Source organism: Cuculus canorus, chromosome 4 (genome assembly GCF_017976375.1).
Source record: "Cuculus canorus isolate bCucCan1 chromosome 4, bCucCan1.pri, whole genome shotgun sequence".
NCBI classification, from domain to species: domain Eukaryota; kingdom Metazoa; phylum Chordata; class Aves; order Cuculiformes; family Cuculidae; genus Cuculus; species Cuculus canorus.
In genome coordinates this window covers 17698296-18275011 of record NC_071404.1, presented here as the reverse complement: position 1 = coordinate 18275011, position 576716 = coordinate 17698296, and the positions used below count along the sequence as shown (strand labels likewise).

Genomic DNA, 576716 nt, shown 5'->3' with positions numbered 1-576716 from the left:
CGGTTACCTTTCCCTGGGCTGTCATGGAAACTGAGAGGAGGCTTATGGCGTTGCCCGAGTGAATGGATTGTTTTGGAATTACCTTTCTCTACCTGTGCCGAGCAGCTCTTAGAAACACAGCTATAGGTTCTTTTCCTCCATAAAGACCACAAAAGGAAATTCACACTACTTTGTGGAATATTGTATTAGCCTAAATCATTCTTCATCTGAGCACTTAGGTTTTACTGGATGTCACCTATAAGGCAGCACTAAAACTCCAAAACTTATGTCCAGCCCTAAGTATTGGCGCTGATCTGCTGAAGCCTTCCAGATCACTCACATGTTTAAACTAAAGTAAGTGCCTAACAACTTCATTAGAAGGAAGTCAAAAGAACATATTTCCTTTATTTTTTTCTGATGGTTTTTACACAGATACAGAAGAAAACAAAAGAGAAAGCAGAAAGTAATGATTATTATATAACTATGAAAACCTTGGAATATAAATTCAGGTAGGCTTTTTTTAATTCATAGTTCAATACTGACAGTATCTTGATCAGTTTCTGCCTTTCTAGGTCTAACGGTTCGGTTAAAGTTTCTGCTTCTTTGTTTGCTTCTTTTCAAAAAATTCTGTTTATTTAATTGTTGTGAGTTTACATTTTCACACAAACTCACCCATACATACCCTGTTTGCAAGCTGCAAATCCATCGTGTTGTGGTGGATTGGAATCACATACTGTACCATTGCACAGAACAGCAGACAGTGGTTACTTGATATGCAGCTCTTGAACACTCTGTTTGATTTTCAAAATGCATCTAGAGAACTTATTTACTGGATAGTAGTCCATCATGAGAGAAAAGAGGATTATATTCTCCAATTAATAAATAGAGAAACAAAAAAAAAGTGTAAAGCAAAAGCATCAATTACATCAACTGTCTATTCTAATATATTTGATTTTGTCACAGTACTGAACCTTAGGCAGCATCACTTTGAAGGCAGAAGCCCCTTGCATTTAGCTATTGCTGGGAATGCAAGATAGAAAGTTTTCAAAACAAACATGAAGTGTTCTAGAAAATCAAAATAATTATATGAGAATTTTGGTTTAATTATCTCACTTGCCATTGCAGAATTCAGAGATAGTTAGAATTTATTTTTTTCATGGCAGCATACTCTTTTGCTTCAGCTGTGAATATTTCTCTTCTGTTCCACTGGATTTCTCCTTCAGTCATGGCAAATTTACCCATTTCTGCAGTAAATCAGGCAGACATTATACAGATGACAGCTCCTCTCACTTCATGAGCTCTACTAAGATACAAGGAATATTTATCCAGTGAGACAGGAGGAAAACATTAATTATTCAGTTAACCGATGATGATGCAAAGTGCATGACGTATGTAAAAGTTTGAACAGTTAATAGGAGCTCTCTATGTGTATTTATATGTCTATATTGTAATGATACACATTTGAATTTCAAATCCATCAAAAGGTGTTTCATAAGCACTAAAAATATATTTCCAAGATAGTCAATGCTAGTAAGTAGTCCTGTCACAAGATTTCATCAGAGAAATGCAATTAAATTACATTATCAAGCACTTCGGCAATATAGGTCAGTATAGTGGTTCTACCTCGTTATAATCAAATTTCTTGATTCATTGTTGTCTAACTTTACACAGGCTTCAATGTCTAAACTGATAACAAGATAGCTGGGACAAAGGAGGAAATGGTAGCATTTTTCTTATTATAGTTGTCTAGATAAATTAGAAACAGAAATAAATACAAGTATATATGCAAGGATTGTATGGATTAATTGGTCTGAATGGCTTTTGCTTGTTCATTTTGCTGGGCAGGAAGGCTTTCTCTTTGTTTGGAGGCTGTGAAGAGGTGGAAGGACTGTTCTTTTACCAAGTTAAAAATAGTCATTCATGAAGGAATAGAACAAAAAAATAACCCAGGAGAAAATGCAGGTCAGTTGCAAATCTGGTGGCTCCAGTTGTGTTATATTAGATGCACTGTTACAAACTACGTTCACAGAATATTAAAATTCTTATGTTGTAAGAAAAAATAAATGATATTCTAATCTCATATACTTGGAAAATGTCCACCAAAGAAAATATTACTACACATTCCAGCTAACTCTCAGAATTCAGACAGCAACTGGCACCAGAACTCCACAAAACTGCATTTTTTCACTTAAATTCTTCGCTTTATTTTCCATTTGTTCCTAATAAAGTTAAATATTTGCTATAAATAAACTATTACTAAAACACAGTAAAAATGGTGGGTTGTTTAATTTATTACATTCGTACTGTCAACTTTACCACAAATCTCAATGTTTCTCACAGGCTGAATCAGAAAATAAAAAGTAGTCTCTACGGCCATTACCAGGATATATTCCAAAGTTAATCCATTTGTATCATGAAAATGTTGGCATATTAAACCAACAGCAAATGATATTGCCTTTCTCTGAAGTATTGTATCACTGTTTTGTAAACAAAAGGATTCCGACAGAGTAGGAAAGATTTGTGTACTTATACTCTATGTAGTACAAGTATCAATATTGTAAATGTGTACAGTTCAGTAATCTGTGCCTATTGACCTTGTCATTCTGATTCCACTGAGAAAATGGGAACTGTACTTTCACATCTTTTATTTACTTACAGGCTGAAATTAGTTCTATGGCCTATGGGCTCCCTGAAGCTGCTTCTGTGATTCACTGAATTGCTTCTGCTGTGTTATTGCACATTAGAAATGAAATAACTGCCAACAGCAGTTGCTTTCTGATGGACGGTGCAGGACAGATGCATTTACATTGACATTTGTTACAAGAAGTGTCTTCAGAATAAAATGAGTATAACAATGTTTAACTAGCCATTATGGATGAAAGCAAACTGAACTGTATTTAATTCCAAGCCCAGGAGAAGGTTCCAACTTAGTTTAAAACTGTTTTTATTAACTGTGTCAATATTATTTTCCTGTATCTTACTGGAAGATTAAACTACCTGAAGTAATTTTGAGCTGGACTTGAACACAAATGTAATCTACAGCTGCTATTTAGAATACATTTTAAAATCAAAGTCATCAAAAATGTAGCAAATTAGAGTATACTAATCCTACAAGATCCTAAATTTTCAGCCACAGTGTGAGCACAGTCACATCCCAGCTCTATGTTAGGATGAGACCTGAGCATGAAAGCCAGAAAGAGGAGCATAGCTGAACCGTTTCCCAAGCTGGATAGCCATGCAATTAGCATTACAGGAGCACATACACCACTCTGCACATAACTGCAGAAAAACATCCTAAATAAAATCTCTCAATAGAGGTAAGTAATAAAAAATATAAACATTTACTTAGAGACAAGTAAAAGCTGTATATAAAGGCTTTTCCAGATCATGAATTCCATTAGCATTTACACAAATTTCTCAAATAAATCTACTTTAATAGAAGTAATTTTTTACTTTTGCATCATCATGGGCTGTCCAATGTCATGTCCTTCTCCATTTCCATGACAGGATGGTGCATTTCTTATCTTTTTTGTATCAGTTTATAGTAAGCATTCTCTTAAACTTTGTGTGCTACCTGTTGTAAGCATGTTTGTTGTAGTTGTAGTAGTAGTAATAGTAATAGTAGTAATAACATCTATTTGATCGTATTATTTTTTAGCACTCTGGAACTCCTTGTTTTGTCTTTTTCTTCTCTCACAGATAAATGAAGTACCACAGGATACATCAACAATTTCTAATAAACGTTTATATATATGGATTTATACATATAAAGCATTTGGCAAACATTAATTGATCTTTAACCCTTTGAAATATTATCTTCATTCTAATAAATATTTTCACAAATCACAGAGCACCAAGACAATGTACTGATATCCAAGACCATAATCTTTTCCGCATGTGCTCACGCTTGCATGCCAGGCTGACGGTACTGTACATTTAGAACACTTTGAAGTGAAATCCTAGCAAAATATTTCATGTCATTTCAAATTGAGAAAGACAATACAGCTTTCTTGAATCAGTGTGGCCATTTTCCAACATTAATAAAATTCTTCTTTCTGTAACACGTTAACTATGAGCCGCACAGCCCCTTAGGTTCCAAATTACTTCATGACAAATTTGACATACTGAGTTTTATAGGCCTAACACAGTTTTTAACGCAAATGAAAAAAATGTGATCACTTTTAGAAACCCTTAACACAGCCACAGATGTTTAGCTCTTGTCCTGCTTGCAAAGAGCTTTATTTTTCAAATTCAATCCAACAATCATGGAAAATATCAATAGACAGTAATACTAGTAAATGTATCATATTAGTAATATAATACATTTATGTCACATTTGCCTCTCAGTGATAGTAAATCCACCAACACCCTCAAAATGAAACAAATATTAAGATATTATCAGTTTACAGACATTAAAAGTTTAAAATATCTAAACCTGGAAGAAAAGACTATCATTAAGAATCTGATTGGCATTGAAAGTTACCTATACCACCCTGGTAAACACAATAATCATGTCTCTGAGATGTTACTGCTTAATTACATATCAAAAGCAAAAATATTAGAAAAACTACAGAGAGAAAGGTTTGGTTTTTTCCCAAAGTTTCAAATTATTTTGTCTTCCATACTGAATTGTTACCTTAACTATGCATGAAAGAAGGGGAAAAGTTATGTTTCTAACACATAATAAATATTCAGTGTTCTGAAGAAAAATGCCTTTTGGTACTTTTGGCAAAATTACAAGCACATTATATAGTATGGAATCAAAGTTCTTATCACATGACTGATGAAAAATGTGAATGAACAAAAATTATATTTGGAAAAATCATTTATGGATGTTGATAAACTCCTAGTATTTTAGTATTAATAAAGGTCTTCTGTATTAAAAAAATTATTTGTGTGAAAGAAAATATCTACCGTAGTAATCTTCATAAGAATGCTTCTGATCTTATTCTCAATTCATTAGGCAAAAATGTAATTTACAACAGTGATATTATTTTACAACTGATTATTTATGACTCCCACATACCAAAAAAACAACATCTCAGAGAAGTATTTGTTAATATACCGGCCCAGATCCTCCAGCATGTCTGGTCATTGCATAGCTCAGAATTATGTATAGAGCTCCTTCTTCTTCATGCTTCAGCTCTCTGGCTTTCATCTGCAAAGATCTGAAAGCTACATAAAATGTGAATGGTCAGCTCATTGACCTCAAGACCTTAGAGTCAGATCTTAAATAACTTTAGGCTTCTTCTCCCTTTTCTCGGCTTACTGTGGAAATTGGCATAAAGTTCTTTTTACAAACCTCAGCTTTCTGGAGGATAAACCTTAACATACGTTGAGGTAAAGTTCGTGGTTTCCAGAAAAACTGAAGAACTCTGAAGATAGGTCCTGAATGAATCACAAAATTGATACAATATTGTTCACACTGTAGTTACTTTAATGTGTTGTCCCACAAGGAACGAGACAGCTCCAAGCCTACATACACAGTCTCAAAAAAACACTGGAAGAAAATAGGCTTACATTATTCTTTTTTCAGGACAATATAATGACTTATATGCTCATCCCAGTGTTATAAGAGAATCTGAATATCACACTGAAATGAATATCAAAAGAAGACATGTATTTAAATAAATTATATATAAATTAGCAGTTTTCCGATGACCATTTATTCATTATTCCACTGACTGATGAAATTACATATAAAAAGCCTCTCTTTCTAGGCAACTTAGGAATGTCTGTGTCTGTATTTTAAACATACCACTAACATTAGGCCTGCCCCAACATTTCTGCTACTGATTATTCTCCACACTCGAATGTTTGCTAAAGAGACAAATGAAAGAGAGATGTTGTGATATGGAGGTCTTTCCAAACACCCAAGAAATAAACACTAGAAGGAATGTCTGTAGGAGACATTAGAATACGATCATTTCATGGCAGTCTGCAGAAAGGTCATTTCAAAAGGATGGTAGAGGACAGAAAAAAAATGAATATTGTAGTAAAGTATTCAAATGGCACTGAGGATCTTCACAAAATGCTGGCTGGAATGGGAACTATAAAATCTAAACACAACTATACTTTTTGTTAGCCAGTTGAGGTTTTGAGATAAATCCTCTTTGAAATACATGTTATTTCATATTATGTATATTGACCTGTACAGATAAGGGGGAAATGTGATACAAAGGCAAAAAACATATGGCAGCTTTCCAACGCGAGACACTGAAGTATTCATTCCTTTGTTCTTTCTTTTTTTAGCCCTGTATCTTCTCCTACAAGAGATAGAGCAGTGATTTCAAGAAGAAATAGTTGTAAAGGAGTAGATAGGTTGTAAAAAAAAACGGAATCGACACAAGGAATCCAACTTCAAAACTATGGTTTCAGAGCCTAGAAAAATAAGTTTGGGTCACACTTCAATGCCAGCAGGTTCAAACATTGATCCCCATTGCTGTTAGGTCAATAATAATGTTGAGCTTCTCTGTACCGTGTTTGTGAATATTTATTATTTGTAAATATAGAAAAACTTTTTTCTGGTTATCTACAATATTCTTAATTCTTTCTCCTTCTAACTGAACTAAATGGCTCCAGGCCCCATAACTTATCATATAGGTATCATACAGGTATGATACCACAATGACAGATACAGATGCTTCAAATTCTTGATATAAATTTATGGTACACTTCAAATAATATTATTGTTGCATCAGCTGTTTGATTTAAGCACTGCCATCATCATATATCTTCCTCTTCAGGAGTGAAGTAACAGGTAGTTTAGGCAGATTGGAAATAAAGTGGGAGAGACCTAAAATATGTCAAAAGTAGCTCATCCATGGTAAAGATGTTGGTTTCATTAACATTAGAATTTAATCTCAAAATCTATTTGCTTTTCAAATTCTCCAAGATTTTTAGGGAAGAAGATTAAAAACATCCTCTTCAGGTTTTTTATAGTCTGTGGAATGAGAACTAGAAGGCAGCACCTCCCATCCTTCCCTTGGAAACTCCACTTAATCTTTTGAGCTAATAAAAAATTGGTATTTTCTTATCTGTCTAGAAGGCATTTTGCTGTAAAATAGCTGACATTGATGAAAAATTTAAGAATAGAAAGACAGGAAACTGAAACTCTATAGACATATGCAGATAACAAGGGGCGGAAAAGGAGGAAACACCCTCCAGCAAGTAAGTTTCAAAAATTTGTATATGCAAACAAGACAATGCTTTGCACAGTGCAGTTATCATAACGTGCACTCTGAAAGTGGATCAATTCTCATTGAGCCTGTAATAATAGCCCAGTTAGTACTGGTCTAAGGTGCATTAGCACCTTGAGAACAAATGGGACTTGGACATCTCTTTCCTCATAGCCAATGCCTGTCATTTTCTCAGCAAACTACTCAATCTATTGTCCCTCAAGCCCACCCTTGCTTCCAATGCACTCTGTGGGGGAAAGCAGAGGGGCTAGTAAAGATGGAAGACATTTTTGCAGTATCCAGACAGTGCTCTTGAGCTTGAGTATCAAACTATATGTTGACATCCAGGATTTGGATATACGGATAAATTTTCCATGTCCTGCTGAATTTAGTTCTGTAGATAGAAAAGAGTCACTCATTTGAATTCCAGTGACCTGTGTTTTTATCAAATAAATTCTGTTATTTTTCTGAGTTATGCTACCAAAACACAACATGAATAATTCCTTTTGTCTTAATCTATAATAACAACAAAGTTTGCAGACATTTTCTGCATATATCTTGGTACAGTGCCTGCATCCCCCTGGGCAATAGCATAGATAATGCTGGACACTTAAATCATCACAGAAATAGTGAAACTGAGTGGGGATTTGAACACCTGAAAAGTGGGGAGGAGTCATCTACAAGAGATGGAAGACATCCAGATGTGCCAGTCTTGGTCCGTGGGAAGTTTCCGATAAGGGCACTCGAAACACCTCTGGAGTTAGTAATGATTGTTGGAGAAAGTTCATCTGTAGGTGAGTGAGATGGTTATGATGGTATTGAGAGGCAGTTTGAACTCCAGGCAAAGAACACCTCCATTTATGTAAATACGATTTCATTTACATAATGAATAGGAAATGAAGCAAAACATTTTGAAGATATTCATCATTATGGCTTTGGCAAAATCCTCTCTACTTTATGCTAGCAGACAGAATTAATAAGACCTGATAGATTAAGAACCACAAAACTTTATGTCTAAGTCCTGAATTGTTTAAGATGTTTTTCTCAGGTGAGAAATTATATCATCACAAGAAAGGGAAATACAGTCACATACCCTATCTGCATGAGTTCTAGTAAAATAAGGAAATCATTCGGGGGGGGGGGAGGGGGAGACAGAAGGAGAAAAAGAAATCAATTCTATTTTTGTCAAAGCTATGAAATACAGATATCTCCGGTACATAATTACTCAATGTTTTGCTCTTAGGCATACTGGAATACAAATAGGTTATTACATCACAACACTTATTTTCTCTCTGTGAAAGTGTGTTGACTTGCTTATGTTAATAATCTTTCTTACAGATAGCCTACAGGACAAGGAAAGAGAGTAAAGAACAGCAGTAGGTCTCCAAAACATTTAAATCATGTGAATCATCAGAATATAAACAGATCTTTATAAGAGTAATAAAATCTTATGCTTGATTTTCCTTCATTGGATTTAAACTGAACCCTAAAGTGAAGAACTTTCATTTGGCATCTGGTTAAGTGTAATTATTTGGAAATACATTTCTTGTAAAATTATATCTTTGGTATAATTGCAAAAATTATTATAAAACTGCATCCTTAGATTCTGTCTGCAAATCAAGAATTCTAGCATCATAGCTCAGATCTTAATTTTGTGCCTCCAAAGATTTGGGAGAAAATGCAGAAAGAACACAGGGTAGTTCCAGCAGCAGCAAACCAAAATTTAAAATCAAATGCACTAGTATTGAAGCCAAGGGCTGTCAGTATAAATACATATATATTGGGTATACTTGTAACACAGTTCACTGTCATACAAAAGAAGAATGTCATGGGAAAATAAAATTATTCAAATAATTTTATTCATACAAACAACAGAAGACACACTTTTTAAAAAACAACAGTTGTGGAATAGCTTTAAAATGCATTTTTATTAAATTTTTACTAGAATAAAGGCAGTCTGCCAAAGACTCTATAAGACTAATGGATGATTGAGAAGCTGTAAGAGGAGATAAGACTAAAGAAGAACAGTTAAATAAATTCTTCTTATTGGTGTTCTCTACAGATGAAATTAGACTTGTTTCCACACAAGAATCTTTTATAAAGAGAGAGTATTGTAGGAATTATCTGCAATTGGACTGTCAGTCGAAAAATTCTTGGAACAAATCAATAAAATGAGTGGTGACAAATCACCACAACATAATATTCACCTGCAAGTCAAAAAAAATCAAATATGAACTAGCCAGATGATTAATTCTACTGAAAATTATCTCAGTGCTGAGAGAATCAACAGTAACAAAATTAAGACACTTCTGACAGGTTTTAGCTGGAGTAGAAGAAAACCTGTGCAAACAAATCTGTCTTCTTTATCAGAAAAAAAAATGGAAACAAAATTTAAAAATTTTAGACCTACAGGTAAATATAATATAATGAGAAAAGTTAACTCAGCATTTTTAGTGCATTATTGCGCTTCAGAAGTCTGTTGGAGCTCTTAGAAAAATTCAAGAGGTATGTGACTGACATAATGTACTTGAATTTTCAAAAAATTTTAATGGAGTTCTTCACCAAGGGATCTTGAATACTCAGAATATTAGGGAAAATACTTACCAAGATCCTTGATTCATTAGAAGATAATAAAGAAATAATAATATTTTTTTAAAATCTTCTGTGAAGGGAGTTTTACAAAAACGTCCAACAAGGATGTATGTATCTCTTCTATCCATAGTTTATATGCAGGATCAAGGAATGCTGATGAAGAGAAGACAAATATTGCTGGCAATGTTAAATTATTTAGGGTTATGAAAACAAAAGCCAGCTGCAATAACGTGCAGAAGGTTATCATGATAATGAGTGTCTGCACAAGAAAATATGTGAAGAATATCAACAGTCATAAATACAAAACTATTACTGTGATGAGTCTAAATTAGCTATGTCCATTCAAAACAGAGTTTTGGGTGTCTTCGTAAACACATCTATACAAGCTTCAACTAAATACTCATGAGAGAGCATGAAATCAGCTGAATGGTAGAAATAGTAGGAAAAGGACTATTTATACTGTATATAAATAGTATAAATCTTGTTGCATATTGAGAGGAGTATAAATCTTGTTGAATATTGAGTGGAGTTCTACTCCCCTACATCTGAAAATGTGAACTAAAGAAGATACAGAAAAGGGTACCTAGGGTGGTAGAAGTTGTTATTTAATGAGGAGAGGTGAAAAAAGACTAGGTGGAAAAGAAATACCCATGAGATTAATATGATTAAATCCTATAAAATATTGACTGGAATAAAGAAAATACATGAAGAATAAGTATTCCCTGGTTCCCACCATGAGGGAATTTTGGAGACTTAGTTATCAAGTGGCAGGTTTAAAGCAAACAAAAGGAAATATTTTTCACAAAGCACTTAATTAAACTGCAGAACTCATAGCTACAAGATGGTGGAGGTGTCAAAAGGTTAGGTGGGCTTAACAAGAAATTAGAAAAATTTATGGAAGAAAAAAATTCATCAAAGACTATTATATAATATACGTGCAATGTAAGACTATTTTGCAACATACATGCAATGTTTTGGCTCTGAGGGAGCAGCCTCCAATTCCCGAAGAATTTTCAGGTATACTGTATTCATGTGCTTTCTGAGCTGACAGTAAACAGTTGAGCCTTATTAAGAACTTACTAGGTATTTTCCTCTTGAGCTCAATGAGTTTTCATTTTTGCATTAAAAAATAAAGCTATAAAAGTTCTCCTTTAAAAATCAGTTAATATCACCTGGTATTGTTGGGCTTCTATAGATTTCCCAAAGGAAGTTACAGTTAATGAAATTCACATTTAATTTGCATTTTTGACAAAAGACCTCCTTTGGTATGAATTTCACTTTATCAGTACTTGTTCAGCAAGAAATGTTTTGAAAGACTGTGATTTGTAAGATTTTTCTCAGATGTTAAACCAAAGATATTTTACACCACAGCAGCACTACATAGCATGGACCCATATACAGTTGATATAAATCAGGAATAATTCACATTACAGAACTACACCATTGACACTTACAGAGGATGTAATTCACTGTCATTAGCCTGACAATGCTTTTTAAAATCCATCCTACTATATTTGATCATGTGATTAATAAAAGTACTGTTACTCATACGCTTTGAGGGCTATTTCTTCCCAGAAGGATATTATAACAGCTTGCTCAAATAGCGCACCAGACCTCTTAAATCAGTACAAATCTGACAACGTGGGCCTTCTGAAGGAAGCTGCTCCCCCCAGCAGCTCTGAATCACCGACTGGAAATAAAATACAGACTACCTGGTTTGTTCTTGAATGAATTATTTCAGGAAATCCAGTCTATACTATTGCACACACTGACTTTGCAGACTTTGCTTATTTAGAAATACACAAATAGAGCATATGGCAGCTCTGCTTTGTTACCTGTGCTAATCTGAAAACTGTTTCTGGTGCAATTGAAGTTGCTTTAAGTTGCTAAGACTTCCTGCAATGCACTGGTTTTAATTTATTTTCAGTCTTGTCTCCTTTTTCTTCATTTAATTGCTCCTATTCATTCTAGAAATTAAATGTTATCTACATCAGTTCCTGATTTTCCTGACTTTGGGCACTAGAGTCCTAAGAGGCATTGTGGGTGCTCTCAGTTTTAAGACTCTGCTACAGAATGGAGGGAGTAAAAACGGACGATCTGGAACCTATTCCCCTCATTTGATTTTTATTCAACATAGTACTTCTTCAATCTGCAAAATAAATTTGGAATTTACTTGGGAACAGCAGCAGATTCATTCCCAATATAGGAAGTACCAGAGTCAGTGTGCCTTTGATAGCAAAACTCCCCTTAGAAGAACACTAGGCAAAGCGGCACAGCAACTGCCTGTTGATGTTTATTTCTTATTTAACATCCCTTTTCCCTCACCCCCGTAAAATGGGAATGGATGTCACTGTTTTGCATACAAGTGCATGCCTGTGTAAGTTGGTCTTCCAAGAAGTGTTTTTGATTGCTTGGATTATTGATCTTCCCACAGATATGAGCTGTCTAAAAATAACCTGCAATATGATTACTACATAAGGTGAAATTTCTAGGTAGCCTTACTGAATACTGAGTATCCTTCGGGAAACAGTTTAATGATTTCAGATATTGCCTTACCTAATTTACACCTTCCTCTAAAATCCTTTCAGTTATTATGGACTCATGAAAAATTTTGGCTTGTTTGATTCATTAGCATTTGTCTTCCCTCTTTTTCCCCTTTGGCAGCTCAAGTTTTAGGCTGAAAGCTGCAGTGAGGATGTGCAGAACCTGAACAAGAAATCCAACAAGATTAAGACAGCCAGGCTAGCAAGAAGATGAAAAGTTCACAAGCAGTACACAAAAACACACCAGCGTAATAATAGCGATGCTCTTAGCAGAGCACTCATACAGACTTCACTTGTAAGCTGCAGACAAATGTTCATCTAGCAAAGAACAGACACAACTGAAGATATTAGCAACCCTAAGAGATTCTTCCTCTCTTTTTCCAAAGGGCTGCCAGTTCCACAGCTTGTTGGCAGAATGGCTCATATGAGAACTCCATATGGAGTCATGGTAGTATTAATCAGCTGATGAAGGCAGTTTGAAAAGAGAACTGACTTTGCCTGAAGTGGATAAGGCAAAGCTCTCATACTCCTTTGTCGGGCAGAGCTGTGGGAATGGCAACTTCCAGTAGGTGGATTATAGTTTTGGAGACCTCAGCACTGCTAGGTCTAGAAGAGACCTTCTCATGTCCCTATTTAGACAAGACAGTCTAAATAATTTAGAAGCAATTTTTCCTCACTGCAGTAAAAAAAAATTAAAAAAATAAAAGCTTGTGAATGACTCAAAAATAAAAGGGGATCACTTTATTTGACCATAATTTCAAAGGATTTGGATGTATGCCTTTTCCCTTTCTCTTTTCTTTTAAAACAACAAAATTCAATCCTTGCCTGTATAATACGCTGTGTATTAGAAAGAATAGGAAAACAATGATTTCACAGGAGTCGTGAATGTGACCAAACAACAGAAAGCACTTTCAGTGAAAAGCTGATATTTTAGTATTTTTGATGAAAATATATTTATCATAGCTTAAAACTCTTCCTCTTCTCCTTAAATATCATCAGGAGGTACATAACAGGTTAAAGAGTTTGTAAGGGTTTCTACCAAAATTAGGCATAATTTTCCATTTTATGGTTATATTTGTAAAATAGCAAAAAGTCATAAAAAAGAAATGCTTATTTTCACAAATTCTTTGTAAATCACACAGATTTAATCTTTTCTTTTTATTCCAGCTCTCCTTCATTCTCTGACCTCTACAATAAATGCTGAAACCTTCTAAGGAATCTGCTTAACTTCATTTGGCCAGCGTCTGTTATCACATTATAAAAATAAAGTATCTCAGGAAAAAACAGCCATTTTTATGGTAGTATGAGTTGTACTTGTCCTAAAGTTATTTTATACTTAACCTTCAAGACATCTTGCTCCAGGTTATAAACCAATCATCACTGACAGAGATTAAGAAGAAATTTTCTCTATGGGCAGAATATTTCATAAGTGCTCACTGCAGGGTTACTTGCACTTTCCTGTAAAGCATGTGGTAAAGGCCATTGTCGGGTGGAATAATAGCATGAGAAATCTGTTAGTCTATTCTGGAATGGCTCCTCTTGTGTGCTAAAGCTTTTGTCTCTGATTTTACTGTAACTTCTCTCTGTAGTCTGAAAGAGGCAATGCCACTATCCTCACATCTACTACCAGTTAACTAGTTAATTCTTTCTCTTATCCTTGCTTACTTTGGTAAAGACACAGTAACTGCCGTCACAAAGAGTCATAATTCATTATCATATGCAAACTCATCTGGACCAAGTTTTTGGAAAACGGCGTTTTAAATCATGAAGTGTGATGTAGGATTCATGGAATTTTTACCATGCCCAGAAAGAAGGCATTATGTAAATATTTCTTCCACTGAGAGAACAGAAGCAAACAAACAAGTTTAACAAGAAGAATGACCTATACAGGCTCATGACCTTTTGATTTCCACATGTCAATTTAAATAAAGTACAACTTTCTTCAGCAGGTATATGAATCGAGAATCAACATTCTTCTAAAGCAGTTGACCAGAATGTTAGTTGCCTTAGGAATTAATTAGTTCCTTGAGGAACATCTCACATTCACTCTTTTTTCTGACTAACCATATTTTGGACTAGCAGTGAGGAATGCACAGATTAAAAAAAAAAAAAAAAAAAGACACTAATTTAAAATCTCACCATGCAAAAGATGACAAGGAAGTTTGTGTACCTCTAACAGTCACATTCCTCTTGTTCTCTGATTCTGATTTGATTGGAAATCCTGAGAAGTGACATGAGAAAAACTACAATTCAAAGGTAGCCTATACACGTACATAAACATATGTGAATATTGATGACTGTTTCTGAATATAGTTTCATATTTCTGTGACTGAAAGAAATAAACCTACATCACAGAAGACTATATTTGATAAAAGATACTATGCAAAATCATTTTCTATGCAGCTCATTTCTTAGTTCACTGATGATTCTTAACATATATCAGTTACTGAAATATTCCAGCAACACAGATTGTAAAACCCATGAAAAATTATGAAGATGAATTCATCGGTCACAGTCCAATGAGTTTATTGTTCTGATTACACACACACACTGAAGAGTTTTTAAAGAGACCTGTCTGATAAAACTGGCTTATTTTGCATTCTTAATAATATGAAAAACTTACAATATCTTAGATACCACTGTGGTAAACACTGTCATCTACAAGGGAACTAGCACTGTTGCTGAAAACAACTAAAACTAACAATGATATTTCAACCTAAGTTAAAAAAAGATGAAGAAATCAGCTGGTTTTTTGCACTCCTTAGCACCAATTTGCCAACTATGTGCTAACGAAAAGCCAGTTTTCACAGGAAGAACTAATAGGACAAAATTACAACATTTGCTTAGTGAGGTCCAGATTTTAGTACAGTAAGAGTTCTTTTCTTGTATGTGTGCTGGGTTCCAGTGACTGGTCTGAACCATGAAGGTGCTGTTAATGCATAGGTTCTTACTAGGTCTCTTTTCATGTCTTCCCCAAATGCATCGAGTTTTGCACATATGAAGTATAAAATAAAATTACCTGGAAAAGGTAAAAACAAAAGAAGATAATGTCACTTTCCTGACATCCAACCCACTATATTAAAAATATTAACCCGGTGCATTGAAGGACATTTTATTCACTTGGAATAGTTTACACTGGGTAATTTGTCTTTATAAAAAGTGTTGGTCTGACATTTTTTATTATCCACCTGGCAGTGGCTCTCTTTCACTGCAGTTTATTAAAATGCACCAGGATTATGCAATAATCATGCACTGCAGATACATTAAAAAAATCATAAGGTTATCAGTCTTGGAATTTTCTCAGATTAGAGATCTTCTTACATGATACAGATGATACTAGAGACAAGTACTGCACTACTCAAAGAACTTAATATTCTTGTTTATATCATTATAGTTAGGACCATACAGACATATAAATGTCTGTAATCTAAAAAAAAATGGGGCAAAACAATGTAACTTCATAATATATAAATCTAGTGTAAATTCTTAAATGTCACTACTTTATAACTCTCCAGACAATAGGTTTTCAAAGTCTTTATGCATATCACTTACTGTATAACTGAGACTGTGTTTCCTGCTTGCAGGGGGATATATACCTCCTATAGCCTCAGAAAAAAGGTTTTCTTTCACCTATAATCAGTGCATTAGCACTTGCAGTTATTCTTGAAGTTAAGCATGAGGCAGGAATATTGCTGTTTGTTCTAAAAATGTACTTGAAGGGTGTTCAAAACCCCTCAGCTTTGGCTTCAATTCATTGTATATCAATTGCAAAACTCATTGATGTCAACAACTTTAAGCTATATCATTAAAAAAAAAGAGAAAAGCTTATGAGTCAGGTTAAAAAGAAAATTGGCTGCTATTAAAATAATTATTTCTTTAAATCATAAATATGTAGCCCTTTTTTTAGTTGTGTCTTAGATCATTCACTGGTCTTTTTTCAAAGTGTTTTCCCTGAAAAACTCCTCTGGGTTAAAAAACATTATTTCAGAAGAAACCTGAGATTTCTGTGTATTTATATAAGCCAAGGAGTTGAATCATAGTGAAAACTCACAATATTAAGATTCTCATTCCAAAACACTATAGAACTGCCAACTTTGCTTACTTGGACAGAGATCAGCCAACACAAACCCTCATTAAAAACCTTGATAAACTATATTCTAAAAGAGAAAACTTTTTGAAAAGCGATGAACAAAACTATCTTGTACAGAAAGAAAGATCCAGCTCCATGTGAAAATGGAAGTTCTTTAGTGGTCATCAAAGTGTCGGCAAGACAGTATCCACGGGAAATATTTTGATTAATATTTTATGTGGATTTCAGAAAAGGCATATGTATTCTCCACATTTCTTGGCCTACTAAAATGACAGAGACTGATGATAATTATTTTGGAGAAATATATTTGTTTTAAAACAACATTTCCAATAGGTCAATATGTGTCAGAAAAATGGCAGTGTGACCAGTGATGGAGAGTTGAATGGCTCAAACATACACAAGAGAGACAAAATGCAAAATCAGCTGTCTTATGAATTCCCGTGTTTTGCAAAATTAGATGGAATTTGTAGTCAGAAGTGCCACATTATAGCTTCAGAAATAAACAAAGTTCAAGGAAAGCTTTTTTTTTTAATTCTATGTACAGGTCTGTTAAAATCTTCTCAGGTTTGAATGGGAATTCTGCCATCTCGTGGTCACAGTTTTTTCTACAATACTCCATTTGGCAATTTAATGTTGAATATAAATACACATATCTTTTGCGCAGGCTTCTTTAATATAAATTTATGCTTTAGCGGCTCTAGGATTACTTGATAAATTTTAAACAGTATCTATTCATACTAAGGACCTTTAACTGAGTGAAATTTTGCACAGCCTGCTACATTTAAAGATAATTTTATTCTTCTTGCGTGTTTATTCTACAGGTGTAGAGGATATATGTAATTTTTATTTATCTAATGCTCATTATTTGAAAGTATTTTGCTGCACTTTGTGTATTCCATGAGACATGCCTCTGTTTTATCTATACTTCACCATTATTTTTCTTTCACCAGTGTGCAAGAAGCAAATTTCCAAGTCTACTTTTCCATGAGAAGAAGGCTCTGGTTTTGGGTACAATAAGTGATGGTGATTATAACCTATGAGCTCAAATTGCAGTAAGATTTGGAATTATCATTCACTGTTCTGATACAGTGCAATATATTTCAGTACTGCTCCAAGTGAACATACACTCATAAATAAGGTCTACAGAAACTCCTGGTGTCTCTCCTGGTGTTCATCATGACAGCCTAGTGATGCTTTTTAAAAATGACCACTTGAATTTCTGAAGGAAAAAGCTATAAGTCAATCATCACCTTTAAAACAAAGGCTTTTGAATTTGCTCTGCCTGAGTTCACACAGGAAGTTCAACCTAGACAAGACTGAAGTCCTTTGGAACAGTAATGTTCTACTCCATCTATCCAATCTCCAAAGATGTCCTTTCTACAATCTACTCCACTAAACACAATCGCTTCAATGGCAACTGCTTTCCCAACACCCCAAGAATATCTCACTCCAGCAGATTTCCTTTTCTATCGCTTTGACCAGCTCTTTCTCAGCAGTTCACTTCTACCCTTTCCACAACCTATGTCTTTCTTCTCACACTTAATGCCTCCTTTTTACATTTACTTCCTTTGCATTTCCCCTAGATTCCTAAAATGGAGTGAATGAGCAACTGAAAGTGCGAAGCAGAATAGGGCATGAATTAGTGGGTGACCAAGGTGAACAGGAAAGTGATAGAAAGGCAAATGAAATAAAACCATGTATGTGGGCGATTGTTAGCATGAGGAGAAACGTAAAGCAAGTAAGTGGGTGGATGAGGAATGGACAGTTGTAGCTAAGCTGGACGGAAGTGAAGAACAATTAAGGTAAACTGAGGAAAAAAAGACAAAGAAACAAACCCACTCAGGAAAGTTTTGATGGAAATCTTGGGAAAGGGAAGAAAAGGAATTAAAAGTAACTGGAATAAAAGCCTTTAAAATACAAAAAGCCACCAGGCTCAAATAAAAATAATAGCAAAGGGCACGAACTAGGAAATACTACAGTAATACAAACCATAAAAGTAGAAGATTAGAAAAAGGAAACCAGAAAATGAATGACATGTTCATTTTTTTCTTTAAAAGAATTCAGTTTCTGTATTAAAAAACAGGAAACTGAAAAGGAATGAGGACTTAGTTCAAGAAGATGATGAGAGAAACCCTCATCTTGTAACTCAGCTGCTTATATCCCTCCGCATGAGCCTTTCTTTCTATCTCCAAATAAACCCTACACCACAGACCAAGTCCATTCTTAGTATATATCCTCATTACTCTTTTAAAAGTCCAGGCGCTTGTTCAGTACCGCTCTTTTAACCCTCTGGACACCATTTCTTTCAGTCAATTCCTCCTCGTATATCAGGCAAATTAATCAATTTTCTGTTACGCAGATGCTGTTCTCAAATCTTTATATTTTCATTGTTTTTTCATTGTTTTAAATTGTTAAAGGAAGACTTTACCCTGTACTTTAAATTGACATGAAAATAAACTGAAAAGAAAGTCCAGATAAATAGAAGTCACTTCATTATCATACCCTCATCTGTGAACAGAAGCAGCAAACAGTAAAAACTAGCACTGTTTCTTTTCTCACTAAATAGATATGATTTACTAGACAGATTTAGATTTACATCCACAGACTCTCACACACACAGAGAAAATCTGGTGACTGCAAACATTTCTCTACTTTGCTCTTACAGGTTATAACCAGTTATCACAAACAGTAGTAACATGATAACAAAGTGGCATAGGCTTCAAAACAGGCTGCATAATCCTGTCCATGACCTTTTGGTAATTATTCAATATCTCTGTAGCTACTCTGCCATCATCACTCACACTAGCTGAGAAAAAGCAAATTTAGATATTTCCTGCATATGCTATAACTACTACTTGCCTAGGAAAAGGACAAAATTTCCAGGCTTCTTTTAAAAATAAAATTCCACTTGAGAAAGGTAGCAAATCTAACCAAATGATTATTTCAACTTGACGTTACGATAAATTCTTGAAATAACAAGCTTTGAATAAGGACACCACAGCCTTCCACTGGTTGTAATGGATTTCTCATCTATTTGACATATGGATAGACAATCCATTCGGTAAAAAAAAAACTGTATTGGCATTAAGTGGCAGAAATTTCTACCCAAAGATGAGAAAAGCAAAATTTTGCTTGTTTATGTGTTAATGAAGAGAGATTGGTAATGCAACAAAGTCATAAAATACTTTATTTGTGGAAAATTGCTTTTCTAAAACTAATATTTATGAAACGTTTTCCAGAAGGATTGTTAAAAATTCCAAGCAACCTAACCTCAGGGGGTTCTGTAGTACAAATGCAGTGCAATTCAGAGACTAAATATTCTTATCGTGTGAGATTATGAAAGATTAACATTAGCATTTGTACCAAATCCAAGCTAAATTATGAATGCATGTTTGACTGTGGTGAAAATGTTCCTTTTAAATTGAGTCTTATGAGGTCATGATGCTGGATAACCACCTCTGAACATCTTCTACTTAAGGACATCATGTCAAGCCTATTATCTGCTAAATGTGCCTATTAGAGTAAATGTATTCACTTACGTACTTTTGATGTTGCAGTGGGGTGAAGAACAGATTTCAGAAGAACAGTGTATGTACATCAGCCAAAACCACTTCAGAAACCTTGAACATGTTTTGAAAGAAAATAGAGAGATAGCAGAATCTATGAGCTAAAACACTGGTTCCATGCTTTGCCTTATATTAAATCCAGCCAGAAAAAAACCCCAAAAAGCAAACTGCAATAGAAATAATTAAGAGAACCAGTAAAATAAAAAAAAAAAAATCACCTCTTTAATACAATGAATTTTTTAATAGAAGGTTTGTCTCTTCTCTCCATTATGAAATGTTTGTGAGTGTTTAATATCTCCACATTTTGAAAAATCTTTGTGAGTAGAAGTGTAACTGGCTATTTATGCAATATCTAATGATGGGACATGTTAAGGTATCAGATCTAATTTAGACTCAGTAATCTAGTTCAATGCTATCTGCTTAATATCAAAAATTTAAGCTGGGCCAGAGGTTATTTTATGTAGTTCTCTGAAGAGAGAAGTGCGATTAAATAAGGAACCATCAGTCCTCTCCTGGCTTTGCTGCTGAGTCAATCCTTAGGCTTGAGCAAATAATTTAGTTATACATATATATGTATGTCTATATATACCTATGTGTACAGATGTAAATACATGTGTTTGCGCATACACAAAGTGTGAATATAAAGTGTGCAAAATGTGAAAACTTCTCTTTCGAATGCTGAATGCTCTTTTAAAACCTTCTCAGAATAAATCCCTAAGCACGAAGTATTTCAAGGCATACAATACACTACTTTCCAGCTACTATTTTTTTTGTCACCATACTATCTTTTGGAGCATATTAGTGCTTAGAAGCCTGTACAAAATTAGTGCGGTATGTTATAATGACTGCTGAAAGACCCTCAAAGGAATTAGTTTTTTCAACTCCCAAATATTTCAGGAATCCAGAATACTCTTAGGTAACAGGTAAAGAACAGGTTGGCTACAAACTGCAGATAGATTTCCTTAGGCATGAAGGAAAAAATGAAAGCTAGCACGTTTTTTTGTTTATTCATTGAAAAGTTATAGGCTTTTACAGCTTTAAGCTCAAGTCATTTGTAGCTACTCTTTTATCTACACAAACAGAATCTGAAAATTTAGTTTCACAATTTGCAGTTTAGGAACTATCATGTCTATATGTGTATGTTTACAGAAGACACCCAGAAATCTTACTTTGAAATCCAGATTTCAAAGCACAGTAATTCATTGCTATATTTTCAATGAACACTGACATTGACTTCTATCTGAAGATGGGGAAAGTTAACAAAATATGACTTGCAAGAAGAAAGATTTGTCTTTTTTTTTCTCTCAGTTATATTTTGGTGGCCTTCCCTGGAGTCTATAAATAAAACAGAACTTTGGCAAGCGAAAAATCAGATTTCAAGAAGGAACTTGAGATCAATGGACTGCTGTTTTGTAGACAAAGCCTGGAATATTAATCTCAGAAGGCCAACATGTATCTGTAGAGAAAACTCATGTATTTTCTTTATACACGTATACATTTATACATATATAAATATATACATTTGTACATATATGCATTTTCTTTATACTTTAGATATATATGCATGGTGCTGCCAGCTTTAAAAACATTAAGTATAATGTCAATTTGTACAGATTAGGTACATGTCAGTGATGCTTTTCAATGAGAAAATACAGGTGATTTCACACATCTAGAGAAAAAAAATCCATACATTTATTTTCTTGAATACCCACAGCTTCAAAACCAGGTGTAGTGTAATATCCATTAAACAAGTGACACAGGCAGAAGTAGAAAAATATGCTTTAGCCAGTTTTAGCATACAGAGATAAAACAGAGGAGAAGTCTGAATTAGAACACAGCAGTTCCAGGTGTTAGTTGCAAACTCCACCTTTCACACAGCACTTCTGCATGAGAGAAATCTTGTCTCCAGAACGTCCTCTCTTTTCAGGGCACTGCAGGCTAACAAACATCCATCAAAAAGGAGGTAAATTTCGCCAAGGCATCCAAGTCTCTGCCAGAGGAATAGGGCTTCCATGAATTTAGTCTTAACAATTACAACAATTTCCACTGTGAACTCTTCAGCAGACAGCACTCGGAGAAGGAAAATGGCATAACACTTTTTTATTACTGCACTAGTTCAGTTTGTCTCTAAGTGTCTTATCCTTGGTGTAAGGATGTGGTTCATGACTCCCTCAGTTAAAAGGAAGAAATCAAAGAATTTTAATCATCGATGAGGATGCTTAGAACTATTAGAAAATAAATAAAACAATAAAAGAAATCCATCATTAAGGTGGATTAACAGGTGTTTTAAAACATTCATAGCATCACAAAATTTCAAGATACTGTTTGCTAGGATGTTTTCTCTATTCTAGTTGCAGTCTGCCAGTGAAGAGGCATAAGACTGACTGGGTTGGAAGGATTAGTACTAAGCTAGGAAAACAGACTTTGATGTTTAGAAAATATGTGACCACTTCCTTACTCGAAATGCTATTACCATATGGAAGGAGAGTATCTAAATTGAATTCTAGGATCAACCAGAAAACCAAAAATAACAACAAATATTATTTTACTTAGGTACCAACTGTGTTTTGCTGGTCTTAGTAAAGGAAGTCTCACTATAGCACCAATATGTCAGGTGTTATATCTGTTGCCACTGATATACGAGGCATTAATGTGTAATAATACATAAGGATAGCTGGAACTCTTGATATGTATCTTTAGGCTTTATTTTAATTGAAGTGCCTTGACAATGGAGTGAGCTGTCTTTCGTGTTCAGACTATTATTGGCATTGTGATGCTACAGTTCCGTGGGTCTTTTCAGCAAGTATAGATGGGTCGAGAACTTCCATTTATAGACTTTTTAAGTCTTCTGTATAAATGCAAGAGCTGATGGGTAAAGAAAATAGATTGTAAGAAATTTGGACTTTTACTTTTAGGGATAATGTGCAGAGTTCTTGTATCTTTAAGCCACGTATTCTAATAAGAGAAGCTCCAGCGTCATGATCTGAATGCAAAGCTAAATAACTAGGGTAACTGAACCTCAAGGCTTACATAGATCACACATTGCAACCAGATGTTAAAGTTCAATTCAAAGCCAGTACCACCAAGCAGCAAAGCAAGAGTTATGCTGTTATTTGATGCATGAGATGCTAGAATCAGAGCTAGTCAAAGAACAGAATTATCTCAGACATACTGTATAACCTTGTCAATATCTAGGGAAGGACATTGTGAGAATATGTTTCATTTCCTCACTCTCATGCCAGACGGACCTAGTTGTAGTAAATTCCTTGCTCTTGTATTTCTGCATATCAAATAAGCTAAGTAGACGCCTTGTTCATTTTGTTCAGTTACTGATCCAGCCTTTTGTCACGAGTTCTACTTGAATTATTTATTATAATTAATTGTTACACTTAATTGACTATTGAGAAATTTGATCCAAGGACACGCATAATCCTTGAAATTCATATATCTTTATATTACAAGGATCATAAACTTTAAATTAGGAAAGGATGGACTAATGCACATAAATTGCTCTCATGTACTTTAGGAAAAGCATTAATTGTCTACACCAGGGTGATGGTGTATTTCTGATATCTGTCTATCTGCCACTGATGCCCTTGCTCTTAGCATAAATTAAATGAAATTGTTTATTTCCATATTTGCTATAATTATGAACCAATCCATGCAAGAAATCATTTCAGCATATTTATTAGTCAAAAATTAGAGAACTTTCTTAAGAAGGTCAGTTACAGCAATGAGTCTAATTAAGTTCCTACTCATAAGACAGGAAATCTTAATAAACTTTCCTTTATTTAGTCTTCCCTTAGTAGAACCTTTCAATCAATATAAAATTATCAGTTCTGCTCCACTGTTTTATTTCTATACCTTCCTTATAAAACCTTCTCAGTTTCAGAAAAAAAACATGGAAATAAAGTAGTCTTGAACCCTCAGTTTTTCAATATAATATCTGCAGGCGTAACCAAACACTGCTGCTTACAATGAGCAATAAACACAACAGGAGAGACAATGCTGCTGAAACCATTCAAAACTGTACTTATTTACTGGACTTCAGCTGAGTCTCCCGTTTCCTTGATGATTTGCAGCAGAGAAGCTTGCTGTACCTGCAGAAAACATACAGTTCTTGGCAAAATGATAGTGAAGGATCAGAGCTTTAAATACAGATTATTTTTGTCAACTCACTTTTAAGCTTTCCTGTCCAAGATGATGTTTTCAAGCAGAATCTTTTTTGCTCCATACCTACTAGGCAGAATGTTACATTCTTATTATATTTTCTTTGGAAAACAATTTTTTATTAGTCTCTTACTCCATTTCAAAGGATGTGAGGCAGAAACCCTAAGCAAAGTAAAGGAATACCTTTCCTAGCACTATGCCAGATGATAATGTAACCAAGAGACACACAGGTCGATTTCAGTGTTACACGTCAGAGGAGATCTTATTGGATATTAACTAGGCAGAATGATTTTTAGGGACTTCTTTACTTCTGCTTAGAAAAAATAATTTTTGAAAAAAATCATTATATTTGCTCATTCATTTCATTAAATTTACAATGCTGAGTTTTCCTATTAAAAACTAATCATATAAATAATTTAACAACCTATCTACTCAAGATCTCTCCTCAAAATTAAATAGGGATCTGAGCTAACCAACACTTCTTTCAAATAAATCCAGCTATGTAAGTAAGGTTGGCACTGTCCCTTGGATGTTAGAAAACTAACACATTGCTCCAACAGGACATGGCAGGGCTTTTTGTGTTTATGGGTCACCTGCAAATGCCCTACTGCAGTTAGTTTGTTACCTAAGCACTAGCTCTATTGAAAAGATCCTAATTGGTCTCAATTGCCAGGGCTTGGGAAGTTCACCAGGACCTGTACCAAATTCTTCTGGACATACTCAAGCAGCCTCCATTCCATGGAGCCCTAAGTGGGGTGAAATACCTCCAGTGTCCCTTGGCCAGCTCAAGTACCAAAGGCAGGGTAGCATTACTCCTGCAGTTTTCTCTCAGACATAATGTCAAGAGAGTTATTCCTTCTTTTCTGTGATAATACGTGTATTACTCAGTTTGTTCCTGAAAACTGTTTGTTTGTTGGGTTGGGTTTTTTTTTTTGTCACAGGAAGGAAAAGAATAAGTCCAGTAGAGAAAAATAGGTTTCACTTATGTTTTGGTATTTACTTTCTCCTTGAAAAACATTTATCTGAGCAAAATGAAAGATATTGTCACAATACGGATTTTAATTAGATATTCTGTCTCACATACACACAGTACTTCGATATGCTGTCCTCTGACATCAGAGACCCATAGATCCTTCATATCTTAAAAACCATCAGGCAACCCTTCAGTGATTAGGAAACTGATTCTACTAACTGCTGTGTTGTTATCAATCTGGAATAATTGAGCTGAAACCAGTGAATTCATACAGTTGTAACCAAGATCATAATTTGATCTCCTACCCAAGATTATTCTCTTTACTTCCCAGTCCTACATAACAAAGAAATTACTGCTTTTCTCTTTTTTTGAATGGATTAATTTTAAGAATTATTTTTTTTATCAGCAATTGAGTTTCATCAACGCTGTATATGCTTTATTTATAGTTTGTACACCGGGAGAACGTGTCTTTCCACAGAACAAATAGCCTCAGCAGAGTAATGTCACATCTCTTTTTCAACACATGCATACAAATGTAAATATATATGACGTTTCTAAATGTATGTAGCTATGTCTACACATACACACATAACACACATACACATATACATGGGCATACATTCATAGATACGGAAGCATCCCGTTTAAATATCTGTCATAGAAGATAAGAAATATATAGCAAATATATTTTCTCTCCTCTTCTCTCTTTCTTTCCATCTTTCTTAATACATTTTTCCTCTTTTTCTTTAACATTAAGACTTTGCACTGGAGCTACATGCAAAACTTAAAAGTTTCTTCATCACTACCTGTAAGAGTGTGTTTTCATGCTTAAGCAAATACCCTTTTTCCTAGACTTCCAGACACCTTTCAATTAATAATTCTTTAAAAAAGGAATTGATGGAAAGCATCCGATCATCTGATCTTAAATGGAAAAGCAGTAAGTGCAGATTTCTTGGTTTAGGCATTCCAGAGGAAGATAGGGTCTGAAAGGAGGAGACATGCTCTCTGGTTAACCAAGCATTGAAGAAATAGAAACTAGACTTCACATTATCTGAGGCAGGTTAGTTCCTTGGCCCCTTGAGGCTCTTTTTAGTATCCAACTATCTCATCACTTTTACTTAGAGCTTTACTTATAACTATTATTCAACCCTCATTACAAAAAAGCGTTCTGGCAAGTCCTCAAGCTTCTACCGTATTGCTTGCAATAATCTGGGTTTTGCCTCAAACAATTGACTCAGACTGTGCAAGATAAAAAAGGAAAAATTGTTCATGACTACTCCAAAAGAGCCTCTGTTTGGTGCCACAAATTTAGAACCTCTGCCTCCTCAGTCCCAACTTCCAAAATGCAATGTGGAAAGGACACCCATTTGGGGAGGTTTTTTTCCTCCTTTCATTCAGTTTCAGTTCATCTGCCCAAATGTCAATTAATAGAACCTGTGAGATTTAAGAATGTTTCCGTGGGGCAGCCATCTGTTTTATGTTTTATTCTTTTCAGAGTAAAATATTATATTCCAGCTTTATGTGCATTGGTTCAGATTTATAACATTTTATGTCACTATGACCCATCATGATGAATATCACAGATGATGATAGGCTCGTTAAGCACATCTCATTTTAGTCAAACTGCAAGTGGCATTTTGTTTATATGGTTCATTTCGCCAACAAATTAGATTTCAAATTGATTGCTTTCTGAAATGACTTTGTTCATCAATTTCTAGACTAGGCAATTACAAAGGCTATACTGGTAATTAATAAGCCTCTGTATCAACAATGTTTTTAAACTGCTTAGCAGTAGCAGCGAAGTATAAGGGAATTCAGACATTAATTTTCAGGGTCTATCAAAGCTGCCCAGAATCTGAAAAAGAATACCTCACAGAGATACTTTTTCACAGTGTGGAATTAAAAGCCTAATATCTTTTACTGAGATAAGATTAGCTTTTCCTTTTAGCCTTAGGTGGAGGAGAGGGAAGCAGGGGAGAAGGCATTATGAATAACGTGAAATATTCAAATAAAGAAACTCAGCATTCATTTTTACATTCCTAAGTGAGACTATTGACAGGACCTAGATATAAATTTTGATTTGCCGGAGAGTTGGTGGATGTCATTAGTCAAAAGCCTAGGATTTGTTTACTTATCAAAATCTGACTCAGAAGGAACTGGTTCAAGTCAAATGATCTTGCACATAATGCTGTGGTAAAGTCAGCACTCTGCTTCAGGTCTATAACTCTAGCAAAGGAGCCTTAGAGTGTACCTTGCAAAACACTACTCAAATCACTTGCCCAAAGCCAGTTACAAACCTCTTGTTAGAGTAAACTTGAATTGGTGTTTTTTTTCTTAGTATGTTAAATGAAGAAACCAGCATTTCCTACTTTACAAGACCGATATAAGAAAAGTAAATCATTGTGATGCTATCAGACACCACAGCGATGTCTTCTATCTAATTAATGTAAAATCCATGTTTAGTGCTCTAATGACAGGTTTCTCTGATTTTGGTTGAGACAGAGTTAATTTTCTTCACAGTAGCTCGTAGGTGCTATCTTTTGGATTTGTGACCAAAACAGTGTGAAGGCACTGTTGTTACACAGCATCAAGTTCTTTCCTGCTTCTCACACTGCCTCACCAGAGAGTAGGCTGGGACCCCACAACGAGGTTGGAGGGGACAGAGCCAGGACAGCTGTCTCTAACTGACCAGAAGGATATTTGTACCATATGACTTCATGCTCAGCAATAAAAAACAGGTGAAGAAGGAGGAAAGGAGGATGTTTGAAGTGATGACTTTTGTCATCCCAAGTAACAATTACACTTGATGGAGCCCTGCTTTCACGCAGATGGCTGAATATCTGCTCGTCAATGAGAAGTGGTGAATGAATTCCTTGTTTTGGTTGTCTGCACATGCAGCTTTTGCTTTAGCTATTAAACTGTCTTTATTTGAATCTAAGAGTTTCTTCACTTTTACCCTTCTAATTCTCTTCTCCATCTTACTGGGGGAGAGTGCGAGAGAGGCTGTGTGTGGGGCTTAGCTGCTGCATAGGGCCAAGTTACAATGCAGGTCAAAGCTAGCCTAAACCACAGAGATTTTTTAACTCTGCCTTCACAAAGCTAAAATTTTATGTGATGTGCCTCAAGATCTCAAAAATATCATCATGGATTCTCCATGTGTAAGAATATCTTCTGCTCCTTCCTCTGTGCTGACCAATATTACTTTCTCATTTGTAAGATTAGGTAGACTGTCTTACAGGGTGTTTCTAGGGCAGATATTCCACGGTGTGAGATACACCAGTTCAGAATGAATTATACCAGGTTTCTGTCCAAATGCCCAGATGATTTCCAAATAAAAATTTTGAAGCCATATTTACCCAGGAGATAAAGCATAGACTTTGGTATTCGGGAAAAAAATTAGGAAAGGAAATATAAAGCATTAATTTTCTCACTTTTTAACAGAAGAGCAGATATTATCCATCAGCATTTGCTATAAATAAATGTAAATAGTTCATGTCCTTGCAAGCTCTGGGTATCAAGCTGTAGCAGCAAATAATTAACCTGGCTCACAATGTGCATCCTTGAATAACACAAGTACCAGATGAAAAATTTTCACCTGATGAAAATTGAAATAAAATTCTAAAAACCTGTAAGGATTGCAAAGGCCTGAAGTGTGCAGTGAGGTGAGAGAGTAAACCAGCAATAACTCCAGCCTAATACACCCTAAAAAAAAAGTTAAAAGAATGAAGTCAGCAGAAAGTGGAAGTGTCAAAGGTCCAGAAACTGCAGAGTGAAGACAACAAGACATGTACACACTTGCATCTCTGACGTTATTTAAACTTGTACATTGAAGACTGCATTCTCACCAAAGCTGTCAAAATCTGTTTTTGAAAGGGATGATTTATTATAAGCAAATGCTATTAATCTTGGCTTATTATATACCACTTTCTCTCTGGGCCAGAATTTTCCATTGTATTCAACAACAATGGAACAGCACATGCACTGGAAATATCTGCTGATTTTTCAAACTCCCACTGCTAAACTTTGGAGTTTAACTCACTTTAAGATATGCAGGCAGCTCAAGACTTTTTTACAGCTGCTGTTTCAGGAAAAGAAATGACATTTTTCCAACCATTGTTCTGACTTCTGTGGTTCTCAGTTTCATTGAAAGAGTCTGTCACAGTATGCGTTAATCTAACTGCCTGAAATGTCTGTCTAGCATTTGACTTTTGTGGTTTTTTTTCCAGGAAGCATGTTTTGAATCCTTCCTAAATGATTAATCAAGAGTTAAAAAATGGATTTGTCACCAATAACCTCATTTAAATTTTGTTCCAGCCTTGACCTTCAAGTAGATTTGCATCCGATACTAGACATCATCTCTATGCTAAGAAACTATAACAAACTACATCATCTTTGTCAGCCTAAGATGTGATCCACAATGTTTATATATGAAACACTGCAGAAACAAGATAAATCAAGATTAGATATCATCATCATGCAAAAATCTTTACACAGTTTCTTCAACTTTAACTTAGAAGGACAATTTCTGCTTAAAAACAAAATCCTTTTTCCTCATTAGTAAAGACATTTCAGGTTTATACAAGCTAAAGCCATGACTATTACAGCAAGTATTACCAAAAAATACATTCCACTTGGCCTTAATCACTTGGGTTATGTGGAAGACATAAACCAGATTATGAAATAAAATGGGTTCAGTTTTCACTTAGATGAGGATGTATTTCCTACATCAGAAAAGTTTGTTTTACATGCTGTATTAGCTGTTTAAATAGATTCAGTGCATATACTGTAATGAATCCACATATAATGCACTCAGGAATTAAAGGCTCAGAGTACTGGAATTAAAGGTTCCATTATTTTTCAGGTAATTTATTTTGCATCACTGTATTATTAGATTGAGGACAGATGCTTTGGCCCTTTGCCTCAACTCTGCAGACGGTTCACCTTATTTATGTGAGTACTTCCTATAAATCCAACAGGTCCCAAGGGTATAGTTAAACATGCACATAATATTGCCGGATCAGGGCCCTCATCTTGATTTGCTATGCTCACTGGATGCAATTTTTCCCTGCTGTTGCCAGACTCCTTGTTTGTTAATCATCTTTCCAGATGATTACTCCAGCTTTCCAAGTCCATCTCTGTGTGGGGCCACATGTAGATCTAGCAGGTAACTCCTTCCTGTTTCTTCCTCTTTCCCTAAGCTTGATGTTTCAATGCATCCAATTGACTTCCCTACCTAGAACTCACCTTTCACAAGACCCCAAAGGTATTTCCTCCTGACCTCACCTTGTTTGAATGCACTTAGTCCTATAAAAATACAGACAAATATTTTGTTTTGGCAATATTTTATCTGAAAAGAGAAATTTCTATGACAACATTAGCAAGGACTTCGGCAAATTTTAGACACTTGGTCTTACTGCTTTAGCAAGACTTTAGGAAGTTCTTTTAATGACCCTGAAAACTTATTATACTGGCTTGTTGGGGCATCTGGGGAGTCCAGGAGGTAAGAAATAAAAAAGAATGAAGAGAGTTGTGTTCTGTTTTTAATCCAATTCTCTCATACGTATCGCCCTTCCATCCCTTCCTTTCTTTTAGCTGGCATTTCCATGCCTGATAGGCTTTCTAGCTACTTCTGAGGACAATGTTACTGCAAATAACAGAGAGGTGCAATATGTACATTCTGCCTGCACACTATAAGCATCTCAAGCATCATGTAATCATTACAAAACTCAATAAGGACAACACATTTTTCTTAAAGTTAACAAACTGATTTTTTTACCCCTGTTTATGGTTGTGTAGCATTTGCAGAGTAGTCCATTGGGCAGTAGGAAACTGCCACAGATTTCACTTTTATTGCACTATATTAGCATCAAAGTCACATTCTTTTCACTTAGTAAATAAGAAAGAACTAAATTTGTTTTAACTTTGTCAATGCCTGTAGTATTTCTGGCTAGGTAAATCAACCACTGTCTGCCATCCTTTGATGCAATATTAAACTGAGGACATGAATATTTAGAGACATTTAATTTTCCTCTGCTCAAAAACATAATGCAATAGTCCCTACGTTCCAGTCATATTCAAATAAAATTATTTCCTATTTTTATCTACTGAATTCCAACCAACTATGTGGCTCCCCATGGCTATATTTTGCCCAAGATTAATACATTATTCTTTAAATTATATTACTGCCAATGCATCAACTGACAAATACTAAACTTAAGTAGTTATTTACACAGACAAAATTAACAAGTCACTTGCAAGGAAATTACTAGTCATCAGTAACTGCTTTCCTAACTGATTTATGCCTAGAAAAATGTGAAGATTTGGAAAGTAAATAATATTGACCAATAGCGTTTATAATGGTGAACATTTTGACCATTCTTGTGCTTTTAGAGCATAAGATCAGAAAGAAATGAAATTCATAGACTAGCCACGTGACATTCCTGTGTAAAGAGGAGCCATCTAGGAAGACAAAGAAAACATGATAATCTTTTTTTCTTGCTTTTACATCAGAGATGAATACAGAAAGAGTCAGCTTAGTCTGCAGGTTTATCCTGAAAGTTACTGACACGTAAAACCAGTTTTGTTTCTGTACACTCTTTCCAAAACAGTTCTTTTTTGGATAAACTTTTAATTGACTGTTGATGGATAAGGAGGTGAATGTTTAAGACTGCTAACATCCCCAGGAGCTGCCAAACAAACACTGTGGTTCTCAGCCCAGAAATCAGTTTTCATATCACAAAAGGTGTTGGATACTCAGATTTAGAATATTAATATTGCTTCAGAATAAGGAAAAAATATTCCAAGATTACCAAATCCAACCAAAAACAACAAAAAAGAAACTCAAAAAAAAAAAACCTACAAAACCAAAGTATCTAAAGTTATGCTTTTTTCAGGTTTTTTTCTTGCAGTAAATGAAGACAGATCCTGTTTAGTATTTGGGACATTTTGATTGATGTGTCTCTTCTTCCAGTCTTCAGGCAAGACTATTTTTCCTTCTACCTAGTTGGATTCCCTCTGGTAAAACTTTTATTCTATATCTTTTATTCCTGAAAGTATTTTTTCATGATTTATCATCATTAGAAAATAGAGATCCTATTAAACTTATTAAATGCATCTTGAAATTAATTTACTATCAAATCCCTTAAAATTACAATAACATATCAAATTCTTTCCTGGATAGATATACCTGGAGAACTTATAGCGAGTTTATAGATGTTTTAAAGATGGAAGTCTGCCTACAATCTAGACAACATAAGCGATACAGAATATGAAAAGCAAACAACAATCCTGTTCAGAAACTAAGTGTGGTAGGTACATAGTACATATGAGCTGGAATATATCCATAATGAAAACAAAGGCATCAGCATTTTGACTGAAACAAAGCTGACAGGTTATGGAAATAAATATCCCAGTGGCTTTTTTCATCATACAACTCTAAAATTCCACAAAGAAACAAATTATCCATCTTAGGTGTTCCTCCCTAGTGAATACTAACTACTAAAGGCTTAGGATTTATCGATTGCAACCATTCCACATGGCAAGCATGCTTTGCAGTGTGCCCAGCAGCCTTAGTTTCGATTGATCCAGCTAGGGGCATACTGAAGCACACTGTAGGTTTCTCTTAGGCTATGCACCCACCTTTCATTTTCTATTCGTATTTGGAACACGGCCTAAGTGCAGAAAGTATTTGCTTCACAGTTTAGATAGAGCCAATATCAGCATCTTCTGAAAATAAACATAACTCTTTTATTTGCACCCAGATTTGTGAAGTTTTCTAAAGAATTGGTAATCACGGATACGGGAGGAGATCTCTGACAGCAATCAGCTTTGATCTTATAGTAAAAGATATAATGGAAGTACACATTGAAGCTAAGAATATTCAAAATAAAGCATTTCTTTTTTGAAAGTTCCAGTGGTATTTATTCTTTAGAATTACTTAGAAAGGCAAGTGACAATTTCTTTATCACCTGAAAGCCTTTCCTCAAGACTAAACATCTCTCAAAAAGATAAGCTATCTCACAGAGATAGCTCAAATTTGACATTTACTGGGAAAGTTTCAAGCATCTGTTTAGTGTCAGATTGAGGCAGGGTTACTGCACAAGTCACTTTGGCTCCGGCTCTACAGTGGTATGAAGAACATCTCCAAGAACTATGGGCATTCAACAGCGATCATGGTCAAAATTTCAGTTTCTCATTTCTTCTTCTTTCAGTGACTCCTAACTCTGCAGAATGCAATGTGCTCCAAGAACTTTAAGAATATACAACCAGCTCTTAAACATTTTGCTGATTCATAACCTGAAAGAACTGTTAACTGCCTAAGACAAAGATTCCACATCACACTTAACAAAGCAAGAAGTTGAGGTTATACTCCAAGGCATATGTGGCTCATTCAAAACTTATGTTAGTTACATATTTTGAATATGCACACGGAGGGAAGCCAATTCTTTAGAAAATATTTACACCACAGACTTTTCCTCATTACTTTCCCTTTGCTTTATTTTATTAATATGGTAGTTACCATCATAGTTCAAAAACATCTTGTGGGTACTTAACATATTAACACATATTATTATTACTCAGATCATAAATATGATATCACAATCCTACATATTCACTGACTTGATAGGTAGGCTACATGACCGATTTTAAGTAAATGCCTAAATTTAATATACAGAAAAGCCAATGAATCCAAGCATTACCATTTAAAATATCATTGTCTAATCTCTATAACCACTGCAAATAAACAAAAATTACTGGAAATCTTTGATTTTTTTGTCTGAAGGTACATATTGAGGACACTTCTGTGCTGAAATTCTTTAAGCCTCTTTTGTATTTAAGAAGCTAATATTTGGAAAAGAGGAAAATTCCTCTTGTATTTTTTCTACCTTTTAAAGTAGCTTTGATATGCAAAATAATATAAATATAAATAATTTCAATCTTTATAGGTTGAATAGGAGAGAAAAAGGCCAATTCAGGACAAATTTAAGGTAGAATTGCCCATTTATTATATTTAGAAAGATATAGGTGTTTTTCTTTTTAACCCTTCAGGTTCTGAACTCAAGGGATTATCTGAACTCAGTTTTTATTTTTGATGCTATTACTTGATAAAGAATTGCTTGCAAAGGTGAATTACAGAGCTCCCCCCTTCAAAAAACAGCAACAACAACAACAAAATATTTTTTACTTTTAAAATATCAAAATTTACTTCACTTTCTGAATTTTGATGTACTTGACTCAGAATTTTGGTTCTTCTTTTAGGATTGTGTTACAGAGTGATATCTGCAAGGCATAAATAGGGTTATTGTAAGAGTCTTGGTCTAGGTGTCACATGATTACAAAGGAAAAAGTATTGAAAAAGAAGGAAGAACAGTTTTAGAAAAAACTGTTGGCATGGAAGGAAGAAGAATGTGACCCGTCCAGGAAGAGACGTGTAGGGAAGTAAACAAAAAACACAATGCCAGTGCCTGAATGGTACTAAATTAACTAAGAAGCATATTGGAAGCCATTATTGCTCCCCATAAGATCAGAATAGCTCATGTACAGTATAAATAAATTAACTGCATTAGCAAACACCAGGTTTCATATCATTGATTTCTATAATAGTACAGTCTGATCAGTTTCAAACATGTTTCCAATCATTTCAAGTGTGTATGCAGTTTTTTCTTTTTCCGTAATGCCTATATGTCTTTTTATTCAACCTCTTTCCACAGTATTTTTTGTCAGACAAGACAAAGTTACAAAAAGTGCTTTACCAGCAAATGAAAATTTTACATCTTGGCTGAAACATAGTAACATTAAAAATCAGTTTTGCAAGTGAAAAACTACATGGAAAATATTTCTTCTATTTGTCATGTCAAGCATTTACCACAGTGTTGGACTGTTCTCTGTCTGACATCAAAGAGCCATGAGCGCTTCAGTGGGCAACAAACAGGCTCAGTACTCATGCCAGAGTGTTTTTTACTAAATCACAAATTATTCTATAGAGCCTAGGTTTCATGAAGAAGCCTTTTATCCAAATATTTTCCTGGTCCAATTTATTGTAATGTATTTAATCTAACTTATTTCTGGTTTATAGAAGAGCAGAACATTAATCACATTGCCTTTTAGTTTTCTCTGCAATTATACACAGCTTGTTTTTGCTCTTCCACACACCACTGTAAATCAGAAGTAAATTTACTGAATTAAGTGGAATCCACTGGAACAAACTGATATAACTAAGTGAAGAATCAGGTTTTTATACTTTAATTCATTGTTTCTGCTTTCTTTCCTTCCTTGCCCCCCATCATTATTTTAGCACAGAGCTAACGAAGGTCAGTATATTTTGCTTTCAGACTTGATCATGGTTACATTTTTTCTGTATTTATAGGGAATGAGATGGATCAAAGAACTCTAAATCAGCTGCAGAAATAGCTAAAGCTTGCTTAAACAACAGCTGAGAAACACTTTGCACGCACCATTTGACCTAACCTCAACTCTGCCCTTATGATGGATGAAGAAATGTAACTTTCTGGCTGAACAATGAAAGTAGTGGGAAACATTTACCAGCACAAATTATAATGGTAGATGGAGTACTATGTTCATTTATGAAACCCCAGACTTTCCAAAAAAATATCTCTTCCAACCAACCAGCAAACATGGAAATTCTTGACTTGAAAAGAAAATTCTTTTCCCAAGAAAATGCAAATGACAACTGAAAATAACACAACTCCAGAAAATCTGAAGTCCTAGATAATTATGCTTGAAGCTCAGTTTATATCTCAAGAGAAGCTCTTACCTATACACACATAAGAAAATTAAACAGTTCAGGGGATATGTTTCCCTGACGTGTTGGATGCAGTGAAATCAGTACGCAAGGCAAATGGTGCAGTCAGATCACAATATCTTCATACAGAGAATGTCAATCAAAGTAGTTAGTTGATGCAGGCTGAGCTATGGTTTCTTTTTTAAAACCTAAATTACTATTTCGAGCAATTACTAACAGAAGGGGGGAATCACCCATTGGCTAGCTTCCATTTCGGATGTGTGGGCTAGTGCTCTCACATAGAATCGTAGAATCATAGAATCATAGAATAATTTGGGTTAGGAGGGATCTCGAAGATCATCCAGTTCCAACCCCCCTGCCATGGGCAGGGATACATCCCACTAGATCAGGCTGCCCAAGGCTGCATCCAATCTGGCCTTGAACACCTCCAGGGATGGAGCATCCATAATTTCAAAAATCAAATACTTTCTCCTGTGGCCACAGCATTTGATGGTTTTCACACGAATAGTTGCAATTCCATGATTAAAGAGAGATTCTTTTTTTCTGTATGTTTCATTAAAGACCTTCAGAGCACAGAAAAGTAAACTGAAAGCACATCCAGTGATCCTGGATTCACTGTGTACACGAACTTAATGATTAGTATAATATCTGGCTTTTGTTAGCACTAGTGATGCTTTTTTGCCAGCAAAATTACCCTGCTAGAAAACTATTTTCCCTTGTGTGAGCATGTATTTCCTCATTCTTCCATTTGATAAAAAAAAATAAATTTATATGTGACATCATTTCCTTTTCTGTTTCCTATAGTAGGATCTACCATACCACCATTGTGGCACTAGGCTTGAATTTTCCAGGTCTCTGCTAAAGCATTTTTCATGACAGCCCAGGGCTGCTGTCAGTAGTCCACCAGAGCATTACATTAAAGAGTAAGAACCGACCTGGTTTAAAAATGTTTAATTTACCTCTGCATTCATGGGAAATGGAAAATAAAATTTAGCATGCAGAGGGGTCTACAGGGTCCATCGGTAGTTTGATTGTTTGTTTTTCAGATGTATAGTACTGCAGTGTCTGACTGGCAACACAAATTACTAAACAAATAAATTCTAATACTTTAATTTACATTTTAGTTTAAAAGGAAACTGCTTACCTTTCCCAAAAGATATATCAGCTTCATGGTGTTTGACAGTAAGTGAAACAGATTATATGTATATCCAAAAATGTGCCACTCTGGCTTTGATCTTTTGTTTGTGGTATGCAGCTGCAGTTTTAGGCAATATGATAAAGCAAATGGGCCACACTAGATTTGGTAACAACAATAAAATGTTTGAAAAATATTTATGGTAAATTATTCAAATGTTCTTCTCCCATCAAATGTTCAGAACATTAACAAATTTCAAATGCTAAATAGTTGCAAGTGCTTGGGATGTTAAATCATTCATTAAGGGAGTGAGCTCATCTGAATGTTAGTAATTATGAGATGGATATAGTGACATGCATCTTCAGATGACTATTCTTCAGTTATTGGCCATAACCCTGAGTAAGGCTCAGCATCTTCAACTCATGCACTTTACTGAAAGCTGAAGCACAGACAGTAATCATGACCCCAGGAATTTTCCTCAGAAGAAGAGTCTGTTCTGGTTAGACTCTAGACTCTGCTGCACAAGGATCTGTTCAGTATTCCTCACAAAAATGTCAGAAATACCGAAATAAGCTCAATTGCAACATTTTCCACAAATAACATTTGAAATACCTTGCATTCTCATTATAAAGTAGTGTTTAGATGTGGCTCAAGAAAGACAACTTAAAATAATCACTACATAGAAAAAGTCTTGTTTCTCAGGATTCCACCCTGTAAAAGACCTATGGCCAAGACACGCACTGCATGTCAGACAAGGTTCACCCTAAACATACTATACTCAGAGAGGCTGATATCCCACCTTTCTGTTCCAGCACCTGCATACTTCCTACAGAGTGGGCTAAGCAAGTGGGAAACAGTCAAAACTGACGCCTGCCAAGGTCTCTCTGCCCATCTGACCAAGGTTCAATTCCTCCCACACTGACACTCATTCCACCAGCTTATGGTGCAAAGCAACCAGCAGCCATCCGCCTGCAGACAGAAGAACTGACTCAAAAGTGGCAGCTGCTTGGATCCCTCGGCATTTTGATCTGTTCATGAGCCTTGCTAAGGTTTAACCACAGGGAAGAGGAATAAGCCTTCCAAATCTCTGGAAAGATTTCCTGGAATGAAGGTTGAAATCTGAGGTGATCTCTCGTTGATGGAAGTTGACAGGTTGAAATGCTACTTGAGCTTTTTCCTTCTTTGCCTTTTCCACCTCTTTCAATCTAGTACTATACTTGCTTTAAATAATTACACCAGGCCTGTCAGCCTTTTACTTGTTTTAAAGAGGGATTGCATGTTTCTTTTTACTCCCTTTCTCCACTTACTTGTTCCTTTTTCTTGGAGTTATTACTCAGTTTGTCTGTGTGTTTCTGTTATTATCTCCTCCTACAGAAACCTGTAGGACTGCAGCAAAATTGAAGAATCTCTCCACTCCCCAAAAAACTCCTTCTCAAATATGTCATTTTTCAAAATTCAGGATTTTTCAAGGAGTTTATTAATTTCAGACTCAATGATGTACTGATGCTAGATATACACTAGTGAATCCTCTTTCTGATACATAGGCTGGTTCACAGAAATCTCTTCCTCAGTTCTTGTTGTCAGACGATTCTCAAGTTCAATTTCGTGAATTTTTCCACTGGCCACAACCCACTCTTAGCGTGTTTTGCTAGTCACGTGGTGGAGAAGCACCCTAAAATGTTCCTGAAATGTTCCAAAGGCCAAGTGGCCCACCTTCACAAGTGGTTTTGTATGAGTTCTTCTGACATACGTACTCAAGTCAGCAAGAGTATAGAGTTCAGATAGGCTTGACATAGCGGGTAGGAATAGAGTATAACTATCAAAGATAACATTCATCATAGTATATTGTTCAAAAAAAAATCCACACTTTTCATTCTAATAGGTAGATATATACCGCATAGGAGCATGAGTTGCTCTTTAATGTAGCAATAGACTGTGTTGGCAACATCATTCCATTAACATTGTCCTAAGTCTGTATCACCAATAACATTTCTAATAACTCACTGGCAGCATGACTGATTTCTGGAACAAGAATCCAAATTCAGAATGGACAAAAAGTTGGGTTTTTAAAGGCCCTATTCAAAAATTAAATAATCAAAATATAATAATTATCATAAATACTTCAAGTGTGTTGAATAGAAAACAAATGAGGGCTATAGCAATACTCACCTTCACAATGGCACTACGAAAAGTTTGTTTACTTCAGTATTCATTAAAATTATACATAAATATTCACGTGTTAATTAAGGAAAATCCTGTAAGGGCTGAAATTCAGCAATGCTGAAGATTAATAAGATGTTTTATTTGTTTTTATTCAAGCAGACAGGAATCAAAAGATGCATGGAATTACATCACCTGAGCAGTGTGCCATGGAAAAGAACTCATTAAGCAAATGTAGAGATCAAAGGTGAAATTTCTCTCACAGTTGAAAAACTAGAAAAAAAGTGGAACCATATTAGCATCTTTCTTGGCAGTCAGGGGAAGGGCAGAGAGGCAGGAGAAATCCTCTTCATGTTGGTTTCACTGAAAACTGATTTTCAGACACAGGACTGGTGAGATTTGATCCTGTGGAGCTGTGACACTCACTATGAATATAATGATGTGTTTCATAATATTAGCAGTATAATGAATGAAATGTAGTACAGTTTAAATAACAAATCAGAACCCATATGCCAAAAAGCACACAGTACAGTGGAACACACGGAAATACTCTTTACTGGGATAGGAAACCATAATAATACACAATAGAGCTGCAGAGAAAAAAACTATACCTGACACATAACCAGGGACACAGAAACAATTCCTTTAAGAAGTCATTTTTTTCCTTCCTATGTCTTAAGGATTTATTGTGTTATTTCTGAATTGTTTCTTGAACAATTTTTTTATAAATGTCAAGATTTCAACTCAGAGTCCCTAGCTGGGAAGAAAGTAGTGCTGAAATGTTTTAAAATATTGCTTAGAACCTTTCAACCATTCATGAATTTAAAGAAAGTCACATAAACATGAATCTTAGTCTGATTAGTAAAGATAGTAAACTGTAGCAATGTTAAACACTCAATGGATCAGTCTGGACAGTAATAGACAGTGTTTGTTCAGCTCATCTTCACACTCTAGATAAGGGTTTCTTGATGGCAGCTATTTATGAAGCAAATTGGAAAGATCCACTGTACCATATCAATGCCTTTTACATTGATAAAAATGGAAATGATGCAACGAGTGTGTGTATGGGGGAGTGTCTTGCACTTTTATTAAGAAGTTGAATAAAAACTCTTGGACGTATCTGGCAATACTGAAATAAGTTCTAGTTTTATTTCAGCAGGAATTTTTCCAAAAGAAGCATCAGGTAGTAGTGAGAATGAAAAGCAGGAGCCAGGATACTTAAAATCTGTTCCTGTGTGGAGGACACCTGACACAAGCCAACCTTTCCTGATTCTGTAAAAAGTTGCCAACACATGAGGCAACCCCAGAGAAATCCAGTACAGTTTTCCTATTTCTTGCAGCCTGCTCATTTCTCGCTGTTTTGGAAGTGCATAGCCTTCTCCTTTCCATGCAGCTGTTGAAGGGCACACTGCTCCTAAGTTTTGCTTTGACCTTTGGTTCACCTGTCCAATGGCATGGATAATGAAATAAGGTAATCAAAGAATAATTAATATTTATGGAGTACTCAAAAATGCTTTGTATGAAAGCTGCAAATCTCCTCTGATATATGAAAAACAAGATTGTCATAGAGAAAATTCTGGCAGTAGTGCAGAGGCAGCTGATGATGACAACTTTATTTTGTCTGAGTTGAATTAGTTAATGAAAATCTTCCAATGATATTCAGGTAACATTTCATATTGTCCAAACTACCCTCATTGTTCACTTGAGAAAAATCATGATCCTCCAACCAGAAACACAGGTTATCTACAAATGAGCAAAGCACACTGGAAGCTGAATCTGCTGCAGATATAGAATCTGAATTGCAGTAATATAGCAGAGCATGAAGTGAAGCTGTATTCATATTTTAGGCAGTCCTGTGAGAGGCGAGGAGTTGGACTCCATGATCCTTATAATTCCCTTCCAACTTCACGTATTCTGTAATTCTATGAAGATAGAATGGTGCAAAACTTCACAAATTCCCAAACATCAAGCAAAGATTATTATTTTGAAGATGGATATTTCAATTTCATTTTATTTTATTTCATGCAATATGTTCGGTCGTCCTAAAAAGAGATGCCTAATTCAGTAGCACTCTCACCAAATGCAGAGCTGAAATTGAACCCCCAGGTCCACAATGGATGTCAAAAGAGGTCTTGGGTGTGGGTGGCCCATTAGTGCTCACAGAATCCTCACAATGACTACATCTTATTCAGACCCACAACATTAATTTAATTATAAAAATTACTAAAGGCCCACATAGAAAGAAAAAGAATCAGTACCTTACTTAACATTACCACTGTTTCACAGTCACCCAAGAATCTGAAACACAGATTCAGATTCAGATGGCCTCCAGGACTAAGCAGTTGGCCCCTTATTTTCTATGTTGAAATTGTTTGTACAAACCTTCAATGAACTTTGCCTTTTCTGTTACAGAACATCTGCTAACATTTTTCAGGCATTGTTTATAGAATTCTTTAAAGGTCAAGTGTGATTTGGCTGAAATGCATCGTGTCATCATGTGATGTTGATCACAGTATTAACACTTTCATTTTGATTAGTTTCTTTTGTGTGACTGCAAGAAGCATATGAGTACTGGAGGCGAGATATTTTCTTGTTTTCTCTCGAAGTGAGGATTCCTTTGGTAGTAATATTGAATGGAAAATTCCTGGAGGAAAACCCTGTGCAAGACTACCTGTGTTAGATTCCAGCAGGAAGCAATCTAGCACTCTATTACCTTAGTGGTTTCCCTGGTTCTTGGGAACTGGCTCATTATTTTGCAGTTTGGCACAAAAGTACAAACTGGAACATTTCTTTGAGATAATTCTTGCACCAAAGTTGAGGGCTAGTCTCTCTATTCCTGGCAAGGGTCTAAACGCTCCGGTAACTCCTTGAAGCACTAAAACACTGGTTTAGTAAGACTTTAGGTATTAGCTCACATAAACGTGTTAATTCAGTTTACAATGGCAAAGAGATGACTAATTCAGGCATCTCTGAAATCAGAGATCTGTTATAAAATCACCCAGATACTCTGGTCCACTTCTTATTTCAGCAAGCCATCTCAAAAAGTTATTAGCTAATCAAATGTGAATCTTACTTCAAAACTTGAAACTATTTCACAGCAGAATTTGATAGGAGGATAAATGTAATTGCTTAAAATCTTTTTTTTCTTTTTTAACTTTACAATAAGTGAACCTACATGTTTCATGACCACTGATGCTAGATAGTATACACACAAGTTTTCCTTTTTTCTTTAGGTATTTTAAAGCTAAAATCTAAAACCACTTGGAAATTAATCCTGTCAAATCTAAATTACAGGCTTACTCTCTAATACAACATGAATAGCAATTTAATGTGGACCTGATCTAGATCCAAGTATCGTCTCATCAGAAAAACAGGACAGCTCCAGTTTGAACTTCAGGATTATTACCGGATGCTCGGTTAAATATTGACAAGAATTATATCAATAATAAGGAATAAGGGTTTTTTTGAAAAATAAAAGGAGTATGGTAAAAGCACGTGATAGCTGGTCATATACTTGCTGCTTACTCATAACACAGAATATTAAAGGAATACAACAGAAATATTAGTAAGCGCAAGTTACATTTATGAAAAGTCAGAGTCAAAGAACTTTCTTTTAAGGCATGGGTTTTTTCCATTTTTTTCCATTTTTTGTGAATATAAGCTGGGGTAAATATATGGGCCTCCATACAGCAGATTTCCACCAGCAGATAAATTCATCCATTCACCAAGTATCTACCATAAACAAATAAACTTGACATAAAAAATAAATAACAAAAAAAAAAAAAAAAAAAAAAAAGAAATAGCCCTAACATGTATTATTGCTTCTTGGCTAAAATGTTAAGACTCCTCTGCTGGAAAGATTAGGAGTATATCTAAATGTTCCAGAAACTTCTTGTACAACTTCAGTTTTTATTGTGGGCCAGAGATTTTTCCCTTAGATAAAATCAACGCAGAACTGGATTCATGAAGAGTCAAAGTCAAGAAGCGGAAGGCACTGAATGCAGGTAATAATTTCCGCCAGTATGTTTCCACAGCTCCTCTGTAATAAAAGATCTTCAGCCGTGTCAAACAACAGTCGGCTAAAGTAGTGGAATACTGTCAGCGGAGAGTCCACCAGGAGGTCATTTACTGCAGACAATGCAATGGGGGTTAGCCCCAGGAAACAGCCTAGAAGGAAGGGAATTGCCTCAGCACAAAGGTATACACAGCTTAAACTTTGAACGTCTGGCATTTCAATGAGGTACCTAGTGTTGTAATTGCAGAAAATAAACCATGAAGCACACATCAGCAAAATTTAGGGAACTCTCATGAACAGTAGGTAGCAAAGTTTGGAACTGTTTGAAAAAATGATGTCCAAGGCAAGGACAGGATTTTCATTACTATGACAAGTGTTGCAACAAAGCTAGTGCATGTTAAAAACAAATCAAGTTAGAACTGTTTTAAGACCACATATAGATTGTTAAAGTGATTCTTTAGGTATCAATCTTAGGGAATACTTTTCACTCTATTGCATTTTTCCATTGTGATGAGATCTCCTCAGCTACTGTTTCAATAACGTTAAAGTTAAGCTTGCTTTCATCACTGATCTATAATTAGGTTGGCTATTATTCTATGGTTTCTGTAGAGGCATATGGTTATCTCACTCTAACAAGACCTACAGTGCTTCAGATTCTGTATATTGCTTCCTGTCTGACTTCTGGTTTCCTCATTTTCTGCAGCATTTCTTGGGTTGTCTATATAAGGAAGGAAAAGGAAATCAAAGTCTGTGTTTATTGTGCTTCCTGGAGATTAATATTCCCCTATGGATAGGTTTGAAAAGATTTCAGCCATGCTTGTCTTGTGTTTTCTGTGAAAGAATATACCCCAAGAGCTACAAGGAAAATTATTCAGACTTGCTTCTGTGTATTTGTCAAACCACTATTTGTTTTATTTTATTGAGTTGCACCAAGGGAGTACCAGTTAACATTGATCTGCCATTACTACAACAGATTTTTTTTTCTTCTTTTATTTCTCAACTTTTCTTTTTTTTCCAGTACTACCCAGAAGGAGTTAGGCATCGGAAAGTTGTAAAAAGCAAAACTATTTCCTGGTCATGTTCTTTCATGTTCTGTTCTCACTACAGTTGGCAAGGCTTTGGACCCAGAGAACAGAGAGTTTCATATAGGGCTTTCTTCACCCCAGAAAAGCCCAACAATAAACATTTTATAATAAATTCTGTTTCTCAGAAATGAGCTTTTCTCGTTTTGCTCTAATACTCTGCTTTGCTTCCTGTTTCCTTTGGGTTCCGTTTTTATTGTTTCAGTGCAGCAGTTTCATTGCCAATGTCAACATAAAGACAGGAGGATTTCCAGTTTATGACAGGTCTGACAGTCGTGCCTCCAGTGCTTCTAGCTGGAAGCTGAACAAGTGGGCCAGTCCAGATGTTTTTGCAATGAAAGCATTGATTGAAGAAAGAAAACAGACATCTTGGATTTTAATGGGAGCCCGGAAAGCAAACACTTCACATGAGAAATAACCCAGAAAATGACACCATTAAAGGACACAAACTGATTCATGGTATCTCAGGGGAGGAAAAACTGGCACTGACCACAAAAAAGGTTGAACTATTCTGAATTTGGTAGCCACCTGAAATTGTGTGATGAAGTTGGAGACTGGGTGGAATATAAAACGCAAATGGAAAGGGGGCGATCATGGGTAGAAATTAGCACAGCTAGAAAATCTTTTGTAACACATTAGACTGGATGCACCATTATGTAACTAACCAACGGTATAACAAAAGAGAGCTCACCAAGATTTCATTTAAATGATTACAAAACACAACGCATCGGTTAATCATAAATAAGAGAAATTTACAGGAATATGTAAAAACTATTTCTCTTTACCAGCTTTTGGATAATTCTTGGTATGTTCAGAGTATTTTCAAAGGAAAGCAACCGAATTTAGTTCCCACTGAATCTCAGTGAACTGTGTCTTCGTATAGTCTCTTTCAAGAAAATCCTCCCTACAGCACAGAAGAACTCAGCTTTTTTGTTCCTCCTGCCCATATTGGTTGCATTCTTAGGAAGATTTACTGGAATAAGCACACAGATGTGCTATCATTGTGCTCTAAAGCTTTTCTCCATCACCACCATTCCAAGCGTATTGATTTAGATATCAATATTAGGGACTTCTTTGCCCTTGCTCCTACCCCATAGAGTAATAACAAATAATACATTTATCCTTGCAAGTAGATTAGTATTACTCTTTCCATTTTACAAATGGAGAATTTGGGAACATAGGGATTAAGGTATATACCCACAGCACAGGCTGAGATGCCTCGCTGTTAGCACTCCATTCTTCAAGTATTTAAGAATTACCCAAGGCCACACGGGAAGCCTTTTGGGGCAGAAAGGAACTGAACTTCACCTTCTGAAGTCCAGGCTAGAATATTAACTTTTCATCCATCTTCCCTCTGAAGTCTCAACTTTAGGCTAAGAAGTGTTAACAGTTATCTTAAGACCTGCAAAGCAGGGTAGCACCTAATCCTCCATATCACAAGGGAGACTTCTCTGCAAAACTACAGTAGATCATTTGTAAGATTTATTTTGCTCTGGAAGATACTATAGGGGATGAATTTCATATAGAGAGCGCCCACATAACAGATTGTTGAGCAGAAACATATTTTTAGTGTGAAAAATAAAAAAGAGAACATCTTAAAATCAGTATTTCCACATCAAAACACAGTATGTCAAAATTAGTTATCGTTCTCTAGCGAAGTCAAAGCGTTTCACCATTTTATACAAGTTTAGTATTTGAGAATATCATGGGTTTTGATAACAAGGCCAATGAACAGTAAGTAATCAAATGCTTCAACAGATTAACAAGTAAGAGTATAATGGGGACATTTAGCAATAACCTGACAAGTACACTGCAACAGCATTTGTACTGAGAAACAAGGAAAAATTCACAGTTTGGGTGGGACTCTAATGCCTACTCAGCCTGCTGCTTATGTAGCAGACCCCTTCACTGGAGATTAGAATGATGTAAATTATAGTATTGCTGCCACTAAATTTACTCTTACTTTAATTTGAAGAGAGCAAGTTTTACTGTTGCTAAAAAGTTATTAAAAATCCTGCAAATTATTGAGCGCCATCTACTGTTCCTTTAACTTTTAATACACTAGCAGAGGTCTGGCGATGCGTTGTTGAATTAAGATTTTGTTCAGCAACCAAAACAGAAAGTCAGGCTTGGGGATTTATTTAAAAATTGCATTGGATTTTCTCCGAAAATCGATTCTCTTTTTTTCAAGCACAAAAACGGTTTTACAAGTATTAAAAGGCAAAGACATTGATCAGAGATAAGAATAAAACAATTCTAGCATCTGATTCAGTTTTATCTTTATCCCAAATATTTCAGTAAGGAGATAATACAGATCCTATCCTTTTCATATCACTAAATAAATTGAAATATTGAGTACTGCCTACATTTGGGGAACAAAAAAAAAAACAAAAATGAAAAAACCAACACTACAACCAACCTACCAGACATTACGTTAACAATGTTTGTATTCTAATTATTATAAATATCCTTTTTTTTAAAAAAAAAAAAAGAGATAATAGCTTAGTTACCTAGACATGTTTTAACACCAGAGCTATTTCAGGAAGGTTCCTACCTTCCTGATTAACTAATTTACAAGTAGTCGTTCTTCAAGCTGTAGTTAATTTGGGTAATAAAGAGATCAGATGAATGTCAAGGCTGATGAACTATACGGACTAGTTGTCCATGCTGTCTTGCATCTGTAGTTTCTTTTTATCTATTCATGCTTTAAAATTACTCTCTCCACTTACGAAGTAAGGAGGAACATGGGAGTTAAAAAACAGAACAAAACAAATGTCACTGGGCTTACTGGACATTCAAACTCTCATTTGCCTGCCTATTCTAGCAGGTCAATATCACTTTGATGATTTGCATAGCCAGAAAACAATCTGTGGTGGGTGCATTTGCCGCTCTGGACTCTTTGGCTTACTTGTAAATAAAACCTAGGAAATCACATGTTAAAAATAAAAAGAGAAGAAAAGTAATACTGTATCCTAAAAATATCACATGCTTCCACTGCCTTTCATCTCTCAGTTCCAGACAGGTTTCATCTCTTGACCTAAAGTTGGGACATTTACTCATAGCTAATAGTCTCAGCTCGGAAATCAATAAAGAGAGGCGAGCACTCCCAAAAGGTAGTCTATCTCATACTAAGACAGGTGTTAAAGAGGCAACAATTTTGTGCATATTTTTTTAATTGAGTACATTCACAACACTGTACTCAAATATCTTTGGGTATATTTAAGAATATAGGTGGGGTATTAGCCGCAACTCTCATCCTTCTAGGCAATTCTCCTTTGACTAAACAGACAACACAAAGGCACGTTGTCTTAAGCTCTAGGGCTCTATCACTTAGAGCCAACAGGGTGAGGAGTAACAACAGATACTACAAAATATCTAGCTCCCATGTCCAGCTGTATGAGTATGGGTCCTGGAAATGGTGAAATGCATCAGAAGAGTAGTGCTCTCAGTCTTCCATGGAGACATAATCTGAACAGGGCCAGTCTCTTCCTGTTCCAGACTTCAATTATTCTGAGACAGCTCAATTGTCTTTAAATGGCGTGGTTTTGCAAACTATAAGACAGGCTCGGGTAAATACACTGAGTAGTAGAGGACTGAGAGAGAGACTGAAAGGAAAGAAGTTAAAATCTTTTTTGAGAAGGAAAACTGGTGTCTGATTCCTCAGTTCTTTCTATACATCCTTACTCAGGAAGTTTTTCCATATCAGTTTTGCAGGGGAGAGTCTGCATACACCGAAACTACAGTGGAGTGCAGTGGGTATGGAAAGAACTGCAAAGGTCACACAGGTGATACAGTAGTGGCAGCGTTGCAAGGCTGAGCAGCATTGTCAGTTCAAAGCCACACAAATGGGCTCACACTAATTTATGCAGGTTAAAGCACTTCTTAACAGCTTCTGGTGGTGCTAGCTTATATCCCTCCGCATTATGGTCCTTTCACCGCACACGATGGCCACTCTGTCTTGCAGTCTCCTAGTGTCCCAGGCTTGCCTTTGCTTTTGAGAAGGCCTAGGTGGGAACCGCAGAGGTTTACCAGATTGTCATGTTCTAAGGAGGAGAAAAGCAGAGGTTTTGTCACCCAGTAGTCTCTAACACTCCATTTTAAGGCATAACAAAATTGCTTATATTCAAGCTGAGATTTCAACTGTAACTCTGAATATGGACTTCAAACTGGGCTATTTTTCAACCATCACTTTGCATGAATACAAGTTTTATGTATGAAATATAAAGCACACTGAATGCAATATTCATGTCCCCAAGCCTTAAGTGTTCATGAGTCAGACCTCCCATGAGCTATGACTAATCTAGAAACTAATGCTTTTTTCTTTTATATGTACAAGTAATTTGGTTTTTCCATCTACCTTTTGAATTATCAGGAGATCAATCAGAACACAGCATGCTGCTGGCTTTGGCTTTTGCACTGGTCAGAAAATTCCCAGAGGGATTCTGCACTGGCTGAGATCCCAGACAGCTGGGACCCAAGGGGCTCCAAAGACTCGGTAAGGGTAATTTGATCTTTCATGCTGACCTTCTGATATTTCAGCTCTGCCTGGCCAGATGGTTTAGATGTGGACAGGTAAGAAAAGGGGTCCTTAACAGCTGGGAGCTATTATATATAACTCCAAGCCATCATGGGACACAGTGGTGGCTACTGGCCAGTAATGGTACTGGCTGTAAAGGCAAGACTAACTGGGGTGTCTGAGGAAGGCCACTACAGCTCCTGAACTCAACATGGACATCTTCAGATCCTTGACAGTTGCCAAGTGAAGAATGAACCACAACAGGATCTGGAGAACCATTTCAAATTCCAAAATCTCAGAGGAAGTTACCTGACTCTTCAAACTGGCCTACTGATTTCCTGCATTAGCCTATTCAATTAAACATATCGAGCCCATTACTATCACCATTTGAAATTGTTTAGAAGTTTAAGAGACTGCAGATGAGAGATATCCTTTGAACTCCACAAAATGCAGAATTTTTTTTTTTTTGTGAGAGACCTTTAAGACACCAAAGGATCCTCCCCTGAATTGAAATCTTCTTTTGAAAGAAGAAACAAAAGTCTGTGTTTTCTACCCAATCTTATTCACAGTGCCAGATATTTCTCAAATAGGAAGGAGTATTCCAAAACCAAGACCATGCCAAAGAGAAGACGTGTATCCTTCCTCCATACAGCTGGAGGGAGAATGAAAGCCATTAACACACTGCTGGAACACCCTCACTCTTCAGGTTTATTCTGAGTATCTATTACTTACAATGGAAGTCACTATTAACTAGCGCAGACAAATAGCTAACTGTAACTAAATAATCTCCATTTGTGAAGTTCAGAATGTGAGTGCTTTTTTCTATTTTAAACTCTTGAAAATATTGATTGGAGAAATTCCAAACCAGTACTTTGTACTTATACAGAGCCCAAGTGCTTCACTATGCTCTACTTTTAGGTGAAGATTGAGCCCTAGAGATAATTCCAACAATAGAGACAATGCTTTACTGAATACACGCATCTCAAAATCCAGGCAAATGCTACCTAATTTTGTCCATGAACGTGAATTGTTAGATGAACAGTAACATCCTCAAGCCAATTTAGTTGCTCCAAACAGTGCATTGTCAGACTTCTTTTAACCAACCTCAGTCATAACCACTCACTAATCAACATAATACAACAGACCACTGGATTTCTTATATGGGTAGCTCATCCAGTTAACCTGAAGTATTTTTTTGCTAACATCTCTTTTCTGCCTCTCCAGTTTAAAAATCAAACTTTTGTCTCTTGCTATGTTCATCCTGTCCTCCCTCTTGCTCGTGTTCCAGCTTCTCAACCAATCTGTTTAATTTTAACTTTGCCTGTAAACACATGTAGAAGTGGTTCGAAGATTAAGTGGTCTGTAAGTCCGCCGTGAATATTTCATTGTTTCAGTAACAGCAGAGATAAAACGTTATTATGATAAAATACACCCATACTGTTCACACAATTGTCGGTACAAGTTTTGGGAGGCAATCAGATTAGAAGTTTTTTTAAGGAAATGATTTGTCCAAAATCTCATCTATTGCAGCACTGTTTGGCTTTGTTATCAGTCAAGATTATTGATGGAAGATATTTAAGCTGAAATATCAGACTTGAAGATACCCAAAATCTGAAATCTCTACTCTGAAGTTTCTTGGATTTATGATCTTGATCAATAATGAAGCCAAATATACTGGAATATATTTTACCCTGAATTGTAGTCTCAGTTCTAAGTTTTTCAGTTTAAGTATCTTCCCCTTCCTTTCCTTCAGATTCTCCCTGAAAGCTTGTAGAAATAAAACATAAAAAAATATGGGGTCGTCTTCTTCCATGTCTTCTATGTGAAGCATCCCCACCCACACAATTTCAGTAGTAGAGATGTTATTTAAATAAGGCTTTGTCCAGAAGTTAAAGGTAAATGGATATCACTGTAAATAAAGTTTATTGAGACAAACTTGAACAATGCACTAAGGAAACAACCTTGAAAGCTTACACAACAATAGAAAAAAAATGCTATGTTGAGCATTCCTTCCTGGTGCCAAGCTTTCATACTACTTAGGAATCTCATATATTTTCTATGATTTCTAATATGACTTTCTCCCCTAGTTCATGTTTTGCTTCATGCTCTCTTCAGTTTCCATCCTTTCAACTGTGACAAAAGATATTTGACATTACTATACTATTTAGTTTTGCTGCTAATATATTAATCCATAGTCCCTTTATTTGCATAAGTTTATTTGAATCTAAGAATGAAAATGAAGAAGCAGGAGGCTCAAGACACTTCTTTAATTCTAATTGGCACACAGAGGATCCCCTTAATATGAAACCAGCTTCCTGCCTAGGAACAAACAATTGGTAGATTTTATTTTTACTCCAATGGTAATCCTTTTTCCCGTACAAGGTAATGTTTCTTCTGTATAGATTTCAGTTCCAGTACATTCCTGGCGGAGCTATCCAACTTCTACATGGCAGCAACTGAGAAAGTATTAAGGAAGCATTTGTAAAGTGCTAAAGTTAGAGTGAGAAATGTTTCTAGCACCTGAATGAATTGTGTTAAGTGCTATTCAGTTTTCGTTGATGAAACTGCAACTTTAGACAAAAAATAAATATTCTTACAGTATTGTTTCATGTGGTGCCACACAGAAATACCTGAAGTATTGCAGTATACCCCACTATTTGAGCTTCATGTGGAAACAACACCTGCTAATATTCAAATCAGTAGGGTTTGCTGCTGTTTAAACACCTCCCTTCTTAATTACTTGGTTAAAGATACAACTATTCCAGAATGCCTATAAATATTGTGTAACTTATATGCCCATACATGCACATATGTAAGCCCACACAAAATAATATTTGTGCTTTTCCTATCACATAAGTTAAGCCTAATAAGTAAATAGGTGAAATAACTCATGCAAAATCTACAATGGAATCCAAAGTATGCCTGTCAACGTGGCATTTTCTCATAACAGGATGGCACTTCAGGTTTAATGTTTCAGGTAAGAGATGCAGGAGAGAAAAAAATAAAGAAAAAATCTAGGAAAAAAAAAAAGAAAAAGGATGTTTCTCTATCTGAATAAGATATCTCATTCATTCATGAAGACTCCTCTGTTTTGAAAACAGAGACAACAGTCTGTGGGTGGGTTGTCGTCTCTCATCAAGGAGTCAGTCGTGGATCAGAAATTCATGCCAGGGCTCCAGACACGGCTGCATACAATTTGCTGCAACCGAGGAAGTCAGTGAAAATTGTTGAAATACAAAGTCAGGCCAGAAGGGGAAAAAAATACACTCTAGCAGGAGAGAGAAGAGCAGAGAGGAGATTTCCTTTCAAAACATTTGTTTTAAAATTTTCCACTCAACAGATGCAATCTGTTTGAAGTACAAAATATTTCATCGTTGAATCTGAGATGTTTGATATCTTTTGATACAATTACTTAAAGCTAAAGCAAGACTTCTGGCTATTGCCAAAGTCCTACAACTGATCATTCAGCAGGCAAAGCAAACTTAATGTGTCTTCCAACAGACAAGCTTTGCGGAGTGCATATACAGACAGGGAAAAGTGAGCAGTGGTGCAAAATCTCACCAGTCCATGTCATGAGAGTTTTGGGCTCTGCAGAGGACAAAGAAGCATCAGTTCCTGACAGTCTGAATGCCTCCACTGGCATCACTTGTCATGCTCTAGCTGCACCTTCCGTATACAATCGGATATCTGAATTAAAATGTGTGCCTTTACTTTGAAATTTCACCTTACTCTATATAAAAAATATTTTGCTGGAGATTCTAAAAGAAAAAATAAACTCTCAATGAACACATATAATCAAATCATATCTATGCAGTGTTTTTTAACTAATTTTATATGTGCTGCTGAGGTCTAAGTTTCAGCCTTTTATATTTCTGCTAGTAGGTGCAACTGATTACTCCAGACCAATGTCTTGACACCATAAAAATTATTAAGTCAGTGGCAAAACTTTGTCTAGGAGGCAAAATTATGCACCTGCATAGAGAACATAATTGTTAATCCACTAAATATTTCTTGAATTTACTGAGCTATAACCCAAATAGCAATTACAAGATGTCAAATACGATTGCAGATGGGGGTGAAATTCAAAATAAGTAATGAGATTTTGAACACCATGATTCCCTTGAATCTCTGAGAGTTCCACAAACTGCAAAATGATGTATCTACTACATTTGTAAGTGAATAGAGTAATTTGTATTCAGAACTTGTTTAACATGTGATACTGATACATGAGAAATAGAGATCCTCTGTACGCTTAGGCCTTGACTGCTCTACGAATCTGTATGAATTATAATATATAAAGAATTTTATTCTATGTACAAGAAGAAGATTAAGTAAGAGAGCTTGCCATTTTCTGGCACGTTAATAATACTGCTTAGTACTTATGTAAGATTTTTATGCACAGACTATCCGTAGAATGAGATTGTACTCAATTAAAATAAGTTGGAATAAGATACCAAATCTCTCTGTTAATAAAGAATTCCTAATTTCTTCTCCAGGAAATGTCTGACAAAATAGAGCAAAATGTAAAGCAACCAGACTTGTTGAGGAGTTCTTCTGCAAAGGGATTTCAGCAAGGTTTCATTTCTTTTTTCAGCCATGTTTCTTCTGAAAGCTGAAAATGTGCCCAATTCTGCAGCTGCAGTCAAAATGGTAAATACTTTTGTATAGGAGGACACGTTCTTCTCATCTGTAAGTGATGCATAGCATATATGTATTTTAATTCTCTTTGGTGGATCATTAAATGTTGAGATTGTACTCAAGAAATGTAGTTACAGAGGCTCAAGTTTCATTTGCCTAATAAAAAAAATGCATCTCTTGATTTGCAGATGCAAATCTGTTTCCCATCAGACTATCTATCATCTCTCCCTATCCTCACTTAGATATTTATGTCTGTTATCCAGGGTATGGCAGGCTGAGATATTTACACGCCCTAGTCAAAATCTTCTAGGCCACATACAGATAAAGGATCCACGGAAGAAATGCTAAGAAGAATCTGACTCTCCTCTTTTTCTATAGACCAAAGAATTGTTGGACCCCCTAAAAAGTGGGAATTCAAATGTTTTTTGTGTGATACCGTGGTTTCTCGGACTCCCTGCAGCCATGCAGCTATTACAGAAACCGAAGAAAACTTGAAGCATGTCTTCATTATATGATAGGAGTTGAGTGTTACACTGTTCTTCTTTTATCCGACACCAGGACTAATTCACAGCCTTATTATAATGCATTGTCAAAACACAAACGACACAGGTAGAACATAAGTTCTATCTGCCAGATCACATGCTTTAATCCGTAAGATTTATTCAAGCCACAGAGAAGAGAAGCAAGAAATGCAGTGCCAGCATGGACACAGCCGAAGTACGGATGAGAAAAAATTGACAGATGTGCAGTAACCACATCACCACCAAAAATCAGAAAATACACACTCTACAGCAGATGTTAATAGGGAGTTGTAGACCTTTAAAACTCTTTGCTAAATCTGCACAAGTAGTAAGTCGGATTTTTCTTCAGCCTTTTAACAACGGGCCTTTTATACCTTAGCCATGGCAGTTAACTGCCACCATCCATCGGTAGTGGTGTTAGCAGACGTCTATAGAAAACTGAAAGGTCCTAGAATAATGCAAAACTCCTTCACTGAAAACCACACAATTTTTAAGCAAAACGTGGCTCATACTGTTTCCAGTGTGGCTATCCTCCCCCATGAATAATTTCAGAGATTTAAACTTTTGCATTTTTTATTGGACCTTATGAAATTCAGTGCTTTTACTCAGTCTTCTGTGCTGGATTCCCTCAAATGTCAGCTCTTCCAAGGAAAAACACAAAAACACCTGAAACCTTAGGATTATGAAACTTGGGAGATAATTTACTAGGAATGTGTCACATCCTTACTACCCTGAGGGGTTATGCATTCGTAAAAGTACAGGTTCCTGAGGTCAGACCCGAGATAGAAGGTTACCCAGATACTTCCCTAGCTACTCTACTCCTGCCTAAATGTTTAAAGTGAGTGTATATACAACGCCAGACCACTGTTCAATGATGTTTAAGAACAGAAAATAAATGAAAAGTACTCACTGAACTCCAGTACCTAAAGAATTAAATAAAAAAGAAATCAAGATTAGCAATATATACGCATTTTATTAAGCATCTAAATATTCACTAAAACTTGCTATATGACATCTAATAATTCTCACTTAATTGAAATGTTCATGGATAGAGGTACTTATGAGCCTAACAGTAACAAGAGCAATGATAATAGAGATAGTGCACACAACTGAAGTTAAGGTGATGGGCAGTCTCATGTATCTCTGGCCAGGAGGATGTCATCATGCTAGTGAGAACCTCAATTAGTTCTGTCTTAATAACAGCTTTTTTAAGATTGCTTTTCTTACACACAATTACTAACAGCTATGACCCAAAATCAATACCCCATGAAGAATATCACAAACCACAGGCAAAGCAGAACCTTTCGGTGTCTTGCTGAGCAGAGCTAGCTTCGACAAAAAGCTGAGCAGAGCTCACTCTGACAAAATGTTTGTGGCTTTGTGTTAGCAGCATTTGTTGCATCCTAACATCTGGTCTAGAGCTGCTGAGACAGAAGACAGGGGATCGGTCACCAGAGGATGTGTAAGGGACTTTTATTTTCCTCCTCTTTTCTTTAAAAAAAATGAAGACATATATAAGAGAATAAATGTGATTAATTTCATTTTAGGGACTAACATTAGAGAAAAATCTTTTCAATGAGATAAAATTACATCATTACAAATCATTAAATTGAATTATTAAATTGAATATTTCATTCCAAATAGGAAAATTCAAGTGCTTTAAAAGCATTTCTGTATCTTCTCCTGCCTCTCCTTTGGAAAGAATGCTAATGTGTGCAGGAAAATACAAGAACTTAAGTAGATAAAACTGCAGGAGATGACCCTATCCTTTAAGTTTACCTGAATTTCTGTTTAAAATTGTCATTCAAAATTAAGAAAAATGAATTTCATTAAAATATGTTATTCCATTCTCCCTCAAACATTTAAGTCAATTCATCCAATTTGTTCTCCAAGAATTTTTGTAGAAAACACACCTTTTTTTTTTTTTTTGTCAACCAACTGTAAAACCATAGGGAACAATATCTTCAATGTACCCAAGTATTACATTTCCTTTAGTGAAGATACACGAAGACAGGATGCAGCCTGACTTTCAGATCACTAGTTGAGCTGATCAAGAGCACCTGTTTTTCTTTTTATATTCGCTGCTGCTTGCTTTCTGTCCCATTCCCTGAAAATCTAACGGGTGTAATGGCAGCCCTTAGAAATGATCAGTTCTCTGAGCAGCAGGAGCAGCCTCTGTAGGTTCCCTTAGCCTTTTGGATGTATGACTTCAAGCCCAGTTTCAAAAACCCAGGGTGTGAACATCAGCCAAGCTTTCGGAATTTGGCAGTTCATCCAACATTCTTGTGGCCTCATTAAACACTGTCCCTAAATCCAAAATAGGCATTCCTCCTTAAAATAAACAAACAAAAACCCCACAAACCTATCAAAAAAACCCTCAATAAAATAAAAAAAAACAGTCATTGTAAAATCTCCGGTATCACAGCAGTTCCTCCCAACGAATCCTTTCCAAGAGAAGATGGTATTTGCCCTACTTGTGTAGTCTGTTTTATCCTAGTAGATTTAAACAGAGATTTGCAGGGAGATCTCTTCAATGAAAGCTCAGAAAATTCAGTGGTACAAATGGGATACACTATTCAATTAAGGATTAACATACTTTAACAAGAGGATGTTGATTTCAAGTGGCATGACTCAAACTGAGATATCAACCCACTTACCATCTGGTTTATCCACATCTAGTCTAGAGAGCAGCAGTGAAACAGCTGAAAGACTGCTACCATAGAAACAGTACGCGCAGAGTAAACTTTACCTAGAAATCTTTCAAATTCTTATTAAGTAATGTACCAGTAACCTTGTAGTTTTGGTTTGCTTCTTTGGACAGAGACAAGTTTAGAGAAGATGCAATCTGAAATGCAGTACATTCAGGCACCTGAGCTTTAGAAGAAAGACAATGGGCCTAAAATAAAAGCATTCTATATAATGATGCCACAAAGATGACTTGGGAACTAGAGCATCTTTCTTATGAGGAAAGGCTGAGAGATCTGGTTCTGTTTAGCCTGGAGTTGAGAAGACTAAGAGGTGATCTTACCAATGCTTCTAAATATCTAAAGGGAGATTGTCGAGAGGGTGGGGATAGACTCTTTTTAATGGTGCTCAGTGACAGGACAACAGGCAAAGGGCACAAAATGGAATATGGGAAGTGAGGAAAAACTTCTTTACCTTGAGGGTAATGGAACACTGGAAGAGATTGTAGGGCAGGCTATGGAATTTCCTCCTCTAAAGATGTTAAACATCCTCCAGGACCTGTTCCTGTGCAGCTTGCTCTAGGGGAATCTGCTTTAGCAAGGGGGTTGGACTAGATGAACTCTAGAGATCCCTTCAAACCCCTATCACTTCAGCAGCCTGAGAATAATATTTTAGGTTCAGTGTTGGAGAGCTAGAGTTTGATCTGAGCTCTACCAGTTAAAAGTTTTAGTCCTCAAATTCATGCCTCATTAACATCACTTTTTGTGTATTGGTGTGATAGATATAAGGACTGAATCAAAGAAGAAAGAAGACAACTTCTGATTCAAGACTTTCATCAGTATATCTAGCAAAAAGCAAATCACATGTATAGGAAGAAAAAAAATTGACAGTTGCATTTAGAGGTTGGGAACTCCAACATTATTATGAGAGTATTCCCAAACAAATAACATTATGGTTTATGTTGTAGTAAAGATGCTAGTAAATTAGAACACCTTATTTTAAAATATGTCCCACGATCCTAAACCTCTGGGTTTAAAATAGTAATGAACTAAGCAAGTAATTTTATGCATTAAAGGCTTTATTGGGATCTGGACAGAGCATAGATTGTCAGTTACAGAAGACAGATGTTACAGAGAGAAATCCAACAGCCAAAATTAAGACAGGATCAGATCCAGGAAATAAAATTCAAAACTAACATTGGAAAGAGTAGACAGAAATTGGAGTCATGTTTTTCCTTGATAAGAAATTATTAATTTGTTTGCTTGTTAACACTTAACACAGTATTTTTTTTATTCTACTGAACTGCACAAACTCTACCAAAATCAGTGAAGATTCATCACAAAGACCTCAGCTCTGCATTGTTATGATCAGTTGAAGTTACATTCTCAAGCAGGTGCAAGATCAGTCTGCAGGAGACCAGAGGATGTATAAGACTGTTTGAAGTCATTAGCTAAGACCAGAGAAGACAGCCTGGTCCCTTAGCACTGGAAGGTTGAAACCAAATGCCTGAATTTTCTGAAATAAAATGTAAAGAACTTCCAAAATCTTAAAACAACTATTTATCTCAACTAAAACCTGGAAAGAACTAACATTTACATATATTATCATAAAGTTCCAGATAACATGCACCACCAGCATTTTTTTATCAAGTCAGCATGCTCAATATATATTTATTGAAATACATTTAACCAAACAGATGTGCAAATGCCAGAACTAAAAACCTGACAGTGATATTTTGAACTTGGGAGTATAACATAAAAGTCATAATCCAAGGAAAACTCAGTTTATTTGGAGTTCTTTAGTCCTCCCAGGTCTGGAGTCTCACAGATTATCTATTTTCAAAAAAAAAATCCAGTCTTTAAGCAAGATGTGTTTATTATTATTGATAGAAAGCCGAATCCAATAGGCAGATAAGGGGGTAAACCTTTGTCTTTTCCAGTGTTATCCCGCCCTTCGGCCACAAGATGGCAGTGTTTCCCAATTCTTGCTGTTTGTACACATTCTTCAGCAAAGCCAAAGCCGTTCCCATTTGAGAACTGCTGGATACTTCAGAGGGAATGGATATGAAAAGCGATGCTAATCATATAATCGCTGCCTTCCTGTACTCCCCCAAATATAGTCTGGTATCTATCATAGCAGGAGTTTATCATAGTTCGTTGAATTGCTTCATAGCAGAGAAGCAGTTATAAAGAAAAGCTTTTCAGTAAAGACTACAAAAGCAACTGCAGAGAAACACGTTGTATGACAAATACTTCTGTCCTCTCCCATGTTCTTTTTGCTCTTTTTCTTATATTCATGATTTTCCTGAAAAGTTTAGTCATGAAATCTTATTCAATTAAAAGAATTGAAATAAAAACTCTGGAAAGGTTTTACTGTAATTGAGAGGTCAAATTTGTCAGTTAATAACCCACATGCCTTTCTATTACAGGCACTGACTCAGGATACGAGGAAGGTGATCTCTCAGTCTCTTTTCCTCTGTCTCCTCTGTCTTCTTGTCTTCTTCCCCCCTGTTTGGGAGACTAGGAGAGCAAATATTTGTGCTCATGCACAGAGAATTTGAAGATCTCTTTAGGGCTATGGAGAAAAAAGTGTGTTTAATAAGAGAGACCGTACAAATGCCTAGAAGCATCATATATATAATATTGTATGTCCCCACTTGGCATTTATCCTGCTCAGTTAATAGAAACCTAAGTACACAACTCCTTCCCACGTGAAGGCTGTGTTTTGGTGAGGCTGGTTACTACAGCAGCAGGGGTAGTCATACTGCCTAGCTTGAGATACAGGATCTCAAGAACCAATTTGATATTTAATAAAGATAGTCACAAAGAGAAAAATCAGTGTATCTGCTTTAGATTCACATTCCAGATCATGCTACAGAGAAGTATCTCTTATTCTTTTTCCACTCACAATAAAAATTAAAACAACAGTGAGAGTACAGTCACCTGACTACGGCTAAGTGCTTAAGCGTAAACAGCATAAATTCTTTCCTCCTCTTAGGTCAAGACTGAAGAGCTTCAGTAATTGTGTATAAATTTCTGGAAATCATCTTATAGCTCTAGAGACCTGATTTGCAGAAACAAGAAGTGCCCACTGCTACCATACAAAGTGTTCATACGAAGGTGTCTTAACTCTGGAAGCAGAACTAGCAAAGACCTTCCAATAGTCTTCCTCAGCATTTCCTTTTAATGCTGTTCCCTTTGTATAAATCATTAAACATTTTCCATACCAGGGACAGGAACCCAGGTACCTTAACGCTCAGACTAAAATATTATTCACACCTCACACTGTCTACTTTAATAAACATTAAAATATTGTCTGCAAAAGGAAAAGTATCACACAGGAGAGACTTCAGGAGATACACAGTGAAATTCACTTTCAGTTTATACCTACTTTCTCAAACTTGTGAGGATGCTAAATGTGAGTAACCAATGTAACCTGTGCTAACTGGCTTTTAGTTTGCTTATCATTTTTTTCCAGAAGCTTCTCTAACAAAATCTTACATTTTGGCAAATACAGTATTTGATACAAAAGGATATTCCAGCCTAATTGTTTAAATGTGAAGAAGCATGCACCACAGAGAATAAGTGTACTTTTGTTGGTCATGACCACTCAATCATACAAAGATAAATGGTCTGATTTGAATAAAATTGTTTCAGAGAAAATCTTCATACTATATTTTTGATCTATACAGAAGAATTTCCTTATACTTCCTAAACATATACAGATATTACTATATGACATAAAGAAATTAAGAAAAAGTAAAACAAGTATACATTAGAAATATATATTAAACAAAACCTAACTAAATATGGTAAAAAACCCACACAGTGAAAGGATGACTTCTACTCATTCCAAAGCTGAAGTCAGGCTGAAAAGAGGAAGGAGAGCTTGGATTTTCATTCATAATGTTTATATATTGCTAAGGAAACCATATACAACAATTTAAAAGTACATTTCCAAGATCAAGTTTATGATTTTACAAATATATATAAATATTTTGATACTTACAAAGCATTCTAAAATACTACTTTCTGTATTTGCATCAAACTAATCCAGTGGATAGTTTCAGTTTACAACAACGAAATCAATTCATTGTGTAACCATATAAAAGAAGCAACAATTTACAGGACTTCTTTCACATTTCTATTTTAAGAGTCTCTTATTACCTATTTGAAGAGTTAAAATGTTAATTGACCCTATTGAGCATTTGGAGAGGAAAAAGAGAGCACATGGAGAGTTAATCCTTTTTTTCCATCTGAGACATAAATGACTGCATAATTAGTTACACCCATGTTTTCTCTTGTACATGTGATTGGAAACAACTGGCTCTCCAATTTCACCAATGAAAGGGTTTCACATTAATTTATAATGCAAACAAGTATGTCTGAGAGTGAAAGAGTGTGTTTGAGAGCATGATCGTTCATTCCTCTGTGCTAGATTCATTACACATGCAGTCATTAATACATTTTCCGATTTGTTTTCCTTTATTTTAATGAGTATTCTTTACATTAAAATGTATTTTAAGATTTCATTACTTTAATTTTACACTGTAGTTTACAATTTCTCAGTTTAATGGAAGAAAAAATCACTATTCAGAAATCTACTCAGGCTGTCATTTTTTGCCAAGCATTTTCTGTTGGGATTCCAAGCAGTTCGTAACAGCAAGCTAAAGACAGAACCAAGTGCAAACCAGCTACTCTAAACAGCAGTCTCATAATATTTTAAAGATGCAATTTCTTGAGTTAGCAGCTCAATGGCTTTTAAGCAGTTGCTGTCTCAAAACAGATTCTTTGAAACAAATGCAAAATGCTGTACCTGGGAAAGTCACAAGCACAAAAGCAGCAAGAGACTCCAGGGAAAAAGCTAATATTAAATGTTCTTTATGTTCCAGCCACACAATAGTTCTTCATTGTTTATAGTTATGTATTATTGTGTAAATGTCAGATCTTTAGGAAGGACTGTACTTACCACCATTGAGCTAGATATGTCACGGGGTACCATTATCCATTCTTAATAAACAACAACTGCCAGCAAACTGAGCATGAACTCCCTCTCCACACTTCTATCAATCAAACTGACAGCAGATGGGTACAAGAAATTCTGCCTCTTTGTCTGCAGGAAAAGAGAACAGGTAGTAATTTCCAAGTATCCCCTTACCTGATTTTTATCAGCAGCTACAGAATATTTAAAGATATGCTTTGTTCCTCAAGAGTCACAAATAGTCACTGATCCCCATACAAACTTTCACTGACTCTGATGATGATCCTTTATAGAAAAAGATGATGCTCTATATTTTTCATTACTGCAATGCCACTTGTGCTTTTCTTTGCTTCTTAAAGGCAGGAATTTTTTTTTCTTCTACTTGCTTATTTTCTCTTTACTATCCTTTTAGAGTATTTTGATAAAACACTTGAAATCACATTCACTTTTCTCTTCTTTTCTGAAGTTCAATCTAAGAGTTGTAGGTGATAAGTTATTATTACCTGGGTTCAGTTGTTAAGCAGTTCGCCCTACAACAATTTACTTTCCCTTTTGCCATTGTATGTTCTGCTGCTGTTCTTTCATGACAAGGCTTGCCTTTCTCTTTTCTGTTCCACAATGGCTGACCTAGATGTGATCCTGTTAATGGATGTTACGCATCACAAACCTAACCACCTAACTTTCTTTTCTTCTAGAGACTTGAGGTTCTTCGCTAAACGTTATGATTTCACTCCTCGGCTCAGGCCCCTTAAAGCTAGGCATGGTAATACTGAATCAGTAATTTTGTAATGGAGAAGCTGTGGATGCATTTTGAGATTATGGAGTTCTCACCATAGCACATCTCCTATGTTGCACCAGTACAGCTATTTGTAGTAAAAAGCTGGATTAATCCATGCATGTATATATATAGTTATGCATAGATACATAGAGATATCCATGCATATGCAAACAATTCTATGATGGAAATTGCGGATCTCCCTTCAATTAACATTGCTTCTGCAGGTCTCATATAAGAAATAATGGAACTACAGCCTGATCATCACTACATTTTAAATCAATTAGGATCTGGAGCTAACATTCAGGACAGCAGACCTGCAGAGTGGAGTACCCTCTGTGGAGTACCCCTATCCCAAAATTAGGTTTGAAGTTTAGATCTCAGAACTCTGTGATTAGAGATACACTTCTATGTATCACCTTATAGGAGAAATATTTCTTAGATAAATTAGACATAATCCAATCCCTATTGAGCCAATATGTATTCAAAATAATTCCACTGAGAAAGGCTAACCTTACAAACTTTTACAAGTGTTTCATTTACTTCTGAGAGCAGCCCCACTGGAATCACTGGGAGTATTCACAGTAAAGTTAAATGCATGCAAAAAGTGCCTTACTCTGAAAAAATGACATTCCAGAGCCTTTTTTAAACCATTTTGCTTAATTCATGTTTCATGAGAGTGCTGTGGTTAAACTGTTTCTGTGATTTTTCTAATAACTTTATGCATGGACAAAGCCACCTCTGTTTTGTAACTTTTGATGTGTAACACTGTCACAGCACAATGGGGAAGTGTTCTATAAGTGTGTGGTCCAGATGCTCACAACACTTTTCCTGGGCTAGTTGTGCTACTCTGTTGTATTCCATTATGTAACGCTGGATCAGCCAGACTCATTTTTGTCAATATTAAAAGCCCAAAGAGATCCAGAGAAATACTATGGATTTAAGCAAGCAAAACACTGTGCCTCATGGAAGCCTTTTCCTAGAGGAAAAGATGTAATTCCCAAGCAAAACTATAATAGTTAATGCCACTAGAAATATTTTTCCTTTTTCTTTTTTAAGAAAATATTGCCAAGAAAAAATAATGGCCTTTGAAATATGTTTATTTTTCTCAAGAAATATTTTATAACTCCCTCCATTACCAAAAAATGCAAAGGGATTTTTGTCCACCTGAGTTTATTCACAGTGTAAGACTCACACCAATGACACCGGAAGTTACAAATTTGAAATTATGTTCTTATTCCTTCACATCATTTCAAAAGTATGTTTTCGGAAAGCTTTCTTTTCAAACAGGTAACAGAACTAAAAAGCAGTCTGGTGGCTGCTAATGTCATTCCACTTTTAAGAGAAAAATGTTTTAGGAACGAGAGGATTGTCTGTAACCCCATGCGCGAACTACTCCCACAGCCAGGATGTGGCATATCAAAATCAGCCAGACTGAACCTGCTTCTACCTCAGTCTGAGAAGCACCCAGGAAAATGCTTTGCTGTGCTGGCAGAACAACCTGCTTCTGGCTGCTCCTGGCTGCTCCTGCTGGGGTGCGAGCAGCACCTGGGGTAAATGGCTGCTTGGACTTTATGTATATTATTAATCTGCTAATTCAAAAATCAGCTGTAAATCAAATGCCACCAGGATTAGGCATGGTGCTGAAAGAACTTTCTCTACCACAGGAATAAGAGTCAATGGAGTATCAGATTTCAGTGGTCTGCTTCTTCCTGCAAGGTAGCTTAGCCATGTTCCAAAAGTTTTAATCAAGGTGTCCCAGCACAGCAACACCTCCAGTTTCAACTTCAGGTAGGTGTCCAATTTGCACATGGATCATTTCTGAGGCTGAAAACTAACACTGGAAGCCCAAAGATCCAGCGACGCTTTCTCTGCTCAGACACACATACCGAAACAATACAAGTGTCCAGATATTTTAGGTACCAGTGTTGACCCAATAAATACTTAGCAGAAAAAAAGTTGAAATGAAAAGTTGGCTGCAGCTTTGCAGAGCTTTTGTCCTCTCCTGCTGTTCCCCATTTATATCTTGTTATTATTCCAGTGATATAAAGGTTGTGAAATTGTATCTAATATGTAATAATATAAAGTATATCTTTCTCCTCTCTCTGTTATGAAAGGATTTTAAAAAATCAAACAGTAGTTCTTAGACTTTGTTGCTGCTCTTTTGCAGTTTATACTGGAAAAGGATAGAATACAGAAAAACTGAATGAAAATACTCAAGATAAAAAAAATCTTTGCTTCATTAATATTCTGAATTCCTTTTTCCACAGCTGCAACCAGAATTTTTAATCCCAGAGAGCTATTTCAGTACAAAGTGCAGTAATTAGCTCATAAATGATCAGAAACAGATCTGTGCCCAGTGTTTTAGCCTTTAAAATAGTGGGAAAGAAGTGAGGTTTTTAAATATCATTTTTGCAAGCCTGCTGAGGGAAGACTTTTGCTTATTTTTAAGGGCAAATTTCCCTTACTGTGCGGTTTGTCTGTTTACATTATTTTTGAAAGTTCAGGGGAATGTTAATGTGCGAAATAATCCTTACCAGGAAAGCAATTCCACTGAAATGTGTATTTAAATTAGATCTGTTTACTATCTTTTACTCCCCTTCAATTCAAACCATTCCCTCAACTGAACTTTGCTGTAATTCCAATTAAAAAAATTTAAAATAACCTTTCAATATATTGAAGTATACTTCATATGAGATGCATACATAAAGTATGTTAAAAGAAAAATAAAGCTGTGACATTAAGCAAGCAACTAGAAATTCCAGAATCAGATCCATCTGAAAGATTCATTTCACCTCCCTTTTGAATAGGCATGAAGGTAGATTTTTAATTACTTGGTGACATATTATTCCTCCCTATTCCCAACACCTTCCTCAGCACACCATGCTGTGGGGACCAAAGGAATGTGTCACTGTGTCTCTTCTCGTCAAATTGTTGCAGTCACTGGTCCTGCTCTGGCAGCTAATTGATTTTCTTGATTGCTTTCATTACAGACTTTCCTTCCAGTCTCGCTAAGCTTCTTGCTCTCGTCACCTTCTCGCATCAAGTCTTTTTTCTCAAATATATAAAAATCAAGCAGCTATTCTGAACTCCTTGACAGCAGAAGGAGAAGAAATAAAGCTCCTAATATCAATGTCTTCTCTTAATTGACTATGCAGCATCATCGTTTGTTCCAATTTTGCAATTCGACCAAGTTGCCAAGGTGTCCAGGTGAGATTTGGATATGTCTGAAGACAATCTGCACCAGTGTTTGAACCAGCTCAATGTGACAGATTTTCTCCTTATTTCTAGTAATAATTTTCCGTGCTGCAACTTGTGTCTATTGAGTCTCTTCATTTTATTTTTGTTGAAGTGGTTCTTAACTTGATTTTCCTCTAATGTGGGTAGTATTTCACTCCTGTAGAGTCTGCCATTCTGCTGCAGGGATGCAGAAGGCCTGAAAGACAGCTTTACACATAAAATTCAGTGCCAAAAAAACACAGAGTACTTCAGCTTTTTTTATATCATTTTCACAGGGGTCTGCCATTGTCCTTGGTCATTCATTTGTTGCTGCTATACTGTCATGGGCAGACCTAGGCTGGATGCCAGGTACTGACCAAGCTGCTCTATCTATCCCCTCCTCAGCTGGACAGGGGGAGAAAAAAATGATGACAGCTGCCTGGGTTGAGATAAAGACAGGGAGATCACTCCACATTTACTATCATGGGCAAAACAGACTCAATTTGGGGAAATTAATTTAATTTATTTATTGTCAATCAAAAAACAGACTAGGGTAATACGAAATAAACCCAAAGCTTAAAACACCTTCTCCCCACCCCTCCCTTCTTCCAAAGCTTAACTTCAGTGCTGATCTCTCTGCCTTCTCCATCACCAAGCAACACAGGGAAATGAGGGTTGCAGTTGTTTCATCACACGTTGCCTCTGCCACTCCTTCCTCACTCTCTTCCCTTGCTTCAGCATGAGGTCCCACCCATGGGAGATAGTCTTTGACAAACTTGTTCAGCATGGGTCCATGGGGTGTGGCCTTTTCGAGGGAGTGCAGTCTTTTCCACAGGGCGCAGTCCTGCAGGAAGACTGCTCCAACACCGGAGATCCCCCACAGGGTCATAAATCCTGCCAGTAAATCCACTCCAACATGTAGTCCTGTCTCCATGGGTCCACAGGTCGTGCTGGGAGCCTTCTCCAGCACAGGCTTTCCATGAGATCACAGCCTTCTTCAGATGCATCCATCTGCTCGGCCATTTGTTCTTTTATGGGCTGCAAGTCAATATCTGCTCTACCATGGAACTTCATGGGCTCTGGGGTGGAAAGCCTGCTTCATCATGGTCTTCAGCAGGGGCTGCAGGAGAGTATCTCACCTATCCTCACTCCTCTCTCTGGCTACAAACTATGTAGTTTTCTCTCTCCCCAGAGGCACTATCACTATCACTGATGGGCTTAGCCTTGGCCAGTGGCAAGTCCTTCTTGGAGCGGGCTGGTATTGACAAAGAGAAAGGTTCTAGGGCCTCTTTGACCTCAAGAGTGTCATCAGCTCCCTCCAGTTAAATGTCATCAGCAGAGCTGGTCAGTAAAACTTTGAGTCCTGCATCCAGGTCATTTATGAAGATATTAAAGAGCACTGGTCCTATGATGGGTCCCTGCAGAACCCTGTTTGTCACTTCATCCTCAAGACCCTCTCTGTTAACTAGCAACAAATCAAGGGAAACACCATTCCTGGTCAGATTGCTCAGCATTTCTGCCATGAAGTTATCGTCCAGAGAGTTTAGGAATATTTTGAACCTGTTTGCACCATCTATGTGGTGCTCCCAGCTGATATCCGGCAAATTGAAGAGCCCCATGAGTACAAGGGTAGATGACTTGGAGGCATCTCTCAGTTCCTTAAAGAATAACTCATCAGTGTTGTTGTCCTTGTTGGACACCCTGTAACAGACTCCCACAATGACATTCATTTTAATTGTCTGTCCATTAATCCTTACCCAGAGTCTCTCAACTATACCATCGCCAACTCCATGCATTCCAGCCCTTCTACTACATACAGTGCCACTCCCTGCCTCGCCTGCCCTCTCTATCCCTCCTGAAGAGCCTGTAACCCTCCGTCATGGCACAGCCGTCACAGGACTCATCCCACCAATTTCACTAATGCCAAAATTGTCATATATTTGGGACTGGACCAAAGCTTCCAGCTGCTTCTGCTTATTCCTCATGCTGTGCACATTCGTATAAAAAGGCTTCAAATAGGGCTCATTGTGCCCATCTTCTCTTAGACCAGCCTAAATCTCACAAGGAAGCAGCTCCTCAGGCTTAGATATGCCTTCCTATTGCTCGTCCCTGACTAGCCTGCTACTGCCCCTTTCCCCCTTCAAATCCGGTTTAAAGTCCTATCAATCAGCCCTGCTAGCTCTTGAGCAAAAACCTTTTACCCCTTCTGTGAGAGGTGCATACCATCAGATGCCAGTAGACCTGATGATGAATAGGTATGAATGATCAATATGATTAGGTAGGTGATTCTGTCCCTCCACTCTGCTCTTTTGAGACCCCACCTGGAGTGTTGTGTTCAGTTCTGGAATCCTCAACATTAAAAGAATGTGGAACTGTTGGAACAAGGCCAGAGGAGGGATATGAAGACAACCAGAGGAATGGAACACCTCTGCTATGAGGACAGACTGAGAGAGTTGGACAAGAGAGGCCTCTGGGGAGACCTTATAGTGGCCTTCCTGTACCTCAAGCGGACGTACAAGAAAGCTGGGGAGGGACTTTTTACAAGGGCATGTAGTGATAGAACGAGAGGGGAATGGCTATAAATTGGTGGGGAGAAGATTTATATGATAGTAAATTAAAGATATATCATACCATAACTAAGAGATCACGTAGTGCTTTAGCAGCATGCTTAAAATCCATAGCATGGAGATGTTTTCAAGATCACCCCTTATTTTGTTACAAACAAATTAAACAAGGCAAAAATTACTTCTAGGACATCGTGTCTGTAGATTTAGAGCATATCCCTCTACTTGTGCAAAAGAACAAACATTTCAGACATATATTAACTGTCAATCAAAGACCCAAATCAACACATTAATTTTATTATTTGAAATATAGATCTATCAAAGCTCCTGTTCTTCTGCAAGTGTAACTTCAGGTGACAGAATTCTGCTATGGGTCGTGTACCACAGAAACTATTGTAGCTCCTCAGCCAATTAAGTTAAAGAAGAAATAAAGCGTTTCTCATTTATTCTTAACGCAGACAGTGACTGTTTCCCATGAAGGATTCATAGTGCCCCTAGTAATTCTTCAGCCACCAAAGAGAAATCCAATAGAGCAAAAGGCTTTTGAAAGAAAATTCAAAGACCAGATGTTACATTGTTAGATGATTCCATTCATCAATTATAAAATGACAGGAGTTAAATATTTCCAGATTGCACTTTTGTTTTGCAAACGTTGTGATAAAAACATGAAGTGCTTTTTATGAGATCCTGTACCCAAAGAAATAGCTGTTAGTCCCACTAAGTGCTTTCATTAAGAGGAAGATAACAAAATTGATATTTTTTCAGGTTTTCAGAAGAGAAAAGATTGAGTCATGAAATGAAATGAACTGAAACTGAGTGAGTTGAAAGCATTTGGCCTGATCATGATTTCTTCCGTCTTTAGCATAGTGAGGAGCTACATGCCATCTATGCATTGCCAATTGTCACCCATTTCACCCATTTCCTTTCTAATTACATGGATAGACTTGGGCCCAGTTTATCTGAGTGTTTGCATTTAGGCTTCATATAGGTCCATGATCTTAAATCTAGCCACAATTAAAGATATTTTTCATGTTAAATGAATAAATAGATTCTGAGAGTAAATAACATCCAAAATTGGATTTACACACAAAAGAGCCCTTCCTGGTGAAGATGAATAGGTGGTACTGCAGGTAACATTGAAGGGAGCAAACAGTTGGTGCCGAGTCTACTGCAAAAGCAGTTATCTTGTATGAAGAAGTAATCAGCATGCTCATTTTTGCCATATTAGTATAGAATGTAATATCTTCAGCATTTCTTATTACAGGGATTATGGCCACACAAGAGAAAATACTGTTAAAACACAAAATGGGCATTCAAGAAGGACCTTTACGGAGCTAAGACTGGCACTTAAAAACTAAGTTTTTCAATTACCACAGAGCAAACTAAACGCATACAAGACAGAACTACCTAAAGAATTCAAGCCTACTCTCTAGCACGTTATTATACTATAACAACACCTGAAATGGATCCATCCACATGAATGATCCTCAATAAGACTGGAACTGACCCCATTTTGTCGGCCTAACATAAGATCAAATAAATTTTATAAGTGTTTAATAGCATCTAAGTGGTCTACCAGACCTTTTACTAGCACATTTTATGAACAGAAAATTATTTCTTATCTTTCAGAATAACTAAAGCTCCAACAAATCCAAAAATAGATCCCAGTTTTCTACCTGTTTTTCCTAAATGTTGCCTCACTAATCACCAAGACAATAAATATACCATTGGAAGAAATAAAGCCTAATAAATAAATATATCATTAACTTATATCAAGCCTCAAAAAATAAAAGGATGGGGGGGGAAACTAATAATATTTCTCAGTATTTTTAATTCGGTATTAACTTCTGGCAATGTAAGTCACTAATGGACTCGGTTACAGATCTGTTTAATTTCAATTTTTAAGCTAAGAGTACGAAGGTCACCTGTCAGTACTGCTTGAAACTAGAATATTTCCTTTTTAACAACTGTATGCCTTATAAGATTCAGTGTGTTAAAGAAATTACTCTTTTATTAAACATTAACTTACCTGTTCTGTGGTGTATGTTATCATCTGGCACGGATCTATTTTTTCCGTTAATATTTCATAATATTTTGAGAGCTGTCATTTTAGTTTGTTCTACAAGAAACTGAGTTAAAATGCAAGAGTTTGAAACGTTATACAAAGGTAGAAATGCGTGAACCACAATTTGCACATAGCTGCTGTTATATTTGCTTCCAGCATGAATTAAAGATATTTTTAACTTCAAACTCTAAGTGAAAAACAGGAAAAACAATTCCTATCATTTAAGTATTCATACAGAGTATTTAGATTTTTCCACACCTCAAGCCTGACTTTGATGTATAAAATCAAAGAATACCATTTGTAACTACATCCATTTCAGCAACAACATTTTGGGCACTGAAATATTTTGAGAATTATTTTTCTGGGACTGTTTAGCAAGTCATTGCTCACATACTTTGCCAGAGCTACTCAGTTAAATAAATTACAAAAAAGTAGCCTGCACAGAAATGGAACAGTAAACTAAGTAGTGTTCACAAAAGAGCCAACCATGATATGAAATATTGAATAAACATAACATTAGAAACTTAGTTATTGAAGCATAATTAGGCTCTACTGGTCTGTATTTTCCTTCTATGCCTTTTAGAAATGCTGGAGCAGCTTGCATCTCATAGCTTTCAAGGTCATGCTCAGATAAAGTGTCAACCCTAAGACCATGTTGTACTACATTCTTCTTAGGTTCACAAGTATCAGCTTCCGAGTTTCCTTCTTCAATTTACACGTTGCCATGTAGCCTTATTTCTTTGGGATGACATTAAAACTATTCATGTTCTCAAAATCACAGTTTTCTCATAAAATCTTTTGATATTTACCCGCTAAATGACATTTCTGAAATTCAACCTCTTTAGTAAAAATTACTCTGAAAGTTGTATTGAGCTAAATGTAGTACTTTTTGCCAAGTCCTATTGATCATTTTTTCCGAGGATGTACATTATAGTTGGTCATATAACGTCATTGTGACAGGAAAATTTTAAAAGCTATGTGACACAGCAACAAAGCAAGGTAGAGAAGGAACAGGTTATGTTCCTTCTTTTTCCAGGTTGCAGCACAATCTTCATTGCACCCACAGCATGCCTGCGGATTCCACAGACGTCTGAGAAAAGAACATAAGCACAGGAAGTGCAGATATTATGCCTTGAATTGTACAATTATTTACTAGTTCAGACTAGATGTTATGACAGTTAGAGCTATAGAGCCAGAGCTGCTCCATAAGGGCTTTCAACAGGAAGTGATTAGAGGTTGTGTCAAATCTACCTGTCCTCAGAGTTATCACAAGAAGAAATGGAGCAATGCCAAGAAGAATACCAAGGAATTCTTATCATTTACCATCCACCTTTGCTATGGCGTTCTATGTACTTTTATACAGGTAAGAAAGTTCAAATTAACAATCTCTGACTCAGAAAAATTATTAATTAATTACACAATTCAACAACTCCTTTTGCCAAACAATAAGCAAAAAGTGTACCACGATATCTGCTTCAATCCCTCTTCCTCTTAAATACACTTTTCCCTCTTATGAACCTGAAAACATCATAAGAGCAACTATGGTAGAAAAGCTTATTCCAGAAAGCACAGGTGTAAATCTGCAATGATACATTGGTCAAAATCTCATTTTGGTTCTGAGATAGTAAATATTGAACTATATATATTAAGTATTCTCATTTTCTCATCCTAGCTGCTCCTGAATACCTAGTCTTTCTACCACATCAAAATTAAGAAGGCTTATTGTAGACAATATCCTTTTAGTTGTTATTATCATATGTTTTAACATTAACTAAACTGATAGCATGATTATAATTCAAGTTTCAATAAAGCTAAGCAGCTTTAGCTGCTTTTCCCTGCATGTAGCTCTGCAGCCACTTAATAAAACTCCAACATTTGGAGAAAAAAATGCATACCTTTACCATTTTAAACTTGAATGCACAATATGAAGGGCATTTGTGTCTCACATAAGCTGCTTTTAGCAGACTTGCAACCGTCCAGGACACACAATTCACCTGAGTAATATTTCCATACTCATTTTTTTTAGAGCAAATGACATATGCAAACCCACCCATTGACTGTTATTTAGGTAAAAATTTGGTACAGCGGTGGAAGAGATCAAAAAACTGGGTTGCTTGTCTGGTCTTTGTTTTAGCATTTAACTATATGTAGAGAGCAGATTCTCCCCTACTCCAAGAACCAAGAACCTAGTCCTTTGTCTGCTGTGGTATGACATTAGCTATTTCTCAGAAAGTAGTAATTGTATTATTATTATTTTTAAGGTTAAATATATTCAATTAGTATTTGCATAGTTCTGAGAACCTGTAAAGTCACTTCGATGTAGACTGCATTATCATTCAGTAATGCACAAGTCCCAAGAAACTACAGCATGTGCATAGCCTTCAGTCCATGCAAGGTCCCACAGAAGTCCTAAGAAAAAAAGGTTCCGAAATCAAAGCAATTATCTAGGTGGTTAAAATGAAGCCTGTCAAAGCTAGGCACACTGTGGAAAGAGATCTTGGAGCAAAGCATAGCTATTCATCCCATTCCCATTCTTCATACTGGTTTCATTTCATGCAGTGTGGGTAAAATAGAGTCCAGTGCTCCACTGACAGATAGACTTCGTGTCTTCATAGTCTGGTGCATAAGCTTCAGCACTAAGTGCAGTCTATAGTGACTTTCTGACCCCAGTTTAGAAATGCAGAGAACAAAAATATCCTGGCCATAAGATCCGGTTAAAATAAGAAATAAAGAGGCAATTCTCTTATGCCAAAGATGAATTAGACTGTTAACTTACTTTCCTGTGTTAAGCGTGGAAAACTATTACCAGTTTTGACTTTTCCCATCTGTTCTACTCCAAGCTTGCCGAAAGGCTGATATTCTGACAGCAATATGAAGCACAGTTTTGCCAACTGTTTCATTTTGAAAGCCCATGTTCCATATGTTCTTATTATGCTTCTTTTTTATTGCTATGAAATTACACAATTACAAAGGAAAAAAATTCACTGCTTTGTACAATTATATCAAATATTTTTAAAAAATTGTGTAGGAAATCATCAGAATGTACTTCTCTCTTTTACATGAGTTCTTGTCTTGTCATAGTGTAGATTCCTGCTCTTTATAATGTTTATATTGATTTACTGATTTTGCATCAGTTAGGGGTGCTGGTTGATGGAAAGCTCGACAACCATATCCTGGTTGACCTTCAAAAGAAGCATGGACAGCAAGTCGAGGGAAGTGATTCTGCCCCTCTTCTCCACTCTGATGAATACTATGCCCAGTTCTGGAATTCCCAAAATAAAAAGGATATGGAGCTGTTGGAACAGGTGCAGAGGAGGGCCACAAAGATTATCAGAGAGCTGGAGCACCTCTGCTATGAGGACAGGCTGAGGGAATTGGGGTTGTTCAGCCTGGAGAAGAGAAGGCTCTGGGGAGGCCTTATGGCAGCCTTCCAGTACCTGAAGTGAGTGTACAAGAAAGCTGCGGAGGGACTTTTTACAAGGCCCTGTAGTGGTAGGATGAGGGAGAATATCTTTAAGTTGAAAGGAGGAAGATTTAGACTAGACATTAGGAAGAAATTCTTCATGATGAGGGTGGTGAGGCACTGGCACAGGTTGCCCAGAGAAGTTGTGGCTGCCCCATCCCTGGAGGTGTTCAAGGCCAGGTTGGATGTGGCCTTGTGCAGCCTGATCTGGTGGGAGGTGTCCCTGCCCATGGCAGGAGGGTTGGAGCTAGATGATCTTTAAGGTCCCTTCCAACCCAAACCATTCTATGATTCTACGATTTTTTTATCCACTAAGTACTCGTCAACTCAGGGCAAATCTCTATGGTTATCATCTATATCAGTATAAATTAGAAGTAGCTGAATAAACCACTGGACAAAAACACTGGACTTTCATATCCATTTCAAACATGATGTCATGTCAAATGACATGAAACCCAAAAGAAGACAGTAATATAAAATGAAACTGTTTTAAGAGGGTTTTGGTGTGACATGATGCTGACAACTGCTGGCACCACCCAAGCCTTATCAATAAAGGAAAGACTGCAGAAGTAGTATGTTTTATATGTTCACCTGACTGCATAAGAAAGAGAGAAAGCTTTGCATCTTGCAACTCCTTTAAGTCTGATATGGAAGCATCAGCTTTCAGAGCTGAGAAGTACAGAATTATGTTAGTGGGCAGGAACTCTGAAGATCATCTAGTACTACTTCCTGCTCGATGCAGAACTAGTGTCAACACTCGATGACTATAGTCAACACTTGACCCAATTAAACCTCAAATGCCCTCAGAAATGATAATTGCCTGGTAAACTTGTCCCAATACTGCCTCTCCCTGCTAGTGAGCATATTTTTCATAATATCTGAGATATGTATGTGGCCACTGCCTTTTCTACATCATCTGTCCTACCAAGAAAAATCTGACCCCATCATCTCCATATCTGCTGTTGAAACAGTTGTAAGTAGATGTTAGATTGAACCTAAGTCTCCTTTCCACCAAAGTAACAAATCCAGATACTTCAGCTTCTCTTTGGAGATGTTCTCCAGGTACCAGAGCATCTTGGTAGCCCAGCAACTGGATCCTCTCGCATTTCTTTACATATGTTCTGAATGTCAGAGGCCCAAATGGGATGAAGTTTTTCTGAGTGACCTGGTAAACAAGTAAAGAGGATAATAAGGTATGTGTTTAGTGGTTATCTCTTCAAAACTCAGCCAGATACACTGTTCGCACAATTTATCCCCTTTGAGAGTATGCTGTTGACTCGTACAACCTGAAATCCTCTGTAACATCATAGAATCACAGAATCATAGAATGGTCGGAAGGGACCTTAAAGATCATCCAGTTCCAATTCCCCTGCCATGGACAGGGCCACTTTCTGCTAGACCAGGTTGCTCAAAGCTTCATCCAACCTGTCCAGCCTTTTTCTTCAGATCTTTCTGCCAGTCACTTCCTAGTCTGTACATGATAATTGTGCCCATGAAACAGAACTTTATGGTTTTCCATTTGAATCTAACAAGATATCTGTAGATGCAATCCTCAGATTTATTCAAGTCTCTCCATACTGAGGCATAGCCATTGTCAATCAGCTGCTTTCCCTTTACAGACTTGCTGAGGTTACGTGCTGTGTCATTGTTGACAACGCTGTTGAAGATCATTGAATAATATCAGTCCTGGTATCAAGCCCAGGGTATTGTTATATCAGTCAGATCTCAAACTGTAGATTACTCCCCTCAGACTTGTTGACCCAGCTAATTTTCTTCTAACAGTCCCATGATCCCACACTTTCTCAGCTTACAAAGAAAGATACTGTGGGAGATGGAGTCCAAAACCTCATGAAAGCCAAGATATATCACATTTGCCACTATCCTCTCATGAACAGAACCAGTCATATCATTAGAGAAAGTAATCAGCTTGGTCAAGTATAATATGCCATGACAAATCTTCATTGAGTTTCTTGATTAATGTCTTTACTCTTCAGGTGTTTTGGACTGAATTCCGGAAGGTGCATGGTTTTTCCAGGGCATGACATATCTGGGACCTCACAATCGCCCTAACACAATAATTACCATAACTTATTAGGTTATTGCCTATCCCAGCCGATAGTCTTACCACTTCTGTGCTTGAAAATGATACCCTTTGCTTCACAGGTACCAATCCAGTCACATTTTCTCTCAGATTATGTAATTGTTTAAAAACATTACATTAAACTCAAAATATTTTCCAACTATACTCAGATTGAAAAGTTTTGCTTCAATTTCAGACTTGAAAGAAAGATTTATGTGACTAAAGACAATCTTTTATAGCTGTACCAAGTGGGTCTAATGGAAACATATCTTTGTTCTACAACGTTATCTCATTTATTTATTTTTATTATCACAGGTATAACAAAAATGATACCATTAATAGATAAGTACACCAAAGCACTAATTCACACTTTGAAGCTAGGATAATAATTTTCCAGATTTTTAATTAGTCTTCAGGTCGTTAGTTATAAACAAGCAATCAAAATCCAACATTATTAAAAACTATTATATCAATAATATTATATTTATTTGTAATAAAGTAGCATTTGGAATTACAAGCCTTACAATCTTCTTTTACACAAGTAACTGAAAGCTCTCAGAGAAACTACATGGTGTTTATTTCCACTCAAAGCCTAGTGCACTCCATTAAACCACTCTAGCTAATTTCTGAGATTTTGGTGTAAATGAAAGATGATCAGAATTACCACCCTCAAAACTTAGTTTCAAAGTTTGCTTAAGTTGTTCTAAACCTCTGGCACCCTGTTCCCTTCCTGCATTGTTGATTCATTTGGGCTGTGTTGAACCAGCTCAGCTGATTTGTCCAAATGAAAATATTTTTCTGGGAAGATCGCCTTCCAGTCATGCCAAGAAACTAACAAAATTCTCCACACAACTGCTGAAAGTAATGCCAAGAACAATTAGGCAAGCATTTGCACTCTCCTTTGAGGAGTAATACAGTTTTAGGAGTCATCTATGACACTGCATTTTGCAAGCCATTTGTGACAAAATTCTGTTAGCAGTAGAGCTGAAACTGATGTCAGCAATAACTCCATTTACACTAATGAAAATTTGCAGTTTTCCTCTGAAGGGAAAGAAAGAAGCAATGACAATAGCCCTCATTTGTATTTCTTTATATTTTCTTCATTCTGATGGATTTAGAGTGAGTGAGCGACTGCTTTTTTGCTTCCACTTACTCAGTTCTGACATGTAGTACCTCCACTGCACACAGAAATCACAAAATCATAGATGGAGGAAATCAGAGGCCCAGAAAACAGAGTCCCAGATATTATATGCACAGGTAGACTTATAACCTGGACTGTAGATGAGCTGAAAGGTAGTGTTTTGTTCTTAAACCAGATAATCCAGTTCTTCCGTGATTGGCTATAACGCTGATTATGATCTGATTAAAGGCCAATTTCATGATGAGCACATTATTCAGATTTATAGTCATTTGTTTGTAGTGTAGACTACCAGAAAGCTTTGCTCTTAATTACACTGATGCCTTAATTGTATAGTTCTACACAGCTGATTGGAATTGTCAGTTTGTGAATATGATTATTGCACATTAATGCTAAGTGTATAGTAATGTATGATATGAACATGATTCTTGTTCTTGATTCTATTGTATTTAATTATTGTTAATGTATTCTTTATTAGAAGCAGCTGGGCTGTTCAATAGAAGCATTCTTGTACTGTGTGTCTGCACCTATCAAAGCAATCCAGACTATGATAATGGGGTAGGATTGCATTGTTGAGGTTCTGCACAGTTACTGATTTAAATCCAATGAAATTTAATTGGCTGCAAAGAGGGTATTCTGGATTTGAGGGAATGTTTTAAGAGCTGAAGTGCAAACAAGGAATTATCTTATTGATGCACTTGTTGTTCAGAAGATTTAATGTTAAACTGTAACTACAGCAAGACCCTCTGCTGCAATCTTACCTTACAATATCAGTATTTGTCTGAGGCCAATTTCATCTGACCTTACTTTCAAAGCGTTTATTTAACTCGTGCATTTAAGTTCATTGCCTTCTTATCTGTACAATGTTGAAATGAAAGACTGTTCAGATAGCTACTGTGACAATTAGGTGATAGTGCTGATACCAATGACTACAAAAACTTGTTCGCACTAGCCATTACCAGCACTACAGTGTAGGTTACATTCTCCTTTTAAAAAAAGTTTGATGTATAAGGAAGCCAAACTAACTGCTGAAGAGCAGTTAATTTGTTAACAAGTCCCTGGAAGATGTTTTCCTTAAAAAAGAAGGATTAGCTATTGTGACAGATTGAAGTCTAACTATGCGGAATGAAGGCTGGCTTTCTTACTCTCTACAACTACCTGAAAGGAGGTTATGGAGACGAGGGAGCTGACCTCTTCTCCCAAGTGACTGAGGACAGGACAAGGGGGAATGGCCTGAAGCTCCACCAGGGGAGGTTCAGGCTGGATATCAGAAAAAAGTCTTCAGACAAAGAGTCATCGGGCACTGGAACAGGCTGCCCAGGGAGGGGGTCGAGTCACCTTCCCTGGAGGTGTTTAAGGAACGGGTTGATGAAGTGCTTAGAAACATGGTTTAAGGGAGTGTTAGGAATGGTTGGACTCGATGATCCAGTGGGTCCTTTCCAACCTGGTCATTCTATTATCTATGATCTATATTTGTATCTGCTATACTTTAACATCAACATGTGACAACTCTACTTGTCAAACCAACATAAGTGGCCTTTGAGATGCTAAAAGGAATCTGCCTACCAGCACTATTGAATCCTCTCTACTGGAGATCCCGATCAAAGGCTCGGAGTATAAAGAGTGTGACACAATGTCATGAGTAATTTAAAGACCAGATAAATCTTGTTAATGAGAGAGAATAGTTTCCAACTACTCTTCTTCCAAAGAACTTTATTGAGGAAAGTCAAGGAGAAAACATTGGTAGCATATACTGGTTTCTTGACAGCTATGGCAGTATGGGGTGCTTCTTTCTCTAAAAGCAGTATTTGTTTATCTCTGGGAGCAGCTTTCATCAGCCCCAGGTGGCAGGCATTCATGTCCCCATGCTAGCACTAATATTTCAGCAGAATGTAACCTTTCCCAAACACATTAAGTTGCTCTTTATAAATAACTGATCAGAAAGCCTCGTCAGCACCAAAAATTAACTGGATTCAAGCCACCTCGTGTCCAAAACCCATCTAGCTGCATTAATGCAGGACTATGCCTAAGCTAATAAGACCTGCTGAGAATCCCAGTGTTAGCACAATTATGTTTTCACAGTGTCTTGTTTTTCCTTTAGTCTAAAGTATTAGATCTCACAGGCTGATTATTTCATTATTTACTTCAGAATCCAAGTGGAGTTTAATATGTACAGAGAGAGTTTATCACAAACAGAAGCTTAAATATCCAATATAAATCTTCTCCAAAGTAGTAATAATGGATTTAGCAGCTACGTGGTAAACAGAGAATTAAGGATTTCATTCCACGAGTCTTTCATTTGTCTTTAAGCTGACATGCAACATAATTTTGCTGTTGAGAATAACAAACCTTAATTGATAGAATTCTTCCTAGTATTTTATTCCAAAGAATTAATGTTTACATTTAATATCACAGTGCCATTATCTTGTTTCCTCTAGTGAGAAGACTTGTCTGCTTTCTGCAGGTGCAGAGGACCAGCTAAATACGCTACAGCCCTCCCCCCACCCTTATCCTTCCTATCAGTGTATACATTGATCACCAGATATTATGCATGATTACGTGGTTGTGTGTACTAAATGTTGTTACATTGCACAACAGCATGTTTTAAAAGTTAGGAACTTACATCTCAAAACTCTTATAGATAATATAATCTCATTTTGAAAAGCAACATCTTTTTCCTGGAATGAAACATGGCTTTAGCACAAGTTAACTTATCTAATGAACAATATGAAAATACTATTAACAGAGTGCAGAAAAACATGTGGTTTTTTTTCTTTTTTTTTCCTTTCATGTGCTACCACCTGGTTTGCTGGTAACCTAGAAACTAGATCAGTTGCCAGCTACCTGGAGGGTTGGGAGGAGTGGAGAGGGGAAAGAAAGGTTGATCTCAATATTTGTTTTAACATGCTATGTTATAGGTGCACTAGAGATTGTACTGTAAAGTTATACAGCTATATACAAAAACCAAAATTCAAAAGAATTAATAATAACTATGAATTACTAAATAGAATTATTTTTAATTACTATTACAAAATTAATATTGAATTTAAGAGTGACCACTTGTTTGAGGCTCAGACCCTGGAAAACTTAAGATGCAACTTGATTTCTCCATCTATATAAAATGGAAGGTGGCTTCACACGTTTATTTGCCTGTACCAGGAAATTCTGAGTTAAGACTACACTTATAATAGAAAAAAAAATTCGAAACTGCGTACCTAGACAAGACATCCTAAAAACTAAGAAAACTGTGACAAAGAACTAGGAGGTTTTTTGTCTATTAATTGTCCCAGAATTTCAGCTAGCACTTTACAACCAGTAAATGCAGTTAGAGACACACACAACTCTCATTATGCAATATTAACTTACTCATCGCAGCTGTCATTAGTCATTGGCCTCCTAAAATGATAATGTTAAAAGAAACATTGAGAACTTCATCTTCATTTACACCATTGACTGCAACATAAATCTACTGAGTGTTGGAAGAATTAGACAGAGCAGATAATCAGAAGAATGCAGTCAAAATGAATGCAAATAAAGATGGATAGAAAAAACTTTGAATACCAAGTATTCTTCATTTGGCAATGAAAATTCGTGTTTTGGAGTCATTGCTATATAACTGTGAGACTCAGATGTGTAGCTATGATTTCTGAAACCTACTAAAAGGCAATGATGACAGTGTTTTTCAGGATAACTCTTCAGTGCAGGGAAGATGTGGTAACAGGGTATCCTGTAGACACTTCTTAAAAAAACTGTTATCTCTTTTGTCATCTTCCAGTACTTCAGCACTTTAAATTGTGCTGAGTTTATCTCAAGACCAGAAATGTACTGAATGAGAAAATAAATTGATTCAGGTCACTTGGTGACATCAGTAGGTGAGGAAAAATAGCAGGGGGGAATGATCGATAACAGAGAAAGAGTGCATACTGGTGCCTTACTGACTTACTGTATGCCAAGACAATTTGATATTAAAAATAACTAGCCAAAAAATTTTCATTCTCAAGGACAAAGCATTCATCAAGGTAACCTTAAAGATTTAAGAGAGAGGAAAGCTTCTATATGGAATTAGAATCAAGTTTAAACAAATAAATCTGCCTTAATCTAACAATGCAGTATCTCTCCAGGAAATTAAATGACAACGTTATCACAATGTGAAGTCACAAAATAAGTGTGTGGGGTGGAACCCTGCAGGCCTTACAACAATGAATATTGCCATCTTTCTGTATTTTCACTGCCAAAGCTGGGGGTGATCAAGAGATCAAGTTTACGGAAAAGGTCAGAGGATTAACAAGTATTTAAGGGAGTATAACTGAACTAAAGCAGCAGCTTCCATGGCAACAGTCACAAAAATAAAATTGAAAAAAAAAGTATATTATCAAGTAAAGAACTATGGCTCTAACTCTTACAAGAAGTATGTCTCAGATGCGGGGACATACGGGTTGCCTCAGCAACCCAAGAATGACCAATAACAACATTTTCTGTCAGAAGAGGGAAACAGATAACAATTCCGCCCAGGTCCTTTGCTTTTCTCAAATTTTGGTGGCAATGAGGAAGTGTTCTTTCAGCGGGGAGACTGATTCTGGTTCAACTGAACAATGTGCATTTCAAACTAAAAATAATCTCTCCTGCATCTACATATTAGCTAGTGATTGAAAACAGATTTTCACCTTTCTTTTTTCTGTTCTTTATTCTCCCTAGCCTTGGAACAGATTGTACAGTGTTCAGATAAGATTATGTTACAATGTAACTGTAAACTGACACCTTAAAAAATGAGAACACTGCCAAGTTATTCAAAATTAATACAAACAAGAGTTCACCAAACGTTTTCCTTTAAAGTGAGAAAAGAATTGAATTACATGTCAGTTTTATCTGTAAGTATTTATTGCAAGATTAACTGCTCGGTTTTAAATTTCAGTGAGCATATATTGCAAAGGGCCAACTGCTGAAAACATACAAATTCTCTCAGAGTTTGTAGGTCTTAAAACTGTAGTGAGACCCCTGAATAGAGAGGAATCAAGTATTTTAAAGTGAAAATTAAGGCAAGTTAAAGGTAGAATCAAACCCTGAATACTAATCTATATTTAATAACTTAATATATTTTTATTTATTTATATAGATACACAGAAATACAAGAACTCTTATGCTTAGAATCTGCTCATTTAAGTTATATCAATAAAATTATATTTATTTGTTGGCATTAACTCTTTGTTTAATCTTCATTTAAATTTGGGATAAAGATGTTAAATGACCATAATGCTGCTCCCAATTATGTGACTGACTTGCTGCTAAAGGCACAACAATCTTGGTTTGCATGGTAGAAAATTTTTCTCAAATGCTTTTCAATTTCTTATGGTTTTGCCTTCAAAAATTTTAATATGTTCTCGGTATGAATGCTCAACAAAAGTGTATTTTCATTAGTTGCAGTAAAAAAAATCTAAGATAAATCCTCCAAAGTTATTTAACATAAACTGGATTAAAAGTTTACATCTATCTAAGCAGAAACCTAATGAAATAATTTGTGACTGTCATGACCAGTTCTGTAATGAAGAAACAGAGGTCAAATTTCAAGCACTAGGACAAACCTATTCAAACTGTGAGAGCAAATTATTTAAAAAAAAATGAAAATAGAAAAAGAACACATCTGCAAATGCTGACTGTTCACTCATTTTTCAAAATGGGAGAACAAAATCCTCAGAAATTTGTCTGAAAGAATATTTTAAAGGCATAAAATTTATGTTAAAATAAGTTTTCCTCCTAAACATTAATGTGTCCATAAATACCTAAAAGAAACCATCCTAAATATGCGTTCAGTTGTGTCTTCAAATATCTTGCAAAGATCAAAATGTAGCAATTTTTAACTCATCTTCATTTCTTTATTTTTTAATTATAAAATGTGTAAGCCCATTTCAGAGAGAGCTGTGAATTTGTGTTTGGGCCTCCATTGCCAGCAAAGATGTCATTGTTCTAAAGAAACATATCTCAGACATTATCAAGAGCTTATATTACACCTAAGTCATTGGAAAATCTGATATGTAACTTATTTCAGTTACATAATGTAATCAATGAAACACTGATAAAGAACCTTATTATTTATAGAAAACTAAGAAAGCTGGGAAAACTTTCCTAAATATATCAAGTCAAAGCAGAAGTTTAACTTCTTTGGATTCCCAATAGTTTAAAATGTTCAGACTTCAAATCACAAAATTGACAATGCATATAATTAACAGTTTTATTATCTATAAGTATTTATGCAAAATTTAAAGTATTAATACATCAGAATTAGGGGATGTTGTGGAAACATTGGTCAGCTAAGAACTGCAAAGTTCCTGACCCACAAGAAGATTTTTGCTAGCTAAAGTAAAAATCATTCAGTTAGCATTTCAGATAGAAAATCACATGAAGATTTTAAACAAAAATACATGTGCTGATATTTATAAAAGCTCTAAATAATGTCATACCAAGACAAAATTTTTTGCCTCTTGCATTTTCTCTCATTTCTGTGGTTTTCTCACTTCTCTTCTTTCATATCTTCCATTCTTTTTTCTTTCACTGTTAGTCTGAGTGAACAAGTTATTGCAAATAATTGACAAAAGCTATTGGTATTTTTGCAGCATGCTGGTATCCACCAACAAACTGTAATTTATTTGTCCATTGAAACTAGCCATGTTTTTGGTTTTGGCATTTTTTTGGTTTTGGCATTTCTTTTCTGTGCAAGTAGATCATGGAAGTGTGAACGTTGGACACATTCCAAAATTCAAACTGTGTTGCTGTGCCACTGAAAAAGAAAGAAAAAGGCTGATGTTTCTGTCCCTGGACCTTAAATTATAATTATACAGTGGCTTGAAGAAACCAGACTTTTGGGGAAAGGAAGTATATGGAGACAGCTTGCAAAAATGTAGGACATAGAAAGCAGTGCAAAACAATTAACCTTTATCTTTCCAGGCTACATTGATGTATCCCTGGTAACTCAATGAGTGGAAGATATTGCTGAGTATCACCTATCTACCTCAGGTTTCTAAGTCTTTGGGTTGTAAATGTTTGACAACCTAGGATTTTCTTTTAAAATTTATTGTGAAAAGCAAAATAACAAAAGCAAGTCAGCTGTTATTATCCTTAGAATTGCTATGCAGGAGACGAAAAACTCAGAAAACATACAAATCCTCTACAAGCAATTCTACAATTCCTTCTAGACATTTTTTTCTGGAAATAATAGATAAAAGTTTGTGTGTATATAGATATAAACACATGTAAAAATATATTAAAAAGAAAAATAATTTTTAACATAAGTCTTCAACTAAAGCATCTCCTAGCTCAGTTTTAACCCATTATTTGTGGCCTGTGCATGATGACTGACCCAAAAGCAGCAAGCCCTTAGCTATGGCACAGACCTAGCCTTTCTGCAGGGCTGCTCCATGAATGCCAGCTCCATTTAGCAGCTGTAGGGTCAGGGGGAAATGTATGGGTTTGGAAACACAGTATGTCAGTGTTTCCAAAACATTTTCCTGGAATTTTTTTTCTAGAGAAATTTTTCTTAAAAAAGGTGGATCTGTTCCAATTTGAAACTGAGCCAAATTAAAAAGAAAGAAAAAGAAAATTGTGGACTGTAAAGCCTGCGATTTAACCAACCCTATTGCTGTGGCATAATGTTTTTTTCTGAACATTCTGGTGCCACCATGGTCTTATTCCTTTGTCCAGAGTCTTCCTGTTTCATTCAACACGACTTTTCCCCCTTCTCATTACTCTTGAAGTTTCCTATCAGGCAGCTTTCTGTTCTCTTAACCCTTCTCTGATGCCCTTGTTCTTTCGATTCCTGTATTTTGTAAACTAGCCTCAACCTCACCAGGGAAGAAAAGCAGAAGACTGCAACAGTGCTGTTGAGGATTGCTTTATTTTTATCTGTGTCTTCCTTTACCCTTTACTGCTTTAGAGAAAAGCAGCCTCCATCCCCTTTTGCTGAAGTGTCACATAAGCCCTTACTCGCTTACCATAAAGTTTGCTATTACTACGCAGGATTTTGTGCTCTCAGCTTTTCAGCAGGATTTTCTGGAATCCCTGTACTCCATGAGGAACAATTAAGTCCCTTTAACATTAATAATGGCTGGTGGATATTTTGGATATGATGATACATCTGACTTCAGGATCATTAATAAATATTTCCAAACTTTGCAAATCCTGCAATAAAATCATGGTAATTGCTAATACTGTTATTTTCCCATTTGCTGAAAGTCATTTTTCCTGAAACAATTATACTGATAATTAAGTTCAAGCTTTTATCCTGAAACGAAATCTATGGGTGTATGTAGTGCAACTCTGACAAACATAAATAGGATATAGCAAAGAGATGTTACTGTCTTAGGAGACAGTCAAGACAGATTGTCAAATTATTGAGCCTCACTGTCATCATCACATAAAGTAAGAAATTTCTTTTCTATTTCAAGTATCTTACAAGGGTGGATTTTAGTGACAGATAGGCACATAACTTCCTTCTGTTGCTTTCAAAACTCCAGCCCACCTTTCTCCCTCTATCTCAAGGAAAAAGCTGTAGAGTACAGAGTGGAGAGCATCAGAATATAAAAATCTCAGGAAGAGTCAACAGTGGCACTGCGTGACATTATATATGATATTAGATTGATGAATTTTAGCTTGTGGAGAGACAAGGATGCTCCAATGTGAAATTACCATTTCAAAATGACAATACACATGGTTTAAAACAGTGTTTTGTATATTGTGTTATATTTCATAATGCAGTCAACTAAAAACCGTCAGTCAGCTTTCAGCTAAAATCGCTTTGCCCAAAACACTAGAAATCCACAACAGATGTTAAATTTCTACCCATCTACGTGTCTTATTCTGCTGGCTGCAATTCCTGTAGTCAGATGGCTCTCTTTCAACTCCATTCATATGTTCCAGCAGGTCATACTTTGTGAAGCCTCTAATAACTAATTAAAGTTTTATTTCAGACCTCTAATAGCTCAATCAATAATTTAGGGAGAAAATAAAACATTTTCTGGGAAAGCATTAGCATAAGATTCACTGAAGCTGTACCACTCCTTCTGGCCATATTTAATTTCAGCAAGATGAATAAAGAGAAAACACAGTATAGCTCAATGCCATACAATTTGCATTGCAGTGCCAGTTTTGTATCACAGAACAATTCTAAATAGCTTTTCTGCTAAAGCCATAATCAATTCGTACTAAAGCACATCTGTAGCAAAACAAGATGTTCTCCTTTGAATTGGATTAAAATCACATTTTGAAAATGTTGTCTCATTCCTGTACAACTTTCATTTGAATACTACAATAAAGGAACTTATAAATTTCATTTTCAAATTGCATCAGATGAGTGATGAGGAGATAGGAATATTTTGAAATAATAATCTTCAGAGGATATCTTGGACTTCTAAACTTGCTTACTTACCATATATATTTTTTGTCATTAAAGAAACGTCAGTAGTGATGTCCAATTGTCCAGAAATTATTTGGATACTTTTTCTGAAGACAAAACCTATTTAAGCATTCAGAAGGCATCTGATTTTGGACAGCTGAAAAAAAATCAATTAAATTAATGGTAAAACAAACACAGGAATAAAAAATTGGATAAGCAATAGGCCCAGGTACAACTGTTAGCTAGAAATAATATCACACAAAAGCTGAGTGAAATGGCCTCCAGCCATGCTACTACAAACCAGAAGTCTAAAATTGATAATCATAACAGAAACCTATTAGCAGCTGGTTGAAATACTAAATATATATCTTTTAGTCTAAAAGACACAGATGGAATTAAAAACTTGTTTGAAAAAAAGGACAGAGAAGAATTACACATTTAATGAAGGTCTCTGCCCAGCTCCAGTTTTAGATTTAGGCACTGCATTCATAAATGGGAAACGCAATGGAGTCCAAAATGTTTCACACTGCTTGCATTTCTTTAGCTCAGCAAAGGGGAAAGGCAGTGTCTATTAGTCTTCAAAAAAGGTAAAAGGCTAAACCCAATGAACTCATCTGCCGTTGAGGGAGAAAAATCTCTGGTGTCTTCCATCATACTAGTAATAATTAAGAGAAAATTGTCTTGATAAGAAAATTAATTGCCATACTTAAAGAAGACTAGAGAGCCAGCTGGGAGCCCCGTACTTCTGACTGTGGAATGGAGTTATTTCAGATCTGATTATACCTGGCAACTGTCTGCTGTGTGCTTTGGACAGAGCATTAGTAGTTAAGACTGAGCTTATCTGCTTGTGGTTTATTGAACAGGCTGGTCTTGCAGAATCTGCAACTGACAGAAGGAAGGATCTCAAGGAAAATTCTCTGCTGTAAAACTAAATTTGCTGATCTTAGAACCTCATATGTCTGGAGGGTTCTAGCTGTCCATGAAAGTTATCTACCATATGTTTTGGTGCATGGAAGAAATAAGTTCATAATGCACTCTGAGTTGTATAAACAACTGAAGGTTTTTATGTTTGGGTTTTTTTTTTCAAAAAATTATTCCAAAATGTCTTTTTTCTGCAGCTTTGCTTCCAAGTCTCTTGTTTCCCAGATCTATTTTTCCTCTGGGCAAAGAACCAGACTATCGGCCCTAGCGGTTCCTTAGATCACCATGTAATCTGGAACGCACACCAGCCTCCTGAGGATTATACAGGGGATATCCATTACACAGGTCTTAACCTAATTTCACTGGTAGGTTTTTTTTTTTTCTTCAGTGAACTGAAGGGTTCTGACATCATTTATGATTATTTGGCATTGCTGCTGGAAAGAAATGGGACATTGGCAGATGCAATATACAAACAGACTTTTCCAGCACAATGACATTTGAAATCCTGATTTACTCAAGAGAATAATCAATGCTCTGTTAAAGCATCTTCCATGTGAATAAAAGATCCTCAGAGTTTAACATCATTCATATGTCACCATCATTTGGAATTTTAATTCAACACAGCAATAAAGAAACTAAAGAGAATTAAGACAAGTACAGTATTCACAGCAGAGCTGGCAGGTATATATCAAGAAATTCACAAACAATGAAATGTATTAAATTCATGTAGATCATCAGTGTACTGATGTTCATTTTAATAATAACATCGCAAGGAACAGTGTTGAAATTCCATGTAAAAAACTAGGCTTTTTTAATCCAAATTCAGCGTGATATTCATCTAAGAACTTTATCAAAATGTGCTTTTTTTCAAAACTATTGCTCGCTTCAGAAAATGTATAAAAATCTTCTGAATACATCTTCCCATTGAAAAATTATTTTCTGTTTTCTTCATGATCCTGAAGCACAGTCTGAGTTTGCACTTTTCCAAGTGTCTTTGACATGAAGATTGTCAGGAAGCCACCAGGAGCACAGTGTTTAATCTGTTTTACCGTAGATGTCTGGCTGGTATAACAGAAAAATAAAGTACTCAGCTCTAAAGCACACATCCTGTAACTTGATAGATTTGTTTTTAATTTCTTTCTTTAAATGAGACAACAAAATAAGAGGTTAAAGTTATTATACAGAGAGTCTGCATCAATTCTTCCAGCTTTCATTGGGAATAGAACACAGCCATGAATGCTTAGTAGTTTCTGCTTCAGTAGCAGTTAATTATAGCTGCATCTATGCTGAGGCATACCAATGTGGAATAATAGTCTATGGATATTTTTGGCCCTGGACCTCAGCAATGTAATGGCTGCTCAGACCTTGCTGAAAGATTTCTGAGTAGGGATCCTAATTTGATTGTTTTTATAAATAACCCAGGTAATTCTTCGAGCAAACAGTGTAAATCAATCAGGTTTTCCTTAAGCCATAGAAACACATTGTTGCATATATCCAAAATAAAAAATACCAACACTAGTACTGGTAGGAATTAATGTAGAAGGCAACTTTTTTATTCATGGTCTTCGCACTCTTCTTTTTTAGTAACCTATTTATCTGAAAAGCACTGTATTTCTTCTATCTAAGGACAAATGTTAACACTTTCTGCTGGTCGATTCTTGACTTCCAGTTATATCTCGTTTTGGCAGATAGTAGTGGTCCTCTAAAACCTGTACACCATGACTGTCAGCCATGGAAATCATTTTAGCTTTACCATGATCACCACAGCTTTGTATGATGGCTTCTTCTGGTTTGGCTCTTGTGAAAAAAAACCTAATTCCTCCTCCCGATGGAGCTGACATCATACAGCAGCTTCTCAAAGGTCTCTGACTGAAACCACTATGAAATTCTTTTGCTCAGCAATATTAACTTACACAGCAAACAAAATTTGGACTTTCAGGCCTTATCTATGCCATAAAACTTAAAAGATTAATGTTGGGTGTGTGCTTAAAGCTCAGGAGGCACTGCTGATAATTCCACGTGTGAACACTTCTCTTTCAGAACCAATCCCTTCATTCTAGTTAGCTTAATTCACTGCAAGATATTTTATTGTGTCCATTTTTACATTCTCATGAAATATAGTTATAAAATTTCACTTGCAGCAGTCCCATGAGGTGACTAGCTACAGAAAGAGGTATAGATTTGAGATTTTTTTCAATTACTGCAGTCAAGTTCCAAGGACATAGTGCACAATAGGTACTACACAGTGGTACTCTCTCAAGAAAACACTTTAATTATAGGTTGCTGGCAGAGATCCAAAGGAAAGCTGGCTATCATTACTGGCTGAAGGCTTTCATCTAGTTAAATTCAGAAAAAGCAATGCAAAGTGGACAAAGCAAAGTAATTACCATTATCAGGGGGAAATACAATACCAGAGCTGATCTTTGGTCTACACAAGAAATGTGCTTTTTTGTTAAGAAAATGGTCTTGAGCTCTGCGTGTTCACATAGCTAGGCTACAGCATGTGTGAATATTTAGTAACCTTTTCTTTCTTGGTGGACAATACTTAAAAGGGTAAACATCATACGTTTGATGTTTTTCGTTAACCATGATTTCAAAGCAAGAGCACCTGCTCTTCAGCACATATTGTATTCCTTTACAAGTATTACCTGTATGCACCAAAGTATCTCATCTGCATTATATTGATAAGCGGACCTTCATCTGTTGTTTCATAATGAAGCAGTTATTTAAGATGCTATAGTATAAAAAAAGCTGGGTGTTACAACTGAGTCTCCACTATTATTGTGAATTAATAACATCAAGCGTGCACTAACTGACACAAACAGTTTATTAGAACAAATATTAGGAAAAAAATATCCTTGGGAAATTTTAATTTTACGCAGGTGAAATGTTTCTCTTACTGACCTGAAGAACACCCTGCATTTAATCTCCTGTTCCCCACGATGTCAAATGGTGAAAAAAGAGCTAATTACCTAAAAGCTTTGTTGCCATTTAATACGTGCACCTCCCGAGTTGTAGGGACATATTTTGCTGTTGACGGGAGGACAATATCCCACACACAGTCATTGTATCAGCTCTGTATAAACACCTCAGTTGCCTTTAAAGGAATCTCTCAGAATCTCTCAGAATACTATCCTATAGCTGGTGACTACCGCACTCCTAGCACGATCCCACTTGAAATGCCCAGTCTGAGAATGCGCACAGACAGTTGGTCTCCTTGAAATAACGCAATTCTGACCAGGTGCAAAATGCCACACAAATCCCATTGGTAGAAAGCCTGGGCTACAAAGAAGGAGATGAAGATCCTTCTCCCAGCACTGGGTGGTTCAGACTCACTTGTGATTCTCTTTTGCTTGGCCTTCGTGAAGATCATGGAATCCCACTGGTACATTTTGCATTCTGAAATAGTTGGTAGATTAAAATGAAAGTCAGGGCAGAAGAAATTTTTTAGCTAATAAGGAAAGTGTTCTGCTTTTCTACTAATACTTCTAAATTACATATTTCATTCAGTATATAATCTGTGAGAGACTTTTCTCAGATTACATTTTTTTGCCACAGATGAAAATGAAAATATTTGGGGTGTGCATTGCAAAATGCTTCCAACACCTCTCAAATATGGCTTTTCGCATTACTGAAGTAGTGACCTCAGCTACCATTAATTACAATTGCAAATTTTCCAGTATTGTTTCATAACCTGATAAGGAAACACATTTCCTGCCCTTCTGGGAAGAGCTGAAGCAATTCAGGTCAAGGAACACAGCACTGGCCAAACATTCATGACAAGAGTCTGAACCTCTTCATTAAATTCTTTTAAAAAACAAAAGCTGTAAACGTTATTTCATGCAAAAATGGTGAATTTTTCTTGCCTGATCTGTGGATTACTTTATGGATATGTTATTTTTTTTTGTCACTTATGTAAATTAAGATTTTTGGAAACTCATTTTTTTCAACATATTTTCTGATGATTATGTAGGAGATTGATAATTATTTGAAACGTGTTTCATTCCCCTTTTTATAACAATTTCAGAATGCTTTGGAAGAATGCAAAGACAGAAACATTTTCATTCTTTTTAGAATGATGGACTTCAGTGAATTCTTAGTATCACCAGGCATCTTTCTTAATTATTTTTCAAGGAGAAGTGAAACATTCTTTTCTGTAGATTCATGAATTATGTATACTTTTGGATACTATGCTAAGTCATGTGATTATTAGTACCTTTCACACAGTTCTTAATCATTCAAGGTTGTCTTTTTTTCCTGCGCAGCTGAATAATTTCTTCTATATCATTTGAAGGTTTTGATCTTCCCTGCAGCAGTTTGCATCGTTCGGTGTTCTCCAGGTCCTGAAGGTGGAGGTAGCCAGCCAGCCAGGTGTGCTGAAGCCCCCCTGGCTACTGAGGTCCCCTTGGCCTAGCTCTCACTGATGCCACTTGTCAGGGAAGTGCTGGTTCTCCCCAGCAACTGCATAGCAATATGTAAGATTGGACCTAAATGATTGGCCCATAGAGCTGGATGCTTGTGTTATACCTCTTTGATTAAGGTACCAGAGATGTCCCTCCTGAGCCTCATAGTCCTCTGCAGCAATAAGTGCTGTATAAAGAGTAACCAGAGTCAATCACCAGTCTTTAAGCCCACTCAGCTTCTTTTCCAGCTCTCAGCCGGGGTGATACCGGGAAAGCAGAAGTTCTCTTTGCTTTTGCATACATTCAGCAGTGAGACAAACCCTCCTTTTCCCCAAAGACCTTAGGATGCCTGGGGTAATGCTGAAGCAAGCAGCATCCTCCAGCAGCAGCCACAGGAGCAGCAATAGATTGCTTCTGATCCTCCTTGCCCTCACCTTGTCCACACACCTTCCAGGCATTTTTTCCAATCAGCTCCTTGCCAAATTATGACCATAGATTTCATTTGTCTCCACATGTTACTAAAAAACTTTGTACTGCTACTAATTCAGCAGGCTTTGGGACGTATTCCAAAGATGCTAACAAATGAGAAGTATCATCTCTTTTTAAGAAATTGTGTCTAAAGCAGTAATATTTAAATAAGTGTGACTATATCACCTTTATTAGAAGTGAGGACTTCAGTTAAGAAATAAGATATCAAAGGGAAAAATTGTATTTCTTTGCTCTTTTTGTCTCACAATAGTAGTAATGGACCATTTTTCTATGATTTTTTTTTTTCAGGAGCAGTACCTCTGGAAAAATTGATCACATTTCTTTTTTTTTGAGGTCCAATTTGAAGCTTAGAGTACTAGCATATTTCACTTATTGAGACCATATCTCTGCCAATATAAATTATATTTATATTAATTAATATAAACAAAAAAATCAGGAGATTTCAGAGAAAACTCATGTAAATTGGAAAATAAAAATCAGTATGGCAATGTAATTCATTCATTGCTAAAGCTGAGTAGAAGTTGACGGCTCCGGATTTTTCCCCATATTTAAAGATTTTGAAAGTCTTGCTTTTTCATTCAAAGACAGACCAGGGTCAAAAAGAAAAAAACCAAACATTTTCTGAAAAAAAATATATTTTCCACATTTGTTGAAAAGTCATCTGTAGATGCATACTGTTTATTTTATGTCAGAATTTAACACCCTGTGTCCTTCACAGTTTCAAGATCTGAATCTAGGTGTCTCACATTTCTAATTTGCTAATTCTCATGCATGGCAGCAAGTCTCAGACTCCCATTCTTCCTTGACTCCAGCAAAATGACACATCCTGATAAACAAAATATATCAACTCGCTCTATTAATTAGTGTAATGTAGGACAAAGTGAAAGGAACATTTTGATTTATTTATACAGTTTGCTGGGTTTTAAACGAACTGCAGACAAACATGTAAAACAAAAATTAAAACGAGGCTCTTGTACAGAGCACTTTGCACAGTGGGAAGAGAGGTGAGCTGAACCACAGTGCTCCCGGAGAAGGAAGATGATGTTCTCCTGCAAAGAGAAGCTCCAAAGGCATTGCTGTACATCGTTAACAGATAGCCCTCTTGTGCCAAACACAACCCTAATAAACAGACTGATCAAACAAGCATATAGTTTGGCATATATAGCATATATTTGCTGCATTTTAAATTTTGTCCTTTTAACAGCAATAAGATCTGTGGATACTGGAATATATATTAATTTCATGGTGATGCTGACATGCTTTCCCAAATTCTTGAACACAAGATCTGTGTGAGGAACGATGGGACACTTCTTAATGTATCACAGCAGTGAGTAACAGTTGGAGGCAAGATTTCTGCATGGAAAATAATTCTTTCTTCCTAAGAAATTACTAAATAGCCCAGACACTATTATATTTAGGAAGAATGACCAGTACAAGACACCAGTGAAATAATCTTATACTCTGACAGCAGCTCTATTTGAAACAGTATTAGTGGACTGAGGAACTCTGTGTTTCAGCATTCCAGTCCAGCTGGACTGTAGGAATGAAATATTGACTTAGCCAGCAAATAGCCCACCACAGGGAGTGTGCCAAGCTTTTGCCTGATTAGAATGGGATTTGATAGCTACAGTTCTGCCTCTCATTTTGTTTATGTCCGTTGCTTGATTAAGGGCCTTTATAGCTAAGTCTCTGTCTACATTCTCAGTTTATGAAGTGGGCTAGTTACTTAGGAAATTCATTACAAATACTGCTATGAAGTGGCTTACCTTTGTTGAGTTTCTGTATTTCTGTTTAGTATGCTTCCATTTATTCTATTAAATGTACTCTGTGTCCAATGATCACATGGTAAAAATAAAGCATTCCATGAATCTTTTTGGGGAAAAGGAACTGTTCATGGTATACTGCAAGCCTGGTACTCAAAGCACTTCTGCACTCAAAAGAAGAATTAGTTGAAATAAAGCTAATGGAAAAAAGGTCATATCATTCCAGAACTGAGCAAAATTTCTTTCAAGTTCACTTAAAAGAAGGCTGGCTTGCCAGATTTACACCTTGCCAGCTACGATTCAACCTTGCTTATTTTTCAGTAGCACTGACTGGGGTGACTGCCTAGATTTTGATGCAACAAAGATGTTTCGCTTCTATATGAACACAGTATTTTCATGAACTGATATCATACAGGTTACTCGTTATTTAAAGACCTTCAAGGAGTTTTGCACGTCTCTGCTATAAAGGGAAGTGCTGTAATTTTACTGATATTTGCTCTTATTGAAGGCAAACCACTTGTTAATATAATGTATGGAATCATCTGCAAATAGCGTATTGCTGAACTAAAAGGCTTTAATGTGTTAGACCAGTGGCCAAAGAATCAGTCTCCATGGCAACTCTAGATTAAGTTTCCCTCTTACAACAATTGTGAAGACTATTCAATCACAACTCATTTGAGCTGAATTCTTCTCTGTTTCTAAATGGCTGTCATAAATATTTCCACTTCCAACATTTTGTCTTAGTTTTAGGAAAAAAAAAAGCATAGGAAAATGAAAGGCCAAATCAAAGTCCAATTTTGGAAAAGTCATGATGAGGCCATTATACATCCCTGGTCTAAATTTAGGGAAAAAAAAAAAAAAAACAGCAACAACAACAAAAAAAAACAAAAAAAAAAAAACCCTAAAAAAAAAACAAAACTGAAAAAAGAGTATAAGTATGGTGAAATTTTAGATACAGCACCTACCTACAGAGCCCAGGTGGAGTCCATCAGCTATTGCTATGAGGATTTTATCAGACACATTTTTCATCTCTGAAATTTTATCACTTACCTGGAGGGCAGATCCTTCTTAAAGAGCAAAAATATTTTTTTCTTGACACACTGAGTGTCTGTCCATACCCACCTGTGGGTAGCAGCTTTCTTATCACATATGAGCAGAGCCATTTCTCTGGTTGCTCAGTGCCTGGCAGGGCAGGGCAGGGCTGCTGAACCAGTAAACAGAATTCCTGCAAAGTGGAAAACACCAGGTTCCAACAACCTTCTATGCAATGCTTCTTCCTATGGGGGGTTCCTCCTGAAATATTTTTCAAGTCATTTTTTAACTGGATATCTAAACTTACTGCTCTTTCCCACTTGTGTGCTGATGAGGGCTCTTTGCTGGTCAGTTTTAGAAGCGGTTTGACTGGTGTGAACACCTGCATATTTGATTTCTGAGCTGGATTATTGCAACATGTAAGGAGGAAAAGAAACCACGTGTTCCTGAGAAAACTACACCTGATGTAAGTGCAACTGCCCACCAGCTGAGGCCACCATGAGCAGGTCACAGCATGGCTCCAATGTCTGCACTGACTGCCCACGGAAAATGGTCAAATTCACAGTGCCACCTCAGCTAGTTGGACTATGTCACGGGATTTATCTTTTCAGTCTCTGAGATTACCTCTTTGTCTGTGACTACTGTTTTCTGTAGCTGTTCCTTCCCACCAGAACCACACGCCAATATTTGACAGAAGCAAACCTATCAGGATGAGGACAAGACGCCACAGAATTCCAGATGAGACTTTGGAAATAACTTCTGAAGAAAATGAAAGTAGTCACAGGACCTCAATGTTTTCAGAAATGCTATTGCCTTTGATGTTTCCCAAATCAGTTACGTGAAACTTAAAAAATAACTGACTGCTTCCCATAGAAAAGACAATGTACAGAGGAAGAAACATTGTCTCCTGATAACCACCTGAGTGAATCAAACATACAGAAGTAGGCCTTGTGAGAGACCCTACACTGTCAGTAAAATAGTGGTATATTATAAACTCCTGCAAAACTCCTGTTGTGGTTTCAATCATTTCTGTTTCTAAATGTCAGATTCATATGAGCCCAAAGCTTCAGAGCAATAGGTGAAGTGGGACTTACAAGTTTTACTTCTTTTCCATATTATTAAAAATGCTAGGACAACATGCTTTTACTTTTTGTGGAGTAGAGATCCCATCCCTTCTTATACAGGTACACAGTGCCTGTAACAATATAACTACTTAAAAAAGTATACACCTGCTACCACAGTACTAATAATTAACACAAATACTGATGAAATTGAGGGCTAATGTAGTAGATTCAGCCCTAAGATTAAAACAATATATTCCCCTAAATTAATTTAAAACAGGAATTAGGTTAGAACGAAAGATCTGAGAGTTTTAGATCTATTCCAAGTTTTAGTGCTTTGCTTACAAAAGATGCAGGCAGGAAAATGGTGTGTGGTTTCAGGTTTCCACTACAATACTTAGCACATATCCATTTGTGCTTATTAAAAAACCCACACACTTTAATCTGACCATCTCTAAAGGACATAGGTGGGATGTTTTTAGCTTCTAAGCCACATCTAATTATTTTAATGAATTGACATACAAAGCAACAACAACAGTAACATCATGAAACCACATCAAGCATCACATGAAATGAAATTAAAATTTGAGCTTGAGTCCTTCTGATTATCATTACTGATCTTACCAGTCATTACATGTATTTCCCCTTAATCCTTTTTTCCTGTAATATCTAAAGGTTTGACTGCAGTGTGGGGGCAAACTCATTTAAAAACATGAGACACCAAATGAATGTCTACAGGTAAAAAGTCTTGTATCAATGAAGTGTCCATTTATTTTAAAAGCAGCAAGGTTTAATGGAACATTACTGAAGCTTTTAATCTTTCCTCAAGATATTTCAGGCCTTTTCTCCTGGGAGCCTTGTCTGCAGGGATCCCAGAGCTAAACTGCAGCCAAGCTGCTATTTCAGAGAGGGTTGAGGTAGCTCATGCTTAAATTAAATTGCAGAACCCTCACAGCAGGAAACTACAGTAAAAAAAAAAAAAAAAAAAAAAACCTCTTTACATAAAAGCTTTTGTCTTTAATCTCTTTCATTACTAGATTAGAGGATTAATTACAATAAGTTGTGGCAAGGCCAAACCCCACCTCCACTGGCGTTAAAATGGCTTCAGAGAGATCAAAATTATGCCATAAGCATCAGCCTAATACATTTCAGTAGGGCCCTTTACTTCAAAATCTCAAAAAGCTTAATTAAACATATCCATGATCTACTTTGTATTTTACATACAGGAATATGAACTGAGCAAAATCACCTCATTTATCTACTTACCAGTTCCTAGGAAGCAGCACCTTTGCTAAGAAGGTAGGCTATGCCTACTCTAGTCAGCTGAGCTAAAGCCCAGAACCTTTCACAGCCAGAAGAACACACTCGCAAGTACTAATAAATTGCTAGAATGGTATTTGGCATACTTCTTTGCCAGCTAACAATTTCTCAAATAGTTCCTGGGCACAGTTCAAGAAGCAGAGCTTTCCCAGAGCTATTCCCAGAAGGCAGCTTGGAGGCATTTAGCTGCAAGGATGCAGGCTGTCCCACTCCCGTTGGCCACTGTATCCATGACTATTCTCAAGTATACGTCATTTACTAATACAGATGTGGCCTTTGAGGCTACTTAAAGCAGAAGATTGCCATGGCAAGTTGCTACCCAGAGCCAGCCCAGTCACTCTGATCACTGCATAGTGCCAAGGTCTCCTGTAGGACTCTACTTTTGTGCTTTAAGCCCAACCAGACTATTCAGAAGACCAGGTCCAAGTGTGTCTCCTTCAGTTCTTGGACAGGCTCCCTATGGTCATGTCAATAAAACAAGACTCCATATTCCTGTGGATACTAACCAGAAAAATGTCTAGTCTTTTGTGAGAATAGTCTGAAAACCAGACCATTGTGTTTATAGCTGGGGACCACAGCCAACTAAGTATCATGTTCTTCCTTACAAAGGGTCACTGTTACCCTGTCCCTCTTACCTCTACTGCAGAAATATTCCTAATTCCAGGGTTTCTACATAATTCAGAATGACTATCAGGTTGCAAACTCAGTAGCACCTCTTCTTCTATAAACAAGAACACGTGATGCAAGAGCATTGTAGCACAAATTACAATGTTCAGGGTATTGTATTCTTTTATAAGTAAATGAAATATCTCACTTGTGTCTAGATGATGTAAGATTTTTCACCATTATTTATGGGTTTTTTTAAAATATAACTATGTATGTCTCTTTGGAGTAAACCGTTAATAAACTACAAGATGTCTATTCTGTAACTAGTTTTTAACAAAAGTTCTTTATCCTGTGATACAAGTGACTGATCAGTTGAAGTCAATACATCTAGAATATTTACTAAGCTTAATGAACAGTGCTTTATAGGACCTATATTTTAATCACTAGGTCACTCCAAAAGCAATTTCCTATAAAGCCAGTAAATATAGTTTCACAAATAACTATGATGTGAGATAATACATGATAACGTTCACAAATGCAGTTTGGGTTTGAACACTATGCTATAATTCAAACACACTGGCAAACTACACTAAAACAGTGTATTTTTGCAGCTTCATTATGACTTCAGTCTCTCTCATCTCCCACTAAAGCCTTCTGTAATTTGAAAATGCACTTCGTGATTAGAATACTGTAAATTACAGGCCTTATATGGTAAAAACAGAACTTCCAAATGCCCTTGTAATTCTTCAGATCACATGCTTAACATTGTCATTTTCTTTTCTGGGTGAGGAAAGCCCAAAATAAAAACCTATTTAAAGATTATTGTTCAAAATCCTGAAGTAAATAAGAAAGCTATACAGAGCCTCTTATGCTTGTGAATACCTGTGTACATATGTGTATATACACGTAAATACATACTCATACAACACTTTTTAAAATTAGCAAAATACTTGATATTTCATCCAATAATGAATAAACAGTTACTATGACAATAAATTCTCAGAGAACCAAAGATGCAGAGTATTTTCAGCTCCAGGGGAATTCATTGGAGGAGGGAACTTACATATCTCTGAGGAGAACATGACCACTTCAAAAGCTATTGCTGTCGGGGAAAATGAAGATCCACATATTTTTTTTTTCATACAGCACTTCAAAAATTAAAAAGGAACAAGGAAATTTGAAAATATTTTTAGATGTTATGGGCAAGATTTTTTTAGAAGTTATGATGCTAAGACACTGATAAATACTCAGACTGTCAGCTGATTTGACAGTTATTTACTATTTAGCAGTTGACTTACATGCCAGTGGTAACTACCAGGATCAAAGAGGAGCAGCTGCACTGCACGTTTATTTGTCAGGGAACGTTTAGAGGACACCTTATGTGAACATCGCTGGAGAGTAATTGTCCAAGGTCATGTGCGTGTTAGGGTGCCTGGCACAGAAGTGCCCCACCACCTTCCTCAGAGCATCTGATCTCAAGCAGGAACAAAGGAGGTTTAGAAGTCCTGCAGCCACATCTGAGCTACTTTGGACTACTGCCTCTCACAAAGATTACTAATTTGGGCACACTATTATTATGCTATGGTTAAACACTTCCAAGGTCAAAGTGGGCTACATTGAAGTACAGGCCAAGTAAATAGATTATTATTATCTGCACCATCACAGTAGACCTACATAGATTTTACTATGTAAAGATCAGTGCATATTTACCAACATATGAGCAATACTCTGTTGAGATTTACTGAAAAGAGGGTCTTCATTCTGCTGAAAATCTTCTTCTTTCTTCCCAATTAACAACATAGTGAAAGATGTGTTTATAGAAGAGATTGACCGTGATCTAGACTGAGTAATCCACTCTAGTTTCTGTGTGGGTATATGCGTATTAAGTTACAGCTCAGACAGCATCTCGGTAAAAGATCTAGATGACCTTATTTTTACAACTTGAATTAGTCCAGAGAACAATTTAATTTTACATTTATGTATTCCTCCCACAAGCATTCTTACTTTAAATTCACTATTCCTTTTTCCAGTTTTGTTTAAACGGTAAATAAAAATCACACAAAAAATGTTAAAGGAATAGAGTATTCTTCTTCCAAAAGATATTTTTTCATACAAAGAGAGTTTAATTAAGTTAATTCTAATCCAGTTAGTTAGTGTTTCCACTGTGCTCAGACATCCCTAAAAAGTATTTGTCCCAAAGTCTGGCTATCCATTTAAAAGCATGTTATAAATCATTTCATTTCGCTTGTCTTCTAACAGTAATAATAATAAAACCAAAGCACAATTTTGTAGTGGCTATTAATACTCTTCAGGAAAAGTAAGAATGATTATCCCCAATTTACAGGTAGGGAAACCTATTTCGCATTTCATTAATGATTCCCTCTTTCTTTGCACTCCATTAAGTCACTCACAGCAGTACAAAGGGAATATGAAATAGTGTCATGGTAGTATTTGGAGCACGTGCAGTTTTTCATAATTTTGCCCTGGAATGACAAGCTTCAGTACAGTGCTGGATTAGTCTTGAGGACTGAGACACTGAGATTTATTAATGATATTCACATCTACATATGACTAAATACTATTTATGTAGAAACCCTCCACTGAGTTAATCCACAGGGAGAAGTTCTTGCTAACTGAAGTTTCATGAATGGCAAGAAATAGAATGTTAGCTAGTTAATTCATAAGATTTCAGAAGGTGAATGAGTGAGAAAATCAACTTATTTTATTCCTCAGAATACTTTATATTTTTAAATCTATCTCTTGAAAAAAAATCCAAACTCAGTGTCTGAAATAGTAGATTAGATAGAGAACGTGTACTGCTTAGCTGATTACCCTCTTACAAAAAGTACAAGTCTCTCCTGGATTCAGCACATACACAGATGTGCATCATTTTAATGAAACATTATCTTCAAATGACATCTGCATCACAAGATAAATAGGCAGTTCACCAATTGAAATTTCTAGTTATTTTACCTCTTTTAAACAACTGAAATTGCTACCATAGCTATTGTAACCACAGCTAGTTTCTGTGTTATTTCTTCGAGTGACAGCTGTAAAAATGTCATAGTGACCTTGAAAACATAACGAGTATAGGAGCACTGTGGAAGAGAAAAGACACTGAAACACAGACATTGTTTTGGATAGCTCCATGGCAGACTCAGTTTCTGTCTTTATGCTGCTGTTTAGAGCTCGTGGGTTGATATTAGATTTTCTTTCAAACCTCACTCACTTTGATGGCCAACAAGATGTACCAGAGTAGTCAAGTGTTGTTGTAGAAAATGGGTGACTTCACTTTCAGGGGAGTGTGTTAAGGAATACATAGCAGCCTGCAGGTAGGATAGCACAGACACTTCTGGAGTACCAGGAAGTTAAAACTCCTGCCAAGATGCCTTAGCGTCTCTGCCTGCTGCCCAGCCTGCTCCCACTTCATTAATGCTCTCAAAATCTGCTTCTTATACTTCTCCAGCAATTCCCTCATTTATACTAAAGGTCTTTTTAAGAAATAAGATGAGGAAAAATACTTGTAATTTTCTAGTTTAGAATGATGTTCTGTAATCCCACTTTTAGGCATGCTATGTTATATCAAGATAAACAGTTTGGGGCAGAGATTGTGTTAATGGTCTTTTTCATACAGTATTTTGCACATGTAGGGCACTTCATACAGAACTCAAAAGGCTCGTTATTAACATACTATGCTGATCATCATAGTATAGTAAGGGTTGGAAGAGACCTTAAAGATCATCTAGTTTCAACCCTGCTGCCATGGGCAGGGACATCCCACTGGATCAGGCTGCCCAAGGCTCCATCCAACCTGGCCTTGAACACCTCCAGGGATGGGACAGCCACAACCCCCCCGGGGCAACGTGTGCCAGTGCCTCACCACTCTCATAGTGAAGAAATTCTTCCCAATGTCCAGTCTAAATCTGCCCCTCTCCAGTTTATACTGATAGGATACACTCGTAAGATAGTTGCTTATGAAACAAATTTCTACTTGACTTTTCTTAATTTAATAAAGCTCTAGTTTTGAGATGTCACATTTCATTCTTTCAACATAAGAGCAGTGTGCCTATTCTCAAGAGGAAGAAATTTGGCAATAAAAGTACACGTTTTATTTTTATCTTTTAATGCCACAACATGAGACGATATTTAATTAGATAATATCTTTTTTTTGTGTGTACATATAGGCATTTCTGATTTTGACACTTCGCATTCTTAGAGGCTGCCCAATTCCTATCAGAAAGGATTACTCCATAGTCAACATTACAAATCTCTGTAGTGGGAAAAGTGAGACTAATTAACCTGAACTTAGGTCATACAGTGACAACAAACTCCTCTTGGATAAGGGAATGTCTTCTCTAAAGTCACAATATAAAGCAAAGAATGCAGTGGCAATAGGAGTATAGTGCAGTACAGCTGCAAACGTATGGATTGTGAACATCATTAGTAAAAATCAGCATTGTTAGTAAAAATCTCAGACAGATACTGACAGTTTAAATCCAGCTTTTACAGCGCAAATTACCTTTATAGAGCATTTCTCTGAATGCATTTGTAATGCATTATAATTGTAATGCTACTATTAGTATTTGTTATGTAATTCTATCTCTTTGAACTGCAATTTCATCATCTCTTAGGAATTCGTATGAAGAATGTTTTACAGAGAAGAAAGAATTCCTGTATTGGACAGCAATTTATTACTCTGCCACATCACTCCTGAAGATTTTAATGCTTGTCTAAGCAGCACAAGAAAAATGTCCAATATATTTCCATACAGGACCTCGTAAATGGAAGCCAGAGATCTTGCTCATACCTGACACCCGTTCTGCAAGTAGAAATGCTCTTAGTGGGCCGACATGCTACCTTCTCTCATAACCCATAATTATCTCATTGTCATATTAGATTATCTGGAATTACTCAGAAGAAAAATCAGTTTCTAAGTTCAATTCCACTTATTACATCACTATTATGACTCCAATCAAGAAAATTTTAGAGTCACAGAAAATATTTTTTCTCCATAAGGAAGTAGGAAGATTTAGGAAGGGAAAGGGAAAAAAAAAAAAAAAGAGAAAGAGAAAGAAAGAGAAATTCAGACTAGGAGTATCGTGAGCAAGATTTATATGAGCACCAGAGAGCATGAAAACAGATTGCAACAGACAAAATAAGAGGAAGCAATACATTGAAAAGGAGGAGAAAGAAGAAAGGAAGAGAAAAATGAGTTAATAGAAAGAAAGAAACAATGCAGACAGTTCAAAAATTGCATTAAAAAAAGAAGTTAACAGTATGAAATATTTCATACGCTCTCTTTTATTCTACTCATCAAGAATTCAGTAAGATTTCTAATTGCTGAAAAAAATGCCTTCCAATCTCTGTTAATTCAGATATTTTTATTTTCTTACATTTTGTTAAATTGTCCTCTTCACATTGTAAGTTTGTAAAAAGAAAAGTTATGTCACCAATCATGCAAAAAAATGTTATTCTACTTTGATAATAATTTTTCTGCAAAATACTTTGAAATAATCAGCAAAAAGTAGTCAAATTTCTAGTTAGAAAGAACATGCAAGGGGTTTTATATTTAAATTAGTTCTTAATTTTAGTACATAGTACTTATTAGTATTCAATACTTAATCTCTGCATTTGGTGCTTCAGTAAATTATTTTCAAAGGAGCTACAATCTCTGAGGGTTTGCATTTGGACGCCACCTTCTTTCCATTTCATTGTTCTTTACCTCTCACTCACTCTGTCTCTGCAACTCAAGCATAAATTGAATCAAGCATTTCCTTGCGTTTCATGGTTATGTAAGATGCAGACATTACAAAAATATCTTTTTATTCTTTTGCTACTGTTAATATTAAAAGATAAAAAATAATTTTTTTATAAATTGGGTAGTTCATGTCTCTTTGTAAGTCACTTTGTGCTCATATCAGTTGCAAACATTTAGTAGCAGAAGATGTAAGAAGCCTTTAGAGACTGTTTATAGACTTACTTATTACCTACATGGTGGCTTGGAGCCACATTTTAACCAAGGTAGCCTAGTTTCAGTTAGTTATTCATTCATATAAATCCTAATCACGTTTGAATTGTAGTAAGCAAAATGTCTTAGTTAAAAATGTGACGATGAGTTCCATAAGCTAATTTTATACCATGCAAATAACCATTTTCTGTCAGGCTCATTTTTACGGCCTTTTGTATTGTCACCAAATACATTGTTTTTCTTGTTCTACAACAATGTTATGTTCTGCATAGGAATACTAATCTATACTGTTATATAAATCCAGTCACTGAGTCCTCTAATTGAGATATTTATATACCTATGGACAGCTTCCAACATAGGTGTGGCTGCCCCCTCCCCTGGAAGTGTTCAAGGCCAGGTTGGATAGGGCTTTGAGCAGCCTGGTCTTGTGGGAGGTGTCCCTGCCCATGGCAGGGGGGTTGGAACTAGATGATCATTAAGGTCTAACCATTCAATGATTACAAATGCTTCACCATCTTTACTGTATGTTCTGTTTAGCTCCTGGAAGTGTTATGTGTGGAATTGTTTTTATCTTTGTTTACAAAAGGTGAATGAAGACACAAAGTTTATGTCTCCACCATGTCAAATCATGTTAAGAAGTTGAACGTATATCCAGCTCTGCAGCGATGTAGACAGCAGTTTGTACTCCAATTTTTAAACACAAAAACTGATATTTTTAGAAATGGTCGTCTGCCTATACTCGCTCCCAAAGTGAACTCCAGAGATCTTTAGGAAGATACTGGTTAACACAGATCAAAAACACAACGAGGAAGATTCTAAAGCTGCAACAAGATAAGTGAGATTTTTTTGGCCCTTCTCATGTTTAAAGTTTGCTCATACAGCTTTAGCTGAAGAGAGTAGTTTCTGGTCTTCACCTCGGACAGAAGAACAGCATTTTATCCAAAATTGCCAATGCAAGAAAGCTAACTTGAGAGGACAAATAATGAAAAGCTGTCTGCTGCTCTTGTTAAGAAAAAGTCTGGTTTTCCCTTGAGACAAGGGGCATAAGCCCTGCAAGAAACCTGGATGGAAACCTGGATCTAAATGCTAAAATGGTGCAAGCAAGAGAGTTGGCTTGGGAACAAGGAAAAAGAGATGGTGTCATTCCTTTCTCACTGTTTTAAAGGCTTCTAAGTATAGGAAGGGTGAGCTGTTGAAGTGAGAGCAGCTGCTTCCTTCAGATGGACCTTAAGTGCTTTGGCTGGAGCTACATCAAGTTACATGCTTTGCTGAGGTTAACAAAACAGAGTTGAGTTGCTGCATTCCTCTTTTCTGCTGGAAACAGAATTTGTTTATTTATAAATATTAAAAGCTCAACTGGAGAAGAGAAGGCTCCGAGGAGACCTTATAGCAACCTTCCAGTACCTGAAGGGGCTAAAAGAAAGCTGGGAAGGGACTTTTTACAAGAGCATATAGTGATATGACATGGGGGGATAACCGAGTTTAGACATTGGGAGTACATTCTTCACAATGAGAGTGGTGAGGCACTGGAGAAGGGCAGATTTAGACTGGACATTAGGATGAATTTCTTCACCATGAGGGTGGTGAGACACTGGCACAGGTTGCCCAGGGAGGTTGTGGCTGTCCCATTCCTGGAGGTGTTCAAGGCCAGGCTGGATGGGGCCCTGAGCAGCCTGATCTAGTGGGAGGTGTCCCTCCCTGTGGCAGGAGGTTGGAACTAGGTGATCTTTAAGGTCCCTTCCAACCCAAACTATCTATGATTCTATTTAGTGAGGTGGCTAGCCAGAAACAAGACCAGCCTATACCACAAAGTTTTTAACACTTACAATAATTACAAACTGTCTTGGTTTTATTCAGACCTTGACTATAAGCAAAATCAAGGTAAGTGTACACTTTTTGTGTTTTCTTTAAAGCAAAGACAAAACCTATCTTAGGTAAATCAAGCGTACTCTCAGTTAGCTTGCAGACTACATCAAGTTGGATGGGTGTGTTCATCTGCTTGACAGTAGAAAAGCTCTATGGAGGGATCTGGACAGGCTGGATCAATGGGCTGAGACCAACTGTATCGGGTTCAGCAGGGCTACGTCCTGGGTCCACAGGTACACTTGGGTCACAACCCCATGTAATACTACAGGCTTGGGGAAAACTTGCCGGAAAGCTGCTCAGAAGAAAGGGACCTGGGAGTGTTTGTTGATAGCCAGCTGAATATGAGCCAGCCCAGGTGGCCAGCAGTGTGCCCAGGTGGCCAAGAAGGCCAACAGCATCCTGGCTTCTACAGTGTGGCTAGCAAGACTAGGGAAGTGATCATGCCCCCGTGCTTGGTGCTGGTGACGCTGCACCTCAAATATTCTGTTCAGTTTTGGGCTCCTCACTACAAAAAAGACACTGAGGTGTTAGAGCAAAGAAAGCCAAAAGAGGGTTTAGAGTACAAGTCCTGTGAGGAACGGCTGAGGGAACTGAAGCTGTTTAGTCTGCAAAAAATGGACCTTTATTATAAAGGTCAAAAATTACTCTCATAAGTTAACGCTTACCTTATGGAAAACAGGAGGACAGGAAGGACCTAACACACACAACAAATGGAAAACATTGTCAGCAAGACCTGTAGCAGGCTTAACAAAACCAGGCTTACGTCAGTAAAGTTAATTTAGAGAACCCTGCTACAGAGCCACTCTTTAGCTGTCAACAATCAGCCATGTCATGATCACAGGACTACACTATGTAGAAAGGTAACAGCAAAGCTATTTGCTCAATGGAAAGGCACATACTGACTTCAGCTCCAATGGAATATAAAACAGATATTTCTCTTTTGTAGAGAAGCAAGGAGCAGTAGGATAGCTACAGAATTAATCTAAAAGCTATGTGTTCTTAAAGGGTGTGATATAGACAGGTCATATTCATTCCCACTGCTATTGAGTTTTACTCTGAAACTAGCCATTAAAAGAAATAAGCCAAAGTAACTTGTTTAGACGGATAATTTCAATGAATAATCAATGATACAAAGAAAATAACTCTACTCTGGGTGTATATGGGCACTATGTAGTCACTCAGAGTTACAAAGAATGAAAATATATTCCAATTACACTTCCTTAAGGTCAGTTCATTCCAGATAAATTTCATTTGGGCTTTCAACATAAATAAGGCTATATATCCTGTGCTGCACAACTGGGGCTTGGCAATATGCTATATTGCCATCTGGTTTTGTTTATCATGGATTTTAACTATTAAACATTTATTAAAGACCTTATTGGTTAAGCCATTCCTCAATAATTGTGGTTATTATTTATTAATCGTAATACATCTACGTAATTAGCTAGGGCCTCCTTCTGGTATCCTTACTCACACTGAATAACAATTTACTCCATGATCTATCCTAGTAAAACAAACCACAAATCTGACTAACACTTGTCACAAATTTGGGAAGGAAAACTGGTTTTCCTGTAGCATTTACACAGTGAGTATCAAACGGTCACAGGCATGCACACATGCATGTGTGTATTTCAGTTATCTGAAGAGCTTTGTGAGGTTCTGCTTAATAATTTCATTTTTGAGGTGTTTATGTTGCTATTTGTTCTGAAAGTAAATGGGCAGAAAGAGCAGGTCAAGATCTATCGTTGCTAAGGATTTGATGTGTGTTATTAACCAAATTCAACAAGATATGTGAAGTTCTGTTTCTTTAGATACTTTATCTGGTATCTTTTTCCATGCCAACTGCTATCTTTGGGATTTTTTTGTAAAGCAGACTAAGAGTCACAAGATTTTTTCTGACAGAGGGGTAAAATTTTGTATAATTTGGAGCTGTAAACATTGGATGACCCATTTGATTTAATCTTCCGAAGCTGAAGAGCACAACCTTTCATTAAGATAGCACAGCCTGACACTAAGACACATCTTAACTACTTTCAAGGAAATTGTTATTGGGCCCCTCAGGAAGGAAACCAAGTAAGTCACCCAAAACCTGTACCAAATAGTTTTACTTCATATAATCAGAAGCCGAATAGCCTTCAAAGATACATTTCCACATCCACATTAGGCAGAAGCCAGGGAAAGTAAAGATAATGATGTATGGATTTAGGAGGGAAGGAGCCTGTCATTGCACAAATAGTCAAGGAAGAGATTATTTCGAGAAAACAGCATGTAACACAATTAAGAGTCCTTTAGAAACAAGACATCAGGTCTCTGCTTGACATTTGTGAAGGAGGAAGACATGCTACAGTCTTAATGAGTCTGAGCCAAAGATTAAATAAGCTATTTTCTTAGCTCAGCTTGGGAAAACTGTAAAGACCAGAACGTTTCTACATGCTCACAACATTTTGTACTGTCATATGTAGATGAGAACATAGGGCATTAGAAAAAAAAGGAAAGGTAAACCTGTTTTCCCCCTTTCAGTTCTTAATGATGAAAATAATGATAAGGGAATTTTTTATTATTGTTAACTGATTTTGTTAGTTTTAGTATTGGCTTAGAAATTCCCATCTCAACAGAGATTATGAAATCCACCAAGAAAATTTTTTAAAGTGATAAATATGCAATTGAGCTAGATTCATTCAATTCATATGTATTATTAATATTTTTGTGACCAGAGACATAGGAAAATATGTGAATGCAAAATTGAGCTTGGGGGAGGGCGGTATTGTCTAGGAAGTGCAGTAGGTAGAACATTGTCTATATGTAGAAGAACTGTGACCCTTGATCAGAGGATTCCTTGGGTGGAAATTAGTTTAGCAGAAGCATTTTGGAATTAGAACAAGTAGATGCTAAGAATGATAGCTTGTCCTTTCAAATGTCCTTTTTTTGCTAGAGGTAAAATTAGTTTTCCTTTATTTTCATATTTCACCTGATCATTATTCAAAGCCATTATATGGGCTGTATTAAAATTAGAAGCAAGGCTTTCCACGTGCAATTAACACAGATGGAAAAAGCAGAAATAAACAGAACAGTCGGGGCTGTAAACGCACTTTCAGTGTGTTCACAGGACAAAGAACTTTTAATCAGAAGGACAAGAAATTTTGCCTCATCAGAGCAGAATAAACTCCAGTATTTCAATTAAATCAGTTTATGGTGGCAGCAGAATAAAAGGTATAGTATAAAAATATTACAGCACATCAGAATGAAAACAATCTCCCTTTGACGTTCAGTCAATTCTGATACACTTCTGTGATATGCATCTAATCATGGTAATACCACTGCCCCCTTACGGAAAGGTAAAGAGGATTTTTGGAAGGAAAAATTCTGCAGTAATGTGCACAACTTCATAGTGTTTTTCAAGCTTTACTTACGCATTCTTATCTTTGAGTCTTTTATTTTAGTTTCTACTAGCTGTAACAAAGAAACATTCAATTACAAGACAGCTAAGAGGAAATTCAACTATGAAATTCCATTGTAGTCTCCAAGATGACATCTCATACTTTATGCAAGTTTAGTAGCTGCCGAGCAACACTGTGGGCAAGATTTATACAGTCTCATCTTCTGAATAATCTCTCAGGGTTGGCCGATGCACTTGACTTTCAGTTAAGCACTCTGGCTGGCATTATTGGTAATACAATTGGGTTTCAATTCTTATGCCCTTTCTGACTAAATAAATATTAAATTATGTTTATTAAATGTTATTCAATATTATATTAATAATAAAATATTAAATATTAAAATTTTAATTCAATTAACATAAAATAAGAAAATATTATATTAAATTATATTTATTTAGTGACATATATTAAGTAAAATAAATATAAACATACATATACATATACATATACATATAAATATTATATTAAATTATGTTTGTTGATATTATTAAATATTCTATTAATAATAAAATATAAAATTTTAAAATTTTAATTGAATTAACATAAAATAAGAAAATATTATATTAAATTATATTTATTTAGTCAGAAAGGGCATAAGAATTGAACTGATTCCATTTCATGAGATTTTTAGCAAGCCACTGGGGACGAGGCTGATTCTTTAGCTTTTGATGTTCTGTGTTTCAATTTCACAGCACAGGCAAGAAGAGTGTCCCATTGCTAAGGGTAACTGTCAGGATTAGACAGTGCTGGCCTTGTATCCTGACCAGCCATAGGCTCACAATATAGCTTTAGGCAAGACTCTTTCAACCAGGTTGATCTTATTTAACTTCGGATGATAGAAAGTATCCAATCTACAACACATATCAAAGTTTCCTCCCAACAGTGCAAAGAAAAAGATGTGCATCTTCACAGAGATTTATTTCATCTTGAAAGAGATTTCTAAGAGAGGTGGTTGTGGTACCAACTGATCTTGAACTTCTGTTGCCTGTAGTGGTACTGACTGAAATGGAGCTTAAAGTTCAGGGTCTTGCTGAGCTTTGTATAGCTAGCAGAAGGTGAAATAGATTTATCTATGCTAAGTAGTCATGCCACTCATCAAGATGGACAAGTTATCACAGAAGAAAGCGTAGGCCACTTATCGCAGACCAGAATTCTGTATGGACTAGAATCTGAGATACCTTCTCTGATAACTTGCATAGTCCAAGCTACCTTCTCCACTAGCATTGTCCACCTTGTCTAGTTTTTAATGGCAAACTATATATTTTGTCTTGAGCCCCAGAAGGCTGTGTGACTACTAAAAGATTTAGGGACCAATCTCTTTGTGCTTTAACTCTCCACCTCACAAAATGGAAGTAGTCCCTCTCTTTTTTAGAGCATGTTCTGAATATTTAAATGTAATAACCTAGAGATTAGGAGATGCAGTAATTACAGTATTAACATAGCAGCAATAATGCTCAAAAAATCCAGGTTTTTTTACATTTTTATATAGACACACTTCAAGAAGACACAATTTTGTCCCATCCCTAAGCATGTTTCAGAAATTAAATAATAGCTACTTAAAATATAAATTTTACAAGGAGCAGTCACTCTGACAAGATTTTTTTTCTGTATATATTTCTGCTTACTACAAATCTTTATTTTAATTATACTTTTTTTTTCTACCCAAGTTTTTTTAATATATTATTTACGGACCGTGTTCTGAAATGTCATGACCATTTATTTTGTACAGAAGAAGACTAAAGAAGAATACTACAGTAAGCTTTGTGTTTGTAGTTAAAATTTGAAACTATGGGACACGTTTTCTATTATATGAGAGACTGCTGAAATCTTGTAATTAAAGACTGTATTGTAATGTATATACACCAGGGCAGAGTAAAGGCCACTTATAACTTTGACATTTCTTGGCTTTAAGTGCAAAATGCAACAGTACAGTTCAACAGTGAACATAGGGGTGTTTGCATTTAATACAGTATTTATAATTCAAGTCAGCAGTATCTTCTTAATTGTCTTATTGCCAGTTGTCATCAGATGTTAAGCTAAAGACGAAATGAGGTGTAACAGAAATGTGCTGCTGCAGTACGAATGAACATAAATCACTCTTTGGCATAACTCAGCAGCCAACCATAAAGTATTTTACTGTGCAATACTCTATCCAGGACTGTCTTACTGGAGTAAGGATTGCAGGATTCTTCCAAAAACAAAACAATCTTTTTTTAAAAAAAAAAAAGCAAAAAGGAAAAAAATTACAGAGAAAATTTTGGGCTATTCTTGAAGTGTCACTTTTTATTTTCCTTCCAAATCAGAGTTTGTTAATGCTTGGAGTGTCAGCCAAAGCTAATAGAGGATCAATAAGCTAAAATGACTGCAGGCATCAAGACTAATAAGTTAAAATCTACATTTTTAAATAGGCTTGGGAGAGGCTTATGTTCAAATCAATTCACTCTTTAGCAATTATTTTTAAAACTATGACCTCATTTAGAGAAAAAAATTAAGTCAATTTATCTTTCCACCATTGCATATTTGTATTTTCGGAAAATTAACATGAATTTTTGAGGAAAAGAGATAGGAATATGGCTCAAAAGGACTAGCAGAAACCGAAGGAATCAAATTCCTTAAAGTATTATTAAAAATTTACATAAAGTGTTGGCCTACAACTTTTAAAGTAACATTTAGAAAAGAGCAATTCTCCTAATACAAATATCTTTTTCAAAAATGTCTGCCTTAAGAACTGAGGGAACAAAGGTGGAACGACTTTTTAGAAGAGAGGCTGAGCTGTGATCTGAGTGGTACATTCTCCATATGGCTGTTTACAGCAAAAGCTTACATGTGGATGTACTTTATTTTAGGATTAGTGGTTTAGTGCTCATAGCTCTTTACCAATACTACTACACACTCTTCCATTCTTCTCCTGGATAATGTAAAATTGATTCTGAACAATAAAAAGTGTTTTCTAGATATATAATAAGTTCATTTTCATCAATATCATATTAAGTTCATTATCATCACTTTTTTTTCTGTCACCTCAATTGTTTCTAAGCTTTCGCTAATGCAAACTGAAATTCTAGACTTAACATTTCTCCTGATGTATACGAGTTTCTGAGAGGCACCTGGCACTATTTAATTGTCATAAGGAATATTTTTCTTAATATGAAAGATCATCTCTGCTGTCTACTGTCACATTACATCAGGTATCACTTGTTTTGAAAAGCATTATAAATGCTATAGTAAAAAGATACATAATATTTTTCATATGTGTACATAGATATATGCATACGTAGCAACTTAGTCCAAATTTTAGAAAGTAAGACTGGGGTGAAGCCCAGTAATATCAATGGCAATTTATGCATTTTTTCAGTTTCCTTGTAACCGGTCCAATGAAACTTGATACAAAATTGTTAGGTTCACAGAAAGAGTGTTGCTTCGTTTCTATGTGGACACTTAAAAATGGTAATTTCTATCCCAAGATATAAATGAGTTACATCAGAATCTCTCAAACAGTGTACATTATCATCCTGGTGTTCAGACCTCATAATAAATACTGTTGGCTCTCCACTAATTAGAGTGTAAACTAAACTGAATAATGCTGCTGTGGGGCACAATTTAGAACGGTAAGGATATCAGATTCAATAAGTGGCTGGTTGTTTTAACAAAGTAGGCATGAGATCAGAATTATAAATTAATTTTAGCTAGGTGAAAAGTCATGCTAAAATCTCCAAATAGCTAAAAATCTCCACCACCTGTAAGTATGCCATGACGAAAATTAGAACCTTGCGCATGGAAGAATTTTTTCTTCCATGCAATTTCATAGAAAACAAATACAGCATAAGAAGGCAGAAGCAAAACTTCTCAGTCCCAGAATCTGTTATTTTCTGGTAACAAATTTTGCCTGACAGTTTTGTATAGAAATATGAGAGATGCTGAGATTCCATATGCTTATATCCAATAATAGATCTTCAAGCAAAAAATGCTTTTGTGTTAAAACCAAGTAACTTCTTGCTTCTTACTTCACTCTCAGTAAGGAAGGATATGTTTCAAGAGAATTTCAGCATAAGAAAATATACAGCTTGCTTCTTTCCCTGGAAAGTTCAGGAGACAGTTATTTTATGCTTCTGTACTGTTTTGCATATAAACATGTGCTTGTGGATTTTTTCTAACTACAAATATTGTACACACCATTTTCTTACATCTTATGTGGACCACATACCGAAAAATTGGTCTCGGATAGACTACTAGTGAGAAGTGCTGTGGTATGAAATTCAATAAGGCAGCACTTCTACTTTTCCTAAACCTGCAGGCCGGAGGTGGAAATAAAGAAGGGGGGAACAACAAAATGAATAGCATTCGTAAGACTCAACGAGCTAAGAACAAATGAAAAAAAATAGCCCAGGCCACATGAAAATTGATAGTTTTTTATAGCAAGCGCCCCTTTCTATTTTCAAAGTTTTAAGTCCAGTAATAATGTAGTCTTCTTGGACTTCAGTAAAGCCTTTGACACAGTTTCTCACAGCATTCTGCTTCAGAAACTGTCAGCCTCTGGCCTGGACAGGCGCACACTCTCCTGGGTTGAAAACTGGTTGGATGGCCGGGCCCAGAGAGTGGTGGTCAATGGAGTTAACTCCACCTGGAGGCCAGTCACAAGTGGAGTTCCTCAGGGCTCAGTACTGGGTCCAGCTCTGTTCAATGTCTTTATCAATGACCTGGATGAAGGCATTGAGTGCACCCTCAGCAAGTTTGCAGATGACACTAAGCTGGGAGGAAGTGTCGACCTGCTGGAGGGTAGGGAGGCTCTGCAAAGGGATCTGAACAGGCTGGACTGCTGGGCCGAGACCAATGGGATGAGGTTTAACAAGACCAAATGCCGGGTCCTGCACTTGGGGCACAACAACCCTATGCAGCGCTACAGACTGGGGGAAGAATGGCTGGAGAGCTGCACAGAAGAGAAGGACCTGGGGGTGCTGGTTGACAGCCGACTGAACATGAGCCAGCAGTGTGCCCAGGTGGCCAAGAAGGCCAATGGCATCTTGGCTTGTATCAGAAATGGGGTCACCAGCAGGTCCAGGGAGGTTATTCTCCCTCTGTACTCGGCACTGGTGAGACCGCACCTCGAATACTGTGTTCAGTTCTGGGCCCCTCACCACAAGAAGGATGTTGAGGCTCTGGAGCGTGTCCAGAGAAGAGCAACAAAGCTGGTGAGGGGGCTGGAGAACAAGTCTTATGAGGAGCGGCTGAGAGAGCTGGGGTTGTTTAGCCTGGAGAAGAGGAGGCTGAGGGGAGACCTTATTACTCTCTACAACTACCTGAAAGGAGGTTGTGGAGAGGAGGGAGCTGGCCTCTTCTCCCAAGTGACAGGGGACAGGACTAGAGGGAATGGCCTGAAGCTCCGTCAGGGGAGGTTCAGGTTGGATATCAGAAAAAAATTCTTCACAGTAAGAGTCATTGGGTACTGGAACAGGCTGCCCAGGGAGGTGGTCGAGTCGCCTTCCCTGGAGGTGTTTAAGGAACGGGTGGATGAAGTACTTAGGGACATGGTTTAGGGAGTGTTAGGAACGGTTGGACTCGATGATCCAATGGGTCCTTTCCAACCTTGTGTGATTCTGTGATTCTGTGATTCTGTGAATAATAGTGCATAATCAAAAGCACTGACCGCTCAGAAAGTATGAGACCTCAGAAACAAAGTATTCTGTTAGATTACAATTATTCTTACAGCATGGCTTGGTCAGACTACATTTTTTCAGCCTTTTGCAAGGTTGCAGGATAAGAATATCCCCAGAATGCCAGGCCATTCCACCACTTTTCTGCCACCACATTAGCTTTGCCTGAACCACTAGAAAGCTAAGAGGCAGCACCACCTCCCTTGAGTTTGACTTAATACTGTCTGCTGCAGTGTATGTGGGAGAGCCCTCTCCATCTGTAACCACTTCTACAGCTTTTTAAGGGACACAGTTAAGACAGGGATGGGGGGGGGCGGTGTGGAGAGAGAAAATCTATTCCAAGCTCTCATGTATGCTTCTGGATGCACCTCAGGCCTATTGGATACCATTCTTCCTCCCCCCGCAGCATGGCTGCAAAGTTCTGCTTTGCAGGGAAGAAATACCAAAAGCAGAAAAGACTCAGATGGCAATTTCTATAGCATTCTCTCCCTGACAACCCACTACACAAAAGAGAAAGCCCATGGAAGGCTACCCAGTTCCATTTCAATCCACAATACCCTCGGAAATGGCAATTCATGGAGAGCAAGTATGGTAGGAGGTCCTCAGGGAGAAACAGAGGCAAAGGAAAGGGATATCCAAGTGAATGCCTAATTCTTCCTCTATCTTTTCTGATATAAAACAAACCATTAAAAGGAGGAATACTGGCTGTGTTCAACTTACAGAGAGAAGAAATAATTTTCCTACTAAAAGTATTATCAAATAAAATTGTAAACACTCATGGTGCAAAGAATCGGTGCTGTTTATTCAAAAAGGCTTATGCAATAACATCAATATCTTCCTCAGCCCTAAGGGCATCCCACAGAAACATTAGCGAGATAAGAAAAAACAATTCTTTTCAGGGAAAAGAGCCAGAACATTCTTGGGAATTACAGTAAAAGTAGGCAGTTATTTCAAGTGCACAATGTAATTGTATGATTTTACTGATGATAAATGAGACACATTATTTTGTCTTTAAAGTATAATCAGCTTATATTTAGGCTGTTGGTAGGGAGGAAATGTAACATTTTTGCAATGTCATTAATTGAATATATTCATCGAAAAAGTAAATTCTGGCAGCGCCCAGTCCAGATTCTGACAGCTCTCTTAGAAGTCAGCACAATTATTTCTAAAACAATCATAATTTTTATTATTTGTACCACCAAATTGAGAATCACAGTGGTGCTTTCACTGCTCATTGCCTCAGACCGTGCCTCCTCAAAGGAAAAAACAAACAAGCTTCACACAGGCTGAAAGATTAGTGAGTGGGGGAGCCAAGTCTGAAACCTTGTACTATGGTCCAAGAGGCTTCAGCAATAACACCACCTCCCTCTGCCAAATCAGGGTGGTAGTCCATCTGAATGTAGGAACAGCCTGCAGGATATTGCTATGAACAGTATGTTTCAAATTCAGGTTTCAAAGCTCTTTTACAAAGGATTACCATTATCTGCATTTTACGCACGGGGTACAAAAATATTTGGGAAGGAGATACTCTCTAAGGATGAGAACAGGAGAAGAAACAGCTTCACCTTAGTTAGCACCTAATATATTTTCTATTTAGCAATTTAAAAGCTGCTGGAAGCCCACAAAAAAAAAAAACAAAAAAAACAAAAAAAAAACCCAGAAAAACACAGAGCGATTGAATGTTTTCAGCGGACAGTTTTCAACATATTCCAGAGCTATAGATGGACAAAAAGATGAAGAACTAGATCTCCAGTGGGTGTTACTAGATACACTGGGGTTAGTGAATTTGCATTAATCTACACCAATGAATCAAATTGTTATCTGCAAGAGTTAAAGTAACAATGAGAAATAAAAGTTTCTTTACGTACACTTTCCCTATAAAAGAAAAAAAATTCCCAAAAATCTAACTGTTACAATGAAGAAGTTTTATTCAATGGTTACTGAAAGTAGAAAATAATCTTTATGTATATATTGACTAAACCTTGGCTTTGGAGACATTGTGTTCCCTGTAGCGGCTTCAGGGAAATAAACACCTTTCCAGAGATTAACTATAGGCCTAACCTGAAGAACAAAGCTAACAGTAAACATGACTTTCTCTTGAAAAAAACTTATCAATACAAAACTTCTTTTAGCTGGTAAGGTAATGCTTTAGGTGACCTCATAAAGTTTTTCAACCCCTAGCATCTGTGCTTTTGAGACTTTTCAAGGTATTTCGTACTTTAAATAGGCCACAGGAGCCAAGAGGAATTTGAGTAGTTTCTTAGCTTCTTTTTTTCTAGTGGAGGGAACAAGATGTCTTGTTCCTCATTAATGTTTCCATTTTTACAAGTATTGAATATATCTATATGGCTTTGGAGTATAATGACAAAATTAAGACAATGATACAATGCATATTTTCTGTGAATCACTTAAGCACCGAAGAATGTGAACAGTAAAGCTTTTTGATTCACTCCTTTTCCTCTTTCTGCTTTGCCTGCAAAATACAAGTATGTTTGTGACATTATAGCTACCATAATGGAATATGACAGCACAGAGGCAGGAATGTCATTGTATTGCCATGGCAATAGTCAAACAGTGTTTATTACCAGTAGTTTTAGGCTTGTACTCAAACATTGGAAGCACTTTTTAGTTCTTTCTTCTGATGCAAACATGCTTTAGTGATTTTTGGCTGGCTTCACTCTTGTTGGCTCAATGAGGTGCAAATTAAATGGCAGTTCTATGGGCCAGGAAGGTTTCCTGCTCCACTGAGAAATAAATCACCACATGACGACAGATTGCATTTCCACTGCCACCCCTTCCCTCAGTCCAAAGACTGTGTGATCATACATTCATGGTCTTCCCACTCCCGAGTCATTCCAAGTTTATGAAAGCTTAAAGCAGAGATGAACTTAGTCCCTTTACATAGCACATCTGACAGAAGCATCAAAATCAGTGCTTTAGCTTTTACTAAGTAATACTTGGGCTAAGTTTTAATTGAAATAACATCCAAATTAAGATATATCCTTATTTAACTTACTGGCATCTTAAGTAATTACTTGAACTTCTGGATTGCTTATACTTATACTGATCCCACTTAAATTATTTTCTTAAGTGAAATGTAAATAATCCTATAATTACAATTGTCAGGATTTATCATGAGAATTAGCATAGAAGGCTCAGGAAAAAAAAAGATCCTACTCTAAGGCAGACAAATTAATTAGCAGGCTAAACAGCACTTGTTATTTGACTTAGATTCTGTAGCTAATATTCTACTAAGATGAATTTCTTTTTTAGAAATATTCCTGTTTTAGTTCACCAAAGCCAGTAAGGTTAATTACTGGGCCTTTAACACCTATAAGTTCTACTTTAATTGTTAACTGGAATAAATTGATACTTTCAGTATCTGTTGTGACCTGAAAAAAAAATACATAAAGGAGAGAAGACACTGAAGCAATAAACATTCTTTTTTCATCCTTGTTCTTTTAGATCTTAAGGTAAATTTTTCCTGTATGTATGAACTCTCAAAGAAAGTACTGTTAAAGCATTACTTATGATAGAATCATGAGGGTGAAAGAAATCTTAGACATTCAGGAAATGGCCATAACCAGAATTATCATACCTGACCAGTTTGTTCAGCTCCTCTTAAAGTTTTCTAGTGGTGAATATTCATATGCTTCCCTGCACAACCCATTCTTTTATTTACAGGGCCTTGGCAAATTCTAACACTCTATCTCAACCTTTCTTTCTTGGGATTCATCTTGTTTCAGCAGCTGGGGAGACAGCACAGAAAAGCCCCTTCTCTGTAGCAGCCTTTACGTACAGAGGAATGTTACAACATCGTTCCATAGCCTTACTTTCAATAGGCTAAACAGCCTCATATAATCCACTTTTCCTCCATATTTTGGGCTTCCAAGGCAAGGTTTTGGTAGCAGGGACCAGAGGAGTGGCTTCTGTGAGAAGACGCTAGAAGTTGCTTCCATATCTGGTAAGATCAAGACTGACTCACCACTGACCAAGGCTGACCCCCCACTGACCAAGGCTGACCCCATTAGCAACAGTGATAGCACCTCTATGATAACGTATTGAAGCAGGCATTGGTCCCAGCCAGCACAGGTTTATAAAGGGAAGGTCTTGCCCAATAAACTTAATTGCCTTCTATGACAAGGTTACCCACTTAATTGACCAAGGAAGACCAGCTGATGTAATCTTTCTGGATTTCAGCAAGGCCTTTGATACTGTCTCTCACAGCATCCTCCTAAACAAAATGTCCACCATACAGCTGGATAAACACATAATGCAGTGGGTGAACAAGTGGCTGATGGGTCAGGCTCAAAGGATCATAGTGAATGGGGTTACATTGAGCTGGTGACCAGTGGGGCTCCACAGGGATCCATCATAGGACCAATACTCTTTAATATCTTCATAAATGACCTGGATGCAGGACTCAAAGGTTTACTAACCAACTTTGCTTGATGACATGAAACTGGGGCCAGCTGTTGACACTCTTGAGGGCAAAGAGGCCCTGCAGAGGGATCTAGACAAACTGGAGAGCTGGGCAATTGCCAACCACATGAAGTTTAACAAGAGCAAGTGTTGGACTTTGCACCGGGGAATATGACAACTCTGAGTATACCTACTGATTGGGGAGCAAGAGGCTGGAAAGCACCGCTGTGGAGAGGGAACTGGGGATTCTGGTTGACAGCAAGTTGACCATGACCATGAGCTGCCCTGGCAGCCAAGAGGTCCGACCATGTCCTTGGGTGCGTCAAGCACCCATTACTAGCTGGTCAAGGGAGGTGATTGTTCCACTCTACTCCACACTTACGCAGCCCCACCTCAAGTACTGTGTGCAATTTTGAGGACCACAATATAAAAAGGATATCAAGCTACAGAAGAGTGTTCATAGGAGGGCCAGAAAGTTGGTGAAGGGTCTAGACAGAAAGTCATAAATGCAGCAGCTAAAGTCACTTGGTCTGTTCAGCCTGAAGAAAAGGAAACTGAGGGGGAACCTCATAGCAGTTTACTCACAAGGGAAGGAAGAGGACTAGGCACTGATCTTTTCCCTCTGGTGACCAATGTAGGACCTGAGGGAATGGCAGGAAGGTGTGCCAGGGGAGGTTTAGATTGGATATTAGGAAAAGGTTCTTCACTCACTGGGTGGTGGATAACTGGAACAGGCTCCCCAGAAAGCAGTCATGCTGCCAAGTCTAGCAATATTCAAGAAGCATTTGGACAATGCACTCAGACACATGGTGTAAATTTTGTGGTTGTCCTATGCAGGGGCAGGAGTTGGACTCAATGATCCTTGTTGGGCCCCTTCCAACCAAGGTAATTCTGTGGTCCTGTGTAATTTGTCTACGGAAAAATACACTAAGATATACAAGGGCTTAAAGTGATACTCATCTGGTCCTTGAAGGGCTCCAAAACAGGAAAAATGAATCCTTCTCACTCTCTCTCATGGAACTTGTACTCCCCTGGGTCTGAGAATTATGTCAGTTTTCTTTATTAAGGGAATTTTATTTTCCAGAGAGATCTCATCAGCTTCATAGCAACCTATCACTATTGACATTTTGTAGATCATCATTGGTAGAAGTATCACGAAAAGGTTAAGAAGGAACTGACAATTAGAAGTATACCACAAAGCATTAGAAACAATAGTTATTAGTCCTTGGGTTTTTTCAGGGCCAGAAGAGTCAAACACCTCTGTAACTACAAAGGTTTGCACTATCCAAGGAAATGCAAATTTCCTTTAATTGTTGATAGCAGTTCAGATACTTGAAGTAGAGGAAGTAAAACATAGAAGGAACAAAATCTGACATTACAGCCAGTTCTCACTCCCTCATCTTGAGGCGGAAAAAAAGCTAGTGTGATCACAGGGGCTAGGACAGCTAGATAAAAACTTTCAAAAAGTTGAAAATAAAGTAGCATGATTTTTCACCAAGGTCCTTTGAAAAAATTATGAGTTAGCACCACAGGTTTCTATAAAGCATACTATAATTCAACAAAATGTTTTAGTCCGTAAAATAAGTATACAGGCTCATAAGCCAAAATTCCATGTTATCAGTGAATTTACCTTCCTCAAAAATCCCCTTTGCATGCACAATTCAGTCATAATGCTGTCATTTGATTCCTTTACCTTGTCAACTGCTTAGCAGACAAGATCCCAGCTACAACTAATAATGTTTCTTGAAACCCAAAGACATGTAATTAATGAAACGAAGGGTTCTGCCTCAAGAAGTTATTCCGCACTTTGAAAGCAATATTGTATTTTATACATGACAAGACAACTGAAGTACCTCTGAACTGAGTCTTGTGGAAGGGCTAGGAGTTAATATCAGTCACCAAAATCAGGCTTTAAATATGGTTATACTTCTTACTAGTACTAGGAATTTTATTACAATATTAATTAACCACTGTGTTTTACCATAAAACTTATATCTACTTAACTGACCGCACCCTGAAAAAGATTTTCTGAGCATAATTAAAACCTGAAATCCAAGAGTGGGAGTAATTAACATCAGCAAATCCCAGACCGATAGGTCTAAGGTATTGGTCTGAGAATTCACAGATGTCCTCATTAGTGTTTCAGGCTGCCAGTTTGCGTACTAACAGGAATGGTCAGTATACCCTTTCTGTCAAAATGAACAAAACCAAAGTGCATTAGGAAAGTAGTTCAGCCAAGTAGTGAAGCATTTGACCTTACCTCTTTGGTGTGCTTCTGACATGGCTTTGCTTTTCCCAGCATCCAGTCATTGCCCAGGCCACCAGGGCAAGTTTGTTTCCTTTATTCGTGTAGGGCCCTTTCACTAATATCAGCCCATGTACAAAGAAGGGGAGAAAGTGAGGTGTTTCCAGACAGTAGCAGAAAAACTGAGTGACAAGGATTTTTAGAGGAAGTAGGAATAAATAAGGATGCCATATTAGGGACATAGTAAAAGCAAGGGAAATGAAAAGCCTTTTGATCTAGGAAAACAGGAAACCACGCCTAGGATACATATGAAATTTTTCATTTGGAAGAATCATGTGCAAATCAAATTTTTTAGCAATCATTGGTTTGGGACAGGGTGGGCAGCTTGCAGCACAAGTGAAGTAAGAGGAGGATGCTCCTAAAGGCTGATAAATTGACAGAAAGTAATTGCAGTTTCCAGGGCCATAAAATGACCAGGTAAGTAGGATTTCCTCTACAGTCCTTCTTTGAATGCAGATTTGGCTAAAGTAAATTCCTAGGGTCATGGAGATATCGATATAGTATTCTTGAATCACAGTTCTGGAGAACAAAGTATACAAATGGAAATTACTAGGTTTTGTGGGGTTTTTTTTTCCCTAAAGAGGAGTGTTAGAGCCCTAAAGGTAGCACCGCACCTACAAGTAACATTACTCAGAAAAGAATGTGAGAAGACAAAATGGAATCATAACTTCTAAATAGTTAATGATACTCACAATCAAGTGAAACAATAAAATTTAAAGGTATATGAAAGCTAAATAATTTTCCATTAAATACATAGGATATACCCACAAAGACACATGAATCCCAATGTGCTGACTTTCTATGTATTTTGGATTTATTAAAAATTTCACAGGCACTACAGTTACTAGACTAGAAAGAAAATAGTAACGTAATAATAATTTGTCATACAGAATTGTAAGATACTTCCTAAAAAAAAATGTTGAAATTTGCACATTTTATATTTGCCAGAATCATAGACTCATAGACTCTTAGACTCATAGAATCATAGAATCATAGAGTAGTTTGGGTTGGAAGGGACCTTAAAGATCACCTAGTTCCAACCCTCCTGCCATGGGCAAGGATACGTCCCACTAGATCAGGCTGCCCAAGGCCCCATCCAACTTGGTCTTGATCACTTCCAGAGATGGGCCAGCCACAACTTCCTTGGGCAACCTGTGCCAGTGTCTCACCACTCTCGGAGTGAAGAAATTCTTTCATATATCTAGTACAAATTTGCCCCTCTTCAGTTTATACCTGTTGTCCCTAGTCCTACCACCCACTAATCCTTGACCTACCAGTCAACACACAAAAAAATTACTTCCCCAAAATATAACATCCGTTAGGGAGATTCTCACCAGATCACATACCGCCTAATACATCTGCATTTGGAAAAGAAAGGTGAAGAGTGAAAATCATTCAACCTTCCATGCCATTTTCCTGTATTCTCTCCACCAGGCTGCCAAAATTCCATGTTTGGTGATGATTCATTAAATAAGTTCTCTACAGTATTATAACATATGAAGAGCATTTTTCCAAGATGTGGAGGGCTGCCAGGATGGGCATGGGCTGAGGCACATGGCATACATGGAGAAGCTGAAGGTGGGTTTGTTCAGTCTAGAGAAGTATGGACTGAGGGGGAACTTTGTTGCTGTCTGCCTCGTGGGTGATTATAGGGAAGACAAAGCCTACAAATAAAGATTATGATTCTAGGCAACCTGGTCTAACTGCAAAGAAGTCTTTGAGCAAGGGGTTGGATCAGATGACCTCAGAGCGCATATTCTACAAGACCATAATAACTATGCAACCTGAAGAGGTACGGAGTCATTTGCATAAAGCCGCCAATTTTAGAGACAGACACAGAATTGGGAATATATGGGTAAATGACTGACTTTCAAAGACACTAAAAATATCTTTGTTCATATCCTCTTACAGTATTTGAAAAAAAAAAAAAAAGGGATTCTGAAATTCTGATTTACAGATGAATCACATTTCTGAAGATGAATACATAAAGTAAGAAAATAGTTCAAACTGTGATAATCTCTGATTTCTCTGGAACATGAAGTACAAGCAGAATTCCCAGCTGGTTAAGGTAGTAAACATGGAGGGGAAAGAAATACTGATTATACTTCAGCTCAGTCAAACTAATTCATGTGGGACTGCATCACATGAATTGATGAAATAAATGTTATTACATGAAATAATAGAAGAACTAGTAAGCTTATAATCATTATAAATGCATCTCTGCGATAGGTAGCCTGGATTTGTAAATGCTATGGTAAAATTAGACTTTAAAAGAGATTAGACCTGTCCAACATGCGTGCATCCTACAGTTTGATTTCAATAGCAATAAAGCTGACAGTAAAATCAGCAGAAAAGGAGTGTAAATATCCACTGCAAACAGAAGGCAGCCCCTAGGAATTCGTGGACAAAACATTATTTAATTATATAGAAAGACAAACTAAGTTAATAGAATCAAGGTGTTTGGTCACATCAAAAGGGAAATAACTTGAATGTTAAAACAAAAAATAAAAAGGTTCTGCTCCAAATGTTTACTGAGTGAAAATCCTACAGCTCTAGAAAAGTTAGGGATAGATCACAGCTATATGGATCATGGCTAGGGATCCAAACTTCAAGGTGTTTATATTGGAAGAAAGTAAGGTGTAGTTCATACCCTTTTTTTTCCCAACACATTGAATAGTGTTTTGTTCTTCAGAGAGTCTTCATATTTCCAACAAATTACTTGCAAAACAAAATAACATTCAAAGAGCTGAAACATCGAAGTTTAGAAGAAGTTAGCAAAGCTAAGTAAAACCGAGAGCAAAACATCGGATTTTGTGCGCATAAACAAAACTGCTGCTCTCCTACGTCCCTGAGGTCCAAAGAATGTGATACACATACTGTGTCTCATTCAAAACCTGATAATACACTTCTTTCACCTGGAAACACAAACACATGTTCCTGCAACTTTGAGAAGTGCCCAATTTTAGTAAATTAAATCAAAGCATACTGACATAAACAGATATTTGCCTATTTTAGAATAGGCAAGGTGCACTACAATGAAAAACCATTTGTGTACATTGCCTGTGGTTATGCTTAATTTATAGAACTCGCCATCCAAGAGTGGTTTTAGTCATTTATTTCAGAGTGTATTTACATAAAACACAAATATTCTCACCAGGATGTGTAGGTTAGCTGTGAGATTATCAGCTACTTGTGGTATTCAAAATGAAGTTTGTTCTCTCCTAAACGATTTCCACATTATGACATTGAATAAATAACAGACCCATAGTTTTTGTGGTCCCCACACAGATGTTTCGTAACAATCTACTGAATCTGACCATAGGTTCTACTTTTGTTTGTATCATTTAGCTAGAATGTCTTTTAGAAAGACCCCACATCCTGATTTTTGAACTTCAGATAACGAAGAATACATTACTTTTTTCCAGATGGTCCAACAGTCACTTACCTTCATCTTAAGAAAAGTAAATGTACATTTAAATAGGAATTTAATACCATCCTTTGAAGCAAGTCACTCCATTGCTCTGGGCTTTCTTTTGCACCTGCTATATTTTGTTCTCTTAGCCCAGACTGAACCAACATGTTGCCTGCAAGCAAAATTCATCCTGAGGGATTCTTCAATTTCACCATGATGACTTTTTTTTCCACAAGAATATAGCTCCTGTGCAGGTCCTGGTGCCGGACCAGTGCAAACCAAGCTGCCACCTCATCCAAAATGAACGCAGGGCAGGGGTGAGGTTTTTGCCCATGTAGGACTTAAGAGTATCTGCTGTGTCTCAGGGATGGGGAAAAGCATCCCAAGTCACCTGCCTCCACCTTTCTAAGCAAAAGCACAGAGGTGTGTGGCTACAGGGGAGTGACATGCCATTGTCCCACTAGTGTCCACAGGGGTTTGAAGAGCTGCATTCCTGCACCAAGGGCTACCACCCTGTTCAAGCATGTTTTGGAGGTAGAGGAAGTAGCATCTCCTGTACAGGCAGTGTGCATGCCAGAGCTGGAGGAGGAAGAAGGTGTGTCTCCTCCATGGAGCCAACCTCAACTGTGCCATGTGGCTGGTGCTGCTGCCACCATGAGAGGGTTCTAGATATAGTACACATGTACATTTATATCATAGCCTTTCTGGGAAGAAAATCTTCCTTCACCACTGCTGCACAGTGTCTGTTACAGTGTCTATTACAGATAACATAGCACAGTGCCACCCAAAGAGAAGAAAAAGTACAGGTGCTGACTTGCAAGTGGAATAAATTGTTACATTTATTGTCATAGCCTGCTGTGATTGAAATTCTCACTCAATGTTTTTTCTGCTAATTTCTGACTTGCATTTACTCAGGGAAAACACTTAGACGGCTTAGATATGTAGGAATCCTCCACTCTTAGCACAGTGCTCTTAATGAATTACTTTCCTAGCTAGATCTTTTTCCCTTTATTACTCAGGTAAATGTCAAACTGCAGTCTTGGCCTGTGTACAGCAGATAATGCATGTTGACTCCACTTCTAACAAATTATTGATGCGTGTTTGGTAAGATACCATTTTCTGAATATTCATTTTCTCAGAGGGATTTGATCCTTTCTGCTGATTTCAGCAGCCTTTTTTCTCAATCATCAACCACCAACCACCATATAAGAATCTAGTAAACATGACATCCTGAAGCAGGATGGAATTCAACCAATTCTAACGGAATTCTGGCAACACCCAATTGACTAAAAGAAACTCAGGGAGATACCGGAGATGACAAAACATTATAAATACAAGTAAATTAGGACCCTAGCAAGGCTGCTGCCATGACAAAAAAAAAATCATGGAATCACAGAACTCCTATGTTGTAAAAGACCTTTGAGATCATTGAGTCCAACCGTACCTGTCCACTACTAAACCGTATCCCTAGGCACTTCATCTACCCAGCTTTTAAATACCTCCAGGGATGGTGACTCAATCACCTTCCCCGGGCAGCTTCTGCCAGTGCCCAATAAACCTTTCTGTTAAGTATTTCCTAATGTCCAATCTGAACCTCCTCTGGCACAGCTTGAGGCCATTCCCTCTCGTCCTATCACCTGTCACTTGGGAGAAGAGACCAACACCCACCTCTCTACAATCTTGTTTCTGGCAATTGTAGACAGTGATAAGGTCTCCCCTCAGCCTCCTCTTCTCTAGGCTAAACAACCCCAGTTCCCTCCGCCACTCTCATAAGTCTTGTAAATGACACATCTAAATAGCTGTAGAAAAGATGGTGGGTGAGAGGAGGGAGAACTTCACAAGTGATAATGATCTTAATGAACTATATCACAATCAGTACTGTAATTTTATAATAGATTTGAAGCAGAGGAAAAGGTAACGTGTAAAATCTTCTTAATGAGCATTTAAACACCGAGTCCCCAAAGAAATAACTGAATTGACAAGGGCAAGTCTCACTGAGCCAAATCTTACTGATGCCTTATTATCTTCTAAACTGAGGTGAAAAACTGCCTGTCCCAGGAAGAACAGAACCATGAGCTAATGAAAATCGAGCAGATGTATTTAGATACAAGTACAGCCACCAAGTCTCTGATCTCACCTGTGGAGTATCCTGGCAGTATAACGTTCCAACTTGCACAGACTACCCTAAGTCACAGCCTGTTCAAATGCCACTCTTAATGCTTCTTTTGTCTTTGATTTCCAGGTGTTTTTAGTAGCTCATGAAGGTATAACAAGCTATATACCTAAGTGAGGAGGTATTTAGGTGCTTTGTGACATAGATACATGCTTGAAAGAATTTTCTGAAACACTCACTCGGTTAGCTGCCATCTCTGCTAATAAGAATGAAGCTCAGTACCTTGAGATCTATACACTTCTTTAAAAATCTGGACTATGTGCTTGTTGAGGTCATTTAGTAGCATTCATATTGAGCTATTTTGTGGAATTAAGCCTCAAATAGGCTGTATTTTTTGTAGTTACAGCAATACCAGGGAACTGGACATATTACTGAAACAGAGACGTTAATGAACTTCCTGGTGATAAATCTTCCAGCCCAGCTAGTCAATTAGTCTCATTTTGAGTTGTTCTGCATATTCAATGACCTTTTAAAAATAATACAGAAGGGATATGTTTTGAAAATAAAGACATATACTCACAATAATAGAGTTAAACCCGCAAACCATCTTGTCGCCTACCACAACACCGGCTCCAGAGCAATTGTAAATGGAAACTCTACCTGGGCATAACTCAGCTTGAATCCTCTTTAGAGAATAAGCCTAAAACTCAGTTCATGCCCATTTCCTGGGGAACTGATGCTGCAAATCACTATCCTATTATAAGGAAAAGTCTGGTAAACTGGAATGACAGTGAAATAATTCTGGGAATTGGATCCATTAGTTACTAAACCACTGATTCAAACCCCTTGAAGGTTCAGTAGAATGAAAGAATTAGTAACATTCTCTCAAAAGTTGATCTTGACCACAGTTGTTTACAAAAGCAAACCTTCAAAGGTAAATATCTGAGTATTTCATGTTTTTTTTAATCCTTTATAAAAATTATTTATGATTTTTATTTCTCTTTCAAATGCTTAAGAACACTCATTATGAAAAGAAATATAGCTCAGCAGGATCCTCACACAACATGTTGATTATAATTCTATGGTATTTAGTTAAGACTGAGAAAAATGTCCCTGGCATAATGCCAGTATCTTTCACTACCCTCTACAGTCAGCACAGTCCGCAAAACAGCAGAGGTTAAAACGGCTCAATTTGGGGCACGTTTACTTGCTTCTTTAATTATTGAGGAGAAAACAGTTGGTCACTAGAGGCTGATAACATTCCTACTGTTAAAGGCCTTTTTATCTCCAAGGGTAATGACTTTACTTTTTATATAAATAATTATCTCTGTATAATGCTAGGAGTTTTACATATGTCAAATTTTGTATTAATTTTAATTTTAAAAAGTAATTATAATATCAATGCAGGGTAACCATGCAAAGATGATAAATTAAAAAACATTTATAATTAAATACTATATGGGAACATACTTAGAAGCATTCATATTTATAACTAACAATAATGTGAACTAAAAAGAGGCATATAAAATCCAGGACCTATTACTGTATTAAAATTTTCTTCCTGTGAGATTCTGCTTTCTCTTAGGAAACTGATCATACAAAAGCTTATAATTAAATACTAAATTATTACATTTTTTTAGCACACGGTCAGTAAATTACGGGCTTTACTTTTGTTACCTTCTTATACTCTTTTTGTTCTGACTGATACAACACATGTCTTGTGGCAAGTAACTGAATTTTTTCAACGTTATGATTTACAGTTCTCTGTTCTGTTGGTAACCTGGTAATTGAATAGTTTGTGCATGACTAAGCCGCTGTGGCAGCTCATCACCTCTGTAATTTTTAAATTTTTTTACATGATCACTGAAGTGAAGAGATTCTGGACTTTTGCAGGGAAAATTAATTTAAATATTTGCAAATCTGGTATGCAATAGGAAGTATTTTCTGATAAAATTTTTAATTTTAAAATTCATAAAATAATCTCTGAACTTACTTGAACTAGATCTTAGGGTTATTCCAGATTTTAAAGTGTTATGCTATAAGTTAAAGTGTAATCAATTGCGGTAGATTGATGTGAATCTGATTTTCAGAAATGTTGAGTCTGCAGTCACGCCAGTTCAAGTTAATAAGAGCAAAGAAGCCTTTAATTCTCTAAAAACAATCAATCATTTATGCAGATGCATATTTTTAAATGAACATACATAAACACCTCATAAAATCTCAAGACAAAAAGAGAACATGATTAATTGAACTAATTCTGTCAGCTAATGTGCAGAATGGACTTGCACTGATGATAATATTGGGAAAAAAAAAAAAGGTTATAGCATCCAACAGTACCAGGTTGGGGTTTTATTTATTTTAGATAACACCATTGTGAATAGCTGTCATGTCACAAGTGAAATGAGTAAATGCGTGCATATGCATCTGTGTAAAACTTAATAATAATAAATGTGTAACAATTCTGTACGTACTCACACACAAAAGTTAAACCTCACAGTCTTTGTTTGAAAGGCAGCATGGCTCCAAACCTTTTTGCTTTTGAAGATCCATAGACCTTTTTTTTCCTTCATTTCTCACTCTCTCTGTAGGGTGAAGGACAAGAGGGCACGTATATTGCTGACAGGCAAACCCTTGCTTAATGGAAATAAGCTGAGCTAGAGATTCTAGAAGAAGGATACCTCAACACTGAGATGATACGTATTTGCTTTCCATGCATTTTAGCACCAAATAGATAAAACACTGGTGCCAGCAACTGGAGTGGAGATAAGAAACAGATCAAGAGCTTTTCGTGTAGAAAGATTGCATTAACCTAGGGAACAATGGTCTTCAGATACTGCTGAGCCACAGCGTGAAGAGGAAATAAAATTTAAACAAGTGAGATCAAGTGTATATTACCCACTGACCTACTGCCATCGTTCTCTTTTCCTAACCCTTAAAGGGAAACATATATTTGTTGGAAGACAAAAGAATGGTCCTGATGTAGAAAAGAATGTGACAAATCTCAAACCACAGTAAAATATATCTTATGTTTATAAAGAATTCTTCACACAAACGAACACACACACATACAACATCTGTCATTATTAATTTTGTTTTCCTCACTGAAAATAATAAAAAATCAAAGCAAAGCCCAAATGCATCTATGCAAGGGTTTTAAATGAATGTTTCAGACAAAAGACACAATCTCTCCAATTTTGTAAGTCGTATTACATGACTGCATAAAGAGCGTCTGCAGACACCCTTGCATTTTATCATCATTATGGGAGTTTTGTCTTTCACTGTAATACTGAGGGCTCAAATTACTTCTAAGAAGACTAGAAAGGGCACATTAATCTCCATAGCTCAGTTCCACATTGCTGCATAGACTCCTCCATCACAGGCTAGCAACCTACAGGGAGAGAAACCGGGAAAAGGGGCAGCCAGGCTCAGCAGCATTCAGCTAGGTGAATCCCTGAAAATTTTCCCATGAGAGTACAGATAATTTTTAATTTTTTGTGTTTTAAGATTATTTTATATTTACATGTAAATATATGCATGAGTTGTGGGAGCTCTCTTACAGGAAAACCCCCTGAGCAGAGGTAGACAAAGGAGGCTCCTCTCTCCAAAAAAAGCAAACGGGGCCTCCAAACTCACCACAATCTGAGCAGAAATGCACATCTAGAAGCCAGGTGGATCTGCTGAGCTTGTGTCAGAACAGACCAAAGCCTTGAAAAGAATCTGAGACAAAGTTTATGACAATATTTTATTGAGATTTTAGAGACAACCTCTTACGGATATCTCTGCAGAAAATGGGTGATTACGCCTCAGTTTTCTCTTTTCTTTGTGTTCAGTTTTAATGACACTATCACTGGTACATCTTGTGAGGAATTTTAAGGAAATAGCTATTATCAAAATAACAAACAGCCAAAGGGCATTAACCTGGAAACTTTTGACATCAACAGGCTAACTTGCATGCATAAATATTGAGCACCACAGAAATTTTTTAGTTAATATTTAAGCTGTCAGCAATGTATCACCTTAAAATAAGTCAATGTTACTGAATATTACTTATCTTAAGATATAAATTTGTTAGTTTGATCTCCACATTATCCTGTAATGATCTGTTTGAGATGATCTTCATTCAGCACCATCTGCTATACTTTTTCAAATCGTCAGATGCCTTTAATGCTTTCGCTTAGTACAGTAACATAGTGCACAAATAGGACTGGTCATGTTCAGAGAGGAAAAAACTCATTGTCTGCTGAATTTAATATTACATATTTGAATATTGGCCATTAATAAATAAAGAGATAGTTTCTGAGGTTTTATGCAATATTTAAAATAAATAATGTACTACATACTATTCTCAATACCATCCAGGAAACTCTATCCATCCTCCTGAGACTAAAAGCACTCCTAGTCCTCCTAAGACTAAAAATATCATGTAAATAATATTTTTCTGTTCAGTAACCTAACAATTTTACACATTTACAATTACTGGTTTCACAACATGGAAAAGATTGACTTCCTAGCAACAGATGTTATTCAGCATAAGCAAAGATAGGAGAACACGACCTAAGCAGCATGCTTATCTAAAAGTCAATCTTGTTCCCACTGAATGGCTTCACAAACTGCCCGGGAAGCAGGACTACCTACTTGCCTTTATGTGATCCTTTCAAAGATGCAGGCAGAACCTAGTAATCCCTTTCAGATTCCTTTTGACTTAGTTGTAACATTTGTCACTCTTTTAATCCACCACAAATTATTTTTTGACCTCATGGTACAAGCATATCATCAGCCAGCAAAAGTCTCTTCTTCCTCCTTTCATGGATCAGAGCACACAAAGGAAGAGTACGCACCATGCCATTGCTCTGCCCCTCTCTGGAAGCTCAGTCAGGGAGTATAGCACAAGTCCATGATCTTCCCTCCTTTCTGCCATTCACTTTCAAGCCATCTGCAACATTTTGCTGAGGTGGCCACTGTTCCTGAACATTTTGCAGCAGAAAATAGAGGGTAGGGACCAACACATACATGATTTCCTGTATTATTTTCCTCTCTCTTTCCCCAAATAACAGCATACATATCAAAGAAAATTCAATCTGTATTGTTCATAGAATAAGTTTATCGACTACATTTTGCTGCTCTACTTGTCTGCTTTGTTTTCATCTGCCTCTGATTCTCCTCACCAGAGCAAGTATGTTGTTGTGCACCATTTGAAATTGCCGAAACACAAAACACTAGCACATATTTCACAAAATTATACATTTACAGTGTATGTCCCAGCTTTTTAGCATGGGTGACAATGATGTGCTTTAGTTACAATTGAGAAGATCAACAGATTGTATTACAATCTGTCACACATTCTCAGGAGGCAGAAATTGGCAACTCACACACTGAAGAACAGTAATCAAGCATCTGGAATATTACAGTAGAAGTAGATTTTATATGATGGGACTAGTTGAAGCAATTTATAATAATGCCTTTTTAAAAATGAGCTTGCCAACAAGAGGTCTCTGTAACAAGCTTATGTTCATGTTGACACCAAAACACTTAATTCATGTCTGTCTGACCAACAGTATCTCTCATCTGTTTTATTAATGACACTGTTCTAAATTATTTGCACCCAAAACAGATGCATCTTAAAGGCAGAAAAAATCTCTTGGTGCTAATGAAAAAGGAATACACTATTTTTATAGATGCTTAATGCTCAGGAAGAACGCTCAGTAAACAAAACATTTGTGTCATTTTCTGCACCATTGGCAAGTAAAACATAACTGATTTCTCTCATGTGAGGAAAATGATATATTGAACAATCTGACAAAAACAGAAAAGCTGTCAAGAATAAGCCAAAGGGGAACAAAATGTCCTCTGGTCTCTATCACTCTGAGCTTGGACCATTACAAAAGGTTCTTTGTTCAAAGAAAACCAATAAGAAAAGAATAAAAGAAACTGTGAATACAGTGTTTAATTTCTGAAAGCACAAGTTATTAAAGGTCTAGCTGAGGTGAAAAGCTCAATATAGTAGCCTACACTGACAGGGATACCAGGCCAAAAATCTGCTAATCTGCTTCTAGGTTGCATCAGTCAATCACCAGCACACAAGACAGAAAAGAGAAAGCTAAAGAGAATGCTACAATGTTCTTTTAAGATAAATATTTTAAAAGGGAGGAAAAAATGAAATTCAGAAGTCTTTTATATTTTTTTTAAATATAGTTATGCACAATTAGATCTATGCAAACAAACTCAGAATAAGTCTGTCTTCCAATTCTGAAAATATGAAAGTGAAATGGAGACTTGAAACAGAAATTTAGGGCAGACTTCAAGAAGGATACAGCTATGATCAAGGTATAAAGTTAACAATTAAGGTCTAAGACAGTTCAAACCTGGAATACTTATGAAATATAGGGTAAGATTAATTAAATAGTTTTGATGTATTGCTAGACTTAATACCAGCATAGCTAAGCACAGACTTGCAGAGCCTTAAAGCTATGGTCTGACCCAGTTCTCACAACCAATGACACCTGTACAGCCAGAGGACTAGGAAAGGCAGAAGGTAGGAGCTAAATGTATGACACTCGTCATACGTCATTCTCACTCCTCATCCTCCTCCTTCATCTTCTTGATCACAAAAAAAATTCTCCAGGCAGTCAAGCTAATCCTGCCCAAGACCCATCCTGTACCACATTAGGCATAGGAGAAGAGAGCTATTATAATTCTCCTTGACCTCTGGGCCAACGAGTGAAGTTTCCCATCATTTCTGAAAGTCATACACGGCTGAAGAAGAAGACTTACTCAGGGATACTAGTTTCCTTGTGTCCGCGTATGGGAACAGCAAACCTGGAAAGAAGCATATTGCTTATTGGCTCATCTCCATAAGACTTCAAGTGTGCTGCAGTACACGTTTCTGTCTCAGTGAGGGCAGAGCATGGCTCCACCAGCCTGCCTCCCATGCACACACATTAACAGATTATGCATGCAGAATCCTGCATGCATACACACTACCAGATGACAGGCCTTTCATGTGTCTCAGGGTCAAAAAACTTCACATAACTGACAGCTCTAACCCATTCACAACTCACTGTCAAGGGAGGTCTAGGAGAGCAGATGTTCCTCTGACCAAGAGCCAGCCTTACATCCACTGACTTCTCTCCTACTGTTATGTCCTGAATCCTGCAGAAACTTTCACACTCATTTCACAGCATTTATCTGTTAATCCCTCTCATGTAATCGCTGGATCATTCTCATCAAGAGTTAAAGATACAGGAATTCTGAATTCTGACTGTCTCGTCTTTCTTGGAGTTATCTTAATGCTGACAAGGGGCTGCCTAAGTGCAGCTTAAAAAGCACCAGACTTTTCAAGAGAAGCCACCACTGCACCCCTTTTGTTTGGCCTAGCTCAACCTTATTACTTAGATGAATTTTGTTAGAGCAGAGCAGGAGCTTTCCAGAGCACTTGGAATTATCTGAGTAGAGACTCCTGCATAAAAAAAAAGGGTTAAAACCAGCTATGAGGACTTGTTTTGAACAAGGATAAAGTCCTTGAGCTAGAAACAGTAGCAAACCTTGGACCTTTCTCTTTAAAACTAGTTCTGCATGTTAAGCTTGGCAGACAGTCTGACTAAGCTGTACGTGTCTTCCTTCTGAACTTTCTTCGTAATGTTTGCTAGTTTGCCTTCTGTTCTGTTTAAAGATGCAAGGAGGACAGTTCAGACGCAGAGTACTGACCACCTATTCTGACACAGAGATCTCACTGCCTGCAGAACATCTTTGGAGTGCTTTGTGGAAGACAAGGGAGGAAGAAAAAGGGAAGCAACAGTGGCTGGGTTAAGTTTTGGGAGATATATGCTGATGGAGAAAAGAAGGTCGTTACTACACACTTAGGGAGAGCAAACTGTGCCTAAGAGCTTCAAAGTGACTGAATATGACTCCTGGTATGAACACGGACAGTGTAGGTAATTTGGGAAATGTCAAGGGAAGTAGTGGGAGGGATCAGGCAGTGCCTATGACACCAGCATCTGCTGTGAGTACTACAGAGGAGGCTGGCCCCAGGAAAAGGAATGAGATACTGAAGTCCTGGCAGGAAGCAACTGCTTTAACATCAAAAGATCGAGTGTTACAGTAGCTCATTTCTTTGTTTTTACAATCTGGAAGGCTCCACAGGGGTAATTCCTGTTCTGCTTCCTTGCCAAGGAGAAAGTCCAGCATATAGGACCTCTGATAGCTGTTCCTTCCTCACTGTTAGGGAACTGTGGAACAGCAACTGCCGGGTCAGGAGATCTGCAGAGTCATATTTAAACATGAAACACATGAAAGGAGCCTGACAGCTCCCTGAAAGAAGAAACTTTCTTTATGTAGGAAGCCTGAATAACTACTTGTAGAGCAGAAAGTCACAGAATTCATCAGGGTGCCACTTTTCTATGGAATAACTTAAGCATGACTGATGTTCTATCTTTTGGTCATTTTAAGATGTTTTACTTCATACAGCAGCAAAGCCAAAAGCGGATTTGTTAACAACTATCACGTCATTTTCTAAAGTTACTTCAGAAATCTAAGCTCAGTACTGAATATTGTAACAGTTTTTTCCATTATGTGTGAGAGTACAATAAAATAGTAATAAAAGCTCTCTATTTACACAGTAGCTCAACAGTCCTGCTTACACAGGACATTTTCATCCAATTCCATTTTTAACAGTTGTAAATATAATGCTGATTTTGCAGCTGACATAGCAAAGGACAAGCTATGTTCAGCATCATGTCAGCTAGCTTTACTTAAACTCATTGAGAAAACAGCTTCAGTCTGAGTGTATGAAATGATTACTACCAGAGCTGGTTCTTTTCCACACACCTGAAAAATCACATCAAGCTCTGTCAGCTATCTTGTGTGTTAAAATTACCTTTAAGGAGGATAATATTTGCACTCTCTCAAGCTACATTTCTTTTACTCAAACAGGACTTCTTCCATAAGGATAACTGATTTGGTTTCAAAATTAAGCATTTTCTCATCCTTTATGAAGAACTTACAGGTACAGCAAGATATTTACATAGTTCTGTGAGATGCAAAAATCTGGGGGGTTTTCAGTTAAAATTAATTCTTTCACTTTTCTGCATTAATTCTCTGCATTAATTGAGAATATGAAAAAAATAGAGCTATGTCACTCTTCCTGTTGTATTTCATTGTCAATTCTTCCCTCTCCTCTAACCACATATTCCCACTGATGTAGTTGAATGTGCAGTGAGGGTCCTGAGTCTAAAGCTTAGTGCTCCACAAGTCCTCACGGCCTTTAGCATTTTCTCTGTCTTCACCCATTGCCCTAAAAGCATCATCCTGGAGAATGTGAACCGAAAGCTGTTATTAGAGACAGGAAGGTAAATCTGAAGCCATGGTGCTGGGTGCTAGCTTACACTCACATGTCTAAAACACTGAAACAACTGAATAACTTACTCTTTTTCTGTCTGAAACTAAGCCATGGGTCATCCCTAAGGATAAAAGAATACAGCAAGTATTTGGAGCCAAACACTTCAAAAACTGAACACTGCCTAAACATTTTTAGGGACTTTCATACACACTTTCTCATATTCTGCATGTGACCATACAGAAAGTGTGTGAGGTGTGACCAGGTAGATGTTCTGCTCTGTCTGGTGGCAGAGCTACAAGAGGAAGTAGGAAGGCTAAGGAGCATCAGGAAATCTGAGAAAGAGGTAGGCTGGTGGAGACATGCTCTGCCCTCCCTGAGACAGAAACGAGGGTACCGCTAGAAAGCTACAACCTGGTTTCCGTTACTGAAATTTGGTGGGACAAATCCTGTGATGGGAGTGTGGCTGTCAATGGCTACAGACTATTCAGAAAGAACAGGCAAGGAAGGAATGGTAGAGGCATTCCCTCTATGTCAATAAATGGATAGGCTGTGTACTCTCTCTGAAGAGTAGCCACAAGCAGGCTGAGAGCCTATGGTTAAGAATCAGAGACCAAGGCAACAAAGGAAACCTTGTGGTTGGTGTGTGCTACAGGTCACCTAATCAAGAAGTACCTATTGATGAAATCTTCTCACTCCAGCTGCAGTAGGCATTGCACTCACAGGTTTTGTCCCACTAGGGTACTTCAAACACCTTGACATCTGCTGGAAAACTAGCATGGAGAGCTATAGGCAACCCAGGAGACTCCAATGCACTTTGAGGATAACATCTTAAGCCAGGTAATAGACAGCCCTATCAGAAGGGGTGTGATACTGGACCTGATGGTCACCAATACAAGTGATCTAATCATTGATGTCAAGATTGTAGGCAGCCTGGGCTGCAGTGATCTCACAGTGGTAGAGTTCACAGTCCTGAGGGATACGGGTTTCACAAAGTGTAAAATCAGGACCCTGAATTTTAGGAAAGCAAACTTCCAGCTCTTCAAGGACTTTCAGGTCTGGTGAAGGACTACCAAAATGCTCCATGAAGCTCCATTTTATTGTAGTGTTCAGAAGAGTCCATTTTTCCTTGACACTCATTGTTCTGCTTTCACTGTATAAAACTCTCCAATTTCTTTGTTCAAAACTACTTTACAAAAGCAATTTTAAAGAATCCTGGTTTTGTGCTTCTAGTATTCTTCAGTCAATGAAAGTTACAATAACATTTTCTTTTTAACACGGATGCTGAGCAAAAGGTCTAACCTTGCTGCTTCACTGCTCTGGAAACAATTGATTTACTAGTTCTTTCTGAAAGGATGAGTCTTGCTGAAGCAAAGTCAATATGTTTTGGCTTAGACATACAATTGAGCAGTATGTACAGTATCCATGTAACTATTTCAGTGGTCCTCAGCCTTATGATGCTTAATATTTTTATCTAGTCAACATAGCAGTGAAGATGTCTAAGTAAGGATAAGAAACAAAATTATAAGATAGTAAAGGACAGACTGACTGAGATAAAAATGCAGATGGACCATTAAGAAGGCCTCTAGGAAGCAGAGGTTCGTAATCTGATTGATTTCAAACGGAATTAGGTACCTAATATTTATTATCTATTCATAGTATCATAGTATAGTTAGAGTTGGAAGAGACCTTAAAGATCATGTAGTTCCAACCCCCCTGCCATGGGAAGGGACATCCCACTGGATCAGGCTGCCCAAGGCCCCATCCAACCTGACCTTGAACACCTCCAGGGACGGAGCATCCACAGACTCCCTGGGCAACCTGTGCCGGTGTCTCACCACTCCCATGGTGAAGAAATTCTTCCTAATGTCCAGTCTAAATCTGCCCCCTCCAGTTTATACCCATTCTCCCTGGTCCTATCCCCACAAGCCTTTACAAATAGCCCTTCTCCAGCTTTCCTGTAGCCCCCTTCAGGTACTGCAAGGTCACTATAAGATCTCCTCTGAGCTTTCTCTTCTCCAGGCTAAACAGGCCCAATTCTCTCAGCCTGTCCTCTGAGGGAAGGTGCTCCAGCCCTCCGATCATCTTTGTAGCCCTCCTCTGGACCCATTCCAACAGCTCCATATCCTTCTTATGTTGAGGATTCCTGAACTGGACACAGTATTCCAGATGAGGTCTCACAAGAGAGGAATAGAGGGGCAGAATCACCTCCCTTGCCCTGCTGGCCACGCTTCTTTTGATACAGCCCTGAATACTGTTGACCTTCTGGGCTGCTAGACCACATTGCCAGCACTTGTCGAGCTTCTCATTGACCAGCACCCCCAAGTCCTTCTCTGCAGGGCTACTCTCAAGCACGTCATCCCACATTGTGTACTGAAAATGGGGATTGTCCTGACACAGGTGCAGGACCTCACACTTGGCCTTGTTGAACCTCATGAGGTTCTCACAGACCCAATTCACCAGTCTGTCCAGGTCCCTCTGGATGACATCCCGTCCTTCCGGTGTGGCAACTACACCACTCAGCTTGGTGTCATCTGCAGACTTGCTGAGGGTACACTCAATCTCGCTGTCAATATCATTGATAAAGATATTGAACAGCACCGGTCCCAGTACAGAACCCTGAGGGACACCACTTGTCACGGATCTCCATCTGGACTTTGAGCCATTGACCACTGATCTCTGACCACTGCTAGAAGAAACTTCAACCAGTTTCTTATCCACCTTACCGTCCACCCATCAAATCCATCTCTCTCCAATTTAGAGGGAAGGATGTTGTGGAGGACCGCATCAAAGGCTTTACAGAAATCCAGATAGATTACATCTGTCAGTTTACCCGTGTCCACTGCTGCGGTTACCCCATCATAGAAAGCCACCAAATTGGTCATACAGGATTTGCCCCTGGTGAAGCCATGCTGGCTGCCATTTATCACCTGCCTGCCCTCCATGTGCTTTAGCATAGCTTCTAGGAGGATCTGTTCCATGATCTTCCCAGGCACAGAGGTGAGGCTGACAGGTCAGTAGTTCCCAGGGTCATCTTCTCTACCCTTTTTAAAAATGGGCATAACATTACCCTTCTTCCAGTCACCAGGGACTTCTCCTGACTGCCATGACTTTTCAAATATCATGGAGAGTGTCTTGGCAACCACATCTGCCAATTCCCTCAGGACTCTGGGATGCATCTCGTCAGGTCCCATGGACTTACATACGTTCAGGTTCCTCAGATGTTCGCTAACCTGATCCTCCTCTACTGTGGGAGGAGGTCTACCCCTCTGGTCACCATCTTGCTGTTCCATGACCCAGAAGGGGGGATGAGAGCAGTTATCAGTGAAGACTGAGGCAAAAAAGTTGTTGAGTACCTCAGCCTTCTCCTTGTCTATTGATACATGATCACCATTTCCAACCATCAGTGGGGGTATGTTCTCTTTGATCTTCCTCTTTTGATTGATGCACCTGTAAAAGCCCTTCTTATTGGTCTTTACTTCCCGCACCTTGGCCTTCCTGACTTCATCCCTACACAAGCAGGCAGCATCTCTATACACGCCCCAGGTTCCCTGTCCCTGCTTGCACTGCCTGTGTAGTTTCCTCTTCTTTTTCAGTTTAACCAGCAGGTCTCGACTCAGCCATGCTGCTCTCTTCCCTTTCCTGCCTGATTTTCTACATGTGGGGACTGAGCGCTCTTGCGCCCTGTGGAAAGCTTCCTTAAATATTTTCCAGCTCTGCTCCACTCCCTTGTCTTGAAGGACCACGTCCCAGGGGGTCCTACAGAATAATAGCTTGAAGAGATGGAAGTCTGCTTTCCTGAAATTTAGTGTCCTGACTATACTCCTCGCCTGTCCCATATCCCTCTGGACCTTGAACTCCACCAGTGCATGATCACTGAAGCCCAGGCTGCCTCCGATCCTGACATCACTGATGAGTTCCCTTGTATTGGTAACCATAAGGTCCAGCATTGCTTCTCCTTGGGTTTGGGTCTCTATCAGCTGCCCTAAGAAATTATCTTCAATGCACTCCAGGAGTCTCCACAGCTGCCTACAGCTCGCCATGCTACTTCTCCAGCATATGTCTGGGTGGTTGAAGTCCCCGAGAAGAACAAGAGCTTGTAAGTGCAAAGCCTCCTGTAGCTGGAGGAAGAAGGCTTTATCAGTTGTGTCTCCTTGATCGGGTGGCCTGTAGTATACACCAGCCACAAGGTGTCCGTTGGTTCTTCTATCTTTAATTTTTACCCACAAGTTTTCAACCTGTTCATGGCTGCTCTTCAACGACAGCTCTTCACATTCTATCCCTTTCCTGAGATAGAGGGCAATGCCTCCACCTCTCCTTCCCGGTCTGTCTCTCCTGAACAGCCTGTATCCATCAATAACCACATTCCAGTCATGGGATTCATCCCACCATGTTTCCATGATGGCAACCAGATCATAGCTTTCAAGTAGCACAGTAGCTTCCAGCTCTTCCTGCTTGTTACCCAAGCTTCGTGCGTAAAGGCACTTCAGCTGGGCTGACAGTTGTATCACCTTCCCAGTGGGCCTTCTTTTGCCTCTAAAGGTGTTTTGGAGAAGTCTTCTTCCTAACACCTGATCCCTGACACCTGTCCTTCCACCTTTTGTTAAGGGCTAGCTTGGCGTTATCCCTCTCCACCTTCGTATCTAGTTTAAAGCCCTATCCACAAGCCCCGCAAGTTCCCGGGCAAACTACTAGCAGTTAGATCCACAGAAATTTAATTATCATTTAAATACCTACCTCCCACATCTTCCAAAGGGAATTAAAGATTATGTAGAATATACTGAGCTGTGGGTTTTTGCGGACACTAAAACAAACATAACCAATTTGCCCAAGATCCATGCCCAGGTGCTATCTTGATGCCAGAAATTCCACGTGGGAGATACCAGTATCGCCTCACTACATTACAAGTTCCATTCCAACACAGAGTTCTGTGGTGTGTTGGGTTAAGCTAACTGTTGTGGTTTGACCTAAAGTAGACTCAATTTTCTAACTTCAGCTCAGTCTTGTCTAAGCAACTTCATTTTCTGAAAGTTAGCTGCATGTTTTTCAGACAGTGTTTCTGTCCAGCAGTGATAACACAGGGCACTGGTACGCAGAAAGGCCATTGCTTACACTTACTCCATTAGTAACCAAGGCCATCCTTAAGCTAGTGGAGTGCCCTAAGTCAAAGAGAGAAAAGTTGAACCTGCACAGAGTGGCGGACAGGACAGGTGACCCCAATCTGACAGAGTCTTCCATACCATACAAGTCATACTCAGCATTAAAGTGAAAGATCACAAGTCTCACTGTCTTCTTCTATGGCCAATGTCCAGTGAGGACCTCATCTGTCTGTTTGCCTCTGATCCCAGATCCATGCATACTTGAATCTAGTTCCTCAGCCCAGCCCCTTCCTAGCCTCGGACTCTTTCCCTCGTGCCTGCACCATTCGTGCTGACATATAGTCAAAAGGAGAGGGTGAAATTTCATATATTTGTATATGTTTTATTATTTTCCTATTATTTTCTTTATTATTATTTCATTAAAGTCGTAGTTTTTGTTCTCCAGCACAGAAGTCTTTATCTTCTCATTTCACGTTATCTGGAAAGGTTATTTAATAAATATTCTGCTAGTGTACTGGCAATGATCTTCTGATCAATGTCTCTCCTGATCTCCTCCTGCAGAATGTTTTAGCTAAGATTTTCATCTTTTATTACAGAGCGTGCATTTTTCTGGAATACAGAGGTGTTTTGTGGCCCATGAGATGTACAGACAGTATGTAGCACAGATGATACTATGGACCCTTCAAATTTGGTATGATTGTCGAGGATTACAGATAATTAGATCTGATGATGTATCTAATGATTTTCAGCCCTGTATTCCTATACACTCCTCTTTCCATGTTTGATCTGCGTCTTCTCACACTTTTTAATTTTGTGGAAGAGATGGCTCCTCATACAGAACTTTGCTCAATTTTAGAGCTAAAGCACTTGTCAATGAAGAGGGTCTTAACTACAACTGCTAGAACTGCTGCTTTTTTTTTACCCTCACAGTCCATGCAGACAGCTGCTACAGCCATGGAAATTAAATCGGTATCAGATGATTCAGGACATGTTAATTTGAGTCTCCACAACACTGAACAGAATAACCCTTATCCAGCAATTTGTATTAATGCCTGCCTAAACTCAAACATGTTAATAATCACAGACTTCAAAGAAAGCTTTGCTTTGCATATGAATAAAAAAATATGGTAACAATTAACTTTGGTGAGACCTGCACAGTCTGGTGACAATACTCTGGTAGCACGATAAAAGCCTGTAGCACTCCTTTAAGTACAAATGTGCAAATATTTTGGTGATCATGCCAAGCCAGTCACTGATCTAGTGGTTTAATGGAAAAAAAGAAAAAAATCACTAACTTAACCCGGTGATTCTCAGCCTTAGAGTTGAAGACCTAATGGGTTTCCTACATTCTGAACTCTATTAGATTACATACTCTATATTTCTCAGATTTTCTGCCTTATGGCAATGGAAAAAAAAGGTCAATTTAAAATAATATATATATAAAATAAATGAAATATTTAAATGAGTGAGCCATATTTACCTGCTACATCTATAGCTGTTCCACCTAATTCTTGGCAAAACAGAAAACTACTGGTCAAAATTTATTTTAAATATTCATTTATTAACTGTATCCTGAGAAGTATTTCATTTTGTAACATGCCATCCGTGAGCATGGGTAGGTATCAACAATATACTGTCCAGCAGAGTATAATTTGGTAAGGTTTTTGTACAGCATATAAAAGTGAAAATATGCTGACATTCAAGGGAAGCCTTTGACGATGTATTTCCTCTCCCAGGGCACACACAAACTCTTCCATCCATTAGATTAAAAAATATATGGTAGTTCTACACAAAGAAAGCTTCCCCTGCATCCTAGAGTGAAAGCTCTGCCAGAGAGGCTTTCTATGTTTTGACCCTTTAACCCAAATTTGTGTGAACTTCATGCTTCACAGTCTGTTTGAAGGTGTAGGAAATATGTTAGAGTGATGATTAGAAATGAATAAAATAGGTGTATGCATGATTTCAGTAAATGCTATCAATGGCATGCAGGATATTTAGTTTGGTGTAGATTTGTATCACCATAGTAAGTTTCTAGTTTAAACTGTATTATTAGCTTAAATTAGCTTAAAGACGGGAATTTCTTGTTACCTATGAAATATCTTTGCAAATAATCCACGGCATCCTCAAGAGAACTACTTTTGACAGAAACATGGCATTCATAACTGCAGATTTAATGTTCATCTCAATTATAACATAAAACATCTAAGGGAAAAATAAGTGTAAGCATATAATAAAAATTAAAATATTTTTAAAGGGAAAGTCCTCTACATAAATTTGTATAACACTTGAGAATAAAGCAAACCAACCTGTTTAAGTGAAATGACAGCAATAACTCTATAGCTCAAGAAATCTGCACTTGTGAATGATTTTTGGTGAAGAAGACAAAACATCTCATAATACAGACAATTAATAATTTGATATCAAATGTTCCATAAAATGCAATTATAAAGGTATCTAATATAATACATTTTATTACTTTTTTATATATTATAAGCCAAATCCTTCAAAAGAACTGAAGTCATTATCTTAAAAGTCCTTACATAAAGCCATAAAAAGTTTATGAACCCAATTTACACAGAATCCCAAACCACACATACTTAGTCATGTGTAGACAAAGTTTAATATTTCTTCACGCTCAATAATAATAAAGAAAAACAGCAACTAACTGTCCTGCATTAGGTGGAAAATGTCTTCCTGTGATTTAAGTATAAAAGCTTAGAACTAACTTACTAACCTCAGAAAATTTAACTATCTTTAACAATATTCTCTCGGATTCTCTGTTAATTTTTATTTAAATATTCCCTCATTCTCATCCTGTTTGTCTCTTACAGAAATGACATTTCTTCACACCTTTGTCTACCCATTTTGCCCACAAACACAGTTAAAATTAGTCATTAAGTATTATAATACAGACTCAAAGACCTTATCTTCCCTCCCTTTAAACAACTAATTCAGATTAGTTGGAATACAAGGGAGGAGCAGCTCTAAATAATTCCTTGAGCAACGTTTTTCCTCATTGGCTGAGATCAAGGTTGCAAGCACAAGCTTACAGTCATATTGCAGCCAAGACTCAACATTTGGATCTGTAAAACTTCTTTATCTCCTTCTTATAAATCTGAAGCTGTTAGAAACCATTTCTTTCATAAATTACAAAGAGTAAATGAATGCTTTCTAAGTTTTCCATCCCCTGATCATATAGAAATATGAGATAACATCCTTCTTTAGTCACAGAGTTCTAGAGCTGCTGTTTTTTAAAATCTGTTGGTCAATGTCCTCAACATAGATATAAATTTGAATTTTCTCCACAGTTTGTACGTTGTGCTGCAAGACCTGCCTTAGTTTTCTGCAGTTCAGGTGTTTTTACAGATATTCATGGACTTTTTCAATTTTTTACCTCCACCTCGCAGTGTGTGGAACACCATCCACAGAAGGGCTCACTGTTAAGTGATAAGGCCACTAATTAAATAGTCTAGGATACAGTTCACATTCTCACTTAAGGCTTAGGCAATCTTTCCATTACTGTGAACCCAGGGGGGCAGTATTTCAAAGTGGAACCCACAAGTTTGTCTGCACTCAATCTCCAGAGACTACGAACAATTAATAATAGTGTCTTTATATAATCTGCAGCAGTGTGATCTCTTCTTTTTCAGTCATCTTGAAAGTTACAGAAGCTAATAGACAGTCTACTGTGTGTCTCATTTTATTTCACTGTTAGTCTTCCTTGACAGAACTCACCAAGGACATAGGCCCATGTGGAGCATCTTTCAGAGCCCCACACCCTCACTGACCACCCCTCCTGCATCTCAGCATCCCTTGCAGCAAGAAGGGAAACCACCAGGAGCCCAATACTACTGTCCTGTAGCGTAGCCCACCCCACCTTACCGTACCCTGCCCTATGCTGTTCATTTGTCTCCCAGGACCTGCACAATGTCTCACTGCTACCACCTGCCAAAGTAACACAAATTTGGAAATGTTATTGAAAGCCAATACGGAGGCTACAGACAATTAAAATATATCTGCTATTATATCTACTGACATAGCTGGGAAAAAACCAAGAAGCTTTCAAGCATACAGATTGCTTTTCAATTAAAGTTGACATTCTGTGTTTATTATAAATCCATGCAAACTTTGTTTGCTATAACCCAATGAAGAGCTTGTCTTTACGAGGATGGATACCATATTAATTTTCCCCTAACACTCCACATCTTGAAAAATTGAGTCATTTATATTTCAACATTTTAACTGTCCTCTATTTTTTTTAATTTGCCTTCACTTGCATCTACACGATCCTTATAAATATAACAGCCACAACTATCTTGGTGTAACTCACATTTTCTTCTACAGACTTCTAATACAATAACCTCAATTACTTTCTGAGTGTATGTATTGTGGCGAGGTTTTTTAGCCGGGTGGGCTAAAGGGGTGGCTTCTGTGAGAAGATGCTAGAAGTTTCCCTTATGACCAATAGAGTCAATGCTAGCCAGCTATGAGATGGTTCAGCTGCTGGCCAAGGTCAAGACAATCGGCAACAGCAGTAGCACTTCTGGAATAATATTTAAGAAGGGGAGAAATAAGCCTGCACAGTTTGGAGCCAGAGAGAGGCATGAGAATATGTGAGAGAAACAGCCCTGCAGACATCAAGGTCAGTGAAGAAGGAGGGAGAGGATGTGCTCCAGACACCAGAGCAGAGATGCCCCTTCAGCCTGTGGTGAAGATCAGGCTGTCCCCCTGCAGTCCATGGAGGTTAACAGTGGAGCAGATATGCACCTGCAGTCCATGGAGGACTCCACGATGGAGCAGGTGGATACATGAAGGAGGCTGTGACCCTGTGGAGAGCCCACACTGGAGGAGGCTTCTGGAAAGACCGGTGAACCTGTGGAGAGAGAAGCCCACGCTGGAGCAGGTTTGCTGACAGACTTGTGACCCATGCTGGAAGAGTCTGTTCCTGAAAGACTGCACCCCATGGATGGGACCCACACTGGAGGTCTTTGTGAAAAACTGTAGCCTGTGGAAAGGACTGACCAAAGTTCATGGAGACTGTGTCCTCTGGGTGCGGACCCACACTGGAGCAAAGGAAAACTGTAAAGAGCCCTCCCTCTGAGGAAGAGACAGTGTCAGAGACAACTTGAGATGAACTGACATGGATGCTGTAATTCGAGGAAGCAATTTTTTTGTGTGCTGACCTATAACCCAAAGATTAGTGGGTGGTAGCACTAGGGGCAATGGATATAGACTGGAGAGGGGTAGAATTAAACTGGATATAAGGAAGAATTTCTTCACCATGAGAGTGGTGAGACACTGGAACAAGTTGCCCAGGGAAGTTGTGGAAGCCTCAACCCTGGAGGTGTTCAAGGCCAGGTTGGAAAGGGCCTTGGGCAGCCTGATCCAGTGGGAGGTGTCCCTGCCCATGGCAGAGGGGTTGGAACTGGATGGGCTTTAAGATCCCTACCAACCCAAACTATTCTATGATTCCCTCTTCATCTGTGCTTCTTAGGGGAGTAGGTAGAGAATTCAGGAGTGAAGTTGAGCCTGGGAAGAAGGGAAGGGTGGGAGAAGGTGTTTTAAGGTTTAGTTTTTATTTCTCATTACCCCACTCTGATTTGATTGGTAATAAATTAAACTACTTTCCCCAAGCTGAGTCTGTTTTGCCTGTGACAGTAATTGCTGCATGATCTCTCCCTGTCTCCTATAGCCTTTTGCTATATTTTGTCTCCCCTGTCCAGCTGAGGAAAGGAGTGACAGAGTGGCTTTGACGGGCACCTGACATCCAGCCAGGGTCAATGCACAACATTACGTCTTAACTTAGCACTGTTATTTTCCTAAAACTTTTCACATTATACAGTTGCTAGCCAAAAGGAAGAATCAGCAGTAGCTGTAATTTGATAAGCAATTGTTCTAATTTACTTGTGTTTGACAGATTTCGGCTGATTCAAGCAGAGGAGGATAACTATGTAGTTGTGATTTTGAAATGTGAGAAGTTTTGCATTGTCGCATTAAAAATAAAACACAATTTATGTGTTTTATGTAACAGTTCAAAGAACAAGAAAACTTTTTCTTTTACTGATATAAAACTGAAAAGCTAATATTGCAATTCTGGAGGACAGAGCTTCTGCTGAAGTAGAAAATCATAGTTGGGATCAAGACTATGAAATCTGTGGAGTGAGATTGATCCTAAAATAGTAATTAGAACTTGCCAAGCAAAGTCACCCAGGTCAGACTAAGTTTTACACAAGATAGATGATGTTACGGAGAACAAAATACTACAAGAAACAAATGTGGAAGCAAACAAGCAGGCATACTTCAGATGACTCTTCAAGAGCTGCACTAAAGCCATTTAACCAAACAATACAAACCAATTAAGTTCCAATATTTGAAAAAAGTTGTAAGGCAGTAAAAGCAAAGAGAAGAAAGACCCTTAGCTCAAAGATCACTTCATAGGCACAAGGCACAGAACTGCAGCGGTAGGTGACAATACTGAGAGCCTTGTTGCAAATTATAAGCTAGTTTTCAATTAGTGCATTGGTATGGTGCCAAGAGCAGATATATTTGTTTCAGAAAAGCCTCACGTTTTGAAACTTATCTCAATAGCACTCAGGGTGATCAAAAATATTGTCCAGGTTAACAAACAATGTGAACTTAATGTAACAGTAAATAAACTGGAAAATATGGAATTTGCAGTAGTACATCATGGGAAAGTATCTAGTAGTATATTTTAAATTAAAGTCAGCTGAAGGAAAATGCAGGTAAAACAAGCAAGGGAGAGTTTAAGATGACCTTTCACATGGATATTTTTCTCAACAGAGTACAGAATACAGGTAATGGAATTCAAACTTTCACTTTGTCCCAAGGGAAAGGATGAATATCGAAAAAGACTCCTCAGTCTTGGAATCAAACAAAAGAACCAGTAGAACAGTTGCATGTGCTGACCGCTGCTAGAGAAAAGATAAAAGTAAAAAAACCAACACATTGTTTAAGTTAAATAGTAGAACACATATATTAGGGATATTTTTAGAGATTTTTTTTGAGAGAAATCTAAAGTTGATTTTTATTTCACATAAGAAACACATTGTATAAGTGCTGGTAGTCACCCTTCCAAAAATGCTGTGTACATCTGTGTATGTTCGATATTTTTCAAGGTGAATCTTGCACTGCTACTCCCATTACACTCCACAGTCGACATGAAGAAACTTCAAGAGATGTATGTGTGTGTGGATGTGTGTATTTGTACATGTTATCATACAGATGATCTTAAGATACTCATACGAATTATTTTCATGCATGAAAAGTGGAAGAAAAGCATGGCTAAAATATCTGAACGTTCATAAAAAGGACCAGAACTGCTGGGCTAAACTTATAGATACAGAAATATAGACTGTGTTAGAAAAAAAACACAGCAAAAGACATACATAAGACTTAAACTATCACCCATAATTACCACTTTCCAGGCTGAAGTCTCCTAAAGTCTCACTTACAGTCTCAGTTCACTGATGAAAACTTTCACATACAGTACTACTGAATAGGAGTATTCATTGAATAGGTCCAGCTAATCAAGCAATCCAGATTTCTCTAAATGACTGTCAAATCTTCAGTGTTATCTGCATCTACATCCACACATTTTATTGTCATTAATTTCATATTTGCTTCCTCCTATCATTGCTGAAATGTTGTAGATCCATCAAGCTTAAAACTAATCTGAGTAGTACCTAAATAGGAAATCCACCAGTTGATGATGATTCAACTTGGCAAGCACTTGAAATCTGTTATACACCTAATCCTTAGTCCATTTATAAAGTGATTTTATGCTATGCTGTAAATCTAATTTTTCACCAGCATATTACTCATTTTACTTATTATAAAAAAAAATGTACTGTATATCTACAGGAAATTCTATGCACCAAATTTCATATTCATTGCAATAAAAAAAATCAGGCCTGTTGAAATTATCTATTTCCTTAAAATCACATTAACAACAATGAACTGTATTCCTATTCTTTAATGTTTTTATCAGATAAATTTTCACATTTCACATTACTTTACTTGGCTTTGATTTCAGGATAACCAGAACATATTTACATAGCCATGTCTTTTGCCTTTTTGAATTATTGGCACAAATGCTTAGTTTTCAATCGTATGGAATTTCCATGGTATTCAAATGTTTAACACTCGAAGACTAGATAACTTCGCCAACTCTTTTCAAACTGACGTCAGCGGTGGTACCAGCTTTACTGATGTGAGCAGCCAGAAAGTTCTTCATTGTTCTTATGTAACTCCTGTACATCAACGTTTCCAAATAGGGAATAGGAACAGTTGTTGAACATTTCCTTCATTTTAGCCATGTCCAATTTCATAATGGTCTATCCCATTAGTGGGGTCGCCTTTGTTCCCAATGTAATTGAAAACAATGTCTATTATCCTTTTTACTGGCAGCCATGAATTTTTACAATTTCTATTTTATCACAAGCGTTCTATGCTCTACATTGAAGCTCATTTCTCTCTCTTTTGCTTTTCTTCACTTTCGTAGACTGTTTTTCTATTTTCGTTAGCTGCATTGCATCATTGAGTTACTGTGATTCTTCAAGGAAATTAGAATCATGACTTTAAAGATTTTCTGATAATTCTTTAGATTTAACCAGAATGTCTACTTTCTACTAACCCTTTCTACAGGAGCTAATTTTATTCAACTTCCAGCACAGTCAAATTTATCTGTTATAATGAGGTTCAAAATATTGCTGTTTCATGGTGAATCCATGTATTATAAGAATTATTGCATTTAATTTTAAAACCTCCAACAGCGATTAGAAGTTCCTGCTCTGTCAGTTCTCCTTGATTTTAAGAGCAATTATACATGAGGAAGAAATTCTTCACGATGAGGGTTGTGAGGCACTGGCACAGGTTGCCCAGGGAAGCTGTGGATGCCCGAGCCCTGGAGGTGTTCAAGGCCAGGTTAGATGGGTCCTTCGGCAGTCTGATCTAGTGGGATGTCCCTGCCCATGGCAGGGGGGTTGGAACTGAATGATCTCTAAGGTTTCCTTCCAACTCAAACCATTCTATGATTCTATGAATGCCCCTTTCTCAAATCTGCAGAGCAGAGGCAGAGATTGCATTCTTTTAAATGCATTTTCAGTACAGTTGAGGAAAGTTCATCATAGTTTGCATTTATCCAATGTTTATTTTTCATTAATTTTAAATACAACTTAAGTTACAACTCTTGTACAGAGTAGCAACTCACAAGAATGTTGTTTCTCTTTAGGCAGAGAAAAACAAGAAAAGAATTAATGTCAGTTCACTGACTGTAAAACTGATGTAAAATAGGTACAAGAAAAATCAGATACCCTATTAACAGATCTTGTTAACAGATCTTGTATAAAAATATCTGCCAAATTTCTGCCAAAAATTGTTATCTCACAGAAGACCAGAAATTCAATTTGTTTTTAATGAAAGTGGATATTGTGCACAGTTTTCTTCTTACCTGTTTATCATAAACTGAATATTCTGATAAAAGGTATGATGAAGGCACCACACATACTTGTTTTCACCTCCCTGATTTCAGCTATTAATTTCACCTCAACGAAACAGCATGTCTTTGGCAAATATAACACACAATTAAACTGTGTGATCTGGTTCTAATTCTTCTCTGCTCTTGCATACTCACATTTTATTTCAATTAGTTAGATTTATGAAAAAATGGCCTGTCTGCTCTGCTCACCCCAGGCAATCAAGTAAACAAAATCTAAGCTTAATTATGCTGTGTTTTCCTCGTTCTGCAAACTCTTTTAATCATTCTCATTCCAAACCCTAGTATTATGAGAACCTGGATAACATGAAAAATTGGTTTAATTGTCGTATTTTCTGGACATTTCATCAGCTTTTGATAATGAATCCTTGTAATCATATTAAAGGTTGCAGTTGATTGAACAAAAAAGGCTGAATTCATACTGAAAGGGACACAAAAATAAAGTTCTCTACTTCACATTTTAAACATGATTACACAAATTCTAAACACTTCAACTCCAGGTAAGCTTCTTAGACAGGTGCAGCAGCATGCAAAGGGCAGAATTTGAGCAGACTTAAGCCCAGCACCCAAGTTACCCAGGGATATGATAAAAAAACACCTAATGTCCAAAGCCAGTATGTACCTGGAAAACCCAGTGTTGAGCTTTGGAGTTAAATAAGAATTATCAAGCCCAAAGTAAGTTTCAAGCAACTACGAAAACGTTTTGCTTTTCAGGTAGGTTCATAATATTCATAACATCCAGATTTTTCCAGCAGTCTAGAGTTTCTTAGTTACCTTTCTCCAGCACAATCCAGAGTTGACTATGGCCTAAACACCAAAAGAAATACAAAGTCCATTACTGTGTTTGTTGCTAGATGTAGATATTAAAGTCACAAGTAGTGAGGTATAGTTGACCAAACTATCCACTATCTATTTCTAATCTGCATTTGTAATGAAGCAGAAGGTGTTACATCCCATAAGATGTTATGGGTGCAATAAATTTTACCATTTGCTGACAAAGAAAGGTGTGAAGGAGCATTTGCTAAAATCAATTATTTTGGTTAAAGCTGGGTATCTTATATCCAAGATCCCCACAGGCCCACTGGAACAGGCGATTGTTATTCTGAAGGACAGGGAGAACTCTTGATGTAGTAGCTAGTAGCTAGTGTACTAGGCCAGCAGGTTGAGGGAAAAGTTTCATCCCCTCTATTTCACTCTTGTGAAACCCCACCTGGAGTATTGTGTCCAGTTCTGGAATCTCCAACATTAAGAAGGATCTGGAACTGCTGGAATGGGTCTAGAGGGGGGGCTACAAGGATGATCAGAGGGCTGGAGCACCTCCCATAAGAAGACAGGCTGAGAGAGTTGGGGTTGTTCAGCCTGGAGAAGAGAAGGCTCCGGGAAGACCTTACAGCTGCCTTCCAGTACCTGAAGGGGACCTATAAGAAAGCTGGGGAGGGACCTTTTACAGGTATGTAGTGATAGGACTAGGGGAAATGGCTATAAATTTGAAGGGGGAAGATTTAAATTGGATGTTAGGAAGAAATTCTTCACGATGAGCGTGGTGAGGTACTGGCACAGGTTGCCCAGGGAAGCTGTGGATGCCCCATCCCTGGGAGTGTTCAAGGTCAGGTTTGATGGGGCCTTGGGCAGTCTGGTCTAGTGGGACATGTCCCTGCCCGTGGCAGGAAGGTTGGAACTGGGTGGTCTTTAAGGTTCCTTCCAACCCAAATCATTTTATGATTCTATGATTAAGACACAAGGAAGTCAGAAAACCCGTGACTTTCTATATCTGTGTCTCGTTTCTTACCTTCAGCTTACAGGAAAAAGGACAGGTGAGTAAGTAAAATCTGACAAGTCAAAAGCAGACTGTTAGCCATTTCTCTACAGCTCTGTGTGCAGGTTTGTGAGCTGGTGGAGGAAGAGCACTGTAACTATTTCCCTTCGTGCCTCCAGAACTTGCAATTCTCCCTCTACAGATTTGCTGCATAGCAGAGCAGGTTTCCTTCCTCTGTGGAGCTCTCAAGTAGGACTTTCTTCCTGTTTGGTACATCTGGGTTTTGGAGGAGAGAAATATTCCTAGTTTTAATTTGCTTTCTTCACTTTCTACTCTCTGTCTTTAATGTTGCTCCCATCAAGACGCTTTGGCTCCTCAGTGAAGAGAATTTTGTGGGGTTTCTGCAGTGCATCCAGCACAAAACTGAGCAACATCTCCTACGAAGTAAGTGTTCCACAGTGGCATAAACAAGAGTTTTAGCCTGTAAATGCAAACAGGGAGTGACACTCTTGATTTAAATGGTCCATATTATCATATTATATACAAATGGACCTAGCATAAAAATATTTATTTTAGCCAATACATGCATTAGCTTTCTTTTTTTTTCCCCTCCAAAGTATTTGTCAAAGAAAGAACAACCTTTGTCTAAATTGTGATTATGGAAAAGAGTTCTCTGTATGATATGGTCAACCCTCCCATTAGAATATTAATTAGCAAATGATAGCAGTTAAATTTCAGGTGTGTTTTTACTGCCTAATTCACACATTTCGTGTCCTCTGAATCATAGTTTACTTTGTAAATATTTGGTAATCTAACAAAATACGTACTACCAGCCTCAGGTCATAACTCATGCAGACAACAAAGAGGACTTTGTGCCATTTTGTAATGTGACTTCCCCATTTAACTAACTCCTTTAATCAGTTAGTATCAGACAATTTTTTCCTACTCTTGCGTTTTTGCTTCTGTGACAAAACATAACCGCTAAACAGCTCTGTGTAACATTTAACACAGGTCTTCTTCCTCTCTCCCTCACAGCAACAAAATCCTGGCTAACTCTGATGTGGATACGCTAAATGGGGGAGATTTCACCTCATCTCTATGTCTTTAGCTTACGTGCACAAAATACCATAATTCTTCTCAGACTGTCTTTTTCAGCAACAACCACTTTGCTGATCAGTTTGCTATCGATGACCACATGTTTTCAATAATTAAAACATATCAATAATATAAGTAGTCTGTTTCATGTTCTTTCCTAATTCAGTAATGTAGGGTATATACAGATATTCTTACCCTAATTTTTTCAGTTTTGCAGAAGTCATGCTTAAAGAGCATGAACTTCTACAAATCTACTTGCTAATCTTGTTTAAATAAGATAGACATATCTGTCTCTGGATGCTTCTCTTCGAAACTACTTCATGCTATCAATTTCTTGCACCAATGCATTAAGCATTTTGTTGAACATTGTGGTCAGTTTTTTCAGACACAACTCACACTTTTTGCTACAGGTCCAGTCCTGTAACCCTGATTCTAATGACTTCATGGGAGTAATCTCACTAATTTCTGTAAATCTGTTTGCATTGTTTTTTTCCAGTATTCTATTCCAGCTTGCTGAATCAGACCATTAGCAAATATATACAGATGTATTCAGCCATAGGCAGCATTTATTTCCTTGTTTCTAAATTAATGAGATTATCTTGCAGTATAAACACCTCTTATTTTCCACAAAGCTTTAAAGGAATGAACATGGCTAGTATTAAACTCTTCATTCGTTATGACATCTGTTATTTTTCCATTATGCATAACTAAATTTAGCTGGGAATCCTGCAATTATAGAATGTTTTGTTGCCGACTTCAGTGGCAAAAGGATTGTTTCTACGAGGCACAACTGAAATATCTCCCGATTAGCTTGATGAGCTTCTGAGCTCCCTTCACTTCTAATGAAGCACCACCACTTAGCAATGATAGAGCATTTACTAGCTCTCAATATTTTATACAAATTTGCACTATTTGTGATGGTAGAACTAAAAGTGAGCATAAGCACATGCAGGGTGATGGTTTTGACAAGAGGTTGTCAAGAGTATTGCTAACACAAGACCTTACTCCTCAGAGCAAAGGCAGGCAATGTGGCACATTGCTGGCCAAGCTGCTATGTTAATGGTAGAAGTATACCTGAAGCTAAAGGGATGTTTGACCTAATGATAAAAGGAAAAATTAAACTTTGGTGTAGTAACACTGCTCAAATCCATTTACTCCCATATACATTGACCTACACTACTTCAGTGATGTTTTTCTCCTTTTGTCTTCTGGTTTGATACCTTTGCTGGAAGGGGGGTATGAGAAACAGAAGGTCTGCTGCAGCCAAAAGGAGAAGGAAAGATCAGGACTTTCAGTATGACTGCAGTGTGCATTGTCTGAATTTTCCTTTCCATCTCCTTGAACAAATAAGAGTGCTTCTAGTCTAGGTTACCATAGTTTCTGGTTTCCTTAGTAACCACTTTGAAAGTATTCATGTATTTGTGTCAATAGGAAAGGGTATGAGGGGTAAAAAATGACATACAAATTTCTCAAACTTGGAGTGAAAAAATCCCAAATTTTCTCCTCAATCAACAAAACCAAACCAATCTTAAACCAAACAAAGTCTCACTGGAAATCAACTGAAATAATTATAACTGGATATAATTTAAATCATGATGTGATGAAAGAACAATTTTGTTCTCAAGTCAGAATCATTTAGGGTCTCCAGTGTAAACCTGGAATGTGAACAGAAGAAAAGCACTCTTCTTATACTCAGGGTAGGAATCTGAATTTATGAACTCTGACTTACAAGAATGCTTCTTTTATAGAGTTTTCTTGCAACACAGTAATTACAAAGAAAGTGGTGGTGTAATATTTGAGGTGTAATATTAGCAAACAAAACCAAGGCTAGTAAGTATTATGTGTTTTCTAGTAGCCTTGTGTAACTATGATGGAAATGCTGTCATAATAATACACCTGGTAATATTTTGTACAGTACTTTCTCCTTCCTTCATACAATTGGTACTAAATACCAAATTAATATGTCATTAACTTCCAGGGCTGATTTATTGATTGTTTTTCCATCAGTTACCAGTAGGAGATCTTCCCTTCAGTGGATATGTCTGCATTGGCCAGTTTATTGTCCTTAAATAAGTTACTGGCTTGATCTTGCTTTTTTAAAATCTGAAGTAAAGGATATGCTCCTTAACTACTTGTGAATTTAAACTTAGTTTAAATTTAGAAATTTATTTCTTTTTAATGAAGGCAATTTTCACTAGTAGCCTTCACTGACCCTTATTGTTCTGCATCTGTCCTGCCCTAGAAAGAATCTTATCAGTAGATTTTCTCTCTTTTGCTCTTGTTCTTGAAAAGCCCTTTTGTTCTTGGACGTTAGGCAGACATTTGACTGAAGCAGGTCTTAGCTAAACAGCATAAAAATCAGTATAAGAAAAGACATTTTTACTGTGAGAAGAGTTTGCCCAGAGAAGTTGCAGGGTTTCTATCCTTGGGTATATTCATAGAACCATAGAATCACAGAATCATAGAATAATAGAATAGTTTGGCTTGGAAGGGACCTTGAAGATCTTCCAGTTCTAACCCCCTGCCATGGGTAGGGACATCCCACTAGATCAGGCTGCCCAAGACCCCATCCAGCCTGGCCTTGAACACCTCCAGGGATGGGGCATCCACAACTTCCCTGGGCAACCTGTGCCAGTGCCTCATCACCCTCATGGTGTAGAAATTCTTTCTAATATCCAGTCTAAATCTGCCCCTCTCCAGTTTATACCTATTGCCCCTTATCCCATCACTACAAGCCTTTGTAAACAGTCCCTCCATAGCTCTCTTGTAGGCCCCCTTCAAGTACTCGAAGGTCATTAGTAACTATAGCATTGGTATTATAATAAATAGGTCTAAAATCCTAGCAACATTTTTGATATTTATAGGATTTTGAATTACAGGAATTTGAGAAGTTAAGAATAATTAGAAGTTACAGCTTGAAGAGATTCATATTTTTTTTAAAAAGGTAAAGTTCTTGTAACATACAAATGGGAGAAAGATGGGAAACAAGAGCATAGAAAATTTGAGAGCAATGTCAAGGATGAAATGCTGGTAGAAAGACAGCAACATAAACATTTATCAGAGTTTTTTGTTCATATTTCCCATTCTTGTCCCCAGGCTGTCATTCCTCTATACTGTTGATGGCTTGCTGTGTTTCTTTTCTAATTTTTGGCTCCTATGCCAATGTTTTTTAAATTATAGTAACAGATTGCAAAATACATTTGTTGATCTTTGCCTAACTGATTTTCTAAAATGAAAATAAAAAAAGAATTGCATAGGTCAACAATGAATGGTTTCAATAATTTCAGTAAGCCTCTCCTCAGAAGGGGTTTGAAAACAAATTAAAGTTTTCATATACTGTACATGAATGAAGCATTAGTAATGGCCTGATTCTGTATGCGACACATTACATACACATCTCTAAGCAGGTAAGTACTTTCAGTAGGTGGCTCCTAATTAACTATTTATTAGATTTCAGGGGTGATTTATTGATTATGTTTCCATTAATTATCAGTAGGAGATCTATTCTTCAGTAGATATGTCTCCATTGGCCACTTTATTGTCCTTAAACTGTTATCTGATCCTACCTTGTCTGATGTTTCATTGCATTGAGTCTTGTAGAATATGTTCTTCAGCACAAAGAGGAGAATCAAAACAATAATGTTTTGTGTCTGTTTTGCTGAGACAAATGTAATTACCTATTGTCTGCATCAAAAAACAGTCAGGACTTTTTCCTTCAGATAAGTGCCGCTAAAAACAAATGCAATCACAGTGCACCACATAAAGTCTGACCCAAATCTCAGGAAAATCAGTGGGAAGCTTTCTGTTTAATTGAATAAACATATCACATCCACAGAATCATGGATGAAGTATCCTCTACAGTTCCTAAAATGCCTTTCTTATACATATAAGATTATACTTCAAACAACTTTCTTAAAATACATTTCCATAAAACCACCAATCAGATGTCTCACAGGATTAGCAAATCGATGTCTGCACTTTCAGTTTCAGGTACATGATTCAAGTGTCAAAAGGCTGTGGTTATCAGAACTTGTCATCACTTGATAGTGTTTAATAGCTCAATAATCCAGGTCACACTCTGCTTTCTTGCAGCAAGTGGTGTTCTCCCCACTACTAGCTAGCAAACTAACTAGCAAACTTGGTGACAACCTTGAATAACAGAGCCTTAAATGATCTCTCAACATTTGGGGTGCTACCCCAAACCAGGGAAGTTGTCACTAACACAGTTTGGTATTGAAACTTGATCACAAAAATATTTCATTTCCATGAAAAACAGCCCAGGGGATAGTATTTTTTTTTTTTTTTTTGGTAAATGGTGGCTGGTTTTAGCAATTCTTATTCCTGAGTGATACCTTGAGTGAGGTATCAGTACAGGAATAATCTTCAGCTATGAAATCAGAACAGCAATGCCCTGTGATACTGATTTCAGCAGAGACTGTCTGGCAAAATTGTTAAACAACCAGTCAGAAAGGTGTCTTATTCTAATTCAGCTACTTGTTTCTAGTAACTTTGTAATTTGTTCAGGTTCAGAGGCAAAAAAAGGAATAGTGCTCCTTATTTTCACCCCCAGTTACACACTAACTTTGTGTACTGTTCTTTTAGAATAAGAAGCATTGAATTTCCAAGGTAGTATTAAATGCATGCCCTACTCTTATACAGTTAATTAGTCTAGTTACATTAATTGAAAACCATTCAGAACTCAGATCTGAATGGAGGGCCATCTGGGAAAGCAGCCAAGCAGGGTTTTAGAGAGCAATGCACAATGCACGGCTCCACAGTCGCTGGAGGCAATGGACATTGCCTTCAAAGGCAGTGGATCAGGCTACGCTCCTATTAAAAAATGTTGCTGAGGAACCATGTATCTTTGTTAAGTAACCACATTTAGTATCAGTTAAAATAATAAAAAAAAAATATAAAATGGGAAGGGAAAGCCCTTTTAAAGGGCTTTCAGGAATTAAGCAGCAAGGAAGGTATCTTCATCCAATCACAGTAAGGCTGTACCAAGGGCAGACCGATAATGGCTAAACGCTCTTCAGGAAATGGCGGTTCCCACCTTGCAGGTGTTTGCAATGCTTAGAACAAATTTTTGCCCCTTTTTTCTTTTGTTCCCAGTTTAGTTCTTTGAATAACAGAATGTTAATAAAATATAGATAGATTATAAATTAAAATGTAGATCAAATATTCTATTTACACACAGAAACTGCATTCTGTAGTGTTGCAAATAGGTAGAATAGAACTAGGACGAAAATTATTTTAGGAACTGGATAACTGAATGTTTGCTCAGTTCTTTCTAAGCTTCCACTCTAGAAGAAAAGACAAAATACAGTAACAAAGCACCTGGTGATGGCTTTCTCCCAGTAAAAGGCAAAAATACAGAAATCAGAAAATTAGGAATTATATGTACATTTTTATTCTAGTTTATAGAAAACTGAATTACAGTGCACTTGTCTTCAGGAAAATAAATGTATTTGTAGCAGCTTACCCTTGGCCAATGACCAAACTCCCACCCAGCTGCTCTGTCACTCCCCCTCTTCAACAAGACAGGGGGAGAAAATAAGATGGAAGTACTCATGAGCTGGGATAAAGATGCGGAGATTGCTTACCAGTTACCATCATTGGCAAAACAGACTTGACTTGGGAAAAATTAATTTTATTTAGTACCAATTAAAATGCACTCAGAGAGTGAGAAAAAGAGACACAAGTTGAAACACCATCTTCCCCCTCCTTTTCCCAGGCTCAACTTCACTTCCACCTGTTCTTACGTCCCCCCAGCCCTGAGTGCTGCAGAATGGGGAGAGGAACAGGGCGGGTTGTGGTCGGTCCATAGTGGTTCTTCTCTGCTGCTCCTTCCTCCTGGCACTTTACTGCTGCTCTAGCATGGGTGCCTTAGGGAATACCCACCTACTCTGGTGCAGGGACCTCCCTGGGATGCAGGGAAATACCTGCTCCATCACTTGCAGCAGGTCTTCCCCTCCTTCTTCTCTGGCCTTGGTGATCGCAGGGCTGTTCCTCACGCTCTTCCCACTCCTTCTGTCCAGTGTTTTCTTTACTTTCTGAAATACATCTATATAGAAAACCCCCACACCAGAGTGAGGGGTTCAGCTGTACGCTGCGGTAGGTCAGTTGGGCTTGGCTGTCGCCAGCTGGAACCAACTGTGTCCAGCACAGGGCAGCCCTGGCCTCCCCTCACAGAAACCTCTGCAGCCCCTTCACTGCCAGCACCCCACCACGTAAACACAGGACAGTGCTCGATTGAGAAATTTGATTATATCTAAATACGATGAAACACAAATATATTATGCAAGGCTCTTTGCAAGGAAAGCTTTTTGAAATACCTTTGGAGGTAATAACACTCCTGAATAATGGCAGGATATTTTTTATATTCTTGTGATACCAGCTGAGGCAAATTAAATATAATTGTACATTGAAAGTTAGTAGTAGCACTTGATTTTCTGACAAATACACAGTTCTTCAAAGAGGCAGATCATTTGTTTTCTGGAATATGCTTCAACAGCTGGGAAAAGATTCAACTCTTCTGGGAAATAATCCTTTGAAACAGAGGATGGTGTTGAAAGTCTGTGTGGATAATAAAGATATGATCTGAAGGCCCTCCTCCTTATCATACTGTTCCTGGATTAATAAAGGTACCTTTCCTTAAAAAATATTGCCTTTTTAGATCACTACAGAGTTCATTCCAATGTCCTGAATATCATCAGGTTTGTAAGATGCTTTAGTAATCGAGACTGTCATTAAATGCTGTAATTCATTGCTATAGTGTATTTGTTCTGTTTTCCTCTACTTCTTCCTCCCATAAGTATGTCATAAATAACTCTAATTGTAGATATCTTAATATAGCCATCCTTATTCATTTGCGTGGCTTGTCTTTGACTTTTTCTTACTATGACTTTTTCTTTTTAACTACAGATTATTTTGTGACCTCTTTTTGTAATAATGGAAAAAAACTGGGATCACAGCATGCATTTTGCAAAAATTGATGCTTGAATTATTAAGTACAACTCTATTCCCTTGTGCAGGAGAGACAAGTAGAAAATGGAAGCTGTCTGTAATTGGATTATAGTACATACAATAATAATCAGTTGTCATTAGAACCCCGATTTTCACTGTGATGTGCAAATCGACAAATGACCAATTCACAACAACGGAAGTGTTGTGTGGCTTGCAGAGCAGGACTGGATATTTTTTTTTTGTTTGTTTTGTGCAAAATTGGACTTTTTATTTATTTACAGTATTTATTTCTGGTCATCATATGTCACACTAGACTTTTAATTGTACATAGTGAGTATATGACACTAACAGGCATTATAACTTAAAAAATCCCTAGCTTACAAATAATTTATTTTTAATGCAAATCACAATAGATGGCCTATTCTAGAAAAGAGATCAGAAACAGTATTTTTATTTCTAAGTGATTCCTGTTTAAATTGTTTGCCTGTGCTGCTATTTTGAAATTAAATGCCATAGTCTCAGCTCTCTAATGACAGAAATTTGTTGATTACTACAGATCTTTAAACAGCACTCAGGCACATACTGAAACAGATTGATAATGCCAACTGGATAAAAACTGGAAGTGTTAAATTCTGCTCTCAGTTTCAGATGCTTCAAGACTAGAGTTCTGGTCACTCCAGATTGAGGACTATAAGCACTGCACACATATATCACAAAAGGTCTCTTTCTCAGCCAGCTTACATTCCAAGTGCAAAAAAATTCCCATTGACCAGATGAATGCTCAGGTGACACTGGGAAAAGGTCGCCAACACAACGATATGAAGATATGAAAGATTCAAAGTCTAATCTACATAGCTGTGCAACTGAAGCAGAGACTGTCAGGAAAGGTGTCCACAGCTCATTGAAGAACAAGCAAAAGTCTGCTTGTGGCACTGTGTGGAGAAAGACATGCAGCCTGGGAAATACCAGAAATAGCTTTCAAACATATATAGCTCATACTGAACATGTGGTGCTACTAATGACTAGGGTTTGTGTACATGTTTTGCATACTAATAGATTAATTAACCAATTTAAAAAGGCATACGATGAAAACTCTACTCTATAGAATTCTGCCCAACGAACTGACTAGACATCGATGAAGGAGAGGTCTAAGTCAGATTCAAGTTGCAGGACAATTGATGCTATGGTACTCGTGACGATTAAGCAGCAAAACACCCTCAATTTTTTTTAGTTGCCATACAGTCTTAACAAAGAAACCCAAGAGGTAAACCTTCTCAGTTTCAAGACACTTCAGCCAGTGGCTGGGCAAGGCTGACGAAACCCAGTCCCTATGAGAACTGGGATTCAAGGTATACTCTGGGGCAGTGAGTAGTCACCACTGGAAGAACTCATGAAGCCCCATAGTGTCTGGGAGGTCAGGGTAATCAGCTGTAGTGTTCTAGCGGCAGCCGCAAACACATTCAGCCCCTCTTTTCCACCCGCTACTATGCTCAAGGATTTCTATAAGAAACCTCTTCATGTACTATATTGCACGGTTTGGGAATTTGGAGGGATTGTTTTACCATTTTCACACTCAATAAACCCAAACCAGCACACTGAAAATGGCTACCAGCTCCCACTAAAATTAAGAGATACCACTTTCAGTCCAGCTGTTTTCCTATTCAGTTGAAGAACCCTATTCATAGAATCATAGAATCACAGAATCACAGAATGGTTTGAGTGGAAGGGACCTTAAATATTATCCAGTTCCCACCCTGGGCAACCTGTTCCAGTGCCTCATCACCCTCATCATGAAGAATTTCTTCCTAATGTCTAGTCTAAATCTTCCCCTCTGCAATTTGTAGCCATTTACCCTCATCTTATCACTACATGCCCTTGTAAAAAGTCTCTCTCCAGCTTACTTGTAGGCGACCTTTGGGTACTGGAAGGTCACTTTAAGGTCTCCTTGGAGTCTTCTCTTCTCCAGGCTGAACAACCCCAGCTCTCTCAGCTAGTCCTTGTAGCAGAGGTGCTCCTCTATTCAAGACTACCCGAAAAACACTCAAAAAAACCAAACACCAGAATTCAAGACTGCACCCCACTGCTAATATACAACAGAAATCACATTATGCTGTTTGCACAGGAGTTTAATTGCTGACGATTTCACAGCCACTTCTACCACAAGTAACAGAGCTTTCTAGTACAAAAATGGGATTTTTAAGGCCATAGGTCTCAAAGGAATGCCATGAAATGAGACTGCACCTGCCATTTGGTAAGATCATAGTTAATCCCTGTAGGCAAAAACCGAGCTGTATCACCACCAAATTTCTCAGTTTAAAAGGAAGATGATATTCACCAGCCACAAAACAAATCTGCAAGCATTTCACACCAGGGAAATACACGTTTCGGGATACAGTGTCAACAAAAAGCTCATCCTCTTTCATCTAAACACTTCTTTTAACACCCGTCATACAGACTAAATACAGCCTGATTCTGTGCTTTGCTACTATAAGTTGCCAATTTCTGAGTACAGCAAAAGTGAGCTTGTATTTAAAAGGTTCTATGCAAATTCCAGCTGCTAATGGCACTCATTTTTACGCTCAAAAGGGGTTTGCTGTTTTATGTAGATGTTTAATTTCTACTTGTAGTTATTTAAGGTATATTCAGACATCAGATGACACTTCTCTAAATTGTGTATGGGATATTCATCCTGTACACCTGTGAAAAATTCTTAGGAAGATAAAAGGTACAGCCAACTACTCACAGAGAATGTTAATCAGAACACTATGAAAACATATATGTTTTTGCTTAAGCTTATAGCCTCCATATACTCAGTCCTTACAAATTACATCTTCTCAAACAGAATTAGAATTATGGCCTTGTTATTACACAGTTCCACAAGAAAAGTGGGGTGTTCTGGAAGCAGGTAAAGGGAGGCATGTCTCCCAGTATTTGGGACAAGACTCTTGCTCATAACCTGTACACGTAAAGACCTATAAATTAGACACAAAGTAAGTCCATAAGCAAGTACCACTCTGCACATAAAGCGATCATTTTTTTCCAGCATAACTGAAATTGAACTTATTGTAATAATTTCAACAGAACAAGCATCCAATGAATCCCACAGAGTGGCAGCAATAGAAGAGAGCATCTATGGAGAATTCAATACACCAAATTCCAACAACAGAGCACTAACTCTATGTTTAAGGCACCTCTTACTTTTCCCACGGGGAACAATCAGAACTTTCATACCCTTAGTCCTACTCCAGGAATGTTACAAACTCATGAAAGCCTTGAATCCCCAGTTCAATTGTCTGGATCACTTATACTCACCCTGATTGAGCCCAGCAGTTCCCTGGATGAACTGTTTTCACTAAAGCTCTCACTTTATCCCATGCTGCCTGTTGCCTGAGGTGATCAATGGCAGCCAGCGTGGCTTCACCAGGGGCAAATCCTGTGTGACCAACTTAGTGACTTTCTATAATGGGGTAACTGCAGCAGTGGAAATGGGTAAACCAATGGATGTGATCTATCTGGACTTCTGTAAATCTTTTGACACAGTCCCCCACAACATCCTTCTCTCTAAATTGGAGAGATATGGATTTGATGGGTGGATGATTCAGCGGATAAGAAACTGGTTGGATGGGTGTATTCAAAGAGTGAGTAGTGGTCGATGGTTCAAAGTGCAGGTGGAGATCTGAGAGATTGAGTGTACCCTCAGCAAGTTTGCAGATGACACCAAGCTGGGTGTAGTTACCACACTGGAAGGCTGGGAAGTCATCCAAAGGGACCTGGGCAGGCTGGAGAAGCTGGCCTCTGAGAACCACATGAGGTTCAACAAGGCCAAGTGTGAGGTCCTGCACCTGGGTCGGGGCAATCCCCATTTTCAGTACACGATGGGGGATGATGTGATTGGAAGCAGCCCTGCAGAGAAGAAGGACTTGAGGGTGCTGATTGGTGAGAAGCTCGACATGAGCCGCCAATGTGTGCTTGCAGCCCAGAAGGCCAACTGTGCCCTGGGCTGCATCAAAAGAAGCGTGGCCAGCAGGGCAAGGGAAGTGATTCTGCCGCTCTATTCCTCTCTTGTGAGACCTCATCTGGAGTATTGTGTCCAGTTCTGGAATCCTCAGCATAAGAAGGATATGGAATGGGATATGTTGGAATGGGTCCAGAGGAGGGCTACAAAGATGATTGGAGGGCTGGAGCACCTTCCCTTCGAGGACAGGCTGAGAGAGTTGGGCCTGTTCAGCCTGGAGAAGAGATGGCTCAGAGGAGATCATATAGCTACCTTGCAGTGCCTGAAGGGGGCTACAGGAAAGCTGGAGAGGGGCTATTCATAAAGGCTTGTGATAGGACGAAGGGGAAACTGGTATGAACTGGAGAGGGGCAGATTTAGACTGGACATTAGGATGAATTTCTTCACCATGAGAGTGGTGAGACACTGGCACAGGTCGCCCAGGGAAGTTGTGGCTGCCCCATCCCTGGAGGTGTTCAAGGCCAGGCTGGATGGGGCCTTGGGCAGCCCGATCCAATGGGATGTCCCTTCCCATGGCAAGGGGGGTGGAACTAGATGATCTTTTAGGTCCCTTCCAACCCAAACCGTTCTATGATTCTATGACTCTATGATTCTATGATTCTATGATTCTATGATTCTATGATTCTATGATTCTATGATTCTACAGCAGCTTTTCAGATCTGGTCTGCATCACCTCACAGACCTTCCCCAGTGTTAATTCTGTCGTTTTTCACTAGAACGTTTAGGTCAGGTGGAAAAGTCTGGCTATATTTTGTTCACAGAAAAAGAGGGTAGAAGAAAAGGTGTCACTACTACATTCCATAAGAAATACTACATTTTTTGGCTCCCAGTTGTCTTTAGTTGCCTCTCCACCACCTTTGATACTTGATGACCTCTCACAGAATTATCTTTTTGTTACTTTATAGACTCTGAATCAGGAAAATTTTTGCATGCAGTCCAAGTTCATGCTTATCTTAAAAAGTGTCCTCATACCCTTCTGAAGTACACAGTTTTCTCCAAAACTGTGTTCAGAGCACAGAAGAGGATTTGGAGAACCAGTATGACTATCAGTTTACAACTCATGTTCTTTATAAACTGACAAGCAACACCTGAGACATGGCAATTCGAAGTCAAAATGTTGCATGATATTTCAAAATACTGATTAATCACTTTCTTCAGTGATTTGGAATTCAGTACTGCAAAACTGCAGCTACGGCAACTTGTTGATACCACACCTTTTTTTTTGTCCTGCCTAAAAGACAATGGACAGAGCAAACAGGAGAAATGCAAAAACCATAGTATACTAAAGAATAGTCAGGGCAGGGAGCGGGAGTGTCAGTCAAACAAGTTCAAAAGTTGATTCACTATACTTTATCTTCAGGTGCCCAAGTTGACATATAACAAGTGCTGTTGATTTTCACGAAGCTCCAAAATCACTTTCTGAGGACCAGCTCCTCTAGGAGAAGGCACATTGGGAATTCCTTGTCCATTCAAAGTCTTCTCAACAGTATCAGCCAAAGTTGGCTTGAGTTTTCCTAGCTCTTCAACTAAGCTGACAAATTGTCAGTTGTTCTCCTGAAGAGGTACATTGTAGGACTATTTGTGGCTGACTTTTCTTGAAACTCTAATCAGGCTCCAGCAATCAATTATATAAATCTGTTAATCTGGAGCTTGTATCACTAGTGTGTAACTATTAACTTGTGGAACTTGTGAAACAGTTACATCACCTATTTTGTATCCACTTGTTTCTATTTTATGTAATTAAAGACAGCGACATGAAAAGACCATCAAATATGAGAAGGAACCAAAATGATAAAAGGTTTTACAGCCCTTATTCTGGGAAGAGTACATTCCTCACAAAGAAGTTACACAACTTATTCTTAGAAGTTCCAATAAAATCTTTATTCACCTTCTTCCCCACCCTTTCCTATCCACACACATGGTAATACAAATTTTTACACCATATTTTGGAAAAAATCTGCATCCACCCTGTTCCTTCATTATTCTGCATTTAAGTGAGGTATTCAACAGCTTATTATACATACCATACATACATTAACATATGTAAACTCCTTCTCTATCCTCTCCCACCATTAGGTATCAGAAAAAAAAGATTTTAAAATATTTTAGGTCAAGTCTGGAAATATTCAGTGCTAGGTCATGCTGTTCTGAACTTACTCTCTTGTAAAGGAGCATAACTAGAAAATTTTAGGTTGTTGCATTGTACTACTGGGATTCCAGGCTCTCACAAAACACCTGAAGTATTTGCAATAAACCTCCTTAGCTAGCGAGTCATCAGTCATATAATAAAAACTTGCATTTTTAGATATAATCCTTTAAACCCATTTTGAAGTTTTGCATTTCACAACAGAGAGCACAGGACAATCTAGTAAGGCAGAATATAAACAGCCAAACTGTACTGCAGATTTTGCTGGGGTCAGAGCAAGCAAATTTCTGTCACACACTGTGTCTTTCTCTGAAGTAATGAATCATGGTTTCTCTCCTTCACAGAGCACTTCAAATTTACAGGCTAAAGTGCTTTTTAGTTTCTCCACCCCATTTTGCCTCCCCTCAAAGAGGAAATAAGAGTCACAAAATAAAAGGAAGTTTCTTGATCAGAACAATGACAAAACCAAAACTGATAGAATAAAGTCAGACATTTTCATGGAGCTTATTACAACAGCAAGTACAACTTAACAAAATCCAAGAAATTATTGGATTTTTGGGGACAGAGTTTCTAATATCTATCGATTAAAGATTCTCTACAACTTTTAATTTAAAGACCTAGGAAAAAACTAAACTCATGCTTTAAGCCAGTTACTGTGCATTAGAAGTTAGGATGGAATTTAATGTATGTGAATTTTTTTTACAGTTCCTCCTTATTGGAGGTTTTGGTCCTCTCTTCAATCTGTACTCCTGGATGCTGGCTATTGGAAAAGTCTGACTACAGGTTTGATCCATTGTGTCAATTCCAGTATATTTATTCTATTAATTATTTTATTGATAAAGTACTATATCTTCACAGACTGAAAAGACAAAAGTGCTACATAAATAAATTAACAAAGCTAAAAAAAACTTAAGCAGTATTGCTTAGTTACACAATCAGATTATGTATAGTACAGGTGAATTCCTCTGAGGTGGCTCATAAATTTGAAACAAAGACTTTGCCTCCTATAAAGTCTGAAAGTTGTAGGTGCCGCCTTCTGTAAATATTAATAATGGCACTGGAGTGAGTGCCGCAAGCAAAGCGCACTCAACTACTCTCAGTCTTCCTAACTAATCCCTCACTATGACACAGATTTAGTGTTGCTTTTTCTCAAAGCTTCCTATAAAGTTGCAAGTGTAAAGGAATTTTTCTATGTGTACTAAAACAGCACATGGATTAAAGACCACAGTTACTTCTTTATTGCTACTCGCATTCTGCGTGTAGCATTTAAATGCTTTTCACAGCAGTTAGGAAAGCTTCGGTGTCCTTCTGAGCACTCGCCATGGCTAATGCAACCCAAATTACACCCGTCCCCCAGCCAGTCTTCTCTAACTGCACTCCAAAATGTACTCTTTAACCATAAACATGTTTTTTTTAAAAAAGAGCAGACACATTTAATCTCTTCTACAGATTAAAAATAAATAAATTATGGAATTTTTCAATCCCTATAAAAGACACCACCTAAATTCTGCTAACAATGTGACAGTCCAAGTGGGTGCCCAGCAGAAATGCCTTGTGCCTTGGTTCCCTGGGTAACGAGGACACAGGCTTAAGAATGAAGCTCAAACCTGCCAGGAGCAACGCAGGAGCCATTCCACTTTTTTGCTGCCCTGTCATTTTAAAATATTTCACGAGCATTCACTGTCTCACAAGGCAGCTTGAAAGAGGCAGAAATTGCCTTCTGCGTACTCTTTTTGAATCCAGGGCAGATCAATGACTGTTTATTTATCCTCAGTGAAGTAAGAAGTGTTTTTTCTCCAAATTCTAGCAGACAATGCTCCCACCACTGAACCTGACAGGATATATGTTCCACGGAGCTGGGAAGGGGCACTGCACTGGAGCAGGTTAGAAACCGTCTGCCTTGGTCACACAGAGAGCACAATTACTTAATGACAGCAATTTACCAGTTTTACAGCTCGCAATGCCAAGGAAATATCACTTGTGACAGTGAAAACAAATCAAGCCTGAAGTGGTTATTCAGCACAGAAAATCAGAGCTAGTTATTCTAACGCCAAATTATTTATTTCAGTGCTTCCTTAATGCTGTGGATACCCAGTTCAAAATAGATTTGCTGGAAGGTTTGGGATGCTAGTCCTTTTAAATAACCAGAAGTTATGGATCAAACCATCTTTGCTTCTTCCTGTTATTATCTTGACAGTAGATTTTTTCCTAATGATTGTTCGCTGTATGCCATTAAGTCTTCCAACTGCGAGACTTATTTATTTGTGCTGTTTTCCTAAGCAACCCTGCTAATTCCTCACTGAAAGATCATGCATAAAAATAGGGCTACTGAAGTCAGCTGAAGTCTTTCAGTTCACAAGGAGAGGACATTAAGGAAGAAAAGGGTTGTTGAAACCTCTCAAGGCTAGATTAATATCTTCACCTTTCCATTTTAAATGAGTGCTTTTCAAATTTGTATTATCAGCAGCTGTAACAGGAGTTCATACATAGAAAAAATATGAATTTTCAATATTTAAAATCACTTAAAGAGAAAAGACAAAAAGACTGAAAGGAATTTGATTTAACAGGTAACAAACTCATGCAACAGTCTCTGAGGAATAACATCTGTGTACAGGAGGGAAAATCCCAGCTATATGCAATTTTTCCTGTTGTTTATGTACACATACAGTGAAGATTTCTTAAGAGTTATAGGAAATTAATCAGAGTCAAAACATGAAAGAATCAGTAATTAAATTAGGGAGTTGATTTTTTACTAAAAAATTAATTAGCCCAAAAAATACTACACAAAGGTTTTTACAGTCCAATAGTTTTCAGACCGAAAAACACTAGAAATCTATCATTGCTTTCTGACCTAGTTTCCATGGTCATTGCTAATTCGATCTTCTTGCCTTTCATATCTCTCTGTCTCTGCCAACAGACAGATGAGCAGTGGAAGAACAGAAGAGGCAGGTTGGGTTAAGAGGCCAAATCAAGGCAAATCAGAGCAAACAAGAGACTGGAAGATTTCAGAGACCTACTTCCTAAATAAGCAGACAATTGCTCCTATTAGGATGCAGTCAAAAGATATGATTATAACAAAAATAGTATGTGTCCAAGTAAATGATCTATGCATGGAAAATGTAATATCTGAAACAATTATTACACCGCTTAAAAGTATCAAATCTAAATTCTACATAAAGTTAATCAAGACAACTGAATAAATGGATCTGTTGAAAAACAATCTATCAGAAAAAGGGAGGGGTGAAAATTGAGTACATCAGACATTTTCTAAAAAAATTATTGTTATTTATTATTATAAAGTTCATTATTTTTGTACAATTTAAGAATTATGTATTTCTTTTGAAAGAGAAGGAATTTATAACACGTGAAATAGGCCAGAAAGAATACATTTCATTTCAACTCAGCTATTTTAACTGATCTGAACAACATATAAGAATGCTTTTCAAGCTAATGTAATTCTGCTTTTTTTTCCCTAAGAAACTTTTCATGTGTCCCAGTTTCTCACCTGAGCCCTCCCACATCAATTTTATTCTGATTTCCTAACTGAAGTTTATGTAACAGCACTGTCAATTGTTGTCTGTACCCTATGTGTTCCAATAACTTTTCACCCTATCAACCACTTTAAAATGACTTACCTGAAGATAAAAATTTCTATAAATGTATCTGAGAATTGACAGCTGTTTGGAGAAGACAAACCCAAAGTCATGTTCCTATTTGAAGCAAGACATTGTGATTCCAGCAGTTTCCTGCTAGCCAGGCAGCAGGAACATGGACGAAGCCAGCCATTAGTTGCTGCATGCGCAGCCAAGTGTGGAAGTGATGTAGAATCTAGGAAGAAAAAGAGGGGGAGAGGACAGGAACTTTAGCAAATCAAGATACTCTGTGAGATGAGAGAGAGAGATTTAAGACACAGGTAACTGAAGGGTTGTCTCCACTAGTTTTACTGTTCACATGACTTTTTTTTTTCTCCCTTGAATTTTTAAATTTAGCCCCAAAGTGAAGTAGTTGCTATTCGCACACTCCTAATTAAATATTAATAAACTCTAAGATAGAAGCTCCATGAAGCAGAGCCAGAATCTAAACTTGAAATGATCAAGAGGGTTTGAAGAGAGGTACTTGATCTCTAATTACACTGCCTTGATTCTGAAGATCTGTACCCTCGGACCATGGCCCAAGTGTGAAACAAGCCACCGGCTACACAGATCCATGTCTGTGGCGCCAAAGGCAACTATCATTCTTTTCCATGTTTGCTTCTAATAAACATAAACGAAACACATGGCTCATTTGCCTCTTTGGGATCTAGACAGATGTAAAACTGCTAGGAGTGTCAAGTCCATCAAAGAATAGGCAAATGTCTTCCCAGTCCTGTGTTGTATATACATATATAACCCTGTTTCAAAAAATGCATTAATTTTTTTCAGTCTGAAAGCACTAACTGGTTTTTGTGCATTTCAGTTATGACCATAAGAAGATACAGGACATGTTTCAACCAACTGTCCTAAGCTCAACCCTCTTATGCTGATATTTCTACGGGAGATGTGTGCTCCTCACAACCATAAAATACCAGCACCTGTATAGGAAATAACAAAGGTTCCCAAAATGCTGTTCTTTCATTCATGATATTCCTTTTACAATCCATTAGCAAAACAAAACCAAACCAAAACAAACAAACAAAAAAACCCACATTCACCTCAAAAGCAAACTAAGTTCTTTTCTTCAGTAAAACTGAAACAAAAATGACTGATTTCAATGAAAGATTTTTCAGCCAGCTTGATGACAAAACAGAAAGTAGAAATACACCGTTATTGTTCATCTCCACAGTTAAGGCTGTGTGGACTCTTAGACCTTCACCTAGATTAAACACACTCGTTTTCACGATTTGATATACACACATTTGAAAAACATTATTCTTCAGGAGACAATACAACTAGATATAAAATTTTTAATTTACTCTATAATTTTAAAATGTAAATGCTATATTTGAGAGTGTTCTGGCCACACAGGGAAAAGGAAAATGGGGAGTTAACTACACTGCAAGTTTCAATTTCAAGACTGCTAATAAAAATATATTTCTTTGAATTCAGGAACTGGACCCATTGTTTGCATTACCTAACACTGATATAGATTTTTCATTTTAATAGATATTTTGACAGAAAGTAAAGTAAAAATAACTGAAAATAATCTGGGGAATGTTAAAAAAATAATTAATGAGGAGTGAACCTTTTATTATAAAATCTTTTAGGACTGTTTGGGTTTTTTTAAGTATTATTTCTTTATAACGCAGAAGATTAGTACACCCAAAAAGATAGTAAATTACTAATCATTAAGGTAGGGAAAATCCTTAAGGCATGTAATAAATCTAATTTAATCTTTACAGGCTTTTTCTTTTATTTTTTTTAATTTACACTCACCTGAACTGACATGCAAAAGTATGTGGAATGTTGATAAAATACTATTATAGCCCAACGGCTATGATTTTGTCTATACTGAGTAAGCTAATTGATACTAAAAGGGATTTAGTTACTGTAAGTACAGTCACTCATACACATTTGCAGATTACCAGCTTGCAGCATGGTGGTCTACTTCAAATATGATTTTAAAAAAACAACTAGGGAAAAACATGGAACAAATATAAAGAAACAAAGTTCAGTTTTGAAAAAACAAAGTCTTCTATCATGTTTCTTAAATCAAATAGGCTATACATTTTTTTTACTATTATTCAGAAACAATAGTTATTTTATAGTTTTCTGCTTCCATATCCTTTTTTTTTTGAAGCTGGTCTTTTGTAAGAAAAGAAAGTATTTTTCTTCCATCAGGACAATAGTAATAAATTTCTATTGTGTAGCAAAAGAACAAAGTCCAAGCTCAGAAACATATTGTAGATATTTATTTATTTATTTGTACGATTTTACCTTCTACTTTATATGGACTAAAAATGTCCTTAGGGTTCTTCTACCTTTTTAAACAATAGAAATTGTTCATGTATTACAATATTTCATTAATGGTCTTTTAAAAATTGTTTTAGAACTTCTTTTATAAAAAGTGCATGTCATTTTTAACTACAAGAATGTAATAAAACATTTAGTACAAAATTCTATAGTTCTTCACTGAAATGAATCATGAATCTTCAAAGGTCAGCTATAAATACTTTTACTAATGCCTTTGTGACTGAAAAGAGCTTTATAATAATGAGCATAATCTTTGCCTCTCCAGATTTTCTTTTTCAAGGATATCACAAATTGGTAACTTCTACCTGTTAAATTCGTTTCTTCAACTCACTTCTTCACAGGTGCTCTGCAAGATTCATTCTTTCATAGCAAAGGAGAAAAAAAACCCAACTTTTTAAAAGGAGTAGCTGACATTATTGCAAAGTCAACTGAAAGACTGTTTTTATGGGGGCAGAGAAGTAGACTGCGGTCCGGGGGAATTCAGTTCTGCTCAGTGTGTGAAACAAAGAAAAATGTTTCTTGATGAATATAGAGAAACACAGGAAAACCAAATTAACAGCAAAGCATTGCTGTTTTCTTTCTTTCCTTAGATGAACCTCACACATAGTTCTTCCCAAAATCAGAACAGATCTAAGTCCTGATGGACAAATGATGTACCTTTCAAAATTACAGTCTTAAGTGTTTTTTCATTAAATATACAACAATGAAAACAGGTAGTGAAGTTAAAGACACTGCAGAGCTCTCACACAAGTGCATCTTATCTGCTGTTTTAAGACACCTCATGGAGCCTCTCATTGCCTGTTTAATTAGCGCATTCCTTAACGCAATAAACTAAACAAGACATGGAAACATGGAGCTGAGTAAACCAGAGAAAGGTTCATGATACCTACAAGAATTCACAACATCTAGGGTTTGGAACTGGTGGAGGGGGCATTAAATTATTATCCCTTTCTTAATCTGGAGTGTAAAAATGGTATTTATTTCACAGCAACTAGCAGACAGAGAAAAAAAAGATGCATTGGGATGGAACTAGCCAGCAGTCTCACACTATGTCGGCTTTCCTGTGAAGCAAAAATTCTTTGATATATACATGTATAAATATATCTAAGCATTTTCTGCATATATCTCAGATAAGTAAAGACATGGGATACATATATATATATATTAGGATAGTTATGATCAGAAGACAAAACTACTCCTAGACCTTTCTTGATAACTCAAAATGAGCATTCCTAAAGGTGGTTAAAACAAATTAAAGGACATACACAGAAAGAAGTGTCAGAATTAGAAGCCTCAGTTTTATTTGAGCTGACACACTGAAAACACTTCATTTAGTCTGTGTGAAGACATGGAAGAACACAATTTTTTATGCCTCAGCTACTTGGTCTCTAGACAGCCGAGGTACCAGGGTCAGACTTCAGGGCACTGGGTCAGACTTCAATGAGAATAGGAATCACCCTTTAGGTATGTGTGATATGTACACTTAGCTAACAGCAGCCAAAAGAGGAAAGATGGGATTTCAATCTCTTCATTTCAGTCTGATTCAAAACTAGACTAGTAAAGGGTTTTTTTTTTCCAAAAGTAGTAGAACCAGGTAATCAATTGGCAAAAAAAAATAATCTTGCTTTTGAAGGCCTGCTGGCAACAACTGGTGCTCAAAGGTTTGCGCATTGAGCCAGATATCAGATTTCAACAGCCTGCCCGGGGAATGTAATCAACATAGAGCCAGAAGCAAAATAATGCACCTCAAAATAATACACAACGCAAGTGGTCTAACAGCTGAATGATCATCAACCACCACATGATGCCAGATACAAAAAGAAAACTCACTTTTTTTCCCTGACATGGTTTTAAAGCATTCAGTGCATGCAGCTCTGTTACAGAAATCTGAAGATTATTTCATGTCAAGGAACTGTAAAAGGCTACTAATTTTAAGAGAGCTAAACACTGACATTTTCAGTGCTCAGGTCAATGCAGCAATAATTCATTCTGTCTAAACTGTTGCAGTCAGGAATGCAGCATGACGCTTTATGTCACAATCTTCCAATTAGTTTAATTCAGTGTAGACTCGCACTGCTGCAGAAGGGGTTTAGTCTGTCTCCTTCTTCCCTCCCCAGTTCCCGTTCTTTCTCTTGTGCCAGCACTAGCACCCAGGAAAACATGTGATGAACCAGACAGAGATCTTCTATCCATGAAAATTACATTTTGGAGGTTAGTTTCTAAACAGATCAGCCCCAGATCCAGTTCACCTTGCAGCAGCATGAATGTTCATGTCTGCTCAAGGGAAGGTGTGACAATAAACAACTAAGGCTGTGACCTTCAGTAGCAACGATGATTTATGCCAGTTAAACTGCTGTTAGATCCCCAGGTAATGGTTGCCACAGAAAACCTTAAAATGGAGCAGATGGTTGCCTACTGGTAGCTTTGCATAGGATCAGTGACAGTGATTCCTCAGCCACCTCTCACAGGCTTTTTTGCCTAGCACTTCATATATTTTTCCATTATTTAAGCTATTCAGTTGCAGTAATAGTAGTTATTCTAGCCTCATTAACTAATAATTGCCCATTGTCATCTTTATTAAATCCTTCTTTTTTCCTTTTTATATTTTTTCTTTTAAATAGCTGTGCCTCTTACAGTACATCTTTCCCCTAAGTTGAACAAGACAAGTTGATTTCCATAGTGTCTGCTAGAATAGGATGTTGGCTTCACAGTTATGGATTAGACCCCCATCCAAATGAAATCAAAAGCATGTCTTTCTTATTGCATTGATGCTTCAATTAATCCAATGCCACTCAAATGCAAGAATTCTACTAGAAGAACTCCAAGCCTATATAGTTTTCTGTCCAGGAGTCAGCATCCTTACTTCTGCTGTAACTTCCTCAAGCCAATGCAGATTTTACAGACCTACTGTGGTGGGAGTTGCATTTTCTACCCTACAAGCACACAGACCTTCCCTAGCTGCCCTTAGTTTAATTTAAGGACTTGTGGAGAATTTGACAGTCTATTACAGTGCAGTGAATGGAACCACTGTTGTTAGTAAGGGCTTCATGAGCAAGCCCGTATTACAATGTCTTAGTACAAACATATAACTAATTAACTCACTAATGAAAGGGAAACATAAAAGCAGTTTCTTATGCCTGGGGAACGATAGAGCCCAAGGCTCAAAAGGCAGCTTTAAATAAGTTTCTTTGCTTTTCTTAAGACAGGCTGCTTTATTTTAATATACATTTTATATTAAAATTAATTATAACGTATATTGGATTCTGTGGTTATAATTTGTATTTTCTGCTTTATGTGTCACTCACTCATTAGTTTCCTAAATAACAGAGAACACACTTAGTCAGTTGGCATTTCCCAGTGTTTTAATTGCCTGCTGTGATATAATTATTGTGACATTTTGGGATGTTTTTAACATCCTGAATTAAATATTCTGACATCCCACAGAGCACTTCATGAAAACAGTCAAACTGTATTCAAGTCATTAGGAGTCTACAGTTGTCCTTTAATATTAAAATTATTTTTGACACAAAAAAATGTAGATAAAATTAAATAATTTAACAACTTATATCTTATGTCAGTTTTCATCTTTAAAACTGCAAAATGTTATTAGAATATGATTACTAATCAGAGAACTCAAAATACTGCATTAACTTGTATTTTCTTTTCTTTTTTTTTTTTTTAAAATAACTGTCAAAGAATGCTGCCCATGAAATCCTATATACAAAGCTCAATTTTTGGTGAATTCTCACAGTAAAATATGCTACACTTATTTTTAAAATAAATAAATAATAAGAAATAAGAAATAAGAAATAAGAAATAAGAAAACTATTTTACTTGCCACAAAAATAGATTATGACACAGTATAAAATGTCTTGAGTGCCAGATTAGTCTTAGTTTCTGCAAATGTTAATTGTATAATGAATTAAACAATGAGAATGACACGTCAAATAAAATTTTGTGAATTAGCTCCTAACACGGTGCAAAAACACCCAACATAATTTTACATACTAAATAGCCATTTCCCAGTCCTGATCTTTTCAGCCCTCTCTTGCAAATGGATTGGGAGGTTCCTGGTATGTGCTAGGAGAGCATGGAAGAGGTTTGGGAAACCACAGAGACCATTAGGTCAACTCCATTGAGCCCTCCAGTCCACCGCCTTCTGTCTCTACCACCACTGATGCAGAAATGTGTAGTCTTGTCAGGGATAGAAAGAGAAGTCAAGAGACTGATGGGGAGTGCACACTGGCACTCTTCAGTTAATACTGGGTCCCTAAAGGCTCATACGCTGGCTTGCACACAGCATTACATTAAATTGCACTACAGTCAAGGTAGTAAACCAGACATAACCTCACAAAACTTCCCCATGTGAAAGTATGGCTCTAAGACAAAAATTGTGCAGATTTACTAAATATATTTTTAAAGAGTTGGTCAATGGTTTAATATATACCTAATGCTTTGTTTATACCCAGCATTGATAGCCCTGAAACTCAAACAAAATCCTCAATTCATATTCTCACATTTCAAGACCTAAATAAAGTGGATTTTTCTTAACTGCAAATTTAGTTAGTCTGCAACAGCAAGCTATTAAATTTCAAAAGATTGCCTCAATTTTCCTATAATAAAAATTAGAAATAAATGCAACACAGTAACACTTAAGTAAAATTCCACAAATTTTAAAAGTAATCATGTACATTTACACTAAAATATATTGGGCTATTGAGTGACCAAGGCACAGTCCATGCAAGATGAAGGATAGAATCAAGACTTTATGGCTTGTGTGAAAAGACAGTAGTGGCTAAAAGTAAATGAAAGTAGAAGTGAGGAAACAACAATAAACAGTCCTGAACTATGTTGCCATCAGTTTGATAGTAAGAATATAGAAAGTGAAGCTCTTTCTAAGGCACAGTACAGCAAAATCTTCCAAATTAAATCAAGTATCTGATACAAGGGAAGATGATGACAGCATTACTGAGTGCAGTGTGTGCAAAATTAATGTCCATCATAACTTTAGTGAGAACCTGGAGAGAGAGGTAATAGAGTTACAACCAGGGGACAAATCTGCAGCAAGGATGTTTTATGTATACGATTACCTGTCTCTTCTATGAGTTATAGCTCTACTTATATGAGTGCTTATTTACTTTATATCTTTCTGATAGTACACTGATGATTCATATTGACTTGAGCATGCCCTAGCGTATTTACTACAATAAAATCCACTGAAACAATCACAATTATATGATCAAAATCTTCAATAACCCAGCTGACATTTAATGCCAACTCTCCATCGTCATGTCAAACCTTTATACAGACTTGAAGCTCTTTTTTTGTTGGAAGGATATCTCCACATCTTTTACATCTTTAAAACACTTTAAGTGAGTTAATTACAATTCCAAACAGCAGGTGTGGGTTTTAACAGCCATAGGGTTTACGCTAACAGTGTATTTGGACAAACATCCTTTTAACTTCAGTAAAACTAACTCTCTTGCAGAACAGCAAGAATATGGAACCAAAAGAAATGAGATTACAAATAACATGGTTAAAATTAAGCTCACATAAATTCTGTCTGCGTTTATAGCTGGGAGCAAATGTGTTATATGAGCAGCGCAAGCATCCTCAACCCTATTGATCCTATTGAAGTCAAAAGTCCTCCTACTTCATTTTAGCTGCTCTTTGGCCATACATCTAAACTAACTGTGCTAAATGCATCCTGAATCAAGAGAGTATTTAAGTATGTGCTTCACGCAGCTGAACCCAATGTAGATTTCAGCATCCACTTATAATGAGTATAGTAATATACAGCCCTGAACTTGTTTTCCCCTATACTTGTAAGTATTGCTGAGCTTGAAGATGGTGACAGATCACTAGAATTGGGAAAAGATTATATAGAATAGCATATTCAGCTGTTCATTTTCAGGCACAAAATCTGAGGGGACAGATTTGTAATTAAATCACCTAACATTGCATCCATTGTGGCATTGTATTAAAAAACCAAAGAACAAACCAAAGCGTTACATGCCAGCAAGACTTTAAAAAGACTTTACAAACATTTTATGAGATTTTTTTTTTTGCAGGAATATCTACTAGAAAAAAAAAAATATTTGTGTTTGCACAACAAAGATTCTAGAAGACTACCTGTTCACTTTGTTAGAAAATAAGCATCCATCTAACAAAAACAACCTTAATGCTTTAGTTATTTCATTCATGATTTGCTCTGAGATAGTATGGAGTTACTGTCACATATTTATTTACATAGTTCTTTCAGATATATCAGTGATACCTGAGGTATCATCATGAGTAAAATCACACTCATGTTTCAACATTGTCAAACAAGCTGTTTTGCTGTTAATAAATCAGACGTGGATCATTATATTTACCGAAGTAACATTATATTGGGACGACCTACATTAGTATTTTAGTTCAATCAAAAGTTAGCGTTTTCAAGCATGTCTCCCACTTATGCCACGTATTGCACTCCACATTACAAAGCTGTTCTAAAGTGCAAAAGCTCCATTATCTTCAGATGGAACTAAGATAGAAGGTATGCTACAGAATCAGACCTCATAATGTCCAGTCCTGGCCAGACAACTAGTCCATAGAGCCAGACTACAGCGAGTCCAAAGCAAACCTCCAGAAACATAAATAATGGGGACATAAACCTGATCACCAATGCATAACTCTACAGGTTCAATGGGCAATCACTTGCTGATGTGAACATGGCCATTGTGTCCAGAAAACTGCCATGAGAGGTTTGATGTTTAAATGTACAAATCAAGGAAATCTAAGATTTTTAAGAGAAAACATAAGCCCTATGGTGACTGAAATGGATGGCAGCAAGTTTTTCTCTTCTTATGAGATATATGATAGTGCAGCGCAATATCATGTCTTTTCCTGCCAATGGTTCAGCTTCTAACACTGTGGGTTTCCCAAAATACCCAGTGATAAGCCATCCCTGAGACTTAAGCTTCCAGGTTATCTCTGACAAATCCTTCTTGCCAATGCATCTTCACCTCTTAAATAACAAACCCAACAAGGTGATCCAAACTCTGTTCTTGCCTTCATCTGCAGGGATTTAAACCTCTTCCTCTCAAGAAATACGTATAAACACAAAACTGTGTGTAATTTGGAGGAGAAGGTGCTCTCTGTCCATCCTGCTGATACTGTGACATCATGCAGAGAGGAATTTGTGATAAATTGGATAGGAAAGAGGGAGCTCAAGTCTAACTTATTGAATAGGACACTTCTGTTAATGATGGGAATACTCAGTGACAGTCTGCAAGTAGTTGTAGCCTCCATTACAGAAAGATCTCTAGCATTGGTTTTGAAAAAACATTTCAACTGCAATTTGCAAGGGGCCTAATCCTGTACTAAGTATTAGATATGCTCTGAGAATGCCTCTGAGATCAAGCTGCTTAGAGGATTTGGGAGGGAAACAGTTCCCAGATTGCTGCCAGACTGAGGAAGACACAGGCAAGCACTCAGCAGCCTTGGACATGCAGAAAAACAAGAATCTAAACTCATTTGTGCCTTTAAAGTCAAAGAAACAAAGACATTCAAGAGTATCTAGAATGAAACTGCTATTGAGCAAGGTCTTTTTGAATCATATTGTAGCATTCATAAGTCCTTTATTTGAGCTATTTTGATTCCTCTGATATTGATTCCTCTATTTTGAGGTCTAATAGTACTCTCCCTACGAAAGAAATACCAGGACCATGGGGGAACAAACTAAGACAAATGCTCTGCAGAAACTAGAGCAGACTAACAGAAGAAGGTGTATACTGCAAGCTGCATAACTTAACAGGCTTTACCAAGGCAACTTGAGCACTGGAACCAAGTCAGTGAAATCACCCGGAGTGCCAGGCAGCTGTGTATATATAGGCTGTTTCCAGCCCCTCAGCAAGCTGCTTTCAAACTAGCTCAGATGGCTCTGTGCTCTGCTGCAGTCAACAGGCATAGCACAAAACCAATCCAGGAAAGAACTTTTGGTATGTGCTTAAGTTCATTTCTAATTAGGAAAGTGGGTAAGTGGATGCTTGAAGTTAATCACCTACTTAAGTGCTTTCCTGAATTACAGCCATACACTGGTATAACTAATAACTATACCTTTACATAGGCTCCATTTTATAAATCCACACAGAAGCAAAGAAAGAAAGTATTCAGATTAAAGGAAGGGGAATGAAGCTGTGCAAATTCTATTCATGATAGTTTTATTGGCTTTCTTAATGCTGTCATACCGGTTTGACCTTTATTTAAAAACCTGTTTGATTTTTGTCATTTGAGATTTATATATTTCTAGGCAATAGACTATTTCTGGAAGGAAAAACATTTCTTCCTTTCCCCTTTCCTTTTCATTTTTCTTCATATTATAACAATTTGTACCATTTCTTGTTCCTGTTGCTAAATAGATACAGTTGTTATGTTTGCAGTAATTCCAACCATAACTGTTCAGTGTATATGGCTGAGAGCTGTTTCCTGTCCCTCATCCTGGTGAAGCAGCTTTCTGAGTAAATATTTACAAAGAAATTACTCCAGTATATTTTAATTAAAATGTTAATTTTTAAAGAATGAGAAATACATAAAGTTGATACTATTAAATCCAATTAAAAAAATCAAAACAAATATGAAAACATCAGCTAGAGTCAGTATAATCCTATTGATGATCGTAAACAAAAGAACATCTATCTTGAAAACGGTCATTCAGTACAGAATATTTTATGTTCACTGAATTCATACAAAAAACCTTCCACAACTTTGTGTTTCTAAACATTCTCCAACATACCTCATAAAGAGTGGAAACACTATTGTTCACTATTCTGAAAAAAATTAAGTATCAGTATATGTAGTTTATTCTGACACAGCAGAATCTAGCAAGTTATAACATAAGCAAGGGTACTTTTTAGTCCGAAGTTTGATCTTCATTCTCTGAAAGTGTTGTTCAAGTTGTTAAATGTCTACCTTTTCAGGGTTGTATTATTATATTTCAGATTTGGTGTTACCCTCTTCTCCAGACAAAAGGGTACCATATGTAGTCTGGGGTTTGCATATTTTAAATAAAGCTTTGATAAAAGTTTGCCTGTGAGAAAGTAAAAAAATGGCTACAGGATGACAAAAGAAATAATTATTTTGCATTGATCTCAGTGACAAAACAAGAACACAGACATCTTTATTTTTTAGTTATATGTATATCAGTTTATTTGCAGTCAAGTAAGTTAGGATGGAATTTCCTCAGAATTGCTACAAGTGCAAACACTTATCCACATAAATCTTCTTGTGAAGTCAAGGCCTAAACTTATTCAAAAAAGAACCTAAATTCATCCAGAACATTGACATTAGCTCAGTTTCACCTTTTTTTTAAAGATATATTCACCCCAAGATGCTATAGATTTACAACTCTTTAAAAGAGTTTCCATTGGACAAATAATAATGAAGAAGAACAAATTAATCTTGTCACTAGAGCAAACAGAAATATTGAGACATATGTTTAAAAAACAGTTTGAGAACAAATCCGTTCCCTACCTGCTGATCCCCTAGAGGCTAACCTTCCTTGCAGCACATTTTTCTTACCCAGAAGTTTCCAAAACTGAATATACTCTTCATAATCTCCTCAAGAAAACCAGCTTCTTTCTGTTCCCCCTAAGAATTAACTCTTCAAATGCTCACACTACTGTAACTTGACCTTAGATCTTTTACAAATCTGTTTCCAGTTGCAAATTCACTATGCCCTTTTCCTCAGACTCCTTCTCATCCTCCTAAGTAGGCAAGATTTTTTTTTCTCATCATCTACTAAAGAAATCACTTATTGTAATGTTCCTATTCTTTCACACCTAAACCTTTCATGTCTAACCTTCTCCCAGGTGCACATGGTTAACTGCTCTATCTTCCTCTTCCCTATGACCAGAGTGCAACAGCCAGCGCAGTACAAATAGGCAGCTATTCTGCTTCTGCCCAGTCATAGACTTATTAACAAAACAGAATATAGAATAAACCATGAACAAAAAGTGCAATTAAATACCATAATAGGACAGGTTATAACTCTAAGTTTGGGTGATTGGGTTAGATAAAACTAACATTTGTGTCCCATCTTCTAATGCAAAAAGTGTCTGTCTCAGAAAAAAAAAAATGAAGTGCTGATTTATATCCTTCATTTGGGGAGTGATTAGCTTGTCTTATGCATTATTCCATGTTCATAATTGGAGAGTATTTTAATATTTTTCTCTTTGCTCTGATTCTTTTGGAGAAAACATATTAAGGTATTTTGATTATGTTTTGGTTTTTTCTTCATTTTAACTAAGGTCTGCTGGTATTTTGTGCCAAGCAGACAGTACTTGTTGGAGATAAGAGCATTGGTTATGTTACAGGCAAGTTAGCAGATCCTCAAGTAAGCCTTCCTTAAGCTCCAGAATCCTTACTCCTCCACAAGGAGAGAAGAACGATGACTGACAGATCACTTCATATTTTGAGGAGAGGTGATTTCTACATCATCTACTTCAAAAATAAATGAAAAGCTCACTAAAATGAAATTTCAGTAAGCTTGTGTCACTCGTACCAAGGAGATTGCCTTACAACCTTTTCTTTTAGCTACTTTTGCCTTTCACTTATATAAAGCAGCAAAACTTGTTCTCAATTACAGTAGAAAAAAACTTGCCATAATGACTGTTTCTTTACATACTTTTGCTGAATTTCTAAGACAATACTCATCTATCCCTCTAATTTTGTCATACTTTTAAGAAGAAACGTGAAGCAGGAAAAAATGTTTAATAATATGTTTCAATATTCTTTTGTTTTGACTTTCATTCTCATCCTGAGCTTTACTTGCATGGTGAAGGTTTGCTGCTGGTTTATGTGTGTGTACATAGGGATTTGTGTGTATAGGTATATATATGGCTTTGTTTCTGAGAGAGAAATATTTGCAGCAAGTAATCCAGATTCTGCATGGAGTTGAACTGTTCCTTTACCTTTAAGGTTGGTTTGTTTGCTTTGAATGTTACAAACTGACAATTTAAAGAAGCATATTGGCTCCGGAAGACTTGTTTTAAATGCACTTCCCTGCTCCAAGGCATGTTATTGCTTGATTAACTACCTCTGTAACTGAAAGGACATGTCTTTCCAGGTGACCAAAAGAGTGACCATTTTCTCATGTCTAGAATCACAACCATCACTTCAGTTTATGTCTTTAAATAGACCTGCTACATCATCTGTTCTGCTTCTAGTGAAGCTGTGCTTCCCAGAGTAAATTCTAGTTGTAGACGGTATTGCCAACTCCCATGTTGGCTAGAACAGTTCTATCAGATGCTGTATGAAGATCCACTATAAAGTGTACAAGAGAAAAACAAAATCAAACCAGATGTGATGCTGTAGGCTAGATAAGAGATAGAGCTGAGTTAGAAAGTGGCCAGTCACCGGGGTAGCTGCTAATGAGGTGATAAAGGTGTATAAAGCCTGCAATGGCAGAGCAGCTAGTAAGACCACTCAAAGGAGGAGTTTGGAGTAAGAGAGAGTTCCAGAGAAGGTGAGAAAGTTGGGGCACTCCAAGGAGGAGCTCATAGTTAGAGTAGCACCCAAACAGAGACTGGGTCATTGGCACAAATCTGGGAGCTGATGAAGAGCAGAGACTGGGAAGAGGTTCGGGTATCTGCAGCATGATGCCTTAAACATCTCAACTATACCAAAAGTTGTTGGCAAGTGAGAGATGAAATTAAGGGGAGAAGAAACTTTGCACACCTTTGCAGGAGAAGGTCTTAAAGGATATTAAATTTATTTACATCATAGAGTTATTAAGTCCAGAAGTGCAGACTTTCAATGGTGAGTGAAATTTCACATTTGATTGTAAATTGTGACAATCTATACTTTCGCGTTTGAATTTGTCTTGAGGGCAATATTTTTAATCCTGTTTTGAAGATATGAAGCATCTGACAAGGCAATAGTTGACAGGGAATTCCTACTGAATATTTTTGTTTAGCAGGCCTCAGTAAAGGCTGGCAGAAGGCTCCAACACCATTTTATACTTTAAAAAAATAATTGCTATTTTGAAGTTTTCCTTTAATAGAAAGTAAACAGAAAATCCCAAAGATTAAAACCCACATCTGATGCAAAAATCATTGTGCTTGTTGAGGATGGTGAGAATGAGCTTATTGCATTGCACCAAATTTATTAAGTAAAATGTGGGTCTCAGTATAGCCAAGTGGGAGCCTAAACGCTTATAGGAAAAAAGAAACACAGGCATTTCCTATGAACTGGGAAACCACATTCTAGGCAGTCATAGTCAAAAAAAATCCAATGACAATAGCACAGACCCAAACTAGTTCTTCTAGAAAGGCTAATGTGATCCAGACAGTTATAGTCTAGCAGGGAAGTAACAAGTAGCCTTCAGTTGAAGTAATTTTACTTCCAGTATTTAATTTCTGATACTTTTAAAAATTCTGCTGCCTGTTCTTATTTTTCCTTTTTAAGCATATTGAAAAGCTAGAAAACAGGCCAGCAAGAATTATTAAAAAAAAATAAAATTGAACTGTAGAATATGGCTTACTTTGCTGCAATGTAGCTATACCTCCTTGATTTCTCCTCACTTAAGAGAACCTTGTATTATACTCAAAATATTTCTGAGGCATCATACCAAACCTGATATTTTTCCTCTCATCCACTAAATAAACATACTCCAAAATATGTTAGTCTATTTCATGGTGAAATGTATTTCTTAAAAGAAATTTTTCATTGTTTAATTGTTTAAAAAATACAGATCTGAGGACTACCTGAAAAAAACTCACAAATGCTGATCACATCCATCAAGTATTGGTGTTCCCGATATGATGCCTTTGTGCAATTTTAATAAAGGCTGGTGCATGAGAGTAGGAGGGGAAAGAGCAGCTCTGCCATTTGGTCACGTTTTCATTCCCAAATACTCTGACATTTATCCAGATCATGGAAGACACAGAGCATGTTGTCCTCTGCTCTATGAAGTTAGAATAGATATCTCTGAGTATTGAGAAGAGCCTGATAGCTATCATACCACTGAGGGTTTAGGGCAAGTCTTGCCTGTCTGTTGGTTCATGTGCTCTTTCTCTTTGCAGTCACCCACTTTGAATGGATTAGCTAAATTAGTCACATTGCCTATTTGGTGACCAGATGTATATCTATGTAAGGTCCTATCATGAGAGTTGATCTTAGTTCAAGTTTCTGCTTTATTTGTTTCTCCAACGTAGTTTTGTTTCATAACGTCCCCTCAGCTTTTTGTCCTCTACTATGTAATATATATTATCTTATCCCAGACATGGTTCTTGTATCATCTATTACATCACTAACAGCAGCATTGTTTTATCAGTAAACTCCAAGGTTTCACTTCTGCGAAACAAATAAAATGCACCCTGAGTAATATAGACTGTGCAAATTGGTGATGGAAGTGGTATAATAATATTTAACACTTAATGTTGAACTCTCTTCATATCAAGATGTCCTTGGGCAACATTGATTTGTTACTGGGTCACACGCTATAAAAGACTTTGGTTATGACAGTTTTGATCAGAAGTACTCAAATTTAACAAACAATCAGGCCACAGATGGCAGTTAATCTAGTCTTTGACTAAATTAATTGCTTTCATAATTGGGTGCACATGGAGCTGTTTAAACATTATGCAGAGTGCACTTAGGTATCTTTAACAAGGCAAAGTATGGCAGTTCAAATGCTCTGAGCAGCTGAGAGTAACAGGAGAGTCTGTGTCACAGAAAAAAAAAACCCAACAATGCTGTCACTGCATTTAGCTTTGCAGAAACAAGATACAGCAAGATTAGAATTGGCATGTTGGGTTAAATTTGAGAAATGTTTTGTAATTGCACAGAGGTAGGAAACTTGTTACTGGACACAATTAGCTTAAATGTTTCACAGATAACACATTTTATCAGTTTCACTTACGTTTCACCAACTGATTGCCTGCATATGGAAACAAAAGGAGAAGAGTTTTAGTTAGTACTTGCACAACCCTCCCAGTCCTGAAGTAAGAAAAACTTGTTGAAGCTCTGACATATCTAGCCAGGGACCCTTTGTAAGGATGATGGGGGCAACTAGGATGAAAACATGACAGCTGTCATAGGGGAAACCTGGTAAGTGCTAGAATACCAGAAAGTAGGGATTTTTGTGCTGGTGAATTTGTACACTTATTTAGCACTCTACATACAAAGTTACTTGTGCATCAGAGCAAGTTGTACTGAAGTTAACCACTTTCTACCTGACAGGTTAAGTTCTGTCTTAGATCGTTACGCAGTTTTGGGGAGACCATTTTTCACATATGCTTAAGTTCCTGTCTAGCAACATACACAGAGCTACACAGTAACTCCCCAACGGCAGATGAAGCCCCTGTCTCCAAGGCCACAACTGGTAAAGCTACTAGAAGTCCTAATATCCCTGAAAGCACAGTGAAAATTCTGTCATTTAGACTTTACTTGTATTCCAGGTAGCACGTTCTTCCTGTCCTTTCCTTTTCTACAAAGGAAATACAAGATGTTTTAAAATATAATATTTTCACTGATAAGAAATATTGATCCTAGCAGTGACGATAAGCTATTTCAAATAACGTGTTGCCAATAAACAAGAAAAAAAGTTATATAAGGTTAATGTGAAAATGGAGATGAGATTTATTTTAGATGTAAAGCTCCATGAATAAAAGGAGCACTAACAGGGGACAAGGACGTTGCTGAGGAGTTCAATGAGTTCTTTGCATCAGTGTTGGAGGTGGGAGAAACTTATGTTAAACCCTTTATTGCTGAGAGGAGGCAACATGGCAAAGGAGTTGTCTAAAATCAAAGCAACTATGCAAGAGCTATGGAACAAGTTTTTAAACTAAACACTAATAATAAATCACGGAGACTTGAGTTCTAAAAGAATTACAGATTGAAATACCTGAATTACTTGGGAAAATGTATGCCTTCTTATAGCTTTTTTGAATGTGAGGACTGGAGATGGCATCCCTAGGGATTTACCATCTTCAAAATTAATACAGTTTTAAAGAAGACCAAAATCAAGATCAAAACTGATTTAGATTTTACAAGCTTATATACTTTCTACAATTATTTTGGTTAATAAATCTATTCCAGATTCATAATCCTGTAGATATAGTGATAAAAAGATTAGGGCCTACTTGAATCGTCAGCAAACAATGCTGTTGGTTCAAGACATTCCTAGTACCTCCTTTGACTCTCCAGTCTGAGTGGCTAGTAGAATCACCTAGTTGATAAATGTTGAGAAAAGGTGATTGTGAGAATGCCTAAAAACCTCAGGATATGAGACATAATCTGAATAGGGAAGGCTGATTACAAGGCTATGAAAAGTACTTGTTATGAATCCCTGACAATCAAATTTGACAAAGTAGTGCTACAAAACAATATTTGTGAAGTCTATGGTTTTGCTTTTTTCTAAAGTAAAACACTACAGTTACAACAGAGTCCCTACCTTAAAGAACAAAACATTGCCATCTTTCACACTCGCATTAAAAATTCTGTTGTTTCTTTAAGCCCAAGACTTGTAGAATCAGTGAAGACAAAAGCCTCTTGGCTTCCTTTTGAAAGAAATTACAAAGGATGAGGATAAGGCTGAGGTACTTAATGCCTTCTTTGCCTCAGTCTTTATAATAAGATCTTCCCTGGGTACTCAATCTCATGAGTAGGTAGGCAGGATGGGGGAGCAAAAAACCGCTTCCATGAGGAAATGTTTAGAGACCTGCACGGCGAATCAGACATAAGTCTATGGGGCCAGAAGGGATCCACCCGAGGGTACTAAGGGAGCTGGCGGAGGTGCTTGCCAAACCCCTTTCCATTATGTACCCACAGTTCTGCCTGACTGGGGAAGTGCCATTGGACTGGAGGCTGGCAGATGTCGCACCCATTTACAAGAAGCACCAGAGAGAGGACCGAGCCTGTCAGTCTGACCTCTGTGCCAGGGCACATCATGGAGCATATCATCTTGGGTGGCATCTCACAGCACACACAGGGCAATGGGGTGATCAGGCCCATCCAGAACGGGTTTATGAAAGGCAGGTCCTGCCAAACTAACCTGATCTCCTTCTATGACAACGTGACCTGCTCGATGGATGAGGGAAAAGCTGTGGATACAGTGTACCTGGACTTCAGTAATGCCTTTGACACCGTTTCTCACAGTATTCTGCTCAAGAAACTGGCTGCCACTGGCCTGGACAGGCACACCCTCTGCTGGGTTAAAAACTGTCTTGATGGCTGAGCCCAAAGTGTTGTGGTAAATGGAGTTAAATCCATTTGGAAGCAGGTCACAAGTGGTGTTCTCCAGGGCTCAGTGCTGGGTCCGGTCCTGCTCAGTATCTTTATCAATGACCTGGATGAAGGGATTGAATCCTTATTAAGGGTACAACTTTAGGCAGAAAGGCAAGAAAAACTGCACAATGGAAAGTAATACAATAGAGAGACCGGATGGAGAAAGAATATATCTGAATCACTGCGGCACTGCGCCCAAACTTGAAGGAGCAGGAGCCCAGCATTGCTCTGAAGTAGTCTCAGCACTTTTAGATCCACACCAGGTTCTCGGCCATGGTCACTCTGCGCTGTTGGGAAGCATTGCCTGGGACTACAGATATCTAGCTGTGAAAATATCCTTCAAGACAAATGGTAGGAACTTAAACTGTAAACAAGAGGAGGAAAGGGAAGAAATGAATGGGCTTTTAAAGGAAGTGGGCTTGCTTAAGATAGAGAAGAAAAAGATTAATTCTGTTTGCATCTGAACCCATGAATAGTTGGAATAAAAAAAGCCGTTTCCATGAGTGGCTAAATTATGGGAAAGGACAGCAGCAATGTTATTCTTTTTCTTATGGTAATCTGCAGTAGATCTATTCTGCCGTCTGCTTTTCTCAGCAGGAACCCAATGAGGAATTGTTCAGTCATATTCAGCCTACTGTGACTTAATTTTTTTATTAGCTGATGGGACTACTTCATGTAGACCCAAAAAGAAATACTTAGTGCCAATGTATAATTGTTCCATTAATTTGTTTGAATTAACCTCATAGCCTTTAAAAATTAATGTGAAAATGGTCAGACAATGTAAGAAAATAAGATTAAATTGTAAAAAAGCTAATTGAGAAATAACATGAACAAAAAAACCCATTCCATGTGTTTGATTTTAAAATCTATGTATGAAAAAAAAGTATAATGAGAAAATACCTTGGTTATGTTGAATTAACTGCCTTTGCAAAATAGAAATGTTATTTGTAGTCCTTTTGCAGCACTACCATAAGCAAAGGTACCTATTGAGAACCAGCAGAAAAAAACCACCAAACATCTGATGTATGCAGTTATGTGAACAAATATAAGGTCATATCAAATGAAACCCCACAGCACTGATCTAGCTAATGAAATGGTTGCATTTCAAGAATAATCAGGTCCTTATTGTCAAATAATTTTGGGACAGAGAATTCATGTGGCTCTCTGTTTATTGTGCTAAGCAGGTAGTAAATTCCATCCACAATCTATTCCTCCTTTCTTTTTCTTCTACTTTTTTTTTCAATTTGAGATGTTTAGCTTGAAAATGGAAGAGATAAACTGGTATGAAGGTAGGAAGAATGGAGATGAGTGGGTGATTCAGAAGATAATATAACCTAAACCACAGACAATTCAGCTAAAAGAAAAGTTATACATAAAATTGATTAGATGAATCTTATAGATCCAATAAAAATCATTGTTCTAAATCAAACCATGAAGAGCTCTGTTTCAAGAGGCAATAACTCTGCAAGCAATGTTGCAGCAAATAAACTGCTTTACTCAAGTGACCAATGAGCCATTCAGTCTTGTTTCCTACTACCTCCCATTAGGTTAGGTTGGCCATAAAATTCAAGCCTATGCAGAAAACCACAGCTGGAAACAGTTGCAGATGTCTCCAAAACATGAATTTCTGCAGTAAAAATAAAAACATATTACAGGCATATACCTTCCTCCTCCCAGAATCACACACACATCCATTCCTGGGGAGATGCTAGAGACCAAGGAGGTGGTACCAGACACTCCTGGTTCCTCTGTTGGAGCAGCCAGATGTGTATCAGGTGTTGTTTATGAGATACTCTCCCTCTCTGTCTGGACTGCAGACCTTCTGGGAGAAAGAGACATATCCTCTGATGGTCCACATATGCTGTATCTTGTTGTGCACTATGTTGGAGCTACTGTCACAGGGAAACGCATCCAGTGTGAGATTCCACACAAGGAGGAGTAGTACTGAGGGAAAAGCTTCCTCCTCAGCTTAAATGGCAATTAACCTATAGCCTGCAGCAGAACCAGCAGCCTTTGTGTGACTTAGCTTCAGCAAGTACTTAGCTAGCATAACTGTAAGTCATTCATGAAGTCAGTAAACAGTTCTTTGTCTTTTCAATAATAGTGTAAGTTTGGACTACCAGTGCATGCTCTGATGGCTAACTCAGTATTTTATGTCTGTGTCTAATATTAAGCTGCAATTAGTGATCTGTTCTCTCTGGGTTTAATAGCAGTACATTTTCAGCCACAGACTTGCTCTGGTGATGGCATACTTAAATTACTTGGCCACTTGGGAAACTTTAGAGAGAGTGAGTGACATTACTCAGCTGTGTGGGACATATGATAACAGTTTAAATTGAAGGAAAATACATCCATATTTGATAGATAGTGCTATGGAGACATCACTTAGGAGTATATATCGGATTTTACCTTCCCTCTAAATTCAATTTTAATAGTCAAATAATGACGTGTTAAAACAGCAGTCTAATCTACAGAGGAATAATTTGTTATTTTTTGGCATTTCAAACCAACTCCTTTCACTTACACACCTTTTTCTGCCAGGCTAGTACTGAAATATAGGGTATATCAACCTTATGAGAACATATTAAGAATAACAAATGTTTTAAATTAGTATTGTACAGAAGTTGTTATATTTCTAGTTGCAAAGTATTCTAATTGTTTTATAAGATAAACTCGGAGTCTTTCATGTAGTTTGCAAATTATCATTTGATTTCACCTTAGAAGCCTGTGTTGTGTAAAGCCCTATTTTTTTTTTTACCTTACTGCGCACTGAAATGTAGCTCTGCTTTGAGAGGTGATACTGTAAAGGAACATTTTGGATTCCACTCTGATCAAATGTTCTCAGTTCACCATAAAGTGTGTGGGTTTTTTTTCTTTTTCTAGCTCTATGGGTTTGTCTAAATGTAATGTGGCCTTCATACACGTTGCTCTTGCATAGCAGAACATGTGTGATGAGTCCACGGCCCTTTGGACACAGTATCACTAGAACTTTACTCTTTAAGGAGTTAGTTAAGAATAAAGAATTGAAAATAACCAATGAAAATTTCACTGTGTATTTTAGAATGGTATAAACTGAAAGATCTATTCATGTTTTAGTCACCCAAGTAAAACAGAGTGCATCTATTCTATAAACATTTACTGCAGAGTTTTACTGTAAAGCTTGCTTGCCCTAACAAGGCCAGTTTGATACATGACAGTGACATCTCACTTAAATCAGCTTGTATAGTTAAAGTAGAAAGGACATAAAGAATACTGATGTTCTTGAAAGCGTGGCTGATTTTCAATAAGTTAATTAGATGGTTTGATAAGAAAACATCCATTCAGATACAAACTTTATCTATTTAGATCCTCACGGCTTTAAGAGCACTACTGCCAGAATGTGATAAGAAGCATTTTCCCATTTTTTACTTTCCTATACAAGTGATAAAGATGTTTACGGAAAATGGTCATCTCCCTGCAATTATCATATTTCATGTACTTAGAATTAGGTTAATAACAGGGACACAGATACCATTCTGACTTGATGGGCTTAGTGCTGCCTTTCTACTTGAGGAAATCTTCTTCACTTCATTAATTTCCTGGTACTTTTCTCTAGCTAGAGATTCAAGGTAGAGATTCAATGAGCAGGTTTTGGCTAACAAACGTTATTGTGCACTCAGAAAGCTAGCCAAGGCGAATTTCTATTAACCTATGCATAGATACAGTGGTACACATATGTTGCAAGATAGTGATACAGTGATATCAACTAACGCTGATGAGATTCACAAAAGCAGACGCTGTAATCAAGAGACAGCAGTACTTTTCCTTCCATGTATTACTGAAATACACAGTCACTGCATAAACAAGTGCCTTTTCTTTCTTTCATTTGGTGTTAAATTATTGCCTCTTCACATATCATAATTTTTAAAATATTTTTAATTTCATAGGAGCACAGGGAGAAAAAAGGCTTGGAATGCTCATGGGTCTTAATTCATCAGGGCAATCCAAAAGCCAGTGAGCAGACCTGACATTGTCTGACCTTCTGCCTTGTTAAAAAGATCGCTTTTTCACCTGTGCATGAAATGGAAACTTCTCCAATTGTTCGAGTAAAGGCTTTTAATTTTTCCTTACTAAAACTAACGACAACACAAGGAAATGTTTTGGGTTTAAGTTTGAAGGTTCACAGAGCTCCTATACCAGATACCTGCCACTAATGGTGAAGGATTTTAGCCATTTTTAAAACAATTCTGTTTTTTAAGATATTTCTGTGTAACTGATTGGTGGTTGTTATGAGAATTCAAAGTCTAAACTACTAGATTAGACATAGCCTTTTCACCTGGGCTGTGCTGCTTGCCACCACAGGCAGGGAAGCTGTACATAATGGAATGGCCCCTCTCTCACTGCACTTTTACCGCACTGCACTATAGCTGCTTCTGTCCGAGGTCATCTTCCTCCTCTAGTGGAGGAAAAAGAATAGGCTACATATAAAACCTGGAATAGAGGAGGTATCTGCTAGCACTATGTGAAATGGTGGGTAGAGTAGTAATGCTTCAAACCATAGAAATCCAACTGCAATGGCAAAATAATTATTGTTCCCCAGCTGTCTGTGCTTACCTCTCTTCTGGAGGTGGCCAACCTATCCAGCCACAGCATTTTACAGTGCAGTGTATCAATTTAAATTTCTGAAATTCATGGCATTCTAGCTGATGAGATTGCATATCTTGCCAGACTCCCACTGAACTGCTATCTGTGCTGGCTGCCCCACTCATCACAGACTGAATATAAGGATAAGATTATGCCTGAAAAACCCTGTTGCTTTTAAACAGAAGTACTTTTCCAGCTCCTGAATTCAAACTTCACTTTATGCAGGCAACTCTAGAGCAACTTAAATACTTTGAATGAATCTGCCTTTAGGAGTGGGGATTCTGCCTTCAAAGCATGAATAAAACCATATGCTTTCAGGTTGCTGAAAAGAACTGGAGGGTTTGATTCTCAGAGCTGCTTCTATGGAAGCTACTTGCTAAGTCCCTTAGCATTTTTTTAAGATTAAGCACTCAATGATCAGTGAGGGGAAAAAATGGTAATTTAAAACCAAAAAAGAAAAATGGCCTATATAGTTGCTTGCTTAAAAATGACACTGTTCCTATATTTGATACTGCAAAAGAAAGTGGTATTCCTTATGAGCATCTCTGAATTCTTTACGGTGTGCTAAATTGCTAGAAAATGGATATTGCACTTTAGTCATATATTGGAAATCTAATATTCACACTGATAACAAAATAGCTCTTTTTTCGTTTGGCTAGATCCTGGATCTAAACGATCGTGATCATGTTCATGGTGAAATGTCCTCTAGTGGTTTTAGTGTTTGGTTTTGCTTGTTTGGCTGGGGTTTTTTAACCTTCCATTTTCTGCTACGATATATCTTTCAAGTATGAGTGATTCTCTGCAATACTCATGCATAAAGCTATGACAGAATTCATCATTTAACTTTCTATTTTACCAAGAACACTATCAATTTCCACATTTGCAAACTGCATTCTGCAAAATGTTTACTACAGGGTTTTGACTGTTCAAGTTAGACTATTTTAATTACACTTTATTCTTACCTCCAGTTTCCACGAAGCAATACTTGTATGACAAAGAAACGTTCCAAGCCATCTGTATAAGGGTGAATTTCACCTTTAGGGACTAATTATAAAGAGGTTTTGGTGATGAACAATTTTGTAATGTTTTGATAAGGTAGTTAAATCTCCCCAATGTGTTTTCAAAGAAATTCAAAATGTCAGATTTTGATGGGGTTGTGGTATCAAACCATAAGTACTTGTAACTATTTTCTCTTTACCCCCAAATTAACATGAGATGAAATGTACAGAAAGAACAGCAGTAATAACTCCTGTAGCTTCAAACAAAATTGTACTGGACTTTGCCTCCGGAGCCATTTCTAAGTAACTGACTTTCTGATCCCATAAAAATTAGGTAGGATAGGCAGCTAAAATTAACTAAATCAAAATCATCCCTCACTGCTCCAGCTTCTGCCCTCGACCATCCTTTGGAGATTTGATCCACTCTTTGTTTAGAAAAGTGGAAACACTTCTATAAAACCAAGTACAAATCCACATATGAAATGACCTCTTAGCTGGAAAGAGAAGAAAACCAGCTAATGTAAAACTAAGACCACTGATTGTCTGGTGAAGCATTGTCCTTGGGTTACTGATACAGTTTTAAGTTCGGAAGAGTAAAATATCTCAAGAGGGAGTGGTTCAAAATGTAGCATGTACAGAATATTTGTGTCCCTACAAAACTGATTCCTGTCATAGAATCATAGAATCACTAGATTGGAAAGGGCTCATTGGATCATCGAGTCCAACCATTCCTAACAACCCCTAAACCATGCCCCTCAGCACCTCATCCACCCGTCCCTTAAACACCTCCAGGGAAGGTGACTTAACCCCCTCCCTGGGCAGCCTGTTCCAGTGCCCAATGACCCGTTCCGTGAAAAATTTATTCCTGATGTCCAGCCTGAACCTCCCCTGGTGGAGCTTGAGGCCATTCCCTCTTGTCCTGCCCCCTGTCACCTGGGAGAAGGATTCAGTTAAAGCAGTAGTGTTTAGAATTCCTCTGTGTTAAATTAGTTAAGCTCAATGAGCCATTTCACAGAAGTGACAAAGTTTATTTTTATGAAATTGCTTTACCAAATGACAAACACGTGACTTGCCATCTCTTACCAAAGTTTTGTTCACTCCAGTGGAAGTAGAACTTATCTTCAAGGCTATGCTCTACAAGCAATCCCTGAATATGCCCTACACCTGCAGAACAGAATATCTTAAAGAATTTGAGAAGGTAATATCCACCATGCAAGGTTTTCAGGAGAAGCAAATGCATGACAGAATTTTTATCTCTTTAAGCCTATCTTATGGCAAAATAAATTATTTTTTGCTGTCTTGTGTTTTATATGTCCTTACTTAATCCTGCTTTCTATCTGCAAACAAGCACAGAAAATGCTGTTTCTTGCTGAAGTAATGCTGCACACAAAGACTATTCTGAGGAGTGTGAAGGAGGAGGAGGCACTCAAAGATGCACCAGGATCTGAGAAAATGGCAAGATCTTGATTTTCTGTCTGGGGAACTCAAGACTGCCCAATTGCTCTCTTGTGAGGCACAGGTAGCAATTGTCACATTAAATCGGTGTGGAGGGACGTTTGTCTTGTCTGGAGGTGCAGCATTAGGGTGATGGGTGCAGAGCATCAAAACTGACTGTCGAAGCACTTGACAAGTGTTCTAAGTAATCCATCCTGACATTTGTCTGTAAACTTCTTGAAGTTACCTTAATATGACTTTGGTTCTGAAGTCATTAGTAGTCTGATAGTAAGCTTTCTCAGGCGTGCTCCCAGATGCTGAACCAAAATTACTTTCCATTCTTCTAGTTTCCATGCTAGTGTTTTCATAGAATCATAGAATAGTTTGGGTTGGAAGGGACCTTAAAGGTCATGTAATTTCAACCCCCCTGCCATGGGGAGGGACACCTCCCATTAGATCAGGCTGCCCAAGGCCCCATCCAGCCTGGCCTTGAACACCTCCAGGAATGGGGCAGCCACAACTTCCCTGGGCAACCTGTTCCAGTGCCTCACCACTCTCATTCTGAAGAGTTTCCTCCTTATGTCTAGTCTAAATCTGTCCCTCTCCAGTTTCTATCACTACAAGCCTTCGTGAACAGTCCCTCTCCAGCTTTCTTGTAGACCCTTCGGGAACTGGGAGGTCGCTATAAGGTCTCCCCTGGAGCCTTCTCTTCTCCAGCCTGAACAACCCCAATTCTCGAGTACTGTGTTCAGTTCTGGGCCCCTCAAGACAAGAAGGATGTTGAGGCTCTGGAGCGTGTCCAGAGAAGAGCAACGAAGCTGGTGAAGAGGCTGGAGAACAAGTCTTACGAGGAGCGGCTAAGGGAACTGGGGTTTCTTAGCCTGGAGGAGAGGAGGCTGAGGGGAGACCTTATTGCTCTCTACAACTGCCCGAAAGGAGGTTGTAGAGAGGAGGGTGTCTTCTCCCGAGTAACGGGACCCGACAAGGGGGAATGTCCTCAAGCTGCGCCAGGGGAGGTTCAGCCTGGATATCAGAAAGAAAGTTTTCACAGAAAGGGTCATTGGGCACTGGCAGAGCTGCCCAGGGAGGTGGTGAAGTCCCCACCCCTGGAGGTATTTAAAAGACAGGTGGATGAGGTGCTCAGGGACATGGTTTAGAGGCAGATAGGAATGGTTGGACTCGATGATCCAAGAGGTCTTTTCCAACCTGGTGATTCTATGAGTCTATGATCCTTTCAGCCTGTCCAATTCTCTCAGACTGCGTGTAATGCTGTCTCCCAGCTCACATGTCCACCCAACTTCAAGATCAACAGCCTCATAAAAAGCAGGCTGAAGGCGAAGCCGTTGAGAAACAGCCTGGCGAACCGAGCAGAGTAGTTTAGAGAAGTTTGAAGATGTCCCTTTGGAGCGAATTTGTCAGGGTGCCACGGGAGGCAGGGCTCTGAGCCTCCTGCCACAGCCACCTCCGAGCCGGTGGGGCTGGCGAGGAGCGGGGAGAGGCTGCGGGGGGGACGTGGGACGGACCGAACTGCGATAGTTTTCGAAACCCTCTTAGCCCAAAAGAGAGGTGCGGGTCACCGCGCGCTGCCGGGGCTCGGGTCCGCCCGTCCCTCCGCGAACTACACCTCCCAGCGTGCTTTGCTGCCGCCCGCTCGCCTCGGCCGGGCAGGCGGTATTTGTAGCTGGAGGGGGGAACACACTAACGCATCGATCGGAAAAGAGGCGGGGGGGGTCCGTTTTCGGGGCGGGGGGGGGTAGCGGGGACACGTGTCAGTGACCCCGCCAGGCGGCGCGCGCTCCCCGCCCCGGATGCTGAGCGGGCGCGCGCTCGGCGGGGCGAGGAGGGAGGCGGGATGGGGTGGGGGGGGGAGCGCGCGGCTGTTCTGGGTGGCGCGCGCGCTCGTATGTAAATGAGCGGGCGTGAGGTCAGAGGCAGATGGAAAAGGGAACAGACAGAATGGCCGCCGCGGCTCCCGCTCCTCCCGCCGCCGCCTCGCAGTGCCGGAGCCCCCGCTGCACGGCGGAGCGCAGGGGAGTCCGCCGAGAACTCGACTCGTGGCGGCACCGGCTCATGCACTGCGTGGGTAAGAGGCGCATCCCGGCCGGGGCGGGGGGGCAGCGCCGTCCCCGAGGCGAGCGGAGAAGCGGCTCCCTCGGAGAGCGGAACGGGAGACGGGGTCCGCGGGGGAGAGCGGAGGTCCCGAGCCGCCTCCGGCCGGCGGGTGCCTCGGCTTCGGCCGGGGCCTCTCGGTCCCTCCCTTCGCCACCGGCTGAGACCCTTTCTGGGCTCGGGTCCTTTTGTCTCGGCTCCTCGCGGTGAGCGCCGGTGGCTGCCCCCTCTTCTCCGCCTCCATCGCCTGGGGGGTGGGGGGAGGTAGGGCGGGAGGGAGCCCTCCTCTGTGTTTGTGTGTGTGTGTGTGTGCGCGCGCCTTTAAGAGGAGCCGCTCCTGCACTGACGGTTGGGATTTGAAGTTTTCCCTCCCCCCCGGGGAAGTTGTCATGGCGACGGCAGTTCTCCCCTCGCTTCCCTCCCCCCCCCCCTCCACTCCCGGGGCTGCCCGGGACCTGCCGTGCGGGTCACGTGCCCTCCGCGCGGGATTGGGGGGGCCCCTCAGTGCGGGCGGGCTCGCGCCGCGCGGCTGAGCGGGCTGTAACGGCTCGTGCCGCCGCCCTCGTGTCCCGGCCTCGTCCCGGCGGGCGGGAGAGCTGCCCGCTGCCAGCGCTGGCGGTGGTGACGTGTGGCGCCGCGGCGCTGCGACCTCAGCGGCGGGGAACCTTCGGATGGGGTGTTGTTTTGGGATGTGTGTGTGTGTGTGTGTGTGTGTGTGAGGACTTTGATGCCAGGAGCTGCTTATTTGTGTCGTTTCCAGGAACGTTTAGCTTCTTAGGGAAATCCTAAGATGAAAAATCCTTGATCAAGTAGTTATGCTAGTGTCAGCGCTGATCCTCACCGATGGGTGAGCGGTGAAAACGCACCTAGATGTAACTGGGAGGGTGAGCAGCAATTCATTCAGTGTTTCTGCCCGTGCTTGAGACGAGATCAAAGTGAGAAGCACGCACACAAGAAGTAGGTACACTCATCACTACAGGCGTTTAGCTTTGTCTGAGTTTGCGGGGTTTTTTACATATTGTCAGTAGCCTGGTATCTTCTTCATGCACATATGCATCTTGTTCTTGCTGCGTTGCCCCAATAACACTTTTAATCACCTGGGGCCTTGGGCAGCCCGATCTAGTGGCACGTGACCCTGCCCATGGCAGGGAGGTGGAACTAGATGATCTTTAAGGTCTCCTGCAACCCAAACTATTCTATGGTTCCGTAACACTTGTGTATATGTTATGACACTTGTATGTGTTACGCTGTCTTTTTAATCCTTCGAGTTAAAATATTGTTTAGGAAAACAATATTTATATATTTGCATACACTGATACATTATATAAAGCTTCCTGTGGAAGGAATGCAGTTTAATTAGACTATATAGGGAGAGCTAGTTCATTGGCATAGGTGCTGTGATAAACTGTTAAATCTGAAGGACTCTTATCTCTATCTTAAAATATACAAGTGGCTGCTTGACAATTGATGACTGCAGGGGCTTACAGGTGGTAATGGTATGTCTCAGATGTATTCAGGGAGCACAATTGCACAGCATGACCAAGACAGACAAGGACTGCAAAGAAATGTAGTGAATGTTTAAGATGGAATTTCACCATACGCTGGGTCCTCTGCTGGGCTTCTGCAAAGTTGTTTTTTTGGGGATTGCTCTTTCGCTGAGGATTGTAAAGGGTAAAACCATAATGCAAGTAATTACATTTTACACCAGTTACACTGTGGCGCTGCTTCATGCTAGGTTTTTCTTGGAATAAAAGGATATGATTTCTTTGCATGTCATGATGCAAAATTCAGTTAATGGAAGGGAGCCCCAAATTATATGATTAGGAGCTGCTAAGGAGGAAAGACATTGGTTATGGTTTAATAGTTAATCAAGAGCTATCTTGGTTAAGAACTGTTACTTGGCATGCCTGTTGAGCAGCCCTTATCTGAGAGAAAGTGTAAACAAAGTGGCAAGAAAGTGAGTAGTTAGGATCATGGAGATAGAGTTCGCTTAACAGGTTTGGATTGAGGTGTTTTGCTTTCTTTACTCCTTTGAAATTCTGTACCGTTAACTCAGTAAAATAATCTACTTCCGAAGTAAAAATGATTTCAGGAGTCTATAAAAATTTACTAGTAACTGGAAGGTCTGAACAGTTGTTGAGTTGATGGCTGAAACAGCAGCCTGGTGAAGGGAGAAGTGGCGAGTATGATCGATTTGGCATAACTTATTTTTTCTTCTTCTACTCTTGTCAAAAATCATACATTTGTAGCAAAGTGAAGGAAACTAAAGTAGTAACCCCCCCAGTTAGGTTAGTTCTTGAACTAGGTTACTGTCAATCCTAAAACAAAGCAAAAATCACCACGAACAAAGAAGCTGGGATCATTCTGCCCTTAGCATTTTTTTAATTAAACAAAATCTTGAAAGGTGATATGGTTCTACAAACTGTCATTTGTCAAGGATTATGTTCAGAGAGTGAAGCAAGAACTACAGACTCCTCAAACACATTATGCTGTTGCTGCTAACCCCTTGGGATGAAAAACTTGATTTTGATGTCTTGTATCACTCAGAGTATTGATACTAGATTTGATGTTTGTATTTCTCTAGTATAATCACTTGAGCATTTTGAAATCCCTTACCTGTAAAGGCTTCCTCAGCCACTTTATGCAAATGGTAAATTAAACCCAGAGGTAATACCTCCAAGACAGTGGTTGCCCAGCTTGAGGCTCACAGTCAGCAGATTGTTCATGTCCGCAACAGGATGGCAGAAATAATACTCCATTGGCTGCAGCATACTGTTTGCTTTAGGGTCAGTGGTGGTTAGGGACCTCTGCTCAAAGGGCTTGGTTGCTGAATGATTGGTTTGTATTAATCTGGTTGCAGACTTGAATATTTGCATGGGCTTTAACATTAAAAGCTTGGGGTTTGCCAGTATGTTGTGCTAATTTGTGGCCTATGGAATATGACTTTAAAGTCTCAGATCAAAACGTTCAAGCATTTAATGTTCAAGCATTTCATCATTTTCAGTGATGAAATTTAACTGATATTACTGACAATTCTCTTTTTTAGTATCAAAACCTACTTGAAGATACAGAAGACATCACATTGTAAATTAATGGAATATATTCACAGAAATTCTAAATAGATGTTCAGGACAAAATGGCTGTTCAGATGGTAATCTTTTGTGTGTGTTACATTGAACACTAACATTCCTAAGATGCCTAGGCTTGTGCTTATGGATGTGCCTAATTCTTGTGTGGCTTGATCAGAGTTCAAAAGTAAATGCTCTTACAAGACACCTGGAGATCTTAATTCTGTCAGAGTTCTTGCAGTATGGGTGATGTGTGCTAACAAGTACTGTTTACAGCACCACTCAGTCGTGTGTGTTATGCTATGTAGAGTCTTTGTGACATAACTGGCAAAGAAAATACCCTAAGTTCTGTGTTTATGGAAAAGTGCCAGAAAGCTCAGAGTTGAAGTACCTAACTTAGCCAGCAGCCGAGTTCCATGGTGGTTTAAATTGCAAGGTATTTTATAGTAGCAAGTATCAGAATAGGTAAAAATTGGTCTTTGGTGCTCTTTGATTGAAACTTTGTAATGTGAATTGGTTAAATGCATTCCATTGGATTGAGAGGCTTTGGTAGTATGGAACTAAAAGTCTAGATCCATATTGTGATCAGCCTTAAGAAACAGGGTTTAAGCAGTTTTTTTTCAGTTATTGATCACACTTAGTGATTTTGTTTGAACTTTACAGGTAGAGCGTTGGCGATTATGTTGAGTCCCCATAACTTTTGTAAATACGGACAGAGGAGAGACTTCTGTTATTGCTGGGGTGCAAAAAAAAGCTTCAGCATGAGGTGGTGCTTTTTACTGTTGCCACAACATCCTATGGATAAAGTTTTGAGCAGTAACTTGAGGCTTTTTAATGGGAAGTGCCAGGTAACTCCAGTCATGGAGTTGAATTCTTGCTAGGGCCTCGTGTTGTGAAAATACATAAGATTCTGAATAATCTTTCATTGTGAAAATGAAAGGTTAAGATATTAACAGCTTTTTAAAAAATAAATAAATTATTACTTGGAAGGAGAGGAAAGGCAGAAATTTTGTTCCTCTGCTGCAGCTCAAGGGTACATATCTGACAGGAAATAGCCTTGGTATTGCTTTTTATGAAAGCTGAAATTTGATCAAAGTGAAAATCTTTTTTTGTATGTTTGTGAATCTAGTGTACAAATACTGCTTTACTGTTACATCTTTTTCAGAATTTTTGCATTCTAAACTAGGATACAGTGGTGCCTCTAACTCTGTTTTGATGGATCTAGATTTTGAAATTTTTGGGGAAAATATTTGAATTTCTGCTCCAGTTTACTGTTTTTGAACAAGTTGTCTCTCAAGTGCGCTTTCCAGGAAGAGGAATCTCTCTCTCTCCCCCCCTCCCCCCCCCCACCCCCCAAAAAAAAAAGATTTGTGGCTACTGCATTTGTTATTATCCCCACACTTGCAACACTCTGCATTAACTACTTCATACATTTAATCCCACAATACAACCAATTGTTCTTACTTTCACTGTGCCTGTAAGTACTTTGCAGCAGGGTAGTATCACAGTCACAGCACAGGTTCACAGGCAGTTTCTGAGGCAGTGCGAGGTGTTAGTATCATGTCAGGGAATAGCTCAAACTAGTATTACAGAGGCAGGTGTTCAAGTCAGCAGTGGCATTGAACACTTGTTATGAAACCACATCTAAGTATACAATAAAGTACCATCTTGCATCATCAAGTCTCATGGAGCTGTTATCAGAATGGAGAAATCAGTCCTGACTGCATGTTCCTGCCACTTGTGTGCTTGGGTTGGCACTTATTGGGCCCATCTGATGTGTTTTAAGTCAGTAGCTGGTCAGCTGGCTGTCGAGAGGAGTTAGGGGCTTGTGGGGGGAAAAAAAAAAAAAAAATCTGGTGGGTGCTGGGGCCAGTAGAAGGACGAGGGTGGGACTGTATGACACAAGCAGGATGGGCAGTAGAAGAAATAAGCCATTGGTTTGGTTAGCTGCCTATGGCACCATCAGCTGCCAGGAATGTAACACAGTCCTAAATGTGCCATTTCCCTGAACTAAGCAGATTGACAAAGAGTTAAAAATGGTCAGTGTGCATATATATGTCATTGGAAGTTACTGCAGTGTACATATCACATTAACTGTCTTTAGAATGAAATTAGAGAAAACACATGGAGTTTGTTTTGCTTGTGTTGGACTGTGTTTCAAATATGTAGTGTTAAATCAGCTTTTTTTCTGTATCTTCTTATCCATTTCAACTCATCAGCTTTTCTCTCAAAAAGAAGTAGTTGCCTACTGCTGTCATTATGTGTTTTTGAAGGGATATCTTGCATTTGACTTAACAGAAATTTTTACTTGGGAAAACAGTACAAGAAAATTCAGAGTTGCAATGCCCAACATCTTAGTTTAAAAGGCAGGGGGAGGAAGTTCTGTGCGTCTAGCAGTAGATGCAGTATTAGTTCGTTGATCTCTTGTGGATCTGCAGTTGTAAGGCTGTATGGAGCATAATTTTATGAAAGACAAAACTGTAGTTGCTACACGGACTAACCTATGGGATACAATGCTGCAATACCTTGTTTGAGTTCTTTGGCAACACATTTCTGCTCCGAGCGCAATCGTGCAAGTGGATGCGCATATCTTCAGTAGTGTTGCTAAAAGCTGTGATTATGATTTTGGTGCTCTTTGTCTAGATACAGGTATATGGAAGGTGTTTGATTTTTTTTTTAAGTGTTTCAGGAACTACCGTACAGTTTGTCAATACATTTAGATGTGGCTTGAACTTTCTTATTGTATGTTCTTATATGGTAGCCGTTGACTTTTTGTTGTTGATAGTGAGCTGAGAAATTTAAACTTATGATAGTCTTTCTGCATTGCGGGCACTGAGTTTCTTAAACTAGAACTTGTGTAAACCAAATGTGGGGTACAGGTATTGTCACTGCAATTGTCATAAGCTCTTCCCTTGATTTGCCTGCCAGTAACTCTGTACTAATGCTTGAGGTTGGTAAGTTTCAGGGATTTTTTTTGTTGATGTGTAACACAATTTTATTGGTTTTCTTCCTGGACTCATTGTACCTGCCCTCATGATTTATGTTGCCTGGTATGAGCATTCATTTGTTAAGTAGTTCAATAAACTAGACTGTAAAACTAATCTAGCTTAACGCTAGCTTGGAAAACAGGAGGGGAAAAGTGGTAGAAGAAAGAATAGGAAAGATCAGATCTAGTTTATCTTGGATCAGTTTCCTAATCAGGTTTACTAAATACCTGCTTTTTCTCCAGAGTCAAGAATAAGTAACTTTACTGGAGAGAACAAGGCCTTTGATTTTAATAATAACGTATTTTAACAATAGTTTTTTTGTGGGGTTCAAAGTGAGCTGGAAACTAAGTTGGCCGAAGAGCATCCTTAACAATATTGGTGACAAGAGCAAAAATACAGTACTGCTAACAGTTAACATTTTTCTACTTGTTCTCCCTTTGTAGTGGAACTTGCCTGATGTAGCAATGAGCTGCCTTTCTGTGTTAGGTTAGTCCAGGTTGCTCTGGGTTGTTGCTTTGTCACTTGAGTCTCCTCAAGTGTCTTGCTATGGTAATAAGCACTAGTAGTTCTGTAAGGGAGATAGTAACAGGAATGTGTCATGCTCATCAATTTCAGATCAGTGTATGCTGTTGAGAAGCTGTATTCCAGCTGTTGGCAAGTAACCAAGGCTTGTACTACCTGCAGCTAAAATGGTTCTTCACCTTATCTGTCCTCGCCTTACTAATGTTTTAGCTGTATTACGGGTGTTTGAACAATGGATCCCTTCTTGAATATGACTCAAGCATCAGGGCTTCAAACAAGGTTGTTATTCTAACCTTTAGAGTTCACTGTGTTTGTGTAAAATGTAGGTGACGTCAGCTAGGGCTTTATAGACTTCACTGGCTTAAAATTCTTTGTCCCACTTAGGACCACTGTCTTTTGTGTTATTCCTGAATCTTGCCCTCTTCCATGTGCTTGGAGGGGACCTTGAAAAGGTAGGTTGGAACAGTCATAGAGGTTAGAACAAAACTGAATTTGTGTGTGATTCGCGTGTCTGGTATTAACTTCTGAAAATCAGGGTGGCATTATAGATTTAGCACCATACATTTACAAAACCCCCTCACAACCTTGTTTGAGGGTGGAGCATTATTATGTGATGCTTCCCCCCACACTGCTGATCTACAACTTTATCCTTCCATCCCCTAAAGTCATAGAGAAGCCAGGAACAAGGGAGGATAGAGCAGGGAGGGGAAGATGTATGGTAGTGGCTTATCTGTTTCAGTATGTAAGGAAGGTGATGTATTACAAAGAGTAGGAGACTCTAAGTCTACATGAACGTATTGGGCGGTAGAGAGAAAATTCCTTTTTATGGGGTGTGGTTAGCAGCATGTGACTGCAGATCAAAGACCTATGGGTCAGGTTGTTGTCATTTTGTTTTCATTTCTGGCACAGACCAGGTTCCTGTGTAGCATCTTGAGAAGCTAGATTAACTCCTTAGATAAAGGTTCTATTCTTTGCAAATTTCTTCTGGAGTCTCAGCTGCTGCTTTTAACTGTGTTTGTTTCTGCATGTCCATCTAGGTTTGCATCACCATAGCAGCATGTATTGTATTGTAGGAGTGACGTGTGTTTAAATGTCACTGGATGTGATTTATTTTTCTTAAAGTCTGTTCATAAAAGAAAGCTCACTGAATTTGTGACCTCTTTCACTATGTTCCTCAGCTTTCAGTTTCTGTATAACTTGATGGGATTCTGCTTTCCAGTTATGAGACATTGTAGCTTTTGTGGCACTTGGGTGTTGATTATTTAGGTTTAGAGCTGTTCAATAGAAAAAAATGTTGTTTTGCAGTGTGTTTTATTCTAGAATGCTACTCACTGCTTTTAAAATGCTTAATTTACAGATTATAAATATTTATATTTCTCATTACACAGCTTCCAGCTTCTTCAAATCATCTTAATTAAAGGCTAGCTAAAATCTTACATATGAATAATAGTTCTCACCATCGTGATTCCACTGCTTTATAAACTAGCTTTAGTGCATTCCTAGTCTGCTGCTCCACTAATAGGTCAGAGGGCAGTGTAATTAGAGTTGAATATGCTGCTACTTTTCTTAACTACTGTCAAAAAGCTTTATACAGCTTTTAAAAAAGTTTTATTTTTCATTCTAAAAGCACTACACAGTTTTATAATGCCAGGATAAATACTACTGGTGCAATGCTGCTGGGCATATTTTGATTAACAATGAACTAATATTGCTGCAGTATATGATGTATATTGTAGAAGACTGCTTTAAAGGACTCCAGCTTGTGATTGCAACTGTGAATTTGGCTCACAGAACCAAGTGTACCACAGTAAGGCCCAGTTAAATGTAAAAATCTGACTTCACTTAAGTTTACTATTAAGGCTCCTAATCTGAGTATGGGGGGAGGATTATCAAATGACTACTGCTTCATGACCTGTAGTTCAGATGCAGGTCATTCTGGTGTTAGCCATCTGATGAGGGGGAAGAAAAATAGGATCTGCTTAGGATCTACTGCTGCCTTAGACTGCCCTGTATGAGGGCTGTAATGCTAACTGTGCTAAACTCTTGTTTAAAATTTGCCGTGCTGCCAGCTGAATTATGTGGTAATTGTAGATTTACCTGTGATTCTGGTTCCTACTTCAATTTTTTTTTTTTATTCTTCTTGGACCAGCCTCTCTCTTCATTCTTCAGCTTTCATAAGATAGTTGATTCCTATTTTTTATCAGCCTCCTTAAACCCACCTATTTGTCTTTGCTTCCAAACCTTGTCTTTTAGTTATTGTCAGTGACATTAAAGCAACTTTGACAAATTAATCTGTCTCCAGATAGTTTTCTCTCAGCTTTTTATTTCTGTATTGGAGTGTCTTCACAACTGACTTGCATTACACCAACAGCATGCTCACCAAGGCAAATTATACTTTTTGTCTTTTGGTCCAGGAAACTTGTGTGATGTCTCCCTCCGAGTGTCTAATCCCATCTGTTTCTTTCTATAAGTACTGCTGCTAGATATCCCATCTCATGGTGCTTGAGGAAAAGGAGGGCGTATACAGGTGTCAATCTCTGGCAATCTTGACAAGTCAGGAAGTGTACTTGTTAGCACACTTTCACATACTAATCAGTAGCCATTTGGAAGGACTTCATTGTTCGATCTGACCTTAATTTATCCCAATTTTTTTGTGTATCGTGTCAACATTGTAATTTAGGGGTTTTAATTACATTTTTCACCTTCTGTTTCTGTTTCCCTTTCCATATTTATTCCTATCCAGATATTATTGCTTATTTAGCATAGTAAAAACTAAGTGTTACGGAATAATGAGCAGTAATGACTCATAAGTCACTGTATTGGATTTGAATTTTTTAATTTTACAGACAAGTGGAAAAAATCTAGCTACAAATGTACAGGTCAGTGCAAACAGTTAGTGGTAGATATTGTCCAAAGTTTACTGGCTGCACTGTGGTACAATCCCAGTTGCAGTGTAGAGGCTATAAGCAGCTCTCTGTTCTTGTGTTCTGTTTGATATTTTCCTTTCCTCCTGTGTTCCATTTTGCATGGGTTCTACAGAGTAATGCTGAACAGTATTTCAAACAAAGTATAGTCCAGACCATATTGAATGCGGGTCGTAGTAATCTGTCTTTGGATCACCAGATAAGAACATCTCTACTAGAGCAGAACAGGTCTGTCTAGTCTAGTATCTCTTGTCTGCAGCCAGTGGTGGACTACTGAGGAAAAAATTATTACACATAGTGATATTTCTGAAATATCTTCCAGGCTTCAGTGACATTTGTCTTAATCCTTAGGAAGAAAAAAATGTGGGTTTTTTTTTTAGTTTTTTAAATTGATTTGGTAGATTATTCTGCCATAAATTATTGTTGATTTTGTGTGGGTGTGTGATTTTGAGTTAAAATAAAACTTCAGTGGATCTCTGTTGTTCCCTAGTTATGTTGTGTCATATCACTTCCGTTTGTCTTGAAACAAGAACTGGAAGTACCACATGAAATCATAACTTAAGAAAGGCGAGGAATGACAACGGTGTTTCTTGTTCATATGGTTTGTGTTTTTTTCCAATTTTGTTTTTTTTTTTTCTGAAGACCTGACCTATCTTACTTTGGCTATACCTTTATATCCCCCAAGGTGAAGAGTTCATATATGTTCCTTCTAAAGAAGCTGTTGGTTAAATTTGATCAATCCTCTCTCCTTTCTTGTATTTTCTTAGTTCTGCTTCCTTCTTGAGGTGGGAAACTAGAACTGCACATACTCAAGGTCACATTGGTATGAATTTATGTGGTGACAAACCAGGGAACAATGCAGGGAAGATCTTCCTTTAAAAAGTCAAACCATTTGACATGTCCTTTACAGAGGTCATCCTTTCACAGAACTGTGTGTTTGAGCCCCAAGAGAAGACCTGAGTGATGTCAGTTCAGAGCCCACTACTGTCTATATAATTTGAAGATTTGCTTTCTCCTCTCTTTAGTTTGATATTTACTTGCTTTTGGTAGTCATCTTCAATCTTACCACCTCGCTACGTTGTCTTTTTAAAGTTCCACGGATGTTTTCTTGATCTTTGCTGTTAATACTAGACTGTACTGACAGTAGATTGTCACTTTAGTTGAGAATACCTTTGGGTAGAAGAGTCTGGGACACACCTGTTTGTGACTTTCTGCTGTGAAAATTAACCATTTACTTCTGTCTTTTAACCAGTTATCTATGCAAGGGCATCGTCTGTGCTGCTTTGAGAGGTTTGAAAATGGAGCTGAATGTCAATAGGCATCTTTTTGAAATCTTGATGTACTTCTAGTGTCCCATGTCTACAAATAATTCTGTCATGTTTAAAGTATGACTGCCCTTCACAGAAGTTGTAGTGGGTCTTCAGTAATACATTATCATTCTTTATGCGTCTAGTAAATCTGTTCTTTGGATTTTATTTGCCCAGTTATGACCATTTGACCAGGAGATATTTAAAAGATGTGTGGATGTGGTGCTTAGGGATGTGGTTTAGTGGTGAACTTGGCAGTGGTAGGTTTATGGTTGGTCTCAATCTTAAGGGTCTTTTCCAACCTAAATGATACTGTGCATGCCATTGCTGACATGTTCTAAGCAGATGTCTGATGGGAGTATAAAGGCCAATACAAGTAGGCATACACAGTTGCTGATTGTTGATTGATGTTAAGTTTTGCCCCTTCACCTTTTTTCGGTATTGAGGTAATTAGGTAGCTGAATTCTTCATGATAAGCACTAATTCAGATATTTCATCGTCAGGTCTGTCCCAGTTTTTCTGGTTGTTGTTTTTATTGCTGTCAGCAGGAGGCTGTTATTTCAAAAAGCATGTTCATTTTTAATTGTTAGATAAACCTACTGTAGTATGACTGGGTCAAGTAGGCCCTCTGAGGACCAAGAGAGGCTGATCCTTCTCTGGCATCAACTGAATTTACTTGGCAGAGGGGAGGTTCTAGTGACTGTAGGATGCAGAAGACCATCACAGCAGCAAGCTGGGAGCGTGCAGGTTAAGCTGGAAGGTGAGTTAAGTGGAGGGGAGGAAGGGGTGGAGAGTCAGAAGGGTTAATTGCTTGGCCTGAGGAGTTGAAAATGAATATATCTGTAGATCAGGCTGTACAGAATTCACAGGTAGTGTTTAGCTGACCAAAACCAAGCTTGGAAATGATGTAGTACAATGGCTGTTGGGGAAACATGGTTTATAAACTCATTTTTACCATCTTACCTATTTACTTTGGAATTCTACCACTTGTTATGTGTTGTACTCTGGTAGGCCAGAGATCTTCCGGTGACAGTTTTGCCGTAAGTAAGAGGTTCAGGAGTCTTTGTTTCAAAGCTCTCTTGGTTGAGGTCTTGCAATGCCTTTGTCTGTTGATGCCTAAATTTGAGGAACCGGTCAGTTAACGGCTTATAGTATTGTGATCTATCAGGAAATGAGATCACTTGGTCAAAGTAATTTTTACTGTGCAGCTCTTAGTAGGTTCTTTACTTGTTTCCAGGTGCTTTTTCCTGCACTTCATATAATCATATGTGAAATGAAATGTCATGCGTTTATCTTTTGAAGCTTACATCATATTCTGTGCTGATGCAGTTGGTTAGAACTTCAGGTATACTTGTAAGCTGCTTTTGATTGTTGGTAAAATGTATTCGGCAAGTAAAGGTTACTCCTAAGGAAACTAACAGCCTTTCTCCAGGCTGGACCATATCCTTCAGCATTGCTTGTTGTTGTTTTCCTCCTTTTTTTGTCAGATGTGTGCCTGTTTTACAGGCACTCTGCAAATTCTCCTCAGCCTTGACAAAGTTTTGTCTTGAGATGCCAGTTCATGCATCTGTCTGAACTCTTAACTGGTGTATATGCCGCAGGCATATATTGATATTATCTACTGTGGGGGTGTCAGAAAATATGCATTCCCCTTCCTTGTCGTCAGATCCTCTTAGCTGTGTAATGTTGAGCTGAGAAATACATGGTGGGTCTGGATTTTTGGCCTATTCCTTTTTCCTTAGGTGCATTACTGTAGTTTATTATAATGCTTTTTAAGCAGCAATAACAAAAAGCTCCTCCATGATACTGGCCTTCTCTGTTGTAATGCCAAATGTTATACCTTCTTGGAGAGAATTTCTTCGGCAAGACCATCAGACCAGTTAGGATATATTGGAAAGTAGTTTTATTTTCTGTCTCTCAGACGTAAGTCTGCTGACTCCTGAACAAATATGTTCTCACCAAAGTAAATGAGATTTAATAAGAAATGCTCTGTCTGTAACTTGTGGCATCAGGAATTCTTATCTTGAAGTGCTGGAATTGTCCAGAGTGCTCTCTGAGCTTAGTGCTGATGTGGAGAACTGCACTTTGGCACTTACCCTAGATCAACTTTTGTGCACAGTCCTCAGAGGCCATGGTAGATTACTTGAGTCCTGGATACTTCTGCATTGAGTACTCCACTACTTCACTTGCATAGCGCAGAGTACTTTCTTAAAACTAGGGTTTCTAGACAAAACAGAAGAGTTTCACTGAGGAATTCACATTAATCTATTCAGTAATTCTTACATTTATCAGAGGTTTTGAGGAAACATTTGTCTGTAAATTAGTCATGTCTGAATTATTGTTGGCATTATGCTGGCAAGCACTCTTTGTCCACAGACCGTTAGGAAGTGAACCTCACATTCGAAGAGTCACGGATTTCTTATTGAACTAGTCAGTGGTTTCTGCAGTGATGCTGCAGGAGAAAGAACAGTGAGAAAAACCCACTGTAGTGTGTCCTGAGGAAACTTTCTTATTTAGTGTGGTGGTTTAGGTTATTGAAATCTGTGGTCTTAGTTGCTGGATGTGCCTCTTAATTGATGTCTTTATGAATGCTTGTCCAGTGGTTCAGGCAGGGGTTTTGCTGGCCCAAGCCCAGCTTTATAAGGTCTTTACTTCAGTTTGCCACATGTAGTAGCTTTTTGGGGGCTGGTACTTGATGCAACTCAAAGTAATTTCTGGGGCTTTTGTATTGTCTGAGATCTTGGCATCTTTTCAGAATCTCCTGAGGAATCAAATTGCTTTGAGGAAACTGATATTAACAGAGCCTCTTAAAGGCAGTAGAGTGACTTCTTGTTTGCTTGAGAGCTTTTTATTCATTTCCTAGGTAGGAACAACAGATTGCACGCCTTCTGTTCACCTTGTCAGCTTCATTCAACCACTAGCATCACAAGATCGGAAGAGACGGAGCAGCCTTTTCTACTGTTGTCTCCAAGAGTAGCTGCTCCATAGTGATTTGGATGGTCTGTTTGAGGAGTTGTTCACTGTACTTCATTCTGTGTGATGCTGTACTTCTCCGCTTGCCATTTAATGACTAGCTAACCTGATTATGTAGCATACAGAAAAATTAGAAGCTGCATGCTTCATGGTTTTGTCACTTGTACATCTGAAGTGGTACTTTGGCATTTTCTCCTCCTTCATTCTCAGACTTGCAGATTAGTAATAAAGGCTGTTCTGCTATTTGTGTGGGATGTGAGTGACCTTGACCTATGTGATTGATTAAGAAGTTTGGTACCAGATAAGTAACTTCATATGAAGTTTTCCAGAATGCTGGAACTGAGATTTATCTGGGTCCAGCAGGAGTTTCCCTCTTGCTGGAAATGCAGGGTGTAATCACACCTTTCTTTTAAGAAATCCTGTTCCTGTGTTCTTGACCTCGCAGTTCAGTTTACTTCCCTAAGTTGTTTCTGTCTATCTAAATTGTTTCATTAAGAGAGGAGTATCCTACTTCACAGATCAGCTCAAGGAACTGAAGCTTCCTGTTTTGCCTGGCTTGAGACTTGTGGGAAGCAATAGGATATAGCTGTCTTGGCTTAAAGAAACTCACTAGGTTGTGAGTGGAATAGTGAGACCTGGTAAAGATTCTACTTTTTTTATTTATCTTAAAATTCATGGTCCTTCTGGAAAAAAAAAACACACAAAAAAAACCCCAACCCCAAAACAATAGCTGTTTTGCTTAGCTTCTGATTCAAATGTGGTTTCCTAGCTGCTTAAAATTAGTACAGAATTTGTGTTGAGTTTTTGATTGGTGCAAAATATAACATTTTTCTAGGCTTGCACAGTATAAAACGAAGAGGTGTCTCTTCTTGTTAAAGCAGACTAGCAAATTTACAACTGAAAATCAGTATCTGTTTGGAAATAATGAACATTTGCTTCTGCTAAGAAGGAACCAGTGCTGGAATACAGAAGGAACAGAATGTTGCAAAGACAGTCTAGCTTGCTGTTTAAACCCATGTGCTTTGTGTAAGAGCTCTTGTCTGTTCTCCACATCATAAAAGTATACAGAATTCTGCCACTAGGTACTTGAAATACATAGATAGTTTTGCTTTGCAGTGTTCCACCTCCTGCTCCTGAAGTCAGGTTGGACAACTGTTAGTAATGTGAGTTTCGTAGAATGTATTCAGAACTTAATTACAGCATTGTTATAAAGTTGATTATCTTCTAATAAATTCTCAGAGCTGGTGTATGGTTTCATTTGAGTACTATATGAATTCTGTTCCACAGTACATGAAACATTTCATGCTTTCTCGTGTGCGATTTAATGGTTAAGAGGAAGTATATGAAAAAAAGCTGTACAGATATCTGCTAATCACTACTGAAAAAGCCAAACAAATTAAAAAAAACCCACCCAAATGCACCTGCTTAATCTCTGAACTGTGTGAAATACTAAAAGCAAAAACAAGAGGCTGATTAGCTTTTACCTGTTTTCTTCTGGTATTTGGCATCTTTTATTTGTCTAATGTGAAGTTAAAATTTGTTTTTAAAATGTCATTTTCTATATTTCTGCTTTTTTTCAGTTTCCAGTGGGAAATGAGGGAATTCAGCCCTTTTTGAGTAGAAGTTAAATGATCAGAATCTTGTTTATATTTAATTCTCTGTATATTATGCAAGTTCAGCACGAGTATGCTTAGAAGATGTAGATTAGTTGTCCATGACATATGAGTTGAGATACACTACTTACCTACTTTGAACCATGCCATTTTTTCAAATATGCACTGATCATAAGAACAGATTTGAAATCACAGTTTAGCTAAATTCAGAGTTCTTCCAATCAAGCTGGAGTATCTGAGACACTTAAAATTTTAACCTTGAATTCCAGAAAATCTTTTAGAGAAAGGAGACGTGGTTACTACTTTTTATTTCAAGTGAATTTTTTATATAGGTAAGCATCCAGTTCTTGTTGACGTATTCAACATGTTGCTGGCTCTGAATTTTGTCTAATTTGCCACACCAGATTTTGGCTGCATACAACAATGATGGCCATCTAGGTTTTTGTTTTGTTTTGTTGGCTTAGGTTTTTTTTTTAACTAGATATTCATAAAAATAAACTGTAAGTTAAAGGTAGAAATACATGGCATAGGTATTATAAAATATATAAAGGTAAACTTGTAACAAACTTAAATTAACTGCTAGTTTAAAGGTACATTACACTCACCTCTTGGCTGTGGTATGGCTAGGATTATTTAAAATACTTCTTAAAAAACTCGTTTCAGCATTTGTATATTCAGAAATAAATACAGTATATAAAGGCTGTATTCTTCGGTGTTGATAGTTCACTTACTGTGTTATAATTTGGTGTCTAGATACTATTCTGTTCTACAGAATGAAAGGACTATTGTAGCTTCATCAGGTAGTAAAGTTTATTTCGAGGAACCATCGTATAAGCGTAGTCTAGTTGTAGAATTTCCATCAATTTCAAACTTTTAAAAAGTAATAGAAATCAACAAATAATTGCTGTATGTGAGGGATCTGAATCTACTAGGAGATAAGTGCCTTTTGTTCATTGTTTCAGAATGGTTAGCACTTTGTGGGGATTAAACAGTTTGTTTGGATGGTGCGGAAATGATGGTTGAAAAGAAACCTCCTGAAAATTGCCATGAAACTGGCTCCCTTAGGAAATTGCACTTCCTTGTTAAACTTGCTGTCAGGCATCAGTTTCATGGAATGCTCCTGGAGGCTTACAGCTTCGTTAGCTTGCAGTAAGTAGGTCCATGATGTAGTACAGAATCCTAAGTTTCAATTTCTCAGAAGCCCATCAGGCTGGGAATGTTTCGAATTAAGTATTTTTTTTGGCTCAGTGAACTGGCGTTTTCTGATAACTCATTTTTTCTCAAACAGCTTTCAGCTAGCTCTCCCTTCTTAGTAGAAAGCTTCCTTGATTATCAGAACCAAAGAACATGAAGTGTCCCAGGCTTATTTAGTCATTAGTTGACTACTAGACTTTATTCCACATGCAGGTTAGATGTGTGATCCTACATGGTAATAAACCAGTGTTGTAACATTCATTGTTACAGACTTGCTGTGGACTTGACTTTTCCATAGTGATTTGATGAATATTTGACTAGACCTTCAAGTAGAAAAGGAACCTTTGTCTGGGAAGGAATCCTAAACTTTTTAGGTAAAATAGCCTAACTTTTCAGTCCTCTTTTACATCTTAAAATCATGGATAACAAGAATATGCTTTCAGGCACACTGTCTTCTGAAAGTAACAGCTTACTCTGTGTTTTAGTCTTGAACACTATTATCCTCATGTTGTAAAATAGGTACATTGATACTAACCAAGAAAGCTGTCAACATTTTTCCAGGCTGGCTGTTATCTTTTACAGTGACCTATTCCCTCTGAATTGTCTTCTCTAAGAATAAAAACTCTAAACTTTTAACCAGCCAAAATTATCCAGCACAGTTCTGAGGACCAATTTATGTCTAGATAACTTCTTGTAGTGTCTTAAACAAAGAAAGGGAGCAGGATAAGCTTCTGTGTCTGTAAAACACCAATATTTACACCAATTCCATATCTAAATGTCCCTGTGTGACAGCTGGGATTACATTGTTGTTCAAAGGAAGATTTTTTTTTTTAGAGGGAACAGAAATTAAATTCTAGTAACTGTCACTTAAGCTTTTTTCTCTTCCTTTGTTCACAACAGCACAGTCACCTCTGAAGTGTTTTTTTTTAATGCCTTTTAAATTATAAATAACACACATCTCTCAATATCTTGCTACTATATTAGAAATTACATCTAACTTTAATTTTGACAGTGTCTGGAACCTTCAGTAAAAGGTGTTATGTGGGCTCTCCCGTTTAGAAGCCTACAAGGACCACTTTCTTACTGGCATTAAAGATTACTTTGGAGTGTAGAAATGCTTCCTTTTTTATTGGACTTCATATTTCTTGCTGTGATTTATAAGTATCTAAAAAATAGACCTGAACTCTGAATTGATGTTAATACGCTAACCTCAGTCTCTACTTAACCTAGAAATCTTCTTTTCTTTTTTTTTTTTAATCTCCCCTGTTGGCTGCCACCCTTTTCTTTAAAATTGTTTAAAATGCCCATCTCTTCCTAGCACTAGAATATTACTCCCTCTTTATATTCTGCTGAACCACTTAATGTTATAGCTAATTCTTTTGATGTATACGTACTCTTTTTGGAAACTATATTCCGAAACTGTCTGCATCCCCTCAAAGCACAGCATAGAGAGTTAAAAAGCAAGGATTTTTATTCTAAGTGGAAAGTAGCCAGTTAGAACTGAAGCTGTTCAGTGGGCTTATTTAAACTTTTGGTCATCCTGTGCCTTCCCAGTGACAGCAGCAGTGTCCTCAATTACATTAATTCGTGGAGTCAAGATTTGCATTAGAGAAGGACAAGTATCTTTATTAGCTATGGTTTGGAATTTGTATTGGAGTCTAAATAGAGGATTTCCTCCCTTTCACATTGGAATCTCTGGTATGTTGGTTGCCGTTTGCTTTGAGTCAGTATGGTAAAGAAAGGTTGTGTATTTAAGTTAAATGTTTAGAATTTTCAATTGTAAGAATACTTCCAGTGCTATAAGCAAAAACTGGATTCAAGGTAGACAAGATATGCAGCAGAAGACCCCTCCCTGCACTACTCCTATGCAAAATTTGTCTTAAATGATGTCTCAAGAATTTTTCTTGCAGAAAAATTAACAGTTTTTTTTTTACCTGAGAATGTGGCCAGCATTCTATCAGGTAATGAATTTTACTGAATAGATATTCTTTGTTGACATTACAAACAGGAAAAAGGTAACATTTGAATAAAGGTTTATTCATTTTTCTTCTGTTGTCATGCTGAATAATTCTTCTCAGCAAGCTAGTTTTTTTCTTACAATTCGTATAAATGATTATTTGAGTGTTTGCTTGGGGTTTTTTTGGGCTTTTTGCCTTTTTTTTTTTTTAAAAGGAAAACCTTAGTGATTCAGGAATTTCATCACTTGGTTGATCCTTTTGAAACTGTTACAGCAGATTTAATAAAAAAAAAAAAATCCAGCTGACCTGTGGAAGGAAGAGAGAGGCAGAAGAAACAGACAGAGATGTTAATATCTAATTTAAGTTACCCCATTAAATGCGCTATTTTATTGGTATAAATTATGAAAACAAATGTATTTTCTTCTAGGGGAGTTGTTGCTTCTATCTGAATGGTGGGAGAAAGGTAATTGGGTATAATAAAGAAAAGGATTGAGATAACTATTCAATGCTTTTTAAAATTTTGAATTAGTATGACAGAAAACTCATAAAATGTTTTCTAAATTAATTGACAATGGTTTGATGTCTCAAAGGAACATGGTGATGGCTGAGCAATAAGCACCAATTCTTAGGGGGTTTTGAGTTCTTGATGCAGTTTGTTGTTTGGGGTTTTTTCTCTCATAAGCTCAGCGGAACCAGTGACTTGGGGTGTCAAATGTAGTGGAACACAGAGTGCAAGCATCACCTGCAGAATGGGGTCATATACTTTGGAAGGCTGGAAGTTCATATGTTTAGAAACTAAAAGGTGACTGGATGTCAGCTCCAGGTCCCTTTCTTATGAAAGGGATATCTTTTAAGAAAGTCTTGTTATTTCATTGCCTTTTTAAAGTAAGCTTCCTACTTTTGCACTGGTATTTTGAAATATATATTGAAGTACTATTGAGAGAATTTGAAGAGAAGAGGAAGGTTGCTGGGTTTTTGTGGTTTTGCTCGGTGTTTTGGGGTTCTTTTTGGTTTGTTTAATTTTTTTCAGAGAAGCTAGGAGATTTGGTGCTCTGTCTGCCTGGCTTGTTTTATAAGGAAAAAAAAAAAGTGGTTCTAATGCTTGATGAAACTAATGAAGTTTAATTCTACCTGTGGTATGATTGCTTAAATCCAAGATTGTTGATAATTGACCTAGTAATGCAAACCATGAAACTGCCTTCAGATATACTTCTGTACTAAGCCAAACTAAATAATGCAGTCATGAAATTATAGAATGGGGAGAAGTAGAACTGAAGTTTGTTGCTTACATATAATACTTTTTTGAATTATGTGTGATTTTCAGAAGGGATCGTGTTTCAGTTGAGTGAAAGAAGGCAAAAGGTCAAGGGAAAAAATCTTTTAAGTCATTGCGCTGCTCTGCAAGAACGAAGCGTAGTGTTTTTAACTGCTTACATATTTTCACATACAAGGGGAAATTTTTATTTGGCATCGATAGTTATATCAGGGAGTTTTAGCTCAGAACTATGGGTTTGTGTATTCTACCTAGACGTGAAGTTACTGCTACTTGAATACAAGTGTATGGGGCAAAGGAGGAGAGAAGATAAGGAGGTTCACTTCTTGTTTAGGGCAATAAACTGGGAAGTGCAGGACGTGTCTTTGTCCTTGTCCATAATTTATTTCCAGTGTTGCTTTAGTTTCTGAGACTCCGCATACAATTTTTGTAATAATCCTCGCAGATTATGAAATACCACCTCAAAATATGGATTGTATGATTTCAGAATGAGAAGAAGGTACGTGAAAACTAGATGACAGTGTTCCCATGATCAAAGGAAAATGCAGCAGCAGAAACTGAACTTCTAGTTGTAAGCAAGTCTCTTGTAGCAACTAAGTAATGTTACACTGACTACTATTACAGAACACCATAAAGTAAAAGAAGGTAGTTTCATTTTAATGCTGCATCTGGCAGTACTGTGCCAAATCTTATTAAATGTAATCCTATTCTTTGGATTTTCGTAATTACATTTTAAAGACCATTTGTTAAATTTTGCAATCCTCTAAGAATTGAAATCGGCAGTTCTTAACCTACTTTCACATTAGTTTTGATTTTAAATCATTAATGGGCTAAACTCTATACTGCTTAGAATGTGTGGTTTTTTCCTACTTTAACTTTTAATTCCATTTACTCTGCTTAGAATATTGAATAAGCTCAAAAAACAAGGAGACATGAATCTTCCTTGCTGATGCATGTTACTTAATGGCATCTTTTTTAATAGAGGAGAGATAAGGCCTAAGTTTACTTAGGCTAAATAACAGTTGGTTTGGACTTGTGTAAAACAAGTTGAATGACCATAATTTGGATGTGATTCTTAGTATAGTAAGCCACCAAGTGGAGTGTAATGGAAATTCCTATGATGTTAATTTTTAGGCATGCGGAAGTTTTGAAGATTCTGACATATGATTCCGCTAACTCTGTTAGGTGGGTTAACAAAGGTGTGTATTATAGAGCCTAAAAATCCCCTTTTCCCTGCAGTGCCTCCAAGGGCTGTAGTGCTTTAAGCTAGAAGTCTCATTTCATCGTGGTAGAAGAATGCATGCATGCCCTGTCCTTCAAAACAATGTGCAGCTGTCTTACTCTATGCCCAACTGACGATATGCCTAAGAAGAGGGAAGAGCAGAAATTAATTTGCATGCACCCAGTATTTTCCAAATTCCTTAACACATAGTTAGAATAATGTAATCTCTTCTAATGGGTAGCCTTTCAGCATTAGGATGAAACATAGCACAGTAAAAATTAGTCAGATGAGCAGTATTGTTAAGCATCTCCATCTTCCATTGAAATATTGTTTATGTAAGGAACGTTCATCTACCACTTCTGGTATGCATCAAGAGATGTGAATAAAACAGTCTTTTTGACTTGGAAAAATATCAGATTAAAAAGTGAATTTGTTTAGAAATATCTTTAATGAAAGCTTTTTAACAGTTTATCTGCTCATAGCTTCCTAAACCGTAAAAAGCTGAAGCAAACTGGGTGGGTGGGAGCATGCATGAGTGAAAGATCTTTCTGGTTTGCTTATTGTGAGGAAACTGGTGTGATGAGAATTTGAACTATAGAGTTTTCTTTCACCAATATTATTTTTGCTTAATAACTCAGTGGCTACAGCATCATAACTAGTTACATGGATTCCAAGTTATCCTGTCACGAATAACTGGGCAACTACCGCAATATGCCCCTGCATCAATTTTAATTATTGCCTAGTCTTGTGAGGCCTCTCCTTGAGATTTAGAATTACTGTGCTGTAGCACTGAGTAAGAGAGCAAAGGAAAAGGCATGTTTTTCCTTTACTGAAAGGATTAAATTTTAGTAAAATGTTTCAAATACAGCTACTAAGGAAAAAGTTGTGGCTAAAGCCCTGGTCTGCTTCTGAAACATGTAAATGGAGGCGTGGACACCTAATTGTGTAGGAATGAACTGTCATGGGTAAATGGAAATGTATCTGCTTTTAACAAATTGACTTTCTTTGGAAAAGAACATATATATACTGGAGCTAATCAGGCTATAAAGGAGACTAGGAGAATCAAGAAATTGGTAGCTGTAGAGCGGATCAAAGCTATCGAAACTGCTTTAATATCACCTGCATATATACTACTGTTCTTTTTCCCAGCTGTATAGCAGTTACCTGTCCTACTTTCAGACGTGCCAAGTGGTGCATTTGAAAGCACTACTTAAATGTCAGCTTCCGTTTATTACGTGGTATGTGTTCTTTTTAGGCTGTTCTCCAAACACATAGTTTGAGTCATTCAAACAAATTCGTTGAAAACATACTTGCAGGGTCAGTTGTGTTCTCCTGGAGCACAGGGGCAGCTTGAGAAGATGTTGAGTTGGGATAAACTCTGAGGCTAAAATACCTGTTTTCTTTCAGGAACATTATAGAGGTGAAGCTTTTGGAAAAGCAATAGCCAGTGTATAACTAAATGTGTTTGAACTCAGTTTGTATTGTAAAATTGTTCATTTACAACCTGTGTCCAAAGTTAACGGAGGCCAACCTTTTATTAAAAATTCTAAGTCTGTACCTTGTAATTTCCTCTAGGCTTGGTGCAGCTCGGAATCTATAGATAGCTTGCACAGTGACGGGTACAGCTTAGCTGTTTACTGGTTTCTGGATGGAAGAGGCCTTCATAATACATAGCCACGCTACTGCTAAAGAGTAGATGAAAAATGGCTGTACTTGGTCGTGCAGTGAGGAAGAGTCTTCGTGTTCCTTGAGTACATCTAAGTCCGTATAAGGTGCACAACTTAGGAATGGGATGTATCTTACAATGGGATGTATCCATTTAATTATTCTGTTTTATTTATAACAAAGAATTTTACAGCCTGTGCTATTTGTACTTGGCAACATACACTTTCTAATGTAGGTAGACTTTTAAGATGTAACAAGTAGTTTACAGTGATAAAACCTTACGGAAAACCTAGAACATGGTGTTCTATAAGCATTTGAAGGGTAGTTTTTCTTTAAGAAGACTATTCAGAAGTGTTCACAACAGTCTAATGATCTATTTTGGGTTTAATAATCCTATTTTAATACTCTTTTAAATCTGAATGTACTTGTAGGCACACTTAAATGGAAATAATTCACAAAGTGATGAATTCCGAATTACTCAGTAGTGGTACTTACTCTTACCTTTGCGATTTTATTTTTTTTTTTTTTTTTTTTTTTTTTTTTACTTTAGAAAGAAATAGTAGGATAGCCATAGTAGGATTGCCATAGAGCTTTGGCCTGTGTAAGCTTCTCTGGTTTAGACAAGACGGTAAAGCAGTCCTACTTCTAGCTTCATTGCTAGATCCCTCCTAGGGAAGGGGTGTAAATCAGTGACTGCTAAACCTAGGGCCATTTTTCATCTTGAGTTCCTCACTTCCTTTGGGATCTTAGATTCTTTGTCATGGCTGCTTTGGCCAAGATCATTATTAACTGTCACATTACTGGTCATTTCTTCTGTAAAAATGAGTTGCAAGTCTAGCAGAGTTTTCCTGTATTCAGCTTATCCACCACTTCAGTCAGATATGTCTTCCAGGTGCCATACAAATCTCTTGGGTTGCTTGTGTGCTACCAGGTTGTATTTCTATCAGATATTGGCTAATTGGTGGGGTTTTCTGTGAGAACTAAGGCCTGTGATTGCGCAGCATTTCTACTTGGATTTTTTGAAGGCTTCACCTACTTACACTTGACTGGAGAGTCTGTGACAGATGTTCCCCATGACGTTCCTCCGTTTAAATCCTGAGCCATGAATTTTCATTTGTCCTGTAGCCCGTTCCACACTAAACCTCCATTAGCACAAGTTCTTTGCATAAACTGTTGTCCGTGACTGTCTCACTTCTTCTTGCTTACAAGCTGGTATCTATCCACTGCACTTCTTCGTTTGTGTGTTATCTCACCATATCGCGTGCTCCCAGTGAGATCACTGTGTGTTCTGGTTTCTCATCTGTTGTGCTTGCTTCCTGTGCTGAGTGCATTCTTATACTGCTACTTAGGATGTCTACCCTCTTCTACCACTTTTTCAGGGAGACAGCAAGATCCTCACTGTTATGTTGCCCCGTGCATTTACCTTCTCTTCTATTCTCCCACTTTCTGGCTTCCGGTCCCCCTTCCCTGACAGACATAGTCTGAAGCCCTCCTATGAGCAAGCCTTTTAACAATGATGATTGGCATTATCAAATAAATCCTGTCTTTTCAGCACTCTTTCTTAGAGGCTCTTAAGACATTAAGAGCTGAAGCCATGTAGTAAGATGTTGATCCACATCATCCTTCCTGCAGCCATGTAGTAAGATGTTGATCCACAGGAAGTGTTTACTCCTGTCACAGCCTTTGCCATGGATCGACACCTGGCCCCTGGTGTCATTCATCGTAGCCGCTGGGCTCCTGTAGTTAGCTTTGATTCTGGTGAGAATGTCCTTTGGCTGTATCATGGTGGCCACGTAGATGGACACAAATGGTAATGTTGCTACAGCCAGGTGAGCTGTAAGAGTTTCTTTGCAATCTCCCGGGTTTGGACCATGATCAAGCAACAGAGTGTTCAGGACAGCCAGTCTGGCTGCTTTGTAGAAGCTTTCATCTCCGTGGGAGTCTGCAATTACTGTCACCCATTGCTTCCTTTTAGTGACAGTGCTGTGACCCATGGTTCAGGCCTAGATGCCAAACCTGATGGGAGCCATTGCAAGTTAATAGACCCATCTGTGTTTCTGTTCAGTTTGGAGCTGGAAAGTGTCAGGGCTGAAGTAACAGTAGCTTTGAATGGTAGTTTGTAACCAAGGAGGTAGCCAGGCACCCAGAGACATGAAAAATTCTGTAAAATTAACTTAGAGCAGATTTGGTTTTTTATTGGTGAATGACAACAGTTATAAATAAAGTATATTTCTACCTAGTTTCTGTAGGCTTTTCAGGTTCTGAAGAGTTCCAAAACTGCTGTTACCAATTGCTTATGCATACTGTCTCATGAAGCGAAACAGATTTGTTGAAATGTCCGGGTTCAGGTGGTTGCATTGTATGAAACAGTGCCAGCAGGTATTCCATCAGTAGCTGTGCAAGAAATAAAATGTAACTTCCTGTTCAGGCTAAATTAAAATCATAGGAATCAATGATCAATCTGCAGTAGCAGAACTTCATAGAAAATGGCACAGTGTGGAAGTGGTACACATCTATTCTGGCAAGACTTTAGAATAAGGAGTAGGAAGAACATTCTTTGTATATTGTTAAGTTGTACAGATAAGCTTTCCTTTAAAAGAAAGGATCTGGTATCCAAATGTCAGGAAGCAAATAATAGAATCATAGAATGGTTTAGGTTGGAAGGGACCTTTAAAGATCATCTAGTTCCAGCCTCCCCCTGCCATGGACACCTCTCAGGCCCCTGTTGTGGCTCTATTGGGAAGTTACGGGCAGACTTATGAGGGAAGTGTATGATTTTTAGTGTCTGCTTGGGCCTTGGATTTTTGCTTTCTAGTTTTTGTAGGTTGTTTTTTAAAAGTGTATGTATATATGTTTCAGAGGACAGTGCTTTTGTCAATTTGTGTTCTTGAGTAGGACTTGATTTCAAAGAAAAGTGGAAAATTAAAATAGAAAATACATTTATAGCTCAAATCATATGTTTATAGCAAGTATAAGTATAATAAATTTAGTTTAATAATATAGACATAATTCATATTAAAATTATAGAGTAACACAAAATTGAAAGCTGTTTTAATGAAATGTGACTTGTCAAGCTGACATCTCCTCTGTATTAAGATAGCTTCACCTGTCTGTGTTAGGATTTTAATATATTATTTAACATAGTACTTAAAATATAGTATATATTCATCTTTATTTGAGCGTAGATACAGTCTAAACCAAAAAGTAAATGTCATTTTTGTGAGAGAACAGTATGTTGTTGCCTTAGAGGCCATCACAGCTGATAAGCAAATTTCATGATGCTAGATGTTCTTTGTGGATTGTAGCTAGTTGTTTCCTGAACACATTGGTATCTTTAATGTGGTGTGAAGATAAACTAATCTTGCAAAGTACTGCAAAATAGCTACATAGTCATATTCAACAGCTGTCTATATTAGAATGAGAGCCTTCAAATGCTGCTTTGAATTATCCTCTTAGTTGAAAATAAGCTTATTCTTTGGAAGGAGAAAAGAGGGGATGCTTGGAAACTGTTCCTGTATTTCACAAAACTTTGGTTATATTGATGATGTAAATTTTCACCATATTTCATCCATTGTCATGTGTGTCCTCTTCTGTTTTTTTGTTGTTTGTGGATTTCGGTTTGTTTGGGTGTTTCTGTTTTTATTTTTTGAGGTTTTGGAGTTTTTTTTTAATCATTTGGTTTGCTCTGTCTCTCTTCTCCCTTGTTATAGTTCTTGATTTTACCAAATACCTAAACAGAGTAGCTGGTAAATCTGGATAATAATTGGATTTATCTAATCCTCAATTTCAAAACATTTTTGTATATGGGAAGCAAAATAATCTTTCTTTTTTATATTTGTAGAAATACTAGCCTACTCAGATTGTATAGTTTCAGGTGGTCATAAATGAGAAGTTATTGAAAGTTCCCCCCAATTCTAATTCTCAGTGTAATAGAGAGACTGCTTCGCTTGTGTAGAGCTATGAGGCTAATCCTCCCACCTTTTAAGATTCTGTGGTAGTTATTTTAAGTCTAATGAGGTTGTTGGGGCATGGCTTAATAGGCTGATTGTGTGCAGATGGCAGTTGCCTTATTTTTATCTTCTAATTCTGTTGAATAGTAGTAGAGTGGAAAGAGTAAATACTTGTGTGATAAATGTAACAATTTTTTTAATTGCTCCTAGAATTTGAGAATGCTCATTGCCAGTGTTCTTGAAATTGCTTTCTTTTAAGAAACTTTTGATTTACTGTTCTTAATGTTTCTTTTGTCTCCAGGTTTTGAAAGTATTTTAGAAGGGCTTTATGGACCAAGGCTACGAAGAGACCTCAGTTTATTTGAAGGTAAATGAGCTAGTATTTAGTGCAATTACCCTAGTTTATTAGTTTCTCTTTTAGTTAAAGGTAGTTTAAAGTATGTATTGAATTCTAAAAAGGAAGTTTTCAGATGTTTTTCTTTCTCATGTTTATTTCGTTGTGTTCTTGCCAATACTGTGCTTAGGTAAAATGGGGGTAAACCAAAACCTAGGTTTTATTCCTATGCAGAGAAATTTTGGATTAGCTAAGCTTTCCTGAAAAGCTCTCATGAGAATAGAATAGTGCATTCAGTAGTATTCTCTGGAATAGTGCATCTCTGACTTCATTTTTTGAACAGCTTTTAGAAAGGGGGAAAAAAAAGATACTGTGCTTCCTATTTACATTAATTAAGAAAAAGAAGGTAATGAATACAAGTTCAGTTGTCTTGTAGTGGCCAAGAAAATTTAAGCTTTTTATTTTTTAATGTATCTTTATATATATGAAATTAATTTTATATATAATATATATTTTTAAATTAAAATTTAATTATATATATATGAAATTTATTTTTATATAAAATAAGAGTGTATATATATAAACATATTTTCTGTTACCCTTAAGACCTAACGTTATTCCAAATAGACTTGGTTTTGCTAGGAGAGTTGCCAGTAACACCTGAGGCTTTAGTTACTTAAATATTGAAATGATTTATCAGTTTTTAACAAAAGTAGAAAAGGAGAATGCAGCTGTGAAATGTTGGAAGAAGTGTTATGTCAAGTTAATTTTCACAGCTTTAGAAAAAAAAATTTTCTGTTATTGAACCTTCAAAATGTTCCATTTAATTTCTTAATTTATTTTCTGAGAGTGTAATTTGTAAAGCATGTAACTTACACTGCAAGTATGTGAGGCAGAGTGGCCTATATTAAAATAATTTTGGAAGGGTTGCTTTAGCTTATGTGCTTTTTTTTCCTCTTCATATTGTGCAAGTTTCTTGTCCTGTATCATATGCAAAACACTATTTTCAAGGGAAAGTGGAAGAATTGAAATACTACTGTACTAATGTTTTAAGAATATCTTTTGTCACTAAAACAGCTCTAAGCATGCCACTAGTTAGACTTAAAAACATTGAAGAAATGAGCAAATTTGGGTTAAAGCTTGTCTTTGTGAGTGGTACTTGCATCTGCTGTGTACTGTATATTCTGGTTATAATTCCAGTGAATTGCTGTGTATTGGGCTTTATACTTACTACTGATTAAGCTTTATTGTTCTTTTGTGTTAAAGAATTTACAGTTGGAGAGAAAATTAAGGACACTTTTTTTTTGCTTTTGTATAACAAGGCAGAAAGTACTGAGCTAATGGCCAGAATATAAATGTTACATTTAGAAGACCGTGATGATATGCAATAAGGTGTTACTGCTCCTTTAGAGTTCCTGCATGTATATATTCCTGAGCTGTCTTATGGGAAAAGTTTGAGCTTATTTGCTTTATGTCTGTTAGTAATGTGCCTGAATTCTTCAGCGATTTCTATGCTTGACACATCTGTAAAATTGATTTTTGCTTTTGGAACCACTACAGAAGGGATGGAGTGTTATATTGGAATGCCCATCTTACCTTGCTATTTTTTATTTCATTTTTATAGATAGAGCATCTGTAACTTCAGTAATCCTGTTTGAAATTGCCACGTTTGTTTCAAACACAGCAAAGGTAGACTTTATTGTAGAGGATGCAAGGCTATTTCTGATTTGAGGTCTGAATTGCATTATAATGATTAATACGGAACTCTTGAATAAAATTTCCACTGTCATAACGTAAATGCCACTTTGCACTTTACAGATAATGAAGTTAAGACACAAAGTAGATAACTTGCATTAGTTAACAAAATATACAGTTGGTGGAATCAGAACACAAGTTTTTAGACTCTTAGCAACGTGCCTAAATAGCTGCATATTGGAAGGTGCCTATTTTTCTCATCATAACCACTGAACCAGTACTGTCAATATGCAACATTATACATGATTAGTAAGAGCGTGCATATTTCTTTCAACAAACCTCAAGAATTTATATGGCTTTCTTATCTAGAAGTGTGTGAGAATCAATTGAAATAAATACTGCCTTGCTACAGTAGCTTTTTTTTCTCCTATATTGTTGGGTTTATGTATTGTTTCTAACATGAAAGGAAAGAGTCATGTGAATAAAATGTAGTACAAGTGTGTTAGTTTATATATTTTCTCCTTAGCTCTGTATTGTATTATGTTCTGTCAAAGTTGGTTGAGAGAACAATAAATCATAACAACCAGTTTAAACCATAAAACATACTCTTCAGTTTTACTAGTGTTTTTTTTTTACTTTTCAAAGAAAATATCTTGTAAACCTCAAATTATCTTGCTGAGAAGCCAAACTAAGTAAACTGAAACAGTCACCCATAACAACAGATGGGTAGTTACCTGACAATGGCATGATTTTTTTTTTTAGTTATCTTGAAATTCCTATATTATGTATATATAGGACTTGTATTGGGCTTGCTTAAGTGTGGATCTCATCACTTCTGTGCATTTAGCACCGGGTTTTTTTTTTTTTTTTTTTCCTGACTGCTTTCACAGTGCAGCTCCTTGTTGCAAGGGTGTCAAGTTCTGTTTCTTGGCTTCTGACCTGGGTCATGCTCTGAATGTGCTCCAGACTTGTGTCATTGAATCGCTAGGGCATTGTAATCCTTTATGTATACCTGTTTTCAGCTAAATATAATTACGTGGAACTTGCTATGCTTTGCATTCTGCATATGGATATTCAACTGAACTTTAGAAAGTTTTTCCTCTAATCATCTGATATGTGTATATTTTCTTTTTTTGAGCTCTATGCTGGGGTTCTAGTCTGTTATAGACAGAGGAAAAAAAGTGTCCTGTGGGAGAAAAGTAACTCTCTTATCATTCTCTCTCTCTCTGTCAGGAAAAAAAAATCTCTTTATTCATAATGAAGGGCATATTTACAGATGTGTTTTATTTTTCTTTAGATTGTTCTGGAATATCTGTTCATATATAAAGTAACAGGATGGAAAATTCTCTTAGAAACAAATCTCTAATATCATTCAAGTTTTATGAAATTAAAAAAATGGAGAAAACACCTCAGATATTCTAATGTACTTACTAAGCAGCAGTAGTACCATATAAAAAGGAAAGAGTAATTTGTTCAGAATTGTGACAAATAGCTGGAAACTCTATAGAGAAATTATTATAATATTGCGGAAAATAGTGGAAAGTAAGGGTTGGATTTTTGAAGCTATCTCGTATTTAGATTTACTAGAGAATTGGCTCACATTTAAGAGATAAGCATGGAATCTGTTTCATACTACAGATGTCTGGTTTTGTTTAGTTCAGCATGACTTCTTGGGAAATATGGTTGGGGGAAACAAAGATGTAAATGGCTTAAAAAAAAAAGATAGTTTTAATATAAGCTCACTGTTTTATTCTTAAAAAATGGAAATGAGTTTAACAGCTTTGTACTAAATGACTTTGGTTTCAAGTAATCTGTACCATGCTTAGTATTAAAATGCTCTTTGCACAGTCTTAACGGCTTTTTCTTGTGGGCTGGCGAATGTTGTAAGTTGTCAGTAAAACCTTTCACCAGCTGACCCCGAGCAAGATAAAATGTGGAGGGAAGATGATCATGATCCTAAACTGAATGCAGCTAAAAGAAAGCTTATTCTAATTAAAGTGCCATCTGTGCCTCTGATCTTTCTGAGAGTACAGTTGTCTGTCTGTAGTTAAAAACTAATAATGGTCTCAGTATTTCTGTGGTGGTGACCTGAGACAGTTGGGTGCCTGGCATTTGACATATCTGGTATACACCTGCTATCCAATGGCGGTTTTCCTTAGCTCACTGGCATACTTATTGTGTTAAGTTGTACACAGTTTATACTTCTTTGAATAAATTTAGTGTTACGTGCAACTGGTGTTTCTCAAGGTTTGGTTTTTGGGCGACATGCAAGGTTTGCTCTCTAGTCAGACTTTTAACAGTGGAACTTCAGGATTTAAGGCAGGAGCTAATTTATCTGAAAACATAGCTGTCTTGGAGTTATGTGCAGAACCCCAACATAGGGAGAATTTATTGTGGTTGCTAGGAAAACTATGAAAATGTAAATTTGCTCCAAAAGAATAGTCTAGGATTTTTTTTGTCTGTGGATGTCTTAAAGAAATAGCTCTAACAGGCTGCTGAGACAGCTAGATTAATTCAGCAAAAATAACTCCTTGTCTTGTCTTACTGTCCAGTCAAGAAGCATCCCATGTCTGGTTTTGATTATCAGCTGTCCAACCTGTCAAAACTGGTGGTGTGCATCCCTTTAAGTATTTAACATGTAATTAATACAGAATGCTGTTCTAAATTAACGTTTGAAAGCTGAGTAAACTAAATTTAAATAATACTACAGGGTTATTTGGGTTATGTCCACTCTAAGAACCTCATTTTTTCATATTAATTATATTTCTGATGGTGTCTTTGTGATGTGCCTAAGAAATAGTAAAAACTCAACAGATGGAGCGGGGCAGGGGAGGAGGGAGTCGGACACTGGGAAACAACCTTGCAGACAGCAAGATCAGAGAAGGAAGAGGGGAGAGAAAGTGTTCTGGACACCAGAGCAGGGGTTTCCCTGCAGCTCGTGGAGAGGACCATGGAAAAGCAGGTAGAACCTGCAGTTTGTTGACGATCATGTCAGAACAGATACCTACACCGAAGCCCTTTGACGGCCCTGTGCTGGAGCAGACTCCTGGCAGGAACTGTGGGCCTGTGGAGTGGTCCCTTTCTGAAGGATATGTCCTGTGCAACAGACATATGCTAGAGCAGTTTGTGAAGAACTGCAGCAGCGCTGGTGTGGTGGTGGTGTTTAGTTTGTAAGGACATGAACTGGAGATGAAAGAGTTGGAGAGGACCTTGGTGGTGGTGTTAATCACGTTCATAATCACCTGCGAAAATGCTGCAGCTGTGATAGACTGGTGCACAAGGAGGATACTGTAGGAAAAGTACTGCCAACTGTTTAAGGAAGGTTGATGTAAATGTAAAAGAAAAGCACTGTTGAGATTTTTATCACCTGTGTTCAGGAAACAGATGTTCAAGTGAGAATGGTGCTGGAAATCCAGATGGGATTTAATCTTAGGAGAGAAAACTGAGTGGACTAGATTAGCTTAGCAAAATGAAGTATAAAGGTGGTGTAGTGGTATTCTCTATAAATACGTCAAGGTTCTGAAGAGATGGGGACAATAGCTGATTAGGTATAAGAACAATGTTGCCACAAAAGCAAACTGCAATAGTGTGCCATGAGTGAATTTAAAGAAGGAATTAGAACTATAACTTTAACTATTAGCACAGTTGGATTGGGAAAAGCTTTAAAGCAATTGGTGCCTTGGGAAAGAGGAGAGTATATGGTGGAAAACTTTAACTTTTGAAATGGAGCTTAATAACTTTAAAAAAAAAAATACGTAGCGTGTTCACTAGGAGAAGACTGGCTTGATAGAGGCAATTTGTTTGAGTCTTTTATTCCCTCAAGACCATAACATGTCTTCTGAGAAAATATATAAAGTTATTTCAAAGTTTTCAGAATAAATCAGGTGCTACCAATGAGGACAGGGTTTTGGTTTACCTGTGGTGTTGGTATAAAATAAGTTAAACTATTGTATGTACAAAGCATGTAGCTCAAATGAAATGAGGAGTCTGTATCCTAATTCATAGCTTAGTTTGCTACAAGTTTGCATGCTTTAGTTAAAAGGAATGACTGGAATTCAGAGCTTTATTTACAGTATTCAAGTGCCTCTGAATAGGTAATCAGTTGAAATGTATGAGTTCACCTTTCCTTTTAAGAAAGGTGCCCTCTGCTCTTGAAGGCTGAACCGTGTCAGCGAGACAAGACTTTGGAAATACCTGAAGCATTGACTACTACCTGCTACATTGTACCAATAAATGCATATTAGATTGTTATGGAATTTATTTAGGACATTTATGGGATGGACTTTGTTTACAAAATTCATTTTTACTTGTTTAAAACATCTAGCTTTTTTTTCTTCTTTTAAGACTGTGAGCCAGAAGAGCTAACTGACTGGTCTATGGATGAGAAATGTTCCTTTTGTAATTTACACAAAGAAACAGACAGTGTAAGTATGAACACAATATTGAGCATGACTCCCCAATACACACTTCTTGGTATAAAATTAAGAATTGGAGAATTGAATTTTGCGAATAAGTTAATGCTGCATTTTGACTCAAGGTAATTTGGCTATGAGAGGGAGTGAGGTGGTTTGGCTTTGTAGTAAATACCTTTTCAGTGGTTCTTTTTCACTCAGTAGCTCAATTTAATTGTATATTTTATTACAAGTAGGCTTCTAAAAGTCATTAAAATCTTCATATATTTTCTAGGATCGTGCATCAGTTATCGGTTCTTCACAGTCAACGCCTACAGAGGAACTGTCATCTCAGGGCCAGTCCAACACTGATAAGATTGAATGCCAAGCAGAAAACTATCTAAATGCACTCTTTCGAAAGAAAGGTAATATAAAACATGTCTTTTATATTAGGAGGTATGACTCAGATCTAGAACAATGAAATTATTTAGGGTTGGTTTGGGATCCTTAAGTAGTTTTATTTATCTGCTGTTTCTATTTATTACTTTGATTTTTCCTTAATTGTTTACTTATTTGAAACACCAAATGAAGTACTAATCTTACTTGCCATTGATGCTAGTCCTATCGCAGTTATTCTCTGGAATGTCTGTTCTTTTTCTTTTTTTTTAATTTCTTTTTTTACGCTGAGCTTCTACTTCGTTTTCATGTCAACTAGAGATGCCATTCTCTGAAATTTTAAGCATTTAAACATTTTTGGTTCCTATACTTTCTTTTCTAGTTTTCAGCAGGAAGACCATTTTAGGTGAATATGTCTTGCAAATTACAAAATGGTTCTTGAGATCTTCTCACGCAAAAGCTGCTGCTTTAGATACATCCAAGTCAGAGGTTGTAAATTCTTGTCAAAATATAGTATTTAGTAGTAACTTGTTGATTCTTTTATTCCCCCTTTTTTCTTTTCCTGTGGCACTCAGCAAGTTATAGCTGTACATGAGTGACTGACAAGTTGGCTTGACTCATGTAGGTTACTTCTATGTTCACTAGCAACAGCAGCAAAAATACTCATTTTCTTCCTTAAATTTCTTTGTAAGGAATGTGAATGCAGCTCTATTCAGTAACTTCAACTTCCACAGGTTTTTCTGGGGTTTAGTAAGTGTAATTGGGTGTCAAAATAGCGGAGTATGACTAGGGTGATATCCCTCTCTTTTTAAACAAAGAATTGGAGACATTTTCTTTCTTCATGAAAAAAGAAAAAAGCCAGTTATTTTTCTCCCCTTTACCTTGCTGCAGCAGTAAAAGATTACTATGCCTTTGAACATGGGGTGAATGAAATTTTTATTTTTATAGTGGTCTTCTGTCCAGCCTGTGTTTGGCTTAGGGCTTTAAAGAACTTTGAATAGAGTGCAATAGTATTTTCAGTCAGTCTTTCCTTGGCTTTCTTAAAAAGCAACTGTTTTCCATTTGAAATAAAAACTTCAGTGAAGCTGCAACGTCATTGCTTCTGAAATTATTACTGTATTGTCATCACAGACAGAGTTGTATGGCATCTCCCTAAGGCAGGTATTTTAATTCCTTCAAATTTCTACCTTCTCAGATCTTTCATTTGTCTTGTGGTACAGAGTTTTTGAACTATTTGATCCTCCTTGAGAGGAACTTTTATCATGGGAGAAGTGAAATTTGTCATGATCTTACCTTACCAAAGTGAATGACTGTGTGAAGTTTTTCACAAAGAACATTTGCCTTCTAGCGTCTCCGGTAGGTTTTGTTGGTCTGCCAGATCAGTAATGTTAGGTTAAAAAGGTTTTGTCCCTTGAAACAATCTTTTCCAATTGTTTTTGTGATTCTCTGAAGAACTTGTGTATTCTTGGGTAAGTGATACTGTGCTGAAGAGTTTTCTAAGAATATTGCTTCACTTCAGGTTCCAGCAAAGTCTCTTAAGTTGTTCAAATCATGGGAAGTGAAAAGGAAATAATTTTTGTATCTGCAAAGGGCACCTGAAACCAATTCAGGAGGTATCTAAATTTTTGTAGGTTTTTGAAATCGGTTATGAACTTAAGAAAAAAGGAATAAAAACATTTCAAGTATTTGTTTAGCTAAGGAGCAGTTCTTATACCTGGGGCTAAAATAGATGCCCTTTCATTGTCAAAAAAAAAAAAAAAAAGGTAGAAATCTTGATTGGCTGTCTTTTTTAGAATGGAATTAACACCTATTTGATGTATCTTCATGTGGCTGAAGTTTTTGAATTTGCAGACTTTTTTTGGAGTGTGTATTTGGATTTTTTTGACATCAGGAAACTATTTTAGAAGATACCAAAACATGCAGCCATATTATAGCATTATCTCCAGCATACAACCTTCAGGCATTCATAGATGAGGATTTCTGTGTAGACAAATCAGAGCTCCATGAGTGCTCCAATCAATGATCCACGGAGTAAGTCTATGAGCCTTGTGCTGTGAATCAACTGTGTGAAAAATAAAAGTTCAAACAGATGTAGGCATGTAGATTTAAAGTTTTGTAAGTGACTCCTAATAAAACATCTTTGAGTAAAAACTTCTTAGGTCATACAAAGTATATCTGGTGCCATCTGCTGATAATAATTAAAAAAAATTACTGGTAATACTGAGCTCAGACTTAATATTTTTCTTACATTGAATTGTGTTTAAAAATGACTAATTACAGACTTCCCAAATGTAATGAAACTTTAGCACTGTGAACTTAAAATTATAGGTCTGTACATGTTTTCATTGCATGCTTGCATAATAATACAGGCTTATAGCCATGGAATGTAAATAATTAGACTTTATTTAATAAATTTCAAGTGTATGTAATCTATTCTGATCACTCAGGAATCGTATTGATAAAAAATAGAAAAGTTGCATTTGCCCTTACAGTCTTTTTTCTTTCAAAAATCTAAAAAGAAAATAGTATATGAAACCACATCGCTTTTTATTCTTCTCTTTGAATGCTTGACATCTCTCATTTCTGTTCTATATAACTTGAAGAACTGTGGGAAATTATTTATATAAACTTCTAAATACTATAAATTACTTCTTGTTCATAATTCAAGTTTATGCATCTAAAGTTTTGTCCTCCATTAGGAAGCAAAGCAACATAATAAAAATGGATCAAGAGCAACTTTTCAGTACCTCTGAGGAGGTTTCTTAGACAGGTTTCTTAGACAGGGTCAAACTCTTTACAGCGGTGCGTAGCAGGACAATGGAAGATTACAGACAAATTCCAATGAGAGGATTTTTTTTATGTAAGAAAAAATTAGGACAGGCAAGCAGTGGAACAGGCTGCCCAAAGAGGTTGTATGGTTTCCATCCATGGAAGTATTCAAGACCTAACTAGATAAAATGCAGAGCAACCTGTTTTGGTGTCCATCCACCCTGCTAAGTAGATAGTTTATTGCTAGAGACCTCCCAAGGTCCTTCCAACATAAATTTATGATTTAATGACTTAAACAATGGAACAGTTGATTCTGAAGATGTGATAGCGACTTTCATTTGCATTTCTTCCAAGTTAGGCTTAGACTAACTGTGGTTTAACACTGCAGGTTGAATTCACACTAGCAGCAGGAGCACTTCAGATGCAACCCTGGAGCACATCTTCCAGGTTATATGCTTCAAGATATTTCCACTCTTTATTATTTTTATTTTTAGAGTAAATTTAACTTAAAATTGATAAACTCCCAGTAGCTGTAGCAGTTGAATAGGAGAAATTTTCCTGCAGTTCTTCTTCCACAGGGAGTATTTGGAAATTATTAGAAAAAATAAAACTAATACTAAATAAGATATTCTAAGGACCAAAAAATAAATGCTTTGTTATTCAGCTAGGTCAATAGATTACTTTGCTCCTAATGGAAAACTGTTTCTCCTGCAAGTGTAAAAGCAATTCATGCCTTGGATATTATCAGTATGAAGAGTCTAGAGTGGAATAGAAAGGCAATAGAACTTGTTAGTGCATGAGGAGTTTTGTCTTGCAGTTTTATAGTAATTGATGGTGGAGATGGTGATTAATAAGCAGAAGTTTATTCCGGGCTTTTGTGTTTTTCCTGCTAATGGTAGGCATCCCCAGAGCTCTATGATACTTTGCTTGTTAAAGTCACAGACCATACCAAGATGTAAAATAACCACCTTTCCTATTTTCACTGATGATCACCTGTTCTCCAAAAGTCTTCTAAGAAGTTCTTTTGGGGTGTATGCAACGAACTACTTTCTCTGTATAAGCAGAGTTGTTCCAAGCCAGATATCTGGTAGACTACTCAGTGTTGTTGTTTCTTATATTTCATTTTGCACGAGTTTCTGATTATTGGCTGTCAGATTTTTTTTTCCCTGTTTTTGGATTTGATTTAGGTTGGGTTGGGTTTTTTTTAAGTTAATGTGCAGATTAATAGTTTTCATTGTCTCAGGCTACAATTTACCTGTCAGGCGGACACTTACTGTTGTTCTTAGATAATTCAAGTTTTCAATTCCATCTTTTGACTTCCCTTGATCTTTTGTTATTTTTGCATATGTAGTAGCATTTTTACACCTGTTGCCTTACTGCTTCAATATCTTTTGTTAAATTTTTCCTCTTTCCTTGTAAATGTTTCTCCAGGCTGATAAAATCCCAAGTGAACATTTACTGGATTCATTATCAATATCAGGAAAAAAATAACAACACTGGGAAATACCAATACAGAAAGAATACCTGTGCCTAGATGTTATATGATAGAGGTCTTTTTCTTTGCAGGTATCCTCCATCATTTAGAATTTCACCTCATATATCTCCTCTAGAAACTACTATCAGTTTTAAAAATTTTAGTAGAGATCTTCTTGAAAAATTGTCAGAAGATAGAGCTTCAACCATAAGCAGACTTGTTTTGTCATACCTTGCATAAGGTCTCATGAAGCCAAGACTTCTAGGATATACTTGGTCTTTGAATATGTTAGAGTTTCACCTTACCCTATGGAAAAGCCAACCAAAAGATATTGACAAAAGCACCTGAATAGTCAGCTGCCCTCTGGCATGCTTTAGACAGCAGATCACATATGTGAATGTTTGTAATTCCTTCCAATACTCTGTTAATGAAAATGAATTGTCAAAATCGAATATGTTTTGAATAAACCTGAAACAACAACAAATAAAGTACTACACATTCATCCTAAACTTGAACAGCATTCTTTAATCTGTCTTTATGGTCACTTTCTTGCTAATAGAAGGATAAATCCTCACTGGCATAAAATGCTTGAGCAAATATTCTATGTGATCCTTCAAACTACCTGTTAGGAAATTTTCACTTTGCATGAAAATGTTTACCCAATCCTTCATAATTTCTTTCAGGTAATCAAGTCTGACATAAAAAACAGGTCTTCTCTTTCATGTTCACATTTACTTTAAATCCCTGTCCCTTCTTAATTAAAGCAGTTTCACTCATTATCTATGAACTCAAGGATGGGTAGTGCTTAGAGCATTGAACAAGGATATTTGTTTTGTGTATGTGTAGAACTGATGGAAAGAAGGAAGAGTAGGATAGTGAAATAAGTACTACTGTTGCCGTTTTAAGGAAGAGCGTAGTAGGCCTTTGAGTAGGGGTGGTTGTGCTTGTCTTGTGAAATGAAGTATTGCAGTCATCAGTGCAGGATTGCAGCTTACTTTAAGTGAGTTTCTTAATTACATTGTTATTTATACTAAGTTACATATCTTTATTGATCTTTCTGGTACTTATGTTTATATTAGGGTTCTTTTTTTAGTGATTCACAAATGTAGTTTTGGTTACACTTCTTAATAAGATGTTTAATATTTTTCTACCTGACAGATAACTGTGGCTTTATTTTAATACCTTGTTTGATCCTGTTATTATTTTTGTGTGTCTAAAATGAAACACTTCTTTCCATGGGACTTACAAACAAAAAATCGGGTACATCTAGGTTAGAATAGGAAAAAAAAAGCTTTTCTCCTCAGTGTTTTCATTGGTAACACTTTGAAAATGTCCTTATATCCTGAAAATATCGTTAAGATGTTACAACAAAAATGTACAACTGTCTTGTAAAATTCAGTTACCATATTACTACAGTTTGTGTGGGACGTTTCAAGTAGCATCATATCAGTTTTGATGTTGCAATCTTCAATTTATATTAGTGATTATGATCTGGTATATAGATGAAACACTTTTTTTCTTTTTTGAGATCACCTGCTTGAAAGTTCAGTTATTCTATATTATTAAAAGGACTAATGTATACAACTGCAATTTAAAATAATTTTTGTTATAGTTGTTCTTTGAAAGCAACTTCTGTATCTATAATTCATCACTTTATTTAACCTTCGCTGGCTTTACTCAAAATTATTTATTTTCAGTATTGAAAATGAACAGTCTGTAAATGAAAATTAAACTTATTTACCAATAATAAATACAGATTCTAACTCCCAAACTTGCATTATTTATCCGCCCACATAGTTCGTCTTGCATGCTGTGGCGGAGGAATAAGGTAAAAATTACTGATGTGTGCTAAACATATCCAAGTAACCTCCAGTTAGGAATGCTTATAAGAAAAACTTACCAGACATCTGAATTAATATGTTCATTATACATGTACTTACTACTTTGTTTGGCTTTTTTAATAGATCTGTTCCTTGTGTTGTTTCTTATTCCTAGATCTTCCTCAGAACTGTGATCCTAACATTCCCCTAGTTGCTCAGGAATTAATGAAAAAAATGATCCGTCAGTTTGCAATTGAGTACATTTCCAAAAGTAGCAAAATTCAAGAGAACAGAAATGGTTCATCATTTGAACCAAGTCTGATATGTAAAAGTATCCAAATGAACCAAACGGAAAACTCCCTTCAGGAAGAACAGGATAGCCCTCTAGACCTCACTGTGAATCGAACTCAAGAACAGAATACTCAGCAAGGTAAATATATCTGCTTATCTGTATTTTTCTGTCTTTTATTAGGTTACTGCATCTCATTCCCTTACAAAAAGAAAAGTATCTGTGTCAACTTGTACATGTTTTGTCTCTCCAAAGCAGTAATCAGTATATAGGAGAAAAGCGATCCTGTATGATTAAAATAAGGTTGAAAGAAAATTGTCATTGTATCAACTGAGCACTTAAGGAACACTGATACTTTTTTTTTTTTTAAACACCAGGCAAAATCTTATAAGAGAACTGGGGCAGGGGGACCAAGTTGAAAAACACATTCTTCCTAAAAATATTTTTCCTGTTTGTGAGTGCCTGCATTAAATAAGTGCCGTCAGAGTTTTTCCACTTTAGAATACTGACTCGAAGTCAGCTCACCTATGGCTGTTACAGGTAACAGTGGTTCAAGGTCTTAAAATATACTGTTCATAAGAAGCCTTCTGAGAAAAGAGAGAGAGAGAGAGAGATCCTGGAATTTCAGAGAGCAAAGGTCATTCTGTCTGTGTCAGCCCTTGGACGCTTTTTGGTTCTTTAAATACAGACTGGTTATAATAATGGAAAGAGAAGATTTGATTTGGGAGGAAATTTCCATACTTCATGTCTTGTTCGTGATAGATCAGGGCAACTTCTTAATTTAGCCTAAAGCTAGAAAAAGAAAAATTTAGACTGTTGCACTGTCATTTACCAAAAGGAAATTATTTCTTTGCCTCAAGGAGTATTGCTATCCGAAGCCAATAACTATATTATAATCACAGCAGTGTTTTGGACTTTGAACTTGATTTGGATTAGCCGCAGCTTTCAGGAAGAGTTGTGACTGTCACGTGCAACAAAAAAGTGGCAAAAGCAGCTTTTGTCTGTTGCATATACCAAGGTCCATGATAATCCAATGATACTGCAGACCAAAGGGAGAAGTTTACCTGTATGTCACATACCATACGAAAAAAGTTAAAGTGGAACTGCAGAATTAATTTTTTTAGAAAATGTAGATTGTTTAGAATGAAAGCAGATTTTGTGTGTACTTAAACGATTGCAGTCTTTAATTCAATGATGCGTCTTTCGAGGGGAAGGGGATTCTGATACAGTTTTACTTTGCTAAACATATCTATCCTAGATTAAATTTTAAGCATCCCTTTTCTTTGACAGCAGAACCAGTTAAGAAATTGTGGAATTCCTGCTTTTATTCAGTCTGGTCAGCAGAAACCAATTCATGCCTGGGTTTAGCAAATAACTTGTGCAGATTAAATCCTGAGGGAATACCTGTTGTGCTTTGACACACCTCTGCTGTGGATGAATTGCAGATTTTAAAGATTTATAATTGGCAGTGATAAAGCAGGTTTATTTTGCAAGGGCAATTATTAAATTACTTGACTGATATCAGCATGGTTGCTTACTTCAACAGCTGGTTATAAAGAGTAACTAGTTTATAATGTCTGTGAGGGAGCAAAGTCCCCAGAGACAGATTCTGGTCCTTGCTTAACCCAAATAAATCTTTGAGGAATGAAAGGGAAGGCAGAGGATGAATGGGGCAGGGATGGGAAGAAAGCTCTGCTGCCACTCCTAGCTATTTGAAAATCCATTAATCTTTTGTCAAAAACACCTCTTGAAGTATAGAGATATGAGGTATTTCAGTCTTCTTTTTTTTTTTTAAATATCATTTGAATTATTGCTATAATGAGGGTAAACAGAACTGTGTCAGCAAAACATCTGAGGCTAAAATAGTTGCTCAGCATACATAGTTTCTTACACAGTATACAGGTTTCATATAATATGTTGTAGATTCTCAGAACTTACACTGCCACGTTTGCTGGAGCGCTTTGCAGACGTTAGATACCAGTCTTGCTGAGAAGGTTAGAGCTACTTAAATGAGAGGAAGTATTGAGACTGTACTTGGAGAGTCATCTTATCTTACCTGCCAGGGGAGTTGTATTGCACTTTCCATTTCCCATCAACATACCAATTTTGAGCTATCTTAGCTTTCCGCTATAGTGATAGCAACACAAGCAAACAAGATCAAGTTTGAAAAAGTCAGCCTACTCTTTTTATTTGCCTGTGTTCTAGATGCAATGTTTCCTTAAAAGTTCTTTCAGTTAGCTTTTGTCAGGGACTATGTATTATTATTCTGCCTACCCTTCTCTTCAGTCTTTTTCCTGGCGAAAGCTTGGATATATTGAAGATTTACATGGTTGCAGTAGGGAACTTGTGAATTTTTTAAATGGTTTATTTTTAAAATATATTATTGTGGGTCTAACATAGTATACTACTTCAGTCTAGAGACTTGTAAAAGCCATGGTTCCCTTCTTACTAGTGTCTTTTAATCGTTATACAACTCTTTTGATTATTTGTGATTTGTAGTTCCTGTTACAGTTTCCAAGAGAGGAGGAAATTCAAATGTGTACATGGCTGGGATGGATCCTCAAAGTTGAAATTTCTTTAAACCAAAGCCTGTGAAGCAGATAATGACCTAAATAAAAATACTTAAGTTCATTTTCTGTTTAGGCAGGTGCTTTGCATTTACAGTAATTGTCTTTTATCATTTAGATCATTCATGTTAAACAGACTTGTTTCTTCACTATGATAATGATTCTTGGACTTAGGTTGAGAGGAAGGAGTAAGCTTTATATTGCAGATCACTAGAAGTATTTTTCTTGCACTGAGCAGATCCAAGCTAAGTGCTAGCTCAGTCCTGAAAGGATTCTGCCACTGAAGACGCCTGGATGATCTTACCTTTGTTTAGAAAAGCCTCTTATTTTCCTCCAATGTCTGCAGGCCATCTCTGAAGTACCGCCAAAATATTCAGTTCTTATACTTTCAGACTGATACCCCTGTGGTCTTGGCTTACACAGCAAGGTTTTGGTGGTTGAGGAGGGCTGCAGGGGTAGCATCTATGAGAAGAGGTCAGGGACTGCCCTGTGCTAGGCACAACGAGCTCTACAAGAGAGCCAGCACAGGCCAAAGTGGAGTACATCGGTGAGGTTTGTGGTGCCTCTGTGAAAACTTATTTAAGCAAGTTAAAAAATGCTGGGTAGACAGGAGTGAGAAACAACAGAATGAACAGCAAGATCATAAGGAGGGGGAGTAGGTGTTCCAGCCATTAGAGTTATTTTCCTGCAGCACATGCAGAGGGACCACAGTGGAGCAGGTATTCCCTTGCACATCCTGGAAGAAACCACTCTGGAGCAGATGTTCGCACTTAGCCCATGGAAGACCCCACCCCCACCCCCCCATTGGAAGAGTTAGGTATTTCCCAAAAGAACTGCAGCCTTTGGAGAACCCAAAATGGAGCAAGGGAAAAGCGGGAGGAAGGAGGTGTAGACAGGAATTGTGCTGGATGTAACCCCCATTGGCAATCCCACCTGTGCCACCTGCGGATGTGAGGGATAGGTAGAGGACCTGGGAGTGAAATTGAGCCTGGGAAAAAGTGGGATAGGAAGGTGCTTTAATTTTTCTTTTTCTCATTATCCAAATCTATTTTACTTTGCAGTAAATTAGTGTTTCCCAAGTCTGTTTTGCCTGTGTTGGTAATTGACCTCCTTGTATTTATCTTGATGGCCTTTTTGATCTTATTTCTCCCTGCCCTCCTTGTTGAGAAGGGGGAAGGAGACATGGGCAGGATGAAGGTCTAGCTACTGTCCAAGGTTAACCCATTGCATTCCTGTTACTGAATCATTCAGTACTGAGTATTTAAGCAAAGATATATCCAGAGTCCCAGGCTATGCTCTCCTTTCTTCTGCATGTGGAAGTGTTGTAACTTTATCAAGGTGCTTTAATTCCCATGTATCTTGGTGGTAACTAATTAGGCACTTACTTCACTGTCAGTCAGTCAGAAACAACTGATGCACGGCAATGCGCACAGTATGGGCAACAAACAGGAGGAACTAGAAGTCATTGTGTGGCAATTGCTATTATGGTAACAGGATTGGATGACTCAAGGAACTGGAGTGTTTCTATGGTTGGCTATAAACTCTTCAGGCAGAATAGGCAAGGAAGGAGAGGAGGTGGGGTAGCCCTCTATGTTAGAGAGTGTTTTGATTGCCTTGAACTCAGTGATGATGTTTATAGGGTTGAGTGTCTGGATATAAATCAGTGGAGCGCTCAATAAGGCAGAAATCGTGGTGGGAGTCTGCTATAGAGTGCCCAGCCAGGAAGAAGAGGCTGATGAGATATTATGCAAGCAACTGGGACAAGTCTCACAATCGTTAGCCCTTGGTCTTGTGTGGGAGACTTTGACCTACCAGATGTCTGCTGGAAGTATAACACAGCAGAGAGGAAGCAGTCTAGGAGGTTCCTGGAGTGTGTGGAAGACAACTTCCTGACACAGCTGGGGAGTGAGACGACTAGGGAAGGTGTCTTGCTGGACCTGTCGTGTGTGAACAGAGAATACCATTTGGGAGATATGACGGTTGGAGGACACCTGAGGCACAGAGATCATGAAATAATAGAATTCGCAGTTCTAGGAGAAATGAGGAGGAGGGTCAGCAGGATGGCCACCTTGGACTCCCAATTTTGGACTTTTTAGAAGGGTGGTTGATAAAGTTCCTTGAAAGGCAGTCTTAAAGGGCAAAGGAGCCCAAGAGGGCTGTATGCCCTTAAAGAAGGAAATCCTGGTGGCACAAGAGCAGGCCATCCCCGTGTGACTAAAAAGGAGCCAGCAGAGAAGAACACCAGCTTGGCTGAGCAGAGAGCTCTGGGTGGATCTTGGAAAAAAGAGGACAGTAAATAAGCTTTGGAAGAAGAGGCAGGCATGTCAGGAAGACTACAAGGATGAAGTGAGATCATGCAGAGAGAAAATCAGAAGGGCTGAATCCCAACGAGAACTTAGATTGGCCAGTTCTGCAAAAGATCATGAAAAAAATTTTCAACAACAAAAGGAAGGTCAAGGAGAATCTCTGTCCCTTACTGGATGCAGGGGGAACAATAGTGACAAAAGATGAGGATAAGGCTGAGGTACTTTATGCCTTCTTTGCCTCAGTCTTTAGTAGAAAAGTGAGATGTTCTCTGGATACTCAGCCTCCTGAGCCAGAAGACAGGGTGAAAGAGCAGAACAAAGCTCCCATGATCCATGAGGAAATGGTTAGACCTGCATGGCCAATCATGTAACCATAAATCAATGGGGCCAGATGGGATCCACCCATGGGTGTTAAGGGAGCTGGCAGAGGTGCTTGCCAAACCTCTTTCCGTTCGTCTATCCGCAGTTTTGGCTGACTGGGAAAGTTCCACTTGACTGGAGATTGGCAAACATTGTGTCCATTTACAAGAAGGATTGGAGGGAGGATCCAGGGAACTTCAGGTCTATCTGTCGAACCTCAGTGCCAGGGAAAGTCATGGAACAGGTCATCTTGAGTGCTCTTGCACAGTGTGCGCAGGACAACCAGTTGATCAGTCCCAGTGAGCATGGATTTATGGAAGGCTAGTCCCGCCAAACTAACCTGGTCTTTTATGGCAAGGTGACCCGCTTAATGGATGAGGGAAAGGCTGAGGATATAGTGTACCTGGACTTTAGTAATGCCTTTGACACAGTATTCTGCTTGAGAAACTGGCTGCTGTTGGCCTGGACAGGCACACCCTCTGCTGGGTTAAAAACTGTCTGGATGGCCGAGCCCAAAGAGTTGTAGTAAATGGAGTTAGATCCATTTGGAAGCAGGTCACGAGTGGTGTTCTGCAGGGCTCAGTGCTGGGTCCAGTCTTGTTCAATATCTTTATCAATGATCTGGGTGAGGGGATTTGAGCATACTCTCAGTAAGCTCACAGATGACATGAAGTTGGGAGGAAGTGTTGATCTGCTTGAGGGTAGGGAGGCTCTACAGAAGGCTCTAAACAGGCTGGAACGATGGCTGAAACCAGTGGTGTGAGGTTAAACAAGGCCAAGTGCAGAGTCCTGCACTTGAGACAGAGCAACCCTGTGCAGTGCTCCAGGCTTGGGGCAGAGTAGCTGGAGAGCTGCCTGGCAGAGAAGGAGCTGGGGGCGCTGGTTGACAGCCAACTGAACGAGCCAGCAGTGTGCCCAGGTGGCCAAGGAGGCCAGTGGTATCTTGTCCTGTATCAAAAGTAGTGTGGGTAGCAGGACCAGGGAAGTGATCATGCCCCTGTACTCAGCGTTGGTGAGGCTGCACCTTGAACACTGTGTCAGTTTTGGGCCCCTCACAAGAAAGACAGTTTGGTGCTGGAGCACATCCAGAGAAGCACAATGAAACTGGTGAAGGGGCTGGAGCATAAGTCTTATGAGAAGTAACTGAGGGAACTGGGTATGTTTAGCCTGGAGAGGAGGCGGCTGAGTGGAGACCATATCACCATGTACAACTACATGGGAGGAAGTTGTAGCGAGGTGGGCGTTGGTCTCTTCTCCCAAGTGATGGGTGACAGGATGAGAGGAAAAGGCTTCAAGTTGTGGAAGGGGAGGTTCAGATTGGACATCAGGAAAAATTTCTTCACTGAAAAGGGTTATCAGGCGCTGGAACAGGTTGCCTAGGGGAGTGGTTGAGTCAACATCACTGAAGGTCTTTAAAAGACATAAAGTGTTCAGGAACATGGTTTAGTAGTGGACAGGTACATTTGGACTCTATCTCAAACATCTTCTCCAGAAATATCTGTATCTTGTTCTTTTTTCCTAATGCATGTAACTCTAAGACTTCCAGGCTTTGAAAACAATGCTCTGGATAGTGAAAACAATGTTTGTTTTGCATGTGCTGAACCTAATAAAAATAGGGTGGTATTATCTATTTTTGCAATACTACTTGTGCTCTAAACTAAGACATTGGGGAAGAGGAGCATCCTTGCAGAATAAAGCATTCTGTGAGAACAGTACTGGAATATCCTGCAGGAACTTATTATTTTTGTTACAATCATGATGCCGAGCTCATTGGGGAGTGCTTCCAGCAGCTGCCAACTTTGATGCAGAGGCTTCTTTCCTTTGATAGATGGGGAGAGTTGATCACTCTCAAGCTGCTAAGCTAAGTGACTTATAAGAGGCAGAAATGTAAGTAAGTTCTACAAATAAATAACCTGTTAGTTTAGCTACTCAAGCTTCTTGTTCCTGTGTCTTCTAGGAACAATGAGAGTATGTAAACATAGCAGAAAAATGCAAGAGAATTGGGATAGATTTCTTTGTTTCATTGATCCATCATAGACTGGAAGACATCAGAACGTAGCTGGCAACGTGTGACAATGCTGTGTGAGCTTTTCACAGCTATGCTGTAGCTTTGTCGTTGTTGGCTATTATTGAAGAAGTAGGAATGAAAGGATAATGCAAAAAAAAAAAAACAGTAAAAAATTATGTTTAAATTATTTTAAAATAACATTTTTTTATCCACTTTCTTAGTGCATGTCATTTGACCAAACTATGTAGCAAAGTAAAGATTTCTGAGTAGTGGACAAGAATTTGGAAACAGTTCTTAATTTTTTGAAAAGAAAGGGTTTCATATCTCTTGAAAATCCACAGTGAAATTATGGCAACAGAGCTTTAAATATATTTAAGTAACTATTTAATACTTCTACATCAAGAAGTAACCCTAAAAAGGTACATTTTTGAGGAGAGTGTTTATTTCTTCCTTGGCTGTCATGGTGACTTAACAGCCAAGCTCTTTGTCAGATGCTCACTCGCTTCTCCCTCAAAGGCATAGGGCAGAAAACAGGAAAAACTGAAAGGAGAGCTTGTAAGTTGAGATAAGGACATAGTCATCTTTTGCTACTTGCCATCATGGGCAAAACAGCCTCTACTTGGGGAAAATTAACTGAAATTATGGCCTATTAAAATAAATATTTAATTATTGATTCAGATAGCAGGAAGCAAAGAGATACATTAACACACCACCTTTTCTCCCCCCTTTCCCAAGCTCAGCTTCACTCCAGGTTCCCTTGTGACCACTGCTGCCTTTGTGGTGCAAGGGGAATGGGTGTGGAGTGTCCACAGTCTCTACCTAATTGTTTCCCTCTGCCATTTGTCTTCCCTCTGCTGCTTTTTCATTCTTTTTCCCCTAGAAAAAGGTAGAACCAGCTAGAACCATCATGTCCGGCACAGGGTGGCCTCTGGCCTCTCCTCACAGATGCTGCCAAGACCCTGCTATGGATACACAATATATATCCATGTACCATTCATACAGCAGTTTATTATTTTAATAAATAGTACATTAGGTCAGCCAAAAATGGACTAGGCAAAGACAGTAGTAAAGAATTAATAAAAGACTTTGGCATTCTTACTGACAGTTCTCTGAAAACTTTATTTCCATGCGCAGCAGCACAAAAAATAGCAAAAGACAAGGCATTATCAGGAAAGGTTTTGAAGACAAGACAGTGTCATTTTATTGCTATGAAAAACCTTATTGAGCTTTACTATGGTATGATGGATGAGGTAGAGGGGGAGTTTTTATTTACAGAATTTCATAATATTAGGATGAGGCAGGGCTCACTGAAACTTATCAGAAAGGAGAAACAGTTAAGGGACGGCTTTTGCACAGCAGATTTTGAATGTCAGCAGTTGCTGTGTCAGGAGATTGTGGGGTTGGACAGCATCACTGGGTTCAAGAAAGACAATTTGCCAGCTAACAGAACCAAGGCGAGAAACTAAAGTTAGGTAGGCAGACATGTATCTCAGAGACCCCTAATCCAGTGATAGCAGATGTTGGAAGAGCAGGAAAAGGAGGAGTGCAGGTAGTGGCCAGGCTGATGTGCTCCTCCCTCATTAGGACTGGTGTTTATCCAGCGCCTCGAGGGTGAGGACTGGGTAGAGTAGGTTGTCTGACTTAGTAAGGCAGTTCATAATAACTAGTGAAAGGTTTCCTGAAACCTAGGAAAAAAGAGAGACGTTTACTAGAATCAGTGCAAAACTAGCAGTTGTAGAAACTCCAGGATGACCCATATGGCTTCTGTTACTTCCCTTCTCCTTGCTGTTTCTCTGACATTGCTAGTCTAGGAGAGTTTCAAGTGATGGTGATCCTAATTATTTTGAAAATCACAGTTATGCCCTGGTATTGCTGCACCTGATGATCTGGTGCTGAGGAGCAAAGGCCAGAGGCTGAGCCATTTCTTTGAATATGAAAATAATTTAATTTGCACAGAGATAACTTCATTAGAAGACCATCAGCAGCAGACCTGAAAACCTTTTGATAATTTTTTCTATGAAAGATTGTTGCCTTAGTAGTCATGGCTTCAGGTAAATAGTGGAAGTAATTCCATGTCTTTTAATAAAACCAGCTTAGCAGACTGGATTTTCTGTTCCTGATGTCATTCAGTTCCTGTCTAGAGTTCTTGCTTTAAGTCTTGGATTGAGTGGTTTGATAAAAACGATAGAAAATTCTGGGTCACTTAAAAAAAACCCTATTCCTGTCTTGCAAGTGACAGGTTTTCAAGGTTCGTTGTCCACCTGTAGGATGCCTCTTTACAAATTTTTTTTCTTATACCTAACAAACCCAAGTTAATGTCTTTACTGTGCATATATACATACCTGCATTCATTTAATTAGGTAGCATTTCATTATGTCTGAAAGCTTTATAGCAAATGTTCTTGCTTTGCTACCAATTATAGGTGCTCTGCTGTTACAATAATCAATACTACTACAAAGCAGGAAGATCTGCTTAAACAAGTAGCTACAGTGTAATTTTAATGAATCTTTTTGACTTACCAACCCTTTCTGGATCATTTTTGGGGGGGTTGTGTTGTGTTAGAAATAATATGCAGTAACATGAAAATGATGCTAATGTAAAAAGGGCTAGTAGGAAGTTGCTTGTAGAGTTGAATGTTGAGCTACATGTTGAAACTCAAAATTGGATTTGCAGAGCTCAGTCACACAAACAGACCAAGTTTGAAACAGAGCACCAAGGAAGAAAGGTATGAAATTAAATATATTTAGGGGATTTATCTATAATTTAAATGTGATTTTTTTTTAAAAAAAAACATTTAAACTTGAAGGAGTATTTCAGGTACTAATAAGTTTCTCTAATTTTCAATGCTTTTAAACTATGACTTTAAAAAAGTATGATTTTCTATTTCAATATTTCATAGACTTCAACAGCCAACTATAAATCTTAAATGTAACATTTGCCAGTGACTTAACAGCACAGACTTCCACTCCAGTTTAGATATTTCCATTTCTTTTGTTTCATTATTTACATAAATATGGGGGCAGCAGGGGTAATATGTATAAACAAACTGCTGGAACTTTTGAATTACATAGGTCTTATGCTTAAACTGTATATTGGGCTCGAGCTTTCTTCCCAGTTACTAGGCTATGACTTTATCATCCAGTAAACCTGGTCTGGTCTCATAGCTGACCCTGCTCTGAACAGGACGTTCCTCTAGAGATCTCCTGGGATCCCTGGTAGCTTGAATTATCCTGTAAGCCTATGTTTTAGTTACGTCAATTTTAATTTCAGTATCAAGCTTGTTTGTTTACACTATGTAAATTAAATATATGCATAATTAATAACATGAAGTGCATTGTTTTGGTTGCCTTGAAAGTAAACAGTAGTATATATGCATATGTGATTTTTAGGAAAGCAGTCACATGCTTCTGTTTAAGACAGATTATTTTTCTATATTTTATTCTTTCTGAATGGATTTGGATTTTATTTTTTCATAATTTTAAATAATATGTTACAAATCAAATATATAAAACCATTTGTTGATAGCTGACATTGTTAAAGGAATAAGATGTCAGTTCTAAAAGATAAAGTAATTGATTAAAAATTTTGCCATAGATACGAACGTTTGCTACCAAAATTTCTGACATCATCCTTAAACAACTGCTTTCATCACTACTCGTTCTTTGCAGGGGATGGAGTGCTAGATCTCTCTACAAAGAAAAGCGCAAGGTTGGAAGAATCAAAATATGATCCATTGTGTTCTGAAAACTCAGTGTCTGGGTAAGCAAAGTTTAGAACTCTCTCTGGCTTATGTGAAAAATAATCTAGGTTTCTCTTCTCTGAAGTCAGGTTTTATGTTCATAACATTTGTATATACTGACACACACATGTGGTTTCTTTTTGCTTTCAAAAGAATTTTTGTCACTCATAAGTGTGTGTCTATGTATATATCATATGTTTCATTTGTCTTTTTCCTTTTTTTCTGTTTAAAGAAAAGTTATCAGAACAATCACCAAACTTTAGTTCATGTTACTAAAAATGAACTGAAAATTGATGACATAACGCCTTAAAAGTAGTAGGATAGTAGAAGAAAATGTAAAAATATTCTTTCAGAGCCTATTTAGGAAGCTTCAATTTTGGACAAAAGTGACCATGTTAATACTTAGATCTAAAATATTCTTCAACTAACATGAACAAGTTAAATGACTATTACCTGTAGTATTCCTTAATAAGAGTGAGAGAGCAAGCGCGTGCAAGAGAGAGCTCTTAATCATCATACTTACACTTACATCATGGTTCTGACTATGGTGTGTGGTGGCAAATGGTTAAATTTCTTTATTCAGCAAAAGAAAAAGATATTATTGCATCTGCTGAAAGCTACCACAGAAGTAGTGAAATGCATTGTTTTGTTGGATTTTGTTATAATCTTGGCATCCTCCCATCCACTAGCCATAGCAGGACCCTTTTTGTCACGTGTACGTCTTACCAAATAACTATTTCAAATAGAACTACAATAGCAGTATTTGAATGATGTAAAATTTCATTTTATTAATTTGCTGATATGAAGAAGTTTTAAATGAATATGACTTTGTAATTGGAGAGCTGTAAATAGAGGCTAGAAAATTTTAAACCATGTTTTATTTTGACAAAATGGACTCGATTGTTAACCACAGCACTTTATCTTATTGTTGTAGAAAGCCTAGTTTTGTGTAAGTCTGGGATGTTTGTGTGTAGTTACGTACTTATTGCTGCAAATTTTCTATGAGGGGGTTGACTCTTTTATTACTTGTTTAGCGGTAACGTCACGTTTCTACTAACAAAAACTCCTTCAGGATTTGGGTATTTAACGGAACGTTAATTGTATAATTAAAATTATAACAGTGTTGCTCTGCAAGTATGTGAACAAGGGAATATGGCAAGCACATGAGAGTATTATCAAATACTGAGCTAGGATATAAAGTTCTTGGAAGGGCTGCTGTAGAAGCCACCGTATGATTTTTGACACACTGTCCTACCAGAACTGTAACATTTTGCTAGGATAATCATTTAACTACCACATCTCAAAGGCTTAAAAGTATCAGAAGCAGTGATGTTACCGAAGCAAGGAGTATAATAAAGGAGTGGACCCTTCCCTTCCATAGCTGTGTGAGAGTCTCTCATACATCAGTTTACCATCGTTTCATTCCATCCATCCAGGAGACTACACAGACACAGAGAGGACTATGTGGAAAGAAGTGCTGAGTTTGCAGATGGTTTGCTCTCAAAAGCTTTGAAAGACATTCAGTCTGGAGCACTGGACATAAATAAAGCAGGCATACTTTATGGCATACCTCAAAAAACTTTACTTCTCCACTTAGAAGCCTTACCAGCAGGAAAGCCTGCACCTTTTAAAAACAAAACTCGAGATTTCAATGATAGTTATTCATTTAAAGACAGTAAAGAAACTTGTGCAGTCCTACAAAAAGTAGCCTTGTGGGCAAGAGCTCAAGCAGAGCGCACAGAAAAAAGTAAACTCAGTCTACTTGAAACCTCAGAATTAAAATTCCCAACAGCTTCCAGTTACCTCCACCAGTTAACTCTACAGAGAATGGTCACTCAATTTAAAGAAAAAAGTGAAAATCTACAATATGAAACTTCAAGTCCTACTGTGCAATTAAAAATTCCTCAGCTAAGAATAAGTTCTGTGTCCAAACCACAGTCTGATACTGCTGGTCTTCTGGATGTTATGTACCACGTTTCTAAAACCTCCTCAGTCTTAGAAGGATCAGCTCTTCAAAAATTGAAAAATATACTCCCCAAACAGAACAAAATTGAATGTTCTGGGCCTGTAACTCACTCAAGTGTTGACTCCTACTTTCTGCATGGGGACCTCTCTCCTTTGTGTCTTAATGCTAAGAATGGGACAGTAGATGGAACCTCAGAAAATACAGAAGATAGTTTGGATCGTAAAGATAATAAGCAACCAAGAAAAAAACGTGGCCGCTATCGGCAGTATGATCATGAAATAATGGAAGAAGCAATTGCAATGGTAATGAGTGGGAAAATGAGTGTTTCCAAAGCACAAGGAATTTATGGGGTACCTCACAGCACTTTAGAATATAAAGTAAAAGAAAGATCTGGAACATTGAAGACTCCGCCGAAGAAGAAACTCCGATTAACAGATACTGGCTTATTTAATATGACAGATTCAGGGACTGGCAGCTGCAAAAATAGTAGCAAGCCTGTGTAGAATAATTGTTAGCGAATTGTTTTGTGTGTGTGTATGTATGTCTGTTTACACACACTGTGTGAGAAATACATATACTCACTCTGACAGAAGACGTGAAATTATACAGTTCAAAAACCACACACATGCCTTTTGAAAAATAGTTTTATTCAGGGTTTTCACTGTGGACAGAATTATAGAGTTGCTCACTTAATTCTGATAGTGTGTATTTAATATAATCATTGTATAAATAGGTGAAAAGATTCAGGTTTTATTTAGTAGTCAATAGCATAAAGATGTTTTGGGAAATCAAGTATTTGTCATGTGAAGCATAATTTTCAATTGGTGAAGAACCAGTCTACCAATTCAATAATTCATCTTATTATAAAAATACACAACCAAGGGTTAGCAGACTCTTATACTTCACAGAATACTTGCAATAAATTGTAAGTAACTCAGATATACAAATGAAGGGATTTTTTAAAAAAGCTAGTTCCTTAAAGGAAGTGGATTTGTGAAGTATTAGTAGGATATAGTACATTCTGTGAAAGAAAAAAAGTTTGTTATTAAATATCCAATACAAGTAAGAAAAACATTTCATTACTAAAAATGTGTGTTTAGCAGGCATAAACTGCATTTTTTATCATTTTAAGAAAATTTTGTTGGTGGTTTAGAAAGAAATCGGTGTTTACAAAGTGTACACTTATGAAACCTGAGAAATTACTGTAGTCATAGAATTATTAAATATGAAATAAGATGGAATACTATAAAATAGTATTAGGCATAAAATAATTTAAACTTTAACAATTTTTCTTTTTAGTTTGACAAATAAGGTAACTTGTAAGGTTTAAAAAGGAAGTTGGAATGCAACTTAGAGCATGTTCATAATGTGCACAGAATGAGCTTGAGAATGATTTGGGTTTGTTTGGGTTTTTTTGTTTAAATGTGCTGGTTAGTTGATGTTAATGACTACTTAAAATTTATTTCAGGATTGTGTCACACTCCTATTGAAAAACCTCACTGTAACTGTAATGTATTTGCTGCTGTGACATTTCAGAACATTTTCAGTTTATCAAAATGAATACCAAGCTACATTATCATTTTGCTAATAACCAAATTCGCAGTTCAGGGTCTTGATAGAAATACAAATATTAAACAGTGAAGCTGTTTTCAACTTTCAATGATATAAGTTCTTTATAAATTTGGTAGCTAGAAGCTAGGCAGTTCACTTTAAATATGTAACTTTTAGTAGAATCTAAGGGAGACCAATTCATATTGCAGTTTTTACATGAATTTTGAAGAATTCTCATTGGACTTTATATCATACTTAATATTTTTTGGTGTAATATCATAAAGTATATGTCTACATATGAAGAATGGGGGCTTGCTTCATAAATTCAATATTGAACATCAATGCCCTTTTCCTTTCAGACCATACTTTTTTTCTGTATGCATCCACTTTGACATGGAAAAAGACTTTTCTCCAACTTTTATACATGTGGTGCACATGCATAATTTTTTTTTCTCCACCTAAATTTGCATGTGTATAGGTTAATTATATAAATGAGATAGGATTTTAAATACATATGGGCCACATCAAGTAATTTGATTTCTAGATAAACTTGTCATTAAATTCAGTGGAGAGCATACTGCAATACTGATGGCAAAATCTAGCCCATATAGATTAATGCTACTAAAAAAAATAACAAATTCTATTTTAAAATGGAATAATTCTTTGAAACTGCACAACTAGTGTCTCAATTCTTTGGTCTCTCAGATCTGTACTGAATCTTTTTCAGTGATTAAGGTTTACTTGCGTATTACGGAATGAATCCTTTTTTTAAGCAGAACTGTACCTGATAACAAAGAGATCACAAAACAGCAGATGTCAGGGTCATCTTTCATTTTAGAAGAATAAAGCCATATTTTGTGAGGACTAGAAGGATTAATTTGTGAATATATCCTCACAGAAAAATGAAGTTGAAAAAAATTAAATGTTTCAAGATCTGCCTTTATACACTTTTACTTGCAAGAATGCTGGGCTTCAACACATTGCCTAATATTTGTACTGATGTTTTCTACTCCTGAGACAATGTTAGAAATTTGAGTCAGAAGTTTATATGGAAGGCAAGTTACAGTACTCTTTTTATATCATTTAAAAGATGACCTGACCAAAAACTTAACAGGATTCATAAAATCAGGGATCATTTTACTATTGACTTAACAGTACTCAGTAGTTTTGTATGTAATATTATAATTAATTTTCAACATTTTAGTACTTGTATTTATTTTTTGGCCAGAAATAGTATATTAAAATATTTTTTGATAGTTTATAGATGATACACAACCTGTAAGTGTTTAAAGGAACAGAATTATTTGTTTCTAATTATTAGGCTAACCTTTGATTATACAACTAAGGAAAGGCAGGGAAACGTGTAGATTCTCCTACCCCAACCCCTATGTATTCCATTAAATGTCATTTAAATTATACATTTTGAACTGTTTTATAAATTCAGTTACCAGTCGCTACTTAGTAATTGACAATTTCTGAAAATTCCTGTTTCAGCAGAATTTTAAATGAAGGTGAAAGCAAGCCCTACATGCTTTCTACTTATTTGAATGTTTCTCAAGTATTTTATATTAAAAAACAGTGCCTCTGTTTTTAGAACTACTGCTCAGTAAAGCTGTTTAAACCATTTCTGGTAGCTAATGACAATTTTATATTAAATTGTATATTAACTTTAGTGAGACTGATTTTTTTAGTTGTTTACAGTACAAATACTTGTATTTGTTTTTTAATTGCAGTATTTCCATTGTCGCAGTAATTTAGTAAAACTCTGTGGCTGCCTTGATTTTTGACAGATTTTTGTTAACAACTGATTTTTAGGCAATTAGTTATATTTATGCATAAATCAATTGCACTATAATTCATGAATTATTTATTACAATATTTTCTAATGAATTCCATGTATTTGTCTTGTGTTGTAAATGTACTGTAATTCTGTTTCTTCTTTGTGTTGTTATATTCCTAAATCTGATTGTATGAATTTAATTGTTTAGTTAACGTGTTTCTACGTTGTAATTTGTAGTAAAGCACTTCAATGCTTTTGCACATAAATTTACAACACTGATGTGTGATTGATTTGCTCATTCAGTAAAAAAAAAAGAAACAAACAAAAACCTGTACACTGATTCATTTGACTTACTCCTGAGGCACAGGCTTATTAGCAGTGGCATAAGATCAAGAACTGTACAAATTAAACACATAATGACTAACTTACGATGAGAACCTAATATATCAAAAGCTTTAGCCTTAATGAAGGATGGTCTCTCAGAATTGACGCATTTCTCACAAATGAGAAGAAATTAAATCTAATTTTAAAAGTTAAATCCTTTGGTTTGCAGCTAAAAATGACTTCTATATTACAGATGATATATAGCTTTTTTTTAAGATTTATTTACTTAGTAAAGTCAGAAAACAAGCATTTCTATAAGACAAATTTATATTTCTATGGCAGTTCAACACTGTTCATATCAGTACTGGAAAGTATGTTCTCTTCCTATTTTTACTCTGTTCCTAGACTGCAAAGAAGTTGCTAGATTGACATATCTTGTCTATGGCTGAGATAGCAAAGAATAGCACACTGGAGAAGGGAGTCTTTTGAGTGTCCTCCAATAGAGCTCTCTCCTGTTAGTTTTTTTGATTTGTGGAGGAGGTAAAGGTTTACTTATTTTTATACATAATATGCTGAAAAGCTAATATGTAACTTTATCACATCTCTGCCTTCCCACAAATTTTGAACTCCAGTCAATCCCCACTCCATGGTATTAACTGCCCCTGCCCTCCATCAGGGAAAAATGTCATTCTGTTGTTAACTTCAGTCCTCAGAAATAGAGTGTGCAGAAGGTACTGGAGGAGTAGTGTGTATTGATCATTGCTTCTCAACCCCTCCATTTCCTACTTGCTGGCCAACTATTTGTGTGTTATTTGTAGGAAGTGTAAGGATGTCCTGTGGAGGAAGTATGCAATTGTGAAAGTGATGGGTCTTCCTTCTATGAAATTATGGCTTAAGACTTGTCCTGAGGATAGTCTAAGCTGATGTGTGACAACACAAGTTTAAAGGGAAGGAATTACAGGAAACTGAAATGTAATTCCATAATTGTATTTAAAAGCTCCTTAAAAATTAGTTTGTTTAAATATATGGACATCTCTACAGAGAGACACTTGAAAGAAAATGCGTTGCTTTAATGCTTTAATTTGTTTGCGTAGTAAGATCTGTTCTCAAATGGGGACCGAGTAAGGGGTTGAAATGTTTTCATAAACTTGGAAGATCATTTGGAGTGTGGTGCTGTTAAAAGAGAATAGGTGAAGTCTGTCAGCTTGAGAAACTAATACGTGCTAAGGGAAAGCAGATTACAGATATTACACAAGGGTGGATAACAAGGAAAGACATTGTACTAGAAGGATGTCCAGCATGTCTCTGATAAGCAGAATATTACTTTATACAATGGGTTGATCTCCATATAGCAAATTCAAAGCAGTTTTGAGGCCTTTGTAAATTTTGATAAATGACTTCCAAAGCCCTAAAGCCTTCTCAGTTTCTTCCACCAGGTAGCATATTTTAAATAGCAGTTATGGGTACAGGTCCTCTACAATTAAAGCTCTCCAGTGAAACTCAATTAGACACACCTTGCAAGTCTAGGCAGACAGGAAAATGTCTGTCTAGAAATACATAGGTACTATAGACATCTTTTAGCAAATTAGTACTTAACAAATTTACTGTGATTTACAAACAAAATCACAAAATTTACAAAAAGATCTAGTGCTGTGTTCATTTTTTTTCTATCTATTGAAAATATCTTTCAAGCCGTTGCGATGGGGAAGGCAATTATTTTTTATCTGCAATTGTATTACAAGGATGAGCTTTGTTTTCACAAGTGTAGTGGTACATTTCAACATCTTGTGACTCCTGTGTTTGTTGGGCTGGGTAATGCTCAGACTCTGCTTAGTGTAGTGAAATTTCAAAAGCCATTAAATCCTGATAATGCCGTGCTCTTGGGTGATACTGGGTTTATTTTTAATTACAAGTGCGAAGAGGTTTTGTTTTTAAGATGTCAATTTCAACTAGTAGCATCACAATTAACTTTCGTTTTTACAAGTTAGTATCATCTAGATGCTTGGGTTTGAATTTATACTGTTTAATACTAAATATCACAGGAGAAGGAAAAAACACGAGGAATTATTAAGCATAGTTGGTAAAATCCACGTGGGACAATAAAAGTACAAATTTGTATGTATAACTTCCAGTAAGAAACTTGAAGCTTAAAGTTATTATCGATGCTAATAACATTGGGTATGAGCTAATTGATAGGTAACTTTAGGTTAATACAGCACATTAGATTTTAAATGTGTTTATTCTTTGATCAATACAGTTCTAAACCAAATGAAAAAAAAAATCCAAAATACAGACCTAAATGCAAAAAATCACAGGAAAAAATAGTATGACAAAAAGTTAGTGTCATGTTCAGAGTTTGGTGATATGTTTAAACAATACATACTTTTCTGAAACAGAATTCTTCTCATGTAACTGGTTTCAGCAAAACATTTAAATTAGAGCTTAACTATCTTTCGATAGTTGCTGTTCAGCATAAGGGTTTTGTATTTAATTGAAGAAATATCTGTATTAATTTCTACTATGGAAAATTTTCAGCTTTTCAATATAAATGATTGATTAGGTAAGTAGTGACATTAGTTTTAATAATTTATAAGAAATTAATTAAATAGTTAAGGTAGTATTTTATAAGTGATCTTATTTTGCGTTAACATCTTTGAGAACAACTGCTTGGAAGTCTTGTTTAGATAAAGGCCTACCCTGTATCTGAGATTTAAAGGATATTAACATTTGTCACAGAAGTTATTTGTTCTAGTGATGATTATCTCTGTTTCTGTTTAATGAAGGAATCTACATGTGTGTGTGCGAGCGCATGTGTGTATGTGGAATGTATTGCAGTGAAGAGCCTGTGAGGCACCACTGCAGTTACTGTAGTTTATTTAAAAACTAGAAGGGAAATTTCTGTCTGCAAAGAACACTAATGGCACCAAGTGGCTAGTTTTTCTGTTTTCTTTTGGCCTTATGTTAAGTGTTCTTTAAAAAGAAATATCTATAAGTAAAAATGTCTTTAGAAGTATCCTGAAGAGCATTCAGTACACTTTGGTATATGTGTCCCCTAGTGCAATTCAGGAGAGATGGATCCGCTCTTGCCTCTGCCACAACCTTGAATTGTGACCTTAGGCAAGTCATTTACCTCTCTGTGCCTCAGTTTTTGCAGTGGGAGTAATAGTAAGCTCCCCAGGTTCATGGTCAGGTTTTTCTTCATTAACAACTAAGGTAGTCTGAAATATCAGAAAGTTAACATTATTCTAATTACACTTACAACAGCTATGTTTTAAACTATTCTTTTTTGTCCTTTGATTTCTTCCTGATTATTTTTCTTCTGGTAGGACTATCACTGCTATAGATGTGATGCACATCATTGCTAGTGACACTTGCAAGTATGATTGAATAGTGCAAACAAACAGAACTGGTTTGTGAACTTCAGGCTTGAGTTTAACCATTATAACAAACATTGGATATGGTGTTTTACTGTAATTTATATTTTGTTTTGATTTGTTTTCATTTTCAGTTCAAGCTCAACAGCTGATGCAAATTCAGAGGAAACAGCTAATTTGGAAAAAGGAAAATCAACATTAAACAAAGTTTTGGAGTCTTTTTGTTCATATCACTGGCAACAGACTTTGGCTATGTTAAGATTTTTAATACAAGATGAAAATGTTCCTATAGTTTGCAGTTGCAAGCAAACACATTTGAAACACTCTGAAACTCCCAATTCCCTTACTGAAGAGGATGTTCATGTTTCGTTTTGCGATTGCAATGGACATATGCTGACAAAAAGGTGCTGTTTACAAAATCAGAGACCAAACACTTGTTTACCACCTCTGTCTGTTTGTATTAAAGATTTCCATTCTCTGTCATGCCAAGCTGTAGCAATCGGATGTATTAAGACAATGGTGAACAAAGCATGTAGTTCTCATAAGTACCGTGCTGAACAACTGCAAAATTACAACAAGGATTCTGTGAAAGCTGCACCATGTACGTATTCAACTAAGGAGTGTGATCTCTTGAACAGCATTAAAAATTCAAATAGGTCTCGCAGCCCGTCACCACCTCCATTATCACCTGTACAGAGTAAAGAATTCCAGTCATCGGAAGGATTAGTTATAGATTTTCCAACATTAGACAATAACAAGCTTGAAATACCCGTCAACCAGCCTCCATCCCTCTTACCAGCTGAAGGAAGCAAAGGAGAATTTGAATGTGAAGGTAAAACATGCAGAGGAAAAGAGACTGAATATTCAGATGGAACATTGCTCTCAACAGACCAAGAAAGGAACAATTTTAGAAATTCTGAGAAGGCTGAGAAAGGTGAACATCCTGCCATTTTTCAGGATTTAATGGACCGTATTAATGAAAAGTTAAAATCAATAGACACTACAGATATAGCAACAAATCTTGTAAAACTTCCTAGCAGTGACAGGGCACCAGAAAATGATGTCAAATTAGGAGACTTCATAACCTCTCTTTTGCATAATGCAAAGGCAAGTGATTACAGCTTTATGGAATTACTTCGCCAACATGATAAACAAATGGAAAATAAAATTATCCAAACAAGATTTCGCAAGCGTCAGGAAACTTTATTTGCAATGTATAATTCTCCTGATTCACCATTCATTCGACGACAGTCTTTGCAAATCAAGAGGGAGCTTGCAAGCCTTGATGAAACACTTGTAAGAAAAAGGTCGATTTCTGAGAGAAATGCAAAGAAATCTACCAAAAAAATTGATAAAATATATCCAAATAAAAGACACGGTTTTACTGTGATAGGAGATGAGGCTTTGCAACATCTTGAAAGTAATCCATGCATGAATTGCCAAACCAAACCAATGTGCTTTCCAGTACACCAAACAGAGTCTTTCAAACTACCTCTCACTAATTTTCAAAGCAGCTCCGGCTTTCTAGTTTCAGAGGACAGTGCTATTGCAGCCAGCCAGCCAAAACTCACAAAAACGCAAAGAGATTGCGCAACCTTAGAAGAGACTAATCAGCTTCCTCTAAAGGATGAGAGTAATGGAATCTTGGGCAGAACTAAACGGAACATTGTGCCTCCTGGATGGTACTCTGTGTATGTAACGAACAATATTGTGTTTAGAAAGTCATCCAATGCAAAAAAGTCTTTAGAAAGCTTGGAAAAACTGAAAATAAAGAAAGATGTTGATGCTGAAAGATGTAGTGACATAAACATTAGCAAAATTGTGAGAGACACGAATCTGCAAGTTGTCATAGAGCGTTTAGAAGATACAATAAATTTAGCCAGAAAAACTAATGACTCATTGCTGGACAGTTACAAAATAAGCCAAAAATTAAAAGATGATGGTTATGAACAGGGTATTAACCCAGGTGCTAGTGGAGGCGTACTTTTCACTCCGAGTGAAATGGGATACACAGGACAAAGCTTCTTTCCACATTCACATGTGCCAGGCAGCAGTAAAACCAAAACTCTCTGTGTGACAACAAGCGAACAAGAAATGGTTATAGATCAAGAAGTTAATGATGGCCTTTTGAAATCTATGACCCTTGATTCATCCAGTTCAACTTCTAGTAATGGAGACTTACGTAAAACTTCTGAAGCTGGAGCGATCTCACCTCCCTTAAACTACTCTAGTCCTATTAAGCTTATGTTTGTCTCAGAGGTTAATAGTAGTGAAGGCGTCAAATATACTTTGACATCTGCAGCTGCATCTTCCAAAGGAAGTACAAATATTTGTTTGTTTCAGGGGCACACGAACACTTTGCTAGACAAACAGGCCACAGGAGATCTTTCTCATGCGATCTGTGTCAAGGATTGTGATTACAGTGAAAAGGGTACCCAGGAGAAGTCAAGTTGTGTTTTTGCTGAAGCAATTGCAAGCTCTTGTCCAGCTGATCAAACTAACTTAAATGAATCTAAACATAATGGTGAAGTTGTGGAGAAGTCAAGCAGTAGCAGTGATTTGGTTTTAAAAAGAAAACCTGGTAGACCAAAGAAAATAGGTCCTCAAGTTGTTAAGCAGGTTAAGAGACCTATTGGACGGCCCCCAAAACCAAAAATAGATGCAACTGAAAGCACAGAAAGGAGACCTGAACTTAGCGGTGATGGTAGAAGTACCAAATCTGATGCAGCAGTAATGGGAGAAGTTAATAGCAACAAAAATATTACTGTGACAGTTGTTTTTGGAAGATCAAGAAGAACTAAGAGATATGTTTCTGAAGGTGATCTAAATGTAATCAACGTTCTGCCCACACAACACATTGATTCTAATTTTGCCAATGACCACAGCAACGAGAGACACGATGCAGAAACTGAAAATGCTTTTACTGAAATAGTGAAAGCCTTACAGAATTCTTCTACTGAAAATGAGGTCTCTGGTTATGACTATGTCAGACCTATCAAGAGTAACCTAGCATCACCCCATCCTTGCAGCAATATTATACGGACTGTTAAGAAGCCGTTAACCACCATTCGAAAGCCTGGTAGGCCAGCAAAAGTAAAAATCTCCGGCATATCGGTGACTGTTAATAGAGTTTCACCACAGGAAAGAAAAGTGAGTATTAGCAACTGTTTGCCTCCTTTACAACAGCAGAATGTGTTAGAAAAAAACGTACCACAGGAGAGAAAAAATCAACTGTGTAGTAATATAGGTCAAGTAAAGAGCATGCAGAAAGATTCAAGAAAGGATGGATCAAACAGTGTTATTACAACAATGTCAAGAAAGCATGAAATTCCATTGAGACATTCTGCTAGAGACAGGAAACCCTCACTGCATTTTTTACATTCATTAGCATCTTCTAGTGCATTTACTTGTAGAAGTGCCTTACTACATAGATCTTACAAACTCCATTTGAAAAAAGCTAAACAACTAAAAGAAAAACACAGGCAATCAAATCAGAGCACAGCATCCAAAGATACCTCAGAACTGAGAAATTCAGGAAATGCAAAAAAGGATCTTAAGGATGGTGAATTCAGGCCCATTAATGAAGTATCATCGGATCCCATTTTTTCATCAAATCCCTCTCTCAGGTGGTGGGCTACTTCCACTTCAAGTGACACTTTGTTGGAAGAACTGAATAATAGATTTGAGCAGATAACTAATACCTGGTTGCGAGTGGGGGGAAATGAGTTTGATAAATGTGTATGTGAAAAAAGGGATCCGGTTGAACAAGACTGTAATACTGAAATGTCAAACCCTTTAGACTCCTGCACTGTAGAATTTGAAACATCACCTATAAAAAAGCTTTTTCAGAAAAAGTGTAATATGAGTGAACTCTGCACATGGTTTATGCAAACTACAGAAACACAGTCTCTTTCTCTAGTGAGAAAGGCAAATGCTCGCAGTCCTTTAGAGGTTGTTAGTACTAGAGAGGTAAAGATGGAAACTAAACAGTCTGATCTTAGTACTTGCCCTTTCAGAAAGCACTTTAAAAAGTTTGCACTATCCTCTCCTTCTAAACCAGCAGGGAAATTACAAATATTGCATAACATGGTGAGGTCTCCAGTCTTGAGCATGAAAAGAAATTTCACATTAGCTAGATTAAAAAGAAATGAATTTAAGAAGTTACAGCGTGATAGGTGGGGACAAGTGAAAAACCTGTATAACCAGGCTCCTGGAGGCTGGAAATCAAGCAAGAAAAATTTACAGTTCTTTTGCCAAAGCCAGTTGTTTAAAAATGCAAGTGGGAAAGCCAGTGATGAAATACCCAAGCTCCAGAAAAAAAATACAGTAGAGATCCAGCCCATTCAGACTTTGGTAGAACCTCAGAATAGCCTGTTGCCAACTGAAAATGAAGCCAGAGACACATTTGTTCAACAGATGATGGGATCTTCTGACTTTAACCCACATCCTGGTGTAGCAAATACACTTAAGTCACATGCTGAGACAAATGGAAAAATTTGTTGCCAACAAAATGTTAGAAAAGAACAAAGCCAAGATAAACTGTTTCAAAATACTTGGAAAGCCAAAACCTTTAAAGATTGTAGAATATTTCTGAGAAAAATCAACCATATTGAGCAGCACAATTCATTTGATTTAAATAATGTCACTTATTCTCCTGAAGCTGTTGAAAGTAAAACCAATCAGTCCTATGTGGAAGAAAAAAGACATCCTGTTTTAAGGTCCCATTCTACTAATCAAAATGCATTAAAGAAACAAGAGAGTGAAATGGAAACATCTAAAGGACCTAATTCTTCTAAAGTGACTGAAAGGCTGGATGACCAGTTACAGAGCAGAAAATTAAATAGTGGTGTAAACCACGATGATAATCTTGGTGGTAGTTCTGAACTTCTTATCAGAATAAACAAAAGAAAAAGTCCACAATGGGAGACCACTGATACAAATATAAGAAAGAGGCATAAGAGACAATCATGCAGTAGTGGACAAATGACAACTTATTACCCAAAGTACCAAGTAGGTAAGTTCTTGTTCCCCCCTTCATCCTAAAATTGCAGTCTTAAAGAATTGAAGAAGTCAAACAACAAAGCACTTTGGACTTTTTAATTGCATGATACTCATTTTAATTTCAGAAAAGTCACAAAATTAAACTTTGCATAGCATCAGAATAATGCAGAAAGTGCAATTTTAAAATATATATGATATTTTACACTAATCTTTCAGCTACAATACATCTTACATTCTTCTATGGCTAAAACACTCTAGGATATAAGAAAAAGTATAGTTCAGGAAACTAGTATAGTTCGGACAGATCAAGTTCTGACTTGTCTGAAGTTAGTTGCAACTAGTTATGTATTTCAAACAGAACAGGATTTCATTCCATTGCGTAGTTTCTCATATTGTAAGGAAGGGTAAATTATAAAATGAACCAGAAATTCAGTGTATTAACATACATTTTTTTAAAAAATTGTTATTGAATGATTTCTAATATAAATCTGTAATGGTTTTATATAGTAAAAAACAGTACTATGTACTTGTGAGAGAATTCATTCAGAGATCCGTTTTAGTATCCCATTCAATGCCAAATAAAATCTGCTGACTCTAAAGGGTTTGCGCATTGAATTCTTAGAGAACAATTTAAAATGCAGAATTATTCCAGGCAAGTACAATACACAGTTACTAAGCTAAATGCATTTGCTTGGAATCTTTTTAGGCTAGTGTGAATTTAAATCCATTTTTAAAGCTAGATATTTATAATACATTGTAATATAACTGTGATCTCAAAATGGCCATTATATTACTTCCAAGGAGGTTACACTTGCAAATTTATTTCTTCTCTTGGGTGAAGGGATCTTCTGAAACAGAAGTCTGAACTCATTTCACTGAAATAACTAAGGTGTGAAATTGTCACCAAGTGAAAAATAAGTTTTGCAATATGAATTAAATTGCTGCAGAATTATTCATTTGTAGAAACAATATTGTATTACCTAATCTGATTATATTGCTTGAAGAGTAAAATAAGATATTCAAAATATCATAGCAAAATCTTATGTCCCCCTTTGTATTTTATACTGTAGAAAACTATCCCTGATAATAAACCGAAAAGTTAATTTAAATTGTAATATAAACAATATTATGGCTCTTTTATACTTTTCTTTTGTGTTTTATGTGATATATAAAATTTTTCATATTAATCTCATTTAGTGTAACCCTGCTTTTCCACAGTACAGCATTTTTTATCTTCAGAGTATTATTTTGTATTTTAATTCACTGATTTGGGGCCAAACTCAACACAAAAAAACTTGTTTCTAAGAAGTTCAAACCTTGACACGAGACTGGTGTAAAAAAAAACAGAAGTAGAAAAGAAAGGCATAATATCGGTCTGATTCTCTTTTCTACAAACAAACAAAGAGCTCTCTCATACTTTTATTTCATAATTTTGACTGTAGTTGAGAAAATTTTGCATTTGAATTATATTTATCTTTAAACATTTTCTGGCTATGGCAATGTAAGACCTGTGATGTGGTCTCATGTTAGTTTTAATTGGGACTCAATTTTATTCACCTGATAACTTTACTCTGTTAGTTTGAGTATTTAGGAAGTCTGATAACTACTTTGATATTTTACATTATTTCATTTGCAATTTTTGTTATGTTGCCTTTTACTCATAGTTTCTCACATTAATTGTTGTCTTTAGAAAGGGTATGACAGAAAGTTCATTGATAAAGGAAATGTTCAATGACAAAGAATTATGATTCTGGAACTTTCACCATACTTGTAACCTCAAACTTTTTTAGGGGTACTGTTGCAGTATCAGGAGATTGTCTGATATAGAAAAGGATGTCTTGTTTCAGCATATTGATTCAACATTGTGTACTGTGCACTAGTCAAGGAAATCATATAAGCATTTTTAGTCGAGAGCATAGCTACTGACTAAAAAGAAGGAACATGATTTCTAGCTGTGCATGCATGTGTTTCCAAACATAATTCCTGCATCTGGAAATTTAGTGCACATGAAAACATCATTATTCATCCATATGTTCTTTGGAGTGTATTTTTGTTGATGTACTATCATAAATTATATCATCGTTCTGTTGTCATACTTGAAAAGTTCTTATATACACATTTATGGTCACTGTTTAAAGTTTTTCTCCAGGTTTTACAGATCTGAGTGTCTTACCTAATATTCTTGAAAGAGAGAGGTGTTGTGATGCTGTTTTATTGTGAAGCATTGTGGCAGGTAGACAGAACGTTGTTATTGATTTTCCACGTATGCTTAATTTTTGCTAGAATGTACAAGTGGGAATAAAGCAACTGAATTCTTGTGTTCAAGGTGGTATCAAGCAATTAGAGCTATCCATGTATTCATTGTAGCAACAGAAGACAGTTAATCGCTTTTTCATGTTGCCTGTTTTATTCAAGATAAGGTGGGTGGTAGATAACATTGGTCCATATGCTGTTTGTTACTACCTGACTTCTGAACTGTTGTTTCAACAATGCATTTGGTGCATTGAGTTCCCTTCCACTGCAAATCTATGTTCTGACAATTTTAATTTCTTTAGCAACACTGAAATGTTACTAGCTTCTGTGGTGGCAAAGCAAATTAAATAAACACGTTTTTAGGAAAGCAGCTAATTGTCTTTCCTTGAGGGTAGATCACTGTGTTTCCTTATAACACTGAAGACTGTATTCATGTGCTTTGGACTTGGACAAACTAAATCCAAAAAGGCTTCAAGAGAGTCCAGCTAAAATAAGAGAAATTATTATCCCATGATAAATTTGGACACAATAAAAGACTCCGTTTTAGGAACTTATAGGGTATGAAATATTTTAAATCTCTACTTCAGAGGTTGTGGATTTGTCACAAATGCAAAGGAGGCTGTGGACCTACTACCATAGCAGGAAGGCAGTACTGCGTGCTGTGATTACTTGACATGCCTGTGTGTTTACCTTTTGTATCAGGATGGGAATTCACACAGAAAAGCTTTTTAAAAATGAATTCCAATCACTTGAAGCTAGGAAACTTTCTTCATCTAAAATGAACCTTTTCATTTTCTCCCTTAGAATTTGGCTTTTCTTAAAGTAGTCTGGAATTTTAGAAGAAAATGTATTTCTTGGCAGAGGGTATACATTTTACATTTCAATTTTTCATCATATTTGAATGCTGTTTTTAAATGCTACCTCAATGAGATCAAGTTAGCATAGTATTTAAAATGAGATGTTGCTAATCTTTCTCACTGGCTTCAAGAATTAGGGATCTAACTATGAAAACTTGGTAGTTTTATGAGTCTAATTGGTGTTTTGATTGTGCAGGTGAAATAACATCTATATTAATATGGCAACAGACAAAACTTTTCTTCAACTTGACTTACCAAAATTTTTCTTAAAATTGGGAGGGAAAATTTTATGCACTCTTTTTACACGTGTATTAGTACAGCATTATTATTCCGGTATTGCTGCTTATTTGGCTTATGGCAGGGCAATCCAGTAGCATACAGCTGCACAATGAGAATTGCTTTCTTACTGTTGTGGAAGGCATTTGTCTCACACCAGTGAGCTAGTGCTAAAAAACCCTGCTTTTAGCGAGTCTCCTCAGCTTTCTTTTTCATGAAAGAGCACATTCTACACTCCTAACAGGGATCATCTTTAAAACATTGGGTTAGGTAACAACAGCAGCTCTAATGGCACAGTCTACTACTCCATATTGGTTTACACCCTGAAATTACACTTGCCAAATGCAATTATGCAGGTTTTCCTTCCCTTGTCTTTCCCATCATGCAATCTAGTGTGAGGTGTATAAATTTTGTGTGCTTTTTTGTTTTAAACTGTGGTTATTTACATATTGCCTTGGAGTATGCTGTTCCTCATGTTCTTTTGAGGGTTCTGAGCTAAGGGATTTTACTTTTTCTTGTTTGAATAGTAGACTTCTTCTGAAGAACTGTGCTCTGAAGTCTTTCATTTCCTTTACCTGCAAGGAAATTTTAGTTTCGTGTCATAATCGTTGATCCTTTGTGTAGGATTTATATATCTAGTTTTATACAGAAGTATTTCTTTCATCATTTAGTTCAGTATTGTTTTGCTATCTCTCTTTAATTTTATTTCTTCAAAAACAGAGGAACTCATGCTCATGCTTTCTTACTTGTTCTTAGGCTTGAGGAAATGATTAAATTTTTCAGCGTTCGTTAGGGAATTGATAATACTACATAAATATGGTCAGACTTCTGTCTTTCTGCCTTTCTCTAGAAGAGAAGCTAACAGTTTTCCCAGGCCTGCCTAGACCTTTTGAAAATACAAGAAGTACGTATTCTGTTTAAAATTCTCTCTTCTGTTAAGAGTTTTCTATCTTAAAGTTTGGCTGAAAAGGGTAGAGGGTCAATCAACACAGCTTGTGAGGATGTAATTGGTGAATAAAGTATTTATGTAGTCAGATCATCACAAAGCAGGTTAATAATACTGAGACAACTCCCGATTTTGGTGTTGAGCTCTGGGAAAATATTCCTGCTCAAGAAGATGCTTTACTCACAGAGGCATATGTACCGTGCCTTAATTTGTGTTCCTCGGTTGTTTATATGCTAAAGCTAGTGGTGTTTTTCACCAAATTTTTTTGACATATCTTTACTAGACTCTTCAGTTACGTTCAAAAAAGTGCTGATTCTGGTTCCAGAATCGAGGGTGAGATTTAAAATGGTGTGAGATGGCTGGGCTATTGTTTGGGTAGATTTTTCTTTCCTCAGTCCTCTTTCACTCAGTCAAAAGGTAGTTGTAGTCTGTCCTTTAATGATTTGACATTGCCTTCAGATTGTCAAGCCAAACATAACGCCACAATAATTCACTGTATATCCTTTTGCTAGCAATGTCCTTTTCTTTTTGCTGTAATAACACAATCGTGCCTTAAAGACATTGTTTAAACAAGATTGGAGACTAATACAAATGTTTTCATTAAAGTATTTCAGGAGAAGTCTAAACATTTGCTTGCAGGGCTTCACAGAGCACTGCTCAGTCTCATAAACTTATTCAAAATTTTGTTTCAAGTATAGGTAAACATTTGGTAGCTGTTAGAAATTATGTTTCATTTTTTATGTTCCTTCTTCCTTGTATTCCTTTTTTAACTCAAATTAAATTAATACAGACAAGATTTCTGCCATATTTTAAGGCATTTTCTTATCATAAGGCTTTTTTTTTCTCTGATGTTTTCTGCAGTCCACATGAAAAAGAAGGACTCTGCCCTTTAAACTAACCTTGATTCTTGAGTGTTCCCTAGCATGAGTGTTTCTGAAAGCTGTTGACGTCCTTCAGGTTCTAATTAAGCCAGGTAGTTTTACAGTGATCAACAATTAATTGGATGTATGTATCTAATGGAAATTGGTTTATATAGGAAGCCCAAGATTTGAAGAGCAGTATTTTGCACTCACATGCCCCCAGCTCTACAGTGTCACAGCTTTATGGTTTTACCCTTAGTGGTAATTGAGGTAATGTCATGCTTTGTGATTTCAATTTAGTATAAAACATAATGGGGTTCTTGGGTGTGTAATCTGGCAAAAGTTTATGGAGTCCTCATTAACAAAGTTTACTTCCTAGTTATTTAAAAAGATATTATTAGGTATTTTAAAATAAATTAGAAGAAATGTTTGGAAACACAAGTTACGTTTTTTAACAAATACAAGTGTATAGAAATGTTTGATTTATAGACCTGTACCTATATATAATTGTTTAGGGACAGGGATATGTGCTCCTATGAACTGAGAATGTTTTAGTGTCTCATTTTAAGAGAAAATCACTTTGAAATACTGCGAATAGAAACTAGATTGAGGTCCCAGTTTAGAAGTTAACTGGCGTTTTTACTTACTTTGTTATTCATAAGGATTTTTTTTTCATAGTGTCTTATTAAAAAGCTGGAAAAGAAAATAGAAATTATTTCACTGCTAGTGAAATAAAATATTGAAGTTATTGTAAGTGAGCAATAATAATTAAAATGTACTTCACATTTCTTATCAGATTCCTAATCAGCTTACAACTTAAAATATATGTTTTGATTGGTTGCAGTGTACCTGGCCATTCTTGAGACGTATCTCTCTCCATCTTCTCCTTTCAATGCATAAGTTATTGTCTTGAATTACTTCCATTTTCATATCTACTCAACATGTTCTTTCTTTTGCTTTCTTATTGGATTGTTAGCTTTCAGCTGATTTCTCATATAACTGCTCAATTTGGGGTTTTTCCCTCAGTGTGCTATTTTTGTCAATATTTATTACTTGCTTTAATAGATCAGACTACGTATGTTTTCCTCGCAGCTTTCTACCTTTTGTCTCTCTCAGAGGCACTTTTTCAGGGAGGCTGGTGAGCCCAAATAGGTTGTATTACTGCCCGTAATGGTTTAGCTCCCATAATGAAAACTACACCATTGTCATGACCTACCTCTTCCAATGTCAGCTCTTCCACGACTTGTTTTATATATATCGTGGTACTTGTGTTTTTACTTGTGCTTCACTGTAGCCACTTACACCTTTGTTAAAGAACTGCCTAACCTGCACGAGTACTTTGCCATGGTCCCTGCTGACCCTTTGTTTATTTCATGTCGCTGCTTGTATTCAGTTCTATTATTGAGATCCATGTCTGAACCACTGCTCAGACAATTCAGACCATTACACTCTGGTTGTTCCACTTTCATCTATATCCTGTCTTCAAACTTTGCTCTCCTTTAGTACCAAACTTTAATTGATTCTCAGATCATGCATCAGGTTTCTTTTTTCCAACTTGTATGTTTGTGAGTGACAAAGCGCTTGGGAGCACTGCAGGATGCACACAGCCCAATTGCATTCTCTTTTTGTTTTTTCACTACATATTTTTTATTGTCTACTTCTGCTGGTCCATACTGTATTATGCCTGATAAGAGATTTATAATATATCATGTAAGCAAAACATCAGTTAGCCTTCGTTATGGACTTCTTGAAATCTAGCTATGGAAAAACTTTTCTAAATAGCCATGCCTACTTTTTAGTCCACTTTTATCTTTTTGAAGACTAGGTTAATTTTGGTTTTTTTCTTACAATGTAAAGCTGTGCATCTTTTCCAAAGCCAGGGTGTATAAACAGATTTTGTCTTTTGATCTCTCTGCTTATGGGCCAACAGCTCTGGATGCTTTACAGTTCTAGAAAAGTTACTATTTCTGCTCCCATTCTGATGGCAAACTGTACATTCTGTTCTAGTGGAACTGGTTGAGCAATTTGTATTCCTCTTTCCATTTTTTCATAATTGAAGGAAGGGCACGTTTTCCTGATGCTGATTTCTCTCACATCCTAGACATCAGTAAAGGCTGCTTAGATTATTCTTCTATGTTCTTTGAAGTACAAGTAATTGTATCTGTTGCTCTATTAAAAAGATATAAATCTTTAGTGAGAGAGTTCGTGCTTTATGAAGACCTAGGCTTTTTCTTCCTGAATTCTTGTTTCCTTTTGTCAACAACAGATTTCACTGTCTGATTTGTACTTTCAACAGCAGAGCTCGCCTCACTTATGTCTGCATTCAGCTTTATCATTTCCTTACCACAAATTAAATTCAGACAGGAGTTTCACAAATTTTTTGAGCGCCAGCTCACCTACTCTCCATTCTCTACTTACTGCCACTGTCTCCTTTTTGTCTCTGTTTTCAGGCATACATAAGAGAAATCTGTGTTTCTTTTATCGTGAGTTATCTGTAAGTGGGGCAGCTATATCAACTTGGCTGTAGCTCTTTCTTCAGTGATGATTGACTTTAGACCTGCTTTTCTTTCTGTGTGCTTACCAGTAGAAATGGCCTTAATTTAACATTAGCTTAGGACTTAAAACTCCATTCAAAAGCATAAGTCTATGCATTTCTGCTTGGTTTTGAATGTTTTATGTCAGTTATCAAGCCATTAGTGAGTAATGTGACTGCATTTTTCGTGTTTTTCCAGGCAGGTCTTATGTAGGTGGTTTTATTCTTTGCACTTTGCACCTCAGGGTAGAATATTTCTAAATTACACTCCTGCTAGGAATTGGAATAATAACACTTTCACAGTTCACATTAAAATACAGTCTTACGTAAAATTAAGATCCTTAGGGAAATCAGTCTTTTCAGATGGATTTTTGTCACAGCATCCTCTTATCTAAGGCTCACACTTTACAAATGTGCAGAGATTAGACTCTTTATTTTACAGACACAGACAACTTTGAGGGCAAGCCTATATCAAACTACTGAAATTTTGATTATTTGCTTCAAATAATGAATTAATTTCATGTATATTAAATGGAATTCTAGCTGAAAAATTCTTGTCTAGAAGATGTAAAATACCATGTGTTTTTTTTTTTAATCCAAGAAACTATTGTCTTATTCTCAGTTTGATGGTGCTTTTTTATTTATATGTCATGTTTTCCATTTAGAATGGAGGCCAAATTTTGGGGGGAAGAAGTACTTGTAGTTTGGCTTGGTGTTTTTATTGGGGCACTTAGCATAAATTTCAAAACCTTCAGTAACAACTATTTTTAAAATCTAAGAAATTAATTTACAAATCAAATATAGATTTAAGAGCTATATTTGTGGTGGTGTTTCTTACCTGTCTTTCTAGTTTAAAGTTCTAGAGATGTGTGTTTGAAGAAATTCTTTTGTAGATCATAATTGTTCCTGAGACATTTCATATTTATCAGCTTACCATTCACAGCTGTTTTTAAATTATATTTAAATAGTAGAAATCTCAGAAAAGGAAATTACTTATTTGCAAATTATTGTTTGACCTTCCTTAATTCAGAAGTCTGGTGGGTTATAAGCCACCCAGGGACTGTCTCATCCTATTTCTGAGATGATCTCCTTCCATAACTTAATTGCATTTGTAATGTCAAAAAACTATTATGGCAAGGTTTACGTAGCTGTGTTCATCAAAGCATTAAGATGGTGGTGCTGCATTTCCTCCGAGAACAGCCCAAACGAGCATATTTAGTTCTGAACCTCCGATTGTACCTTATTCAAAAGCATTTTTAGTTATGAATAAGTAGAATGAAAACAGCAAAAACTTCTTCTGTTATAGTATGTTTCTAAGGCAAATGAACAGTATTCATCTGCACAACAGGTGCTTAGAGGTTTCTTGATGTATTCTTATGCTCTAGCTTCCAGTAATGCATAGAATATTGATAGTGTTCTTTCATGAAGCTGATGATCAGAGACAGACTTGTCTCACAGTAGTGCCTAGATGCTAAAAATTAATTATGTTCTTCATAAGAATAACAGTGCTTCCTTTCACCTGTTAGATTCTTAGCTGGTTTTTGCTTCCAAGATCTTTGAAGACAGTATGCTATAAACAATTTGAGATCATAGGACTATTTTTTTCTTTAACAGGTTTAATACTATTATCAGTAGAAAATTATGCCGTAAAATTTTATCACTTCTTCATACTCGTTTCAGTGACAGCTTACATTAATATTTTGCTTCCATATTCTTTAAGAACCCTGTGCCTTCTGTGGACTGCTAAATGGTCTGTGTTACCAGAAGATGTAGTGATTCTTGTCAAAAAGATCACAGTTCTGAATAACTTTCTAAGTCAGGCTGCTTTAAATAATTAGAACTTAAAAGGGGGAATTGAATGGTGTCTGTACTGAGATTTGAGCGCCTGTTAACAAGTTTGTCCTGTATTTTGGGAAGCCATCAGGACTGAACTCTGCACACTCTATGGCCATGCAACTCTGATTCATTTAAAAGATATGTTTATACTTGATTCAGTTCCAGATTTCTGCAATAGAGGTGCAATTTAAACCTTTTATCTTGCCTATTATCTGTTATGTTTAAGGGAATAAGAGCATTTTCTATAGCTGACTGGTTTGGGGCAGAAAGTCAGGTTAGTTCTGTGACTCTGCTCCCTAAACTGTCATCATCTATTCCACTTGCCATTTTATGTGAAAACACGTACTGTGTGCTGTTTGGTTTTACTGTTGTGCTCTGAAGATGAATTAGTGATGTAAAAGGTGCAACAAACATCCACTGCTATATAGTTTTGTCCCTATGCAAGTTAAACTTGAGTCTTGAACAGTGTGTGGATATTTCAATACATAGCTTTAGGAAATAGCTGCCAGTAAGTAATTATCTTTCACTGATGTACCACAAGTGCTCCGCAAATTCCTACTAGCCTCTTTTACTTATATTTCCCATATATTTCATATTTATGTCATTCCTATTTTGTTTTTTCTTTCACTCTTTCTTTTTTTCCTCAAACCAAGAAAACATTTCTGTGTTAGCATGAAAAGCAAAAGAAACTTTTCCACTGTAATTTCAGTCTGGAACCATGGCTGGTTCTGCCCTCTCATCTTGTCTTTTCATCTCCATTCATGTTCACCTCCTGTCTTGATTCTGTCTTGCGTAGTGTTCTATTTGTCTTAGTACTCCGACTGTGTTTACTCCCATCTCTTAGGTCTAATTTTTAAAAGACTCCCTGGATGTTGCTTATCTCCCCAGCTTGCTTTGATCTAGTTGAGTATGTCATCTATTTTCAGGGCCTTTCTTTCTCTCTCTGATTCACAAATGGAATTTCATCCACTCAGCTGAAAAACATTTTCTTATTTCTCAAATGGATTCTTGTAATAAGACACTTAAAAATTTCTTTGTATATTTCTTTGTTGTTGCATTTTAGCATTCTGGAAAGATGAGTTTAAATTTTATAGACAATAAATCTGACTGTATGTGCTTCGTTTACTTTCATTTCAATGCATGTTGCATTACCAAATCAATCTCCGTTTGAAAGCATGTAGTCATTGTAGATTTTAATCTAATATATTCCACTATTTCCTGTTCTGGGAAATGTTTGAGTAGTTTGTATAGAGAAAACGGTTATGTGCTGCTAAAGTTTTACTATTTCTGCTCAGTATTTTGTAAACCTCTCTGTAAAAGCCTGAGATGAGTGCCATATATCACGAATGCTGTTACGCTTTCCAAGCTATACATTCGCACATCATTAATGGTGGTGACTAACAAGTGCAGTTTAGAGAATTTTGTCAGACAGGTGGGTAAAAGTCCCATTTGACCTAGCTCTCAGCTAGGTGGGAGGAGATGTTTTATCTATTAAATAAGTGTTGCAAAAGATTTAGAGAAGCATAACCCTACAGCGGTACTTTCACAGTCATTTTCAAGCATGTAAGTGCACAGTATTTTATGGTAATCTCTTTGATAGGAAGTGCTGAGGAGTCACCTATCAGATAAGAAATATTTTTCCCTATTTCTACTTTTTTGCATTGTCTTACAGACTTAGATTCACTCGGCAAATGTATGCACTTAAGCTAGCCACATTTTAACTGTGTTGTTTTCATACATCAGGTGTCAAATTCCTGTTTATCCAGAAGAACACTATTGTAAACTACACAGAAAATAAGATGCTCAAAGAATATTTGGCAGCTTGTAAACTTGCACTTCCTGTTCTCACATCCTCCTGTTAAAAATCAGTTTTTCGGTTGTCATAACTGGATGATTTGGCTAAAACGCAAGACAAGAAACACAACATTTCAGAAATACATACTTGCATTCAAGTAATTTTACCTGGCAATGCGGAGAAGGGCAGAGTTTTCTCTACCTCTTAGGGGCACAGGATGGTTCCGTGTTGTTTGTTTTAACGAGAAGATTGAATTCAAAGACCTTTCTATTTAATTCCTTTTGCTTTAATTATATAAGGATTTTTTTCTGGAGAGAAATGATATTTTTAGGTCCTAGCAGACCTGGAGACTTAACCATGCATAGGGTTATCTGCTTACTTAGGGGAGACTAGATAAGACTTCAGAGTCCATTGGCATTACTCCTTTTTGGCTGCTGTGTTTTGTTAGAATGACACAGGCAAATGCCTCTTTTTCCAGTGCTCTTGAAAGATAGTGAATTCAGAGATGATTCAGTAGTGGTGATTTGCGAACTGAGTTGCAACACATGAAAAAAAAAAATCCTGGAGTCATCACTGACAGTTTTCTAGATCATAGTTTTTGTGTGCAGCAGCACCCAAAGAAAGCCAAGAGCATGCAGGGGCAGCATCAGCTTTCATTAGCAAAACAGTGCGTCCAGCCACTGTGCACAACCTCAGAGCGTCCCCATCCTCAGCATGTTACCCACCGCCCCCTCCCTCCCCATGAGCTCACATGAGCTTGCTTACGGCGAGGAGTCAGAAATGACTGTAAGAGTTAATGTGCTGCTCATACAGAGCAGTGATGCCGTGCAAACTAAAGCGCTGCAAAAACACACTACTTAGCTCCCAGAGGTATATTATTTTAAAGTGCAGTGGTTTCAGATCAAACAGGTATCGCCTCATTTCTGTATAGCTTTTAATTTTATATTTACTTTCTAAGAAGAGACAAGAATGATCAGGATCAGTTATTGTACACTCTGAAATATGAAATTTTTTAAATTAAGTAGTAAATATGTTACCAGCAGTTCAAGAGCAGTGAGACAACAAGGGCTGGTAGAGGGTAGTGTAATTTAAGATAAAGAAAAGCATCTGAATTTTTAAGAAAAATCACAAGTTTATCTTACAAGGAATTTCAAAAAAATAAAAACTGTTTTATTCCATTTCACTGGACTTCAGCACTGCTGGCCTGTCTTCAAATTCACTAGTGAACGCAGAACTATTGAATATGTCATGGCTGGAGTTTATGTTCCTTTTACAGAAGCACCCGTAGCTGACTTCCACAAATCACACGCACGGAAGCTGATTAACTGAGTCAAGCCCAAGTGAATAAAAACAAAACAGATTATAATTGCTGAAATAGTAAACAGATGGCTTCAGAATTGGAAATTCTAATCTTTTTAGAGACCATTATGTAAGATCAGTAAATGCCTGTTGTCCTGGAAGTTAATGGGACCTCCATCCTCTAACTGGTGCAAGTGTTGGTAGTAGATAGCTCCAGGAGCATATAGAGTAAAGAAATTCTACAGCCTAATTGCAAGCTCTACTGAAATAGGCTTCATGGCTCCTGGTAGCAGTTCTTCCTGACAGGAGAGCTGATGTATGAAAGATCTTTCTCTTTACGAATGCTTAATGCATAGTGCACCTTTTGTATGAAGGACAGAATAAAATTTAGAGTAGAATCTGTTGATGGATCTGGCTGAAGAAATTAAACTGCTTCTGTTTAATTTTATGCCTTAATTACATTCTCTGCTTTAAACTTAATATTGAAATACACCAGTTTTGTATCTTTTTACAACAACGGCTAGAAGGCAAATCACTTCAGTAAAAGAATGAAAAGTGAGATGAAAGACTAGGTTCTTCATGGTTAACAAATATATTAACGCAGATCTCTAAGCATATTATTTTCCACCTAATTAATTTTTATCAAGGTAAAATTTCCTAAAACTTTTGAGGTTTTTATGTTGCTGTTACCCATTCTGGGGATCTGAAAAAAGCTGTTAATTTAACGTTCTTCTATTCCCGTTTTTATGCATTCTCTTAAAATGCCAAACTCTTGAGTTTCCTAGAGTTCTTCTGTAAATTACTTAACGACAATAACCAATATGTACTTCAGTTGTAGTTCTGCAAACTCAGCCCTGCCTGTTAGACCTCATACAGTAATCTGTAAGAAATCTAGAAGATAAAAAGTAGGACAGTCCTTGGCTGTAGAGTTGGCTATTCGGAAAGTGCTACTTGATAGTGTTACGGCACTTGGCATTTTGAGTTGTGGTCCAAGGAAATGAGAAGGAATTGTGGTCACAGTTACACCAAATCCTGGTATACAGTCTGCTACTGCTACCAGTGCTACTGGTTAGCAGCGTTATTTGGAAAACAGGCCATAAGGACTTAGTAATTCCTAGCTTATATACAGGGGTAACACGCCAAATCTTTTGAGAAGCCTTACCTTTAACTTTTTCTGGCAAGTCTGGCACTTGCCCAGCATTAAGCAATGTTTATGTATCTTCTGCTTAAAAGACAGTAGAATTACTGTTCTTTAAAGCACTTCGTAGGTCTATACTACTATATAGTTTGCAATTTTTTTGTTCCCAAGGCATTTATGTTCCTTTCAGATAACAACAAGAAGTAAAAAACAAACCAAAACAACATCCCAGCCCTGTCTCTTCATTTAGCTATTGATTATTTCTGTTCATTGCCAAGTGTGTGAGTTTTGCTACCTGCCACACCTGGGAAGTCCATAATCAGTAGGGGTGAGGAAAGCCATCAGAAGTCACGCCTAGCACTATCTCATCTCTACACTTAATCCCATGGTCATAAGAAAGGGCTTTGATTTTCCTCACAGCAAATGAGGGTGAAGGTTCAAGTCTGAAGAGGACGTAAATTCAAAGTAACCTTGCTGACTAAAGTCTTCTGTCACCTACACTTGCACTCTGTTTCCTCCAGGAAGGAAAGATCAGAGCAACACAAGTGTGTGCAAACCTGAAAAGAATGAAAGAAAAGGGTACAGGGCAAAAACAAGACAAAAGATAGAGACAGAAGAATAAAGTGACAAGGAAATGCAGGTCATGGGAGCAGCACTCTGGTTGCAGAGGGTTAGGAAGTAGGGTTAATATATTAGAAATGCCTGTTTCACTGCTGTGTCAGAAAGGCACGCAGCCTTCTAGGGAGCTTGCACAAAAATGTAAACAGTTGAAAATCATATTTCAGATGATCTGCCAAAAACACCAGTGAATTGTCACTTTAGCTGTTGCACAACCTGTCTTTCCCTCTTGACATGACATTGATTAAACTTTTTTCCTAAGTCAGTTGATAGTATTTGAGTAACACAAGCTAATATGTTTTAGGTTATAACTACTTACAATTACAGAATGTCCTCAGCTAGACTGTTCACTTATGTGAACACTATAGACCTGGCTTCCTGAAATGCAGCAAGTAAGAGCCATTAAGAGCTCAAGAAGCCCTGTGAGAGGAGAAACAGCACATGGGTAGTGTATTTGGTATGATCATTACCTCCTACCCTTGGTTACAATACACAGAACTTTATTTTTAGTACCTCAGTAACTGGAGGTATTTCTGACTTTGTATCATTCTCACAGTTCTTGAAATCTTTCTTTGAAAAGGACAGTGAGAAACAGTGAATTGCACATAGGACATGGATCACTGCAGGAAGCAGACAGCAATGAAGAGATGCAAAATGGGATTTCCAAACTCTACCTTATTGTCTTCAGAGGCTGCACAATTACAGTGCTTGATCGATGAATTGGCACAGATTGACACTGGCACAGGTTGCCCAGGGAGGTGGTGGGTGCCCCATCCCTGGAAACATTCATGGCCAGGTTGGATGGGGCTTTGAGCAACCTTATCTAGTTGAAGATGTATCTGCCTACTGCAGGAGGATTGAACTATATGACCATTAAAGGTCCCTTCCAACCCAAAGAATTCCATGGTTCTAGTCTGTGTTTCTGTATGGCCACAATGAAAGTATGATTCGATCCACGCTTATGTCCTAGTCTGCATAATAATCCCCACAAAGGGCTGGGTTTCTCTCCCTCCTTGTATTTCTCATTTTCCTAGATTTGAAACAAACTGAAAACTGTCTCTACATCAGTCCTTTCATGGCCGTACTAAATTAACAATGTCAAAAAAAAACACCCAGCACCAAATTCTTGCCCAGTTCCTGCTCTGTGTTTTTAGAGTCGAGCAGCTGTGTGCAGTGTAAGAAAGGTCAGCCTGCAGAACACCTTCCTATGCCAAGCAGCGGCGCGAGCAGGAGGCCGACCTGACGGGGCCCCAGTACTGCAGCCCCAACAAATGACCTCGATCGACTTTCACAGCATGGAGAGCACAACACAGTCAGGTTCTCATCTCAGTGTTTGCAGAACATAGTGCAGTGAAACAGAAAACCAAAACCCAACAGTATATGTCATCTGCCACCACCTCATCTTACTCTTATCAGTTTGCTTGTTTGCAGGGAAGAGGAAAGTGTACTAAACTGTTTTTCATTTTTTTCCCCTCTCCTACCCCCGCTTCCTTTCTCACAGCACACTACAAGTGAAAGTCTCGGAGCCACAGAATTCAATAGACATGAACACAGAAAATGAACATTTGAAGTCCATAAAGATGTGCCTTAATCAACCCACTGAGTGGAATATGAGTTTTTCAGCAGCATCTCTCGCCAGCTGTAAAGTTTTTAACCAAAATCTCAAAACTGATGAGAACAAATAGATTGCAGCTGTTCTTGCACTATTATTTTGTACATTGTTCCTGATTTTTTTTTCTGCTGAATAATAAGCATTTATTATGTTGATCTTGAAATGATCTTGTGTGATTTGGCTTTATATTACTACTAGCATTATTCATTTTGATGTACTTTATATTTAAAAAAAGAAAGTTTCACATCTGCCCATCATGAAATTCTTGCAGTACAAATTTATATCAGAATCAGATATTCCCCTTTAATAGTATTGTGATTTTTCTATGTTTTTTAAGTTTATTTCCCAATTTTATTTTTGTGCACGAAAGTTAATATATTATGTAATTTGTGGCATAGGTTACCATGTAAAGATTTATGGTAATAGCAATTCAAACAGATCTGTAACAGGTGGAGACTGACTACCTCGAAGCAAAGCAGGTAAAGAAAGAAGAAAAGAAAAGGTAAATCTTCTGAGATCTCCTTCATGAATGGATTGAAATGTGTCAAACCACAAGGTTTTATTCTGCAGTATAGTTTCACCTTCATTTATCTTGAAAATTTTTGTGTGACAGTGTTTAATAACTGTAATGTCTAAAAGAAAGGCCAATCCTGCAGGAGAATCTCTCAAAAGATTGTCATTCAGTTAATCTGTATCTGCACTTTTTGAGGTTTCTGCTAAATGGTCTTTCTTCCCCTTTTCTTTTTATGAATTTATGCCTGCCACCAATTAAAATGGATGTAAATGCTCTTCCTATTTCATTTTTTAACGTGTACTCTGGAAATTCAATGTAAACATCAAACTTTTAAACTCTACTCAAAGTAGTAGTAAATGGTTGCAGCTGACTACATTGTAGAGGTTCCGTGCTTAGATCAGCTTTAGCAAGGTTCATGTACGTCACTCATCAAAACTTTATTATTAATACAGCTATAACAAAGTGTTAGAATAAAACCATATGATATATTCTGCTTTTCTGGAGTCATACCTTCAACAGCTAGAGTAGAGATTTCTTATTTCAAATTATTAATAAGTTGTGTCCTTTACTTGTCAAGAATTAAATTTTCCAGAAGGAAATTCCCTTGGAACAGATTGTATTTTATAAAACAAAGGGTTTAAGGATTCGGTTAAAATTATCATCTTAATTAACAAAGTGAAGATGCAATTCTTCCTTACAGAGGTTTGTTGGTTTGCAGGTGCAATCTGGTAACTGAAATAAAGATTGTTTTGAAATCTGCTAACACAAAATCCCACAAGGAGATAAGTCACTGAAGCGTCAGGCAGTGCAGAATGCGATTAAAGAATGAACATTCACCATCAAACCACACGGTCTAAAGGGTTTTTATGTATCTCACCTATTGGATGCACTTACATTCTGTGGGGCAAGAAAGCCAAAAAGAGAATTAAACTCCCAGAGAGAGGCACTGAGGAGCCCCAGCAGAGCCCACGGAACAATAGGCAGTTGGGGCTATTCGAAGAGGGACATAAAAACAGTCTTACTAGCAGTGGAACTAATGTAGCCAGTATCCTGCTCATGTGCCTGAAGGACATGCCACATGGATTTTCTCATTTCTGAGTAAATACCAGCACGTTTGTGTTACGGACATGTCACACTCGCCTCCCAGCCCCTCTCTGTTTTTATTATCTGTTAACAATTGTGATCGCTTTGTTTCACACTGCATTTCAATTGGCTGATGAGTTCAAAAGTTCTCAGATGGAGGTCAGATATCGGCATAACTCAAGTGCACCAACCACTTCTTTAAGTCAGACAATAAACAACCAAACTAGAAAAAGAAACATTCTTGGTGCAGCGCTCAGTCCCCCTGTGCCCTGAGACAGCCACCAGCCAGAGCAGACCGTTACCAAGAGTGTTCTAGCTTGTAGTATTGAAGAGACTGATTAAGCGAGGAAGCAAAGACAATCATAAAACTGTTTTGAAGGAAAACAGCTGGTGTGGGAATAAACATGGGATCATTTTAAGTCTGACAACAAATAACCACTGCTATTTTATCATTGCTTAATATGGAATCAAGTCTAGGTCTAGTGTGGCTCGTGTTTGACATTGTTGTGTTTAGCCAGCAAAAAGAGAGAGAGAATGCACTGTAATTGGTTCAGAGTGCCAAAAAAAAAGCCATTTTTAAGTCAATTAGAATATTTAAGGGATTAAAATTTTATTCCTTAACTAAACAGCCAGGGAGTTAGGTACTTTCAACCCACAGCAGTAAAGTAAATATAAATATCCAACATTATTTTAGCTAGAAATAGAAATGCATACCAAGCTGAGATTTTGTCACTGCAGGTAGCAGGACACTTCCAGTCTTGGCTCCTTATGTCCTTTGGGTGCACTCCATTGCTACCATACATGACTTCCTCAGAAAGTCAGCTGCATGCATTTAAATGTTGATTATTGATAATAATCAGCTTTGACAAATACAACACACATCTGATCATCCTACCCTGTATCTGAGCAGCCATCCCTCCTCAGAAGATAAGAGCATACCAGATTTTCTAAGCATAGAAACCACTTCTCTTGAGAAGGAGCAGGGCAGGAGAAGCGCCCAGAGGGGCTGGAAATTACCTGCCAGTTGCTGGACAAGTTTCCAGCCTGAAAGAGGATCATCCAGGATAATTTATTCATAGAAGGACCTCAGGAGGTCCTTGATTCTACCTCCTGCTCAAAGGCAGCCCAGCTGTGAGGGTCAGAGCAGGTTGTGCATGATTTCATCTAGTCAAGTCTTAATCAACTATGGACAGAGCCTGCACAGCCTCTCCCAGCAATCTCTTCAACTGTTCCCAACCTGTGCCACTGCCTTTTTTCTCCTTATATTCTGGTCTGACTTTCAACTCATGCACATTTTTCTGTCCTCCCATCATGTGCAACAACAAAGCCAACTTCCATCTCAACAGATTCCTCGTAGGTAGCCGGGAGTCCTTCCAACACCCACAGGCTGAACTAGCACAGCTTCCTCAGCCCCTCTCCACAGGGCAGGCCCTGCAGCCCCCTCACCAGCTCAGGGGCCTCCACTGAACTCACTCCAGTTTGTCAGCATCTGTTTTCTATTAACATACACCAGTGAAACCATATCCACAGCAGAGACATCCACTGATGGACAGGAGGCTTCAGGGAAACCTGATCTTTCCAGTACAGCTTTCCTCAGAGATGGCAGGGACGGAACCTGCACGTGTGGCACAACACAACAGAGCAACAAGAAGGTCTTCAATTTATTCCGGAAGGCATTCCCAGAGAAGGCTTTATAAATTTTCATTGTTCCTGCTTTTCCTAGAATCTCATTTTAAGCAAAAATAAGAGTGGACTAGCAGCAGTTGAACGTGTATTAGTGGCAGGAGAGCAAACCATTCATGAGAGTGAGAGAGAACTTATAGCTGAAATAATAACAAAATAACTGAACTTTAAAGCACAAGGGAAGCTCTGATTAACAATCAGCTGCGAAAAATGTACTTCAACCTTCTGAACTATGTTCAGGTAGCACTGAAGGGGACAGAGCATGTCTCTGATCTGAAGTGGCTGCACATATGCAAACTCACTAGAACACAAGTTAGGGATTTGAAGGAAAGAATTATCCAAAGAGGGAGCTCAGCACTACAAAATTCTGTTTAAAAAAAAAATATATATATATTTCTTCACAGTTACATAAGCTTCTGAATAGCAAATATCAGCAGAAAAGTGTGTCATGGCATTCTGCAGTTTGACAAGTTTCCAACAAAAACTGGAAGGGAGGAAAAGCAACACAATCCTGTCTCTTTTCTATATGCAGGCCTGAAAATAGCATAATAGTTTGGGCATTACACTTTGGGAACTTACTTTGCACTTGTGTCCTTAAGCCATTTCTGAGAATTACCACAGATCACATAGAGTGTATTTACCTATTTTAAATGAAAGTCCCTTAGAAAGCTACATTCTTCGTCAGTAGCTGAGATGCACATGTGAAGCAATGTCACCCATATTCTCTGCCTTGGAAGTTACCTACATTGTAACAAAGACACCACTGACAATATTTACAAAACAAAAACAGCATTTCTTGAGTGAATCTTGTTACATGCAGTTCAAAGTTAATCTTCTCTTGAAAAACTCTGTTAAACTCAGGACTATTTCTAGATATGCCAAAAGAAAAGGTACAAAGGTAAAAAGAAATCACAATCACATGCCACTTTAAAAAAAAACAACAGTACACAGACCTTATATTTCATTTCTACCCTTTCTGTACTTAAGTATTCCTTTACTTATTGAATCTTATTTTGTACTACAAATATTTTTATGCTTTTCTAAAAGCACATTATTGACGAGGTCAGGGTCACTAGCAGACTTCTAGGCTTAGGTTTGTAAAGTCACTAACTCAGTTTGACCATTTTGACATTATTTGAAGCAAAGTGGACACATCTGCAGGAAACAGAATTCACAATTAAGATTAACTCTATTTTATGTTAACATGAACAATAAAACCAGGTCAGCAAATGTACAGAATAATAAATTAAGAAAGTAGGTGCATCAAAGGTAGGTGCATTCAAAATTGCTGCCAGCACAAGCAACCACTCCAGGTCAAACATTCTCTGAATAATGTTAAATATCAAAATTGCTTTAACTATTAAGTGTTTGCCACCAACAGCAATTATATTTGCAGATAAATATCAAAACTGCTTTAACTATTAAGTGTTTACCACCAACAGCAATTATATTTGCAGATAAACCCATTCTTCTCTATAAAATTAAAAAAAAAAATCTCCCAAGTTTTGTTCGGGTAATGTTTTTATTACATTAATGATGGGGTTAATATCGGGAAAATAATCAAAAAGGTCTATTTAAGAGAAAATGTTTCTAGAAATATCTAGAATTATAAATGATCATAATATAAAAAAAGCTAAATGTTACTATCAATAAAACAAATTTTATTTTTTAAGGCTGATGTTAACTTCCAGCGTTAGCCAAGGACATTTTCTCTCCTCTTGTCTTCACTGGTCTGCTTCCCTATTGAAATGTCCCAAAAGTTGCATTCTTGTTTTTTCAAATGCCACTGTTTTGGCTTGTCTTGAAGGCCTTGAACTTGACATTGGGACAGATTCTGGAATTTCATCAGCACTGAAACAAAATATTTTAAAGTAAGGCTAAAAAGACTAAGCAAAGTGAAGAGGTTTTATCTTAACAAACTTGAAACATGATCATAAAGAGCAAACGTACTTACTAATTATAAACATTTTATTTTTTAGAAAGAATATACTCGTGTTTTCCAAGTGATATACCAGGATCAGTAAAGGTAACCAGTATTTCCAGTTAGAAAATAAATTAAATCTCTAAGATATTAAGCGGTATCAAAGTAAACACACCAAACAGGCAAACAGGAACAATTGACCCTGGTCACCTTAAATTAGTCCATGGAGTACTCGCTTGAGAAAGAGCTGAAAGTTACAAAGATAATGTCATTTTAAAGCTTATATCCTGCGAGATCATAAGGGAAGGAATGCATTGTGTATATTAATTTATCAATCATTTCTATAAGCTTATCGATGACTCACTGAAAAACGAGCAACAACAATGTGGAGTGGGGGAAAAATTTAAATAAAAAAAATTCCTCCACATGACAGTTATTAAAAAAGCAGAAATTGATTGGAAGAAGAGTGACAACGCAAGGCAAAAATCTAACTTCTGTGGGCTAGAAGGTCTGTTTAACTTTATGCACAAAAGGTATGTTAAAAAATTAATACTAATTAGAATGATAATAAAGTGTGAAGCTGTCAGATCTGCTGTTGTTTCAAGAGTATCAGCTCAAAGTTTTTTTCCTTAAACATATAGCTGTATATGAGGAATAGAGGATATTAAAGTTGCAGGTTTGGGAGAGAAACATTTGAATTCCTTTGCTAGAACAGACATCACGGGTTTGATGGTGGAGGGAAAAGGATTTACCTTTCACTAATGCGTCTTACAGTTGAACCAGTTTTAGTTCTGCTCACAGACTTCACTTCTGCTGCTGCTGCTTTCTGTTGTCCTAAGTACAAGCAAAAGTCTCATTACACATCACAACACCATTTCTTTCCTTAAAGTAGTTTTATATCTTTCTTCAGTGTTTGATATTGCATTGAAACATAAATAAGCAGTCACTACAGACAGGAGTTTTGGGTTTCTTTTAAAGTCTATGTTATTGGGAGAGGCTAACAGTACAAAAATATCCACAAAACAGACTACTTTAATCTTTAACAAATAAAAATAAGAAGTACAACAGAATATGAAGACTGAATGGTTTTTATATCTGTATGCTCACAAAAAGTTAGCGTATGAAATTATTCTACTAAAAGAACTACTATTACATCCAGAAAAGGCTAGTGCATACCTTTGCCAGCTTTGCTTCTCGTCGATTTTGATTTTGCAGTTGCTTTACTTTTAACTTCACTAACTGGAGTATGAGGAGCATCTTTGTTATTTTCTGTTAAAAATAACAGCATGTGCAGAAGTCAGATAATCAACTTTTGATTTATTTAAGTACTAGTATTTTAAATATTGGCTGTTATATTAAAAAGCTACACAATTTTAACTCCATTTTTACCTTAAACTAGAAACAAGATAAAGAGGCTGGAAGGAAGCTTAAAATGTCACTCAGCTATAAGCCTGTCCCAACATAGACCAATCACATGTAAACTATTGCTGACAATTGTTTAGCCACCTCCATTGTGTTGGAAGTCAAGCAAGCCGGGCAGAAGACAAGCTTGGCTGAATAGAGAACTCCTTATGGAGCTCAAGAAGAAAAAGAAATGGTATGAGCTCTGGAAGCAGAGTCAGGCTGTACAGGAAGGTGGCAGAGCTGTGGTTCATCTGTGCAGGGAGAAGACATGAAAGGCCAAAGCTCAGTTAGTGCTGAACTGGCCAGCCTTGTGTCCCTTCCAACTGAAATACTCTAGAGTCTTAAAATTTCTCACAATTTTAGGAAATATCTTTCTTTGGCAACCATTGTTATTGCTAGGAAGTTTTTTTTTTCTGAAGTCAAACCTAAATCTTTGCAGCAATTGAAAGATAAAAATATTGTTGCTGCCCTTTTTCCTCAAAGCTATCATTTACAAATTAGAAGTAGTAAATGCTGCTTTATTTTTAATGATCCAAAATGTATTTGGGGAGAGGATAGCATAGTGGAATGTAATGATGCTTTTATCCCACAGCCTGCTTTTGAAAAGTGCTCCAAATTACTCTTTCATGAGAAATTCATACCAAAACGTGTTATCACATGTACAACTATTTTCCCCAAAGCACACTTCCAGTTTCCCATCCCATAAACATTTGAATACATAAACATAGGGTATATAAAAAAAATTGTTCTTGTTTGGGCTAAAGCAGAACCAATTCCCTAACCTTCCAGCGAAGCCTGAGTAGCTCCAGTTTCTGAAAGTTACCAACACTGTTTTTCAGACAGCAGTTGTCTCTAGAAGTGATAAGCCTGGTATTTACCACCAAGGTAATGGGCCGCTGGTGTGCAGAGGCCATTGCTCACTTATTCCTAGTGTGAATAAGAAAATTAAGACCATCCTAGAGTTGGTGAAGGGGTCACACCTGCTGGAACTGGAACTAGAACTAAAGCTGCCCCATATCCAGCGGCTACCCTGACCAGGGGGTGCTAAACCTGGACAAAAACTGAAGTATTCAACACTTCCAGAAACAACAGATTAAAGTCCTGAAATCAGCTACTAGAAAATATAAACGAATAATGAAAAGAAAGATTGAATGAAAATGTGAAAATCCTTGCTTTACTGCTGCAAGCGAACCTCAATGAGTATCATCCAATTGCTTTTCTGCTGAAAAATGCTACAATTTCTGTGCCACCAGTACAATGTCCACTGCTAAGGCACATGCAGCTGCATAAGCTCTGCAGGCTGTGGAAGGTCTTCCAGCTACTTCCACTTCAAGCTCTTAAATTGCAATAAAACCACATACAGCTCCAACATAAGAGATTGTAACACAGACAGACCAGTGTCATCACTATAGATATCCACTGTAATACTCTCTGCAGGAAGCACGGGTAAGATAACTCCAAAGTCTAGAAACCTCACAAAGTTTCTTCCTCCAAGTTAGCAAGTCACATTCCATAGATGAGCTGTCGGCACTAGTATTTAACAGGCACATGAGTTGCCAAACAGCTACAGAAAAAGCACCCATTTTAATACTCTTTGTTAAAAAGAGCTGCAGGGCAGAGCTTCAGACTCAAAATACAGCACTGGTTACCTAAAGTAACATGGAAAATAAGACGACACAGAATCTGATCAAAAAGCAATAAAAAAAAAGGAAAATACTTCAGTGCAAATATTTACTAGACGTTACCTTTTCTTGTTTTTTCAAAAATGGATTATTTAATGGAGGAAAATAAAAACTAATTTTCATACACATCTAAACAAGTCTCTCAGTTGCACATCCACTACTAAACTACATCTCTCCCAAATTACCTTCTTCATTTTGAGCAGTATTTTCAGGACACAGGATGTCAGTTTCCTGCGTCCTTTCAGAGAGGCCTGTTTCCTGAGGCCTTTTAGAGCGGTCTTTGCCCATGTTAGGATCTTTGGTCAAGTTCATCTTGAGTTTCTCAATAGCTCTTTGACACAGTTTATCTTTCACTTTCTGGAAAAGAGTCATATAATATTAAATGCTACTTGATTTTACAACTAATTCTTTAATCCATTAAATTTAGCCACTTAGTTAAATTTATTGCAGGAAGGGTAGTTTGTGTAACACAAAGATCAAGTTGAAAGGAGAAGAGCTCTAACCATCAACACCAGGCACTGAAACCCCCAAATACTTGATTTCTTTTTTGAAAAAGAAAATGAAAATTAAAGCGACTGGACCTTTCCAGCTGAGTCATGGAGCACAACTACCCCTGGATGAAATGCCCATCACGGACCAGCATTTGTTTCAACATTTCTGTATACCACTGTTTTCCTCTGTCACACTCCCAAATTTTATTTTTTTCCATATTAAAACCATCAATGTAACAACTTTCACATCACTCTTGTAATCCCTTCACACTTCATCTTAAATCAAGCACCCTTTTCATGTTGCCTAATAATCTTAAGTCATAAGTTTAGGCATAAAATTTCAGTTAATAATTAACTAATGGTAAGCCATACAAACTGTAAGATCTAATATTAATTTTATTTTAGCATTGAAAAATAAACTACACCACAGTTATCAAAGGAACTTACTATACTGAAATGTATCAAGTTGGGCACCCTATTTCATGCTGCTTTTACTGTCTATGGTATCTGAAATATGTAAATTATACATGATATCAGCTCAGATTTTTGTAAAGTACTCATCTAAAATTAATTTTCAAAGACTGGTTTAAATAGAAATTCCAGTCACTCTGTCATAGTAAAATAAGGCACTAAATTCTTAAGTGTATCAGAACATTAGATCACTAATGATTAAAAAAAATAAGAACCATGTTATTTATGTCTTACCTCTAGAATCTCATCGAGCAGAACCAGGAGATTGTCTGTGGCAGAACTACTAAGTTCTAGTGAATTTAAAGCTTTTGCGTAAATACGAACATCTGGTGCAGTTGGGTCCATCAAGATTTCATTGCAAATTTTCATCGCTAAACTATCATGCACTGTTAAGTCCTGTAAAGGAAAAAAAATAAAATACTGGAAATTTTGCTGGGGACTACTCAGAAGACGGCAACAGATCATCTGGATTTAAGCTGCTAATAACTGATTTTACATAGTAAACATTTTCGTAAAATGCAGCATTTTGAGTACATACACCAAATGATTTTATAAATACTTTTCCAAATGTAGACAGTTAGGCAGAGTGAAAGATCAGCTAGCGCTTTCTAATTGAAGAGGGAGGGGGAAAATGGGGACTAGGCAGTGAGAGAAGGTTAAGTTTAAAGATTTCATTCCCTGGTGACTCACTCATTCAATCCAGCTTCTGACACTAGGAATCTCAAGAGATGCCCAGACAGCAAGCAGTAAGCAAAGGGGATCAGTTCTTAATCTCTAGACACAAATATTGATTTTGTCAAGTTTAACACACCATACCTGGTAGTCCTGAGACTTTTCAGACTGAGGTTGCAGTCCACTTGGTCTGGTCAAGTCCACTAACAGTTCAGAAACATTACCGATATCTATTTCAGCCAAAGGTGAAGTTGCAGGAGCATTTAACAGCGTTCGTAGAGTTGGGAGATAAGCTTCTTCAAAGGATTCCTGGTTAGACCTGTTTAAATTGAATCAAACGTTAGCAGCATAATGAGACAAAATTAAACCTTAATTCACTCCTACATTTCCTCTTCCATGATGCAAGTTCAGATTCATTACAATACATCAACTAAAGCAAAGTGGGAGCAGCCACTTTGGTATAGACAGCCAATAGGATCAAGACATCAAAACTACTTCACAGAACTAACTTCTTTTGGGTTTTAGCACGTAGTATTTTAAGTAAGTTTTAAGTAACACTTCCTGCCTATGCACCGTTTGAAAGTTCATCCTTACTGCCGAAAACTGCACTGATATCTACTCTTTCTTAGGGCATAGAAATACATTTCTCCAAATCTTTTACTTAGATTAATCTGTCTTCTGCTCATTCTTCCTTCCAACTACCATTTTTCTTTGGGGCTACTTCTCATTGTGTAAGAGAGCAAGGAAGCCTGGCAAAAAAAATGCACTGATTAACAAGATTTTTTGAAGAAACGCTTCAGCTTTCTTTTCTCAGAAGAGTTAATAACTCCTGCCAAGAAGCCTGCACTTGGTTCTGCAGCAAGTTGTCCAAAAGTATAGTTCCACAGAACAGGTCAATACTATTTAAAGGTAAGGTGCAGAAAGTAGAAAGTACTTTGAGGTAATAGCTAGTGAAGTGAAGACTTTTTTGTTTCCAATACTTGTTAACCTCATATTTGAGCCCAATAGCTACAGGCGAAAACTAAGAAAGTAAATAACGTAAAAAAAAAAAAAAAAAAAAAGATTGTTTGCTACTGTATTATTGAGCCAAATCAGCTGACCAAAAGTCCTTTTAAGCACTAAAAATGGGGCAAGACAGAACAGAAGCAAAAGCTCTCCTTATGAGCAGCCTTAAGGCTTTAGATTGGCCCAAGCCTAACTGAAATATCATTCAAATTATTTCCTGTAAATTTAAAATAAATAAATAAATAAAAAGTCTAGTAGCATACAGGCATAAGGCAGAACTTTCTCCTGTTAAACCAGAGAGCTTATTACTCTTCAGAAAGCATTCCAACCACTCACTGGTTACAGGATCCTGTCCCTGTTATTAACATGCCATGCCACTCTATTGGCATGACAGAATATTTAAAGAACTCAGCATGAACGTTTATTTCCTCACATAGAGTTCAAATAATTTATTTCAAAACTGTAAGCCTCGTGATCATATTTGTCGTCAGATGAGGAGGTTAACACAGCAACATCCAGAAAACAAATGGAATTTTAAAATTTAGCAAGCGATCAGTACTAAAATTAGGTATGAACCTCAGCCAAATCTCATTCATTATCTGAGTTTTCCTTTCTGAATGGCAACTTTGCAGACACTTCTGAACTACACATAGTAAATAATAATTTACTTCTGAAAGCACAGTATTGGTAACAAAAATCACTCCATGATTCACCCTTAAAAATTACCTGATGAACTGTTTGTGATCCAGAACAGAGATGTTTTGAACAGAACATTAGTGAGATTTCCTAAATAAATAGGGATTCCAAATCAATGAGCCTAAGACTCAGACTAATATTTAGGATTTTTTCCTCCAAGTTTGCTGATTTTTGATAAAGCATACACAATGTTTTTCTTTTCAAGAAAAAGATTATCTATGAGGTGTCAAAAGGAGTTGCTTCATTTGTAAATTGCTTTGAAATACACAGAATCACACAGGAGGACAATCACTCGACTCAAAAAAAAAAAAAAGATTCAGCTTCAGAAGACAACATTCACAAGTAAGAGATTATCAATGTTAAAAACTTTAATTCATTATGCAATTTTGGACATATTGGAAGCATAGGCAATTTGGGGGATTATTACTTATTTTCAAAAGAATTCAAGTAAGGTAAACCCCATTCTGGAGTAGACCAGGTATTTTTGTATTTTTCTTATTTCTTTTTTTTTCTTCTCCTGACAACAGCAAAAAACCACATTTGTTTGGGATTTTTCCTCTCCAGACAAACTCCCTTTGATCTAATCCATTTAATGTGGCAATTTATAGGCCACAAAACTTTAACTTGATTTGTTTTGAAAAAACAGATAAGGCAATATATCAATAGCCTAAATTAAAGCTTAGGCATAAAAATGTAGATTAAAACTCAGTTAGTTCAGGCTGGCTAAAACCACTAGCAATAACTGCCAAGTAAGTTAAACATATTTTCTTCGAGCAAGTGAAAGGAGAACATATTTTCTTTGAGCAAGTGAAAGGAGATGAGGATTAATATTTAAGCTATTATCTCCTTACATCAGCTCTCTACTCCCTTTGTCCACTATCAAAACAAATGGGAAATTTTGAATCTACTGTGAATTTATAATGGAGTATTGTTTGGTTAACAAGCAAGACAAAACAAAACCAAAACTTAAAGTATAACCAACCAGCCTTCTGCTTTGATAACTGCTGGGTGCAAATATTTATTTTTTTTTTAAGCATTCCTGCTAGCTACTTCTTAGTGACATTTCAAAGTCAACTTGTCCTGCTCAATAGCATAAATAATTAAAGCACATCTTTTTTAATTTATCTTTTATTCAGTTACTTGAAGAATTATAGGCTTAGCAAAGAAAAAAAAAAATGGAAGGCCACGGGGGCAAGAGGAAATTCATGTAAAGTCTTGAAACTAGTCATTGGTTGAGATTATGTACGTCCGAAGTAATATGCATAAGATGCATACTAGAACTTTAGACCTAGCATGCATTTGTGCAATTTCTACTTGTGCAAGATGGAAAAACATTCCTGAAGTTCCTAGACCAATGAATATTTTCACATAATAGTTTACATACCTATTTGCATAAGCAAATAAAGGGAAGAAAACTCCCAAACAGTGTCTAAGTCGAGTATCCTCTTCAGTCACAGGATTATACCACATCAAAACAAGATGAGAAAGAAGCTTGGCACTAATCAGCCGCCCAGAGAACATCAGTTTGGCTATGCCTTCTGCAGCTACTGTCCTAAGGTCTGAAAACTGAAGAAAGAATTGATCATATACACAACACACCAACCACAGCATTTTTCATTAACAATTAATAATAATCATCTACATCCTTGTTTTGCCAATCAATTCTCTACATTCACATATTTGCACCTGCAGAGTGCAGAATTAAAAGCTAGCTCAAAAGTAACACTAGTCTCTATTAGTGACGCGGTTGCAGTCATTTTCTAGGACAACTGTTTTAACATTAAACCATTCATTTCAATTACACATCATGTAACGTTCACATGCATGGGATGGTAAACCTGGAGAAACCATTTTAAAACAAAGGCAAATTTTATAGTATTTCTTACCTCGCTGTCTAAGAAACCAGAAAGAAGCTGCAAGAGATTGTGAACTGTAGCAGTCTCTTCTTCCTCTATTGTTTCACTTTGTTCCTCACAATTTTCAGTTCTAATGTCTGCATCTTCGCTTTGAGGGTCATTGCCTCTTCTGGCTTTAAATGGCTCAATCCCAAATAACATAAGTTGGTCAAAGATTGCCTGTAAAGCACTGAGCTTTACTTTTACATTATCAATTTGTAAAACCTAGGTTCAATAAAGAAAATACATACGTCACTTCACAATAGACCACTGATGTTAACATTAAGCATAAGATTTTTTGCTTTAATAAGACTGTTTAAAGTGGAAAACTTCTTATAATACTTAGGACAATTTCAGACTTTAGGAACACCTGATATGAGACTATGCCTGAATTCATAATACAGTCTGGGAAAGAATTTATTAACTCATCTGCACAATCTCCATTATATAAAATCAACTGAATTTCACTCACGGAGTGAGCATCTGTGTGAGAGATGTAATTTTATTGTTCAACTTCTAAAAGACATAGCAAAAATAGAAAGTTGATTTGCCTATAGCAGCTCCTTAGTGCCAGGCACTACAGAGGAAAACATAAAAGACAATCCCTGCTCCAAAACACTGCATAGCTTAATTAAAATAAACAGTAAGTAAAAAGACATCAGGGAGCAGGACAGTAATAACAGTTAAAGTTGCATAGGTTACTGTATGAATTATAGTTAAAATTAACATTCAAATAAAACCATAGGGGGTTAGCCTAGAGAATCTAGATGGGTTTAGCCCAGCACCTTGGTTTTGATGGCAGCCTACACAAAGAATATGGCCTTTAGTACCTGCAGAAATTAATTGCTTATGCTTGAACTCTAAGCTGCTAAAACAACTTAAATCCTCCCTAAACAAATCTATTTTTCATGAGACATACTTAAGGGCACATTAAAAACAATACAATTTGTTAACATTTTAGGAACCTGTAGTTGTTCTGCTATGGTGATTGACAGCTCTATCACCTTGTCCAAATCAAGCGTATCATCTCAATGCCTGCTGTCAGTTCTCTTGAGCGTGTACATGAGCACATTAATAAAGGAAAACAGCCACTACAGTTCTCTCAAAGCCAGGGTCTGAAGAGTTAACAATAGTGTCAGCTTTTACATAATTAGCTCAGCATCAGAATATGGATGTAAAAGGTGGAGGATGCAGATATTACAGCACCCAACATGTTCTGTATTCATAGATGTCTGGCCATGCTATTGTTCATTGGGTTTAACACCGCTTTATCCTCTAAATAACAACTCTTACTTAATCCATATAAAATTAATAATTCAAAAATTAAATCAGATACCCAAGATCACAGGCAAGTCTGTAACAGAAAAGCAAGAAGAATCATGTTCACATTTTTAGTTTAGTTTCTCAAGGAAGGCTTACAGGATCATACAGCTTCTCTTTTCTGCACTAGTAATATGAATACCTGAACAATTTCATCCATATCTGGAAAAGAAAGTCAGACCTTACAAATAAAATAATTCCTACCAACTTTCAAGACACAGGTAACCTTACGAAGGAAGGGCATGCTACTACCAAGATAAACTATACACTTGATTATTATTAGACCTCAGAAGAGTCTACATGAAATCAAACTCTCCAGATCTTTAGGAAATCAGGAATCACTGGTTCTCAAAATAACATAACTATGTAGAACAGCTTGTTATAGATACAGGACTAGTTTTATTTACCCAGTCACACAGACCATCGTTCCACTTCCCATCAGACGTTTTACCTGTAACAGCAATGCAAGTTGTTGTCGGGCAAATTCTTTGTTCTGAAGGCCACAGCAACCCAAACACAGAACTGCCATATTTCTCACAGCTGGATGGATGCTAGTTATGCCAGGAACTATCTGGAAACAATAAATATTAGACTTTATAGTTGAAATACATAAATTGAAAAAAAAAACAAAAACAAAAAAAACCCTACTAACTGCTAACTACTAACTGCTTACCCTGAAACTAAAAATAATTTAGTTTGATACAGGATTGGAAAGCTGCAACTACTATTAACTCCGTTTATCTAGATAAACGAACAGAAGCAGATTGAGTTCGCTGTTTGAAATCAGCAATAAAATAATGACAAGTCACACGTGTGCTTTGCTTTGTGTTTGTTTTTAGTAAATATTTTTCAAACAAAAAGAAAACTGTGTTGATCGCTCATTGTGAAATAATTTTTAAAAAGGCACAAACCTAAACATTTCTTCAAAAAGACATTAGCATTCTTGCAGAGAAAAAATACCCAGTTCCAGGTGGCAAAATACAGCTGCCACTTTCATGTTCTCATGTTTTGAGAAGACTACTGTAAAATACACAAAAAAGAAAAGCCAGACTAGATACAGGGCGAACACCACCACAGGGTCATTTTATATTTTTGCATTACTGGTGAGTTCAAGTTTAAACAACAAATAACATATCCAAAATCATGCAATATGTGCAAATTCAGCAGGAACAACAAAACAAAAGCAGGATCTTGGAGAAAGCAAACTGGAATAAACAACAAACACGAAAATTAAACAAAGACCTAATTAAAAAAAAAAAAAGGGGGGTTTCCAGGGGACACATGAACGCTAATTAGGATTTCCAAGAATACTTCTATACATCTGAAGAAACAGGTGTGGGCCCACTATATTTAATAATCCAAGTAATAAAAGTACAAGCAAGGGCAGCAAGCAGATGCCTAAACACCAAACTAGTCACAGGATAACTCAGCACTCTCCAACACTGTCATGTGTGCCAAATATTTACCATATTCTTGTTTTATTACAGTACCTGTCTGCCACAACCAATTTTGACACAGGTGCTCAGAGCAGCATATCTGGACTGCACCTTTAAGACACTGGGTTCTCAGAAGGCTTAAAAGCACCAGACACAGCACTACAGATAGAGCAAAGTGGCTCAAATAATCACAAACCATTCGGCCAGCACCTAAGAGCCAGCTATGACATATCCATTTTTATTATAACATAAGCAGTATTATTTCCTACATACCAAAGATTCAATTATTTCCTTTATGGTTGGACCAATTCCTTTAGAAAGGGACAGGACCTTCAGAAGCTCGTAACACATCATCAGACACTTCAACAGTGTTTCAGGATCATTCTTCACATGGTTCAAGAGAAAAAGGTTATTAATACAAATGATAGCTGTAAAAAGGAGAATGGGTACATTAATAATAATTTTTTCCCTACACAAATAAGAGTCTGCTGTCCACTACAGATTTGTTGTGCAAGAATCACAGATCTTGCATTCTATAAACAGATCTTAATCAAGATCTGTTTATAAACTATTACAAAAAGAGATTCAGGTTCATGTTTTCAGTTAGTTAAGAGTAAAAGCAGCAAAGATAAGACCTTTTTGGAATTCTTTACTTACTAAAAGACAAAGGAGCAGTTTAACTGCAACCCATTTTCTGCCAGAGCATACCATCAGCTTCTACCTATGCAGAAGAAGTATACTAATACCATAAATGTTCATTGTCAATTTAAAAAACGTAGATGATACAAGACAAAACTACACTCTCTTTTAAAACTATGCAAACACCAAGACATGACCAGCAGTTGGGAATACAAGATGAAAGAGACCTTCTCCACACGCATTTCTTTAATTTCGGGTTGCTCCGCTTCTTTTATCAGATCATTTTTAATCTGTTCCAACTCAGTTATTTTCTCTTTTAATACTGATGCTCTACTAAAATCCTGTAGAGTAATACATTCTTCCAAAGCTCCTTTTGCTTCAAAAAGTTTCACTTTTATTTCAGCCAACTGAAATACAAAGTAAACAGAAAATTAATGTAAAAACATAACTTTCACTGTATTAGCCAACAACACACTATTGACACTAGCCAATAATACACTACTGCACAAAACTCTTATTAGATGGATATACTTAAAAATATTTTTCTTGTTAACTGAAATATGCTTACCTTAAGCTCCTGCTTTCTTATCTCAGCAACATCAATAGGCTGGTCGACTGTAACAATTGGCTCACGAACTTCTGATATAATTTCTGCAATCTATTGTTACAAACAGTAAATGAGCACCATTAATTTCAGCTCAGATATCAGATACTAAGTATTTCACTTTTTCAAATGTAAAATACCATCCTTCTGAAAAAGTATTGAACACCTGTGCAATTTTCCTTAAGAGCTAATTCACTGTAAATAAATCCTCAACTTGACAACACATAGTCCCTGTGAACTGTTGGCATAAAAACTGCTTTAGTTATTCATTGATATACTGCTTTCTTGTTTACGTAGCTAAATGGTGGAAAACACTAAACATTCATGGTTAGACTACCTCCTCTAGTGCTGAACACATGCTTTGAAAAGAATTACAGGCAATGAAAGTAAGGTTTTTTCATCTGTTACTACTCCAATCAAAATACATCTAAGAACACTATCATTTAAAGGCCTATAAATCACCGTAAGTAGTATAAGAAGTCAGCTAAGAAATTTAATTTCAAGACAAATCATAAAACATATATACATAGAACTAGAAGCAGAACTAGGCTGAGAGTTTTTCAGTTGGTTAGCAGTTTTCTTTGAATTCAGACCCATTATGTTGATTAAAAAATTAGATGAAACATGAGGAAACAACTGATTGAGACAGGATAGTCTCAATTTGATTTATCTTGTAACATATCACCTCAGTTTAACTCCAGCTTCCCCTAAAGCTGTACCCATCTCAATAGAATGTATTGAATCGATAAAAAAAATGCACCTGTTTACTATTACTATTGCAGTATAATGCTAAGATTACTATAATTCTTCCATCATAATTGTGTAACAAACTTATATCCTAGGTTTACCCATTTGATTGAGATTTTCCAAAACTGTTCTCTGTCCTTAAGTCCAGAGTTCATTTAAAATACTTGAGCAAAACCAGAAGTCCATTTGTCAGGAGTAGAGTTTAAATAATTATGCCATATATAGAGGCCGTACTATATAAAATAGGTTTTTTTTATAAGGGCTTTTGGTATCCATCTCAGCTAAAAGGAGGGAAGAGAAATCTGAAACATGGAAATGTATACTATCCTCACTTGGAATGTTCTAGTCAAAAATGTTGGGATCTAATATGACAAAGGACTGTGAAACAGGCTGTAAAAGTACACTACTTTCCTAACTGGAAGAAAACAACATCAGCTAAATACTCTAAAGGTCTTTAGAAATACTCTGAGGATCTTTGAAAAATCACAGTAGCTATGAAAAAAAAATGCGGGGCAAGGAAGGTGAAGAAAAACATAAATGGTTTTCCAAACTAAAAATATTTTAATTCCTGATATTTCTGTTTCAAAGCTTCGTAAAGGCTATTTCCTACACGGCAAAGCAGGACCTAGAAAACAATGAACTTTTGGAATGACTTACAATCTGAATCCTTCTGTCATCATCCTTAATGATACTGAGTAATCTTTCCACAAGCAGAGGTATAAGGGCTGTTGAAGTTGCAGGTAGAATGAGAATCTTTTGTAAAATAACTAAGAGATGCCTTCTACATTAAAGAAGAAAAAAAAAAAAATCTGTTTACTTACTCAAGAAAGTGGAAGAAACAAAAGTTAATATTTTACCCACTTTGAGTTAGTGTGGTGAATACTTCATAATACATTATGAGAAACATCTCTATAGCTACTTTAACTACTGAACACATTTTCTCACTTCACAGTCTTTGTCTTTTCCCAATTTTACCTCATTTCTCTTGATTAGAAAATGATGACTTTTTTAATTAGGTGTCACTTCTATCAAATGAAACATTGCACTAGCAGAAAACAGTGAGTATGAACACCGTAAAATGCTTTCACAGAAATTATCTGTCTGGAAACTACAAAAAAAAAGAATCACAAATTAAACTACCTTGCCAGGGTAGCATTACATATAATGCATTCCACCGAGGATTTGAAATTATAGCTCTGTTTGTACTATCATAACAGCAATTTTTTATACAATGGCTGTGACGATACGAACTTACAGACTTATTCACTCTTCTTACTTCACATCAAAAGGCTGTTCAGTTATAGGGATCACTTACTTAGTCCAATTCAGCTGGGCATCTAAGACATGGCATCTAAAGATTGGCATCTAAATTTCTAGGCCTTAGCAGACTAGGCTTAAAAACATATTAAATACACAGGCTACTTAATACAAGTCATCTGCTAAAAAGAAATCCACTTAGCAATTTGTTCTCCCTAAACATTGTTGTATCTGCATTAAAACTCATTTTTCTATAAAAGTAAGCAGACTATATATGGCACACTTTAGGGAACGTTTCCATTAAAGAGATCATGTCTTTGTTTCCAGCTAGCATGAGAATTGTATTTTGTCTGTTTGATGAGGTTATTTCCCTAATACTATGCCTGTCAGCAGGCCTGAGTGCCATAAGTCTAATAACACAGATTTTAAGTGTGAATTTACCTTCCTCCCTCTTCTGTGATATCCATGCAGTTTACAATAAGAATCAGTTGCTGGCCTATAAATTCTTTTGTCATCAGGTTTTCAAAACAAGCAAAGTCTTCTCTTTGTTCTTCTTTAAGAACTGGCATATTTTGAAGGTAACTGAATCCAAATAAAACAGGTATAATTGCATTCAGAATCATTGCTCAAAAGCAGAAAAGCGCACCACAAAAAAACACCCATGCCACTCAGAAAAAATGCCCACACCCACAACAAACCCAAATCCCTGCCATTTTCCTGTCCTGTTTAAACGGGTAGTTACTTCAGTTACAAACCTGAATATAAAAGTTTGTGTTCTCCTTTTCATAGATTAATATTCCCAGGAAGTGATTTATACCAAATATTGTACAGTTAAAAAAAAAAAATTTAAAAAATCCCTTGTTTGAGAAAGCAAAACAGTAAGAAACAGAAACTGTCAAGTTATGCTTGTTCATGTGATTTCAGTTCTGCATCCCTGCATAAAGACATCTTAAGAATAAATGCACACATGTACCATTCTTCATATGTACGACTAGTATTTTTTCGCATATTAGGTATTATCTATTCTTCTACATGTTCAGAAGTGTTATGTTGCTTACAAGACAAAATATGAGAAAAATCACTACAGTGTGTAGTGAACTTAAAAGTTCTTTGTCTGATCAAGTACGGTCTCACAGAACAACAATCTGTTGTCAAACACACTCAGACACATAGCATGGAAAGTGTAGTCTGGTTGTTATAATTCCTTATTTTGCTAGTTACTGTTCTTTTTTCAAAATTTTATCCAGCATGGACAGCATGCATGTTCAGAAAATCTGGAGTGAAACCTATCATGTACAAAGTTCAATACTGAATATAATGTAATACATAAGATTCAAATACTGATATGAGCTGTGAAAAAGATGCTTCTTTTTAACCACAACTTTGCAGATGCTTTTCAGCAAAAGCTCATTAAATTCAGCAAACTTTAAAAATTTCTTCAAAGTTAAAACAAAAACTTTGTGTGTAGCTACTATTTAAGAACACCTGAAATTACTGTATCACCGGCAGCTGTTTCTGATCATTTAACAATACTACCTGCACCAGGTAACAGTGAAATATCCAACCTAAGCTTATAGCCCTGCATTTTTTCTTAAGTAGCCATGACCTGCAGTTTCTTGTTCTTACCTGACCCTCTCACAGTGCAAATAAAAACTTAAGTTGTGCAACTGCAAACCTTACTTGAAACAACTGGTGGCACAGCTCATCAATGAATAGCTTAACAGTTCACAATTACTACAAACTAGTATCAGCAAATCTAATCTCACTCAGCCTCCTCCTGAAAGGCAAGATAATTGAAGGCATTCCGAGTAAGACCAGAATGAAAAAAAGCCCACTTTTTTTTGAGAACAAGTGTTTTATAGACTCTTAAATGAATTATGAATGAATAAATTTACAGCCACCAGACTGGATCCACATTTTGAAATTAATGAGCACAGATAATTCATTTATTAAATGTTTCTGAAATAAGTTAGCATGTTCCATATTAAAAAGTGGCAATGACCTCTGTAAGTACTACTACCACACTATACCCACTGGAGCGAGAAAGAGTATTCCAATTTTTAATTGAAACATCTATCAAAGCAATACATTTTTCAGCAAATCTGATTTATAATCATTTCAGGAAGCTTCACTCTACATTTTACAAGTCCAATGGCTCAGTTAAGATTTCTCAGCATTCTCCATGCTCACAAACAAATTCTGTCCAGATTTTACATTAAGACTGAAGTGACCCACTGAGACAAAAAAAACCAAAAACCTTCCTTTCTTCACTTTGGTAAAACAATTGACTTAACAAAACATTTTTCCCTCCCATTACATAGTCTGTAATTGGCGCATTTGGCAGTTCTGCCACTGCCTTCAAACATAAGTTTTTGGGAAGCATGCCTGCCTGAGAAGGGGAAGAAGAAGAGAATGAACTTTCAGTTTCAAAGCCACTTCTCTTAGGAACAGCAGCCAAATTCTACTCCATTTTCACAAATTACAACAATGAAAAACGTATCCATTTCTGCAAGCTCCAAAAAAACCTCTCTCTGCAAGTTCTTTGCAAACACACAGCAACCTACATAATAATGGATGGACAGAGGATAGCTGCATATTACAGGACAAATTCTATGGTATTAATCTAGCAGTCTACCTTGCTGATCATTCATGAGAAAGGACATCCTAAAAATTCTTTTCAAGCTATACTTTGTTTTTTACATTTTTTTGTTAAAAGTAGTAAATCTCTCAAAAGTCTAAAGTTTAAAAAAAAAAAAAAAGACTGTTTAAGCACAACTTTGCCGGTGGAGGAAACCTTAACAGTTGAATAAAAGAAATCTTTTCTATTTAAAAAAAAAAAAAAAAAAAATCTATTTCAGTGGCAAAAGATTTATTTTTAAATGCAATGTACCTTAATAAATAATCTGCATATTTAGCTGGTTCTGGCAACAACTGTTCTAGTAAATCTTCACCTTCTTCACCTTTTGATTTTAGATACTCACAAAGACATCTCCAATATAACACATTCTCAGGTGTTAAGTCTTCCAGTGGAATCAGTTTTCTAAACCAAAATAAACAAATACATACAAAGATAAATAAAATAAGGTCAAAGACAACAAATGCACAGAAATAGATTATTCCCTAAAATGAAAATAAAATCCTGTCAAAGTTATTTCCCACAGAAATACTTAAAGGCTGACAAAAAGAACTTCCTCTTAAGCTCCCTGAGCTTCTCACTACATTACACTGTTCAGTATTCTAAATCAAGGCTGTTTATATCAGTTTGCAGAAAGATTTTGCTCCTTCAGATCTCCTAGAGCAAACACCCAAGTACATTAACTCTATGAAACATTATCACCATACAAGCCTGAAAAACTGAACTTCATTTATCTGCAGAAATGAAACAACTGCATTAAATTATTTTTCAACATCTGTTTATGAATTATTTCTTCCATACTTACTACAAGACTTTCACAGAGTATTTGAGTAGCAAATATGCCAAATGCAAAAAGTAATAGAACTACTTCTCAACAACTCTGCAAGCTCATACTCCCATTTACCAGTCAAAGGATTCCCACCCCTTTTTATAACCGGAGTCTTTTCCATGCTAAGCATGGTACATAATCTTTGCTTTCAGAAGCAGAACATTACATTGTGCATTAATTCTACCTCAAAATAGAAAAGATGGAGTATCCCTGTCAATAGTACTCTTCACTCCCATTAACCCCATTTTATTTGCAAAACTATTAATAACATTTTCTTCTTTTAGGTCTCTCTCTCTCACACACACCCACTCAAAAATGAAACTAAACCCTCAGCAACATGTAGATTAAAAAAAAAACATAATTCAATAGCTTCCTATTAATCTGGCAAGTCTTTAAATAAGAGTATATTTAACAAACAGAAATCATAGACTTCAAAACCTAAGCATTTATCAAATGCATACTACATCACTCAAGCTCCAGAACACAAGAACAAGCCTAATATCTTCCATAAATCAAAAAAACTCATTAAGAACTGAATAATTTCAATCGCTGCTCAAAATGTCATTAGTCAGACTGACAAGCCCATATCTATAAATTTTTTTCTTTTGAATCTTTTTAGATATTGGAACATTTTCAGAGGTTGTAAGAAAGTTAGTTTAGCATTATTGGTGCTTTTTAAAGCCAGACAGGCCCACACTTATAGCTTTGGAGTGCAAGGCATGTAGCATCTACTGATTTCAAAACATCTGTCACAAGCTACTACTACAACGCAAGACACTTCAAATGATAACATTACACATTTTCCCTCAAAACACATACTAAGATTTTATCACTTTTTAATCAGTGATAATTTTTCATTTAAGTTTATCATCTGAGATTAGACTCCTATCACTGTTAATAATCACTTCACTCTGGTTCCTTCAATTAACTTGAGCTGCTTCTCACATGTTTTTGTCTCCCTCAGCAACTTCCTAAAACTTCTCATTTCTTGTTTTCTTATCCCCTTCATTTTTGCTTTACGAATTCTAACATTGATCACACTATCTTCTTCATAACTTAGGAACTCTCTTGGTCACGTTCTAACAAACATTAACATAGAAAAAGAAGACCCTAAAATAACAACTTCTGTCAATAGGAGTAAAATACTTCCAAAAGAAGGCTGAAATACAAACCCAGAGATACCATTCTGATCGATTCTCCAAATACGTTATGGATAACTGAACCAGCGCCAAATTGTGCTGCCTCTAGCTCAGTGAAAAGGAGATGGAAGCCAAAGAGGAATAGGAAACATGTAAGACAGGCCAGAAGCATTAGGGACAAGGAGGAGGAATGGTAGAAAAGGAGCTTTCCAGTACTACAGGTTAAAAGAGAAGAGGCAGTGATATTGTGGAGGTAAACTAGAGCGTTGCCTTTATTGTAAGCTGTGCAGAAAGTACAGGAAATAGATTATACTCTAAATTTTCACGCATAGAAAAGCTTGTTTAGTTGATTAATTTACAGACTCCTCTTAAAATGCAAAAGTGTGATTTTTGGTGTGTTCAGAAACAAGAAGTCAAAGACTTTTTCATTTTTTCCTCTTGTTTATCTGGGACAATCATTTTCAGCTGATGAACACAGATTTTTTTTTTTAAAAAGGAAAACGCAAATACAAAACAGTTCAGGACACAAACACTAGGGAGACATCTTGGTTTACACCACAATATCAGTGTTTTATCACAGATAACAGTTACTCTGCTCCCCATTTAGATATAAACTTTAATTTAATATTCTTATATAAAACATACATCTTTTAGAAATGAAAACTGATCTGCATACCTGTCATCAAGGTTTTTACAGTTCTGAACCAAGTCACAAAGTGGAGATAACGAAAACACAGCATTTAGTGCTGATGTGGCCACTTCTGGGCAATTTTCCACATCCAGTCGATGAAGCAATTCTAAAACATCCCCTTCAGACAGCTGTAACCAGGCTTGAAGCAGCTTCTTCTTCATTACCTCCTTAACAGCATCTGTTAAAGGTCAAAAAAGTTTAATATACTCCTATAAATCGTTTTCCTGTAGAAGGCTTTTTGGAAATAAGTTGAACTTAACGTTACCTTAAAAAAAAAAAAAAAACCAAAAACAACACACAAAAAACAACAGCTAAACAAAACCCTCCTATGAAGCAGTACTACATTTTGAAGGCAACATACTTTTGGGCCCAACAGGAAATTAAAAAAGCCTTTATCCAAAATTGTTACACCTAAAGACAGCACCTCAATCCAAAAAATCTACAAACCACAAACTCCTGTAAAATAGGAAATATTCCAGGGTAGCATCATTATATACTTGCTTTGTTTCAGGCATTTAGTAATTAGCCACTTTTGGAGGCAGGATACTACTGTACAGATCTTTAGTCTGAACTGCCGCACAGAATTATTGTGTTAATTCAGTTATTCATCTGTATTATGAAACTTACACAAAGATACTTAAAGTCTCTCCTCCCCATTGCCACAATGAACAGTTTCTCGATTAGTAGGAGTACTACTTAATCAAGCAAAAAAGTACTTATGGGAACATCTAAAGTATGTACAGCATTAATACATACATACAAATTTAAGGAGGGAAGAAAGGCTAATAATCTGGTGGAAGTAAAACTATCATAACTAGGGAGTGATACAAGTATACTCCTAGGACCTTTTAGAAAACAATATCCAATATAAAGGAAAGGAAGTCCACACACATTGACAACATTCATCCTTCCTCTTATGTGTAATTTACGAAAATAAAGACACCATTTGAGTCAAGAGTTTAAAAAGAGCTGTAAAAAGGAAGGAGCTTAATTAAGGTCCTAAGAATGAGAAACCTCTCCAAGAAGGTGAAAAGCACAAACTAGTAGACTTTAGTAGAATGAAGGAGAATGGGTGGAGAATTGACAGGTGAATGCACTCTGAAAAGTAGAACTAAGCAGAATATAGACCTAGTCTTCCAAGACTTGTTTAATTATTCACCCTTGTTCTGAAGCCAGTATAGAAAAAACAACTCCAAATTTCAGCCTAGTAACCTTGAATGAGCAGGTTCTTCTCTTGTTAGCTTGTGAGTTACTCAGATCAGCAAATTCAATAAAGACATATATATTCAAGGTTACAGAATTAGCAAGAGATCAAAATGAGGAAATACTATTGGATACGCATACGTGTATATATATATACGAGAGATATATATATGAGATATATATATATGAGACCATATATATATACGAGATATATATATATGAGACCAAAATGGAAATTAAACCTATTTTGCACAGTAAAGAGTATACAATATCACTGAGGCTAAATACACTGGCAAATAATTTCCCTTGTGATTATGAGTGTCAAGAAAAGGAGCAATGCCTCAATAGAATCATAGACTCTTAGAATGGCTTGAGTTGGAAAGGACCTTAAAGATCACCCAGTTCCAACCCCCCTGACATGGGCAGGGACACCTCCCCCAGACCAGGCTGCTCAAGGCCACATCCAACCTGGCCTTGGAAACTTCCAGGGACAGGGCATCCAAAGGTTCCCTGGGTAACCTGTTCCAGTGCCTCACCACCCTCATTGTGAAGAAATCCCTCCTTACGTCTAGTCTAAATCTGCTTCTCTCCAGTGCCCATTGTTGAGGGAGGAAGAGAAGCAGCCAGTAAACAAGCAGCAGCTAGCTAGGTTATACAGCAAACTAGTATCCTGATAAGAAATAGATATTCAGAACATGGATCTGTCTGTGCTAAACTTCAAAACCAAAACCTGAGAAACTTCATTAGACTACCACATAACAATTCAGGGTAAGTAGACAAAAACACTAATTAAAACATAATATAAAGAAGGAGGACTTATTTTTAAGCGTAGTTATATACTGCATAAGAAAGCACGCAGCTGAGGATTTCTTCCTTTGTTTTCAAGAATATACTAACATAATCCCCGACTAGCCAAAAAGAAAAGTAGACCAAAAGCACACACGCATACAGGACACACTTTAAGACCTCCAGTTACAAATAAACCAGGTACTTTTGTCTTGATAGTGAATATCCACATAGGTCATATTTGTCACAGTTCACAAGCAGTACATCACTACGCAAGGAAAAATCTCAAGAGTAAAATTCAATAGGACTTAGTAAAGATTTTCCAAATGAATTAGTTGGGTAACGCAATAGGATTTAGTAAAACTGGGAGCTTTTATTGTGAAATTCATGTATATAATTGCTATTGTGGAAAAAAAAAAAAAAAAAACCCAAACGTATTCTATGTAGGCAGGCCAAAATTGTCTCACTGAGATGCATGTGATCTTTTGGCAATAGCACCACAGATAATTATGGGTACATTCTCAATGGCTCGTTGTATAAAAAATGGTACCGTACAGGGGACATAAAAAAGAATAAAGCCACTTCATGATGAAATGAGTAAGAGTCAAACAAAAATTTACTAAAAAATATTTCAATCTAGGTAAATTGAAAACTAACTAGCTGAGAATCTTTCTCTCTGAATGCACACAATAAACATATAAAAAACAATTATCAAACTGATACTAATGTTTAAAATTTCAGTTCTTGAATATATTAATTAGTTACAAAAATATATCAAAATTCACTAAATAAACACATAAGTATAAAAAAGTAATTAATTACATTGTTGGGTTTTAAATTTCATAGCATATGGTTCTATTTTAGAGCTCAGTGGCTTTTAGTTTTTTGAAAGTGCAATCTTTTTCTGGTTCATCCGCTATAAGGTGAATGGAAAACCAAAGCAGCAGGCAGAATTTCTTGTGCTTAAACATTTCCTGATACCTCATGACTCCCCTTAAGCTCTTTGTTATTCCCATCACAGCTTCCACATAAACCACCCCAAAAACATTAGAAAGTATTCCATTTTAAGCATTTATATTAAGACATTGAGAAAGCCGATCTCTTACCAGATCTGTCATTAAGTCCTTGTTGCAACAATTGTACTCTCTGTGCTATTGATAAAGCTCTCATGTGAACTTTTTCTGCCAAAACCTCAAAAAACATGAAGATACTTAAATAAACTTCTACAAATGATAACAACTGAATTCATTAAACTACCTGTGGATTTAAACTCTCAGTTATACCAACCCACAGAAACCATAAGTCAATAAAAGTCTCTAATATCTGAAACATCAGCATCATACCAAGACATTAACAAGCAGATTCTTATGGATGGAATAAAATGTAAAATAAAATAAATTCAGAATAAAGTTATCAAATATCTTAGAAGATTGGCAGCTCCATTTGAATGCAATACCTGGATAGGAAAACTATTCTCTCTTTAAAGCTCCAAAAGCAATGAATACCCGCAATGAAAAGAACCAATAAAAGAAAACAAAGGTTGTATACATAACCTATATTCTTACTGTCTAATCCTGCAGAGCCAAGTTATACTACAAAAGTAATTTCTATCAAGAAAATTCTACAGTCAAGTTCGGGGGTGGGTGTGTTGTGTGTGTATATATATATAGAATACTTGAAAGCTTATATTAACTCATCTTCAAAATTCCAGCAACTGAAAATAAATTATTTAACTGTTCTTAGTGTTTAACGAGCAAAACACAAAAAAATTTTTAAAGCTTTTTCCCTAAGTCAATCTTTGAAATAATACTGAGTGATCCAACTTACCTCATATGCCAGCTTCCTGACAGATTCCTTTATATCCATAGTGCGGCCTACAATTTTTGGCAAAGTCCTTCCTGATGGAGCAATACATGACAGCACTGCCCGTCTCACTTCTGAATTTGAATCATTTTCAAGCAATGTGTTGTAAACTGAAAGTAAAACAGTCATAATAATGTTTTCATAAGAGTTTGAAACATTGTAGAAAAACAGAAAATACTCAAAAACCCAGCATCTGTTACTGAAACTCCTGCCCTGCTTGTTTAGAGAACAGTTTAGGGTCACATCCTCAAGATTTTATACCAATTAGCTGTGGAGCTATGACCTCAAAAAGAAGTTCAACTACAAAAATAATATTTGTATTTATAAGTAGGATTTTCAGTTAACACCACTGAAAATTGCTACTCCAGGTCCAATCTATAAATAACCACTTTGTCATTTACTGTCCAAAACCACACAAACAAAAGAAAAAACAAAACAACAAACCACACTCCCACACTCCCAAATGTTGGCTCCATAAGACCTCTATTCACCAGCTATACATCATTATTACCTTTTAAAATTTCAAAAAAAAAAATTACCTAAAATTTTCTTATAAATTGAAAAACTGCAGTCTCTATTAAGCCTTCAGAAACTCAAATAGTAAATCTCTCCTGTAATGCTTTTTGTTACACTCTTGACCTTTCTTCAGAATTAAAAGCAAAAACAAAAAGAATTTATTCAAAGAATACTACAATTCATCATCATGCCCTGCAAGATCACAACTGACTATGAAATTTATGTGCTTCTAAATAAGCAAATTATAAAGAAACAATTCAAAAATAAAAATTCAAAGAAGGTAACTTAAAAAAATATCCTAACATTCTTTTCACAAAAGACAGAAAGGTATCTTTAATCAGGGTACAATTTACACAACAACAGCTGTGCTGGTACAAACCTACAGTCCAATGGAAGTACAGGCTAAGTCAAGAATCATATCATACACAAAGAAACCCACAAAGGGCACAAAATCAGCATCAAGAAAGCTAGGTTTCCCGAGGTGCTGATCTCTTAAAGGAAATGATCCATGGGAAAGATGAGGGGGAAAAAAAAAAAAAAACAAACAAACAACACCTACAAAAGTATACCTCAATGTTAGGAATTGGTTTGCCTCTTATGGTGCAAACCATAAGTCCTTGGAGGGTATAGAGGGTAAGAACTGAGCAGGCACGTATCATGTGTCCCTACCCATGGCACAGGGGTTGGAACTGGATGACCTTTAAGGTCTCTGAGAGCCCAAATGATTCTGTACCTCCACCCCAATTCACAACATACCATTATGCTCGCCATCCTTCAGCAACGTTCAGTTCATAGAATAGCGTGAGCCCAATATGATTTGTCTGTCATTTAATCCCCAGTGAATCTCTCTTCCAAGAAAACCTGTCTTTTCTCCTTGAACATACACAACTCTAGCATCCACAACCAACTCTGACAAAAAGCTCCACAGTTTACAAATTTTTACAAAAATACCCTCTAAGATTTGTTTACTCAATGCTTTAAAAATGTATTAAAATGTTTTAAAGCAATATAAATCAATAAATGTTGTTCTTAAGTGAAACAAACCAAATACTACTTACTATTAACAACAGGACAGTTTTCATCCTGAGGATCTTGAAGTCTCAACAAAGCCAAGATAGCTTGAATTCTTACATTTGAAAATTTATCGTTAACTCTAATCAGCATCGCTTCATTAATTTTATCAAATAAATCATCATCAATCTGGGCGTTCTCTGGCATATCTCCCAAAATCTTATTAATAAGCTGGCATGTTCGAAATCTGACTGCATGGCTGTTTGCATTATGAGACTTTGGAAAAGGAAAAAAAAAATGTATCCTTATAATCACTTTTCTCATTTCCAAAATAAAGCTAAAAATACACACCGCTAAGTAGTTAATATTCTGTACAGTACATGAAATACATATTTCTTTATTTCAAAAGCTTTTCCCATTTAAGTTTATTTTTAATAAAATTAAAAAGTCATAGAACTGGAAAACAACTATAGCCCATTACTTATATCAGTAGCATTTTACATAATCAGCAATGCCTTCACAAAGGAAGAAACATGCTTACCACAATGTAAACTACAGTTTATTAGCTAACTTACCCCACTGTCTCCATAAAAACATTAGAAGGAAAAAAAAAAAAAAAACCATAGTAGCAATCATGACTAGTGATCTTGCCCCAGACAATAATTTTCCCATGTCAAAATACTGGTTGATCATCTTTCTAGATAATACTTCCAATAAGCAGAAAGGAATCATACATATGGCAATCATACTTGTATGAAAGATATTTTAATATTTTTACTTATCAAAGAAACAGTATAATTCCCTTTCCACAACAATTCCACAATTTGACACTTATAAATGCACCTATAGTTAAGCCTGTAATGACACATCTGACAGACATATAAGAAACCAGTTCATATTTTCTCACGGGCCTAATTTTTGAAATCCAGTCGTTGGGTTATAGGGAGCGTGGTATTACTCATAAAACACTAGATTTGCCTGCTTTCGCTTTTTAAGTTCTAGTTTGTACGCATCATATCGATTGCCAGCAAGTTTCCCCCAGTACATGAAGTTTCCATTTGCTATGTTAAAGATTGAATAAGTGTTACTGTACCTCAAGCAGAAAGTTAAACACATAATTCAAAAACAAGTTATCTTCTTCTCCTTCCTCACTACCATCCTCTTTCTCCATTTGATAAAACGAACTAACAAATTTAGCCACAAAATTGATCACTTGTTCCACTGCTGGTTCCCGTTTGTAGATTATCATAGCATACTTAAGGAAATGAATGAATTTTTCCTTAAAATCTTCCTTATCTTCCAACTGAAAAAAAGTAAAAATCACAACACGACAAAAGATAACTACCTGGTTCATCTTTCAAAAGCAATACCAGAGAGAAATATAACAAATCAGTTTAGAATTGACAGCTTCCATTTAAATATTGCAGTTAGGGCTCTCCCGCTGTTGTGTGCTCCCTGCTGAATGTTTTTTCTTAACTCCACAGCAGGCACGCATCTCGACCGCTGGACTCCATTGTGGAGTTTACATTTACCCACTAACAGGCTTCTGAACGGTAATAAACACCCATTATTATCCTGTGCCAGACCTACTCCCCGGGTACCCAAACATCATTAACACAACACCGTTAACATGTACCGCGGGCTGCTCTTAACACTCGTGTTCGCACGAGATAACAGCGTGCAGGACTTCAGCATGCGGCGTGTTTGCTTTTCTAAGTCGCAGGGCCTTCCACAGGCACACTAGCTTTAGCAGAAACAGGGCAGAAAAGGCTCCCTGCCAAGCCAAGGAAAAGCATCCCGACAAGACTGACCAAGACCTTGATCCTGATCAGACACAGACCGACAACCACACCCACGCCGCTAGACCCACGCCGCCAGACCCTTTCAAGACTCGTTCCTTTCAGCCCGGCGGCCGCAGCTCCTGCCGAGGGCCCCGAGGCCAAGCGTACCTGATCATAGCTGCTCTTCAAAGCCACCGCCAGTTTAGCGTGGTTCTGGTGAGGCTTCTGGGCCAGCTGAAAGGCTTCCTTGATTTGCAGAAGCTTCTTTTTCGCTACCATGGCTGCGGAGAGGGAGCCGCTCTCGCCTCGCTCCGCTCCAGCCCCCCGTTAGCTCGGGCCCCGCTCCCCCTCACAGTCTCCAACCTTCCCCCCCCTTACGCCCCGCCAACGGCCGCCGCGCCCGCGCTTCAAACCCGGCGCGCGAGAACCACTTCCAGTCTCGCGAGACGCGTGGCGGGAGGGGCGGGAAGGGAAGAGGGGGCGCCTGCGCTAGTCTTTGCGTGTGGGCGGCGTCGCCATCTTGTTCGGGGGAGGTGGGGAGCGTCAGGTCCGGTCGAGTGAGGTCGGGGTGTGTTTGGCTGTGGTTGAGGAGAATGTGTGTTCATAGAACCATAGAATGGTTTGGGTTGGAAGGGACCCTTAAAGATCATGCAGTTCCTATCCCCCTGCCTTAGGCAGGGACATCCCACTAGATCAGGCTGCCCAAGGCACCATCCAGCCTGGCCTTGAACACCTCCAGGGATGGGGCAGCCATCCCTGGACAACCTGTTCCTCCACCCTTATGGTAAAAAAATTACTGCTTATGTCTAGTCTCAATCTGCCTTTTACCAGTTTATACCTATTGCCCTAGTCCTATCACCACAAGCCTTTGTAAACAGTCCCTCCCCAGCTTTCCTGTAGCCCCTTCAGGTACTGGAAGGCTGCCATAAGATCCCGGAGCCTTCTCTTCTCCAGGCTGAACAACCCAAACTCTCTCAGCCTGCCCTTGGATAGGAGATGTTCCATACCTCAGATCCTGTTTGTAGCCTTCCTCTGGATATGTTCCAGCATCTCCATATCCTTTTTATGTTGAGGATTCCAGAACTGGACACAGTACTCCAGGTGAGATCTCACAAAAGAGAAACAGAGGAGCAGAATCACCTCCCTGATGCAAAATAGTTGAGTAAGCCTGGTAAATTCTGATGCTGCCCTCAGCCACTCTCCCAAATGTGACCATCTGGAAAAATAATTCTGTTTGTGTTTTGTAAACAGGAGACTGAAGCAACAGGAGAAGCACACCAGGAAAACCCAGCATGTGTCTTAAAGTAGTAAAAGCCCTTTGGAGAATAGCTATCCAATGAGACACAAAATGCTCAGCTAGTCTGTCAACAGTACAGTCGTTTTCCCTATTTCAAACATTTATGTAACTGATAACAAAAATGATGGCAAATAAAAATCTCAATTTGGAGTTTTAGAAAGCAAGGATCCTTTATCAGGCCTAAGCAACACAAGACAGTGATCTGCATAAATCTTGTGCAGTGAGACAAAAGCCGGTTGCAGAATTTATTTCCCACTTAGTTGAATATATAAAGATATTCCCAGAAATCTTACGCATGTTCTACTACTTTCCAAGGGCTAATTGTAATGTTATTATGAACTTCACAAGAGTCAAAACTTTTGCTAATTTGGAGGCTCCACCTCTCTGTCTGACCCTCCTACTTTTGAAATAAAAAGAAACTGCAAACAGAGGTGATTACAGAAGAAGGCACATCTGTTCAGCACAGATCATACTTCATACAAGATGTTACCATCTTCAAAGAATGAACAGTGTCTGGAAGAACACTGTCCAAAAGAAAACATGCTATCAATCAGAGGGGTATTCTGTCTAACTTTCAAGAAATACAATTACTTAGATGAAACTTTAGCTTAAATAAAAAAACATTCAACTTTTTGTAATAGTGACTACTTCTTGTATCATAACAAATGAGATTAAGTTCACTAGGTGACAGGTTAACTAGCTGGTTACTTAATTCGCTGAATGAACTACCTAAGCTAAATCCAACTTGCAGACAGTATTTCTTATTGAAACATTTCTTTTGTTGTTTATCAGCTGGCGGGGGGGTGGGGGGAGATGGATAGTATGGATAATTGACTTGTTGGAATGTGTGTTTGTGTTTCTTACAGACTAGGGGAGATTTTCCAAAAATTTTCAAGCATTTGTTGTGAACCTAGTGTTTTTCCAGAAATCCTTGAACTTGAGAATAGTAATAAACTCTGTGTCTCGTTAAAACCAGGAAAGATAACTAAGATCAAATTCCAGAGATACATTACAGGTTACAGAACATACTATGAGACAGGGATGGTATTCGATAAGAAGCAAGGCAGGAGATTATCAGCTAAGAGGAAATGTTCTGAGCATATATAAATTACGGAGTTACGGACAGCATTCAAAAATGTGAACAGAAGTAGTGAACTGTGGACACGAGGAACTTAAGGTATTTGATGCCTGTAAGTGTTTAGGCTTTTTTAAAAAAGTGTTTGATTCCCTCAAGTTATGATACTTAGTAAGGACACATGAAATACCATCAAACGACAACAGGTCAAAGAGGCAGAACCTGTATTGGACAAGGGGGTTTTGCCTTTCTAATTAAAAAAAATACAGTTACCAAATAAAATAGATAAGCACTAGGGGTCAGTCTTGTCTCAGATCTGAATCTTCCTGGTGTTTTCTTTAAGAAGATTTTTCTCAACAAAACAATGGAATGTTTTTTTCTCTTTACAGTTGTGTCAAGGACTATATAGTATGAGAGCTGTATGTGAAGAATGAAGGGAAGCAGCAGAAGAAAAAGTGTTCTGCTTTCTAGATAAAAAATATTATTATTAAATCATTTATACTTTTGCAGAGGTTTTTTTTCCTGACATATTGCATTATCGTATATTGCTTTATTTTTAAAACTGATACCTGCTTTTTAAAGTGAGTCTTTTATATTAACTTTTAAACTATATGGATCTGGCCTAATCCCCTTCTGCTACTAGGAAGTAGGAAATGGATTCTATATGCAGAAGTTCAATAGTAACATAAGATCTTATATGTTAACTTTTTTTGTAAACATTTTTTGTTTTATGTTGGAGAAATCACTACAAAAACACTAAAATCAACCACAAATCCTCAATGAGTTGGGTGTTTTGTAAAATTATATTTTTTAGGGAAAACAATGTGTGACAGTCTTGCTATTTAAGATATTTTTACTGGACAATAGCTTTTTCTCTAGCTTTTTACAGCTATAGGTGTCTGTTTGTGGAGAAGAGGATGAAAACAGGAAGAGAAGAGCTAGTAAAACTTTGTGATTCTTGTGGCTTTAAAAACCCAGGACTTCTCTTTTAAGTGAAACTAATAATGCAAACTGAATCATTTTTATTCACATAACTTTGGATGCCTACCTGCATCTACAGATGAGGATTTTCCCTGGTGTGAATAGCATGAAGTCCATTATGATGTATTTCATCCAGGATGTGAGATTTACTTCTTCCATTCTACTTCAAATTTTTCTGCTACGCTTTGTATGTCTAGGAGAAAAAAGAAGCTAGGCTTCCATTATGACAAATTGAAGTCTAACTCAGTAAATATGCCACAGGGATCCAGATTCCCAGTGTCATAACTGGTATTTCGTGTGTAGGTATATAACATGCTGAAGTAGAATCACAGATGTTGGCCATTTAGACTTTGTGCTGCTTAAAGTGTAACAGCCTTCTTACAATACCAGGTACTTTCAGTTGGCAGAGGTGTTTGCTGTCACAGTTTTTACAGGTTATGTTTCAGTATTGGCTGCACTAATAAGCTTTAATGATCCCTGACCAGCTTCACCTGGGGCCTCCAACCACACCCCTTGCCATGGGCCCAGGAGCCTCATCTCAGATCAGCCCTGGACCTTTGGTCCTTTTCTGATCTAACTCTCAGAGCTCAGTAAGGGCCAGCTACTTCCTGAGGGGTCAATATGATAGTTAACTGGGAGGGCAAGACCCTCACCAGCACCACAGGCACAGAGATTGTGGCTAGTGGGTTTCACAGTTCTATCTAAAAAGGAAAGGAACGATGAAACTCAGAACTTGGAATGGTACTTCAGGCTCTGGAGGGCAGTGTGCTCTAATAATTTAAGATTTTCTTGTCCTTTGAAATAGTGACCTTACCTGTTATGCTATAGTCTAATTGTGGTTGTCTCTCTCTACTTCTGACCCACTGTTCTAGATCCTTTCTCTTTTCTTTGACAGCCCTGTTGTGTGAGCAAATGCGTAGTACCACAGGGTACGCCAAACTTGCTGCAATGCCAGTTACTTTGTGGTATTTTTAGATGTAGGTCACTGGGTAAAAAAACAGGTGAAAAAAGGAAGCTATCCTTTTTATTAGGTGTTCCAAGGCTTCCATGACTGATGAATCTGGTTGGTTCCAGTTTCCACATTAAAAATATAAGCACAGCATATTTCATTCATAATTGGGCCATTATTACATAGTAGTAATTAGAAGTTCTGTTCACCACATTCCTCAAGAACTTGTGTGTATGTAAGTCAGCTATAAAATTGTATATGCTTTTTTGAATAGTAACACTTTTCAATGAGGAAATCAGTGGTGATAGTGGTGAGTTTTGAATTGGACTCTCAAATCCTGTTTGCTTTATGAGGTGGAAATAAATTAAAATTATAAAGTAGTTCTATGTATTTTATATATTGAGAGAGAGAGAATTATACATATGTAATTACTCAAGATGTACAAGTGGCAGAACCACTTTATACTTGTTCTTTTTCTTACTTGCAATCCCCAAACAAGCTTTATTGGAAGTCAGATAGTGGATTGGTTGAGCAGAATAGCTCACTTGTTTCAGCCATTTAAAGATAATTGGCTTGGTGGCAGTGATTTTATTGCACCTTTTCCTATATGCCAGTCCTGATGATGTTGACTTAGAAGCTCTTTTAAATATTTACTGAGATTGACTGATCAGCTATCAGAGAACTTTTCTGAATCACTGTTACAGACTAAATATGTGACAGGACAAAGTACTTTTGTGTTAACGAAGTAATGGAAAATGCTTTGGTACCATAGAAATAGTATAAGAATGCAAAAGTTAATTATATTGCATGCAGATTTTGTTCCAAGTTTGTTTCTTTTATTTGTGACAGAGGGAGAAAGGCTTTAAAAAAAGCATTGTACAAGGGGAAAGTAATTTGATTTTTGGTTCCCCTACTCATGCTTCTAAAACAAGAGGATTTAATTCCAAGTCAAGCCCATCAGAAGCCCTGTTAGATTCCTCATTGATTGAGAGCAGTAAGTACTCCTTCAATATTATGTTATTTAAAAAAAGAGAGACCCAAATTTTTGAAGAATGTGATGAACAGAACATCCAATTTTTGTCGTGTAATAATGGCCTAACGTACTATCAACGTAAGAGAAAAAGCATGCTCTCCTATAATAGTAGTCTATGTGCTATGATTTTCCAGAATTGAAGGTTGAGCAGACTAAAGTTTGTACAACAAAGGTCTCTCAACTCTATTATGCATACCACAGTGACCTGAGTTAGAAGGACTGCAAAGGATTATGAAGACTTCAGAAGCTATGTAGTCTGCATATTCAACAAGCGGGAGATACAAAAAATGGAAGGCTTATATAGTCTTTTATCCATATATGACTTGTTCTCTACAAGAAAAAGGTAAATTAATTAATGCATCTTAGCAGTAACGCTATAAACCTGTGTAGTTATTCATAGATTTATAAAGACAGTAGTGTCCAGACCACCTTCTCTCATAATTTAAAACTAATGAACAATAATAATTTAAGCAGAAGTATATGTGTTTTCTATTTAGATGTTTAATTTGTATTTTAAACTGTCGTTTCCATATACTGCCCCAAGTTCACAACATTCTGTAATGTACTTAAGCATTCTATGTGGTTCTTGCAAACCCCACATTTGTATATTACACACCTAAATTATGTTTTGTGACTACGTCCTTCCTTTGCGATCTTATTTATACACAATTCTTAGATCAATTAGAAGAGAAAAAGATCTGTAATTCTCATTGAAAAGCTCTGGCGTTATCTGCTGAAATTCTGTTATTGAAACCAAGTGGGTTTTTTTGACTGGTGGAACTAAGGAACTTGAGTCATCTATGAATTTATATTCTGTGGTGCATTTTCTAGTGCATGAGATCTGATTGAAGCTTTCCCAATGTTTGAATTATTGACTTAAAAGTCTTGTCTGGCCTCAAAATAATTTACCAGTGATGAACTCTGTTCTTCTAACACATCATCTTATCATGAAACCTCAAGTTTTTTCCCTCTAATCCCCCCAATAACATAAAAAGTCTGTTTGAAAATATCTCAATTTTTTTTTTTCCAGGCGTCCCTGAAGATCTGTGCTCTTCTGCTCTGCCTGTGCCTACGTGTCTCAAATCTCTTAAGTCTGCTATGTCCTCTGCTGTTCAGGAGAAAAAACACAAATGTTACTGTTTGTCTAGTAGAGCAATAACATAGGTAACATTGTACGTACTTTTAAAACCTTTTGCATTTTTCCTAATTGGTTTCTATTTTCACTCAATTTTGTTCCTTTGCAGAGGAGAGGCAAGGTGCTAAGAAATGGCTTTAGGCCTTTGTGTTCTCTTTATTGTCCTAGTAAGCTTGGCAATTTTATCAAAATTTTACATATCATTAAGTTTCTACGCTTTTTCTCAAATTGCTGCCGATGTAGAGAAGCTACTATAGCCATATTAACTGAATTAAATTCAAATGTGACTACATGTCTTATCAGATACCAGACAACTGACAGGAGCATGTGCTTATACTCTATTCATAGAAAATTTTCCAGTCACTGGCAGCAGCATTTTGGACACTAATGCCTATGAATGAAGAAACAAGGTCATTCCTGTGTGCAAGGCTCTATTTCTTACATTTTCTTAGTATTGTTCTACCTTTCTAAAGTTCTCTTCCCTGCTTAGCATTTCCCAGAAACTGTGACCATCTTCATTTTCCTTCCTGGCCTTTCCCTTCTCTTATGCTGTTTCCCAGTCAGTCTCCATTCCTCTTACTCTGGAGGGTTCTTTCTGGCTCCAGAGATTTAAAGTCTCTCTTTTTCTCTCAGCAGTTTAAGTGTTTGGATTCTCTGTCCCAAGGTCTTCTCTTCTTACATCTTCTTACTTCACCTCCCCACTGCTTGCAGGCATTCTTCTTCTGCTTTGTTCTTTTTCCTCTTGGAGTGTTTATTCCTAAGTGCTTTATCTTTTATTGGCCGCACTGAGGATTTTCCTTTTTCCTTTTTTCCTTTCCTTAGCTGACACCGGATAATCATGTTTCCCAATTGGCATAGTTCTGAGGAAGCTCTTTTTCAAATCCATCTAGCAAAGTGGAATCTTATTCCCTGAGAAGGATGGAAAGGCTACCAGGAGGTGAGATGGGAAAGCTGCCTTACCTACATGGGGCAGGGTGGAAGCAGCAGCTTCATGTCCTCTCTGGCTGGCTGCAAGCCACTGTGAGCTGAAGTCTGGTGCTTGACCTGCTCCATGGGGTCTGTTGTACTGGCTGCAGTGACACATCAAAGTGATGTGGAGCAGCTCTTGGCTACTCTTACCTGTTCCGTTTTCCCTTTCCTCTTTTCCACCTCTGACTTCACCTACTTTGCTTTCTCCTTCTGCTTTCTCTTCTAGGCTCGTTTAAACATGTCCACTAAACATTTTCTTCTTTAAAAAATCCTATCTTAATAGCTTGTCTTTGTGTGCCCTTTTTTCTGCCATTTCTGTCCATTTATTTGTTTATACTTGTAGAAGCTTGGTCTCTTTGAAGAGAGGGAACTGCTTGCAAATGAGGAAAAAGTGCCCAGCAATATTGTCAAGTTTTCTTCTGGCACCTTTCCGATGCCTTTTGTGTCACTGAGAGGCACTGAGCAGCCTCTTTGGGTAAGGAGGGTGGACCAAATACTGGATGTCATTCCTGAGCTCAGCTGAGCTCAAGTGTGTGTCTCAGCTTTCAGCAGAGCAGCAAACATTGAACATCCTTTTATTGGTCTTAGACCATCCAGACTTGGAGAGGACTGACAAAATAACAGAGCTTATGAAAGGTGACAACATCATCTTCTCTGGTGACCTCTGCAACCCTTTGGCAGCCCAGGAAGGTGATACGACTTTATCTGCAGACACTCTTTGTAACAGATGCCCAGCAACGTCTGTGCTCCTGCCTGTATGGCTGGCTCACCATCTCCTGTGGGGAATTAGTAGCATCCAGCCTCTGGCATCTTCTCCTGGCAGAAGCCCAACCATTTGAAGACAAGGGGAGGGGAAAAAAAAAAAACCCACCCAGTCAGGATGTTTGCACGTGTTGTTCTCTACCTCCTCGCCTGGGTGTTTTGCTGAAGGACTGGGACATCTGCACGGAGGGAGAGCATCGGTGGCCAAAGCTCGCCCTGTTTGGGGCTGAAGTTCCTGCAGCGCTATGGGGCTGTGAGTACGTGCAGCAGCCGCGGGGCAGCAGCAGGACAGGACTGCGCTGCCTGGAGCGTACGCAGCCAGCCTGGATTAAAATTCAAGTCTAATGGCCTCTGGCATAAACAAGATTTATCAGCCCGAGACTTGCAATGGATGTAAAGCCGCTTGCAGCAGCTCGGCAGAGGAGTACAATCGGGAAATACACGTGAAAATGTGCAAGAAAATTGCCCAGCTCACCAAGGTAAGTCTCGCTGCTTCAGTCTTCCTTGGGAGGTGAGGCTGCCCGGCCGGGGCGGTGGGGCTGGCTCGGAGCTGCCTCCTCGGATGGCCCGGATGGCCCGTGTCTCACGAGAAGGAAGGGAAACCTGTAAGCCTGTTCCTAAAAACATCTGTGTGCACTAACTTTTTTCCAGGCATTCCCTCGCGGGTGCTACAGACCAGGCTTAGCGGGTTGCCTTTGTGCCGGGCGATCGACGTCTTAGCCGCTCCGATTAGCCTGCAGGAATAGGGAGAAGAGCTCAAGCTCTGCCCAGGCACAGGGTTTGCCTGTGCGCTGCTCAGGCGTGTTGACGGTATTGCGTTTTTCCCTGAATTGCGAAGACGCCGATTCATTAGCGCTTTATAGGCTCTCGAGCAATATCGTTGCAAAACTGTAGCCGAGCTGTGGTACACGCGTAACGTTGTAGATAATTGTTCCCGATGTGCATAAGTGGAGTTACTTTAAATAACAGTTTAGAAAGGAGAGTCGGAAAAGAGGGAGGACTAAATTGCGTAGTATATTGTAGTAAAACTTGTTAGTCAATGCCAATCTACACTACAAAATATTTTGAACGTTTTCCATATTCTGTTAAGAAATAAGAGGTGGCAGTTTTCTTTTAAGCTGTTTCCACGCTGCACCGTTGTCAGAAAAACCTGTTTTCCTACCCTCTTTTAGTAATCCGGCTGGTCCATGTTCTGTAACCTAACTGCAATTGGGAAAGACATTTTAGCAATGGAAAAACGCTGACTAAAGATACGAGTCAAACAACAGGAAATCATGAAGATGTTCTAGTTGAAATGGCTTAGTAGTTACAGTGCCATTATTCTCATCTAATAATGATTGTATGCGATAGTGTATATCGTGTATGAAGACATACTCAAGTGCTACCTATGTTTACACATATAATTGCTGTATTATACTTGCTGTACTATACCAATAGTTACTTTGATTTTATATTTATATAATGGTATTTGTACACAATCTGATCCTTACTTTTTGCCTCCATATGCACACATTACTCTTCAACGTGCATTTTCATTCTGTAGTAGTTGAAGCAAAAGTATCCATATAAACACTCCTATTATTTTGAGCACATATATGTTTGATCAGTGAAGTCTGTAAAAATTCTTAGAGAGAAGCACTTTCTGTTTATTGATAAAATACATGACTCCTCAACCACAGTGAAATGTACGTGACAGACTGTAAATTAGATTAAGATGTTGTTTCCTTTTTTCTATGTGGTACTCCCTTGCTATCTTTGATGAATTCTGCACAGTAAGTAAAATTTGTCCATAGGTGTCACTCGAAAAAAAACCCAAAATAATCACAAAATCACAGTATTACCTTTTCTAATTGAAAACCAATAGCTGGATCTCTATTAATTGATAGCTTGTACTTCACAGCAACAAGAGTTGAGGAATCACTAGCTCCCTCTCTCTGGGTGATCCATTATTTGACAGCAGATTTAAGAGCATTTTGATGAGATCTGTGTAAAGAAAAACTTCTTCACAATGTTCATCTCTCTAGCTAACCTAATTTTCTGTAGAGATTTCCGTGCCTTCCTTTTTATATCAAATGATTCTTTTTAAAGTCTCTTTAATATTGAGTAAATTTTTTGGGGAGAAAAAGTCTCATTGCTTTCTGAAATCATATGACATTGTAAAGTTTGTCTTCAAACTGGAGAAGAAAGTTCTATTTTAGCAGTAAAAGGCAGAAAATCACCCCAGTGCAAAGGATCATGGCAAAATTTGATCACAGTGCTTTTTGCAGATGCTTTTGCAAATTTCTACTGTTAAAACGTGAGTGGGGTGATTTCTTCACTTTTAGCAGAATTTCCCCTCTGGATACTTTTCAGTCATCTGAAATAGAGATGATTTATGACTGAAGCTCAAAAAAGTACTTATGAAAAGCAATTCGTTATGTTTTGGAATGTGGCCTTTAAGAACCAATTTTCTCTGCAATAACAATACGCTTATAGAGGAGTCATGGCAGAACTGGAATTTTAATCATAAGCTTTCCCTTATAAATTCTGGGTGGACTAATACTGCACCAGCAACAAACATCTGAGGAGCAAAATGTGAGACCAGGTTAGCTGAAAAATGGCTATATGGAAAATTTATTATCATTTTTGGCCTAGAAACTTTTAGAATTCCCTTTTAAATCACTGTTTTATTGGCTATATCACAGTCAGGATAATTTTAATAAAATCCCACCTAACTTTAAATTGTCTGTAGTGCTTTTCTTTCCTATTTCTAACCTAGTATGCGATACTCATGTCTGTTATACAGCTGCAGCCTCCCATAACAGTGGTGTTAGATTCTCATTGATGGGGAGAGAATGATTTAATTACTCATCCACTCCCATTGTGCCAGGAGTAATGACTACTAAATGTTTAAATGAGGTGTAGGATACAGAGTTTTACTTATGTTGAATCCTTCTCTCGAAGGCAGAGGAGTGGTGTACAAAAGCATCAACAGCAGAACAAGACTGGGTGAAGTGATGAGTTTCCATTGTTGCATGAGATGCTGATTACATGGTAAAACTGTAGCTGGTGCAGGAATTGCAATAGGTAATCAGGACACAGAGATCTTGAAAGCTGCACCCAGTCTATTGCCGCCCTATTTCTGCTGTTGGAGAGGTGGGCTATAGTAAATGCGCATACCTTCAGTCATGCTTTTTTTGTCCTGCACATTTTTTGTAGCAGCAAAAATACAAGCCTTTAGAATTATTTGTTTGCTTTGGGCAGGAAGCTACTGCTTTTTGTAGCCTGTTTATTGGTATTTTTAGATGCTTGGCCCTTCTTGCAAAGATTGACTTTTCTCACTGTTGACATGCAGAACATACATTGTTTTCCACATCAAGCTATAACAATGAGCAGAACCTACAAGCATATTTGTAAGCTCAGTCAAGCTCCCTGTTCTGCTGTGCCCCGCTCTTTCCACAAAAGTAATGTGGCCTTTGCATTTCAATGCAAAAGTGGCCACAGATCCTTGTTTACCTTTAAAGCTCTGTCTGCCCACATTTGAAGTACTCTATTAAAAATACGGCAGGGTATTATTATTTATTATACAGTTTAGGATTTCCTTTTAAAGCCTCAGTTTCCAGGGCTAAATGAACATGTGGGACAACCAAGTTTTGTTTGGAAAAAAAAAAGTTGAATATGTGTAGATACATAAAAATAATATTAAAAAGTGCAAACTGAATTTTTTTGTTCCCAGGTAAAATGTTTAAAGGCACTGGTAAGATTAGTGAGTTTGGATGAGAGCTGTCTATAGGCTTTCTGAATTTTGACCTTAAAATCAGATAACATTGCAGCTATTTCCAAATGATCTACACTTTGATTAATGAACTCAGAAATGAAAACAGAAACATTTTGCTTGCAAGCAGGAATGTCCATCTGCTGTTGTCATTCGCGTAAGTGAATCACACATTTAATTGATAGGCGCCTTTCTGCAATACTAATGCATTCACATTAACTGTAGCAAAATGCATAACTTGGTACTCGTGATATGTTTAGACTTCTCCATCAGACACTGAACCTTTAGCATGCTGTTTTGTGCTTGCCAGTTCTTTGTATTTCTGGTCTGTTTAGCAATAATATGGAGTTTAAAATGCGTAGTGACTTCTATAAGACACTTAGGGTTTGATGCCTCAAGCTACAGTTTTTTAAGGTACATTGGCTAATACAGGATTTTCATGTGCTTATGTATTCTCAGGACAGTTCTTTTTACTTGAGCTAGGATGAGAAATGCAAATGAACTCTTGAAGAGGAATCTTGAGAGAGGGGATCAGCTGTCATTGAAAAGGTAGTTCAGGAAGGGCTTGCAACAACTAGATACCCTGCAGGTATCAGTGTTATTAAGGCTTCTTTTCAGACCTCTGCCAGTAGGGCTCAAACCATACCTGCTGTTTTGGACTACAGTTCTGGAACCAAGCCTAATACAAATAACTAGTATGGTGATATTACTTGGTCATGAGAGAGTTACCTAAGCCACAAAATGGTTCTGTTCCCTTCTTAGAGACAAATTCCTGGATACCAGTGGAACAATGTTTTTAATAACAGTAGATAATAGTTATCCTCAAACTCATTTTCCCTACAGAGTCATCTGATTTTATATTGGGAATCTGGGGGCCTTGTTGTAAGACGCACATTTTAAGCTACAGTATTTCTGGTCAAGGATATTGTTAGTCAGAAAAATCAAGCAGTCTGGCAAGAATTTTTGTGTATGTATGTTGCATGCTATGAGCCTTAACAGAAAAAGAGAATGCCTATGCAGAGAAAAGTTAATTGCTGGTAAAACACGATTAAGAGCCCTTTTTTCCTTCGAGGGAAGAAATGTCAAAGGGGAGCAAGCATGTTCCTCTTCTAGAAGCAGCAGCATAGGCAGATGTTCCTTAATGACTCTATGCGGAGCAGTTGAAAATGTTATACACTCCAGCTGCTTATCACCACCAGTCACCAGGAGGTTTATTGCCCCTCAGCTCAGTCAGCAGGATAGAAATATTATTAAATAAGCTTCAGTGGAAAATCAGCCAGATAAGCAAAACCCACTTTCATTAGTTATTTAAGGAAGGATGTGTGACTTGCACAGAAGTGTATGATGTATGTTTATATTTAGCTCTATTAAGCTTCACTCTGTGGGTAGAAATTTACAGAAGAATTAGCAGGTGGCCTGATGCATGAGGGCGTAGACTGTTTACACCCCTCCAGTGTTTTGCAGCATGATTATATATTGGGGCTTTTAACCTTTCCTGTTTTATTTGTCATTTAAAAAAAAATGGCTGTTAGATTAAGGAATGAAGTATAAACAAATTCTAATGGCTTGCTCTGGAAGAACCTGTGAGCTAGGCAACTGTAAGGGAGCCCTCCTGTTGTCTGCTTGTGTTTCTAGTTGAAATATGTTGTCTTTCGCACATAGTTTAAGCTAATTTTATTGACCTTATTTACTGTGATTTGTTAACAAAACTCAGTAAACAATGCTTACAGTGGCTCGGCTGGTGTGCAGTTAGTTGTTATGCTACATGCTGCCAGAGCTCTCCTGTGTACTTGAGGCTTTTTGATCTTGGTTCTCTAGAGAGGTATTCAGTATTCTACAGAAATGAAGCAAAATGGAACAGCATATAAAAGAGGATCATGCTTTTAGAGCAACAATTTTTCCTTTGGGCAAGGAATATGAAAACTGGATTCCATGCAGGCAAAGCAAAAAAATCTTTTTGTAAAGCTGCTTACATTATGTACTAACAAAGTCAGCTATCAATATCCTCGTGTACTTCGCTTGATGATGTATTTGTTTTCATTATTCTTATGTACAATTTTCTATCAAGATTTCAAAGCTAGTGTTATTTTTGTGTACTAGCTGACAAAAATGTGCAGACTAAGGTTTCTTAACTTGTCATCACTACGTTTTCCTTACAGAACTAAAAGAAAACTCCTGAATCATAAAATCCATGTGCAATGTCATATAATTGTGTTGATCATGTAGTCAAAGGCAGTATTAAAGCCACTTCTATAGCTTACTTCTACTAGGAAGTAACACAGAATCTTATTATTTGGATGGCTTGAAATTGTCATTGCAATTAATCCAAGGTATAAGAATGGCATCTATGTACTGGGATTACCTTCTTGTCATACAAATTTGTCACTGACTATGCCAAGTTTGCAGAAAATCTGACAGCCGTAGTAATCAACAACTCAAAGCTACTTTATAATGAAACTATATACTTAATTCAAGTCACTTTTTCAAGAAACCCTAGGTAATGTTTATGTACAAAGTGTTATGTGTTTCATTGCTATGTACATTGCAGGCCAGAGCTAATAAAATATCTAGTGATCCATTAACTGCACAAAAGAAAATTGCAGGGTTAGAGTTTTCTAAGATTCTAGATTTTTGTCATGGATAATGTGTAAAAGTACCCTTTCCAGTGGCACTATAACTGTACCTCTCTCATAACGGTTACTTTAACCAGTAGGTAGATGCCAATATTTTGTAATTGAGAAAATTATACCAAGGTAGAAGTCAATGACAGCTCAGCTTAAGGCATTCTCACTTAAGTATACTGAAGCTGTGTATTTAGGTATTTGAGCACTTCATCATTGTGTATTAAATGTTTTTTTCCATAAAGTATCCTGTTATTTTTTTCCTTAAAGTCATGTATTCGTTAGGTAAAAGAGTGTTTATGTTTTATTAAAATAGCTGTTACACTGAGGTAGAACTACCTCTGTTGCCACCAATACAGTCAGATCTTAAACATATTAACTGTCTCACTGTACCAGTCACTTGCTTTTCCTGCCTGTACATGACCAGACTGGTTCTGTGTGGTGCAGAAGACCATTTAACCTGTGCTTTTAGTAGGAATAGATGGGCATGTGAGTTTTCTTGCTTGTGCTTAAACCCATTAGGAAGTGTGTGAATGTCTAGTATCAAAACTGAGTTAATTTATCTTGCCTCCCAGTGGGACACCATAGCTCAGGCTTGGCTGTGCTGGTTCAGACTTGGCCTTTTATGTAATGTATATTCATTTGTCTTCCAAAGGGCTTGGAGGCAGCAGAACACGCATAACATTGAGGAAGTGCTGCCTTTATTTCATGAGGAGACCACAAACTGACTATTTTAGAGTAGGGATTTTTTTCTTAAGTTAATGAACTCTGGGAAATTCATCTGAAGTAAGGTTGTGCCTTTTTTACGTAGTTGTCATTGAGAACTTTATGTGACTTGGCCTCTAGGCACTTAAACACTTTTAACTTAAAACAGGTTACTACCAGAAAATTCTTCTATTTTAATTGTCTTTGGAAGCTACAGCATGTGGCTGTGACTATGCGCTGACATTTAGAAGGTTATATAAGGGCCACATTTAGATTTAAATATAACATTGCAGTTGAATATTTTGCTGATTTTATTCAGGAGGAGAGAACTGCTAGAATTTGCTAACAGGGCTAAGAACTGTAGCTGGTACTTTTAAAAGTTTTTACAATGTTTAAATGTTTTTACTTAGAAGCTGATACACCTTAGTATTTCATAAAAATGATGAGTTGTCTCAAAACTACAGGATATTGCAATGCAACTACAGTGTATTGCCACTACACTCTTGGCAATGAGCGTTACAGTCCTTATCCCCTGATTTTCAAGATGAGGAATGTGGTTTGGAGGACAGTGCAGCTCCCTGCACACTTTGCATCCAGATGTGTGAGTGCACTCTGAATGTGGCCAAGTGATGTAGTCAGGTTGGAGTAGTGACAAGTATCTCTTGGTCATCCTGTGCAGTCATTGTTTATGATATAAACATGATGCTATCAGAGACTTGTGAGGCTCCAAGTTTCACATTTTAATGTTAAAAATTAAAATGTAATTAAAAATAAATGTAAGCATTAACATTTGGACTAGGCCTTTATCACAGAATCATAGAATGGTTTAGTTTGGAAGGGATAGTTAAAGGTCGTCTAGTTTACCTCCCCTGCAATAAGCAGGGACATCTTCAACTAGATCAGATTGCTCAGAGACTTGCTTTGTTTATTCAGATCAATTTAAATTTCCTAGACTCTTTCCACTTTTTCTGATGATAAATGGTTGTTACATTTTCTTGATTTTATGATAATTGATGCAGTCTCAGAAGGTGTCCAGCATATGCTTAATAAGAATGTCTTCCTGAAATGGGAATGTGAGTAGTGGCTGTATTCAGTTTATCTCTACTCAGAAATAGTGTAGTATTATGTGATGTATGTTATTATGTACCCTTTTAACTGCATTATATTAAATTGATACTGGTTCCTACAATACTACTTTGCAAGTGAACAGAGAAACTGAAAGAAAAATGTCTTTTAAAAACTACTGTATGCTGTGGTCCATCTGAGGCAGTGGCTTTCCTCTGATGGTACTCACAGAGCTATAGGAATATGACATGCCTCTAGTGCACTTGCGTGAATTATTCTCCCTGTTTCCAGTGATTTGTGCGAGTTTTTCAGAGACTGCCAAAGTATCTTAGTATTTAATAGCCCTGACTGGATTTTTCTTCATAAATTTGCCCAGTCGCTTCTTGAATCTAAATGACCTTTTAGTGATACAAAATCCTGTGACAGGACATCTGTAATTAGTTGAATATAACATGGTATACTATCTTCTGTTTATTTTAACCTGCCACCTCCTATCTGTTTTGTAGTTTGTAAACTGAAAAAGCTGATGGGTTATAATTTGGTGTTTACCTTCTCCTTTATACTTTTGTCCATAGAGATGGCATGGATGAGTTTCGGTTTGAGATTAAGATACTTTGATTTAGTGTTCTTCATGTGTACTATATGTCCAAGCTGCCAAGGTAAGTAGTAGAACCTAGAGAGTAATTTAGTAGACCAATCATTAGGAACTGAACTCAGTTTCACTAACTATAAAACTAATATAATTTGAGATTTAACCAAAATCTGCCTAGTTCCAGAAAAGCACGGTTATCCTGCAAAGTCTGTGGCATACTTGTCAGCTCCTGTGTGGATGTTTCAGGTACCTATGGCACGAGATCTCTGAGATTAGGCGAGTCAGAATCTCCATGTCTACCTCAGGGAGCTCGATCACTCTCAGGTCTGTGTTAGCTTTACTGACTGAATCTGTGTTGATGGACTGTAGTGGGAATTTACACAAAAGGCACACCAGTAATGCCTAAATCCCAGTGTTTTAATCTCTAACAAAGTTATCTCATGTCCCCTTCTTAGATCAGTGTCTTTCAGGGCTGGAGAGCTGGGTTGTATTGAGTCAACTCCTTGCATAGAAGCTTTTATCATGATTGCTTATTCTTGGTCCTTTTTTATCAGTCCAATTAGATGGACTCAGTCTATTAATACATGGCTGGTGACACTATGGCTCTGTGACACCAAGCCACCATGTCCCTACAGTACAGCCCCATGTGCAGGCAAATCTGTATAACGCTTTAATCTGGATTAGGAAGAAACAGGCCTCATTTTATCTGTGCATATCAGAGATCTAACATCAAAGGCAAACCCTGCAATAAATATTGTTGTTTAAATAAATAATAATATTTGTCTCCACAAAATATGTATTTGTTTTGGAGAATCTTTTTTAATGTAGGCTGTAATTAAATCAAGAATTCTACAGTTTATGTTTGCAAGATTTCCACATTCTACTGTATTTAAAATAGGAAATACTTTGAAAAATGGGAATCAAGTGAGAACTTACTTGATGAATTTATTGGTTTACTGCATTTCTTGTGAAATTGGACAGTGTTGTTTTATCATAATCCATAACAAGATTTTAAAGATATTTAGGAAGGATAAAGTTTCAGGTAAAGATCTAGAATCATATAAAGAAATAACAAACAGACCTTTGAAAGCACTGAACATATATCCACAATTTTAGAGACATGGAAGTTCTTTAAAAACCTGGGATGTAATGAAACATTTTTAGAAAATATAGTATTAATTTGGCGAATGAATTCTGTCACCACTGTATTTAAGTCTGGTTAATGACAGATGCATTTCATATTTTTGAGGCATAATAGAGATCAAACTTCTGGAGTATAAACCTATCAAGCTCTCCTATAAATTTTAAATAACAAAAACCAGAGAGCTAAATTAGCAGTGAATTACATGCCATTAGAGCATTTATTTTTTTCTTCTATTGACACAGAATTGTTGACTTCATTTCTGCACTAAAAATTCACCTGGACTACAATGACCTTAAAATGGACAGAGGGCATAGGTAGAGATGTGGCTTGTGTCAAACAAATCTATTTCTTGCATATTGTCTCTCTGAAACAGCTTCATATGATGGAGTTGGACTCATCCAAGACTGTAAAAGCTAAAGATTTATGTGGATATTTGAGGTCTTAATGAGTTATGCAAGAATTTCACCAAGACTGAGATTACAAAGGACACTGAAATCAAACAATTTGGCCATCCTGCTTATCTACCTATGTGTGTGCGTTAATTTACTTAATCAGTGAATAAGCATAATCTTTCAATGTGTTTTCATCTAGTTCTGTGGTTTTATAACAGAGACAAATTTTATCTAATTTAACTTTTTCTGAAAAATAATGTGGTGATCTCTGACAGCATTTGGGTAGATCTTAATCTGATAAATATGCCTAGGATGAGTCTGATTCACCTCAGGGAGAACAAAGAAATATAAATATATTTCATATAGATGTCATGCTGGCTGATTTTATTTCTTCTGGTTTTTAATTGCATACAAAATCTATAAAAAATAATAATGCTTTTGGTATTTGTTTTGCAAGATTTTTTTCAAATGCCTGGAGAAAAGGGTTTTGACAGATAAGATACAACATGAATTGGGAACTGTAATCAAAAGGTTTATAACATATTGTAGGGAAGCAGATGCTACAAAGATCTGGGTTAGAGCTTGCAGTATTTCACATATTAATTAGTGATCTGGAAGGAAAAAGGAAAAATAAACAACATATTGAAATTAGCAGATTCTACTAATGCAAAAGGAATGATAAACATTAAACAAGATGGAAAGATAAAAGAAATACAGAAGGAAGATGAAGTAAACTGCATTCAGTTTGTAAAAAAACTTGTCTTTCAAAAGTCCTGTATCAAAGGAGATCCGCATGGTATCTGTGTGCCTGGTATCTGTTTTGGTTTGTCAAGTCATGGTAAAACAACATGAAGTGGATATATACAAATTAAGACACCACGAAGAGAGATGTTAGTGCAGAACGGAAAGAAGCCTCACAGAACAAAGCAAAATGAATGGACGTCAACCTTTGAGAATTAAAAATAGTCTCTTCCCTCTGTATGGAACTCTATCTCAGCTGTGTTAGAGAAGAGCCTGGGAAGTTTGGTATGCTGAAGAAACAATAACGGCTGGTCAAAAAATTGAAGCAATTCATATCAGTTCTATTACCTGATCTAGATACCTGTATTGGAAAGGGGAACATTGTCCTTAGGAGGCACCTGTTCTTTTTCCATTCACTAAGAAAGATTAGATGTATAATGATGAAATGGATGACATTAGGTGAGGTGAAACCTGTCTCTAGTATGCAGGAAACATCTTTCTGAGAATGAAATGCATAAGGTTTTCCTTGTTATTTCCTTGCAGTAATTACTAGTGGCTGCCTCTGACCTCCTTCTGTAGTGGCTGTGTTTCAGAACAACTAGTTTCTCTCAGCATTTCCATGTTAGAACTGGAGGGATCTTTAATATTCCCATGACTGTATAGGAAGACCTATTTCTTGAGATGCTGAGGAGGCACTGCTTTCAACCATGGTATCTCTAGAATGGGAAAGCAACAAATACTATGGATGCTGTGGGACACTCAGGAGAGTGAGACTGTGCAGTGAGCTTCTGCTCTAGAAACATCATATCATCTAAGCACAAGCAGATGTCATACAGAGCCGTTGGCTACCTCTGTGCTGTGCCCCCCTCCCATCCCTCCAGGACACGAAAGGCTTTATTAACATGGTTGGAGCAACAGATGAAAGGATTTAGATTGACCCTGAACTAAAAAGAGAATCTCCTGAAGCAAAATCCTTTTTTAGTACAATAATCAGGCTTCATTCTGGTGCAGGACACAAGTGATGCAGCACTTCTGAAGCCTGACGAGCTATGGAAACTGTCTGGGGTTGATGTGACCAACACAGGTGAGAGCTGAGAGCTTCCATAACTTGAGCTAAGGCTGTGCAAGCTAGTTGCTTGTGTTTGCAGCATGGTGCTGGGACATCTGATCTGCCTTTTTACAGAACTTGCACCCTCAAAGCTCATTGTTTCTGGGTAGGGTTTTCAGAGCTACAAGCAGACATTGTTTTCAGTGAGAGGCTGGCTCTGTGAGCTTTATCTGGCTTTTCAGCGCTTACTGTGAGCTCATGAATGCCATTGAACATAAATTGGCCCTGTATTGTTGGTATCTGTCTTTGTTAATGTTATCCATGCACAGTACACATGGATAAATAGAAGTCTGAGAGTTTGGAAATTTTGGAAAAATATTTTTAATAACTTGCTGACAGTGAAAGGCTTGAAATAAGGTAGTTTTACTGTTTTATAAGTGACAGTCAACACTATGTTGGTCTGTGTTGATTCAAGGTAATTTTGATGTATTTTCACAGTGAATGGATAAATGAACTGTGAAGTGTATATATTTCTTATAAAAATAAATGTACTTTGTAGCATTTTTCTTATGAATGAGATGATAGAATGCTATGTAATCTGAAAGCTCAATGAATAAACTTTTGATATTTCTTCCCACAACTCCAGCTTTTGAAAACAAAATTATTTCAGCTGGAACTGAGCTTTCATTTCAGAGGAAAAGAAATTACTTTAGCTTGTATTTTTGCAAGGTGCTGAAGGCATACCCAGAAGACTAAAAAAATCACTAAAAGAAACTCACCACCACTTAAAAATATAGACAAAATTCCATGTGATTTTAAGGATGCTTTTGTAATTTTAGGTTCTGAAACACTTCTGGAAGTTTGTAGTGCCAGTTTTTTATGGCTTCTCTCACACATAAACACATTAACGGATAAGGTTATCAACGGCTGCTGCAACGATTTAGATGCATAGAATTATTCTTTTGCTTTCAGGAAACTGTAGAGGACACAAGGAGAGATATTAGACTTGGTTCATGAGGTCCCTGATCATGTTACAGTGGTTTATCTCATATTTATCTCGCAAAACTATAGTCTCTTTAATGAGGTATCTGGAATAGGAATACAGTAGCTATATTTGGTAGGGAGTGAAAGGCATGTGTGAGGGGCTTATTTTTCATAAAGTACAGAGCAGCAGCCCTCTGAAAATTAAATCTCTTAAGAAGGTTAAGATACTGAGGAATTAGTTTCAGCACTCAGGCTTGAAGATAAAATTTCAAGGCATCCATTTCCAAGTCAAAATTCTTCATTGTAGTTCTAGCCACTATTGAACAGAAGTGTAGGAATAACAGGTAGAGCAGGGAGGCCACTTTCTTCAATTCTTTTAGATAACTCTCTTAAGATATTGGTGATGGCCTGATGCTCAGTGGAACTCTGTAAATCTCTATGAAGAAGTCAGACTTCAGAGTAACCCAAATTCCACTGTCAGCTTGAACATAACATAATATGAAACCGGCAGTGTTGGCTTACTAGATAAATTAATCATTAAGAGTAGAAGGCTTTGATGTTCATCTCTGGTTTGCTGGAATGAAACACCCAAATCACAAATGTGATCATCAACTTCTGACCTAGTTAATTGAAGAGCTGCCCAAACTAATTACTGGTCATTCTAAACCAGTGGGCAAAATTAATCTTTTCCTTGTACTTTTTATGTCTGCTGAACATTTCAGAAAGGTTCATAGACTTATTTTAGTTTGTTTGGAGAAGGAATCTGCTTGCTATCCTGCAACTATTTCTGTTTCAAGGGACAAATAAAGAACAAGAAGAATTAACAGCATGTAATCTAAGGCCCCAAAATATACATATTTAAATGTAGACAATGACTTATTGTCTGCTTGTCATCTGAAATATGAATGCTGTTACTTTCTTTTATCACATATTTATCCAGAAATTTATCCAGACAATTCTGCATTTGTGGCTTTTAAAGATTTCTGTACTTAATTCATTACCTCCAGGGAAGAAGTTGACTACACGCAAGATGTATTTGTGTGTTTGCTTTCATTTATGGATGACTGAAATTCAATTTTATTCATATACAGTTAGCACAAAAAATAGTTAGACATAGCTAAGCAAATTCAATAATTCTGGAGACATCCTTAGGGGTTAGACAACACAGACTATAGACTTGTGATGCTTCCTGTGGTCAAAACACCTCTTGGTCTCTTAATTCAGGATTTCCTTTATGAAATACTGACAATTAAAGGGCCAAAATTTTAGTATAATTAAAGAACTAGTTGTGACTGTTCTTCCGTGTGTATTTATCTACTTAAGATTATTATTTTCTCAAACACTGTCTAGGAATCTTTTGATCAACCCCTATGGGCTCAGGCTAGAAGGAAAGTATCTGTCATAACTCTTATACAAATTCTAAACCTAGTTTTGTAGAGCAATAAATTCTCTTAAAAAAAAACCCAACCAAACTAACAAGTGGAAAACCTCCACGCATATGTTAATACATAAAGTGTTGTTCCCATTGAGTTAGATAACTATGCCCAGTAGAAACTGGATTAGGCCCCAAGTGTCCTAATGGAGGCCTGAAAAGACAGGCATGTGTCAAATCAAGGCAGTTACTATGTTTTGCAATTATAAGTAACTCTCTTGTAAGCTTAACAGGCACATTTACCAGTTTTGTTTCTGAATGTTTCATTTCAGTCCACTGTGGGCTTTTAATAGCATTTTCTTTTCTAAACAATAGTGTCATGCTTCTGTAAAGAGGTCTTTGATGTATGTCATGGATAACAGATGAAGCCTTTTTGGGGTAATAATTTGTCTTATAATAATGAGAATTATTATTCTGCATTTTGTAGAAGAAAATAAAGCATCAAAAGACTTGAATCAATTGCTTGAAAATATTGCTAATTGTCATCAGAGGCTCACTTGAATCTGTTGACCAAGGTAACTTGCAAGGATTGCATCTTCAGTGGTGTTTCAATTTGAGTCAGGAGGGAAACATTTAATCCTTCTTACAAACTTTTCTTTCATTTACATCACAGACTAATTTTGGTCCATATGAACTGGATGTCAGGACTTCAGGCTTCACTCTACAGATCTGCTACTGCTGGTCCCTAGCACTTGCCAGTGCTAATGGCAACATAGCAGATAGTCATCTTGCACGGAAGGCTAGGTGAGCTGGACTACAAATATGGAGTCAGTTAAGTAGATAAGGGTCCCTGTTTCATCACTTGTATCAGAGGTCAAACTAAGGACATGAAGTGACAACTTGCCAAGAATAAAAAAAGGAAATTTCTGAACAAAAAGTGAAAACAAAATATTGTGCCTCACAGTATTGTTTTCCTTTCCTATAACGTTTTGCAGTTTATAATTATCCCTTCTGGTCCTAGGGAAAAAGCAACAACACAAAGAAATAACAGCAACAAAAAGATTAAACTGTTGCAGTAATTCTCTTTTCTTACTTAACACCTTGATAAATGTAGTAATGGAATTAATGACTACCATATACCAGATACTTTAATTTCCTATTCTTTTTATTGTTCTATAGGTGATATATTCCCTGAACACTAGGAATGATGAACATGAGGCCAGTATACAGGCTCTGAGAGAGGCTCATGAAGAAGAAATCCAGCACATTCTTGCTGAGACAAGGGAAACGATTCTCCAGTGTAAAAGCAAAGTTGAAGAAGAACAATCGCTGAGAAAACGTATTCAGGCCCTTGAAATTGCAGTAGAACAACACAAGAGACTAAAGGAAGAAGCCCTGGCAGAGTTAACATTGTGCAAGAAGCAGATGGAGGAGAGGGAGCCAAGAACAGAAGCAAAACAAGGACAAACGGTCATTTCTACAGACACATTAGATAGCAATGCAGACTTTGAAAATGAGCTTCTACGTTTAAATCAGGAGTCTGATGGACTGCTAAATGAATGCAAAGCATCTAGGAGAGAAAACCTAGTTACAAACATAATTTTAGAGGAAAAATGCAGTGTGGAAGGACAAACTCTAATAAATGTGATGGAAAATCTGAAGAGTGAGAACCAGAGAGCAACTGAGGAATATACTCAAAAGACAATCAAACTGCAAGCCTGTTATGAGAGAGAAAAAGAGACATTGAAGAAGGCTATGAAGCAGTCTATGACAGAAACAAAGAAGAATTGTCAGCAAAGAGAAATGGAGCAAAGAAAGACCTCAGAGGCTGAGGAAGGCTTTTTGTTGCAGCAAGTGAAGAAGCTGGAGGCAGACCTAGAGGAGAAAACCCGGAAGATAAATGAGAGGAAGAAGCACTCTCAGAAGCTGAAGGAGAGAATACAGGTAGACTATGAGACTCTGATCCCTATCTCTGCCTAGAAAAGTGCAAATTATCAATTCTTCAAAACCTGGTGGAGGAGGGGTCTTTCAAATATCACATTGAGTCAAATGCTTTGTAAGCTCTAAAGCAGTTTGAGAGGCTTAGAAGAGAAATAGGAGGGATATAGTGCTGAGAGCTTTAAAGAAAGAGTTGAGACGATTAGTAACTTGTTAGGAGAACTCTTTGAACGCTAGACTTCGTCCCATGGGGGAAGAGTGAGGTAAAATGTTGACTGAACAGAGCTTTACCTTTCCTGCCCAGAAATGTGAAGAGAACAGCAAGCAAGCAATAGTGCTAGCAATGAGTATTGACAGAGTACATTTTCCTTTTGCCTTGATGTTGCCAACAACTTAGTCTGTGGATATGAACAGAATTACATAAGACATCTGAGCCAGCAGGTTAGGAGTCAGGTGCTTTGTTGTAACTGTTGCAACAGTGGTTTGGATGAAATTGGTTTAATGCAGTGTCCTTTACACCTGTGACATTTTATGTCCTAAGCCATAGAGACATTTATCATCAGTTCTGTTAAAGGAAAGTTCAAACCCTAGGTTCTGACATGGAGTCCATTTATCACAGCCTGGGCTGGGTGGTTCTTGTGGAGAGACCCAGAAAAAAAGGAACTCTTGGGCAATTACACCTTTTACAATTTAAATTCCCCACTCCCCAAGCATTCTTCGCGCACTGTCTGCACAAAAGTTGATCCAAGAGTAATTCAGGGCTGGGGTTTTCTATTCCCTATCTGGTTTCCTTCCTGTTTCTTATCTTTTCTTATCTTCAAGATAAGCCACCCCTTTTCTTATCTTCAAGGTATGACCCTGTTCATAATCCCTTATCTTCTGGCCCAAATCAGTCCCTCGTGCCCACTTCTGCCACTCAACAGAAGTTTAACACAAGTCCATCCTGTCATACGTCTGTCAGTCCTGTATCTCCTCACCTGCCTAGCTATCCATGCTAATGAACAGAGTTCGTTTAAAGTTTACTTATGCTAGGTTTTAAACAAGACCTATTCATGCTACGTTTTAAGCAAACGCACACTTGATTCTAATTTAAGCTATCTCTAAGCAATCACACAATTAATTCTAACATTTTGTAAGTAAACTTATTTTGTTTCCTAACAAGTTCTCCCCTCACACTCTGCTGGTCTACTCGAGCTGGCGTATATCTCATACATTTGCAGCACAGCTTTACAGCCCCTTTCTGCTTAATTGCATCATGTGTCAGATGCAGTTTCAGAGGTTGGCACATCATGGGCAATCTGCCAACCAGCTGCATTTGGTGCACAAGGTCAGGGTGTGGGAGAGACACTGGTGAACTGTGTTGAAGCTGAAGCACTTAGCCACACTATGTGCTCAACAGTTTCAATTCCTTCTAATATTAGTAGTTCTTCCCATCACAACTCACCTACCAGACCTGTCCCCAGCCCTGTGACAGCAATCTTGCATATCAGATAAGAAAACACCTTGAAGATTTAGACTTGGAGTATTTCAAAATAACAAAATTGTTTTCCAATGGGAAAGATTTATCTCCTTGGAGTCAGAGAACCCCAGAATCCTGTCAAGAGTAGTGTCACCCCAGTCAACTGTGTTCTTCCAAGGCAACTCTGACCCTTTTCACCATCTGCCCTCAGATCTTGCCTGCCAGTATCATTTTGCTGATGGTGCTGAGTTCTGCGCCTCCTCTTTGAGGACGTTCTTTGAAGGTGTTCAGCTTTTAATATAGTCACTGCCTTTTTGTTTCACAAGATCAGAGCGTGAATCGAATATGCCTTCCTCTACATTAACCAGTCTCCATTCTCTCAGTGTTAGATGTGTATAAGAACAACCTCTACTGCAGAAGAGTGGAGAGGATATAATGAACGACAGACATGCAGATAAGACATTTCTTTAAATTGAGTCAGAGACATCTGTAATATGTGTTTCAATATGGAAAAGTGTCCCGGCTCAGTAGAATTTAGTACTGATAGAGGGGAAGAGGGAAAGTAAGATCTTGATTTCTTACTGGAAATAATATTCAAGAGACATGAAGACTGGAGACATTAAAATTTATGCACATGGTGTAGTGTTCTGATTTATCATGTAAGAGATGCAGTCTTTTAGGAATAAATAATGTAAAACATGATAGGAACTGGAAATAAGAAGGTGGTGACATTGGCAATTTAATTTCTGAATTCAGTATCAGCTGGATGAAACTGAAATGTTTTCTGAGGTACCTATACTCAACTTGTACATTTCAGATCCTCTGAGTCTATGGAACGAGACTGATTTATTATACATACCACTGGAGCATATTGCCTTGAATCTTTAAAGAGATAGCCTCTGACTCAGATAAATCTAGAAGGAAAAGAGTCAGGCACAATGTTATTTTCTGTTTCTTTCCAGTTTAAATAAGAAAATAGAAGTTTCTCCTTTCGGAATTGACTATTTCTGATGCTAACGTTAAATACTGCATTTTTTTCAGAATCCAATGGACAATGGCAGACTTGGAAACTGAGAAAGTTATTTAGTCAGTAATACCTCTGATTATTAGTAAATATTTTACTGGCAAGAAAAGCTATTTTAAGGCTTGAAAGATAAAAGGGCTGATGTTTAAGCAAGAATAATTTTCTGTTTTCTCCTTAGCGTATGCCAAGAGGTTTGAGAATGTAAGGCATCACATTAGTGCATGTTTATTATTATTACTGTGAAAGAGAAAGTAAGAAGGATGACGAGTCATTAAGCCTGATCTTTTCAGTCTAGTCTTGGAAGAACTTTGGCATATGCTGGAGGTAAGAGGAACAAACTTACCTTTAAGTTTTCAACTACAGAAAGTGTTAAATACAAGTTAGTTTTAACCCATGAGATTTTACTCACCATTCATATAGGAATAAATGGCAATTTTGTCTAAATGAATATTGCAGTATTATGTTAGACATCTGGAAATTGAGACTAGAACCTCCAGAAACAGAAAATGAAATATGGTTCAAATTTTTGCCTTTATGAGCAGACAGTTCCCAGCAGAGTCTGTAGGAGTTGATTTTTCTGGTTTTAGGCATCTGTATTAGGGATTGTATTACAAACTATTGTACTTCAGCAACTGGAAGAAAACCCCAGATTAATATTCTTTAACTTTTAGCACAAGTTCACAGTATCATAGCATAGTTAGGGTTGGAAGGGACCTTAAACATCATCCAGTTCCAACCCCCCTGCCATGGGCAGAGATATTGCACTAGATCAGGCTGCCCAAGGCCCCATCCAACCTGGCCTTGAACACCTTCAGGGATGGGGCAGCCACAACCTCCTTCTTCCAGTGCCTCACCAGGTTGCCTCCCTGGCAACCTGTTCCAGTGTCTCACCACTCTCATGGTGAAGAAATTCTTCGTAATGTACAGTCTAAATCTGCCCCTCTCCAGTTTATACCCATTCGCCTTGGTCCTATCCCCACACGCCTTTACAAATAGCCCCCCTCCAGCTTTCCTGTAGGCCCCCTTCAGGTGCAGTAAAGTTGTCATGAAATTATTGAAAGTATATCCTGTTCCAAGTTTAAGATAATCTCAGACATCTTTTAGGTGGTAAGTCTTGATGAGTGTTCACTTTACAATGATGCCTCCTACATCTGAGAGAATGGCTCCATGTTACAAATACTCTGGCAGCAGAGATAGTTTAAGTGTATGGAAGAGCAAAAGATGCATTTAAACCAGCTCTGTAAGTGTAAGATTTATATGATGGAACTACATCAAGAGAGAAAATTATCATTTATTTCAGATGACAAAAAAAGACATAGGAGTAATATCATGCACATTTTAAGATTTGGAAGTGTAGCTTAAGGGAACACAACAAGAATTTCTGGGATCTAAAGATATAATGAAAAAAATGGAGGAAAGTCTAAATATAACCAAAGAGAGAAATACACTTCAAGAGAAGGAAATCCTGCAAAAAGCAGGTAAGATGCTCATTAATGTAATTCTGGAGTATTTCTCTTGTTAATAATCACTCACATTAGAAATTCCTTAAGTTATTTATGCTATTGGAAATGTAAATTTTGATACCACGGAAAATATGAAAACTATGTTGAATTCCCAGAGCAAAGCCATTAATGAAGTAGATTAACTGAAACAAATAACACATCTGCAGTGAATGACTTCTATCAAACAGTGTCAGAACAAGAATGGCTGTGCATATGTGTAAGAGCTTAAAAGGGTGGTTAGCTCTCAAATATTCAAAGGTATGGCATGCCAAAATACTGAAATCAATATAACTTTTCTTTTAAGATTAATGGCTTTTGCATTATTCTACGGCAGTCAGAAAAGAGTTGTCTGAAAGAACAGCTGTACAAGGGCTGGAAGATCTTGTAATGAAGGACACAAAGGAAATCAAGGCAGTCTAAAACTTCGTGGAAGCTGAAAGAAAAAAATACAGAAGGCAGGAATATTCTTCTATTTATAGATGCTGTAATTCATCTGGTTTTAATCTTATTGGTCACAGTGAGGTCATTTGAATTATCCTCACTAGAGGCACTTTGAATTAGCATAAAATACAAGGATTTTCTTGCCGCGGTCTTACAGAAAAAAAAAAAAGAAGAAAGTGAAGTATTTCTGTGAAAAGCTCCACGAGCAGGAAGGTGAATTTATCCTTGATGCGATAAATTGTCATCTTAGCAACACTTGTCCTTGCATGCACTGCATGTGACTGTTGGAGTGATTAATATTAACATCCCTCCTGAGGAAAAATATTTGGTAGGTGTATTCCAATTTCTGACTTAAATTTCCATGGATTGCAACTATGGAATATTCAGATACATTGGTTTAAACAAAATTTTGCATTTTTGGGGCAGAGATCTAGTTCTGCAAAGCAGTGGTGAATGGATTCAGAGTGTAGATGTTGCCAATGAAATGACAAATAATTAAAAACATTTATATGCATAAATATGTCCTTATTTAGCTTTAGTCAGATATAATGCCTGTTTTCTTATGGATCTGAACAGGTTACCTGAGCAATACGTTCTCTCAAGGTGTTTTAAGCAGCTGAGCTGTAATTTTCGATCTTGGTATGCATTAGCAGTGATTTGCTTAAGAGGATCTTCACAGAATTTCACTTTCATGAGAATGGCTGTCTGTGGCTGAATGACTTCAGGAAATTTGCGAACTGTGATGTTTTTATGTAGAAATGTTTCTGAACCTAAACATGAGCAAAAATCTATTCAAATGGAGGAAAACCTTGAAACACAATATGCTTTCAAGGCTGTTCTTTAATGCTTAGTGAAGCTTACAACTCAGTGCATGCTCAGGTGGTTTGCCAAATTTCGCCATAAACTAAGGAGGAATTTAGTTTCTGTTTCCAAATGTACTTAAGTGTTTGTCAAACATCTTCTAGACAAAAAAAACCCCTAGGCTACTGGTCAAGTATTCTTTAGACCCTTCTCAGTGCTAAGAATGTACTTCTACACTTTTTTTTCCCAAGTTTTAATGCTGTTATACCTGATTGGATAATACAAGGGTGATATTAAAGACAGTAGAATGTATTATTGTGTAAACAGTAGCACATATTGCTGTATAAAATTCTCTGTTGTCTAGGTGAACGCAGAAGAAATGTTATTTCTTTTTCATGCTGCATGTTTTTTCCCCACTACTGCACGTTCTTTTTTTTTTTCCTTTTTTTTTTTTTTTTATCCCACCTCAGGAGCTCCAGACACAGCTAGAGGAATTTAAAAGACAATCTGAGCGTGAACTAAAGCAACTGGAGAAAGAGAAAGAAGTCCTAACTGGGAAACTTCAAAACTCTTCACTTGAGGTAAACTGAGCATAAATGTAACCAGTAATAAAAAGGCTCTTAATTTCCGCTCTCATCTGAGAGGTTATTTGATTAGATTTTCGTCATATTTGTTGTGACTATCATTCAAGAAAATATGCAAGGACTCTAGATAGAAATAATAGAAATTACTGCTCCTTAACGTCTATGAAGATTTTGAGAAGCCTATCATTTTGGTAAATTTCATATCTCACTCTTTGGAGACATACTAAGGCTTTTTGGTGAGGAGTTTGGCCATATCAGGATTGGACAGTGACTCTGACTGTTTGTATACAGGGCTAAGTGAGATCGGAATCTTCCTTAAAGCTTCTGTTGACTTTCTGATTTATTTTTTTGTGTGTGTCTGTGTATATGTTTAGACATGTTGAAGGGCCTGTTTGCTTGCTCCCTTGAGCAAGAGAACTGAATGGAAAAAAGGTGAAATAGATCGTTGTTTCTGTTCTGTCAGCTTGATAGGAAGGGTGGTAACTGAAGCAGATTAGAATGTGCAATAATTTAGTATGTATCAGTAGTTAGGAGTGCCTCCCTCTAAAGTTCTCAACATCAAGAATGAAATAGAAAAAGCATTGTGATCCCAAAGTAGCTTTGAAGATGTCATAGCTTATGTACTGTTCCCCACTCTAGTTACACCTAAGTCATATTGCAAATCTGCAGGCATGGATTAACTTGGAAAAAAATACCTGAGATGTTTTAGTATTAACTGTAATTAGTCAGTTGCAGGCCACTGATGCAAATTTTCCAGATAGGTACATCCAGCAAAACCTTTATACAGGAAAGTGTCATTATTTGAAAAACCATAACAGGTTGGATAAATAATTTTCTGCCAAAACAAACCCAGAACTCCTAGAAGGCAATTATTTACCCAGGTAAACAGTGCACCTTTAAAATTTCTGACAACTGTGGATACACATTTTCTCCCTCTCAGGTGTTCCTGTTTTGTGTTCTTCAAGTGCTATCTGCTTTCAAATGTTGTGTATGGGAAATTTCCTTTTCTGCCAAGTGATCATGTGGGGTTTTTGCCTGTGAAGGTTTTAATACTTCCATCTCATAGATAAGCTATAAAACAACTGCTTTAACAGAACTGAAATCGGTGCCCTAGTGAAAAGTTCTGATAATGCTCAATGCTGTATTTATTTTTCTACCCCAAGTATATCATTCCATTTGGTACCTTTTTTAGAAGAACGATGACGTGACTTATGATTGTCCATTCTGGGAGGTTATGAGAGTATGGACATCTTTCACCATGAGAATTTGTCATCAATTTCTTTGGGTTGTTCCTGCCAATCCATATTTTAAGGCTCCAAGATTTCATTAAGCAAAATTAGATTATTCCCAAATATACAAAATTTCTTCAGTCTAGTTCAAGAAAAAGTAATGAACTGTAGGAATTAGGTAGCTCACAGTGTGAAACTACTGAATTACGTATAGCCACTGTTGTTCTAAGTGGCTGCCTACAAATTCCATTGCTTTATATCTTCACTGATTCTAATCAGTTTCATTTCCAGCAAGTTCAAGTAGGAGCTTGCATGGCAACAGCTCTGCAGAAATTGAAAGACCTAGATCTTTCTCAGCTGACATTTGTAGACTCTGAGTGGCCATAATAAGCTCTTTTTTGAGTGTTTGATGACAGAAAAAGGACAGATAGGCTCATCAGGAGACTAAGCAAGATATTCCCTCAGACAGCATCTTCTACTTTCCCACATGCCACTGCTACTGCTTGGTGTGCATGTTTCAGCAATTAGGACATGTGTGGTAGTCATTTACTATGCAGCACCTGCTTTTTCTGCCATTCTTTCTGTACTAGCCATACTAGTTCTGAGTGCAGTGTGGTCTTTTCTCATTCATTTCTCCTGTAAAACAGATTTGTACATTCTAATATCAAACGGATGCATTCTGACATTCTATCCATTTTCAAGTCTTAGAAATACAGAAGTTAAGTGTAGTTCTTAATGTCCTTAAAGTTCTGGCTAAACCCCATATTTAGGTTTCGTTACATGTTTCTGCATGCCAGTATTTTCTACAGGTTCTTCTCTGAGAGAATTTCAGGTCAATCCAACCTGTGTTGACCTATCCAGAGTAATTTCTTTGCACCTAATGCAAAGCGTTGATTCTCAGAAATTAGTCTTTAGTCTTTTCTAAATTCACTTAAATGTACATTTTTCTACAAAAATATCTTAGTCCATTCAAAGCTGAAAATTTACCATGATAATTCTGGCATTGCTGGGTAATGCCTCAAAGTTACACTGTTTTGAGGTATGAGGGGAAGAGATGGAAGGGAGGACTAATGGTACACTGTCCAATCTCATAGTATTGTCTATATCCATGCAGGTGTATTCCACTGAAAGGTCTTAAACAAATCAAAAAGTTTATAATATGAAGCAATTATTCTTCAGGTTTTGCAGATAGAAAAAGTAAGGCAGTGAGTTACCAAACATCTTTTCTTGAAGTCACACATTAAGGACAGAAAAACAGGGAAGAAACCTGTGTTTCCTAGCTATTAGTCCTCTCATATCATGAGGTCATGGTAAATGCAAGAGATGGTGGAAAATTATTGCTGGTATAGATATAATCATAAGCAATATGAAATTGTATGTATCGTGTCATAAGTTATGTTCACACCGCCATGGTAAATATGAACAAGATACACTCCGAAACGTTTTGGTTTATCTTGGAATCTAACAATGCTTCCCAAAAGAAGGAAACTCTCCCTCTAGAGAGAAATTCTGCATTTTTCTTGGTACTTTATAAATCACTTTCTGAACCAATTATTTGCCATTATGGCTAGGAAAGTGAAGAAATTTCAATTTATAATACTTTCCTTCTGTAAATATGTGAATATTCACAGCCAAGAAACCGCTATTTACTATACAACATTATATTTCACTGAGGGTATGATTTCCAGCTGGTAACCTTTGCAATGGCTCAGCCGAGAGCTTCCGCCTCAAAGGTTAGGCAATGTGCTGTTACTAATCCTGTTCTAACCTGGATACAATTTCAGATCTAAAAATAGCTTGCTTGGCTGCATAAGGCACATTTCTGGTTCGGCTGACATAGCTAGAGCAGTATGCAGAGTAGACAGAATCATGATAATTTCATCTCTCTGGGGATGCACTTTAAAGTGGCAGTATTTCTGCATTAATGAGGTTTGTCTGAATAAAGAAATCAGGTTTACACCTGTTTGGTCCTTTGGAAAGAAGGATGTGAGATCCTGTGTGGGTCGAATACTAATTCATTGGAGTCCTTTAGTTCCTTGGTTTTTCACTGCAGGATGTCTTCAACATGTGTTAAAGGGCTATCCTGGAATTAGAAGGTACATAAAGTGGAAGTGCAGGTGTCATGTTGTCACAATACATCTTTGAACAATGTTATACACAGCAGTGCCCAGAGCCTTGATGCATCCTGGAGGTACCACCAAATAGTAGGAGCAGAAGTGTGCTTAGTGTGTTCACAGCTGTCCCTCCAGTCAGCAATTGCCATAAATTTAGAAAGGCAGTTACTGTGAACTAAACTGAAGTAACTGAAATAAGCATAAAGACAATAGCAAAATATAATTCATTATTTTGTTGTTACTTCTTGTACTAAGTTACCATTTTGATGTTATTGCATCATAGTATGAATAAAACCCTGTAGCATTTGGGTGCCTTATTTTGACTGAACAAATTCTCAATTGTGGTGATTCATCTATAATACATCAAAAGGCAGTTTTAAGTCATTTATATAGATTCATCCCTTTGCAATGCATTGAGAAACTTGGATCTTTCCACTTAAAAGATACAGGAAATCAAAATATTCTCTCTGATTCCAACTTCAGATCTTGTCTTTGAGATTTCACACTTACGTACAATACATAAAAGAAGGGGAGAGCAGACATAAGATAGACTTAAAGTTTTCACAGTGCTTGCAAGCACAATGAATTAAAATAATCAAAGCAGAAGTCAAACCGGGGAGCCAACTGTGATGAGGTGCACAGCATTATACTTGCCCAGTATTTTTATTCAGGGGCTATCAAAGTCTGAGAGGTACTTCTCAAAAGAATCAAGCCATCCTTCCCAGGAGAAGGACAGTAATTATGGTTAGAAAAAAAAGAAACTTGAAAGACTTTTGAAATAGTTCAAAATAGTTCAAAACTTATCTGTCTTCTTTTAGTACTAGTTCATTTTTTCATTACTTGGAAGACAGTGGGAGGCAAAATCAGCTGTCATAAGAAAGGGCAAGTGCAAACATAACCCTGAAATTTTAAAAGAATTCAGCAGAGCCCAGGAAAGTACTGTTGCCTAGAGTTTATACTGTGGATAGGTATTAGTGTCATCTTTGAGAGCACTTTATGAAATTCTGGTGGATAAAAGTGAATGGTACTAAAAGTACATTTTTTTTTCCAAAGGTTTAGTTTTGCAGCAGGAAGATATAAAACACAAAATCATACAATGCTGCTGGTTTGTTAATAATAAAAGGAGCCAAATAGATTCTGGACTGATGTGAGTTGTCATAGTTTCGTTGGCTTAAATGTTGCTTTACCAATTTAAACAAATTGAGAGTCTCTGGCTGTATGATTTGAAGTAGTGAAACACAATAAAATGCCTGAGCACTGCAAAATATTCTGGAAAAGGATTTCAGCTGGTGGATTTGAAATCCCTTTTAATTTAAAGAGAGGAGGACGAAGCCAGATGGGATGGAAATGTTTGTTTCTTAACCTCTAATATGTTAGAAGTAGTGGGATTCATGAGAGTGTGTTTGTATGTCTGGTATATTTGTGTAGATATTTTTCCTTAAATGACTGAAAAATAGTGTTTTTAGAAATACCTTTCCATCTGATTTCTTACTACATTATGTTCTCTGTTACTACCAGTTTACTGCTTAGCCTATTTCCAGTTAGAAGTGTTTCATGTTACTAGCACTTTGAACCAGTGACTGTCTATGAAGAAAGTCTGGAAGGTTAACAATATTGTGACAACAGCTGAAGTTTATGTATGCCTCTTTCATCTTTCCTGCCTAGATGAATATTTAATTTGCAAAAGAAATATTCCAAGCATTTTTCCTGTTTCATTTTTTTCTATTCGAAAATATACAGCCTACTCTTCTGGCACATCTTTTTTTACTTGCTGGCTTACTTTTAGGAAGGTCAGAATAAAATGCATACTTAAATGCAGTAATGCTAATACATATTGCATCGGCTGTTACTGAGGACTGTACAGCATTAAATTTTTCATATCAAAGGTTAGTTTTATAAGGAACTGCAGTACCTAAAAACTTTTGTGTTTCTTTACTTTACACAGGCAAACATTGTCTTGAGTTTAATAGGTATTAAGATAAAGTGAATGTTTTACCTGTAACCAGAAGCTAAAATGCGCCTTTGGTTAAATCTTTTGATTTACCACTTATTTTAAAAAAAAAAAAAAAAACAAAACCAACAAACCTGCAGCGTCTCTGGAAACAAAAGCATTGTTGCCAAGTAGCTCCTTCCTTCCCTGGCAAAACAAACCACACTAAATTATTCTCATAAACAGGTATTCTTTTTGTTACTTTTGTGTCAGCCACTATAGACATGTCTACTGTATTTAGCAATTAAACTAAGAGAGGGGAGAAAATAAAGCAAATCTGAAGTGTGGTGGGCAGAATTCTTATTTCCATTGGTTCAAATCTACTGCTTTATATAAATGGACTCTGCAGTGTTACATCTCCAGGATGACTAAGCACAGCTTTAGGTCTGCCACCTGGTTGTGCCGTAATTATTATGCAAATTGAACTATAGATTGTACTTATGAGATGGAGATGATTTGAGAAGAAATAATTTAAGAAAAGTATTTGATGGGCGATAGGCAAAAGGGATTACTTTCTTCGCTGAAAAAAAGGGCTCCTTGCACGAAACAGAAATCTTGTTATTTTTTTTAGAGCAACACAGATTCATGAAATGTACTTAAATTTACATAATTCCTCTCCATTGTGAATGCAGCCATTAATCCAATTGTGCTGACTTACTTTTCTGAAAGGTGGCTCAGCTGAAGCAAATATTAGACCAGCAAGCAAATAATTTCAAGGAGTCACTGAAGAAACATAATCTACAGTCCGACAAAGAAAAAGAGAAGCTTTTGCAGGATCTTCAAAACGCCATTACAGAAAACCAGAATGTTAAAGTGCAGCTGGAGGCATCACATCAAAAAGTCTTAAAAATGTTGGAGAAAAGCAAAAATCAGGAACTCAAGGTCAGTTTATGACATACTAGTGTAAAGATAAATTGTATTTGTGGGATAGCTAGAGCCAATTACCACAACTTAGTTATCTCCAGGTATCTCAATGATGGGCTGTTGTTATTGCACATAATGAATTATTCTTTAATTTTTAAACCTCATCATCTTCAGGTTGGTTTGTTGATTTGGGTTTTTTTTTAACATTTTAAATTAGACACCAGTGTGAATGAAATAAAATAATAAAATTATTCATAAAATAATATAGCCTATAGCGCACAGTTAGGCTGCAATGAATTGAAGCTCCTCTGGCTCTGCTCTTGCTTCAGAAATACAGGGGAATTCCTAAGTGTGTTATTAACAGGACTCAGTTTTATTCTTTTTCATCCATTATTAATTTATACATAAATACTTTAAAAGAATTATAATAGACATGCACAACGATATGTATTGCCATACATACCTTCAATTCTGTGACTGGATAACCAAAGCTTTTAAAGTTTCAAGTAGATTTATTTCAGTGACAAAATGTTAACACAGTATGTTGAGGTTCTAGAGAATGTTGCTATTTGAGAAAAAAAATGAACTCAAAAAACTTGTTGATATTGCCCACAAAGGGGAAAACCTCCTTATAAAATATATGCAGTAAACCCACCGTAAGTAGAATTTAATATTGTTTATATATTGAGAATAAAGTTCCAGCTTTAACTAAATCAAGCTGATGGCAGTAAACTGGTAAAAATTAAACTGAGGATAGGAGTTTGCTCTCAGAGCCACTACAGAGCAACTGCTCCATCATTTACAGTGTATCAGCAGCATTTCTAAGGACAGTGGATGTTCTAGCCAAGAAGGAAAGAAGGAGAGAGAAACTTTTGTCTGGCATGCTGTGATAAGTAATGACATGCAGGTCAAATCGGGGGGCTTTGCATGTTGAATGATAAAACATATTCTAACGTCAAATAGTGCAAATTTGTCATGTTATTTCATGATGTACAAACAATATCTTATAAAGGGGTGATAAAAATGTAAGTTCTACAATGAAAGACCAGATTCATCCTGACATTACAAGTAAAATAACAAGGTGATGAATAGACTCCAACTACTTTGTTTTTTATTGGTGAGAGGGCTTTTGCTTACAGGAGGCAGAGGAACGTTTGAAAAAGGAATTTAATGAGACTTTCAAGATCCAACGTCAGTCTCATAGGCTGGAAATACAGACCTTGGAAGAGAAAGCAAAGAAAGAATTGCATGACGAACTCAAGCAGATACAGAAGCAGCAAACTGTTTTGCTAGGTATGATGTCTCATGTCATGGACATGGGCTCCTAACATGATTATATGCTGAAAAGCTGTGACTTTCCTCCCATTCATTTTCTTTCTCATCTTCTGGGAAGTCAAGTGTTTGTGAATCTTCTTTTTCCATACCCTGCAATTTCAGCAATACAGACTTAATATTCTGTGTTAGCGTAGCTCTCAACTGTCGGCAGCGGAATATCAATGGGAGAATAGTCCATACAACATTCAAGTTATGCATTATCAGGTATATTAAATTGGAATATTTTATTTAGTGTATATGACTTTGCTCTTTTTTTTTTTTCTGTGATGTGGAGAATTATTATATGTGGATCAGGTCTGTCGTATTGAGTTCAGTAGGGGAGATCAGTTGCTCCATACGTACTGTTTAGTCAATTTAGAAAGTTCCCTGAACTGTTCAGAACCAAGCAGAACATGTAATATCTCTGGGTTTGAATTCAGGTTATTAAAGCTCATGTATAAAATTTTTTTTCATTAGAGAAGGAGGAATTTGAAAGTATTTTAGTACAAAGTGGATTCTCTTCTTGTTTTTTTTTTCAGCAATTCAGATTTGCTGAAAATGTCTGTTGCCCTTAAAGTTTATATGTTCAATAGCTAAATTCTATTCTTCAAGAAAAATTGTAGGGAGACAATAGAAAAAGTTTCTTTCTCCTTGTACTTGATCCATCCCTAAACTTGTACACAATGTACACTAAAGATGCAGTATGTGACAGATCTGCTTACGTAAGTGTTGTACTGCTCTAACAAAACCAGAGCTCTCCTCAGTCTGCCTTATCGCCCCCTACAAAACACCAGTGGACTTAACAGGGAAGCTCAGAGGTGCTCCAGTAAAATTCAAAGTTATAAGAGGCAATTATAGCGATTCAATCTGCAAAACAACTGCCACAGAATTGTCTCTCTGATTCCAATGTTGAATCATTGCTATTGTAGCTCCATGAGTTACTTCTCTAGTAATAGGAGGCCATTATACTTAACGATGAAGGAGTTGGGAACAAAGCAAAATGTGATGTATTGATGTTTTCATCTACATTGTATCTATCTTCCCCATCCAGCTTAGCCTCTGACTGCCTTATTGTCTATCTGATTGTTACTAGGATCTCTAAGGATGGAACTCTCTGAGCAACAGACATTATGTACTAATCTCAAGAAACAAATAGAAGAACTTCAAATGGAGCTGGGGAGTGTGAGGACACTGAAGAAGCAACAGGCAAGAATACAATTCCTACTTCGTTACTGCACTGTGTTTTGCAAAAGCAATAGTATCAAATTTCTTTCTTCAGAGATATTAAAAGTGTACAGAGTCTCTTACAGAAATGGAATGGCTTTCCTTCCTTTATGTTCCACTTTAAAACATTGGTATTTTCTATTATCTTTTCCCTATGGGCAGGCTTTTTTTCCATGTAAAGATCAGAATCTACACCACAAGTAAATGAATGAATGTTACAATAAAATATATTTTATGGAGGCTATAAAACATATTCAGGAAGATTTGATCACAAATTTTGTCTTGCATATAGAATTGCACATATAATTGAAAAATGAGTTCACAAAAAATCAATGCACACAATTCCAGTGAGATTTTCACATTAAATAATAAGAGACTGTGAATAACTAAATTTGGCCTTTTTCTTAGGAAGGAAGTAGCCAGAGCCAGATCAGATCTCTTCATGATGAACTGGAAAAAAGTCAGAGTGAAATTTCCGAACTAAAGAAAGAGAATTTACTTTTGAAGGATACAATGGAGCTACTCAGTGCTGAGTTGGAGTCGCAGAAGCAAGAAGCTGCACAGCTTCAGGATAGGGAGAAACAGCACAGAAGGTTTGCCTTAAATTCATACTTCACAGTGCTATCTAGACATTCGATAATAATGCCAGCATCAGAGTTGTTCTAAATGTGATGAGTGTCAGAATCTCTCCTTTCTAAAGTACTTTAGAGGTTAGGAGTTTCATAAAAGCAGTAGTTCATTTCACATTTCTCTTCAGCTGTAATAAAAGCATTTGAATTTATTGTTCATTAAATGTCACAGAGAAATACGTCCAATGTAGCCTTGCAGGGGTGACCTGAGAAAATGTGCCTTTGAAAGGCACTGGAAGACATAAACAAATCCCAAACTCATCCCAGCGCTATTAAAAAAAATGTAGAAGTCCCGGAGAATAAATATCCATTTTCTAGATATGCTCTCTGTAGCTGAAACCAATGAGTTGTTAAATCTAAAGGGGACACAAGATTGCCGTATGTACTCTGAGACTCTGTATTGGCTGTAACAGCCAGCTTTGCAGTGGGAGCGTAAGGGCAGTGACAGCAGATACTGACAGTGCCTCTGGGCTGATGGAAGTCTGGAGCTGTAATATGCTGTCAGGGCACAGTAAGGGCAAGCTGACTCCATAGTCTTGGTTGTCTTGTAGAAGGTGGACCACCTCCTCTTAAGAGTAGCCACAGCTCAGAGCACATGTTGCATAGCAGTCTTACTATTTGCATACAGAAAACGTGCAGGACTTACCTTTTACATAGGAGGCAAGACTGGGGTTCACTGTCCAGTGCATTTGTATGGCTGTTCAATCCTTTGAAACTTCTGGATGATCATAGTTAACACATTCTCTTTGCAGAGAGATTGAGAGATCTGGTGCATGTCAATTCATTTCTGCAATGATGTACAACGTATGCACCTAGCTACTCAAGCTGTATATATAAAAGGGTTTCTGAAGAATATAAAAGTATACCCTTAAAGAAATCTTTAAAATTATGTCATATATATAATCTAAAGAAAAGCACTCATGGGATACAGTGTCTCTTGGCAGACCGTCAGAGTGGACAGGGCAATTCAGTTGCTGTCTACCAGTCAGTAGATATTTAAAGAATGAGAAACTTTTTTCCCTTTGTAATCCTTGGAGAGTTACTTGAAAGTGACTTTCATTTCAAGCTATTGAAGCAAGATCAGCAGAAAGAATTGCAAACCAGAGAGTCCCATCAGTACCCTCCAGCTACCTTGAAGGAATTTAGTGCCTCTGTTCCTGAAGAGAAGAATTATTCACATGTCAGCGAGGAGGTCTAAAAGGCTTCAAATGCTAAAGCTGTTGGGCTGGAGGGTAATCTTAACAAGGGATAAATGGTGTAGCTCTACTACAGCAAGTATTTGAGAAAGAAGCATTAATGGAAATTATATAAGGAGAAATTCTTCAATTAACAGGAGGTAGGAACTGAAGAGCTCAAGTGGTCCTAGGCACCCGATAGGCTGCTCTGAAATAAATGTATGGAAGATCTGGAACATTAACTTTCAGTTCTTGTTTTGCTTTTGCAGGACAAATTATATAGGGGAATAGTTAAATTGGTGAGTGCATGTAAATGACAGCTTTATTACTGTTACTTTAACAACAGTGACCTTGTCTTACGCTCTATATTTGTTTGATTTGAAAGCTGATAGCAGCTTCTTATTTGCATGTGCCAAATTTTTATAACCAATTATTTAAAATTACTATTCCTACTCTTGCCAAGTAAGTGAAACCAGTAATCTGCTTGAAATTATCATTCACATTGCCATTCTGTTGAATTGTGCGATTTCCACCTCCAGTACAGAAACCTTTTACAAGGACTAAGATGACAGCAGCCAACCGCTTTTTTATGGGAAGAGAGAACAAGTCCCAAAATGGCTGTTTGGAAGGAGCGCTTTTACTCTGCCCCTGAAGATCCACTTCAGGGATTTTGCTCCCATTTCCACTCTTATTCTTCTGCTTCTTATTTTGTACCAAGTGCCAAACCAGTCACTCTCATGGCTGTGCTCTAATTTCAAGGGCAGAACCCTTTCATGGGTCTTGTGACCTTTTCTGAAGCATTTCAGAATCAAGTGAAAGGGGCTTAGAAATACATTAAAAAGAAAAAAACCCAGTAAACTGAATATCTTTTGTGAAAATCATAATCATTAATCTGAGTTTGACGTCTTTGTTTTAATCATTAGGCAACAGAAAATGGTCTCTGCATTGAGCTTATGAAAAAATTTCTCCAAGGTATAACAAAATGTTAGGAAACAAAAGGCAACAAGCTAACAATGGTTCTTCAATAGATTTCTATTGATCTGGGGGTTGGTATCAGAAAGCAATGATGTCATGGCTAGGCCTGAGAAAATGTTAGGCATTTTTAATTGATGATGTTAACCAAGTAGCAGTATCTTGCAAAAGATATTGTCTGTTAAAGACAAATATTGTAGCTAAAGGCATTGTTACATTTCTTACCTTCACTCCTAAAAATAATATTTTTGGGATGGTGGTAGGCAGTATTAAATTATTCTGGTGCCATGATGTGATGAAACATAACATCAAAGCTTCATGGTAAAATCTCAGAGATTTCAAAATAATTTTGCTTCATAAAAGCGAGTTCCCTTGTTTGACCGCTAAGATTGATATACAAACTAACGATAGACAGAATATTAACATTATCTAGAATAGACCCTCTGTTTCCTGAGGGCTGAAGTCAAGTACTTCTCCAAATAGTTTTCCTCTTCCTCGGTGTTAGTGCAGTTCTGCTTCAGATTGCAGCTGAAGTATTAAATTAGTAAGCAGAAGCTCAAAACTGTGCCCACTTAACTACCTTTGTAGTGAATAAAAGACCTCAAAACTGCATGCTTTGATCAATGATAATGAACTAGTATTGAAACGTGAGAATTCAGACATATTTTAATACCAATGAAAGGCTACTGGTAGAAGACCTCCATATCAAGCATAAAAAAGAACTGGACATACTGAAACAAGATCACCGGAAGGAAACTGAAAACATATTATCTGATTTCAGCAGCACTCAGGCACATCTCCAAGCAAAGATTTTCTCCTTAGAAACTGAGTAAGTCATTTTAATAAACTCTGGCTCGACCTGGCAATGAGTTCTGTTTGAAATTATTATTTTTAGTATGTTTAATTGTTTTATTACTCATAGAATAGAATATTATAAGTACTGAAATAGAAGTGTATAAGTATTTCCTTTGCAAACACAAAATACCCAGATATATTGTAATAAACTCTGAATTAATATAAAGCAATATACATAAAAGTTTTACAATGCTAAGTTTAAACCTGCACTTAGCATCTTGCACTTCTATGAAGTGCAAAGTCATCTTTGTCACAGATGATACCAGAAGCCCTGATCCATGATCTTGTACTTAGTTTTGTTCAGCAGAGCAGCATCTTTGAGGTTAAGCTCTTCCTTCTCACTCCATAGCAAACTTCCCAGATCAGCTTCCTATAACTCCTGTAAATAAATGCACTTTGCAGCCCCCTGTGAAGTTAAGTAGTTCTGTGGTGCTTCAGACTGTGCAGAAGAGGCCGCTCAGAAACAATCCCCATGATTATATATAACCTTTTTCCTTTTCTCTTATCCCAGCTGTGCAGCATAGGTCCAGTAGAGAGACCTACCTGCAAGTCTCAAAGCATTCAGATATTAAGATTTATCATGTTACTTAAACTTGAAATACACTAAATTAAGAGTATAAGATTGGGAAAGGGCCCTCTCAAAAATGTTCACCCTCACAAAAAAACCCCACAAAATGGTGGTTTGTAGTCTGTATTACATTTACCGTATGGCAGGTGAAATTTGTGGCACTCAGTTTCTCAAGCACCAAAATTCATTAACTTGGCTGATGAAATAATGACTTGTTTTCTCATGAGTCAATCCAATGTATGTTTCCACACCATCTCAAAGGTGTAAGTTCTCATTTTAATCTTTTCCCCTGATTAAGGCATTTAAAGAACTGAACTTACACTACAGGTTTTGACTTAGAGAGTTCACTAAAGCAATATGTATATCGAAGCCTCTCTTCTCATGAGTCACAGGAATTGAGTATTTTTGAGGCCTCTATCAAATACGGTTGGAATTTGCCTGTGGATGCTAAAATTTTTGGGTCAGAAAAGAGAACAAACAGACGAATACAGACACAGATACTGTGACACAGATTTTTTTTCTTCTAAGAAGCTAGAGTAGCAATGTGATGTTCAGCCTTGCTAGTATTTTACACCTAGGGCTGGATTTGACGGTGAACAGGTGTGAGTTAACCCTAGTTGTAATTTTATTTTGGAACTCCACAACATTTATGTAATCCATGTATAGATATTTTTTAAAAAATGCTGTTTTATCAGAAAGGCCTGACTATGTCCCTGTATTTGAAGTTTGGATTTAGGGCAGAGTACAGCCCAGGTATCTCTTGAATCTCATTTGAGGAAGTTTTTTCTGCTCTGCATTTTCTTTGGTACAGACTTAAAGAATTAGAAGAAAAGTCAAGAAAGGAGTCCAGATCAGAAGATACACACCTAATAAGCTGTCTGCAAGACAAATTAAGCGAGAGAGAAGATATTATCAAGCAGCTGGTGGTAAGACTTCCTTTTATATGTACATTTATATTTTGGAATCTGTTGGAAGGCTCCATTCCTGTTCAGTGCTTCAGATTAATTCTTTCTGTTCTGGAATACTTTGACAAATATATGCTTTTACACCAATTTCCAACAAATAGATGTTTCCATACACATAACTTTTCTTTCCCCTCAGGAAGAAAGAAAATTTCAGCACTCACTTTTAACGAACACTGAATCCTACAGGAATCGATCGTTTTCTTTCAACCCTAATACAGGATGCTTGACTCCTTCCATGAAGGTAAGATGGGCAATGCAAATAAAATTGCAAATTGTGATGTTTTATTGCTATTTGAATCAAATAGATGACCACGAAAATAAAGGTACCATTAATTTTTACGGTAATGTTATTCAGTAGAATTCTTTCCAGTAAGGCAACCAACAGTCAGGTGCTGAGTATACTATAAATTCAGTACAAGTATACATGCACATAGTTACAGGTGTTTAAGCAAATATAAACCACTGGAACACCACAGACAGAAGTCTTTCTTACACTGGAAAAAGCACAGACATTGCTTGCAGACTTGGGACTTGCTTGCACATTTCAGAGTTGATATTTGGGATATTGCATGCATCAAGGAAAATTATGAGCAGTGTTTGGGTTGCTCAGGATTTGCCCTTTGTCATTCCATCCCCTCTGTATAATGCTGTCTATAAGTAGTCATGGAAAGAAGGGAGGCCAAGTTGGTGGAAAGCACCTAACTGAGCTCTGCAAAGCTATTGGCTTTGATATATCTAAAACCTCAAGATCAAATACACAAGTTGTTTTAATTGTAATACCTAATCCATGGATCCTCACAGCATACCCTGAGAATTTATTTAAAATGCCTATACAGAAAATGATGGGCATCTTCTTTTTTGGGTGCTCCTCGTGAGATATATAGGAATGAGGTATTGTCGAGGTTTCATAGCATAGAGTAAAAACAATGTATGTGTAATGAAGTTTTCTGTTACAATAAAAAACAGCAGAAGAAAACGGTTGAAGTGCCCAGTCGTGTTGTCAGTGTTCCGAATTTAGCTTCCTACGCAAAGAGCTTTTTGAGCTGTGACTTGAGATCAAAAAGAAGTACTCCTCAAATAACAAAATCTACAAGCTTAGACCGGAGTCCTTGCTGCCTCAGAGTGGGCTCTCCATCGGGACAGTCCTCAGACAGCAGTGCTGCCACAAGGTATTTGTCCATTTTGCAGTGACTTGTAAGATGATAAACAAATTGGTATTCAGAATCTTGTAGGCATTCAAACACATTAAGCTTTTGGAAATAAAACAGTGACTCAAAGTTACTGTTTTGCAGTGATCTTCATGTGTTCAGTTCTCTGCAGATAGACCCAGACCATAATCACTGTCCAGGAAAGCTAACAATTGCAACCCCTCCCAGAACCAAAAAAACGACAGGAGTTGAAAGTATTTAACTGAGAATGCAGTTAATAGTGAGAATGGCTTTTTAAAACTTCGGGCATGCACCCCTATTTCTGTTAAGGATGTGTTTTCTTTCTTCTGTTACCTCAGTTTGCACTTGGTTGAGGTAGATGACATTTTTCTATTTTAGGAGATATTCGAATTTATCTAGGCTCGTCATTTGGCAGGGGGCTTACAGAGTTAAAAATTGGGAATCAATTACCAATTACCAGATACTTAACTAAAAACTTTAGTTGGATCTTTTTTCTTTGAAAAGCTTCAATTTTGCTTCAGATTTATGAGTTTTTTAATGTTTAGTGTTTTATAAACATGACTGAACTGTCTCTTCAAGAAATGTTAAAAATTTATGTAGTTAACTTTATACAGTTATAATGATAAATATTAAAAAAAAACCCAACCTACTACTATCCTTCAGGACAAAAGCCAGCCTTCTCCCCTATCTCCTAGTGGAGACTAGCTGTCCTGTAAATGGCGTGCTACAGAGCTCTTCCCTTGAAGGCAGATGGTGCCAAAGACAATAACCTGGGACACAGGCTTCGATCCAGTTTGACAATTACTATGTTGTAAAGGTAGAAGCATTCTGTCATCCCAGATGACTGATGAGGCAAAGCAGATTTGTATTTTAAAGAGAAATGTACAGGGAGACTGAGGGTAGCTTGGCTGCTACTTTCTTACTCTTTTAAATCAATCGATCACAAGTGAAGTCATATTTGGTACTATAAGTTAACTGAAATAAATACAAATGTTAAAAAAGCATCTTGAATGCTGAAAAATCAGGGACTATGCAAGAGGATTGATTAAAAAAAAAGGTTAATATTCAGATAAATCTTTCAGCTCTAACTAAAACTTTTACCCAACATTTTTAATGCGTAAGTTGTATTTCATATTTTTAAGACTGATGTACAGCTGCCATTTTCTGATTTTCAAGACTTCATACTCTTGAAACATCCTTTTTTATTTTTTGAGATTTTAAGTCAAGAATTATGTTCAAACATTTCTGCATAGCTGTTCAGCTCTCCTCCACACTTTCCTTCATGTTACTACCACTGCTGTTAGCGCTGTTACCTGACTAGCATAGATCCCACTAGAAGCTGTAGCTGTCTCCTTTTGGCCTCATCCAGTTCATGTGAGCGCAGATCCATAAGCTTTTCCAGGAAAAAAAATATTAAATATTGGTAAGATTGTAAGTAAAAGATGCTAATGCTGATTTGTTTGCACAGGGTGCACGGCAATGAACCACCGCAAACCAAAGATGACCAAAACCAAGACCCTCAGCATCAAGAATGGTTTACTAAATATTTTTCATTTTAAAGCAAACTATTTCTGTACTTCTCAGAATTATTAAAAAAACCCTCTTCCTGTTTTCTTTGAGGGAGTTATAATCCAATATATGATTTAGGACAAAAAAAAAAAAAAAAAAAAAAAAAAGTAATTTCCAAGTAAATAATTAGGAACAACTGCACTCTCCTACGTCTAATTACTATGGAGTTAAAGGCATGGATTTCAGAAAAAATGTGCTTTTTAAACAACTTCTGTAAAAAAAGAAGAAAAAGCAAAATTCTGAATACTGAAACTTCTGTAAAAAAAGAAGAAAAAGCAAACTTCTGACTACTGCGAAAATACTTTTTAATCAAGAGACTGCATTACTCTACAATTACATTAAATATGCAGTTTGAGCTCTGATACATCCTGTCAATCTGGCTCAGCTGAAAAAAAAGACTTCTGTAGGTGATTTCTGTAGTTTTATACGTTTACTTCATCAGTTGTTTAAAATAATTTCTGCATATAATAATATAATATTTTAAGGTTTTAATAGGTTTTTGTTAAACTTACTATCAACTGTAAAGCATGTGGTACACCTGCAAGAACAGCATGTTTATAGCAAGCTGGTTTAAAAATACTTTCTGGTTTGCTTAATAAACTGTTTTGTACAGTTAGCGTTGCAATCTATTCCTGTTGTGCTTCAATATACGTAACAATCAGCCTGATAAATTAGGATAATATATAAACACAAACATTAAAACTTGCTTGTAAATAATCCACTTGCAAAGTAGTTGTACATTACACTGAAGTGAGTCAGACTGATACACCGAGTTCCAGGTTTTTGGGAACTGCATACTTCTACATTTTCTCTCAGTATTGTTCTTGTGCCCATCAAAATACCATGTGGGCAAACGACTGCGTTTATCAGATCTCACTAACTCATTACTGGGAGGAAAGACACCCGCGAAGAAATTAACCCTCGGGTAATTCATCAACTGCTGTGAAAAGCAGGGAATTGTGCAACAGCAGCCCAGTGCTCAAGATCAGATAGCTCAGCTTCAGCTGCTGCGCAGTTTGAATCCCCATCCTGTTTCCACCAGCAGGGCCCGCCTAGGTAACAAATTTTACTTGTGAAGGGGCACACCTCCAGCCTAACCCCTTCTTGCATCAAGCAGCCAGCAAGAACTGTAGCAGCAGACACAAGCGCTCACTACAGAACAGCCACTGCACCCCACCCGTGGCAAAAGGGGCAGGATGCTTCCACAGGCCACTACTCTCATCCCAGCTGTTTAGTATTTTTAACAAGGTTAACTTGATTGGTTTGGGAGGAGACTTTGGCAAAAACGTTTGGCAAAAAGACACTTCTTATACATGCAACCAAGGAGATAAAAGAAGGTGCACAGTAATTAAGAGTGCTTTGGTGCCTGTGAGAAGAGTGGAAATGTACAGGGCTGTTTTCCTTTAAGAGTTTTCATCCACTCTGCCCCAAAACCTTTTAAAGCACCCTAAGAAGTTCAATACACAATTACTAATTCTAATTTCCAGGGTTACAATATTCTAATTAATTAACTCTGTCCTCAAAATGGTGTCCCTAGAAAGTGTCTTTTTTATATGGATGTTGTTGCATAGTAATACACAAACAGGACCGCTTTGCTATTTTTACTTCAAAATTCTTTTTATGGCTACATTTACATTACTAAATAGTGCAGCCCAGTAGAAGCTACTTCTGCAGACTGGACAGTACTGAAAACCCAGCATCCACAATGAGTGTTTGTTTGGGGATAGGTACTTTGGACCATCTCTCTGTTAGCCCAACAGACAGAACACAAGTAACCTTCCCGTAAAACCAAACAGTGATCTTTGCAAGCATTTTCATTGTACCAGCAAAAACATAGTTAGGGGAAAGCTAGGGCCACCCCCTCTAGAGAAATAGGATGCATTCTGGAAAAGCTGCTTCTACCAGAAATCATCCTGAAAAGCAACTTTGCGTATTTTCCATTGAAATAGAAAAACATTTCACGTTTTTTGGGGGAGGAAAGAAGATAATTTATTTTGCCTCATTAACTATATTTGTAGTACAAACTACATTATACAAAGAGCATACAAAGTACGCCACTGCTTTACAGTGCTGAAAATACGCGGATGTGTAAAATCAAAGATCACGTTTGCTTCATTGGAGCAGGAATATTAGCAGATGCTTGTTCTAGGTAAGCTAGCGGACCCTGAGGCATTTCTGCAGGCTTTTTGTGCTGTACACTGATATCTTCCAGGACCTGTTGCCAGTGCCGCAGTTTACTCAAATGTTTCTGAATTAATGCCTCTTTTCTCTGCAATTCATTTCTTAATTCTGAGACATCCTATGGATGAAAAAAATGTGTATTAGTAAACAGACAGCATTCATAAGAATGACTACCTCAAGAACATGTGATTTTTTTAGCTTGAGTTTTCAAGCTGATCTTACAGGGGTTCTAATAATAGAAAAGTGTCTAATGAAACAGAGGGAAAGCACTGTGAACGCACTAGCTCCATTCCCCTAGCTCACATATTTCAGAGATCATTACTTCCAGCAAAATTTTACTAACTAGTTTGTTTCTTCCAATGAAATCATCATCTGTGTTCCAACACTTCACTGAGCAGCAGGCATCCAGCTTCTCCAGGTTCATGGTGAGAACTATGTTAGCAGTCAAGTTCTACCAGCTTAAGATACAGCATCATGTTGAGAACCTCAAAAGTGTGAACAAGGTGATAACTGTACAAAGGTATCCAATCCAGCACAGGCACAGGAACTTAAAACATACCTCTTTAATTACTTGCTCTGGTTTCTGGACTGACAGCTGCAGTCTTTTTTGTAGAAAAAAGCATTCAGTTTGTCTTGCAACATCCAGGAACTTCTGGATGCACTGATCAACACCTAAACATAAAATAACAAAATAGGAAGAACAGATTCCAAAAAAAAGAAGTTTCCAGGCTGATACTGGTAGCCGTCTGCATGCTATTAAAAATGCATTTCACAGTACTTTCTAGAAAGAATATCTTCAGATTTACTAAAATGAGCTTTAAAAATTTCCAGGGAAAAGTACACTTCTGAACAGCAGCTGAGGGCTATGTCTTAATTCCCTGTTTAATATCTGTTCAGTATTAATCACACACCCTACACAGGTGCCTGTCACACACGTCTCAAAGCACTGCCATGCAGCAATCCAAGCTTCCTTACTTGTCTGTCGGGCTGCTGTGCAATACAGAGCTTCCAACGCCAGCAGCCCTAAGGATGCTTCTCCACACAAGTGAAAAAACTACTAACACCAGTTCCAAGTGTGACTTTGTTTCCGACTCTCCAGCTGAGCCCCTGGACTCAGATGGGCCACTCTGGAATTCGAGACCACAAGGATTCCAGTCTCCCAGGGTCGAATACATGGGGCTCTCACTCATGTTCTGAGGGGCTGAAGTTCCCTGCTGCAGCCTCAGAAATCCATTAGATGTGTTTACAGTCTCCCAAACTTCTGTAATTATTGCGGAAAGAATTCTGAACCGTTTCCCGAGCAGCTTTAGGAGAGGCTGCTGCCTTGCACAGCCTGGTCTGGTGAGGCATCCCTGCACGTGGCAGGGGGGTTGGAATTAGATCACAGAATCATAGAATGGTTTAGGTTGGAAGGGACCTTAAAGATCATCCAGTTCCAACCCCTCTGCCTTGGGCAGGGACATCCCACTAGATCAGGCTGCCCAAGGCCCCATCCAGCCTGGCCTTGAACACCTCCAGGGATGGGGCAGCCACAACCTCCCTGGGCAACCTGTGCCAGTGCCTCACCACTCTCACTGTAAAGAAATTCTTCCTAATGTCCAGTCTAACTCTGCCCCTCTGCAGTTTATACCCATTGGCCCTCACCCCATCACTACAAGCCTTTGTGAACAGACTCTCTCCAGCATTTTTGTAGCCCCTTTCAGGTACTGGAAGGTCACTATAAGGTCTCCTCTGAGCCTTCTCTTCTCCAGGCTGAACAACCCCAACTCTCTCAGCCTGTGCTCCAGCCCTCTGATCATCTTTGTGTCCCTCTTCTGGACCCGTTCCAAGAGCTCCATATCCTTCTGATGTTGAGAATTCCAGAACTGGACACAGTACTCCAGACGAGGTCTCACAAAGAGAGGAATAGAGGGGCAGAATCCCCTCCCTTGCCCTGCTGGCCACGCTTCCTTTGATGCAGCCCAGGGCACAGTTGGCCTTCTGGGCTGTGAGCACACACTGCCAGCTCATGTCGAGCTTCTCATCTACCAGCACCCCTAAGGCCTTTTCCGCAGGGCTGCTCCCAATCGCATCACCCCCAGCCTGTACTGAAACTGCGGACTGCCCTGACTCAGGACTTTGCACTTGGCCTTGCTGAACCTCATGAAGCTCCCACAGCCCCTCTCCAGCCTGTCCCGGTCCCCCTGGGTGACGCCCCACTCAGCTCGGTGTCCCCACCTTCCCCCGTCCCGCCCCGCCGCGCTCACCGGTGCGGATCTCCTCCTGGTCGGTGCCGTTCACGTAGTCCTGGCTCACCAGGGAGGCGAAGCACGCCTGCGGGGAGAGGCCGGTCACCAGGGAAGCGCCGCGCGCCCCGCCGCCCCCCCGCCCCACGCACCTCGAAGGACGCCTCCAGCTCGTCCACCAGCGTCGCGTTGGGGTTGCGCGGCCCCGCCGCGGGCGGGATGAGGCCGGCCGGGCCCGCGCCGCCCGGAGGCCCCGGCGGCGGCGGCGCCTGGTTGGGGAACATGGAGCCCAGCGCGCCCGCCATGGAGCCGCCCGCGCCTGCGCCGGGAGGGGAGCGGGGATGGCAGCCAGGCCCGGCCCCGCACGGGGCGGCTCGAAAGCGGCACTGGCAGCGTCGAGATTGGACGTGAGGGAGGAGATGGTCAGAGGGCTGGAGCATCGCCCGTGGGGGACAGGCTGAGAGAGCGGCTGTTCAGCCTGGGGAAGAGAAGGCTCCGAGGAGATTTTATAGCGACCTTCCAGCACCTGAAGGGGCTACAGGAAAGCTGGAGAGGGACTGTTCAAAGGTTTGTCACAAAGGCTTGTCATGACATGACCAGGGGGAACGGGTATAAACTGGAGAGGGGCAGATTTAATCTAGACATAAGGAAGAACTTCACCATGAGAGTGGTGAGGCACTGGCACAGGTTGCCCAGGGAAGCTGTGGCTGCCCTATCCCTGGAGGTGTTCAAGGCCAGGCTGTACGGGGCCTTGGGCAGCCTGATCTAGTGGGATGTCCCTGCCCATGGCAGGAGGGTCAGAACTGGGTGATCTTCAAGGTTCCTTCCAACCCCAAACCATTCCATGATTTTCCTGCCTGACTAATCACCGGTTTATCACCAGCATTTAACAAAAAAACTGCTGTAAAAAGAAAGAAAATTCCCAGCCTCTGGGCTTGGATTCCCCAAATGCTCAAGAAACCATCACCATATCTTGTAAGGGTTAAGTCTTTGGCATTTGAACTGGGAATGCTGTCCCTGCTTGGAGCCCAACAGCCTCGCACAGCCAGGCAATGTGGGGAACCAGCACGGTGGCAGATATCATGGTAGAGGGTAGCAGGTTTCTTCTGGCAAACAGCAAACACAAACTTGCATTCATTCATTTTTGCGAAACAGGTCCAGTTCTGGAATCTCCAATATAAGAAGGCTATAAAACTGTTGGAATGGGTCCAGAGGAGGGCTATGAAGATGATCAGAGGGCTGGAGAACCTCTGCTGTGAGGACAGGCTGAGAGAGTTGGGGTTGTTCAGCCTGGAGAAGAGAAGGCACTATGGCAACCTTACAGTGACCTTCCAGTATGTGAAGGGGGCTACAAGAAAGCTGGGGAGGGACTGCTTACAAGGGCATGTAGTGAGAGAAGAAGGGGGAATAGCTTTAAATTGAAGAGAAGATTTAAACTAGACATTAAGAAGAATTTCTTCACAATGAGAGTGGTGAGACACTGGCAGAGGTTGCCCAGGGAAATTGTGGATGCGCCATCCCCGTAGGTGTTCAAGGCCAGGCTGGATGGGGCCCTGGGCAGCCTGAGTTAGTGGGATGTCGCTGCCCATGGCAGGGGAGTTGGAACTGGATGATCTTTGAGGTCCCTACCAACCCAAACCAGTCCATGATTCTAAGATAAACGAGTTCCAACACAAATGTAAGACTCACTTCATAAATTAGTGCTGAAGCCATGTTAATCACACTGATAGAACAACCCAACAAGTCTGATAGTACATCATGTCTGCCTCAATACAAATCAGACTAATTAAGGTTGGAAAAGATCATCCAGTCCAACCATCAGCCCAACACCACCATGCCTACTAAACCACATCACAAAGTGCCACAGCTATACATTTTTTAAGCACCTCCAGGGATGGTGACTCCACAACTTCCCTGGGCAGCCTGTTACAATGTTTGACCACTTCTGGTAAAGAAATTTTTCATAATAACCACTCTACACCTACCCTGACGCAACCTGAGGCCTTTTACTCTTGTCCTATCATTTGTTACGTGAGAAGAGACCTCGCTACAACCTCTTATCAAGCAGTTGCAGAGAGCAGTAAGATCTTCCCCTCAGCCTCCTCTTCACTAAACTAAACAATCCCAGTTCCTTCAGCTGCTCCTCAAAACACTTGTGCTCCAGTCCGTTCACCAGCTTTGTTGCCCTTCTCTGGGCAGGTGCCAGTGCCTCAATGTCCTTCTTGTAGTGAGGGGCCCAAACCTGAACACAGTATTCAAGGTGCAGCCTCACTAGCGCCAAGTACAGGGGTACAATCACTTCCCTACTCCTGCTGGCCACACCATTTTTTATACAAGCCAAGATGCAGTTTTAGTTTTTCTAAGCAGAAATGTTAGAATGGTGTTTTCATAAACAACCATGCAAAGCTGCCTTTCCCACCACATACGATTCACCCAAAACTGAGGCACAGATATGATCTCCAGCTATTCTCTCTCCATCTCTCCATCAAAAAAACACAAGCTCAAATAAGAGATTTATTGTTTGCAATAAGGATGCTTACTTTACATATAAAATTGGAGTTGAGAGGTTTTCCATCATAATTTTTTTGGTACTAAATATCTCAATAGTTCAAACAGAATATTTATTTTAAACTGCACAATATGGGATGATAAATCTCAAAGGCAAGATGCTCTTACCCAAGTAATGATTTGTAAAATACATCTGTCATTCATTGCCATGATGAAAATATTCCTGGGGCTCTCATTTATGAATAATACTTTTAAATTTCTTAAGGCAGAGTGGGTGATTTTAGAATAAGTGTTTTATTATTTATTGTGACTGTCCTGACTTAATCGAGCCACAAACTCTACTAAGGTTCTTGTAGGCCGCCCTGCCATGCCTTTTCGAAGATAGGGCACCTCATCTTTATTCGACATCACACCAGCAATATCTAAATGAGCCCAGTGAGAGGCAGTCACAAATTCCTTCAGGAATGCAGCAGCTGTGCATGCTCCTCCGGCTCTGTGGGAAGCAGAAAAATTGTGTTGTTTCTAAAGCAACAGGAACAGCACAAACATTAAAGAAATACACTGAAAGGAAGCAGCACACAAAAGATAGTGTTACATCTTACCTGCTGTACTTTCCAATATTACTCAGATCTGCCAGAGGACAGTCTGTTACTTGTTTTGTGTAATGTTCAAAAAGAGGCATTCTCCAAACTCTGTCTCCTGTCAAAATGCTGGCCTGAAAAACAAACACCAATAGCTTTGGCAAATACATATTTTTTCTTTCCTTCTTCCAAACCTGTATTTATAAGCCCTGGTACTGTGCAAGCTTATGTTTGCTTAGCTTTGATCAGTCTAAAAAAATTTAGCCCAAATAATATTAGGTATTTGGAAATACACTGCAAAACAAAACAGGGAATCCTACTTTTTAGGTATTTCAGATTTTGCCTGTAGACTAATACTAAAGACTGATGCTTTTTTTTCCTCCCGACAATACAAATCCTTCCCTTCAGAGACCTCCTTCAGCCACCATGCTTCAGCTACTGACAAAGCCTCTCTGAATTTTCGTCTCGGTGTTGTTAAGCAAGATCAATTATCTTTTTAACATGAACTAATTACTGTCAGTAGTCTAGAGCTTACCCATATGCAGTAGATTATCAGAAGATGCAGATCTTTGAGATGGTGTGCATGCTGTTTGCTGTACGATATTAAACCTTACTAAAGGGCTAATAATAGCAAAAATTAATTCTTTTCAATTAACTACAGTACTAACACAATTCCCACAAGATTTCAAACTGTAATAATATAGATTTTAGATTTGCGTAAAGTAAGACTTTTGGTAATGCACTAACTTTTCAATAACAGCCACTATTACTGAATTATTACGATTTAATAAGAATGCAGATGGCCTACCTCATAAAGGTGAGTCCAAAGCCAAGATGAGTTTGTGAACACTCCGGTTGCAGCGGACCCCAATGCAACATCCATGGCACCTGCAGAAAGACACTTTTGAGGTTATACAAAGGCAAAGACTGACCTGAGCTATTCCTCTGCATCCCGATTCCCCACAGAACTTTGTTCTTAATTCCCACTGCCAGCAATTTTTGAGGTCTGAAAAAACTAAAGATTTCAGTACACTTGCATTTTTAGAAATTTTAGATCTTTAATTTGTCTTCCCTTCTATTTAAATTCTCCACAGCATTTGAACTGGTAAAACTGATGGAATGTAATTTAAAGCACAAGTAGAGAATATACAGAAAGGTAATTGTTTTGCTTAACATGTTCACTAAGCAACAGAGTGGACTTGTGTCTGAACTACTCTTGCACATCTGCTTTCATTTCAGCTACAGTCACTCCACCCATGACAGCTTGTTACTGCAGTTCATGAGATGCACCTACAACACTGGTTTTAAACTTAATATTATAACTTCATTCTTATACAACTGTAGATACTAAACACTTAAGGCACATTTTACTATGCCTGAAAGTATGCAAACTTCGCATAAAATAAGAGATACTTCAGTCAAATGAATTCCTGAGAAGAGAAGAATGACTCTCCTATGCTGTTCTCTAGAATCATGGAGATCTGAGCTAGCTCCTACCATGGACAGGTGCTGGGTGGGTCAGAGCTCTGGCACTCAGGAAGCCGTTCACAAAGAGGCTAATTTGGCTCCAGCATGGCGAGTGCCATACAGACATGGCAGGATTCTTCCACAACCAAATCAGTATCTCTGCATCCCACAGACACAGGAGCTGGAAAAGCTTAGTGCAGAAATGGAAGCACTAGGAAACGCTATGCAGAAACACTGAAGTCTGCATAGGTTTTCCCACTCTCTCAGTTCCAGCTCAGCTGGGTGGCCAACTTCACCTACACTGCTGTATGTGTGCCCTGCATGCCAACCCCCTCTCCAGTGCTATAGACGGTGCAGAGTTGAGAGAGTATAAACTGTCCTAGCTGTTGTTTTACAACAAATAAAATCATCTCATTTGCTTTCAAATTCAGGCTGGCTTATATACATAGTGCAACTAATCCACAGCCAAATCAACAATGGTAACAAAGAACTGACTTGCAAAAGGAGCACAGAAGGACACTGCTTACCTGTTAATGTTGCAGCATTCACAATAGCCCTTGCATTAAAATTGTGGGCATAACAGAGAGCATCAGCTAACAGCAGTCTTCCTTCAGCATCTGTGTTATCTACCTTCAGGTGCAAAATTAGTCAAAACAGATTAACAACTGCTGAAAACATCCTTTGACTGACGTATTTCTTACATATTATCTTAAATAGCTGTCAGACTGTAAGTGCACTGTCATAGACCCTAGGAATTTGAGATAATCAAAATTTACCCAAACTAAAAAGAAAAAAAAAAGCAAATGGATAGTATGTATATACAGTAATGTTTATAAAATAAAAGCATATATGTAGCTGAAGTCCAGTGATTTTTCAGCATGGCAGCCTCCTCTGCATGCTGGGCTTCTGTTTGCTGGCTCATCAGAAGAGCCTGGAGGCTGGAGAAGTGCCCCAGTGGAGTGTGGGGGCTGGTTATCATTCCCACCAAAGCCCCAGGTACCCCAGGGGCTGCTTCTGAGCCAGCACAGAGATCTGGCCAACGGAAACAGCAAAGGAGGCAAGGATGCAACAAAGCAACACAGATGCAATCCTTGGAAACAGTTCCTTATTATACTGTTTTCTCCTTGGATCTTGAAATGTTTTCCCTCTTAAAAAAAACACCAAGTAAAAAAATCAGCCCTTTTGCTCCTTTCCCTTGTAAGGAAAAATTCATGATGAATTCTGCCAGATGACTGAACTCGCTTTTGGGAGAGCTACCTAAAGGTAGTGGGAGGATCTGACAAGTCAAAGGTAGCAGAATCACAGAAATCCAGAGAGAAACATTGATTATGCTATCTACTGATTTCTGGAGGAAATCAGTTGTCTACAGCACAATGACTTTCGGTACCATTTAATCTATTAGATGAGTATGGAACAGTTTGGATTATATATGAAACGAATTTGGCAAGCTCCTTTGAACAACAGCCCCTATGACTCAGAGTTCTGATTGCACGGAGCAGCTTGGGAGGGTGAAGACCTTGTTTATGTCAGCAAGAAACTAATATTCTTATGTCTTACTCCTGGAAGGGTCTGCTAGAACCAATTAATATGTTATTCATTCTGACTTGAGAACCTGATGCATTTATGAGCATTGTAACAACCTCTTGTGCTAAAATAAGATTTTCCAGTATGTTCATTAGCTGACTACACTTTTCAGCTCTTCCCAAAACACTTCCAATCTCTTCAATCTGTATATATATTTGAAAGAATCCTACAACAGTGATTTCTAATTAATAACACACTTCTTACATTTTTAAAACCAGTACATTTGCACTGCTTATCTTTTTAAAGGGCCTTTTCAAAGGTACTCTAACTGCAGTCACACAACTCGATTGATTAAACCATTCAACTAAAAGTATTCAAAATCCAGGTTTCATATGCATACCTGTATTGTTTTCCCATTCTTGGCTCTAACAACATCCCCAGGCTTGTTTGCCTTACCACTGGGCATATTTTCGCAGAGGGGTGCCAAACCTCAGAGAGAAAGAGAGAAGTGCATTACTAGTTTATTTCTGAGAAAAGATGTACAAAACACACTTGAAAAAAAGCCCAAATATCTCCTTAAGAAAACAGTACTATTCTCATCTTGCACTTATGCTCAAAATCCAAATCTTCCTGGTTACTGAAAGACACACAGTCCAGTTTTCACTCAAGGAAATTCCTCCGCATGTTGCACCACCACGTTATCTCACCTACAGCATTTTTTCACTAGGATTTACTTCTACTTAATGCCCAGACAAGTGACATCAGAGGAGGAACAAGTATCATCTTATGTCTTCCACAGATTAATAACTGGTCTCATATAAAGGGATTTCTTTCTTTCTAAAACTTCTCAAATTACCACTCTGAACCATTCAAGCTCTGCTTATTGCAAATAAGCCTTGTGTAATGTCAGGAGGAGTCTGAGGACTCGGCAAATAGACATGAGCAAAAGAGGGGCAGAGTCAAAACTCCAATTATGAACAGGATAAAGGGATAAAAGGCGCTCCAGCATCCCTAGGGAAAACCTGCCCCTAGCTCAAGGAATAAGTGAATTGTGGACCACGACTTTTCAGTGGAAGCCTGTACACATACTTCTGTTCCATTAATTTAGCTTTTCCCATTGCATACTTTTAAGCGAGGAATGCCATGAGGATGTGTGTTTTGCTGCCCTCTACTGGTTGAAGGATAAAAGTGACTAAAAGAATTCTCTGATAGTCAAGGTTCTCAAACGAAACGTATCCTATAACAGACTATACATCATCACCAACTGGTTTTGCCACGGATATTAAATCAGCTCATTATATTTCAGTTCTGCAACATTTCTGCAGAAAGAAATGCCCCATTCTTGGAAGTGTTTAAGGCCAGGTTAGATGGGTCCTTGAGCAGCCTGGTCTGGTGGCAGGTATCCCTGCCCATGGCAGGGCACTTGGAACTAGATTATCTTTAAGGTCCCTTCCAAACCAAACAATTCAATGAATCTAATCCTTTTGGTTGGAAAAGACTTTTAAAATAAAGTCCAACTGTAAACCTAACACTGCCAAGCCCACCACTAAACCATATTCCTAAGCACCACATCATATTTTAAATACCTCCAGGGATGGGGACTCAACCAATTCCCTGGGCAGCCTGCTCCAATGCTCAGCAACCTTTTTGGTGAAGAAGTATATCCTAATCTCCAACTTAAACCTCCCCTGGTGAAACTTGAGGCTGTTCCCTCTCACTGCATCACATGTTACATGCAGAAAAGAGACCGACACCCACCTTGCTACAGCCTCTTTTCAAATACTTAAAAGCTGCATCAGCAGCCTAGGTTTGTTTTAGATTTCTGCCATGATATTCACCTAGGGAAACGAGACCTGATCCCTCTTCCTGCTCAACCGTAAGCACTCATGGAGGTAGTTCAAGTAACACTTTTTAATTTTTAATTTATTTCACAGATACCCACATTCCTTCTTGTAATGAAGGATCAAAAACTTAAAAAAAACCTTTTAATAAGTTTATTAACAATTATTTCTCACCCAAGATCTAAAAATTCTGCCTTCAAAATTTAAATTCAGTGTTGAAATATATATTCAAGCAAAGCAGGCAATTTTTCATAAGCAATTAAAAGTAAAAGGGAAGCTGAGTGAGGGAATGAGACAAATAAGCCTGCAAGAGTTCACAGCATTTATCTTTGACCATTACCAGTGCTGATACTATAAAATGACTTTGTCAAAAAGAAATCTTGTAAAATTAAGATTTTTTTGATACTCACCAATTATGTTTTGAGGCAGATTTAAAGCTGCTGCTGTCACAACGGCTGAGCAAATAGTTGCTGCCCCTCCCATATCTGCTCTCATCGCATCCATACCCGATGACGGTTTCAGTGAAATGCCACCACTGGAATAAACAGAGCAATTTCCATCTGACATGTAGTTCAAAGCTGCATGCATTGATAATATTCTGTCCATCGGTATGTTTTAGCACCAAATATGTTTTCAAATATCCCTGGAACACCCTAACAAGAATACCGAGAGCAAGATATCCTATCTGAAATGAAACCCAGATACGTCCATCAATTATTTCTTCATAATTATAATGCCATAAAAATCCAAGTAATCCACAGCAGACTAATTCAATGACCTTAATAATAGGAAAAGGGCACAAAACAAGAAAATAGTACACTTGGTAAAATCGGCATATGGAAGGGGTGACTACATATGGATGGATGACTACTGATAAATAACTCAGTAGTCATGTGACATGTAAAGCAGTTAAACTAACTGCTTGCACTTTTCTCAAGTAAAGTATATTTGTCCAGTAACAGATAGCAATTCTAAATATGTAAATTCTTCATCCAGAAGTTTGCTCAGGACAAAAAAAAAAATAATTCCATGTTCCCCTTACAAGACAACAGCATATCAACTCCTATTTTGTCCAATCACTCAAGCTTGTCTTCTCCCAGGAAAGGCAGCATAAACTATACAGGGCAAGTTCACTGAAATGGCATTGAAAGCTATCCTGAACCAAGAAAAAGCATCTTCTCATTGAACATGAGCAGCAGGAAGACATCTCCCCTCTTTTAGTCATTAAAAAATTAGCATACATACCTGTCAAATGTAACTCCTTTTCCTACAAATACCAACGGGGAGTCATTCGTATTAGCACCACCCGAATAGTGAATCTCCAGAAAGACGGGAGGTTCAGCCGAACCCTTAGCTACACTCAGGAACGCTCCCATCTGTTGTGTTGCTATCCAAGACTCTGGTCTGGAATAGAAATATATTAATTTATTTTTTTTTAATTGGACACTTTAACTAAGATAGTTTTGTTTGCTTTCAAGAGATCATAATTCTTGAAGATTTGTACATGAATTATTAATTCCATTTTAGTTAGTTTGGAAACCATCATTTACATCCAACCATTACTACTTTTTTTTGTGAAACGGAAAAATACTGCCTCTAAGTCACTGCTTGGTTTTTGCTTTGCCTTGCTTAAAAACACCACTAAGAACTACCAGTCTACACTTCTGTATCGGAAACATTAAACTTTCACATGCCCATCAGGCTACAGTCTCTGAAGGCACATGGAGCAACAATATTGCAGGAAGTCAATTTAGCGTTCTGCTATCAAGATGATTAACTACAGGCAAAATTGATTTCCCTTAATCTTTTGCTTTTCAACAAAACAACCCCCAACACTCGTGTAACCAGTCAGCCCATTTCCACCGAAGTGCACTGAGGCGCAAAGCATTAGCTGTGCAAGTTCAGTTGCAAAGGCTTTTATGACTCCATCTTAACACTTTTAAAAGTAAAAAAAGGCTCCCACAGCAACAGCAGTGAATAGAGAATGTTTTAATTCCCACATGAAAAAAAACCCCAAAAATACAAAGGTAGGTACAAAATCCACTTAAGAAAAACCTAAAAGGTATTAGAACGAAGGTACCCAATATTTGCCCTCTATTTAATCAATCTTCATCAGGTTTCCTCTCTTTCATAGCACATGCATCAATTAAGCTGTAATTGACTGCATGACTAATTGATAGCTAATCATTTCACTGTGTCACAGTATCTTGCTTACTCTGCAAACTAGCAACTCACCTTCTAATGCTGAGAGTAGCTTGCAGTTTGGCAAAAAAAGAGAGTGCCCAGATACTTTCCCTGCTTTTGTCATCTGAAGAGGCAGAATGAACGTAAGAGCCTGTTGCAGATTTGAATAGCCTAGAAGTTATCTTACTTTATAGAGGAATCATTTAAATTGAATTTACCTTATATGGACCTTCACATTGCTGAAACTTCTGAGCTTCTGTTCAATATGTTCAGCAAATTTGATTGGAGTTACATAATTAGCTGGAGCCTCCATAAGGTATCGAGCGAGGTTCTGACCCTCAGCGTAGATAACACCTTTTTGCCAGGCTTCACTTTCAGCACTAAACAACAACATACGATAATCAAAAACATTTGCAAAAGTAAGATGTCAGCATCCATCTGTTCTCTCCTGTTTGAAAATGCAGTATTATTAATTTGGGGCAATTAAGAATGTCATAGTAATCTTACTACGAGGTGCATCTACGTCTATTATAGTAGCTTATCTCTGGTTCTAGACAGTGCCAAATGCTTCACAGAAAGCTAGAAGAATTCTAGAACACACAGATGTAAAATTATCTAATACATTGGATCTCGTCCTAATCCCTACTAGTCAGAGATTGGGTTAAATACTTAAGTAAAAAGTTTAATATCCTTTCCAAAATTTGTAATCACGTTAATTGTAATAACCCTGAAAGTTTTTATTTACCACATAAAGACGCCAATTCTGTTTTTCACTTTACTGAAATATCATTATTTGGTAAGAGTGGAGTTCGGATCTCATTTCACTGTGCACTCCAGGCATTTCACTAATGAATGACAGAGGAAACGTCTGAAGAGCTGCCTGCAGAGGAAATGGCGATCTCTGGTTATTTAACATTACCAGTACAAAACCTTTCATTTCACTGAGACAGAACTGAAAGGCTTTTTTGCTTTAAAAGGCAACACAAAACAGGGCATTAAACGGATTCCACCTCTCAGAAGAGCAACATGGTAAAGAAGGAACCCAGGAGGAATATAGAAACGTTACCTGGATACAGAGGGATGAAATTAAGAAGTCAAATCTCACCTGACACTCAAACTAGCAAGAAGTGGGAAAGGCAACAAGAGGACTTCAACAAGTACATTATCAGCACAAGGAGGGTCAGGGATAATGCTGTCCTATTGCTGAATGAGGAGGCAAACTAGTGAACATCAAGAAAACTGAAGTTCTCAACATCTGCTTTGCATCAGCCTTACTAAGGTTTGCTTTCAGATACCCAATTTTTGTGCTTAGTAACAGAGTTTGGAGAAGAAAGGTGCCACCCAAGGCAGGGAAAGATAGACTTTGGACTGCTCGAGGAAGCCAGATGTTCACCAGTCCTTGGTAGTGGGGTATTGAGAGAGCTGGCTGGCATCATTGCAAGCCTGGTCTCTTTACTGAATGCAGTCTCTGATTATTGGAAAAGTCCTCTCATCTTTAAGAATGGTACGGAGGATATAGGGAACTACGAACCTCTTATACTAGACTAATCTCCTAAAAGTTTATGGAGAAAGTAATCTCAGAAGCCATTTCCAGGCACATAAAGGTAAGATGGTCACTGGCAACAGTCATTATAGATTTACTTGCGAAAATCATGCCTGACCAACTATGAGAGGGCTGACACAAAGGACCACAGTGGATGTCATTTATCTTTGCTTTAGCACGATTTTCACACAGAATCCTTGAAGACAAATTGAGAAAACATGAACTGGAGGGGTAGACTACAAAATGAAGGAGAAAATGGAAGAACCGTTGGACTCAGAAGATAGCAGAGAGAGCTGAACGATCTAGCTGGCAATTATGTATGGTGTTCCTCAAGGGCTGATACTGGGCTGATACTTTCATCAACTTCAACAATGAAATGGACCCTCAGAAGTTCACACTGCAGGGAGAGGGTAGGGACGTCATTCACTGGGGCCTTGGCCAGCTGGAGGAACACACCAAAGGGAACACCTTGAAGTCTAACACAGACTGGCTTGCAATACCAACAAATGTCCTTTCCCATCACAACTACACTTCAAGCAATGTTTTACTTTTATCCTAGGCCACCTTTTCTATGAAGTAGCATTTATTTACCCTTATTCTCAGAACACAGCATACTAACAAAACATATGGAGAAAACAGTGTAAGTATACTTGAGATGTAAAATACTTCAGGAAATTCAAAGGAGTAGCAAGAGTTAAGAGAGATGTTAGCCTTATTCTTTCAGTTTCATATTTTTCTCATGCACAAGCATGTACACAGTTTTAGAAATAAACAGATAAGTAAATCTGCAAGCATTCCTTTTGCCATCACCTTCCATGAAGCTGAGGAGTAACTACAGGCTTCTTTTTTTGCTTCAGCTCATTATATTCATACAATCCAAGGACAGCACCTTCTGCAGCCGCTTGAGCATCTCCACAAGGATCTACTTCAACACAAGGGACTTCCAGGTCTTGCATCTGTCTACAGCCAACTGAAAAATACAACACAAAACTAATAGGCTGAGCACTGCACAGAACAGCAAAACAAGTATCGGAGGCAATCAATATGTTACTTCAAGGAAAGAATAATTTCAATTCAAGACACCTGAGTTTACAAGTAAATCAAATTAAGAGATCATGCAGTAAAATAATTAAAAATGCTAATGACCACATACGGACAGATCTTGACTAAAAGTATCACTTGACAAACTGTAATGATTCACAAGAATAAAATGGGAAGTCCACAGTTCTTCCAATTCCTTTAAGCTCACCCTATATCAAAGAAAAGCTCTTTTCATTCTGGTGTGCTATGGATTATGACCGTCTACATGTATGAGAAACTCACTGTAATTTAGTTTTCTGCTAAGAATATGTGACTGCTCTTTGCTTATAAAAGAGTGTATGAACTCATTTGGAGGAAAACAAAAAAAATTATATATTCCATAAATTCTATTTTGTACCCAAACAATTTAACAATGTTTTGGCAGCTGGTGAGACAACACAGGCTAACACTTTGGACATACAGCTGTCATACATGAGTGACTGACCTCAAGTCTCAGATTACAAACTCTGCAGTGAGAAGTCTTTTTATTCTTGTCTTATACACAGTTAGATGCAGCAGTCATCCTTGAGTAAGATAAAGGCCTCCGCTGCCTATGAGAGGTAACATACTGCCGCTGTGAAGAATCCCAGTTTACAACAACACAAATATCTCAGTCACAAACTAAGCAGTGAAAGTGAATATATGTGCATCCTACAGTCACAGGCTTCAAAATAGTAGTAATTTTCAACATCCCACTGTTTAGGAAAATTAGTCACTATAAATAACTAGAGTTACCGGCCTGCAGATTGATTTACATGCCCTATAACACCTTCCTCACTAAGGAAAACCTTCACAAATATCATTAAGAAGTAAATGTGTTTACCAAACAATGCAGTAGGGTTTTGCATTTCAAAATGAAGTAATATCTAGACTCACTCTTCAAAAGTGGAACGCGCTGCACCACTGCAATAGTTTCACAATCAAAATGCTTCAGAAAATTTAAAAATGGTTCACCTGCAACAGCTGCACGAACATTTTCTTTGTCTTCATTCCAGTTTTCTTGGTCATTTACTCCAGCATTCTGCTTACCCAAGCCAACTACAATCACACTCGGAAAGTCCTAGATAAAGCCGAGACACAATTCACTTCCCTCATTATTACAGCCATCGCAGAGATCTGTTAAAAAGACTTTACTTTCCAACTCAATCCAACCAGAACATTAAAATACAATTAGTACTTTCTCTACATTATGCACATTTCTATGTTAAGAGTGCCGGTATAGTGCCACTGTCTTGTACTCCCAATCATTTGCCACAGGCATGCAACCAGTTGTTCTGCTGTCCAGTTAACAGTTACTTATGTGTATTGCAGCAGACAGGGACTAAGCTCCACTCAAGAGCTAAGCTGGCATGATTTGTCTGGCAACAAAATGAAGCTACATAGGGGTACACAGCTCCAGAACTCAGGAAAACAACGTAGCACAGCAGACAGAATGCTTGCCTTACAAGCCAAGCTGCAAGTGGGAGGAAAAAAGGAAGAAATAACAAAGGTTAAAGAAGACTTTCCAAGAATTAAATAAAATTTGTATTAAACTCAATGTCATGTATGTGAACAGATTTCCCACTGCTCTAAAGAAAAGTGAAGCTAATATTGGGCTTCCCCTTCCATCACAAATAGCTGCTCTGGCAGATTCCAGCAATCAAGTTTCAAACTACTTTACTATAATAGAGTCTTTCAGTCAACAAGATGGTGAAACTAGTGTTAGCTTTCCAGAACATCAGTGATTCAAGTTAACTTTTTTATAGTTATTGTTTTACACACTTAGAAGAGTGTGTAAGACCAAATTTTACTACCTTCTCTTGCAGAGACTTGCTACATACTTCAGAGACTACCCTGTACGCAGAACTGAGATAATAGGACCTTCAGTGGGCTCAGCTACCACGAAATTTCTGAGAGCCTTTCTACTCAGTCACCTGTCTAAGGTCTCCACACTTGACTTTATACATGGTAGGCAACACTCACTACAAACTGATTTATTTAAAGTCATTTACATTAGCCCTACAGTAAGACTCAGTTACTTCTATAGAGACACTTAGCATCATACAGACACGTTTACATCTTCTCAGTTTGCAGCACAGTGGAGGGAATACAGGATTGTGCAAAAGGCCATGCAAACACGGGGAGTGCAGAGCCAGAGGTTCCAGTAAGAACCAGATGTTCTATCAAGAGTGGTGGCAGGGAGACGAAGGGCAGAGCATTTTTACAAGCACAGCAGCGAACACAACTTAAAGTAAGATATATGGGCAAGCCTCACACATTCAATGTGCACACAAAAAATCCAAAGTTCATACCTGATGCAAACCATGGAATATTCGTGTCTTGCCTTTCTTCAAAGGTGGCCCAGATCTAGGATACAAAGACATTCTTTTGATGAAGAAGTCCTTATTGGCGATAAATCTTATGGTACTAAGTTCACTCCACATTCACAAATTGCTCCTTGGCACTGTGCTGAGACACTCAGCTCAGTGCTGATTCACAGAAAAGCCAAGTTCCCACAAACTTTTTGCATCTGTTTTCTCAGGCTTTGGCTCTTCTACAGGAGTTCTGCCCCCCGCCCCCGACTGCTTGGCCTGGTAGAAGCTAATATCAGCCTGAGAAGTGGCATCGGTATAGATGTTTATGATGATAAAATTAAAATAATTTATCGGCGTTTTTAGGCAATTCAATCCATTTCAGAAGCCTACCACGCACTTACACAGACAGAAGCTCCCTTAGTTTTCCAGACACGAGCCTATCAAAAGCATCTCCAGCGCTAGTGAACCGGGCAGCGCCTTCCTCCTTTTCACTGGAGTAGACTCCCAGAACAAGACCCTAGAAAAGGCCACACATTAGTGTCAACAACATGAAGTCATAGAATAGCTTGGGGTGGAAGGGACCTTAAACATCATCCAGTTCCAACATCCCTGCCACAGGCAGGGGCACCCCACTAGATCAGACTGCCCATGGCCCCATCCAACCTGGCCTTGAACACCTTCAGGGATGGGGAAGCCACAATTTCCCTGGGCAACCTCTGCCAGTGCCTCATCACTCTCATGGTGAAGAAATTCCTTCTAATGTCCAGTCTAAATCTGCCCCTCTCCAGCTTCTACCCGTTCGCCCTGGTCCTATCCCCACAAGCCTTTATGAATAGCCCCTCTCCAGCTTTCTTGCAGGCCCCTTTCGGGTACTGGAGGGTCGCTATAAGGTCTCTTCGGAGCCTTCTCTTCTCCAGGCTGAGCACACCCCACTCCCTCAGCCTGTCCTGGGATAGGAGGTGCTGCAGCCCTCGGATTATCATGTCCGGAGACCTGCCCACAAGGCTTCAAACCAAGACGAAACCCCTTCCAGCCTGTAATATCAAGCACAAAGGAGCTCCCTCGGGCGCAGAGGGCCCCGTCCCCGACGCCCCCTCACCTTCCCGCCCGCCCCGCGGCTCCGCGCCGAGCAGCCCCGGGCCCAGGGCGGGCAGCCCCGGGCCCAGGGCGGGCCCCGGCCCAGGCGGCGCACGGCCCCCCGCACGCACGGCGGCAGCAGCATGGCCGGCGCGTGCCCAGCGCCTCATCAGCGCGCGTCGCGAGGGGCGGGGCGGGAGGGGGTGAGGGAGAGGGAAAGGGAGGGGAAGGGGAGGGGCATATGGGGTTTTACCGCATGAACGCAGCAGCTCAGTGTCACGGAGTGGCTTTGCTCGCCTGTGCTATTGCCTGAGTAAACGTTTGCAGTGTTGCTGAGGGGGAAACAGCTCCTGGGAGCTCACCACAAGCTTAAAAATAACAGCTGTGCTATGTGTGCCGTGTATTTAATTTGCACATAGAAAATTAAAATGCAGATGGTTTATGAAAAAAAAATCAAAAGTTTTATAGCAAATGCAAAGACAACAAATTTCATAGAATCTTAGAAAAGATCATCCAGTTCCAACCCCCCTGCCATGGGGAGGGACACCTCCCACCAGATCAGGCTGCACAGGGCCCTATCCAACCTGGCCTTGAACACCTCCAGGGATGGGGCAGCCACAACTTCCCTGGGCACCCTGTGGGAGTCCCTCACCACCCTCATCATCAAGAATTTCTTCATCATGTCGAATCTAAATCTTCCTCCTTCCCATTTAAAGCCATTCCCCCTTGTCCTGTCACTACATGCGCAAGTCTCTCCCCAGCTTTCTTGTACACCCCTGTCAGGTGTTAGAAGCCTGCTATACGGTCTTCCTGGAGTCTTCTCTTCTCCAGGCTGACCGCGCCCAACTTTCTCACCCTATCTTTGTTTGGAGGTGCTCCAGCCCTCTGATCATCTTTGTAGCCTTCGTCTGGACCCGTTCCAACAGTTCCATAGCTGCCTTATATTGGGGATTCCAGAACTGAAATTTAGATTATTTTCCATGATGTTTTATTTGTACAGCACCCACAGGTTTGTTCAGGCAGAGTTGATTAGGTTCTAAAGAGAAAGGAGTAACAAGGCCAAGTGCAGAGTTTTCCACTTGGGTCACAACAACCCCGTGCAATGCTACAGGCTTGGGGAAGAGTGGCTAGAAAGCTGCCTGGCAGAGAAGGAACTGGGGATGTTTGTCGACAGCTGGATGAATATCACCAAGCAGTGTGCCCAAGTGGCCAAGGCGACCAACAGCATCCTGGCTTGTATCAGAAACAGCGTGGCCACCATGACCAGGGAAGTGATCATGCCCCTGTACTTGGCATTGGTGAGGACACACCTCAAATACTGTGTTATGGTTTGGACCCCTCACTATGAGAAGGACATTGAGGCACCGAAGTGCATCCAGAGAAGGCCAACAAAGCTGGTGAAAGGTCTGGAACACTAGTCTTACAAGGGGTGGCTGAAGGAACTGGGATTGTTTAGTTTAGAGAAGAGGAGGCTGAGGGGGGGACTTTATCACTCTCTAGAACTACCTGAAAAGAGGTTGTAGTGATATGGGTGTTGGTCTCTTCTCCCAAGTAACAAATGATAGGACCTCAAGTTGTGCCAGAGGAAGTTTAGATTGGATATTATGTAAAATCCCTTTACTGAAAGCGTGGTGAAGCATTGTAACAGGATGCCCAGGTAAGTGGTGGAGTCACCATCCCTAGAGGTGTTCAGACAACGTGTAGATGCAGCACTTCAGGACATGGTCTAAAAGGCATGTTGGTATTGTGTTGATGGTTAGACTTATTGATCTTAGAGGTCTTTCCCAACATTATCGATTCTGTGATTCAATGATTCTAATCCCAGAGTGGAATTAAAAAAATGTATTCAGTGAAAATAAAATACCAATGAGAATGAATGTGGTTATATTTTATCAGGAAAATGCACACTATGTCATCAGTGTAATGTCAGAAGTAGGTTTGTATCTCTGTAGCAAAAGCACTGTATTGAAAACAACTGTTTGGAGTTTGCTGACACTTATTCTATCTTCAGTATGAAGAGCCAGATTTCCTACGGCACTGAACATGCATTGGATTTTATTGTCAGGTGATTCAGAATTCTGGGGGGTTGGTTGGTTTGTTTCAGAAATGTGTAACAGATTATAAGTAATTTCCTTTGATATGCGAGAATTAAACGCCTTATGACACTATATATAACAACTAGTTTGCTTTTTCTTGCATCTGTAACTAAACTTGTGCTGTCACATCAGCAGAAGGTGATGAAGGGTGTCCGGGACTGTTCTTTTCTAACAGGATATTGCAGTTCCCACCTAACTGATTTTTCCATTAGGTGGTACAGAGAGAAATAATGTGTCTTACTAAGGACGGTAGCTCTCAGAGACAATGACTGAGGGAAATTGCATCCATTTTGATTTATATTGTAATTTAGATTTTTTAACATTAAATCATAACATTATTTAAAGAATCAAAGTGGCTTTAGCTTTAACCCATTAGCTAAAATTTCATTTTTAGCTTCATTTGTTTTGGAGAGGCTCTTAGGCAGAATGAGTAGTTTTACAGTTCTTTACAGTTACAGTTTTATAGTCTTTATAATTTCTCTACATCCTGCATGGAGCTTCTATATATTTTGCATGTACAAATTAACTGGGTATTTTCAGAGTATATGAAATTGTCCTTAATTTTATGTAAAAACAGGATTTGACCTATATTCTCTCTGAAGTTTGGGCAGATATTCCTCAGAAACGTTCTCATTTGGGATTTCAAATCTTCCAAACTAAAAATACTCCCAAAGAAGTCTTAATTTCCATACGTTGAGCATGTATATGATCAGATACACTATGTCAAGTATAACTGAAATGAAAATGTTTAAATAAAGTAGATCACAGTATCAAGTTCCACATTTTTTAAAAGTATTTTATGATGTACAAGGGAAAGATTTAGCCATTTTTAGCCTAAAGTGTGCTTTGTAATTGTACATCTTAACTGTGTGTGATTGGATTTGACTTTCCCCTCCCTCTGTCCACGACAGAATTTTCCAGGTCAAATATTCTGTGTCCCATCAGTGTGTCTTAGCAGTGCTTAAACTCAGACAACCTGTACAGCTGAATGGTTAGTTTGGCCTTCTGTCTGTTTCACTGAGTTTAATTCATGCTGTTCATTTTAAAGTGAACTGCAAAGACTATTTTCTCACACGTCACAAAGCAGTCATTTGGTGATAATGTTATTTAGTCATTCAACTCATTTGGCTACAACATCCCACAATAATTCTCAGGAATGTTTCATGCATCTGCTGTGAGAAAACTTCTTTTGGACTGTTACTGCAGAATGTTGTTGAACAGATTCAAAACAAGAAATTAAAAAGCTGATCAGCCCCGCTATCCCTCTTCAAATTTGTTTATACAGTGCACTCTAATGGTTCTTTCAGAGCTGATTTCACAAGAATACCAACTAAACATAAAATTTACGGCACAAGACATCTGTTTTCATTGGTCTTTAGATATAAACAAAGTAAAAAGAGGATGGAAAATAAGTCTTTGGGTCAAAGATAGTAAATTTACAGGCTTAAGCCAAGTTATAAGTCCTTATTTAAATATCAAAAAAGTGGCCAAATCAGCAAATATGTTAAATATCAAGTTATTTTAGCAACTTGCTTTACTGTTCTGTGCACTTCAGTGATAAAACTAGTAACTTGGATACATAAAATGTGGTTTTAGACACTTCTGAAAATACCTGACCCTTAAAATACTATTTTAATGAAAAAGTCTTTTCAAACACAAATTAAGGATTTTTTAATCACCCAAGAAGTTCTTAAAACATTTTTAATTCCTTTTCTAAAAATATTACTATTTTTTTCAAAGCTTTTCACAAAAGCTGTTAGAGGTAGTGGTCTAATGAAGAGTGACTGCAAAATAAATTATTTAATTTAGATGATAACATTTTTCATTCATTCAAAGACATTCTTCAGTTATGTGTAGGTTCTACTACTAACAGGTTCTTATGTATTCACTGCAGTAGTCAAATTCTAAAAATGACATGCTTAGTGGCATATTATTTCCTCTAAAATATTCATTACTCATGACCCAAGAACTGGTTGAATGCCTGTCAAAATTATGGTACTTTCTAACAAAGTAACTTTTCCATACAGTCAACAATTCTTGTTCTTTTTAATACTGTTTTATCATGCATCGCTTTTACTTGATTTCAGATAGAAAGAAGAATTAACAGGATTCTGAAGACCATTAATCTGTCAGATTATTACTTCCTTTTTCCCATAGTCTACTAGCATCCCATAAACCTTACTTTTCTCACTTACTTACTTTGTGGGATTTGATAATTTCTGGTTTAAAAACATTTCACACACACTTGGTCTGCACATCCCCTTAACTCACAGATGATGAAGTCTTCTTTTTCAGTGCAGTATAGCATCATCAAATGTATCTTTTATGGCCCTCTCAGCATTTTCCAGATAATTCTGTGAAGGTAACTGGCAAATGTCTATCTTTTCTGTTTTCAAATAACTATGTATTAACAAAGATTTGTGATACATATATTCTCTTTCTAAACAAAGAAGACACTTGGTTTAGTTGAAATTATGTTTAGCCTTAGGTTTCCAAAAGATCTCAAAACACCAGTTTTCTAAAAAGTGCAAGCAGCATATATTCACTGAAAATATTGGCCACTTCTGAGAATAATGATATTTTTAGCATTTGTGTTTTTATTTTTCCCACATGGATTAACTGCTGGTATTGTAGACTGACCTTAAAAAATACTGCAATTTTCACAAGTGATCACTTTACTGATGTTCATACCAAAATCCAAATAAAAAGCTGAAGCGCCAATAAACTGTTTCTTTCATGACAGTTCACTTAGCCAAAGTAGTTTTGTGCAGATTTATTAGTACATGATATCTTCTGCTGTAACATTTGCTTCTTCTGGTTTAGTCTTAATTTCAGGGAAGTTAATCCCACTAATGGCTATTAGCAGCAAATTTACTGCATGTGCTGTGGCGCTTGCCACACAGAGCCAAAAACAGTCTTCAAACTGTTCTTCTAAGATAACAAATTGAAAGCCATTTTCCCGAAAATTGGCAATTCTTTCTGTGAGGTGATGAAGTTTCACAGCAGCCATAAAGCTGGTGACTGCAAGTACTATACATCCACCTGCAACAAAATGAAAGAAGTATTCACTTTTGTCAAAACAAGACAAACATTTTGGTTTTGCTTCAGAAAGGGTTATTGAATACAACAGTGAACGTTACACAGAATAAGGATAGACAAGCGTGGCTTAAACACCTTAAAAATGCTTAGTCTTAATTGTATGATGAAATATCATACCAGCATTTGTAATAAAGTCCTTTTACCAGTGACACGGAGCCTGAAGACTGGCATTCACAGCTCCTGTAAAAAAAGCTGACTAGACACAATAAGCCAAGATGCCAGCTGACAGACCTGTTTTGAAAGATGAGAATTAACTGCTAACTTCATTTTAGTCACTAGTATTTAAGTCGAAGAAATATTTAGTAAGGCAAAAGAAGGAACATTTAACATTTTATATGAACATGACTAATGAAAAATACTCGTAGATTATTTTACCTGCAAGGAAGTTCCAAAGACATACTCCTGCTGGACCTTTAATAGCCCGGTAAGGAACTTTTACTGTGTTAAGAATGCAGAATCCAAAACTAATCAAGGAAAAGAAAATGGCCACACAGAGGAACAGAATAATCATCACGTGCAGGCCTGTATTCAGCTTTTTCACCATGTGTGGGAAAACTGGCAAGAAAAAAAATCATCTATTCAGTGCATGTTTTTTCTTGACAACAGTAAACATCACACTGTACTGCTGCCGCGAACTTAAATTATACTTAAACAAGACTATTTTTTATAGAAGTGTTCAATTCAGGTAGTTACACATATTTTGATTCACGATGCTGTATTAGTCACTACATCAGACAAACCACGAATATTCTACTACAGGAACAACCCCTCACACAGTCTGTGAATAAGCATTCAGGCTTAAGTTGCATTTGATTTATCTAGTTGTGTTAATGTCTTTATCTCTGCACTGCATTGTCTGCTGCATTCTTTTCTGTCTCTTTTTTTCACCTCTGCTCTCCATTCCAAGCTCCTTTTTCTGAGCTTCTCATTCCTGTCCCATACTCTTGAACTCATTCCTTTGAAGTCTGATAGCCCAGTTCCTTGTCCAGCACCTTTCTGTGTTTATTTTTTCATATTAATCTTCTTTCTCTCTCTAACAGTGACTCCAGTGAGACCCACTCCGATTCCATACTTTAGATTTCCACTTTGCAATTCCCTTCTTGGTTTCTTGTCTAGTATTTGTGCCCCCTTTATGTTCTACTGGGTGCCTGACAGCATCCCAGTTGTATCTATAGAAAGCTTGTAAAGTATTGCAGTTGGGTGGGCTTTAAGTGAAGTGCTCACATGTTTTGCTACAGGCATGAGTTCTTACTCAGCAGCCTGTCCCTCACCTATCTCTAAAGAATGCTAACTTTCTTGGGTTTGTCTTCACAGCCAGAGTGACTCCATTGGAGAGCCAAATTGGTCACCAATAAGGATGCACGAGGCACCTAACTATTCAGGTTATCCTGCAGCCCCTTCCTTAACAGAATTGGAAGAAATGTGAGCAGGGAATTGTAGGTGATGTGTTGACAGGCGAGAAAGAGAGAAGCTGATAGAGAAGAATCCTAAAACACAAACTGGTAGAGCCCTTCAGATAGCGTAGCTCTGCATGCTCATACGTGTTTTGAAGAGCTAACTGCCTAATTACTGAAAAGTTTCTAAAAAGAAGGTATATTATATTATAAACAAATAAATAGCTTGCTTTCTATGCTCCATAACTGGAAAAAAAATCCAAATAATTCACATAAAGTGTATGCAGCAATAATTGGTAGATGTAACAGTGAATAACAAGTGTACAATTTGGTCATCGTGACATGACCAGAGGAAGGCAACAAAGCTGGTGAAAGGACTGGAAGGAATGTCCTGTGAGGAAGAGCTAAGCACTCTGGGTTTGTCCAGTTTGGAGAAAAAGAGGCTGAGGGGCACCCTCATTGATCTCTACAGCTTCCTGAAGAGGAGGAATTGAGGGAGAGCTGCTGTTCTCTTTTCCCTGGTGTCCAGTGACAGGACACCTGGGAATGGTTCAAAGCTGCACCAGGGAGGATCAGGGTGGCCTTCAGGAAACATTTTTTTATCCAGGGGCTACTCCAACTCTGGAATAGGCTTCCTAGAGAGGTGCCCCAAGCCTATCAGTGTTTAAGAGGCATTTTGGGCAATGCCCCTAATAACATGTTTTAACTTTTGCTCAACCCTGCAGTGGTCAGGCAGTTGGACTAAATGATCATTGTATGTCCCTTCCCTATAGTCTATTCTACTCTAAAATAACTATCTGTGTAACACCAAGGCACATGGAATTCAGCTTTCTCACAAACCAGCAGAGTTTTTAGAGTGGTTGTAATGATTCTCTTGTTTCTTTTCTGAGGCACTCAGCCAAATCACAAATACATGACTGGTGGGCTTCTCTTAGTATGCAGAAATAAGAATCCTCAGCAACAATATTGCCATGGAGGCTCCTGACACATTCCAGCTGTGTTTGGTATGCACTGATAAAATGGCCTGGCTTCCCCAGCTTAATCTCAGAGTTTGATTCAGTTGTCAAAACATAAACATTGTATGTCAATTTAGATGCCTTAAGACTATGACAACCACATGTTTCTAACATACATACTACACTATGTATAGGACACCTCCAGAAGCAGCAGCTGGAGGCCAGGTGATACTCCTTGAAGAATCTAAAATGGCACTGGACACTCGTTATGGTAATTGAATCATGCCGTCACTGTCCCAGTTAAAAGAGAGTGTGCCAGCTGCAAGCATCATCTAAGGAATGTTAGCAAAGTGAAAGCAATGTACTAATAATCGTGCATTGTAGCAATTTGCAATTCCAGACTGCAGTGTATGAGGTGCTAGCTTTCTGTCTTGCTCTGTGCTGCCTGTGCAGTCCATTTATGCTAACATTCCCCAAGCCACGTCTCCCATGTCTTGCTCCCCAGTAAGTTCAGAATGCTTAGAGATTCAGGGGGATGTTCAAAGCAAAAAAAAAAAAAAAATCAAGTCAGACCCAAAACCTCCAGAAGTCCTGCTGACCACTGCGCAAGTATTTAACAGCTTTGTATACTATCATAATGCCATTTTGAAACCATTATCAAGTATCAAACTGGACAGAACTATCAAAATATTTAAAAGGGAAAATCTCTGAGACACTTGTTTCCTTAAATGTACAGTCGTGCCCACTGCACGTAATGATCCAATTTTACAGTTCTTAGAGGGAGAATTCTTACTAGCTTCAGTGAGAGCTTTGTCTAAAGAGTATAAGATCATGTCCTCCAAATATGTATGATGCAGTCCAGAGTGATGGTGGAACCTTATACCTTCATCTCAGGTTACACAGTAATTAATCAGTCAATTTATCAAGAGTCTAGAAAGTTGTACAGAGATTTAAAGAAGATTGGCTACCTTTTTCCTCATTCTCTCTGACAGGGTGAAAGAACTGGAACTGTATTTCTGAATGCCCTAAAGACAAGCAGGGCAGAGCTGGAAGTGCCTTGACATGATTGCCTATCTGTCAGGCATTCAAACTCACTAGACAAAGCCTTCAAGCACGACTGCTATGTCCCTATCATGGTGATCCAGTGGGTCCTTTCCAACCTAGTGATTCTGTGATTCTATGATTCTATGAAGTTGCAGCTGCAGTCAGAGCTTGAGCAAGACTTGGTTATTGTAAAAGCGACTACTCCAAATTCACCACAGTTTAACAAATGGCCATGCTGATCTAAGTTGTGGTTGCTCTGATTCTCTTCTCCATTCCCTCTGAAGTCGCACAGTCCTGCCTTCCTTCAACTTTTTATAGCCGTGCTTGTGCAGTTGTGTGGTCAGCCATGATCCTGCGGTTAATTTTTTGGCCAGCTTAACTTCCTGAACTACTTCAGTACAACAACTAGTAGAGCCATTGCAAAGGATGGGGGCAGGAGAGCATTGCTGTGGGCCAGGGAGAGGCTGAGACTGTGGTAGCTTCAGCTCATACTGATTTAAGTTGCCGTGCATCTGCAAACTGAACTAACAATCTTCAATGCAAAGTATCATTTTCAATACAGCACAGAATGTGTGAAGACAGGAAATCGCTCAAAGTACTGACCAACATCTGAGTGCTTTTGAGACTTCAAGAAAATCTTTTAAGGTATAAGAAATATATTTATACGAGTTTCTACATCTTCTAAGAGTTCAGCAATTTTTCTCACCAAAGCTACTAGAAAAGAAGGTAAAAATTTCTTCAACATGTCAGTAACTTTAGGAGCATCTGCTATGGCAGACATCTGCATTAGGAGGGCTAGAGGAATACAGAAATGCAGCCTTATAAATAAACCTCTACTTCTTAAATAGAAAGGGAGAAGTTTAACAGGGAACGCAAGGAAAGAGGCACAGAGAGATTGCAGAGAAACGCTTGGCATAAGAAAGAGTCAGCAAAGGGGAAAGCGTGATTTACTGGGTCATGTCCTAATGACTTTCACCCCCTGTACAAGACTAAAAGGAAATCCTCATTCTAGCCCTATGGATTTTTTTCCTTCTTGATTCTAGGATTACAGAACCTAACTGGAAGAAAAAAGCTACCCTAAATATCCACACTCAGATCCCAAGCCATAAAGAACACAAGCCAGCCACAAATATAAATTTATTAATAATTATTTGCTTGTAAGATTGAACTAGACATTAGAGTAAAGATTCAACTAAAATAGTACTTACTTGTGAACTTGGAACGCCGCCCGCCCAACCCACACTGGCGAATTTTGCTGCCTCGAAACAGCCCATAGGAAATTTCTCCAATGAACTTGACCAGCTCCGGATCTGTTGCATTGACCAATTCAGCTCCAGTTTTGCAAAGGATCTTTCCAGTTATCCACTTTGGGGTCCCCATTGCAACGACAATCAAGATAAAAGATGCAAAACTTACTATAGAGGCCAAGGCAAATAAAGTCTTTTTAAAACAGCCAGGCATCCTTGTGGCTTCAAGGAATCATCTCCAAGGTCTCTGCAGAACTCAGGCACGTTGCTCACTTTTCTTTTTATGCTCTGAGATCCACGAACAAGTAGCAGGCATTTCAAAATACATCTTATCGTCTTTTGAAGCTCCAGAAATTAATCTGTACGGTTAAGAATCAAGTAAAAAAATATATTTTGCTGTGGCAACATCCTGAAATGGTCGCAAGCAACAGCTTCATTACTCCGTTGTGCGGCGATTCTTTTTGCTGCAGAAAGTAATCCTATCTCTATTGCCTGGCTAAGGTTTCCTCAGAGGTTTAATTGCCCTGCTCAAATGACATCAAGTTCTTTCCTGTAACCTCATGGGAAGAGAATTAGGAGCGGAATCCGTTTTCTTTTTTTTTTTTTTTTTTTTTTTTTAAATTATTGAAAACGCGGGTGCATAGCCGTACACAAGAGACAAAGACTTAAAACCAGGGGACCTGGCCCCGGGATGCCGATGGCACTGGGATGCTGCTGGCCTCGGGATGCCGATGGCACTGGGATGCTGCCGGCCCCAGGATGCTGATGGCACTGGGATGCTGCCGGCCTCGGGATGCTGATGGCACTGGGATGCTGCCGCCTTCCCGGCTCCCAGCGCCGCCGTGCGCTGCCCCTTCCCGGCCGGCGAGCCCGAGGCCGTGGTTCACAGCGTCCCGGTTCCCCGGGGGAAACCGACCGCAATTGCCTGCGCGAGAGCCGCGGGGCCCTTATCAGCGCTAATTAATTAGCCCTAGCGGCGTCCCCGGGGCCGGTACCGCATCGGCGGCGAAGTGCATCCCAGGGCTCCTGTTTTGCAAAGAATGTTTCTACTCGTCCTCTTCGCGTTCCCCATTGTGACAACAGCCGCCCGACAGGTGGGTCCCTCATTGCAAGAAGGACATTGAGGTGCTGGAGCGTGTCCAGCCACAAAGCTGGTGCAGGGGATGGAGAACAAGTATTAGGAGAAGCGGCTGAGGGAATCGGGATTGTTGTTTCCAGCCACTCTTCCGCTATTCTGTAGCACCGCATGGGGTGGTTGTGCCCCAGCCTCGCTAAAGCTCATGCCGTTGGTCTCAGCCCAGGGTGCAGCCTGCTCAGATCCCTTTGCAGGCTCCCTGCCCGCCAGCAGATCGACACCTCCTTCCAGCTTAGTGTCGTCTGCAAATGCACAGATGTATTTAAAATCTTCCAGCAGACAAGTAGCCAAAGCAGGAGCAGAAGCCAGAGCCTCCAATCTTAAGGTTTTTCCATGCTTTTCATTCATAAGAATGCCCTAATACATGCTTAGTAACAGTATTTAGACAGAAGTTCATACAAGGAAAATACTGTGATTCGTGGTGTAGTTTCTATCTACAGGAGGCGCTGGATAATGAATATTAAACTACAGAAAGGACAGTCCTCTGCGAACTTGCTAAGGGTGCACTCAGTGCCTTCATCCAGATCAGTGATAAAGACATTGGGCAGGACTGGACCCAGCGCTGAGCCCTGGGGGACACCACTCGTGACATGAGTTAGGAGTGCACAGGGATGGTGGGAATGGATGATCTCAAAGGTCTTTTCCAAGCAAACTATCCCTGACGGAGAGTCCCCAACGGAATAGCCTGGGCTTGCGGGCTGGGACTCTGACCCTCCCACCCCTCCCGCCGGCGGCAGCCTCAGCCGCAACCCCGCCCCGCGCAGCCGGGGTCTGTGGCGCATGCGCGGTGGGGCGGCGGCGCGGCGGCGCGGGGGCAGCGCGGGTGATGGCGGCGGGCAGGGTGCTGGTGTACGGCGGTAGAGGCGCTCTGGGGGCGCAGTGTGTGCGGTACTTTAAGTCCAGGAGCTGGGTAAGCGCTGCGCCGGGGGCCGGGGCGAGGCAGGGAGCGCCTGCGCCGGGAGGGAGACCGAAAATGCCGGGAAACCGTCTCGATAGGACTCGTTGTGGAGGGTTAGGAAGCGAGCATCCTTTATCAGGCTTGGGCAGCGGGAGGGAGCGAGCTGCGTCGGGCCAGTGCAGCCAAACCAGCTGCTCACAGAGTATATTTCCCATTTACAGGCGTATGCGTGAGTTTTCCCAGAAATCTTACGCGTATTGTGTTAATTTCCAAGGCCTAACTTTAATGTTATTATGAACTTCACAACAGTCAAAACTCTTGCTAATTTGGAGCTGTCTCCAGCTCTGCCTGACCCTGCATTCGAGATTGGGAAAGACTCCAAACAGGTGATTACAGAAGAAGAGACGTCTGTTCAGCACGGATCACGCAAGACTTCATTGTGTCCAAAGAATGAACGATGTCTGGAAAAACACTGAAAACATGCTATCAGAAGGACATTCTGTCCAACTTTAAAAAATTCAATTACTTAGATGAAACTTAACGCTGCTTTAGCTTAAATAAAACATATTCCAATTTTTGTAATAGTGACTACTTATATCAGTAACGTCTGTTCCTTCTGCCGTGGCAGTGGGTGGCCAGCATCGACCTGACGGAGAGCGAGGATGCCAGTGCCAGTGTGGTGGTGGCAATGACAGACTCCTTCCCTGAGCAGGCTGAGCAGGTGGGTCAACGCCAGAACGGGCTGTGGAAACGATGACTTCCCCTCCTTGCTTTCCTCCCTCTGCACCTTGCCTGCCCCTGTGGCAGCAGCAGCTGTGGGATGGGTCCGGTTTCCTTCTACTCATCACTGCCTCTCATTTGTTTGTGACTTCCTTTCAACTGCATGCGTGGATGTGCAGAAGGAGCTTGTTCTCAGGGTCTGGAGGTTCTGTACACAAGGCAGTGCTGCATTATTTTTCTCTCTGTGAATTGACAAGTTGTGGAATGTATTAGATTAGTATATTAGATTAGAGGATTAGGACGTTAAGTGCAACACTTCTTTCTTATTCTGGCATAACTCTTGCATGTGTTGTGTGTGGGTAGACAGTGTACTCAGAGCATGCAAACCCTAATCCTTGGTGGGATTCCTAGAGAATGCACTGGTTTCCACAAAGGCAAGTATGGGAGAATCCAAACTGACCTAAAAAGTGTTTTGCTTTATTCTCGAGGGATAGGATTTATTTTTTAAGCTAAACTTTTGAATCAGTTTCTCGTATTGATAAGCAGAATCACTAGCCAATAAGCATTCTTTATATCTGCACAGCTCTTAAAGCTTTTAAAGAGTTATATATAATGTTTGCAAGGTATTTTTCAACATTGAGGCTTTGTGAAAAACAGTGTCTTTTTCACTTTTGTCGAGAGATTGTTTGCTTTTCACTTTGTCAGAGGAAATTCCTAGCCAACAAATTCATTACCGATGGTGAAGTCTTATATTTTAAAGAGAAAAAGTTACTGGGTATCTAAAGGTATACAAACTCAAATTTAGAGGCCAGATGCCAACTGATGATTGTCGTCTAGATAGCAGCAGTAAGAAGGCTAACCTTTAGTTGCTCATTTATTACACTGTCATCCAAAGTAACACCAGTAGACCTGGTGCTTCATTTCTGATATTAAACAGCAGCATTACCAGAGAAGAACCTGTCAAAAAGCAAGTCATAAATAAAGCATTGGTAGGGGTCCAGCCTTTCAGTCTTGCTCATATCAGTTGTTTCCAGTGACATCACATTCCACTCAGTCTGACTCTTACTTGCCTTTCATCTAGAGTTATCTTTCAACACAATTATTTTGTTTTGAGTTCATAGATAAGTGTTGTTTTTTCTGCAGCTGTTTAAATTGCCTTGTGTTGCTCAACCACATAACTAGAAAAAAAGGCAACTTTAAGGGAGTCTTGGTATTCCCTCCTTTACCTTATCAATCCAGTGTTCTCAATATATTTTTTTGTTCTGTGTATTGAAGGTGACAGCAGAGGTTGAAAAACTTCTTGGTGAAGAAAAGGTGGATGCAATCTTGTGCGTAGCAGGAGGATGGGCTGGAGGCAGCGCCAAAGCTAAATGTAAGCTTTTGGAACATGCATACTAGTGAATTTGTGAATTAAATCTGAGATGAATCCTTAGAAATCACGGTGATAAAAATATTTGAGATCATCTTTCTTCCTGAGTCCAGAAGAAGACATAAGTGTAAAAGAGGCAGTTCAGTCACGATGCTTGTTAGTGATTCTCTGAATTTTTGCTCTCTGTTAAATTTGTGGAGCACTTGGTATTCTCAGAAATACTTTTTGATGCTCCAGTTTTCATCAGAAAAATCTTCATGCACTTTATGAAGTTCAGCATTATTATCTATGAACTAACTTTTGTCAAGGTTACCTGTGTCAGGCAAGTCACATGAGTCAGTGCCTGGATAGAAGCGTCAACGTCATTTCCTAATTCATTGCTTCACACATAAAACCTCAGTTGACTCCTGCAGTTCTCTGAGCTGTTACTGTGCAAGTTAGTAGTGGAAAGAGCTGTCTGATAAACTGAGCTTATGGTACAGAAAAAAGCCTTCAGCTTTAAAAAAGCTTTTAAACATGTGATATTCTGAATGAAATGTTATACTTTACCGACTAGTGTAGAAATACAAGAAAAAACAATAGCCTTGTTTTCTGTGTGGAGTAAATCAGGTAAAATGTGTCCTTTTATTCTCCCCTATCCAGTTCAGTCATTACAGGCAAAGATTTCTTTTTAAGGAAAGGCATACACATTTACACCGCAGTTGCATTATATTACATTGTTATTAGCGTGCGTCATATTTTAAGTAAGGTAATTTATCTTAACCATGATTTGTAGTGATGTTATTGATAAGGGAGCGGGATGTCTTGGGATGAGTGGTCAGTTTATGTGACAGTTATTCATGCTTACTCCTTGTATTATGGAAATGTTTCATTCTGAATACTAGAATATTTGGCATGGCTAGTTATTGGTTTTCTTCTTTTCCTGTGCTGATATTGATAATAAAAAGCAATGATGAGTGTTCAAATTTTGCTTTAATTTGAAGTTATTGGTACATCTCCCCTCGTAAGCTGCTTTCCTAGAGGTTGCACTCCAGTATAGGGGCATTGAAATGCATGATTGGCCTGCTAGGAATATTTTTGATATTCCGTACCAGCATTCTACTGTCAGACAGACAGATTGTTTCTTGATTTATGAAGTAATCTGGTGATAAGAAATATTTGTTTTACAACACCTTTATGTCTTGGAGTCTTCTATCTGCATACTAATGGAGCGTAGCTCTTTTGCAGCCAGTGAGGAAGTTAGGGAGAAGGACAGATCATGCTGCTGCAAGGTAAGATGAGGCTAATGTGAGAGTTGAGATTCTTGATGTAGATTGAAGCAACCCCTGCAGGAGTTTCAAGAACTTGGGAAATCTTTGAACTATTAATGGAGAGCAAATGGAACTATCTTGTGTTTGTTTGTTTATTTTTTATTTTTGGTAGTAAGAAAGCAGATTTGCCTAGAATGTATGCTGTTAAGCTGGGACTCAGAGCTCAAAGGGAGGTGAGGTACAAAAGACATCAACTGGTATTTTGCCCAATGTGGAAGTAGAAAACAGTAGGAAGCATGTTTTCATGGTCCTGTTGCATAGTGCTGTTGCACTTTGTGTGACAATAAGGAAATTAGAGTTAGAAGTTTTCTGTCTTTTAGTTAATTTCTCTAATTCTCTTCCCAATCAGCTCTATACAAAAACTGTGATCTAATGTGGAAGCAAAGTGTTTGGACATCAACTATTTGCAGCCACCTAGCCACGAAACATCTGAAAGAAGGTGGCCTCTTGACTTTGACGGGAGCTCAAGCTGCTTTATCTGGAACCCCAGGTAAAATGCAATGCATGATAACTGCTGGGACATCAGCAGCTAGAGCTGCGTGTTGGCGTTCTTGGTGAAGCAGAAGTGCCAGTCCCCAGTTTCTTGACATCTAATACAAATGGAAAATTGTTGCTGAAATGCTTAAAGGAAGTGTGATTTTGCAGGTAGCAATACTGAATCTGTTGAAGCTGGAGTGCAAACAGATAGAATCAGCAGTGAAATATCTTCCATACGTTAGTGAAATGTATTTGGCTAATATATGATAAGGTAAAAAAATGTTTAGAAAATAATGATGAATAGAAGCACACAGCAAGTTTATGAGTACAGGGCTTAAATAAAGTTCAATCTGTTTGTGTTCTGAAAGGCAGTCCTTAATTGCTACGTTTTTGCATTGGTGATGACTCAGCTGATTCTGTTTACTATGCTTGTCCTTATGTTCTGATTCTGGTCTACCTTTGCTTCATACATAGATAAGCTTGTTGACCTTCCACTTTGCCTTCCACTAGCTATTTAATTAGAACTTTATTGAGTCTTTTTCATCTCGCTGCTTGCCATATTAGTCTGCATGGAGGGAGGAATCTGGGAGTAATTTAAAAAAAAAAAAAAAAAAAGGCAATGACACAAACCCACAGGCAGAGAGAGGGAAACTTTTGAGGCAAATACTCCTATTTCCCAATCTTTTATTAGTGTGACCTCAACAACATTTTGATGAGGCATAAATACTAAAATTTTAAAATATAGGATTTATGAATATTCCCTAAAGTTTTGTCTAAAACTGTTCAGGAAAAATATGCTGTATTTTCTAGTTAATGGTTTGTCTTCTCTGTTTGCATCTGGCATAGTCTGAAGATAAAAGGCATATTTTATGAGAATAAGCAAAGGAATAACTTACTGTGTACTACTGGTTGACCATATGTGAATGAAAAAATGTGAACTGGCATTCATGGTTTTTTTAGTGTCGTTTTGGGAGGTAGGGACTGCAAAACAGGGATCAAAGTGATTTGCTTTAATATTTTGAACTAGCTGGTTTCAACAAGTCTGGATTTTTCTAAAAAAATGAGCAGTGCTTTGGGCAAACACATGCAACTTATTAACATCAGGAAGAATTGGGTAAGAGTTGTTACTCAACTTTTGCAAATATGGCTTGTTAGCCTTGTTACTACCAGCCGTTATGAAAGGAATAATCTTTGTTGTTTACTCTTAATGTGTTTTTTCTTTTCTTATGTGAAAATTCTGACTTGCGTAATGCAAACTGAAGAATATTGAAAATTCAATAAACAGTTAGAAAAGCAGTCTGACAGTGATGGCCCAGAAATATGGAGGCGTGAAAGAGTTTAAAAACATTTGGAATGTTTGTTTTTGACAAGAGAGGAGTAGGATAGTTGCAAGTATTTTCTTTGTAACAAGTAAGTTAGCTACTGCTGCCCATCATTCCTTTTAATAAATATGGATGTTAAACAATAGGTCTATTTGAATATAATGGAAATGCTTCTACAATGCAAAATTATTTTTATGACTGATACAAAATACTTCCTCGGGAACATTGGAGACAGGTTGTGTAGTTTTATAGATGAGTAGAAAGGCATCCAGTTGGAGTAGACAAAACACATATTTTCTTATGTGCTTAGTCCGTGTCTGAACTGCACATACAATGAGAGATCTCAAACCTGTAGCACCATGATCGTCTTGTACCTGGCCCGTGTGCCTTATGTTCATTCCTGTTGCTCTTACATCACTAAATACAGTCTGCCTAGAAAGCAAGAATGTCCTACTTGCAGATTATCTCATTATTTTCTACCATGAGAGGGTTTTTTCTGTAGCCTTCTTGAAAGGACTTGTCAGACTTAGGATGCTGATCAAATGAATTACAGTTCTGGGGAGAAGTGAGCTCTGTTTGGGTCCAAACCTGCTAATACCTTAGTCATATGATTAATGGATTATTGCCTTATTAATGTCTATGAGCATCTTCACACTTACTCTGCTAGATTTGTAAGGTAAGCCCTGTAGGCCCTATCCTTCAGGGTACGTTTGGTGCATTAACTAAACATGCTTAACTTGGTAAGCTGCTTATTTCTGTTGTGCTGAATAAACTGCATTCTGCAATAGTTTCTGTGTGTCTGCTAGGAGCTCTCTGTTCTTCTCTTTTTTCGTTTTTTTCTTTTAAGGTGTGTGTTTTGATACATTTTAAAAGTCTGATTCTGTTCTGGTTGTAGTAAGTGGTCCTAAAGTTAGTATTTGTCAAATAATCTGAGTTTCTGTCGTACTGATGAAAATACTGAGAGCTGTTTTGATTGTGCTCTGACTTGTCTTTTTCTAATTGTTAGGGATGATTGGCTATGGCATGGCGAAAGGAGCAGTGCATCAGCTTTGTCAGAGTTTATCTGGTGCTGGTAGTGGCTTGCCATCTGGTTCTGCTGCTGTTGCCATTTTACCGTAAGTGGTTGCGTAGTTGCCTCTGCCTGTGTTTTATTTAATTACTACAGTAACCTGGAGTCACACAGATATATTTCTGATGTCCTGTTCGTGTTACACAAACAGGTCCTCAGACCTACTTAGAGTTTCACGGAGAAAGGAGGCGTCTTGAATCTATCAACAAAATGATAGGCAAGGCACCCTAAAAAAGGTTAAGTTCTTTTCTTTTTCTTCCCTTTGCAAAATGGTAGTGGATGTTAGGAATACAATTTGATTCCCTTTTAACCAGTTGAACCCTAATATGTGATTTTTTTTTTTTTTTAAAAAAAAATTTTTTCCATATACGCAGAACTCCAAAAATGAGATGAGCTATTCAGCAGAGTTTTAGACTTAGCTGTGTGATAATAGTAAAACAAAGGATTACTTGGCAAGTTTTCACTTGGTTAAAGATGCTCCTTCGTAAGGTGCTGTATATCTATGCACCTATGTAAAATTAGATCAGTTTGAGGATCTGTAAGAGGAAAAAGTGTAGCTTATGTTTGCCTGTTCCAGCTTTCTCTTTGATGAGGAAAGTGGATGGCCTGGTAAGTCTTCATTATGTCTAAATTTATCAATTCTGCTGCAAAAATTGGAAGTATTTTTCTTTCTGCATCTTTATCTATTTAATAAGGCAAAACTTAAGACTAAAGAGTTCTGTATAGGGATTTGGAACGTCACCTGAATTCTCTGTGCCTTGTTTTCCTCATATACACACTTCTGTGCACTTTCTCACGTCAGAAAGCAGCGATGTTAAAAGTGTTTCGATAGTTGATACCACGACTACAGTCAGTAAAGCTTCTACAGAGCTTTACTGACAGGCAGACACCAAGATCACTGGACTTCTGAGCGTTCTGCTCTTTTATAGTGGTCATGCAAAACTCTGTTCTTGAATTGTTGAGAGTGATTATACCTTGGCTTGTCAACAGCATCTCGGTGAGAGAGCTGTGAAAAATTCGCCCCTTAATACCATTCTATGCAGTGTAAATGTCTGTCATCAAAATCTGAACTACCTATGCTTGTGCACTTAATCTTTACATTTGCAGCTGTTTGAAAGCATGTCTGTAGTGCATATGCACTGGGCAGTACATGGAAACAAGCATATGACTGCCATTGCCTGACTACGTTAGGGAGACTGTAGGGGAGCTGACGGCTTACTGATTGCTCTAATGGCCTGAATGTCATCAGCAAGCAAGGAAGGTGAGGGGTTATAGATTGGAGCCTTCAGTGTACACTGAAACTGATGGCTATATGCTGTTAACACATGTAGAGGATGCAAGGGAAATCCACACCACGTGGTGGAAAAGTCAAGCGTATGTTACAGTGATTAATAGAAGCAGGTGGTGCTTATCAGAAACATGATAAATAAATAAAAGGCTTATCTTTTTAATCACAGGGTTACCTTAGATACACCAGCAAACAGGAAATCAATGCCTGATGCAGATTTCAGCTCTTGGACACCCTTAGAATTCATTGCTGAGTGAGTATCTATGTGATAACTAAGCAATTCCTTGCTGTCCCTCTTGCTGCTGCATCTTATTGCATATTCTTTCTTAACAGCTGTCTTGGATTTGAAAAAGGGTTTTTTCCCTTTGTCACCCCTCCATTGTCTATGTTTCTAAATCATCTTTGGTTTATAGCTCAGGCTTTCATGACTGGAGAAAATTAGGTAAACTCCATCAGCTTCAGCATCTCTACACCAGTTATTCCAACAAGGGAGATAGCCTTAAGCAATTGGAAGGCAGAGAGTCTCATAAAGCCTGTAGACAAATTAAATTGCAGACAGCAGATGCAGCAGATAGTAGTCTGGGTTCAAGGTAAACTGCAAACAGGCATGTAAATTTTGGTGGGATGTTTTTTTTTTTCTCTTAAACACTCTTTACTACCCAGTCTATGGTTTGCTATCTCACTTCTCTCTGCTGGCAAAGTTCCTGCTCTTGTGTAGAAAAATTTAGTCAACATTTCTTTTTGCTGTCATCCTGAAAAGCTTGTCCTGAATAATGCTGCAAAATACTGAAATTTCAGCTGGAGCTTATTTAATAGCAGGCTGAGATTCTAAGTCTTGCTGTTACTCATTCCTCTCAGAGAAGGTGCAGCCCAAGTGTGGCTTTCTGCGATGTGATGGGGAGTAGTAAAGTAGCAAAGATTCTGATCTGGGTGGGCTGTCAAAAAGAAGAAAATTTAAAACAGCTTCTTTTGCCTTTGAGGAAAAACAGAGATGGATCTGCGTTCATACATTGTAAAGGGCTTTACTCTTAGAATCTTTTAGAACTCACACTGAAATTGCATTTACCTATTGGTGATTGTTCAGAGAATGATGTAGTTCTGACATCGGATTTCCTTTTTGTGTGATTATTTTTTTTAAATTGGATATCAGAGTGGGGAATGCGTTTTGTTATGAGAAGTCTCTGCAGCCGTTTGATGTGGCTCTTTAAAAGGGCCCCATCAATTGAATTTAGTTTGCCTAAAAACGTTTGAAAAAAGATCTTTAATTTATTGTGCTCCGGAACTTGCCTAGCCAGATGTTGTGGTTTTACAAATTCATTTTTTATTTTTAAGTATTTTTCCCTTATGAGAGAATTAGGTTGATTGTTTTGTTTTGTTTCTTGGGTTCCAGTTCCCTACATTTTAAATCCAGCTTTGAAAACTGAAAATCTCACTGGCTGTGGAACTAAAACATCCAGAGTTGTTAAGTGTTGGTTATATCTGCATCTTGGGAAGGTTGTAGGAAATCTTTTCTCATATTACACTTGAATTTTGTGCCCTGAAAGCTGTTGTGTCAGATAGCATAACTTTCCAACATGGCAGTTTCTATGTTTGCTGTACTGGAAGGGTTGATGAATCTGAAAAGTATATTGTACTTTCTGTATTTGATTTTGAGTAAAGAGCTTGTATTACATCTTGATAAAGAGTGTTCTGGTCTGCTACCTAGAATGAGTCCATCTTGCTCAGCATTATTTTGAATGTCTTAAGGCTTTCTGTGCTTCTGCTGAGACGGCTTCCACAGCTGAATATTCAAGTGTTATAATGGTGGGTTGGCAGAGTCATGGGCTTAACTACTATATTTTAGCCATAAATCCCTTTTTCTGATATGTACTAGAAAGGCAATTTGAGTAGTCTCTCCTTCCCCTTTTCAGGTTTGTTTTTTTTTAACTTGGAAGAAAATTGGAAATTGAGCTTGCTACCTTGACATTTTATTTTCCCGGCCTTTTCCTTTGAGATGCTCTGAAAATTCTGTGTGCGCACTGTGAAGCTTTTTGGATTTCTCTGGGCCTCTGTCTGGCTCTGAGAGTGAATGCACTCTCATTCACTCAGAAATCACTCAGAATGCAGTGATTGTGTTGCTAGTTTACAACCTACATAGAAATTACTGGAGAGGGCAATAGGAAGAGAAGAAGTAGTGGGCTTTTATTTTATGCTTCTTGTCAATATACCTTGTCATTTATTTTTTTACTTCTCACCCTGTTTTATCAATTTATTTTAAAACAGAACCTTCTATGACTGGGTAACAGGAAAGAATAGACCAAACTCAGGGAGTCTAATCCAGGTTGTAACTACAGGAGGGAAGACTGAACTAATTGCAGCACATCTTTGATGTCAGTCACTTAAGACGGTGGAAATCAGCAAAGGAGAAGATATGGAAAATCTGTCTACCAATATAATTTGGATGGTCTTCTGTATCCAGTGATTGTGGTTATGTCATTAATGGAACCAGATTTCAAGTAATATTTCTGTACTGTCAGTTGTGAGCTGTCGGCATTTGTTTACCAACAAGTATTAAGTATTTGTCTCTGAATGAAAGTTGCAGGCCTTAATGTCCGTAAATATCCTAATTCTGAGCATTATATATGTTGACTTACCTGTTTTCTCTGAAGTGGCAATTGTGCTCAATTATGTCACGTAATCACATCTATAATGGTTGGATTTTTTTCCTCAGTGAGTGTTTCTGGAAGCTTATTGTGAATCTGTCAGTAGGCTGTCTGTCCTTATCTTTCTGAGAATGTAACCCCACCATGCATATTATGTTGGCTGTAATTAGAGGAAACATTAGGGTCATATGCGATGTTCTAGTCTTGTAACATTTTTCATGTGAAAGTTCCACTTCACTTAATGGAACTGTATAGAGATTACTCATTTGAGAAGGAGTAGCTAATTTGCCTTACAGTTTATAAGCTGCTATCAGGCCTACAGCCTTAGGATAGAACAGTTGTACTGCCAAATGATTAGTATGTTTTTGTGTTAGTCATGATGATTCTTCACTTTCTGAAAAAGCAAAGTGCTGTAAAGAAGTACTAGAAAAAGCATACATACACTTCTATTTGAATATGGAACATTTTGTGCTAAATAAATGTATATTATTTTATGTACTGGGCTGTCTTCATCACTGTAATCCAAATGTTTGGATAACATTTTAATCAATTTAACTGAACCTGAGGTTCGGTTGTGGCCAAGGGCTTTATTTTTTACTGATTTCCTCCCGATCATGCTGTGTAAAATACATTTCTGTGTTAGAGGTGCTGAAGAGACACTAGCCTTGCCTAGAGGCAGACCTTCAGATAGAGCAAGTGTTTTGTGGACAAACAGTTTGATTGCGGAGTTGAGAATATTGCCTTTTCTGAGCATGGCCTTATATGGAATGAGTATTATTTTTTTGAACATCTTGAAAACAACTGAACACGCAAAGTTGTACGTATGTTCTCTCTACATACTTTGTTTTACTAACTTCCAGGTTGTGTTTGGGAAGGATTTACCGCCATGTGAGGAAGACTTTCCCCTCTTCCCGCTAGGAAAAGCTCACATCTGCCTATGTTGCTTTTAACATGATCATACAGCTACGTCATCTGTTGGAGCGAGTCCAGAGAAGACCACAAAGATGGTCAGAGAGCTAGAGCACCTCCTATACAAGGAAAGGCTGAGAGAGTTGGGGTCTTCAACCTGGAGAAGAGAAGGTCTCTGGGGAGACCTTATAGCAGCCTTTTAGTACTTAAACAGCAATTACAGGAAAGCTGGGGAGGAGCTTTTTGTCAAGGAGTGCAGTTATATTATGACAGGTATTGTTTTAAGCTGAAAGAGGGGAGATTTAGATCAGATATTGGGAAGAGGTTTTTTATTGTGAGAGTGATGAGGCACTGGAACAGGTGGCCCAGAGAAGTTGTGGATGCCACATGCCTGGAGGTGTTCAAAGCCAGGTTGGATGAGGCTTTGAGCAACCTCATGTAGTGGTTGGTATCTGCCCATGGCAGGGGGATTGGAACTGAATGATCTTCAAGGTGCCTTCAACCAAAACCATTCTGTTGGTTCTATGATTGACTTTTTTGGTATAACTGTCCTTTTACTTGTTTTGTTCTGCTGGGTGCAAAGGTGTAGAGGGGAAATTTTATGTCCTGTCAAACCAGTCAGGAACTATCAATTCATGAAGTTGCTTTTGATTTTAACTGGAAGACTCGCAAGCATGCTGTTTGACCAGCAGTTTCTACAGGCTAAGGGTACAGAAAAAAACCAGCAATGTTACTCAGTTATTCTGGAAAAGGGAAGAGCTATTCTACTGCAAGCTGATGTGTTTTGAAGGCTTCTCTTTGCCAAGCTAGCGGAATTTCGAAGTTTCTGTGGTATTGTGTTTTTTTGCAAGCATCTATTGGATTGTGTCTCAGGAGCTTTCTGGAGAACAGATCAGACTCCTGAAGGGTGAATGGAGCACAACTGGCAGTCCAGAGGTGCATTTCTACAGCTGTGTAAGCTGTAGAATGGCCAAGGGCCTAGCAAACAGTATGGCTTGTGGATATCTTTACAGAACTTGCTGTGGCAGAAGATAACACAGCAAATGAGACTAAGATGACCAGAGAATTTGCTAAGGGCTACAGGGGCTTTTTGGGCATCAATTTCTGTAGAGAATAAAAGGTCAAGAAAAAGAGAATGAAGTACAATCCATGCATTTCAGGAGATAGAACGATTCCTCCTTCTTCACTGGAAAGACCTGGTGGTCGTGGTAGGAAAGCTGGAGGCAAATCTGTGGTTCTGACCTAGGTGATTCATTGCCTTGTCATTGAGCCCTGCAAACACCTGAATGAAGGTGTTGCCATGTATATGTCGAGCTTGCTGTTAGGAGCGAGAGATTTAACTGGGGGAATTTAATGGAAAAGAGCCTTTATGTGACCCGTTTCATCCTGTTTCTCTACAAACTTTATTCCGCTTACATTTAGGAAAAAATCTCCACACTGACGCTGCAAACATCTGGATTGCCTGTCTCCTTCAGCAGGCTCAGAGATCTGTTGATGCTGCAATGAGAAGAATAGATGTAGTCTGTGGAAGCTGCAGAGAGTTAATCCATACTGAACAGGCACGCACACACAGAGACAGACACACAACAGGGGACTGGAGATCTGTTGTGAAGATTTTCAGAGAGTCACAGAAGGGTTTGAGTTTGAAGGGATCTTTGAAGACCGTCTAATCCACACCCCTGCCATGGGCAGGGACCACCTAGTGCTTCTCACAGAAATGCAATCATAGAATCACCAGGTTGGAAAGGACCCACTGGATCAAATACTTTATTAATGTCCACTCCAAGGTTGTTGAGACCTCCTGGACTGTTCGGGATATTTTACTATTTATGTGGCACCATCAACAGCAATGTAATATTGCAGAAGTGAAAAGTTTACCTTCCTTTAATTTAACAAATGCAATAATTATTCATTTCTTATATTAAGCAGCTAAATTTACCATTTTTTTAATTAGAACTGTATAACTGGTGTCATTTTAAAAAATCACACGCATAGATCCAATTTAGTAAGTTGCTTTTCCATACAGCCTTCTTTTGAAGATGCATGTTACTGTTTACTGAAGAAAGAGAGCTCTGGGGAGAAATAAACCATAAATTGTGCCACACAGACCAGTCCTGCTCTTACCTTCTAACCCATTTGTGCTTAGCATCCTGGTTTTTATAGGAGTAGCAGCCTACCCCGTGTTCTTAGAAAAGGGATGTTTTCAGACCTGAGCCAATGTATCTTTGAAAAGATGATGCTTTTACATGGTGCATCCATACACACAGGTGCAATTAGCCCAAATGGGGGTCATGATAAGGACAGGGAGAGATCATTCACTGTTCACCGTCAAGGGCAAAAAAGACTTCACATGGGGAAACCGGTTTAATTTCTTACCAATCAAATCAGAGTAGCATAATGAGAAATAAAAACTAAATCTTAAAACACCTTCCCCCATTTCTTCCCAGGCTCAACTTTACTCCCAAATTCTCTGCCTCCTCCCTCTGAGTGGCACAAGGGGATGGAGAATAAGAGCTGTGGTCAGTTCATCACGCGTTTCTACTGCTCCTTCCCCCTTGGGTGGAGGACTCCACACACTGTGCTCCTCCTCCAGTGTGAGGTCCCTGCCGTGGGAGAGAAAGATCTTCATGAACTTCTCCACAAGAGTCCTTCCTGTAGGGTGCAGTTCATCACGAGCTACTCCCCTATGGATCCCTTCCATGGAGTGCAGTCTTTCAGGAACAGACTGTTCCAATGAAGATCCCACGAGGGTCACAAGTCCTGCCAGCAAACCTGCTCCAGTGTGGGCTTCTCTCTCCACAGGCCCACATGTTCTGGCATCTTCTCACAGAAGCCACCCTTGTAGCCCCTTTGCTACCAAAACCTGAGGCTGCCACCCTGCAAAGCCCGACCCACACACGGCCCTGTTGATTTGCAGAACCTTTGATTCATTGCAGGACTGAGTCTGAAATGCTTCCACATTTCACTGTGAAGTGAAATTCACAGACTTTGCCAATAGGTTTAATTAGTTTTTCAAGGTTGTATATTTATAGGAAAATTAGTTTTCTACCAAGTAGCTAATAACAACTGCCACAAAATGGTTTAAAATGATGCTTTGCACCCAAGGAAAACAAATACACTGTAAGTACAATGGAGAGGTTTCCAAATGCAATGGTAGCTGAGTCATTCAACAGTAGTGGCTCTACGTTAACCCGAAATTGCACTTTGAAAGCTTTTGTTGAAGTTATTAATTATGCTGAATGAGGACGATTTCTTTTTATAGTGGAATGAAAACCACCACCACAACAAAAAGTAACATTTATTATCTTGTTCAATCTTTCTTATATGGGCTGGGAGGAAACAGATGGGGACTGTGATAGCATGCGGAGATGCTTCAGACTAACCCTTGCAGTGTTGAACAAGGTGAGAAGCAGGCAGACATCTGAAAAGCATCGCAGAAGTCAATAGCAAATGTCAGTTGGGATTTAGATCGCTGTCAGACACTGTCATTCTTGCACTTCCTGAAACACCACGTTCCAAAGGATTTGTTTTATAAATACGGCCAGTCTCAACACTGTCTGCGAGGACTCTCAGGGGTGTGATCACAGGCTCCCACCGCTGAGCTGAGGCTGATCTGCAGCAGTGCCAGTAGAGGGCAGAGGCTTCCAATACATTGGGGAGCATTCCCTATTGCCCAGAATATATAACTGTGTTCTCTTTCTCAGTGAGGATTTTAATTGTGCCGCAGCCTCTGCTGAAAGGTTCATTCTCCTTTCTTGCATTATTGCCCACAGTCCAAGCTTTCTGGCTTTTCTGACACCAAATGCTTGCAGCCTATTTTGTGCACCACTTCCAGAAACCCTTCTGTTTCAAACAAAATAAAACAAAAAACAACAAAACCCAACAAACAATAAAAACACAATTAAAACAAACAAGAAAAAAAGAAGCCAAGGCTGTGATGTGAGTCCCACAGCTGGGTGTAGCTTTGCTGTTGACATGTTATCAGCAAGTGCATTGTCAATCAATATTCTGGACACAATACGAAGGTAAATGGATAATTTAACTTCTGTACTGCATGTAGGGGTTAAAAGAATTTCATAATCAAACCAAAATAACCAGCATCTATTCAGACCAGACTAGTATTAGCAAAGAGATGGAATTTGGAAACATAAAATTTAATTACTATGGGGTTTTGAATGTGAACATTTTACCTGATTTGCCTGTGAAATGAAGGAACAGATAATATTAAAACAGTGGTTTTTAGAAGGGAGCAAGAAGCAACAATCCACATGCCTGCCATTTCTGTAGTTTATTATTAATTACCCAGTGCCTCCTGTAAATAGGAACTACACCACTAATCACAGTATTTTCCTTGTATGAACTTCCTCCTAAATACTGTTATTAAGACTGTATTAGGGCATTCTTATAAATGAAAAGCATGGAAAAACCTTAAGATTGGAGATTCTGGTTTCTGCTCCTGTTTCAGCTACTGGTCTGCTGGAAGATTTTAAATACATCTCTGTATCTGTTCCTTATATCCCAAATATGTATGAGACCATTTTAAAGTGCTTTGAGATCTACTGATGAAAATCAGATCATATGCGTGAAATACAATTCTCTTTCTGTGAATGCAATAATAGAAGCTCAAAATAACCTCTTTTGTCGTTGTTCTTATTGAAATTAATGTAAAGTTGTGACCACAAGCCAAAGTTGTATCACTTTGCCACTAGTCATATTTGATGATTTGCAAAAGAAGTACTATACCAAAGATTACCTCAGCCAAGTAACTTGAATGTTGTTTTCCTGTGCATCTGGTAGTAGGTAGTAGTAGTTTCTATTCAGCACAACAGGCACTAATTTTTCAAGAATATCGTAATTGGAATTTAAAAATACAATGCTGTTTATAATTTTGAACAAGCCACTTACTCTTCTACCAATGTATCCTTATGTCTCAGTGAGACAGGGCTTAGGAAATAATACAAATGGGCCCCGGATTAGATTCTGGATCCACACAGTTAGATTTTTATTTAAGCTCATATACAAATGTCACTTAGAAGAAAAGTCTCTTTGACTCCCAAGAAGGTATTTTTTCCAAATTATGAAGATCTTTCTTTCTCATATGCTCAGAGTCTCATTTTTTTTTTCCATTCCCTATGTGAAGAATGACCAGACTCATCAAATGCCAGCTGCTAGTTACCAAAACCAGCTCACACACTCCTAGACAGCATGGCATAGCTATGCATGCCTGAAATAAGTGCTTTGTGCATACGATGTTGCACTGATCCGAGAAAGCAGTCCATAGTGCAGCAGGTGTTAATGACCTACTTTTATCTACATAACCTGACGAACAGCTTTAACTCGACTAATTTTTGTGAATAACAAACTTTCTTCCTCATTAAAACTCCCCACTCCCTCAACTTCCTGCTTGCAAATTTAGGCCTATCTTCAACCGAAGTGTTACCCTGCAAACTTTTGCACCATCTGTATAGCTCGCATATAGGGAAACGCTATTAGCAATATGAGGCTACACAGACGCATAAAAACATGTGCCTACCCCCTCCGCAGTCTCAGCTTCCCTTATTTTCCCTGTAGATTACAGTCTCGCAGCCCAAATTTCCTCAGAGAGGTGTCAGGCAGCATGGGAGGTTGTGGTGCTGCATGTCTAATGTGGGTTTTTTTTTTGCTTCACCTTACCTCCTGGTTTTCCTACTGCTCTGTTTCTTGGTGCCCCCGGCCCTGGTGTAGAACATCCCTGAGTACCCCACATTGGGGCATGCCTGTGGGTACCACTGCTGCTGCCCAGATGTGGGGTGCCTGCAGCCCTCTTCATAAATGCACTTACCCCATTTAAGCCCTGCTTCGAGGGTGTCCCCAAGCTGCTCCAGTGTCTTTCCTGAATTTCAGCCGGGCACCGCATGGTAGCCTGCCTTGCCATGGTTTTGGTGCACAATGGGTTCATCACCCAGAGGTGTCTGAGCTGGACACTGGGCAGCCTCTGCGACTCACAGCTCTCTGTCACTGTTCTGAGGTTAAGCACAGAAAAATATGGTGAGCGAGGACTGGAAAAAGAACCAGCTTGGGAGGGAAATTGAGTAAAAAAGGTAAGTTTGCATTGGGCTTTTGCTGTCTTGTTGTGGGTTGGGTTGAAAGACTTGTCTGATGTCACTGCAGGCACACACAATGTTCCTCTGCAGAGAGGCTTTGTCTTCATTGCGCTGGTGGAGAAAAAGAGCATAACTCATTCTTAGCATGCAAACAATTTGAATGCTGTCAAAAAAAGCATGGAGATTATGTGGAAGATATATGGGGAGGAAGGATGTGTTATTAAACATGTAAGAAGTGTTTAGCTGGCATGCAGTCATGTATTCTCTTCTGGGCTGTGAGCACACATTACCAGCTCATATCCAGCTTCCACCACACCCTCAAGTCCCTCTTCTGAGGACTGGTCAATCTCTTCATCTCCCAGCCTGTATTGATAATGGGGGTTCCCCTGACCCAGGTGCAGGACCTTGCACTTGCCCTTGTTGAACCTCATGAGGTTCACATGGGCCCACTTCTTGAGCTTGTCCAGGTCCCTCTGGGTGGTATCCTGTCCCTCAGGCATGTCAATCACACCTCTCATCTTGGTGTCGGTTGCAACCTTGCTGGTGATGCAATCAATCCCATTGTGTCATTGATAAAAGAGATTAAATGGTACTGGTCTCAACACAGACCCTTGAGGGACACAACTGGTCAGCGATCTCTGTGTAGACATTGAGTTATTGACCACTACACACTGGGTACTACCATTGAATACTCAATACTTTCTATTCAGAAAGAGACACTAGGTGCATCTGCTGTTAAGTACCTCTGCTACAACAAAATTAGTTGAATAAACACATTCAGGATTAAGGCTTTCTAAAAGCTGTGGCAAATTTGAGTTACATTCAGTCACTTGATGCATTAATTTCAGCTGAACTGTAGTCAACGGGGAATAGATGAAAAGAGCGCAATTGCTTTGTGCATGGCTGCATTGTGTGGATCTCATGCAGAGACTCTGAATGCAGCTAAACATGTCATGATTAGGAAAATTCTTAATGTTTAGGGGTTTTTTTCCTATAATGATTTCTCACAGATAGTGGTATTTACAGGGCAATTTTGAAGTTCAGCAGTAAAACAGGCGATTGATCTGAAGTAGTTTTGTTCTACTTACTCATTGTTAAACTTGTTATTCTTTGCCCTATTAATTTTTTTTTTGAGATCTCAATCAAAAACGCTTTATGTGAGGCATTATCCCAGCCACTGTGATTATAGGTTGCTTTGGATTGCTGAGCAAAGTGGAACTGTTAACAAGAGAGGCTCTCTGGTGTGGGAGAACTCATGCTAGAGCTTTAGAGCACAGTTTATTCTAATGGAGAGTAAGTGGGAGCAGTACTGAAGGACTGTGATAAGAAGATGGAGATAAAATAGGTAAGTGAAATGAGAAGAGCAAACATGGATATGAGGGAAACTACTCTTCAAATTGAAAACGAAAATACAAGCCAAGAATAGCAGTGTACCGCATGAAGCAGAGCTGTGCAGCTCCCGTTTTCTCTTTAACAGAGCAAACCTACAGTTGTACTAGCATTAATTGATGGGATTTGGTGTGAAGGTATCAACATCATCAGTGTTGTAGGTGAAGGTGCAAAACATGGGTTTATGGTTAAAGAGGAAAAAAAAGGTTGAAAGGTGAATTTTGCTTTACGGATTCACCAGAGCAGGAATGAATATTAACAAAGTATTTTCTTCTCGGTCTTGCTTCTTTCTGGGTTATGGGAACCAAGACTCTGTGTGTACTTCATGCAGTCATGAAAAAAATCAACTACCTGAGTTGATCTCCAATACAGTGGAAATGATCAGCCAGGTGATAGAACAGTGTATCTGTTTCACTCAGAAAAGAGAACAATTTAACCCCTTATTTGTATATCCTGAACAAACAAGGCTGTCTCCTGTGGCTAACTTCAGAAACCAACCCTCCTGGTAGTAATGCAGGTCTCCCACATATGTGTGATGAACTACACGATCTGCGTTTCACACATGAGCAGAATAGTCCACCATTTTGGTGGGAAGTTTCTCCAACTCTCTTTTGCTTGTACCAGCAGTTGGAATACCAGTAACATCATTGCAGAAATTAAAAATGTGCTTCTCTTCGCTGTAGGCATCTTCTGTCATGCCAAGCAGTTACAGTTTCTGTGGAGAAACTATAGGTATAAGGAGTACTTAGTGGAAAGAGTGGATAAGAAAGAGAAAATAATGACCAAGATAGGGACACCATGACCTAAAAAGTTAATTGGCTAATGGGGAGGTGTGTGTAAAATAGCAGATAAAGTGTAGGATAATTCTGGAGCTAAAAGACAAATCCACCTCTACAGTTTTCCAGCACAGCTTTTTCCCACCTTCTTCTTGGCTATATCCAGGTTATATATTTAATTAATAGCACCCTCCCCATCATGTCACTTACTTGTGCCCAACTACCTCTGTTTCTCTGCATCCCACTTTTGTTTTAAGGAATGCAAGAGATCCAATCCAACCTCCCTTCAATTCTTCCCACTTTGCAGAAGACATTCAGATAACTTGTCATAACCAGAAGGAGGAAAGACTCTGGACATAGCTATCAATGCTTCACTGCTTGCGTTGTTGATGAAACTGGCATTTTGAGTTGTTAATGCCTTGAGAAGAATGTTCTCCACTGCTACGAGCTTAATAACCTGAAGCTGTGAAATGCTTCATGGCCAGTGCAGCGAAAATGAAACTACAAAATGTCCAGTTTGTTGCTACTCGCCACAGCTGATCTTATGATATCGGGAGCTCTGTCTGTGTAGCTGTTTGGAGTCATTATTCAAAAGCCAAATTTTCGTTTATGAATTGAAAAATTAATGTTGAAAAACTAAATGTTTCCCTTGTAAAATTTTGGCAATCAAATGTTTCTTGTCAAATGAACAAGTGTAAGACAGAGAAAGTTTATCTTACAAGTTTCAATACAGATTGATTTAATAGAGGTTTAGTGATCTCCACTGTCACCCAGTCCAGCCAGATATTTCAGACTGGAATACAGATGAGTGTTAAATTAACTGAGGTTTGGCAAGAATATAGGCGTCGTAGGTCAAGGTTCAGCCTGAGCTATTTACTCTACTTGGAAACAGTTAAAACAAATAATAATAATGCATCTGTAATCTTCTTCCCTAAAATGTCCCTCAGAGCTTTAGACTGGTTAGAAAGGAATAGCACCAAAGAAAGTATGCTTATTCAGTTAATTTTATTTCAGTTACAGTTCTCAATAAGTGTTTCAAATTAGTGTATCTGCTTCTGTCACAGTTAGTATAGCTCTTCCTTGCTGTTCCAGTACTTGATTTTTAAAATCTTTCCCAAATTTCCCATTTTTGCTCAGTTTTGGAAACAGGATGCCAAGAGAGATGTACTTTGGGTTTGGCGTAATACATTCTTCTTGCATCTTTTGCATTTTTACAGCTCGCTGCTGAACTAGTTTCAACCTGGACATGAGAATAAGGCTCTGGTCATTAGACCTCTGAGGGTGTGGAACAGTCTTCTCAGTAGGATTAGAGAAGGGCAAAATACTGCCCTGTGTTCAAGAAGAAGCTGTTGAATTTATAAATATTATATGAAGGGCAAAGCTTGCTAATACTAGGAGCTTTCTTCATTCCAGTGAATGGTCCACAATGGTCTGCTCCTTGGGAGTTTATTTTGCACCTCTGGAAACCATGAATAAGGCTTTTTAAAGATGACAAGTGCTGGCAGTGGAGATAGTTACAGTTTGCCTTTCTCTTGAGGATAAAGGGGGAAGATATAGTCATTTGATGGAAGATGTCGAGAGTAATGGAAATTACAGATTGAAAATCATTTATGTGGGAAACAGATTTTACATCTCTCAACTTCTATTAACGAGTGTCACATTAATGCACTATCATCTAAATACATCATGGAAGCAAAGGATATGAGAAAGGCTGTGCACTAGCAGTGACCTACATCCTGGGGCATCCCAAAGCCGCAGCAACGTCAGACAGGATCTTCAGACTGGCTATTATAACTGTCAACAACTTGATTTATAGTTGGCTGAAGAAAAGACTAAAAAGCCAGCATTTCCATTAACATGTAGTGTGTTAGACACACATACAGGGGAAAAAAGCAAAATAAAGAAAGAAATCAGCAGCACTGAAGTTTTAATTAAATAATGAATTACTTTTAAATAATGAAACTGCTTTTAATGAAATCAAAAGTGCATATTTTTGAAATTCGAGAAAATAGAAATTAATTTTATGTATATTACATTAACCTGTGTCAAACAGCTTTCAAAAGCTCTTCTTTCAGGTAGGGAAAAACCTGTCCTCTTCCTGTACTTCTACTTAATGCATTTGGTGCTGGAACAGGCTGCCCTGGGAAGTGGTTGAGTTACCATCCCTGGAGTTAAATAGAGGACGCGGAGATGAAGTCCTTAGGGACATGATTTAGAAGTGGGCAGTTATGGCTGATCTCGATGATCTCAAAGGTCTTTTCGAACCAAGTTATTCTACGATGCTATAAATATATACACATAAAAGAAAACAATAAGAAATTTAAGTCAGAGGAAAGTTTGCTGCACATCTTTTTCTTCATTTTACGAAATGGAGGAAATATGGAAAATGTGATAAAAACCTCAAATAGTTAATGAGGAATTTAATTGTGCCTAAACTGAATTTGCTTTTCTATCAGAAACGTAGATGGAAAAATTCCCATCTGTTTACCAAGAAGTGCTGAAACTTGTCTTTTGAGCTAATTACTGATTCTGAACTAGTTGAGAAAAAATTATAAAATGCTTTTCTTCTTTATTTCAAAAGATTAATTATGTTTAGGATGTGATTTCCCCCCTCCATGTCATAGGAGGAAGACAGTGATAGGGATTAATATATTGACATAGGATCCAAATGCTCTTCCAGTCTACATTTTTTCTAAAAGTACACTTTATCTGAATTTTAACAATCCAAAAACTGCATGAAATATGAAGTCATTGTGCATTTACGATCTGCTAAGCATGAAACACAAGCAAAAAATACTGAACAAACATTTTTGTTTGCATAATAAAAATATCGTGCCAAATTAAGGCAAACTTAACAAAGTCATTATTCAGAGTAGATAAAAATACTAGTTTTCTTATATTCACCCAGCAGCATAATGCTATACAGTCTCTGTCTTGAAGATCTATCATCTTGCGTTCCAACTCCATGCATTCCTTTTTATTACTTTATACTTCTGACAGGGTTTACATAAAGCTTTTCCATTTTTCCACCAGCATTACTGCATTCTTCAAATGGTAGCAAGATCAGTAAGGGTAGTAGCAGGTTCCCTACATTCACTGAACTTAAGTGTTTCTCTTTGCTGTTCAGTGTTGTTAGCCATCATCTGGCAAAGATTGCACATCATCGAGCTTTATGAGACAGTGCTTTTATTTCACTGACTCCAAAATCATTTGTCTTCTCATTGACTTTTGTCAACTAAGGAACTCTGAGAAAGGAGAAGGGAAGAAAGAATGGATAAGAGTGGATATTGGTGGGTTGCTTTTTCTAGTAAGAGGGATTAATGGAGTAAAACCTCTTGCAGAATCTATGCAGACAAAAAGGATTTATCCACTTTACGCCACAAGAATTTTTAACTCTTAGGCTTATGAATGTTCCTTCAATTTGCTTGAGAAAGGAATGGTGTTTTGCCTTTCTTGTGGTAGATACATGGAAGCTTAGGTATAGACAGCATTGTTTTATACTAAATTTAAAAAATATTTAGCCAGGCTTAATAGGCGCCATGCAGCCAACAGCAGAAGGTGGCTCTTTAGGATCTGAGCAAGGATGTGTTTGTCTATCCCATGACCACAGAATAAGTGAGAGGCAGCAGGGGCTCCTGCTTCTTCACGTAATCATGATTCATTACCTTTCATTTAGATGTAGACAATATTTCTGTACTTACACATCAAGAGACGTAAGTTGCTAAGGAGCATGTAGAGACACTGTATTCTGTGGAATTAGAAACCAGGAGTTTTAACTGGGTTTGCTGGTAGGCTGGACATGCAGGACCCAAAATGACTGCGTACACTAAAGACTTAATTTAAAAATTCTACCATATATGATAAGGAGGAAATAATTTCCTGAAAATATTGAATTAGGATAACAAATTTTAGTAAAACAAAAGATATGTGATATTTTCTTATTTCTCACACCTGTGGGCGTTGTACAAGTAATACGCAACTGAATATTTAGCTGCTAGCATATTAGAAAGCATTGAAACAGCAGAGCTTAACAATGAATATTCTATAAAAGTTAGTTTAATTGGTGACATAGCAAGGATTTATTTTTTTTCACTGTTTAATAAGGTAGATTGGAGTTTAATAGAGAGAGACTACACTAATATGACTCTCCCTCCCTTGTCATTAAACAGTGTTGCCCCTCTTCCTTCCCAGTAAGTTCTTGGATTGTGATCTTGTATTTGGAGGTTTAGGTATGTTGGTCATACTAGTTCCTCTGAGAATCTAAAATAACAACAACAACAACAATAATAATAATAATAATTCATATATAGAGAGGAGTTAATAACAAAGCTGGTTTGCTTTATTATTTCTCAGTTTGTTCACTTGTTTATTCGCTGTCTGTTTGGTTCTTATCCTTCCTTCCTTTCCGAAAAAGGGAAAACCTTTTTCTCTGTAGAGATATTTATTTGTTCTTGCTTAGTACAAACTGTAGGTATAGAGAGGAGAAAAATGAATGCAGTACTCCTGTCATAGAGTCAAAGACAGAAGGTCTTCAATGCTGAAATTCTCTTTATCAGACCTTTCCCTAAAAATGTAAAAATGTAAACTGTAGATTAGTGTATTTCTCAAGGAACCATTACACATCTGTTTTCTGCAGCTAGCCTGCTGTGTGGGCAATGTAGATGATAATTTTAGGTGAAAACCATCCTGAATGTGAAGTTTTGCTTGCTCTTTATTCAGAGTCTCAAATTTTGGAAAAAATCTTAATCTATGCTGTACCTAAAATAGGGGCTTATAAGGGGCTTGATGTCCTTGCTCGAGGTTATTTTGTATCCTGTGCAAATGATCCTTTGTCCTGTTAAGTGGAATTAACCAAAAGTCATCAAGGAAGGTTTGAGCAACAGAACAATTACAGTCTTAATACATACAGACCAAAGCTCTTTGTGTAGGTGTAGCTATCCTGGCGGAAGAAATCTGCATATTTTACTCCACCAAAGCCAGAATGGAGTAGCAGAGCCTGTGCTGTGGTACTTGGGCTGGTCAGGCAGTAGGTTACAAAAGGCATTGCTTTCAAACTGCTTTGTCTCCTTTACAAGCAATCAGAACAGTGTTTAGCTGGCACATGCATTGCCTTCTGGCCCTCTTGCTAGGGGACAGCTTGGGAACAGGCTGCAAGGGGGATGGATTGACCTGAACGTGGCATCCACTTTATCCCCCTGCTCGGCTGCTGCTGCTGTCTTTATGAGTCCCTCAAGTCTCTCTCCTTTCACCTGTATTTCAGATTTACTACACGTTTGCTGAATGATTGTGTGATTTATATCTGTTCTGTCCTTTAAAAAAGCAAAAAAACCCGCTTTATTGGGCTGATATATTTACCGTCTACACACTTACGTAACTTCCCTAAAAGCAAAAGAAAGCAAGTTTTCTTTTTGAGAGGGATGAGTAGATACCTGAGATCTGCAACATGAATTTCAAGAACCATGGATAATACAGGTTCTAAAAGATTCTGGTCATGATTGTTTTCTGTGATTCCTGAGGTCTGATTTTTACATTCTGCATAGAACACCTTCACTATAGGAATATGTTCTTCTATGTGACATTGTAGAAATAATGAAAATATCTGATACTGAAAATACTCTTTTTTTTTCCTTTGTCTTTACTATGAGGCCAAATAACACAAAAAACTTGTGCAAAGTGCAATATGCAAACCTACTAATGTCAGTTCAAGGAGACTGTATATCCTGAAACTTTAAGGAGGAAAAAACGATTAATAAACATTTTTCTGGTCCCTCTAAAATGATGCATTTTACTTGTTAACATACACTATCCAGTAGATGTAGCTATAGAATTATTACAGTTCTTAATGCTCTTTCTGGCACTGAAAATGCTCTTTCTGGCACTGTTGAGTGATACAGTACCATCTTAAAAATTAGACATCCAGAATAAGGTAAAGGCATAACAACATGCATAAAAATCTGACAAATGAAGGATCATCACTGATAATAAGTTAATTTGGTAGAACATCTTTCCAGACTTTTAATTGCAGAGTCATCTCTTTATACAACAGGTACAATGCTTACTCAAGTGACTAAGATTGCCAGGCACCTCTAAGCAATAAATGGCAGCAAAATAGAATGCTGATTTCATAAACACAGGAAGTTTTAATTTTCTTTTTTCTTTTGGTTGCCACTTAAGCTACTCTGTTCCTTCCCTCAGTCTGGGGACTCGACAGTGATGTACTACAATAAGTCCCTGAAGGAATAGTAATAGTGCAGTCTGGATCTGATACCTAGAGAAAGAGAAGCTAATTTTAAAATTTGCTGGCCTGTGAGATAATTAGAGGAACACATATGTACCAGTCTGCCAGTTCTGTGCCAACACTTTCTCTATAACATTGCTATTTTTTTTTTTTTTAGTATACCTCTGATTCATGATTTTTCAGTGTTATGTCAAATTTAGTTGAGTAGAAGATTTCTGCTGAGTCTAGATTGCTTGCACTACGCTCTTGTGATTTGACATAAACAGACGTTCAGGACTGAATATCTGTCTTGCCATCACTGCAGGCTTATGATGTACTCAACGATTTCAACAGAGTCTGAATTACTCTTCCTGAAGCATGCCTGCTTTCTGTTTCATGTGTTACTGACAATGTACTAAGGAAGAAAATTGCAGTCAAAAATCATGGCCATTCAAATTGCCAGTGGTTAGAGACAGTAACCGTACAAAACTTTAATTATCATGGTATGCAGAAGAAAAATTTACCCACATTTTCCCTAAAACAAAGAACAGTGTCTTGCACAATGTTACTTCTGGGCTAATGCTGAAATGAGCTTTGGAAAGTAAAAAATGAATGTAGGCTTACTACAGGAGATTTATGTATGCTGTTAGTTTCTAGGCAATATAATTATTGTCAGTTTTCTGCCTCTAGCTACTTCTTTAGCTTCTGGGAATAATGAAAGAATATGTTCAACCATGTGACATTTTTTCCTTTGCAGAGCTAACCGCTGTTTCCCTTTGGTGAATCTTGCATGTTAAAGAGCTCTCACACATTCTTCCTTGAGAATTTTGTAAAATACCATGTGATAAAAAATCATTTTACAATACTGTAGTTGGAGTGGCTTTCCGGATCACATAGGCAGCTGAGAAATCAATGTTAAGCTTGGATCCACAGGAGCACACTGCCTTAAATAAACTGCAAGTCAAAAGATGCAATCCCTTTACTTTGTAGAGAGCTGCAGAGTGACCATATGATAGATGGGTTTGATTCACGATGGCAATGCAGTGCATAGTCGGTTCCTTCAGAAAATTATTTACTAGATGCACACTTGCTTCCATTTCCCGCTTATTGTCCTCTCTTTACACAGTTAGCCTGAAATGATCCCAGATCATACAATCTAAATGTCTGTCCTTACATCAGACTAACATCTGACTCTGAGAGCTGGTGGAATTAGTGTACTGTAAAGTTATAGATTGGAAGATGTTTGGTGTTTACCTATTTCAGAGAAGCAAGACTGCATTTTCCAATTTGTGATCTTGATCTTGATCAGGAGACCAGATATTTTCTAAACATCTCCTTAATGCTTTTTAAAATTAAACTACACTGAGGATTTGTCTTGTTTTTTAATTCTGTGATGCTGTGAGAAATGACTAAATAAATCCATGGTGCTGTGATTCAAATGTGCAAAGTCTTGTAGGTACAAGTAGTGTGTGGCTTTCATTACTTCTATATTCGGTCTTCTCTTCCTTATGTGGCCATGACCTTTGGATCAAAATACTCACAGAGGTCTATTTGCAACTAATAACCCATGTTTGTATTAGGAATAGTGTTCTGGCCTGACTGCTTTGTTGATTTCTAGTAAGAAAGGAAAAGCATATATCTTTTGTAGTCTGGAGTTGTGCAGAAGGTGATGTGGTCGGTACCTTCTGAGGTCAGAGCAACTGGTTTCAGCCTCTGACTGTAGAATTAATGATGACCCTACTTCATGGGAGGGGAGCAAGGGAAAAATACCTTGTAAAAACAACAGTTACTTATTATGTATAAGAATGGTAGCTGAGGGCTTTATTTTGATCTGGATTTTTTTGTTTGAGGTATGTAAGAGATTGACTTAATCTCTTTTATTTCTGCTAGGAAGTAGCTATCTTTTCATTTCTAGGTAATTTAAGTCACAATCTAGGAACGCGATCAAAACATTGTGAGAAATAGAAATATGTTCTTAAAACTTTTTTCAAATTTTGTGAAAAAAGATCTGTCTAATTTTTTTTATATTTGTAATTTTATGGGGAATTATAAAAATGTCTATAATTGATACAAATTAAAGTGCTAAAATATAGAAATTTGCCAACATTTTTCCAGTTGTTTTAATAAGACCTGACTGAAAAATAAAAAGTTAGGTCAAAATCAGGCAAAGTATCCCAAAAATTTATTTAAATATTAAGGTTATCGTGCTGTAGAGTAAATGTCATAGAATCATAGAATGAGTTGGGTTGGAAGAAACCTTAAAGATCATCCAGTTCCAAGACCTCTACCATGGGCAGGGACACTTCCCACTGGACCCACAGAACTTTGCGATTGGTAATCATAAAGCTTTTATGCTTAACAGACTAAATAGCCAAAAAAATGTTTTAATTATGTTATACCTGCAATGCACTGACACTTGGAGTGCAGACACAGCATCAATGCTAAAAAGGCTCTGATAGCTTAACACAACAAATGTAAAAGTAATGTTGTGGGTGAACATATTTGGTGTGTCAGTGGATTACTGCATCAGACATTTGCGCAGGTTCTTAGTTCCGGTTTAGGTCCTTAGAGGAAAAAGAGAAGGATTTGACTGAAGACAACACCTATTTCTGTATATCACAAAGTTATCAGGCTCATTAATAGGATTTCTTTTCCTCGGTAAAAGGGTGCGTTAAACCAGGATTAAAATGTACTATACGGAGTTCTTTTAAGATATTTGTGCAGTAGCTACTAAAGCCGTTATTAGAGATAATGAGATTAATAATAAAAGGATAAGGTCCATTTGGTCAGCCACACAAGGTGAAGCTTAGTCTATATGTTTTTATGAGAACTAGACAAATGCTTCAAGGGATTATTAAATAATGTTTAGATGCTACTGTAACTAGTAGTGAATATATAGCAGCAAAGCTCAAGAGGTGTCTAACCTGGGCAGAAGTTAGCTCAGAAACTCTGAATTTAGTCATCTCTGTGGGTTGTCTACACTGAAATAATGGTTTTAGGAAAAAAAAGGAAAAAATATTTAAACAACAAGCTTTCAAAATGCCTTTCCTACACATAGAATACATAGAGTATGTATATGTATTTAAAGAAGCATGGGAAAACTGAGAAAAGGATGCTTTTTTTGAAGAGTTTTGAAAGTTTACTTTCATATTGTAAAGCTTTTCTTACAGGCATTTTTGCATACTGTAGTTATTTACAGCTGCTTTGTGAGGCTTGTGAATGAAATACAAATTCAAGCAGATGCTTAAACTACTGAATTAAGCCCTATTGAATCTGAATAAGTACAGGCTTATATTTAGGCTGTATTCTGCATAACGATACTTCAAAAAGGTCTGATATTATCTGGTTTGTTGAGTCCATGTTACAAAAATTTGGCACTGATTCCAAGAAAAGAACTTTCGCTTCCTTTTGACTTGCTCCCATGCAACACGCACCTTCACTATACATATGGAAAAAGGAGAATTTGCAGGACTGATCTAGCTCTAACATTCTAACATTTGTTTGTTGCTTCCATTTCATCCAGGCTGCATCATTTTCCTGATCTAGTTACAAACTCGGTCCACCGAAGGTGGAGTGGGTTGAATTGAGATGGTCCATATGCCAGAATGCAGGACAAGAGTATTTTAAATCATTGTTGCTGCTCTGATTTGTGGATAACACAACAGTTGTAACAAGAACTGCTTTCCATGATATACCAGAGGAGGGCTACACAGTGAATTCTCACTCAACTCCACAAAAGTAATTTTATGTACTGGCTCCAGCTCAGCTTGCTTCTTTTGCAGTAGTGGTGGAGGTATGATTCAGCTGCTTCTCAGGAAACAAGGAACATGATAATCAATACAAGATCTCTCACTGAAATCGAAAAATGTTTTGCAGATTGGATTCCAACGTGAATAGCCTTGTGCTGCATTGCTGCAAATACCTCCAAGAGGCAGTGTTTGAAGCTGACTGCTTGAACCAGGAGATGATAAATTTTAGCGACAATTGTGAAGGTTGATCAGGGCACGGAATGAACTGGGCTTTGTTTAGAAACAAGCACCTACCTCCACTCTTCCCTGACATTCCCACAGCAGCTGAATAATCTGATGATAGACCACTGAAACTTCTAATTCTTCCTTTCCCCTTTTAACATTTGAAATTGTTAGCTGCTGTATCTGTGGAGCTAAAAATCGCCAAACTTGAACATGAATTGAGATGAAGTAAAACAGAGATGTCAGAGAAAGCCTGGAATAATAGGTCTGAGAAGGGTGAATTGCCCTATGTCCCTGTGGGCTCTGCCTGGAACAGTTTCATGGACCTATTGGGATTCTTTTATGTGTGTACTGGAGTAACACAGTGCAGGTAACATAGCTCTGAGGAACTGACTTTTGCCTGTCTTGAGTGTGCTATCAGGAACACCAGAGAATTAAGTAGCTGACATTAAGTCCTTTGTTCAAGTTACAGAACCCACCATAGCAGTTCATTATTGGTTGCAAAAGCCAGCCTTGTCTTTTTTGATGTCAGTGAAACTGAGACAACTTACAGGGAAGTGGGAAATAGTGAGTTATATACTAGAGTATTAGCTGAGAAACTGCTGCATACAGCTAATTAAAATGTCATGAAATTCTTTAAATATCTGATAATACGATTTTTATATGTCATATTAAGACAATAACAAATTGTTTGAAAGTCAAACAATTTTTAGAGTAAATTTTTCAGTTCCTTATACATTTTTTTTGTTAATGAAAGAATGTAATGATTAAAAATGCAACTATTTTAGGCTCTGAAATTAAATTATGTCACCTGATATAGTTATCATAGAATATTATTCTGTCATTAATGCCTAAAAGCTTTACTGTAGTAAATTTCCAGTAGTAATGAGAGTTTGTAGATTATGATGCTCTTTTTATTTATTGTAGTCCAGCCATGTGATATGCTGTTTTGTATTTGAAAATCCATTTTGCAAAGTGTTAGGAGTGCGCACAGAAAATTTCATTTCTTGATTAGTTTCCCACATAGCTTTAATGATATTAAAGTATCAGCTTTTTTTCTTACATTATAGTTTTTTCTCTGTATATTCTTGCTATGATCCTAGCAGCTGCTAGCATCTACCACCTGTGGCAAAGTCTGTTTGTAACAAATATTACACTCTATGATCTTCATTTAGGATGTGCTAAAGGTATTCCTTACAGCATCAAATCTAATAGTTTCACCAAAGTTTTATTATCATAAAATCTCAGAATCACAGAATGGTTTGAGTTGGAAGGGACGTTAAAGATCATCCGGTTCCAACTTCCCTGCCATGGGCAAGGACACATCCCACTAGATCAGGCTGCCCAAGGCCCCATCCAACCTGGCCTTGAACACCTCCAGGGATGGGGCAGCCACAACTTCCCTGGGCAACCTGTGCCAACTAACTTGTTATCATTAACTTGTTTTTTATAAATCTTAAATTATAATCTTTTTAATGTGTGTGTCTTAGGCTTCCTGATTGTATAGTGACATAATTTGTTTCAGACATCAATTTGACTTCTCCCAGAAGAATCCATTATCCCCTGAGTTCCGACTTTGAGAATCTTCATCTTCAGTCTTATCCCGAACTGATATTTGTAAAAGTGTCTTTGGAGACAGTTTCATGAAGTCAGTGCTCTTCCTGTAGGACACGTAATCTTGCATAGTTAGATAAAAGTACTTTTGGTAAATAAATAGCGATGTATGTCATTTAGAAGATAGGAAATCTAGAAAACTCATAAAGAATCCAAGAAAAATAAAGGAGAACCCCAAAGCTAATGATAATGAGGAGTCAGAGAAATCCTAGTTGTGTTATAGATCCATTACTAACTGGAAGTAAAGAAATCATTAATAATGATATAGAAGATGTAGAAATATTCAGTAAGAGTTTCTGTTTTGTACTTGGAAGGTCACATGTTTGCATTCTATGAGGATAAGATAGCTCTTTTCAGGGCATAGATAATCACTAAAGGATAAACACTTTTAGAGTTACAGATAATTTGTACCAAACAGTCTTTAAAGAACTAGAAAGACATCTGGCATGCTGGTAATTTTCAATATATCTTGAAGTACTAGATGTGATGCAGAAGAGCGAAGAGAGAAAATGTAAATGTTAAAAAGAAGAAGGACAAATTGGATGACGCAGTCAATGGTAGTGTGTTTAGGTAGACGGAGAAGTGTACAAGTCTTAATTTTATATTTCATGATGTATTGAAAGGTTCTATCATCTGGAAGTAGAAATTGGAAAATTAATATTTGACATAATTTTTAAGAGGAGAATTGATTAGCCATTGCAAAACAAACACAAAGAAAAGGTGTGGTTATTTCATGACTTGAAGTCCTTGGATCAAGATCATGCATCTTTTTGGGAAGCATGTTTGCGTCAAACACAGGTTGGGGTTCCACGTTAAAGTTGGTAGTTAAAGTGTACTGTACATTGCAGAGATCAAACCAAATAATCTAATGGCCTCTCCTGTGCTTTGAATTTAACTAGATGTCAAATGCTTCCACTGTATTTCATGCTGGGAAACAGAGCTGAACATAATGTGAACTGCATATGTCTGTTTATTCTCAGGGTAATAAAGGGTGGAAAGACAGTTTATTTGAGAATAACTTTTGCATCACGTTCTTCAATTGCAATTTTTCTAATGTTTCTTGGCAAATAAAGTTCCCTGTCCTGAAAATATGTAAAAATATGTGTGCATGTATGTATATATATTTTTATATAAGTGTTTCTTCATATAAAAAATAGAATATGGAAAACAATTTTAAAAGAAGAAAAGCTTTCAGAGAAAGTGTTTCTGACCTTCTACTGAGAACAATGACATGCAGGGTACTGAAATAATATATATATATTTATATATATATTATAATATATATATTTCTCTGTAAAGCAGGTCACTGGTGTGGTATCTACTCACTGAAAAACTTTCAAGCAGGATGGTGGGGCTTTTGCAAAGTTACAAAGCACATCTGACAATCACCAAATAAATGTTATATTATGAGGAAAAGGGATTATATTCTTCTAATACATGGAATAGGCTTTGAAGAAGGGCTTGTTTGTCTGAAGCCATGCCTAATTTTCCAACTGCGTTGAATTTATGATATAGAATCATAGAGTAGTTAGGGTTGGAAGGGACCTTAAAGATCACCTAGTTCCAACCCTTCTGCTGTGGGCAGGGACACCTCCCACTAGATTGGGCTGCCCGAGGCCGCATCCAACCTGGCCTTGAACACCTCCAGGGATGGGGCAGCCACAACTTCCCTGGGCAACCTCTGCCAGTGTCTCACCACTCTTATGGTGAAGAAAGTCTTCATAATGTCCAGTCTAAATCTGCCCCTCTCCAGTTTATACCCATTCCACGTCGGTCTATCCCCACAAGCCTTTACGAATAGCCCCTCTTCAGCTTTCCTGTAGGCCCCCTTCAGGTACTGGAAGGTTGTTAATATATGTATTATTATCTCATAGTAATTTATGCAGTAATGCACAATATATTTAATACATTTAATTGCTGGCAAATCAATTGATTCTAAAAGATACTATCTCTTCTTACTTAGATACTTAGAATTTCTTGGTTACAGCAACTCTGTTCCTAAGCATATATCCCATAAGCATTCGAGTTCAAAGAATGAGGAGATAAGATGTACAATAACTTACAGTGATCGCATTCTAGTGTGAGAATATTCAACTCACTAAATTGTTTCAAATGTATTCTAGATAGATATGTCCTTGCCTGCATTTTTTGGTTTAGTTTTGGCTTTTCTTTCATGACACAATTATTCTCCCTGGTTTATGAAATGTCAAGGTCAGAGAGAGGTGAAGCTGAATGATGCTGGGAATCTGAGATGCAAATAAGTTTTAGATAATCCATGTGATGCTCAGAGGCCATCTAGTTTCACAGAACTATTAGCATTCAGGGACGCTCATTAGCACTCAGGCATCCAGTCACTATGCATTAGCAAAATGAGATGTGTTGATTAAAGTTACAAATTATGTGTTGAATGTTTAGACTTGAAACCATGGTGGCTTCACATTTATGACAGTGTAGTTCTATACTTTCATATTTAAAAATGCTGACTGTTTTTTTATGCATCAATGCTTTTTTGTGTGTGTGTAAATGTGTTTGCATATATTTGTGTGTATGGGAGGAGAAAGAACGGAAAGAGTGGATGGAAAAGAAGGTGAGAAGTTAATGAAATTTAAATATTTGATGGTTTTGTTTTGAGAAGTCTTTGAAAAACTTAGGGTTAGCATTGCTGCTGCTCTGATAGTAAAGTAAATTTAAAATAAGATTAAAAGTACTACAGAGACTAGGAGAATTTTAACTTTTCATCTGTATTATCCTAACTACTGACCTGGGAGAGGCAGCTTAAATTGTTTAGACACAAATATGCCATTGTTTTAATGGGACTTAGGAACTGACATTTTAAAAAAGTCTGACTCATACTTCAAGGGATAATCAGCATGTATTATCTGATAATATTTCAGAGCTTCAAGTGAGATCCAGCTAGAACAAGATGATTATGTAGAAAGAAATAGTATACTAGTTTAATGTCTGTATTAATATTAAATTTTATCACAATGTGTCATGGGGCTATCTTGTGGAAACACAATAAACAAGGATACTTTTATGATACATTTATCAGCATTTTGGATAGCAGTAGTAAAATTTATCATCCTTATTGTGCAATGTGCATCATTGCAGATACTTTGGAAAGTTATCTTAAGAAAACACAGTGTGCACCTCTAATCTCTAACAATACCAGTCTCCTACACTGCCAAGATAAGGTACACCAAACTGGGAGTTTAATCAGATAGTTCATACCCTGAAGTATTGATTTTTTTTTTTTCTGAGTATCTTCAGCTAAACCTTGTTTCTAATTTCTTCATAAAAACAGTAATGTAGAGCTTTACTAGATAAATAAAGTATTTTCTAGTAGTTTTCACACAGCCTAAATTATGAGTGGCAAGTAAGGATGCTGATCCAGTAACTAACACTTGTTCTTACATATTGTGATCCTGTGGAAGGGTCTGGGAAGACCAATTATTATGCAGATGACTATATTAGATGAATTACATGAAGTTATGCAAGGCTGATATTGTGAAAGTAACTTATCTTTAACTAGGTATAATAAGAAAGGAGTTTATTTGTCTTTCTCAGTAAAATGTCTAGTATCTGCAGCTGTAGAGATAATGGCGAAGGTAAGAAGGACTCTGGGCATGACTCAACACAGAACTTCTTATTTTTTATGGGTCTGCAACAGATATTCAAATAGATACACTAAATCCGGATGTTGTTTATAGGAGAAAAAGGGTCTTACAATGGACCTATAAACAAAGGATTTGTGGGAAAAGCCATGCTTTGTGTGCAGATCGTCTTTGAACATGAGATACCATGTTGAAAACACAGCAAAGCACAGCTTCTATTTTCCCAATCATGTTGCCTTAAGAAATTCCTTAACGGCTTAGAAGGAAGTGCCAGCTCAATACCAGATGCTGAGTCCAGCTCAGTATCCTGTTTCTGATAGTAATGTTACTGCTCCAGACCATCACTTGGCAGCACCCATTGGGTCGTTTCAAGGAGTAGTGGTTGCTGTCAGGAGTGCTCTCTTTAACATCTCTCTCTCAAGTTCCTTGGCTTTTCTATTTTTAATGCTCTGACCTCTTCTTCTATTTAATTTATTGTAGTCTGTAATGATTTGACTTCTCCGTTTTGTTTTCTGCAGCCTTCTTCCTCCCTGTGAGGAGGTTGAGTTTGGGAGAAATCATCACTTGCAGCAAACAAAGTGGGTAGGCTTTAAGACGTGGTGGTCAGAATGCAGGATGTTTAGTCTGGCAACCAGCATTAGTATTTTACATCTCAGTGATGTTTCCTCCTTGAAGTAGACTTTTACCTTCTATGATTAGAATGATGACAGAATCTGTTTCCTACTTGGTATCTTTTTCTTGCATCATTCATTTTTAAATCATCGTTCCTGTTTTTTGGTGGTGGTCTTTTTTTTTTTTCCATTGGTTGCACCTGCATTATTTGAACTCCAGATTCTGTGCTTCAGAGATAAATCTATTTGTTTTAAGTCAGCTTATTCCTGGAAAACATATTCAGAAATACAGAATTAAAAAGATAGAAAGTATAGGTAAGCTTGTTATTTTTCAGCCTCTCCTTCTGACCTGGAGGTTACACTTGTACCATCAGGTTTAGTAGCTGTCAATAGATTTCTCTTTTACTTCCTGTAATATTATTTCAGATCTATTTATATTTTTTGGGCTCCATGACATCTTGTGACACTGAGTTTCATAATTTGATTTATGTAGTTCATACTACATAAAAAAAGATTTCTTATTGCTTTGAATCTTTTGCTCTGATTTTGCCTTAGAGTGCCAGCTTTTGCTTTATAGCTGTCTTTAGACACCAGGATGAGTTATAATTCCTTCAAAAGAGATCACAGGTTGTTCTGTCAGATACTGACTGAAAATTCATAACACTAGAACCCAGACATGATTTAAATTAAATTGCTTATAATTACAAAGAGAGTTTCACTTACAGCAGCAGTTTCCTTACGTTCAGACATTACCCTCACTGAATTGTTTTCCAGGTAGTTGTTAATAACATTGATGAATAATATTTTTATGAAGCTGAAACTTGTGTATGAAATGGTATTCCTTTCTGTACTTTGGAATCTAGAACTAATCATTAAACAAAAATCTGAGAATTTGATCAAACTGATCCTTCAAGCTCATTTCAGATTTTTGAATGCTGGTTTCTGGCTTCAGAGTCATTGGGATAAGCTTTGTGATTATTCCTAAATGAATTAGAAGTAAGGCTATTAGAAAGACACAATGCCATGAACTTGTGAAGTCCTTTTAACATATTTTTATTTAAATATGTATTTAGTAATGTTACCAGACAGCAAAAGGCTTTATTTTCACAGTCAATAATGCATGTAAAGTGAGTATTAGACATTTTTTCTGGAAAGTTTTCAGTAGTAGTGATCTGGTTTTTCTTGGTGCTGGGAATGTGTATTTTTAACTGAGATAAGTAAAAGTAGTGAATTTTCGGCACTGAAAAAAGAAGCGGATGTGATTCAGGCATTTTCCAGGGTATGCCAGTTTCAGCGAAGATTTCAGAGATGAGGACATAGCATGTTTGGAGTGAATTCCAGTTGTTACCCATCTTTGCAGAAGATTTATCACTGGTGCAGGGGAACACACGCAGACCCTGTGGTCATAGACAGAATGCTCTTGTTCAGAGGACATTTTTCAATATCTGAGAATAAATAAAACTATCTAAGTTTTCTTTCTGGAGCTTTCAAAATCAGTTGGGAAGTAAGAAATGCAGAGAGTTTGTTTCTCTCGTATTTGTTCCCTTTTCGTCATGTTTCAAACATACGGAAGCAGTTCCAAGAAAAAAAAAAATCATAAAGGTCACAAATGTTTTCATACTTGGGAGTTCTGAGAGGTATATTCAAACCGTGGCAGACTTTTAACCTTTTCTAGCTTACAATAAGTTTGCCATCCTTTTAAAAGCCTTTGATTGTATGGCTTTTGTTCCGCTGAAAGGGGGACAGGGCTGCCTGGTTACTCAAGCAGATGCCAGGCTTCTGATTTGCATTTGATGAAAGCCACTTGTGAAAACAGAATCAATGCTCAGATTTACGAACAGTAAATGTGGGTATTGCCTTGTCATTTCTTCCTAGATTGTTGTCCTATAAAGCTGCTAAAGTTCCTCTCTTCACAAGAATATCTTCCTGCTATCCCTCCTGTCCATAAACATTATGTTAGATCGAGATGAAGGGTGAGTAATACTTTTTACCTCTATTATCTGGGGTTTTTTTTGTTTATTTAACAGAAAAAAAAAAAAAAGAAGAGGAAAAAAAAATGAAAACACAGCCATTTAGAACAATGCATTATAAGTTGATGAAGCATAATAACCAAACTGTGTGTCTGAAGGGGCCTAATTACGGAATACCAGAGGCACAAGAGGGAACTTATTGTGAACAACAGAAATAGTGCTCTGGTAATGCTGTCAGTGTTCTGTGTACAGCATCAGCATTAATCTATGTGATTATATCCAGGTAGAAAAGGGAACAGAATGCATCAAGAACAGCAGAAATGCGTCTGAAAGGGTTATATATCAGAGCTAGCATTCTTTTGAATGAGGTTAACTGAAAGTAAAATAGCAGTGACCGAACCAGTGTTCCTAAAATAAAGGTATTTTTGACTAGTCTATGTGTATACTCCCGGTGAGTAATGTATAAGGACTATATATGTATGTTGAAGTGTAGATGTAGGAGTAAGAGAACCAGCAAGGGTGGGCCTTCGAAGCACAATCTGTTAGAGTCTTTCTATACCATGAGATCAAATGTTACAGACTATATCAAGACCAGTGCCCAGTAAGAAAAACTGTGGATGTATCTTTACTTCTGTTAAAGCTTATCTGTGCTTTTTACTTTGGACATGTAGCATAGTGTTATTATTTCATGCCTAAGACATCAGTAGGAAAGACACGTTGTTGATAATGTGGCCTAATTAAAGGAGAGGTATTGCCATTTCCCTTTTAATATGAACTTGAACAAGTATAACTTGCTTTGGCTTGGGTGCCCTGCTTCACTAGGCAAGCTCCCTAAAACCCTGTTCACTATGGCAAAACACAGCCATTCTAACAGAACAGCTGAAAGTTTCACAGGTACCAGATGAACATTTTTTATAGTCCACGAGCTCATATAGAATACTTGCCCACAGGCAATAGGACTGAATATAAATCTCAAGGTATTCAAAAGCTCATTCTTTTGTCTTGGCTCTTTTTGTTTTTCTGTACTGCACAGTGCAGTATAGTGGACTCATGAGCTGTTGCAGGTGTAACTGCAGGGTAGGTAGTAAAGCACCACTTGGGCTAACTTAGCTTTCTTCCTGTGATACAGCTGCTGTGCTCAGTACAAGATAAATCAGCTTTAGCAGATTTGTATCATGACAACACTGAATTGCCCTAGTTCTGATCAAGTTTGGCCAGTGCTGGTTTGGACATCTCTGAATCTAGTGTAATTTTTTGTAGTTCGAGACCATTGTACATGTGGGAAGTTTTCAGAAATTTATAAATCATCACCTTACTTGTACAGCTTTTACTCTCACTCTTATTTTCCAAACTCATGTGTGTATCAAATATGTCAAAACATTTTTCAAGTGTAATATTGAGGGCTTATTTCTGTTGGTGAACAAATACTTTAGTATGTAACAAAATTACAGACAAAATGTTCATTTGTAACTACTCTTTTTTTTTTAGGGCAAATATTTCATACATTTACTTTTCAGAATCATAACTTCCATTTTTTAAAAGAATATTACTGCTGGAATATCAGACAGCTCCCCTACTTCACTAAAAAAACATGAGCAACAACAAAATTTCCTTACTTAGTGGTTAGTTGACACTTACTACATAGGGCAATCAGGTAGGATGTTGTATGGAATAGATAACCATATTTGGAACCTGAAGGTAAGAATACCTCCACACAAACTCCAGTTATGAAGATTGTTGTTGTTTGTTTTGGTTGTGGTTTTGGGGTTTTTTTTTAGTATGTAAAATAAGAAGCAAGCTGGTGTTATATGGTTTCCTCTAGGCCTGGCTTTTAGTCTCCGAGTATGATTCTAGTTTACAACCTGACTGCAACAATCAGGACATGAATTTGATTGGCTCAGTCACACGAAACTACATACTTTGTCTCTCTGTTTCATTTCAGAGGGTATGAAATGGAACACTTTCATTGTGATGTCAAACTATTTATATCTGCTCAGTTTTTAGGTGGTAGGCATTCTAAACCACTTAGTATTCAGGACCAAAGTTTGGAACACCCTTGGATAGCTGTAAGCACCAGGAAACAACTAAAAGGACAATTTGTCTTGCAGATATATGATCAAGAGACAGGGATAGATAAGCACTACTTCCAGGCAGCCAAAACCTTTTAACAGTCATGAGAACCAGTTCTCTGACAGTACTATAGCAGCTGTACCCTACTTTTGCCTTTCTCTACCATCTTCTCGTTGCACCAAGCAGTTGAATTTTCTTTTCAGTTTACAGATTCCACTACAAGCTTCACTCTCTTACGGTTGTCTCCCTTTTTTTTGTCATCAACTCAAAGCTGAATACTTCTTGTTAGCCTTCCCAAGCTGGGTTTGTTTCTTGTTCGTGTTTTGCATACTATGTGTATACCTCTTCCAGCTTTTATCATTCCCATTTCATGCATCCTTTGCATGTGCTTCTTACCTGAGAGCTTCTTTGTGACTTAGTTCTTATGGGCTGACTCCTCCCTGCACTTGGAAATAGACTCTTTTATTTTGGCACTGCCCATCTCACTCCCTGTACAAGTCTTGCATTCAATCAATTTCTCTCCGTTTACCACCCTTTACTGCATCTGCTCTGGTGCAATCCAGTTCTTAGTTGTGCGTGTGTCTGAAAACAGAAAAACCGAACACTTATAAGTAGAAAGAGAAAAAAAAAAGACTCAGAACACCACACTGCAAATAAAAATGCTTCTAGAGCCATCTGTATGATCTCTTATCCCATCGTCAGCTGTCAGTTCTTCATGATTATCTTACCAAGACTCCACACTCTTTGGATCAGGGAATTGACTTTCTGAGTTGTCTGTAAAGTGCAATCTTTTCCAACACACTGTGAAGACCAACAGACTTGCTTTGTTGGAAACTGAGCTGTTTGCCTGTGTATTCAGAAAGAAAGGTAGAGTGAGGGTTCGTTTTCTGTGGCCTCTTTTGTGTTTCAGATGGAACAGATGGCTGAGCAAAATAAACATCTGTATGTGAACTGTGTTCATGTGGTGTTAGTCTGTGCCAATGTAAAGGGAGTCCTGGACATCAATACTTATCCACAAACTATTTCTAGGGGAAGATTAGGAAAATTTTGATTTAACAGATAAATCATCAAGTAGAAATTTGCAGAGAGCTAGCACCATGCTATATAAAACAGCCATAAGCATATCTGTTCTCACAGGATTTCTTCTCCAATCATTCACTGTAAACATTTCTGTAAGCTAAGGTAAAGAGGAAGTCAAGAGCACTGTCTCTTATCTGCTGATCATCTGTTGTCCTTGTCTCTACTTTCTTTGATGCGTGAAAATTATGGAACAACTACCTGAAACAAGCTAATAATTGCATTAGTTCACATTTGTGTGGTCATGCCTGAGAAGTTCTGTTGCATTCAACATTTGAGCTATGACTTCTTTTCTGAAATGGGACTTTTCAGTTGTCCTTTGATTATCTCCTCTCTGGTTTAGGGAACAATTCAGGTAGCATGCAGGTATTTCAGGTAGTCAATTTACTGTAGTCTTTCTACTGTCATTGCATGTTCATAGAATCATTGAATCATAGAATCATAGAATAGTTTGGGTTGGAAAGGACCTTAAAGATCATCCAGTTCCAACTCTCCTGCCATGAGTAGGGAGGGACATGTCCCACTAGATCAGGCTGCCCAAGGCCCCATCCAAGCTGGCTTGAACACCTCAAGGGATAGGGCATCCACAGCTTCCCTGGGCAACCTGTGCCAGTGCCTCACCACCCTCACGGTGCAGAAATTCTTCCTTATGTCTTTTAAAAAGGAGTAATTTCTATTTGATTCTGAATAACATATTCCAGATTTGTATGGGAAAATAATATGCTCTATTAGAACTACTGATGCCATGGCTGGGATGTGGGTGAGATATAGGCAAGTTTTTGGATGTAGAGGCTCTGCTATCATGTATTCAGTAGTTATTCCCCATTCTCCTATCCATTTCTCTGTGCTATGCCTGAGGTTTTTTGTATTGCTCTGTCTGTTTTGTTTGACTAACAGAAAACTGTAACATAGAAGTTGTTACAAGTTGAGAAGGATTTGACATCTGGGTGTGGAATAATTGATGCTTTTGAGTCTTGGAAAATTGTTAGAGGCTATTTGCTCTTATTTGGTTGTTGCTACTTGAATGATGGAGAGGAAGTTATTTCCTTTTTTCTAAACACATTGTCACGAATAGGTTTTTTGTTGTTGTTTCTTTATCTCTCTTTTTCTAGTGAAGGTAATGTGAACTCCTAGTCTCTTATCCAACAAAGATGACAATGTTCTAGCCCGGAGTGTCTACTTCTGTGTTTGTTTTTTGATTCAGCAGTTATAGATAAGCACAATAATAAAAATTATTAGCAGTGAAAATAAGGTTATTTGTGTAATCTCACTTCTTATATATTCAAGATAAAAGCCTATTGTGATAAATAGGGCAGCTGAAACTTCTCAGAACATGTTTTAGATTGTAGCATCTTGAATGAAATCCTGATTCTAGGAAGGTCAACAGCAGAGTGCCAGTTAACATTGCTAGAGGTAGAAATTCAAGGAAGCTTCAATTTATAATGTGCTTAGCAACTAGTTTTATGCACAGATATATTTAAATGAGCACCTCAACAATGGAAAGCCCGATATACTCATTTAATGCATGTATTCTGAGCCAAATTGAAACAGAAGGAAGACATGCATATTTCTTAACAAGACTAAGTTTTTTACTGAGGTGGCTGAATTCAGAATTTATTTTCATGGCAGTCGCAGTCCTACTTTTAATGTCACTTTAGCAGAGTTCTATTTCAACAGTAACACCAAGATCCCGAGATTTTAGAAATGAGGAGACCCCAGTAATAACTTTAAAGATCTAAAGGTTTCATCTACACAGATAGTTCAGGGTTTTTTAAAAGCAATTTACCTTTATTGTATTGCAATAAATTGAAATTCTGAGTGGTTTGAACTGTGTTATAATAAATCAGTGTTGCCTTGCAGTAGTGAAGAATAAAGAGCAAATTATGGCATTTTAAAAAAATCTGGTGTTCAGGATACTAGAATAGCCAAACTTCTGTTCTTGAAATTTTTAATATTTTATCTTCCATTTACTTTGAAATCAATTTGAGCTTTGTCTAGTTCTTTTGCAACAGACAGCAAACTCTATTTGACACTCTCTACTAATTTAAGATTTCTGGCTAAAATTTATATACAACTTCAGTATCTTTGGTGCTCTTATTATGTCTTTTTCTTTCCAGTCTTTGAGAAATCTGAGTGCTAAGCATTTTTGTTGGAGATAACAGAAACAAAAAGAGAAGAAAATGAATGAAAGTTGATTTTGGTTCACTAGGCATACCTAGGTTTCATTTTCAAAACGTTTTTTCTGTTTCCAATTAAAGTCACCCAGCCAAACCTGTTTGCTTTACTTCTGTATTCAAAGGAGAAATTAAAACCATTCAAGTTATTCTAAAAGGGTGCTGTACAAAATTGAAGTCAGCCTCACAAAGAACAAGAGGCATGAAATTCAGGACTTGGAAAGGAGTACACCATGCTGGGGCAGTCATTGAGGCACATGAAGTACATTTCTCTAAACCTTAACAAGCAAAGCTGGAATCTGTTTCAAATTTTCCTAAGTCAGATTTTTCCTTCTTTCGCTGTTCTTGACTAAATTGCATTAAACAATTGCATTACTTGTCTGTCACACAGCTGCAATGTCAGGAGGCGCTTATGTTCCATAGTGTATAAATAGCACAAGGACGTCTTCCTGTTTCATTTGGGGTTGTTTCTCCCTTCCCTAGCTGTCAAAAATGAAAAGAAACCCCTAAAGACAAGAATTTTTAGCAAAGCAAGAGGGATAAAACGAAATGTAATGTTCTTGTGGGTGTACTTCTCTGCAACAAATCAATATTCATCATGCTTTTACTTGAAATGTGAAATGAAAAATAGAAAAGAACCCAAAACAATAATTAAAATGGAAAATATTGTGTTATTCTGAAAAATGCACTAATTTCAGTATTTCAGCTGGCTTTGGTTTTTAAGACTTTCAGTCTTCTGTATTTATTTTTTCATCACTTACTTCTCTCAATATTCTTGATTGCAGTTAGGGTGGATACAAATTGTAAAAATTACAGGAGCTGAAATTTGTGTAGAATAATCTGGAAATCACCTGGGAACAAAAAAGTACTAGAAACAGATATGCCAAAGCCTACGTTTTAATTTCATCAAGTTTTTTCCTTCTCAGAAAAATAGAACAAAGAGTAGGATCAGGAGCCATAGTTATCCTCAGTCTAAAATAATTCAAATTTGAGGGCTGCAAGTCAGAGGATGCCCTCTTTCCTCAGCCACTTGAATGGATCGCAGTGATGCAACTAACTGTTAACCAGAGAATCAGAATTTTTCTTAATCCAAACAAATCCAAGGCCATGGTAGATGTAAGAAGCAAAAGTAACTATTGTTGCATGTGAGAGTAACGTCAGGAGAACAGGTGTAGAAGCTGCATTTTCAATTGGACATCAGTAGCATGTTGTAATCTGTTTTAGCAGTGAGGAAGGAACGGATCACTGCAGTCTGAACTACAGCTGACAGGAGATGTCTTGACCTTGCAAAGCAAGCAGCTGAGGAAAAAAGTTCACTCATCTTCAGATATCCGTCATGTGTCTGACTACACCTCTGTCATGTGTGTCTATTTAAACTAAACGCAGAAGTGTCTCCTAATTTGAAATTGAAGGCAACTTTGTGGTTTCTTCATAATGCTTCCTGCAGGCAAAAATATTACTTACAAATTATATTAGCTGGAAAGTAGAAACTTAGCCGTCATTCAAGGTTTGGTTGTGATTGTATAACTAGACACAGGTGTTTTATTTTAAATCTGTGTAAAACATATCTTCCAGTAAGCTGGTAGCAGTTAATCCTAAAACCTTTCTAGTGGATTTGCAGGCATAATTAAGTCCAAAGGGGTAGTGTCACTGCAGTTCACAGGATCCAGCCAGGACAGTAAGGCATTCTGAAGGTCTGAAAAATCTCTGACAATTCCTCTCTTCTCCATCCAAAATTAAAGACTGTGTAGTGAGCAAAGCCATAATTACTAGAGAGATCTTGGTACCCTGCTTCTCTATAAGAAAATGTTGAAAATTTTGATTTTGCCAGATATAAGACTCCAGTGTCCACCCTGAAAGTCCCTGTTTGAAGCTGGGCAGAATCTACCCATCAAGAGATCTCGTTGGAGCGTGGTTGGAAAGGGGCTGCTAAAGAAAGGCTCAGGCTACAAAAGGCCTTTTCCGTTGAAGTTTTTTATGCTCGCTATTGCTGATGAATTAGAGTGAAATATGAGTCTTTGACTTGTTATTAGGGTAAGTGTAAGTATTACAATTTGGAGAGAACGTCTATAGGGCTGATTCTGGTCTGACTGGAAATGGGCTGATGAGGGTCAGGTGTAAAAAAGGGTACAAGAACATAGATTTAATGTATTTATTATAATCTGAGTGTACAAAGGGGCTTTTCTAATTTTGAGGCTACTGAGTTTGTAGCCGATAAAATACTCCTTTGACTTTTGTAATATATAATAAGTGGTATAGCCTTGGATATTTTACACTAAGAGCCTAAATTGATGCATAGACATTGATTCAATGTGTATATTGTATTTTTGTGTGCAGTATATTGCATTCATATATTTTACTGGATTATTAATATTTATCATTTTAAAAATTATGGCACATTTTTAAATTTTTTCTGAGAGTTGGCTTTGGCAGAGACTGTGTTGGATACGACCTGATATGTTCCTGAAAACATAGAAAGAATCAGGAAAGGCAAAAAAAATTTTGGCAGTTCTATTAGTTGTTGAATTGGTTTAAGCATTTCCTTCCCTTGATCAATTCACTAATTCCTGCTCAAATTTAATTCCTTTTATTTAGTTTATGTGATTACATATAGGCCTATTTGTTGAAGCAGATCACCAAATACCTTTTTGAATTGATGTGATTCTTTGTCTAGTTCCATAAAAAGTTGAGGTAGTCACAGGAATTAAAGTTAGGGCAGACTTGCTTAGCAGAATTCTGCTGCTTAGAAAGATGGTTTTTAAATTTTGAATTTAGGTAACGAACCATTCTTTTCCTTAACTTTTTGTTTAGAGTTCTGCATGCCTGCTCTCTGCAGCATCACTGCAGCTATCAATACAGCTGCTTTGGGGTCATGTTGTGAATCTGATCTTCTAGAGTCTTATCAGCAAAAAAATTCTGGGTAGCAATATCTGCATTTAGAACTAGACCTAGCAATCGTTATACCACTAGGACCAAACCATGAGCTGTTTTAGTGATGTCTCTGGGGCTCCTCTATCACCAAGAAAATGTTTTCAAGAAAAACTCCCCGATATAGAGTTCTCAACTTAGCTGGCCAGTGATATTCTTGATATTCAATGAAATAGTTTTAGTTTTACCTTTGCACCTAGGCACCATTAACAAATTGGAATTTACATCAGAGAGGAAAAGTAGTAAAACAAGCCTGAATCATGACTAATGAAAAATATTCTGAGCATGGCCTTTCTTTTCAACCAGCAAGCAATGAAGGCTTTATGCTTGCAAAGCCACATGTTGTATCAAAACAACAATAAAGAGGCAATAGCGGACTTGCCAGTTTTGTTAATTTTACCAGGTCTACATTCCTCATCAAATTCAATATCAATTCAGTGTATTTTCAGTGCGTTACACTTAATTTTTTTTTTAACTTAGCAGTAAGATCATTAGGCAAATCCACCTACAAAAGTATCTAAGAGTTGGTGCAAAGAAATAATAGATCTACTTCTGAAGTTATGTTCTCGTATCTTAAAGTTCCACTACATTTTGGAAAACTTGAATATTTACATAGGAGGTGAGGGCTTTCTTATTAAACTATAGATATTTAATTTTATTGAGCATCAAGAGAGTCTCTCTCACTCTCCACCATAGCCCAGGTGCACTTGACTTCCTCAGCAGTTCAGGACTTCAGATCACAACTCTGCAAAATATCAGAGGCATTCCAGTTTTTTTTACAACCTCTGGATATTTAGGGTATTTGCACCAATACCGTAGGAGTTGTACAGCAATAAGCCAAACATCTATTTAATACCTACAACACCTGTGTCGTATTATGCTATGATTAATGATTTCTTTTCTCTTGTAATGAGGGCTAACAAGTGTGTGATCGCCTCATTTCATATGTAATCTACGGTAATTAGCAAATACACAAATTATGCTGTGAATAGATATTGACCTTTCTTTCACTATTTATAAAGAAAGATACCACATGAAGAAGGCTGCAAATCCTAATGCTAAATTAAAACTAAATTCACTTCAATTTAATGTATAAATAAGCAATGTTATAATATACAGCTGATAATTTTAACTCCTTGTTTGTCCAAACTCCTTTCTAGCTATATATGCTATATGCAGGACAGGACACGGAAAGCAGTGTGTTCAGTAGGAAGTTTCCAACAATGCTGTCACTTGTAGTGTATTTGTACAGGGAACAGTATCATAATCTCAAGACCTATCATTGCTGATGACCTTTAAATGGATTAGACTTGACTAGCATTTACCAACCACAGATGATAAACCAATGTATTAGCCAAATCTTAATATATGTAGTGGACTCATCAACTGCCTGGCTTCCATTGAATTTGGGGAAATCCACATATTGTTGCAGCCACCTCTTTGCATAAACAGAACATTTGTCTGACATTGTAAGAAGATGATGTTTTTATACTTCATACCCATGTATTTTATGCTCTAAGATTTTTGGCCATGTCAGCAACAAGGGACTAGCAGCTGTTCTGTCTCCATCCGGATTCTATGAGTTTTTGTGGGGAAATGTCTCCCCATGGTATTAAACACTGATAAAGCTATGTGTATGATTTTGTTTACTTACATAGTAAATAAACGGAACTTTCAGCAAGGTCACAGCCAGCCCACATCGGAGATGGGAACAAAACTGAAGATCAGTCAGTTTAAGGCAATAGTTTTTCCCTTTTGTGGACCGCTAAAGGTTTTCCAGCAGCGATTCTTACACTTAGAAATTTCATAAAGGTCAAATAACAGCTATATTTCACTTATGATGGATTTACTACACAAACTCAGGGCCAGGATGAAAACTCCTTATCAAAGAACAGTCACATACAGAGCAGTTTTCTTGAGTTCAGGAAGCTATGCTGTTTCTCCATGTAAAAGTAACCACTATCATGCTGGTAGATTAAATCACAAAAAATGTTTGTTTCCTTTTAAACTTGTCTACACTCTGTACAAACCAAATCATGGTAACTGGCTAGTCCCATCAGTTATCTTGCTGGCAGTGAGGAAAAGACTTAATGTGTGAAAAGCAGGACCCTTTCCTTTCTCTGATCTTGGTGCAGTGTGGCTTATTTTGAGGACTTTTCCAGAGCTGTTTGGCTGGGGCAATCAATTGGTCTCTGTTGGAAGTTTTCCTCTTTCTTTGACCTCATGCTAAGATGTGGTACAAATAGGAGTACAAGTGAAGTCTAATGGGATAGTTATGGGGAAAACTGCTTGTAGCAAACAGAAGTAAACCAGCTGGATTTATTTTTAGGTGTAACAAGCTACACATTTCTAATACTGCTAGTCTCCGTGCTGGATATTTTTTTAATCACTCAAAGCTGCAGCTGTCATCTTTTGGTATGACAGAATGCCCGATTCTTCTCTGTCATCAGTCAACAGTATTCCTTATCTCAGAAATTCAAAGAGCAAGTTGTTTTGTTTTGTATTTCTGAACAGTTTTCCTAGTACACATCTTGAAAACTCCTAGAAACATGTACAGTTTTTCTGGCTCTGTGGTTAAGGATCTCTTTGCTGCTGGTCATGCATGTCTCACTCAAGTCCTTTTTCAGTTACTTTAGCCATGTTCGTACTGTACATGTTTTTATACTTTAGCATAATTGTTTTATGCAAGCATCCTTGCACAAATCAGCATGGCTTCTCCAGTTTGGACATTACAAGCCTGATTCTCCAGTGTGTTGAGACTTGGAGTTACTTTCTCTGATGAGAAATGAATACAAAGTGAAGATAAGGGAGAATAATGTAGACTTCACCATCCACTTGTTCCTATGATACTAAAAATAATTTTCTTCTATCATAAGTATAATCTGAGATGTATTACAGAAGGAGTTTGTGGCTCTGCTTTTGAGCTGTACATTTGTCTGTTGATTTAGACTGTACATCTTATGTTAATGTTTTCGACTATGGAGTTTGCCCAGATTGTTCTTCCTTAAACCTTTTTCTATTTTGACTAATCTCTTCCTCCTAAGTTTAGTCCTGGGCAACTTTCAAACTTTTTGTGTTTCAAGTGCAGCACAGAGCATTTTGTTAATGAGGACAAATGATGAGGATGAGGCTGAGGTACTTAATGCCTTCTTTGCCTCAGTCTTTAATAGTAAGTAAAGTTGTTCCCTCTGTGTACAAACCCAGGAGTTAGAGGAGCAGAATGAGGCTCCCATGATTCAAGAGGAGGTGGTTAGAGACTTGCTTGCCCAGCTAGACACCCACAAGTCTATGGGGCCGGATGGGATCCACCCAAGAGTATTGAAGGAGCTGGCAGGTGTCCTTTCCAAACCCCTTTCCATCATCTTCCAGCAGTCTTGGCTGATTGGGGAAGTTCATGCAAGAGAACCGGGTGATCAGGCCCAGTCAACATGAGTTCATGAAAGGCAGGTCTTGCCAAACTGACCTGATCGCCTTCTATGACGAAGTGACTCGACTACTGGATGAGGGAAAGGCTGTGGATGTCTTCTTGGACTTCAGTAAAGCCTTTGACACAGTTTCTCACAGCATTCTGCTTCTGTCTGCCTCTGGCCTGGACAGGCGCACCCTCTCCTGGGTGGAAAACTGGTTGGATGTTGGGGTCCAGAGAGTGGTGGTAAATGGAATTAACTCCACCTGGAGGCCAGTTACAGGTGGGATTCCCCAGGGCTCAGTACTGGGTCCAGCCCTGTTCAATGTCTTTATCAATGACCTGGATGAAGGCATTGAGTGCACCCTCAGCAAGTTTGCAGATGACACCAAGCTGGTGGAAGTGTGGATCTGCTGGAGGGTAGGGAGGCTCTGCAAAGGGATCTGAACAGGCTGGACAGCTGGGCCGAGGCCAATGGCATGAGGTTTAACAAGGCCAAATGCCGGCTCCTGCACTTGGGGCACAACAACCCTATGCAGTGCTACAGACTGGGGGAAGAGTGGCTGGAGAGCTGCACGGAGGAGAAGGACCTGGGGGTAATGGTTGACAGCTGACTGAACATGAGCCAGCAGTGTGCCCAGGTGGCCAAGAAGGCCAATGGCATCTTGGCTTGTATCAGAAACAGTGTGGCCAACAGGTCCAGGGAGGTGATTCTCCCTCTGTACTCAGCACTGGTGAGACCGCACCTTGAGTACTGTGTTCAGTTCTGGGTCCCTCACCACAAGAAGGATGTTGAGGCTCTGGAGTGTGTCCAGAGAAGAGCAATGAAGCTGGTGAGGGGGCTGGGGAACAAATCTTATGAGGAGCAGCTGAGAGAGCTGGGGTTGTTTAGTCTGGAGAAGAGGAGGCTGAGGGGAGACCTTATTACTCTCTACAACTACCTGAAAGGAGGTTGTGGAGAGGAGGGAGCTGGCCTCTTCTCCCAAGTGACAGAGGACTGGACAAGGGGGAATGGCCTGAAGCTCCACCAGGGGAGGTTGAGGCTGGACATCAGGAGAAAATTTTCACAGAAAGGGTCATTTGGGCACTGGAATAGGCTGCCCAGGGAGGGTGTTGAGTTGCTTTCCTTGGAGGTGTATAAGGGACAGGTGGATGAGGTGCTGAGGGGCATGGTTTAGGGATTGTTAGGAATGGTTGGACTCCATGATCCAATGGGTCCTTTCCAACCTAGTGATTCTATGATTCTATTATTCTAATCTTAAAATGCAGTGAAAAGATGGAAAGGGAAAGTGATTCTTAGGAAGAAAGCAGCATCCTTTCCCCCAGAAGTAAAAGCTGTTTCCATAACACAGATCATCATCACTGCAACTTGCCAAGCTTCTGTGTTATTGCCATGTGGGAAAAGTTTTATGTATTGACTGTATGCAACACAGCAAAAATGACCTACAGATTGGAGCTAACTGCTTATTTGGGGAACATGTGCACCTGCACAGATTTTCCCTAGTCATATAAACAGAATGTATGACCAATACTGGACAAGGCCAATGAGAAGACTTCTCTTCAACATTCCCTTGCATCCACAAGTCATTGACGAGTATAATGATTAGTAACTAAATAACCCTACATCAGGAATAGGGTGGCCAGCAGGACTTGGGGAGTGATCCTTCCTGTACTCAGTGCACAGTATTCGGGGTCACACTTCAAATACTGTGTTCGGTTTTGGGGCCCTCACTACAAGAAGGACATCAAGATGTTGGAGCATGTCCAGAGAAGGGCTACAAAGCTGGTGGAGGGTTTGGAGCACCAGCCTTATGAGGAGTGGCTGAGGGAGCTGGGGTTGTTTACTCTGGAGGAAAGGAGACTGCAGGGAGAACTTATGGCTCTCTACAACTACCTAAAAGGAAGTTGTAGTGAGGTGGTGGTTGATCTCCCTGGTGGCTAGTGACAGGACTAGAGGAAATGGACTCAAGATGCACCAGGGGACATTCAGGTTGAATGTTAGGAGGAATTTCTTTACTGAAATGCTTTTCAATCATTGGATTAGGCTGCCCAGGGAGGTGGTTATGTCACTGTCCCTGGAGGTGTTTTAAAAGACAAGTAGATGTCATACTATTTGCAAACTTAGCAGGACTGGATCGATGGTTGGACACAACGATCTTAAGGGTATTTTCCAACTGAAACCATTCTGTGATTCTGTGACTTTTATTCTAGAGTAGTATGTTCAGACAGAGAGATATCTGCTCTGGTGTAGGTTGAGTGGAATAATTTATTCTGGCTATAGAGATATATCAGTGAGTCTTACCTATATTAACAAGAACTTGGACCAGAATAAGCATATCACTGGAACAGTTGTACTCTGTTCTGGTAGTTATCCTCTTTGGCTGAGATGGAAACCTGGGTTTTTTACAACTAAGGAGTGTTCCCTGTCCTGTTCTATGTGTGTAGGAATGCTCTGCATCAGAGCCTTTGCAGGTTTCACTGGGTGACTGCATTCTACTTGTCCAGATGCTTTCTTTCCTGTTACTGAAAAGCATCCCTTCCTTACTTTCTAAATTGGAGCATATTATTCTGTAAAGAAGATGTAGGTTTTCTATGTAAATTTAAATCAATCCATAGCTAAGGTCAGTTTTCATTTGTTTTATGTCCTCTTGCCACACCCTAGCGTTTTGTGGTGGTGGTTTTACTATCCAGGAGAGTTTTGTGAAAATCGGTTCTCTTCAAGGGCTGTTCCTTTAGTACTTGGTCACTAGGTGTCACTACTGATCTGGGAGAAAACAAAAGCTTTGTTTCCATTTTTGTTTTAAATCCCTACAAAGCAGAAAATCATTTGTATATAAGAACTTTCGTATTGTCTATAAAAACCTCATACCTATGAACTTCGTAGCATGGTTAGTCTTTGTGTTCCCCAACTTCAGGAAAAAGTATGCGATGCAATTCACTTTTAACTGCGCAAGGAAGAGTTAGTAATTTTTTTCCCCCAATATGTTTGCTGTTTTGACCATGGAATGATTTTGGCTGCTGTTCAAATCCAGGAACATAACTGTAAAATGGACAATATTTTACTTTTTTTGAAAGGAGTACAGAAAACTGTGTTGTAAGAGATTAAGAAGTCAGAATTTTTATGCAAAAATCAATTGTCAAAGTACAAATCTTGCTTGGAATTTCATTTGGTGTTTCTAGTTTCCTGTTCATGTGTTAGAATCAATAGTTAGAAGGATTAATCAGCCTACGTACGATATATGGTGATCTCAAGCAAGGCTGGAAAATTCAGACTCAAAACCTGATTAAGTATTGAATGGTCTGCCCTTTTCCTATTGTATGTAGGAGAACTAAATTTGAATGTGGACATAAATCTTGTTCGCTTGTTCTCTCATAGCTTTTGGTGAATGTGAGGCACCATTTTGGAATGCATGCGGCTATTCTAGAAAAATGAACTCTGGCCTTTTAGCGAAGGAAAACCTGCTTCCTTCACCGCAGTGCTGCATAAACATCTCCCACTCGTGTCTATTCTCTGCTCTTGGGATTCCATAGAGCTTAAGAAAATATTTTAATGGAGACTGATTTCTACCCCCTGCTGAACACCTCAAGAAGTAAACGTCTAATGATTACATTTACGTTTCTTCTCTTCTAATCATTTAATGATCAGCAATTGGCAGCAAAATGCCACACTTGAAGGGGGGTAACAGGGAGGATGTTAAGTGATCCCTTCATGCAGGAAACTATGTGTTTTATCAGTCTACCCCACTTATTTTTGTTGAGAAAAGCTGAATTCTATGTGCCTGAGACACCTTGTATTGATCGCAGGTGAAGGTGGCTGTGTAAGCTATCGGTGGTTTCATTATATCTAGCTGGGAGTGGCAAGTTTTTAAACAGAGGCAAGCGGTGGTTTAGCTCTGCTTGTTGAAGATGCTTTTGAATACAAAATATTAGTAGTTTCAAGGCACAGAAGAAAGACTGCAGTTTTGAGCTCATTTTGTTGTACCTGTTTTTTTTAGTTTGTTCAGGAAAATTATCCCCAAGCACTGCTGAAGCAGTGTTCAGATTCTTTTGTGTACAGCCTTACCAGAAGAGGATCACTTTATTTGTCCTGCTACTTCATCAGTTATCTCACAGTTGATAACTGCTAACACACTTGTGATTATACTGTTAATAAAATAGTTTCTGGGTGAAGGTTTTCCTGGCTTGTCACTGAGTAAGTCTGTGGGTACCTTTGCTGGTGCATGGAGTCTTTGCTCTTTATTTTACAGGGCATCACCCAACTTCCCTATTGTGATGTGGAAGCTGGAAAGAACAAATTAGTGCTACACCTTTTGAGTTGTTAAACTGCAGACTTTCTTTTTAGAATCAAGGGCTCATACATAACCCCAGAGGCTGATTCAGCCCCTTTGTTGGCCAAGGCACATAAACTTAGAATTGAGGAAATCTTTATGTCAGTCTTCTGAAAATTACCAGAATAACAGAAGTCCTGTGTACATTCTGGGCAAGTTAATCCTTCTTTGTACTTCTCTGTCAAAGTAGCTCCCCTTTCTTCCTTTTTGTCCTCTTCTCCTAATAATGGCTATTATTTACAAATTTAGTTTCCTCAGTATGTGATACAAAAAGTCTCAGGCAGTATCACAACCTCCAAGGTAAAATCTGTCCCCATGCAAATACCGAGAAAGGGAGAAATCAAACTGCTCTGCCAGAAAAGGGAGGGAGAGAGAAGTATGTAAGTACAGTCACAATGTGATTTTGTGAACAACAGCCCATGGAGCTTCAGTCAGATCGCACATCAATAGCTCCGGATTTATGTTCTTTTAAAGGTATTTGCCCCATTTTTTCCTCCTCTAGCTTTTGTATGCCCTGTGCACATAGAGAACACTGAATTCCCTCCCCAAGGAGCCAAGAAAGTGTTTACATTAAATCTGCAACAGCAATAGTAGTGTTGTCCATGTGTTTAATAAGAGCAGAATTACAGTAATGTTCTTGTAACATGTGAACAAATATAGTAAGTATTTCCATAATGGCTACAGCTGGGATTTTGTAATGCTCTCTGCTTTAACCAGTTTAAATGAAGCAAGGCAAGCCTGAATCTAAAAACCCCAATCTGATTTGCTAAACAAGTTCTATCCTGACTCTTTTTTTGTATATCCTAAATCTTCCTCCAGCTGTTGCTCAAAACAAATGCATAATTAAGGAGAACTACCCCTTATTACTGTTTAATTTCCTGATAAAGGCATTAAATTAAATTAAAAGGAATTTCCCCAAAAGCCCCTGTTCCAAACTGAATCTCTGCACTGACAAGCTATTAGATTTTTGCAAAATAGAATAGCAAACAAAAAAAAATTAAAAAAAAAAAATCTACTTTTCTGCTTTTAGATTTGTGCAGTTTAATTGTTAGTCTATTTTCCTGATAAGGTGAGACTAGTCCCATGTCACTAGGGGAATGGTATCCTGCTGTGTTTTTCCATCCTCATTTACAATGATTATGTTATCAGCCTAGCCAGGCAAAAGGGTGGAGCAACTATAATTTCAAAGCAGGATTAGGTTGAAATAACGAGGTCACCAAGTTGTGGTTGTCATGGCAACGTCACATCTAAGAATATGGGATGCTTCTAGGAGATGAGGCAAGCCTGGAGTCTCTCTCTCTTTGCACAGAATCCCAGACAATTCCTGTAAAATTATTTAATTGCTTTTAAACATTTTTTTTTCAGAATGGCTTTTGCCACAACAATGAACCCAAATTGTACCTCTTTTTATTGACAGTGTCTTAAGAATGTATTTATCTCTGATCTATTGATCCTGTTTTCCTGCCATCTCCTGAGTATGTATTTTGGCTGTCTTTAAAAGATCTTTTGTTTTAAATATATTACAAAAGCTTTTAATTCAGCCACTGCTCAGTTGTTTTGATTCTCCTTGAGACTTCACTGCCTTTTGAATCACAGGGTTCCCTCTCAGGTCATATACTACCCTGGGATCTCTCCCACACCCACAAATAAGAGACAGTGTTTTGCTGTTAACTGTTGAATTTCCATGCTAGTGATAGTTTGCATTCATTTCTTAGCACTGTTTTATGTTTTTAAAAATATTTTTCTCTGGTAGAACCTAAAAATTATTTTTAAACATATGATTTGTCATACATATGATTTGTCAAGTTGTATTGGATAGGAAGAGTTTGGGTGACTGTGGAGCTTTACTTTACCATGTCACTGCTTGTCACAGGCTTTTATGGTAGCTTCATAGTGCGAACTCCTGACAAGCACGGTAGGAAGCAGCTGCATTGCCTGTGTTTTTATTTTATTATGTAAGATGCAAGGTCTAAGGGTAGATGGTATTTTTAAATAATCTGATTTTTGACTGACATCAGAATGCCTTCATAGGACAGTATGGATATTTTCCGTTTATCTTCCCCTTTTTCTTCGCTACCCTGTTAAAGTGAAGTGTGGCATCTTGCACTTTGCTGACATGCTGAGGAGTAAGGACTATGCAAAGCGAATTATTCCCATCAATAGTGAGACTAATTGCTCTGTTCTGAGATTAAAAAGGAAAAGAAATCTCAGCTTTGGTGTGGAATGTGCTGTTTAACAAACTGGTAGCAGAGTATTGTTTCCTCTGTGACTTTGTTTGCAGGAGGTACTTGTTATTTTCCACAAAGAATGGGATCTTTCCACAGCAGCCTGGAAGAGATTAGAGTCCAATCAGGTGAGGACCTACCACCTATAATAGTATGGGAAAACAGTAATTCCACCCTCTCTCCACCACTTTTTGCAGGTTTGTGTCTTGTCCCAAGGAGAAGCTATAGGTTACTATTGAATTGACCAAGTGTATTTTTTCTGTGACCTTGCGATCTAATATTCTGAAAAACTCTCTGGGAAATAAAGAAAAAATTAAAGCTAAATTGTCAGTGGGTGTATCCACCAGATGGTGATGTTCTACCAAGTTATTTGCACATTGATCTTGCAGTAAAAAAGTTGTAGTGTGAGGGAATTCTGACTACTTCTTACATTTCAGATGAGTCAATCTTCCTGTTGCCTCATAGATAATTAGGTTTGGAAAGAGTGCATGTTTCTGCCCATGCTAAAGATCCTACCTTCTTTCTGTATAGAGCAATGGACATGGTGAGGAACGGGGAAATAAAATCTGTAGCTTCTACCATATTCAGCCCGGGCAAATGCTAGCGTACTAGATGCAAAATTTACATGTCTACTTTACAATTATGGAGGACCATGAATCTGACAGCCTTGTGTACCGCTTAGGGTAGTTTATTTCTGTGAGAAAGAAAGCACGAGAATGAGGAAGGTGAGAAGAGCTTGTATTGCCGTATTGTTCCATGTTTTCGCTTTCCTTAGCCTGGAGGATCATGTGGATGAATGCCAAAGGTTTGGTTTGCTGGGTGGAGCCTCTTCTGCATCTCAAGATAGAAAGGAATAAGTCGACTGCACTCACCCCTCTTGCCTCTTTGGTGGACTGCTGAATTGATCAGCCCTCAGGAAAACTATGTTATGGAAAGTTATATAAATTGAAGTCTAGCTTTTCCTTCCTGGTATACAATAAACATCATTGCAGCCTATGCACATGCACTGCAGTCACTCAGATGGACAGAGCTCTGCTATTAAAAATTGTTAGAGTTATTGATTTAGTTTGAGGACTAACTAGCAGTAAAATTGGATCCTTTGAGAGTGTTCACCAATTTTATCGAACAGGGTAAAAGATTCTCAGAAAACACAAGGAGTGTTTTTTTCCTGGTTAGTCCTAAAATACATTTAGAAAAATCAAAATTATAATTTATCAGTCCATTTTATATTTGTCTTTTTCTCATTGTCAGTGACATTGTTCCACATTCAGAACTCCACTGAAACTATTCTGTAGGATACCAACCACCTGTAAATTGAAACTGTGCTGTATTTGATCCAACAAGGTGAAGAGGGCCAATTAATATACTGGCAAAATTCACCATTTCTAATGGGAATGCTCTTCCCGAGATAGAATGTTAATGATAGTAATGCTAATCTTAAAGTTAGGTTTGCCAAAAATTGTTATTATTTAAAAAAATAAATAAAACAATGAAATAGAAATGGTGCTGTGCAAAATAGCATTTTCAGAAAAGGGTTTCAGTTAAAACTATTTCTGTTAGTGAATTCTGAATCGTAGGGATGGTCTGATTTTTCTGATAGCAGCATCCTACTTTGGGAGGGTTCAGGGCAGGTCTAGTGGTGGGAACAGTGCTGATATGGCTCACAAATCCAGATCAAACTCTAGTTTTTGCTACAGAATTCTTGGTAGAAGTAGATCCACTGGGGCCACAGTGCATTTTGAAAGGAAACGGGATAATGTTCCTTCTTCCTGACAGATGATATTAATTACATGCTGTGGGTAATGGCCTTCTCCCTCAATACTGTTAATCCAGTTCTTAGCTTCCTTGTTCTTAGCCAGGGTGGTTGGGACTGATTCTTGTGTGGTCGCATCAGCAGAGATGTGGTAGTTCTCCCATCCCTCACTACAGCTAGCTGGTTTTGTGGAATTCAAGTGTGTATGCTGATAGTTTTGTGGATTTTCTTTTCTTTTTTTTTTTTTTTAAGCTAAAAATATAAACAATCGCCTTCTCTCATGATGAGTATACATTGGTCACTTTTTATTATCACTCTGTTTGGGAACTAGCCTGTATTTCCTCATTCTGTTCTGCACTGCCATTTGTTAAGGCAGAAAACCAGCTCAGTTTACTGCTATTGGTCTTTATAGTACAACTGTGACTTCTGAGTGAGAGTTTTAACGGTGTAATTTTGTAAGTAACCTTATCAGTGAAATGGCTTGAGGTACTTGGACTGGACTGCACTAGTTAGGGAAAGCTGTCACATAGGCTTTTCTTTTGTACTATATAAGTCCATGGATGACTTGCTCATAGAATTGGTTTTCTCCTGTGGCTAAGTGTTTGATGGACAACACTGAGCATTTAGGAAAGTGTGAGAGAGCTTATGTGAGTTTTCCATGTTCTGTAACATTCATTAGGAAATTACTAAGGAACTTGCAGTATCTTAAAAACCGAACAGATATTCCGATGCCCTCTTGCTGTGTGTAGGTGGATGGCAATGCTCTTGCCCTGTGCAAGCTGAGAGTGTGCCACCAATTTATTCTGCTACACACATGGTGAGTTTGAGCTGCGGCCAGAAATGTTTGTAAACTTTTTGGAATTCTTCAGCATTTGCCTTCAGGTATTTGGTTTGGTCACATACTTTGATGAGAAGTGTGATCAAAACCAAGTTGTTCTACGAGAAGCTGTCCTCCTTATTATGGATTTATATCTAAAGGTTGAATTCCCTTCTGTCTAGTCTCAGTTAAGTTCTGACAGCAGCTTTTCCCATGGGTAAGACAGCATTCACCTGTGTAGATTTTCTGTTGTCTGGTAAGGATTTAGTTCACATCTGAACTTCCTTCAGTAAGTTCACTGATAAAGTCTCCTCAAACGAGCCATTCCCTTTAAAGAATTGTACAGGAAAATAATAACTTTGAAATCATTGCCCTTCTGTCAAATCTGGTTGAGATTGCCAAACTTTTGTAGGAAAGAAGAGGGCAGGCTGACAGATGAGGACTCACACTGCGATTGCATAATTTTGTTTCCTATGAAACAAGGCTAACAGGGAAGCATTAGATGGCTAATCTTCAAACCTGTCCCAGACAAGGGAATCTTGCAAAGGAAATGGTGCTTGTAAGTGTCATACAGACTATCTTTGTGAAACGTATGCTGGTTTGGCACCTAGAATTTAGTGAAAATGCCCAACTAAATTGTTATTGGGAGCTGTGCCATCCGAACAGATGGGCATGTGTAGGCAGTCAGTAGTCATGTTTATTCTTCATTTCTTGGAATTTAGACCAGGATTTGAAACACCATGCAGCATAAAAAGCAAAATGCCTGGGCAGGTTATCCTCAGGTTTACATCTGAACTAGGTATCTTCAGCATTTGTTGTGTTGCAGAGGGAACATCTTCTCAGTAATCTATTTTAGGAAATAGTTCTTGCTGAAATACTTTGCCTATCTCAATATTCAGATTTCTTAATTCATTCTGTCCCACCAATCCAATGCATTTTCCCCATCACTCTTTAGACCATGTTATCTTTACTTTTGGACGCTTTTAATGACTTTCCCCATATCTAGTGCATTCATTTCCATCTTCCTTGAAGTTATAACTGTGAGTGATTCCAGCTGCGTCTGGAATTCTGCTCGTTTCTTTCTGCATCATCTTCTTGCCCATTTGCTGAGGCAAAGTTACTTGTCACATGTACACATGTTGCCATGAGGTAGGTTGGGTTGAGTGAGTCAGCTGCACTTCCATAACTTCCTGGCTGTAAACATAAGTAATTTTCCTCCAAATTCTTATCCTTCTAAGTGTGTTTATTACTGAGTATGATCAGGCTTAGAAGTAGTTACTGAGTGGTAGATATCTAATTATAGGTGACCACACAGTAACTTTCATGTATATTCAGTCCAAGCTTTCTTCAACACAGTCACCACCTCCAGTACTGTACTTAGTGTTCAGAGCAGTTTTAGGTTTTTGTACTTTAGGAGCATTTTACAATGTTTCTGTGGCAGCAAAACCTTCTAATGGAGACTGCTTACACCAACAAAACGGTTCTTTGGCTACAACAGCCCACATCTGTTCATCAAACAAAATAAGCTACATCACAAAGTTTTTTTGCTTGTGTCTTTGTTTCATTTATGCTAAAATTTTGGACAGAGTGATTATGTCGAACAGGTCTGATTTTTGTCTTTTTCCATCTTGACATAGGCAATCTAAGAAAATTTTTACATGCACACCTGGCCTTACTGAAAGCACACATGTTCTGCAATAATGTAAGATAATAACAGAGTTGAGTGATGAAATTTCAAGCCTGGCCCTTCATCTGTTCATGCTGTGTGGTATTACTTTGAATGTCTGCACGAAGCATTCTGTCTCATTTAGATTAAGCCTCACGAGACAGAGACCACATCTTTCCCTCTGTATCATACAACTTCAGATACCTTGCTGGCTCTCAAGAAATAATAAATAATATAATACCAATACCGTTGAGACTTTGGCCACGTATGGAGTCTTTCTGGCCCATTTGATGCAGCAGAAACTCTTTACAGGAAGTCAAAGTGGCTGAGGTCAGAGTTGGAGTTTACAGAGTCTCTGGCAACTTTCTTAGGCACATGTTAAAAAAAGTGTTTTTCAGATTCCAGGGGAAAGCAACAGGCAGTATATGTTGCCTGCCGCAGACCTACATGTGTGTAAGGACCTTTTCCCAGATATGGTCTTTCATGCATGTTTCTGTGTCTACTTCTTTGGAAACTTTCTCTCTAATTTGAGCAAAATCATACAAGCATAGGGGATAACCATGTGTTTTGTGACTTAAAAGGGACCTATATAAACATGCTTTTCTTGATTCCTTCTTAATAAATGAAAGGATGCACACTTGCACAGATGCGCTACATGCACAGACCAGCTGTTCTGCTACAAGTAAGGGGAGAGGAAAAATCCCAGATGTCCAGAACAGGGTAGTCTGAGCAGTCAGTCAACAGCCTTAATTGTTTGCTAGGCAGGGACAACTTGAGAGCTGCCAGAATAACTGCCTGTGGATCTTGCCAAGGAGCCAAATAGCCTAACTGAAACTATAATATACAGACTGGCATCTGGGCTCTCTGATTGTCATCAGTCCCTGAGCATGAAAGAGGAAGAAGTGAATAATAGTTATCGAAATGCTCACTGCAGCATTTTAAAATTAATTATTTTAAACATTATCCTAAGAAAATCCAACTATTGGAAAACAATTAAACGTGGATTTTGAGAGAGGAAAGGCAGTGCTATCAAAGCAATGCAAAACTCTTTTTAAAGTGTTGTTTTTTTAAAGGGCTGTGTATTGTTTCCTTTGCTTAGCTGTTTCACTCCACACAGCTCCTACTATTCAGTTAGACACCAAGATAATTTCTATTTATTCCTGTAGGCTAAACAGTTGCTATTTGTATGGAGAGTGTTGTAATACCGTCAAGACAAACTGTGGACGTGTGTGGCTACACCTCAGTTTCCTCTTATATGCCTTGGGATATTCTTGTGCTAGAAACTGATGTATCCACTACATTTTATCTTCAAGAATGTTTGTTCTCTCACAAACTTTGTTATTTCCCTTTGGCAGACAGTCTTGTATGATGTGAAAGGCATGAAGCTTAATGAAACACAAGAGGAATCAGCTTTATCCTGCATCTTTACCTCCTGGTGCCTTATAAAGTGGAATACATGTTAAATCAGGGATTAGGATGCCTGGTCCTAGATGTCCCATGAAAGTGTGTTAAAATGTTTGTACCTTGCCATCCCTGTGTGCTTCTAGGCTTTATACCTGGATGTGCATGACACTGCTTAGTAGTTTCAATTGAGAATCTGAGAAGGCTTGGCCAAGCGAAATGCAGAGCTCAACTTTCTTATAACCTGATGTATGGCTGTCTGCTTTGCCATTTTATGCTCCTGACACTCAACAGCACATAAACCTGCACTGAGGTTTCAGATTCTGCTGCTGGGAAGGTGAGGAGAGCTTGGTCGTTCTTGGTCATAGGTGTAGGGGCTTACACATCCTGCTTTAACCAAGTGGAGAATGGTAATGCTTTTTGTATCTAGGGGCCTGGAGTTCTGTCTTCTTTTGTGGTCCAAACAAAAACTTTTTCATATCCTTCTAACATCTGTAAACACTATACTTCAATTTGTTTCTAAATCCAGGAGGAGAAACTGAGTGGCTGCAGTCTGCTAGTACTGCTGCACTGCTGCGCAATCCACCAGCAAAGAGGACATGTAGATGTAGGGACAGATCTTCTCTATACGGGTCAGTCCACAGAGATCCAATGCTACCTGTTTTTTGGTTTTGTTTTCCTCTGGCGTGGAAGAGGCTGTAGTTGTGATCTGGATGTTTTTGAGATAAATTCCTTCCTCTTTTAGAGCCATGGGAAACCAACAGCATGCTAGAGAAGAGTAATTGAAAGGATCATTGGAATAATTTTTGGAGTGGCTTTCTATTGTTTTTCAAAACTATTTGTGTTTAGCTTAATATTTGTAGTTTCAGAACTACACAGTCAGGGTGCTGCAGGCTTAGTGGGTTGAACAAGCACAGCACTATAGAATATGAAGTTTGTCAGTGCGAGCAGAGAATGGAAAGTCTTCCCTCTTTGAGTTCTATAAAGGCAAAAAATGTTTAATATTTAATATTTAAATGCTTTTTCTTTCCAGAAAGTAAGGTCTTTTTTATCTTAAAGTTAGTGCTTACATCACAAGGCACGACTAACCAGCTGTAGAGCCTTTCACTTCTCTGTCCCCCACCTTAATAACACAATATGAGAATGTAAGAAAAAAGTTACTGAGACCACAAATCCATTTGCTCATCTGACATCCCTCATAATAGACAGTAATAGATAACTAAGAAAGAAATAGAAAAACAGAGCAGTATACAGTAATTTTTTGTTTCATATCTTCTTCGTTCCTATTATACTGCAGATTAGGAATGTCTTGAACCTTAGGTTATATCCAGTTGTTTAATATTGTTAATATGTTTTTCTTTTCTTAATTTGTCTGATAACTATTTGAATGCATCCATATTTCTGGCATCCACAGCATCCTCTTGCATCAAGTTCCTGGACTATTTAAACACTAGGTAGAAATATGTGTCTATTCAGTTCTGCCTAGCTTAGTAGGAATTAATATTTGTTCCTGTTAAATGGAAAGTTCTGGCAATGTCAATCTGATCAGCTCATCAGACTGTCCAGTGTACTTTCCTTCCAATTGTAAACTCTTCATGAGTGCAAGCGCTTCTTGTATCTTCAGTATCTGATTTCAGTACCTGATTCATTTGGTAAAAATGAATTTGGATTCATTAGTACTAATGATTTACTAATGAATTTGGATTCATTAGTAAAAGCTTTTATAGTAGACAGATAAATCAGTGTTATATATGGAGTTAGCAAGTAATTTCTCCTATATCACACTAGTTAGGACTGTGCAGAGTACTTCCTTCTCTATGGAGAGGAGAGTATCCTAGGAACAGGTTGCCCAGGGAAGCTGTAGATGCCCCCTCCCTGGAAGTATTCAAGGCTGGGTTGAATGGGGCCTTGAGTAGCCTGGTCTAGTGGGTAGTGTCCCTGCCCGAGGCAGGGGAGTTGGGACTAGATGATCTTTAAAATCCCTTCTAACCCAAACCCTTCTATGATTCTATACTAGGATACTACAGATTTCCACAGAGAAATTTCCCTGCTATTGTAAGGACCTATGAGACTGCATTTCCTACATTTTCCTTTTTAACGTTTTTGAATGTAGCCTTTGTTAATTTTATGACGTTTCAGACAGGAAGATGTGGGTCATGTTGAGCTCAGTTAGTGACAAGATGTTAGAGTTCATGGAGTCTTCTGAAACAAGTATCTATTATTTGATTCCTTGTCACTGTGAAGACCTGGATTCAGTGACATAGGTATCCTAAAAGTCTAATAAGATACATACACAAATACATATATACACAAATAGATATAATTCCAGATTTTTCAAAGCCTGATTGTTACATTTTTTTGGTTTTTTTTTAGATTGGAAGCACCAGGAAGTATTCACCTTTGCTCTTTGGACCGTTGAATGTTTTTTCAGGCCCCTAGCTCTGACTGAATCTTTGCAGGAGCAAAAACTCCAGTTTATGTTTTACTGTACTGGTTTCTTCTGCCAACTACTCCAAAACTTTGGCCACTATATTTCCCTAGGCAGCTGTTCATCTTTCAGCCTCTAAAAAGATTCTTATATCAAGTCTGTCCCTTCAGAATAGGAGAGCAATTCATTCCACAGCAAGCCCTGCTGCTAGCCTGCTGTCCTGTTCTACCTGAAAGTTTAGAAAGGTTTTAACCTCTGATTATAGGCTTCATCTTGGGGAAACTGCAGATTCTTTCATTCAGGTAAAATCTGATCACAGAAGACTTGAACCCAAACTCCTTTTTCAGAATTGTTCACCAAGAGATCATATTTCATGCTTAGAGGTGTGTCAAAAATCTTTGCATGTATTAAATGCAATTTAAGTCTGCCACATCAGGGTGGGGTGGAGGTAAGGTAACTGAAGGTTTTGTTATTCCTACTGGATCATCTTTGGTTTCCTGTAGCAAAATGTGATCTCTTTAGGGAGAGCTTGATTTGCTAGAAATAAACTTTTGTATGACTGTCTCCAAGCTCAGTATTTCTGCTTGGAGAAGGATGCCACAGATTGTCTAAAACTCAATTGAGAATAGTGATCATGTGGTTAGAAGCCTGAAGATGCAGTATCCCTATCTGTCCTGGCTAGAAAAGTACTGGCCTTTTCCCCCAAAATATGTTCAGTTATATTAAATTAACAATGGTCAGATCTTTGTAGTAACCTTTTAGGTTTTGAACCCGCAGAATATACTCAGAAAGTGTTTCAAATTTTCTCTGCTAAAAAGGCAACTCCTCCCCCCCACCCCCTTTTTTTAATGGGGTCAAATTATCTCAAAATAACAGATCTTAAGGAACTGTAACAGAATAATAAATGAGCAGATAACATCTGAATATTATAATTGGTGGAAAATCACAAGGATTTTCAGTGTCACACGGGCTTTACTTTTTTTCAGTCCTCAAAAGGAACAACATTCTCCAGATGCCAAAACTATATTTCCCAGAATGGGAATAGGAGCTTCCATGGAGTCGGATGATCAGGTGTGGTGTTGGGTTTAGAAATGATGGGCTGAGATTTATACCAAAGGCAGTGATTCAAAGTAGAGGCCAGGATGAAGGAGAGAATGAATATATTCATTTTCATCAGCTATGTCAACATAAGCCCTTTTCAGATGGGGAGGACCTTTGTGTTATTACACCTTTTCTCCAAGAAGTTAAGTTTTTGACCTGTCTAGGGCTGGAAATGCTGTATCAAGTAAAGACATGTAAAAACAAACTCTTCACCACGCTCTGAGACTCCTTAAAACATCAGGTGAGGTTCTGCTGGGAGGAAAGGTTATCACAGAACAAAACTGCGGCAACATCCCTTGTGCCAAAGGCTGTTCTAAGAGAAAACTGCAAACCACAGGGTGGAGAGCTGTAAAGGTGCACAAGCATGGTTTGCAGGTGTGCAGAATCAAAAAATAAACTTAAGGTTGGAAGTGACCTCTGGACAGCACCTGGAGACAGCTTCCTATGTCTATGTCCCTATGGCTTTTGAATATTTCCAGGAATAAAGACTTCACAATCCACCTGGGCAACCTGTTCCGATGCTCAGTCACCCTGATAGTCAAAAAGTGTTTCCTGATGTTCAGTTTATGCCTATTGCCCCTTATTAAGTCACTGGGCACAACTGGCTGCTCCTTCTTTGCCTTTTAGATATTTGTAGATGTTGATGAAATCCCCTCTGAGCATTCTCTTCTGTAGACTTAACAGTCCCAGCTCTCTTAGCCTTTCCTCATATGAGTGGTGCCCCAGTGCCTTCCTCATCTTTGTGTTCTTTCACTTGACTTTCTCTAGTAGTTTCATGTCTTTCTTGTACTAACAAGCCCAGAACTGGACACAGCACTCAGATGTGGCCTTACCAGTGTGGAATGGAATGGAAGGATCATCGTCTTCAGCCTGCTGGCAACATTCTTCTTTATGCAACCAAGGATAAAATTACAGTGTTTTGCTGCTAGGACACAATGCTGTCTCATTTCAGCTTGATGTCCATGAGGACCTCCAGGCCCTTTCCTGCAAAGCTGTCCAGCCAATTGGCCCCCAACATATACTGCTGTATCTCCTACCAGCACTACTCTGCTGGAAGCTCTGAGTTCTCATCAGTCTGTTTATTGTGCCATACAGCCTGAGAGAGATACAGCATTGACATGACTTAGTCTTGTTATGTGGCCAAAAGGGCACTGCTAGAGGAAGTTGCAACTCCCTTCTTAATGGTTTGCCCTTAGTAAAATGCCTTCCTTCTTCAAGACAGAGATTTAGTAGTCTTTTAGCCCATAAAATGATGAAAGACCTGGGACATTTTATCCTTGCTGGATAGATTGCTTGGCAGATGTTCTCATGGAATCCTGCATCTTAGGTCTAAGGATGCCATAGATGGTTTTGCGATGCTTAGGGCGCACAACAGAGATAACATGAACATGTCTCCAACTTCATTGCCAAGTAGAGAAATTTTGCTTAGAACTGAAGGAAACTCAGTCTTTAAGAGAAGCAAGAATAATGGGGTAGGTCATAACATGGTAATGTGAGTGGCCTTTTTCAACATACCATAACATGGGGCTTTGCAAAGATGATACAATCTGAGAGAAGTGGAAGAATAGTGTTGTACACCCTGCTTGGATATAGATCCAACAGAGGCCTAGACTTGAAATTGTCAGACGTTACAAAAATTCAATCCAGTCTTATACAAAATTGCTTGCAAAAGCCAAAACAACTAAAAGAGACTGTGAGTATGGGTGTGTGATCATTAAAACCAGGCCTATGTTCTGGAGAATAATTCCACAAGACAAATTTGATCTGGATCTGGCACAAGCAAACAATTGCATTTCTGTCAGAACATGGTATGAAATTTGTGCTGCATTTCTTGCTTTTACATTGATTTTATGCTGGTTGTAGAAAGACAGGTGACGTCTGGTCCAGAATAAAACCTGGCAACATGAGTGCTTTTAAACAAATTTGAACTGCCAGAGTGAGTTTAAGCTTTTACGTAAGTTCTATAGACACAGCATTTTTGATCTGGTCACTTAGGAATCCTTAAGTTACATTTATTGTCTCATATAACCATAGCGTGATTTTTTTTTTCCAAACCAAAAATCCTACTGACAGAACCTGCAAGCTGTATTACATAAATTTATGGTAAACAGAACCATATATTCTCTTGGTTCTTCTTTGCCTGCCATATGTTTTTGTTCAAGTGACTGGATGCAAGCAAGAAGATGAAAAGCTCCCCACAACTTCCCAACCAGTGTCAGGTCTACTACAACAGCCAAACTGAACTAAGAGGGCTCAGCCATCATAGCTGCACCTTTCTACTAAGAATACTTGCTAATAAAATGACTTACTGCAAAAAGTGTTTCTTGTGTTTATACAAAATGTCTTAACCAGAGGAAGCACCTTGGCTGTGATATTTAGTTCTATTATTTCTGTCTGGTTTGACTTACTTCCTTCTCTTCTTTGCCTTCTGTTTTGACATTTATGGCTAAAAAGGCCTCTTTGTGATACCGCCATTAAGTCATAATTTAGAAGGCAAGTAATAGCAATGTCTTAAGCAGGTTGATGCTGGTATAGGTCACTCAAGTCCCATAGTAGCTGATAAAACCTTGTGCAATGTCTGTCTTTGTCACCAGGGAGGCTGTCAAACAAAAACTGTATATCCTGCCTTTGTTGTTTTCTGTTCTTTTGTCTCACCTTTAGGTGTATGTCTTGTTTTGTTCTCAGGGAAGAAACATTGAGCTTTACAGCAATTCCCACATGTATTAACTGTTGCTAAAAGGATGGTTCTTGCCATCTCTAATATAACCTGGAAGATTACCACATCTGTTTCCCTTTAGAAATGTCTCTACAAGTAAAGGGCAGAGAATAAGGGGTTGTTAATATGTAAGTGTGAGTTAATACTTTACGATTTCAGTGATTTGACTGTTTTTCTTTAAGAAAAGATTAAAGTCATTAATAGTTCCTGTTGCTGGGGTCTAAAAAGTTGAAAATCAGAATCGTTGCAGAAGTGATCAGCTCTGGTGCAGGTGTGTGCCACAGCAGAGCAGAGGATCACGGCATACAGGGGGTTTTCCTGTGGGTGTTGGTGCATGAGAAGCTCAACATGAGCCAGCAATGTGTGCTTGCAGCCCAGAAAGCCAACTGTATCCTGGCCTGCATCAACAAAAGTGTGACTAGCAGGTCGAGGGAAGTGATTCTGCCCCTCTTCTCTGCTATTGTGAGACCTCTCCTGAAGTACTGCATTCAGCTCTGGAGTCCTCAGAAAAGGAAGGACACGGATCTGTTAGAGTGAATCCAGAGGAGGGCTGAAGCACCTCGCATAGAAGAATTGGCTGAGAGTTTGGTTTATTTAGCCTCGAGAAGTGCAGTCTAGAGGGAGACCTTATACCAGCCTTCCAGTACTTAAAGGGGGCCTACAGGAAAGTTGGGGAGGTGCTCTTTGTCGTGGAGTGTTGTGATAGAATGAGGGGTAACGGCTTTAAGCTGAAAGAGGGGAGATTTAGATTAGATATTAGGATGAATTTTTTTATTGTGAGGGTGGTGAGGCACTGGAACAAGTTGTCCAGGGAAGTTGTGGATGCCCGATCCCTGGAGGTGTTCAAAGCCACGTTGGATGAGGCTTTAAGCAACCTCATCTAGTGGAAGGTGTCCCTACCCATGGCAGGGGGGTTGGAGATGAATGGTCTTTAAAGTCCCTTCCAACCCAACCCATTCCATTATATGACTCTCTGATCTTATTTGCTTAGTGTCAGACAGTGACAAGATAGGCAGTGCCCAAGTCTATTTCTTCCAGGAAAATTAACTCAAAATAATTTGTCTAAATGCTGGACTTCAGGGCATAAGCAGGATTTCCTTCTTTCCATGTTCTCACCATGTATGAAAAATGCCCCTTGAATAGTCATAGGCCAAAAAAAGATTTCATTTAGGCTGAAATGAATATCTTAAGTCAAAAAATTCCCTTGACTTCTGACTTCAGGTTGGCCTCTAACTTTCTTTCATTTCAGTCTGTGTAACAAAACCCAGTTGTTGCTTTCCAAAAGCATAAAACAAGATCTAAGATCTTAACGTTACTTTTCTCAGTGCTGCAGCTGACAACAAAACGTATCTCAGAAAGTCTATTTTGTCTCCTTGCAACTAGAGAAAAACAGAGAGTAAAAATGAAAAGTAAAAGTGACCAGTCTCAGTATTAGTTGTGTATCTGTAGCTAAATTGCTTTAGTTCACCATCGTTGGAGCCCTGTTCTGATTCTTGTCATGTTGGCATGGTGATTGGAAGACAAAATCCACCTAAATGAAACATGAGGTGAATGGTTAGTGCTTATTGTTACCACTTTTCATTAGCTTAAACATATTAGAATTGCAATGAAATAAAAACTGCCTTGCTATCAATATTTCATTTTGTTACAAACAAATATAAACAGAGATGTAATCCTGCCTCTGTATAGCAGTCCATAGAATGAAAATACTGGGAAAATGAAGAGGCACTAGAAAGGGGTTGATAGACTGCACAGATTATAGAATTGTTAGTGAGAGTTAGTTGTCTGATAACTTTGTGCCAGTCTTAACTTTTTCATGTCCATTCATCTCCTGAATGTCATGGGTCTGGTTCTGTAACGATACCACAATCTCTCATGCTTATGCTTCTCCCTCTCCTCTCCTCTCCTCTCCTCTCCTCTCCTCTCCTCTCCTCTCCTCTCCTCTCCTCTCCTCTCCTCTCCTCTCCTCTCCTCTCCTCTCCTCTCCTCTCCTCTCCTCTCCTCTCCTCTCCTCTCCTCTCCTCTCCTCTCCTCTCCTCTCCTCTCCTCTCCTCTCCTCTCCTCTCCTCTCCTCTCCTCTCCTCTCCTCTCCTCTCCTCTCCTCTCCTCTCCTCTCCTCTCCTCTCCTCTCTCCTCCCCTCTATTTATTGTGAGGCATCTCACCACAAGTGAAGTAGTGAATAGTTAAAGAAGACTTTATTTATCCAAAACATTCACCTGTCATTGTAGACATGTAGGTGCTAATAAGTACCAGAAAACCACCAGTAGTTTAAATAGTATTAGCAAATATCCCTTCCTTTCTTAATTGGTGCATGCTACACAGGAACTGAATTTTGAATGTACAACCAAATGTTAAAAGTTGTTTCCAAGGCTTACTCTCTCTTCAATGAGACATCAAACTGTTGTCACCCAATCCTTTTCACTTCATTTTTTAGTTCAATACTTTGATCATTCCCCTCTGACATGGATCCTGCTGTACCAGATTAGCTAGCAGCAAGTTGCTAGCTAGATGAAAAAACTTTTAATAGGGTCTGTTTAGTACTTCATCTGTAAATCATTTCTGTAAAGAAGCTGTAACCAAGTCACAAATTGGTAGATAATTTCTTAAACATTCGTGTTTCTTGTGAAATTATTACCCAACTTTCCTTCTGCTAAATACTCTTTGAAATGTTGACATAAACATATTTTTTTAAAGGAAAACCTACAGAAGAAGATTGAGAAAGCTAAACTAAGCAAATATATTCTTTGAGAAAATAATATACAAAGGAAGATGCAAAGGAAAATCCTCTTAAACAAAGGAAATGCACTCCCTCTGATCCACTGGAAGTCAGTAAATAACTGAAATGGCACAAAAAGCTATTTGAGTTGGAAAGATGGGATTTGGAACTATTTAGAAGAGAAAAAGTAATAGACAAAAATGAAAGGAGGAGCCAGGAAAATGATTAGGGTTTTAACAAGAGACCTTTAAAGCTAAGGGAAACCCAGAGAAGCATCTTCTAATACACAGAGAATTTGAGGATGGAAACCATGGGTATTATTGCTTGGTTGAAACTATTTCTGCCTTACTTATTGTTGGTACAAACTAGAGCCCTGGAGGAAGAGAGAATTTGGGTTATTGAAGAAACAGGAGGAAAGGTCCTTTGGAGGACTCGAATCAGATTAAAGGTTAGGAAGCAGACAGCTGGGTTTTAAGGTCTCTTCAGTAAGGAAAACTATCAATAGTGGAGACTCCCAGAGATCAGTGCTAGCACCATTCTTATTCAACACCTTCATTAGTGACCTGGAGAAGGGAATATGCAGCACATCTCTGAGTTCATGGTCAATACTATGTTCTTTCAGGACTTCCAACGCCACACTCATGGTGAAGAACTCTGAAAAGACCTTGCAAAATTGAGTAAAGGGACAAAAATATGTCAGATGAAATTCATTATGGACAAATGTACAGTAATGCATCTGCAGGAAGCTTACTGAGCCTGTACATACCGCAGATCTTACAGTTGCAGCTGAGGAGATCTTGAGAGTTATAATAGATTTCAGTTCTCTGAAGCAATTGGCTCAATGTGCAGTGTCAGCCAGAAAAACAAACAAAATGTCAGGCATCATCGGAAGGGGTTTTGAGACTGAAACAGAGGGCATCATTTTGCTGCTGTGTAAAACCTTAAAGAGCCCACATGTGACGTACAGTGTGCCATTATGGTCTCTGTAGAGGACACAATGGAACTATGGAAGGTACAGAAGAGAGCAACTGAAATGTTTTAGAGGGTGTTTTGTTGCTTTGCAGGAACAGACTGAAAAAGCTGGGAACTTTCACCTGGGAGAGGTAAAAACTGAACACGATACATGATATTTGAGAAAAATGCATTTGTTACTCAACAGATGTAGCAACAGTAGATCTAAGGATATGGACTGAAAATAGGGAGAGATAAAAACAGGGGAAAAAAGTAATTTTTTACATGGTGGATAGTGAACTTGTTAAACTGTTGTCACAGAAGGTTGTTGGGAGGAGACACATGGTATCACCAGGCAGAAAAGAGGCTTGGAGAAATTTCTGGCCAACAGGGCCAAGGAAGATACTAAAGACAAAGGCAGGGACAAACCTTTGAGATTCATAGTCAAATGATAGCACCTGCTGGGAGACCGAGAGAGTAATGAGCTGCAGGTAGTGAGTGGCCAGGCTGATGTGCTCTCCTGTGCTAGGTGCAGAGCCTCTGATGAGGCTGGAGGCAGAGGCTGGGTAGATGGTCTGTAACCTTTGCAGGTTACAGTGTTTGAGCAGATGCTAAGAAATAAGAGAAACATTCAGCAGTGCAAGGATCAGAGTGACTTTTGTTGCAGAATGACAGGTAAGTAGTTCCAATGAGTACTTTAAACTTTGCAAGTTTTAAAGTTCAAAGCAGAAAAGGTTTCCCTTGTTTATAAGGCTTACATACATATTTCTGTTTCTCCTGTATCCATTGACACTCTCATATTTCTATTCAGAAAGTATTTAGTATCTTTTGTGGGTTTCGCTGCTTAGGTGTACTTTTTTCTCTGATATTTTGGGGGTCTGGGTTTCGTTGTTGTGAACATCTATATTGTTACTATGGCTTTTAGTAAGTAAATAACACCATAAAATGTGGCTCAAAATGAGAGTTTTGTAAATTAAAAATATAAAACTGAATTTGGATTTTTATTTATGCTAGTCTTCAAAGTAACCATGCCTTGCTACATGTCTAAATGTTCTTGATATTTTTGACTTTCAAACAGTTAGCTTTGCTGTCTGAAACATTCTCTTTAGTGTTACACTTGATGTGTTGCTGCTGGGGAAAAAGTTTTTTTCACATCTTCCACATTTGCAGATGATGTGGTGCCAAAAGAATTTCACTATTTCACAAATGTGCAGATCCCAATGGTTGCCACAGGGTTGCATTAAAATGTGTATTTTAGTTTATTAACATGTGCATTTGATCCAAACTGTTGATGATTTTATTAGTCACTAAGGTCTGCCTACTTTGAAAGCTAAGGATAGGTTGTGTTCCAGGTTTTTGTGCTCAGGTTCTGTGCAACTTGCAGCACATCAGTTCCAGTGTTAATTGAGTTTTGAAACATTTCTTAAATACTCACATTTGTTGAATGCGTGTTTATATGGTGGACTTTCATTGGCATAGCTCTGTTAGCCAGGTAAATGGTGCTCTGCTGGCTGATTCCACTCTGACTCACATATCTGGGTTTCTCTGAGATGAATCAGTCTCTTATATCTAAAAATGTATTTTTATTAGCGCTACTTGTTTAGATTTTGTGAGCATGAGGCTGTGCTAGATTTAGTTTGTCAATATAGTAACGTCTATTCTAGAAGTATTACAGTGGTATGCATCATGTTATACTTTATGGTATACAGGCATATATAACCTGTTTATATAATATTAATATGACACTAATACAGATATGGTCTAATTGATGTGTAGATATGCTCTGATTGAAATAACTGCAGTGTGACTCACACAGAATAGGAGAGCAGAGATTATACTTTATTGACTGGATTATTTCTTACTTTAATTATTATTCTTGTAAGTTGCAAGCAGCTAATTCTACCTTAAAATCTTAGGATCGTATTTCAGTAATTGCCCTTTCTCCAGCAACCAGAAAATTTGCAACTACCTTAAAAAGGTGTTCATAAAGTGCTTTTGTACACCAAAAATTCTTGGAGAAATTGTCAAAATATTAAGCAGAAACAAAACCTTGTTGCATCCTTTTCTGTTCCTTGTGAAACTTTTTTTGTGTCATGTAGTATGAACAGAAGAACCAGACTGCTATTGTGAGGCTATGTCTCCTTCTTCAAAGAATTACGTGCCTGCATTATCTTTCTGTGGAAAGGCATGATCATAGCAGCTCACCCTTGGGAAGTGGACTAAATAAGCACACAGGTGGTGTTGCTGCAGCTCTGCTACCAGTGACACCTGAAATAGCTAGTTTTAATCTAGCTTATGGCTGCTTGGAGGAGCTACAATCACTACAAAGCAGTCAGACTTTGAGTCAGATTCAGTTGTAGGTCCGAGAGTCTGGTGAACCGTTTCTCCAGCATTCCTTTACAAAGGAAACCAGAAGGTTGTTTGTATACATTTTGTCTGTGCATGTCCTTAAGTTCCTAGATCTGTTAGATGTTTTGGCACTGTTCCTGGATACACAACTTTCCAGGCTCAGGATATACTAGTGAAGGTCTTGTTGTGCTGACCTGTGGTGCATCAGAACTGAGATGTTTCTTTTGTGCAGTTACTCTTTTCTCCATGCTGGTATATTTTCTGTTTTAATACAAAAGCCAACCCCTAGCTGTTGGCCTTGAAAATGGGCACTGGATACAGGAATCTGAAACAGCTCTGACAGATGTGACAGACCAGTTCATTTCAACAATATATGCTGATACCATGTGATACTGTAAATGTCAGTGCTGTTAACTATTTCACTGCTCATCGGAAGCATGTTAGAGCAGGATTACAAAGAGCTGCAAAACCTATTAAGAGCCAGAGTTTATTTGGTACCACGAATACCAGTGTTGGGAGATAAGCTACCTCTTTGCCTTAGTCAAGGAGTCCCATTGTCAGTTGTCCCATCAGAGCAATAAGTTTTCCTGCTCTTGTTTCTCTTTCCCCATTGTTGCCTTTATTTTCTTCTGGTGAACAAAGTTTAAGAAACACACTGAGACATACAAAGTTTATTGAGGTGTTGAAAATGAGAAGCCCATAATTGAAAGCTGCTTGAAACAGTCAAATCCAACTGATGGGGACCTGTCACCGTGCAGCCCAGATCATAATGACAGTGTCCGCACTAAAAGCAGCATATGACTTCTACAATAGTAGAAGACTAGATAGATTGTTTTGCAGCCAAAACCTGGAAAGGGTAATGTTTTTCTCTGATGCTGTTGAAGGGTTGTACCACAATAACATGGTCTTGCCCTTGGGGAAATGCCTAACAGAACAGAAAAGAGGAGGTGATGACAAATGACATCAGAGCATCTACATAGTTGAATTCTTCACAGGAAAATGGTATAGCTACTAAAGAAAAGCACACATAAACAGATTTTGCTTACTTACTACAACGTACTGCACAAGGTTAAACTTTTAAACAGAATTAGACTAAGCTGTCTGCTTGCCTTCTATACGTTCTACAGAGCAGTGCGGTGTAATAAGCCAGAGAAAGCTGTTGTTTCTTTTTGATCAGCCTTATTTATAATGTGAAAAGACAAGCTTTATTTCTGTTCTTCATAGTGCTGTTCCATGATGCCTGTTTTGAAAGGGCTACCACTAATTCGACACAGGGTCACTGCAGACATCTCTGTGTCCTGGCTCTGCCCTGATCAATTCTCCTCATACCTGTGGAAGAGGAGTTGATGTTTGTCCTTTACTGCTGCTTTAGTACAAAGGTATCAGTGAGGAAATTCGTTACCAACAGTGTATCAGAGTACTTGTCTTATTTCAGGTTTGTTTCTTATCTGTTTATTTATGATCAGTGTTTAATTTTCTTTCTTAATTGATGCACTTGTAATATCAGGAAAATTCATGTGGACCCCTTCCCCTTTTGGTAAACCAGGAACAAAGAAGTAAAGTCACTAAGTATGTACAGTGCCACAGTTGTAAGGCATTTGGTTTTAATTAAGTTTTAACTAATTCCCTTTATCTTGTCATAGTAATTATGACTGTACAAGTCATGTCACATTAATATGTGAAAGCAGCACTTTGGCATGGCTGGTCAAGGAACAAAGCCTTTATGACCTGCCTTGTTAAATTAAACCAGAGAGACTGATCAACTTGTATTTTGCTACCTTCATTGATAAATTATGTTAAAGATGAATAAAAGTGCTAAAGGGCCAACACACATTGGTGCTAAATATTGCTGAACTGCAGCAGCAAACAAATTGAGAGGAGAGATCTTGCAGACCTTTTTAAGGCCCTGGGTTTTGATAATGAAAAATGAAATGACGTGTAGCTATGAAATAGCTTAAGTGAATTGATAATGCTTGAACAAATATAAACCTTATCTTTTTTTGTATGATAGACTTGATTACTCTAGAGTTCCAACTAATTTATCCATCTTCTCTTTAAGCAGAGGGTGTCTTATATAGAGTATAACTCTGAAGTGAGCTAGAACGTGGATTCATAGTACATCAGCTAGTCTCTACTCCCAAATCATCCAGATACTTATTGAGAAGAACAAGTACAATGTAGTCTTCTCAGCCTTTAGAAGGTCATAAGGTCTGCTCCCTTTGGAGAAAGATACTTTTCTTCATCACAGGAAAGTTGTTTGAAATGAATAATATATCGTATATTTGTGTTTGAGCTCACTTTGCAGTAAATTTCATATATAAGCAAGCTCTGTCAGCAACCTCCTAGCTTAGCTAAGTCATCTTGAGTTTGGGCTTCTGTAACTGACTTACGTATGTTTGAACTATATGACAATGGCAGTTCATCTGTCTGTTACAACATGAAATCATGCTCATAAACACTAGAAAAAGAATGAATACATAATCTTCTGTCAAACTGTCCATGGGGATATCCTGCTTCATCCCTTTGCCCTCCATCTCCCTTACCCTATTTGAAGGAAAAAAGGAGAAATGCCATCTTTTTCATGCTATGCCAATAACTACTGGAGGGGTCCTTTACAAACCTTCTGACTGCTAAGTCAATTCTTATGCTTCTGAGTAATTTTTAATTACAAATAACTGTAGTATCTGCTTCTGCTGTTTTTGCACAAAGCTGCTGCAGGGACAATTTTTGAAGGCTCTTGGCTGGATTCTTAGCTGGGGTTCATAGCAGAGACTTTAATCAGTTTTAAAATTCAGTCGTCTGTGAGGAATGTGCTGAGCAATAGCATATCATTGTCACAACAGCTTGCAGGCAGATTCGGGAAGACAGTCCTGTTTTCTTTTCACATATATGTAACTATTTATTACCAATATCTTGGGACCAAAAAATGAATTATTTTTCTTTTTCAGACAAAGACATTCTTCAAAAAGAAGATGGATTGTGTAGGAAATTACAATGTGACTCTGTTTAGCTACGTAAAAATTTTAACTCTGTTTACTTAAGTTTTACATAGTTTTTCTAGTAAAATTATTGCCGGCAAAGATGGGTGGTCTGACTTTGGAAAGTAAATAATCAGGAAAATGTGAACTAATAATGAGGCCTATTTACAAATCTAAAAAAGAAGTTTGAGGTAGCCACCTGTTTGTCCACATCAACATTGGGAAGTTGCCACTAATTGACATGCCACTAAAATTAAACACAGAAACAAGATGCTCTGGGGACCCTGGGAGTGTTCAAGACTTGTAAGATGTTTCGTGGAAAACATAGCAAAGACCATAGAATTCAAATGGAGGAAAACATAGTAGTTTGGAGACACTTGGTTTAAGTTTTTCAGATATTCTAAGCAAGCAAGTGGCTGATGTGAACTTCCAAAATGTTCCATTTTCTAACCATTTCGTCAGCATTTCCTAAAACAGGAGACACAAAGTATCTTTCAGCTGCAAAACAGACACCAAGATTTGATCTAGAAAATCTGTTTCGCTCCACTAATTGTACAGGAAAGTAAGCGTACACTTACTTTACAAGAGACTTATTCCACATGTGTATGTTGAGCATGGACCTAGTTTTAAAACTGTCTGCTCAGAAAACATTTAATCAAACTCTCCTATATTTCCTCTGTAGCTCATTTAGAAGTTAAATTGCCTGAGGGTAACTTTTGCAGTGGTCAACAGAATGACTGAATGTTCTTGGTGAATTAGCTTGGGAGAATTTACAAAGCTCTGGATTCTGACACAAGCCACTGAAACCAAACATAATTATAGCTTTTGCTAAGTTTTCAGAACAATATACGTAAATATCATCTTCCTTGTCTCAGACCTATTCTCTGCCTCTAGATTCCCAGCTAGCAAGACATAGCCAACTTGCATACTTACTGATGTTGCTGTTTATTGCTCCACAGTCTGCAAACAGGAAGCACCTGGGAGATTAAATCTCAGAGTGGGTTGTTAAAGGGGTAAGAAACCTGAGAACTTGATGACTTAGAAGGCCGAAGGAGACTGTTGATATAGTGAGACCATATGAAGCAACAGAATTATGAATCAAGCTAATGATTGACAGGTTTCTTGCTGGAATAGAGGGTTGTGATGAAAATTGGTGGAAAGTAGCGATTCATAAAACATGAAGGTTCTGCCTCCACTATTGAAGAGGAAAGGCTTAACTACATACTGAATCTGTACTATAATGCACCTTCTGGACTTTCATAAATCAAACTTCTAGTTTTTTTATACCTGTTTATTGTTAATTGGGATGAAAATGTATGGAAGCTGCTTTTTGATCTCCAGGTAATTATCTTCCACAAGTTATTAAAATGTGAAAGCTTGTGGTTAGAATATGGACATCCTTTTGCTGTTGGGGAAAAAAGTATATTTGAGGAGATTTTTCAAAAATCATCCTTATAATTGTTAGCATTTCTTTTTAAAGATTTAAATATTTGTTTTTGTGCTGGAGTTTTATGTGAATAAGCTTTTTGGGTTTGTTTCAGCTTGCTTTCTATTAAAGAAAGGTTTTTTTCACTAGCTGACTCTGCATTAATCTAAGCAATGAAAGACTTTAATCAGATGCTGCAATGTGCCCATTTCCTGTGGGCTTCTAACACGAATTGGAACCTGCTGGAAACAGAAGCTGACTTTCTTAGTAAGTTGTTTTTCAAAGTGAGCAGGAGATTCCAGGAGTGGCACTTTTTATTCCCCAGCAGAAGCTGAACCCTTACTTCACTAGAGCGAAAAAAAAAAAAGAGATAATGCAGAAACATGAACAGCAAAATCAAAGGTCAAAGAAATAATGCCTGAAAGTGAGAAGGGGGCTGGAAAGGGGTACTAATGCAGGTCTGATGGAGCCCTGCTCTGCAGAATCATGCCGTTTGCTTCAGACATTCCTACCTGCTTGCAGTGCTTGCCAATGTAGAATGTCTGCAGTGAAAGGTGCTCCAGCATTCCTCCGTTTCTGCCTTGGCACCCAAAATAGGTTATCTGCCATAATATTAATGTTGTTTCCATCACAGAGCAACTAATAGTTGCTCAATCTTACCTGCTTTCATGTAAATGAAACAATTCATCATCTAAGTCAACAAAGGCACTCAAACTCATCTCTGGATGTTAAAGAGTGTGGATCTTGAATAATCTACATTCAATCAGTATTACTTCGTGATATTGAACATTATCTGCCCATTGCCCATAAAACCAGAGAATATTTTTCTTTGTAATGTACTCAAAGAAAAAAGTCTGTACTTCGGAAGATTTCCTGTGCTAGTAGAATTATAGGAATTTTGTGTTTCTCTGAAAGAAGAAGAAAACCATTATGCACTTTCCTAACATTAGCCCTGCCCTGATGCATTTCACTGGTCTTCAAAAAAGAAAAGATTTGTATTTCTGGTCCCTCACTTGATGCAACTTTTTTTTCAATAATACCATACCACCCCTCCAAAACAAAACAAAACCAAATCCCACAAAACAAACCAAAATTAAAAAAATTTGGGTTTTACAGTTTGGAGAATAAGGCACATGAAATACACATTGCAGAACCTAACCAGTGTGAGACAAAAACAGTGAAACCAGGAGTAAGAGGTACAAAAAGCACACTTATGTCTGTATGTTCAGTACTAGAAATAGTGATAACAGTATTCTAATTGTAAGATAGTCCTTTAAATTTGAAAGCGTTAGCGCTAAAGCTGGTCAAAGACTAGCCTAGAAAAAGACCTTCCTTGCATGTCCTGCTTACTCAGCTCAGTGCAGCAGCTGTTACAATAAGCAATTTGATGTTTAGCACCTGAGAATTTGCTCTCTCCTTCAGCCAGGATTGCAAGCTCAACAAAATGTATAAAAGCATGAAGTTTCATAACTCTTTCTCCCTAATGCAATAGCCATAGAAAATCTGGGTTATGGTGCAGTCATTAGCTTTCTAGTAAAATCAGGTTTTATATTTTGAGGCTTTCCTTTTTTTCTCAGTACAATGAAAATCTATTTTGTCCAAAAGGAAGCATTTAAAAGAAAAAGAGGGGATAGGAAAAGAGTATGAAAGACAGATTACACTGATCCTTACCTCCAAATATCATGCTAAAGATATTCCTACTTATAGCCTGCAACCAGGAACTTACTGTTATTTATGGATAAAAATTATGATATAGAAAATTTGTCTTCGTTATCTTTCTCTGATTTATTTAAAAAATCAGAAGTATTATTTCTCACATTCTCTAGACTTTAAATACATGTAAATTATACCTACTTTCAAGTGGACTTTTCTCCAAACTCTTCCAGTTTTGTCCTGCCCAGCTTTCATATGAATGAAATCTCACTATTTATTTCAAATTCCTGGAGTCGTGGGATTTACTGTTATTGCTTTCTCATTATGGCATCGGAAAGGTTGGCTGAAACATATGTGAAGGTTTCAGGAGCTTACTTCTGATCTAAAGAAATATTTATTTATTTTGTCTACATTGTACTCATTCTCCCCAAAGAGTGGCATTGCTTCCTTAGGTCTGGTACATGTCCACCAATTCCACCTTTTCCTGGTTTTGGTTCTAGACTAGGTTAGTTCTTGGCTGCTTCTACCCAGGCTCCGTAGTGACTGTGCTACCTCAGCACGGCTCTTAGGAGGTGGTATGTGTGGGACTTGGGTTTCATGAATGATGTAGCATGAGAAACAAGAATGCTTCTGTGAAAGCATGAGATGTCAGAGTTCCATCAAAGAACCCCTGAAGGTGTGGTTAGATCCTCCTTTTCAAGCAGGCATCCTAATAAGTCTGAGCACAAAAGAGAATTCCATTTGTTGCCAAGCATTAAACATTTGTAGGATGGGCAGGGTCTGAAGAATGGAAGGAAAATGGGGAGGGGAAGGACTGTGTTAAAGTAATCTCTAACTGGATGCAGCAGTTATTTCTCAAATGTTGCTCTGGTTTTAATTATAACTGTTTAGCAGTCAACAGAAGTGCAAAGTTACATCATCAACAAATTCTGATGTGGATGGGAGCAGGAAAAAAAAAAGCAGTAATGCATCATCCATTTCTTTTATGATTTACAGCTGAACAGGAATATTTCAGGAGCTGTATGAGCAAGAAGACGTTGCTGTCACCTCTGCAGCAGTTGCTCTCAGAAAAATCTTAGTGTTCACCAGAACAGATTAAAGCAAAGCCATCCTTGCACTGGAATAAAAAGAGGGGTTTGGAGCTTGCTACTGATTGACCAGGAATACTGTGAATTTCCAGGCCTGTTTTCTGTGAGGCTCTAAGGGACAGTGGAGAAAGAACTTGAAAGCTGAAGAAGACATTATGAGTGATTGCTGGGTGAAAATGCAGAATGGAAACCAAGAAGAAGGTGAAAAGTGTTGCTACCAGTGTGGGTGGAGATAAACAGAGATTAGGGACCTAACTATTAAGGATCTCCTTCTCTCTGAAGAGATATTAAGAACTCTTCATTATCCTGTTCCCATCAGACACCACATAATATGAAGGTAGTTCTACAAGATCATGGACTTCCCTCATATGTGAAGAAATTTATATTCATTTCCTCCGGACATAGACTTCTTGGCTAGTTTTTTATCAGAAATATATTATGAAATACATATGAAGCTCATTACTAGTGGAAGATACCACAGATCTGTAATTTGCTTGAAATTACTCTGTCTTCTCTTTTTTTTCTGTAGACCACACTTAGAGTTTGCTTTTTTAATTATTTTGGTCACAGCAGATGCCTTCTATTATGCCTCATATAGCAAAGGACTACTGTCTGAAAGGGGAGTGATTCTGAGAGAATTTGGAAGCAAGATTTGGCATTCTTTTAGAACAAAAGAGCTTAACCTATATTGAAAATTATTGTCTTCTCTATTTGTGCACTTTCAAGCCTGATATTCTCAAATGTTGTTGCTTGGATGTGGGAAGATTGTCCTAAAATAAGAATCAGTAACAATATGTGTTAGCACACTACTTATATGTGTAGTGTTATCAATATTGCTGATTCTGGTACTGGAACAGAATTTGATAGACCCTGTTCTACCTAATTCTGGACATTTCACTTTTCTTCTGTGACTAGTTCTGTTCTTCCTCTTCATCTTGTCTGTTCACACTACAACTTTCTTGAAGTAAGGGAAATGTCTTTTGTTATGATGAAAATATCAGAAATCCATTTATCCAGAGGGTTTTCTAGACAGAGTTGCTGTAGGTTGCTTCTAGACAGTGAAGTTATCTAGCTTTTAAGTGCAATCTGGTTTTACTTCTTCAGTGTCTTTGGAGACAAAAGAATTTTATATCTACATGCAGATAACAGTCTTGATTTTTTTTTTATTAATTCTCTGGATATGCATTCAGTGTTTTCTGATCACGCTACCGTGTTAAAAGTACTGACTGTTGTAAAGAGGGTTGTCAGCTGAGGCAGGCAATATAAACAACACAAGTAGTGCATTTTCCAAGCTTGATAAATTCGTTATTTGAGAGGGATTCTAGTTAAATTAGCTGAAATGGCAACCTATTTGGAATGAAGTGAGATTCAACGGAAATTTAAGATAAATCAATGAATATAAGATTCCCCCAAGCGATAGTGAGGTCTATGCAGATGTGCATTGTTTTCTCTATCTCAGTGATGCCAAATACACATAACCACCATAACATAACTACACATAACTTCTGAAATGTAGTATTAAATTTATCTTCAAATTCACTGGCTTGTTGCAGTAAGTGACTTTTGTCTGAAACTCAGCTACTCAAAATTCCAGTTAAGAGTTACTGTTTAGCTTACGAATTTCCTTTCCTTTTCCATCTCTTCCAATTCTAAACTTGAAGTTTTCTGCATGTGCACGTGGTACCATCTGACACAGGTTAAATGTCAGCACTGTGGCAGCTAGCTTCCTGTAAAGGGCCTCTACTGAAGATAGCTATTGATCCAATGGTCAGCATAGATCAAAGGCAAGACCATCTTCAGTGCTTTTCCAGTCTCCTGCTCTCCCGTTTATATTAAAGTTACCCTCAGACACCACTTTCACACTTGGGAATGAAACCTGCTTATCGGTGAAGCACCCTGTGCATTCATTTATCAGGTTTTACTGCTACATCATTGTTAACGGTTCGTAGCTAGAACTTTCACAAGAGGAAATCTTTACTATGAGATGAAAATAGCCACGGGTATTGTTCATAACGCTTTAGATGTGAAGATCTCGCCCACTGGTACAATATTGTATAGAGTTGAAGTACTCATGTGTTCAACAATGTGGGGCAACGTCTATTAGCTAAAAGAAGATTTAGGGAGTCATTACAAAATAATGACTGAGTAGTCACGCTATGTAAGCTCTCAGCATCTCTGTTCATTACCATAGTATTAGAATATTAAACATTTTTAAGTTTAAAAATATTTTTTTTAAGGCAACTTGTCAAATGTCAGTTTTGATTACTTGATTTTAAGGAATCCAGGAACAATCCTAAGTAAACCACCAGGCTTTGATTCTTAATTTTATGGAGCATATTCAATCCGAAGTAAAAGTGATGCATAGTGAAATGCCTTGTCTCAAATTTTGTATCTGTGTGATATGTCTGTATATATGTGTGTGTCTATATTATGTATTCTGCCTACATAAAGAAATATATACTTAATGGGTTTATACCGTCACTAGGCAAATTAATGGCAAAACCCACTCAAATCCAATAACAAATATGTGGAGGCTCAAAAATATCCTGGGAAAGGAACACTACATGTTTTCATACTGCTGGCTAAACAGAATACTGCCAGTACTAGATGGACCTCTGCTGTAAGGGCTTTGCACCACTATTCTAGAAGGCCAAATATAACCCCCTTACCCAGTGAATGGAAATTAAGTAGAAGACAATGTAGTTTCAATGAACACCTACTCTTTTCGTCTAAATGGAGAGACAGAGAATTCTATAACATATGGGAATCTCAAGACATTCACTTGTTTGGACTAGGGAACCAAATCTGAGAAAATATAACTCTTCCACCCCCCCCACCCCTTTCTAAATCAGAAAAAAAAAAAAGAAAAATATGAAAATCTGAGTCTAGGCTAATATTTTTTTCCACCGCTAAAATAATCTTCATCGGGGAAAGAAGTCTGAAAGTGGTACTATGGAGACAGAATTGATTATTTATATAGTTAACTTGAGTAATTAATTCGGAAACTAGTCACTGCTGAATGATTTTCATCTCCAATGCTTATTATGCAGTTTGAAATTTGGTAGATTCAAACCATGTTTTTGCTGCTAAGTTCTGCTGACTAAAAAATGTATATAAGAACCATACTAAATAATTTGTTGCAAAATGATGAGATCAACCATTTAGCAGTAATAAAATGTAACCTGTTAATTTTAAAATATGCTCACACAGAAATTCCTGGAATGTACTGTAACACCTGTAAATGCTTTTGATGCCTGAGACCCTGTTGTTCTTGGTACAGACATGGACTTTGTCCTGAAAGAGCCTTTTTAATTAAAATGTGATTCCGGGAGATAAACAAGAGGAGAGAGAAAGGACATGACAGGTAATCTTGAACCATTAAAGTTGGCCACATCAAAATGCCCCATGGAGCCACATAGTACTTAAGCAAGGATTAATTTATACTGAACCATACATTTTAAAAAAAACCCTATGAAATGATAATACAAAATATTCTTCCAAAGCTACTCTATTAAGCACATCTTAAATGAAGAACGTGTTCCATGGCTGAAGGGCGATTAAAGGGCTAAAATGAAATGGAAGAAAGAAAATAATGAAAATTCAAAACAGTGCCAGAACCAGAACTGTCAGTGCTAAGGATGCTAATAACCTTACTGCTAAGCCACCAGCTTGCACATCACTTGTACTTCATAAGATTTTTCTTTGTCTGAACATAATACCACTGAAATAAATGGATTCAGTCAAATAGTGGGTGGGGTTAAGAATCTGATCAAGAACAGAGACAAACCTCAGGTTAAGTAATACTTAAATGAATAAATCTAGGGACTGATGTTATGGTGGTTAACACCAGAGAGGGGACTGTCTCCTTTTTGGACACAGGTAGATTCTTGCTGGAAATAGTGGTCTAGCATTTAACCAGGTTGAAATAAAGCTCTCCCAAGTAATTGATCTGGAGGGGTAAAGCTTCATTTATTAAGGAAGCTCCAGTGTCCCCAATAAAAAAACTTGCTACTCTGTAAACAACTCAGCTGTTGGCTGTAATAAGTAATGAAGGGATTCGATGAATGGTTGCAATTACCAGTATATATAAAATAGAACAAGGAAAGGCACTGTAAGAAAAAAACCCAAAGTAGGAAAGTTTGTAGTTTACTTTTCTCTAAAAAACCCCCAAAGCTACAGAGAAGCTAAAATAAAAAGGCAGAAGTAATAGTAAAAGTGGTATGTCTGTAGTATTTAGTAATTTGGGGTGTATTTCTCCTGTATGAACAGGAGCTAGAACCTCTCAAAACAGAAAAACATGTATAAATAGTAATTCTGTATGAAATTCCAGTACAGAGATTCATCTTTAGTTTTTACCTTAAAGTCAAGTTACTGTTGTTTACTTGATGTTCTGAGCTACGCATTCCCAGCTGTGGCTTGAGCATCCATTTACATTCATGAGGTCAATGGTGTCTCTGCCACTTTGCCTGAGAAATGCTAATAGATGGTCTTAGCAAATGTTAACATTACAAAATGCCTTGGCATACACAGAAATGTTTTTGTGCATGACCCTTTAATGTAGTCTGGACGTAAAGTATTGTACTAAAATACAGAAAAAAAAAAAAGAAAGTTACTGTTTACTGCAGCAAAGTGATCTGTGTTTGAAAACCACTAAAACTGACCCAAGACTTGACTCAATACACTGTGGTCTCCAAGGGAGTACTCATTGCCTGGTGAGCTAAGCCTAAATGCTTGTACTTTACCTGTTGACCTTTTGAAATGCACCATGATCATTCTCCAAAAGGTTAATTACTTTCAAAGAATGAGGTGGTTTTTTAAGTATTTTTTTTCTAACAGTTCTAAAAATGAGAACTTTAATAAAGAAGATTGCCATGGGACTCACCTCTCTGGATGGATGTGGGCATTGTTCCTGTGAAGCATCACAGGGCTGTACCTGGGGGCCTCGCGGGACGGTTTTTCGCTGGTAGAACAGAGGTTGACGTGTTGAGAGGCAAGTGAGTAGGAGGAAGACCACCAGCAGAGCACTCTGTCAGGGAATAATTCATTTCCCTGCAGTAATCTGCTGACTTGACTTTGTTTCATGAAGTTGTTTCACCCAAGTTTCTGGGTACTTAATTTTTCAAGAACCTCTGTGGGACTGAACAAAGTCCTTTGTGACCACTTTTGGAGGGACAGCGGAATTATTAACTCTTCTTTATGGCAGTCAATATTGACTTCAGCTGCTAAATATACTGCCTTCTTAATTCACTTAATACAAAGGGGATATTGCTGGTGACGTCAGGAGAAGAGTCATCTCTGGATCCTTTTGGTTCCTGTGCACACTGCTAAGTCAGGAAGTATTGGATCTAGCAGTCTCTTCAAACTTTTTTCTCCTTCTCTGTCGAAATCAGACATCAGGTGGTTTCATGACCTCCCTAATAATAGATTGAGCAGAAAAAACCAGGCTCTGCTGTAGCCAGCCTGCGGAAAATCAATGAGCCTCCTTGGCAATGCAGAAAAAAAAAAAAAAAAGGAAAAATGAAAAAACACACAAACAAAACCAAACCCCAAAACACCCAGTGACTTACTTTGAGTTTCACAGACTGCCCAGCTGGGCAGCCATATGGTAGAATTTGTAGTACCAATTTCGGGAAAGGTCCAAACATTGTGACTGCTACTGACGGAAAAACTTTCTCACTGCGTGCATCCTCCACTGCTGCATATTCAGGACAGCAGCATTAAAGATCTTTCTTAAACATTAATTTAGTTTGATTGCTTCCCATATATATATATTATAAATATAAAAAATACTGGACTGAAAATAAGGATTTAATACACTTAACTATTCATGATGTGTTTATTATGAAACTTATGTAGGACAAAACTTAGGTTATATAAAACTTGAATTATATAAAATCTTTATTTAAAAAGTCAAATGAAATAGTTCAATAAATGAAATAAATTCTACTTGTTAAAAAAAACCCCAACTCCCTGAACTACAAAAATTGCGATGTTTTGTTCTTAGCTAAACCATTTTTCACTTTCTAGAGATTCATTGCAGCGTCTTATTTTTTTTTTTCTTTTCTTCTTTTAATGCATCATAAACCTGATGCAGTAGCACATGTAAAGGATGAGGACAAAGATCTTGGCTGTGGAATGAACTTCCAGAGGAGATTAGGTGAATTGAAACTAACCATCTATAAGAAAGGCTTTAAAACCTCTCCATCTGATAAAGTCTTTTCATCAAAACTAGAATGCCAATCACAACACCAAGCACTCGCTCTTCTTAATCATAATTTTCTAAAATCTCAACAAGAGAGGAGCTTTTCCCCAGCCTAAACAGACAGAAGGAACAGAAATTCCACATGGTTTACCAGAGAGTTATTAGTGCTAATTTGTTTCATGCAGAAACATTCACATTCTCCAATGGCTGGTGACAGTACAAACAATCAGATGAGATGAAATGGGTTTTTAATGCCTTAAGAAGTTTTATTCTTTTTATTGGTTTGCTTTTTGGTATAGATTCTGTAGGCTTTCACAAGTACTGATCACTTACAGCGTAAGGGAGGCCGAAGATTTGTGCTAGATGAAATCATTATGAAATGTCTGATTCTGCTACATATGAAAAAGGACAAGAATGTGATGACTTTTTTATAGAATTATTTTAAGGAGAATTATGTTTTCTTAAATATTTTATACCAGGAAAGTGAAACTGAATATGAAAAACACTTGACTAAGAGCCAAGTCCTTTCTCCAGGGTCATGGCATTATAACTAAACTTAATGTAGAATTATTTCATGGATACTGGGGAAAAAAATCCTTCAACTTGCTGAACAGCAGCAAAATTGTTCTTTGCTTGCCTCTGCTGCAGCTCTGCAGAATGTGACATGCATTGGACCTGCTCTTGCTTCCTGTTGTTTTCTTCTCCCCTCCCAACCTCAGCAGAGCTTGGATGCAAAGAAAGTTCAAAGAAGGATAATGAGGCAATTTTGCAGATACTTAAGGGCACTGCTCCAAGAATGGGCAGTGGCATGGAAAAAATGCAAAGGTGATTATTTGAAAAGATATTAAATGGGCAGGATAGGCTGATTTGATGCAAGTCCAGGTGCCCTCTCAGCTGTGAACAGGAGAATTTGGAAATGGTGGTGGGTGGTATGCATCAGATGGTGTATCAGACAAAGACAGAAAAAATATACATAATTACCTAACACCACATTTAAAGTAATAAGACCAAGCTTCTAACTGAGTTGTGTTTAGCAGGAAGAGAAGGTCCTATTTTGTTCCATTGAACTCTACAACTCTGCCCTTAGCACAATAACAGATAACTTCATTAACAGTTAACCCCATTAGAAGCGCAGAATAGCCAAATCCAAAAATTAAAACTCTACAGGCAGACCTCCAAAGATCTGTGAGTTTAGTGAGTATGTGTGTACATACGTGCATTTATATATAAGAATAAGTTATATATATAATGTAAGTGCATATGTTTCAAATGTTTAGATGTATTGGCTTATTTTAGTGTGCCTTTTGATTTTGAATGTCCCTGTCTAGCCTCCAGAATGTTGGTCTGACAGAGTTATCAGCTGTTTTGGTCTGTCGGATGCTGTGAGGCTTCCAAAATGATAATTAACTCTAAGTCTCTCCCAGCCTTCATATTATAGCAGCGGAATTGACAGCTGCCTGTCCTCAGTCCTGGCATCTATTCTGAGAGACAAATGATGTAGTCTCTACGTCAGTTACATGTCTAGATCCAGAGACTCTTACATTCCCCTCTCCATCATTCTCCCTCTTCTCTGTTTCAGTATTGCTGACTTTAGTTTCATCATTGCTTTTCCTTCAGGCCCTGGGTTTCTCCAATATCTTGGAAAAGCTTAAAAGAGTTGTTAGGATCCCCAACCTCTCCATGAAGCCTAGTGTTAGAGAGGGCAGGAGAAGGGATGTTTTTTCTCAACAAGAACCATGTAAAGGTGGGAAGAGAACCTTAAAATGCTGAGATGCTTCTGCTGTCTTGCATAGTTTCCCCTCCAATGAGGAAAGTGCCAGCCTCTGGGAGCATGGTATGGAAAGGGCAACTACACTAACCTTGTGCATCAGACCTGCTTCTCTGCTTGACTTGTCACAAAACAATTCCCTTCTGCCCCCCTCCAGCATGGAAATTTTTGCTAGGTTTCTTCTCATTGCTCTTGTCTCTACCTTAGCTTGCACAGGACTTGTAGAGTTGCAGGTTTTTGGGACCTTCATGTGGTATGAGATCTGCTTGCTCAATGTGGGCTCTGTGTTAATGCCCTGTGAAACTTCTCCATTGAGTAGGGAACGATAGAGCTTTCAAAACCAACATGCAGCTTGGGAGGAGCTTGAGATATGGCTGTAAGGCATTGCGTTGATGATGACACTTTGGGGTGTACTACCTAGGGCAACTAAACCCCCATGGTAGAAAGAACAGCCAAAAAATGGCAGTCAGTCTCCTGATCACTGCATTTTTCCTGTATGTAAGAACAGGATTGCCACTGCAGGAACAGAATGATTGCCTTTTCTGATAAATAAAGCAAGCATAAGCAAAAGAAAACTCAGTCGGTGGCACAACATGTGTAATGTCAGACTTGTACACATAGTGTACTTCAAATGTACACTGCAGGGATATAATGTGATATATTTAAGCAGCAACGTTCGTCACAAGATTGTCTACAGTAAAGAGCTTCGAGGATGCAAGAGGTAGAGTAATATGAATTTGGATAAATAACTCAGTGGTTACATATATGGAATAAAGAATGATTGTAAGTGGAGGTATTTAAATTTAGGTAAAGTATTAAATGGGGTCCCCGTGGATCAATACTTGAATTTATGCTGTTCCCAATCTATAAAAAAGCTTTAGCTGAAATAACTACCTTCAAACTCATACGATTTGCTGTTGAAATAAACAACAGGAGAAGGTGGAGTACAGAACAATCAATGAACAAATGTAACTTTGAACTAGGTCAGCACATAGCAAACAGTATCTGTTAAAGAATATATAGCCAAGCAGATGGGATCTCAGAACTGGGTAAATATGACAGGAATAGAACTGTACTCGGGTAGGAAAAAATTAGAATGAAACATTGAAGAGTTGTGGTAGAGGTAGAAAAGATCCAGTCATGTAGGTAGGCTGAGATGCTGGAGAGAATGACTATGAGAAGTACAGTGGCAGAAAGTAATATTTCATCTCCAGCAAAGGAAAGCAGAAAAACTTGCAAACTCCAGCCACTTTTGCATAAAGCAAAATTAATTTAAATGTGAAACCTGATCCAGCTTACTTTGCACCCTGGAGAAAGCTATGGGTGTTTGAGATGATTACTGGCAAAATCTACTGCCCACCAATTTAGAAAGCCTCTGGTGACCTGTCCTGAAAATCTGAGCCAGAATCAGCCATATTCCACAATGCCTTCCAGCAAACCCTAGTAAGGGGACTTGGAAGAAACAATATTCATTGTCAGAACTTTTTGTCCCAACATCTTAAATTATTACACAAACCAGTTTTCCCTATGGATTATTCACCTTACCTCAACTTGCTTTTGTGCTTTGCTAAGTTAAAGTTTTTCCTATTTGTTGTTTTTGTTATATGGGATTTATATTTCTGTCATTTTCCTTTGTCTTAGTTGTAGGTCGGCCAAAAATTGCCTACACTTTCCAGTCATATCTTCTATTGATTTTTCCCCAGTTTAAAGGATAATCTAAATAATGCTAAACCTAAGCATTTTTTATACGATTAAACTTCTGTGTTTTTGTGTATGTCTGGGTGTTGACTGGGATTCACATATAAGCATGAAAAAATGGTTAGTTTTTTTTGTTGTTATGCATGGATATGAGCTTTTTTTTAATATATACCTCACTTATTATGACAACCTCTCACATCATACATGAAAAATATTTGAAATACCTTATATTCCTTTCCCCCTCAGGTATTCCTTATTCAGCAGGTGGTAAAAATGCTCCCTTTTTATGCACCTGCTCCTTGCTATGTAACTTAGCTGTAAAATAAGATGATCTTGATCTCTGCCTCTTTTTTATCTCTTTTTTATTTTTTCTATTTTTAAAACAATATGCAGTGTGTGTAGTCAGTCATCTGTTTCTCTCTTATATGCTCCTCTTTTGGCTTCTGTCATAAGGTAAGAGCAACATTTCTTCAAGCAATGAAATGAGCTAAATTTTGTTTTCTGGGTGAATTTTGAAGATTGATTGAGACTCTTCTTTAATCATATTGGCTTATCTGCTTGATAAGACTGAATGTAGGATGTGTTTTTAACATAACAACAATTACTTCTTTTTCACTGGTGTTATCGTAGTTTCTTTCTCAATCATGTGCTTAGTGCCTAATTCCCTCCCCAGAGGCAACAGTTATTTCTGTAAGTTGCGTTTTTCACCCATTTGTGTTCTATTGCCTGTTCCTAACTACTCGTTGGTGCATGGGCTGAGTTGATGTACAAGAAAGGAATGTCCTGCTTGATTAAAATCAGATTACAGATTATTCACCTGTATTGGAGCAGTGAGATGGTGGTGTTTTCTTGGTCAGCAGCTCATATTACTGTCCCCTAACCTTTTCCAGGACATCTTTCTTCTGTTGTGTACCCTTAATTGTGACTTCAGTGTCAGATAAATGCTTACCTTTCATAATCCCATAATCTTTATTATGTACTGGACAGTTGTGGTTGTAAATTCTAATTATGTAGTTCAGGGTTAATTCTTATTTTCCAGTGAACTCTCAGTTTTAGTTCCAAATCTCAATTACAATCTTGCTTCGTATCTAGACCTAGTTAGACATTAGACTTGCAAAAATCTATTAGATTGGTCACCACCCCCTCTGTAATTTCATATTCTTCTGTGCCCTGATTAAAAGCACATACTTCATGTGTTTCATTGTTGCAAGGAATGCAGTCCTTGAATTTCTGGTATGGTTTCATAGTTAGACTTCAGTGTCTAAGATCCTGAAAACTATTAAATATTTGTGCTCTGAATCAGCCAGTGCTATGTGAAAAATCAGACCACCTTCTGCATATCGTCTTACTTTTTGGCTCTTATTATTGATTGCAAGTATGTGTGATGTGATTGAGAGGTGCCCTGCAGGGAAGGACTTGAGGGTGCTGGTTGGTGAGAAGCTTGACATGAGCTGGTAACACGGGCTCACAGCCCAGAAGGCCAACAATGTCCTGGGCTGCATCAAAAGAAGCGTGGCCAGCAGGTTGAGGGAGATGATTCTGCCTCTCTACTCTGCTCTTGTGTGACCTCATCTAGAGTACTGTGTCCAGTTCTGGAATCCTCAATGTAAGGATATGGAACTGTTGGAGCAGGTCCAGAGGAGGCTACAAAGATGATCACAGGGCTGGAGCACCTCCCATATGAGGACAGGCTGAGAGAGTTGGAGTTGTTCAGCCTGGAAAAGAGAAGGCTCAGAGGAGATCTTATAGCGACCTTCCAGTACCTGAAAGGGGCTACAAGAAAGCTGAAGAGGACTATTCATAAGGACCTGTAGTGACAGGACTGGGGTCCATGGGTATAAACTGGAGAGGGGCAGAATTAGGCTTGATATAAGGAAGAATTTCTACACCATGAGAGTGGTGAGGCACTGGAACAGGTTGTCCAGAAAGCTGTGGATGCCCCATCCTGGAGGTGTTCAAGGCTAGGTTGGATGGGGCCTTGGGCAGCCTGATCTAGTGGGATGACCCTGGGATGACCCTGTCATCTAGTGGAAGCCCCTTCCAACCTGAACTGTTCTATTATTCTACATCTGAAGTGCCGTGTAGGCTTCCTTATTTTTTCCTTTTTGTACATATTTCCAGCTCTCATTGTGCATTTAGTTACTTCATTATTCCACTGTATGCATAATAAGAAAAAAAAGGAGAAAGGCATTATTGTATCTGTTGCTATCCTGAAACCAGAGTCACATTTCTGGGCATAGTTCAAGGTGTCACGGTAGCCTGAGCAGACCTAACTGCAAGAAATTTCCACCTTTAGAGACGTCTTTGTCCTTATCCCTGTTGCTGGGATCCACAGACCTGCAGCCACCCTGCTCTGCTGCCACAGTGCAGCTGCCCAGTCAGGCAGACCTGCTTGCCAGTCTGACAAAGATACCTAAGGAATTTGCCTTTTCCTGTTAGATGAGTGAGATGATCTGTGTGAACAGAAGGAAGAGGTGGCAACGTGCATCTGGGTTTGCAACTGCACCTTTTTGTACTGATTTGTAGTTAGATCAGTTTAGACTAGTCTTGAAATTGCATCTACAGACCTGCATCCTCCAGTGTTTTGGTTATGGCAGCTTCTGTGTTGCACAACATGGGATTGTAGGTACAACACACTTCCTCACCAACTGCCGTTTGTCTGTCTGTGCCTTCCATTGCAGCATCACCTCATCATTGGACTGTTGCAAGCATAAGCGTAGTTAACACTGGCAAATACCTGAGAAGCTTTAGTTTTCTTCTGTTTGAGCTCTGTTTTTTTTTCTGTTGTTTTTTCTTTTTTAATCTCTGGACAGTATTTTTGTACTGGTACTTAATCAAGTAGAAAAATGGCCTCCACACTGACAGCAGGGCAAATTATTACTACCTGTATTACTTCTTAGATTGGAGATATTTGTCTGATAGGGCATATTCTTCCCCTTTCTTATATCTGATCCTTACAGAACAGCTGAATATATACATGATCCAATACCAAGGTGAAGCTTTTCAGAGTAAAGAAATATAAATTAAAAAACAACCTCTTTTCTTCTGGCATTCACGTAAAATTGGCTGAAAACTGGCATTCACTGAAACGTGTCTGAATTTATCCATGAAATGCAGAAGTTAAGGAGTTCTTCTGCTTCTAGATACATTTCTAAATTTTAAAAAGCAAATTTTTACTCTTCTCTTCATGAAATTAAATGCAAGTTCTAGGGGAAAAAAAAACATGAGTAAACCTCGTTTGTTTAGATGGACATTTGAACCGAAGCTAGGAAGCAAATCAAAGCAAAACAAATCTTGAAAAATGTTTTTGTTTTGAAGCACTTCTAAAATCTGTTACGAAATATACCCCTTCCAGGGTTCTGAATCTTTTTCTCCTTTGAACACAGCACCCTGTCTGCTTGATAATGTTGCAGCTATTTCTGGGACCACATGTGAGACACAGCTGGTCAGAGGTCTAAGTGCTGTTACCTGACATATTGGGTACTTGGAGCCTTGGTACTTGGAGAGGGAAGCCTTTGTGTTGAACCGTGAATGCAGTTGGGACCATGAGACGTAGTCTGGAGGAAAAATCCTCCTGTACAGAAACTTAATAGATGACATTCAAAGGATGTTTCCAACCAGTAAACCAGTGGGATTCTAGAATAACCTTCCAGTAGGACTAGTGGGACAAGAAGCGTAACTATTTTTAAAGTCAAGTTTCATAAATGTGTGAAAGTGATTATATTCTGTTATTATACAGAAGCAGGGAATAGGACTCAGTAATTGAAGATGTTACTGCTAGATTTAAATCCTAAAGCAAACAAGAAATTTTCTCAATTGAAATACACAGGTAGAATGGGGAGAAGGAAAGAAACTCAGTGCTGGAAACCTTCAGAACATCTGAGTAGGCTTCCTTATAAGAAACCTTAACCAAAGTTTAACTCTGGAACATAAAAACACTTATTCCGCATTGATGATTTCAGTACTGGTTAATACAACAACAACTGCTGCAGAATGCTCCTTTCCTGTCACTTTGAATCTATTACATCTGCCAAGGACTTAGAGATATAATCTGTGACCTGCCAGATTACCAGATCACTTTTATTTTACCAGCAACCTGTGGTGCTGTAAGGTAAATGGTACACCAGTCTGGGCACTGCAAATATGAGGGGAGTATGAAATAAACTAAACTGTGTATAGAAGAAGAACCTCCACCATGAATAGTGAGTTTTCATGTTTAATTAAGAAGCTTCTGATTTATGTGAGGCTGCCACTGAGTTTTTAGTTCACTGCGTTAGATTACATAAAAAAAAACCAGACGAATTCAGATAGAATTGGTATTTGATTTGATTGATGTGGATTTTAAGTCTTTATTATTAAACCTGGCTTCTCTCCTATGAACAAACAGAGAATTTCTTGTACTGCTTTCTAGTGAGGAAATCTACAAGTAAATACAAGTATTTACAAAAAGGAGTGAAAGAGAAGAAGGGAAGCTCAGCAGATACTACTGAAGATCATGCTGAAGTTAGAACTGGATTTGAAACAGACCAAATGCTCATCCTTAATTAAATATATAGTAAAGATATTCTGAAATATTAATATTAAAATTTAAAGTGATTTTAAATAAACCTTAAACAATATATAAAATTGCCAAATATAGTTTAATCTTTCTTTTAAAAAATACTGCTTTACCATAAACATCTCTGTAGAACAATCCTTTATATTAAATGCAGAAAGCTTCTAAAATGCACTGATAGCAAGACTATGAAGTGCAAGTTTACATGCAGTGTTGAAGATATTCATTAAAATTGTAATTAGACTCACGATTAAATTCAGCCGCAGTAGAAACTTTGTGTGTAAGTGTTGCTACAGGAAGAAACCTCCAGTCTGAAAATTAGTTCAGCAGTCTGAGCTATTTTAATTATGCAGAGTTGATTATCATTGAAGAAAGAAACCTTTATTACTGCACCAGAATGCTGATTCCTTCCACCCCCCAGCACACTGCCTGCTTTCCTGAGCTACGCTGTGGTCTGTTTTGATAGCCTAACAATGTTCTGTGTAAATAATAAGAAAGTTAACCTGAGTAAGTTCAGGATCCTATGATTAACATTTTATGAAATGACCATTCATATGATCTTTTGATATTACAGCGGTAGCTTCTAGTTGCATACAGAAACTTGGACTTTTAGTGAGATGTTTTTTAATCTGCAGAATTTTGCAAAGATGCATTCCAAGGCAACATCTTGTTTCCATTTTTGCAAACCCCAAGCTAGTGACAGAGATGCTGATGGATGGCTCTATCTGTCTAAAACGTCACAAACATACCTAAATTTGGCAAATCTGAGTATAGCAGAGGGAAATGTCCCTCCCCCTATTCATGTCTAATTTGATTATCAGCAGAGTCCCCTGTCTTAGCAGCAGATTTTATACATCAGTTGAGAAGAGCTTGATTGTCTGAAATGGAACTTGACTTTATTTCAAATGAAAAAGCAGAGGGTGCAGCACTTCTGCCTTATGATGTATGGTTTTATTTCTGCACGAATTTAAGATTACTCTTTGATTTCTGTAGATGTTGTTACATGGCTATTTTTTTGTAATTATAATTGTTCTCAGCTATGCACTGTAATAGGTGCTATCCAACTACCGCTGATGGCCCTGGCCTGCTATGGACAATGTCACACATTATCCTTTGTGGGGAGAACAGAACTTCAACTCTGAGACTGAATTCTGCACTGCTGGCACATGTACTTGAAATGATGAGGAAGTTCCTGGTACGGAGCCAGCCTGGGTGAATATCTGGGATTTTAGAGCCTGCATAGTGACATGAATGATTTTTGTCAACAGCTGAATAGTGATTTTACCTGTTTCTTTCACTGGTAGTAACGTTGCCAGGAAGCGCCCTAGAGCAACCCTACCTCTACCTTAATTAAAGTCGGTTTGTTTATTTGTTAGCTTAGTTTTTTTTAACATTAACAACCTTATAACAGGGACCCAAGAGCAGTTTGTCTACTCTGTCACTGGGATCTCTCTGTTTATGTCCACTTGTCCTCCACAGGAAAGCAAAGGTTACATGTCTTCCTGTCAGTCTGGTTTAGTGTGAGCATCCAGTGGAGGCAAACATAGTTCTTAATCTTTGCTTGCAGGTTTTTGCAGGGTGTATTGTACCTGCTGGGTAGTTCACAATTAAGACAGACAGACAGACATGGGATATACCACAGGAAGGCTGGAGGAGAAAGACAGAAGGCAGAAGTATTGCACATCTCATTCTGGGCCTTTAAGTGGTTTCTGAAAGATTTGCAGGCTCTTGATCTCACTGGAAATCATTTCTATAGACATCTTACTAGTGATTACTTTTTTGTGATTTTTTTTTTTTTGCCTGAATAGGTTTTACTTTTATACAGTACATAAGTGTGTGGTTCAGGTGGGGTTTTTAATTGATTCACAGAATCTATTTTTTCTTTCATGTTATTTTCTATCTTGCTCTTTTACTTAGAGAAGTCAGGGTAATCATGCATTTGTTGTGCTTTTGCTCGTTGCCAAGCATTGCTGTTGTATTTTTTTATTACAATGGAGGCTCTTAGTCATATGTCATCTCCTCAACATGTTTTTTCAAATACATAAATTTTATCCTTTTTTTTTTGGCACATAAAAGATCCTTTGTGTATAATGCATATATCTTTCTCTATTGAAATAGTCAATGAAGAAAAAAATATGAGTTTTAAGGAATATTAGTATAACATGATAAATATGAACCATACCAGCTTTGTCAGCAACAAAAGTGAAGATATTCTTTTGTCTGTCTCTTCGTCTTCTTCAATAGCTCTCTGCAGATCATGGTGGATGGATTGACATGAAAGTAATTTAAATAACCACTTTTATTACTGATTTAAAGCCCAAAGCAGGAAAAACTTGTTTTAACTTATAGACTTTTAAAAGGCTTTTCCCCCACCACTTTTCCACTGCTTTCTGAAAGAAGAGTTAGTTTGTGTCAGTTGATAACCGATGAATTTGTATTGTGAAAGTTGAAGCTGTCATTGAATGTGGATTTGCTGCAAAATATTGCAGCAAAATATTGCCAGTTACCCCTGTACATATAATTTAAGGTATTCATAAAGAAAGGAGCATATATTCAGGTTATTGTCTGAAGTAGATTCAAGCATTTAGTGTTTTACTACTTCATTGATTTGTATTTTGAACACTTTCTGGAGCATTCAGTTAATAAATATAAAATGGTACTGTGAATTAAAAAAAGGAGTTAATTTTTGTGTTGGCTTTGTAAGTAAAAAAGTTTATCAAAATATGTTTCAGGTAAAACCCCCAATTATTTAACAAAATTAGTATTTTCTGCAACAAAGAAACTGATGTAATACCTTCCAGGGACTGAATTTGCCAGGATTTAGAAATGGTAGGTTTCATTCACTAATGCCTAGTTCTAGCCCTAATCTTGGAGGTGGTTGCTCTATTTTACATTATCTAATCACTGACTTTGCTAGTTGGATAAGTAGAACTGAACCCTCTCCCTGGTCTTCAGAGGCTATTGCGATAAGTTCTGATTGAAAACAAACCCTGTAGTATTAAAGTTTTAATGAGACACTTTAACTCTTCTCTTAGGCCTTTCACAAAGATTGTCATAAAATGAAATATAATTTTAAAGTGAATCATTTTTTTAAATAAAAAATTTCTTTGTAAAATACGATTTTCACAGAAACTGCTTAAACTTAATTCATTTAACTACTCCTAGTAGATATTGATTTGGTTTCATTTTTTCAGCTGTCCCTATAAAGCTGTCCTATAAACAAGGACAGTACTGATATTTACTGGAGTTAATGATAAGTTAACACAAAGCACTAATACAAATACCATGTGAGAAACATTTCTAATTCTTAGCTCCAGCAGAGAAAAATGAAATAAAATCAGTGCCATGGGATATCTTTTTTTCCCCTTTTTTTTAATTTTATCTGAATCGTGCTTGTTTTAGTCAAGATGCTGAGGAATGTGCACTTATACCGAAATGAGCAGGAAACTTTAAATGGGCACACACAGTCTTTGTCCTTTAAACTGTGTTCTGTGAACTAGGGAGCATTTTCTGTCCCCACTTGTGTCAGGAGAATGTGGGGCATTTAACACGCTAGAGAACTGAGTCCTTGGCTTTAAGCTTGTACATATAGCAGAATAAGTACATCTAGCTTTTACAAATATAAATGTTGCATTTCTCTCTCAAAGATTCTTCCAGCTTGTGTCCATGATGGTTAAGTGAAAAAGTGGCTTGAACCATCTGTTGGTAACAGTTCTGAATTGGTGCTTTGGGTAAAAATGCCCTGCAGTGAGGAAATGATGGTGGGTTGCGATAACGAGCTGGAAGTCACTTCCTCATCAAATTTGTGAAGTACAATTTCTGGTTACACTTGTGAAGTCAGGGTGAGAATTTTTACTGAAATCGCCATGTTTTAAAAAAGCACATTGTAAAAATTCATTTTTCAGGTTGAGCATTTTTTTGTTACTGAACAGAAATATCTTGAGTAGGTGTTATGGAAGGAGGAAAAAAAAAGGCATCCAGGATGAAGGCCTCACAGCTGTTTGGCAGTATATGTAAAAATATCCTTTTGCCTTTTTAATTTTTTATTTTTCTTTCAAGTTTCTCCTGGTATCTCAGTGGAATCGGGGGGGAAAAATTATAAACACAATACTACAGCTTGCAGTTGCAAGGGAACTGTATTTGTGCATTAGGCAGGTAGGCTAAAAATGGCTTAAGGGAGCAGCAAATATTTTTGTTATGTGTTTTAAGTGCTTGAAAGTGATGATGTCTGAAAACTGTCGGGGTAAATAATGAAGCAGATGAACCTGTCTGAATATTTATTTTTCTTCAGTCATGTTTATATACTGGCTGGACCATTTATTTATTTATTTTAAAACTACCTCATAGCTGCATACCCAAAATGATCTCCTGGGTTGCTTCCCTTCCAGTTTTCCCTTGTGGGCAGAGTTTTGTTCTTTTCCTCATGTCATAAAGTGTGCCGACTGCCTCAAAGCCTATATAATTTTCTTTTCCTAGACCAAGGGCTTGCTTTAAGGTGCCAGTGCAGAAATTTAGCTTTCTATGACAGCACATTGATGTGAAGGACATGATTTAGGAATGGGGATCTCCTGTACAGACAACAGCAGGGAGTGTTCCAGTGCACAACTTCTGGCTGTGATAGCCGATTGTCTTCACAGAGGTACTGCCGGCTGGCACCAAAAGGTGTTGAGAAGGCAGCGTCTCTTTCCCTCTTTCCTTGCTGACTACCTTCCTGCCAAGCTCATAAGGAGGAAGACTGGAGGGTTACCTATGCAAAGGAATACAGGTTAGCTGTAAAACATATCTCTGGCAGATGTTAAGCTGTTAGTGTAAGCAAGGTAGTGGTGTAAATTGTATGTGTTAGCTAAGGAGAAGAAATACTGGAAGCAAACAATAATTTGCTGTCAGAACTTTAGCTCTGGATAGTCAGTAGGGTTGAATAAACCTCTACCCACCCAGCCTCTGCCCTAATGTTAGTGGGCACAAGCATCTGCAGATGACCTAGATTAAATATAAGTGTTACTAGACATGGTATTGCCTGCCTGATTCTTTTCAGTTTAAGAAGAGGAGAAAGAAACTCTGTAAATGATGACAGAAAAGAGTCTGATTCTCCAAGCCAACATTGTTCTCAACATCTCATGAGAGACTCACATGCCAATTCAGCTGTCTCATCTGACACTCCTTCTTGTTTCAATTATTTACTAGTATGATTTTATGTGCCAGTGTTACTGTCTTTACTGACAACCCTGCGCTTACTACCTATTTGTGTTAGACATCATTTGTCTCTCAAGTGTCCCATAATCCTTAATACTCTACCTCAGGTCCTCATGGAAACTAGTCATCGAAACGGAAAAAAGGTGCACAAGATGTGTGCCTTCCCAGTTCCTTCTGAAATTGTTCTTGCTGAAGAAAAGCATTTGGAAGCTGATGTCTGGAGCCAATACACTCCCACTAACACTTATGGGAATGCATAACTTGCTGCAAATATTGTTTGACATTTCTTCACCTATGTTGAAGGGGCAGTGACAACTTGACTGACAGATAGAAGGGCCTCATGGCTCTGGCTGTCATCGGTCATTTTCTATTTGCAGCCCAAGCACTGCTTTGCAACCCTATGAGATGAACTCTCAGAGAAATCAGACAAGAAATTACTGTGGATCTATGAACATGTGAATGTTGTTAGTGAATTTTTTTGGGGTGTATGTATAAATAGCAACAAGTCACTGTGGAAAAAAAAGTGTTGTTAGGAAGGGAAACAGCATTTACTACTAAAGAATTTAGGACAAAACGTACCTTGTTTTTCTGGAACTGTTTGCAAACAAGATTTGTTCCTTTTAAAATTCAAATGTAGAAACCAAAGTCTTGTCACCATGAAGAACTTTGTCAGTACTCGCTTCTTTGCCAGCTCTCCAAATATACACGTGTGCTTGCTGGATGGATGACCAGAAGGATTGTTTCAGTGCTGAAACAATGATTTTACAGTGGGCTGATTATTGTTGCACAATTCTCTGCATACTATAAAGACAAATTAATAGAAGCAAATAAAACATCACTTGTAGACAATCACTATAATGTATGAACCTTTTGAAGTTTTACCATGCTTCTTCCCTGTCATTCAGGTGGTTTCAGAAGACTGAAAAGGATAGAAATGTTTTATTTGGCTGCTTTCATACTCATGGTGTCACAAAGCAGCTTTGGAAGGAGAAAAGAAAAATAAGCAAGAAATGGCTTAGTTCTAGCATTGTAATAGGACATATGGTCAAAGTCCTACGTTTGTTTATTGATGTGATTGTGTGAGGCAGCTCAACTTTCCACTTCTTCATAAAACAATTTTCAGAAGAAATAAATGACAATATAGTATTTTTATAATATATCTAATATCTAATATTTTTAAAAAGGTAGAATTTCTCTACTTCCCGTTCAGATGAGTGCTTAACAAGAATTCACTAGCTTGATTAGAAACATCGTTACCACATAGTCTATGACTTTTGCCAACTTGTGAAAAGACTATTTAATAGAATATTGCCCTTTTAACACCTTAAATGCACTGTTCATTTCAAAACAAGCTACACTTGCACAGATTCTCTGAATTTATGCAAGTGTAGAGAAAAAGATAAAATGAAGACATAATTATGATCTGTTTAAGGGTAGACAGTTCACTGAACTGTGCCACCACCACTGGAACTAATACTTGAACCTTTTTGTCACTGGCAATCTCCAAGATTTTATTAGCTCTGAAAAGCTTGTTACACCTTCTCCTGCAAGCACAAAAATTGGACAAAGGAACGACACTGCCTCAGAAGGAGGAGGTTTTTTATGTAGTCAAATTCCAGAAAGTAACCTGACAGCTTTTGACGTGATGGACATCACCAATATCGTCAATAAGTGGATTTGTGTTGGTCCATTGTAAAGTGTGTGTAATTGTTGCAGTTGTGCTGAGGAGAAAGGTGCACCTCAAATACCTTTTTTTGTATATTTAATTTTGGGGGTGTCAGTGAAGTATAATGCCTTCTAAAGGAGGAAGGAACAAATTACAATATTTTATATAGCTTACATATTTGTTTTAATTGCCTGAATTTGCAGCTTATATCCTTTCCAATGTGCTTTTGAAGATGATTTTCAACATGCCCAACAAAAAACATACCTCATTATAGTCACTAGGTGAAGCTACACTTTGTAGTAAGTGAGCTAGGCAGGCAAAAGCATTTCATGCCAGAGCCTGTTTCAATAAACTTCAGTAGAACACCATAGTGAAGGAGCATGTCTAGACCAAGACATTTCTGTATGGCTGAAACATGAGAGAAACATTACAGATCATTGTCTTGTATTCCACTGAACGGGATACGGTGTCACTTCATCCAAATTCCTGAGTGAAAGTTCCTGGTCTTTCTAGTGAATAGGAAAAAGATGTATTTAGCCATTCAGGATTTATGTATTTTATTAATTCTTTATGTATTAATAGAAGTAGCACTGACAGCGATAGTGAAGACCTCAAAAGTTGGGGCTTGAGGGATGATGTAGAATGAATGCATTTACCAGCTTTATGATGCAGCTAATAAGGAGTTTCTCTTGATGATTCCTTAATAAAAGGTGAATAATAATAATAAAGAATGTAAATGGACAGCTAATGGAGGAGTACTTGGATGATGATCTCACAACTTTTGTTAGCTGTTGCACAGAATGAAAGCTAAGGTAGCCTTCTGCTGGGGTCTCTCGGGTTTTACTTCTGAATTCTCCTCCAATATCCATGGACTTTTTTCAACATGGGTAGATCGGGAGAAACTAGGCATGCTCCTGGGCTTCAGCAGTCTTGGGTCATCACTTGTAGCAAGGAACAAATGCTACAACGAGTGCATATCGTTCTCTTTGGTTTGCATATTATGGAAAATCCTCTCAGAGAAGACATATTCATCACATTAGGCAAAACTGCTGCCAACAGAATAAGAGTAATTTCAATAAAGTTTGCTAGTAAATAGCTAGAAAATGAGAGCTAGACCTGAATAGTTACTATACCAGCTTTAGAACTTAAACAAAATGTCAAGGGCTGATCATTATTTGTGAGAAAACACTGAAGAAAATCCATCAGCAAAATATTCTTTTTGTACCAATGATGCCAGTAATGTCTCTACCCTCCTTTCTGAACAGACATGAAGACGTGGGATTCAGCAACCTTCTTGTTTTCAAGTAAATATTCAATTAGCACCAAATGTGTTAGTGATGTTTCTGGTAATATCTGTACTCCTGTCCTTTGATTGATTTCTTGATGCCAGATGCTTGTGCTCTCACACCTTCTTCAACTATTCTCTTTCCTGGATCGATCATGAACCTCTGGCTGATGTAGGCTGCTGTTTACAAGCTGTGTTGGGGCTGTACTTTCCCTTTGGCTCCTCCTCACCCAGTGATTACGCTCATGAAGCAATTACTGTCTATAAGCTGTGTGGTGTTGTGTGCAGAGTCCTTATTGAAAATGTTAAGTATATTTAAGACTGTTAAGATGAAATGGTGTTATGGTAGTTAATTTTCTTCCTTTTTGTCCATTGGTCTACTCTGGAAGTGGTTCCTGCAAACGTTAGGATCACTGCTATTGCAGTTACAGTGAGTTTCTTGCATTGCCTTGCAAGTGCAGTGCTGCCCGTAATCACTGCCTGGTGCAGGGTTTTTCCTGATAGATGTCTTTGGCCATCCTAACACAGCTGCTCCTTCATCACAGCTTGCAAAGGGACTCTAAGGAAATAATTCCTTCTCTGGAGAAATCTCTTTCAAGGCTTTTTTGTCACTCCATTCCCTTGATATGCTTATGGACCTCACCAGTGGAGATATTTTTTTTTTCCCTTGACAATTTGTCATTGTCCTAGATAAGATTAAAATTTCCACTCTTATAATCCCAGTGGAAAATAAGCAGGAACAGTACTAGTTTAGCTTGTTGGCAAATATCCTGCTTTTCAGCTTCATTGCCCAAAACCAAAATTGCAAGGCTAAATTAAACTGTAGGTCTTAACTATCAACGTGTTGTTTAACTAGTTAGGGGAGGTATCAGGAGCTGGCAGGTAGGATGTGGTTTATAGCAACTTACAAACTAACCATGAAGAGGCATAGTATGAAGAACTCTCAGTGTTATTTCCTGACAGTAACCACGTTTTAAATATCAGACTAGAAACTCTTCTGCAGCTGATTTTAAATTATTCTTTGAAGAACTTGCCTCCCTAGAATTGCTTAATTCATGACTTAAAAGATCTCCAAATATATAAATCTATCCGAGAAAAAATTGAGAAGTGGGCTTATAACCCCATACTTTAAGTATAAGAACAGGTTTTGGCCAGCAAGAAGAAATCTCATAATGTAATTTAGATAAATGAAGACATTTTCTAATTTAAGTTATTCCATTTATATGAAATAAATATTCTAGGATCAGACAACAGTACAGAATCCTTTTGTAAATCAGTACCTTTGTTATTGGTATGAATAAACCTGACTTGCTTTATCAAAAATATGGAGGAATGTCACACTTTGCTATCAGTATATATAGCTTTCTGTAAAATAGGTATAAAGTTTGCACTAAGAAAATTACCAGAACATGACCTCTGTTGTTGGTCAAATGCTCAGAATGTTTTTCTAATTCCATGGTACTAGTACCTTGTCCCCATAATGATTGCATTCTTTCTAAAAGATTAGTATACACAGTGTAGTAGTAACTTAATCAACATTCATAGGAAATAATTGTCAAGGGAGGTTGTTGATCTTGCAATCTGAATGAAAGATAAAGTAGGTTTCTGATGGAATTTTTTAAATACAAATTACGTGCTTATTTTTTTCTCCTCTTAAATAAAACCCCCAACAAACTAAATAAAAAAACACCAAGAAAGATTCTGTCATACTGATAGTACTACCAGCTGTCTAGATGCATAAGTAATGTGAGGTAACACTGTCATGGAGCACTTTCTATTCTTTTATTCCTCCTTGCAGTTAGACTATTTTATTAAGGAAAATGTATATTCCCTGCTTAAGAATTTGTAGCTTGAAATAAAAATGAGAATATATTTCAGAGAAGGAGGGAGATACTGTCATTATCATTGTAACTACATTTTTTTGCATAATCTGTATGATAAATGAGTGTAAAGCAACAGAAGCTAAGGAAGGTTTGTGCAGCATTGTGTTACTGTGTCTGTAAAACCTTTTTCTCTCTCTTTTCTTTCTCTCTGGAATGTTAAATAGAAGCCCTAGCTTGGGAATCGATAGTTCAATTAGATTATATAGTAGGTTTTTGGATGACTGTTAGCATAGCCAGGAGATTACTTTCCTTGGATGTTGGGGGGAAGCTGCTCTGTTGTGGAAGACTGTAGCCACACCCTTTGCTAGCCTGCACTGGGACAAAACTGCAGTAAAAAGCAGTGATAAGCTTGTGGTTTTATATTGTGCTTGCTGGATGCCCAGGGACTAAAACATCATTAGCTATCCCACGTCCAGAAGGAAACAGAAACCATTTGCAATACATACAAACAATGAAAGAAAGTATTAGGCCCAGGTCCCAAAAAATGTGTATTTAAGTATGCAAATTGTTGCACTGGATTCAACAGTACTATCTAAGTGCTTTGGAGTACTGGAACATGAGTGCCATAAAATGACACTGCAGAGACATTATGGGATAGCTGACTTTAAGACTTCAGTATGAAAGTGGAAAATAATTACATTCCATGTTGGACTAAAATTCAAACTCAAATTTTCTTTTAAAAATCTTTAATAAGCATAGATGTATGCAAATAACCCTTCCTAATAACATCACTAATAGCTTGGCCAAGAGCAGGAATGCACTGTTGACCTCCTAAAATAAATGTTTGCAAATTCTCTTTTCCAAAAATCCTCTAGAAGTGTCTGTTGTTCTGTAACGTGAACATCCATGTGCAGTGCACAGATGCCATTTTGAATATTTGTTGGATATCTGGCACTCAAATGTTTGAACATGGACTTATTTTGTGACTGTGAGGTAATTCATATAAATTGCACTAGATTGAATAGGCTTTGGTTTGCAGTTCCACCCCTCACTCTTCACACATAGCAAAGCATGCTTCCTTTTGGGAAGCTTAGTTTTTATAGAATATTCCTGCTACCTGGAATGGAGTAGAGAGAAGCATCTATTCTCTGTGTTAGATTGTAGCGTGTAATTTCTAAAGTAAATGTTATCATCTGCATGGTCTTCTGGTAAGTTCCTAAAATAAGAAATAAAACTGAATTTTTAATTTAAAGAAGGCTAAACATTTCCATAAAGATGCCTTTTCCGGAAGCAACTTTTTACTTTTATAAATGATCTTTCTGTTCAACAGTGCAGCAGGCAAGTGTCCTTTGTGAAATCCAGTCATTGCTCATTGTCATAATATTTCTGGATGAGAAGTTTGAAAAGCTTAGTTTTTATTCTTAGGATAACTAATTTAGAGAGGCTGTAACAAGTTGCAATTAGAAGAATCATAGATTCTATATTGATCAAACTCCAATTGCTCACTCAAGGAATTAATTAGAAGGGAACAAGAACAGCAAAATGTGCTAGGGAATTTTGAAGTTCAGAGTGCATAAGAGAGCCTTGATAGCCTATAGGATCCTGCCTGCTTATCTGGGTACAGATTTCTTTTTGTTTGTTTGCTTTCAAATGTGCTGATAACCATCCTTACATCTTTATTAAAAAGCATGAACATTTGTAGGAGGAATGAACTTTGCTGTGTTTGTTGGCTTCTGTTTTGTGAAGAACAAAGTTGTAACTGATCTCTAAGAGCAGAGCCACCAAGCAAGCTAGGGACACCAGTAGAAGAAGCAAGATGTTCAAAAGGACATCTTTCACAGGGAAAACTGAACACGGGGACATAATAGAACAGCATCTGAAAACAGGAGGATGCAAGTAGAAAAAGAATAATATTAGCAGTAAATATCCCAACAAATAACAATCCTTTTTCTTATCTCACCTAAGCTAAACATTACTGCAAAAATACTGATGTATTTTCCGCTTGCATGTTGTTCAGAGAGAGTTCTCTCACTGTCTCATTCTCACCTGAAAATATAGCATTATATGAGGTATAAATGCATTATCTAAAAGCTAGTTACCATCCTTAGGCAGCTAGAATGCAGAGCTGCACTGCTTGCAGTGACAATTGCCAATGAGTCTATGTGCAGCTTCCCAGCTTTGCAAGGTGTGACAGTCTCCATAAGTATCAGCTTCTATTTTAATTGCACATCTATTTACTTTCATCTTTTCACCTTTACATTGGGCCAGAAATCAAAGACTAAGAGAGACAGCTTACATGGTAACAATCCTGTAAATTTAAATAGAAAACGATTAATTTGGTCTTTTCTTTAAAAAACGAGTTATCTGCTGAGGTACGCTAACAGTTTCTGATGAAGTCTTGTCAAAGAAAATGGCAAGTACCTTACCAGGAGTTGGAGGAGAGATGGAGGGGAGAAAACCACTGTTGAAACCTGGAGAGAACTCCAAATTTCCATGTGTGCAGTGTGGTGGGACTCAAAAGCCTTGAACACCTGACTGTGTGACCTACAGTGGACCTGTGATGCATGTATTTCACTGCCTGGGCCATCAGTTCTTTGACATGAAAGGCTCTGTGTTTTTCACTAAAATAGAGAGAAAAGTAACCATAAAGTATAGGGACTCTGGTTCATCCTTTAGTCTGCTACGCTGTTTGAATATAACAAAGGAAAGGAGCCTGTGTTTATTTGGGAAATGTTGTCATTTCACATTACTTTCACAACAAGGTGGAGGTGAGCTGAGAAGAGCCACTGAAACAGAGCTCAAGATCTGAACCTCCTCAGAGACCAAAAGTTGTCTTTGATCTGTGCCCACAAGCCCATGTGCTGAGCCAGTAAATGGTTAGGCAGCAATTGCTCCATGTCTCTAGATGACAGATGAGGAAAGACAAATCTTGTTTTGTCCTTTCTCTAGGCATCAAATCTTAACCTTGAAAAAATGTTGAGGAAAATAAAATGATAAAAATTCCAAGAATTAATTGGCCACTGTAACTTTCAGGGGTCACAGCCTCGTGGGCTTTACAGGCAGTTCTTCTGGTTCATCAACTGTGCCTGTATAAGAACTCCCACTTCTGCAGTGACCTGTGTTCTGTCCAGTGTCACTGGGTTATTCTCCCTCAAGAAAACCCCAGGTGTAAACCAGCGTATTGTCAGTGCAGCTGCCACCGTGTGAGGGAGAACCTGTCATGATGTTGGAAAATGCCTCTGATGACAATGGATGTGTGCCTCTTTCTTCTTGCTCTCTCCACTGAAGACTCTTCAGAGGTGAAGGCTGATAGCTGATGCCATGTTAACAGCATCAATAGATACACTAAGGTGAGAAACAAGTACATTCAGAGTAACTTATTGTTTTGGGTTTTTTTCCTACAAAATCAATGATACAAATTGAATGCATCTCTGTAAATAAAACATTAGCCAACCTAACCCCTCACCCTCTAATTTGTTTGCCTACATCTTATCTCTTTAAAAATGATTACTATTTTATGGCATCAGGGCTGTAAGTCAAAATAGAGACATTACTAAAAATCTAGGAGAAACAACACTAAGCTTGTGGCTTGAACTTAGCCTGAAGCCTGCCTGTTGAGTCTCCTTCATCTGGAAACATTTCTATGAAAATAAGACGTGCCTCTCCTCCCATTTTCCAAACTTCATTTCAAGGCTACCATAAGAAATACGCAGGCAGCCCACAAGACCGCATTGCTTTGCTAGAGTTCTGAGCTATGAGTTTAGTGACAAGGTGTTTGGTGGTCTGCAGGAAATGTTGAGGCACCCATCATTCAAAAGCTTTGGAAATCAAAGATCCTTGCTGATATTTGGCAAAACTGAAAACCCGACAACATTTTTGTAGATGCCACGATAGGTGTTGGTCTTTAGGCAGGCTTGGTAATTTATATAATTTTGAAAAATCGTGGGAATCTTGAAAGACAGCCTGAAATTGCCAGTGGGGAAAAGGAAGCCTGAGTGTGAGGCTGGTGTTGTAGCCATGACAACCAAAGCAGAGGAGAAGTGAATGAAGGCAGGAATTAGGAAGCAGAGCTGTGCAGGCCCTGGAAGAAAAAGCCAGATATTAGGAAGAAAAAGGTGGAGCTGTTTGCTGGTAGAGAGAATTAAAATACAGAGAAGGAATTTCATCAGAAAAGGCACAGATGCACTTTACAACATGCTGTGCTTGTGAATGGTATATGGAGACCTCTATGACAGGAGAGGAAGGTGTTGACTCTAAAAAGAGGAAAAAAGGAACGTAGAAATCCATTTGGAGGAATATATCAGTATATCAGGTGTTAGTTCTTCAGTGCAGGAGTGGGTATCTACGAGGTCTGCAGAGACCACTGTAGCTGTGATAGAGTAGGAAGGAAAGGACAGAGCTGGGAGTGAAAAATAGCGGTGCCTGTGTTTTAAATATGAGTTATTGCAGTTGGAAATACTAGATGTGGTTTTGACTGGAGAGAAATCAGTTGTGAGTGCAGATGTGAAAAGGAGCTGTCAGCAAATTGTTAGCACTTGAGGCATGTAAATGGCTACCACTTATCCAGGAAGAGATGCAAGCAAGGGGAAGCAAAGTAGTAAACAGTTTGCTACATGGATATATCTCTGGATTCTTTATAAGCTCTGTCCCTGTCCTGCGTGTGATACTGGAAAAGTAATTTAAATCCATTTCTTATCCTGTCCTGTAACTTCATGTAATTCACACATACTGGGAAAAGTATGTTTGTTTTTTAACTCACTGTATTTACAAAATTTACTCAAATTAGCCTTACTTTGAGTGGAGTATTTTAAATATTATCATAATAAATTTACAAAAAAAATAAGATGAAAAAATCTGAGGAGAACTGTAGAATATTGTAAAATCACAGTCACTATCTGTCATGTATTTCTTACTGCTTGAGAAGACTTCTTCTGCCCCTGTATTTGGATTACCATGTCTCCAACAGGCTTTGTCAGCTCTATAGGGCCCTTTCTCACCCCTAAGTATGCTTATGTTGAGGCTCAAAACATTTGACTCCAGATTTCTGTTTGCTCTGTGAATGTAAAAGCTTTCTAGATTTATTATACTTCATATTTAAACATCATTGTTTGAAAAAGAAAAATCTTCTGATCTGTTTGTTCTAGAATAAATATACATTTGTTCTAGATGATCTGAGTTTAATTTGCCTGATTACAAAATAGAAAATAAAGTAAGAAGTAAAGCTACTAGTGGAAAACCCAATAAATGTCCTTCTTAACTCAATAAATGTTTACTTAACCCAATAAAAGTTTACTTAGCCCGTGAGCTCTTCATCTCCTTCAGCATCTTGGCTAATTTTGAGGAGGCACACAGTTCAGTCTCTTCCCTTCCAGTTCAGGATAGTACATGTTGGAGAAATTTTCTGACACTACATATCCTCTGAATTTTTTATCCAACCTTAAATTAAGATTGTATTTGGTTCTTGTTGTCTTTCAAAGCCTGTATTGCTCATGGATGGTTACATATTTGGTAAATGGAAGGAACTGTTCTCTTTTTTTAATTGATTCTGCTGAAAAGCAGTAAGCTTGGGGTGCTTTTCAGGAAAACATGGAAATACACAGAAATTCAAGATAAATTAAACTGAGCAAAAGGCTACATGATTTATGACTTACGCTTGCAACGTGTGCCAGTAGTGGCCTCCAAGTGTGCCCTGCTTCCTTCCTTGGAGCTCACTATTTCGCTGGAGAGGTGCATCCTGCAGATCTGGACACTTCACATCATTTGCTAGGCTCCTCCAGGCCCATTCACCTTTATATGCCGTTGGCACACAAGTTGCTGTGGGCTCATAAATCTGACCTGTAAAGGGGTATGTGGATATGTTTGGTTTCCCACAAATTCTGCTGTTGCTCAGAGCACATTTAGTATATGGATGCTATGCTGGCGTGGCCATCGGGTTTGACGTCAGGTGACAAAGTAACCTGGGAAATAAGTTATACTGCTCCTGAAGACTTCACTTTTGTGCCCTAAGCAACACAAAAGATAATAAAGTGAATTTATTTTTAAAATATGTTTTCACAAATTAAAAATAAACTCTTTTTTACCTTATCATGTGAGCATAATCTCTGTGGTATTTTGAAACAATTCCTTTATATCCATGAGTTGATGATAAGGTTACAACCTAAAAAGTTAATTTCTGGGAGCACATACCCAGAGCCAGAATTCTCCTCGACCAGTAAAAAAAAAAAACCAGATTGAGTTACTGCTTTATTGCTTAACAACCTAGTAGGTTTTGCTTTATTTCTTCTTTTAGTCACTAAGAAAGTCACAAATAGTTTTTCAAGAACTACACAGAGCAGAGTAGGTGTTTCTTGTTATTTCTTCAGACGTTTACATTTTTAGCACTGATATCTCTACTGGCCTTAAGGACAGAACAAACTTTTGACTTCAGCCTTTTGGTGATTATATTAAATACTTTTGACTATTATTACTACATGAACAGAACTTTATGTACCATCAATATTTCAAATGTAAATAAAACAGTTCTTTTAAAATGAAGATCACTTAAAACGTAGTGCTGCTTGAATGTTGAGGAGCCATTATGTTTAATAGCATTTTTAAACTATTAAAGTTGAGTGGTTACTTTTTATTTTGCGTTTAGTCACTCATGGGAGACATTTATTTTGTCTCATACTCTGCAAATAGTGATGCTGTTAGTAGAGAAGGTTCTCATTTTGAATAATGGTCTCATTTATATAATGTCCCTTAGTATAATATATTCATATCTTAGAGAGGAATGAAAATTCACAAACTGTTAAGGGGTGTACAGAAAACCGCATTAAATGTATGTCTACAAAAGATCTTGGGGGAGGGGAAGCAAAAGGATGAATGTCCTGTTCTAGTAATTATTTTGTTTGACATGAACACCCTTTTTTAGCAACAATGACAACAATAAGAAATAATGATAATAAAAAGATAATTTGTATTATGGGTTAAATAACATTTTTTTCCAATATCCTTGGACAGTGAACTCCAGGACAATACAGAATGGCTGACTGCATGAAAACACAGAAAGAAATTATGGAATTAGATGCAGCAGTTTTTATAGCCCTGACTTAGCTTTATGTAGGCATTTGAGAGCCATTCTTGCTATTTTTTATTCACTTTTTATGGCTATTCCAGCATGTTCCAGTGATTCTCTTTTTATGCTGTGGTAGCACCAAAAAGAAAGGCTCATTTATTTGCTACAAACCTTGCAGAAAAAATGAATAAAAGACTGATTCACTGTTTGTTCCTCACAATGTATTTTTTTTCTATTACTTCTGGGTGCTTTGCCAGACTCCTGGCTTTATATTTCCTGATCCTGAGTGCTTTGAAATTTGAACCAGAGAAATGGACAAATTGTAGGTATAGGTGTACGAGTCTTTTTGGACACTCTTGATTAAGACAGAGAAGTAGAAATGGGAACCAGAAACCAGTAAACGTTCAGAAGTACTTAAAACATTGTTGGGGTGATAGATGCTGGGGAGAAAAATGTGCATATGTATGTGTAAATGCTAGAAACTGTATGTATGTAGCTACCTCTTTGAATATACAGCTATTATTTCTATCAACAGGAATTTGACTAGAATAATATATATCTCTACCTATTTAACTAATTATTACTTTTAAAACTGTTGGTTATGGCATAAAATTAGCATTGACTTTGCTAGACTTTGCAGTTACCAGAGCTGCAAATGAAAGGCAGGAATGAATTCTGGAGGTTTCAGTGTTGGACTCTATGTTTTGCTTGCCTCAGATCATGTCAGAGGGGACAAATCAATGCACTGCAGCTTAAATTGTATCAGTATGATAAAGATTTTTTAAAAGCAAGTGTGATAGCCAAAAAATCTGCACTATAGGACTATCTTTCAATTTGTTATGCCATTGTAAATTTTAAAATATACTTTAGTTTTAAAGAAGCAAGCCCTGGAAATTCCTCTTTTCCCACAGCAATCAAAATCTGTAAGGATTCAGGCAATAACTTTTTGAGTAACCTCATATCATTTAGCTACTCATTTGTGCTTTGTAACCTTGACTTGATAAAGCTGTTTAAAAAGTTTAAGAAATCTTTTGTATGGAGGATTTTTAATACATGGAAAAGATCCTATTACTTTATCTAAAGACTAATGCACTACAGTAGCCTTTTCAGTGAATATAAGCTATCTTCTCCAACATGTCTGTAATTGTGTTAAATATCTATTTAAAAGATGTCTAACAGAGTTACTAAAGTGATAGATGTTATTTTTACTTTTAAAACTAAAATGTACAGCACCTTCTGAGATACTTTAAGATCGTTTATGTGCAAAATGAATGCCTGGTACACTTTAAAGAACCGATTTTTCAACTCAGTAATTTTTGCACTCTTTGAGATTGTTTCAATTGCTACAATAAGGGAATTTGAACTCCAAATAATTGGCGCAGCATTGTGAGTTTTATGTGGAATCTGTGGTCTTTTGAGCATGAAACATAATTGCTCTTTGCTTTTAGAAAGCTTTTCTTTCAATTGCATATTTCCTCATTCTCATTAATGGATATTAAATAATTTACTTTTTTTAAAACTTGCAAATTTTAGACTGATTTGTGTCTAAATTTTTATCTCTGATTTGTCTAATTTATGTATTGCAGGGTTTTTTTTGTATTCTAATTATTAGTGTAGCATAAAGATGTAGTTAATGGATGCAATTCGCCTTGTGCTGTATGGCTTGGTGTAAAATTTTAAAGTAAGCAGGAATTCCTAAAGAAATTTTCCAAGGAAATGATCTTGTACTAACACTCAAAGACATTTTCTAGTGAATTTTAGTGTCACATGTTATATAGAGACATAGATATACATGCCTGATACAAATTTTTCTCTGTTAAAATAACTTATACAGAAGTAGAGGTATCTTGGTGGAATTGCTAGCCAATGTTCTTATTTCTTTTGCCTTCTCAATCTGTTAAAGAGCTTTTAAGGAAGTAGATTCATGGTGAATCTCACTTTTAGAATGCAAATAAAACAAACATGTTCTGTACGATTATAGTTACTTGAGCTAGAAGGCTGTACTTCATTTTGTGCAATGTGTACTTCTCACTGCCAAGACATGGCCTTTGTCCAATATATACAACCTAAGGAAGAGTTCAGGCTCTATGCTCAGCTTTACACTTTCACTACATTTTTGTTATCTACACAGTGCGTGCACAGTAACAGATGAAAAGTGGTTTTCCTTGCACATTATGGACAGTGTTTGGAAATCAGCATATCTTCAGGTCCAAGATTTCTACTTATCTCCACCCATAAAAATGTTTTATGAATTTGAGGCTACTGTATTTTTTATTTTACCTGAAGCTGGCAGAGGTGCGTCACCCAGAGTCAGGCAAAGTAACTTCTATGTTCCGTCTCCATGTGCAAGCTGTCTTAGCACCATGGACCTATCATCAGTTGCTCTTCAGAAGTTTGCCGTCATTTATTCTTGCCCACCGTGTTGTTGTTGAAAATAGAAACCATGGATATGCACAGTGGAATAATGATGTTGTATACTGGTTCCCAAGATACTGTTATTTCCCTTCCAACTCACAGACATAACTTTAATATCATTGTTACTGCTTCTAAAAAAGAAAAGAAAAAGGGACAAGCTCTTTGAAGCACAAAAAAATATCTAGATCTAGGGCAAAAGCAGATTTCTTGAAAGTGTTTTGCCAAATATGGTGCCTTAGCTCCTGAGAAGTATAAGAATTCCAGCACAAGCTTTTGCCAAGCATTTCTTGTTGCTTAAGCTGTGTGTGGCTGCTCATGTGCTATGCAAGCTTTCTGGGTTCCTACAAAAGACTTATTTATCCTCTGACAGAATAGGGCATCTGTGTTATCCCATTCGACCCAGACATCTTTTTTTCTAGAAGTGGCAACACTTGTGTACTTAATGTTACTGATTTGGATTTTGTCCCCTATGTGTCTGGCCTTTCTGCCTAGCATCAGGCTTTTGACAGAAAAAACAAGTTTGTAGTGGTGGCAGGAAATTGGGAAGCTTCATGGTTTATATATGAGGTAGCCTAGAAAGGTCTGTGCTGCCTGAATTTTTAGAAGATACAGAATATTTTACATGATGGCAGAACATCTATTCATAAACCTTAATAGTGGGACCAATGTTCAAGTTTAAACTCTTCTTGCTAGCTAAAGGAGTCTTTTACTGAATGTATGGATAAAAGAACGTAACTCTTTAAATCAATTATAAGTATCTGCAGGATCTGTATGGAGTGTGCTTTTTGGAAAACTGGAAAGCGAAAGATCTTGAGACTGAACATAAATACCAGTAGGTTACACCTTCTCTGCATTCTAGTTTTGTAATGAATTTTGTGTAGCCTTCATGAGAAGAAAAGATGGTAGTTCAGAATGTTCTGAGGATCAGGAGCTGAACATTTTTAATTGCTAGAGTGGAAGTTTCCAAAAAATAAGAGCTCCACCCACAGGTATGGAATGATAGAAATATTGTACCCAGATATCAGGTAAAAGGTGATTTTGTGAGAGTCTTGTGCTTTGTGTTAGAACTTTTGTACAACTAGGAGTACTGCATGCCATCCTGAGGAATTCAAGCCATGCAAATGAAAATTGACTCAGCATCAAAACACAGAGGACTAGTCTGAAAAAGAGAGGACCTTGTTTTCCTGGAACGTGTCTGTAGTAAAAATTCCTTTTCAAAATAAATCTCCTCGATTATTAACCTCTGTCTTGTTACTATTTTGTGGTAAATATGGAACATACTGAGTAGGGAGAGAGAGGTGAATAACTACTATTCTAAGATTATGGACGTAAGGACATACTCACGGTGTCTATCTTTCTGTATTATTGTATGGCATAATGGAGAGTTTATATTTACTTTTTAGTGATCAAGTGAATGCCAATTTATATGCCCCTGAGGAATAGAAAAATTAGACCACAGGTTCCCAGGAATGCCTAACTACTCCTCCATCCCCAATTAAATTTTATTACAATGCATCATGTAATGCATACTGGAATTAGTCCCATCCACAGTTAAGAGTCTCCACCTGTGACTAAGGCTAATCTTCCAGCTGTGATTCAGTTTGGGCTGGTTCAGCCTCTCTCTGCCTAGTATTTGGTCTGCTGAGAGTCACCAACATCCCAGATTTGCATATCAGACCAGAGCAAATGGGAATAGTATCTGTGCATCTCAGAACAATGGCAGTGATCAAATTTTACCTGGACATTCTATAATTCATCTAAAGTATTCTTATGTTGTTAGGACAGTGAGAGGTGTCTTGAATGTACTTCTTAGTCATCCTTTACTCTGATGCGTGTTTTTATGTTTGCACTACTATACATCTGGACACGTGAGCTAGATGGTACCTCACTACAGATGAGAACAGATATGTGGTTTATGAATAGTCAGAAATGTGACATAACTATGGAACAGTCATTGAAACTAGAAAATAGATTAGTCGTGTCACTGAGGTGAAGGGCTCTAGAGTGGACGATCATGCCAGGGACCGTTCCGGAAAGCAGCAATACCGTGGCCGGAACTGTGAAGGTGTTTGAAAAGCCCAGCAAGAGAGCAAGAGCCCCATCCCCTTCCCTGCTCTAGTGCGTGTGAAACGTGAGCTCCGCACTGACTCATTGGGGGCAAAGTGAAGGGTGATGGGGCCAATCCCCCTGCCGTAAAAGAGCTGCCCTTTGGGAGCGCAAGTGACCAGGAGCAGTCAAACAGGGGCATGGCTCATCAGAAATGTGTGGCGAGGCAGTTTGCCCAGGCAGGGAGGGCACAGTCTCTGTGCTCAGGAGGTTAGTTTAGTCAGTGAGAGGGAGCCCAGCCATGGTGTCCACCTGGCAGGAGGCTGCATCCTCTGCACCTGCCAGAAGGGATGCATCAGCCCAGATTGAGCTCCCAGGAAAACACGCAGCCATCCAGGTCTCTGGCTGCAGGGAGTGCCACCAGCTTGCACTGGAAAGAAAGGGCAGCAGGGGCAGCAGCACCTGTAGGTACTAGCCTGGTCTTATGGGAGGTGTCCCTGCCCACCACAGGGGGGTTGGAAGTAGATGATCTTTATGGTCCCCTTCAACCCAAACCATTCTATGATTCTGTGATTTTATTCTATGTTGACTTCCAAAACTAAGCTTGGGACTGAGGTGCCAGATACCCTACAAGAACTGATACACATACCCCAAGTGCTTGTTTCTCCAAAACAAAAACATTTTAGTTGAAATCTAAGTTACTTAGTACCAAAATGAATAAAAAAAAAAATCCCCGTTTCTATCTGACTAAGTAGTTATTCTGATCCTTAAGTTTAGTTGTACTGTAGTCTGACCTCTTATAAGTAGGCCCCAGAATTTTACTGATTATCTCAATGACCCGAGTTATTTGTCTTTGGCTAGCTCTGATTTTTCTAGGTCTTTTTAAAAAAACAAAGTCCCCAGAATGTACGTAGTGTACCAGTACTGCTGCAGAGAAGGGAAAAAATGATCTCCCTACTACTGCAGAAAGTGAAGGGAGAAAATAAGTTTCCAGTATTATATCTTACTTAGGGATGCTTGTTTGCTTAAGATTAAAAGGGAGATGTGTTTCCTCTCCTAAAGAGATTGTCACATAAAAGTTAGTTCTGTAAATTCCTTATTCTCCTGGTTATCTTCACTGATTCATTAGGTCTGACCATCCCGGCATTACCTGATACGCTACTGCGGGATGCTACTGTTTCAATCTGCAAACCATAACAACCAACACCTCTGAAGGAAGAGGACTTTCCTTTAATAAAAAGTTTCTAAATAATGCCTCGCACATTAGGTCCTCCCCTAGTTGCAACTTTAAGGTACTATGAAAATATAAAGGTTAAATTTATTATGATAATAAAACATGGTGAGACCTGTGCTGCTGAAATCGATCAGAGTCAGATTAAACAATAAAGCTGGTTCAAGGCACACTGAAATAAGGGGGCGTATGCATTGGACTTTGGATCAGGCCTAAAATTAAAGGTTTCTTTCTTAGAGGAGATTTTGAATTCATTGTATAGATCTCCCAGATATTTTTCCAAGGGTCTTTAAGTAACAACTTAAAAATCATCACCTTTCTTATGCTCTGTGTTACGTAGAAGTATATTTTCTTGAGAAATCAGTGATACAAACTTAACTAATTAAAATAAGGGAGCTTTATTTTGCAAATACCACCTGCATGCCTTAAAACTAGTAAGATCCTGCCGGCCTGTGGAGGGGAGAGAGCTGATGTATTGATCAGCTGAAGTGCTGCAGAGACTATAAACTGATAGAAGGAGGAAAGAAAAACAAAAGAAATCACAGAAGATATAGCAGCTGAAAATCTGCTGAAAATAATCTATTGCTGTCATCTTGGTTTTTATCCCCAAATGAGACTTTATCTCAGTCTGTTTCTGGTCAAGACCAAGCATAAAAAGCCTTAAACATTTGGTTTGCATTTTTTCCTCCATGAAACTTAGAAGGAATTATAGAGAAAATCAAGGCACGTCTTTAAAAATTCTGATCAGGTTTTCTCTGGAGTCTTGCTGCTGGAAGAATGTCTTATGGGTAAATTTCCACTCTCTCAGCGGGGCAGTGTTTTGCATGAACCAACTCCCAGGAGAAAATCTTGTGTTCTTATTCTGTACAAGGCTCAAGCAGCATCTCCATATTAAACTGACCAGAGGGAAGGAGAGGAAGCAGTTGACCTGAGGGGAAAGGGGGAGGGATGAGGAGATGATGGCAGTGTATGTTTCCAAAGCCAGAGCTATTCATAAAACTGGAAAAAAAACCCCAACCAAACCCAGGAAAAAAAAACCCTGAAATATTTGTACAGGTATCCAGTGTACTATATTAATCACAGCAGTTAAAGAGTGCGAATATCACCTTATGAGAAATATGCTTGTTAAGGGCATGAGATAAAGCTCCTCAAACAAGAAATCCTTGTGTCAAGTAATTTTTTTAGTCTCTTTTAGAGAAAGTCAGAAAAATACTCCCTTCTTTACCCTTTTACTGCTTGGACTTCAGGGTTTTTAAATGCTTCCTTAAAAATTCACTTCACTTTTCAGTATTTTCTGAACCCAGCTGGTGGTATGTACCGTCTCACTAATGGAGCTTGTTGTTACTGGGCTATTTCTTGGTATAGTTTTGTGATTCAATACTTTTAATTATCTTTTTATTACAAAACGTACCAGGTCCTAACATACAGTAGATTTACTGATAAGGCCATATACCACTTGTATTGTATCCATTTATAGTCATTTTTATAATGGTATCTTGCTATAAAATGTTATCTTATTCGTTCAATTTACGTGTAATAAATCAACAGCCTGTTTGCTTTCTTCTCATGCAGATATTGGTATAAGTATGTACGACTGTGTGCGTGTACTAAACCTGATGATGTTGCTTGCATACAAATGGAAATTAGCTTAAGAGCATTTCATTAATGAAAGTGTAGCTGTCTGCCTGTGACCTGAGTAAAATTAATACTCTAAATAAAATAAAATAACATGGGACTTTATTTTACCTCTCATAAGTCATTTAAAAAAATGCATCTAGCTCATTTTTTCCATTCCGATATTGCAGACCTAAATAATTGTAAATGGCATATGATCCTCTCTTACAGTATTTTTTCCACTGTATAAGATAAATCAGGGGTTTCGCAATTTACTTTTTTTTGTGTAATACCACTAAAATATTACATTAACTAACTGTGAAGCAGCAGCAAATCTCACTCTGCATATATGCAAATGAGGATGTATTTAGGTCCTTATACTGCATTGATAACACATTTAGAAATGCGTGCTATACATAATGGAAGATGAAGTAATGCTCTTTGCCCTTATTTTAAAGATGGGCTGTAGAAAGCAGCACTTACATTGTACCTCCTTTCAGAAGAACCTGAGTCAGGCTTCAAATACCACAAGGATGTGATGACAAACACAAAATTACCTTGGATTTTGTCTGGATCCTTTGCAAGTGTAATTACTCACATACAGATAGTAGAAATTTGAAACAAGCGTTAAAATATTTGGAGATAGTGTAGAATTTAGTATTTAAATCTTCTGTAAAAACAAGCTCTGTTTGCTTTCTATGCAGCCTTCCTTCCCTCTAGAATAGTCCCATAGCCATACTACTTAGACTTCAGACTACTTTAGACTGGACTTTAGGAATCATTCCTTTACCCAGGGGGTGGTCAAACACTAGAACAGGCTTCCTAGAGAGGGAGTGGATTCCCCAAGGCTGTCATTTGGGCAACACCCTTAATAACATATTTAACTTTTGGTCAGCCTGGAAGTGGTCAGGCAGTTGGACTAGATGATCATTGCAGGTTCCTTCCAACTGAAACTATCCTGTTCTACTTTGTTCAGTTCTGTTCTATTCTACTCTATTTCCGAAAGACAATCAAAAAGCAAAATCTACGTAATAAAAACATTTTTAGGAAAATATAAACTGGAAATCATTGCTAAGAAAGCAAAGAAATTACTTTAACTGTTATGGGACTAACAATTTATATCCTAAACATGATCTGTGTCACCAAAACCCTACATATACTAAAGACAGTGGGAATATGTCAGTTAGTTGTCTTCTGATAACTTTTCTCTCCGATCTACATTTTTAAATTTTTCTCTGTGAATACTTGATCAAACCACCTCCTAACTAAAATCATTGAACGGTTTGTGTTAGAAGGGACCTTAAAGATTTACATGGAAGCTTCCTTGTTAGCTTCTCCCACATCTCTCATCTCCACAAGACTTCAACTGTGCTGCAGCATCCCCAGGATGCTCCTGGGCAACAGGTGGAGGGCCTGTTCTACCTTCCAGTCCCTCTAACCGCACTGTGTCTTCCCGCAGCTTGGCATAGGCAAGCCTATTATTATCCCACTCCTCCTTCACATCTAGTTTAAAGCCCTCTCAATGAGCCCCACAAGCTCCTGGTTGGCAAAATCAGTCCATGCAGGTCTTCCTGCTGTTTGGAATTATCCAATGAGTAAATAAAATGGAAACGAAAGGATTGAATTAGTGATTGAATTTACTAGTGTGATTATTCTGAATGTGAGAACCTGGGAATAAAATAAGTTTTAGGGCTGATTATCCATGTCTGTATATGTCCATTCTCCTAAATTGAAAAAATATTTTTTTTCTTGCACAAAAGAAATGCAAGGACTTTATTTCTTGTTCAGAATCTAGATGTACATTTTCTGTCTCTAAGAGTAGGGTGGCAGGTGTCTGCATTCTCTCCAAGAACTAACTATTAGTTTTCTCAATAGAAACTGCAACTGGTATTAGCTGCTGAGTAAAAAGCAAGAACCTATTTAAGAAGAAACTGAAGGATTTCCACAGAAAATGAGGTGTTTATTCTCAGAGCCAAGAGATCTGAAGCCCTATTATGATATTGGACCTTTCTCCTTTTTTATTACTCATTTTTTGGGAGGACATTTGCTATTCTAACTCCTGTAAGGAAAATACTTTCTTTATTGTGGACAGCCCATTAGTGAACATGGTTCATCTGCTTCTGTTATAGATTCTTGTCTGGCTGTACTTCTGTCTAATCAAATCTCTAACAGATACAGGTAAGACTCATCTTGATATGTAGCAACCTCTGTCTGGGGAGGAATTTTAACTTCATTTTCTGGCGTCCAAAGAATCTATAATTTATTTGCATGTTTATTTTTGATCCTATTGAGTATGGCATGTTAAAAGATAATCTTGGTTAAAGCTTGGTTAAGGAATTAACTCATTAATTCTACACCACGACCACGCATCTCCCCCAAAAAAGAGACCCCTACTAATATTTTCCTTCCACTGAAAAAAAGTTTCTGAAAACCTTTAATGGTTTTCCTTGGATATGTTTATACTAGTCTTGGTAATTAAATTCTTAGGAATTCAAAGTGTTGAATCTCTATCTGTGAATTGCAATTCTTATTTCAGAGTACAGTGTGAGGTAACCAATACCCCTGCAGTAACCCAGTTCTCATTATAAAGGTCTGATCTTTCTCCACTGAAATTAGGGACTGGTTTTCCATCTCAGCACAGGCATGGTCAGAATTCAGACATATCCTGACCACTGCTGTAACCTCTGATCAAGACAACAGAGAATTCATTGATGAATGTATACAAGACATTTGATTGTTTATAACTGCTTTTCAATATTGTTTTTTCAGTTTTTCAAAAGGCAAGTTTGAAGGAAAAACTAAGCAGTGTGCTTTAAGATAGCATCCAGCATATTAACAGTTGAAACCAGATAACTACACTAAATTGCTACATTCTTTTCTTTTTTCCTTTTCTCTTTCTGTCTTGTTTTGCTTTTAAAATATTGCAGGGAGTGTCATAAACCCATAACAATGGTCTTGCTTTTATATCTCAATCATAATAATGAAGAGAATTGGAGGGGGAGGAGATCCTGATTTCTTGATACAGATTTTCCAGATAATGTTCTCTTGTGAGCTGGAAACAAACCATCATATCCAAATCCAGGTAGGGTGTTAATCCAAGCATAGTGGCTCAGTCACCTTTCCCATGTGAGAAGAGTGAAATTTTGAAAAAATTCTCTGAAGTGAGAAGTATTTTATTGTCTAAACCCTGGCTTTTTCATGTAAAAGTGTTTTATGAAACACAAGAACAAGATAAAAAAAATCCTAACCCTTTCTATCCAAAGGATTGTTCCAGTTAATTGTTTCTCAGTCTGAGCTCAACCTTTTCTGTCTGCACACAGTGTTAGTGCCAGCTACCTGACATCTCTGAATGAGAGGCCAAACCTGGAATCCTGAGCATATGAATCGATTCTGCTAGTGTATTTTATTTCCTTTCTGTAACCAAGTCCTGGGTCTCCAGGCAGCAAGGTATTTAACATTAGAGTGAGTAAAGTGCTCAAAGTTTAGGTGCTTTACTGGATCTGTTTTACAGTTAACAAACAGCAGATTTGAAATGATCAGAAAAATAATTTGTTATTCAATGACACTATTTTGGAAAGAGAATTTGTATTATTCATAAGTATTACAGGTAGGAGGAAGTGACTACACAGTGATCTTAGGTTGTTTGATAAGGTAAGTGGGAGCAGGCAATATGTGTTGCAGGATGGTCAGATGGAGGTGAATAAGGGACAAAGCCAATGCCTGGAAAATGGAGACTCCTTTGTGGGAAGCTGTACCTTTAAGAGGCTTTTGATTCTGATAAATAAGAAGCTAAAGGTGAGCTGCCAGCTAACACAGTCAGGAAACTGATGTGATGTTTGGATATATCAAATGTGGAAATGTCTACATCTAGGACAGGAAAATGAATTTACCCTGGGGGTCTGGTGAAAATCTAAGTAGACCGTCGGTGCAGTTTTGGTGCCCACTTTTCAAGAAAGACAATAATACTTCAGAGAGTTTCAGGATAAAAAAAAGAGAATAGTGAAAATATTTTTCTTTAAATATACTTTGCAATTAAAAAATCTGGGATCTCCATCTAGTTTCGTATCAGAGGAGGTTACTTAGTCCTGGAGTAGAAGTACTAAAATAGAGAAGAAAATTCTAGAAGGTTACAGACAAAAGAAAAACAACCCTCCGAGGCTGGAAATTGAGGGGATTTTCTTAAATTAACCATTGTAATACACTTTTCAAAATCAGTGGAACAACTTACCAAAGGTTTGTAACTGTGTAATTCCCTTTTGCAGAAAACATAAAATTATAGGCATTTTTGTTAAAAATCTGTGCTCCTGTTCAAAAAAGATTTTTTTTTTTTTGGAAAAAAACCCTATGGTCTGTGTGGCACAGAAGGGTCAGTTTTCATGACAGCAATGCCTCTTTCAGCCTTATCTTTTTCTGATAAGAATCTGTAGACAGCAGTTCATTCCCTTCTTTTAAGAGAAAAAAAAACCCACTAGCTTATTCTTTGGAGAAATGAGAAATGCATCTACAAAAACAGTAGGTAGTTTCCTCTCTCAAAGTCTGTGCTAAATTTCACTAACCTGTCTCTTAAAACTATAATTCCTCTAATTCCTGCATTCCTATAATGCATGAGGAAAAATACTGAGAATTATGGAAGAACAGACACTTTGTCTTCAGGAGTCAAAACAGCACGGCAAAGAAATACAAGTCTAAAGACACCTCACATTAACCAAACAGAAGGCTAATTAGCTGAAAACACTGTGACTTGAAGTATGGAGAGACACGAGTATGAAATTTCCTGGTGAGGATTGTGGATAGAACTGCCCCCGTCCTTGGGACTGATGCATGGGAAGGTAAGTACTCCTGTGGGCTCTTTCCTGAGGGCCCAGCACAGTGCCATGGATGCTGTTGATGGAGTGGTTCAGCTCCATAAAGTAGCAGTAATTCAGCTCTATGAAGTATAAATGTGGCTGATAAGTCCTGTTTTTCGGAGGGTACAAATGCTTTAGGAACTGCATAGTGAAGTCACAGTTGCAGGCAACTTTACTCCATGGAAATTTGGTGCTAGTTCTACCCTTTCTAGGATGCGGGCGCTGGGCTCCATGGCCTGGTGTAACCATGCTCTCCATGCAGGTAAAGTGTGGCCTGAGCTGGCTGCTCTGTGCAAGAAGATCAGGAGTAACGGAGATTCTCTGATGAAAGTATAATTGCATGTGCAGTGTTATTTATGACTCAATTTAGTCTACACTTGAGAGATACCCAGTGATAAGGAGTGATAAGGATTTACAGGATGGTGTTTTGTGATTTGCCTTTTTCAGTGCTCATAAATGGCACAATCCTCTGATAGTGTGTTGAGTTTGATGATAGTATCACTAAATCCACTGCGTGTAATACTGCAATTACTTTCTTACAAGTTTTGCTTTTTACACTTTTTCCTTGGCAATTATTTCCTCATTCACCTCTGTAGCATTAAAATCACACTTCTTACAGCCAGCTAACATAAAGACAATGGGAAGTGACTACATCTTTTCCTTTGTTTTTCCTTCAGGTATTTTATACAAAGCAAAAGGTCTGTTTAAATCCACAAGGGGAAATTTATACTTGTTTTTAGAAAGTCTGTTTGATATTTATATTTATTTATGTCGCTGAGTTTACACGAATTCCTTTTAATTACAATGTCTTCTTGACTTGTCATGAAATTGCCGAAATCATGGGCTAAGTTGTACTGAGATCAGAGAATCAGCATGCTTTGTTGTCACATTTTGTACTCAGAACTCCTACTAAAGGCTAAGACATAGCTGATCTTTTCCCTCCTTCTAAAAATACAGAAATATCATTGGGGTTTCATCTTTTTCTTTATGAATGGTTAATATAGATGAACCTAAGGCCAGAAGAATACAGTCAGGTTTTAACATCATCACATTGTCATATACCTCTATCTTGAATTATAGAAGGAGGAAGCTTCAGAAATCAAAGTCCTTTGAAGAGATTCATGGTGTTTAGGTTTGACTCTGAATGGTATTGAGCATTCTTTTGCCAGACCTGTAAATTCTTAACTTTTAAGTTCTCTGCAGCTGTCTTTGTGCTTCAGGACAAACATGTGTTTAAGCGTTTTGTTGGATTTGGCCCAGAATGCTCAGCATTAAAACTAAAGACATTTAACCTATGGAATCTGAATCCTTTAAACTTGAAATCAGACATCTAACATTTCCAAGACCAACAATTAAAATAACTTTCACTCTTTCTTGGCTAAAGTATTGATTAAGAAACAAATTTTGATTGTTATCAGTTGTCTTAAGACCCTCACAAACAGCTGCACACACCTTAACTTTACTAACCCATAGATTTCAGTATTAATGTGTAAAGGATCAGGAAAGAAAATCGTCTTTACTATTACCATGTCTTCACACTGCATTTTTTTCACAGGCAGTACAGGATGGTTGAGGTCTGCTGGTGAAAGGTAAAATGTTTGCTCTGACTTTAGAGATACCTCCTGTCTTCTCTGAAAAAGTTTGACATCAGTTATGATAAGCAGAGAGGCATTTGCTTGCTGCAGTTTCTCATTTGGCAGGGGGATATTTTACCAGTTGTTAGGAGAGAAATGAGTTTTGCTTCCTAGTTAGGACGTTGTTTTCATTGGATGAGTACGAGTGCAAATATTTGGACATAAATGTTTTATGGCAGTACCATATGGTCGATGGTATTTTATTTTTAATTTTTTGTAGTTGCATTAAAAATCCCTTAATATTACCAATGTATTTAATTTAAAAGATAAATGCTGCATGTAACCTGAGCAGCTGTTTTTCCTAAATGTGTTATGGCACCAAGAGTTTTGCTCCTTTGAAACTCGGTGATTTATATGAATAGCCAGTTTTAACTCTAGTTTGTTTGTGGATGACTCGTTTCTCTTCAACTAATAAATACTATGACAGTTATATTCCATTGTCACAGCCTTGCTCCTAATTGTAGCTAGAGATTAATTTCTAACAGCAGTCAGTGAAATTAAATCATAGGTTAATACTTGTTGTCAGGATGCTCTTCCCTTGAAAAAAATGGAACTAAATTAAACACAAAGAAATCAAACAACTAAAAAAATCCTCTTCCTTTTTTTCTTTTTTTCTTCCTCTCCCAAAGGAAGAAAAACCCTTTAACTGGCACTGAAGACTCAAAACTGAAGATTTACCTTGTTCTTTTCTCTCAGGGCAGTACTACAGGGGAAACGAGCAGCAAAATCAGAAGGCCCTTGCAGCACCTGGGGACTTGCTGGGACAAATGAAACACACAGGGGTTTAATCTTATGAGTATCTTCACAGAAGAAAAATGTCAGATTGGAGTAAAACTACTATAAAGTTATCACTTAGTATTTCCAATATCCAGCCGTGTGCACGCTATTTAACAAAAGCTAGTGGAGTGTAAGAGCTGTACACAAACAGCTCGTGTGTGCACTAAATCATAACCTAATAAATTGTGAAGAGGACAATGAGGGCATTTGAAAGACTGTCTTTTTAACTGTATCTGGACCACTGTTATCTTTTTTCTAAATATTCTGCAATTTTGGTGGGGGGGAGGGGAGGGAGGAAAAGTGTAAGATTTCATATAATTTTGTATTTACATTCTAAAAACTTATTTTCTGTGAGAACTTAATTCAGTAATACTCACCAGATGGTGTGCAAATACTAATGAGAGGATGTTATGACTCTTGGATTCCTTGTGGAGGTTGTAGGAGTCGGCATCTTGCCGTCAGAAAATAGATGCCGGGGGAGTAGAAGTGCTCCCTGGGGAGGATGTGACTGGGCTGGCAGGGCTTCTTTATGTTGCTGCTTTGTTGGTGGGAGTTCTACAAGTTGTAAGAAACTTTTTCTTCATTAGTTTTAATGAAAGAGAAAACGGTAAGACGTGATGCTCTGTATCACTACTTTGAGGAGTATGACTAATCTTAATATTCATCAAACCTGAGCAAATACTTAGCACAATTTGTAAAAGTGAAGTAAAGGGCTACAGTAGTTCAGATATATTTGGAGTTTAGGACACAGGGGGAGGTGGCAATTTGTGGGATAAAGAAACTTATTTTGAGGAAGAAAGGAAATGTTCTTATTTTTTCTAGTGGAATACTTTATTCTACCTCTTTAGAATGATAATGCTTTGTATTCTCTGCCATATGATTTATTGCTAGTTAATCCATCACATCTGTTCTCTGTCCCAGTGGCAGCACATAAACATTGTAAGGCAAGCGAGATGAAACAGAGCTCTGGGATGTCTTTTATAACAGATCTATGTAAGTGTGAAAGTAGAAATGTCTGTTGATTCATAGCAGCATGCTAAGGAGCTTCTAGTCAACAATGGGTGCTGACATGTCAATTCCCTTGTGTGACTCAGGTTCTTTTCCCATCCGCTCACTCACTCATCCCCAGAATTTGCACTGCCAAACTGAAAAGGAAAAGAAAATGTTGACAAACACATAACACTGCCTCTTCCAGATACATTGCATTTATATTTGCCAACAGGAGAGCTGCTGACTTCAACTATTGAAAAGCCTTGGGATACATATTCAGGGTCTTAGTAATGATATATAGAGTATTATGCTGCTATGCAGAAGTCTGATGCAAGATGGTGTTGCCCACTTCGAAGTAGTTCATTGATTTTATTCAGGTTCATGAAGGGTATACCCACATTATATAATCTGCAATGACTTTTTAAAAAATCCTTCCTGGTAGAATTTTTAGTCACAGAGACGTTATGTGTAGTCCTAACATTTAGGATTGAGACATATTTGTGAAGCACCACAGAGGGCTGCATTTTGTCTCTCTTCAATGATGGATAGAGTTAAATGTCTACTAAGATAATATTTTTTCTTACTCAGAAAAACAGTCAATTCACAGCAATTTTTTTATCTAGTATCTTGCTTGTGAGTGTTGAGAATTATACTTGAACATATATGCACCTACAGAGAACAAACCAATCCACTAGGAACTGTAGATAGGCCAGCTTCACTAAGAAACAATGAGATTATTTTAAGAATATTACCTGTATTGATGCAATCAGTAAAGCACGTATCTTGATACATCAAACATGATGCATGTAGGGAACGAAAAAAATGGACCGCTTGACCAAAGTACAGATAGACAAAGCAAGCCTTAACACACCCCAACCTTCACTCCCTTAGTTCTGGCTTGACTATATTTTAGTCTTAAATGCTCTGAGTGAAGCACACTGTGATGACTAGATCATCACATTGTGATGTTCTAGGTCCAGAAAACCAAAGAAAGCCATCTTGTGAATTTGATTCACCAGCTTCTGGAATTTGACAGGCATGTTTTGGAAATAGAGATTTTTAAAAATCATTATTTAAACCCAAATTCGGTTTATTTTCATTTTACTTCAGGCCTACATGAATTTAAGACACGTTAGATTGCGTAATCCATTATATATTTTTCTTATTCTAATAATATCTGCATGTAAGGTATGTCAAAAGCTAGATTGTATATTCATGTCTTGCCAATAAATTTTTTAAATTCTCCATTATCCAGGTTATTTAAAGGGAGACCAAAGTGCTGAACCTTAGAACTAAAAGCTTTTTGCTCTCTTAATACCCTGCTATGTCACAAATTCCCATTGTAGCTGCCTGAACAAATCCTGCATGTATAACTGGCGTGTCAGGACATAGACCTGGGATCTGCTTCCGTTACCATTGTGATTATATTTATCAAAAAAAAAAACAAACCACAAACCAAAACCAAAAACGTTTCGCAGCCTGTACTGTATGGAGATAAGGACTTGATCACTTGTTTCAGCAGGTAGAATCACAGAAACTGATAATCAGTAATCACAGAATCACGAAATGGCTGAGGTTTGAAGGAACCTCTGAAGGCCACGTTACCCAACCCTTCTGCTGAAGCAGAGCCACTGAGAGCAGGTTACCCAGGACCTTGTACAGACAGATTTTAGGTATCTCAAAGGATGGAGATTCCACAACCTCTCTGGGTAACCTATTACACTACTCAGTCAGTTTCAGAGTAAAAAGAGTTTCCTGATGTCCAGAGGAAACCTTCTATGTTTCAGTTTGAGCCTATTACTTCTGATCCTGCCGCTGGACACCTCTGAAAAGAGCCTGGGCCTGTCCTCTGTGCACCCTTCCTCCAGGTATTGATGTATAAAAATGAGGTCCCCCTGGACCTTCTCTTATCCAAGCTGAACAGTCCCAGATCTCTCATATATGAGGTGCTCCCATCCCTTTATTATCTTCATGGCCCTTTGTTGGACTCCAGTTTGTGAATGCCTCTCTTGTACTGAGGAGCCCAGGACTGGGCACAGCACTCCAAGTGTGGCCTCACCAGCACAGAGTAGAGGGCAAAGATCACCTCCCTTGACCTACTGGCAACACTCACTGAAATCAAATCAAATCAAATCAAATCAAATCAAATCAAATCAAATCAAATCGCACCTCTGATGATTTGTATTCCATCATACCAGCTGAGATACAGCGACATCTAACCTTCTCATGCCTTCATCTTTCAAGTGCTTGAAATCCGTTTCAGTTTCGGAACTCAGCTACTGCAACGTCGTATGGCCATCAGAATCAGAAATTACACTCTATGAGAATGTATTGTTTTCTGTTTAGAGGTTATATAAAACAACTGTTACCCATAGAGAAGCAGTTTCTACATGATTTCATTTGCTATGTATTACAGAAGTGCCTGAGACATAATCAGACACCTGTACTGATCTGTGCTGGGCCCTGTGTGCACAAACAGAAAGGACGAGCATTTGCTGTGGCTGTACTTGTAAATTAAGCCATGGCCAGCAGTGTTCCCAAACACTTCCATTCTCTCGGTACTTCGGGATAACAGTTCCTGGCATGGCTTTCACCTCTGCCCACTAGCACTTTCCCAAGTGATTCCTACACATAGCTCAGAGATCAGGCAGGCGAGGGATCACTCCCAACAGGCTGTTCGAATGTGCCCACCCTGTTTTGGATGCTTGTGCTGGTTTATGACATGACTGCATGTTCTGTGCCTGCTGACCTCAGTGCCGTACAGTCTCAGGCACATCTAGCTTACTGGTATAGGTATAACCTCTGCGCCTGGGTCCCGTGATGCCTCCAGTATGTGTGCCAGGATATAAACAGAGAAATAAGGTTATAGCAGAGGAAAAAGCTAAATGAAAACAGTGGAACAATAAAATAGAGGTTATAATTCCTAATCAATACCAGATGGAAGACATTTGTAAGTATCATAGCAAAAGGAAAGTTAAGAAAGGATTTAAAGTATAAGGTAATGGTGTTTTAAAAGTTTAATGGAGCTGTTCTCTCTGCATTCAAAGGCAGTCTGAGAGAAATCATCACTGCTTACAAGGCAGCAGAAAGAATTTGATATCAGTGTTGATGTCAGAATGAAATGTGGGATGGGGACTCAGTAAGGTTAGAGTTCTACATAAGACATTGTTACAATGTTCTGACAAGATGTATTATTTACTAAAGTGGATGTCATCAACGAATGGGCCTAAGGGTTTGTGCAGTTTGGTACAATATATGGCAAACTGTATGGCCTCAGAAGTTTCCAACAAAGGAGTCATAAGTCATATCAATGCACCAAAGAGTGCTTAGTCTTGTAGTTTGTAATTCTCTAAGGGTCAGGAAAAACAACTGCTAATTATGTGTATTGTAGCTACATATATTTCTCAACACAGATTCAACACAGATATATATAATCTTGTAACATATTAGATATTTAACCTACCAAAAGGTAGGTGACTTTTCTCATTTGATTTATCAGTCTTCATAGCTTGTGTAAATGCAAATGCATGAAGATTAAGATGGAAGATGTTAGCAGAAATTTGTTTTGCTTCCAGACTTCTGGGAATGTAACTCTGTCTAAGGAGAATAGAGATATAATTAAAGGCACATGAGTGCAAGGCAGTATTTCATGGCTGGGGAGGAGAAATAAAGCAACCAAGCAAGTGGCTACTGTTCTCCGATTTCACATGCCCCAGGCCACTCCTACAATGTTTCTTGTAGGTAATACAGAGCCTGATAGTTTCATTTGCTTCTCACCCTTTTGTTAGAACGAAGGGCAGTGGATTTTCTTAGCTATGAAGCAGAGGTTATTAATAAAAACACGTTACCAAAAGTGCTGTTTGCCATGTTTTAATCCAGTGCCAAACTCTACAGTGGCAGATAATCTAGAGGCTAAACTGGGTCAAATGACCATAAACTGATTTCCAAGGAGCTGCTTACTATATTTAATTCAAGGGCAGATCATAGCACATTCCCACTGACACACTATAGAAGCAAAGGACAAAAGCAGGACCATAAAATATGGAAACTCAAAGCTAAGTAATAAAGGAGTTTTTTGGAGTAGTGAACACTTAGAAGTCAAAGAGAATGAAAATGGAATTGAAGTCCTAGGAGTTGTCAAGAGGTGTGTTTTCAGTTCTGAAATTCTTTTTTTGCAGTGTGATGAAGCTTTACCATCTTTTTAAGTATAATTTATTTCTTTTTCATCTTACTCTAGATTTATAATGCAGAAAAAAAAAAGAAGTTTTTCAGCTTCATTTCAGACAAACGTTTAAACCACTTGTGGAAATGGTGAATAACTACAGAATCTTAATCTTTTTTATGTGGTTGCATATATAAATTATTGAAAAGCATTTTTTCTACTCCTTGGATGTGTCTTGGAGAAGTTGTGGCAAGGACTTAAAAATACATTTAGGAACCACTTTATAAAATATGTAAGGAAAATAATATAAATAATAATTATATAAGCGTAGCTCTCCAGCGACTTGTAAGTGGAAGACAGAGAACACCTTAACATTACATGTGACTTTTTATTAAGGAGGGGATAGACACCAGGGTTGCTGTGCTGTTGCCTTATGAATAGTTACAGTAGATGAACTGCTAAATCTCCGTTTCCATTTTCCCAAATGCTCTTGTGGCACATGTCTAGGAAAACAAGATGAGCTTAAATGTGCACTTGGTGTATTGCATCTTTATTTTGAAAACCATGTAAAAAAGGATTGTCTTCCCTGAATGCATAAACTAAGTTCAAACTTAGTAATTGTTAGGTTTTTGAAAGTCCACGCTATTTCTGAGCAGGTATGGATACTTACTTTCCATATATCTGTTCAAAATAATTTTGAAATTCCATTACCATAGTTTTATACTAGTAGATCACTTACCTTGTGTTGTAAGAATTTTTCTTTATCCACTTGAATTATGTAGGATTATAGAGTAAAACTACTTCAGTCTTCACCAGAGCTAATATTAGTGCTACTTTATTGCTTTTTTGCATTGTGTTCTTTCTTAACTATGGAGTTGTCTTGGGATATAAAGTGGGACTAGGGTGTTACCAGCTACTCTGCAAGGCAGGACTTCAGTGTGTCTGCCTATTGCTTCTGTGAAAGAATTCCTCCTAATAAAGGCACTATGACTCCTGTGACTGTACTTTCTGGTCACCAGGGCTATGGTAAGCTGAGGTGCCCAATGGTCCTTGCAGACTTGTGGGAGATACTGGTTTTTGGGTGGGTGCAATTTAAGGATTTTGAGGCTTTGAGAGGAGGTTTTTGGGTGGGTGCAATTTAAGGATTTTGAGGCTTTGAGAGGACTACCTGAGCTCAAGTGGTTTAGTTTGCATCAGGGCTGCCAAGTGGATTCTTAGCTTCTCAAAAAGTGTGATCTGCCTCAGTGTAGCCTGCCCTTCTCATTTATGGGAAGAGATGTATGTGTGCTTGGGGGAGATGTCTGTGTATAAACTCTAATTTTACTCCACTGAATTAACACATTTAAGGCTCTAAAGTGTTTCACAATGTGATTTTTCAGGGAAAAGAGTGTTTATGTTTAATTACTGATTTATAATAATTCTGAGAGTAAATGTTTGTTAAACCTTTGTATTCAGAGAACTTTCCTATTCACACGTAATCGTGACTCTAAATACTATTTGGCAAGTGTCGTTGTAGTGAATGTTACACTTGTCAAACAGTGCCTTGAAATACTGTTGAAAATCATTATTCATTTATTAAGCTCCAAAAGTACTTTACTGCAGTATAAAGAACAGAATAACACTCAGTTTGGCTCCAAGGAGATTACAAGACAGCAGATATTTAAAGGAATATATTGGGCGATTCAGATATTCTGTCTGGCAGTGGTGTCATTATTTTCTCTTCATCTGTCCTCCCTCATAGCTCACATGAAAGACGGTGAATGGGTAAAACACTTTTATTTTGTCTGGTGAGTGCTGCAAAACAAAGATCTGGCCTGGGAAACTCAGGCTGTCTATGTATTAGAGTAAAAGGGAAGCTTAGGTATGTCGTTCTAAAACCTGAGGTTTCCATCATTAATTGTGTCACCTATTCAGTGAAAGAGATACAGTGCTTGCATCTTCTAGTGACTAGGGAAGTGATTTTGGTATGAGGACTATAAATTTTATTTCTGACAAGCTGTATGACCCTAGGGAAGTTATTTTATTTATCTGGGCTTCAATTCATCCAACTATAAGAAGTGGAAAATAATGATTTTCCGCCTTTCCAAAGTGCTTTGAAAGCATTATAGGTACTATTAACAGAATATGCAAAATATTGGTGATATTCAAACTGACTTAAAGGGAAACTTCTTATCTTCTTATTGATCCCTTGGGATATCCAGCTGTCTTAACTAGATTTTAGGTGCATCTCCAAATGTTAGTATTCATAAATCAGTTTCAGAGAATTTTTCAAAGCTGTACTTCATGATCTCATTTGGTACATTTCTTAACAAAAATGAAAGACCAGAGCATTTGGTTTGAATGTAATTAACCATTCCTCTGTAGAGTTTAGCTAATGAAGTATAAAGGCTGATGGGCCTTCAAATGGTCATTATCTAGTATAAACCTCTGTTTAAAGCTTACCGAGTCCAGTTGTGGGGAGGGGGGGGAGGGAAGGGAGAGGTGGGACAGACAGAAAAAAGCAAAACCTCATTCTAGTCTTGGTTTAAACATCCTTAATAATAGAAAATCTTCTACAAACCTTGGAAAATTGCTCTGGGGTTAATTGCATTCACTGCAGAAAGATATACCTTCTCTCTAGTTTGAATTTGCTTAGTTTCAGCTGAGGTTTCAGTGTTAATTCTTGAATTGATTTCAAAATGTGAAAATTCATTTTTTGTTTTTAACAGGAAATGAGTTTCTATTCCACAGTACACTGTACACTGTGGAATAGAAAGAGTGATAAAATTATTTTTCTGTGAAATAATTTTCTGTTATTCAGTCTGTTCTGCTATTATCCTGAAATAGTTTTGCATTTTTTTACCTCCATGTCATTTCTTGGGAATAGAAGTCAAACTTATGCAAGACTAAATTTCATAACTCTTCTTTCTTTTTCATGAATATCTTTTTACTTCATTTGCTTTGCTTCAATCCGGTACCACCACAAGTCTATTATTTTCATTAAAGCACTATCAGTGGTATACATGTAATTTCTTTTTAATTCCATAGAATGAATACCAAGAGGTCTTGGCAGAAATGGTGGTGTTATGTGGTTAAAATTAGAGGCTGGATAATAGCAGCACTTTTTCTGGAGAAAAGCAGAGGACTTCTGCCTTCATTCAGTTTTACCTTAAAAATGCATTGGTATAAATACACGTGAACTTTTTTAAGAGAAATTTTGGCAAATTGACTACTAAATCATGCAATATAGAAGAATGAAACCGTTCATAAATAGTCGATAAAACATTTGCAAAGATCAGGTACATAATTCTCCGGTGAAGAAATGCATAGGGACTGAAAGGGACTGAAGTATATAGGACTGAAAGCTTGGTTTGTTTGCACCTACTCATGATTACACAATCGATTTTTCTGAACCGAGCCCAAACGGGTCTACAGGCAGACCCTCCCAATTCTGACCTATTTGAAAACCATTAAAACATGTTAATCTTTGGTATTATAGTAGCAGCATATATATACGCTAACAGGATATAATTCAGCATGTACAATGATAATAATGCAGAGATGAATAAAACTAGAATGAATGATTTTCTGGGTCATCTTCAGCAATGATTTATGTTTGTATATATTGCATATAACTTAGGACACAATTGTTTGAGGGGGAGGGTACGTATAACTGTTGTTAAAATAAACATCAGCAAATTGGTGAAAGGAAGGTTAAGAAGTGCTGACTGAATACCAGGTGGGCTGTTCTCTGGTAGAAGTGGCTCCCCATTTGTGTTGGCGAAATGCCCTTAGACTTGATGGCTCCTGTCCCAGCAGGAATGGAATCTGTTCTCTGAGATAGCTCTGGAGAATCAGTCCTGAAAGACTAGTTTCAGACCATCTGGAGCCAGATGGCCAACTTCAGACTTCTACAATTTAAAGGACAATTTATTGGGCTTATTGAAGTCCAAGAGCTTCATCATTGATTTAAAGGAGGGATGTGAATTTACACAGGGGGCTGGGTACAGAAGTATTACCAGGTTAGAAATTTTTTAGGCTAGAAGACGAACACTCTAAGAGAAAATGTGTGGGGGCTGTACTAGGGAAGAGAATCTGGATTCTCCAAGAGCAGATGGCGAAAAATATCTTTGCTGCTAGCTGGTGCCTAAGCTTGAATTGCACTACTTTGCTGTTAAAATCCAGTCTATTCAAAGTCTGTCTGCATGTATTGTACATTTCTAAATAAAAGTGTAATAGGATAATTTAGTAATTTGGTGTCTGCTGTCTACTCACTTTCTCTCCCAAAACAAAATTACCAGGATCCAAATACACCAACCATTCGGTGTCATGACTACAGATATTGCTAAATGTTTCCTACTGTATTCATTGTTAAACTATTGTTTCTTTTGGGTGTTTTGACTCTCTTTTCTAAGTTTTATTTTCATTATTTACTGGACTATCAATTTACCATGCTTTTGCAAATTAAATTATCTTCTGTTCATGATTCTTCCACTTAAAACTCCTCACAAAAATAAACTCTAAAGTATCAGAATTATAAATATTAAGTCCTTCCTTTGCAACAAGTTGAGTAATTCAATATGGAGGAAAATGGGCTAAAAGAAGGAAGTCAATATATTGAAAAGAATGGTGAATTATGTAGCAAAAAAAGTGAGAAACATTTGACAGTTACATTATTCAGTGGACAAAGTATGTTATTTTAGGCAAAAGCTGTTTCGTGTATAGCACCTATATAGACTTTTCAGGCAATATTCTTATATCTTGAAATCGTCTCGAGTTCTGTGGAATCACACATCTTAAGAGTAAATTCCAAATATATGTGTAGTGTTGAAAAAGAATGGGGTTAGACGGTGAGAAATTTGCTTATTACTGGCATATGTATGCAGACATTTAACAGTGATGATAAAGTAGTAGTAATTACTAGAAGGTTTTATAACTGTCATTGCAGTTTGCAAATCTTTCATGTCATTTTCAACATATTTAAATAAAAACTCTTGTTTTCATCCTGTAGTAGAAAAATTGCAACATTCCATATTTTTCAGTGTACAGGGACTTTATCAGTTAATAGTTGCTTATCGCCCCAAGCTCTGAGACGCTGTGGGTGGGCCTTGAGTATACAGGGGAGCATGACAGAGAGTTCCCACAATGAGTATAGTGATCGGTTACATTCCCTCTGTTTTGTGCATTTTGGCACTGTACTATCTCAGCAGTGGCATACAGGTGTTAGTTCATATGCCAGAGTATAAACTTCATCAGCTGTTTCGATGCCAGCATGCTCATTCATCTCTCATTTTCACTCTTCCATAGGGACTAGATGTACGAATTTCTATGGCCATTTTATACTGAAAAAGAATGTGAAAGAGGATTGTACACTGGAATACATGGAACATGTAAACAGACACTGTAGTGCAGACAGAGGTTACAGGGTCTAGATAATTAGATATAAGGTCTCTGCTTTCTAAAAGATATTAACATTGGCTCCATTTTATTAAGGGTGGGTATCATTCTGATTTCTTCTGTATCTTCACTGCAACTCGAGTTTTAGTTTTAACTTGACATCTGACAAGTAGTGATTTTATTACTATTTACTAATCATCTTTAAAAAAATTATTTATAAAAATAAAATAAAAAATATTTATAAAAGTAAAATAAAATAATGTGCTGCCACTATAAATATCCTGACTCAGGATTCCCTGCTGATGTCTTGTGCTAGCAATTGATCAGTTGGTCATGACTTCATTCATATAACATGGGCTTTATATATTGTAGAGTGCTCATGTTTCAATTGGGTTTTTACACATTACAAGTTAGCGCCATAGCAAAAGGTTAAGTGTAGTGCAGTCAATTCAATTATATTTATCATTTTTTCAACTTTTGCCAGACTTGTAATCTACTTAAAAGAAGTCAGATTTCATTAGATTTATTATCAGTAAAACAGATTAACTGGCATTAATGAGATATCTTTGTGTTAATTTTTATTCAGGTTAGTACTGTATGAGGCATCCCATTGGTTTAATCACTGGATTAAACCTAGGCCAATAGTTATCTGATTTCATCACTTCGGTACTTTTGAGTATTTGCACAGTAGCACCCTGCACATCATGTAGAATTTCCTTAATACAACAAGATTTATTATGGATTAACATCAACACAACAAATCTTTCCTTGGCCATTCCTTTTATACACTTCAGTGTAGATTACTGAGATCTATTGACTTCAGGATATTTATTCCAAGTAGTATTGTTTTTACACCAAACTACTACATTAAAAAAATGCCATCCAGTGTCACTGCACATTACCTTTTGTCATAGCTGAAGAACATGTCAGATTTTTCTATATGCGTTAGGAAGCTGTCACCTTGAAATTCTCAATACATTGCTAAAAATCCCTTTGTTAAAAATATCCTTAAAAAAAATGCCAACAGGTTGTGTGTTCATGTGTGTGTGTATTCATTTTTTTTTAAATCCTTTGTCATATAGCACATTGGTCTCCTTCCATTCAAGATCTGTTGCCTCTGAACAATAACATTAACGTAAGTATCATCTTTAGCAGTGACTGGCACCTTGTGGTTTTAGTTGCTGTGGAATAAGTGCTCCTCCACTGCCACCTGTGCGTCTGGTGTATAATCAGATACTTCAATATTGTAATAATTCAGACTATCCCAGGTTTCAGTAAATGTCCATTTAATCAAGAGGCAAGCGGGAAAAGCATAATTTTGAAGAAAGTTTTTGTAGACAAAGAAATTAAATTCCTAAGTAAAAGCTCTTCTAAGTACTTCTTTTTTTTTTCTTTGACATCTATCATACATACTTTAATCATGAATATATTTTCTATATGTCAGAAGACATGGACATACAAAACATCTTCCTCCATATATGCAACCCTGGGGACTACCAATCTGTCAGCCTCACTTCTGTGCCTGGGAAGATCATGGAACAGATCCTCCTAGAAGCTATGCTAAAGCACATGGGGGACAGAGAGGGGATTAATGGCAGCCAGCATGGCTTCACCAGGGGCAAAGCCTGTCTGACCAACTTTGTGGCTTTCTATGATGGGTAACCGCAGCAGTGGACACGGGTAAACCAATGGATGTGATCTATCTGCCTTTGTCACGGTCCCCCACAACATCCTTCTCTCTAAATTGGAGAGATATGGATTTGACGGGTGGATGGTTCAGTGGGTAAGAAACTGGTTGGATGGTCATATTCAGAGAGTAGTGGTCAATGGCTCAAAGTCCAGATGGAGATCTGTGACAGTGGTGGCCCTCAGGGGTCTGTACTGGGACCGGTGCTGTTTATCATCTTTTATCAATGACACTGACAGCGAGATTGAGTGCACCTTCAGCAAGTTTACAGATGACATCAAGCTGAGTGGTGTAGTTGCCACACTGGAGGGATGATATGTAATCCAGAGGGACCTGGACAGACTGGAGAAGTGGGTCTTGTGAACCTTAAGAGGTTCAAAAACCCAAGTGCAAGGCTCTACACCTGGGTCAGGGCAATCTCCATTTTCAGCACAGGCTGGGGGATGATGTGTTTGAGAACAGCCCTGCAGAGAAGGACGTGGGGGTGCTGGTTGGTGAGAAGCTCGACATGAGCCGGCAATGTGTGCTCACAGCCCAGAAGGCCAAACAGTGTCCTGGGCTGCATCAAAAGAAGCGTGGCCAGCAGGGTGAGGGAAGTGATTCTGCCCCACTATTCCTCTTGTGAGAATTCATCTGGAGTGTTCTGTCCAGTTCTGGAGTCCTCAACATAAGAAGAATATGGAATTGTTGGAACGGGTCCAGAGGAGGGCTACAAAGATGATCAGAGGGCTAGAGCACCTCCCATATGAGGACAGGCTGAAAGAGTTTGGCTTGTTCAGCCTGGAGAAGATAAGGCTCCGATGAGATCTTATAGCAACTTTCCAACACCTGAAAGGGGACTACAAGAAAGCTGGGGAGGGACTGTTTCCAAAGGCTTGTAGTGAGAGGACTAGAGGCAGTGGGAATAAACTGGAGCCAGGCAGATTTAGACTAGACATAAGGAAGAATTTCTTCTCTATGAGAGTGGTGAGACACTGGCACAGGTTGCTCAGGGAAGTTGTGGCTGCCCCATCCCTGGAGGTGTTCAAGGCCAGGTTGGATGGGGCCTTGGGCAGCCTGATCCAGTGGGAGGTGTCCCTGCCTGTGGCAGGGGGGTTGGACCTGGGTGATCTTTAAGGTCCCTCCCAACCCAAACTATTCTATGATTCTATGACATATCAGGGAAAAGGTGTCCCATGAGTCCCACTCAGCCAAGGAGCAGAATCAAATCTTCTGTCTCTGTGGGTCCATAGGCTGAAGAGCAGAAAAATCTTGTCCTGATTCTATGTCACAGTGTTTCATAAATAGCTTGAAACAACATGCTATAGAATGCAAAAAGTTTCAGTTGATCAAAAATCACAAGTATCAAACAAACAACAAACAGTGGAAGTAAATTCCTAGAGCGCATTCTCCTCTTCAACACTGAAATAATTTTAATATTCAGAGGACTTTGGAAGTCCTAGAAACCTTTGCTGTGTTTTCCTGTAATTTGCATGATGATTTCTGCAATATTCTCATTCCAGACTCTTTCCTTATTACGTGATTATTAGTTTTCAAGAGTGATTGTTTTATCAGTCAGCAGCAATATAAGGGATATGGCTAAAATTACTTTCAAATACTATTTATTTAAGAGGTAAAACAGCATTTATGATTTATGTGGTCACTTTCAAGTCGCTAAATTCCCAAATATTTCTGAAGTTGCAAATGTCAAGATTTTTTATGTATACAATAATATATTCATTTTATAATCATTGGCTTGATTATAAAACACTTACAGTATATTAAATATTTTGTTAAAAGATCTTTCCGATTTATTTTCAAAATGATCTATCCATCATATATTTTGGAGACAGGCCAGTCAGTTCTTAGATATAAAGGATATAAGCCTCAGATATGCACATAATTTTTGTCATATAAGAATAAGTTAAACATTTTAGCTTCTGAGAGTTGATTTCAGAACTAAAACTTTGTTGCTAAGCTTATAAATCTTCAGCAAGATCTACCTGCTCAGCATTTCAGGATGTGATTCACAGGCATGTGAGGCACACAAAGAACCATTGAAGCAATCTGGAACTGTGATCAGTTCTCACTTCTCAAAATCTGAGGGACCGTTTGCTTTCATCTTGTTAGTGATCATGTAATGCTAGTTTGGATCCAAGATACAGGGATATAATCAGCATCACATAGGCAAGAATCAGTAAGATTCAAGATTTTATGATTTTCCCACATAACTGCAACGTAATGCCATTTTAAAAAAACATGGGGCCCTCTAGTCAGCCATTTCTACTGGGAATAGATTCTTAGGGCCAAAGACTGACCTCACTATTTATTATACAGTAGTGGAAAGTTACTTTTGTTGTGAGATTAAATAAAAAGTTGAAAGCTGAGTTATAAAATCTAAAGAAAGCCTCACACTTGCCAGAAGTAGCCAGTAATTATCACAGTGATAAGTTTGAGGGCTTAGGTCCCAAACAAAATCAAGAAATAAGAATTCAAAGAGAGGTTTTTTTCCCCCCTCTCAGTTTCCTCTATTCCAGGAAATTCATGTGGTCAAAGATTTCTTTTAACAGAAAATTATTTACAGGTGCTGTTCCTGGCTCTGTCACAAAGTTGTGTCTTACACCTCTGTCTAAGTGCAGTCAGTCTTTGGATCAATGTGACTTCTTCCTGTAGGGATCTTTCTGTTAAGTAACTGATTGCTACAAAGCATTGCCTTTGTAGTTCATGGACTTCCAGAGCTCTGAATGACTCAAAAGGGCAATGACTATTTTGACTGGTTGAGGCAATAGTATTCCTAGATGAGGTTATACCTTTGTATATAAGTTACTGTATTTCAGAAACACTTCATAGCAGAGCCCATAAAAACTTAAAACTTCAGCCCATGGCTTTTCCTTTCATAACCCTGGGGTATGAGAATTAATGAACGTGTTTGACCAACAGTGCATGGCACCGTTTGCAATGAGGTTTGTTATTTATTATTGTTTAATCTTTTTTCATTCCAATTAAGCACCAGAAATTACAGGTAGTTTGACTAGATGTAATTTAAAGCCTCTATTACCTAACACTTTGGAGGACATGTGCAGTATATTATTGAAAACCTGCCCCTTTTAATTTCTTTCCAATTTCTGAACTGCATTCTTACTCTTCATTTGCTTTCGAACCATTTCTCTATCAGACATTTTTTCCTACAATCATGAATTGTGGAAATGCAATTCTTACAAATGATGAAAGACAAAATACAAGAAAGTTTGGATTCATTCATAGCCACATGAATCCTGAAGCTGAGGCTAGAAGATTTAAAGTCCTGTGAGTTGTCAGTGCCCTGCAGGTATAATAACTTGAGGCCTATTATGGTTTTGCATTACAATTGTCAAACAGCTTCCCTTTCATTAGCTTTGATCAGCTTTGATTTAAGGCAGTGTGGCCTCATAAGAGGTGAATCACAGTTCTGAATGGGGCCTCAGCCAGGTAAGAGAGCTGCTTCCTACAAAATCATATGAACTTCATGTTCTGATTCGCTGTAACAGTGTAAAAAGGTGCAGAAATATTTCAGCTTCAGTCCTTTCCCAACATTAAAGAGATTTTCTTCAATTACGAGTGCATAAAACAAATCATTGTGAATTGTGTCTAGTGCCATTTTGAAGTTACCACAAAACGTTTGTTCATGTAAGTTACGTATTATTTGAATTATGTACTTTTAAAATTGCAAAACTAACTTAGCCTGAAAGTTCTCTAGAAAATAATTTGTCTAAGGAAAAAAATAATAAAAAAGTCAGCCTTTATGGACGTATTTGAAAACATTGAATTCAGTCTTCATTATTTGTCTTTTCTCAGTACAAGTAATATAAGTGCATCTCATCCACTTACTGAATTTAAGCAGATCTTTTTTTTAGATTAAAATGTATTTTTAGAAATGGTTACCTGTAACCCTGAGGAACTTTTATTTACAAATATGCTAATTTTAATGGAATAAACCGTAAAAGGTCTTGAATATTTACATTTTGTTTCATTAGACCCAAGAGGTTCAGGGGCTTTCCTCAGTCAAGCTGAATTCTAGACGTGACTCTTTCAGGATTCACTCACAATTTTTACTTATGTGCAGTAAAATCCGTATCTTCTGTGCACACAGAAGCAAAGCTTGCCAACTTCAGCCCAGTGTGATTTCAAACAGCCGAGCTATTCCACACTCAAAATGAGCTTTGTAATAGAAGCCTCAATTCAACATTAACTATGGCACTTTTAGATGTATACATACTACATTAATAACACATGCATCATTTGTATAATTTTAATCTTGCTGTCAGGTAGCTGGTCTGTTACTAGTTTTTTTTGTGACAATTTCAGAGAATTTGTGCTTAAGGCTTAGAAGGTGAACATTGCACAAAATCACTTCAATAGTGAAATGAAGAATTTGTTACAAAACACTCCTTGGTCACCAAAATATTGAAATTTCTGTAGCAGCCTCAGCTGAAATCTGTGCTTATTTTTACAACTGAGTCTTTTCCATTATCCAAGAGTGGTTTTTCCCATTTCGGCTTTCTCCTCCCCTCCTTTTTTTCCATACACATTTGAGGTTTCCCTGCTTGGGCCTCTTTTCTATCCTTCAGTAAGGTTGAATTCCCTGATGGTAATCGTAATTATAAACATATGTTGTTACTGTGGGCTACAAATTTACTTGCAGTCCTTGATATTAAAAAAAAAAAAAAGTAGGTTTTGGAATGTATTTTACATCATCAGGGCATATCTCATGAATAATTAAAGGAAAGTAAAATTTGTAGTAAAAAGCAGTCTCTAATGGAATGCGATATCTAAAGATACTTGTATGTTAAAATTGGTTTGAATCAAGTAATTACTCCAAATAATTAATATTATAGCAGAAAAATATTTTTGAACTTCATTATCACTGATATATTTTTAAAATTTGATGTTTGTGTCTTGAGATTGGGATGACAATTAGGAAAACAGAAAAATACAGAAATAAATATTCTGGAAATTGCTACACATAAACTACTTAACACATCACATATATTTACTGAAAAAAAGATTAAGAAAGTCAATGTAGAACTACTCTAAATTTTACATTTATTTTAGAGGCTTCTTCTGCAATCTGCTTTTCATTCACGGTTACTGCAAATAAGTAAATAAGTGCCTCTATAATTAATATGTTAGAATTCTAGTGACTTAGTTTACCATGTAGTATTTTATTGCTGATCTGTCAGTCAGTGTAACGTTCACAGTGCTGCAGGGAATGATCATAGCAAGGCATTTATATTGTATTTGGTATCCTGGTAAGGCAAGATAAAATGTTTCAAAGATTGGTTTAGAATTAAAAAACCAACACAACCAATTCTACCACCCCCCCACCCCAAAAAAACCCCATAACAATAATTAATGGATTAATTTGAAAGGAACATAGGCCCATTTTAAACTAGGCTGGACCTGATAAAGTTTGCCATAGGGTACTTCAAGAATAGGCGTCAGCAATGTCACAGCCCTGAGCGAGCAGTTCATCCATGGATGTGGTGGCAGCAAAAACAAAAAGTGCAGTACCTGCCTGTGTAAATCCTGCAGTGCTCAGGAGTTACACACCACTCAGCTCAGCCCTGTTCCTCAAGAAGCACTGCAACAAGTAATGAAGATTTGTTAACAACCATATAACAAGGAAAAGAGTAAGAGCTACCATGGATTTACAAATCAAATGTGTCAAACTAGTCTAATTTCTTTGCTTAATAAGGTAACAAATATCATAAATACAAAGGAAATAGATGTCATACATCTCCAGTGTAATCAGGCTTTTGTTGGTGTCTTAAGTCAGATTGGATGAAATCACTACAAATGAATAAAATACTGGTTGGAAAGCAGTATATATGGTAGTCATGTGTTAAGCCACGAGGAGATACTGAGTGGGGCTCTGCAAGAATCTCTCCTTGGTGTGGCTGAATCGCATATTTCCTGCAATGGACAGTAGAAATACTTACTAAATTCACAGTGCCTAACTGAGAGAAAATAAAAGTTTTTGGTAATGAAGAGATATAATTCAAACTGATCTTGAGAAATAATCTGAAAAAAAGCATCCAGTGCAAGTAAGAGAAGTACAGGGTTAGGTATGAACAATTGCAAAAAGATAGGATAATAAGAGGCTTAGATATGTTCTTGGAGGTCTGGGAGGCACAGTACACTGCAAGCTGAATATTTATCAACAGTAGCACAAAACAGCAACGGCACACTGCTGGGGGAAGGTCAGCTATTGTACTGCATTGGAGAAATGATTATTGTCTGGTCCATCTTTTTGATCTAGTCAGGACAGATGTTTCCTCAGCTGGAGAACTGTGCCCATTTACAAGCATAACATCTTGAGAAAGATGTGGATCAACTGGAGAAACTCTTGCTGTGGACAGAGAAAACATTGGTTACAATCTGCAGAGAGAAGGATTAAATTAGATACTAGGAATTCTTTTCTTATAGGAATGATATAGGTTGGGAGAAGAAATTATCTAAGAGTACTGTGGAATTACTATCACTGTGAGATTTCAAGAGCAGATGGAGTAAACATGTCAGGAATGTGTAGTTATATTTGATACTCTGTTGAAGCAGAGAATAGACTAGATGACTTCTCACTTCTCCCAGCCTGTTTTTTGATGATTTCTTGGAATGTTCTCAAGCTACCACTTTTGAATAAATGACCAACTCTTCTTCCTTCTTTGAAGCCAAGTGATGCCATTTGCTATTGATTTCACTGAGTTTGGGTGAGGAACAGAGTGAGGAGAAGGCACATAATTGTCAGTTGCAGAATAAATATAGAAAAGGCCTAATCCTGCTTCCATTAAATTCAGAAGAGACTTGATGTCTTTCAGCAGGAGTTTAGTTGAATTCTAAATGCAGGCCATGTATACAAACGTATATATGTATATCAAAATACATAATGTTAATACAGTTCCATAGGTTAAGCATTATCACTGAAAACTTGCTGTTTGAGCAAGCGAGAGAGTGCTAAAACTTAGCCAACAATGTGTTTTTCAGAGTTTAGCAATAGAAACTCCAAAGAAAGTGTTTCCCAGTGACGCACACTCCACAAAATTCTCACAGACTTGCTGATAGGACCTGGGTGAATGAGGTACTGAAGCATTTAAAATGTATGGCTATAATAAGTGAATAAGATGCCAGGAAAAAAAAAAATAGATACTTGGGCTTTGCTCACAGTATCCTCCTGGTCACCTGAATTTTGCTTTTTCATTTGAGGGGCTTATACTCTATTCTAGGCATGATAAAAGTGGGATTTTGTGATCCTGCTTTCTCAGAGAGGAAGAAAACTAGCAGGAAAAATAATCAAAATGTGCAAAAAGCTCTTTTCGGCTTCTCTGGGGAAGAGCCAAACTCATAGATGGCAGTGCAGTAAGAAAATCCACTTCCAGATTATTTCATTGTTAGAATAGTCCCGGGCTGGTAACTTGTCTCTGACTTTTACACTAAGCAAAGTTCCTCTGTATTGTCTGGAATTTTTGCTCATCCTCTTAGCACACAACTTTTTCTTAAACCTAGTCTTCCAGAACCAGAGAGACTTGGTCAAGTTTAAACGAACCTCCATGTTAACCATTTTCCAATTAGCATTATGAAGTTTGCCAGCCCCATGGAATGTGTGCTCTAAGCATCAGCTGATAAACTGCTATTTTTATTGAGGATTCAATCAGAATTCTCTACCAGAACAAACAGAGAAACTCAGAAATAAGCTGTGTGCTCTATACTACAAAGAAGCAGCAATATGTAGTAGTATTCAAGAAAAGCAAATTCAACCAGATAGGTAATTCAACCATACAGGTCATGAACAATGCATTCACGCTGGCTTGCATGGTCAGTAGTTAATATTTCAATTAATGATGGAAGCAGCATGACTCGATGGACTCAGATAAGAACTTCTGCATTGCATTTCTGCGTGGGTCCGCAGTATATCTCTTATTTTGGAAGTCACTCGATTTCTTCTTCTCTTTGTCTCATTTCCTCTGTCAGAAAACAGGATGAAGATTCAAGTGAGATTCATCAGGCTACAGGGATAAAAATATTAAAAAATAATTGTTGTTATACAGCTAACTAGAAATAATTCATTAGTATCTTCATGTTATCTCCACTTGAATTTTACTGAGAACGTAAAATTATTCAACTACTTCAGACTGTGTTTGGGTCCTACTTTGAGCCCCTAGCAAAGGGTCAGTTTTACATGAGATAAGATGGGCACTAAAAATGAGATACTGGACAGCAGAATGGCCTTTTACTATGTAAAGTAGACCCTCTTTTTTTTTTTTTTTTTTGTGGGGGGAATGTTAGTCCATATATCTGATCTTAAAAGATTTTGCTCAAGCTTATCCAATGGAGGAATGATTCACAAGAGATGGCTCCTAACTGTGCTTCCAGCTTTTACTATTAGTTTGCTACCTAATGTGGCTTTTTGCACCAGAAGGGTTACAAGTTCTCCCCTTCACTCTCCAAAACTCTTGTGAAGAAATAGTAAAGCGTTTGAAGGCCTCCAGAGTCGCTGCAGTCCATGCAAAGGTTGGCTTTTGCCTCATTTGTAACATTTCTCTGAGGGAACTAACAGGCTTTTAGAGCTGGTGTTCTGTGTGTCTGCACTGAAAGAACAATGTCATTCAGTAGACTTGCCATGAAATGCCTTGGAGGAATTCAAACAGCAATGTGTAGACATGCATGATGCATTCTAGCCTGCTGTCATCCAAATCCAGGAAAGGAAAGAGACTAGAAAGATTTCAGGAGCAAGAGGAGAAAAATGTGTAAAGGTTAAACCCGGTGCTAAAATCACTGACATTTGAACAACATAGATGTAAAAGAAAAGTGAAAGCATCAAACATTAACTAGGGTTATTGTACTGGAAACTTTATCTTGGTAATTATTGCAAAGTCAAGAAAACCCATCAACCCTCCCCCCCCAAGCCAACCAGAGAAACCCCAGCAACCGACTAAGGATGCTGTGGATCTGACAGAAATAATTTTTTTAAAAAATGCAGTTAATTGAAACACGTCTTTTTATAGATATGATCAATATAAATTTCTGCCTGTCATACGTTTTTAAAACTTAGAACTTAATGCCACAAGTGCATAAACAGTGTAGAACAGAATGATAAATGTGATGCCATAAAAGTATTTTTATTTTCTGAATTATGTATTTCTTCAGCATCACTTAACATGTATGGCTCCATCTAAATATCAGGGATAGATTAATTGATAAACTGCTGCCTACTTTATGTACACGCATGAACATTTCTACTGTTTTCTTCTGATTGAAAGGACATGAAATGTATTTTTATGAAGAACAAACCCAAGCTTCTTGCTAAGCATATGATCAGGAATTCTGTGTTTGATTTTTAAAATAATGACTGAATGTATTTATATTTGAAAATAGAATGATTTCTAAACAAGGCTGGAAATCCTGGAAGAGAAAGCAAGGCTGATAGTGCCATGTGAGCTCTAGCTGATGTTCTTTCAAATTTTGTAATAAGTATTTGAATTCTTGTATATTAAAAAATGCATGTGAATATCTGGAAGGACTTCTAAGCACTACATAAAATAGCTAGCGTGCCCTTGCCATTGGCATTATTAGCTCTTGGGATACTGGCTAACAACACAAATTCAACTCTCTCCTGAAATCTAGCTGGTTTTGACAGACCCAAAGCAATAAACATCAATTAAAAGCCATCAGCATCCCTCTTATAAGCATATGTGCCTATACTCACAAGTCTGGGTCATTTTTTTGTAGTGCCATGAGCAAGCGTGGGTGTCCTGGATTCCATTTCTTTGAGACTTCACTGACTTAATTCCATTTGTGTCTTCTGCTTAGCTGACCACATTGTCAAAGCTTAACAATTAATAAAACCTTACTATACTAAACCCAGGTTTGGAGTACACAGCTGCAAGTCCTCCAAATTTGTCTTTCATTTTGCCTCTAAAAATTCATCCTTGCTGAAGCTGCTGCCTTTCAAGCAGAAGTATTCTTGGCCTGAAGACAGACTGATGTTTGAAATGAATCAGCAGTACAGTAAATTTAATGTTCAAAAAATGGTTGTTCACATTTAGAGCTTGGACAGAAATTGTAAGTTGCATCTACTCTGTTTGCTATTATTTCCACAGGGCTGGTTAGTGGTAAAATTGCTGCAAACTAGCAGAGCTCTAACTACAGTTATTGGTATGAATGAAGTCAGGCTGACAAGAAGCATTTCAGAACAGAGGATGATGCTTGAGGGTGAAGCCTGTGATCAATCAAGTCTTAATGACAGGAAGTTGGAAGCAGAGTGTGCAGGTTCTGTCTGTAGTTCCTTGCACCTTTGCAAAATCAGCACAGGCTTTCCGAAGTGGTTCTGAGCAGGAAGGAAGAAGAGATGCCAAGGGAAGGAGCTAACTGGGATACAGGTAGTGAATAATAAATAGACATGACAGTGCTGTTCAAAAGGGTTTGGAACTGCATTTAGAGCTGTGTCTTGAGATTCTCTTATACACAGAATAATCACTTCTTCCCTTTTTATTTGCCTGGAAATGTATTTCTGTTATTCAGCACATTAGTTTCCTCTATCACTCCTATCAGGCATAGCTGAACCTTGGTATGTTGGAGCTATGTAGTTGCATTTCATGTTCCCTTAGCAACTGAATAACTGACACTTGAAGAGGAAGCAATAAAAGTGTGGTTTAATTCTCTTGCAGTTTGATAAAGCTTGAGAGATGGAGAAGCCATGCAGCAACTTCATGAGGAAGGAGAAAGCCAACTGCCTTTTGTTTGTATCTATTAACTGCTCTGAAAATACCTGCACTGTTGCTTTTACTCAAAAAGCACACTCTATGTAGCTAATCTGAATTGATGTATTTATGTTAAATGGAATCCTAGCTATTGGTTATTTGTGATGCAGATTTATATGTTTAGTATAGTAGGAAGAGGGTGAAGATAAAAGAGAGACCACATTAGCCACCTCCTAAACCATTTACTTTCAGAGACAACTCTAGTTATACAGGTTGGTCAAGTTTAACTTTTGTTTCACTCAGCCTCAGAAGCTTCTTTGGTGGGAAAATTCAAGAAGGTAGAAGAATAAACTGGCAATTTGACATTCTGAGGAGAGAGGTGGGATAGTTTTTGGAGGACCCATGGGGTGGCTGGATAAAATGGACAGACCTATTCTTTCAGGAAATGGTATGCCTTTAGATAAGGCACATAAATTTATGTGCAAATAGACAGATACTTTTTCCTTAAGGGAATAATTTCTTCTGTCAAATATAACTTTTTGCAAACAAGACTTATCCCACTTGGTGCAGAGTTGTTGGACATGAAATGCAGGGAACAAAGCTGCATAGGAGATACTCAAACATAGCCAAAGTACTGTGGTCTAGGGACTGTTCTGAGAACAGCAGATTTATTTGAAGCTTCTCCAGAAAAGGCAGATGTACAATGCCTAGGATAACATCCATCAGAAAAGAGCAGAAAGGTGCAATATCCCTCTAAACATGACACACATCATGTAAGAAAAATGTTACATCTTTTTAGTGGCTCTTTTCTTCTCCTTTTTGTCTGCTGTTTTCTGTCTTGCATTTTACCTTTCTCCTTATATTGCCCCAACCATTCATTTTAATCATTTCTTCCATAATCTGCGGCTTTAGTATTCTGCATCTTTCTGCATGCTAAAATTGCTCTCCAGAGCATTGCTCCACCCACACTTTGATGGATTGCTGTTTACGTGCTACCGCTCCCTGATCTCTGAAAAGTGCTGAATGCACACAGGCACATAGTGCAGACACTTCCACACTTCAGTACAACACTGAACATGGACTGACTCGACCTACAGTAATGCTTCTGCATTTCTATTATTGTGTTTGAATAACTTTTACTACCAAAGAAAGTTTTGGAGAGGTGCATCCTTTTCATGTCCTGTCTGACTCTCACTGCTTTCTCCCTCTACTCTCCCTCTGTAATTGCATATCTCCACTCCTTCAGAAAAGGACATCCTCCTCTATTAATGATGCTTGCCTAGGGCCAAAGCCTGTCAAGGCAGACGGGTATTCTCGGTGTCCCATTAAATTAGGTAACGTGACTCAATGACTGTAAGGATGTTTGAGACTTTGGCTACTTTTAATTTGCAAAGTTTTCTGATGCATGGCAACATCCCTTTTTTCCTCACAGACAGGCATGGCAGCAAATGCTCATTTCAAGCCATTGAATCTATCCTAATTCCTTCTCCAGGACATCTACCACAGGGGTCCCTTTCCACTAGTGATGACTTGGTCACATTGCAAAAGTGATTATTCTAAAAGTACTGGTCATAACACTCAATTTCTGAATTCATAAGACAGCAAATAATTTCCACCTGAACATCTGTGACATTTGGGTTCTGAAACAGGCTCAAATACCACGCTGTTCATTAGTAGGTATTCAATATCCTGCACCTCTTTGCTTCAGTTTTGCTTCAATGCATAGAGTGGGCATATTCATTTAAAACAACAATAATAAAGTTTTGCCAGAAAAGAGAGGTGTGTAAATAAAAGATGCCTGGGGCAAAGCTGTGTTTTGTGTTCTGGACATTTATATAGCTATTCACAGTGCTCTTCAGTTAAATAATAATAATAATTTAAAAAAAAAAAAACAAACCAAAATTACCATAGCAACTGAAGCAAGTATATGTTACATTTTTAATGTCTTAGATACACAAACCCTACTAAGAAAACATGCAGAAGAAAAAATGTGAACTTGTGTGTCTTCCCTATGTTTGAAGGGAATATTTTGTTTCTTATTTCCTTGCCAGTATTTAATGCTGTCTGTGTTAGGGGAGTAGCTTTGTTCTCTTTCCATTGTTACACTTGCATCTCAGGCAGAAGATGAGCACAGGAGACAGCTGGAAGGCATTCTCTTCTGAGACATTTTGGAAACTGCCAAGAGTGTGCAGCAAATGGTGGCTATGAGGCCACTATGATATTTTTTTTCTGGCATACTGGAATGAATTAAATGGGTGAACACATGGGGAACACACCTATCAGTAAAATATGCTTGTATTTTGTATCTGCACAAAACTACTTTTTATGCTTTTCTGAATCTGATGTACAGAAAGGTACTCGTTCAAGTTTATTTTCCCTTCCCACTACAGTTCCCTGGTTTCACTTGGTTTCCTTAAATCCTTTTTGAATTAGAGTACACAACATTTCTGCTACACAAAATCTACAAGGGTGGTGTTTAAAAATATATAAGCCCACATCAACGTGTGTTGTGTCTAAAAAAAGTGAGGGGAAAGAGGCATTGGTTAATCCATCAGTAGTATTTCCTTTACTCTTTCTTATGGTGGTAAATTAAGATTTATTTCTCTTGTTGATGGTAAACATTTTTTCCTGTATTCTGTCCACCCTGTTATTGGCAGAATAATTACAATTCCACTTATCAAGACAATCAAGGGACTAAACCAGCTGTTTTCCTCATGTTACCACACTATGTTTTGAATCTCTTGTGAAGAATGGGACTTTTGCAGTGTAACATGCCTGAACTCTTCACTTTTTCCAAGACAAACAGCTTTTGAGCCAAGATCAATTTGGACAGCATGCAATAGCTTGCATCTTTTTCAAGACATTCAGAGTCCTATAGAAAAGCTAAATGAGCCTTAGAGCAGCCCTAGAAGGAACATCTGGGGGTAGCTTGAGGTACAGAAAGATTGCCTACTCAAAGCCATATGAGTTAACTTTAACATGCAGAGGATCACAGTTCTCCAAACCATTAAACAATTTCAAGCCTGATCCTGTTGGTGAAGGCCCCCAAGACACACATTTACCAAATATGTCTTCATGATACTTAGGGAAAAATCTGTCCTTGTCATTTCCCTGTCAAATGCCTGCAAATGCCTGCAAACTACTGGATTGCAAAACCAAGTGAGACTCCAGATTTTAGAGCAAATCCTTATGATACTTATATCACATGCTCTTCATATTCTTCACAGACACAAAATTTTATGTAGAAACTTATTATGTTTTGTCAGCATGGCTGCATTGCATCTTTTTGAGAGCTGGCCAAGAGTGTTTCTCTTGGAAACTAATATTTTCTCAGAATGAAACTTTGCATGGGAAATCAGCTGTTTCTAATGCATTTTCATTTTCAAAGATTTTGGTAGAACCATAGCAGAATGTTGAGAACTTCTTGCATTAGAACACTAATTTGCTTTGATGATATGCAACTTGCACCAGTCAAATGGAATTAGATAGCTGGAGTTTATCAGTAAATATTTTTTTAAGTCCAAACAAATGTTAAAAATTGCATATTGAAAATTTCTTAAAACGTGGAAATTCTCATTTTCATCTAACTCTAATTTTCACCTCAAAATGGTGAAATAATTGTGGCATCACTCAGAAAATTTTCTGTTTTATTTGTGCTGACTAGCCTTGAAGCTGTACTTGCAGCTCCTGTGAATATTGAGCAAAATCCGCAAATGAAATATGAATTTTCAATAGCTTATGTTCAGCTTGAATAAAAAAACAAGGGAAATTTTGCCTCCCTTCTCATCTTGGAGTTCATACTGCAGTGACAATTTGGAATTTACAACCCAGACATTTAACATCCTTCACAAGAACATATAATTTGAAAAACTTGTGAAGAGAGATGTCTCCACTAAAAAAATGGCACTCTCTTTGTAAAAAGACCCCTGCCATTTAAATTTCTGTTCAGCTTCCCATCTTAAGCTAAATAACAGATTTTTTTTCATATGTGTTTTTTTGAAAGTTACTCAGATTAGATATTCACTTAAGGGGGTTAAAATGTGCATTACTGGCTTTCTTTTATATCCCTTCATGCAAATTTGCAGCTAGTGCAAAAATATAGATTTTATCAAATGCCATTGCTGAAAATAGAGACAAATCCATTAAGTATGTGTCCACAATCCTACAAATTACCAAAGCAACATGCACCTTGAATTTGAAAAATGAGCCCCAAGAATTTTCTTTCAAAAAATATAGTACGATGTATGCTTTGATAAACCTAGCAAAGCAGGGTTTAAAATTAGGTTATTTCTGTGGAAATAAATGTCTGATGAGATTAATAAAGCTAGGCTTGTTATCCAACTCTCTTTGACTCCACTGGATATTGGACACAATTTCTTTCAGTAAAGCCACTAAATGCATATATTTATTAACCATATTTGCAAATCTGTTCTTTACACACCAGTAGATATCTTTCAGTTATATTTGGCTGATGCAAGTGAATACCTCCTTATGTTAAGACAGCAGAAAGCAGGGCATATCTCTCCTAAGTTTTATAGAAATATACATTTTCCAACTAAGCTCTAGAAAATGCATCAGTTAGAACACAAGTCTTGTGGGAAATGGCTGCCTTGGAAAATGCCGAGTTCCTTCGTATTTTAATTGGCTTGAAAAAGTCTTTTAATTCTTCACTATTTCTAATGTGTGTTAGATCCCCCTTGTTCACACATATATATTAGAAAGAAGAGGGAAGGCAAAATTCAGAACTGGACATCTGCAAAGTTAGTTCTTTGATGTGAAAGTTTCATATGATGGCAAATCTGATAAGGAAGAAAATGACAAATAGAAGACACAAGAAATCATATTTCTTTTGTGAAGCAGTAGAGCAGATTCTGTATTTTGATTAGATGAGATGCTTGGCTCCAAAAAGTTAACAAAGAAAATCCAAAGGAGTTCCCATAATGGGTTGTTTTACGTAGTAAGCTACATAGCCTCAAAATGTTTTCTTTTCTCATCCTCAATAAGCAGGTTTATAAATGTTGTTAGAATTGCAGAACACAAAACTATTAAGATAGTGAGCCAGATTTTATGCTAGGAGATGATCCCTTTAATGTCTTTAAATTATTATAAAGGTTATTATATCATTTAAAAATTTTAATACTGGCTTTAAATTGAGGGAGAAATATTTTTGTAGGGTAACCTTAATGATGATCAAGAGACACAGAGATAAACTTTCAAAGCATGCAACATAAGTGTTTAGTTCCCGTTTTCAAGAGTATTTTTGGAGCTAAGAAATCCTTAATATCAACCATGCTGCACAAGTTGCTAGCAATCCTGCTATGACAAGTAGTTATTCAGGGGAGCGGGTTGCTTAACATCTCCTACAGACAGGAAATGCTGTATACTTGCCAGGAGTGAAAGGTAACAACTAATATAATGCATACAGAAATATACTTTAAAATGCATATTGGTAGACAGGTATATAAAACTTAGGTATTTTGAGTTTATTAGTCTACCTTGTTTTAGCTTAATCTTTCATTTGCCTAATATTTCTATGATGAAATAGCTCAAGTCTGCACTGTATGAGATGTCTCAGGCCAACACACTTCCCCAGTTAGTAAATGTTTATTAAAAATTTCTGTAATAGAGTTTACTTTGTGATCATACATGTCTTGTTCTATATGTTATGAGCACACTAGGAAACGGTACCTTTTCCATGTCTGACCTGCAGCTTGAGACCTATCTGCCTATGTGATAGTGTTCATTGAATATAAGAGTGAGGGAAATATCTTTTTAGATTTTTTTTTTTCAATAAGTGATTCAAGCTACAATTAAGGCTTGGAAATTATTATGCTTTAGATTAGGTTACCATCTTTCCATTCCAGGATTTGCATTAGGAAAAATGTATGGTCAGAGACACAAACAGGTCAAAGAAGAGTTCATCCTCTTGGAAGAGTCCTGTAGTGGTTGTCAGTTTTGTGAAATGAACTATAAATGATGTGTTAGGGCCATAATTTTATTCCTAGAAAGAGAAACGGCCTAAAATTGCTTAAAAAGTAAGTTCTAAAATGAAAAAGGTCTCCTGAACTTTGGTAAGTTTTGAAATTGGGCATGAACTTCTCAGTTCCCTTGGAGTTTTTCTAAATCCGCTCACTTAACCCCTTGTCTCTATAATGTGTTGCAGTTTCTTTAATCTCTGAACTAGTTGCAGAAGTTCACAGGCATCTCTGTTTTGTAGTGTGGCAGGTTTTCTGATACAACTAATGGGTTTTGACTTCTTTGGAATAGTCCATTGTGGTTTTACATAGTTTGACATTGTAATGAGATGCATTTGTTCACAATGTTAAATTTGTTAGCACTCAGATTCTTTATTTCTATTAAATATTAAGAAATACAGGGTGAATTCTTGCTCTTCAGACTTGTGCAATGTAGATTACAGCAAAGTCACAATGTTTTAGTCCATTCTGCTATGCTTTCAGTTCTAGGTTGTAAGCCCAAATACATTTGCCTTTAAATGCTTTAGAGGTAGACAGGTTGGGTTTTCATTGCTTCTAAATATGTGGCTGCCCTGGGGCTTCCAATTTTTTTTTTTCTTTTTTTTTAATGGAGTGAGAGGCCATAAAACCTATGTGCAGTAAAGCAGGCAGACTCCTACTAGCTCACCAGGCTCGGCTGAAAGAGCAGGTATCTTCAAGCTTATTTAACTCTTGTTCCTAGGCTTCTAATTAAAACCACTGAAATTCACCCCATTTTGAAAAGATCACATCTGATTTTATCTGAGACATTCCCTTTGTCTCATTTTAACTGTCTCTCGTTTATGTACTTATGAAAAAAATAAGCAATCACAGTCAACTGTCCATTGATAGCAGGAAGGTTATCTGGCTGGTGGGTGAGTTTTGGCAGAGGTGTGGACACATCATCCCAATCTCTACATGTATCTTACCTAGAGACTCCAGAACTGCTCTGCACTAAATGAGGGAGCACCAGGGAATGGTGCAACTATGAATGTTTATTTTATTCAGTCCTTGGTGCTTAGGAATAATAGATTTTTTTCTTCTGATTGTTATTGCATTAATTAATTCAGTTCCAATCCAAAGTTCTCATCTTAATAAACTATAATATCAGAATTTTTGGTCCTATCATACAAGGTTAACTTTTTAATATATTGTTTAAAATATCATAGTAATTGTCTTTAGAAGATTCATAGAGTTCACTCCTAAATGTAGTTGTTTAGGCTATAAAAAAGTTTAGACTGCTAACTGAGCCATGCTGACTTGTACTCTACCACCTCTGAAATGACTGTTCAAGAGTCTCAGCACCTAAATAGCGTAGTATCGCTATCCCTCTAGGAGACTAAGTAACAGGTTTTCAGAGTTGTCTAGACATTTGAGAAAGCAGAGGAATATCAAATGGGATTAAAAAAAATTATGCTGAAATGCCTAGGCATGTTGAAGACTTACTAAAGGCATTTATCTCCACCTGCCTGTCTTGCCAGAGCAGAGCAAGTTCCTGGGTACAGGTCTGCAAAGTCCTATACTTCTGCTTAGTCAGTGGTTCAGTCTTCTTCAATGCTTTCTTTGATTGTAATTCATGTCTCTGGACGGAGAATAGACATTCTGCCCAGTGACCTTTGCGAAGTCTTTTTAATCACATTTGTGCCTAGGGAATATCAGTAAGAAATAACACCAACAAGTACTGCACAATGACAGGGTCAGAAGCTGTCCCCTGTTGGATAGGTAAGATGAACTGTAAACTTTATCCTTCATAATTATTTCTTTTTAATATGTGACACAAGAAGAAAGATAAATATCACTTCCTTTATTTGTATAGCTTATGATATTATTCTTTGTGGGGATACTAGTCTATAAGATTTTTCATCACAAACCATTCAAGTCCTGGCTCGATAGATGGTATTTGTTTTAACTGGCTGTACCAAAAGGTCTGTGCTCCTATGTGTGCTGGTGTGGCTCTATAGCTTTATTGTCTCCTCTCAATTTTTGTCACTTAATCTGAAACATTAGAACATTTAGAACAAAGTACTAAAATTTTCTACAAGGAAAGTAATAAACCTCCAAAAGAAATCCAGTGCAACTGGAAAGAACCATTTTAATTAGCTCACAGAATTGCATTGTTTAGGTTTCTTCTAAAAATCAATGAAGTAGCTGCAAATGTTTCTAATGTCTTCATGCCTTTAAAACTCTCACTGGGAAGCCCTCATTTTTACCACACAAAAAAGTTTTTATAATTTTGAAATATTATAAAGGCAACTGGCACTTGAAAGAGGCTAAAATGCACGTATTTTAAGTTGGCAATTGGTGGCAATGGCACACACCGAGGGAGACCTTTTATGGCTAATAATTTAGCCATCTTTTGTGACAACACTGATACTTGTGTGCTATCAGAAATTCAACACAAGTTTTCTGTTTGCAAACAGGTAAAACAATAGTGGGGGAAGGAGTATTTAAAAGAGTCTTAGCACCACACACTGGTCTCGTGAGCCATTGTATGGCCAGAACCTGAGCTTCAGGATGGCTCACTGCCTGCCTGGGGAAATGATTTTTTTTTTTATTAGAATCCTTCCCTTGCTCTTCTGCTTGCTTTGGGAGAGAAGGAGGAGTGGGGACAGAGTGCAAGTCAGGGGGTTTGGGAGACTGTCCCGTCACAGCCCATAGTAGTTGTGTTAATTCTGCCACAGAAGCCTGTTGCAGCATAGTTTTTGGTATGCCTGCACTGACCCCCTGTTGATAAAGATAATTCCTTTCCAAACCAGCTTTACTACCATTAGTAGCTGCAGGGGCTCTATGGTGCCACTCATGATTCCCTTGAGGTGATGGATTGGAGCCTCTAGCAGCATTAGTATCCAGCAATCACATCCTCCAATAAGATTCCCTGGGCTCATGTGGCTAAGAACTAGTGATCGACCACCCCATTCTCCTACCACAATTTATGATTTCCTGGATTACCTCATTCCATGTAGGAATGGCCTGACCTCGTCGTTGCTGAGCATCCCTACCAAACTCCCCAGCTTGCACCGCCTGCCGTATCCGATCCTGAATGCCTGCCACATATGATTTCAGACTATCCAGTAACCATCTGACCAGTGAGGTCAGTCTATCTGGATCCACTGGGACCAGTATGGGAGAATTATGTATTAGCCCCGACTCATACATAGCTTGAATACATGCAGCCTTCTGTATGGATTTTGAGAAATCAGAAAAACACAGGGTCTTGATTACTAAGGGATCTGCAAGGGCTATCAGAGACCTATTGTCCTGCCCTAGAATTAAATTTAGAAACACACCAGGTTCCCAGTATCCACCAGCTTCCTGATCACTCAACATAATACGATCTCTTCCCAGTTCAGCAGCTCTCCACACATACTCAGTATCTGATTCTTGGGGTTTCCTTGCAAACTTCTCCTGTAGATTGGCGAACTCAGCCGGTGACCAAGGAGCTATTCTAACCCTAACTACAGTTTCCTCCCCAGTGCCATCTGCTGATGGTTGCGTAGTTGTCTCCATTTTGATAATAGGCCTCAGGGACACTGCGCTATTAGTTACACCACTATGATCATCCTCACTATCTGAATTCCAGATATCTCCATCCCGTGTTTCAGGCAGCCACCACCGACTTCTGTATTTTCTTTGAGGCACTAGAGAGCGGTAGCTGGGATAACAACAAATTTAACTTAGTTTTTAAGGCTTGCTTTCTAAGTTCAGCTTGCCACAGATCTTCTGCTAACTTCCCCTTCTCCTGCTGGACATTCACAAGTTCACAATTCCCAATTACAGGTTCTGAGAGTACTTTCCAAGCTAGGAGATTTATGCCTTAAATTCTCAGATTCCTGTTTATAATTTGCAGCTCTCTGCTTTTCCAAATCTAGTTCCTCCTTTAAACGATTCAACACTGTTTTATCCAAGTCCTCTTGTAAATCCTTATATGAGGGCATTATTTTTTCAAAAGCTTGAGCCTCCTTCTGAGCACAAGACAAACAGGCTTCTAACACTGCACAGATAACCTTTTTACCTTTTCCTTTCTTAGCTTTGTTTTCCTGGCAAAGTTGCTCAATGCGTGAGACAATTTTGTCTTCACTTTTCCAGTTATCTTTTGTCCAATCTCTCCCTTGTGGGTGAGAGTTTACATTTGAATATTTCCAAGAGCGTGTCTAGCGACATTGCACACTGCTTAGGAGGTTGGTCTCCCAGGATTGCTGGGGAAAACTCCGTTTAACAGAGAAGATGTAAATACGGTCAAGTTTGGTCGAGTAAATACTGTCCAGACCAGTTTGGCCAGGTGCAATCCCCCTTGCTTTCCAACAGCCCTCAGGGGTCAGCCTGGGCTACTGTGGGCGGCTGAAATTGCACCTAGAGTGATGCCCAATTGAAAAACTACAGTCTCAATAAAGCAGCACAGTAGAATTGCGGTACTTTTCCCCTTTCAACGAACACTAAATCCGCTACTCTACACAGACTGGAAAAGGGGTGCGGATAAGGGACTGTATTACTTATCCGGTAAAGCCCAAAACAATGATCTGTCCGTAAGACCCGAAGGTCAGGCAGTAGAATCTACTACCCTCGAATAGATGCACAATGATCAGTTGTGACAAAAATCTATCTGGTAACATTGAGCAACCACCCTTGCAGAAAGGTGTTCCTAAAATATAAAATACTATGCTACTAATTACATAACCCTGCTTGCTGCGCCAATTTTTCTGTCACACTCCAAGGGAGACAGAGTAGGACCCAGAACTGTATTTAAACATTTAGTTTATTACCTATAATGTTACAATTCTAAGTCAAGAATATAAGCTTAAGTCTAGACCAATATTAGGATTTGTGAGGGACTATATGACCTGTACGGAGTTCGGTGATAAAGTCTTTAGATGTTTCTTCAAAGAAGTTGCTGCGAGTGAAGTTTCTGCAAATGCTCTGGTGTTTGTAGATTGTTGCCGTTGGTGGGGGATCTCAGACCAGCTGAGAGGAACCTCTGGTTCAGGCTTGCTCTCTCATTCTCTTAGAGTCCATTCTGGAGGGATAACATCTGGGGCACCAGTCAGCCCATCTCCTGTACTTTTGCCAGTGGTGCCCGATGGTGAGGGACACAGTGGATCGCTTCCTGTCAGTGCAAACCCCATTGATGTGTAGGAATACAGAAAATACAGGGTCATAGATCAGGATGTTTCCATCACAAAAAACCTCATAGTCTAAATAATCCAAGTGCAACATATGTAGATTTCTATTCACAAATCTTATTAATACTTTTGTTTTGAAGATCACCTCTGAGTCTTTGTTCTGAAATCTGATAAGGAAGGGGATGACCAGGTGCCAGTTTAGTCATCCTGAGAGTCAAATGAGTGGCAGAGACATAATGGCTCACTCTCCCCTACTCATCCTTGCTGCACAGGGGGGCTTTGACATGGCCGCTGATGCAGAGTGGCCATCAGAGCTCTGTCTGCCCCTCTGCACCCTGGGGCTCAGCAAGGCAGCAGCCCCCTGCAGCAGCTTCAATGAGGGGAGGGATATGTCACGCAAAAAATTGGTTTAAAAATGCTTGCCCTATTTCTGCTTTCTTCTGGGCTTTGGGGTAGGGATTTTTTTTTAATCAGATTTTGTGTGGCTCAGATGTACATGCTACAGAATTTTATGCTATAGAATATTGTGTTATTGAAGCCTAAGCATGAAGTAAACAAAACCTCTCTATCCAGGAAGGATACCAGAGATGACTTCTGTACCTAGGACTACACTCAGCTTAGACTGGCTGGAACTGTTTTCTAACACCCAGGCCTGGATTAATCTTCCCTTCCATTCACAGGCAGAACACACATAAATATGCATATTGCTCTAGTAACACTTGAAAAATGGCTGCCACTGAGTAAAATCTGTGTAATCTATGTAACAAAAGGGTTCTGAGAAAAGAAAATATAAAGTGGAAAAGAATAGAGCTATATCTTCGTAAACAAAAGACACTGAACAGCCCTATTCAATGTGCAACGTGGACATTTCACTTCCAGGTCAGGTTGACCAGAAGCTCTTTGCTGGAGGTCTCACCAGTGATACCTTTTCCTTCATCCACCTCTGAAAGATTAGCATTTCTCTAAGATGAATATGAGTGTAGCTTTTGAAAATGTACAAGTACCTGATGCAGTTATGTAAAAGAAATACCTGTATATAACCCCTCATGGCAAGAGAGTTGGAACCAGATATCTTTAAGGTCCCTTCCAACCCTAACTATTCCATGATTCTATGATTCTATGATTCTGTGATTCTATACGATTTCGAGCCTTGCAGTTGTGTTATCTGAACTCTAACAATAAAACAGAATAACATATCTATCAATGATGGAAAAAGCCTTGCCTTAGCTTAGAGAGGTGGAGGGCAGAATGTATTGCCCCAGTTAGTGGCAGAAGGACCTGGTAGTATTCTGACTATCGTTTCCACTTTTATGAGCCTCTGCTTGTTCTTGTCCAATCCAAGCTTAAAACCAGAATAACATTAGCTTTGTCACTGAATCTGAAAATAATTTATTTAATTTGAGTATAACTGACCAAGAAATGCTTCAAAAGTTTTGCTCTTCTTCCTTCACTTCTTCTCCTTCTCCTTAGACAAGGAACTGATGACTGTATTAAGCCACGTTCTGTCAGCATTTATGCATGTGCAGCTCCCAAGTAAAGTGTGCTGTGCTTGATGTAATTACAGAAGATGTAAAGATTATGTGAACTGTTTTTCTGTGGTAGGGCTTTTTCCAAATACATCATTCCTTACTTCCAGGAGACCTATTTGGATTTTCTTTAATGAATATCAGTAATGTTAATCTCTAGTGATTAGAATAACACAGGCAAGCATAAAACTGAAGACTCCAAGACTTCTTAATATGGGAAAAAATTTCTTGAGACCTTTAACTTCCTATCCAACATAAGCAATACAGTAAAATATACTGATTTTACTTTCCAGTTCATTTCATCAGTATTTAACAGCTAATATTGTTGATGTTCCATTTCTGTCCATTTCTTTGTATCCTATTAGATATTTACGTGTTATGGGACATAGGCTTGAGAGGTAGGTCTGTGAGAACTTCATGAAGTTCAACAAGGCCAAGTGCAAGGTCCGGCACTTGGGTCAGGGCAACCCCAAGCACAAATACAGGCTTGGTGGAGAATGGATTAAGAGTAGCCCTGATGAGGAGGACTTAGAAGTGCTGGTGGATGAGAAGCTCAACATGAGCCAGCAAAGTGTGCTTGCAGACCAGAAAGCCAACTGTATCCTAGGCAGCATCAAAAGAAGCATGATCAACAGTTAATGGAGGTGATTCTGCCCTTCTACTCCGCTGCCATGAGACCTCATCTGGAGTCCTGTGTTCAGTTCTGGAGTCCTCAGCATAGGAAGGATATGGATCTGCTAGCGTGAGTCCAGAGGATGGACACGAAGATGATCAGAGGGTTGAAGCACCACCCATATAAAGACAAGCTGAGAGAATTGGGCTTGATTAGCATAGAGAAGGCTCCAGGAAGACCTTATACTAGCCTTCCAGTACTTAAAGGGAGCCTACAGGAAAGTTAGGAGAGGCTTTTTATCAGGGACTGTAGAGGTAGGATGAGGGGTAATGGTTATAAGCTGAAAGAGGGAAGACTTAGATGAGACATTAGGAAGAAAGTTTTTCCTGTGAGGAAAGACTCCCTGGAGGAGTCCAAGACCAAGTTTCATTATTCTCTTTTGGTCTGTTAGAGGGGAAACTGGAGTACTTATATTTCAAAAGTGGTAGCCCCATATGAGTGGAGTTGACAGGAGCTTAGCCTAGAAAAGCATAAGCCTTTCTGGCAGACCTGACTGCAGTGCAAAGGTACTAAATGGGTTTTAGGTGAGCTTGCTCCTAGATGAGCATGAGGACTCCAGGCAGCACAGAATTCAGTGTGGCGTATCCATATGGATGAGAAGCTAAACTGCGTGCTGTTAAAATTACATACTATGTGGTACCCGAGTGAGCTATCTTTTTTTTTTTTTTTTTTTTATGGCTGCCTTGGATATGCCTACATTGTAGTGCCATTTGTGGTGTAGATGCAAACTTCTTTAGCAGGAACCAGATTTCAGTTTCTCAGACACTCGCTTAAGCAGAAAGGAAGCTAAAATTCTCTTCTCACTATTTTTATGTTTGTGGCTTTCCAGGGTTTCTATTTTGTTCCAGATTGCATCACCATGTCACATCTAAAATTCCATGTCCATGAAAGGGGTGGAGGGCTAAGCCTTTTCTAAGTTGAAGAATAAAGTCTGAAATCATTTGTGCAGTAAATGAAATAGGCTCAGGCCTCCTCTATGGTATGCAACTAATTAGCTGATGTTCATTTTCAAGTGCGTTGTTCACAGTCAAGCTGAGACAACGTGTAATATGCATTATAATGTCCCAGGAATGTGTCCTAATTCTAACTGCTTCCTTTTACTGCTGCTGCTCCCAACCAAGAATAAACTCTGCCTGAAAATGTGAAAGGTGATCAATGTATTCTGGAGACATACATTTTCAACATCTGAATCTGAGCTCTCTGTGATGTAAAGCCTGTGAAAGAATGATTCTGGCATTACAGCCTGGAAAATGTCTTCCTTTTGCCTTTTTCTTTCTCTTTGTTTCTTCCTTCCTCTTGATGATTCTCAAAAATTTCAGTACTTTCATTTAAAAAAAATATGTCTCTCGGAGACTTTTGACTATTTGCATCATTTAATTTTAGTAATACAATACTAGATTTTAGTTACCAATGAAACGTGATTTATTTTATATTATTTATTTCTATTTGTTTAGGATTTAGTTAACAGTCTCTGTAGTTACAAGCAGCTAGAAGCCAGCCTAGTGAGTCATTTCCTTAACGCTGACACCCACTGAAATGGCTCCCTTGCTGAAAATTCACTAATGTAAGCAGACAAGCAGTATCGCGAGAGGTCATAGCTCATAATTTCCCATTTGCTCAAGTATGTGAATGTTTTCTGGACAGAATAAAGTCAAAAGAAATCTAGGCCTATGGGGGTCAAGGACACAAGAGAGAATTAATTTTATTCACATGAATTGATGCAAAATTTATTTTTGAAAGTTGATTTAGTTCCAATCACAGAAATGGGGCACTGAAAATGTTCTTATCAATGCTCCCTGTCTACATAAGCCCTGGTGTCAGGCTATGCGTTTGGAGATAAAGTATGAAAATCATGATAATGCACTGATTCCTGTAGAGAAAGCAGAACCACAATTGACTTAATATTTAGAAGCAGGTAAAATAAATAGACATTATTAGTTCTTGGCATTTGTCTGGTAACTTCTTCATTTACTCACCACGGTCATATGGGGCTCCGTTTTCTCCCTTAGTGCTTAGAAGGCATATAACTGGATGAAGGAGAGTTTTATTTCTGGAACATTCAAGTGGAGGTTGCAGCTATATTTTGTTGGTAAGAAATCAAATACTCACAATGTAAAAAGTGTACAGGCATGCATGTAAATGCTGGAGATCAAAGAGTTAGTCATCTGTGGGGGATTATCTAATGTTACTACTTTCTTCCTCACTTATTATTATGGCATCACTCAGAATACAGTGGGATTTCTTGTCATATTTGTTGATATACTGGAAAATACTTGAATACCCTCCAAGTCTCCAGATCCGTCTGCCAGGATGAATTCCTGCAGAACCCAGAGGGGCAGCTTTGAAAACGTAACAGTGGTTTTTCACTAGACTAAGATACATTCAATAAATAAACAAGCAAGCCAACCAACCAAGTAACCAACCTTAGGATAAATGGGGTTCCAGATACCAGCCTAAAAAAAGAAAACCCTGCCCTTGCACACTTCCTATCCTAGATAGCATTGTGCTGCCACGTTCTGCTTGTCCCTACAGACCCTGTCTCATCTTCCTTGTCATGGCTCAGCTTTGTGCCTTTTCAGGCCAACAAACAAAACAGGAAAATGAGAACAGAGGAAAGACTTACTTTAAATATTAAATGGTCTCTGTGGTAATTTATGATCTTTTTTCTTTTTTTAAGAAACCCTGGTGGTCAAAAAAACCCAAACAGGTGAAATTGCATTTTTAAAACAAATACTGCACATTCCTTACCGCTACTGGGGGAGGGGTAAAGTGAGATTTGGCTGCAGTAGTGTGTTTGCTGCTCAGCATCCAGCAGGGAGGTAGGTGGCTGCCTCATTGCCTGCAGCAGCCAGGTGACCACAGGGCTGAGAGGCAGATTCAGAATCAGAGACAGGTAGTTTGGCATGTCTTTAGCAATCACTTTGCCTGCAAAACCCCCTGTCACATGGCTCCCACACCCACTCCCTGTCACAGCTTCACTTCTTAAATAAAATGAGACTGACAGCAATAAGGAATTTAAAAAGCATCTGTTGGAAGAAAGAAATGCATGCAACTGTCCTGGAAGGAGACAAGTGTGGGCATAACGAATTTAGGAGAAAATTTAAAGTTCTCTTGTCTTTTAAATACCCAAGTAAGTTCATTTTACTTCACTGGAGCTGATTTTTTGATTATCTCCCATTTACTTTCTGTGGAAGAGGCAGATAAAAAAGAAGCCTTGTAGTTTTTCAATCTTTTAAGTTTGTGCCTTGTTACATTATTTACATTGGCATAAATAATCCTCAGTAAGAGGTGGGGAACCTCACATGTTTATAAATGTGGTGAACCTCACCGAGCTTGTATTTCTGATTCTTTTCCCATAAACATCAAACAGTCTAGCTACTTAGCTGAAAGTGGAGTCTTTTATTGTTAGGTCCATTTGCTTTCATTACCAATGTTGCAGCATTTCTCATGCAACCTTGTCTGCTGATCCTCAGAACTTCTGAGCAGGGGTGGTCTGCAGTCAGCTTTACTTCAGGCATCGGTCTTCATACAGAAAGACTGAAATACTTCCTGTGAGAGAAACCCTCAAGAATCACTGCCATTCTTCTTTACAGGACTCTTTCAGAAATTAGTTATGGGCTCCTACCTCACCGACAGTTTTAATGGAGTATGTGAAGTGTTCAGGCTTTGCAGCTTTTTGTGGAAGGTTGTTTAGAAATGTTCTGGTCATGATCATTTTATAGCATCGTGCTATTTATGGGAAGACGACCAGACTATGCCTGACTAACTACAGTCTCATTCATTTTGGGGCAGAGGGGCAGGTTCTACATCATTGTGCAGCCCTTTGTTTTTAATTTTTACTGCTCTACTGTGGAAAAAAATTGAAATAATTAATACTTAATAGCATCAAATGGGTCCAAAATTTGCTTTGAATTGCAGGCACGTAACTCACTGGCAATTGTACTTGCATTACCTGAAGGCATTTAGATTGCTTCATGAGATTCCGTTTCCTCTAGCCAGATACATAATACTTCTCCTCCGAGATCTGAACTGTTTTATTTAGTAATTAAGGTAGTTTGTACAGCATCTTAAAGATGCAAAGGGCAGATACATCAATTCCAAATCCAAGGACTAACTCAATGGCTCTTAAAGCTTTCCTGTTAGCAAATTGTCTGAAGACAGAATTCTCTTGAAAGCATATGCCTCTACATTTGGATTTGGCTCATTTTAAACCAGTGTCAGAGACAAAATGAAAATAAACACTCCTAAATCTAATGGACATTTAATAACACCATCTCACTATGTAGTTTTACTACTTTCTTTTTAATTTCCTTCATGTATTTCAGTGCTGACTTTCTCATGTTACTCACAGTCCTTTGGTCACTGCAGGTTTGATTTTGTCCTGCAGACAATGTGTGAATGTGTGTACAGATTTGAAATGAATTAACTTTCTGTTGATGCTTGCCAAAGAGAATCCTCAAAAGATGCACAGCAAGCTTTTGACAAATTCTAAGATTTTAGAAACCTTGTAGCAGTCCTGAGCTGTTATACCTTGAAGATGATAATTCCATCAAAACGTTCCTCCCAAACGCAGCCAGGCTGATTAACTAGAGCAATAGACACAGACATTCAAGTTCACGCTTTTTGCATTTAATATTATTTTTGCCTTAGGTTCTACACATATCTATGAAAGAGGCCTGATCTATCTGCACATGTAGTATAAAACTACATAGCAAATTAAGTATGACATGTTGGCAGTTTGCAAGTGCCACTTGTTTTACAACACAATATATTTTGCATGTTGTTGTCTTCCTTCTAATTGCCCCATACATATCTCAGAATGCTCAGTTTTGGCTGCTCTTGTGTGCGGCAGATGGGGGGGGGGCATCTTCCCTTCGGAAGGTTCTGTGATCCACTCTCCCAGCTCTTTCTGCTCTTTGATTTCTTGTGTTTGATACCTCTAGTGGCAATACAGAGCATCAAGAATGCATATACTCATTTGTCCACATCCTCTTCTGGAGACTAGTTACAGATTTTTCCCTGCACTCTTAATTGAGTTGCTGGATTTCTTCTCACTGGAACTGACTGTAATACTAACTGGGCTAGCAAAATAACTGATATTTGAGGTCTGTTTCAGAACACAAACGAAATTGAACCTTGGATAAAACATTTCATTTTAAACTGTTTAAGGCCTCTTAGAAGACACATGTAAAAATAAAAATGGTATTTTGAAAATGAATTATCATTTAGACACATTTTTATGATCTTTGTGGGCAAATATATTTGTTTCCCTACTGAACTACATTCTGCAGCAAATTTACTACTCACCGATAACATCTTTTTCTGCTATTTTACCCACCCAACACTGGTCTTAGCAATGACAACGGCCAGCAAAGATATAGAGCTAGGATAAAAAGTTTGCTCTGCAGGAAGATTTTTCACAAGTTATAGAAAGTAAGTGAACTTTATCACTTTAGGTACAGGTAGAAAAGTAAGCAGTTTCTGTCTTGTAACAGTTAGTTCCCACTCTCTGAGCCTACCAAATGCAAACCAGGACCAACAGCTTTGCTCTTGGGCCCAAGGATAACTTGTTAATCTCTTCTGATATCCAAGCTTCTTACTCCAGACTTTCCCAAAGAGTTTCTGATGGCTATATACCCACAGAGTAGGGTTCAGTTCTCTTTAGGAGACAGAACACCATTACGTGAAACATCTTTTTGGGGTGAGCAAAGATGATTATCTTTCAGAGGTTTAAATCTATTCTAATTCAGGTATTAACCCTCACATTGGCTGCTTTTATCTAGTTGTGGAGTGAGATCTGTTTAAAAAAATCTCCAATTATGGTTCAGATTAAAATGTTGGCTGGAGATTGTGGAACTTTTGTGTGCCCTTGCTCTGGGGACATTGACTACTGGGGGAGGTGGGGCACACAGTACAGAGCAAGAATTCCTGTAACTGTTCCAGCTTAATCCACTTCCCCACATGAATTGGCACCCATCTTCTTTTCTTGTTTGTTCCAGCAGAGTGGGCCCCACAGTAAGAGCTTTGAGATATACTTCTGGCACTAATGATATTATATACATTTCTCAATGGCTAAAATTTCAAATGGTGTGTTTGTGGTTTGCATGTGTGTGCAAGGAAGACGTTATTTCCTGTCTTCCAGTCTCCATTCCACCTCCCAGAGTCCCTGTACCTAAGAAAAGTGGATGATTATCATTGTTTTTAATCAGTCTAAACTTTCTTGTAACTTCTTCTTAAAAATAGTATTATTTTGGCTCTATTTTCTACCATAGAAGAATTTCATTAATTTTTATGAGTGCCTCATCTGTGGGTATTTAATTGAAGCTTGCAAAATAGTCAAAGAAGTCTGCCTCTTTCCAGCTGTCACAGTTGTTTAAGCCTGCTTGATACCATATTAGGAGTACTAAAATTTTAACTATACTGAAGAGTAAATGGAAGCGTTTAGTGAACTACATCTGCAAGACTGTAAGTATCTCTTCCCAGATTAGCCAGTAGTACATTATTTGGATGAGCTAAAATAAATAGGCAGTTGCTGCTACTGCTATGAAATGCATGTCTAAAACTCACAGGAAAAGAAGACAACTACTATGATCTTGTTTGTCCGGGTTGTTGATAACTATTTATGCCATAACATTGTCAAATTGCACCACTCCAAGTTTTTGCTGTACACCAAGTGTACGTGAAATTATTTTAATAAAAATTATACTCTTACTTTCCAAATGAAACGTGACTGAGCTTATTTGCCCATATTAAAGGATAGGTAACAAACAGGTCATGTATAACTTTTGTGGCACTGTTTTGTGTATCACAGATGACTCTTGTTTGTGTGCCGGTTTCCCAGAGCCTCTGTTTAATTGTCAGCTTCAACTCTTCAGAAGAAATGTTCTCTGAAAAATCTGATGATATGAGATTTTTACTAGGATGCAACTATAGACAGTTCCCTCTGTTTATTCCCTCTGGATACTAAGAAAATGAAAATGAGATATTTTATCTTTATATTCTAAAATACGTAGATGTATAGTAAAAAAATTACTTAGGTATTACCAAATTGGTGTTCACATTCATAACAATACAAAAAGAGGCTTACGCTCTTTTATATGTATTTTAAAATGACTGAAGTTTGACATTGTAAAAGAAATAAACTTTGGTCCTTTTTCCTCAAGAAAGATATATGAATTTTTTTTGACAACTTTTAAACAAATAAGAAGACAGTTAGAGATAATAATCCATTAAATGTAAAGTTTTTGAGTTAAAATGTACCAGGCATGGAATGTGAATTTGAAGAAAAGCTGAAAATTGAAGCATGAAAAAATGAGGAAATACATACTTAATTTCAGAAAATGCTATATTCATTTTCATGGAATCTGAGTGGCCCTGCCCCAATTTACTTACTTGATAAGAGATTATTTTCAGCAATAATTACGTGGGGAAGAGGGACAAAACCAGAATGCTCAAAGTGATTAATTTATAGGAACAGTGGGGTCTTCTTGGTGAGTGATTATGGTAAGTTATCAGTAACTTTGGCCAATCAATAATAATAGCATCCTGCAAGCTTCTATCCAACACTACTAAACCTGTCATTTTGAAAGAAAATGTAATGCATGCATTTTTGAAAGAAACATAAGTGCAGGTTCGATTTTGTGATGTGATATGATCACATGGCAGTTCACTGCAGTTGTCTCCCAGAGGGGCAGTAAACGGCATGGATCTACAGCAGAGGTAGATCCACGTACTAGGTAGAGTGCTGTGCTTCTGTAGAGCCAGCTGGCTACCTATGTTCTATAGGAGTCCCTTCTCTACCTTCTTGTGTACATCTAAGTGTACATCAGGGAACTGGTGAACTCAGGCTGCAGGTTGACGTTACTACTCAACCCTTGCAGATGCTGAAACTCCCAGAACACAGCTTATGCATTGAATACTCACTCTCATCTCCAGCTGAGGATTCGCATGCAGATACTTTTACATTTGTTAGTCTTGTATGAACTCTGAACATGTATGATAACCATCATGTTGTCTTCTGCATGTAAGAGCCTCCGAGAACAAAGACTTTTTAAAAAGTGTATGTATTCTGAACAAGGCAACCTCCTGTGAGCACATCAGATGTGTCCTCTGATGCTTTCAACTCACTTCCTCTTAGATTTTAAATCAGATTCAGGGAGCTGTTCCTTATATTCAGCTTTATACTTCTTTGCCTTGTATGTCAGTGAAGGCATACTTCATTGCCTTGTCCAGCATACGTAAAAGATGTGGAAGGCATTTGTTGCTCACTACGCTTCTGTGAAAAATGCAGCACTTTTACGCTAAGAGGAAATCTCATTCCTACGGAGAGGATAATGTTCTCCAAGGCTGATCTCACACTGGAATACACTCTGGAAATTTAAAATCTCCACACAGACTTCACTGCCTTCAGCTCCAGTCACAAGGCACTGTTCTTTGACCCCATCCTCTCTAATATAAATATTTAACAATATACATAAGTCAAAAGCAACAGCGACCACAAATCTGCAACCCACAAGCATTTCCCATGAGGAGTGAGTAAGAGGACACACAGCGTTAATGATGAATTTCCTGTTTGACTGCAGGTGTTTCTCCATACATAGCAAGAAAGTATTTAGTGTGCTGTAGGAACCTCTGTAAAATAATACAGCAGCTTTGGGTTGCATTTGGGAGAAGTTCTGGCCTTGAAGCCAGTTGCCAGCCCAGACTCCTTTGCATTTGAAGAAGCAGTGGAGATGGTGTAGGGAGATCTGAGTTACTGGGCTGAACTTTGTGTACCTTGGATCTCATAGCGGTTTAACCAAGTGGATATCACATATTTACTTCAGCTTTATACTTGAGGTAATAAGACTTATGTTTTAGCTAGTATGCCATGCCACTCCGTTCTAGGGGCAGAATTTCAGGTATCTGAGTGCAGTATTCAAGGGATGTGACATTTTTTTTTCCTGTTGCTGTCTCATCAGACGCTAGTGGTCAAGTTGATAGCCTGACCCAGGCTTTCTCAAGCTGTATTTCAAGCCTGAGTTGAAAACATTTAAGTATTTGCTCCAATAAACAAGCAAAAGTATTAAATCTTGGTAATAAGAATTTGACAACAAAAGCTTGGAACACAAGGCTATTACTTCTTTCTCTCCTTTCCATTCCTTTGATTTTCCAGGTACCACTCAAACTGCCTGTAAATCTTGGACCCTTAATTTAGAAAACAATGTCTTAATCTCTACCACCTCCTAAAAAATACTCCTGAAAAATGGTGACCATTTTAAACATCACATTCTGTGTTTTGTTCAGCTCTCAGTCCCTGTGCTACTGAAAGAATACTGGAAAAAAAATAGAAATTGAAAGCAATAAAAAAAAAAAATCTTAACTGTGTTTAGATTTCTCACAACACATTAAATAGAAAACACATATCATGTTACAGCATTAGCTTACCTCCAATCTGCCAATTCCCCTGAAGTGCTACCACCTCCATATGCATTTTTGTCCAGTGTTTGTGAAAGGTTCTGCTACATGGTAGTTTTGAAATAGCACGTATGCACACACAATACCTAAGATATATGCTGTAACCCCACGATCATGCTTTTAGTTGTATTTAGAGGAACAGAGGCCTCACTATAAGACTTCTAATGTTCACTGTTCTGTTAAGTATAAGTACACATAACTAAGACAACCATAATCCTGAGAAGGTTATCTAATTAATGGGTGGCTTGTGTCCCACATTTGTGATAGATATTTCAGGGGGAGAAAACCCCCGACTTGTTCTATTTCTTCCATCCAACAGTTCCAAAATACTTCCCTATCATTACAGGCAGTTTTTGGAGGTGAATAGTTATATCCTTCCATCCATGATTTGTGTACCCACTTGAGAGGGAATATGTTCCTTCCAGGTCCCAAGCAGTTTGATGAAAAGTTAAATGGAGAAGATGTAACCTGTCTGAAGCTTGCTGTTCAAAACCCACTGCCCCACCCTAGTGCCCTTGGCTGCCAGGCAGAATGCATAGAAGAACTGTGTCAACTCTGCTCTGTCTCCAAAGGATTTTGCAGGGTGCTGAAGTACATTTTGATAGTACTCCTACAGAAGCACAAAAATGTGGTTTTTCTTGTGCCACATACATTATTACCATGTTGCAATTCTTCTAAATGGCAATAGCTTACCTTTGTTTTTGTCTTTTTGCAAGTATTTGAGACAAAAATTGAGCTAAGTAAGTTATAATGACGCAGTGGGCATATTTTCAGGAATGACCACTCTTCCTGCGCTCAGTATGGCTGAAAAAAATAGCCAGTGCTCTTGTTAGACTATTTTGCTTTAAAAATTCAAAGGGAGACCCCATCAGAAACACTACTTACTCACTTATGCTCCCTAAACTCAACTTTAAATTCTGTCTTCTCTATTGACTTCGCTAAAGACACACGACTATGTCCACTGCCATCAGCGCAGTGTGCATTGTGGCAGTGAAATGCATAAAGTGCCTAACATACATTCACATAACTTTCAAAGACTGCTATGTATACATTTCTCTCCACTTTTTTTTTTTTTTTTTTTTTGTGGAGGATATTTGATTTTGTCTATCAGTGCAGCAGCTTGTGACATGATAGTACAGTGAAACAAGAGGCCAGTGCAGCCACATACCTTTTTTCCTCCCATCATGTTAAGAGTACGAACCTTCTTTGATGTTGTTACAGTTAATAATGTTTAGAGATATAAGAATCAAGTCAGTACTCACTGACTAAGAAAGTAGTACTAGACTCCCTTGCTAGCCTTGGGTTTTACCAACTTTTCTATTCCTATAGAAGAAAAAAGTTCTTGGAAATGGAGACATATGTTCTTTGTTTGTACAAATTCTTAGACAATATGTGGAAAGACCATATGCTCACTCCAAACTTACACCATCTTTTGGTCATTTTATAGCACATAGAAAGGTGCCTTGCAGGAAAAATTGCAATAGCTGGAATCCCTCTAATCTCTCCCACAAAACTCATATCAAATCCAAACCACAATTAATTGAGGTTGGGGAAGAAAATCTAACACTTTCTCCTTCTCAGTGGGCATTATTTTTACTTTGACGTATATCTGCACTTTTTTAGTCTAAAGAGCACACGGAGAATTCTTAGGAAAAAAAGGATGCTTACTGAACATTGTCACAAAATTCAGCCTATAGGCTAAAGAAGAAATAACAGTGTAGTAATTTTGCCATTTTTAGACCCGTCCATGACTTTTTTTCAAACATGCTTCTCGTTTCTGAAGTACACACACTGCTCAAAATCTGGTGACAAAATAGGTCTTTGTTTGTTCAGTTTTAATCCATTACATAACAGAAATGTTGTGGTTTGTTTTGATTATAGGTCAATCACACGGTATTTTTTTCTGTTCTTTTATTTTAGGACTAACTCCAACAATAAATTGACACAAAATTTCAAAACTGGCTTTCACTGAATATTTGCTAGTATTTTCTTATTATGTTCCATATAATTTTGGGTAGTGATCATGATTACTGTTATGTATCACGTAATTCATAATACATCATACAATCTATTTCCTGCATTAATTGCAAAGATTGAAAACAGAGTGGCACAAGAATGCTTCACTGCTGCTGTAATGTATAATCCCGAGAACATTGCTGTTGTATTATCTTTATCTACTTTGCAAACAGATCATGATTCTAAAGTGCCCAAATATGCAACAAGCAGTACTTAAAAAACCCTAGTCATAAATTGAAATGTATCAAAATGTTTACTGAAGAGGTCCCTGTGTAATGAAAGACTCTTCCTTGTGTTCTGAGCCTGAGCCTTGAGACCCATACTTCCTAAATGAGGGCTTTTGCTTCATTTCAGGTATAAGGTTTGAGCTTGAGCCAACTTCAGACTAATGCCCATCCCTTATGTCCGTGTACAATACCCAAAGACAGCAATGTGAATGCATAAAACTGGTCAAAGGCACTTGCTGGATTCTTTTGCTGGGCTCTCTTGCCTGGCACTCTAAATTCAATACAGATCTATCCCAAGGAAGTGGCAAAAAAAGGTTGAGAAGACACTTGTGACCTTATCTTGCCTTTTGCATTCATGATTTTGAAGCATACCTGTAGTGTCTGCCTTCACTGAACTTGCTGGGTTTTTTTAAAGTACAGCCCCATCCAAAACAGGACCATACCTGCTAGTACTACACCTTAATTTAAGTATGTTGTTTAATAAAGAAATAATTAAATCAATAACTGCAATGCAACCATGAGTATGACATACCCTACCAACATTTCAGCTGAGAGTCTCATGTTCATTTAGGTAGCTGCATATTAAAACAATGGTAATAAGGTAAAACATGCTTTTTCATAACATGTACCAGCACAGCTAAGTGAGGACTAACATACCATGTATTTATTATATTCTATAATAGTTGTCCTTCAGAAGTCAGCATTGCCGTGTATTTCTTCATCTTTTATCCAGAGGGCAACATAACTCTCTGTAACTGGGAAATGCTAAGCTTTTCAAACACCTGAGGATGAGGAGATGTATTACCGTGATATCATATGATGAATGGAAGATGTGATGCATCCCTCTTACTATATCTTACTGGCAATATTTTAGATTTGCATATATTAGCAAATTAGATGATACTCTTGAAGGATGCCATTCTGAACATTGCATGTGTATTCTAGACATTTATATGAATTATGTCCAGTATATAAATACTGGTTTGCTCTGACAAATACAAATGTAAAACTGCTACAGAAACTGTAATTTACATAGTTATTTGGCTAAGTATCTGAGAAACAGACCAATCCAAATTAGTTTCCTTGCAACATGTATTTTAATGCCTGTACCTCTTTTCTAAAAGCCAGCCCTACTCATGTAAATGTCCCATGATCTGAATTGCATGTGTAATCTTGAGGAGAGAATATATATTTGGCATCATTTTCAATGATCAAGACACTTTACATGACATTCTTGTTTAAATGGCATGAAAATCAGAGTTAAGTGCTGTGTAAATGAGGGCAGAATAGAGCCCTTTGTATCTCATTTTCTGACTGTAGTGGGATCATCTGGAGGTATAACCACATAAATCCCCTGAGGATATGTCTCCAACTCTCTCCCTTAACATGCTGTTCCCTGATCACATTGGAAATCCACTCAATTTAGATTTAATCTCAGCAAAATCTACTCAGGACTTACTTTCTAAATTTGCAATACTATCTTTTTTGGCACTTTTTTGCTTGGTCTGCTATGTTCGGCTGCATTTTTACTTAGATGTCCTCAAACCTGCTTCTCTGTGGGGGCACCACTGCGTGTCAGGAGAGTAGAGGTCTCTCAAAATTAGAGGTAAAACTGTTGGCTCAGCCTCTGGTATGGGAGCATATTCCTTCCTATGTCACAGACTGCTGCATGATTTTATGATCGTACCTTCTCCCTGCCTTACTTTGCCTATCTAATATATGGCCATAATGTTTTCCAAACATATTTTTACTTCCTGATCTTTCCAAACTAAGGCTCTGCATTGCATGGAGCAAAATTCTACGATTCTCCTCACCCAAAAAGGAAGCTCCAACCTTGTCAAGAATGAGCATAGCAAATTTACAAGTAAAAAATAAATGGCAACTTGCATGTGGAGAAAGAGACACAGAGACAGATGGATTTATATAAATTCAGCTTTTAAAGTGTTGGGTTTTTTAAAAAAATGAAATAATTGTAAGCAGTAACCAGCTGTAGTATTATTCTTCACTGTGTAATCTGCACAGTGAAATGTAAACAGGGGGTCAGGCTCTCCTGTGGCCATATGACCCTCTCAGCAGGAAAAGGGGGCACGGAGAGAGGCTGTGCACAGAGAAGCGTATGAGGATATTCATGAGCTGGGAACTTTTGCAGCAAAAAATAGCTTTCCTGCATAGTCAGTGGTGCATAGCGTTTGGTTTAAAACCCCTTATTAAATTAAGAGGAGCTTTCTGCATCCACCAGCCTTTGCTGCTGTGGCTGTGTGTAATTCCATAATGTTGTTGAGAATACTGGGGCTTAATATCAACTTGAAGGTTTAGAAAAATGCAATAACATTCAGATACAACTTGATTACTGACGGAACAGAGATACAGAACATGAAAACTGATATGTCTGGGGAATCTTAGCTCTTCTGAATCTCTTTGTTTCTTAAAAAAATTCTTTCTTAAAAAATAAACGTCTATCTATATGTATATATGCATTCCTTTGTCAGCACAGGAAGATGGAGGGATTGGCAGCCAGGCATTCTTCAGTATGTTAATTATCTAATGTTTTCTGTTCTTTAAAAATCTCTTCTTTTTTTTCTTTTTTTTTTTTTCATATTAAAAGGCTGAGCCCACCTCTTGCACTGTGATCATAGTTCTCACACTGTGTATTTCATACAGCATATTTTTTAATTCACAAGCTTACTCCTTCTGCCATTGCTATAGCCAATATAGCTCTGACTACCTTTTTGTTGTGATTCAAACATCTTTTCCTTCCAGTATTTCTAAGATATAACAAACATTTATTTATTTCTTCATTTATTATTTTAAAAACCAACATAGTTTTCCACTCAAAATACCCATTTTTACATAACCTTGAGATACCTATTCATTTTTTCTCAGGAGGAGTTCAGGGGAAAGGTGCAGCACCCCACTAAATCACAAATGAAATGAGTTTGTTGGCTTGAATAGTATTTCTCCTTTCAACCCTCCGCACATTTCAGTGCATTCCATTAGTCATTGTTCAAATGAGGCTGTTCTCCGACCCCAGAGGCAGGGGAGGAGGGAGTTTGGGGTTTAAATGAGTTTGCCGATCAGTACATAGAGGCACATTGTTTCTCATTTTACATTTTGCATGTTCTGTTTACAGAAAATAACCCGGGTTTCCAGCACCAAAATGTTTCAGGTTTTGAGCATACTGTATGTTTGATGCAGCTAATTTAAATAAATGACTTTCACATTTAAGCAATTAAACCTATAATTAGCACAGTTTGAATGAACTAATCGGCTAGTACCCTATGACACACAGTCCTTTTTTTCCCTCTAAATATTTTTAAAGGGAAAGGAGAGATATTTATAAAAAATTAAAAGTGATTAAGTAAAAAAATATGATTTGACTCATGGCAATTACAAAACAACACCACAAACTATTTAGACCGATGTTCTCCTTTTGCCTTCCAGGGAATGTGGAAGTATGCACACTCATTTCCTCTGAATTCAGGGAAAAAGACTGCAATAAACAAGGTAGCAAATCTTTTTCAAAATGAGGCAAACTTCTACTACTGTTGTGTGTTTTTAAAAATACCCAAACACACTGTTAAGAGTTACTCTGTACTCACTGCATTTTAAAACGTGTGCATATACCTAATCCAGTGGTAGGAGAACTGCACAAGCCATACCCTTGGGAGATTCCCTCTGACTGGTTAACTGCTCTCAATAAGATGGAAATGTATTAGGAGGAAATTATACTGGTGTCCTCTGAAAAACAGCATTTCTGATAAAAATCTTGTTCTCTGACAGCAGTCTACCAAGATACCTTTGTTACCTTGGTTTTGTTCATTGAACTCATCTGTTAATTTTAATTCTTCTGTTGCACTGCTGTGTATTTACATATTGAGGCAGACATGAACTATGTGTGCTCAGTGGAGATTGAGATGCTGGGAGTGGGAGAGCACAGAAGTTTAGGACAGAGCTAGTTTTTTCTTTCTTTCTTTTCCTCTAGTTAAAGTGGAAAAAATGTATTTTTTTCATAAAATCTTTAATTTGTCAATAAATGTTGTGCCTCCTTGAATATATTACTATAGATTTCTATTACTACAGAAATATGTGTAATTTCTCATATAATTCTGCTTTCTTCAGCTTCTTTGTCCCCAAATGTTACAGCACTACACATAAACCACACAAGTCACACCACATACCAGAATTTTTATTTTTTTTTTTTTTTCCTCTAGAACACCATTAAATGTCTTCAAATGCTGAAAACATCTTGAACACCCCTCAGCTGTTTAGCTCTGCTTATGCTCACTACAGCTCCACTAAGGATAGGATTCAGGATCCTTCTCTCTAGCCTAATTTTTGCCTGAGTCTTTGTCTCCTGGGGAGCTCAAGCTGCAAGTTATTCAAAGAAGGAATGTGGATTTTTAATGAATGAAGCTGGCATAGGGAACCCTAACCCCAGCATTATGACTTGCCAGAGTTAGTAGGTACATCGTGAGCAGAAAGGACAGCAGGAAGATGGCAGATGGTGTTTTGTGGTTATATGGCTTACCAGAACTTAAATATACCTGTGTTCTATTCCTGTGTGACAACTAGCTTCTGAAAGGACTTTTTCTATCTCTTAAGAAAAGAGCTAGTTTAGATTTAGATTCTCCTTGTCAAACATTTTGGGGAGAGTAGGAAGGAAGAAAGGGGTCACGGGACAGTGCTGCCTTATCAAAACTTTTAAAAATAGGATGAGTCACCATTGCTTTTGATGGAAAATCTCAGTTCAAGAGGGAATTTCACTTTTAAGTAAAAGAGAGAGAGATAGTACCACCCTATGCAATTAATACTGTAGTGCAGGGAACATTCAAAGAAGATGTGGGTTTGAACCATTCATTGGGTTCAGAGCAGAAACTTACACTGCAGGCTTTTACACTTTTACGCAAAGGATTTGACTACCCAGTCATTGCCCATGGTGACAATCTTTCTGCCCAATGCTTCCAAACATTTCCTATAACCTGAACTGTGGAAAAATATTATTTTTTTAAGCTTTAATAGATAGAAAAATAATTTCTCCCTTAGCTCTGCTTCTGAAAATCAGGGTACAGGTGTCTGAAGCACTGACAGTTCTCACTGTGGATGAAGTTTGAAGGAGTGGCAGATGATCAACAGCTTAGAGAAATCAAAGGCTACGTATTAGAAGTTGGGTGTGTAATCACTGAGGCACCTCAAAATTGAGGAATTCACAAATTTCAGCCTTAATCTTGCTATATTTTGGAACCTATATGCTAAACAGAAGCACTTATGCCCTATAATGTAACAGGAGAACTCGTTAGCATAGCAGGAGATGCCTCCATTTGAGAGGCATACTATACTGATGAAGTTCCTAGAAGAGCTCATGAGAAAATAGTTAATTTCTAATACAGTGCGGCTTTTGGACAAAGTGTAGTGAATATTGTATGATAGCGCTGGCAAAGTGCACGCATGGGCTGAGAGATACTCAGTCATGAAAATGGTCTCTTGAGAACCTTCTGCTATTGTAAGAATATCCTGACTACTGATACTCAGCAAGAGTAGAAAGGAGGTGGACCCAGAGGCTACCATGTAGGATTGTGGCCAGAGTCTTGCAGATGTTCTCTAGAACTCTAAACTATGATTCCCCCCATGTTTCTCTCAGTACACAGATCAACTGGACCTTTTCTTAGCACACATCTGCCACACTTCTCAAGGCCTGCTATGGAAATGATGCATAATTACTCTAGCCATAATTTTAGAGATCTGGCTTGCAACAAAGTGGATTTGCTGCTAAAAAGCTCGTTATTTCTACAGCAGAGTGAAAAGGGAAATACTTCAAATCTATTTTAACATTTTTTTCCTATGTAATAATTTCTGGACTATATAAGGTAATGATTGCTCTAATCAAGTATTGACAGCCATTACCTCTGAATGCAATTCTTTAAATATCAGGAAAAAACCAGTTAAACCAGCTTTTGTAACCTACCTAACTCCTACACAGCATGCTAACCTACCACTTTGTTAGGGACTATGCCTCTCCAGTGCTCTTAGCACAGCTGACCTCATGCAGCAAAAATTATATCTGCAAAACAATTCTAAATGCTATCCTGGTTGGTTCAAAGTTTAAAATTCTACTTTGAAAAGTAGAAATGCTATTTTCAAAACCATTCGGTTTGTTGTTTCTATTCATTGTTTCCATGGCAGAGCTGGAAAACTATTACAGCTGTGTTTTGGGTGGTCTATTGTATACCACTGTTGGTTTTGATTATTGTGTTCAACACTCCCTTGGTACGTGTTTCACTGTCCCACTGTCTCCATACAAATAAGGAGCAATGCTGCCTCCACTTGTTGTTTATACAATTGATCTGTGGTTACAAAGTGGGAAATGTAACTCTTTTGCTCTCCTCTGCTTAAGGAGTTCATACGTCTATACACTGGTTCCTAGGAGCATGCCCTGAACACTAGGTTATAGCTTATTATTTAAGAAGGCATCTCTCTGCCCTTCCTTCAGAAAAAGTCCTGGAATCAAATGTAGAACACAGAAGAAGGAGCACAATTCAGTGTTGAAGTGATAAGGACAGCTTGCTGAGATGATGACTCCAGGTTTCTGCTGGTTTGACTGTCTCTTATGTTGGATGATCATCAGATAAAAAAAACCACCCCAAACCCAAGGAGTATAGAAAGATAGCTATCAGCTAAGGTACTGCTGACCTGATTTTAACCATGCTCTCATAAAGACCTTCTGCTAAAATCAATCACGCAATACATAGTGCATTTGCCTGGAATATACTGCTCAGCATAATGGAGACTAACTTTCAATATCATGTGTTTAAATGTCTATATTTGGACATTGCTCCAGAAGATGTGATTTATTAAAGGTACGTAACACTCAGAACTGAATTATGAGTAGTTAAAATACAGTCTGCTATCTGTAGGATACATGCATAAGTTTCTGCAAAACACAGGAAATTATAAGAGCTTCCTTGGACCCAGTATAGTGAAAATAAGGGATTTTTGCGTGTAAAATGAGTGATTATCTGTATAAAATGGCAGTTTCAAATGTGTACGTCTAAGCTGACCAGCAGAACACATGCTGTCCCATAAAGCAACGAGCAAGCATCAGAGTAAACAAAAACTGCATTGTTGCCTGTCTTCTCCTGCTTTGCAATTGTATAGCATTTGATCTGCATCTGAAGCAAGACCTTGTAGCCCAGTCATAAAAGCCATCCTTTAGATACCTGTACTATGAAGTGGGCTTAGGACAGTTAAGACAGATGGACCTGGAATCAAAAGCAACCGATGCCTTATGACAAAAAACTTTCTTACGTGATAGATTTTTTCTTGAATTATGTTGTCTCGTGTGATTTTAATTACCTGATGCTAGTGTTCTCATTTCAAGAATAGGAAATCTGTAAAGGCAGGAATTTTAACTCAAATTGTTATTCAAAACTTCAGATGTTTGTCTGAAACTCATCTGAGCTTTCTGTATGAGTATCTCCAGGTTACTTCTGGCAATATTGTTAACTGATCTTTTTGTATGTAAGATCTTAAATCCTTGGTTTAAGGTGGAGTCATGGTAAAATTTAAAATAAAATAAAACCCCAGGACATTATTTGAGCATTATTTATTGGAACTAAAATCAAGACCAGTTCTTAACTAGGAAAAAAGTACAAGGTGAGGCACAACAGCCTTTATATCCTGAAAAAGCAAATTTCTAAACTTTTCTATTCACAAGAAACAGAAGTCTGTAGCTGACTTGGCTTAACGGTAGGACAGGAGTTGGTTGAGCATCCAAATGGACATAACTCTGGGTCGAACAAAGATGACTAGAAGCCACACAGATCATGTTGTGAACACCACTGCCTCTCTTCCCTCTAACTATATCCAAATCTTGGATACATATTTCAAAGGGAAGTGACCAGAATTCAGATGATTGATCACAGTAGCAGTAAACTTTCAATATTTCTTGGCATTGACAGTGAACTTGATATCAAACTTTAACCTAAGCACTTTGCTTTCCTATAAAATAAAAATACTCTGTCCTAAATCACTGTGTTTTCAAAAATATAAACAAACCCAAAATAGCCAAGTCTTTTTGACTGCCTGCAGTGATTTCCATAAAATTCGAAGTTTCTTATCTCTATGATTTCCCATGCACTCCTTCTTACCTTTTGTGGTCTCCCATGAAACCCTGGCAGAATATCAGCAGATCTGATTAACAGCTTCTTCTGGGCTGGCTGCCATTGCCATATTTTATGTACGTCAGGGTTTCTGTGGGATTGATGATGCATAGTACATCATTGAGCTGGTGTGACCGAACAAGCTTTGTGTGCTGCAGCTTGCCCTACCATTTTGCCAGAACTACTGAGACCTATTAAGGTGCTGGAAAAAGATGAGTAAATGTTGGTGAGGGACGGAGGAACAGTGTTGAAAAAGAGTGGATGTTGGGTAGGAGGAGAGGCCTGAAACCAGTTGCAGGGGAAGGGTTAGGAGGTGTTTCAGAAATATCTGAAATTGAAGGGATAATAGAAATATTCTGGTTAGGGGTAAGATGTAAGGAATAGGCTATAGGGTGAAACAAAAATTGGGAATTGAATACAAAAGAAGGAAAAGAAAAAGCTGAGTCATAATTGGGAGAGTGAGACTGCAGGGCAGGATGATGATGAAGAGGAATCTTCATTAGGAAATATTACTTCACAGAAAGGGCTGTCAAGCACTGGAAAAGACAGCCCAGGAAAATGGTTGAGTCACCATCCCTGGAGGTATTTAAAAGACATGTAGATGTGGCATTCAGGGACACGGTTTAGTGGTGGACTTGGCAGTGCTAGGTTTATGGTTGGACTTGATGATCTCAAGGTCCCTTCAAATCTAAATGATTCCATTTCTGTGATTCTGTGACTTAGTAAAATAAGTGTATTTGCACCTGTGCCTTTGGTTGAACTGAACTATGCTTTCCAGCCTTTGTGAAATAGCCTGTCCCTTACTATGGTCCATGGCTGTACAAGGTTATTAGTGTTAACCAATGTATAACGAGGATTACATCTACACTGCAGGACAAGTACGTGTCAGGATTTATGCGTGAGCCTCACAGTGGTGTCCTAGCCCTGTGTTGCGAAGACAATGGGGCATACTGCCTGCCCCTTTGCTTCACTGCCAGCAGAAGAAGACCTGGCTGCATGAACTGACTGCCCTGTATGACTTTAGAGATATCAGTTCAGACACCTGGGCAACCAGTGCCACAAGATGCACTGGTAAGTGTATGTGCCTTGATATGTACCACCAGATTCCACTGATGTGATTCTCTTATGATATGTGTAGGAACAGCAGAATATGAGTTAAGCACAGTATGATTTAAGAAGAATATGTCTATGGAAATGCCGGTCTGAAATTAGCAATAAATTATGTCAAGCTGTATGCATGATTTATGCACCCAGTTTCTTACAGGAAACATCATTAACTAAAATTTTAGGTTGTTAAACTTCATTTAGCACCATTATACGCTGTAAAAATCTAAGAAATAGCTAGTACAGTCACTCAGCTCACTGTCCCAGTCTCTCACCTCAGTCACACCTCTTGCCTCTTCATTTCAATGGGCACTCTCCTTAAAGAACAGTTGTGGAAGATGTATGAAGAAACCAAATACGTACAAATCAAAATTTTGGAAGAGGTGGCAGAGGAGTCTTTCCTTTTTATACTATAGCCTAATACCACACTCTGAAACTGTAAGTCTATGTCTTCATAAACCTTGCATTTTTCCTAAAGTGGCAAGTATTTGACAAGAAATACTGTAAGATTTCCCCATTGTGACTCAATTTGATTGTTTTGAATCAAGAAAATCAATGTGAATTCAAATTTTAGGGTTTCCAAAGTAGAAAAAGTCTTAAAATTTTGCCAGGGTGAATATTTAACAACTAAGACCTTCTGGGAAGTGTGAAAGAGGTAACAGCAGTAAACACACCAATTAATCTGGACAAGCCTTCAACCAGGCAACTTTATTTTAAAATGTTTACTCTGTACCAGTTAATAAAAATGAAGCTTAAGTATGGAATACTTAAAAAAACCCAATATTATTGCCACTGACATATTTGCAATTGGATATGCTCCCTGAAACCACTTAAAAAACCCTGACTTGAAAATTTGAGGTGTGATTGCAGATGACGTACAACCTGCCATCTACTTTGCAAAGGGAATAATAGCCGCAAGGAGAAAACTCATGGACACAACCCTTCTTAAACTTGACTACACATACTGATCATGTGCTCATCCTGACACCCCCATCCCTTTGTGCTTTTTTACTCCACTAGAAAACTGTAAGTGAGCCTAGGTATGGCTGCAACACTTTGCTCTGTCCCACAGTGCAAAGAATGCCCTAGAAATCTAAATTCAGTTCATCAAAACGTGAAATAATTGAACTTAAATGTTTTTTTTTAAATGGTAGATTTCAATGTAGACAACTGAAGGCATGCAAACACTTTTGTTTTGATCTCTATGTAACATGTACACTAACTGAAGTGCAATTACAATGTATGTTTATACATGAAAAACAAAGATTGTATGAAGACTTAAGAAAATTTTTTGTGCTCATGCTGTTAATGTAAAACAGCCCTCTAATTTCCTTGTTATGTTCATAATTATTTAGCTGACTAAATGTCCCTTCTCACACACTTTCATTTATTATTCCCCCAAATCTTAAGGTTTTAAGTAAAAAAATGCATAAACCTAGAAAGTTCTGAGTTGGAATTTTATCACCGGAACTCAGTCTGAAATTTTATATCACCTTAAGGATGAGATGGTTTTAAAACAATTGGCATTGTTGTGCTATCCTTTCTGGCTAAGACACAGGAAAGTCGACTGCAAGTCCTATGGTAATTTTAGTTGCATTTCTGCTTTTGCAAATTAACACAAACGTCTTGCTGGTTAATTTAAAGCTTTTAATGTTCCCTCCAAAATTTCTATCTTTATTGGATTCACATCTGTAGTTTTATTTAATATGAACCAGATGTGGAAATCAAGGCTATATTTATTAGGATGCCTGCACTGAAGAAGGCTTGGTATAGACAGTGTGTTGTGCCAGTACTCTGGGTACAATATCAGGCAGAAATAAAGTATGCTGGAGGTTTTTTCTGCTTCTCTAATTAGAAACAAAGTTTGCTAACCAAACTTCACAAACAAAGAGATATGGACAAATGTACATAAAATTCCACATGCCGTTGTACTTCACGAACAAAACATTGTGCTGTTGCTAAAATTGCAGGTTGTTAATACAACCCTACAAATAGGTGTGCATGGCTGCAGAATCTTTGTGAAGTGTTGATGCTAGAAAGACAGTGGAGAGCAGAATGCACTCTTAGAATCAAAAATCAAAGCTAGAGATGAAAGCAGAAGCTGGGAGATGCGGCTGCTGCCATTCAGCAGCTGGTTGTTGGTGTCCTGTCTCCATGAGAGGCAGCAGCTCCTGATGAGGGCTGAGTTATGAGTCAGAGGGAGCTTGGGTCTGCTGCTTCTCTTGGGGTGTAAGCATCTTTCCATGCTCTTTGCAATATGTGTGTGTTGGACATGTTTAAGATGTGTCCGGTGTGTTTTAAACGCTGAATTAGAGACATGGGCAGTATTTGGTCACTGTTTGGATACAGGTCACTGAGTTTAATGCCTGGACAGTATGAGATGTAGAAGGAACAGAATCTATTACATAGAGAAAATAAAGATTTATCCAGTATATATTTTGCCTAGACTCTATTTTTCTGTGCAAAATCATTTTTCACTACAAAGAGAGTCACAGCCAGTCTTTCGCCCTCATGAGCTGGAACATTTTGCTCATGCAGCATAATCAGATTTTCCAAGCAAAACTCCTGGTTATTTCAGTCACATTTAT

General features: G+C 37.7%; 7 protein-coding genes and 1 long non-coding RNA gene across 22 annotated transcripts; 3 read left to right on the top strand and 5 right to left on the bottom strand.

Moving 5' to 3' along the window:
• Positions 1-198109: 198109 nt before the first annotated feature.
• Positions 198110-280719, top strand: LCORL (ligand dependent nuclear receptor corepressor like). 10 transcript variants are annotated; one of them, XM_054064991.1, is made up of 8 exons: positions 198110-198317; positions 225301-225366; positions 231373-231452; positions 231715-231844; positions 238054-238308; positions 249077-249167; positions 258277-263152; positions 279056-280719. In XM_054064991.1, exons 1-8 carry the CDS (start codon positions 198170-198172, stop codon positions 279113-279115), a joined length of 5706 nt encoding a protein of 1901 aa, XP_053920966.1. In that variant the 5' UTR covers positions 198110-198169; the 3' UTR covers positions 279116-280719. The 10 variants fall into 10 exon arrangements, with proteins under 10 accessions (XP_053920966.1, XP_053920968.1, XP_053920967.1 ...); XM_054064993.1 differs by having other exon boundaries at positions 258277-261292; positions 279056-280709; XM_054064992.1 differs by having other exon boundaries at positions 258277-263156; positions 279056-279220.
• Positions 280720-283949: 3230 nt separating this feature from the next.
• Positions 283950-313064, bottom strand: NCAPG (non-SMC condensin I complex subunit G). Of its 2 annotated transcripts, none has more exons than XM_054065002.1 (21): positions 311309-311494; positions 310453-310662; positions 309407-309635; positions 307797-307942; positions 307076-307160; positions 303966-304158; positions 301577-301726; positions 299128-299268; positions 298087-298210; positions 296647-296736; positions 296306-296485; positions 295713-295823; positions 294455-294574; positions 292675-292908; positions 292173-292354; positions 289232-289406; positions 288650-288811; positions 287639-287810; positions 285544-285636; positions 285120-285201; positions 283950-284297 (listed from the first exon to the last, which is right to left on the bottom strand). In XM_054065002.1, the coding sequence occupies exons 1-21, from the start codon at positions 311417-311419 to the stop codon at positions 284171-284173; spliced, it is 3117 nt and encodes a 1038-aa protein (XP_053920977.1). In that variant the 5' UTR covers positions 311420-311494; the 3' UTR covers positions 283950-284170. The 2 variants fall into 2 exon arrangements, with proteins under 2 accessions (XP_053920977.1, XP_053920978.1); XM_054065003.1 differs by lacking the exon at positions 311309-311494 and adding an exon at positions 312148-313064 and having other exon boundaries at positions 283954-284297.
• Positions 313065-314586: 1522 nt separating this feature from the next.
• Positions 314587-359895, top strand: FAM184B (family with sequence similarity 184 member B). 4 transcript variants are annotated; one of them, XM_054065004.1, is made up of 13 exons: positions 314587-317639; positions 318433-319820; positions 334939-335703; positions 341395-341505; positions 347511-347723; positions 348845-348998; positions 350113-350225; positions 350652-350836; positions 353702-353848; positions 355254-355368; positions 355544-355648; positions 356374-356576; positions 358045-359895. In XM_054065004.1, exons 2-13 carry the CDS (start codon positions 319686-319688, stop codon positions 358133-358135), a joined length of 2337 nt encoding a protein of 778 aa, XP_053920979.1. In that variant the 5' UTR covers positions 314587-317639; positions 318433-319685; the 3' UTR covers positions 358136-359895. The 4 variants fall into 4 exon arrangements, with proteins under 4 accessions (XP_053920979.1, XP_053920980.1, XP_053920981.1 ...); XM_054065005.1 differs by having other exon boundaries at positions 314587-318547; positions 318923-319820; XM_054065006.1 differs by having other exon boundaries at positions 314587-319820; positions 353801-353848.
• Positions 359896-360094: 199 nt separating this feature from the next.
• MED28 (mediator complex subunit 28) lies at positions 360095-363117 on the bottom strand. The gene is made up of 4 exons (XM_054065009.1): positions 362704-363117; positions 362573-362639; positions 360886-360998; positions 360095-360444 (listed from the first exon to the last, which is right to left on the bottom strand). Exons 1-4 carry the CDS (start codon positions 362989-362991, stop codon positions 360247-360249), a joined length of 666 nt encoding a protein of 221 aa, XP_053920984.1. The 5' UTR covers positions 362992-363117; the 3' UTR covers positions 360095-360246.
• A 1935-nt stretch (positions 363118-365052) lies between these two features.
• Positions 365053-378828, bottom strand: LAP3 (leucine aminopeptidase 3). Its single transcript, XM_054065008.1, has 13 exons — positions 378673-378828; positions 377975-378090; positions 377571-377625; positions 376234-376339; positions 375010-375169; positions 372875-373036; positions 371718-371876; positions 370883-371007; positions 369032-369120; positions 367635-367737; positions 366449-366528; positions 365662-365774; positions 365053-365552 (listed from the first exon to the last, which is right to left on the bottom strand). Exons 1-13 carry the CDS (start codon positions 378793-378795, stop codon positions 365357-365359), a joined length of 1587 nt encoding a protein of 528 aa, XP_053920983.1. The 5' UTR covers positions 378796-378828; the 3' UTR covers positions 365053-365356.
• A 4694-nt stretch (positions 378829-383522) lies between these two features.
• CLRN2 (clarin 2) lies at positions 383523-388963 on the bottom strand. Its single transcript, XM_009570198.2, has 3 exons — positions 388448-388963; positions 384221-384400; positions 383523-383788 (listed from the first exon to the last, which is right to left on the bottom strand). Exons 1-3 carry the CDS (start codon positions 388698-388700, stop codon positions 383523-383525), a joined length of 699 nt encoding a protein of 232 aa, XP_009568493.1. The 5' UTR covers positions 388701-388963.
• A 1432-nt stretch (positions 388964-390395) lies between these two features.
• On the top strand, positions 390396-401214 carry QDPR (quinoid dihydropteridine reductase). Its single transcript, XM_054066164.1, has 7 exons — positions 390396-390531; positions 391148-391240; positions 392515-392611; positions 394268-394408; positions 396724-396832; positions 398244-398327; positions 400337-401214. Exons 1-7 carry the CDS (start codon positions 390448-390450, stop codon positions 400440-400442), a joined length of 714 nt encoding a protein of 237 aa, XP_053922139.1. The 5' UTR covers positions 390396-390447; the 3' UTR covers positions 400443-401214.
• Positions 401215-407425: 6211 nt separating this feature from the next.
• LOC128852066 (uncharacterized) lies at positions 407426-485661 on the bottom strand. Of its 2 annotated transcripts, none has more exons than XR_008449676.1 (3): positions 485594-485661; positions 476005-476604; positions 407426-407819 (listed from the first exon to the last, which is right to left on the bottom strand). It is a non-coding gene; the product is annotated as an uncharacterized LOC128852066 (long non-coding RNA). The 2 variants fall into 2 exon arrangements; XR_008449677.1 differs by lacking the exon at positions 407426-407819 and adding an exon at positions 459005-459491.
• Between the last annotated feature and the right edge of the window lie 91055 nt (positions 485662-576716).

What these genes read in the sequence shown, in the direction of transcription:
- QDPR (XM_054066164.1), top strand. Translation starts at nt 390,448, where the DNA reads ATGGCGGCGGGCAGGGTGCTGGTGTACGGCGGTAGAGGCGCTCTGGGG. An exon ending in ACTTTAAGTCCAGGAGCTGG is followed by an intron (nt 390,532 to 391,147) that starts GTAAGCGCTGCG and finishes CTGCCGTGGCAG; the next exon opens with TGGGTGGCCAGCATCGACCT. An exon ending in TCCCTGAGCAGGCTGAGCAG is followed by an intron (nt 391,241 to 392,514) that starts GTGGGTCAACGC and finishes TGTGTATTGAAG; the next exon opens with GTGACAGCAGAGGTTGAAAA.
- CLRN2 (XM_009570198.2), bottom strand. Translation starts at nt 388,700, where the DNA reads ATGCCTGGCTGTTTTAAAAAGACTTTATTTGCCTTGGCCTCTATAGTA. An exon ending in GCGGCGTTCCAAGTTCACAA is followed by an intron (nt 384,401 to 388,447) that starts GTAAGTACTATT and finishes TTTTCTTGCCAG; the next exon opens with TTTTCCCACACATGGTGAAA. An exon ending in TCTTTGGAACTTCCTTGCAG is followed by an intron (nt 383,789 to 384,220) that starts GTAAAATAATCT and finishes ATTTTGTTGCAG; the next exon opens with GTGGATGTATAGTACTTGCA.
- LAP3 (XM_054065008.1), bottom strand. Translation starts at nt 378,795, where the DNA reads ATGCTGCTGCCGCCGTGCGTGCGGGGGGCCGTGCGCCGCCTGGGCCGG. An exon ending in ACTCCTCAGCTTCATGGAAG is followed by an intron (nt 373,037 to 375,009) that starts GTGATGGCAAAA and finishes GTTGTTGTTTAG; the next exon opens with TGCTGAAAGTGAAGCCTGGC. An exon ending in TCTGCCTCAAAACATAATTG is followed by an intron (nt 369,121 to 370,882) that starts GTGAGTATCAAA and finishes TTTCTCTCTGAG; the next exon opens with GTTTGGCACCCCTCTGCGAA.
- LCORL (XM_054064991.1), top strand. Translation starts at nt 198,170, where the DNA reads ATGGAAAAGGGAACAGACAGAATGGCCGCCGCGGCTCCCGCTCCTCCC. An exon ending in TGCACTCTTTCGAAAGAAAG is followed by an intron (nt 231,845 to 238,053) that starts GTAATATAAAAC and finishes TCTTATTCCTAG; the next exon opens with ATCTTCCTCAGAACTGTGAT. An exon ending in CTTATTACCCAAAGTACCAA is followed by an intron (nt 263,153 to 279,055) that starts GTAGGTAAGTTC and finishes CCTTTCTCACAG; the next exon opens with CACACTACAAGTGAAAGTCT.
- FAM184B (XM_054065004.1), top strand. Translation starts at nt 319,686, where the DNA reads ATGGCCTCTGGCATAAACAAGATTTATCAGCCCGAGACTTGCAATGGA. An exon ending in AAATTGCCCAGCTCACCAAG is followed by an intron (nt 319,821 to 334,938) that starts GTAAGTCTCGCT and finishes ATTGTTCTATAG; the next exon opens with GTGATATATTCCCTGAACAC. An exon ending in AGGGAGAAACAGCACAGAAG is followed by an intron (nt 350,837 to 353,701) that starts GTTTGCCTTAAA and finishes TACCAATGAAAG; the next exon opens with GCTACTGGTAGAAGACCTCC.
- MED28 (XM_054065009.1), bottom strand. Translation starts at nt 362,991, where the DNA reads ATGCTCCAGCCCTCTGACCATCTCCTCCCTCACGTCCAATCTCGACGC. An exon ending in AGCTGGAGGCGTCCTTCGAG is followed by an intron (nt 362,640 to 362,703) that starts GTGCGTGGGGCG and finishes CTCTCCCCGCAG; the next exon opens with GCGTGCTTCGCCTCCCTGGT. An exon ending in CCAGGAGGAGATCCGCACCG is followed by an intron (nt 360,999 to 362,572) that starts GTGAGCGCGGCG and finishes TTTTATGTTTAG; the next exon opens with GTGTTGATCAGTGCATCCAG.
- NCAPG (XM_054065002.1), bottom strand. Translation starts at nt 311,419, where the DNA reads ATGGTAGCGAAAAAGAAGCTTCTGCAAATCAAGGAAGCCTTTCAGCTG. An exon ending in AGGAAATAATTGAATCTTTG is followed by an intron (nt 294,575 to 295,712) that starts GTATGTAGGAAA and finishes TATTGTTTCCAG; the next exon opens with ATAGTTCCTGGCATAACTAG. An exon ending in TACTGCTCAAAATGAAGAAG is followed by an intron (nt 285,637 to 287,638) that starts GTAATTTGGGAG and finishes TATTTTTAACAG; the next exon opens with AAAATAACAAAGATGCTCCT.